This window comes from Molothrus ater, chromosome 3, assembly GCF_012460135.2.
Source record: "Molothrus ater isolate BHLD 08-10-18 breed brown headed cowbird chromosome 3, BPBGC_Mater_1.1, whole genome shotgun sequence".
NCBI lineage: Eukaryota > Metazoa > Chordata > Aves > Passeriformes > Icteridae > Molothrus > Molothrus ater.
The window spans coordinates 70,906,758-71,483,473 of NC_050480.2; the positions used below are offsets into that span (position 1 = coordinate 70,906,758).

Sequence of the window (576,716 nt, forward strand, 5' to 3'; positions counted from 1 at the left end):
GTCTCAAGGTTCAGTGATGGGTGAGTAACAGAAGTAAAATCTGACACTTGACAGCTATAATTTCTTTCTCTTTATAATGCACATCACAATGCACTGATCCTTTTGAAGACAGTTTGGATTAATTGTTAAGTTTTAACTGGATGAGATCTAATTAGAGCTCCTACTTATGAATCTTCAGGGAAGATAGTAAGAAATTTGCCTTTTGTTTCGGTTAAAATACATGGAGTTTTATATTTCAAAACACTGACTGCAGAGATTCTATTCTCCCTGGTTTTGTTTAGTGTTTAAAATACTTTGACATTTTAGAATAGAAGGTACTTCTTTGTTACAAGTGTTACTGATTCTATTAAACAGGTTTTATATATTTAGAACTTAAACCACGGATATCATGACTGTAGAGAAGTCAAGGAATTTACAAAACTCTAAGCTAAAACATCATAAAGTTGTTTTGCAATGCTGAACTGTTTTAAATTTACTTTCAGTATTTTAAGTACACTGTCTCCATTTCATTAAACACACAAGTTCAATAATATGCTTAACCCTTTCCTGGGGGCCCTTTCAGCAACAGTTTGACCGACCCAAAGGTAAGCATAGAAGGAGGTGAGGTTAGACTTACCTGGTGTAATGGTGCAGGTGTCCTGGCTGCAATCACTTATTGCTTTAGAAGATTAGGTCTATTACTGGAAATCAGAGTACAGCTGGAGACATGCTGACCTACTACAATAGGAACCAGTGTCCTAGTGAATTTGGTTTCTTAAAAGCTCTTCTAAGTACTGCTGTCCTCCCTTAGGAGCCAAACTGTTGACAAAGCATAGGAGTAACAAAAATCTTAGGAAAGATCTGCAACTCTTGTATAATGTAAAGTATATTTTCTTTAAAGCTGGAAATTTTCAAGTTAGAGTGTTACAATCAAGACATCACTAAAATCCTTTTAGACTCTGTGCATTTAATACAGCTTATTCTCTGGCAGTACACTAGATGAACAGAAGCAAATGGTCCTTTTCTTACCGTGTGGTGAATAGAAGCAAACAGCCCAGACTGTGTCTGCTGAAAAACCTCTAACAGGGTATTCATGAGATGAATACAACCATCTCATGCCCCTTTGTCAGACGAGATCAAATGCAGTGGCGTGGAAGATAGTGACAACCCCCAGACTTGTTTTATAATGTAGGAGTGAATCTCAGTGTTGACAAAGTAAAGCAGGGTTTTAGCTGTCACTGCCAGACCTGTCAAGGTCACAGAAGAACCAGCACACACAGGGCATCTAAAAACAAGCAGAAAATTAATTTTGAAGGGATATTTTTAAACCTTATATTTAACAACGTTAGCCTATGCCAGAGGACACTGTCAGCTACCTATAATTAAACATCAGCCGTATTGATTGACCTTAACTTGAGAGAGGAGCTGTTGCCTGAAGCCTTTTGTAAGTGTGGGCACACAGAGTAGGAGCACATTGTAAGGGAACTGGGACTGCAAAATAAATAGGAGAACAGGGTCTGGTTATCCTGTAAATGGCAATTCCACTGACTAAAACAGCACATTCCTCTGCATAGGATGAGTGGTCCTTGAAGGAATGTTAAACCTTCTAGGCTGCCACACAGAGGGGAGTAGCTTAAGGAACTGATGTTTCTAGGAAGTCAGCTATGCACTGGAAAAGCAAGTCATTGTTTCATGGGTGAATCAGCTTTCATGCCAAGGGTATTAACCCCATGCATTGAAAGAAGTATCCACACATTGCTGGACTCTTGGACTGTAAATACACAAGAAAATTGAATATAGCTTCAATTTTAAAGTTTGTGTGAATTGCATAAGCCCATGAAAAATTCAAGGCAGCCTGAGCAACTGTTTGTACCAGATAACACACATTTGGAAATAATGTATGGTGAATTCTCAAAGACACTTTTAAGTGAAACTACAATGATGACATGGTGGTGTATTTTATGAGCTTGTTCTTGGACCAGTAACAAAAAACCACACTTCGAAACCTAAGATTGTGTGTGAGGACTAGAGAGATTTATGAACCAATAATGTTTTTGATGGACTTGCCATGTGATCCTAATCAAGCCATTATGCATTTGTATGGTGCTGAAGCTTATCTACACACATGTTTATAAATGCCTATTTTTATTGTGAGCATTTTAGGACAGAGTCTGGTTTTTACTACAAAGCTATACATCACCCAGCATAGTAACAGGCTGGCGGTGCTACTTTCATATGATTAATGATTATAAGCACCAAAGTGAGATGATTTGCCACTTTTGTCCAAGATGGAAGTAATTTACAGCCAGAATGATAGTGAAAAACAGACCTTGCAGATGCCTGGCTGCAATATCATCAGCCTATGAGTTTCACACAATTATTATTATTAGAAAAACTATCTACTGTGACCTTAGCTCAACAGGAAAAATATTATGGAAGCTAATGGCCAGATGTGATGGCAAGATAATTTTGAAATATTAGGAGGGAAGTTTTACCACTCCCTTTTAATGTTATCTAAGAAACCTACTCTCTGATCCCTCTCAAGCTGCACTGATGTTATCTAATGTAGAAAACAATCTTCAGATAGGTGTGCTGATAATGGCACTGGACATTAAGTGTTTAATTTGAAATCATAACTATTACCCATTTTTAAATGACAGTGGTAGTCTTCAAATAATGAGCCTTCTATAATAACATAGCAAAATGCTAGCAATGTGAAGTGATTGTATCATGTTCTCTGTTCCAGGTCAAGGTAGTACCAATCCTGATTCTTGCACACTGCTTGTTTGAAGTTTCCAAACTTATATCCCATGGGCCTTTCTTCATAATGGACAATTCTCAAACGAGTAACCACACAATCTTAATTTCCTAATATGCCCCTCAGGAAAAAACTTAGGGTGCATTTACAAAAGCAAGATCTCTTGTGAATCTTTTTTTATTTCAAGATTCAACTGAAACCAGGGGGAGTTGACAGCATGATTGAGAGGCACACATATGAGCTTATAAATAGAGGCCTGAAAAGATGACTTGATTTCCATTCTTTGGAATGTTACTGCTATTCAGAGATATTGCAAAGTAATCTCTGGTAAATTGCCTATGATTGAAGCAAATGGTAATTCACTGAATAGAGCCCTCTGGTCCTTACTAAAAAGAAACTCTGCAGAAGTTCTGAATAAGGGAGGAAGGACTTTTTCTTTTGTTGTAATTCCTGATTTCCTGGTAAAATAGGGACATGTGACAACAAAATCTTCCATCTCCAAATATTTCTTGTGTCATTAAATATCATTCACATAGCAAACAAGGTTTTCCATCCTGGGTAATTTTTTAATGTCTTTTTACATCATGATGTCCTGATATGACTTCATTCCCCAACTCTTTTTTAATGGAAAGGGACTCTTTTGCTCAAGTCATTTTTCATATTTTTCCAATTTCCCAGTGGTGTACCTGCCTTGGCAGATGGTGTGGCTTCTTCTTAATACATTTTTCAGATCCCTTAATCTCTTTTCTGAACAACTGGAAGTAAAAGGACATTGAATACTGCTGTAAGCTTCAGCATTCATTATAAACTGGTTCCATTTGAAATATGGTCCTTCCCAATGGCATTTATTTGTAGAAGCATTTAGACATCGGTCTGTAAGACCAAACTACAAATCTTGACACTGAATTAACTATACCTTTTTTTTTTTATGTAATACATAGTGGAATGTGGCTTCAGTCCTTCTCCCCCTAATTTTTTCATTGTCTCTCACTACTCAGAGTTCTTACTTTTTTTCCCCCAAGTATTTCCTGCACGTAGAGTGCTGAAGGGAGTCTGAATAGATTTCTAATGCTGTTCTATCTTCATATGACACTTGAACCAACAACAGATAGAAAAAATGGGAACAAGTAAATTATTGGATTAGTGAAATTATTCTAAATCCCTTTCTACAGTAATTCATCTTTCATTGTAAAAACACATTTAAATCTCTAAGTATGTGTGATATAAAATATTAATCCTATGTTAACATGTTCTCAGCATTAAAAAAAAAATCCAATCAAAGCTACCCAAGCAAACCTTGTAACTTATGATTGATTTATTTATATTGTCAGTACTAAAAATGGTGATGAGGCTGACATGGAAGCTATAAAGCCACAAGCTATTTCAGTCAAAATAACCAGCCACACCTTCTAAGAGGAACAAGACAACTAAGAAACCTGTAAATAAAACCATCTGTGAAAAGCAACACAGGGAGTAAACATCCAAAATGAATGCATGTCTTTCCATGTTTCCTACCATGCTAACATAATGAGAATGAAGCACTACAAATGTTCAAAGCACAGATCAGGGATTTTTAACTACATCAATCTCTCCACAGTAGTCCCTTCGGTGTCATAAAGAGTGCTCTCTGGGTATGTCTCACAGGAATGAGATCAGAACACATACACAAAAAAACCCAACAATAACAACAAAAAAAGGACATAACTGTGGTATAAATATCTAGCAAATTTGAATAAATAGCTTTTGAGCTGGGGAATTTCTGTTATTTCAAGCAGATCTGGTCAAGCACCCAGGAAAATCAGTTTGCATGCATATTGACTAAGTTTATTTTACTTCTAACAAGCCTTCACTGTTCATGAGAGGAAGAGTGCTGGTTTGAATCAGGCATGTTGCAAGCAGATGTTATGCAAGCTTCCCCAAACAGTCCTGCCAATGACTGCAATCCTGAGTTATGACATTCACTGTAACTGCTGCAGCCTGGGCCCTTTTTTGGGCCACTCATCTGTTGGTTTTCCCAAAATGGGGATCTTTTTGTGACAAGTACAAAAACTTGAAGATCAACATTTGTTTCTAGACCAACAAGAATTTGAAAACCGTAATTGAGTTTCATGGCCTATCGGTACTACAGGACAGAAATGTTAAAGTTTATCATTTATCATTATATGTATGATGTGATACTGTTACTGAACATATCTTCTGGTGTTTGGTAAGGGGCAGTCTCTTGCAGTTTCCTTCTTTTGAAGGCTAAAAGGATGTGATTTCCAAATACCATTCACAAAACCCCTTGAAGGTTTTTAATTAAAATACTCATTTAGCCTGCAAGTGTATGAAATTACTACATCCCTTCATAGCCTTGAACAAATAAATTTAGAAACAAAGGATATAAAACCTACCAAAACCAATCTCATGGAGCAGAACTACTCTAATTTTGAAAGACACTGGAGATTCTGGGACAGGAGATGAAGCACTGTTGTTAATATAGATTACAAGCTCTAAATAGAGAATGTCAGATGAGACATTACAGTTCCCATCCTGAAACGTCCTGTATTTTGGAGTATCTCATAAAACTAAAAATTTGCTGCTATTCACAGTAATTTTTTTTTATATTTAAAAAGCTGAATTTCTTATTATAAAGCCTGATGTCATTGTTGCATATTTTCTATTTTTAAGCACACATTCTACCATACTTTTACAGACTGTAATCTTGAAGAGAAAGATGTGGGAGTATGCAGGTAAAACAGAATAATAGTTTTTTTAAATTTATTGTTCTTTACTAAAAGATTATCGCACTTTCAATCTTTAAACAGTAAAAATACTTTGAGAAAGCTTGCTTGAGCCTAACAGTCAGAGTCACGTGCTCAGTAATTTCATGATACTATTCTTTTTGGTTAAAGAAGTAAGAAGCACTGAAATGACTTGCCCAGCAGTGCCAAACCAGTCAGTGTGAAAATTAAAAGGTCGAGACTTTGTCACCTACAGCTGTATGCTTGTTTTTCTCAGCTACGTTTCTTTCACAAAGCTTTTGGTTTCGGGGCTTATGTGCAGGTACTGTTATAAGTTCTGTATAGGGCAACAAGTGGTAAGAGAATGATTCTTACATCGGCGAGAAGGGATCGGGTTCGTGAATAGGCTAAGGGTTATAGTTTGTGAGTAATTTGAAAAGCATTTAAGCATCCGGTGTAGAGTAATGCGTTGTATTCTTTGCCCCTCTGACCTGCATCTGCGATAATGGGGAGAAATGAGCTTTCCAAGGACCGAGGAAGGAACATGAAGCGCAGGTTAAGGCAAAACATAGGGGACGCTGCCGGTGGCTGGCGCGATGGGAGAAGCAAGGGCGCACTCCCGATAGCCTGGATAGCAAGGTGAGTTCTTAAAAATGAGGCTCACCAGACTGTGAAAAGACTTTCCACAGGGAATTATGGAGATCTCAGCCTCGGGAGATCTGTTCGCCCAAGCTGTCCGGTCAGCTCCTGGCAAGAGCCTCCCTGGGCGAGCAGAGGCGACGGCTCCAGCCCCTCAGGACGGGCGGCCGAGCCCCTTCCCGGGTGCCAGCGCTGCCCTTCGCGCCCCGCGGCCCCGGGCAGCCGCTCCCCCTGCCCTTGAACTCCCCAGTCCTCGGCTCAACCCTCAGGGGGTGGCGGCGGCGGCGGCTCCCCCGCCCCACGGGGTCACGCCGGGCCAGGCCCGGCCGGCGGCTCTCCAGGCCGCGGCGGGGCCGTGAGGCTGTGTGCGCGCTCGGTGCCCGCCGCGGAGCCGGGGCCGGAGCAGCTCCTCAGAGACCCGCGGCCGCCGCCGCCGCCTCCCCCGGGCCGAGCCGGGCCGGGCCGGGCCCATAGAGCGCGCGGCGCCGGGATAGAACGGCCGCGCCGGGGCCGCAGCGCCCCCCGGCGGCGACTGGCGGGGGCGGCGCGGAGCGAGCAGAGAAAGGGAGCAGGGACAGTAATGGCGGCCAGTTAGAGCCGGGCTGAGCCCGAGAGGCGGCGGCGACAGCGGCGGGAGGAGCCGGCGCGGCTCCGGTTGCGTCTCTGCCCGGCAGAGCGGCTTCCCCGGAGGGCTTTTCTTCCTTCCTCCCTCCTCCCCCCTTTCCCCCTCTCCCTCCCCTTCCCCTCCCTGCCCGAGCCCCCGCCTGTCCGCCCTCCCTCCTCCCTCCGCGCCGGCGGCGGCGGCGGCGGCGGCGGCGCCCCCCGTGTCCCCCCTCGCCGGGGCCATGGTGAACACCAGGAAGAGCTCTCTGCGCCCCCTGGGCAAAGCGGCGGCCGGGGCGGCCGGGGCCGGCAGCCATTTCATCTCGTCCCGCACCCGCTCTTCTAAGAGGGGCACCAAGGCAGATGCGGCCGGGCTGGAGGAGGCGGCGGCAGCGCGGGTGAGGACCGGGGGCTCCACGGGGGACCGGAGGGCGGGAGGCGGCGAGGCCGGGGAATTGCTGGGGACAGCGCCGCTGGTGCCGCGGCGGGGGGGGCTGCGGGCACGGGAGCCGGCGGGGGGCGGGTGCCGAGACGGCTGTCGGCTGTCGGAGGGACGGTGGGGCCGGCGGGCAGTCCGCGGCGAGGAGGCACCGCGGAGCCGGCAGGGACGCGGGGGGCAGCTGCGGAGAGCCGCAGTCCCTGTGGGGCCAGCGCCGGCGCGGCGTGGGCCGCTGACAGGGGGCGGGGGCGGCGGGGACACGGGCGGCGCAGCGGCCGCGGTACCGGTGCCCGGCGGGGCCGGCGGCGGGCGGGGGTCCGGCGGGGTCCGGCGGCGCGGGGCTCCCCCTGCGGCCGCGCCCGGCGCTGCCGCCGCCAGACAAAAGTTGGGAGCTGCGCCCGCAGCAACTTCGCAATAAACCTCGGCCCGGTTTGGTTTGTGTGTGTGTGTGCTTTTTTTTTTTTTTTTCCCCTTTTCCCTAAATGACCTCGATTCGGCTGGCGGCTGCGACGGGAGGAAGCTGGTGTTCGGGAAAGCCCCCCGCCCCGTTTTTTGTGGCACGGAGGGTGTGATTTTTGCCGTCAAGTTTAAGTTGAATGCTTTCCCAGCCGAACTCGCTGTGATTGCTTGGGTTAGACGGGCTAACCGCAAGTTAAATTCTACAGCCCGATTTGGAGAATTAACATTTGGTAAATTGTAATTAGAAGAAAGAATTCGGGAGTCTCCTTTCTTCCTCGTCTCTAAACAGCTCTGTTGACAAAACCTGTAATTTTTGTTTCTAATTATCGAAGAATCACAGAATCAATGAGGTTGCAAAAGACCTCTGAGATCATCGGGTCCGACCTATGGCCGATCACCACTTTGTGAACCGGACCATGGCACCGAGTGCCACATTCAGTCTTTCCTTAAACAGCTCCAGGGCCGGTGCCTCCACCGCCTCCCTGGGCAGCCCGTTCCCAATGTTTAATGATCCTGTCTGTGAAGAAATTCCTCCCACAGGAGGAATTGTAGGCAGGACTTTTTCTTTGGTTGATGAAACTTCACGTATTGCTTTAAAGGGATCTTTCAATAAAAGCAATAAAAATCAATAAAAGCAACGCAAATATGGAAGTGAAATTTGAGGGTCCGAGTGTTTGACAGTCGTGCACCAACTGACCATGTCCCTGCCGTGCAAAGGAGGAAGTCAATCAGCCGAGTAGAAAAACAGCAGCAGCAGCCAGAGGCATGTCAAGGATGTCACCTGTAATTCTCAAAAAACCTTTTTACCCCATCCATTTGGTGTAAAATACTAAAACAAATACAAATCACTGATGAGATATCCTATACCTTCTGTGCTTCTCTTTCAGGTCTTTCATACTTCACAGTTCTTCCCTTCCCCCATCTTACTTTTCCTTGTTCCCTATTTCTTCCTTGTTTAATTTCAGTGGACTCCTGGGGATGCAGCCCCATAGCTGTAAAAAGCTGCTCTGCTTGTTCTAGTTTGCAGTTTCTGTTTATTCATATCGTGGGTCTTGTGGTTTGTGAAGCAAAGTTTGAAGTAACCCTTACTGGCTTACTTCTCAGGGAGTTTACTGCTGCTAAGAAAACTAGCTTGGGCTTCTTTCCAAGTATTTTTAATTCATAACAGTGTTTTTTTACGACAAATCATTAAAATATTGAAATTATGTTAGTGTCATGGTGTAAGGAAAGGAGATTGTGCAAAATAGTGTAAAATATTGTAAATACTTCTCAAGATATTGCCCACACTTCTAAAAGAGCATTTATTCTGAAGTTAAATGTAAATTTTGGTGTATGGGAATGAACTTGTTTCACTTCAAGTACGTCTCATGTGTTTGAGGTGGATTTTTTCTTCCCTTTTAAGATGTAATTGCCAAATATGAGCAGAAGTTATCCAAGAAGGTTTTTTTTTTTCTTATTTCCTCCATCCAGTGTGTTTTATAAAATATGTATATCTCACTGTATTTTAAAGTTGTTTTTGAAAAACTCTTTTTATTCTTCAGATGTAAGTACTGTCAGCAATACAGTGTCTTTCTGAGCTTCTGAATCTTCTTGAAGTAGTGCCAGAGAAGGATCTCAGTGATTAGGAAATGAATAAGTATAGCAGTAGGGAGACAAAGCCTTTGCTTTTGGAAGTGACTGTCAGGAGACAGATAGTGAGGCTGTGTTCAGAAAGCGTGCTGGGATCGTCTTCATGCAGTTGTATTTTTTTTCTTTTTTTTTTTTTTTTTTGTAGTTGACTGGAGCAGTCTGTCCTTTCTAAATCTTTTGGGTGTCACATCAGGAAACTAGCCTTGCTACCAGCAGTTAATCGGGTTAATGGGCAGCTAGAGTTTGGAGCTCTGGCAGAGATGGGACACTTCTTGTTTGCAGTGTGTGACTTAATTTTCTTGCATGGAACTTTTGACTGGGACTCCCTGAGAAATGTTCTTCAGTGGGAATGTTTGCAGCCACCTTTCAGAATGTATTTTAAAAGATCATCTGTCTGTTCCTTATTAGCAACAAAAGCCAAGTTAATGACCTAATGGCATCCTGTAAGATGCTGAGTAGACCAGAAGAGGGGATAGGACTTCCCTTCTACCTCTTTTGTATCTATTTCCTTCTTATTTTTTTCCACTTGGCTTTTTCTGATGTACTTTTTTTGTGTTGTTTTGTTGTTTTTTTTTTTCCATTTGTTTGGGTTTCTTGCTTATATTTATAAGGATAGGCTTGACTCTCTTCTTTCCCAAGAACTTGACTTAAGTTTCTAGTCTTCTGCTTCAATATTCTGCTGAGTTGTATAGTTGAATAGTGTCCTTTTTTGTTTGATCTGAATCTAAAGGCAACATTTGTGGAAATGGACTGTAATAGTCTAAATGCCTTTATCATGTTCAGTGTATTCCCTCAGTAGTACTCACTCAGCTTGGAGAAAGCAATGACGTCAGGCTTTGAAAAGTAAACTGGTTTGAATTATTGATTGGCGACCACGCAGTCAGTGAGGGAGATGAATACGTGTGTGTCTGTCTGCTTACCAGAAGCCAGATTAAAATGAACAAAATCCCTCACTAAATGGATCAAGGAGCCAAGAAGTTTATTGTCTGAGATGATGTCATAGCAGAGTGCATAGGGAGGGTACAGAGGGGAAAAACTGGGCTTTGTTTTCTTCCCGTTTCCAGGACTGATGTTTAGTACTACACTGTTTAGTAGGTTTTGAAGCTATGCTTACATAAATATATATTCTGTTGTTACACAAATTGTACATATGTGTATAAAAACACAGATTTTTTTCTTTTTGGCATTAAAATTTGGGAAGTGTTCTAGCTTTATATTAAAGCATTCTGACAGGAAAAGCTCATCAAAATCTTCTACAGAGACACAGAATTTTAACACAAGGCTTATAGGTTCAGTGGACTTTGTTCACAGTATGAAAAAATGGAGGATCCTGTGACCATAAGTGATTAAATTTGCACTTTGTATCTACTGATGTCTGATGTTTTCAGACACTGAGTTGTGATTGCTGGTAACACTTCTTTGGCAACTGAAATGATTTTTCTTAGTCATCTCAAAGCACAAATCAGAAGTGTTGATCAAGAATTTATTGTGTAATAAACACTTAAATCATGTCAGCGTACTAGTTAGACATTTTAGCAATGTATACAAGGTTAGCTTAATTTAATTAGCCAAGAAAGCATTAGCAGTGCCTTAAGAGCTACTTGAGGGCATGGTGATAATTGTAAGGCATGATCCTCGCTAAAAGTAGTGCTGCCAACATTGTTCAAGTTGTGCCGTGCAACCCAGAGCTCTCCATTGTACTTAATCGCTGATGGGAGCGATCAGGGGCTGCTGCAGTGAGGAAAGGTGGAGAGAAGCAGTGTGCCCTGTGATACAGTGTGTTTCAGAGTCTCTCACTGTAGTTTCTCAGTCTGTAGCAATAGAAGTGTTTTCTGATTTCTGGGTGATCATTTCAGCTTTTGTAGCATAAACTTGTTGCTACATTTTATTCTTCGAAAAGCCTTTAATGGTCAGCTGTTGAAAACATAGAAAATGTAAAACTTACTATGATTTCTCTTAAATTACAAGTTTTACACATAACCAATAGAGCTTTCTAAAAATCAAGTTTTCCCTTATGAAAGACCCTGATTGGCATATTTATTTTCTATGTAGTGTGTCACGGTGTTCTGGATGCTCTGGTGTTTAGAATAACGCTATAGAAAAAAGTTAGATTTTCCTCCTTTTGCTGGATAAATGACACTTGCTGGCCACCTGTGTGTAAAACTCTTCAATAAAAAAGCTCCTGTCCAATATCTATGTTTTAAAGAACTGCATTGCCTTTGTGTTCGAGTTTGCAGTAGCATCAGTAAAGGTGCTGAGGCTAATGCTTTTACAGTTCTTTGAAATACATCCTGAAATATAAAGCCTTGTGAAGTTATTCCAAACAATTTAATTTAAAGGAAGATGCCCAGGAAAGCTCATCTTTTTGGTGAGTAATAAAATCTTGGGTTCTTTCTGTTTTAGTGGTCTGCTGCTCTTTTGGGATTTAGCAGGGAAAAATCAGTGTTCTAAAATGAGTCATGCAGGCCATTCCTTGGCTGTATGGTGTTAATACAGCTGTGAGCAGTGGGAAATGGAGCAATTGTTGGAAGCAGTCTTTGTTCAGGATTCTGTCAAAATACCATACAGCTGGCATTTGTGATCCTTTTGTGGTTCTGAAGGGCTGTCCTGAGTTTGAATTCTTCTTACGTATCATGCCAGATCAGTCTGGGCCCCTCTCAGCAGTCAGGACACGTGAAGTGTCCGTGGTTTGTTTTGGGAGGCAGTGGTGTATCCTGTTCAAGTGCTGTCACACTGTTCCAGGACCTTCAAAGGAAGCAATCCAAGAGCTAATCCAGTGGATGGATAAGACCTCCAAAGAGTACTCAGGAAATGGTGTTGATGTTTTGTGTGCTGCATTGCTTCCTCTGAACATTGGGCTTGTCCCAAAGTATTATTAATAAAAGCTGCTTCTCCAACTACTGTCTCTGTCTGAACTTCAAACAGAAGGTTTGACCCATGGCTGTGAGACAGCCCATGACAATTTTGCAAGAGTTGCATACAGCTTGGGGTTATGCAAGATAATTAGCTCAGGTAATTATATTCTGATCACCTCTATCCCCCTGCAGTTTCAGTTGCATGTAGTATGGTTTTGCACATCCTGCCCTAAATTGTTGAATGTTTGCTATGCTGTGGAAGAGTTTTAATTCCAATCTAATGATGCTTTGAATGATTTTTCTGTAAGACTTATAAAACCCATCTTGAAACAAAGGATGCAGCAAGTAGACATCAGTGCGCTGAAGCTTTCATTGCTGTGAATTTTGTGTGCTGTTTTGTAGCTGTGACCCTTTGAAAGATTGCTGATTGTTTATTAGATGTTTTAGCTCTAATGGATTACTTTTTCTGTGGGTAATATCACTCATGAACCCATTTATTGCAAAGGGAACTGACAATATGTTTTTATCCCTTTTTTGTGTACACTTCATGCTTTGCTGGTTTTTCAAAACAATTTTTCAGTCCAACTTCACTCTTGAAATATTGTCTTCATTACCTTTGATGGGATTTTCATGGTTTATTTTAACCATTAATTCGGGTTTAAATTGTTCAAGTGTTGGTTTGCATTTATACGTGCTTGGATTCTTTTTCTGAATAAATTTAGTTTCTTTTTGCTTGGTACTAAACAGGCAACTTTTTCAACCAGTTGTAAGACTAATGTGTAATCTTCTGTAAGCCTTTTCATTTTGCACTGACTAGGTGTATGCTGTAATAGTTTCAGCTCCAGCTGGGCTAGTTATGAAGGAGACAGCTTTAGTTCCCCTATTAGAAATACAGAACTTAGAAATGTCTCCAGGTTCCATAGTTCTTGTAGCCTGTACTGAGCTTTCTGGTTTTACCTTTGTGCTTCTAGTAGCGTCTGTTGATGGCCTAACTGATGTAAAGCTTTGATAGAAAGTTTGTGTTCAGTTGCACTTGGAACAGATGCTTTGGTTTGGTTGTTTTCATAATGTGGGAAGGGGGCATTTTGCTTTTCTCCAGCCTCCAGTCAGTTCCTTTATTTTAAATGGATAAATGGTTGAGCCAAAGCTATTTAAAAAACCTGAAATGAAGAAGTTGTTCATTCTGTACATGTGGAAGAGATTACTTGCAGTGAAATTTGTTGCTGTGCTTCAGCAATCCCTCATTTCAAATACTTAATAACTATCCTTTATTATTTCTCTAATGTATTGTTCAGGCTTAGAATTTTGATTTTTTTATGATTTAAATTTCAGTACATTAATCTTAAGATTTCTATCACAATTGTGCGCAATTTTAATTTCTTTTTTCTCTTTTAAAAATACTGTCTTCAAGTGCATTGCAGCTAGGGGTGCAGAAGTGTTTTTTAATCCTATGTTTTTACCACACGGAAGGCCACCTTCCTAGTTTCTCTTGCTACAGACACTTCTTTGCTTAGCTTACTGAGTCTATTTCCTGGTCATGTCCAAACCTTGAGGAGCAGTCTGGTTCAGGGCTTCTCGCTCTGTTTTCCTCTTTGCTAGCCTCATTTACATAATTCTGCATCTTTATTTAGGTTTATAGTAGTATTGAAGGAGGCCATATCCTATAAGCTTTGTTTAGGATGTGACTGTTAAGCAGAAACAAGATGGATTTTCGAGGACTGAGGGTAGGAAAAAACATTTGAATGTTTTCATTTTTTCTACATCAGAATTGTAATCATTCTTGATTCTCAATTCATCACATAAATATAATTTCTGCTTTAAAAGTCTTTGTTAACTGAGTCTAGAAACTCACAGAAATGGTTAATGTAGTTCTGACTAAAAACGTGTTCCTTTTATTATTCCTTCAGTGTTGAATAAGGAAGATCAGTGGTTTTAAAAACTTCCCTTAAGTGGATTTACTAGAAATACTTCTAAGTGAGGTGTGGACCCCATACAGCAAGTAGAGAACTCTTCTCAGTGGACTTGCTCTTCTGCAGGTGTGTGATTTCACATGTGCTGTGAGCTCTGGCTGTGAACTCTGCAGTTGTGAAAACAACAGACTCGCCAATATTAATGCTTGCCAGGCCATTTGATCAGCGGGATCGGGATCACGTTACTGGTCCAGCTGAAACTAATCCTCTTCTCCACATCCCCTGGCTTCCCCTTGCTTCCCCTCCATCCTTCTGATTTGATTATCAGCTGAAATTTCACAGTATCATCCTAATTTTGGTGAAGGCACAGAGAGGAGCGCTCGTGGTGAAATGCTTGGAGCGGGCTGCTGTTGATGGGAGGATAAACCTCAGCTCACTATATATGGCCTCTGTCACAGCTTGGCAGAGGCTGCTCTGTAGGTCACTCTCCCTTGCATTCGTGAACCAAGTAACCTCTAGGTTGCAAGAGTTTTTTGTGTGTGTCACACTGAAGCTGTTGACAGGCACTCACTCAGTGTGGATACAAGCAGGTGTCTTTCTTCTGTAACAGACAGAGGGAATGGTTGCAGGTGTGAAAATCCCTAATTAACAGTGCTTATATTTTTAACTTGTAAACTTTTAGCTTTTCTCAAAAGCTTTCACGTTTATTAAATAACCCGAATTCTAGGGTTGAAGAGTTTCAGGAAATAAAATGGAAATCTGTTGAAATAATAAAGCAGATCTTCCTGTGGAAGAAATATGTTTGGGGTTTTCTTAATCTGAACAAATGGTGAAGAATTTATTCTTCTGAAAAGGTCTAGATGATGGTATTCTTTGTGTTCTTTGTGGCTATTATTGACGTGAGCATTGTTCACTAAAAAAAAAACAAACCAAAAACGGAACCTGAACGTTAAAAGGATTCCGATCATTCTGCAATTGAGGCATTCTTTACTATCATTACCACTAATGAAATACATCGTTAATAGTTGTTTATTCCAAGATCATCAAGCACTTAAGCATGAACATTATTTTTCCTTAACACCTGTGGAGAGCCAATGTCTGATAAATGACTGTGTGCAAACAAGTGGAAATTAGAGAACTGCAACCAGGAGATGTGTTCTTTTAAGCTGATGTTGTTTTGTTTCACGCTGTCAGCAAGGTTAACGCATCAGGGCCTTCATGCAACTTGGAGTTCTCACTAAGGTAGTTAATGTGCTCTAATCCCAATACATTTATTTCTCAGCTTCTTGTCATTTGAAGGCTGAGGCAGAATGAATTGGTTTGGAAGGGATGTTGAAGATCATCTCTTCCCAACCCCCTGCCATGGGCAGGGACACCTTCCACTAGACAAGGTTGCTCAGAGCCCCATCCAGTCTAGCCTTGAAGTAAAAGTGCTTTCACACTGGCTTTTTAGGACACAAAGGCAGGTGTTCATCCTGCAGCAGTATGTTGTGTACCATCACAAATACAGGGTGCTGCATTATGCTCGACCTCAAGTTCAGTCATGTTACCTTCTTTCCCCAGACAAGTGTATCAGGTCTTACCTCTTCCCACTAAGCAGTCAGCCAGCTCTTCCCTACATGAGGGGCTGGAGGCATTTGCCAGGAAAATGTGCATTGGGGTGGGGAAGAGAGGAGCTTGTGAGGATGTGTTGGTGCTGGAGAGAGTGGGTAGTGTGGTGTGTCATCCTGAAATTAGGGCATATTGTGGATGTGTAAGGCAAGGTGTGGTACCTGGTTTGAGCATGATCATGAGAAAGTTTCAGCTACTTGAAACGTTAGTACCAGCATAAGGAGAGTTTTACTCCTTCCTACCCTCCTTTTTTTTTTTTTTGGTTAGAAAACTAAAACAAAGTGGTGAACTTAAAAAAAAAAAAGAAATAGGATTTGAAAGGATTTATTAGATTCTGGTCAGATGACATGATCACATCCTAAGAAAATTATTTTGATCTAGTACGTAGAATTTGCAACCAAACAAAACTTAAATCTCAAAGAGATTGTGAAGCCTTCTGATTTTTTAAAACTGCTTAGTATGCCTAGCCTTAAAATGCATTAACTTAATGTTAGCAAAACCTAGCTCTTACCTAACTCTCATCAATAAATCTTAACACAGATCTTTAATGCAATTAAATTTTTAGGATATAATGTTTTAATCCATATTTTTTACCTTTGCAGAAACTGGATACACTAAGGAACAAGCATCTTTTCCAGAATCACTGGACAGACAGCTAGACGATGTTTTTGGTGTATTTTACTGGTGTTTGAAATGCATTATAGTTTCAGTGAAAGCAAGTTATTTGTTAACTGAATAGTTATATGAGGGCAAGGATGAGACATGAGCTTAACTAATTGGGGTGCTGGGGGCACAGTCACATTTTTTTCATGAATAACTGTTTCAGTTTGGAAAGACAATTTTATCGTTTTATACTGTAGGATATAAAAGTTTATTAAATGCAGTAAAGAGCCCTGAGTATTTCAGATCTTTTGATGGACAGCTCATTTCAAGAACTTTGCAGGAACTGGTAGGAGAAGAGGCACACCAGTTTTTTTCACATGCATTTTTAAGATAAGAATCCAGACTAATAATCTGGGACATCCAAGAAGATGTGTTGTTAATCAAAAGTTGTATTTTAAATTAGAAAATAGAAAGTTAGAAATAACCAGGGGACCTGGATTTAGTTTCTCTACTGTCACTAAAAATAAGATTGACACATGTCTGAAATTGTTGTCTTTTCAGAGAAGTGGAAGAAGTTACATTTCAATATCAGAAGCTAGGATTTAACTAAAGTTAGAAGCAGAGGTTTTTGAAAACCTGTGGCTGAAACAGATTTTTTGAAAATGTTTATTTCATTATTATTAAGAGAAATTAACTTTCAGGGTCTTTTGTGCTTATTTAGTGGGTTAAAAAGAAAAGCTATTTATGCATTTAACAGAATGCAGAGAAATAGGATTGGTCAGCTGAACATTGAATGTCAGTGCATTAATTTTGTGTCTTAGACATGGGAAGAGGCCATAGAAAAAACAGTTGCTGCAGTGCTTAAGAGAATAGGTTGAAAAGTTGCCTGAGTGAGGAGCTGTGTGAGCAGTAGTGTGAGTGTTCAGGGCGTGGCAGACACTCAGCAGGGTGTGCCCCACAAACTGTACAGCGGGGACAGCAAGTCTGACCATGGTGAATAACTCAGATATTCATGTCTGCATGCCTGTGTCTGTGTAGAGATGAACCTGTGGCAAACCAGACAGAGTCTTTTTCAGAAATTGCAAGGTGTGGTTGTGGTTTGAATGTTATATCATCTCTTACTTGAGAAGTCTGTGAACTTGTGTTCACATGCTCGGAGATGCCAGTGGTAGAGATGGTTTGTACTCATTCTCTGTGTCCAAGACTACTGGATTAGGATTATTTTGGGGTGTTCAGACCAGCAGTTTAAGAAGACTTCTTTGGTTATTCTCTTAGCCAGGAAATTCAACTTAAACAGAAGAAGCAACCCCCCCCCCCACCCTTTCCCTTCAAAGATGCTATAAGTAATCTTTGTATTTTAACTTGGGAATTAATCAAATGTCATGCTTTAGCCAACTGCTTCCTGTGACATACCTGAAGGCACTGTCAGTGAGTACTGCCCTGCTATGTGTGTTCTTCAGTCTTGCTGAAAGACTGTGCTGGTATAGTTGATGTTCTAAGAGGATAAATTGAGAAGGAAAAGGCCAGTTTTATTAATGGATTTCTAGTTTGTGTTTTCCAAAACTTGAGGACTCTACATGTTTTAAATAAAACTGTTAGTATCAAATTAGTGTTTTGAAATTTAGGGATGGATAGAGAAGAGACTGCAGGTAATAATGTATACCAGTGTATTTGTAGCTTGCTCATAGATAGGTATTAAACAGTGTTTCTGTCTTTCTCCTTTTCATACAAAGCAGAGAAAGCATAGAGATAACATGCGGCTATATATGTTTTCTTGCTTTATTATTTATTTTAACTTTTGTTTCTAGATATATCAGTGCCATCGTTCAAGTGCCTTCAGTGAAGGTGTGTTACCAGTTTGCCCCCACTGCCTCTGCCTAAATTGAATCTTAGCTCAGCAGCTGATTTGTGGTATTCATTCAGCTGTCACATTCCATTTTGCTTTTGAATCCAAAGATAAGACTGTGTTTTGCCAGTCTAGAGCATGGATGGTATCATGTTAATGCCAGTTATTTCCTTACTGTAGCAAGACTGCTTTCTGTAAGAGGTGGTTCTGGTTGTTCTGGATCACAGATGGAGTTTGCTGGGTCTCTCTTTTCTGTTGGATCAATGCAGTTGCACCAAATTTTGTTTCTCTCTTTGTACCTTCTGACACTATGTAAAGTAATTTTTTGATTTTTCTCTGCTTGCTTTTTCTTTGTTGCTTTGGTATGCTTGAAGGCAATTTCTGACATGATTAAGATTTTATTAATTCATATTCTCTGCATTCTCTCAGCATGTGAGTTGCATTTGCTTCAGTGCCAGTGTTTCATTAGGAGCTTTGAGTGCAGTGCCTTGGTTCCTATTTCTGCAATTGCATTATTAATTTCTTAATTTTTAAGTTTGATGCTTATATCATATTTTTCTAGTCGCAGAACATTTTCGTGATATCTAATCTGAAGTAATAAGTTTCTGGGTTGAAACTGAAGTGCTATTTTTAATCATTAAAGGTATAAATGGTTTGAGACCCAGTTCCTTGAGGGAGCAAGCTGACTCCTGTGGAATCGTTAGACCTGTTATGCTATAAATGGGAGGAAGCAGTGGATAGACTGCTCTCTGTAAAGGCTTCCCAAACTGAAATTAATTTTCTTCCTTGTTCTAGTGTATCCCAGTTTGGATAATCTCTTGAGTGTTATGAAAACTATATCTGTATTTTACTGTGGGTAGTGAAGGTTCTGGATAGTAGTCTGATTTCATTCCCCAGAGCTTGAATTTTTAAAATTGTCTGTTAACTGGAAAATGGAGCTTGGATTCTTGGTAATGTATTTAAAATTTCAGTGATTTCAACTTTATAGTAGCTTTGTCACTACTTCATGATAAAACATTTTCTGTGTTAGTGCATCTTGCACAGCATGTACTCCAATATAGGTTAGTATTTGGACTTGAGTATCTTAAGATTTAACTTGGTTTGTACTTGCTGAGTTTGTGCATAGAGTTAATATGCAGGAAAGTGAGGCTCAGCTGAAAATAATAGCCTAAACAAAGAATAACCTAATTAAATAACCCCCTTAATTGCTAGTCTGGTTCCTTAGGCAGCTGCAAGGAACTGATCGCTCACGTGATCACACTGACAGCCTGCTTTTCCAGTTTCTGAAGCTATTTGCCAGCATATGTTCATTTGACAGCATTAGAGTTCTCCAAGATACTCAACTTCTATGAATTTTGTGAATATTTGTAGCAGAGGGAGACCTGAAGTAGCAGAATTTGTCTCCATTGTCAGTATTTTGTTTTAACTGCCAGCTGAGCAAGATCCTAGCTGAACTTGAGACTTGGGACCAGAGGCAAGGCACTGGAGGAAATGCAGAGAAAGGTGATGATAGGGGACTCTGACGAGTTTGGCTTTTTGCATGAAAAGGGGTGGAGATGGAATACAGGAACCTGTGCATTACTAATTTCACTGCTGGCAATTAGTTTTAATGTTACTGCTGTAAAGCTTTGTTACGTGCTGCTTCATCTTTCCTAGTTTCATTTTCTCTGTCTTGTTTAGCCGGTTTTAAGCTGGTTCTGTGGCTTACCTTGAAACTCTGCTTCTATCCTTCACAAGGGAGCTTGTGTAGTTTTGGAAAGTAGTTACTAAAATTGACCTAAGCAGGGTTGTATTTCTCTAAGTTCACAAGTAAACTGATAATAAAGCAGGAAGTATATGCACAAATACTTACAGTGTTCAGAAGTGAATATGAAAGCTACTAAAATTTTGTAAAAAGTTGGTATTTTGTAGTTTCAGAGGGTTATGGAAAACAGCCAGGTGCTGCCCATGTATTTTGTAGGGCTATGCAGGGTGCAGGTGTTTTGCATTTAGGAATGGTGGTAGTTATTATCTTTTGTACTTGTGTGATCCCTCAGTGAAAATGATTAAGATCACCGACAAGGTAGGAATTTCATCTAAAAGAAGGAAAGTGAGCTTTTGAAGCTCAGTGAGCTGGTCTGGTTTATGGATGGATCAGAGAAACATCAGAAGAGGATCCGAGGAGGTTGGAATGGTGCTGTGTAGTCAGGCAAGGGAGTGCATGGGCTCTTCTTGTGTCACAGTGGTGCTGAGCTGTCTTGTCAAACTGCACCCATACATTTGGATTTCCCTTTCTAAATACTGTGCTGTGTTATTCTGTCTTCCTCTCTTAAAAGATAAGCCTTTTTATTAAATTTTCTGAGTATGTGACATGTGATGTTGAAGTATCTGGAGTACAAATCAGATTGTTGTTGTTACTAAGCCCAATGAACAAATGGGACTTCTGTGGTTATCTCCTTGTGTTTAAGTAAAACTATCTCTTTGTCATAGTTCAAGTTCTTACTGACAATTCCTGGACCTTAATATTTGAAAATTGGTTCTCTATTGTTGCAATAAAGGATGTTTAGTTTTCGAATCATAGAATCATAGAATGGTTTGGGTTGGAAGGAACCTTAAAGATCATCTAGTTTGAAAACCTTGCCATGGGCAGGGGCACCTTCCACTATCCCAGGTTGCTCAAAACCCCATCCAACCTGGCCTTGAACACTTCTGGGGATGGGGCAGCCACAGCTTCTTTGGGCACCCTGTGCCAGGGCCTCACCACCCTCATAGGGAAGAATTTCTTCCTCATATCTTACCTAAACTTGTCATCTGTTAGTTTAAAACCATTCCTTGTCCTGTCAATACACGCCCTTGTTAAAAAGTCCCTTTCCAGCTCTCTTAGAGTCCCTTTAGTTACTGGCAGGTTCTATAAGATCCCCCTGGAGCCTTCTCCAAGCTGAACAACCCCAATTCTCTCAGCCTGTCTCCACAGCAGAGCTGCTCCAGTCCTTGGATTATCTTTGTGACTTTCTCTGGACTCGGTCCAACATTCCCATGTCCTTCATATGTTCTGGGCCCCCTGGCTAGACACCGGACTGCAGGTGGGATCTCAGGAGTAGGGGCATAGGTAGGGAGAATCCCCTCCGTTGACCTGCTGCCCATTTTGCTGCTTTTGGCACTTCTGGCTTTCTGGGCTGCAGGAGCACAATGTGGGGACCTTCTTGTCAAGCAACACCCCCAAGTCTTTCTTCCCTGGGCTACTCTCCATCCATTTTCCACCCAACCTGTACTTGTGCTTGGGATGTGCTTGCCGGACCCAGATGCAAGATCTCGCGCTTGGACTTGTTAAACTTCGTGAGGTTTGCCCAGGGTCCCACTGAATGGCATCAAGACTGTTTTGAGCTAAAATTTGTAGTTAATAGAATCCTGGTTTTATGTTTTGTTGTGGTAGTTCACCTAAATAGAAGCAGATCCTCTGAAGTTTAGTGTCTCTCTATTTTTTGTGTACCTTGCTACTGTCTTTGAGTTTCTGTCTCTGTTACCTTTGATAAATGCAATGGAAAAAAGGGCCCTTTTGGTACTGTTTAGGTGCTTTTTAAAAGGTGTTAAGAGTAATGTGGTTAATGTACATAATGCTATTAATGAACATGTTGGACATCTCCTGGCTATGTGCTGGGCAGTTTGATGGGTAGAACAAGGTACTGGAAAACTCTTACAGGAAGGAAGAGTGTTTGTTTAAGCATTTTAAAGACAAAAACAACATCAGCAGAATAAATAATTGCTGTGGTTTTAAGTATCTTAATATTTCACAGTCCTTTTCTCTCTTTATGGCATTTTTAGCTCTTTGGCAAGTAAGGTGAGAATAGCAGTGTCGTGTATGATACATAAAAAACACAATGAGTTATACAAACAATACTTGTTCAGAAATCAGGAAAACTACTATAGAAGTTTAATATTTGAAATGAAATATTTTCATAGTTTCTGGTAATGTTTTCAGAATAAACACTTTTAATATTGCACACAAATTGGTCACTAAGAGTTTGACAGACACTTTCCTTTTACTGAGCTGAAGTTTAACCTTTTTCTGTAAGGATATCTGCAAATGAGCCAAGTAAATATGATCTGATGCTTTTTTTCTTTTCAGAAAGATGAAGGTAGTGATGCTAGTTTGAGTGATAGCCACATATCTCCTCCTGCCAAACGTACCTCAAAACATGCTGATCCTGTGGGCAAAGACAAATCAAAATCACGCGGTACTGGGCAGAGAGAGGAATGGAGCATCTCAACTGGACAGTCCAGGTAATTGGTGCCAAAAGAAGAAAGAACTTAAACCAATTTTTTTCTGTGTTGTTACCCCATTTATGCTAGTTCTGTAGTCAGCTGCAGCTCAGGAGTATACTTTTGAAACATGTTATTTTTACAAAAGTTTCTTCATTTTAAGACTCCAGGAATGTGGATTGCATCAATTGTCTCATCTCTGTTTCCTTTCTATACATATTTGCACAAAAAATATAAAGTAATTTTATTTGAGATGCAGTCTGAATTTTGGATTCTTGATGCATCCAAATTTAGTAATGTAATTGGTATTTTTATGTACTCAAGCTATAAGAAGACATGATATTTTAATTAGGGAATCAGTGTTACCATCTTTAGGGAACGCGTAACAGTCAAGTTTATTGTTCTTCAGCCTCGTAAGTAAATTTTACTGAATATAGCCTCAGCCTTGCCACATTTTTGTAACTTGAAGCAGAAGTAATTAATTTTATTTTAGAAATGATTTAATTGTATTTTACAAAGCATCCTTGTATTCATAAGGTTCCTCACGTGGTTACAGGTAACTGTGAGACAATGTACACAGTATGTTCCTGATCCATGAACTTTCAGTTAATACTGATTGTTTTGTAGATATGTATTTCATATTTATGTACATGTCAAAATCATTCTTGAAATGATTTGTATGTAAGAGTGACTGTAAGTCACTGCTGCACTTTTGACTGCTAGGATGAAGTTTGCTTAAAAGCTTTAGATAGATTTACCTCTTCTTATTTTTATTTTTCTCTTTTAAAACAGAATGAATTAAATCTAGCGTATTAATGTGCCATGGTAATTGGGAATGTATTGAAACTTGTGCACCTTCTGTTTCTTTTGTTTGTAAGAGTAGACTTGTACTGGAGCTCCTAGAAATGTCAATATACAAAAAGAAATATTTAATGCAGCTGGGAGAATTTAGATCATTGTGTCAAATGAAATTTGGCCAGGGTACTGAAAATCATATTGTTGCTCATTTAGAAGCCACTGCGACATTTCTTTGCATCTGAAGTTTTATGTTGGTTCTGCCACAATCCAAAGCACTGTGCTTAACAGTGATCTTCAGTCACTAAGACTTTTCCCAAAAGTTCTGTTACTGCTACTGGTTTATCCAAAGTGTTGGAATGATGGTTGCCTTTGGAGAGCTATACCAAGGTTCAGTTCTGAAATTTAAGGAGAGAGTTAATAGCATAAGGGCATGAAGAAGGATTAAGGAGATTAATCAAAGAGGTGCTTTGACAGTTGGGGGGATTCATACAGTTGGTATTGAGCAGTTTTGTCCTTACTAAGGTGTTGGGCATGAAGTAGACTCTTCCAAGGCTTTGTCTTGGAAAGGTTTTGAAATCAGAGTATCATGGAGCATTTTACAGTCAAAGTTCTGTTTTCACTGTGTGCCTTTTGCTTGGCTAAGGAATGTTAATGTTATTTGTATGTCTGATTGTCTCATAGGCTAACTTCTCAGCCTGGTGCTGCACTACCAAATGGACGTAGCTTATGTAAGTAAATTATAGCAAAGCTTTTTGTATCAGCTTTTGCATTAAACAGTTTTATGTCAATGATATTCAGTGGCATATGTTTTTGATAACTTTACTGATTCCTTTGACCGTTTTGACCAGAAAAGCTGCTCAGTTTTTTCCTGTTGCCATCTTGGATACTCTCTGTGGATATGGGGAACATTTTTAGATGAAAATCCATTTCTCTTCTCAATTCAGACCTCTTGGCCATGATCTTGATGTTTTCCTTAATTCCCAAATTACTGTTATGAGCTAATTTTGGCCTTCCTCTCTCAGTTGGTCTCTTTAATTTAGTCTCTTTGCTCATCTGAAATTTGGCCTTTTGTGGTTCTTAACATTACTTAACTCTATTGCTTTAGAGAGACCTGCCTTGTCTGCAGCTCCTGCTACCTTGAACAGTCTTCTTAAAAGCTTGTACCTTACAAACTTGCCATTTCATTGCTTATCTCAGCTAAAACCACTTTGTCTTTTGTGTCCCTTTTTCATCAGTTCCGTCTTGTTTAATTTTGTGTTGACTCTATGTAAAGTGTTATTTCATTAGGCATATTTGGTATTTTATTATTTATTGTGGTGCCTAAGGAACAATTAGCAGTGGGATCTCTTTGTTTGGCACTGTACAGAGTAGCTGGTATAGATTTGCTTGTGAAGTCAGTATGTTGTATCTGGTCTTTTGATACTATATTTGAAAGACTAAGAATTGAAACTGTGGGCCAAGTGTGCATTTTAGTATTGATGTTAACTTAAAAATATTGAATGCTTAATTGAATGCCAAATTTTCATCATAAAATAAGATTATCATCTAAGGAAACAAGCTTGAATATGCAGAAGTAACTTTTAAAATAACTTTGATAGGAATTAAATACAGTTCTTTAGTTCATACTATGCTTAATAACTTTTGGTTTATTGTCCTTGCTAAGTATTCTCTTATTAATTCTTGTTTGTGAAAATGTTGTTTCCTGCATTTTGAAGTAGTAATACAAATTTCTCTTAGCTCTCAAAAGCCACCCCCTTCGAGGGGAAAAAAAGGGAGATGGGGACCATGCTTGCATAAACGGAGATATAGAAGTCAGAAAAAGTTGTCGGTCCAGGAAAAACAGATTTGAAACTTTGAATCAGAGTTTATTGTTTGATCAGCTAGTAAACAGGTATGTGGGGATACTACAGTTGTATTCACAAAGCACCTTAATGATTTTTTTAAATTAGAAACCCCTGTGTTCCAGTGCCATGTCTGTGTTTTATTGTGGGGATGCACTGAGACAAGCTAGACTGTGGTTTGAGTTACAGCTGGGTCTGTGCTGTGATTGCCATGGTGTCCATGCTCTAAATGCAGAGCAGCTTCCCAGGCTTTCATTGAGGAGTAAGTTACTCTGTCCTTACACCTGGATAAAGCTGTGTGTTGGCAGTTACTGCAGAGTGCCTGATGTGCTGTAAATCCACACCCTAGTTTGTTTCTTGGTAACCTGTTTATGTAGTGATACCTTAAATGTCATGTAAATTGGTGATTAGCAGCAGTGCTTGGAAGCATTCTAGATTTTGCTTGTATGATTTGATCATAAAATATCAAAAGTTTGTAGCTTTCTTTTGTTTTTGTTTTTTACCATTTGTTAATAATTCACATAGGGTGGGTGTCACTTTTTGACATTTACTGTGCAGACAAAGTAGGTCAGGGAGGCACGGTCTGGTCTGAGCATAGGAATGGGAGCCAGAAATGCTTTTTCTGAAATATTATTTCTCTGTAGCCCTGGGCAGGTCATTTAATATGTCCTGATCTTCCCACCTGTAAAGCAGGTTTTAGCAGTCACACCTCTGAGAGACTGCTTTCTCCAGAGCTGGAAAATGATGTAAACATTTAATTGTCAAGTATGATCTTTATTTTTAAATGTATTCTGTTGAATCTTTTATTAATTTAATTTTTTTTTCTACTTACTCAGTAACTACTTGGTATCAGTGTGCAAACTTATATTGAGTTACATATATTTTTCTAGTTGCAATTGAACCTTCCTCTTCTCATCAACAGTCTACCATGAAGGTTGTAATTTGATAAGATCATGGTACTGAAGTCTGTATATGAGCTTTTACTGGTAACAGTGTGTCCCATAATCATTGGAGGTTTTTAAGAACAGGTTTGACAAAAGTCTGTCAGGAGTGATTTAATCATTCTGTAGTGTGCTCTTGCCTGGCAGAGCACGTTGACTTTTCCAGGTCCCTTCCAACCCTATTTTCTTTGGTAGCAAACTGCAGCATGATTTTACTTGAAATGGTTCTGTCACTCATCACAGATATTTTGGAAGAATTATTTAAAATGGAGAGGAGCTCTCATAATGAAAGTGTGGCCTTACTGACTTACATCACCAGAACTTCCACTGTCTTCTTTCTAGGCAGTCTTTGACCCTTTAGATTTACTTTTAACCAGCTTGAAAAAAAGGAAATGAAGGTTTCTGTCTTAGTACAAATATTATCCAAATATAGCAGAATTCCAGTTAAAAGCTACTCTAATCACCATGGAGAGCAGTAACATGGTCTTCAGGACAGGTGGCCAAATAATTGACTTGGCCTGGCTAATACTGTGCTGTTCTCTTCTTTAGCAGTGAAGCATCTTGGCCAGGGTTATCACTTACATACCACTGCTGTTTTGACAGCTGTTTACAAATACTCCAGATAATGAAAATGCTGACTAAATAGTAAATGAGAAATGATCATGAGGTCAAATACTGAATTATGAGATTCTAGATGTTACTGATTTAATAAAAATCCTATATTTTCTAGTGTCTCTTTGAGGCCAGGGTAAGAAACTGTAAAGCTTATGGGGTGGAGGCATTAAATGCATTCCCATTATTATAATTAAATAGGTGAAAAGCTTTACTTTCTTATTTTTCAAATTTAATCTTGCCTGACACCTAATCTAATGTCTCAGCAGTTGCAGATTTATATGCTACAATTTATACTGAGCCAAATTATTTTTAAAAGTTTATTAAAATACTACTCTCTAATTTGAACTCCAAACTTAAATAGCATTAGCATTTCTTCTTTTACATACTTATTAGTTTATATTCTTTCAATTTTATTATGGTTAGGTTTGTAGTTCATTGAGAGACAACTTAAGATGTTGAATGCTATGTCAAAGTTCTGCATGGCGTTGTTTAAAGACTGATTTTTTGTGTGTGTTAACTGTTGCATATATTTTAGTACTGCTGAAGCTGTCCTGCAGGAAATGGATAATATTAACATCAGGAGGAACAGGCGATCTGGGGAGGTAGAACGGCTGCGGATGTGGACAGATACTGAATTTGTAAGTGCAGAGTTTCTGAGATCTTGGATAAAAGTCATATCAAGGCAGAGCATGTTTGTTTTTGCAAACACCAGACATTTATCTATAGCTCTGTCTAAAGGTTTATGATTTTCTTCGGTGGATAACATTAAAAAAACATGATGAACTAAAATTCAGAACTAAATTAGTGGATATACACTACATTGTTTCCTTATTGATAAATTCATTGTCGTGCTCTCCTGATGTGCTGTGGTGTTTCTTTGGTTTGAAGCATACTCTGGTAGCCTGGAAGCAGCAGGACCAGGGACTGTCATCTGCTTTTTTCATGAAAACTTGATACTGATGTTACTTTGTATTAGGTGGACTAGGTACTGTCCGAGAGATTTACTTTAGCATCTATTGTATGAGACTGCTTTTGTAGTCTACCTATGGAGAGCTCTGCTGCAAAAACACTTGAGGACTAGAGATTGTGTGGAGCACTATTTACTGCACTGGGACTAATACTGAGTGACATGGGACACTACTGATAGAAGTGCATGTGAATTTTATTCCAGGAAAACATGGATATGTATTCTCGAGTGAAAAGAAGGAGGAAGTCACTGAGAAGAAATAGCTATGGGATTCAGAACCACCATGAAGTGTCCACAGAAGGGGAAGAAGAAGGTAGGGGTTGTAAAAAATAGTGGGGGCTTGTCCAAAATACTTATATAACAAAGTTATCCTTCTCATAAGATAGTAATATATTGCACTTCAGAAAGCAGAACAAAGCCTGGTTTCAAAATGTTTGTATAGTTAATTTCCTTCCTTCTGTTTTTCTTAATTCTAAGTAATTGGAGCTTTCCTTCCATTCAGTGTAACAATCCTCTGGTGGAAATCAGGGTTTCATGAGTCTAGTCTACAACTGTGTGTGTTCTAACTGACTTGGTGTTTCTCATGTGCTGAGTGGCATTTACCAGAAAGAATTTGTAATAGTTAGGCCTGCATCCTTCCTTTGGGGTAAGGTATTAATTAAAGTCTCCTTTCTGTCCACTGACATTTTAGGAGGCTTGTAGGTGCACAGCTGTATTTGAAATTCTACTTTCCTTTAAAAATTTGAATGAAACTGGTCAATGGGTTCAAAAATTACCAGGAAAGAAGGGATTGTGCCTAACTTTGATTGCCTGATCAGCATCATGCTTGGGCTCCTTAAAAAATCCTACTTAAACTTCAGGCATCCATACAGGTTTCAGCATAGTGCATCTCAATTTTTAATTAAAACTGCTGTGGAAGGTATGGTTTGTCCCAATGACTAAGAATGCAGTCCTGGTTCTGAGATCCATGGATGGAAGTTGTGATCCTGTTAACAGATGTATCTATGTTGTGCCTTTATACACAAAGTATATAAAGTGTATTCTGTGTTCTTTGCTTTGTTTAAAAATGATGCTGTGAATAATAAAGTTGTACTTATTTTCATGCTGTGTCAAATATTTGATTTATTGAGGCTCCTATGGGAAAAGAGACTAAAGGAATAATCCTTAATTTGAAGGCTAGTTATTGAAGGAAAAATACAGTGGATAGAAGTGATATTTGAAGTATTTTAAAACTAAAGCTGTTTTGACTGCATTTATTTTTCTTTCTTTTGCCTTTCCAGAATCTTGTGTAAAAAACTAGAAGGAAGTTTGACAATGTGCTGTAGATTTATCATGACCTTCAAATTTCCACTGATTTGACAATTAGTGTTAATTAATAAACGGGCAGTAATTCTCAGTGACTATTAAAAAGTTAATTTTTTAGGATGAAGGTAGCTCTGACATGAAGTGGAAGTGTTCTGAAAATATTTTTACCCCCCAACAGAGTCTCAGGAAGAAGATGGAGATATAGAAGTAGAAGAAGCTGAGGGGGAAGAAAATGATCGGCCATATAATCTCAGACAGAGAAAAACTGTTGAGAGATACCAGGCCCCTCCAATAGGTGAGGAACCTGACAGTGCTTGACCTGCAGGAGTTCCATGGATGTGGGGAGGGCTGTTGGATGGCTGTGTCTCACCCATGACAGAATAACAGGAATGCGGCACTGTGTGATTTCCACCCTGACCTGTTGTGGTTCACCATGTGGATAGGACTACTGAGACACAGTCTGTCAGTTTGTCAGTGGTGGTGGCATTGCTGCCTCATTGAACTCTGCAAATACCACCCTGTGCTGGCCTCAGGGCTGGGGGTGAATGGGGTTTAGGTCAAGAAATACTTGGCAGAAAGCAATCTAATAAATTAGGTGATTCCATAGGAAAAATAGTTACTGTTATGCCTGCTTCTCTTCTTGAGTGGTAAGCCTAATTCATAACTGTACATAAATGGCATAGCAGCAGTTATCACAAATGAGAAATATCAGGGTATTTCAGTGATCATATAGTCCAGCATCAGGGCTTACAGCCTTATAGCCTGGCAGCTTCAGGGCTTACAAAAAGCATCTTATTTGGTCATTGCCCAAATGCCTCTTATGATGGCTTGGGGCATCAACCACTTCTTTGGAAGCCTTTTACAGTGTTGGACCACCCTCTCAGTAAAGAAATGCTTCTTCCTCTTAAGTTTGTGTTTTCCCTGGTGCAGCTTTGAACCATTTCTGCAAATCAGAGGATCACAGAGTATGATTTCTTTGATAGAGAACTGCTGTGATTTATTTGTTCAGAGAAATTTCAAGACATCCCATATTATCAGCTCTGAAGAGGTTTCTGAATGGACTTCAATGTCCTGCAAATGAACTCAAAATGATAGTGCCCTGGTTGAATTACATTCTGTGCTATCATAGACACTGCTCTAGGAATTTTGGGAGGGTGAGGATGAAATTCCTGTGCCTGCATCAAGCCAAGTACGGTGATTGTGACAAAGGCCCCCTGCCCAATTCTTTCTTTAATTTAAGCTTTTAGAGAAACAATGATAACCTTATTGATGAAAATTGATAATCCAGCACTTCTGTGCTGCATTAAGATTAGTTTGTTATTCTTTTGTAATTGATGTTACAGTGCCAGCTCATCAAAAAAAGAGAGAAAATACGCTGTTCGATATTCACAGATCTCCTGCAAGAAGAAGCCATATCAGGTAAATGTCAGTCTTTTGGTGTGTAATTGTTTGCTTTTCTTTGGTACATTTTGGTAGCTTTTGATTTTCAAACCATTCTTGAGTTAGTTGCACAGTTCATTCACGCATGTGAGTGGCTCTTGAATTGTATCCTGGATTCAGATCCTGATCAGCATCCAGACAGGGGTGTCATGGCACTGTATAAACCTACCAGAAGCTTTGTGCTACACAGAATGGAAACAGGTGTGCTACAAGTACTGGAAAGAATTCTGCATGGCACACTGTAGCTTTCTCTATAAGGCCATATATTGAAAATTTAAATCCAATGCACCAGTTTAACAAAAAGCCCCTTTCTGTTCTATAAAACTGAGCAAAGTAGGTTAATGTTTTTTGTTTTCTTTCTGTTCAAATTTCATGCAAGAATTTTCAACAATTTAATAAAATATTTAGCAAGCATAATTTTTGACTCTTATGTTTTGTGTCAGAGAAGTCTGGAATGTATCAAGTTGTCTTGGAAACTGTCAGTAGGCTTTATGTAACAAAACAGATGAGATTACAGCTTAAAACATTTTTTAAAAAATAAACTTACTCAAAGCTTCAAAAAGACAAATCTGTCCATGAGCAGAATCCAAGTAAATGAATACTAGTCATAGCTGAAACTCTTGTCTTATTGCTCAGTTTAATGGCATATTGAAAATAGATAAAGTAAATAAAGTAATAGCTGAATCTTAGGATTCTAAAGTTTCTTCGTAATACAGATAAGAGTTGGTGGTTTGTTTTTTTTCCTTGAAGAGCATATGACATTTTTTTTGGTAATATCTGGATTTGTACTTGTACTTACTATTCATATGTGAAGAGTGTGAAAGTTATTATCCCTTTGGTTTTAGCCTGCTCATTACTTGGCCCTAATTTTATACCTTCTTGTCATAAGAAATCTTCCCAATTGCTTGATATTCTCTTTGATATATTTTGAAATGTATCTCATTTTTGGTCATTGAACAGTAAAATTGATAGACCATGTTATCCATTGGCAAAAAACAGTTAATTCAGTGCACTATCATGTTCACACAAATAATGCAGCTTACCATATTCACTTAAAATCCAAGAGTTTTTACTAGTAACCAACTTCTTCATGCAAAAGTGCTGAGTATTTCAACCGATATCAAATTCAACACTTTTTTGTACAGAAGATTTAATGTACATTCTCTAATATTTCTGAAATACTCCTTTTTGTGAAATACTGTGATACTAAAATAAGAAATGGTTCATTGAGACTTTGGATAGTAATTTTACTTGGATTCAGATCCGAAGTAAAGGTGTTTTGAGAGCCTGTTCTGCTATTCAGAATTAATAACCTCGTAAAAAGAGATTATATACTTAGTGAAGTATGGATTTTTTTCAAAGAATATGTAAAGGAAGCATCAAACTGAGTAAGGAGACTTCAGTATGTTTGTTATGTTAGAGGTGGCTAAAGTAGTTGGAAATTTTCTTAAGTACAATTGCAATTTATTGACTGATTATTCAAATCACATTGCTGAGGTAGCATGGACTGGACCACACATTTTATAGGGCTCTGCTGTTCTAATAATGTTCATGTTGAATTCAGATAATCACTGTGGCAGTAAGAGCTGTTGTTTCCCTCTCAGATTATTTTGATTTTGATGAAGCTAGAATTTGCATGCATCTCAAACCTGAACAATACTGTACTTAGCATTTCAGTTTCATTTTTATAGGACCAACACATGCCATTCCACTGCAAAAAAGACTGAGTTTTCTGTTTGTTTTGCCACTTCAACAGGAGAAAGAAGCATGCCATTCACAGCAGCGATACAACCTCTTCAGATGAAGAACGTTTTGAAAGAAGAAAATCTAAAAGCATAGCCAGAGCAAGAAATAGGTATCAAAACATCCTTGGTCTTTAGAATGGTTTGATTTTATTATTTATGAGAAAACAAGCAGAACTAGTCTATAGTGTTTTATGAGTTCTGCAGACTTTTGATTCTGCTGGTAATTACCTGCAGATGTGGTTTAGGAGGAGTGATGGTAATATATCAATTCAGGTTTTGGACTCTTATGAGTAGATAATTAATAATAGTGATAAAAAGATGAAATATAAGAGTAGCTGTATGATTCAGTTGGGTTATAAAAATCAACTCCTCTTGGTTAAAATTGGTGTAACTTGGTTCTAATTAATTCAGTTGTACTCTCAGCTCTTCACTCGTCCTGTTGTGTAAGAGTTCATGCATTCTAAACACCTAATGCACAGTTTTTTGACCTTACATGTATTTAGCAGTAATCTAAAAATGGAAGATCTATAAGTAAATTTTTTCACTCATACTAGGTAGGAAAATTCTGCAGGAAAAAAGTTCCCTCATCTTTTTTCCATCTCTTCCTGTCTGCCACGTTGTTCCCTTTCCATTGCAATGAATTCAAGCAATGTACAATGACCAGAAGTGTAGTTCTGAGTGTAACCTGTCTCTTACTAGTACCTTTCTTCCTCCCTTTAACTATGTGTTGGCCTGATGTAGTATCTGTGTAGGGGCTTAAAGGAAGGAAATACTGTTTTTTCTGTGTTCAGTCAAAATAATCTATCCAGCCTAGTTCTTCAGATTAAATTATGTGTATGGATGCATAAATGTTAAGGAACTTCCAGATACATACCATAGTTAACCACAAAAAAAGAAGATTAGTTTTCTTTACCAGTCTGGGAAGGTTATCTCTTTATGTAGTTAAAGGCATTTAATCTCTTGTTTCTTCACCTCCAAGCAATGAAAGCAATATTTATTTGGTGTTTGTTTATTGTTGAACAGGTGCCTGCCTCTAAACTTCAGAGCAGAAGACTTAGCTAGTGGAATCCTTCGGGAACGTGTGAAAGTTGGGGCGAGTTTGGCTGATGTTGACCCAATGATTGTTGATAAATCAGTAGGTTTTGTTAGAGCTTTTTATCTTCCTTCCCTGAATTATGCATAAGCAGAATTCTCCACAGCCTTTTATTGATGTTGAAGTAAATTCATAAAAAAGTTCACTGATTTTTTTAAATTTTTATTGTTACCAAAGCTTTTGTCTCCTTATTCCTTTGGACTACAAAGCATTTGCTCTGGGACTTAGGCTGGATCTCTGTAGATGTCCAGGCAGCCCTGGCACAGTTAACTTGCAAACCAGATAAGCCTCATGTGGGCAGCCAAGACTTGACTTGCTTAGCTGGTTTTTCACACATTCAAAATTCAGGGAAATCCTGTTGATCAATGCAATATTTTTTCTAATTTGTTTTCAAATGTTTTATAAGTAAAGGTGCTTTTGTGGAAAGCTGTTACAATATAAACTTAATATGGTTTTTTTTTTTTTCCCTAAGGTGTGTTTTGATAGTATAGGGGGATTGAGCCATCATATCCTTGCACTTAAGGAAATGGTAGTGTTTCCTCTTCTCTATCCAGAAATATTTGAAAAATTCAAAATTCAGCCACCAAGGTAGGTCTATTTACTCTCACTGTTGTATTTTTTTAATTAAGCTCTGAGGAATTGAAAACACATAGGAGGTTGATTCTTTCCCTGAAGTGTTTTACAGTTTGAATAGATTTACATGTTTGCTACCCAACTTGTCTATCAGAATATGTAATGAGCAGGATGAAGATTTAAAAAAACCTAGTATATTTTTCTTGTGGGAGGAAGGTAAACTTTGTGATTTGGTTAAAGAAAGAATTCTCATTTCTTTTATTTAGTAGTACCTTGCCTTTTTTTCCCATTATGTTATTAAATATTTTACTTAATCAAGCAAAATGCTGATGTTTCTATAATAGTATATTGGGATTATAATATTTAATAATGAGGCATCTTGGTATGTGATTTAAATGGTGTTTAAGTCAATTGAAAAATTGGGGGTATTTTCGTCACTTAATTACTTCATTCCAAAGAAGTAACAAATATTGATTAAGGTATTACTTAAAATCTAATACTTGAAGAGGTGGTATTTAACTAATGTAGAAGAATCCTTTGGAAACTTAATATGCCTTTGATTAATGTTCTTTACAAATCAAAGTTTTACTGATTTGAAAGCATAAAACAAACTTAGATTTTATGGAGTCATGTTAATACTGCAACATTTTAATAATACAATACTACTACAAAATAATAATACAAGATCTTAAGTCATTCTTCTCCAGGCTCCCTGTCTTCATTATAAAATTTGACTTGGAGTTTTTCAGGAGACGTAAAATAAGTTTGTGACTGTGTTGATCCATTTATCTTCAGGGGCTGTTTATTCTATGGTCCTCCTGGAACAGGTAAAACCTTGGTAGCTAGAGCTCTAGCTAATGAATGCAGTCAAGGAGACAAAAAGGTGGCTTTCTTTATGAGGAAAGGAGCAGACTGTCTCAGTAAGTGGGTTGGTGAATCTGAACGTCAGCTTCGACTCCTTTTTGATCAGGTTAGAAGAAAATATATTTTTCTTGATATAATTTCTCTGTATGTTGTGTTTTGTGGTTTAGGTAGCCAAAGGTATTTCCAATTCAAACTAAATAACTACATTTTTGTAAATTAAGTAGGATTTTACCAAATGTCATATTTGGATGAAAAGAGTAGGGGAATGCTGACAGTAGCTTTACTTGCTCTGTAAACTCAGAGGAAGAAGTCTCTTGATTTCTTCATTAATGAAGCAAAGTAGTTTGGGTAAAAATTGGGGGAAAAAAAAACCAGTCAGTTTGAGTTTGACTGACATGTTCAAGATAAATGCTACAGAGGGGAGTGCATGCTTGCCTTGGTTGTGTGTCTATTTTAGTGTTCTTTTTTGGCTTAGAAGAGATTGGACAAACAGAGAGTTACACAAAGCAGTAAAGCAGTAGCTCAAAGAAAAGTAGTTATCAGAGAGAGCTGTCTAAACAAACAGATTATGAGCAGATAAGATCATGTTTTCTGAGTGTCAGGTGTGTGTTTGTCTTTAACCTGTCCAGCACACAGTAAAACTGGTACACTGGTGCCATCTTGCTTACTCAAAGTAGACTGCACTCTGCTTTGCTTTGAAACACTGCTGGAGTTGGAAATTCAGTTTTCATTTCAGACTTTACACTTTCTAACAAAGATGTCTCAATATATGTGTTAGTTTAGCATGTTAATGGTTTCTAGTGAAACCAATGTTCAATTTTGATGGATAAATTAGAAATTAACAGTGAATTCAGTTTTTGGTTTTTTTTTATTGCATACCAGGCATACTTGATGAGACCCTCTATAATCTTTTTTGATGAAATAGATGGTTTGGCTCCAGTTCGTTCTAGCAGACAAGATCAGATTCACAGGTAATATTTCTTCTATGCTGCCATTATCTTGGTATAGGGTACATTATCTTGGTAAACTCTTAAATGTAATTTTTTCTCATTTCACAGGAAAGCTTTTTTCTTTTTCTGAAGCCCACTTATACTAGAAAGGACAGATTGGTTTTTTGGTGTTGAAAGTCATCTTTTCAGTCCTTCAGGCAAACTGTAATTTGCTGGGAATTGAATTGCAGTGACAATTACCCTTCAACCACATTATTAACTACAGTATTTCCACAGCTATTCCTTGATTTTCTGTTTTGTGCTGTAAACAGATTGTCTGTTACCAGCCCAATAGAATAACCAGTTGAAAAAATATTATTCTAGCACGACGAATTGTAATGTTCTATCAATGAACTGAGCTCACCTGTGACTTTTATTCTTAATGGTGTGATGTACAAACATATCTTGTGTTGCTATCTTGTCACTTTTTAGAACATTTCTTACAACAGTTTGCTGTTGGCTGAATTTTTTTGTGGCTGCTGTTGATCTCAGTTTTGCTGTGCTCTGTATGGCAACACACTTGTACTTGTCATTCTATAGGTGGTGGTATTTATGTGTCCATGTCCCTCCACTCTGCTGAGAGAAATTTGGGGCCAGCAGACCAGGAGGCCAGTGGAACTTAGGAGACTTGAAACTGTTATGCACATGTTTGTAGCTTAGCTTTTTTCTTTTGAATATATTAATGTTGCATTTGTAAATGCCGAAGTTCTTGCAGTGTTCCTAAAACTTTCTTATTCTGAAAACTTTCTTGTAGCTCTATAGTGTCTACTCTTCTTGCCCTCATGGATGGACTGGATAATAGAGGTGAAATAGTTGTAATTGGTGCTACAAACAGACTGGATTCTATAGATCCTGCACTCAGGAGACCTGGTCGCTTTGACAGGGAATTTCTTTTCAACTTGCCTGACAAGAAGGTAAAACCTGGAAAGGAGATTTATTAATAAACATCTGTAGTATACTAAACATCTGAATGCCTGACAACCAAGCTTATGAAATAAAAATATTAATTCTTGCTTGTAAGAATGTTTAATTTAGGAAGGCATTTTTAGTACAAACAGATTGTATACATGAAATTGTATTGAGCTTCAGATCTTCAAGATATAGCTAAAACTAAACAGAGGTAAATTATTCACAATAAGCTGTATTGCTTATCTCAAAACTATGGATTTGTATAATGAACCTTAACTATCTGGGGGCTGAAAGCTTATGGTAAGACAAAATAACTTTAAATCTTGTAGACTTCTAAGCATGTAAAAAATGTAGATGCACAGCCAGGCATTACAATGCTGGCAACAGGAACGTTTCAGTTTTTTTTTCTAAATTTACATAAACTCAACCATAATGCTTCATGAATTTATACCTAAAATTAAATGTGCTTTGTATATGGATAGATTTATTTAAATTCTATATAACTTTTAACTGAAATTGTTTTGGGATTCATGTGTATGTGATGTGCTACTCAACCTATTAATTGGTGAGGCCTTTGACAGTAGAACCTGTTACTCATAGGTGCGGTAATTAAAAATGAAATCATAAAACTATGATAATTCCTAATAGAACATGAGTTTTGATCAGTTCATGTATAATAATGTTGATCAAACAGAAATTAAAATGTGTAACTGGTGAAAAAAGTACTGCTTATATATGAAATTAAAAAGAAGGGAAAAGCTTTGTTCTTTGAAGTGCTAAGACTATGGAGTGCTAAGTTCCATTTTATATGTCTCAGTTACATGCAAAAGCAGGTAAAGTAACTATAGATTCACACAAATAAAGAATATTTTTTTCTATGATAGGGATTTGACTTGCTAGTTTTTTAATCTAATTTTTTTTTATTATTATTTTTTAATCAGGCACGAAAGCACATTTTGCAAATTCATACCAGGGATTGGAACCCCAAATTGTCAGATCCTTTCTTAGGAGAACTGGCTGAAAAATGTGTTGGTGAGTGTTATGTTGTTAGTATTTTTACTGTAGAGTCTTTCTCTTCTGTGTAAAACTTGGAAGGTATGTTAAATGTTTGAAGATTTTCTTATCCCTGCCTTTCTAAACTTCTGTACTTTGAACAATACTCTTTTTGTAGTAACAAGTATGTTTCTGTCTTACTAAAGCACAAAATGAGTAGCTAGTAGTCATTTGAAAATACAACCACATTTCCTTTCTGTGATATCACTGTCCTTATATAAGGTGCCTACCCTTAAAGAGAAGCAAAATGAAGTTGGAATTGGAATCTTTAGGTAGACTTCCCATTAAATTGGTAAATTATAAAAGAGACTTAGGCAGACTTAGGTTTTTTTCTGTCTGCTTACTGAGAAAAAAAATAGTACTTGTGTGTGGGGTTTTTGATTTTTGTTTATTTTTCACTGACTGACATGCTCTCCTCTGACATAAATCCAACAAACTAACCAGCCTTTCTAAAGATGAATTTTTTTTTCAGATTGCTAGCACAGAAAAACCTCAAAGTGTAGACATAGGTAGGGGAGAAAAAAAAGCACCGCAACATGAATACATTAAATACACTTTTGGAGCTCACAAAGACCTGCTGTACTGAATGGAGGTTGGTTGTTCAAGATAAGCCTGCTGTTTAAATCTAATCAGAAACAAACCCAAATATTTGTATAGTGAATTTAACAGAGGAAATGACCCTAAAGCACACACTACAATACCTTCTCAACAACTTGCATGCAAAGATACATCCTCTGTAAGTCATCTGCTTGGATGAGCACTGAAGTTCTCAGACAAAGTGCAGATTGAAATATCTTTCAATCCATCATCAGGGAATGTAAGAACTTTAAACTGAACATCAGTCCATTCAGTCAGCTGCAGTACATCCGAATTATCCTCTTCATCCTGCAGGGACACCTCTCATGGAAGCAGCATCCCTCTGCTTTCGATGCACAAAGACCTCAACATCTTCTGGTGAGGAGAGCACATAACTATCCAGGAAACTCCAGTTTTAGCTTTGCCGGGTATAGCAGCACACAACAAACCCCTTTCATGTAAATTCTGCTTGAATTGTGCAAACGTGTGGTGCTGCTTAGTGGGAGAGAGGGGAATAGGTGGGAAAAAGCCCACAGATGTTTCTTTTAAAATTCAACATATTTTTTCATTGAGAACACAGTATTTTAAAATTTCAGACAATAGAGAAAGCCATTTGTACATTTGACTGGAAGACATTCTTTGTGCTCCATAAAGCCTGTCAGTTCTGTGGAAGTCAGCTAACAAAAAGAAACATCCTTTTCTGTTTTCCTTGGCTTTCCTGCTCTCCAGTTACTGTACACTTGACAGTCTCCAGTCTGTATCTTGGAATTTAAGTGTTTCCATACATCCAAGATGAAAATCTTTGAAGTATTACAAAGTCTTTTCAAAACAGCTGAAGTAAGACTGGTGTATCTTCTTCACCTTGAGAGTGCCTCATCATTTCTGTATGTGAAATCTGCGACAAAGATTTAAAGAGACTTTTCCAGATTCTTTGTGGCCATTACCAATGGGACTCATTGGCACACATGTATGTCTGTGATGTAGTTTATACCAGTCTGATATTTCTCTTGTGCACAAGTTTTCTTTAAAAACAAACAAACAACCTTCCTCCCGAAAAAACAGCACCACCTCTTCCCCATGTAAAAGATGCCTAGACTTGGCAAGCTTTTTGGCACAGCATGGTCGATACCTCTCTCCAGTTCATCAGGCTTAGCAACACTTAACTCCAAGCTTCATTTGGATCCTAATGAAGAAAACTGCTGAAATACTCCCAAAGCAAATGCCTTTTGGGAAGCAGGTCTTTGTGCAACTCAGAACTCCTTACAATCCAGGGGTGTAATTAGAAGGAAATTGGAAGGGAAAAGCCCCAGGACTTGCAAAAAATAGGTTATTTCCTGAGGGTTGATTTTTGTCCCAGGTGTTATGGATTACCTTTTAGTGGATTTCTATGTATGTGAGAATTAAAGACTCCACTTCCTTGAATGGCCTCATGACTGCAGTGTGTGTGAGACGAAGCAGCTTGGGGAGAGCACAGCATTGCTCAGAAGACCACACACTTCTGTCCTGTTAGTACTTTCAGTAAATACACATAATTACTATGTTTTTTCTCTTTACTGGAGATGGGTCCCAGATACTCTTAACTTCGTAAATCCCATCTTATCTCTCATGCTTATTCCCTTGTTTGGAATGGTAACTTTCTGTAGCTAGAGAGACTTACCTATAAACTCAGTCTTGCAGGAAACAAAACATACTAGCAACTGAAAAAGTGTGAATTCCTCCATCTGGCATTTTGCAGATGAATCTTTTTACAATGTAGTAAGGGTTATTTAAATAATGTTATTTAATAGAATTTTAAAGAAACAAACTATTCTGCTGAAGATGCTTGTTAAAAATACTCTGTGCTTATTATTGCAGGAGTGTTTTGTGGCAAAATTATGATACCATTTAGATTTTTCATTCCCATCCTCATGTAATAATGGTGGGGGAGATTTTGGCATTAGCATTCCTGTGTTTCACAGGTCTTTAAAATAAACCTTGTAGTTATTTTTCATCTCTGTCATCATGCTGAGTTGTTTGCTAACTCTCTTTCCCTGCAGTCATTTTGAGAGTTTTGTAGGGAGTTGCACAACATAAAGTGGAAGAAGTGGTCAAAATTGTTCACCTAAATGCTTCACCCTGTTCAGTAGCACTTTGTTGTGGGGTTTAGGGTGGGTTTTAGGCAGAAGACATTTTAAAGAGGACACAATTTCTGCACAGTAGAGGTGGCTGGAAAATTTTGGTGATCAAAGTGCATTCTTTGGAAACCTGTGTAGGAATCCACTTATTTGCTGTCCTGCTCTTTGAAAGTTTTACTTCAGAAATGTTCAGCAGAGTTTGATGTTGCTGGGTAGAAGAAAATGGGCTACTTGACAGGAATCCTCATTTTGTTCTAAGTTGAGGTGTGCCAGTACCTTTTACTTGGCAAATTGAACATCTTTCTTGAGATGCTTTAAAAATGGAAGCAAATGCACTGAACCCTGAGTTTATATTACAGTGTCAATTTGGGTAAAATCTGCATCAGGTTATTTACTGTTGGCATGATACATTTTATTTTGTTTTGACAATACTTCACTTATGTTTTTCTTCTGCTTAATCAGTGTGCATTTGCTTCTTAGCAATAAAAAGCTCTTTCATGTTTCTCAAGGTACAGGATTTTTGCAGTTTCCTTGTCACTGAAATGGATGTACAGTATGCACAAGAGAGTCCCTCAAAAAGAGACACCAATTATTAGTCTTAAAATGTAATTGCTCCTGAGAAATGAGAGGTAGAAATGGAGACTAATTGTGCATCTGATCACCTGAGAATTTAATTTTAAAAATAGGCTACAGGCTATTATTTCCTAATTTTGCAATTCTTTGGAGATGTACAAGCGGTGATTAAAATGACTATTAGAAAGTGATGTTACAGCATTTGTTAATAGAAAAGTTGGGAAGGATCTGGCTCCTGAGCTGCTGAATCTTTTCACAAAGATACTAAACTAGCTTCTAAGGTGACAGGCATTCAGGGTGCTGCCTATCTTCAGCACATCTTTGATTTAAGCTTTGGTTTAGTGCTCCCCTCACTCATTTTTTGTTTAATCTAGTGTGGTTTTTGGATGAGAAGTGGACCAATTTAAATGGGAACTTGATACCTGATACCTAAAGAACAATGCAAAATTGAGAACCCTGGTTTGGTTTCTCTGATGCACCAGTAGCTACTGTCTAATAGTTTCATGTGGTTGGGGTGTCCCTGTATAGTTTTGATTCCATGTTAGATGAAAGTTAAAAAACCCTATAAATAACATAACTTCAGTGCTGAAAACAATTATTTGTCTATTAATTCATATAGTGGATATATCTGAACGTATTTCAAATGTATTCTGTATTTATTTCAAGGTAGCTTGGGAATGTGAATTGCTACATATGTTTTAGGTAGCAGTCATGGTGTGGACTCACCAAATTTATACAAGAGTAGCTATTGACCTTTTTATAAAATTGCAAAGCTTGGTTTAAAAATTGCAGGAATTATCCAATATTTATGGTGATTGTCCATCTGGCGTTTTTTTGTTTTTGTTTTTTTAAAATTATTTTCACGTATATATAAGAAAGGTGCAGTTTGAAGTCTCATCCAATTTAAGTCACCTTTATAGCTGAAAAGTGTGTATCTTTTATTATTATCCCCCAAATTAATATATCTGAAAGATGGGGATGGAAAAGTGTCTACAGTCCTCCATATTACTTGCTTCCTTTTTTATTTTTAAACACTGTATATGGAATCACCTTTGTTTCTTATTTCTGTGTGGATCTTGTAAAAATATATGTGCCAGGAGCACTGAAGGAACATCAGAGGCTAAAGAGAGAGAAGCAAGGCAGGCCTCAGTTCTGCAACCTGGTGCTGCCAAAAGATCAATCCTAGAATCACAGAATGTTTTGGGTTGGGAGGGTCCTTAAAGCTCATCTCATTCCAATCCCCTGCCATGGACAGTGACACCTTCCACTATCCCAGGTCACTCAGAGCTGCATCCAGCCTGGCCGTGGACATTTCCAAGGATGGGACACCTGCAGCCTCTTTGGACAGCCAGTTCAAGTGCCTTATAGTAAAGAATTTCTTCCTAATATCCAATCTAAACCTGCCCTCCTTGGTTTTAATACAAAAATAGAGTAGAAAAAATGCAAGTAATGTAAGACACTGTGAGGAGGAGGAAGTCTGGTAAAACAACAGTTGAATGAGAATTAACTAAAGAATTGATTAATTACTTTCTATAAACACTTCATTACAAACCCATGAACTTTTATATGGCGGTACCTCAGTGCAACACATTTTCCTATAGTGACTCTTTATTCTCTAAATGACTTTTCTCACTGGAATACTGTTCTACAGTTTTTGAAAGATGGAGCTATGGTGCCTCAAAATACAGAGGCATATTAATGGGTCTTGCTGGGAGAGATGGAAAAACTTGAAATCTAATTTCTAGCTCTGGGGGAAACCCCCAAACCATTAGTACTGCAGAAGACTCAGAGGTATTAAGTCTCTCTGTATTTCATAATTATCAGATCTATGTTTTTCACTAATGATGATTAAGCAATTATAGGTAGCCACCTGTAGATACTTATGAAGATAGGCTAAATTAAAATTTTAATGCATTTTAATTTCAACCTTTGGTTATATTAGTAAAGTTACGAAACTCTTAAAAGTCTGAAACATTTCTCTTCATAGTAGAAGTTAACATTTTTCCAAGAATTCAGAGTAATGCTTTTTTTAACACGAGATTCTATCTCTTCCCTATTCTACTCATGAAACATTTTTCTTTATACTGCTCATTTTCTCAGACTGTAAAAGTTTAAAGTTGGTGATGTTCAATGTAACAAAATTACTTTGCTATTAAAGATTATATTCATGTGGAGGTATTAAAGGAAAAAAGGAGGAGAGGAACTAGGCTGTTAAAATTGCACACATACGTTAGACAATATTAAGGGAAAAGAAAGAGCAATAACAGACCTATAACCCAGGACTGGAAATACACTATATACCAAATGATATAGTGAAAATGGACATGATTTCAACTTCCATGTGCAATTAGTTTCTTAGTATACCTTATAAACATATCTGATTTCTTGATATACAGCGCTGTCATCAGATTATGACCCGATGCCTTTTGTTAGATGCTTTGTAGTCCTTGACAATTAAGTATTCCTGATTTGTTTGTAGCTGGATGCGTGTTTGCTGCAGGTGTGGCACAGCAGTGCTGTTTCACGGAAGGTGTTTGTGTTTCTGTGTGCACTAGGGTACTGTGGAGCTGACATAAAAGCACTTTGCACTGAGGCTGCCTTGATTGCCCTGAGACGCCGCTACCCCCAGATCTACATGAGCAGCCAGAAGCTGCAGCTGGACGTTTCCTCGGTGGTTCTGAGCGCGCAGGATTTCTACCATGCCATGCAGAACATCGTGCCGGCCTCCCAGCGCGCCGTCACCTCCTCGGGCCATGCGCTGTCCCCCGTCATCCGGCCGCTCCTGGAGCGCACCTTCAGCAAGCTCCTCGAGGTCTTGCACAAAGTGTTCCCCCATGCTGAGTTCAGCCAGGCTGACAAAAGTGAAGGTATGGGGGGTGGGTTTTTTTGCAAATGCTGTTTCAACTTGCAAGGATTTCAGCTTCTCTGCCTAGCCTTAAGTCTGGTGTGTATTTCCTTCGGTGTTGTTAGGGTGTAAGTACTCTTTGCTTGGATGTTGAATAATTATTTTTGCTGATTCCAAGTTGTTGTAGAATCTAATGACCTGACCTATACAGAGCAAGGTCCCATAGGTGTGAGGGCCATCCATAAAAAGAACTCACAAATAATTTGCAATTTAAATACAAGAAATGATGGGCATAATTAAAGGTCAGAACAAAAAAAAAAAAAAAGGTGAGACAATGTTGCTGAGTGTAGCACAACCTGAAATTGGTGCTCCTGTCCTCAACAATGGTTAGCTATCCCAAGTCCTTTGCTTGCTGGTGGTGCAGATGCTTTAGGGGCCTCACAGCTCAGCAGCTTAGTACCTGAGCTTATGTAATGGTCATGTGTCGATTCTAGAAGAAAGTCCTGAGTCTTCCATGTCCTTGAACTGGCCTGATCCGCTCCTGATCCTCCAAGCTGATTCTGTCAGCTTAGCAAGTAGAGAACTATTTGCTGTTTGTCAAGTTGGCTTTTTTTGCTGAATTAGTGAGTAAAATCCACTCACTAAGGGGTCAGTGAATGCCAGAAACCTGCTGCAGTGGGAGCAGTGTTGAGTGCACCAAGGAGGCAGGGAATAAGAAGGACTGTGACCAACTGGCTGGCAATGAGTCAATAGGTTATGGGGTTTTTCTACCCCGCTCTTCTCTGAGACATACTTTAATAGTTACTGTGGTCATTTCTTGGAAGTTAAATGTTGAACAAGATACCTTAGGTTTGAGATCTGTTTATTCTGATATAGTCTACTGTTCTTATCTAGGATCATTCTTACCCCCCAGCTCCTTAAACTGTGCTTGGGGTTGTGTGTGATTAACTTGAAAACAGCCCACTTATGAAGCAAATCTGTGACAGCCGTGACGTTCCTTTCATTCCTGTTCCAGGGCCCGCTTTCAGCCTGCAGCCCAGGCAGCTTAAGCCGATCCTTGTGCTGGCTGCTGCAGTTCTCCAGCCCAGCTGTGCATTTTTACTCTGTCTTTCCACTTTCTTGAGTACCTCAGGTCCTTTGTTAGACCAGATTTTAGCCAGAAAACTCATCCAAAAATGATGTATTTATGTGTTTTCTGCTGACTGCAGGGTATCTGGAGGTTTTAACAAGTGTTGGAGTTGGCCAGAGATGGGTCCTGGGAGCATGTGGTGGTGGGTAGAGGGAAATGAGCTGGCTTGCAGCTGCATTTAGATCCTATTGGGCTTCTTCAGCTGAAAGTTATTTATGATGCTTAAGTCTCTGCCTACTGCTAACCTGTTAGTTGCACCCAATTTAGAGATTGTCATTCTTGTTGAAGAATTGGTTTAAGTTCACAATATTTTCTTTGGTTATATTTTTTGCATTCCTATTTATTATTGCTCATTACTGATAACAAATTGAGTTTGGAAGCTTAAGTTGATTTAAATAGTAGTTTTACTAGATAATTTGCTGCTATGGGTAGTTTTAAGTGTTTGTAGATAATTGATTTTGAAGATGCATGAACTGAGTTTTCTTTTAACATTTAGTTTTTTCTTACCCCCTTAAATCCAAGAAAATATGGAATAACAAGCTTTAAGCTTTGTTAAAACCAGAAAAATCCACTTTCATGTACAATGATTATACATAAATGTAGATTATACAATAGGGCTTCAAATGTTCTTGAATTCAAAGTCAAATATATAGAACATGCTTACAGCTATACTTACAATCTGCACATCAGGTTTTCTACATTTCACTAAAAATTCCTCTTTCTTGTAATTCAGTGAGTCAGATGCTCAAGCAGAGAATGTCACAGAAACTTGATGCTTGGGATTAAAAGATGGGCTACCTTTTAAAATAGTGATGTATTTTAGGGAGAGAAAGCTTTGTCCAGTGCATGAGCACAGGACTTCTCTCTGTCTGCATTTGGTATTCTGGAAATTCTGTCTGTTTTAGGGACTGTCTGTTTTAGTGAGCCCACAGATAGAAGGCATATGTCCAGTTGATTTGGAGGTCTCCATCCTTAGCTTTAGCTAAATATCCAGCAGTTTCTGTGCCATGTTTTCTTACTCTGGATTAGCTTTTGGCCACTGCCTGGGGTCTGCAAGCCTTTTTCATCTTTGCTCCCGAGGAATGATTGTCAGGTGGGTGACTGCATCACATCCTCATCCCATGGCAGCAGAATATCATTCCTGCCCAGCCTACTCTGAATTCGGTTTCTTACACGGAACCTTTGTTGTCTCTTGACAATTTTTCCTGGAATAATGGGACAGTTTTTCCTGTGGCTTAGATGGCATCTCCATCTGACACTTAACACTGCCTTGATTCCTTTGTCCCGTGGTGGTTGTCTGATCATGGTCATGTGGCCAGACCTGTGCCATTGCCTCTTGAAAATCCAACAAGTCATGCAGTGGTTTGGGTATTTGAGAATAACACTTGGATCTCTCTATTTTACACTTTTCATTTCACAGCAATCCCTTTTCTTAAATGGCTGTGGCTAACTTGAGCTGCTGTTGGGATGTCTGATGGTTGTCCTGGGCAGCACTGTGCTACAGTGACTCTGGGCTGGTCTCAGAAATGCTGCCCATCCATTGCAGAGCATTTTCTTGCTCTGCAGTGCTCCTGCTGTACAGCTGAGTGGCTGTGGCCATGTTCATCCCATCACTGCAGACTTCCTTCCCTGTGGAAATGAGAATGAGTGCCATGGCATAGGGCAAAAGCAACTCAGCTCCTTTCCTGGGGCAAATAAGATCTTGCAGCAGTTCTTTCCTATTATCAAATCACACCAGGTAACTTTTAATCCCATTGCATCTCTGGGAGATAATGTACGTGATTTTCAGCTGTTACCTGGTTGTTCTGTTTTAGTGCCATATTAGTATTTTTGCAGTTTTTTGTCTCTGCAGTGTGTCTTGTGAATATGAGTCCTTGAAGTTTTTATTTTTTAAAGTCTGTATAGAAAGCACTTCAGCTGATTGTGCTAATATATTAGCAAGGGAATTAAAATAGGTAAAGGTATAGTAGATGAACATGGAATGCATTGAACTGATTTTGATAAAAAGTAATTTGATACTCTTCAGCAGATTATCAGAAGGTGGAAAGCAATTCTTCATAAACATACATTGTCTAGGTAGTCATGCTGAGAATAATTTTAGAAGACATGTACCTATGAGAATTTGGACACTTGGAATAAGTAAATAATTACAAAATTCTATGTAGTCTGAGGAATTATAAATTTTATAGCTTCATCCTTGAAAAAACCTCTAACTGTGAAATAAACCCAAAGGAAGCATTTTATGACAAGTTAAACTTTTTTGTACTTGAGAAGTTGTTTAGCTTGATTGTTTAAAAATAAAATTGTAATTATGATTAGACTTCTACACTATTTAATTTGTTTTGGTTTTTGAAGTAATAAGTACTTATTATTCTGAAGGCTGATACTTAGACAGTTTTAACTAATTTCTTCTACATTTGAGGATTTATTATAATTGACACAAAGAAAATTGTAATATCTTGTCTTGTTTGTTGTACTTGTACTTAGAAGTGATAAAGTTCTAATTAATACATCTCTTGGAACAGATGTACCAAGTCTAATATTAGATGATAGTGAAGATGAGAATGCTTCATCAATTTTTGAGACGAGCTGTCACTCAGGATCACCAAAGAAACAGTCATCAGCTGCTATACATAAGCCCTACCTTCATTTTACAATGTGAGTGTTTCTCTAAATGAATATAATTAGATAGATAAACCCAAGAGATTCTTACATCAGGAGAGCTAAAAAAATTGTTCTTTTGCTTTGGGGTGGCAGTGGTGTTCTGTAATGGAAACATGTACGTGCACAGACAAGAGTTTTAGATGTGGGAGTGTTCTTGGGAAAGGCCACATCCTACACACTGGAATCAGAAATGTTTTTCAATATGTAGATTAGGAATAAAGATGCTAACAGCAATTTTCAATTTTAACGAACTACTTTGATTTGAAAGATGAAGAACTGAAAAGAGATGTATGTAGAAATATTTTGGAGGGGTTGTGTGCTTTTTCTTGGTTCAAAGTATGGTCGAGCTTCTGTGTATGCAGCTGTTTGGAAGCATCATGTATAATGATTGTATTCAGCATTTCTGATGTGCTTTTTTCATTGTGTTTCATAGAAAGTTTCAGGAAAACAGGAATTTAGAAAACGTGTGAAATTTGGATGAGTATTTCCTGTATAAATTTGACTTACTACAGTAATTAACAATAATTAAAATTTCTTGATTTTGTGTTAAGAATATTTTTAGACTACTTTATGTGGTAGTTTCTGCAGGGAGTTTGCTGAATAAAGAAAATGAAGTTAGAAAAACTGTTCATTAGTGGCACTGTTTAGTAGAGCCATCTTGTGGAAAACTGCTAAATTTTTTGTGCTAAATAATGCCAGAACAGAATTTGTGGATATCTATGCTTAAAAATAAGTTCAAAGAGTTGGAGGGACATAGTTAAGTATTCTAATGCCAAATTTAAGCTTTTGTTGCAAGGTTGGAAAGGGAGAAGCCAAACCCAAAATAACAGTATATATTTGTATGGATGTGTGTCTTTAAATAAAAGAATTTCAAGACTGTGTTTATTTTTGCAACATATGTAAGCTTCTCTCAGTCTGTTTTCTGAGCATTTCTGATTGTTACCTGTGTGTGTAACCACCACCACCAGAACTGAAAGCCAAAGGTCAGCAATGTTCATTACTGTCCCAAAATGTTTAACATGAAGTAATACCAGCAAGTCTTGTTCCACTGCCTGAGTTCACTGATGGGCAGATAGAAATGCCTTAATGAGAGAAAATGCAAATTAATTAAAAACTTTCTGGTTTTATAACCAGTTTTCTATAAATGGAAAAGACTTCTAATGGAAAAACTTCATGCATTTTTCTTCATGTATCATTTGTCCATAAAATTGGGCAAAAATACCCAAGAGAAAGAAACAAACACAAAATCTCAAAACCCCTTCTATGGGCTTAGAGTTTCTTCTCAACAACAAAAAACCAAAAAATAAGTTTACCTTTGCAGTTTTTCTTTGAAGTCTTCCTTCAGTGCAGAAGTCTATTGACTAGAAGTGTACAAATAGGCTAAAATACACAATGCATAGTGATGTTATTCAACCCTACTTCAGGTCCTTTTCCTTAAATAAGGAAACTATTGAAATGTTCATTGGTTCTTGAAAATCTTGGGCAGCACTTAAGGGATAAAAGGATTGACCTGGGATTCCTGAGGCTACTGAAGAGATCTGTAAGTAGTTAGGACTGAACTGGATTGATTAAATTGCTGTCTTTACTGGATGTTCAATAAGTCTTTTTATATGATCAAGGAATTAGTTTTAAATAAACTGGTTATAATGAAAATTGTAATGAATTTAATATATGCATAGCTTCCCACAGATGAGTTTGAATTAAATGGTTGTGAAACCAAAGATAAGAGAAATCTTGAGTTATTGGCACCTGAAGCAGTATTCAGGGGTAGTCATGTTAGTTGATCTTTTAGGCTGTTGTAGGAAGCTATTACCCATTACTGAAAGTCTAATGGATTCTAAATGATCTCCTATATATCCATCTGTTGATAATACTGGTGTGTTAATTGGCTGCTGTTACTGTTCTGTTGCAGGTCAGCTTATCACCAGCCAACCTCTTACAGACCCAGATTACTGCTCTCCGGGGAAAGAGGTTCAGGTCAGACTTCGCACCTTGCTCCAGCACTATTGCACACCCTGGAAAAATTCTCTGTACACAGGCTGGACCTGCCAGCCCTTTATTCAGTCAGTGCCAAAACACCTGAAGAGTCATGTGCACAGGTGAGATTTCAGATTCCCCTGTAATGAGTCAATTATGTAATTCTGGTTGTATCAATATAAAGGCAGCCAGCTGGAGTGTAACTTAAAGTCCAGGTTTTCATAGGCTCCTTCTATTTTCCTGTTTAAAGTAAAGAGGTCTCTAGAGGGTGATGGAAAACTCTCTAGTGACTAGTGAATGTAATTACATTTTTAACCTGCCCCCTCATCACATACCTAGAGCTAAGTAAGTTTAATCTGGGTATTCAGTGCCTGATACTCATTTTATTCACTTTTGTATGGATTGATGTGCTGTGGTTCTAGGTTCGTTTGCTTAGTTTTAAGTGTTTTACATTTCCAACTAGCTTTTGGTAAATATTGCATGAATTGCAAAACAGTTTAATTTTCATCTTGATTGTTCAGTCATAGCAAGTTTTTAAAACATATATATTTTTAAAACAAAGTAGTTGCTTTGTAGTCTCCCTGCACATTGACATAAAATAATTGAATTCTGTAGCTAAGAGTCACAAACACTTGTTTGAAAAGTCTTTAGATAATTCTATTCTGCTGGAACATTTGTCTAGAAAATACCACAAATATGAATCATTCTCTAATGTGCAAGAACTTTGTTACTCACAACTGCTGGTAACAATTAGTTCCTTAGTTGAAATACAACTGTTTTTTTTAATTAGATCTTTCGTGAAGCTCGAAGAACAGTACCAAGTATAGTTTACATGCCTCATATTGGTGATTGGTGGGAAGCTGTCAGTGAAACTGTGAGAGCTACTTTCCTAACTTTGCTGCAAGATATACCATCTTTCTCACCTATATTTCTACTGTCTACCTCTGAGTCCATGTTTAGTGATTTGCCTGAAGAGGTAAGTTTATCATGGAAGGAGACATTGATAGGGGGTTCTGTGCTCTTCTGAATGTTTTAATAATGTAAAATAATTTTGTTCTGTAGTGGCTTTCTAACTTAATTTAAAATGTGTCAGACATAAAATGTAATAATTACTGAATGTTAATAATTTTCCTTATTGAGGGATGTATGTCTGTATTACTGATTTTCATAAGTTCCATGCCACTCTGCTGAGAAGACAAAATTGTTCATTATGCCAGTTGTTCTTTTTGACAAATGACTCCACTGTAATTAAATGCAGATTTAGTTTAAAGGCCTGACCTTGAACTTTACATTTTCTGAGGCTCTGGATAGGGGGAGGATTCCTGGTTTTTCTCCTTAACATTTTCTGTGATTTTTTTTTCTCCCTTTTAACTCTCCTATTACTGCAGTGTTGGCCATTGTTAGGATCATTGGATACTGCAAGTTTCATTACTATAGAAAATTCAGTGAGAATTATAAGTGTTTATTTTCCCTTTGCTGTGAGCACAGCTTTAGGTAGAGTTTAGCATCTCCTGTCCTGTGGCTGATTTGGAAAAGTTGTTACTAGTATTACAATATGGTCATTATTCGCGTATTTTTGAGTGAGGGCTCATTTTTCTTACGGCTTTTTTTTTTTTTTTAGCTGAAATGTATTTTCAGAATCCAGTATGAAGAGGTTTTTTATATTCAAAGACCGAGTGAAGAAGACAGATTGCGATTTTTCAAAGGCTTAATCCTTGATGAGGCAGCAATGCCCCCACCAAGAAGGAAACAGGCTGGTAAACTAAGTTACAGTAAAACCAATAATAATGTGATCCTAATGTTTTATTTTGTGTTACTTTCCTTTTTAAAGAGGTGCGGGTAATTAACAGTTAGTTTAATTACCATGTGACAGCATTAATCAGTACCCAGAATAAATTTCATACTTACAGTTAACAGTTGTTGAAGGTGGAGAGCTGTGGGGTCAAGCATGCAGTGACAGACCCACAATGCCTATTGAATACATATAATGAAATTTGGAATGGCGTCATGCAAAGAGCCACTCTATTGTTGACGTTTCCATTGTCTGATTTCTTGTTCTTTTCCCTAGCTCTTCGTGCCCTGGAAGTTCTTCCTCTTGCCCTGCCGTGTCCTGCCCGGGAGCTGTCGGAGGCGGAGAAGCAGCGGATGGAGGACCAGGAGGAGAACACCCTGCGGGAGCTGCGCCTGTTTCTTAGGGATGTCACCAAGAGGCTGGCCACAGACAAACGCTTTAACATCTTCAGCAAACCGGTGGATATTGAAGAGGTCTTGTTTCAGTAATGTGCAAACAATGAAGTTGAAAATACTAGAAAAAGAATGCAAATTTAAAAAAGGAAATGGTCAAATTAATTAGAAAAATAGATGTTTGATCCATGATCTGTCCAATCTAAGATTTTTAGCTGGTGGTACAGTCACAGCCTCATCATCCATGCTGCAAGAATTTGGAACATGTTCTATTGCCACTGGCCTTTGGAAAAACCTTGTGCATTCCTGTCCATTTTATAAATGAAATGAGCATTTTAAAATGCCAACACTCCTTCCCTTGCCAGTGCTTCTGAAATACTTGAAACCATAAATATAATTCTTTAATGAAAGCTTTTACAGCATTGTAATCATAGACATGATAATATTGGGAAAGTGATCTGTGTTCTGTAATGCATTCAGCATTAATAGTGTTGTTGCATAATTTCAGCAGTAATGCTTGTGGATGCCATTAATCACAGATGGTAGCACATTACAGGGCATTAACTGGTCGATTATGGACTGTACACAACTAACTGATGAGACAGTTCGATCTGCAAATCTGTTTTCAGGGGTTGCTGTATGATTAGGGTTGTGTTTGGTCTGACTTTGAGATCAGATGCTGGCCCCCTGCAAGCTTTGCAGGCTTACTAACTGAAAAGAAATCCCTCATTGCTTCTGAAGAGAGAAGCATCTCTTTTGGAAGACATTAAAAGATGAATATGGGACATCAGAAGACCAGCATTGTAAAAAGCAGATTTGGAATGTAAATTCCTTGCAGGATGGAACACCCATCTTTTATGGGCTGATGCAGTCCTCTCTCAGTTTGAGTTTTCCATAGTGTTCCATAGCTGACTGGTTTTGAAAACCTGGTGAGATGTTTAATGTGGCAACCTACAGTATGAGCATGGTCTCAGCAGTACCTTGGTTTAATTTCTCTTGTGAAACTGGGAGGTCCATTATTGTAGAAACTCTTCATACTTGTAGTGTAGGTACTTCCTTTCTATCAAGAATTTGTGGTCTAAACTTACCTGAATAAGAGCACATAGAGAAAGAATAAGTAACTGTCCATGTTTTGTAGATGAAGAGAATAAAAATGTGAATTTGTTATTTGAAGACTTGCCAGAACCCTGCTAATATATCCCAGCACCAGAAATCAAATGTAATCCTTTTCGTCCCACCTGCTGCATTTAAGCACAGGACTAGCCTTTCTTTTTCTACAACAGCTTGTCTGCTTGACTTCCTTAAAAAATGTGTTAGGTTTATTTCACTCCTATTTGCATTGCAGAGAATGCTGCTGAGTGATAAGTCAAGAATTTCCCTGACTAAAGCAGTAGCAATATTTACAGCTTCCAGTGAAGATTTTCTGATGCTGTGCTAACAAGAAAAGGAAGTCTCTGGCTTAGTTTTCCAATCCCTGAACCAGATACAATCATGTTTCCATAAAGGGAGACAAAAAAGAGAATTTTTGCCATTTTCATTTGTCAATATGAATTTCAATGTCTGTATTTAAGGAATTAGGTGACACATTGCTGTCCACTGAAGTAATGCATTAATCTTATAATATATCTATATATATATATATAGAGAGAGAGAGATGTAATATATAATGTTATAATATATATCTGCAGGCACTATATTAAAAACAAATCTTATAGAGCCATTATGGCTTGACCTGAATCTGTATTTAACTCTTAAGTGCTTTGACAGTGACTGTCATATCTGGAAGATTTCAAAAGAAAAAAATACAGTACTGTTTTAGAGGCTGCCAGTGTGTTTAATTAAATGTAATCTAAATCACACTGAAACATTGATACATTTTTTTTTCTGTGAAGTTAATAAAAAATTTATTGATTTTTTGGGTGAACTTCATTACAGCAGCTGTGCTGATGCATTTGGCTATTTAGGCTGAGACCCTTATGGTATCATGAATTATGTTAAACACTTTTTAGTGTGCTCCACTGGTTGCTGAATCTCCAGTTATGATCTAAGCTCATAGTAAACTGTGACACAAAGCTTTTTCTTTAGATTGTCCTTCTGTACAGCCAATCTAACATCTGAAGTCAATAAAACCTGACTTTTCTTTGTTTAACAAGTGATTGAAGAAACTATTTAATAGACGGTATTTAAAAGCTGATAATTTGGCTGTTAAGTTTAATGAGAACTTCACCTACAAAGTAAAGTTCTCATTAAAAAAAAATAGAAAAAATAGAGCTTCCCTAATATTTCCTAGGGCTTCAAGTTAGACTGATGGGTTTTGCGTTTTTAGTTCCATGACAGTGTTATAGCACCATAAAAATCTATAACTAAATTAGTCTAAAATGAAAAATGCATTTACATTAAGTTGTACTGCTTCAAAAATACTGTTTAATTAATTTTGAAAGATAAATTGGTGAGCTCCTGAAGGAAAAGCAGATTTGGAAGTCTTATGTTTTTAGCCTGATAAAACTTCAATTTTTAACATAAATTTGCTTAGAAATCAAGATGTTTAGTTAATGTCTTAGAGCTAAGCATGTGGAATGAATCCAAGTATAAAGAAGTGATTGTCAGTATTCAATAGATCTGTGTCATTTTTGTGTGCTGTTTGTTTATAGGTTTCAGATTACCTTGAGGTTATCAAAGAGCCAATGGACCTATCAACAGTAATAACCAAAATTGATAAACACAACTACTTAACAGCCAAGGATTTTCTAACAGACATTGACCTGATCTGCAGCAATGCATTGGAGTACAATCCAGACAAAGATCCTGGAGGTAAGAACCTACTTCTTTTTGGTCTACCTAGACCTGAAAGCCTGGTACTTAATTCCATATTCTGTTGCTATTCAGGCATTTAGATAAGCTGCATGCTTTGTGATAATTAGGATAAGCAAGTCCTAAGGATCTGTGCTTTTAGTATTCTAAGGCATGGAGTGCACTGGGGACATGAGAAGAGCAGGAAAACTGCAGCATTCAGAGCTGTGTTCTAATAAATTATGTTTCATAGTTTCCTTTCAAATTTGATAGCTCCTTTTGGGTATCTAGATTTTTATAGGCAACAAAACCCCACCGTAATTTGGACAGCTCTGTAGAGAATCCACACACACAATCTGGCAGTGGTCTGCTGTATTTCCATGTCAGCTTAGAACATGAAATTCATACACAGAAATCAAAATCTACATATTTGGGGATAGAAATAAAACAGGATAAATCACCAGGCAAGGAAGTAAGTTGCAGCTGATTAGGAGAGATTAGACAGTATTGTCTTGAAAAGTGTGATGGGATGCTTTCAATTAAAAAGGAATTTGTAGACTGAAATGCATGTAAAAGCTGTTCACACTGCAAACTAAGGATAGAAGATCTTGTGTGCTCTTTGCTAGGGCTGTCTTACAGTGCACATTGCCAAAAGAAAGCCTTTCAGCTTGCAGCTTCAAGAGTCATCAACACAAAGCACCCTTTTAATGTAGAATTAATATATGTGGTACTTGGATATCGGGGTCCATCTACAAATGTAGTGCAATGTGTTAGAAAGTTTTTCATGACATCTTGTGAAATTGCTTTAGCAGGTTAAAGCCTGATTTTTCTGTATTTTTCTTCTCAAATTTTTGGTTTTGTGAGGCATTTTTCAAGTGTCTCATGTGTGGACCAGATACAGTATAGTCTGCTGTACTGTACAGTCTGCTATACATTGCCTTTTGAACCCAGTTCATATTTGTAGAAGATTAACTTTATTTCTTCAGTTTATGATGCTATTTTCTTTCAACTAGAAAAGTCCATTTATTTTGTGTTCTTGATAACACACTTTTGAGGACTTCTAATGTGCAGTTGATGTGAACTAATTAAAGCCCTTGTTGGGCACTTGGCATTCAGAGTTTATCTGAAGAGCACCTGTTTAGTGATATTTTGATTTTTCCTTGCTGTCAGAACTGAACTGGGAGAAATTGATCTGGCTCTTTCTAGGCTCAGTTCTGGATAGCAGGTAATGAAAAATTGTTCTGTCCTCTGCTGTCAACTGCTCTTCTGGCATGCAGGATTTTTTGGGCTGTTGTGTGAACACACCTAAAGCAGCACATTATGGCTGTTCAGAGGAAGCATTCCATGCATTCAGATGCATTCATTAAATGAATATTAACCTATAAATGTTCACATTCTTTAAAGCTGGACATACCTGCTTGCTTGTGCTTGCAGAAGACTCATACTGTACCTGCTTTTGTCCTGTTGTTAAGTTGGAAAAGCAAAGGGACGACCAGACTGGCTGATTTTATCTGCAGTCTGGATATCAAAAACTGGCTGCTTGGGGATTTTTTTTTCCTGGTACTTCGCTGTAAAATGTCAGACAGGTTCTGTAGTGAGACAGGTTGGGGTTTTCTTGCTCCATTGTTTGACTGGGAAATGTTTTTGAAGGCATGGGAATATAACCCCTGTATGTTGGAGATGAGTGTTTGCCTCACTGAAGCACTGTCTGGGGGAAAGCCTTTCCCAGCACAGGGTTAGAGGAAGGTAGTGGCTCAGTCAAACACCCCAATTTGATTCCTTTTTATTTCTCTTCTCTCCCATCCCTTCCTCCTTTGCAAGGGCTTCTTAAAATTTATTATCTGACCAAAAGTTTGAAGTTTATTATTTCAGAATTACATCTGGTACTAATGCAGTGTGGGGTTTTTTGTGATCATAAAACATAATGCTTCACAAATATGTGGGCAAAACCTTCCAACATTCAGTAGATTTAATGGGCAGTAGTTCTCCCCAGAAAATGTTGGACTCTTTTGAGCTAGATACTGGATAGTCTCTTTCACTCAACAGTTTTTCCAGCTGTAAAACCTGCTGTTTCTAGAATTACAAATATTGTGAAATAAGTATTTAGTGATATTCTTAATTGTTGTCTTTAAAGATTACTAAAACATTAAATCTGCTGGTTGTAGAATATGTTCTAGACATTAATGTTGATGGTTACTGTTAAGTACCTGCAACAGCTGGAAAAAGTAATTCAGTATGGATGGATTGACAAATTAAATATGTTTCTACTGAAGTCAAACAATGACTATTGTAGATTTCATTGAAAAGCTATGTTCTAGATGTCAATTTTCTCTGCATATGGGCTTAGTTATTAAGTTATGATTACTTTTCAAATTTCAGTGGTGGAATCATTTGTTTTGTGTGTTTCAAACGTAGGGGAAGTGGTCTGGTTTTTCCTGAGTTTCATTTAGGCTTCCAGCATGGGCAATTTGTTCTGTTCCCCAAATAGGCCTGAAAATGTAGCACACTTGAGGCTTGTTTCTTGCCCTTTTTTTAAAAAATTAATTTAAATGAGCAACAGCTATTCAATGTAAGGAATAAAATAATGTGTTTTAGCACAATTTTGATCAGTTGTTAAATAATAATTAAGCAATAATTTCAGGTTAAAGAAAAAAACAACAGGGAAGGAATGTAAGTGAGCCAGGTCTACCTTACAGATGCAGATGATGTCCAGTATGATTGTGCAGGCAGTATAACTGTGACTATTCCTAGACCCCAGTGGGTAAATTAATTCCTGGACAAGTCTCCTGTTATTTTGTGACTCTTTGCACTCCACTCCATTATACTGTGTAGATCTGCCTGTGGAAACTGGCTACACCTTATGGCAAGTTGATTTAGGTGTGTTCATCATTCACTGTTTACATTTGTTTATAGTTGCCACCGTGGATTAAAGTACCAATTTATACTTCTATATCTCTTCAGTAGCTGGGTTGTGATTCTTGACTGATATTGATTAATCTGCATTTTCAGACATCTGTAATTTTTCCCACTTACTTCTGTTTGTATCAGTGTTGTAATATGCATTACAAACCAACATAGAAATGCTAAGGAATTTTTGTAATTGTGATAAAAAAATGTGCTGTCCTGTTTTCTAGATAAAATAATTAGACATAGAGCCTGTACTTTGAAGGACACTGCTCATGCTATCATTGCTGCTGAACTGGATCCAGAATTTAATAAGATGTGTGAAGAAATCAAGGAAGCGAGAAGAAAAAGAGGTATGTCTAACTTGAGTTATCATAACACAGCACACATAGAGACCCTCTACAGACAGGTAGGAATGGGCTCATGTTCACAAGCCCTGGACCTTGTGGGGGGCTTCAGCCACCCCAGTATGTGTTGAAGGGACAACACAGAGGGCAAAAGGAATTCGAAGGGTTTCTAGAATGAGTAGAGGACAACTTCCTTCTCCAAGTCATAGAGGAGCCACCAAGAAGAGATGCTGTGCTGGACTTTGTTCTCACCAACAAAGAGGGGAATGTGAACCTCAAGATCAGCTGGGTTGCACTGACCATGGAGTGGAGGGGTTTGAGATCCTAAGGGCAGCAAGAGGCATGCACAGCAAAGTTCAGTACCTTGGACTAAAGGAGAGCAGGCTTCAGGCATCTACTTGGTAGAGTCCCATGGGATAAAGCTCTGGAGGGAAGAGGGGCCCAGGACAGCTGGTTAATACTCAAGGACTGCCTCCTTCAAACTCAGGAGTGATGTTTCCCAAAAAAGAGGAGGTTAGGTGAACACATTAGGAGGCCTGTGTGGATGAACAAGTTGATGGTGGATGAACTTAAACACAAAAGGAAGGCCTGCAGAGAGTGGAAACAGGAAAGGTAGCCTGGGAAGACTACAGAGGAATTGAGCAGCCAGGGATCAAGTTAGGAAAGCTAAAGCCCTGAGAGAATTCAACCTGGCCAGGGACAAGGGCAACAAGAAAAGCTTCTGTACATATACAGGATAGAATTTACAGATCTCCATACAAAAATTTATATTTAATGTGAAATAATGAATGCATGTCAGATTCAGACAGTGCAGGTTAAAGGGTGAGTGACCTTGAAACCTCTCCACATTTTTCCTGTTTTGTGAGCTGATCTGATAGGATATCATCATCCTTTCCAGAAGAAGGATACATTGCCTCCTGTTACAGACAGTACTACAGAACCTGGTGAACAAGTAAATGCTAGGGTTGCTATACTAACTTCTGATGTGGATGTGGTGGAACCAGAGCTGTGTTCTGAAAGTGCCTGTAGTAAAGTATAATAAGAAGTATGGTAAAGGAGAACAGCCTTTAAGCCACAGGACTTTTAGTTCACCTTGGCCTGTGTACAACTGTCATTTTGGAGGTAATGTATTGATTTTTTTGATTAAGAAACAACCCTTGTAAGTCTGTGTACAGCTTCTAAAGTGATCAGGAAAAGTTATCAAAAGTCCAAACATATTCCTGGTGTGGCAGCAGTGATCAGTTTACATAAAAAGAGTATACCTCCGTGGAAAAGTTTTAAACTTTTGAAAGTTGAAAAAGGAAAATCACTGAACTATAACATTAGAACAAAATTTCATGCTGATTTAAGGATCACTGATTTCAATAATTCCAACTTTACCTTGGCAAGTTGTTTCCTGCTTTGGTATAAAGCTCCATTATTTGATTTCTAGGTTGAATTGGCTGGTCTTACCTTTCAGCTGCTGATTCTTGAAATACTTCTGTTGGTAGATTGAAGACCCTTTATTAATAATCTTCTTTGAACTATGCAAGTATCTATAGGCTTTCTCTCCTTCAGATTAAAACAGATAGAATTCTTTGTATTTTCCTATTCAGTCATGCGTGTTTTTGTCTAATTTTGTGCAAGCTTCCAATGTGTGTCTTGAATTGTGGATAAATGAACCAATTGTAATTCACTGTGGCTGTAAAACAGAGCTAATATAATGCCTTCATTTCTCCTCTGTACTTTTCTATTAGAACTACAAGAATATTCACAATTCTGGCCACAGCATCATGCTGTGAGCTGTGCTCAGTTAATTATCCAAGTCCCCATGACTGTTAAAGGTTATTGCTTCCGAGGTTAAAGTAAATGTTTGTAAGAGCTCTTTGTTACAGAGAATGACTCTATGGCTTGTAGTCCTTTCTTGCAAGTTTGCAAGAACTGGAATGCTGCCCTCCTTTTTGTGGCAGTGGCCCAGTAATAGATATTTCTGGAGACAAAGCCTGCAAACTCTGTTGAAAGAAGGGCAGTGTCTTAAGTCATATTTAAGGCTGATGGTATCATGCAGTGAACTTGTTAAATCAGAAAAAGCAGGTACCATTGGTGTGAGAGGGCCTTGAGGTACAGGTACATGATAAGCAGCACCGGTTTGTGGGACAGAACAACTCACAGACAGGAATGGGCAGGATTCAAAGTGTATTCAGTACATTGGCATGGAAACTGTTACAATGTCACAGGTACTTGCAGGTGACACTTAAAGATGCTTGTGCTTCTGGCCCACACATGGTGGTTTCAGTGACAACTGAGCTCTGCAGTCGGTCCAGCTGTACAACGTGCAAGGCTAGGATCACTGACTGGGTTAGCAAGGAGTGCTAACCAAAGCAAGCCCAAAAGACTTGGAATGCATGGAAGAAGCTGTGTTAGATGAACTCTTTATTGACGGAGGAAAATGTATCAAGCTCCTAGAGTCTGAGGAAGCCTCCTGCTGGAAGGCAGTCACAAGGGATCAGGAGTTGTGTGAAAAGATTATGGTGGTGCAGAGCACCTGGATGATGACACTTCAGGAGTATAGTCTTGGCACTGGTCCTTGTAGTGGATGGAAAGGATGTGAATGCTGATCAGTTCTGCCATAATTCTCATTTTGCTGTAAAGAACAGCCTCAGCAAGACAGCAGATCTGGTCAATCCCAGTGCATCTGCTTGTCTAGACTTTGACATGTACCCTGTTTCAGAGAAGTTTGGGCAAGGGATGAAAAAAGCTAAAAAGCTTCATATCCATTTTCTTCACAGTTTTGTCAGCAAGTTACTTAGCAATCTTTTGTAGTTGTAAAATGGAAAATATGTTCTACATGGCTTTTTTGGAGGGTGTGGGGTTGTGGTTGTTTTTGGTTTTGGGTTTTTTTCCTTTTGTTTTTGTTTTTTTGTTTGTTTTGTTTTGTTCTCCACACATCTGCCACTTTTACTTAGTACTCTGGTGACCAGATTCAAAAGCACTGTACAATAAAATCAGTATGTAGAAGTCAAACTAGAATTTCTTGTTCCTCTGTTACTGAAATGAGGTGCTGTTGTTGAAAAATGTTAATCCTAAGGACAGCAAGTTTTAAGTTGGTAAATAAGAACCAACTATCTAGATCTTAGACTATTGAAATTTGCAACTACTTGTGGAAACCAGCTAATAGAAAGGTAGAAGTGATTGTTGTTTTGAGTAATGAAATATGTTTGATATGCAGTTTAAAATTTTTATAACAGTACCTAGAAACCTATGTTGTAATTATTAATTGTGAGATGTGAGATTCTGTGTGAATCTTTTAATTTCTGCATCCATCAGTTTTGGAGCTTATTTTCAGCTTTTGATCACTTGGTTCTGGTTTCTATTAGAGATGTGTTATAACATTTTGAAGACCATTTTAGTGGATGGATAGGAAATTCTAGTTCACAAATACAGAACTTCAGATATTCATTTATGTCTTCAAAATGTGCTTAACCAATATGAAAGTTTGCTTTTTTAGAATTTAATTAAAAAACCTATGAAGTGGTAGAAGCTATGAGATGAAGTTATATTACAGGAAGCAAACCATGCTTTTTGTTAAAAGCAGAATTGCATTTTCTTAATTTAAGAGCTCATATTGACTCTGAAATGGATCCATTTTACATAACACAGATCACAGTGACAATACAAGGTTCTTATTCAGATACTCTTTTTGATATGGCATACAATGCCATTATGAATTGCCACTTATTTTAAAACTGTTTAAAATAAGGAAAAGATTGAAATGGTCAGTAAGAATTTGCTTGTAGAGGAAATATGAATAGAAGGGTCAATCTTTGGGGACCAGTGGCAGTCACATTTTTCTAATCCATCAGAGCTGACAGTTTAAGACCATGCAACCAGTAAGTTGTTTTGTCAGCAGAAACCAAATATTCTTGATGGAAATCTTTATTTTGAATGTCCAGCTAAACATTAATGGATGTATTCCTATTGCAGTATGGTGTTTTGAGTTTCTTCTTTGATTCGGTAGGTTCCTGCAGCTTGGTTTATTTAAATAGGTATGGTTGTCTTTTGCATGCAGGCTTCTCAGTGCCAGCAGAACAGGTAAATCCTCACGGTTCCACTGTACGGAAAACAGAAGCCAGAGTTGAAGAAGCATTTCGGAGCAAGCAAAAACCCACCATGGCTGTGTGGCCCAACTCTGCAAATAAATGTGCTTGTAAGTACCTTGGGTGACAACTGTGCAAAATTAGAGGTCCTTTCAATGCCAGACATTGGAAATGTGTCTCTACTGCTGCTTACTGGTTATTTACAGAAGTAATTTTAGTCATGAAGCACATGGAACTAAGAAATGCTCCTTCTAGGAGTACATAAAATCCCTGCCCAAGAAGTTGTAAAGAAGCAGGATTTCTGGTTTTATGATAAAGAATAATTTTTTTTCTAATGCAGCATAGTATTTTGCATTTTTTGTTGTAAAACGCTGTTTTCAGTATAAGACAACATGGATCCAAGAACACTTTTCAGTGGTTTGATGAGTTTTCAGGTTTGTTTACTCTGTGTATTAGCAGGTAAATACCTCTACACTGCTTAATAGTTTCTCACCTGCACTGCATTGAATTCCTGCCTTCAATACATTCAGCGTCATGCTGAAAGCTAGAGAGGAGATTGCAAATTTAACTGTATTTTCCTTTATGGCAATGGTTTTCAACAGTCAGTAACCATTACTGGAGGATGTTAAGATACACTTCCTGGAGCCTACTGAATTAATCCAGTTAAGTGATCAGAACCTCTAGGATTGTGAGGTGTGTTTGCGTAATCAGAGGCACTGCTAATTATTTTCAAGAGGTAAGTTGATTAGAACAGGGGAATACATAGCAGATATTTTCATTATAAAGCAAATAAAGACTATGAGAGACACTTAGTATGGGGGTATACTAATGGTTGCACCTGGCTTTCCTGCTGAAGATGTGGAGTCCATTATTAATATATTATTAGTAGCGTTATCAATTATTGCTGATTGATGGCAAACGGATGGAAGCGGTCAAATTTTCATTTTGTTCTTCATGTGCTCTCCTTCATGGTGCTTTTCCTTGATGAGAAATCGTTTTCTAGGCATGGTGATAACTGCCCAGAGATGAACATTGTTTATATATGAATGATAGTGTTGATGTCAAATGGTTTAATTAATTAGAGGTGTATGATTTTATTTCCCGAAGCTGTAATTTCTTCCGTTAAAGGAATTAAAGTCAATTGTACAGAATTATGGTTAGAATAAATTGTTATATAATAAATTGATGATGTGGATCCAAGCTGTTCTTTATTCATTTGGCAGCTCGTGCAAAACAGAGAGTGTAGGGAAGGGATTCCCAATTAATTTTTTTTAATTCCTGTGAAGTCCAGGATGGAGCTTTTCCCTCTGGCTGCCCTACAGAGCACTTTGCTGGCTGTGCATGCTGAGCAGCAGACGGTGGGGTTTTTATAGACCTCCAAGCTGGACATCCCTTGGGAATGGGGAGAGCAGCCCTTGCTGGTGACTCGCATCCAAAGCAGCTCCAGTACCTCACTCACTTCCCCTCTGTTGTGCAGGCAGCAGCAGTTGTTTGAAAACTCGAACCATCAGCTGCAGGAAATTGCCAGTGTCTCTGTGCAAACAACAAAGTTACTGTTAAGGCACTGATCCTGTTGGTATTTTCATGATCTAGCTTGGAAAGCAAGAAAAATTGAGGCTTAGTGGTGTTTGGGTCTACGATCAAATGAAAATCTGCCTTTTAAGGCTGAGTCCAGGAAAGGTAACTAGTCCAGGAGGGATGTGATGCATCTAGTAATCAAGAGAGAGAACCAGGAATTGATGAGCAATCAGAAATCTGCAGAAAGGATTCAAGTAGTACATGGGCACTCTTGAAGATTGATGTGGTCAGTTCAGCAGAGACTAAAAATGAGGAAGAGAAACGGTCTTAAAAGGGTATTTGGAGGATAAGCTAGAGAAAGGTGAGAGCAGAACTGAGGAGATTGTGGGGAGCTCAAATAGCAGAAAATGAAACTCCAGATTGTGATTGTTTAAATGGAAGAAGTAAGTTTGGAGAAGGGATTTCTGAAGAGGGATTATTTTAGGGGGCGAGTGGAATATTTTTATGGTCATGAAATAGTATTTTTTTAAAAACTATAATGTATTGCACAATCAGAGTAACAAGAAAAATTATTAAAGTATTTTATTTAAACAGGATAAAACCATACTTTTCGATAATTCTGAAAATAATTGCAGGTTTTCTGCTGTTCGAACTTGAAGTAATGTTTTCCCTTAGAGGAATCTAAAGAAAGAAACACCAATCATAACTTTATTTTCCTGATCAGTTGTTACTATTTTTAACGGCTTTGTTTTACAGTATTTTACAAAAGAGCTGCAAAAAGGTTAATTCAGATGACAAACCTGAGAACTCTAAAAGAAATTATTGTCAAGTGTCTTCTCTAAAAACAGAGAGGACTGCAGACAGTGCAGCAGTCTTGCCAAATTTAGGGTCCTGCTCAGGGCTAGTACAGTAGAGAGTGAGAGTTGGATTAATATTTGTTGGTTTGTTTTCTGAGGTTTTATATTTAGTATAAAAAATTACGTAGTTTTTTTAGTTACCTGTTATTTTGTGATTTATTTAATTTTTCTGATGTATTTTAGATAATTTAGGTATTTTGTTAATTTGATTGGACCAGATGGGCTGTTGGAAATGTGTTGAATAAGTAATTTTTCTGTTAGAAGGCATAGTGATGCACATTCCTGAGTTACATTTCATCTGCAACTCCCATTTCCCTTGTTGAAGGTACAGCTGTGTGGATTGTGTCTGACAGTATAGATGAGTTTTAAAAGTATTGAATTACTAGAAGTTGCTGAAATCTATTTGGGGAAGTTCTGCCACAATTTAAAATATTTCCATTATCGACTGTGTATTTTGAGGAAAGTGCAAGTATTCTGGTGGGAACTTGGAATGGGACAGATGTCAGAAGTCTGATATAAATAGTTTTATGATTATAGAATCACAAAATTACAGTGGTTGGAGGGAACCTCTGGAGATGTTCTAGTCTAGCTCCCCTCAGAACTGGTTGCTCAAGGCTTTGTCCGATTGTGTTTTGAAAATCTCCCAAGAATGAGGGCTCTGTGTCATGCCTGGGGAACCTCTTGTAGTGCTTGGATACAAACAATAAATTCTTTTTCTTAATTTTGAGTGTCTTGTATTTCGGTCTGTGCCCATTGCCTCTTGTCACTGGGCACTGCTGAGAAGAGTCTTATTTTGCCTTTTTATGGAGCTGTGTGGAAAAGGAAACTACCAACAGTGGGCAGTTCAGTGTGTTTGCTAAATTAAGTGCTTTAGATACAGTTAGCTCAGAAAGCATTAGCATCTCTTTAATCATTGGGATCCTGTATAATAAAACTGTATCCAGCTGCTCCATCTTGCCAGTAGATGGGGCATGGTACATACCATTTTACTGTCTTGCACTTGTTTCCCTTAGTGTTACATATAAATAAACTCTGTGGGGAAGATTTGGCTTTGCATTCTTATCTTTTTTTTGCAGCATTTAATGATAATATATTGTAGTGATAGACTGCAGATTTTATGTTTTCTTCATAGAAAAGATATTTTTTATGCCATATGATAAATAGCATAACTGTGAAAATGGCATTTGGAGCGAATAAAGAAAATTTAAATCCTTTGTGCTATGCAAACTATTAAAAATATAAGTTTTATATGAAAGTCATTTTATGAAATATGAAGTGAACACCCTGCTAACTTTCTCAGTAATTTAAGTGATTAGTGGGCTCTCTAGAAATGACTGTAGGGAAATCAAGCAAGGATCTAAAAAACTGTGGCAGAAAACGTTGTTTATAAATAAGTAATATTTTCTTTGCCTTTTTGTGTTGGATTTTTTTGGTTCATTGGTTTTTGGTTTGCTCTTTTTCACCCCCAAATGGGTGATCTTTGCTGTCCTGTGGAACACTTTGTTTCTGCTTTATAATGGAAAGGCTTTTGTCTTGTCTCGAGACTTTTTAAAAAAGATATTTAGAAAGAAAAGGTCTTTCATTTACAGTCTTTCTCAGAAACTGTTTTATTCTCAGTCTTTGTCCGATTTTCATCTGTTTAGTGGCTCTTCTTTGACCTGTGACAGTGGTGTCAGTGGTTGCTGTACTTTAGGCTTCTGGGACTGCAGCAGTGCCTTATCAAAGGACATGGCAGACCAGATGCCATATGGTTTTGATGCTTTGAACTGTTTTCTCCTTTTGATGTGGTTCTGAGTTTGGATTCAAGAATTGGATATTAGCAAATTAACAGCATTCAGATGCTAACATGAAAATCCTAGTAGCTGCTGTTTTGTCACTTACCCTGTATTTGCTACTGTTTAGTTTTCTCCTCCTGCTTTCCAGATTTGACTTGGATTAATTCTCACTTGAGACAGAGGCAAGTACTGTTACTTGATAAGCACCATCCAAAAAGATTTTCTGGAATGTGAGGATATCTTTACTCAGAGCTGGGACAACTGTCTCTTTTTGTCTCTCTGTCATTTTGTTCTGGGTAGCGTAGGAGTTGGCATTCTGGTTGGGAGTGGTTTGATCTCTTGTGCTGCCTTCAACCAGATGCCTTAAAAGAAAGTTTCAAACATTTGAGAAATAATTTTTTTTCATGCCTGATTTTGAAGGAAATATCAATGTAGCTGATGATTCCAGGTTGGTTAACAGTTCTTTAAAACCCCATAGGCTTTTAAATTCTTCTAATTTAAAATGTAATTTAGTGAATTTGTGGGAGTTCTAATAAATCTTGACTGCCTGTTCTTTTTTGGGATCGCATCAAACTTTTGAACTCAGTGATATCTAGTGACAAAGAAATTTTCTTTCATCACTATTAAAAACCTGCCTATTGAATTAATCAAGTGTCTTTTTTCTCTGACAGAGGGCTAAGTGGGTTCTACAATTTACCTGATCAGTGACTTTTTTATATTCTCTTGTTCTCATCTTTATAACTGAGTAATGCAAGATGGCTCAGCCTCTTTTAAGGTTTCCTTGAAAGCATTATCATCACCTTTCTTGTAAACATGGTAAAACCATCTTCTGAAGTAGTTTAAAGTTTTTTTTCCCTCTAAGTGGTATGCACAAGACATGTAATAAAAACAGTTTTCAGACCAGATAGATCCCTTCCTTCCTCCCTTCTGAAAACTGTGACAATGTTTGCTTTAAATTGTTTTAAGACATAGTGTTTCTGTCTGCAGAAGTAGTGGATTTTCTTGGGATTATTATCCATTTATTAACTTCAGATTTTGCCTCTTTGACAGAGAAACCACCCAGTAGCCATGATTCTTTCTTGTGTTTGTTCATGGCTCTCTTGCAAGGAAGTTATCATTCAGTAGTCCTTAAGAGCTAGCTGAAGGTACCAAGGATGTGTATAGCTGCAATAGTTGCTATAGTACAGAGCAGAGGGGAAATAAGCAGATCTACAGAGATGAAAAGTCTAAAAATTATCTCCACAGATGACATATAATCTGATTGTCTTTTGACTTCATTTGCCTCTTTAATTTTCCAGCATGACAGTCTTGCCATGTATTTTACTAATATAATTACTCTGGTTTCATGTAAATTATATTTTTATCTTGGTTTCCCAAGAAAATCATACCTGTGCTCTCTGTCCATCTCTGCTCCCCTAATAACTTCTAAATCATTTAGTGGAGTTCAGACGGATTTGACAAGAGCTGAGAGCTGAAAGATTAGATTCCTGCGGGTTTTGTGAAAATTGGTAGCTGGAAAAATACATGTGTCTACTGCAGGAAAAGGAGCTAGATTGAAAAAGGTATTTGAGCAGGTAAAACCTGGTATTGACCAGGCATGGCATGCACACCTCAGACATGGAGTGTGTCCTGTGTCCTGTTCAGCTGGGGTGGGGAGGAATTGGAGACACTGGGATAGTTCCATGAGAAACCCTGGGAAGAGCTTGGGTGGAGAACATAATTGGGAATGGTAGGGGAAAGCAGTTGACTGGGGAAGAAAATATTGGGAATGCTGCAGTCAAGTTTGGTTTTTACTTATTTCAGCTCCTCCTTATGAAACTTGACTTTCTGTGTTGAGTAGAAATGCCCAGATTCTTCAAGTATTTGCTTACAAAACATAAGCTGTTATATAAGGTGATTAAAATCATAAATATGTGAATTTGTTGCATGGAGTTCTTTTCATGTGTTTGTCAGTTCTGTGCCTTAAGTGCCCTCCATCTAAGTGAAGAAAATGACACCTTTTAGGGGTTGGTTCCACTGTCACTTTAAGGTGGTCAAACTGCAGGTCACTACTAAAGAGCTGTCTTGCCTTGTTGCTGGTGGCATATTCCCACCATGTTCCCTGTGCCAGCATTGTCATTCATGAGTTGGAAAGCTTAACCAAAGATGTTGAAAACTAAGCCAGAAAAAACCCCAACAACCTAATGTTTCAGATGGATTTAGTTCCCTTATCTGTTTTACTGCAGGAACAGTAGTGCCGGCACAAATGAGGCAGTGGAAATGCTATAGCTGGCTTTGGAGGGAGAAATGGCTTTGTTAGTGGAAGCTGGCACCTCACTTTGCTTTTTAAGCCATTGTGGAACTGTGATCTGTTCTTTCTTGCTGCTTATCTCTGACTGCAGTTTGGGACTTTGAGTAGAAACTCCAGAGACTTTCAAGTGGACTATTTAGTGCCTCTTGGTAAGGAATGTGGAGCTACTGGAAGCAGCTAAATGACTCTGTCAGGTACATAGATATCCTGGATGCTGTATAAGAGAGTGTAAGTTGCTGGTTATAAGTGATTTCTCAAGGCTTTGAGTTACTTTACACACAAGACATCAGAAAGGTGTTGAGGGTTTTGATCATGGAAGAAAAACTTAAAACACGTGAATTGCTTTAAGTGGTTCTTGATAGTACAGACTAAAAATCTAGATCCATGGTGATTTCCTTGCCGTGAGAATCTTCTTTGGGTTTTAATCCCCAGGAATTCTTCATGAAATACAGTTACAACAGAGAAATTACTGTTTGATGGATGTCAGTTTTATCATTTACTGACGGAGGATTCACATTCTGTCATGGGTTTTAAGCAGTGTGGAAGCATGGAAGTGTCTTCTCTGCAGCATAAAGTGAACTTGTTAGCCTTGAATACTGTGCTGCACTCATGGTACTGTAGTAGTCAAACTACAGAAATTTCAAGAGAAAGATCTCTGCTGCATCTTATTAGAGTTCTTCCACATTAAGAGATGCAGACTTGCTTGTTAGTAATTGACAGTCTTTGAATAATCTAATTATGCCTGCTTTCTTTTCCACTGTTATTTTTATTTCTCTGTAGTCTACAGTTCTATCACTGTACTGCTGGGTTTGGGGGACAGCAACAGTGCATACCTCAGCTCTGAAACTTCTGTACTATTCACCCATTTTTTTGAGATCTCTTTTCCTGAGACCCTAAACAGAAAGGTCACGGTTACCTCTGGGTCTTGCAGAAATGCTTTGGAAAACTGGGAAGGAATTTAATTTTTTGGTTCATAGTTTTTAGGATGTTTTTAGTTTTGGGGTTTTTTTTCCACTATTTCTGTTCTTTAATAGCCAAGAGCAGTGCTCTGACCTAGACAGGGTTGGTACTTATGTCACCAGATGATGTTGTTATTACTTAGTGTATCTGACTGGAGAATCTCCAAGCAGCACCTGTCAGTGGGCAAGAATTCAGAATTTCTGAAAGTCTGCTACAGGTTTCATTTTACTTAACTTCATCTAGAGGACTAGTCCTTCTGAAGTAAGGACATTGCAGAATTTATTTTTAATCATACCTAGGCGAAATGCTGTCTGCCTTGTTCATGGGTCTTTCAGATGACTCTGAAATTGTCTTAACATAGGAATGGAAGAATTGAGGAACTTCATACTGCTTAACAAAATTACAATAAATCTCTATTCAGCGATTAATTGCATTGTCTTACATAGCACTTAAAAAATGCTGTCTACATAGATTGTGCATGTTAGGAAAAAAAGAGCAGGCAAAATTTAGTTTTGATACCAACTTCATGTGAACCTGAGTGAAATGTTAGGTGTGACTTGTGGTCAGACGGATATTTATTGTTATTAAAAATGCTTAGTAGTGATTTGCGAAAAAGCAAACCAGACAGAAGCTCGAACTAAAATTAAGATCCCTTTGGCAAATCTGTAGAGGTTATGTGAAGATTATAGAGTGAATAGTTGGCCAATTTAGAAGGTAAGTGAATGTATTCATGTGTGAATAATTGCTATTATAATACTTTGAGTTAGAGAAACTCAGTTCTATAAAGCAGGATTCTTCTGACAATAGTATTTCCACTGCCTCTGGCACAAATATTGCCAAAAGACTGGGTATCAATGGGGAGATTTCTGATGAGTAGTTTTAAAAGGAGTAATTGAAAAGGTGTTAAGACAGTAAGTTGCATTTGTATGTACTGTGTTCATTTTTTAAACAAAGTTCACTCTAGGCTTTTCTTCTGTAAATAGGTGTCCCTTTCTGTTACCTGCTGGAAGCTGATAGTCATGAATCATACTGAATAAAAAATAAAAAGTTTGGCATTCTGCTCTTGATAGTTTACAATCTTTTAAAATAGAAACATTAAGATAGTTAAGATGGGATTCCAGGCTTATTTTTTAACAGCAATCTGTTAACCCATTAGTTCCTCCCTAGTGGCCCTTTGCATCAGTTTTGCATCAGTTTTACCTTGTGGTAGCTCCTTCATCCTTTTAAGGTCATGATCAACTGTCCTGTAGGATTCAGTTTCCTGCCTCTTATGGCAGCTTCTCAGATCCATGATACTCTTGTAGTAGTGCCTTTTTTATTTCCAGTAACTGTAAAGGGGACCAATATAGGTGATGAAATCTGGTGTCAGTGTCTGCAATTTGTCACATGGTTCTCTGGTCCATTAAACTCCTCCTTGTACCACTCCCTTAACTTAACTGGGGAATTAAGCAGGACAGAAAGACTGGTGCAAGGTTTTGTTTTCAGATGTTGTATTCCTTGCTCAACTTTTCACTAATATAGAGGCTTGACTCTATGTAAAAGAAAAATCTGTGTAACAATGCTTTGGTTGCTAAGGATCTGGAACCAGAATTTCCTCTGTCATCCCAAACGACATTGCTGTCTCACTTTTTTTTTTTTTTTGTGGTTGCTTTGTCCTAATTAAAAACAGCAGTAAAAAACAACACCCATAATGTTTGTTCAAAAATACTGGATGAGACACTGAGTGAGCTGGACTTGCTGACTCTCAATTTGGAAAGACTTGAAATTTAATGAGATGGCTAATACAAGGATTAATTCCATTTTGCTTTAAAGTGATTTCTCTCACACCTAAGAATTTTAGGAATGTACTTGTGTGTTTGGGGAAATTATGGATTCTCATCCCAGGTGGAACTCACAGTGGGAATGTTAACAGTAAATATTTGAAGTGCAACTCACTGATGTAAAAGATGTCAAATATACTTCACAATATATCTCATATATCTATCTGAATTACAGCAAAGTGTGCCTAAACAGCTGAAAATCAGTGTATCTTTAAAATTTTCAACTTACTTATTTATACATTTAGGATATACCAGATTTCCTTTAAAAGACTTCTGCTCTCCTTCTCTGTTTTATTTACCCATCTTTGGAGTTGTGCTGAGGTTCAATTCATTGGCTAATAGAGTATTATTTTTATTTTTGTCTGTAAGTTTACATTTCCCTGTTTAGTTTCAGATTTGCTGCTTCAGTGATTAATGAAAATCTCTTGCACAATCTAGGGAAAAAATACACGAAATCCTGAAAAGTTATGTGAGTAGGTTGTAGTTTGTCATCAATAAAAGAGTGACATTGACTGTAGAAGTCGCTATCAGATCTTGAATATGGCTGAAGAAAGGGGATTTCCCCCCCTCCCTCAAGTCTTGCAGTTCTCCATAAAGATTATTTGTAACAATAAATACAATTCCAAGTGAGACTATTTTTATTGCAGTGTGATTGTAACTTTAGATATCTTTAAAGCTAAAAGGTGAGGATTTACTCCTAATGTAGTTGTTAAACTACCTGCTTACATACAGCACTCATGGGGAGAAGTTCTGAAGTACAACTGTGCTTCTGAGTGGCTGTGAATTAATTCTCAACACTTGTACCTGCATAGTGCTCGTATCTTCAAAGTGAGATCTTGGTAACTCAGTGTGTGCTTGGCAGGCACAGGTGTAGGACTTAATACCCATAAATCAGAGCAACTTACAAATGTAAAGAACATTATGGGGGTGCTCAGCATAAGAGTTCAGTTTGAAAGGGATGGAAATTTGTCAGTCTCTGGTTACTATTGGCTGCGATTTTCATTTATTGTAGTTGGCCACAACTTAAGCAATTTTGCAAAAATAGAAGTCTTTATCATTGCTTGGATTTTAATGTAGAAGCTTCACTTTGTCTCAGTGTCTTCCTTGGTGTTCTGAGCTGTGTCTAGTTAGTGCTTTTGAAAAGGATATTGACAATAGCATTAGGTTGGAATGGTCTTCCTTCTGCATTTGCTCATCAAATTACAAATGTGCCCCAAAGCCTTCAGATCAGTACCTTAGTTGTATCTCACTGCAGATAGGTTAATAAAATAAAGTGACCTTTCTGAAAAATAGTTTATTATGTAATTTTTCAAAGGCACAGAAAATAAAACTAAGAAATAAGAAAAAGTAAAATTTCATGGTGAAATAATGAAAAAAAGGGAATAGCATGCCTATATTGCGTGAAGTTGAGTAGCACAATATGGCCCTCACAGCTGACTCTGGTTGGAGTAATAGTTTGAATTAGAAGCTTCCTCATGTTCCTTCCAACCTGAATTATTCTATGAATCCATGGATTGCACTTTAATTTGTTTTATTGTATAATCACTTCAAATCACTGAGGAGCTAAAAAGGGAAAATGAGAATAACTGTCTTTGAGTCCTCATTTACCCAAATGAGCTACCCAAATGACTACACCATTGCTTAGCTGTTTTAAGTAGGAATTTCTTGTTTCCATAGTTTAGGAATTGAGTGGATGACTGCGTGTCCACTCCTTATCCTTCTAAAATGCCTTGTTTCCTCTAATTTGCTCACATTCATATCAACAGACACCTTATTTTTCCTTGAAGAGTGACGATACTTGATTGCCTCACACAACACCATATTCTTAAATGCTGGTCTCTGTACTGAGGGCTACCTGTGCATCTTAAAGTGTTTGTTGGTGTTTTTGTTTTCAGTTCGAATAAGGAGAAAATCAAGACGGCGCTCCCAGTGGGGCAAAGGCATTATTAAGAAGAGGAAAGTCAATAATTTAAAGAAAGATGAAGATGATGCAAAATTTGCTGATGATGAAAATCACGGTGAGGACAATAAATTATTGGAAAATGGAGAGCTAGAGATTAGCACTGACTGCATTGAGGAGAATGGAGAGGAAACAGGAGACCTCTCTATGACAAATGACGAATCCTCTTGCGATATTATGGATATAGATGCAGAGCAGAGGCTTAACAATGGGACATCAGGAAAGGAAAACAATTTTGCATCCACAGAAGAGGAGAGCTCAAATGAATCACTGTTAATAACTGACAGTATTACCCTGGGTGCTGAAAAGGAATTGAAGAAGGACTCTACATTGAAAGGGGACTGTGTGAATGGAGAGACATCTGTACACGGCTCTGAAGGTGTACCTGTTCCAGCCTGTCATAATGGTAAAGTAGAATCACTTGATGCTGTTTCACCCTGTGACAACAGTGATTGGTCTAGTAACAAGCAAAAATCTTTATCTGAAGATCAGTCAAAGGAGAAAATGGAAGCTTCCAGTGAAAATCAAGGAACTGATCTGGTGAAAGCTGAGTTACCACATTGCAGCAATAATGAGAAAACACTACAGAGCATAGACATTGAAACTAAAGATGCTGAAGCAGATAAAGAAGGTATAGCTTGTTTTCCATGTTTCTGTCTTTATCTCAGTGTCCAAGTTAATGTGTGTATTTTTCACTCTAATATGTTACAATTATTATATAGTAATATTTTATTAATTGCTGACTATTTATTTGAACTCTTGGTATGCTTATAGCATTTAATTTCACATATAAAAATTAGAAGTGCAATTTTGACTTGCTATATTTTTGTCCTAGGCAAGAAATTGTTTCCCCGCACTAACACTACTCTGTTCATATTTGTCAGCTTTGTAGGAAATACTGAGATAATATTAAAACAATAATTAAGTATTTAAAAATATTATAAATAGCAATAAATACAATACATATTTTGGTCTGTATATTCTGTCTGATTTCTATTTTGATCTACGTGATAGATATTGACTTGTTTTGTTAGAGAATATGATAACAATATCATTTACAGTGGATAAAAAAGCATAGAAATAAAGAATGCATTCTTTTAAAAAACTGCGTAGCAAAAGTTGAAGCAGTTTAACTCATCACAAAAGCCACATTGTTGTTCATCTGTTGGAGAAGGTATCTGGCTTTGGAGTCACAGTGAACACAATAACCGTGCAGGAAAATGATAAGAGAAGGAGAAGAAAAATCCTGGTGGTGTATAAAAGAAGGGGCCATGTCCTTTGAAGACAAGAGAGAGAGTTTCCTCAGGGAACAGAAATAGAAGCCTTGTGCATGATTGCCTTTTTAATGAGCTTTCAGAATTATCTAAAAGAATGGAATCTTTACTTCAAAAGTTAGTGCTGAGATTTACAAAGTAAATGAGCTTTAATGAGAGATCTGAATTATGAGAAGATTACTGTGTACATGTTGGCTGTGTTTGTACATACACATTTTCTCTGAGGGTAAGGAGACTAATACAAGAAAGGTCCTAGGAATATCACAAGAAGAGCATGATGCGTTAAGAGCCTTTACATTTCTGAATTTGGTGGGTGAATTTTGTATGCTTTAGGATGGTTATGATAGCAGGGGTCCTCAGAAGAAAAGGTGTTTTAAATAGTTGAGGAGAAAAATAGTGAATGAATGTAGGGAGAATATAAGGAGATAAGAAAATATTTTGGTCAATAGGTTGAATACAAAGGTGGAAGAAAACAGAAATGTGTAACAAAAGCATGAGTTTTGGAATAGAGCAGATGTTGGAATACTGTGGTGATGAGGACGTGGGATGCTTTAGAGAGAAAAATGAAGATTTGTTTCATTTGAGCAGAAAGAATTTCAGCATTTGCTTAGTGTGTGAACTTGTCTTTGAAGCTGTTTAATTTGTTGTTGTTGAATAGAGGGATACGATGAGAAAACTCGTCGTGGGATTCAGTTTTCCTTCAAAGTTGGCACTTTGGAATTGGGTTTTAAGGATTGCCATTTTGTGTGTGCCTTCTGAACTGTGGGTTTGTGCACCTGTAAGCATTAGAATTGGCAAAGCTGATGAATAATGAGCACTGCTAAAGTCTTGCTTGATTCCAAACAACCCAACAAACTAAACAAGCAAAATCAAACTGAAGTGAAGAAATAGGCTGTATTTTGTGGGAGTGACAGTGCTGATAATTGTTTTTCAAATTACAGGTTTGTTCAAAAGCAAGAAAACACGAAAAGTTGCTGTGGAGCAGTCAAAGCCCACAAGTTTGGAGCAGGTTCCAGAGGAACCTTCAGATCCCGTACCGTCTGTGGTTGTTGACCATGACAGACTAAAGGTAACAGAACTGAAAAAATAAATTGAACTATTAACAGACTCCATTGAAAAAGCTTCCTTTCTGTGTTCTGAAGCACCATTTCCTTTAGTTTTGACTGCAAACAAGTATTATGATCAGAGTGGCTTCTGGAAATGATTTGTCAATCAGTGTTTTTTGGATGAAAGGCTAATAAAACTACTGAATTCTTACTGCCCCATCATTACTACCCTTATAATCCATTAATGACACTGGATTCCTTGCAGTCCACTCTTTTAATTGCCCATTTTTGCAGGTACTCACATGTGTTAATTGGCCGTGCAAAGTACCAAGAAACTGCTGGGTGCCTGGTAATTGGGAGTTAATATCATCTTTTCCTGTGTATACCAAGGTATACTTGGTAGAGAAAATTCAGTGGATTGGAAAGCAAATGGAAATTTGTGTGGATGTTTTGGCATTATAAACTGCTAGTTAATTTTCTTCCAGTTTTCTTTAAGCTTCAAGGCTTTTTTCAGTTAAAGTTACAACAAAATTTGCTGTCTTCTGTTGTAAAAAGTAGCTTCACCTACTGTGACCCATGAAATTTAGATCCCATTTTCTGTGGAATACAGATGATGATCTCTTCAGAAACCACAGAATTGTTATGACAGGAGAAAAAATAATCTTAAATGTCACTCTTTGCTACTATGTAAAATACTTTCACCTTTGTTATGAGAAATTTTGCATATGTTGTGTCCTCCTTCTCTTTATTTTTTTTTGTTCTGTTTAACAACATTTGTGGAAGACCAAATGTTTTCCTGTGGTGGTACTTTTTTTTCCCTGCCAGTATAAGTGCTTGTATAAGTGCTTAAAAATGTCTGCCTTGGCCATCAAAACAGTTTTAGTTTTTGCTTTGTTACGATGACCAACCAAGATGAAATAGGATGCAATAGCATTCCATAAGACCAAACATTGCCCCAGCTATACTGAGTAAAAGAATCTTAAGACAAGAAGAAAAGTGTGGGTATAAGCAGAGAAGTGAAAGGAGACATCAAGTCCTTTTTGTATAAACATTGAAGCAGTGGCCTTGCTGATACCCAGGTGTGGTTCATTTCATTTGTATGTATTCCTTTGAAGGAGGGCTTCAGAAACACATTGTATTTCTTATTTGTCCTTAAAAAAAATAAAGAATTATTTTAGAAACCCTCTTAACTTCACCTTTTGTTGTTCCAACAGAAACTGCTTGATTTGGTGGTTAAGAAAAGTGACAACCTGACTGTTGACCAACTTGAGAGATTGTATTCACTCCTCAGTCAATGCATCTACAGACATCGTAGAGACTATGACAAATCACAACTTATAGAGGTAATGTTGTACAGCTTCTTTTATTCTTTATCTGAATATTGTGAGATAGGCTTTTCAGAAACTGTTAATCTGTCAATTTATTGTTCTACTAGCAGGCAAAAGCCTTTAATAGACTTTGAAGAAGGTATCTATAAAAAGGAAAAAGCTTAGTGTGGTAACTTAGAAACTGGCAGTTGTTTCTAAGAACGCTTTCTGCAGAAGAGGATTAAGAATTTAACCTAGAAGAGGGGAGGAAAAAGAGGAGAGAATACAGCAGTATAAAAAGGACATGATAGCAGAGTAAAATTGAGTGGAAGCAGTTTCCATGTTTGTGGCATGACTAACAATGGATGTAAAGTGGTGATTTCATAGGCACCCTGACCTGGCATTGCTGCTGCTGCCCTTAATTGCGTTGGTGTAACTAGGCCAAAACTAACTTACCCCCCTCTGTTCCATGCAGTTGCAGATTCTGACTTTCATACGAGACCTTAGAAATGTGAACACTCTCTCTTGATCAGTAAGTGCAGCCTTAGGAAGGTCAGTGCAGCATGGTGGAAGCCAGGTGTCTGCCTTGCCATCATCCTTTGTCAGTGAAGTGTTTGCCCTCCAAGGCCTCCTGTACATCAGCAGCAAATTGGTCATTTCACCATTGGCACAGGCTGGTGCCAGCTCTGGGTGTGCATTCTCTCCATCACCACTGCTGTAACTGCAGAGGGTTTGGATTGGCTTGCTGATTCAACTGATAACCAGCCCTGCTGAGAAAAGGACAACAATTGGTACTTTCCAGTTGGATCACTGAGCACTAAGTATTTTTCTCCATTAATAATTTACAACAAAACCTGGAAAAGCCATAGTGGGGGGTTTTGTAGAGTTCCTACAGAATACTTTTCAATCTGTTTTCATGCTATTCCCTGCTGTCTTCACCTAAAAATGTGTTGAAAGTCTGAACAAGATGTTAGGTAGATTAAAAAGGCATTTGTCCAGCAGGAGTGTGTAGAGACCAATCTTTACTTAGATTATCCAAACTGTGCAGACTTGTGGTTACAGCTGGGTCACCAGTTGCAGAAGTGTGCAGTAAGACTTGAACTCATGCAGTGTGCCACTGCAATGCTTTCCTAATATATATTGAGCACATTAATTATATAAGTGACCCTAATAACTCTTGATTTTTCTCATGGACTGTCATTGCAGAGGGCTTTTCTGCATTAATGCTTCTCTAATTAGTTCCCTCTTTTATCGTGTTTTGCTAGCAGATAGCAGCTAATAAACAGAAGTGCCTGTTTTCATATATTTATTTGTTCAGATTAAAAAAAGTATCACAGTAAGTATTATTACATAAAGTAACTCTATTCCTGTCTCTCTATATTTATGAATAGTTAATGGTCTGTGTCTCTTGCAGGAGATGGAAAGAACAGTTCATGTGTTTGAAACATTCCTGTGAACTCCTCAAGATGGGTGGGTTTATCCTCTCAAACTGCTCATGGGAGAGCAGTCCTCTGAGCCATTCAGTTTCCATTTGCACCAAGTATGTGCAGAGCCTTGGTCTTAAGTGCTCTCTCTTTTTGTTTCTGTTGAATTTGGTGCTATTGTCTCAGGTACCTGAAACCAACCAGCCTACAAGAACCAAACGGAACTTCATATAGTTGTATCTGATATAAATAAAGAATACAATGCCACAGCTTGGAGATTTTTGGTGCTACAGAAACTGTTCTCATTCCTGCTCTTGTTCACTCTACATGCATTATCTATGGGGAAACTTCAGGCAAAGTGAAGACCAACACATACAAGAGGACTGGAAAGAGCAGATCTAAGTTGAATATTTTTAAACAGGCAACCTTTTTTTTATTTTTTTTTCCAATTTTTTCTCTTCTCTGGGGTTATGGACAAAAAAAATCTGTCCTAAAGAAGGCAGTGATGCATTGTGGTAGGAATCTTGAGTAACTGGATGTACAGTAATTTGAAGATGAGGCTCTCTAGAACTGCCTTTAATGTGCCTTTTAGTCAATTGAGAAAGATAAGGCTAAGCAATTTGTTTGGATTATAGCAAATGGCAATGTTAGAAAGCTGTCTGCAGAATGAAGATCTCCAAAAGGATGAATTGTATTCTCTTCATTGGATGGCAGCCAGTATTATGGTTCTGTAATGCCTGTCTTACTCTACAGAACTAAACTAAGACACACTGAAAAAGCCACATACTTTACCAAAATGGTGAAATTCCTTTTTCATTGGTATATATTTTGTTTTAGAAACAAGCTACACAGTGAAACTCTTCTGTGTTGCTAAAAATGAAGCATTTTCCCACCGTGTCCTTGTTTTCCAGTGTGAGTTCTCTGAGGAAAGCAAGGTTAATACTGGCAGGTTTTTTTGGGAAGGTCTGTGTTTGTAATATTGCTTGGACTGTGCAATGCAGGCAAGAAGACACTATAGTTGGTCAAAGTCCTGGAGCCCAACTTCAGCTGAAAATAAAAACTTCTCCTAGGTTACACAAGTCGTTCTGTGCAAAGCATTGTTACTGTGGGGAGGATTGGAAGAGAGCCTTTTGAATCCATCTGTGCTAAGAGTTCTCTGGGTCTGAATTGTGTGGTTCAACACCTTTCCTTTCTGGCAGCTGGAGAGAGCAGTCTAGGCAGTTTTTATGTTTTATCACATTTAGAACATTACCTGGGCTGGTTTATTTCACACCCACGTGGGAAGTGTTCTAGAGCAGTTGGCTGGTGGTGTTCCCATCCTGTACCGTTCATCGTGGCTGTCCCTACGTAGCTGCAGAAGTGTCTGTGCAGAAATATGCAACGCAGTGTGGTTAGTTTTTAATAGACAAAACAGACTACTGCAGAGATCCTGAGCTACCTCAGCTTTTTGTATTTTAGTTACCAACAGTGTTTATGGAGGACTGTAATCACGCTGCTGCTCCCTGTACAAACCCAGGCTTAGGGACTCATCTCCACCTCTCCGGCTCATCCCAGGGTAGTGCTGCAGAGAGAGAAAACATGGGCCTTGGGCTACTGCAGTAATCCAAAGTGCTTTGTCCATTGTGGTTAAACATCAGCCTATCTTAGATTTTTTTCACCCCTGAATGCCACTGTTTTTCTTCATAGGTAATAGCAGGAAAAGATTTTAAGCATTCATGTACGTCTAGTTACACCGAAATGCAACCCATGCAGAAACACTGTATTTTTTAGGTGGGAAAGTGCGATTAAAAACAACAAAAACAAGCAGAAAACACATTTTAAATGAGATTCTTTGATCTCAGATTTGATTATGGGATTTTTTTCCATGTTTCATTTAGTATTTATTAGCATCATACCTATTTGAGATATTTATGTGTCTGGTACATTAACAGCATTTTGTATTTTGATGGAAATTGTTACAAACTTTAAGATTTGATTAAATGAAATGTAGCAGATTTTTTGTAGCAAGTTTCTGATAAAAGGGTTTTTTGCAAGTCTCAGGTTCTTGCTGCAGAATTTTTTAAAAATATTTATTCCAGTTTCACTTACTCAAAGAAGTTTTTGTTCAAGTAACAGCAGCACTTGTGGAAGATAAAACTGCATTCATTTTTAAGAAGATAATAAATTTATATAAACTAAAACAGTTGAGAATTTTAGTCACCAGTGAGTGTAAAAAGCAAGTTTAAGCTAATGCCTAGCATTAAAAAAGGTTCTAAAAGGTCAGGTTTCTAAAGGAAAATTTTTACTGTCAGTTGTTGATTGGGAAAAATCATTAAGAGGCAACTTTACTGATTGAGGAGCTGCCATGTTGTTTTAGAGAAACGTAGCTAATATCAGATGTTCTAGTGGACAGCTTACCTAAAATGATATACTCGCCTTCTTAGCCCAAATAACCACACTTCAGTTTTTGTTTTCCTTTACAGATGTCTGGTGGTTATAGAGTTAAAACAGCTGTTAATCTATCCATGTGGTCTAAACTTGTTTACTCTTTGTATGTTTTTAATTTTTTTGCCACATAGCACTGGCAAGAGTTTGTACAAATTGACCTCTCTTCCTTGTTTCTTGTGAAAATTGCAAATAAACTCCTTTGTGAGTCCTTGTCCTGGACTCTATGGAATGTGGCCAGCCACAAGGAGGAGGAGGAGGAGGAGGAGGAGGAGGAGGAGGAGGTTTCCCTGGGGGCTGGGGGGGCTGTTTTGGAGTGATAGAGTTGCTCTTGGGTGATGACTCTGGAGTTAATTGTATTTGCAAGCTTGAATCTCACCTGTGATTGTTTTGTTTTGTTTTGTTTTGTTTTGTGTCCTCTGTATTGTTACTTGATTTCCTCATATGCCAATGTATTTATAGGATTACTGGGTTTTGTAATATCTTTTCCTTTTTTTTTTTTTTTTTTAATTAAGTTGGTGAGTCAGCGCTGGTTTTACCTTCAGTGTCGTGAATGGCAGGTCCTGCAGCTGATAGTCTTTTATTTTGTTTTTGTTTTATTTTGTAATCACACCATAAGCTTGAATTTGGGCTTGTACTTGCATCTTTTGTATCTTGTACATTGGGTTATTTAGACATGAGGATGTCCTGTTTGGTTTCATTAATGTGTGTCTACTTTGTGGATTAAGTAGACTTCCTTCATCAGCTATGGTATATTTTGGATTCTATAGTTTTATTCAGAATTGTGTTTAAATTGATGTTTTGCATTTTGACTTCATTTTACATTAGTTTGAAGTAAGTTATTTAATTTTTTTGAACTTCTGGAAATTTTGAACATTTTACTGTAATTTGTAATATAACTGCTGTGAAATACTTGAATAAAGATGACAAGAAAACACAGCTTTAGCTCCTTCAAAAATGTATTTAAAAGAAATGGCTGGAAACAGTCTTTTCCTTACTAGACCTCCTTGGTTTTGCAGTTTAGATGTGACACTTTGGGATCTTGCTGTTCAATTATTTTGAGCAGTTTGGTCCAACTTCTGCTTTCAGTGTTTGTCCATTAGAGAAATGGCTTCTAATTAGAGGGTTTTTTAAAAGGAAAGACTATTTCCTTTCTATTTATTATAGTTAGCAAAGTTGTTCTTACAGCTTTGGCTTGTTTGGTTTTTGTTTTTTGATAGGTGAACTCTTGAGTTATAGGACACAGAACACCCCTGGACATTTCCCTCTTTTCCTTTCTGTGTACCTTAAACTGTAGAGCTCCTGGGCAAAAGAGTAGGTGAGGAATTGGGTAGTAGTAACTTCATGTCTGACTCCAATTCCACTTTTATATGCAGCTTTGAAAGCACAATTAGATATGAAATACAATACCTGTTGTATAATAATGAAGTTGATTGGTGAGAGCCTGGGCTCAGCATGGGCTGCTGTGTTTTCACCTTGCAGGTTCCAGCACCAGCTTGGGTTTGCAGTGTGAATAAAGGAAGTGGAGTTTGAGGTCTTGTGTGTCTCTTTGTCTTTCAGGGGTGGGGATGGCCATGGTAACAGGGAAGAGATTGAGGTCTCATTTCTGACAGTGGCTGTAAAAATAACCCATTGAAAGAGACAAAATATTTGGGACCTGACAAAAGGATTCTTGTAAAGATACTTAGTGAATTTGGAGTGGTACTTGAAAAGCATGATTTAGTAAGAAATAGTTAGGGTGGGTGTTCCTAAAGCCTTTGTAGATGCTTGTGCAACACTCATATTTGTCAAGTGTTCATGGCTTAATGCTGCTTCCTTCTGCTGTTAGTTTCTGCCTTGAATGTAGTTTTGAAATCCAATTTCCCATATTTCCTTAAATTTGCAGCGCTGCACCTTCTCTGTTTCCTCCTTAAGCTCTTCAGGTAATTTATTTAAATAAATTAAAAATGAGATCCTTTTCTTCTGTATCTTGGGTAGGATTTGGATTTGTAATATATGGGGTTTTAAGCCAGCACTGCATGTGAATAAATTCTGAAAGGTAAATCAGTAAACTTACGAACTGATTAATGAAGCCAAACACTTCATTTTTTTTCCCCCGCCTCCTTTTATGCTTCACTTGTGGTCATGTAACTATTATGTAAAAATGAGGGATTATAAACTTTAACACTAATTAATTCAGCCTCATTCCATTTCTAGGTGAGTTATTTTTTTTCCAGCGTGATCATTTGCATAGGAAGTATATTTTATTTGAACCCACTGCCAGTAGATGGTTCTGACTACTGTGAAATTCCATTTATTTTAGAATTGCATTTGAGTTACGCTATGCTAAGCCTTACTTTTATATCAGGAAAAATCCTTTCCCTTTAAAAGTATGATAAGCAGCTAAGATTTGAAATGGATTCATCACTTCTGGTGGAATGTTAGTGTGAACCTGGCCATTTGCCTTGTGATTGCCTGGACTGGAATGCTGATGTGGAATAATGCTGCCTTCAAGGCTGAGGTGCAAAAGGTGATGTGGAGTTGGGTTCAGAGGCTCCTCACATCCAGTTACAGAGGGGAGGCAGGGGCTGTTCATGCTCCACATTTGGGATGTCAGTGATGCAGCCCCCAGGATGTGTTGGCCAACAGATGAAGTGGGGTTGGTTCTGCTGTGCTGGACTCCTCTGGTTTGCTGGGTTTGCTTCTGTCCTCCAGCAATCTGGATTTTGGCAGAGTATGTGTGAGAAATGTGCAGGTCCCTCGGCCTGGGTGGCTCTGGGAGTGCTCACACCATTTTGTCATCCTGGTTTTGTTGTGGACATGAGAAAACCCTTTTGCATCAGTGTAAAATCTGATTTGTGCCATAATCCAGAGATGCTCAACTGTGTCTACAGGAAAGTAGGAGTTTGTGGGAGATGACCTGTCTACTTTGGGACTCTGCCTTGGGAGGAAGGAAAGACTTTAGGTCAAGTTTCAAGAGGACTCCCTTTGAAGTATTTATTCATCAAAGGGAGTGAAAAAATATAGAGGATTGATTCATCCTAGAAAATACATTAAATTTGGACTCAATTAGTTTTCTAAGAAGGAATCTTTCTGCTGTAGAAGGAAAAGAAAATTATGTTTTAGCTAAGAACCTATTTGTGAAAGCCCCAGCTACAGTTTTGTTGTAAAGATCTGGCATTCTCCTGCTGACTTTGTTACACCTTGTAGAATCCCTTCTGTGTGGAGGCTGCTTGGAAGAACAGTGATACCTGATTTTGGTGATAGGAAAGGAAAATTGCTAGTATGTTTTAGGTTTCTAATGAACATAATTCCAACATAAGTTTTGAAGTGATGCCCACTGTATTCTCTGTGACATTACAAAAGGTTTAGTGTGATAAAGGAAATGTAACATGGAAAGTGGCATGTTGAATGTGGCTAACATCAGTTTAGTGATAAATTACTGTGTCCTGTAGACATTTGAAGTATCGTAAATAAAAGCATGTAAGACTACATTTTCATAAAGCATTGGAGATTTAACTGGTATAAAATTAATGTCTCACCTTTATACTGGGGCTAGGCTGCTTCAGAGTCTTGCTCTAAGATCTAAAGCTTGTCCAGCAGGAAAAAAGCTTTTTTTTTAAAAAGCTTCCTTTTCACAAGATTCAGAGGACAGCCACGAAAGCACAAGCTGAGCATAAATTTTGTACTGTTAATCTTGTCAATGCATGAGAATAAATTGTGGAAATGGAAATGAGCTGACATCTAATGATGATTTAAATGTTCAGGAATGTGTTAACAAAAATTTGGGTTTATTCACAGGGAATAATGCCAGCAGAAAACACTGGTTTGTGGAATTGGATGCTGTGGCACGTATGATTTAATCTCCTGCAAGCCCAGGGCCTGCTGACATCTGAATGGCTTAACAGTGTTGTGGGGAAGGCATTTAGTATGCAGAGTACATTTAGTCTGCTCTCTGAACTTTTCATGGAGTAGTTAAAACTTGTGGGTAGAAACATGTGCCTCATTCCTGGTTTGTTTTGGCCCAGCTTCACCTTCCCAGCTCTGCTTCTTGTCATCTCTTGGTGTTTTAGACTATTCATACCTGTTTCTCCCCCCCATGAAGACACTAATGCACTGTGATCAAGTAGCCTCTCCATCTTCTTTTTGCTGAAGAACAAGGTTTTTATGGCTCTCACTGCATTTTCTCCAGCCTTTAAGTCAATTTTGTGGCTTTATTCTGCAGTAGGTCAATTTTTCAACATCTTCTAAAACATTTGTTCACAGAAGAAATTGATGTGATATTCCAGCATAGGTCCCACCAGTGCCATTTATAGAGGGAAAAATCACTGATTCCTATTCCCTGTCCCCCTTTTTGCACATCTAAAGATCAATTTAGGCCTTTTATACCATGAAATTGCGCTGGGTACACTTGTTGTTTGACTCTTCTCAGACTTGCAGCTTTTCATGATGCAGTTCTCCATCCTGAATGTCACTGTTCCCCATTCCCACCTCTCTGACGTCCTGCTTAGCTTTATGAAAAGAAGTTTTATGGGTCCCAGGCAGCCAGAGGAGCCAGCACCATATGTATGACTTGTTCAGGCCTCATTATCTTTCCCTTGGCTAATCTCCTTTTCCACAGGTCTGTGACTTGTGATTTATGTCAACATTTTCCTTCAAGAACTTTGGGAGAAGAGGATTCCCCCATTAGAAACACTCTGATAGTACCAAATTGAGAATTACTTGAGTAGATTGGATATTCCTCAATTAATCTGCCTTTTCTTAGCCCATTTAATATTTGCTGTCTGCATACTGTACCATGAGGAAGTTGAAGTGTTTTGTCACATGCTGTTGAAAATCTATTACCTTATCAATCAAATGTGTAATCCTGTCAGAGAATGAGATCAGCTTTGTGTGATACAGCCAATTTTCTAGAAAATCATTGTATTTCTTCTTATCCATTTGATTCATGATCACTTTAGTTAGATATCATCTTTCCATTTTTACTTGGGCTTGATGTCAGGTGAATGCCCTGTAATTACCCGGTCATTTCACTTGCCCTTTGATAACTGTCACATTATTGGCACTCTCTGAAACACCCCCATGTTATTAAAAATGAATGTCAGCAGGGCAGAGACTTCTTGGCTTTCTGGAGATGGTTGAGTGTTAGGTTACCTCTGGAATTAAAAACCCCTTATCCAATTGGGAAAGTCTCATATTCTCTCCAGGTAGTGAGCAGTCTGCATGTTGATCTCCCTAGGGGATACCTCTTGCCAAGCAGTAAACAGAAATATGAGCCATTCCCAAGCTGCCACAATTCCACTCTTAATTTCCCCAGAAAGGCTATGTGTGACTTTTTTATTATAGAATCAGGGAATGTTAGGGATTGGAAGGGACCTTAAAGATCATCGGTCCCAGTCCCCTGCCATGGGCAGGGACACCTCCCACTAGACCAGGTTGCTCAAGGCCTTATCAAACCTGTCTTTGAACACTGCAGGAATTGGGACATCCTGTACCAGTGTCTCACCACTCTCACAGGAAAGAATTTCTTCCCAATATCTAATCTAAATCTCCCTTCTTTCAGCAGTTCCTGTCAAAGAGTGCCTCTCTGGATTCCCTCTAGGGAATCCCTTCAGTTACTGGAATGTTGCTGTTTGGTGATCTTGTAGCCTTCTCCAGGCTCAACAGCCTCAGCTTTCTCAGCCTGAAATGTTCCAATACATAAACAGGGAACTTGCAGAAAAGCTGGGCCTAAATTGAAATAGGTAAAATTGAAATTGATGTAACAAGTAATGGAACACTGCATTCACTGGACACAAGAATATGTAACTTACTAAAAGATTATCTCTTTTAATGGAAATAGCTACCAAAATTCCAGTGGGTTTGGCATTGTCGGCTTGCTTTGTGAGAGCTGATTATTGTTTCTGTGGTAGAAGGACAGTGATTCTGGTGGAGCATCAGGCTTAGGATACTTTTAAGAGCATTTGGTTTGTCCCCTTCCCTGTTCCATTCCCTGATCTTTATTTGGATGCCCTTCACCAGCACAGGGACATTGCATCAGAAATTAGAGACTGCTGAAGTTCCCAAGATGTGGAAGAGGGATTGGCTCATTTTTATCTGCAAGACCTACTTTTTATTAACATGTATTGTTTTTAATGAGGTGAGAAGCAGATGCTTCTTTAGGAATGTCACAGGTGACCTTAGGTAGGTGTCTGCTCTTTAGCCACAAAAACATAGGAAAAAGTCACTGATGCTGGACCACAGCAGAGGTTTGATATTGCATTTTGCCAGTATGAATCTTGCTGTGTAAGATCTGGGGTATGTATGACTCCAAAGGAAGAAAGAACACTGCTCAAAACCAGCAGATTATGAAATTAAAAGCAGGAAGCCTTTCAAACCTTCATTGTACAGCCCACCACTAATGAAAAACGCAGAAGCAGATATGGCTTGATGACACCACTATAGCTTCCTTCTCCCAGGTAGTAACTGAGCCAAAACACTTAATTCTGTGTGTAAAGCTGCTGCCGACTGAAGTAGAATTTGTTTAGATAAAGGAAATTGGAATTTATTACTCTGTGAGAAATCTGCTGGCTAAACAGGACTTCCTGAAAGTAGTGTATGTTATCAAAAGAAAAAACACTGGTGACCAGCAAAGGGAGAGTTGTTTTTCACGGTAGTCTGCCACTCTGGTTTTTGTTTTCAGGCTTCCAGAGCTCGGCTGAGGAGCCCACAATGTCAGCACTTGCTATCATGAATCCTAACCTCAGTGAGTGTTTAATCATGCCTCAAACAGCTTTGCTTTTTGGAGGAAAACTGGTGTTTCTGCTCTGGTATTGCTGTCCAGCTCAATGTAATGAGTGATGGAAACACCATGCCTGGGATGTATCCATCTGCTTTCCTCCGGACCATTTTCTTTCTGGCCTTTTCTGCAGTCTAAAGTTATCAACCCAGAGCACTCACTGATGATGGGAACTTAGTGCTGCCTTCTGTACGTGCAGGCATCTCTACCTCAGCTGAATGCACGCTTCAGCTCCTGTTTTTGAGCTGACTTAAAATGGGAAAGAAGGCATTAAGGGGTGAGCTTAAGGGTCTCATCCAATTTAAAAAGCTTGTATTAGCATGACAAGTTAAAAATGTCCAAGTAGATACAGTCAGTGTCTTCTTTCAGACCTGGCACAGGTTGTATCCTGCCAAGTCCTGACTGCATGTGGTGTGTGTAGTTTATTTGATATTACATTACACTAGGTCACCTTTATTCAGTGGGGACAGAGTAGCAGCGTGGTTCTGAGACCATGCCCTTGCATTGGAAACTGCAGAGAAAAGCTTTGGGATCCGTTCCCTTTTTCCCAGACAAATCCTTCATGAGAAGCCGGGAGGGTGGTCGAGTACCTGGAGCCACTTGTGCCAGTTCCATCTCTGCTGATTGAACAGATCTGTGCTGGTGGAGCTGGGTGGGAGCAGCTGCTCTCCTGGCTAATCCCTGCAGCTGCAGAACGTGGGGCTCGGGCTGGCTCGCTTTGTCTGCACCCCTCCAAGGGCAAGCTGGAGTGTACCCAGCGCTCTTAATTAGCTGCTGCACTTACACTGTGCTAAGCTCAGCCTTAACACCTACCTGCACTTAATTAGAAGATGGGGTTGCTGAGGTTTTATTAGTACAGTGTGTTTGCAGCTAGATGAAACAACGGGAGAAGGGGGATGATTTGTGTAAATTGTCAGGGGTGGGTGATTCCCTGAACACAGTGAGCAGCCCCTTTGGAGATCGCTGTCCTTCCCAGGTGGGCCAGGGGAGGGTCACACCAGCGAGCCAAAGAGGCTGTTGGGCCAGCCTGTCCCCCTGAATTTCTTAAAGCTTTTAAGAAGATAAATCTCTGAGCAGATATGTGCATATGATTCATTTGGCATAAGCACTCAGCCAACTTCCCAGAAGGGTACTAAAATAATTTCCACATACGAGTAAAGTAAATAGTCTGTGTCTTGTTCATCCTACCAAGTATTATTGACTAGTGCTGAGTAAGAGATCCGTGCAGAGCCTTGATGAGAGGTTGGCAACTCACCCCACTTGGTCTGGATTATTGCAGCATGGTTTTGTAATATTGAATTGCAAACCTTTTAGTAATCTTCACAGGCTGTTCAACCTCAGCCACTAAGCCTAAACTAAAATGTTTCAAAACTGCAGTTCATGTTCTTAAATACTCTGTAAGAACTGGAGACAATTTCAATAAATGTTAGGCTCTTTCTGTTAATGTGCAGAACAGAAATTACCTACTCAGATCCGGCTGAAATGTTCCACTGTGGTGGTATTTGAGACTAGTTATATTTGGCTCATCTTTGTTCCAGATCCAGTTTTACAACTACCAGATGACACCCTAATGAAACATCAAAGAAGCCATGAACAGTTGCATGGAATTGCTCTCTGAACGATGCATCCAGTGAGGTACAGAGCTCGCACACTGGATATGAAGGAATTTTGACCATAGGGCAAATGCAGCTTTCATCTTTTAGACATTGCAGCAGCAGTGCAGCACAAATTTTTGCTTTCATTTAAAAAAATAAAGAAGCTGTTTATCAGGGGTTTTCTTCAAGATCATTTCCTAAACTATCTTGAGCCCTTCTGTTCTTTACTTAATAGTACATTTGGGAAAATAGATGAACAAAAAATCAGTCCTTCTGAATCAAATCTAAAATTACTTCTAAGAGATTTTTTCTGAAATGAGATTGAAAGCACTTTGGAAGCTTCTGAGTGTTTAAGTATTAACAGCAAAGTTTTGTATTTGCAAGAGAAACTAGATGGAATGAATACATTTTCATCCCTGGCTGGGTTGAAATATGAAGTCCCCATTTGTGCAATGTTTTTCCTTGATCAATCACGACAAAATTAATCCAATCTGGCTGCTGAATCTAGATCTATAAATATATTTATTATAATATAACAAGAACTTAACAGTAAACATAAACTATATACAATACCATTACAGATAACCCTGTTTTTAATATTATTCACAGAAATAGCCAGTTTTGTTCCAGTGTGAGAAATGAAGAAATAAGCTAAATTGAAAATGTCGAATGTGTTTCAGTCTTGTTGACAGGTAGCACCTCCTTTGGAGGTAGACACACACCAACACTAAAATTAGTCCTGCCCCAGGCAGTTAGAAACTTGTGCTCCAATCTTTAGGTTCACACTTGCACCCTGTTTGACATAAATACTTTAAATGACATACTAGTATATAATTTTGTTGTGCTTATTATTTTTCTTTAAAGAATAAATAAAACAACTGCATAACAAAGGCTGGAACCTCACTGTCAAAATGAGAGGCTTGAGTCACCCTATAGCTTGACTCAGCTGACTCGAGCACATTTTCTTTAAATACTGCAAGATACAAATGTCTTTGTTTTTTTTTTAAATTTTATTTTATAAATGGTTATTAATAAAATAAGATGATTAGCTAAACATCTGCATTGAATTCCCCAAAGCTGTAGGCAGACCTCCCTTCATATAAAAAGGCTACTGTATTTGGTATGAAATTCAACTAGATATTGAATGCAAGATCTCACCCACACCCTGTACAGGACTGTCCTTGAATTACTGGTATGGCATTTGGGATTTGAGTCTGCAAAGGCAAGTATGGCAGCTTCTTTCCCTCTCCTTGGAAGGAAACCAGACAATCCTTAGCTTGGGGTTACTTTCTACTGCTGAATTTTAAGATTCTTTCCCCTGTCCCCTCTATGTTACCCAGTCCATCTCCCATTTGTTCCTTTTATGTATAAATTTATAAAGAATTTCCACATCACAATGCTCTCTGGATAGACAATATTTTAATATATATAAAAATATAACCCCTGTGCTGTGCATATAGGTACAACTCTACATAGTAATAATTTGAAGTCTCTTACACTGGGCTTAAGTCTATGCATTTTTCTACCATGGGCTTTAAATTCAAGTGTTTAAAATCTGTAAATAAGAAGTATAAGGCTTCCACACCTAAGGAAGGAACTTGAAAAATAAAGTAAAATAAAAAACTTCTCAGCCTTTACATAAAAGATAGTGGCGTGTATCCCGATGTAAGGAATTTTGGTTGAGAGCCAAAACCGAGTGCGCAGCCACAGGAGGCATCTTCTGTGTTTGAGGAACACGTGGCAAACCCACACTATGCTGTGCATTTTACTGTGATTCCAGCCAGAAGTGAAGAGTGGGTTTATCAGGAGAATGCCTCTGGAATCCAAGCTGTTTCCATTTTGCACTGAGGGAATTCACTGCCAAGTGCATCAGCAGAAACCCAGAGGAAAAGGTTTAGAAGCCTCCCACCCCCCACCGTGGGCACAGCCACATGTGCCCACACGAGAATCACCAGGAGCAGAAACTCATCCAGCCCAACAGACCTTTTGTTTTCATCATTTTACATGGAATTTATTACCAATGGCTATTCTTCTTCTCCCTAGTCCCCACCTCACCCTGCTTTTGGGCTCTTCTCTAGAGAACTGAAATATTTGTTTGATCTGATGGAAGACTGACATCAACATAAGCCATCTGTCACACAAAATTTCTCTCAGTCATTGGTATTGAAAAGCATGTATTAGAAACAAATGTAGGAATCAAAGTGGTAAGGACACTTTGACCTTTCAAATAGACTGATGCCTAAAGTGTAATAGTAAAACTAATCTGCATGGTTATTTCAAGAATCAAGCTTGAGCTCTAAAGTAAAATGCAGATTATTTTTTTCCTCTCTTCCCCAGCTTAAAAAATATGAGAAATTCTATTGCACCTGGGTTGACCAAAAGCCGATGTCCAGAACAAGTGCCACTATAACATCTAGTGACACCCTTGCATTATTAAGTTACAATATCTTACATAGCACGGAGCTCTCTGCTCCTGGTTCACCAAAAGGTGAGGATGATTTTTCTACATTCAATGTAGACACTATTCAAGACTTTAGAGCAATATGTTCACTGGCTGGCTTTGCTGCTTTTGTTCCTTAAGTAACAGTATTCTTCTTGCCTGCTTTCAGCAGGTACAAACAGTTCTCCACCCAACTCCTGGGGAACATCAGCCGCTCTGAATGTACTTCTTGATTGCTACGCAGCCGTGTCGGAAAACAGGGCAGGGCATATTTGGTAGAAGTGTCCATGTGTTTGTTTTAGGGTCATAGGCTTCCATGTTTCCCAGGGCAGGTCCTTCACTGCTGACAATCCCACCAGTAGCATAGATTTTTCCATCCAGAACCACAGCACTGTGTTTTTCAAAAAAAGAAAAAAAGTTAGAGTTAGTTGTCTTAGTGAGCAATTTTCTTTTTAGGCTTAAAACAAACCCAGTCTTTTATAACAATGGGTAAACAATGAATACACCTTTTGTTTTTATCTGTATAAAACTGTGTGGGCACTTCTCTCTCTCCTTTTCTCTCCCCAAAATTAATCCTTTTTGTCTTCCTGCCAGGTAGGTAACTGTTGTCTCTAATGTAAACAACAGATGAGACTCCAAGTAAGATCTTTCTCCAGCCCACACCTGGGATCTGCAGCAAAAGTGGCAGGGTGCTTTGTCCCTGTAATACTTTGCACATGCAAAACCAATCCAAACAATTTGGGGTTCCCACCACCTCAGCTGGAATAAAGTCTTTCTTCAAGTTACTTCTTTAATTGTTAATGAATGCTACAAAATCAGGGGTAAAAATCTTCAAGTGTGTTCTGTTTCTTCAGCCCCTTCCATGATTGTGTCCTGGCATGGGGTCCTGGAGATCCTGCTGACTTTGTCCTTGTGCACCCCAGAGTTGTCCATGGGAAAGCAGATCTGGGGCACACAGATCTGATGGCTGGGGCTGTGTGGCTGAGGGAATGACAGGGCAGCTCTTTGTTGGCATCTAAAGAAGATAAAAGACCTTACTGCTTTCCTAAAGTGAAAGTGTTTGACTTCAGATACCTCATGTAAATCAGGAATAAAGGGGCTGGACTAATCCCATGGTCCATAGGCTCCTGGTAAGAGGGAAGGTGCACAGGTGTGGAAGGTATTTGAAAGAAAAAATGTCCCTTGGTCTCATCTCTTCCTCTTCCTTCCACTTTGTGCCTTGGCCTCTTGAGCACACAGCAGGACACTGCTTTGGGCTGAAGAAGATGGGGCTGGGCTCCCATGTGTGCATTTGGAAATGTCAGAGCATGGCAGAAGCATCTGGGGAGGAAAAGCCAATGCAGGGCCTGCCGTGTGCTCCATGCCGCCTTCGCACTGTGTGGGGGGAACCCAAAACTGAGACTGTCTGCTTTTTATCTGCCAGGAAGCCCAAATTTGCCTTCCAAGTTGATTTAAACATGTTCTAATCTGGATGGGGTTGGCAGTGGTTTTTCTGGTCTGTTTGGAGAGCAGCTGGTGAATGATTGCGTTAGGAAGGAAAAGGGAGACTTGGAGAGTATGAACCTGGCAAGGATAGCAGGGAGAACAAGAGGGAGAGAAGAGAAACTAATTGCAACCAAGACGGTGGCCTAGATCTAACAATGTAGAAAAGTTTAGTGAACTTCTAGTCTTGGTAAAAACAAAGTAATTTTGTCTGGGTAATTTTGAAGTACTGGGGAGAGGAAAGATAAAAAGTGATAAAGGCAAAAGCCAGAGAGTGCTGGAAGACACAGGATGAACTGAGACTAAAATGGCACCGACAATGCCATGTGCTTCTGAAGAACACAAGACTCTGCTGTCCTTGTGGAGAAGCAGAGCCCGAGGTTAAAAATAAACTCACAATGACAACAGTGAGGACTCAAATAAGCCTAGTCCCTGGGTACCGCCAGGAAATAGGAAATAATGAGAATCTTGTCAAAATAACTGTTAATCTGAAAGGAGGAGGAAGGAGAGGGAGACTTGAAACATTTGATTAGAGCCTATCCACAAATCAGCAGGGCTGGATGATGCATAGCCCAGGCTCCTGAGGGAGTTTGCTAATGAACTTACTGAACCACGGGTAATTATTTTTCAAACGTCAGGGAGAAACAGGGAAGAATAAGGACTTGAGTAAAGCAAGTGACATCCTGAAAGATGGCTTTGAAAGAGAAGGAGCTCACCTCCAAAGGAGCCAGAGCTGGTGGCAGAGAGGCACTGCCTGGCAGGAACTCCTGCCAAGGCTCAGTCTCTATGCCCAGGAGGAAGCAGAGGTGGCAAGACCAGCTGACCCAGTAAATCAAAGAAATGTGCCAATTAAACAACAGTTTTGGGCTTAGGATATTTGCTGAGGGATGGAAAGCCCATCTCTGGACAGGAAAAAGTTACCCTTTAGGCAGGCTGGGAATTTCAGATTGCAAAATGTGGCCTGAGGAGGGGGAAGGATTGCTCCACCCCAGGCTCCTAATGTGGTGGAGGGGCTGTTGAAATGAGCAGAATGAGAGTTGAGAGATGAGGCTCTTGGGCAGTGGTTGCTGGTTTTGTTTAACTTTTTTTTTTTTTTTCTGGATTGTGAAGCTGAAGAAGATGGAAGCTTATTTGGTTAGGATATGCTTTTTGGGATGTGGAAGAAGGTCTAATGTCAGAGATGGACTGTGGTACAAAGCACCTCTACTGCCTTGGTTCTCTAATGAAATGCTGACTACTAATTAAAACAGTACTCCTAGGCAATGCTTGATGCAAAAAAAGAAAATAAAAATTAAATGGGTGATCAGTTTTGTTGGGTTAAGTGGGAAAAATGAAAAAACTCCAAAAGAGCCCCCAAAAAGATCTGTCTGAAGAACTATCAATAATAGGCAATTGAAACAAGTATTAGTGTGGAGCACGGGGACTGGGGCTGGTTCCATCAGTGCTGATGATCAAGGTCTGCTGTCCATGAATGTCCTTAGTTTTGATTTCCTGGTGTGGATATGCTGGTGTAGATGGCAGCACCTCACACCAATACAGAGAGGATCTCAGACCTCAGTCACCACTGATGTACAAGGCTGGTTCACCACTCCCTCCTCATTAAGTGATGAAATTCCTCTGCATGGAGTCATTACCAGAGGGAAGACTCTACAGGTGGCCATAGGAGCAGGAGCCAAGCAGGCACCAGCCCTTCCTTGCTGGTTCTGTGCTGCTCAGCTGAAACCTGGCCCTAAGTGCTGGTGTTCCCTCAGGCATCTCACGTTAGGTCTCTAAACAGGAATGTGGGTGCTTTACAAATTCTTGTGTCGCATCTTAGCCACCCACATTCCTTGCAGTGAAATCTTGTTCTGTGGCATGTTTGGTAGGAGCTACTCTGAGACAGAGCTGCTGCCACCATAGAGCAGCTGAGCAGCCAAGGAAACCTTCTCAAAATGATCTGGGTCTGGGCTCCTCCCCAGCCCATGCTCTGGATTTGGGGTTACAGCGAGTGCGCAAGTGCTGCCCTTGTTCTCTGGAACCTGGGCTACAGCCCTGCAAAGAATTCCTGCCCAGCTCAATCCTGTACCTTCCCATCAGTGAGGAAGAAATGGATGCTGAATTCCACCCTCTAGAAGACTGTATGAATTTTAAATGTTGATTAGAACAACTTCTGCTCCCTCTGTATGCGATGCCCATAGATAAGATTGGCATAATGCTTGTGAGTCATGCCTGAGGTTAAGCAAAGCACTGAGCTGCTCCTGCCATGAAGAAATAGTTCTGAGCACACAGTGGGTCCTCCTGAACAGGGAACTTTGGAGATATTCAGCCATCTCTGGGGCTAAAGTGGCAGGTAGATGCTTAAGATAATTAGGAATTTAATCCTAAATTGCTGCTACTTTGTAGCATTAGGACAATCACTGCTAATTTCTGGGACCTGAGAGAACAGAAAACTCAAGTGGGCTCTAAAACCTTAAGAAAAGTGAATGGAAAGGAGTATGCTCATTGCTCTTTCTTCTTTACTGTGACAATATTTCGTTTCTCCCCTCCCCTCCATCCCATCAGCTGTAAAAACATCGTTACCGAGGCTGACAGACAAAGAAAGAAATAATTACAATAATTAGGATGCGAGTTTATTGCTTGGTGCCATTAATCCAGAGAGATAAAATGATTACAGGCTGTCAGAGCCTGGGAAGGAAGGAAGGAAGCTCTGTGCCAGAGAGCCTTGCTGCAGGGACACAAACCCTGATGGCTTTGGGGCAGTGACTTCCCTGGCTGGGGAGCAGCCAGACCTCCACCTCTCCAGCAGAATGCTTGGGGAGAAGGTAATGGGCATCCAAACCCAGATCACTTCAGCCACTCCTTCCAGAAATATGAGTTACAGCAAATTATTACCATGCAGGCTAATGAATGACCCAGCTTTCTACTCTGCAGGTAATTACTGCTGTTCATTAGAGAGGCTTCTCCTGCCCTGTGACTGATTCTCCTGAGGTGCCTGGGCATCCTTCATTTCCCAAGCAATGCTCAGTGTCAGAGGATCATGCTGTGACTGTCCCCTGACACTGCCATGGGTGGTCTGATCCATCTGCTGACCTCCATGAAGCTCTGGATCACACTCCCAGGAAAATCCCAATGAGGCTGAGGTGTGCCAAGGGCTGGTGAGGACCTGACTGGTGTGCTTGGGTAATCGAAACACCCTTTACATCTCTTCCCTGCCTATCCACCTTTCAGTCCTTGCCAAGGCTGATCAAATGGCAGAGAAGGTCCCTCTCTGACACCTCTCTTGATGGACAAACTGAATCACTGAACCAACAAATCCAAGAACAGCCCAGGCAGGAAGGGACCTTGAAAGATGATCTGCTCCAACCTTTGTGGGAAAGGGGCACCAGATGAGATTTTCTTGCATCCTGTCCAATCACATCCTGAAAACCTTTGGTGATGGGGACTCCACCACATCCCTGGGGAGGTTGTTCCAGTGAATGACTGACCTCACTGTAAGGAATTCTTGCATCATGATGAAGCCTCTGTTTGTGCAGCTTTTACCTCTTGCCCCATTGTCTTCTCCCTGTGGCTCCTTGTCAATAGAGAGCTTCCATCCTCCTTGTGGCTGCTCTTTTAGCACTGGAATACTCTGTGAGGGTCCCCTGAGCCATCTCTTTCCAGGGAGAAAATACTTTCAGTCTTCCCTCATCAGGCAGGCTCTCTAATCCTTTGAACATCCTCACAACCCTCCTCTGGACCCTCTCCTTTCTTTCTGTGTCTTTTTTTAATTGTGTGCTGCCTGACAACAGCTGAGTAGAGTGAGAAGATGGAAGTCTCCTGATGGGCAGTGATTTGGAAGCAGAGGATCATTGTCTTTTTTTCTCTCTGTTTGAGAGGTGAATGCCTGGGTGCTCTTGCTCCAGCACTTATCTCTCCCAATGACATACTGGACATATAATCAAGCAGTGGGATTACAAGAAATGGTAATTTTATTACTTTAAAATTTTTCCTGCTCAGTCCTAAATATCACATCAGCCTCATCAGGAAATGTTAACACATAATTGTTAAAAATTCTGTCTTTTAACTCTCAGGATTGCAAAAGATTTGAAATGGCTGAATTAGTGTATTGTTTTGACTGCCTGCAGCTTAGTATCTACTGAGGCCTCAAACAATGTTTTCTCCCTCCTCATTTCTGGCTATGCACGCAGAAGCACACATTTATTTCAAGCAGTTCCATGAACATTATTGAGTATTATCAGTTAGGTCGACACAGGATCTGCTTAAAAGAAGGAGAAAAAAAAAGATCCCTGCATTTATTAGTGGATGAATTTCCTTCCTGACCTCTAAGATTTCAGGAGGGCTTTACTGGAGGTGGAACTGAATGATGCTGATGGGATTTTTGTGCAGGGACAGGAGCTGGATTTGATGATCCTTGTGCATCCCTTCCAACTGAGGATATTCTGTAATTTCAGGATGCTCATCAACTGGATGAAGCTGGTGTTAGGATCAGGGAAGCCTCCAGGGTCCCAGCCCCTGCAGGGTGTGGCTCTGGGCAGTGCCAGGCAGAGCTGCAAGTGCCCCTTAAGTTTTCTGTTAAACCTGGGACCTTTCTGAGACACCTGCACGGTGGTTTGAGGCATTGGAACAAAAGGCGTTGCTGGCCCTGTGTCTGTGGGTGGTGGCGGTCAGGGAGCCAAGGCACTGTCTGCAGCTTGGTGGCTGTCCCTGCTTGGTGGCAGTGCTGACAGCCCCCAGTGGTGGCAGCCAGGGTGTTGTGTAGCACAGGGCTCGAGCTCGGGTGGCCGTGTCACGCTGCCAGAAGTGTCATCTTTACAATGAGATGGATAAATGAGGGTCCAGATTAGTCATGGTCAATTAGGAGGATATCATACCCCTTCCTGGAGCAGGATTATTAGTGTGGGTGTTCTGGCCAAGCTCCAGTTATATTCTCCCCTACTCCACAAGCACTTTCCCTTGCTAATGATCCAAAGCCATCACGTGGCACTGTTACTTGCTGCTGAAATCCAGCAGTGTTTTACTCCACAGTCCACAGCACATCAGTAATGGCCTGAGTGCTCTGTCTGTATCAGTTATGCTTTAATGCCCACCACAATCCTTCATGTCATCAGCTCCTACAGAAATTACTGCCTGGTAAGTTAGTCTGGTGCAGCAGTTCTCACTGCTGTCTGTGGAGCAGAGCCCCAGACCTATGCCTCCTTCCAGATAGGCTGGAAGGTTTTGGTTTTCCCTTCTGGACTACAAACAGCTCCAGCTGCAAATGCTGCTGCTGAACACACCAACCTTCCTGCCTGTAGGTTTGGGAATCCCATGGCCATTGAGGATCCATAATAGTTCCATAATAGTTGCACCTGGGAATATCCATCCAAACGAGCTGTGTTCCAATCCCTTCCACTGCCTGGAGTTACCGTGAGCTTTGCAAGGCAGAAAGGAGCCAGCCTGGGGAGGCTGTAGCTGGTGCTGTAGGTCAGCAATGCCTGGCACGTCATTTCAGGAAGCACCATGCTTTGCTGTTCAAAAACAAGTCCTTACTTGAAAAGAAAAGGTGGTGGTGGGGGGTGTGTGTATGTGTAAAATAATCCCCACACTGACCCTGGTTTTGTGCTGTTCAGCCTGAGTCAAAGTTTTATTAAAGATTTCCATTCAGCAGAACCATCTAATAAATCTTACTGGTTAGCAGTCAGAGGAGGAGGAAGAAAATGCTTTTCTGGTGTCTGTTGGGAATTGCTGGTACTAAATTAGCTTCTCTGGAATTACTGCTGGCACCACCATGCTGCCGCTGTTGCCCCGTGGAGGCTCTCTGTAGCACAAACCTGTTTGCACGCTGCCTGCATTCTAAGCAAGCAGAATATGGAATTTTTAATCATGCACAGGAATGCATTTGGTATTCTTTTCACTTGTGGAAAAATAAACCCTTGAAGGGCACTGCAGGAAGGGAGAACTCCCACCTGCAAAGCCACGCTGAAGGGGAGGGATATCTGCAAGTCTTTTTGGAGGGAGGTGTCTGGCAGAGCGAGGTGTCATCATCTCATCCTGGCTTTTCATTCCTGTTGGCTGCTGTCCACCATCTCAAGATCCTGCAAATAAACAGGGGCTGCCAAACTGAGAAAGGGTGTGTGGCAAAAAGCTCACACTTGCCTGATGTTTGGGAAGTGTGAAGTATTTCCCTCACCTGTTGTGTGGAAGGTGTTCAAGCTCTCAGTGAATTTTAAAATGCTTCAGGCCTGTTACAGCTCCATTTAGCACCATCTTTCAAAGGGTTAATTCTACATCAGCATGAATTTCTTATTGACTTCCATCAGGCTGGGCTTAATCTGAAAATGATCCTCAATTTGCTCTTCTGTTGATTGTGAGCTGGAGACCGAACCATTTATTTTTCATTTTTCATTAAAAGTAATTTAACTTGATATTAAAACCATTTGAATGGACCTTTAATTTTTCACAGGCAGGGAATGTCACACACATTTCTTTTCCCTCTGCTTGAGGCTATCATGCTCCCTCATCACTAACATGTAGAAACAAAGCAGATAAAAATAAAAGTGATGCGGTCAAGATTTTCCCCAGCAAATTCAGTATTGAGTGATTCCTGGTGAGAGGAGATCAATAGCATGCAGTTAATTTTTAAGTTGTTTATGTTGCTGCTTTTAAACCATGCTTTTTGTGATCCATGCTAATGAGTGGAATGAGGAATTTATAGATTCACAGGCTAAGGTCAGAAGGGACCTCTGTGCTTAGTTAATCTGAGCTTGTGTATACGCAGGCCATGGACATTTCCCCAGGCAGCATCTCTCCTGGAAACATACCTAATCTCCTCTTAGAAACAGTGAGTGTAGGTGAGTTCAACCCTTCCCTTGCTGCTTCTCTGTTTAATTATCCTTCCTGTTGGAAAAGTGCTTCACTTACGAGATGTGTAACTTGACTTTCCAGCCCTTGTGACCTGCTACACCTTTGTCTGCGAGACTGAAAGCTTCTCCATTTACTCCCAGTGATCAAATCACCTCTCAGCCTTTCTTTGATAAACTCCTTGAGTTCATGTCAAAGGTCTGATTTGCAATCTGGGGTCATTTTGGCAGCTTCCCTTTGAACTTCTGCTGGTATTTCCACATGTTGATGTGGGACCCAGGACCTGCACTCATCTCTCGGCACTGTATACAGCAGCACTCACTCTACCCAGATTCAGCTTGTTTTCATTTTGGTGCTGGGACATGTTTTATATCCCCAATATTGCACTGACCTTTTATCCAGAGCACTGTGATGTGAGCTCATGTTGTGCTGCTCTGAGTGATCTCGTTTATGTCCTCCTCTGGCTTTCTAAGGCAGCAGGGCTGCTATGAGTGTGCTTGCTCTGTGTCTTACTTTGTATTTAAAATACCACTGCTGGCTTGAGACAGTTCAACAGAGATATTCAGGGAACTGATAAAATAGCTCCTTCTGTAATATTTTGTACCCATTAAGTGTTAAGCCCCCTGCAGCCTTATCAGGAGAGATTTTCTATTACCTGGATTGTTGATAGATGTATTAAATAGCATTGGAGAAGAAGAAATGCTTGCTGCCAGTGGCCTTGCCGAATGATACCTTCTCATTAACAACTACATTTTGAGATCTGTCAGTGAGGCAGATTTAATCTCTCTACCATGTGCCTTGTTAATTCCATCTAATGCCAGCCAAATACCTTGGAGAAATTGCAGTATATTACAGCATCACAGTTGTCTTTAGCAGCCAGGAATGTTGGCTAAGAAAGAACCATGCTTCCCAACACCTCTGGTGGACTTGGCAGTGTCAGGTTCACGGCTGGATTTGAGGACCTTCGAGGTCTTTTCAAATCTAAATGAGTCTGTGATAACAGGGTGGTTTAACAAGCTTCATTTTCCAGAAAAGTGCATTGATTGATCTTCATTATTTTATTAGCATCTAGTTATTTGTTGATGAAATCCCAAATTAACCACTCTGGTATTTTGCAGAGGACCAACATGAGGCTAAGTGAGACCACTTACCTTGATGCTGGCACTTTGCAAAATTAATTGCTGCACTGAAATTCTCCTTTTCACCTTTTCACAGTACAGAAACACTCTGGCAGTGCCCTGATCCATCCTCAACTTGAAAAGTTATTAAAAATCAACATTAGCGGTTCAATCAGCTTCTCAATGAAGTCTCTAAAGACACCTGTGTCTAAGACAGCTGCATTGCTGGATCTGAGAATAAAATTTCAGAGTTCCCATCTTTCCTTGCTGCCAACAGTAACTGCTTTTGGTCCCTTGCAGCAGAACACAGAACCAAACCTCCTTGTATCCTTCCAAATACAGATGAGAAACACCTACCCAATTGGTCTGTATTTTACTTTGCTACCTCATCAGTCTCATCAGCAGTGGTTTTATAACTGATCCAAATGACAAATTTTGTCCCCAAAATTTTTAAGTGCCTTTCTTTTTACCCCCATCAGCCCTCAGCACTGGTTCCCTCAGCCTCTTGTTGCAGCAGGTTTTAAACCTATTTGTTACTGCTGATCACCCATCTTCCCTATTTCCACACACACCGATTTATTTAGGTTTTGTCACAAGCTTTACATGTCTTTAGGCTGAAATATTTTTCCTTGACTGTTTCCCAGTGCATTCAGAATCTTTGAAATGGTGCTTTTTTTGCTTCCAATTGTATGTATTTTTTTTTGGTGACCATTCCACTATAATTGTAGGTTTCCTGACCACCGTTGCTTTAGGCATTAGAAAAAAATGTCATTTAAAAGTTTGAAGTTACTTTTTATGGATGGGTGGCAAATTCTACTTAAACAAAGCCCATTATTATGGAGCCTAAGCACTAGGGAATATTTAGGTCACTGGTTCACTTTCCTTGGTCGTTCTGTACTGTAGGGTGCAGAGCAAAGAATCCCTTCATGTCAGAAACCCTGGCAAGTTTTCAGGTGAGGTGTTCAGCCAACAGTTGAAATGAGCCATGCAATTTCTCTTGTATATTTAACAGATTCTTGTCACTTTTTACAAACCCAAGATGTTCAAAGAGCAGCTCATACCTCTCTATGATGGATGGGAAAATGCAGGAATGTATCAAATGTCCAAATCCCTCATGTTTCATTTTACAGCTTAGGGCTCTAATACTGTATGGTATTGTGCCCGTTATTTCTAGTTTTCAGGAGAAAAATATCATTCTATGCTGCCTGAGCACTGCACTACTCATCTTGCTTTGCCTCCTGCTAGAGTAGAGGGACTGGGAGCATGTTTCCTTTGAGAAGGGGAACAGGGCAGCAGCCACTGGGATGGAGCTGGCTTGGGACAGAGCTGGTGCTCTGACCCCTCTGCTTACAGCAATATCTGCTCCAACAGCCAAGAGAGGGTGCCCCTTACATTAATAAAAGGAAGTAAAAAAGGTGAAAATGAGAAAAAAACCAGCAAAAAGAGAAAAACTGAGCATGATTTCTTAAAACGCATTTTCTCATGGGCATTGAAGTGAAAGGCTAAATCCAAGTTAAAACATGGAGGTGTTTTCCAACAGTAGGATGGGGGCCAGGGACACTCCTGGAGCAAGGTGCAGTTGGCTGAATATCTGGAAGAAGTGGGTCTGCTGTGGGCCCTGCTGCTGCCCATTGCTGCTCTTCCTCCCACCCCAGCCAGTGCTTTGCCAGGACAGTGCCTGGCACAGCCCCTCCATCCTGGCTTGGCTCAGTGCCTCAGGGTGCTTCAGACATGGATGACAAACCGTCACCTGATGCCTGTGGCAGTGTCTAGAGCCCAGCTGTGGCTTTTCCAGAGAAACCAGCAGCTCAGCCCTTCCCCAGCCTGGGAATCTGCTCTGGGAAGGGCTGGCTGTGAACGGTGCAGAACAAGCCCGTCTTTCAGTAGCAGCCATGTAAAACTATTTAAAAGGCCTTTAAGTGCTGCCAGTACCTGCAATGGCTGCCAAGTTTTATTTTTGTCAGGCAATTGGTGAAATTTGTTCAACTTGAGACCACAATCAGGGAAAGGAGCCCGAAAAGCAATCACAGGCACCTAATAAATAATAGTAATTAATACTCGTGTGTAGTGCTTACTCAGGATTCTTTTTCTTTCAAGGATCTTTTAGCTGGTTAGCAAAAACATTCCACGTTATGGTGGTCTCTCCTACAGAGGGTATTAATCATCCTCTAGTTGCACATGGCAAACTGAGAACAGCATTCCTGTAATCACTGGAGGAGCCCAACTCACATCCCACCCCATGATCCATCGTGCCTGAACATGAGGAGACACGTGAACCATAACAGACTGCTGAATGTACACTTTGGGAAATGCTGTGTGCCTGAACACGTACAGAAAAGAGATGAGGAAAAACCCCAAATAGTTCACACCTCCCTTCCCCTCTCCCCTTCACTTGTAGTAGCTTATTTATCAACAGAAAATGTTAAGGCATCGGTAATTCCATTTTAATGTTTTTTCTCACCTGCAGAACTGCCTGGAGTGGTTCATGTTGGGACCTGCTTTAATATTGCCTTTCTCTGGGTCATAGATGGTGGTTGCTCGTGCATAAGCTCCTCCAAGAATAAAGATGAACCCATTGAGAGTGACTGCAGGAGCATATTTGTTATCTGTCAATGGAAAGCAACACTGAGATCAGTTTTAGGCTCAGGTTTGGAGACTGTTTTTTTATTTATACATTCCCCTTATTTATAGATAAGTCACGTTTCTCTAAACCTCCAAGGCTAGGGAAAGAAAAATGAGGAAACCTTTCCTGGTTTTGTTCTCCTCTCTCCAAGTTCTCAAAGGCACTTTTAAAGTTCATCACTTCTTCATCCCCCAGTATGTGCCTCCCTCTAAACTGGTAAAGAACAATTATCTTCTCCTGAAGCCTAATGGAGTCACCAAGAAAGTTCCACAGTTACAAAATTAAGATGTCAGATTTTTTCAGAATTTTGAATTGCTGCAAATTTTAGTTCAGGTGCTTCTCATGCCCGTGCAGCAGCTAGGTATAGCAGAAACCCATAGCACAGAGACCCCCTTAATAATATCCAATAGTTGATACTCTTTTAAAGTAGCTTTTGCTTGTGGGAATGTCACCCATGCATTTCCAGAAGATTTTCTGCAACCTGATTTCTTTTTCACCTTTATCTGTCTCATAAATTCACCTGCATTTTTATTTTCAGATGTGTGTGTATCTCCAAGCAGTCCTGTAATTTAGCAACAAACTGTGTGAGGTTGGAGTTTGAAATTAAGCAAATCTCTCATCCTGTGTCAAGTTCAATCAGATCTTCTGAGGACACTTTAAAATTCTTGTTAGCTGTGGCATTATTAGAAATATTAGTAAAACTAATCATAAATTATTGAATAAAATAATTCTAATCTAATTAGTTGGCTTGTCCCTTATGCTGCTAGCACACCATATGCACATTATTAAATATGAGCCAGTTGGGCTGAAATTTCTCATGATGATGTCTGTCTTGATGAGATACAGTTTTTTTAATCAACATTTCTGTGGAACCAGTCAGTAGTGCCTGGGAACAAAAGATGGGAAAATACATTCTTTGAGTTAAAATAAGCCTCACAACCAGTTCTCTAAGAGGCAGGTGGCTTAGCCCTTTGGGGTGTGAAGGGCATGTTACCTGGGAGGCCATCCTGGGGTTGGGGGACACATAAAAATTCTCCATTTGTAGTTATATATAAATTAAAGCTTTTCCAAAATCTGCATTTTCATGTGCTCAGGGAAGGTTGATCCCCCTGCATCTCCAACAAGGAATCAGACAGGACACAATCCTGCTGGTTTCAGCCCCTGCAGCCTCCTCTCAAGGGGACTTGCAGGCAGAAGCTGGAGAGGAGGTGAGATACCACCTTTACTGTGCTCTTACATCTCTGAAAGCAGCCTCTACATAACACCAAAGGGGTTTATATGTTCCTCCCAAAGCTACAGCATTATGACTGTGTCCTTTTAAGAACACAGAACAGCATGGGCTTAAACCAGATCCAGCAGCTTTATTTTGGGATTTGCTTACCTCTTGCATGGTGTATTGTAACCCTGAGGTTCTTGTAAAACTACCTTATTCCATTAAATATTTAATAGACGTTTAATTTGACAGGAGTTAAGCAAAAGCTGATGAACATCTCCAGAAGAGAGGTATCTCCTTAACTGCAGTTTCAGCTGGTAAAACTAGAATGAAAAGAATGGTTTTGTGCTGTCTGCTTCTGTCCCAGCATGGCCATGGGGTGGTGTGGCTCAGTTCATCCCACCCCACAGTGGCACATGCCCAGGGGGACCTACAGGGGTGAAGCACCCAGCAGGGAAACAGACAGAACCCGTGTGATGGGTTAAAGTTGAGCTCCTACTACGCCGAGTATCTACAGGCATATGTCAAAAAACCATGGCTGTATTAGGAAAATGTCACTGATCCTTGGGAACAGATGGCAAGAAACTAATTCATCCAGAAAATAGAACAAGGAGTATTCAGTTTCTTCACTGTGCCACTAAGCCACTGTAATTCATCAGAAAGGCTTATCTATCCCAACAACCCGGCTCGCATCCCTTTCCAAATCAGACTTGCATATGTGACATTTTTTCCACTTAAGACACTCACCAGAAATTTTCCATATTTAATTATCACATCTTCCTGGGTGGCTTTTTTTTTCCTCTGACTAGCACTGTTTTGAAGGAGAATGAAACTCTTGCACATTAAAAAAATCCCCTCAGCTCCCAAATCTCACAGGGAAATTATTTGGGGCTCCCTCATGGCAGAAACAGTGACTTCTCAGGGGACTGAATCAGTGACTTCACATTTCCTTTTGTTAAAGAATGAGAGGGAAACCCCTTGGGTATTTTTATAGTGGCTTTTTTTTTTCCTTTTTGAATAGGCCGACAGTCTGATAATCTTTTTCTTCCTTTTTTAAGAGGCAATCGTGTTTGATACTCATCAATTTTTCAATACATCTCCTATCTGTTGTCTTTTTACTGCTTTTGTCTTTTGCTCTAATTTCATAAATTGGTTATCAAGTAAGTCTGAGACACAGAAACAGAAAAATCTTTGCTGTTTCTTTCAGGAAGGGAGCTGTTCACAGAAAAGTCTCTAGTTACTGATGAAGATACAGCAAAAAGAGATGAGGGACAACCCCTCAACAAACAGGTAGAGAGGAAGCAGTTTTGGGGTTTTTTTTTTTTTTTGGTTACCCTGGTGACAGAAATTGTTCACGGATACCAGGATCATTCCTGATACTTCGGTGTGAATGACCACCTTCAATCTTTAACCTTACTTCATCCCAGGTGCAACCCACACTCCTCCTGTGGTAGTGTCTTTTTCAGGGCTTGGTATGCTCATGCAAACTCTCAGGAGACTCCAATTTCTGTCACTGTTTGAAGTCCTTAACATGGTCCCAGTGCAAGGTAGCTGCTGGGAAGCCTAGTTTTGCAAAAGCATATTCTGGTTGGGCTTTTTGGCCAACGTGCAGCAAGCTGGAGAGGAGCTTCTATGTGCCAGAGGCTTCTGTGGGATACAGTGGGACCACTGCGTATTTCAAAAGGCTGCTGGAGAAAAGGAGAAGAGGGGAGAGGAAGCATGGAAACAGAGAAGCAGCCTCCTTTCCTCTCCAAAGTATAAGTGTTGAGGCTGTTTGATATAGTAATCCATTTCAGGCTGGAAAATCTTAAATGGGATATGTCCAGGTCAGCAAACACGCTTGAGATTAGAAGGCAGAATAAATGTAAATGAAATAATAGGTAAAAGGTAATCTTCTCTCCAAGTGGATAACATGGTAACATCCTTCTCCTTTTCTGTTGCTACAGGAAGATTAGCCAGTTTTTCTATTCTGTGACAGGCCATTGGAGGAAGGAGTGTGCTCTCCATGACAATCCTTGAGCCAGAGGTGTCCTTCATGTGGGGCTGATGATTTAACCTGCTGCTGCTGGGCTCCTCACTTAGGGAGGACAGGCTGTCCTTGGGATGTGTCTGTGGCTCTCACATCTCTCCCTGCATTACATGTCCAAGCAGCACAGTCCTGTTTTCCCTTCTGTGATTGCTCAAAGATCTTACACAGCCTCCCAGTAATGCACTTGGTCAGAGACTGAAGGGGCACTGCAGTGAATGACAGCAGCACTTCATACAGAAAAAGGTTATTATAACCAAGCTGGTTAAACATTTTTATTGGGAAGAGGAAATGCAGGAGGGCCACCAGTCCAGGCAGAACTCCAACCAAATTGTCTCCTGGCAGCTGTGGGTGCCCAGTGGGGAGGTTGATGCACTTGATGGAGCAGATTAGAGAAAGGAGTTTGGTTAATACAAACTAAGCCTGCTTTTAATAGTAAGAGCCTCTTCTCCTCCTTGAACACCCTGCAGACAAACTCAAGAATGGCACGGCCACAGGATAACCAGGAGACTGTGATCTCATCCTGAACACAGCTCGTGAGGCCCAGGTGAAGCTGCTGCATGATCAGTAAGGGCTTGGATGTCACCCTGCTGGCTCAGAGCTCTCCTGGGAGCTGATCTCTTCCAGATACACAACTGGCTGCCAGCCCTATGGATTCCCCACTGACCCTTGAGCAAACCCTCCTTGGAGACCCCACAGCGGAGTGTCCTCACTTGCAAACACCACATTTTGTGTATGTGTGGTGGGCATGTACCATGCAAAAGCAGGAGGCTCCACCTGCCACCACAGGACAGGCAGCTTTAGCATCAAATTTATGGGCACCATGTTGGTGTCCTTCAGAGTGTTGCAAAAAGAACAGTCATGGAGATGAAGGAGAGGTAGGAGTGAAGAGGACATTGGATAAACAGCAACACAAAAATACTGATTTTTCAGGGCAAAGGGCAGAGAGTAGGTAGAGAAACAGTGAGGAGTGGAAAAGTCATTCTGAAGGGAGCACATGGCATGTACAGAGGAGAAATGGGTGATAAAGAAATTCAAGCTTAGTAGGTTGAAAAACACTAAGAACTGGCCATGGAAAGAAAAACACACTGAAGAATGAGATGAAACACTCATTGCTGTGGGACTTTCAGGTGAAAGCCAGCCATATTCCCCTGCAAAAATACCAAACTATTGGCCTTGGGAGAGTGCCAAGACATATATCTGATTTTTCTTGTAAAGTCAAAAAATTAATTACTATTATTATTATTATTCATTTTAGCCAAAATAAGCCATGGAATGGTGCAGTAAAAATGTGCAGATGCTTCTAGTGCTGTTTTCTAGAGAGGTCTTGCATTCTTGGCCTGTGATTGTCCCACTTTGGTGGGACATCTGACATACTGCAGGAATAAATTGTATGGTGAGGAACTAGATACTGGGATTAGAAACCAGAAATACCCACAGATCTTAGATCTCTGTTCTCTGGTTCTCACCAGATTTAAAAATGTAATAATCATGCTAATTAAATACTGGTTTTCTTACTATCCAAAAACGTTAATAAAAACTTTTGATTCCACACTGACTGTTCAGAGTATCAACAAAAGGTATAATTTAGTGCCCTGTCCTGAAGGCACAATGTGAACTAAAAGGCAGTGACCAAGTAATTAGGCTTACTTAGAATCCCTGACTTCAGCATGTCCATGGCCATCTTGTTAAATAAGACAAAACTCAGGAAGCTGGGCATGGAATATATTTTTAGCACAGCTATATAGGACATCTTGTCCAGAAATGGAAAGGCAGATGCTGCACGTACATAGCCCTGGTTCATTTACTCATGTAGGACTTTTGTTTTCACACCTAAAAACATGAGAAGGGGATGTGCAACGTGGTTTACTACAAACATGCAGTGTGAAAGCCCTGTGAGGCTCCCTGTGACATCCAGCTGTGGGCTGCACTGCTGCAGGAACATATGACCACTCCAAGGTGGGAAGGACTGACACAGGGCAGAGGATGGGCCATTGAGGAAGGCCTTCTCCTCCCCAAATGTGGATGAGTGTGACCAACACTTGCCCAAAGGTTTCCACAGCATCTGCATGCAGTGTGTCAGTGAGCCTGGGTTCATATTCATGCTCACAGGCATCCCCATCCCAACACCTCCTGACAGCTGAAGCATAAAGAATAAATGGGAACTGGGAGTGAATTCACTGCATATTCCTAGAATTCCAGGCAGAAGAGCAAGGGCTGAGCTGCATGGACTTGCTATCAGTCCCCAGTCTGCATCTCTGCACACGCAGGATGTCAGTGTCCAGCCTGCTTCACCTCCACTCAGACTGGACAAAACACGAGCCACGGTTGATACCAGTGCTGTCTTGGGTTAGGCTGGCATGTGATGCTTTGACAAAGATGGACCTTTTGGGTTCAAATGTGTGCCACACCACATTCAACTCACTATCATAAAATACCACAGTGAACTGAGACAGGTGCTACTGGTCTAAAAATCTCCACAGACCTTGGCTGCTTTCAATAGCTGCAGCTACTGTTGCATATCTGAGCATGCTTGAGGCATTTTTAAATAAACTGTTGTCCTATTTGAGGTCAAACAGGTTTCACTGATCTTTGGGGTGACTTTGTAATAACTCACCATCAGACATCTCAGTTGCCTTAGCTCAGAGGTACACCCTAGGAACTCACAAATCAACACAAAAAGGCTCTGATACTGTCAGAGGCACCCTGGCAGTGATCACGTCAGGATTGATCCCAGCTCCATTTTGCAATAGGCTCCTTCTACTTCCTCTTTCCTTTAGTCTGTACTGTACCTGGCACTGCATCTACTTCTTGGGGGGATACTTTAAAAATACTGGTGACACTATAGTTTCTGTAGAGCTGGAGAAATTAAAATATGTTTCCAAAATTCCCGCTGCCTTGTAGGGAAGATCAGGCATTACACCAGTTCACATTCCCAGACATTCACCATGGTGGTGCCATTTTTCAGACTTTGTGTTATTTTAAGTTATTTGCAAGTAAATTGACCTTATACATTACCCAACAAAGAACTCTTTGTTTTATCATTTATTTTATGCCTTCAGCTTAACTAATGAACTTTGCTTACCCCAAGAAAACACAAATACCATCTTTTAACTTCACGAGTATCTTTAATGTATTTTTGTACTATTAAGAAATAATAGTACAACTCAATTAGAACAATGGGTGATGAATCTGGATGGTTAAGATAAATTTTTTTTAAGCACACATGGTGTTGATACTTGCTAGACTCTAACAAGCCCAGGAGATGATTCCTTAGCTCCTGTGGCACTTGTACTATTACAGTAAGGAAGGGGAATATGGCTCTACATAAAGCACTCATTTTTGCAGTTTTTTTTTTTTTCTTAAAGGAGCAGCAATAGCTGTAGCCATGTGATGGAAAAAGCTGGGCAGTAGGGTTGCTTGTGCTGCTGTCTTACACAGATGTGCCTTTGGCTGGCTAACACCCTCCTGTTGGGTGCCTCATGCTGCATCCTGCGCGTGTCACACAGCACGCGGGACCGGCAGCGGCTGTTCTGTCTGGGCAAGGGAGGCTCTGGCCACTGAGTGCCAGCTCCTCCTGTCCTGATCTACCTGGACCCCCAGCAAAAGGGTTGGAATCATTGTAACAAGCTGCAAAGGAAAAAGCAGCTTATTCTAAGTTTCTGATTTTGCTTAGGACTTACCTGAATACCTTACAGCTATCCTTCTATGATTACTTACTTGCTACTCCTATTGCTCTAAGGCTCAGTAATTTTTTTAAAGATGAAGTCACAGTTTCAACGCAAATGGAGAAACACTGAAACAGGTGGCCCAGACAGGTTGCCCATCCCTGGAAACTTCAAGGTCATGTTGGACAGGTCTCTGAGCAAACTGAATTAGTGAAAGATGTCCTTGGTTATTGCTTGGGTTACGTGACCTTTAAAGGTCCCAAACCACTGTATGATTCTCTGAACTAGGAGGTGAAGGCAAACCACTCTGAAAGCAGCTTCTCTGCAATAACTGTGTGTGAGTTGTTTCTTTGGCCACTTGGGTGCAGCCAGACCGAAGGCTGGCAGAGCCCACTGCAGAGCAGATGACCCAGGTCAGCCGTCGCCTGCAGGAGCATCCTTGCCTGGCTGAGTGCTAAACTTCATTGCCAAAAGCAGCCTAAACACTCAGGGTGCAAATTGCCACAGAAAGCAAGTAAGTTGCAAACTTCCGAGTGCTATTCTAATTTTGGAAGGAAGTCACCACCTCTGACATTGGCTGGTACACTGGAAAACCTGGTTTCTCATCTTGCTCTTTATGTTTGGTGAGCTCAAGGGCTTCATAAACTAATAAACACAGTTTTAATAAACTACATCTTGAAGCTGTCAGCCTCTGAAGCACATATGCCTGTGGACACCACTGATAAATCCCAGTTCAGAATGCCTGTCACTTCTCACAGGACAGGCAACATTTTAACAAATCCATGAGTGATAATCCACTACTTAAGCAGTGCTGTGGGCCCACATGGGACAACACAGGATGCCAGCATGAAGTTTCACTGCGCTTGGAGATTTTTTAAATCTAAAATGGCTAATTGTTCATAGCTAGTTAACTGATTTCTTTTCTCCTCTGCTTTGAACTCATCACTGCTGTTTGGTAACTAGTGTGTATTAATGAGTGACAATTGCCTTCAGCGGAAATCCAGGTAATTGCTTCTCTGGTACAGTATCCATGCATTCCTGATAATATGTTACAGGGATGTCCCCTCCCACCCCACAACAAGGCATTCAGACACCTGTAGCACAGAGATCTGCTGCGACAACACACACACTTACCAATCATTGGGGACTCTATGAAGCTCCAGGAGTTGGTCTGAGGGATGTAGGACTGCAGGACCCCCGCGGCTCGGCCGGCCTCGTTGACCCCTCCGAAGACGTAGATCTTGCCCCCGCACACGGTGGCTGCGGCCGAGTGCACGGCCTTGGGCAGGGGGGCGATGGTCTCCCACTGGTTGGTGATGGTGTCGTACCTGGGGATGACAGCAGGAGCAGTGAGCTGAGCTGAGCAGCACTGGGCAGCACAGACAGGCAAAGAAAGGTGGCTTGGCAAGCAGAAGGAAAGCAGAGGTGGAAATGTATTTTTTTTAACATCTTGCAAATTCAGCCACTTGGTAAACGGTGTAATGAATGCTTTTCTCTAAGGTTTTAAAACATGGATAGAAGCCCAGAGAAAGCTGGTTCTTTTTTCTGTATATGCCTCTCAAATCACATTACAGTCCAAGGTGCAGAAACTTGGGACATCTTTGTTGAGATGTCTTCCGCTGATTAATTTCTTTTAATGAGTATACAATGAGATTATTCTTGCTAATCAGTGCGGAGATATCCAGTAGTGACTGTGGGCAGGCCACTGTTAATATACTTCAGTTGTTCAGCTTGTGGAACGCATCTCACCTGCAACATAATGCAACATGATGGCTCCTTTTACTCCAGTTGACTGACCAGTAACTCTCATTTTGTGCCAGAATAAGTTGCTTCCATTTAATTTTCAGTGTGCAAACCAAGCTACTGTGCCTCATTTCAGGATGCTGCAGCTGTTAATGCTGGAGTAAGATTTTAGCATTGCATTTGTATTTGACGTGAATCAAACAGAAAAGAGTATGCATGAAAGTGCTAAATTAGTTTTAAGGTCATCAGTATCTGATTTAATTAAGCCATTGACCATAAGGGATGTACAGTTAACAGTCCATGGATGAAGATTCATTTTAGACAACATCACAAGTACAGGCATCCCTTTTTTTTAAAGATAATGTGGCAGGGATCCAAATAGCTGTGCTGAAATGAGTCTTGGAGACAGTGGAGAATAATGTGATTTTTAGGTTTCTGTATTTCCATGTAATGACAGATGCAGTCAAACAGGAGTTTCCTGCATAGTGATTTTTCAGAATTGTTGACTGCCAGAACAGAAGCCCTCACCACCCATTCAGGGCTTTTGCTCTTAAAGACAGTGATATGCAATATGCAAACATGAAATGAATTGAAGAACATGAACCCATCTGCAAAATATGATTTGGCAACAAGGGAATTCTCCCCATGTAACATGTCCCTCAAATTTTCACTGCTCAAACTTAGGGAAAATAAAAGGGAGGAATGATAAAAATGGCATAAACAGCAAAAAATAATGTGCTTAATAAAAATGCACTAATGAGTTTCCAAGTAATATAACTGAAAGTAATTAACACACTCATAAAACTGAAGCAAAAGCAAGAGGGAGGCAAATTTTAACTAAAAAAAAAAATTAGGAAAGTCCCTTATAATGAGCATGGAGAACTGCCTTGTATGATGCTCTAAATTAGTTACAGAGAAATTAAATTCATCTACAACAAGTGATCAAAGGGAAGAAATGTAACAAGATTAAACAACATGGCGCTGGGAGCATTCACAGTGACACACCTTTGCTGGGCTAATTCTTGTACCAAACCTAAACCTGCAAATGCATTTTGACTGTACAAGCAGCTCCTCCAGGAAAGCACCACATGCTGCATCTCCTGCATTCACTCACAGCACTCAGAGGGAGAAAGACTCACATCCACCCGAGCAGATATGCAAAAGAATCTCACATAATATAAAGTTTCACACATTGCTTTTGGGACATACTTTGCTTACTCAGCTACTGCAGTAATTGGTAATTTAATTCTTGATGTCTCGTTAAAAAAATTGGCTATAATTGGGTATAGAATGGGAAAAACAACAGAGCTGAGAACTGACCTAGTAGTAGTGTTCTTTCTCTTGTTCCTCCTTTAGGACCATTCCACCTGTCAACTGATACATTTTGTCTCACACCATCTACTCTGATTTAGCACCAGGAACATTTGTGGGCAGTCAAAGTGGTCTGAGATGGGGGTGGTGAGCAGCCAAGTCCCTTCCCTGTTGCTGGCACAAGTACCTGGCACATTTCAGCTCCCAAGACAAGGAGATTCTTGGCAACGACTTTCTGGGTGTCCCAATATGTTTTTGGGAAGAAGGGGTTATATCCTTCACATATCCTAGGGGCTGGGTGTGGCTGAGGCCTGCATGCGTAGGAATTCTAGAGAAAGGTTCAAATTACAAAAACAATCATCTTTTTTTCTAGATGAATGTCCTTGCCTCAGGTCCCACAGACCCCATTTTTAACCCACTTCCACTGCTCTCTGTTTATGCTCTGCGATGACAGAGTTGATCTTTCTTTCCCTACTGTCCTTCACCTGCCACTGAAAAACCAAAAATGACGAGTTCCACTTTATCTGCTGAAAGCCAAAGGCTGAAAATCTACTGGATACGGGTGCATGTGGTGAAGCTTAAACCCCCACTCTTTTCTTGAAGGTCATTTGGTCTAAAAAATCAGTGAACCATAAAGCAGGTGGTAGCAAGTCCTTGTTTACCTAACATGGCCAGCTAATGTGGGTTTTACATGGGCTGCTCAGTGAAGCAACTCTCTTGAGTGTCTACCCTAGTCCTGAGGCTGAAGAGGAGAAATTGATGCCTTCAAGGCTTCCTGACAGCTGTTCACCAAGTCCCTTCATCCCCAGGGAATTTATTCCTCCAGTTCACTCCATCCTTGCAAAATGGGTAGACTTGATTTCTAGTCTGTTTTGCTTCAGCTTCCACCCACCAGAAAGTTTGTTTCTTTTTCCCTGTTGGATTATAAAGCTGTCTGCTTATCAAATCTCTCTCTTTCACATATGGACGTGCAGGAAATAATAAAGTCAACTCTTTACCTTCTATGGGATAAACTAAGTAGTCTAAGCTCCTTAAGTCTCTGCAAGGCAGGTTTCCATCATTTTGGTCAATCTCAAGTCAGCTCTTAATGTGTTCACACAGGGATTTGCACCAGATTAACTAAATTGGTTTAAAAATGAATGAAGGTGAACCTTTGTAACCTCCCAGGACAGAAAATACTGACACCTGCTTTACCTCCCTGCCCTAGGGCTTTTCCATCTGTTGTGTCATCCCTGGCACTGTGATCACACCATGGCCACTGGAGCTCGTGGGGCTCCTGGCTGCCTGTCACATCAGCCCTGCTCAAGGGCCAGCAGGGAGGAAACTGATTTAAAGAATAATCACTTTGATCTCTTTCCATTAGTCAAGCTTTGCATTCGAATCCCCTGTTTGAAGCTGTAGATGGAGACATAATGCGAGCTGGCTTCAAGCCAAGCCAAGGTTTTTCTTCCCTCTCCTCCACTGCTCCCTCCTGGTGCGTCCATGCTTGTCCTTGGCCGTGGGCCTACTGAGCCCATCCAATTTGCTGAACTTGAATCTTCAAAGACATCTCCTTTCCCATGGCTGACTCCTAGTCTGCAGTCCTTGCATGCTATGGACTCGTGTGTGGTTTTACACTGTGGAGTGCCCTCACACTCCTTCTCTGCCCCGGCAACCTGATGGTCCCCGGCCCTGCAGGACACGTGTCCCCACATGTCATTCATGTGTCACTTGCACTGGGCACAAGGATCTCATCTGACCCTTGTGCACTCACTACCTGCTGATTTATGTATTATTCACACATACCTTACATATTTTTAGATCTCTTACATATGTGTATATGCACATTATCTGTATATATAATGTATATATGTATGTATATGTATAATTTATATACCCATGATACCACAAATGATCTGAACCCAGCAGAAAATACAGCTCAGGCCTGAAGAGAGCACATGCAGAAATAAAACCTTGCTGGTTTCCACAACTCTTCACTCTTAGGATTTTTTAATCTGTGGGACTGATCTTCCCTGTCCTTCATTCATTTCATTCGCCTCCTCCTTCCTTGCTCTTTCCCTACCACCTCAGTATTACCAGCAGCAAACCTTTCATTTCAAGCTGTGCCACTCGCTTCACTGCCTTCTTGACTTTTGATCTCTTCAGTACCTGAAAACAGTATTTTTTTTCCTCCTCAGTCTCTTAATTTCTCTCCTCCTAGGTTAAACAGCCGTATGCGTATCTTCATTTATTCACATTATAAGATCCTTACATCATGGTCAGCTGCTTACACACTGACCATTTCTGTCAGTCTGCAGGAAATCCTTCAGTTATTTAAGCATTATTTAATTATGTTTGCAAGAAAGCTTCTATTTAAACTAAAGCAGTACAGTGTCTTATTGAAATGCTCTTCAGATAATTCACATCTTGAAAATCACAGTAATGGATTACTATTTTTTGCCTTTTTTCTTTTCTTCTGACAGGCTTAAGTAACTATCCTAAGACAAGGCAATATATTTAATTTTCTTTCATCTACATAAGATCTTTTAAAATCATCGAGTCCAACCACTAACCCAGCACTGCCAAGCCCACCACTAAACCATGTCCATCAGCACCACATCTACATGACTTCTAAATACCTCCAGGGATGGTGACTCCAATGCTCCCTTGTGCAGCCTGTTCCAGTGCATGGCAATCCTGGTGAAAAAATGTCCACCCTCCTTGGGGAGAACACCTAATTCCTACATGATCATATCTCAGTAAAACAAGAAGTTCTGAAGCAGTTTTTAAAATGTATAAAGCTTATTCTTTACATGGATTTTTTTTTTAGGCTGTCTTCAACGTATGCACTGCCAACAAAAGTAATCTCCCAATTTTAGACAACCTTATTGCAAAAGTGCTGTCAGGTCAAGCGGATTCATCTTCTTCTGTCCTTCAAACATATAATAACCACAAAGCACCCACATTTCCACACTTCCAGTCACATTCATTGTCTTGTCAGCATACACAGCCTTCTCGGCTCTCAAATTGCATATATTACAGGGCCCATCCATTATCCAAAGACCTAGTTCGTGGATCCACTTCATTTCACCAGCTCCCAACTCAACTCATATCTCAGAAGAAGACAGAAAGTGTAATACCTTCTCGCCTAACACCTAATGACTTGCTTCCTGTCACACAGAACCTTGCCAGAGGGGCTTGATGGAGAACTGCAGCCACGCTGTTATTTCCCTAAACACTCATTGCAAAAACATAACTTTCCCTGAACATATACCCATGCACAGCCACAAAAATGGACTTATAACTCAGCCCCTCTGGCACATGCATATTATTTTAAGATGAGTAACGAATGACTTCTATTCATCTGTTTGTGATTGATAGTCCCATATTATCCATCGAGATGGAATTTTTGCTGCCTCCTTACAGACAAATGGCAGATAAAGGGTAAAGAATCTCAGCCCTGTTGAATTTGATGGGAAAACACCCACTGTTTGAAGTGGCACCAGAATTTCTGGGGGAAGCTGCACCTTTCAGCATCAATGACACAACTGAAAGCATGGAGAGAGGGACACAGGAGCTGATGCCATTAATCATTATGAGTCCACTGGTCCTTACTTGCTTTAATGCTTTGTAATGGTGCAACAGATGTATCAAGTGCAGGCATGTGGCATCATGTATAGCTAAGGTGGCCTGACATTTGCTTTTAAAAAGTAAGATGCTGTAAAAACCATATCTGTAAGATTTTAACCATTTAGGATCAAATATTACAAGAATTCCATGAAAAACAGGTGGAGAACAAGAAAGAAACTGGGAGGAAACGCTATGTTCTCTGTCTTCAAAGACCCACTGCGGTAAGACACCCTGTAGACATCATCCCCTGGTGAGGTCAAGGTAAGTCACTTTGGACTGGAGACATGCCCTTCACCATGCCAGCAGACACACGTCAGAACCTGGCCAAAGCTGGGCATGGTCACGCTTGGGCTGACTGAGCAAGCAGAAAGCAAAATGTGGTTGGGAAAGATAAGCTGCATGTGCACCAGGGGAGGTGGTAAATGGTCCAGCGAGGGAGGATGTTCAGTGCCTTGCCCTTCACACTGGTGGTACAGCCCAGGACTGCGGGGTCAGGCCTGGATAAGCCCCTGCACCTCCATCTGGGGGCATAACAGGGCTATAATCTCAGAGGCCTCCTAGAAGGTGAAAAACTACCCCAAAACCCAGGAGTGTGTGTCTGCAATTCCACACTGAGGGGAGGAGTCATAGAGGTAAATGTAATTTTTGGCATCACTTGACATGGAGCATATATATGACCATGCCACATTATTTTAATTTAGTGCTTTTATATGACCTGCTGAAATGACAGAGCGGTTTACCCCTTACTGAGAGATTGTATCACACTGTCCCATCCAAACCAACACAGTATTTTAAAGAGGAATGTGCAATCCACACAGAAATATGGTAGAAGAAAGTTGGTTTCTTGTAGTTCTAGAGGAGGAGAGGGAAGAAAAGCAGAAACAAAAAGTGGGCATTCACTGCTCGTAACACAGCAGCCAACTCAGCAATTAAAAGTAATTTTAATTTGTATTTTAGTGGGTTTTTTTTCCTAAAGCTGCAATCCAAATTCAGAAATCCTCACCACTTGCAAAAATAGGTACAGCAATTTAAATTCCTGAACCCTGCCTTGTCCAAATGGGAAGTGCTTTTATGTGAAAAGGCCTGACTTTATTCAGCACTGCTAGGAGAGTCAGCCTTCCCTCACCTTCATTTCTGACAGCAGACCCTGAGACATCCTTTCCAAAACACAGCTTCAGCCATGCTGTGCTTCACTTCTGTCACCCCCTACTGTCATTTTAATATGAAGAATAAAAAAGGAAACATCCCCAAACTTCTCTCATTTCCCAGCACAGCCCAAAGGAGGCCATGTTGCACTTTTTCCATGGCTCTGTCTCACAAGCCACTCTATAGACAACAGCAGATTAATTATAACCACGGGTTTAGCAAATCCCCATGACAAGACATCCTTATTGTGGCTGAGACAGTGTGCACTGAAATGATAGGGAGGAAATCTGCTCCTTTCCCACATCCAGCTCTCCTAGTGGGCTTGCTACAATGGAAAACCAGCACTGTTGCTCTCACTGAGCCAAGCAGGGGCCACCAAGGGCCTGAGTGTGACTTTGCAGGCTGCAATGTCATCTGTGGTGAGGGCTGGGTGACTGACATGAGAGGGGAAGGACTGGGGGACTCTGCTTGATTTAGGGTTCATTCAGCTGACCAACATTTTGGATGCTTTAATAGAGACCATGAGAATCAGAGCAGAGACAGAAATCAGGCCCAAGGAAAACTGAAAAGAGACAATTTAATCAATGACAACTATCAAGACTCTTCAATAGCATGCTTTTGCTGTTCATCTTTATCAAGAGATGGAATGAAACAGCATCTCTTTCCTAGGCCCTCTTTTTCCTGTGTTCACAAAAATAGTTCTGCTAGTTAAAAATTTACTGACTTAAATTATGGGATGAATACCTTCAGATACCAGAAACAAATCTGCTGAAAAGGATGAGATTTGTTTCAAAGCAAGTTCCATAGGCAGTGCCCACCTTAAGTTCTGGGTGAAGGAGGGGAGCGGTGTTCACATGTTGTGTTCACTGTTATGACTTATCGTTCATTGTTTGCTGCCTGCACTTCCCTGATGGCTGAGAGCATCATCACCAACACCAGTTCCCAAACTCTTGAAAAATGTGTTGTTTTTTTCTCCCCCTGAAATCCTTCCTAATGGCCTATCTCTATTTGTCTTGACTGTTAAGGCAACTTTCACTGGAAAATGCCTGCTTCAAAATGTTACTGAAGAAGTATTCAAATTCAGCATTTCAACTGACAAAAATATTTTTTGTTGCCACATTCACTTAGGAAAAACATTTCCCAAATATATTTCCCAATTAAGTGTTTGGGGAAGGCCAAGACTGTATTGATATTTTTGGAATAGAATATTCCAAAATAAACTGCATTTTAAAGTGAATTCTATTTTTTTAATGAAAACATTGATATAGATATAAAATCTATGGCTTTATTGAACGCTATAGGTGACAAGAAATCAGTTGGTTTTGGAATTTTGCTTAGTGAAATATTTTGTTTGCATTTTTGTTCCTTTGTGTTATTTTAAGTTCCACATGAAAAGAATTACATCTGGAGTCTACTTGAAAAGAGAAATTTCCATTCTCTCCCATCTTTGTTCAGCCAGGAATTCAAAACTGTTTCCATTTATTATTGGTTGTTTTACTGTGAACTTGGCAGGTCCCAGCCCCAGGCCAAGACCACCAAAGGGAGGATCTTCCAGCCAGGTCAAGGCTGAGGTGCTACACCAGGAAAACACATACAAGAAACTTGCTTGCTGTGGTGTTTTTTTGGATTTAAAAGGAAAAAAAATACTACTGTGGTCTGTAAAGACTTTCATCAATACTAAATTCAAAAGGAGTTTATTAGTTCATTGTATAACCTGGAAAAATGTCCAAAGAAGCTTAATTCCTCTCTTCCCTCCCCTGAGCAAAGCGAGAAGCTGGCAACTTTCCTCTTTGGTTTTGAAACAATGCTTTCCACTGAAGCTTTTAAATGGAATCTAATCCTGCCACTTTCCTACTTTCTTAGCTTTTATAAAAGCTTATTTTAACACATACAGTCCATTTGATGTCCTTTAAAAGGCAAACGGTCCTTTAGCATAGCATGAAGGAAAAGCTCCATCAAACACCACATGGTTTGGTTTTGTGGGTTTCTTTTTTTCAGGTGTGGGTATTGTTGCTTTTTTACCTTTCCACATGGTCAACGTTGCCTGCCACACCGACCCCTCCAATGGTATAGATTTTCCCATCGTACACCAGGCTGTTGTGTCGACACCTCGGGACGGTCATGCGGGACACGAGGTTCCAGTTGTCCAGCAGGGACATGTAACACCAGACATCGGCCAGCGTGACACCCGCCTCCATCCCGCCTGGCACCCAGAGAAAAGGGAGAGTTACCAGAGATCCTGCCACGGCAGCAGCTCTGCACACAGCAATCAAAGCCAGTCACAAAGTAAAAACTCTTCAAATGACATTTGACTAATTAAAATAAATCACCCTCAATACTGAGCATCTGTTCCGATGATGCATATCTGTGTCATTTATTCATGTGCCCCAAAGGCTGAGGTTTTTTTAATAAGATGACATAAAGAAATCAAGATATCAGACTACGAGGGACACATACATAAGGGGATAGACCCTTCTCAGTGTTCATAAATAACTTCCAGTCTATTAAATTACTGCAACACTTGCAAGAAGGTGTCAGGAGGCTGAGAGTATCTTGGGTTGTGAGACATAGGCCAGCCTGAAACCTAAAATGCTTAATACAGTGATGGATTGAAGCAGCACATATATGGGCACAATAAAGTCAGTGCTTGGACTGTAGGCTTAATTTCTAATTTTCGGGGCAAATTTCTTATTTATTTTCATTTGCAGATAAAAGACAGAACCAGCTGTACCACTCCTGTAAAACAGTTCAAGATGATCTCATGAAACATTTATATTGATCACTTTTTAACTTCTGCTTGAAGCTTCCAAGGTAGCCACTTAGTGGGTGTCTTACTATCCTGTTTTGAAGCAAAAAGAGGTGAAATGATTTGTTTGGGACCACACTCAGAGTCAATGGTCAAGCCAGGAAAATGAACTAGACACAGTTCCATGGTTTAATGAGAAAACCAGACTTCCTCCTTGGTATTTTGCTCTCCAAACCTATGCTATGCAGTGCAAAGTCCAGTTCTTGGAGCTTGCAGCAGGCCATTCTCACTTCTGTTGGCTCCCCTTCACATTTTTCCTCTGTCTTCTACATCTGAGCAAAGCAAAATATCACCTGACTCTTAGCTGCATTTCCAGCTCTCCTGATTGCAGCCACCAAATACCATCCAGTCACTCATCCAGATTCAAGGGAAAGAGCTGAAATGAGCTTTAAAATTAGGATTCTAAGCTTTTGTTACTAGGTATGGCACAGCCTAAAATGGCTGTACATATTGGAAAGCACCTCAGCTAAGAATAACTAAAAGCCAACATCTGACAAAAGCCTCCCCAGAAGACTTTTGCTCTAGCTGTTCTCAAGCATGGGCAAACAAGCATGGGGAAAAAAACATCAAGAAATAATTTCCAATCAATTCTTAGGGTCTCTATGCAGTATTAATGGAATTTAACACCACAGGCAGCAATTTACTGCAGAAAATGTACTGAGAGAGCTCTGCAAGGGAAAGGCAACAGCTGTAACCCCTTACTGGTACAGATGCCAGGTGCATCTGTGCTCCCAACGACATCCTCGGATCACACACATCCGCACCTCCCTGCCCAGCCTCCTCTTCTAATCATGCAGCCCTCACTCAGCTGCCATCAGAGCATTCTTGCATTGTCTGGTGGAATTGCTTTTCCCCCTCTAGCCAAGCAGAGGTACCAACAGACTGCAAAAATCCAGATACTGTGATGCTCAGAGCATGGTGCTGTCAGATACTTTGGGAGTTAAGGCCTTTTAAGGAGCGTGGTCTCAGTTTCACCAAAACTAAGAAGATTATAGGGCTAGTGACTACTGTCAGAAGAGAAGTTTCAACAAGTACAAAACATGAATGCTCCTGTAAGCAAATACTTTAAGTGTAGGTCACATATTCAGCAGTTCAGTCTGTCTGTCTCAAATTCCATAACCTACCATTTAGATTCAACTACAGAGAGTATTTTAAATTGTGTTTCTATGGCAGTGAAACCTCTTTGCATGCTTGATGGTTGTCAGACCTATTTTCTTCACTTTGCAACTGTAAAATATTGTTGTTGACTGCTCTGAGAGTAAGTTAACACTGCAGAGACATGGAGAATGATAAAAGCAGGGAAATCCCTCTCTCCCAGCATTATTCCTACCTTTTTTTTTTTTCCCCTCCCCAGGAGCAGCTGGGTAAAACTCCGTCAGGTCCTGCTTCGTATGGGCTGCCTGTATTGTAACTTTTCTCCCAGCCCAGTAAATCTGGGGGGTGAATGGATTGAGAACAGCCCTCTAGAAGAGGACTGGGGGATACTGGTGGACAAAAAGTAGGAAATGACCCAGCAAAGTGCACTTACAGCCCAGAGAGTCAGCGTATCCTGGGCTGCAGCAAAAGCAGCAGGACCAGCTGGTTGAGGAGGTGGGTTTCCCCGCTCTGCTCTGCTCTTGTGAGACCCCACCTTGAGTACAGTGTTCAGCTCTGGAGTCCCCACACAAGAAGGACATGGACCTGTTAAACTGAGTCCAAGGATGGGGTGTGAAAATAGTCAGAGGGCTGGAGCACCTCTCCTGTGCTGACAGGCTGAGGTTGTTCATCCTGGAGAAAAGAAAGGTCTGGGGAGACCTTATGGTGACCTTTCAATACTTAAAGGGAGCTTATAAGAAAGATTGAAAGAGGCTTTTTATCATGGCCTGTAGTGACAGGATCAGATATAAGAGTTTTAAACTGAAAGAAGGGAGATTTAGATTGGACATATGAAAGAAATTTCTTATATTGAGGGTGGTGAGGCCCTGGCCCAGGTTGCCCAGAGAAGCGGTGGCTGTCCCATCCCTGTTCAAGGCCAAATTGGATGGGGCTTGGAGCAACCTGGGCTAGTGGAAGGTGCCCCTGCCCATGGCATGGAGGGGTTGCATTAGGTGACCGTTTAAAGGTCCTTTTGAATCGAAACCCTTCTGTGGTTCTGTTTCTATGGAATCTGCTGCTTACCTGAGAGATAGATGTTATCTCCAGCGCTGACCACGCTGAAAAACTCTCGGTCATAGAAGGGCAGGCTGGCCAATGGGTACCACTTGTTGTTTTGAGGATTTAAGCAGGTGACTGCTGTTAGAGCACGTTGGTTCATGCCAATCATCTGGCGACCCCCAACTAAGACTATTACCTCAGCTACTCCTAGGATTCAAGGAAGAAAAACAGTATTATAAAAAAGTGGCATCTCTCAACCAGGAACCCATCCAAAAATACTCATCAGTCAGGGAAATTTTAATGTATCGTATATAAATCTGTTTTAGAGTCTGCAATCAAACCACGAAGGGTGAGAAAAAACAGGAATGTGTGTGTAGGGGGAGCAGTGGGTGAGGAATGACACTATGAACACTCTTGGGAGAACTAGGGAGGGAGAATGCCATCTGGGCAAAACTTGTGGGGGGGAAAGAAATAAAAAGGCAGTTCCATGTAAAGATGTCCATTCATTTCAACAGTCTGTGAGTGAGACTTGCAGGTAGCAAATTTCTCTTCCATTGAAGAAAATGGGCATTTTGTCAAGGATTGTGATAGCTTTGGAGCTTGGTCATTATCCAGCAAAAGCATGTTTGTACTTTAACTTAAATAAAGTCTTCTCACATTAAAAGCTAATGTCTGGAGAAAGTGAAGCAATGGTTTTGGATCTTCATCCTGATATTCTTTCTGCATGCAGTTTATTAATATATAATTTTCTGGTGGGTTATTTTTTATTTGTTGGGGGCTTTCTTTGGCTGGTTGGTTGGTTGTTTTTTTTTTTTTTTTTTTTGCTTTTCCCCACGGAAAGCACATTTTCCAGACCCAGAAAACAGTGCTCAAGTCACAGATCATGGTCCTGGTCTACCAGGTGCTAGGAAACATGACAAAGATGGCCCCTGCCTTAATATAGTTATTTACTGAGCTTTCTGTGCTGGAAGAGCTCCCCCAAGCCCATTACATGCAAGGTGTCCAGCAAGCCAAACTGCCTGTTCATGCAAAACTTTCAAGTCCACATCTCTGAGGTTTTATTCCCACTTCACAGCCAGAGCTGAGTCATATCTGATCTCTGTGTTACTCCAAACTCCTCTCCAGACTCATTCCCACAGAGATGGGTCACAGTATAACCCTGGGATGTTTTCTGACTCCATCCAAGAGTCAGGTGTGGGGGATGGTTTGCACTTGGCATTTAGCTGAAGTGCTAAAAACCCTTTTGCAGCAATTGGAAGCCCCTGTGCAATGTGCTGCCAGGAGAGGTAGGCTCTGAAGAAGGACCAGGAGGCCACAAGCTGGAAGGCATCACCATTTCAGGAGCTGTCTCCTGCCTGGAGCCATTGCTGAGATGTGTTACAGTTCCCAGGCCACAGACAAGTGTGCACAGGTGAGGGGCAGGAGTGAAACTGCCAGCGAGAGGGATTAGGAGCAGCAGTGGAGAGAAATGCATCTGCAGAGTAATGCATTATCGTCACTCTTCATTAGCATTTTCAAAAAATATATTTGTGTCATTCAAGCAAGGTTACTCTCTTAAAAGTTATTGAGATAAAGTGCTGTACAGTTTAAAATAAATATTTCTCAGTAACAAGAGATCATTATTTTTGCGCCGTACCAGAAAATCTAATCACCTGTGCAAGACATAACTTGATTATAATCAATGACCTCGAGAGGGCATGTGACATGCAGCAGCGAGTCCACAAAGGGTGTTTAGAGATCCTTTGTGCCTCCATGAATGCTGTTGATATGCAAAATAACATGATTCTATATAATTAGACTCTGACCTAAAAAACTATAATCACCCTCCTTTACCCTGAGAGAATCACTTTTCCCTCATCAACAAGCTTCTGGAAATGGATCACATTACACCTACAATTTTATATACATAAAATAAGCACTTTTCAAAAATCCCTTCAAACATCACACCATTAGTCGTTCTCAATGAAAGACTTTTTAGGGTAGATTGTTATTGAAAGTCCTCTACACTTCGTCCTACTGAAAGGTGCCTTGATGAGGCAGCCTCCTGAAGCTGCAAATGCCGTGGTTTGATATGCCATCTCCGTGCCACATTAGCATCAGTGGCAGTGACAGAAAGTTTTGTCTGGCTTTCTGTTGTACTTATGGGAGGCAGAAGTACAGGCAGCATGTTAAAACAATTCACCTGCTTCATCAGACTCCTTCTTGGATGCAGTTTTCCTATGTGGCATCTGCATTCTCTGTTCAGCGAATATTTAGGACATTTCTCACTTCACCATGATTTGGGCTCAGCTGGCAAGGTGGGCACTTAGGGTTTTTCCATAAAGGAAAAATGGGTGTGAAACTTTTTAAGAAGAGTCAGTTTTTCACAGCTGCTGTGTTTTTAAAAGGGAGTATGTTATGTGTGATCCATTTGTTCTGGAGGCATTAAACAGTCTGATCTAGTACTCATCAGTATAAAATTAACATATTTACACCAGCCTCACCATATAAAATATTATACTTACAAAGGGCTGTGAAAATGAAGGTGTTTGATGAAGATCAGAGAGATGCTCCCCACAAGAGGCTCCATGGCAAAATATCAAAATTTTCACCTATTTCTACAACTAGAGAAACTGAGGCAAAAGGGAAAAGGGCGTATTTTCAGGATAACAGAGGAACGTTACAGTCTCTGTCAAAGACAATAATTCCTCAAATTTAGGCTCCTTTTAAATCCCAGTTCAGAACCATATATCTGAACACCCATGTCCACCTATTAGGAGAGGCTCCTAAATTCTGAAGGAAAGTAACAATGGAAAATTGAGATAGAAATATCAGCAGATTCTGGGAAGGAGCCAAGGTACGTGCCCTGTCCCAGGGCATGTCCAGGAAATGTGGAACCAGTGGGTTGCTGTGGTTGAAGGAAGTTTTCCTTTACCTGCAGAGAGCCTGGGCCGGGTCCTCGGTGTCTGCATCTCCTGGCGGGCGTGTGGCAGCATGTGATAGCGCTTGGCTTCGTTCACCAGGTCCCGGCAAGCCTCCGAGGACTTTATCAACTCCTCATTGTCAACAACATTCAGCAGATAGCTGGGATGGATGAAGGGGAGCCTCACCACTGCCAGCAGCTCCGCAGCATACTGTGAGGGGGGCAAATAATAACACATGCAGCCTTCAGGTCAGAGTTCAGCCACTTGGCATCTCCACTTCCTTGCCTGTAAACCAGCCGCTGTCATCCAGCATGGAAACACACTTGTCATGGATGCTGCATACAAGCCCTGCCTAGTGAATGAGTGGGACAGAGACAATGCAGCCCTCAGAGCTCCCTGGCCCAGGCTGGGTTTGGTCCCAGAAACTAAAAATAATCTTCAAAAAGTGGCAACTCCTTTTATACAGCACTGCGTGGAGGAATTTTTGGAAATAAAAACTCATTCTGAACTCAGGCTGAATGGAACAACTTATGAACTGGAAACAATGGAGACAAGGAGTGAGCATTTGAGTTATCTGAATTAACCTTGAAATGTGAGTGTGGTTGTTGCACTGTAATAAAACCCCCAAACAGGTCTTTTCTGGCACTATAAATGTGAAACAGAAATCAGTTAATAGGGTAGATTTCAACAACTATGGTAGAGCCTGAATGATGTCAACCAATTGCTAAAAATCTTTCAATTAGTAGAGTTTATTTGTTGGTGAAACAAATTATGTAGCTCTAGCTTTTAGGGAAGTCTGACTCCAGAGGGTGCTATAGAAATACTGACAGTAAGTTTTATCTCCTAAACAAATACATTAAACCTCAGAGGGTAAAGTACATCTGAGCAAATGAAGCTGTCTGTCACCAAACACGGCTTAAAGGACAACAAAACCCCAAGAGAGAAAACTGCAATCGAAAAAGCAGGAGTCCATCTCCAGATTATTCTTTTTATATATAGTTGGGTATGTCACAACACTGCATGAGAATATAGTGAAAAGCAGAGGAATGGGGAAACATACAACTCCAGAAACAAGGCAGACAAACAGGATGCAAACTAAGGGTGAGCAGCAAGAAAAGATAATAATCTGTTGCAATAAATATTCATACAGCAGCAGCATCCAAAGATCCCAACTGGGATTGAGGCCAGGATGCAAATAAATATTCCTGAGGTCCGTGCTGGTCCCAAGAAACTCTGGGCGCCAGCAGCATCTGCTGGCCTGCAGATGCCTCTGGTCTTCCAGAAGCCACTTGGCTCTTACTTTCTTTTTCAGCAGCATGCCTGTCCCTGCAGTGTGTGAGAGCCAAGTCACAGCAGGAACAGGAGCAGGAGCAGGGATGGGAATGGAGCAGGGGCATAGTGAGAAGGGAGGGTAGGGATATGGCCTGAACTGGGTGATGGGCTGGCCAAGCAGGTGGAGGATGCAGTGACACCTGTGAGGGCTTCCAGGGCCTTCCCTTTCCCCATCCAAACTGAAGAAGCAGGCTTAAATTTAGAAGAAAAACAGAGGATGTCTCCTCCAAATTCACACTGCTCTCCTACTGGAGAGCTACATCACCATGGTACAAGTTCTGCCAAAGCAAAAATGCAACAACCTATGGGGTTGCAACAGCTGAGCTCCAAATGTGCCTGCAGATCTGTGGCCCAGAGGAGATGAAGGGTGTCAGGCTGACTCCCAGTCCCCAGCTTATCAGCTCTCCTCAACACTAGAGCTGACAATTTTAGGTACAGCTTAAAGACTTGAAGCCTGGCCACTCCGCAATTGTTTGGGGATAAAAAAGTTGTTTGGTGATATAAAATGGATGGAAAAGTGACAGTGCTTCTCTTCAGGGGAAAAAAAACCCCTGTGAGCAGTTCATTCCTGACTACTTGCTACTACCTGTAGTGTGGCACAGAGCCAAGTAGGGCTTGAGATCACTTCATCAACCTCAAAACATAAAAGAATACACTCCTCCCTTGGTGAAATCCATTTCTGAGGTGCTTTCTAGGAGGTACAATGGTTGCTCCTTCCCCAGAGCCACAAATGTCAGGCACTTGGCTGCAGATATCTTAATGTCATTACCTAAGAGAGGAAGCAGTGGACATATGGCAGTGGGTGGCAAATCTCTGACTTCAGGAAGCGCTTCTTTTAAGAAGGTTGGAGGCGTTTAACCTTACATGGGAGCCAAAACGAAACGTGGCATCGGGACAGGGGAATAATGCGGAGAGAGGGTACGCTGCCAGTGGGCGAGACAATCCCACGGGGGAGGCTAATTCCCACTACAGGCTGCTCAGGAAGCAGTACAAGCTGCTAAAGGCAGTTTAAATAAAGTTGTAAAATGTATGGAGTGTACACAGGAGCCAGCACCTTCCCTTGGTGCAGTGGGACATGCCAGAGCCACCCCTGACAGTCCCAAGGCTGGTTTGCACTGGAAGCAGCCACAACATAAAGCGATGCCAAACACCAGCACAGACGGGTGTGCCACTACACGGGGACATGGTGTTCCACTCACCACCGGGTCCAAAAGCTGACTGCCAATTTGCATGGGGAGAACAGCTCCTTTCTGTCAGGGATGGGATGATTCCCATGGGCCCAGTGGAGTTACTGCCTCCATTTCCCACCTTTCCCTGAATAAATGGGGCAGCGCTGCTCCCTGAGCACAGCGAGCTCTCCCTCTCGCTCGCCCACCTTGCTTTAATTAGATAAGTGAGAAAATGTGATTCTGTTTCTCTCCTGGATTCCCCCCCCGCTCCTTTCTCTCCTCTTTTGTCTGAGCTCGTGGCTTATTTTGAAGGGGAATAATAATTAGAACATGCTGCTCCCTTTCATCAGCTAGAAAGCTGATGTCACATATCAAAACCAATGTCACTTTTCTCTCTTATTCTTCCCTTTGCTCAAACAGCTACAGAAAGCTGGCTCTGTGTGTGTGTCTGTGTGTACAGGACCACACACAGCCACGACTCAGGCTTGGTGCTGAGAGCATTAAGGGTACATAGAATTGCAGTGTTTTTCACCAAGAGATTTAAGGAGTATGAACCATGGCAGCATCTTCACAAGACAGGAGAAGCTTTTATAAAGCAACCTCTTTTCGCACCAGTTTTTTTAAGCACTATAGACAAGGGTGAATTTCATTTAGCCTCACTGATTTAAGAATATTCAAGTGATTTAGGCAATCAGCAGCCTTTTTCTTTAGGATTCTCCCTTGTGAAGACTTCCCAGCTCTGTTAGCTATGATTGTACTAAATATCCTGTTACTATTATCCTTTTCATTTAAGACTGGAATAAGCACCATAAAGCATTTCAACCTCCTTACCATCTGTTATTTGCTCTCCATTCTCTCTTGTCTTTCCGTTGTGCCTTATACAGCTATGAAATATCTACTGCACCTACTGATGTTACCAGTTATGACTAAAGCAGCAGAATACATGCACAGGGCACAAAGCCAAATTCATCCACCTCGGGTTGCTGGAGTCATGGTTTGTGCCTGTAACCCTGGGAATGTTTGCTTCTCCCTGCTTGGCTGCAGGTGCTGACTAGACAAGTAGAAATATTTCTCAGGTCTTTGTTGGGAATCAATACTACTCTATAGCCTGCATTACATGTCAGGGTGAAGGAGACAATATTAATACCCGTTATGGGCGTAAAATTAGGAGTTACTAACTCATAAACATGTAGGACCATGCATCAGGCTCTTTGAGAATGGACACCATTATGCAAAAAATTAAATATTTATTGTTTAAAATGCTAGGGAAGTTTTTGAACACCATCAGGACTGTTTTTTAGGTGATCTGAGTGAACCTCACTGTAGCTCCTGTTGGGCAAAGGGAACTGCTCAGGTTTTGCCCCAGCAGAGGATCTCATCCATAAAGTCCTTGCTGAGTGATGCTGCCAGATACCCTGTGCATGGCCAGGGTCATTCTGCAGGAGCCAGAGCCCTGCTGCCACATGAGCAAAGTCTTTGTGGACAGTCACTGGGGACACAGGTGAGCAGAGGCTTCTAAGAGATGCTATCTGTCCTGCTTCAAGGTACATATTTCAGTGATCCTGAACAGAAAGCAGGATCTTCAACCAATCTGTAATCACAAGTGTATTTCATATGAAACAGGGAGGGAAAAATCTTAAGAGATCTTATCTTTCCCTAATTAACTAAACATTTCCAGGGAGAGATTCAGCTCTAGATTCAGACACCTAAATGGGTTCATACAAGCCAAGTATTTACCTGTCAGCCAGACACGTGTAAACTCATGTTATAATTAAGAGAGATTTAGTCAACACACTTAACAGTCCCCAGGGCAACGTAAGCTGAGAGGATGCACTGAGCACCAGGGGAAGCAGAGATTATCAATGTCCCCTTCTAGGCCAGAACTGTGAGCCATCGGCTCCTGGGAAATGGATTGTGTTCCTCAGACCATGCCTCACACCACAACACACTAAGATGTCTACAACCATATGTCAATCCAAATTGGAGGGCATTAATTCTACCCTCTGGGGGGAATTTTTGTGTCCATTTGTCCTGGGTGTGTTTAGAAGGTTGTGATCAGGCTATGAGGAAGCCTAAGTGCTACCACTGGGTCAGTGTTGACTCTGAGGAATATGTGATCAACATGACCAGCTATACCTTGAGGCTGACCCTTTCAAGCCTTTCCCTAATAATCTGTTCACATACTAGTTACTCCCATCTCATCAGGCAGGCCAGTGCTTCAGCAAATGAGACAACAAAAGCCTCTAATGCTTTTTTAAATTCCTGACTAGTAGTTTGAGTGAGAATATTTACTTTGTTAAACTTTTTATGACATTTCTTCCCTACTGATTACATCAGTATTATGAATGCTTGCTTGCAAGTGGGCTTTGTTCTGGCATCTTCAGTTTCAGTTACAAAACCCACTTCACTATCACATTAAAAATAATCTTTTTATTCTCAAATCTCTAATCCAGTAAAATCCTCAAAAGTATTTCCTAAAAGGACTCTCATTTACTGCACAGACTTGTGCCACAACAGTACACAGTTAGATTTTAAAGGAAGTATGTCTACGGCTACAGAGTCATATTTCCTGCTCCTTAAATGCTCCACTGGAAAGCTCTCAAGATTTTTAACATTATTGAAATAATGCCTAAAGACGTCAAAATAATGTTTCCCTTATGCCCTATATTTCATCTGTCTCTCCAGTTTACTGTTCTCCCTACAAAGGTCCCTTTGTACTTTCTGCCTAGAGAAACAGGCTTCAGCTAGAAATACAAATACACAAGGTAGATTACCCACATTACTATAGGGTTTTGCTCCAAGAAAAGGGCTGCTGTTTCAGCCCTTTATGCATAATTGAAATAGTTTTCAAAACATTATGAAACAGGAATAGATATGATTCTCATTGAAGGAGACTTGTGTTGTCTCATAGGAATCCTCTGTCCAGACTCCCTTATGCTGTGCAATGTCCCAGTGTGAGAGCAAGAACATCCCTGGATGGAGGAAGCCATCAGAGGCAGATCTGAAGCAGAACCAAGTCCCCAGTGCATTAGATTCCTTCAAATGAGGACTGCACATGGTAATTAAAAAACACCTGGTTGTGGTCAGGTAACAAACTGCCCAGTAGGCCTTGCCAATGGTGACAGCTGGGGATATGGCATAGTGACCTTTCAAGCTGGCATGCTGGAAAGGCAACATGAGTGGTCCCTCCCTATCACCATCTCCAGCCCAAACCAGGCTTACCCCACAGCTCACCCCACCTGATATTCAAAATACTGCCATCTCTGAGTTGCCAAATGCAAGCCCAACAGGGAACTGGCTGATTTGTGGAAGCCAAAGCTGTTGGTACACTGCTTTGCCATTCTCAGAAATAAGTATTTTTTTTGCTAGATTTTCCCAGTGCTGCCCTGCTACTTGCTAATGAAGGGACTTGCTTCGATATATTTAACCTGTGGGTATTACAAAGACACACTGTTTTTCAGCAAACTCCTGCACATTCCTACACCCAAGGTCATATCCAAGCTCAACTAAGCTTTCTGCTGCGCTTGGAGTACTTACTAATCACCCACATTGACTTCTTGGAATTGCAATGCTGCCTTCAGATTAAACCCAAAGGCTTGGTAGCACGTCAGCCAACAGCCTCCTAATATCATGAGATAAACATGCAGCAGAAAATCTGGTTTGCAGGCATTGGGTTCAGCTGGTGGCTCGGTGGCAGGGTGCCATGTGCATAAATCTCATGCCCAGCAAGAAGGAAAGAGCAGCCCCTCTGTCTTCCTGCAATCAGGTTTCAACATGACATCTTTATGGCAGCACAGCTGACTAAACACTGTAATGTCACCAGCGAGCGGCTGTCCTGTTCTCCTGTTTGCAAAGCAGCTCTCAGGTTGGTATTTCCAGAAGTAATATGATGAGAGGCTTTTAAATGCACAGGAAGATAAATCACTGATCCATCATATTTGGAATGTGCCTGATAAGGATTAAAAAAAGCCTCACTCTTACCATGCATTCTCTAGCTTGCTGACTAAACTCTATGAAATAACCCCTTGAAGTTCCCCCAGATGATACCAAGGGTAAGTGGTGTTTATTTTGCTTATGGGCAGTCACCTATTCAAACACAGCAAACAATGCCCCTCAAATGCACATTGCCAAAAACAAACCAGCTGCAGCTTCTCAGGAGCTTCATAGAACCAAGTAAACTTCTCTGTCCCTACAATACACTGGCATGTGAATCCATGTGCCATAACTCTCTAAAATGCTTTTTGACTAGAATATAAAATGATTTTGTTTCTGGAGGTTGGTCCTGAATGCTGGGGCCACATGCAGCACAAGGCAAGGGAGCACTTGTGAGGAGCTGCTTGAGGATGTGGGTCTTTGTGAGGCCGTTGCTTCAGCAACAGCAAAGAAAGATTTGTAAAAAACAGAAAAATGTGTTGGAAAAGCCACAAATGAAGAGACTGATCAGACTGAGAGACAAGGGAGCTCCTCAAACCAATTAACTTCAGAGAAATAATTCTGCAGATTTTCTGTCAAGGGTATCCCTTTAAAAAAAACTTAGAAGTTCAGTAGAGAGGGAATTTCGGGAGCTGCTTATGTCACCTGCATTCTCTTTGTTATTTAATGCAGTTTCTTCCTCCAATATATAGCTAAGGGCATGTTCCTGGACTGATTCCATTCTGCTGCTGCCTTTTCTTCTCCCTCTGTAAGCTCGTATGGGAGCTGAGTGTCTGCAAAAGCTTCATTCAAATTGGAGCTCTTTGAGCAGCCCATCCCCAGGAAATCACAGGGGTTACTGCTCAACCTTGCATTTTTCACTTTCAGAGAAATTGAAGCTTCTTGTACTTTCATTATGGCATCTTTCTGTATTTGTCTGCTCTTCCCACAAATGGATTTCAAAGCACCAGGATAGTGTGGGCTTTTCAAAGAAGCCTAATTGAAGTGTTACAGAGCATTAGTGCCTAATTCACTTAGGCTCCCTCGGAAGCATCCTTTTTCATATTTATTCCAACATTCTTTCCTGAAACTTTATGCCCTTGAGTACATTGATTGATTAATTAATTTCTTATGATGAACTAAGTAATTTGTACATGCTGGTATTGGCCATCAGCTTCTATCATTACCTCCTTGTCATCACAGAGCAGAGTTGGAATTGCCATTGTTACCTGTCAGATTCTCCATTTTCCTGAAGCAAACTGCTCTTCTGCATGGAGGCTCTTTAAAATGTGCCTGAGAAATAAGGCATCTTCCATGTGCTCTCTCACAGTCACCAACCCTTTCTCCTCTGTAGCATCTTGCCTTCAAACTGCCACTCTCCATCACTGCCAAAATATAGCTCATGGGCATTTGTAGCTTTTTTGACATAAATCCTCTTCTCCTTCTCTCCATCACTTTTCCTTACCCTCACTGACAGATACAGAGCCTACAGGTGGGCTTTGTGTTAGACTAATTTGCCAAGTCTCAAATTCAACCCAGTGGTCCTTACTGTTGTTATTCCCATGCATCCTTCCAGGCAAACCCCCTCCCTGGGGCTTCAAACACTTGTAGACATTTATCCCTCTTTAGCTGTCATTAGGCCAAGTCATGCATATTCACATCTTTTAATCTTTTTTTTTCTCACATCAGTTCCTTCAGTCTTTTAATCATTTGTGTTGCTCTTCTCTAAATTACCTCAAATTTGTCTACGCATCTCTGGTTCTCAGACACCATGAAGATGCTGTTTAGATAAATCTGCCTCTGAGGACTCAAGTTCATAAAAAGCTCGTTAATGCCTTTATGGAGGAGACATTTTGCATTGCTGCTGGTCACCAATATTTTAAAGGTTTGGGAAAAGGGCACATGATGGTATTGTAGTATATGGTAGCGATAATTCATGATATTTATGTATAAAATATTGTAAAATCCAAGCTATGTCTCTGACCACCCCGTCCAGGAGCAGAGCCTTATTTTTATTCAATTAGTTCCTGGACAACGTTAAAATAATATCAAGCCGGTTAATGTATGAATGGAACCTTCCTGGGCCACTATCACTGACTTCCCTGGAATGTCCGGGCCACTCAAGAGTGATCTGCTCATTGGAGATTGCATCTACTACTGGTGCCACCCTTTACATGTGAATACTGACTTCTCCTGAGTGCTCTGACATCATCTGGACACCTGGAACCGGACTTTTGTCTACCCCTGCACGTGTATGGCCCCGGTTCTGCATGTGAAGGGACACAAAGGAACATTCGGTCAGCTCTGCCGCAGGCAGAATAAACTGTATATAAAAGCTCGCTGCGAGAAGCAGTCAGGGTGAACCACAGGGGAGGCTCTGACACTGTTGGTCTGATCCAGGTTCACCCAGCGCCGATCCCGGGGTTGACGCTGCCTTGGCTGTGGTGGTTGGTTTTTTTTCGAAATTCTGTTTTGCTGACGATCTAATAAATCTTTGCTAAATTTTCTTATAAATTTGGCTTCCGATTTGATCATTTTTAACAGTATCCTTGCAGAGTGCTACGAAAGGTGGCTGTCATTCAGCTGAGCCTCTTGTCCTTCATTCATCACTGCAGTATCTGCCTCTCTTCTAGCATTTCTCTGGGCAACTTGTTGGAATATTTGCCCTCTCCTCATGTCTTGTCCCTCCTCACGGTGAGAGGGAAGCTTCATGCAATGGGGACTCTGCCAGTCTTTCTGTCATTAATAAACATGGTAGTGTGTTTTTTTTATCTCAGAGTAAACATACAAATTTGGACTTGGAAGAGAAAGTGGGAATGTTTGCAGTGAGCTTTGGGATGTCTATGGTTTGGACAGGCAGCAAATTACTATGCATCCAGCAACTTCCCATCCTTCCCATCCCATGTGGACGCTGGGCATGACTCTGAGCAGCTTTGGCAGTCGTCAGTACCTGTGGACAGTGTGGCTCATTATCCACTGAATCCTCCCAACAGCCCTCGTGGGAGACATCACTTCCCTCCAGCTTACAGGGTAAGAAATGGGAGCAGAAAGGTGAAACAACCTGCCCAAGGCCATGCAGAGAGCTGGGGGATATGCCCAGGTCAAGACTGTGTGGGGCCTGGCAGAAATCTTTCCTTGTTTGGGCAGCTCAGACTGTGCTGGCTTCAGACAGCAAAGCCTCCATTATGCAATCTATTTTTTTGCATGAGTTTGCTGGAGTTGTAATAAGCTTATCAAGGGGATAACTGTTAGGATAAACCCTACAATCTCATCCATCAGTCAAGAAGAGAAATAAATAGGAAAAAAAGAGTAGATTCAGCTTTCCCAGATGTGTCAGTCAATGCAGGCTCTGCACTCAGTGCCAGCAATCAGAAGGACTCCTGCAACCAATGCTCTGTGTCCACTAGAAATTACCTACTAGTCCTGACCTCACCTCACAGGCTGCTTTTTCTGGCCAGACCAATTTTAAAATGCACTACCATCAGCAATAAGCCAGCTTCATAAATGTTACCATGTGAGCTGGGGCACTGCTCCAACATGCTAGGGGGATACAATTATTTACCAAATCCTGGTATAACACGTCACTCTCTGAACTGCCTCTTTGTCTTATGCAGATGATCAGCAACCCTTAAAGCACTGCTGTTCTCTCTTTGTAACAAGGCTCAGGTGCTGTCTTTTGTAATGCCACAGAGCACTTTTATGAGCACTGTTCATATGAGCACAATGTGCACCATTAAACATCAGCCAGAGCACAGCTTTTCAACTTGCCTTCCAAGAAAATCCTGCTGCCTTCCCTGTCACTGCCCTCCAGCCTGGTGGGAAAGAATTAACAAAAGCAGAAACAGTCAGACATCTGAAGAAAAGCTTTTAGAATGGCAGAGGAGAGCAGGTAGACAGCAAACAACGCCTTTCCAGGAGAACGGGAGGCTCTGTTGAAAATCTCCTTCCCAGAGGCTTTCAGCAGGGGATCGGGCAGGAGGGAAGGCAGTGATGGATAAGTTGTTGTAAGAGCACGGCATGAGGCTGCAGTGGGGGAGCACAAGTGGTGAGATTTACTGTCCCTAGGCACTGCAGAGTGACACAAAGCCATTGCAGCACCAGGACTTCTGGAGAGCTGCAGCTGCCCTGGGGGCAGAGGGTGCTGATTCAGAGAGAAGCTCCTCTGTGGGGATGTCTCTGCTGAGAGAGCCCCTGCCAGGCTTGCCAGGGAAGATGGACATGCAGGTGAGATGAAGAGCACAGCCCTTTCCCATTTGTGCCAGACCTCCACCTTTGGGAGAATCACCAACACAGGACTTGGAAGAAGCTGCCAAAGAGGCATTTTAGTTACCTGCCATTGGAGCTATTGAGAATAAAAATGTGACAATAGAGCCTGAACTGTCAAGGTAAAGGGAGATGGGGAGACAATGGAGCAAAGGGCTCTGGAAATCCATGCCTGGAAGGATTTAACTTCTGGGAGTGAGAAATAAAACCAGACTGGGTCACCTGAGGAGTGCAGTAGAGCTGGAGTGATGTCTTAGGACTGCTGCAATTCATGGCATCCATCAACCCTCCCAGGACACCCCAACAGTCCTGGTGTCCTCTACCCCAAAGAGTCTAAAGGCAGCTCATAGAATCTATCTCCAAAATGTGAATAAAATAAAAATATCCATGCACAGCTCCTGCAGGAAGGTTCATCCTGTGTTCAATATTGCCACAGCTGCCCAGTTCTGCAAAGCTCTGAGTAGCCTGTGCATCTCACAGGAGCTTGGGCAGTTCTTGGCATGGTGGGCCATGCTGCATATCATGCACAAATTTTTATTCATCATCGTCTTCATTAGAAATAAGATCTTTTCGGACTATCTTCCCTCCTATGCACCATGGAAGATATTTGTTCCCAGGCTCTGAAAATGCAGAAGTCATTACTGTAAAGATGGTACTTTTCATGGTAAATGTGAACTCCTACTTTAAAAAATAAGTACCTATTTAACTAAGAGCTTTATAATAGATCAAGCAGTGCACAGAGTACTAAGAAAAGTGAGAGCTACTATTTAAATAAACTAGCTTAGTGGTAGGATTGGGCAGGAAAATAGTTTCTTCTTGGAATCTTTAAGAGTAATTTATTCAAACCCCTTATCTCTGGATAAATACAAATTAAAAATTAAAAGCTCCTGTAAACTAATGCATGAAACTAAAGCACCACAGAGAAATTTGGAGAAGCAAATAGAACTGCCATCATAAACTACAAAAAGCACTTCAGAACCAGGGTATAGGGCAAGGAAACTTGGGAATAGAAAAACCCCAGAAAAGCAACTCACTGCAACACGAAAGGAAGAGAGGAGAGGATGGCAGTGGTGGCAGCAAGAAAAACCACCACTTAAAAAAACAAATTCCCAACATTGCCTCAGCAGGATGCAGAAGGAAATATTTAAAACCACAATTTTGAGAACACAACCTAGACTGTCTGGTGAGTGACACCTTCTGTTGGCACCAGGCAAACAGGCTCCTGCCTGCAGGGCTCCTGAACTCCCTGGGAACAGTCCCTGAGGTTGTGTTAAGTTCAGAGTGGCACAGAGCCATCCAACTTCAAGCACTCAGGGAAACACTCTAAAACAGTGTGTTTTTCAAGGCCAGCAAGTGCCAAAAAGGCATGCATTTCAGTGAATCCATGGTACTGTGTGAATGTTTTAGGCAATAATAACGTTGGGCAATGCTAAATGGCACTGCTGACACATGGAGGAGGTGGTCAGAGCTGGGGTGGAACCCCAGCACAGGACTGTCCTGCTGAGCCACAGCTCCTGGGCACACAGGGCAGCAGTGAGGCTCCAGGGGCTGCAGGCTCTGGCAGGACCAGGAGCTCAGCTGGTGAAACAGCACAGGCAGCAAGGCTTGGCCTGGCATGCAGAACCCCACTGTCCTTAATGCCCTTATCCAGCAGCCTGGGGAGAGCAGGAATTACTATTTCTCTCACTTCAGAGGTGAGGTGAGGATGTGCAGCTGCTCTGGACCACATCCAATGACACATTTAACATCCAACTGCATGTTCAGGTGCTTGAATTCACATTTCAGTCAAGAAGGTACAGATTGTCACAATGTGGGATGGCATCAGCAACACGGCCAAGTGCCTCCCTGAGATACAGTGGGGTCCATGAGCAACTGTCCACCTTAAGACAGCCAAAACTGTGACTGGGTGTCAACAGAAACAACTCTGGCCTCCAAAGAAGGGGAAAACAATCTTCCCCTTATGGGGTCTGTGCAGAGAACTGGCCTCCAAATGGAGAGGTTTGGGGTTCAGACCACAGAGTTGACTCAAGGCAAGCAGCAGGTATTTAGATATCACCAGGGATGACTTCTGTTCCCAAGGACACTCACCAGCCTCCAGTCACTGTATCTAGCATTATATCGAGACAGCGGCAGGAAAGTTACAGACTCAGTTTCTTTACACAAGAGCAGACTGCATAACTCATATAGCAGAGGAAAGGCTAACTCTAATAAATACATAAAACTCAAGCAGCCAATAAACATACAGAATCTGTATCTTATGAACTGGAGTTATACTCATTTAGTATGTGGCATCAAAAGAAATACAGATTTTCTGACAGATTTTTTATTTCCTGCTGTTACTAAAATGCATCCCCTTAAAGCAGCATCTCACAAAACTGTAATTCTTCTCAATTTATCTCTGACTGAGCCTACAGTCAACAACTTTGTACCACGCATGTCACAAATGAGATTTTCATTCTAAATGATCAGATGTAGGGATCAGATTTTGAAATTACATACATTTTGTGCATAGCCTGCATTCCCTTTGTCTTTTTTTATCTGAACTGCCCATCCCATCTCCCACACACTTGTGTGGTTAAAATTGCATGAAGATGGTTTCTATTCTAAAAGACATATTAATGGAAATGGAGCAAAGTGAGGCTGCTGAGATTATTTTTACCTGAGCTCTGATGGCGGCATCCTTCTTAATCCACTTTATCACTGTTTCATACACCAGCTCCTCTGCTTTGGTGTTTAGGCTGTCATTGGACATGTAGGAAATGAAGTCATCTTTGGAGATATTAAGGATCTCTTCTTGGTTTGCCACCTCTGGGAAAATTTGCAGGGCATAAGCTTTGGCCATGTTGTATAGTTCAGTACACTGCATGGCTTCAGCCATGGCTAATATTCCTAAGCAGTTGCTAGCAGTCAGTTGTTTTTCTAAAAAGGGCAAAAAACAAACAAAAAAGGCAATTGAGAATTATTAAAAGCAAGATTCACTTTTGTTCCAAGATCATGAGAAAAATCAGTGTCATGGACAAACCTCCAACCCTAATTAATTTCAGGGAGTTAACTAGAAGCAGCACCCTGGGTTAATTTGGAATTGGGGATTAAAGTACAAAAGGTGAGTTGGAGATGGAGAGACAAATGCACTTTCTGAGTTTGCTTTTTTGTGTAAGCCTCCACAAAGCACTGGGGAAACCTACTGACATAACAGTATCTGGGGCTTCCCAAGGGATGGGAACCCAGCCAAGAGACTGCTGCTGTTCCCACCGCCTACAATGTTGCTTTAAGGAGCAGCAAAGATGTAAACGCCAGTGCAGACACTTAAGAATATATGCAAACAGCACTAAGGACATTTCTGAGAATGCTGCAGTCACTTTATGATAATTTTTGCCCTGTTCAGCTACTAAGCTACTTCAAATAAAAAAAAAATTCCTCCCCCCTCTTTTTTTTTTTTTCAAAGGAACTTTGTTGCTGCTGAATGTGATGACATCCCTTATGCAAAACACAGATTATACTAACGCCTTCTGTTAAACGTTGTGTAGTGGGTTTCAAAGAAAATCATGCACAGTGGAGACAGCATTATCTCCTTCCCAGCAAACAGAAGCAGCAGCACAGTGTGTAGCTTTGCCTTAGAAGTGTGCTACACCATACATTTGACTGTATTTTTTTTTTCTTTCCAGCTATTTTGAAGAAAAAACCCACGAATTTTAGACATTTATAAGAGGAACTCTCAGATTCTTTGCAGCTTTTGTTAACCAAGCCACTACTAATAAGAAGAATATATTATTTTAAGATTTAGAACTGCAAAAGAAAAAAGTAGTAAGAGTGAGACTGCAATAGGTCACAAAGGCATGGGTACCAGTGGCAGGCTCTGGTGCTGTCAGAGAAGTCAATCCCATTTGGCAGTGTCATATCCTAGTGCACTGTGACAGAGCATTGGACAGGAATGTGCAATAGCCCCATATCTCTTCAAACAAAACTCTCATCAGATTGCTTCTGCTGGAAATGCTCAGGGATTCTTCCCTACACCCAGTGTCTGCCTTCATCAGATTGAAAACCTGCACACTATCTATATTTGGCTTTTAATAAAATGGGATTATGAACCACCTTTTCCTATTTTTTTTTAAACCTGACATGAGAAAAGGAGTTTTGTGGGTTTGTTTTGCTTTCTTCCCCTCCCAACTCTTCTTATTTTCTTTTACAGATCCAGCAGTCTCAAAACTGGGTTATCTCATTTTGCATCAGTTGATTGTATTGACTCCAAGGAGCCCATTTCCTCAAGCTGACTGCAGTAGCAACACTGTTTGCTGTCAGTAGATTTTGTCACTCAAAGACTGCCCAGAGATGGGGTGTAAACTGATAGCTATGAAGCCCAAAGGTACCAATTTTTTCTTGAAAAAAGGAAAGGAAAGGAGAGGAGAGGAGAGAAAAAGAAAAGAAAAGAAAAAAGAAAAGAAAAGAAAAGAAAAGAAAAGAAAAGAAAAGAAAAGAAAAGAAAAGAAAAGAAAAGAAAAGAAAAGAAAAGAAAAGAAAAGAAAAGAAAAGAAAAGAAAAGAAAAGAAAAGAAAAGAGAAAAGAAAAGCCCACAAAAAACCAAAAACCACAAAACCCCCCAAAAGACCAAAAACATCTTCCAGATTCCTTGCTTCTGTCTGCTGGCACAGTTTCATGGTGTACATACGGCTTGGGGAAAAGTAATCATCTAACAGAGCCCAAAACTCTTATAATTTCTTGGCAAACTCTCAAGTCAAAGGCTAATCTGCCACTGTTCCACCTTATCCTCAGGGGTTAATAATGAAGGGAATAATCAATTTGGACTCATTAAGCAGCACATCATGGTAAAGACTTTCAAGTCTTTCTCTTCAGAGGACTGGTTTTGCCTCTATCTGGAGAGATCCCCACAACATTTCCAGCTGAGCCTGTGGTGTGCAGCAGAAAAAACTGCTCACAACTGATTTCTTGTGATCTGGACAAGCTTCCCTAGCTCTAAGAACACTGGGTGCCTGATGCAGCCTGGTACACTGGTCCAAGCAGCTCCATCTTGGCCCCGGGAGCTTTACTCCCTCCTCTTCCCTGAGAAACCCCTCGGTGGCAGATTCCAGTGATGTCCTTATCTGGTTCAGGAATTGTTGTGAGGCCCTGTGGAGAGGGGTCCCAGGGAGATGTGGGATGTGGGATTAGGGGATGTGCAGGAGGCTGGTGTGCAGGACACACTTCTCTGCACTTCCCTTCTGTGTGATGAGAACCACAGCAAGGTGGGCACAGCAACATCTGTTTAAGATGAGGACTGGCATGTGAACTAGAGAGATTCACTGCTGGTGAGGAAGACAGACCTTAGGACAACAGCTGTAGGTGATATGGAAAATCTCTGTCCTATGAACATAAAGACACCACCTCATCCCCCCATTTTTCAGTTCTGACTAAAAATTTGGCAGCAAGATTCGTTGTCAACTTCAGTTGTCGTGCAACTCTGCATTCACAATTTGTCCTGGTTTGAAATGTCAAACCATGACACAATTATATCCCTGCACACCCATAAACAAGCAATTCCAAGTAACAATTTGGTAATATTCTGGATGAATCTGGTAATATTTTGGATGATGACTCCAGAATGAGCAGAACCCTGCCCTACCAATGTCTGTTATTCTTCACTGCCTATAAAGGGACCCTGCATGACTACTCAGATATAGACTTCTGCTATATAATACAGCTCATCCCAAATGACTGCAGTCCAGGGGTACTTGTCAATGCTGGCATGACAAAGACAGCTAAGGACCAGTTCTGCTCTGTCTGCTCCTGAGCCGAGTTCCTTTGGACACTGGCATGTTTATAATAATTGTTGTTTTGCCACAGTGACACTGGGCTTGTAGCAACACTTTTTTTTGAAGTTTCTCCTTGTCTCTGTTCAGAACACAAATGCTGACTATTAAGCTATTCCCAATGCTCAAGGACAGTTTATAACAAAGTCATGAGTGGACTTTAGGGATATCAGATGCAATCTAGTAGGTTCTCTCTGGTTTGAGACAGTGCTGGATAGCGTATTTGTTGCTACGTGTGCCACAATAATGCAGATCAGCAGCTGGTATTTTCCACTGTGTTAGATGTGACTTTGGAGCAGGATCCTGTGCAGCATCATCAGGAGACAATCAGCCAAGCAGACTGCTCCAACTGCACTTCTGGGAGTGGGGAGACTTGAGATAACACCAGAGATAAACAGTATGCAAGAAGGGTTACTCAGTGAGATTGTGGTAACAGTTTGATGGAAGCTCAGTGGTGGTTGTAAACCCCCTCTTGTGTGCATTAAGCACTGTATTTTCACTCAGAGAAGCTTTCTAGATGATGATTTGGATATTACTAAAATCAGCACAAAATGTGCACTTCCTGGTGATCCTCTGTGTACATTCTGAGGGAAACTTACTCCTCAGGTATTCCTACTAATGTCAAAAAGCATGTGAAGATGGGGGATAGGTGGAAGACTATCAGATGCATTCATTGTCTAATGAATTGTCCAAAATATTTCCCTTCCCTGTGAGAGTCTTCTTCCTTCTTCCCATCTCCAGATATAGTTGAAGTTGATATATGGTTTATATGAAGTGCATATATTAGGGTTCCTCCACGGCTGGGCAGTGCAGGTCTCCAGCTGGATCAAAATTCTCCACCTTGGATGAATAAAAAAAATTGCCCATAATACTTTCTCTTGAATTCCTAAAGCCCATAAAGGCCTCTTTTTTCCTCAGGTGCCTGAGGAATACAGGTCCCATCACTGGTCCATTGTTCAGTTTTTTTCTCATTGCTTCCTCTAATAATCTTTCCAAACATTGATTCTGTGCTCTTTGCTCAGGAGACTAAGAAAATTCAGAGCTTCTGCTCTTTCCTAATCTGGCCCATGAAACTACCAGGTTCCACCAGTTTCTTTAGGCTTAAGGATGAATACTTTTACTTTATCAGCAGCAGGCTGAAGTAAAGCTCAGAATGTGTTTCCTCCTGTGATGGGTGTCCATGCACCATGGACTGAAACCATGATACTGATGAATCACCTGAAACCCAAATCTAGCCATGACTGTGATGATAGCAAAAAAAAAAAAAAATCAAAAATAAAAAAAGGCTTTAAGTCTTCAGCCATGTGGGTGGAGGAAATACCTATGATATCCTGACCAGTTTGCAAACATTTGCCCAGTTATCATATGATGCCTGCATCAACCTGTCACCATCACTGCATCAGTAAGCACAAAACTGTTCTCATTTCTCATGGTCTAGACAAAAGCTGAGGAGACAGCATGTGAGGAAGAAAGAGAACATGGCTATAATTATCCCAGGGAAGCCAGTTAAGAAATCTCCCATTGAAAGAAACTACGTCCCTGACATATTCTGCCACATCTTTTCACCAAAAAGTGCAAGAAAAGTTGGGATACCTCTGCCCTATGCTGCTGAGAGGCCCAGGATAGAGACACAAAAGCTGTTTGGACATCACCATGACAGGATCCTCCTGAATCTTCATGGCTGAAAAAGGATGACCCGAATTTCCTCAGAGATTGTGCTGTGCTACGCTGAACAGACTTAATAATTTGGGGCTTTTACTTTGAACTTCCCTTCTCTTCCTATTTAGACATGGACTGATGGGAAAAATTCACTGTTTATACTGGTCACCCCTCCAGAAGCCCTGCAGGAAAAAAGCCCTGATTTTTACCATATTTTTGCTTTGTATAGCACAGAGGTGGCTGAGGTGAAAAATAAAAACACAGCCACAGAGAAGACAAAATGCTTTTCCCTAAACTTTTCAGATGGCAAATGCTCTGCTGTCTCTGTAGTGCAATCAAGTCACAGCTATAAATAAAAATAAGCAATTACACTCCGTGAATTCTCCAAATGAGAATACAAAGTTCCAGTGACTCTCCATATATCACTGAACTTATAACCAACTCTACTATTTCACACCATAACATGGTTCACTGAATTAAAATATTAACTATCAGAAAAGAGAACTCTCACAGTGATTCAGGGAAATGAATGTATTTTGGTTTTGTGGCTGAATCTTCAGTGATATCAAAACTTAAACACATGCTGCATTTCTGGAAAGGCTGTAAGATCTAATCACTGTAAAAAGCTGGTGAAGGGAAGCTGGGAGCAAGCAATGCCAGAGCCAGAGCCTCATTCAAATTGCACAGTCTACATGGTGGGATTGCAAAGCATAAATTTCACATCACCAGTACGCTCCCCATTTTGGAACAGACTTTGAAATAAGGGGCATATAAAAAGTTGGAAAGAAGTCTACAATGCCAGGAATTCTTTACTGATGCCTGCATTGTACCAGCCTAGTCACACCACTCATCTTGCCAGTAGGCTGGCTTAGCAGTGAAAATTAACACAACAGTAAACTGGACTCATTTGAGGGTTTTTTGTTGTTGTTTTTTGAGCATAAAATTTTCTAAAGTCTCATTTTCCACATTCTGCAATAGTAGATGTGAATTTCAAATGAGAACTGCCCCGGGAAAACCTACAATTTATTTGGGCTTCAGAGAGAACAATGCCTCCCACACCAAGATGGAAGTTGAGGAAGCCCAAGCAGAAATCAGATGTCAAAAAAGGTTATCTGGTACTTATACCTGGGAAGTACATCATATAACATCAAGATCAATTTTTGGTATTAATAAATTTATGTTAATTTTAAAATTATTACTGTCTTATTAACTGATATTACAGCTATGACAGTGAAGGAGTGGCTTGTGGTACAGGCAGGAATTTGAACGATCGTGTTTCAGTTGAGCTCCAGTTGTGTCTCCTCTTCTGCCATGCCAGGTCTGCCTGGTTCCTGTTCTGGCCAGTAAAGCTTAGCTGAGCTGGAAATCTTGGACTGTTTTGAAATACCCTCTGCTGGAAAGCAGAGGGAAAGTGGAAGGAGCAGGATGACATGGTAAGTCTGGCAAGAAGAATGGATTTCTTGTGGCCATGAGAGGATGGACTGAGGCACTGGCAAAGATGTTGCTCTGTAGACCCTCACTGAGACAAATGCTCCCTGTGCACACAGGGCACACCAGTTACCAGGAGTGGGCACAGCAACCTTTCCTTCTACCCATCTTTGTGATGACATTAGGCCATAACTCTGTATGCAGCAACAAACCCCAGGAACACTCAATCTGGAACACTGGACATATAAAGAAGGACTTTCTCACAAATGCAAGAAAATTGCAGCTATTTCAATGCAGTCCTTAATTTTTTGGCAGATTTGCAGGAGTTCTTCCTCCATTGGAGCCCATGTCCAAACTCTTCTGGTGTTTGACCAAGCTGGCCTAGTGTAGAACCCAAAATATGCTGTCACAGTTATAAGTAACCTGTGTGTTACAGCCTGGTATCTATGCACGGATCATCCTCTGGGAAACAAAATGTCACCGAGATTTCAAGAGTGGAACAAGATTCAACAAAACAGGTTATAGAAGATGTGAAAGCTGTTGCCACTCACGCAACAAACTATACTTCTCTAGACCATTTTCCATTGGCCATCATGTCAGCATTGGAAATTCAAATCACAAACCAAATTAATGTTGTTTTACTTTATTTTACTCTATTTCATCTTGGGTTTCTTCATTATCTTTCAAGAGTTGTTCAAAAACAGGTTTATAAACCTTAACACAAGATTTTAAAAGCTCACTAGATGCAATGATTCTTACCTAGAAATGAAACGCAGACTTTACAGAAAGTATGAAACTGGAACTTGCTGGCAGCTTCCAGTAGTGTTTTTGCATTGGCTGAATCTATGATCAAAGAACCTGTATAAACAAACTCCAGGAGTAACTCCAGGACATCCGCAGTGAGGTTGGACATGGCCAGTTCCAGCTTCTCCCCGCTTCTGCTGCTGTCTCGTGGTGACCTGGTAACAGCAGACAATTAAATTATGGACATTACACCATCCCCATTTTATTGGCATTTATTGATTAGTGAGGGCTAGAAAATCGCTTTGCACCTCATTATATTTCTCCATTATTTTTGTTTACGGAACTGAAGAATATGAATTTTAAAATAACTGAACTTAAAAACTTTAACTGGATCTGAAAGAGAAGAGTCTTAAAGCAAGTCTTACGAAAAATCTTTATTGCTACTTTGCATTTTCATGCAAAAACAGTTGCAAAAGAAAAGGAAAGGAAAAGAAAGAAAAAAAAAAGAAAAAGGAAAATGAATGATTCAACATTAATGAAAATGAGGAACAGGATTAGCCTTCAAAGGGAAACAATACATTTTAACATCTTGGTTAACATCTCATCTTCTGTGCATAATATAACTGTTAAGGAAAAACCACTCGCCAATTTCAAGAGAAAAGGTCATCTACTTTTTCAAGAATCCAGCACTAGAATAATTTTAGATGTCATGTACACTTAAGCATACATTTAAAGACCTTTTCATAAAAAATAGTAATAAAAATTGCTAATTTCTATTTAGCTTGAACTTCTCAGTATGTTATATTAAATTACAGATATGATCAATATGATATCTGTGGTACACAGACGGCTGTATCAAATATAATATATGCTTATTCTAAAAAATCTATTGTTCCCTTTTAGGCACGAAAAAAAGGAAGCCCTTCATGGCAATTGCTTTGAAAACTGAATACAAGACAAGCTAGACAGACAAAATGGTTAGAGCAAAGAAGGGAGAGGGGGGAAAACAACAACCAGCTCTGCCACAGGAAGCCAGCAGCCATCCTCTAGGAGTTTCATGACTGTGGCCTATGGTTTTTCCTGCATGAAGTGCTGAACAATTTGGGGATCAAAGTATCTCCTGCATTTGAAGTGTGCATTAGTGCTTGTGAAATTATTGGACAAAAAGAAAGTCATACTGAATTATAAAGTAAGGGCCCAGTTCTTAATGCATGGCTGATGTGTCTGCAACACTAAAGACAGGTTACACCTGAAAGACAAAAGTGATGATAAATTTGGTAACATCAAGGAGGGGAGGGGAAATCTGTTGGAGTAAGAAAATAAACTCTTTTAATGGTTAGGACCATCCAGCACCTTCTCAAAGAAACATGAGCTTTCTGTCACTGGACAGTCAACGTCTGCTCGCTCCAGTTCTGCTCGAGTACTTGCAAAAGCCATGGCACGAGTGACACAAAACCGGCACATGATGCAGCGCGACAGATACGGACTGGCCACAGCATCACTACTCACAGGCAACGCCAGCTTGAAGCGTGAGCAGAGACTACCACGAGCACTACCAACCTCCTGGGTTCACACAGATGCCTAGAAAGGTGATGGTCAGACCTCTACTGCCATCACAGAGGAAAAATAAACAACACACGAGGTTCACGTTTTTTCCCGCATGACACCCCAACCACCTGTCCCAACAACACCTAAATCATTTGGGGAAATGCTTAAAATTTGCAGTGGATGCTTTGTCACTGGTCCTTCATTGACCAGCCCTGGTCAAGTCAAGGGCACAGCTTTAATTCATGTGAATCTCTGACGGATCAAAACTTTAAAGAGGTTTCATTTTCAATGGAGGAGCAGCTAGCAGTGCCTAATTTCTTACTCTTCTCTAAGGCAGTGAACAATGGTTACTTCCATTCACAGGAGGAAAACTGAGGTACAGGAGATAAAATCACTTGGCTATGATCACAGAGCCAGGAGAAAACCAAGGAATTAAAACCCATTTTTAAAATTCTAAATACTGAACTGTCCCTTTTCGTGGCAACATAGATGGGTTAGACCCTATTCTTCAAGTAGATGTTTAGAACACATACTGATCGTGACACCTGTTGTACCCCTATAAGCACAGAGGTCTATGCTACCCTAAATCCTTATGCATTATCACACCACAGTATTCTTTCTGAACTCTTGCATATGAATTCAATTCTGCATCTGAGGCAGAAATCCTCTGGTGGCAAAGAGAAGACTTGCCATTTCCTAGATCCTCAAGAGGATGTTGGGTTTTTTCCTTTCTCACACTCCCAATGATATGCCCCATATCTGATTTATCTCCAGTTTACATGCATCTGGTGCTGCACTCTGGGCTGTCAAATACCTCTTGGTACCAATGTAATTCTTGCTGAACTGCTCCCAGAAGGGGTTTGTACCTGACAGTGAGCTCGTTTTCATGTGGGCTGGTTAATAAACACACCACCTAAAATTTCAGGGAGGTTTGGAGGTACCCAGCAAGCAAGAGTCGGGCTCTTCGCACTGTGGGACTACCATAAGCAATTCTTTATTTAACGCCACTACTTGCACTGTGCTGGTGCCAGCCTCAGGAAGGACCACACGTGATCCGCTGGGAATCGCACAATCGCACCATCGCACCCAGTGCGGGGACCAGGAGCACCAAGGAAAGGATGATGTGACACCAATGTCAGCACAGACACATACCCATGCTAGCAACAACTGCAAGCTGCTATTTTTCACAATAATTAAGTAATAATCTCTTTTACTTTGTAATACACCGAGCAATAAACTGCTGTTGCAATTGATTAAATGCCAAAGAAAAGCTAAGGTGTTTAATCAATCACTAGAGCCACTTACGGCAAGTATAATACAAAGCTACAGAGATTATTGATATTACACAATGAGCCAGAAATGGGAAAGAAAATTATCCCTATTCCTGCCTCTGCAATGTCTTGAATGTGTTGTGCTGTTTTCCTTGTGCTTTCTAAGCATGCAGCCCTTTGGCTCCATGTTTGGCTGGATCAAACACTGAGTAAAGGCTGGATTCAGCCTGCACAGGGAAATCACAGCTACCCTGGCTTCCATGCCAGGGATGTGGTTGGTAGAGGCTGGAGATTGGGCAGGGAATTGGCTGAAGCAGGCCCTAATGGATCAAACATTAAATGTCTGAAGGATAAGAAGAACATAACGTCAGGAAACAGACTGATGTCACTGAAAAGAGAAATTCCATAGACTTTGTTATGAAATGATTTCAGTGAATCAGGTTGTAGCATCCCCCTCAAAGCCTGAATAAAGGTTTCTGTGTTCCTTGTTTTCACAAATATTAGAATGTATATGCCCTGTGCAGTTAGAATTCATTTGTTTGGGACAGAGTCTTCTCTTAGCTCCTCTAGAGGAAATGCAATGAAGTGGCTAAAGCCATATTACAAGAATAGAATTTAGTCCTGTAACTGCAAATGCAGTGGATTTGGGAAAATCTGTAACAATATATAGAGCTGTTCCCCAAATAGCTCATCCTGTGTCACAACAGGAGGAGTTTTGTTGGTGACATCAGTAAATGCAAACATTTAGAGAAGTCTGTTACCAGAAAAGCCCTGACTTCCTGCCTTTAGAGCTGGGAAAAGTCACAGTTCTACCTGGTACATACACTCCTGTTCCCCAGCTCCTGGAACAAACAAACATGAGGTGTTTTGGGGATTGAGAGCCTGCCTCCTTCATGTTTCAGTCTCACCTGAAGCCAGTCAACGCACCCTTATCGTCCATGGACATCATTAAATGTGGCACATTCTGCTATTTGCCCGGTGAACTCTAAAGTTTAAACAGAATGATGTCATTTTATTGGCCCTGTAATCATTGCTCATATTATAAAGGTCACACATTTCACATTGTGGCAGAAAATCAATAGCTCTCCCAACAGCCTCTGGGGGAAAAAGTTTTGCTTCTGAAGAATAATATATAATAAACAATTTTAGTCCTTACTTTATCATGGCTATAATCTTGGAGAAAAGCTACAGTAAAAATCTGGCAAAGGCTGATATATAAACTCATTAAAATTGGGAAGTGATTTAGAACAGGACTTTTAAAAAGATTTATCTTGAGCTAAACAGCAAAGAGATTTGTTTAGGTCTACATTTAAACAAGCTCCAAGAGCTCTTTAACAGCTTAATTTTATGGTAGCTGTTGGGGAATTCTTTCAGATTTACAAATCATGTATTTCTCCAGCAAGGTGATAGACCTGAGCAATGTGCAAGCAGAACTGAACCTGCAGATAAGCAGGAAGCACAGATATGCTCTGAATGGTAAGGGGGGAGTTACTGAAAAATATTCTGCATTGTCTGGAATAATTAAATCCAACAAAATCAAGTGAATACCTTTGAACATAGTTTGGCTGCTTATCCTTCAACTAAATTGCTTCAACTAGAGAAGACAAAGGCACAGGGAACCCTTAAAAAGCAAAAGATGGTTTGATTACACTCAAATAACAAATCAGAATCAGTGTCCCTTTCTGTTAACTAATATATAGGAAAGAGAAAAAATGTTTAAATACCTGATAGCAAGAAAAATAACCCTAATACTTCATCTGCAAGATCTAGTAGTGAAACTGACAAAAGAAAAATTAGAGAAATCTACATTTTTTTGCTATTTATTTTTCCTTGAAAATAATTTCCAAACATGTAATACACACATACAAGAATCAGTCATACTGCTTTCATGTTTAATAGTGATGCAACTGAAGTTTTCTGCATCTTGAGTTATAAATAGATGTGTATCTATGCATTTTTCGTGCATTATTTGTATCAACACGTTCCCATAACTGAACGTCTGTGTGACTCTGTTCAAAACATTTAATAGTGAGATGCCTTGAATTGCAAAGCCACATTGAGAGGCTGGATAAAGTAGCTGTGTAAGTGAAACATCGCGAGCGCATCAATTTGTCAATTTATGGACAGCGCTACCGCCTCTCATTCAGCCTTCCCTCATGGTTTGGATATGCTGCCTTTAACTGGCTTGCAACATTATTTTGACTGACTAATGGTTTGGCTACAGCTTCACTCAATTTTAGATCAAATACGAAAAGCTACCTATACCCAGTGCAGATGCCAGCCAACGCTCTGTTTACAAGCTACAGTCACAAAGTCAAAACAAATTCTGGATGTTCAAAATGGAGCCATCTGCACAGAATAAACATGAAAAATGTGAAACATTTTATGTAAATGTACATTACTGCCTAGGAACAGTTGGTTCAGCTTCCACCCAGGCTGCCTGGTTGAGAACAGGAGGACTGACAGAGTTTGTGACACCTATTTACATTCGATGCCATATGACTCACCATGCCGTAGACTCAGAGGTATGACGTATATTTAAGCTTTGTGCTCCAAAAGGGCACTGAAATAAATGATTAACATTTAAAATAAAGACGCATTTAGAACTGTTATTTCCCTGGACAAGTGGGACTTGGTGTGTAATTGTTTCCTTTTTCCTCTCCAAGGTCCACCTGTGAGCCTACTGCCACTACCTGCTTCTCCCAGCAGGAGACAGCAGGAAGGAGCTGGCTCCATAATATAAGCTCAATTTTGTTCATATTTCACTCAGAATCTATCTTTAAGAAATAGGAGAACACACTCGTTCTGGCAGTGTAAGAAAAAAAAATTGTTGTCTTTGACTATCTATGGCTCAGGGTTTTATACAACTCAGGGATCTAAATCTCATGCACTAAAAGCAAGTGTTTGAGCTGACAGGAGGCTGCAGGATTGCTGGCAGCAGGGAGGAGCTCCCTGCCTGCATGGACCAAAGCAACGGCCTGTCCCATCACGCAGCTGCCTTTTGGCCTCTCCACCCCAGCGTATTTCCAGGATTTGCCCTATCAGCTCAACACACTGATCTTGCTGGCTTGTTTTCATAATCAGGAATATAAATGCTTACCCTAAAGTAATTGTCTTCCCATTATAAGACAGCTACATATTTTCTACCAAGATAGATAGGACAATAAAATAATCAAATTAAATTGCTTTGTTCCCTGGACAGTATTTAGGACTCCAGAAAACAGGAAATCCAAGATTTCCATGTAAGATGAAGCACTTAACCAAAGAAAAGCTACTTCTTTTTATCTCTGTCAAATTATTTTGATTACCAAAGAAAGGACTGCAGACTGGGGTAGATAGCTTCTCATGAGGCTTAAGAGTCCGTTAGCTGTGTGCTCATTAGAAACTGCTGCTCATGTTGACACAACTTAGACTGAACATCTTGTTTATTGTGGAACTTTAACTTTTTACTTTAATCCTTAAAGCACTGAAACTTCAGGCAAAGAAGAGACTGCAATGATGCTGCATTTTAACTGTCCACTATTTGATTCTTTTATCGTCTTCAGAGTGATTAATAGTTCAAAACCAGTATGTTTACGTATTTTGGAAGAAGCAGAAAAGAAACGTTGTTAAATCATAGCCAGCCTTCAGCTATGTACAAACCAGACTCAGTACTCTACATGGAAAGTTGTATTTTGTACTGAATATCTGGATTTATCGTAATTATGGGTTCATGAGATATAAAAGCTTAGATGCCCAAACATACAACATATATTTCCCCAACATGCAGCAAAAAACATGTGCATACTGAGGTAATAGGTTATTTACTGAGATATACAAGTTTATGCAGCTGCAAGGTAATCAGTCATGTAAATGATGACAGGAAGGGACATTTATAGAGCAACATCATTGCAATACGTATGTCATAAGTCACTGAATGTTTTATTAAACAGGATTAAAAAAAACCCCAAAACTACACCCCAGCATTGCTTCTCTTTTGGAATTTTTTTATCAGCTCAAAATGTATTAACTTGCAAATCTCTGCCTTCGTTATTCTATCTTGTAGATAAACATTATCTTTGAGCCTCAGTCACTATCCATCTGTCTCATGAGAGAAGAAAACATGTACTGTAATGGTTCTATTGTATGATTACAATAAAGAACTCGTAAAATCACAAGATTAAATAAATTACATTGTTTAAACACAGGCTTGCAAATTCGTCAGGAAAATTTACCTGCCCAACAAATCCATTTGCTCACTTTTTATCAGGATGTTGATACAAATAATGTTCCTTGTTCCAGGCAAACAAAATCTGGAAAGACTAGTGTAACTTATTAGGGTCAAATGCTGCCAGTTTGCACCTGCTTTATCAGAAGAAAATCAGGAAAATTAATGGCTGTGAGCTCGGGCACGCACCAGCAGCTCCTGCTAATTCACCATCACAGAAATGATCATTACAAACCAAGACGAGCAATGGGATTAAGAGCAAACGCTTTTGTTCACGGACAACATGGCCAGAATAAAATAAAGCAAACAAAGGAGCCACGTTTCCTATACACCCTTAATGCCATTCACTGATGGAACACAATCTAAATCCTTGGCCAGGACCATTTCTAAAGGCAGGATCAGCGGCAGTCTGTAATGCTACGGTGTCGGGGATCACAGTCAGAGGCACAAATCTGGCTCCCTGCTGAGATTTAAGAAAGAAGATGACGAGTTTGAAGATGCTGGCTTAAACGACTGGCAAGTGAATGAAGAAGTGAATAGCAAGTGCCCTTGGAAGAACAGTGTTTCATGACCTAGACTCTTCCTAGGGACTGAGAATAGACTGCGTCTCACAAAGTAGTAGTGGAGAAACAAAAAAACTGGGACAACTTATTAACAGTGTGGGATCTACCTTGTTTGCAACTATCTCTGACAGCCTAATTCAGTGGCAAAACAACCTGGGTGAGAGCTACTATTTGTTAAAGGTAAATGAAAGATGCAAGCAGGTTCTGGGGGATTATATAGGAAGGAAGATTAAAAGTAAGTTGACAGAATAAAAAAATATATTCTCATCAACCTCAAAGCTCAAACCCTTACTCAACTCCTATCTGATTTCTTTTAATGATATTTATTACACCATCAAAAACTAGCTTAGCACAAAGCTGGCATGCAGCTAATAAATCTATTTCTTAGAAATGTAGTGAAATTTATACAAGTAATTATCTAGGTAGTCTATCCAAGACTCTTTCTCATCATTGCAATGTCTAGAGGGAAAACAATAATAAAATAATGATAACCACCATTATTATTTATTACTATTACTATGATTATGGCAGTGCCCAAGGATCCCAATCAGTATTACAGTAATTAGAATTAATTCTGTCAGGCACTGGTTCTTTCTCCTTCAGCTACAGAGTGTTGCTAGTGCTTTTCTACAGTATTTATAGATCCAGAGACATCAGTGAATGAAAGGCATGAAGCACCTCACCTATGGCCACAGCATAGGCAGGAAAGGGCACGTGGCTCTTCTCACCCCATCAGTCCCCGCCCATCCACCCTGCAGAACTGCTCTGAGTATTTCAGACACTGAAGCTCAGCACTGTGCAAGCAAAAAGAGGGCACCACAATCAGATATGATCATAGCCTGGTCATATTAATTGAAATTCATTATCCCAATCCAGCAGTGGCTCATCCTTGATGATATAATAGAAAGGAGTGAACTACTGAGCCCAGGAGCTACCTACAAGCAAGTTGGAGTTGGAGATTTGGTTACCCTCATTTTAGGGCAAGACTGGCTTTTGGAATTGCCCCCAAAATGACAGTTTTCAAGAATATTGCTCCTGTTTCTATGCTGTGGAAGATTTTTTTTTTGTTTTCTTTGATTAATTTATCTTGAACTGCACATTTTTAGATAACTGTTCTCTTTCAGCCCTGAATTTTAACAAGAGTTGAGCCTAGGCAGGGTTGTGAGATGTAAGCAAACAGAGGTAGGTCACTTGCACTGGCATCTTGAGAGATGTTGCATGACAGCTGGGTGGCTCATGGATGGGTAGAGCTGGAGCAGGAGAGGTGATTAGTCTGTCATTCCTTGGGTAAGATTTGCAGAATTTGTGCTTGAGTCTAGAAATTATGGGAGCAAGAAGCCCCAGCTACAGTAAACAGAGATGCTGTCAGCGAGGAAGAGGAGTGAGAGCTTCAGGGATCTGCTCGGTGCCTCAACAGCTGCCATCACAGGGCAGAATTTTACAAGCAGAAGATTAAGTTCTGTGCGGCGTCTCAAGGCTTGAAAAGGAGCCCTTCTGACCTCCTTGCCAGGGCTTCTCTTCAGAGCAGGGCACATTGCTCTGCCCCTCCTTGCAGAGTGGCATCCAGCCCAAGCCACTCACCCTCCGAATCCACAGCCATGCATGCGGGGCTGGAAACAGCCAGGCTGTGACACCTGCGATGGGTTGTGTGGCAGTGCAGAACACCACTGAATATTTGTAAAGTGCCATTCATTTATGTAGAACACCATACACTTTTGCCTGATGAAAACACATTTCCCAAGGTCTGGCAGCTGAGGAATTTGAAGCCCAGCTGGGAGCTCTGAGGGGCAGGCAGGCGGCTGCCTGGGCAGGCAGAGCGCGTGCAGCGCTCATGGAAATAGGCCACTGAGAGCAGGGAGCTTGCTCCATGCCAAGATCTCGTGCCCAACACACAGCAATTATCACCGCCTCGTTTTAGAGAAAATCCTTGTCCACAGCACAATTTACACCTGTCCCCTTTCAGTAAAGGGTGAAGGATATTTTACACTCCCATGAGACCTCCCATTCTCCTGGTCTAAAAGGTTTAACACAAACCCCTGGAGCTCTTTCTGTAGGCACAAGGTACCTCTCCTGGCTTCAGAAACGAACATTGTATCTTTAACTCCCAATTTCTCTGTTTTCAACTACATGCTATAGTTTGTTTCCACATTCATTCTGTTCTACAATGGAGCTGAAGTATGCAGATGTGGAAAGCTGCTTGCTTCTCTCCCAGAGTTAAAAGCAAGACTCTTAATAAGCAGGAAAACATGAAGGGGTCACTAAGAGTAGATTTTTCTTTCATCCTGCTGTTTCTCATTTTGGGCTTTTTAGAATGTAAACACAAACCAGACAGTCTGTTTTCCAGACACCTAAACGCTTTTGCAGTTTTGTCAGGCTGTTTCAGATGGATAGTGGCAGGTTTCTCTGTTGTGCATCCAAATGCTTCCTTTCCACGCAATGGTGTAAAATGCAGAATGACATCTTCGTCTTCTGTGTAGGTTTAAAGCAAGAGGAATTTGGTCTTCTCACCCTAAATGCTTTACTTCTCCTGCCCTGCCTTCAAGCCCTCAGAGAGTACTTTAGGAAAAAAAAAAAATCAAAAACCTGAAGACTTGAGAAAAAGGCAGAGTATTGTGGAAAAGCAATTTGGCCATGAAGTCACTGGGTCTGCTTTGTAGGAAAAGAAGGATGAACATAGCTGGGCCAGATTACAATGCATCCAAAATACTGCTTCTTGTGACAGAATCTCTTTGTACATAAGACTTAAGACTTCCACTCTAAGCCAGTGGAATCAGACACTCAAGATGACTTAAAGATTAGAATGCATCATTAAAATCTAATCTTGAAAAGATAAAGCTTGTAGGACAAGATCTGTGTATCTTTAGCAACTGACCAGAGAGAAATCTACTTGTAAAAGCTTGCTTATAAAAGCAAGCATTTTGGCCAAGAAGAGACTTTTATGTCAAGTGCTTCCTTTTAATAATGTCATATTTGGTAGAGATTCCAGTACTCTGGGTTAGGAAGAAGAAAGTAGCAAATTAAAATGTTCTGGTGAAACACTTTTTTGTTACGGAAATCAGAAATTCCATTTATTCAGCAGCTGCATTTGTCTATCCCAAATACAGCTGGAAACAAAAAAGATGGCTCTTTGTGGGATTTTCCATTCGTTCCTTCGTCCTGCTACACACACCCACACCCACCTTCCACCATTTCTTCTAGGGCAGATACAAAAACAGAGCTCATTTCTTTCCTCCTCCAAACCAAGAATGCTTTAAATAAGAAAATCTGTGCTCTGCAAGAGGCACATTTTTGGAGATACGTTTTTTGATGGATCTGGATCTGTTTCTTTTTTTTTTTTTCTGTGTACAGATATAAGCATAAATATGTGCCATTAAGAAAACCACTAGTTGCCATAAGAAATCATTCACGTCCTTTTAGTCAACTATGATTCAGGCTGGGTGACTGGTCTTTCTCTCTGGGTCATGAAAAATAAGCACTTCAGAAGGCAAATCGTGCTATTTATCATGAAATGGGATGTATCATCCTACAGACATTCCCATCTTTCCTCCCAGCTGCAGAGAAGCCCAGACAGCCAGCTTAGGCTGGACCCCTGAGGGAATCAATGGTATGCCCATCATAAGTTCACTGTCTATGCAAATCACCCTCTCTTTTATAGGAAAGGGGGATGGCCTCCTCCTTCATCTCATCTCTTAGACACCTATTTTGTGGGGAGAGGTCCTGCCTCTTGGATAGGTCTGTGTCCCTCTCTGCAGACTGCAGTAACAGTCAAGTAGGTGAGATTAGACTCAACCTGCCTTAGACACCAGCCTTGGACCTAAATGTTGGTTAGTTAAAACAAGACATTAACACCTTTCATTGATCCACGGGCCCTATCTGCACACAGGAATCAAAATTAGGAGAAAAAGATCCTACAGGAAGCCTTCAAGGTTCTCCTTTTCATTGTCTGCATCATAAATTAAGCCCTTGTTTTGAGATGGCTGATTCCACAAGTAGCAAAGTCAAACAGGCTGGAGTCAATGTGGTTGGCAGTGCACTCAAAATATGTAAGATGGCCTTTAGGGGACAGTGGCCCAGTCCAGCTGCTGTTTATCATCCATGTTCTCCTGAAGCTCTATACTGCAGTAGTCCTGTATGGATCCTCACCCTTCCCCTGAATCTCACCTTTTGCCCTTCGTGGGCACAGTGATGTGGAGCAGGTATCAGGAATATTTCACACCTGCCGTTCCTAATACGCATGATCCTTTTCAGATGATTCTGCACTAAAAAGGGCTGAGATTGTTTTCCATGGTCAGTTGCTGTTGGGAGGGAGATGAACACCAAGTTCTGGCTTAGGCTTGAGTGCTGTGCAGCTACTGACAGGGATGACCTGTTTCCAAAACAGGTGCCTGGTATGGTGCTGAGCTCAGGCTCAGGACTGGACTAAACCAAGCTCAAAAAGGCTCATATATTTGAAAGATAAATCACATACAATGGAGAATTTTCTGGATGAGGAGCAGAATGCTCAGCACAGGATTAGCCATTTTCTGAGAAACTAAAGGGGTTTCAAAATGCACTCTCGTTACCAATTTTGTTTAGTAAATAACTTTACAATTGTTTTGGACAATCAAACCTGGCTATCATCTTTTCATCAGTGCAATAAGAACAACATATTTTCTTCCCTGCTATGACTAATTCTCATCAAATAGCCTTGCTCAAGATGAGCAATAACTCTAGTTCTATTATGTTTTTTATCTGTATTTTGGTTTTATTTTGAGAAGGAAATAATTGATCTTATTTGATTTTGAACATTTCTCTTTTATTCTTTTGAGACACTACTTGCTATTCTACCATCAGATACCAACTTGAACACACAGTGGAATCAATGGCAGAATATGAGGTTAATAATAACCAGCCTGTGGCAAATAATAAGCCGAGGTAAATACCCTGAAAGATTCTATTTCTGCATGTTTCTATAGAGGTACATAGTACCTTCATGAATAGATCATATTCTCATTGATGTTTCTGGTGACACATCGGTGCCTGTGGATGGAATGACACTAGGGTTTAACCCTGGCTTGCACTGATTGAAATGGCCTTTCTATTATATTTAATATAAAGAGATCTCTTTTATTCTTTAAGAAAAACTGCCATTTCTTGTTTTGATTTCTACAATAACACAAGGAGTGCAATATAAATCACATAAAGCTTTAAGTGCTGCCTCAAAGGAGCTGCTAACAAATATCATAGAGGATTCTAGATGTATTGTATCTGTAAACATTCTAACTCTATGAACTATAATGATTGTGTATTATTAAGGGCATGATCCCACAAAAAATTGAGTGCCTCTTGCAATCTGAGCCCTTGACTTCCATGGGGTTTCATAAAAGACAAGGCTTTACACTGCAAATATCCTACAAAAAGCAAGTCTTTAGAAATTCCACCCCATAGCCCTGAGTTTATTGTCTCGCAAAGACAAATTTGCTCAGTTTACAGGTGAATATTTAGTTTTCTCACCTGACAGTTTTGCAAACTCAACTTGACATCAAGCTGAATTTTTTCTTATTCAAGCATCATCATCAGTAATAAAGGCATTTTTGCCTTGGATACACCTGTGCAACTCCATTAGCCTCCATCAAGGTTACATGTGTGCAGCTGAGGTTATATATGGAAAGCAACTGGGATGGAGAGACCTGATGGTGGACACAAATTGACCTCTGGAATATTTATTGCTGCTGATGATGTGAAAGAAGGCAAAAAGTGGTGAGTTTAGCAAACAGTCTAAACCTTCAACTGTTTTTTTCTTGTACTGCATGCAAGCCTTATGTGGGCAGCTAAAAGACAATACGTGCTGAAAACCAGGCTTTTGCTTTCACAAAATCTAGGAATTTAATTTTTTATATTGTTTTCACTAAATTCATAACAGAGCAGTGCTCAATCTAACGTATACCTCCATTTAATAACTAAATAATAAAGCAGAAAGATTCGTCAGTGTGCTTCTAGAAATAGATGCTGCCTGGTGACTTCTGCACACAAGCAGATGTCTTCACAACAAAATCCAAATGACAGTCTTTGGACAGTCAGTGATTTTGTTTCTGTAAGTTGGTTCTATAATTTTTCTTTTCCTGTAGACTCTACTCCTTATTACCCTGAAAAGCATATACTGTAGCCTTAACGATTAAATAATAATGAGCAGACAGAAGAGAAAGGACAGGAGAGATCTGGCATAGCTACTGCTAGCAATCATTAGATTTACAGAGGGGAAAAGACATGCTTCCTAGGCCAACATATTTTTTATGAATAATTGATAAGGCAGTCAGTACAGTTATATCATAGAAATGTAATATATATCCATAATTATAGAACCAGCTTTGTGCAAAAGGACACAATACACTGAAAGGAGATACCAGCCAATATGCCATCCTGAAATAAAATACAGTCACTATTGTGTTAGTTGGCAAAATTTAAATACAGGATTTGAAGCAAGCAAAATGTTTTTTAATCCCATTTTTTAGCACAGTCCAGGCTCAGTCTGCTCAGGAAAATACTGCAAGGCAAAATCAGCAGCTGCATTAATTTGCTGATGATTGAGAGAAAAATGAAAGTTATCCTCGTGTTTTTTTTCTCCCTACTTGCTACTCTAACTTACTAATAATACGAGAGTACCAAATTATTCCTATGCAAGTATATGAAGCATACAAATTGAAAAATCAATGTAATGGAAAAAAAAGATTATCATGCACTGTTTAGAATAAATCAGCTAGAAACAGAAGGGGGAAAATGCGAAGGTGGAGACATGATGTTTAGAAAATGTACATACTGTACCTACCCTAAGCTGAAGTGTTTGTGTGAAAAGGCTACTGTTAGTCCAATAAGCAGACCGAGCTACATTTTGACCACAAAATCATCTTATTTCCGATTTTTTTCTAGAGAAATTAATCAGTTGTCTTTTCTTCTTTTAGAAGTCCCCAAATAATAAAAATATCAATCCCTTTGCCCATAAAAGCCACACAAAAGCATGTAACAAAGATTTCAGGGTGAAGGGATTACAGTACTCCAAATGCTTTATTTGCACGATGTCTCAGCACCGTTCACCTGAATGCTGATGGCTTTCTGCAGCCTGAAGCACAGACTTTAGTCGTGTGTGACAGAGTCCCTTGCAAACATTGACAGCAGTAGTTTTTAGTTGTGGACTGAATCACCATTAGCAGAGGAGTTTAAATCTTAGATCTCTCAGTGGTGGAACACTGTCTTCGGCCAAAACCAGCCTCTACTCATCAGAAATAATTACACTGTACGAGTCAGATGTGTAACAAATGGATCTGAGCCTCAGTTTGGAAATACATTCAGAGGAGGTGGAAAGAATGGCTACTGGCTCTGTGACAGGAGATTCAATCTTCATAAACCTGCAAGAGAGGGGAGGAAAAAAAAGCGACACAAATGCGCCCTACAAAAGAACAGAGCAGATCACAGCTGGAAGGAAGGCAAACCTTTTAATCAGGTCCTTGAAATACAAGCTGCAGGAAGCTAGAACATTTTGGTGGACTTCAAACTCTTTGCCTTCAACAATAATTTTCAGGTCTGTAAACTCTTTCGCTCTGCGTTGCTGGTTCAACTCCTTCAACATTTCTGCAGAACAGAGAAGACAGACAGTGCCAGGGTTCCCATTAAGAGTTTTTTATTTTTACTTTTTACTTTTAATTTTTTTTTGTAAAGAAGTAGAGAAACAGGAAACAATTGATATTTTTGTTGGTAAGATTGGCTCAACACAGACAGTCAGAAGTTACGAACATAACATATTAAAAAAAAAGAAAAAGAAAAAAGCAGGAACCAGTAGGTCTAAACAACTGAAATATATATACACAGAAAAAAAAAGCGAAAACAATTCCTAAATTTTGAAGGGTTAAAAATGAAAATAAAATATTTCAGCATTAGCAAATCAGAAACACAGAGAATGTATTATCACAGAAAAGTTAAAATAATTTGTTATAATCAAAACCAAGAGCTAATGAATTTCTATCCAAATGGAAATAAGTTTTGAACATACTAGAATAATATTAGTAAAAATGGTATTATGATGCAATATGAACTGGATATGGGTCAAAATAATAAAACCACAAGACCTGCAAAAATAACTTATCTTTAACATCGTAAAAATGTGTTAAGCCTCTCAGTTAACATAAAAAATAGCACTTCTAAATAATATATAAATTACAGTGCATATAAAATTAGCTAAATTATCAATGCACCTTGCAATATACCTCAGCTATATAGACTACAATTGTATAGGTTTCAGAATTAGCTTTAAAGCATCCTTATGATAAAAAGAAATCTCATGCAGAGAATAAATTACTCCCTTTTATAGCAATTCCTATTTTTTGCACTCCAAGGATTTTTACCATCACAGCATTTTTATTTTTTAGCCTTCAATGGCTTCATTTACAGCAACAATCAACTTTCACACATCATGAAAGAATCATAATGATTAAAATAACCTATGAAATTGTTTCCATCCTGCAATAAAGCACCTACCTTGTGTGATGTCTCCTTTTACAGAGCCTATTGGTGCTAATGGAATGAAAAGATAGCATGCCACGTCTCCATGTGGGGATGTGAACTACTAGGCAACCTACATGTTTTATATGCTGCCTGGACTTTTAAGGCTAAGACTTCCCTCCAACTTTGCAGACTAAAGTGGCTATCAAGATGAATAATATACTTTTCACCTGGGCAATAGCCTGGTGGTTCAGAAGCCAGTGATCAAGATGACAGAAGAGCTGATTTTAAATACTAAAGGACTTTGGGTTTATTTTATGTTTGCAATAGGTCAAGGTTCTCATTTCCTCAGTGTAACACCCTGAACACATTCCTCTTCAGACAGATCTGTAAATCAACAACAGTTCCTTACATGGAGTCCTTACATGAAGTAAAAGGGACCTCAAGGGTCTGTAACTCTAACTGTGCTCAAAGCCACTGACAGGCTTGAGCAAGAGCTGCCAAAGCATTGCCAAAGGGTCTCATGGTGAAACCCAGACCCAAATAATCCCTGTGCTCCCCTGCTTCATCAAGGAAACTCAACAGGAATCATTTCAGTCAAGCACTACTGTTTAACGACACAAAAGCATGCAAATATACAACTGTTTCATGAAAAGAAATTGAAGCTCTCCCAAGCCCCAACATCTGTGGTGCATATTTTTCAGGCCTAAGTAAATAAATGTCACCTTGCACATTTATGTCTATTTAATGGAAACACAGTAGTGTCTGAAAGGCTAATTATTCTATGCTGAAATGGGTCAGTGCTCTCCAGAGAGCAAGCAGATCATTAGAGAGGGCACAGAAATAACAGCAGGCTTTTGTCAGATCTATAATAGGGGAAAATAAACCACTTTGTCCTGTGGGTGCTGTAGCAGGGACTATTTTTAACAAATTCACCTGAGGTAAAGCACAATGATACATTTTGAGCAAAACCTAAGATGGGATCTGAGTGTTCACTCTGGTGCAGGGGAGTCTCAGGGTTTTGCTGCAGGTGTGATGCCTGAAGTCTCACTGCACAAGGAACGCTTTGGGCCTCAGCTAAAGATCAAGCATGGGTGTTGTACTTGACTGAGGGCCAAAGTGACTGAGGTCTCTGGTTTCACAGGACCAGCAGCAGGTGCTTTATCAGTTGCATATATTTATGGAGGAAGCATTTTTCTGTCCCTTTTCACATATGAACAATTTTCCCCCCCATTCTCTGTCGTGGTCCATTTTCCCACTTTCATTTACAGCAATGACATTTTCCTCACATCAATTTTCTATCATTTCGTGTCTTAAAGACTGTTACTTTTCCCTCTAAACTTTCTGATACTCTCTCCCCTTTTTCAAATTTACCCAACCACTGTCCTTGACCCCCATTTGCACTTTCCCTAAGCTCCTATTCAAGTCCCATTTCTCTTGTATCTGTGACTTTAGAACCTTCCTTGTAGAGGCCTTTCAGGACAAGGGCTCCATCCATGACTAAATCGTACAGGTCTAAGATTACCCTTACAAAGGGTCAATCTCCACCTCACCTCATTCCATCTCCCTCTTTTAAAGCTCATGATCAATTATTACAGTGTTCAAAGGGCACAGCTGTATGAATAGCAACTGCACAGATGGATCCTGTGTGGGAGAGGAGAGGAGAGGAGAGGAGAGGAGAGGAGAGGAGAGGAGAGGAGAGGAGAGGAGAGGAGAGGAGAGGAGAGGAGAGGAGAGGAGATGTACTCTTGAATGGGCTGGGGGTTTTAGGAAGTGAGCTCAGGGTAAGCAGATCAGTACAGACCATCCTTGAACTCCTGACTGTGGCCAAGATTACTGAAACACAAGACACAAAGCTCAGCCACAATACCTATTGATGATGTGTTCTCTGCGCTGCTTCCAGTATTGTGAGAGCTGGTTTGAGCATCTAATTCCCCAAGCAGCTCCCACAGGTAATGGGCTCATTATTTGGACTTGCTGAGCACCCTTTAATTACACTCAGTCCTGGGCACAGCTTCTATCTATGCTCTTTCACACTTGAATGTGCTTTATGCTGCATGGAATCATTAAGGGATGCAAACCAGAAAACAGGTCTGGAGCAGTGATGCAATTTGGCTCACAAGAACCCAGAAATCAGAATAAGTTCTAATCAGAAACCAAAGCTCCTCTTTTTCCTACAGATATTTGCAGGCTGTGATTTCCTCCTTGTTCCCCTAAATTGCTATAGTTCTGCCCACAGAGAGACGACTATGAACTGTCCTGAATTTTTGCAGCTTAGTATCTGAACTAGAAAGAGGAGAGGCAGGGGGAGAGCAGAAGGAAGTCAGGAGACCGCATTGATTCATCGATCTTCCTCGCTCAGGCTCCTTTGTATTACTAAATAACTAGCAGGCATTAGTATTGGACACAAGGTTGTATCAGAATGGGCCCTCATTCTCAGAGAATTTGTAATGCTCACACTGTGCTTAGCCAGGCATTAATGATTTATGAGGACTCAGGATGAGTTGCAAAACAAATTTTTTCACCAGGTAATAATGCTTGCCGATGACTTGTAAAAGAAGAGACAACACAGTGCAGTCCTGGCAGTGAAAAATGACCTCAGCTGTCTCCTGCCAGGCCCTCTTCAGGGCTCCTCCTAATTTTCAGCATTTCCTCAAACAAATGGAATTTCCTGAAACTTTCAAAAAGGGATGTGCTGGGAATTTCCTACTGGATTATTTATTCCTCTCATTTCTTTGTTCTAATGGACTTTATTTTCTTTGTTTGGGTTTTTTCCCCCTCATTTGACTATTTGTTTTATTAAGAGATCTAGGCAAAAAAGGAAGTGCAAGGACAGTTAAGGTTCAGAGTTTCAGCAGGATGAGCACTCATGTTTCTTCTCCTCAGGGAATCACAGCCACTGCTCTACCCTAGTGCAAGGGATTTTTCCTTCCTGACAGGTGCACACACACACACACACACACACACACACACACTGGAATGAGATTTCAAAACCAAGCCAGTCCTTTCTGTCCCCTCCTTCACTAGTGATGCTAAATCATTCTCAGTGAAAGACTGGTTGAATACTTTCTTCATAAAGAGCTGCAGAAGAGACCCCCCAAAATTACATGAGTGGCTGAACCTGAAGGGGACTTGACCTGAAACCTGCAACTGAACATCTCTGTGGAGCAATTTCTGTCTTGCCATTATCATTGCTTGGGGGCATTTAATATAATTATATTCAGAGTCCCAGAGACATTATAGGTCAGAAGGTGTAAGTGACTTTCCTCAGGTCAGAAACAGAGTGAGGAAAAGCTCAGAAGTTTTGATTCTTGGTCCCTAGCTTCAGCCATCATACCACATCTTACCCTCTTAATTAATGGACAAATTACAAATTAAACTAAAGAGCCCACAAGCTTTGGATCAAATACAGGACCAAGCACAACTGTGTAATAGTGTAGATCAAGTAAAGGGAAAAGAAATTATATAGTGAGTATTTTTTTTTAATTATCTATAATCAGAAATAAAAAATGAACAAGGAACTTATTCCCAAAGTTTATTTATTCGGTATTTTAAGCACAGTGAAGACTGGATACTTAAAGACCCTCTCTAATGCAGATTCCCATGGTACAATGGAAGCTCTCAGGTTTCTTTCCATTTTTAATAAAGTACTCTTTACTTAAATTCTAGTAGATAAAGCTTTAAAAGAGTGCAGCAAGAACTAAAATATAATGAGCTACAAAATATGGAAGAACAATTTTTTTACAAATAGCTTTTAAAACAATTTACTTGGGAAAACTAACCTTCTATAAAACTGCAAAGGGTAATTGATGAAACATCACTAATTATTCTAGTGAGGAACGTGCAAGAGACCAGTGCTTGCACACACAGCCTCATGCTTTCATGATTGGGACAGAAAACGTGGGAAAGCCAAGAAAAGTTACCAGGAGGAAAATCCAATTACCTTCTTCTCTTAATAAGTATGGAGATTAATTCCCAAGGTTCTGCTCTAGTTATGCAATACAAAAATTTTAACCATTAAGTGCCAGCACTTAATTACGCTTGCTTATTTTTATAGTGGTGGAGTAGGGGTAGATACAAGAAACTAAATCATGAAGCAGAAGATCTAGAAGCCAAACAGGGGCTGTGAGTGACAGGAAGGAATTAACCATGGTGAACTCTTCTCACGTGAACCACACAAGAACTCAAGATTTTTTGCCACTTTGACAAGTCCTTCTCCTCATCACAACATCCACAGACACACAGAGGACCCCAAAGCCTGCAGAGGACCCCCAAAAGCTGCCGAATACATCCCCATGCTGTTGATACATGGCTTGGAGCAGCTGCAGAGAGGTAACAGCTCCATGTCCAGCAGCCTCATTAGGCCAGGCTGATGAAGTTAAGCAGACAGATTTGGCACTGCCGTGGCTGATGTTGCTCTCCACTCCTCCAGACACCCTGGCCTGGCAGACCAGGATGAAGATCATCCACCCCTCAAGGTCTCCCATGATGTTCAGGATGAGGGTTAGTTATTTCCCAGTAGACAAATACAAAAATCAGCTACATCATATTCCTTGTGATGTGAAGACAAGGACACACCTCTGGAGAACAGCTTTTTACTTGGGACTGAGGGTAAGAAATAGGTCCTTTAATGTCTTTTGGTCTGAAGGGAAAAGTGAAAGGGAAATGAGTGCAGCTTGGTGAGATTCACTATCAGATGAGGATGTTTCAGGTCATAGAATAGCATGAGATGGAAGGGACCCACAAAGACCATTGAGTCTAACTCCTGGCCCTGCACAGGACAGCCCCAAGAATCACACCATGTGCCTGAGAGCATTGTCTGAACATTTCCTGAGCTCTGTCAGGCTTGTGCTGTGACCACTGCCCTGGAAAACCTGTTCCAGTGCCCAACCACCCTTTCCAGTGCCCAACCACCCTCTGGAGAAGAAGCACTGTTATCTTCAGTTTCCTTCTTGGACCCTGAAGATTATACATCCAGTTACGTGGACTGTCTCTGCAGTTGAACAGAGACAGAGCCTGTCTCAGGCACAACCCAACCAATTCTGTGTGCTTGGACATGTAGGATGTACTGTCTCTCCCCATGGATTACCAAAGCAGATTAAATAATTAGTTGGGACCAGACAGTCATTTCTTTTTTTTTTTTTTTTTTTTTTTCAGAAGGTAAGAACTAATCTGTTGCAGATAAATACTTCCACCTTTTTTTTTCTTATTGGATCTAAATTTCAGCTGAACTTCTTTTCCAAGAGCAGAAGGAGAAGGGGGCGTAAGAAAGCTGGGACTGCCTGTGCAAGCATCCTTTATCAGAGAGATGGGGGAGGCAGACAAACAGTGAAGCACTCTCACTCTGTACTGCACTGCAAACAGCCAGGGCTGCTAAAGGCTTGGGATGGAGGTGCAAAATACTGTCTGCATGATACTGGTGTGCCCAGTCCTCCTCTCCCAGTCTCTATCCATTATGGAGTTTCCACAGGACACCATCCTGCACCCAAGGCACGTGAAAATGCTCGACTGGTTCTGGATATCTCCTGCACATTTTGCTTTCCTAAGCCCTTAAGCCAGATAAAAAGAACTGAGAAAAGCTCAATACTAAACATGAGCATGGCAAGGCCATGCCCTGACGAGCCTGTGCTAGCCAGCTACACACTCTGGTGAAGATGGAGCATATGCTGATGGAGAGGTATCACTGCTGGCACAGCTACACCAGCCCCTGAACAAAGGCAAGTAGAGTCATCTTCTGCTGGGTTTTGTCAGCACAGCAATGTGAAATGCAAGGTGTGAAGCTGTCATACTCCAAGCTGGTACAGCCACGGCAGTAGGACTTTGTAGTGCAGACCAACCTGTCTAGATCTTGGCTGTGTTGACACTGTTAGACACCTGTGCTGCTAAAGAAAACAGTAACAGATGCTGGAGAGTTGGAAAATATTTTTAAATCCTGCTGAACAACACGTATGTGGTTGCATATGCTAATTCTACTCAAAGGATTGTTGGCAATGAGATGCCCTGTTGTGCTAAATAATTTTTTTTGTTCACATAGGCAAATTCTTCTCACCTTATGATGAGAAAGGGTCAGCAAAGTGAGCTGTGGTGATTATTCACTTGAGAAAGACAACTGCAGCCCTATGTGTAAATGGAACCTTTCTAAACATACTAAAAATTCAGGGAAGTCACCGTATCATGTTTTGAAACTAATTTTCAGGCTATTATCATCACTGGAACTGACATTAGGAGGTACTTCAAGGCTGCCTTCACATATTACACAGTTGATATTTCCCTCTATTAGGCCATAGAACTATTTCAACATACTTTCTGATTATATTCAGAGACAAACTACACCCTTAATCTCTAGGGGAAAAAAAAGTGCTTTAGATGCAACTTTAGAGAGATTTTGGTACCACAGTTATGCATTAAAATAATAAAAAAAGGAGTTCTAGGGGCTAGAATACCTTTGCTGCTTTGATTTATGAGGTAAAGTCTTCTACAGTATCCATGCCTGCTAATTTATAATCAAACAGGGTTACAAATGCACAGTGAGCATATGTGAGCGGGTTTGAAAATGAACTGCATTTGTATTACATATATGAATGCAAAGAATGAGAAAAGAATATGTTGACAATTTGATCTCTCTCATTTTCCAACACACACTGTGATCCATGTAAGGAAAGGCAGCAAGACCAAAGCATAAAAATACACACTGAGATGTTGAGATAAAGATGTAGCTTCCTATATCAGGATCTGCTGGGTTTTTTTTTCAGGATTCACCCCTGAATAAATACAAAGTTGGCTGCAGCGTGTTCTATATTGACCAAGGCAAACAAAGCCCAGGAGATCCCAGCAAACTGCCAGTCTGGTCCCTCTCCACATACAACACGCCACTATGTCAGTTAGCACTGTAACTTGATTTCCAGGCAGACAGTAATTTTCTCTGGAGACAAAATGAGAGAGACAGGCAGAAAGAGAAGGAAAAAAAACCAAACCTGTGAGCACTGGAAATGCAGAATAGCCCAGATTCAAAGGGAAATTTAGTTCTGCTTGTTTTATTTACCAGGAGGCAGACCTGAATATCAATCCACACTTAAGGGAAGGCTAAAATATTTATTACTATGTGGTCTGGGATGGATTCAGTATTATCCTAATTGCTTGTAGCAGAAGACAAAGGGATAGCTTTTGGACCTTTTTGATGTCTGTATGTAGTGCAAGGCATTAGCTAAACGTTTCCCAGTTTTGAAGGCTTTGAACAAGCAACACCCATCTGTGAAACTGATGGTGTGATCACCAACAGTCTCCTGACAGAGCAGCACCAGTGAAACACTGACCAATTTTGGTGCCAGTTGTGTGTTAACAACAGCCACAGGCACATCTGCACCACCAGCCAGCAAAAAAACCATGCGTGTTCCAAAAGAAAAAAAAGAAGAAAAAAAGGACAGGCTTCTGAAAACAAATCAGTGATGTATCCAGAGCAAATCCCATCTATTAGAGCAAAAAACCCCAACCCCCAAGATGCCACAGCTCTAAGGTATAACACCTGACAATCAAATACTTCAAAGCACTTAGCATACATTAATTAGCAAGGACCAGGCTGCTCCTCTTCCCATTTAAACAAAGCAGAGCTGCCCAGCTTCAACAGGGGTACAGCTTAGGCTTTTCATGGAATGTAAGTGTAATCAACATAAATATTTGAAATACATTTTTACTAGACAGTGGTAATGCACATATTTTCTAACATTCGCATACTGCTGTACAGGATGCCTCATGAAAGCAAATAAAAGCATTCAAATCTTGGGCACTAAAATTTCACCCTTTCAGAAGATATTATACATCACCTATAAATAACAAAGCATTAAAATATATCTCAGTATTTAGGCCTATATACTCTGTGGATGGTTTACTAGCAGGCACGTGCTATGCACTGGGTTAAATGCATGTGACGGTATTTCTTGATCCAGTGGACATCTCATATCATAGAGAACTGGTTTTTTGGTGTGTCCCTACAAATAAGTCTTAGTGATTCATTACACTATCAGAATAGATAAGTGTAATCAAATATTGCAAAATAATTTTTAAAAAATTAAAAAAAAAGAGATAAAATGCTCTCTGTCAAATCTAGGCCCTCCCTGGGGTATTCTACAATCCAACAACTCCACTTCAGCAACTGGCTCCCTGCTGTGTAGCTTCAGCAGATGTGGGGGGCTGCAATCATGACTACAGAAGTTGTTGTAGTAGTTAAATACAGGGCTGTTAACTTACCTAAGAATCATAAATGACTACAGGTTTGGAAAAAAATTATAAATAAGCTAGTTTTTGGACCCCCTTGAGCTTTAAGAACATGGTATTTTATGTTTAAAAAGCCATAATTTGTGTCAAGATTTTGTCTGAACATCATCCTACTTACAATAATTTCAAATCTCTACATCCTATCTGTCCTGAAGATGTGAAAAACTTTATAATTGTTTTTTCTCGCCTACATTTTAAAGCACTGTAAAGTTTTCAAAGTCTAACAGTATTGTAGCTGTTTATGAAACATTTTGCAAAATGTCCTTCTCACTTCTGCCTAACTATCGATTTCCTGTAATAGGGTAAAATCTTGATTTTTTAAGCCTTTATTTTAAGCAAACTTGTTGAAATGTATTTCTGTTATTATTAAATATTTTTGTATAAATCCTACTAAAGTCACTTCCTAGTATCCATGCCTGAGCAGGGGGTTTGTACAGTATGGCAAGAGAATATGAGCCATAACTAGCTGATAATGTAAGAAACCATTTAACTGCAAATGTTGTTTCTATTCATAGAGAATTAAATTATCAGGATGTGCTTAAGTAGCTGCCTTACCAAACTCAGAATTAAAAAAAAAAAGAAACACTTTTAAGAAGTCGGTTGAGATTAAAGGACACAGATTTATTTAATGAGTATTAAAATTTATGGGCTCTCTAAGAATTAAGCAAGCTTATAAAGACTATTTTGAGAGAGCTGAATGGCTTTCACATAATGAAGATGGTTGATAAGACTCGGCTAAAACATTTCAGAAACAAACGAAAACAAAGGAACACCTCAGAAAACATGGTGATTAAGTCAAAATTTCAACTGCGAAGGCAATGTACAAATTTCACAATCATTTCATAATCCGAAAATGCTACTCAAACCAACCCACAAAGGTGCTGAACCTATGAAAGGATGACAACAGGCAATTTTGAATCTAGACAAGCATGAAAGAAGCATGTTTTTCTCCTTCTGTGTAGTTATGGCAACAGAGAGATATAAAACCCCTCCTAACTGAACAAGGGCTTTTTTCCTCTCTCTGCTCCCATCCGCAACTTTACAGCTGTCACCACAAGTCATCCCGCTCGCTCCGGCACGCCAGCAGGCAGCGAGCCGGCATCTGAGGCGAGCAGAGAACAAAAGAGGCTGCAACACAGCCCCAGTTCAAATGACAGCCTCACCAGGGCTCCAGCCCGCACTGGGAAGACAAAGTTATAAAGTTTCACAAAAGAATTGAAGTGAATTTCTTCTCTGGATGTCCTAGTGGGAAATCAAAGATCTATTTTAATTTAAGGTACTTGCAGCTTTTCTCGCTAATGACCGAAATATCTAGAACAAGAGCTGCCCAACAGTAGTTTGCAGGTTTACAGGGGTCCATAAAGCCACTTGCACTGATCTGAAAAGCCACCTACACAGGAAAGCATTTACTGTTTCCACTTTTGAATGTGGGCATTAAAAATGTGGAGGGCAGGGAGGTATCTTTGAAAACTATTGTTGAAACCATGAGGATTCTGGATAGAGGATATGTTACAGCTTTAGGCAAACAGAAAATAACAGGATTTAATTTAGATAGAAGGTTCTTGATGGGGATTTATAGATGTTCATCCATGAGCTACTTCACTGATCTGTGACACACAAAACCAGGACCTACAACCAAGTTAGAGGAGGGCTTCCTCTCAGGTCCTCACAAAGGGCAGCCTTAAACTCAGTGATAAAAGCTCCAAAAAGGAACATACAGGATTGGAAATGAAATAACAACCACTTATTGTCTGTGGCCTTTTGAATTTTTATTTTGCATTCCTCAGGAACAGAACAGTTAGTGATCATTTACTTTGTCTTCAATGATATGTTGCCCTATGACACAGTAGAACCTGGTGTCTCTAATCAGTGTGTGCTGTGTGTCTGAACCAGTTTCAGGGGAGGTAATTATAGATTCATTCCTTTTTTCTCATGTCTCCAAACCACACACACACACACACACACACACACACACAATGAAAATGGTGGTACTTTTACTCAAGTATGTGGCAATAGCAGTTTATATGTACAAATTAACAACCCTGGGAACAACCTCATTAAAAATCTACGGCTAAACTTCAAGGGCTTTGTGAATCCACCTCTCGTGTACTTGCCCTCCCCGCTCTGACAGCAGAAGGCCAACATGTATTGAAGAAGAACAAACATCTATCTGTGCAAAAGCTGCCCTTTGTGTTTCACATGAAATGTCAATATTTCAAAAGCTGGTTTTGTCTTTCCAAGTACCTGTGACCCTTTCAGTGGACTGAAGATTTCACGGACAGAGTTTTAAAAATGAAAAATGAAAAAGTTCTTCATTTATTTTTTCCCTTCATATGTACATTTTTACTTTGCTGTAGAAAATGTCATTAATAGTGACAATATGGCACAACTGTCAAGTCTCACAGCACTGACGTCTTTAGGTTAGTTTGGAAATGGTTTTCCTAGGTCATTATTTTTAATTAATACAATGAATTAGTATATTTTTATTCAAAATGTCAAACTGTTTTAATCATAACACAAATATGAAACATTGACCTAGAAAACAGGACATTTTTATAGTACTAAATAGCAACAACATAATTGAAAGCATGACATTCTAAAATGAAAATAGTGTATTTGACCATTTTACATCTTAATGAACTATCATATCAACTTGCTATTTAAATTTCATTAAACTGGATAACAAATATAAAATACATTTTGAAACAACATCATTTCTCATAACAAATTCTGGAAATATGTACCTTGTTAATGATGGTTAAATGACTTTTCTAATTAGTGTGGTTTGGGAAAAACTGATTAAAATGGCATTTTACAGGAAAAAATAGTTTCAAGGACAATTTATTTCACTGAAGACACTGTCGATCCTCCATCAAGCAGTACCTACTTTGCCATAATCAGAGCTTGCTTCAGCTGTGTGGCTGTGCAGTGTCTTGTGGAGTTAAACTGACACAAAGCCTTTTAAAGTGACACTGAGTATTTCCCAGTTCTAAACCAACACACCTCTTCAACCCAGAGCAGATTTTGGTCCCCATGGCTGTACTGTATAATAATTACAGTTATAGAGACATACACTTGCAATACCACCAAAGAAACACTGTTTCTTGATTTCCTGATTTTTAATGTTAATTTTCTAGTCAACTTAACTTCTGTCTTGGCTTTTGTTTAGTCTTTCTTTTTTTCTTTAACTGTTACACTTTTATTCTGCAGCTCCTTTGTATACACTTGTGATTTTCTCCTAGCAATAATTTTATAGGTAGTAATAGATCATTGAGAATGTGATTAAGATAATTCAGTGCATTCCTAAGGACACCAAATTGCTCAGCTGAAGTGTAATTTGGGTAGGCTGCAACTTATTTTTAAAGATTCATAATGCTGTAAATGTAAAATAAAACTGAAGGTGAAGCAGCACATCTGGGGTCCTTGTCTGCAAGAACTCTGAGAAATGAAAAAAACCCAACAAAACCACAGAAAATGTAGATTAAAATTTTCAAAATGCCTAAATAACATCTGAGTCTGGGATTTAACAGCTCTTGAAAATTTAACGTATCTGTAATTTGTCATAGAGACAAATAATGATTTCTCTTGAAATAATAGGATCAAACTGCTTTTGACTAACCAAAGTAATGTCAGAGGTTAAAAAGATAGAGCAGGAAGGCAAGAACCTACTCTGCAAAACAGCCATTCATCAGAGCTTCAAATCTCTGCTTGCTCTCCAGGGAACAGAAATGTCAACTTCACATAAAAGCAAGACCCAAGTCCCCCTTTGTAGGGGACTATATAGTTCTTGTCTTAATCACACAAATTTTACATCATTTTCACAACAATCTTTAATACTGATTCAAGTAAAAGAAGTCAAAGTTCAGAACTCTGGAAGTTTGGAAGTGCAAACTCTAGCTATTCTTATGCTTTTGTTCCTCTTTAGTTGATGGATGCAAGAAATAGTTCAAACCATTATTTTGTGGTCCTTAGTATTCATTGTATAAATGAGAAAAATTAATGTAACTCCTTAAAAACAACTGTATAGTACTGAATAGAGCTTCAGGAAGGAAAAAAAAAGACATTCAATGAAGGACTCAATTTGAATCTACTTGAGGAGCAATCTTTTCAAGTTCTTTTTAAAAGCAAAAAGATAATATGGTTGCTGTGCACCCACTTATTTGGTGGTGCACTGAAACAATGCCTTCCTTATGCCCAAGTTAGGAAGCAACAAAGATTTCCAGTATGATGAACTTTTTTAAAAGTTGGTTTTTTTTTTAATAACTAGCAAGCTAGCTGCTGTAGATTTGTTTGGAATGTACTGACAAACAAGGCTGCTGACTATATTTTTGGATTCAGATGTACAAAGCTAGGAGTAAACCTAGTGAAAAGACATCTTGGAGCAGAATAACCATAAATAAAGTAAAACTGTAAAGCAAGGAAAAAAAATATAAGAAAAAGAGAGGACATGGAGTTTTGAAGGCTTGTGCCAAGCCATAGAAAAGGGAAGGCATGCTTTTAAACACCAAAGGTAGAGGTCAACACTATGAGGAAAACCTGACTCTATTAGCTCTGCAAAGCATACCTGTTTCAGGACTGTGCCAGTGGCAGAAATCAGACTGCAAATGATCAAAGACGCTGTTATATGTTGTAAAAAAAATATACTACCTCACATACACATAGTAAAAATGATCCAGGAACATTAACAGCAGTTATTCTGGAGTTAAATCCTAGTGGACCAGGCTAACTCTAAAATAATGCAACTGTAAGAGATGTTCAAAAGTTACAGAACTTGCTAAGTGACAGATATGACGAGAGAAACCCTCTGCTACTTTGGACCTTCCTCAAAGAGATGCTTTTCCTCCCATGAAAACAGAGTTATAACTATGCAGATGTGGCAGATGTTAGTATATGAATATTTATAAATCCAGAGGATATTTTGTTCTACCTCACCAAGCATGTTAATATTTGAATAGATTAATCAAAGCACTGAGTTCACAAAACAAACTGCCCCCTCACCTCCTCCGAGATGGAAGTGGTTTGTACTCTGGATGTGATGCTCGAGGTACTCAGCCCCAGAGCTGTGCCTGTATCACCTCACAGGGCACTTGCAGACCTTGGAAGGGAGTGTGGGGCAGCAACACTGGATTTCCAAAGGAGCCAGGGCATGACAGAACCACAGCCCAACACAGAGTGGTGGTGTGTGGGCTGAACTCAGGCTGGTCTGGTGGGGCTGTGCCTGAGCTTACAGCTCATCCCTCTGGGAATGACTTCCAGCATCCCCAACAGATCACAGGGTACCTAGCCTGCTCTAGGACCTGTAACAACAGAGGCCTCATGGCACAGTACAGCACAGTTTGACCCAATATCCTCAGTCTCCTTGAACTCAATCGCAGCAAGTCACCCCCTTGGCACCTAAAGCCAAGCACTACACATGGCCCCATGCATTGGACATGATGAGTTGGGTGGAAACTTCACCATTAAACCTGAAATGCATTTTTTTCATGGAACTATAAAAAAATTAGGGTTTGCATGAATAGTAGCAACACAACAAAGCATTTTTATCCAGAACTGAACTAAGTTTCTTTTATAGAACCGTTATGTATGTGGCCACACACACATGGAAGGCACTGACATTACTGTGGGAGGAATCAAAACAGCATTAAAGCAAGACTACATCTCAAATTGCTTTTTGTGCCTTAAAAGCCAGCAGAGGAGAACAATGTTCTGTACCTGCCTATTCATTTCTACTTGACTGGAAAGTAACACACCTTTTGCCCTTTTATCAATTTCATGTGTATTTTGTACACCCATTTTCGAGTTTATAATTTCACATATACACTATACAAGCACTGGCAATATATAGTGTTAACTCTGTCTTATTTTCCAGTATTAATGGTTTCCTATGTGGATCAATGTTTTTAGTAAGAAGAATCACAGTGGTCCTCAAATGATGGAAAAATAATGGCATTATCTATATTAAAATATTTTTTCTTTTTTTTAAATGAGAAGGGGGCTATTCATGGAAAATCTGGAAAAAAATAAGAAAAGCATCTGAGTAGGTTGTCTTTTCTCAAGGCTGTGAAAAGCTAAAAAGATCTTTGATGTGTCAGCTTTGACAGTTGTTTCAATCCACCTCTGTTGGCACTGCAGCAGACGGCTGAGGATGTGCTTGCTCTCCTCACCAGTCCCTCAGGCAGAGGACAGGAGAGCACTCCTCAAAATACTGCTTATTAAAATTAAATTAAGATAAACACACTTGCATATTTTTACAGAGGCTACATCTTTTGGGCTGAAATTTATCAAATACACATTTAGATGTGTAAAAGGCATTTGGCCTTAATTTTGCTCTCCAGGCTCTTTCTGCAGACAGAAACAGGCTGCTCCAGTGGGGGAGTCTTCTTTCTTCCTTGGACATCTGCTTCAGCACATCTGGGTTTCCCTCAGGACTGTCCATCTATCCCTACTAAGTACAAAGGAGGGAGAGCTGATGAGATTTGACTACCTGTCCACATTTTAAAATTCCTTTGATCCCTCTGGGTTGATGCTCATCTACCAAAAGGCAGAGATAGCTGAGGGCTGCCTCCATTGCTCGCAGTGGCCAGGGAGCACCCAGGACAGGAGCTACTGGCATGAAAGACACCATGCACATGCTGGCAGCTGATTAGGACAAAAAAGAGGTCTCCTGGTCTTGGGAGAATCAGCAGGTGACTTTTCACTATTTGGGAAGTCACTGTGAGAAATTGAAGAGGCTTCTGAAGCCATAAATGCTCTAAAAGCTCTGAAAGAAAAAGAATGTGAACTGAATGCAAAGAAAGAAATGGCAATCAAATTGAAAGAGAAAGAAATTTAGGGTTTATTTTAGACAACCAAGCTGTTGAACTGGGCATAACTGATGTGGAAAACTGTTATCACCCAAAGGCTGGACGACTGCTTTTGAATGGTGGTTACATAAAAGCAAACCTTAATGGGTACTGTTTGGTTCCTGGCCTATTCTACTGTAACTTTCACTACAAAATTGCCATTCAAGGCCTAGAAATATTTCTCATCCAAGATCACATTGGAGAAATAGACTAGTAATTCATATATCCATAGAGACTGAAGAACTGCAGTAGCATTTCGAGGAGAGGTGAGAGCTAGGTATGGATAGAAAGCCATATATTTTTTTGAAAGTATTTAGGAATGGTTCTCTTTAATCTGAGCTACTTCTGCCAAAAAATAGTAATCTGAATGACCAGCAAAGGAAAGGCAACTTAAGGCTTTGATCTCCTTACATGTTTGTGCCACCCCATTGCTTGGTGGCTTTTCCATCCCCTCACACATGCTACTGGCTGATTTTCTTAGGAGCTGTTGCTCATCCCTGTCACAGCTGGGCTGTGATCCTCAGTGTGCTGCTATCCCACAGCTGCAGACTGTGCTGGCACCACAGCCCTTCTGAGACATTTAGGACAAGTAGAATTACTTTAAGATGAAAGAAGATAGATTTAGATTGGCTATCAGGAGGAAATTATTTGCTGTGAAGGTTGGTGAGATTGGTAAAATTATTTACTGGCACAGGTTGCCCAGGGAGGTCGTTGACACCCCATCTGTGGAAGTGTTCAAGGCCAGGTTGGATGGGGCTTTGAGCAACCTGGTCTGTGGAAGGTTCTCTGCCCATGGCAGGGGGTTGGAAGGAGACAATTTTTAACGTCCTTTCCAACCCAAAGCATTCTATGATTCTGTGATTTCCAGGACAGGCACAGGGCAACTTCTGCCACCTCATTTGATGGTGAAGTTTACAAATGACCTGTTCACTCTGGCTCTAAAAGTCCAAATGCGTCCTACACGTTTCTGATCAGCAAAGCAAGGTGTCTCTGTGCCTCAGAGACCACCATACATCATTTGGAACACTAAGAACTCCACCCAGTCTGGGACTTAGCACTCCAGCTTTACCCTGCAACCTGAATCTCCCAGCTGACAATGAAATGCTTTGCTGCTGCTCTGCCAGGACGTAATTTTCCCTTCCACTCAGCAAGCGGCATGAAGGCATTTGAAATCCCACTGTAACCCTGACAGGTGCCCAAAGCCTTTCAGGGCCAGCAGAAAGAAAATACAGAGAGGGACTGAAAGAAAGACAGAAAGAGTATGCAAGGATGTGGAAACTACACTGAATTAGAGTTAATTAAACCCAAGCTTTGACAATGTTTAAATAACAGGATTCTACACCTAGCCCTGGAATGCCTCTATGAGCTGTCATTTAATTTAAAAGAGCACAATAGCTAAATGTCAGTCTCTAGGCAGATCTTTTGCATCTTTCTGATACTGTATTAAAAAGTTATTATAAAGCAGAAGGTTCAGGATTTTTTTTTCAGAGTTTGATAATAGCCTTCTCAAACTTCCCATCGCAAACACTCAATATAGCATTTGTTCCTGTGAACCAGAAGGAGAGTTATCCTGGATAGCTCTAGGAAACCAAAAACCAAAATCTCAAAATCTCCTCAGCTAAGTCTCAGTCTAATCTGAATGTAATAAGAGGAGAGTATTTTCCTAGCAAGACAAATCATCTAATAGTAAAATGCTCCTACCATAAAATCAGTTTATAAAAAGATCTGAATCATCCTCCATTTGTAAAACATTTGATCAAAACTTAATGAATATTGTATTGCATGTTTTTAAAGAATAGTGCTAATATTCATTCAGGCTTTCATTTTCGACCTGCTTTAAGAAGGATGGCATTAATTTTCCCATATCCTATTCAGTGATGGTTCCGGATCTCTTTTTAACTGCTAGTTTTCAAAACTGTTTTCTCAGCTTGAATTTATTTGAATTAGCATTTCTAATAGAAATTGAAACAAACAGAAATTATGTACCATATTTTAATATAAATGTCAATAAAGAAATATTTCATATTTTCAGCTACTTTCTTGAAAATTGTGTATCTTCAATGATATTGGGCTATTATTTCTTCAGTTATTAAACATCTGAAAATACTCTGTATTCATAATTTTTTAAAAATAATTAATCTCATATAACTCACAAGAACTCAAAAGCAGAAACATGCAAAGTTATAAAAATTCTCAATTCGGTGCACAGGAGCTATATGAAAGAAAAATGTTTAGTCTCTCAATAATGATCTTAGTATATTAAGAACAGCCCTATGTGGTCCTGATGACAAACTTGACACAGCTATTTGAATATGTTTTTGATGCAATAATTAAAATAAAGTCACAGAGGTAATCCTTGGTAAAGGCAGCAGTTTAGAAGAGATGGTACTTTAGAAGCTTCTGACTCTCGAAAAACAGAAAAGAACCTTATTTTGCACTAGTCAGCTAGAAATATCACATTGGCGGGTGCCCTCCAGATATGAAACGGAGAATGGCAGCTGAGCTTCAAGTATAGATAAAAGAAACAGGATACCTGAGTTCAGTCAGGACAAGCAGAAATGTCATTGCCAAGGAGAAGATTCAAGTTGCCTGAGGACTCAGGTGGACACAAGCTCTAGTGTAACACAGAAAGTGTGTGCATCAGCACTACCTGAGAATGGAGCACCCAAAAACTCACTGGGGATTTTGCTTTTGAGGCTGCAGCTCCCTGACACCAACCCTTCTGCTCTCCTTCCCAAGTCCCTGCCCAAACCAAAACAATATGGTGGGGCCCTGTCCCAGGGCCAGAGGAGCAAAGTCAGGGGGAAACTTCTCTAAACACAATGAATGATCAATTTCTGGTTGAATAGTGGAGACTGCATCCAAAGACAGGACAGGCTGAAAAAGCAAGACTTCTGCAATGGTTGTTTTTGATATTATTAAAATACTAGCAGAAATTAGTCAAATTAAGTGAATATGCAGATTGTCTGATAGTAATACAGGCTGAATTTCACCCTTCCAGAATCCATTTAAGTGCATGGATAAGACTCCCTTCCTTTTGGAGGCTGTCAAATGTTAAATAAATGATGGCTTGAAATAGAGAGTGCTCTTTGTGGGAGAGTGCAGCAGTGAACACTTAGCAGTTCTCCCTCTCCTGCATACCTGAAAGAATTTCAGTGTTGTACTATAATATGATGGGGTCACTGACACACAACATTATTCCCACTGCGAACCACAGAGCTGAGCAAAAGGTGCCAGGAAATCAAATACTGCGATACAGGACAAATGACATTTCTAAAGACAACAAATAACTCTTTCTTTCAATCTGGTGGGAGCAGAAGCAGAAAGGGACAACACACTGGAAAAAATACAGGAAATGAGAAAAGCCTGGGCTATTAACAGTTTCAGTACAAATTAAAACAGCACAGAGAGAAATATTTTTTCCCCCTCTGTAGGGCTCTACTGCCCTACTAAAAATCTTATCCCTTTAAGCAGTAACCTTTGTGGATCCTAACACGGCTCTAGATTTGCTTGTGTGCCTCTCTCTTGCTGAGAAATCTGTCCTTCCTAATTACTTCTAGAGCAGTGACAAAAACCTTGTTGATCCGACCAGACAAATTCTGGCAAGTAAAACATTCAGAAGTGTAACTATGAACATGCCGACTGCTGAGAGACGGAGATGATAATAGCACTGTTGATAACAATAAAAGGGACATAGGGAAGGGATGAGAACTTAATTTTTGGCCATGTTCCATTTAAAGCAACTACAAAAGACATCGAAAAGAGATGTCAGAGGCAGACACTCTGACAAGACATCTAAGAGGAGATGTCAAAGAGGTAAGGGGCTGCTTACAGAGATTTCAGTACCCAGCTGAAGCAATACAATCTTCCTTCTGGACTGTCTCCCCAGAGACTGAATATAGGTATAATGATAAGGAAATTTTCTTTATATTAATTGAGGAGGCATGACAGCTCAAAAGTATCTTGACATTATGTATTTTTCTTGCAAAACGTCATGTTAGGAAGTGTGTTGCCATCAGAAGCAAGTATTCTTTCCCTTTTCTTGAGTGAAATATGCAGTGGTTCTATGGTTTATTTTGGGCAGACACACAACTGAAAATGCTTCAGTGATTTACTATTTACGCTTTAAATAAAAAAGAAAAATTTCCATCTCTTTACATCTTTGAACATTGGATCTGTTGTGCTTGGTCTGTTCTCTGCAGTCTGTTACAACATTGTAAGATTTATGCTCAAATACAGTCCTTAGGAACATAGCCTAGATCTCCTTCCTCCCTGCTTCTTCCCCATCCAGAGGCATTGTGGCTGTGGCAACTTGAATATTGTCCACATTTCAGATGACTCAGATGACTCTTCATTTTAATTTATTGACATGATGTCTCTTTTGTTTAAAAACAAATGCATGAATACCACCACCCTCTTTGAAGGGACCTGCTGCTCTTCCAGGTCACCAAATGGCTATCAATTTTTAAATTTCTCTCCTGCTCTCTATCAGTCTTTACCCATCTGAGATGATTTTAATATTGATTGATGAGGAGAGTGAGACTAGGGCATGGATATGAGGGAAGAGCATTGAAGAGGCTGTTTGTGAATCTCACAGTACTGCAAGAAGCCTTCATCTGCAAGAGACTCAGGAAGGGCTTGACTGTAACAGAGACTGAGTCCCAGGACTATCAGTGGTTTTGGGGTTTGCTTCTCAGAGTTAGATAATTTGTAGTGACTGGGGCCTTTCCGCATATTTGACTAATACCTTTTGGGATGATTTAGAATATTTCTTGCCTCTATTTGCTCTGTAATGAAGATTAGTCTGTTCCCAGGATGAAGCCAATGCCTTCAAAAAGTGCAGGTTAAGCTCTTCCTGCACAGGAGGCGCTGATACAACCTCATGCCAGTGCCTGGGTGCAGACCAAACTGATAAGCAACAGTATCAGGAACAGTGCCAGTGACAAGAAAAGCAAATATATGTCCCAGAAGATGAGCAGTCAGTGATACAGAGCTACCTCTCACACGTGGCTACATTCTGGGGAATCCCCCTTGCATTACAGAGACTTTGTGTGTCCTTCATACACCTCAGGAAAGAACAACTTATTTTCCTATCTCTAGAAGAGGTTTTATGTATACTTTCAGTTTGTCCTATCATTCTTCTACTGTCTTGGTCCTTCCATGCAAAATGTTGATGCCTTCTGGACTGTTCTACAATGACAGCGTAAACAGGAAGAACAAGTTTCTTAGAAAATCCAAGGAAGGTACTGCTACTCTCTGTTCTTCACTTGGTACAGTGAGAAAACCCTGTGATGCCCACTCAGCTGCTCTAACAGAGTTTCCCATATATATAAATGTACAATGTACAGCACATAATTTTTACTATAAAATGGTCTTTATTTTCAAATACCATTTAAAAATTAAAAATATGCACCCATTCAGCACAGATTCTGTTACTAACCATAGGAATATGCAGCACATTGGGGAGCACCACACCACAAAGAACCCTTTTTGTGTTTTTTCTTTTCAGTAATTCTCCTGTTGCAACACAGAATTCAGTATTTCAGAAAATGCAAATGCTGCTGAATTAGCGGTTCTGTGGCACTGAAACACCCCCTGAGCAGTATAACAGAGACAGCCCCCCACAAAGACATTTTCAGTAACTATGTTTTACTGTAAAGGAGTTATAAAAGATGCACTGCTTGGATTCTAGTCTTTGCTAATAATATCCAATATATATGAAGAGAATGAAACGTTTAAACTCAGGGATGGGGGATTAAAGGATATCCATGATGAATGAGCTGTAGAGCTGAAGAGAATTTGTTGTACATCCTGACCAATATAGCAGTGAAAGTAATCAATCCATTACCTCTCTAGTGAGAGAAATGGAGGAGAGATAAGAGGATAATGAATGCCAGGCACAATACTGATAAGAAAGACACTTAAAATGACCAGCGAGAATATATTCCATAGTTAATAGTGCTGACAAAAACAGTGACAAAGTAATAATTTATTCATGGAATAAGAGCCATTCCTGTGAAAATCAAGGTAGCATTTTAAATTAAGGCAACTATTGAAATCAGACCAGCCTTATTAACCAGTAGCCATAAATGAAGTATTGTAGGAAAGAATACTTTTAAGGGCTTATTTTGCCATTAACACATGGGCTAAATTGCAAAATCCTGTTACTTACAAATGCAGATTTTTTTTTTCTCCACCAAACCCTTCTGGCTTTTTCCTTAACCCTTTTCTTTAATGTAATAAAAATTCCTATGAAGCTCTGCATATTCACATGCAGCTTGAATGGCTAATGCTTTTGCCCATGCTGACATGCCCTCATCTCAGAATCTTCTGAGAGGCTGACCTAGATTTTGAGTCCTAATAATAACACTGAGTATTTCCAGGACTAAATTTAAATATATTTGATGATTTAAAATGCAATGCTTAATTAAGAAACCACACCTATCCAGAAACTATTAGTTTTTCTCTCTCTGTGCCTGAAGATTGTGCAGTAGGAACATACTGTGCAACATGAAGTGTGGGAGATATATAAGGAACAGCAGTGACTGTGTTGAATGACATAAAATCTGCGTCTGCTTCAAATGGCTGAGGTTATGACTAAGAACCAGGCTGTTCCATCCTGATTTTCTTTTCAGATTTCATTTTACCATTTCCTAAATGGCTATACTATTCCTAAGAATACTTGTGGTAATTTTCTACTTGGAAACTGAACCTGTGGCCAAGTATCTTGGTTTTCTCGGTACACAAACCAGGTTTGTGTGTTGTACACAAATCACATAACCTTCTGAGCTAAAGGCTGTTATTAAAACTTGAAAATTTGATTTTCATCAAAATATCTTCAAATTATTTCAAGAACGTCTTTCTCGTAATTCAGTTGTGGTGCCAGACAGAGTTGGGTTTAGAGGGTTTATCACTTCCCACAGACAGTAATTTTCTCCCTCTATGTCCATAATAGATACACAGCTGTACTGTCAGATTTTTTTGTCTCATCTTAGATAAAACTAAAACATAACTTAAAGGGATTTAACAACACTTTTAGAATTCTATTTTTATATAAAAGCAATTTTATGTATCCATTATAGATATGAAATAATCTATGCTAATAAATGTGCCCATCACAAATCCTGTCCAGGCAATTACATTTTCCTACTTCTTTCTAATAACGGTGGTGGAAAGATACTGTAAGCCTGAAGTATTACTTAATCAGGTCCTTGACTGGGAAGTGTTTCAGGGAGAAAACAGTCACTAAATTAGGTAAAGGCTTCTTTGGTGGGCAGCACTGAAATGTTTAGAGGACAGGGAAAATAGTCTTTAATGTACATACACACAGTATCTCCTGTTGCAGTAGAGCTCACAGAGCAGGCGGCTGCAGGACAGAGCAAACAGGCTTTAGATCCCCCAGCTGACTGTATTAACCCCCAGCCACTGAAAGCAAAAAGAGGGCTCACTGGCTACTCTGAGCACAAAACAGACTTTTATTCAATTCCATCTGAGCTCACGCAGAGATAGTGACAGCTTTCTCAAAAGGGAACACAACTCGCCTCCTCAGCTCCTCGGTGTCAGTAACGAGCCGCTCTAATCGCCTTAGAGTGGCTCAAAATAACTGGGCAAAGGAAGTGCTGCTAAAAACCTGCTGAAGTAACCCCTGCTTCATGCTGAAACTGTGCTACTTTGTCGTGCTCTGTTCAGGGTTTTCCACACAGAATTCTGCCATGTTCCCATGGGTAGATGGAGAATTTTGAGAGACCTGGTAATTCTCTTAGGCTTCCAATACCTTGCCTGATCACTGGCCCATGTGGCTTCAAAAACCTGAATATTTCATCCATTTGTACCCTCAACTGGGGGTTCAGAAAGCAACTGACAGACCCTTCCCACATTCCTTCCCACACCCCTCTTCTCTCCCTCCTACACACCTTGTTTCCTGCCTTTCCCTATTTTTTTTAGAAGAATCTTGTATAACTTTTGCAGCTCTCTTGTAGTGGCAGAAGTTGGAAATAGGGGATTTTGTGGATTCCATCAGTTTTCCTTGCATTGTGGGAATACTCCCCACAGTTTCTAAAGAAGATGCAACCCTTCACCACAATGATTGCTGTAAGGAAATTCTGTCAGGAGCACATGGCAACCATCCTCCCAATAAAAGACTTGGAGTAAATCATCTCTATGAGGATTATTTCAATTTATGAGGAATGAAATCAGGTCTCAAAATGAATGTGGCCTATTCTGGTTTACTTTGAATGTAAGTTTTGATTGATTGGGAAGAATGTTTAAAACACTCAGTGCTCATCAACACCAATTCACTGACAATGGTTTCCAGCTTACAAAGCAAGACACGGAATATGAGGAAGAAATTAAATGAATAAAATTAAAATGTCAGCAGAGAAAGTAACTAATCTCCATCAAGACTCTTATGTAATCCAGACCATTTTGCTGCTGTTATTATTCAAAACCCTTAGGGAACCAAGGATCTAGGTCATCTACAGGATAAAGAATGTACTATCCAGGAATCAATATTCACAGTAGTAAATTAAATTATAGTCCTCTCCATGCAAAGAGTTTTATTATTACAAGGAGTGTTGACAATTTAAAATCGACAGGAAAAAAAACCAATCTAAGCCATCAGACAACTTTTTCACTATGGCTTCTCCCTATATACCATGCTGTCATTTAACTGTCAATAATTCTTTAGCTTTCTGTGAAATAAGATACTGCACTTTCCCAGTGAGCATATGGCTACTATAAAGATAGGCTTAGATAAGCCACTGCATCTGTTAATACTGACAAAGTTATATTGCCATTAGCACTAAAGCAACATCAGCACCATGGATGGGGCATCTGAGACATCCTACAACATGCAATTGCCATTTGCAATGGGAAATTTAACCATAGCAGTATGATTACAGAATTTCCAGTGCCTGAAATCCGATAGAGAAGCTGATTTACAGGAACGCTGGTAAACCAGGCCTGACAGGTTTAGGAGCTGACATTAGCTACAATGTTTCAGTGTAGTCTCCTACTGCTTCTTCCACGTTTCGGTGGTCAGATTGTATTTACCTATGCCCAACACACCAATTTTAGACCCTGCCCAGATGCAAAAGTTAAATCTTATAATAGTTTTCAACCTAATTGAAGTTGATAGCATATGATTTGGAACTGAAGGCAATTGTACAATGCGTATCTAAGCAGTCACATTTCTGTTTTTAAACCTCCATAGAAAAGCTTCTCATTTCATGGTACATTATGGATCTCATTCATTGCATTAACTGATGAGGAAGGCAGACTGGTTTGATTGATTGCTTAAACTGGCAGAGCTCAACTCATCTTAACTACACACTCCAGGGCACTCACTCATTTGCTGCTCTGCACTGCACCCGGGGCTGGCACAAGCCCTGCAGCCTCCTTTGGGCCAAACCAAAACACAAGATACAGAGCTTCCACCTTCCCTCCCTAACAACATGCTGCTTCCTTGTCTAGAAATGGCCACAACTTTTTTTTTTACTCAAGTTCTCTTTGTAATTTGGTGAGAAAAAACGAAACGTAGATAAAGGAGAAATATTGCTAAAGAAATGCACCACTATTCATTTATAAGAATCTGCTGATTCCCTTTCTCAGATGTATATAATCCCACACAAAAGTCTCTATTAAGCCACATAACAATGCCACCTTGGGGAAACTTAAGAAACCTGAAATTCAGAAAACTGCAAATACAGTGTTAAGATCAGACTTAAGGAAGGAGAGAAAGAATCGTTTCATTTTTAGCTCAGCAGTCATGCAAGGTTCCAACACATCCAAGCGCCAAAGTCACAGTTTGCTGGTTTATTACTGAGCACCCAAGGTTCAGCTTGCACTGAAAATTAGGAAGGTTTTCCTTAATTGTTTCCCGAGTGTACAGATGACAACACATAACTACAATTAATATATTCTGCTTAACTTGGGAGGTGAAAGACATTACTATGAACCACTGCTTCTCCTGCCAAATGAACCAGCAGATGCAGCAGGCCCAAGAGATGCTGAACCTTCTGATCCCACAGACAGCCAAGTTGTCATGATGCTTCAGCAACATCAGATGCCTTTGAGGAACACAAGAGCACCAGGCACTGCATATCAACACGTGAAATGGGCTTTCACATGCCACTCCAGCCAAAACCGTTTGGGAAATAAACACATGCCTGTCCTTCCAAGTGTGTGTTATCATCTCGCTCTTGTTTCTGTAGTGCTCCTCCACCATTCCCTGAAACTGCAGGACCCACCACACCTGTCAGAACAAAGAGCTTCTATCAAGTGCCTCTGCTGATCATAATTAAAGTGGCACAAAAGAAATATTTAGAAAAATGAAGAAAGGACGGAGCAGATGGATGGAAGTAGGAGCGGGCGGCTCACTTCTGGCTGCTTCTCCTCAGCAGTCAGATTGCAGCCGTAACGATGGCCTTTCCTTCCAGATCTGATCCTAGCCAGATGATTAAATACCCCTTTTGGCCACTGCCATCTCCTAGTGACTGAGATCTCCTCTGGTTATAGATGAACTATTCTTTAATCATAGTGAAAAAAAATCCCCAAAGCTGCTGCATTCTGCAGTACTCTGCATTCACCTATTTGCTGAGAGCAATGCAAAAAACAAAAAAGTAGAAAAAAAAAACAAAAACAAAAACAAAAGCTCTTGCACATTAACCTACCTGGCCCATGAAACACGTGTTTAAAAGACCATTATAAAGGACCATTATTGTGTTTGAGCAAGCAGCACAATATATTGCCAGAAGACAACTGATGGAAAAAGCTGAAGAGCAGCCAGAGCTGTCCAGAATCCAAATCCTACTCCTGTTTTATCCTCTCTTTATCAAACTCAAATCACACTCCCTCCAGCTCTCTCCCTCCTTGTCTCTACACACATTGAGTTAACAAAAAACTTCTTGTAGCTGTTAATGAAAGCTTATAGCCTGCAATATACTGTTGAGCTGCCCTGATTCTATCTAATACACATTTTATTATTTCAGGATTAATAACACGAACAACCGACAACACTACAATATACTTACATGGAACCTTAATTTGAAGATTGCAAAGGATATTACAGAAGACTGAATAAGTATTAATATGTCTTTGTCCCTGGCCAGCAGAGAACACTGATACACACACAAACAAAATTCATTTGGGATCTGAACAAAGAATCCTCAGCTCTGAGTGAGCAGGGTGTCCATAAGCCTACCTGCATGCATAACTTTAATTATGTATTAAATACGCCTCTGCCCCATGGCTGAGGTCCAGGCAGGAGCTAAGCAGCCCTAAAGTCAGTCTGAGGTGGCTGCAGTGGGTCATGCCCCACAGCAGCAATCCTGTGCTCTACAGCAGTGCCAGCTCCTGCCAGGCTCACCTTTCCTGCAGTAACCCTGGTTTGCATGTTTCCTGTACTTTTTATGGATTTATACAGTTGAAACCAAGGTTAGACTATGGCTTTACAGTCAGGAGTTAAATGTATGGGATTCATTTACTCTTCTGTGCTTTACGTTTTATCAGAAAGGTCTGATTACTTATCAGTGCTGATGCCATGTGAATTCCACCAAGATGAAGAATTCACATGAAAATAAGTCATCAGCACTTTGTGCTGAGTTCCATATGACTTCACAGAAAATTATAACCTTTTTTTATAATTTAAAATTTCTTCTTTAAAATTTCTTTACAGTATTCTATAGGATGGATGAAAAGGTTTCCCTTTCTTCTTCTCACTCTCCACCACCAGCACACAGAAAAGGATGTTATTCTCTGTTAAACTAGGTAACTGGGTAAGTTTACAGAAGCACATACACATTTAAAAGAAAATCGTAATTATTATAATCCAATTGGACTGCAACAATGTACAATTTTATAGACCTTATCTATATGATTTTATACATTAGCTTAAATGTGAAAATACTTGCAAGCTAAAATGACCATTTTGAGCACACAAATTGCAATATATTAGTATAAACTTAGATCATTATATGACTGAATTGCAGTTTCCTTTTTTATGTGTAAAAGAGAAATGTAACTTACGTTCAGAATTTGAGTGAAATTATCCAACACTGAATTGTGCATACAAATATATAGTTTCATTATTTTTACATTGAATTTCTTCATCTTTAACAGCATTTATATGAGAATTAAACCCAGGTAATTTCTGAGTATTTGGAAACAGTCTCCCAGGATGATGAGACTCAAATGTGTTTAATTGTGCACTGTGCAGCCCACTTTAAGTGAGCATTTGAAGTTATTGTCATCAGCAGATCTCCCATTTCCAAAGGAAGGCAGCCCCATAAAGCACAGACTCCATGCTCACTGGCTGCTCTATGGACACATTAAATATCTGCATAAATCATTGCAGGATTAAGTTCCAAGTCAGTTTGGAGTTCAATTACTGACTGAAAGCTTTCCTTTCTGCAATAAACTAATGCTCAGCTCACTGAAAATGGACCCCAAACCTGACAAACAACATTTGGAAAAAAATTCAGCTGGTATAAACCTGTTGTACCACAGGTTTAATGGCCATAGGGAACATGGAGCATTTGAAAATGCATCACCATAAAGCAAACAAGCACCCACTCTACAGGCCAAAGCCCTGAAGGGAGGTAATTTTTTGCTGAAACAATTATAAATAACTTAAGAAAAAAACAGGTTTTGTATGAAAATGCCTCCTACACAGCCATCCCCACAGCACTAATGTGCTGCTGTAATGCTTTCTGTGACTGGTTATAATTTCATCTCGGCATACCCGCCGAGTTCAGCCATTTACTTCAATTAATTGAAATGTTGTTACAAGTAAACATTTGAAAAATATACGTAAAATGCTGCTTTATTTTATTTTTCAGTTTTATACTTTAATTTTGCCTTTATGCACGTCTTCCTGTGCTTCCCCCAGAGAGACACATCTTCCTCTCCTCAATTTTCTATGAGACTTGTCACTCTATTGCTCTTAGTCTGGACTTGGGAGATAGATAATAGGGCAAATTTGACAAAAACCTGCACAGGAAATGAACACTCATTCATTTATTAGTGAGTCTCACTGGGCACTATTAAGCTTGTAATAAAAAAGTTATCGAAAGAAGAGAACAAACCTACTGAATTAGAAACAGATGCTGGTGATGTCTTCAGCTTTTTCATTAATTCCCCACAGGTTGTTAATGGACAGCATTGCTCTGAGCCACAGGGAATCAAGGAGTTAACACTTAAGGCTGACAGGGAGAAATTATGATCCCACTGTACAACATTACTTGCTCAGTATTGCTGCTAAGGGGCAGCAAAGGTTGGGGACCAGTGCACTAGTCTTACTGCATAATTATAATATTACTTTTCAACCTATTTCTGGGAAATCCTGAGGCTCCACACAAGGTGTAGGTGACTGTACCAATCCGGAGATAAGCACCCCTGACTTTGGGAGTCTCATTTCCCTAGCCTAGGAGTGATTACACAGTGTAATTGGAGATGGTTAGTGGAGGTGTGTGAATCTCTGGTAAATTCCTGGTGTAGTACTGCATTTTCAATTTACAGGATGAGTACGTGAAATACTGAGACTGGGTATCTTGGGAGATTTTATCAATATAAATAAACAAAATATAGTTTGGAAAGCAAGTTTGAAAATAGTTTTCATATTCAATAATAAATTACTTTTTAAATATTCATGCATTTTATGATTAATGCTATTAGCTGTTAATTAGCTAAATAAATATGATTAACTGTGTGAATTTCTCAACCTTCCTATCGGTTGCTTAGATAAACAGTTACATAGTGAGTGCTTTATTACGCACATAAAAACAGTCTCATAATGCGTAAGTACATATTGATGTTACATTTCTTTGCTGTGATATATGCATTAAGTCCCAGGCCACTTTGAAAAGAAACTACAGATCTTAATAATTTATGTTCCAAGTTTTAGCCAGGATTATCAATGGTAGATTTTGAGCTTTTTCTTTTAGTAACATAATATATCATACTAAAAATGCACAGACAAGCGATGTGTCAGTTTGATTTTTTCCACCTGATTCAGCAACCCAAAATTCAGACACAGCAGTTTAAGCGGAGTTGCACACTGAAGAATTTAAGTCTAAGCATTTAATCTGTTCTTTCCATAAATTTCTGCTGCTTGTGCTATTATAATGATGTTACCAGAGGAAGTTTATTTATATCACAGATTTTCAGCATCAGCACATTCAGAATACAACAGCAATCATTCATTCAATAGCTAACAGCAATGTAATAATATCATCACTAACACTCTAAATATCAAAAGAACATTTAGAGAAAATACAACAAAAAATAAAGTCACTTTGAACAATCAGTAATACAGGATTCACTAAACCCAAAATGTATGTTTTAAATACATGTACAGAGAAGCCAGCCCAGAAATAAATAGCAATTATGTGCAGCTATTTTGGAGCAACAGGTTGCATATAATTAAAACAATAATAAATAAGGAGATCTTTATGGGCCCATTAATAGGAACACACACTCCAGAAAGCAGCATATAAAGATCTTAAGCCTTGTGCATCCCAACACACCTGAAGAGATTTTGTTCATGAGTAAACTATAGCCAGCATGACTGTAAAGCAGCAGGGGCAAACCTGACACCGATCTGTCTAGACTGTGCACAACAGGATCACCCTATGCAAACATGAAATGCCGAGCCCAATGGTGACAGATATGAGCCAACCCCTCCTTTCTTTTTGAGACTATGCACCATAGCTTCTTTTTTTAACAGCCTCAGATCTATCATGAAAGCTCTTCTCCCCGCTGTTCGTAATGTATATTGTAAAGAGCTACCAAGAACAGCACTTTAAGAAGTCACTTGTCATTCTCTCTTCCCTCCCCTGCCTGCTTCCCCAAGTATTTAGATAATAATGGACCTGGTTAAAACCATAAAGTCCACAAGCATACTGCTGAGGGTTCAAAAGGCTAGACCTGTAAAAGCACAGAAAAAGACTTCTATTGAAAATGATGTTAACAAAGCGATACTCTGAAGAGGTGAAGAAGTGGTCAATCCTGCATGTTGCCGTATTTTAAAGAAAAAGTAAATTATTTCTCCTTATATTTTGCAGCGTGTGTGGGTGCAGAGTGTGTGGTGGAGGGAAATACTGCTTTAGAAAATGAATGGGTGAGCACTGAGAAGGGCAATGCAAGTCACAATAAACTTTGTTCAAACAATGGGAAACATGAACACCAACCTTGTAATGGAGTCCTACAGAGCTTCAGTTAAAATTGAAGCATAGATAAGGACCCCTGCATGGCTGAAAGGCTGCCTGGCTCAAGGGGAGAAATGCCTATGATGGGACTTTTCCAGGGGAACAGGCAGCTCAAAGGATATGTGCATTAGACCTGGGCAGGGACGTGTCCCTATGGGAATGCAGCTTGTGCCTAAGTACCAACCTAGAGCTGCCTGTGAGCCTCTGCTAAACATGAAGGAGGAGAGTTTTCCAGATGAACTGGCAGGACAACTATGTGGTACTCTTAGGGGTGTTTAGTTTCCTGGTGCAAGAAGCAGCATGGGAAAAGAGAGTGCTGGGTTGAAAGCAAACGAGATGGTGTCTCATGTATGTCTGAGCAAAGTAGCTTCTTCATTGACCAAAAATGGTAGACAGGAAAGACAGAGACTTCTAAGGACCTTTATTGTGAATGCAGGTGACATATTTGATAGGGCAGAATAAAGCGAGGGCAATAAAAGATTCATCAAGTTGGGCAACCTGATGGCAAGTCCAGTCTTTCCAGTCAGCTTTGTGAAAGCTCTAAAAGGAACAAGGCTGGCAATGTCCAAGTCAAGGAATATGAAAATTTGGTGGCTGAGATACGAGATGAAGAGAGACAGGAGAAGAGCTCAGGCTGTGAGAATGACCTGGAAAGCCTGTATCATAGAAGGGCAGAAAAAGCACCAAGACTGTGATTCAACCAGACTGAAAAGAAGAAGGCACACATGTTGAACATGGTACCTGGAAAGGGGCAGGTGAGATGATGTTGCTCATAGCAATAACTGATGGTTAGACATCTGTAGAGTTGAAGGCCAAGATTTAAGTAGGACAGACAGACTGTGACGCATCCAACTTGGTGTAGATATCTCAAGCTGGGCTCTCAACAGAGAAGACATAGTCAACAGAGCCAAAGGAGCCATGAACAGTTCACATTTAGCAGATCAGATGAATTGCCACAAACTCCCTTGATGCTTTTGTCTAGATCTACAGTGATGGAAAAAAAAGCCCTGATAAAATACCTTGAATATTAACATCCACCTGAAGCGAGGTGTGATGAATCTTACCCCAGGAAAAATGCCTGGAGCCAGGGGAGATCCAAAAATTATTAGACTAGATACACCTCTCAAAAGTTTTTCAATCTTACTGCAATGTCTTCTTGGGAATCTGGAAATCAGGTGGATAGCTACGTGTGGATCCATTATTGTAGATGGCAAGGATGATAATATATCATGACAGAACACGAGATTCAATATATTTTGTGTTATGTCTACTTAAATGATATGAATAAATCAGCCTGGCCTAGCCTAGGTACTTAAAACTATAGAACAAAATAAATATAATTGTGTCCAGAGAAAGCAAACTGCCTGGAAGGTGCAGGCACAGTCACATTGAAAAATGCCACCTCATAAAGGCCGTAATCTCTCTCAGACAGATCTTCATTATAGCTAATCACTATTTTGCCAAAGGCACTCATGGCAACATATTTCTAGGGTAAGGAACAGGAAGGCAGCAGGGAAAAGGAAAAAAATTCTCAAGCCCCTGCCCTCTCACCTCAAAATTGAAGCCCAATGAGAAAGTCAAATATTTCACTTCAGCTGGAAAATTTTAAGAAAGAGTTCAAATGGAATATTGTAGCAGGTGAAATTGAAAACGGGGCAGATAAGTGGTTGCAAGGCATATACTCCCCTCTGGCAATTTTTAATCAGGAATACAGGACTCTTAGGTGGAGGCAATATCATATACTTACACAGGGTTATATGGTCCAAGTAATAACCTTGCATTGGTAATAAATTAATTTTTTTCCTATAAAAGTTGGTTTCACTTTAACACAGATATCTCCACTGAGGGGTATGGGTGGATGTTTCCACATCAGCACACATGCTCAATGTAAAATGAACAACTGTGCTCTCCCACTCCCTCCTGATGAAGCACAGATAGTCCAAGACAAAGCCGGGTTAATAAACCAGTTGTAAACAATCAGGGGAGACAGGCAGTGCACTGAGCTGTGAATTGCCTTCATACAAACTAGGGGATTGCAAGGTAGATACGGTGTGAGGGCCATCTTAGAACCAAGATAAAAGAGACAATAAAAGAGAAAAAGATAGAAGAGAGCAGACAGACAGAAAGCAGCAGGGATATAATTTCCTTTAAAAATAATTGCATTCAATTTATTCTCTTACCTTGCACTCCCAGTACTAAGTAATCTAATCAGATGCATATGGTTTTATTCTACAAGGTACACATGAAGCATGCAATAAAATCCCCATAAAACATGACCTGTGGTGACTCACTGCAGCTTTCAGAGGATATATCTAATTTTTTCTTCTCTTAACAAAGATCTTTTGCAGCCTTGTTTTCTCCTTCCACACCCCATCTTCCATGTAAATCTCTTCCCTTGGTTTTAAATGTAGTTTTGCTTGTTTGCTCTTTTAGGGTTTTTTGTTGTTGTTGTTGTTGTTGTTGTTGTTGTTGTTGTTTAGAGTTGAATATATTTTCTTTAGGCTAGAAGGTCTCGCTGAAGGACCTTTGCTCATGGCTGTGAAGTAGCCATCCTTTCTGAATCTTAATTTTGCACAGCTTCCTAAGACTGGCTTTTTACAACACTAAAAATTCCATTTGATTCTCCCCTAATTCAGTCTTAATATGGGAGAATACACTAGCTTTCATAGGGGTCTAGCAGCACCTGTAAAACCTTTTTTCCCTTTGCTTTGCCAGGATGAACAGGACAGTTTCTTCAGTAGCAACAGTAAAATCTGAAGTGAACGTTTTCCTGTAGGAAAGCTGGACAGGTATTTCATGCATTTGTGATTTAGAAAGAGAACTTAGGAGCAGCCAAGGTAAGATTGACACTCTGTGAAATAAAGGCAACAATATTGTGTATTCACTTATTTATTTATCTCACTTGTGTATCATATATTAACAGATTCTAAACCTTAATAAGTTTAAATTATAAAAAGTCTTTAGCAGAAAACATGCAGGTCAGGCTGTATTTCCCAAGTTAATTTATAGCTGTTCTCAGATTGCCTGCAGTTGTTCAACAAGCTTTGTATCAGACCCATATTAGGAGGCAGGACCTGAAAGCAGCCCAAGTACAACCCCATCACACAGAGATGTGACATTTTGATCTCATTTCCAGCCAATATGTTCCAGAAGGCAACGCTTGAGGCAACCTCCAGAGTGCCAGTTTTCTGCCTCTGAAATCCTCACCAGAGGTGCTTCCCCTAATTTCAGCTGTGATGACCACACATAAAAGAAGGGTCTCCTTTAGACCTGTAGACCACAAATCAGGTAGGGCATCACAGATCACTATGAATGCTTTAACTCACTCCTACCACCAAACATTTTTCAGGAAACTCACAAAATCTGATTCTTCCAACTGTGCTTGCTGAAAGCTGCAGCCCTCTCCTTGTGCTGCCTAGCAGTTCTCTTTACGAGTAGCCCCATGTGTTTGTTTTATTTACTGCTTTGGGTTATCTCTTAACTTATACAAGACCCCAGACACCCTAATACTATTAAATGTATACATGTATCTCATGTTACATTAATTATACAATATATGTAATTAAAGTAAATCTTGGCAGCCTTAAAATTGCCAGTCTGACAGGATCTCAGACAGTCACCTAGGAGCCTTTTTCATCTTCAAGGAATGATAGCCTCAGCCTTTCCATCAAATCTTTCTTGCACAGAGAACATCACCAAGAAGTTCAGATAAAAGAGCAGGAGAGTTATACCCAGACTCCTCACAGACCATCCTGCCAGCCTGATTTATGACAGGGGGACTAAACTGGGCACACATCCAGCACAGAGCACAGCACAGATATCCCGAGGGGTCGGAGCTTTAGCCAGGGTGGAAAAGGGAAATGGCACCACAGTCACAACCATTAATGGGAACCAGCAGGATGAGGATGCCTAGATCTACCTTAAAGCATGGCTCCTGGATGGCCAGTGGGAAGGGCCCCTGGCTGAAGGGCTTGCTGCTTCCCCATAACAGTACACTGTCCCACATCCCCGTATTTCCTGCTTTCCTGTCCCACTGCTCCAGGACACTCCTTGTGATCTGCACTTGAACTCAGGCCTGAGCTTTTCTCCTCTGCTGTCAGCCTTGCACCTTTCCTGTTTGCTTCTGCCACGAGGGAGGTCCTAAGGGTGCAGCTTCCTTGTAACATCTGTTTTCTACAAACCAAGTCCAACAGCTCCAAAAAGGCTCTCTCCTACCCTCACAGATGGTTTAGTGGGCCACAATGGATTTCTCTACTTGATCTTCTAGCTCTGTGACTGCCACACAACAATCTAACATCCACAGCGTGTCCACCGTGAGACTAGGCTGGCTGCTCCCCCGAGAGATGGGAGACATGAGTGTCTAACACAGACGAGGGGACTGTGTCTGGGTTTCCTATTTTTCAGGCAGTGTCTACCCAATAACTGTTCTTCCTGGCCACCTCCCCTCTTGGTCATTCATGAATTAAAGGTCCAAATGTGGAGCTTGAGGGTTTGAATCCAAGTTTCTGAAAAGACTCCATGTCTTCAAAAGCGGTGAGATTTTAGATGTACCAATTCTTTTGTTCTTCCCTGTTACCTGTCCTACGTGTGACACCCTGCTGTGCCAGCTGCCCCCTGTGATCTCTGTCCTTTAAGCCCAGCTCAGAACTGCTTGGTGCAGCCCAGAGCCTGACTCCTGTGCATTGGTGTGCTAATGCCTAAGCCTCTCTGGGGACAGGGGGACAGAGAATGGTCAGGGTAAAAGAAAATGAACACAAGCACAGAGAATTGCTGTGCCAGGGCTGGAGGGCAGCAAAGAGACACACTGAGGCTGGGAGGAAGCCACAGCAGCTCAAAGGGATTGCAGAAGTGTGACAGTGTGTGCAGAAGTGTGAAAAGAGGAGGCGAGGCTCTATAGGGACTCGGGGAACAAAGGAATGCTCTGTAGGGATTCAGGGAACAAAGGAATGGGCAGAAGGGTCTGCTTCAATATCTAGACCATGCAGAAGTACTATAATCTCTTTTTCTTTGCTGCTACATACTCAGTGGCTCTCTCAAGTCGTGCGTTTTCCTTCTAGGCTGCCTAATACAGCCCATTTCAGAGGTAAACATTTTTATCTCTTTAAGTAAAAATTCCTTTTATAGAAAACAACCCCATTCACATACCCTTGAAAGGATTTTGATCCCTTTTTGGCATCCCCTTGTAACAATTTTGACCCCTCTTTGAAATGTGATGGGAAATGTAGTGCAATATCATTCTTATTTTGAATTTAATAAACAATTTTTTTTAATGAACAATTTTTTTAAAATATGCAGAATTTCCAAGTTTTTTCTTCTATGCTGTTTTACCCACACACATGATTAAATCCCCTGCACTCTTGGTAACAGCAAAAGTTAGAGGAACCAGAGGGAAGGAAGTGTTTGTATAATGAAAGCATGGACACAACTCCACAGATTTGTGAGTGTGGCTATTACAATACCCAACTGCTGGAAACTACAGAATGGCACATGTTTCATTTCAAGCTCCATTCTGGGACATAAGGGAAAGCAATCACTGAACACCTTAAAGAGAGCTCTCTGCAAAGCAGACTGTGGTAATGGGTCTGGAATTCCTGAGCAGTTCATAATTCAGTTCTTACGTTAAACAAAAGGAGACAGCAAGACGTAATGAAAGGGAAAGCCCATGGGGAGAGCTGACATGCCATGGACATGATTGGCCGCTTTTAACTCCTGCTGCCCTCCGCTAAGAGAAGGCTGAATGCACTGTTTTAAATTTATGAGTAAATATTGGTATTTGTAGAGGTGAAACAAGATGCTGTACTAGAACCTGCCAAGCCTTTATTTATACCTAGCCAGGGGACAGGATGAGCATACACTGACAACCTCTTTTAATCCAATCACAGAGAAACCAGCACAGGAATGGAAAGTAATTTAGCAGGCAGGCTTGTCTGACTTGTCCTCATTCTCTACACTGAAGATTTTTTATTTGTTGTCATTTTAGAATAAGTATATAAGCCCATGGTAACAACAGAATACACTAGCATCACAGAACAGCAGAAACTGTGGTATCAAACCTCAGAGAAAACATTTTCAGAGACAGAATAATGAGCACTCATTCCACATTCAGGATTACTCAAACTAATGCAGCCTCCAGAAAAATTCAGCAGGATCCTGATGGGTAGTTTGCAAAGGCAGCTGGAATCATTTGGTCAATAAAATCATGAAGTGTCACCACTTCAAGTCCCTAATCCTCCACAAATATCCATTCCCTGCAGAACTCCCAGGTGCCAAGCTGAATGCCTGCAGAGCTATTAGGGGGGTGATGCAGGACTGTGATGGTACTTACTGTGTCCTAACTGGGGGAAAAATGGAGCATGTGTGGCAATAATGTGAGGAGAAGCTAAAACCCTGCAGGGTAAATCAGCATTAGGGACTGTGATCTAAATGAGTGTGTGTGAGCATGGGCTACTCTCATTTCAGAGAAGAGGAGCAGATTGCTGAGACCGAGGGCTGTGATTCAAAGCTGTGTGATAGATCTACTTTGTGAACCTTAGCAAACCACCACAACTTTGGGCCTTGGCCGCCCTGTCTAAGGAGTGGTGGACTGAGTGGGAAGGGACATGTTCCAGCCAGCAAAAGTGCTGGGGCCATGCCCAGTGTCAGCCCTCTCAAACTGTTTGCCAACTAAAAAAATGATGGCCCATACAATGGTAAAATATTTCCTCTGCAGATACTTAGCTTTAAGAAGCTGCAGTGCTCTTCCTTAAGTAAGATTTCTTGGAACCTTTGCAATTAATTTCATTTTATACTTATTAGTCAACAAGCCAAATGCTTCACTCAGTGTATCAGTGTAATGAAGTGGGAAGCAACATTTGACCACTAGACATTGAGCCAAGAAAAGCATGTTGGTCTGGGAGCATGCAAGGATGACTTTCTAGGGGCAGAGGCTTGTGGTTGCAGTTTCCAGTTTTCAAGAAGACTCTGCTAGAAGTGAGGCTTTGCTAATGCTACTGAGATCTTCCATATTTCCAGTGGAACATACGAAGCAGTATAGAATCCTCTCTTCGCTATTCACCAGGTATTTAATAATATTGGGAGAAAAATTACAGTCTCTGAGAACAGGAGCTCTTTGCAAACTCTGGCTTATTAGGGCTAATCAAATTAAAAACAGTGGAACAGTAGTGAAACACACTGACGGTGTAAGTTTCAGACCTTACAGAAGTCTTAGAAATCTCATTCAGTTGTCAGTACAAAATTAACTGATTTTGGATGAAAGTGAACATGATGAAATGACAATAACAAAGAAAACCTTTATAAAAAAATCAGTTAAATCCTCCCTACTCCCAGAGAAACCTTACTTACTTTTCCAGCTACCTTGCATAAAAAGTAAACAAAGAGAAAATCCTGCTATTCTCATCCTTCTGCCATAAGGATTTCTTTCTACTCTGAAATTATGAAATATTAATAGAAGGAGATTTCAAATGAAAGCAATAAGCTATATAAGCCTAGGAAAGGGCCTACAAGTCTCCTGCAGATTTTCTTCTACTTTTTTTTCTAAAAATCAGATCTAACTACTGTACAAAACATGATGCCAAGGCAGACAGATCAGAGCACTGTTTCAATTTAGCTCTTTTTACTCTCCTTTAACTTTTTATGTGTAACACAGGTTGATAAAATACAATGTTTGTTTAAAGAGATGAGAGAATCACAGAATCACAGCAGAGTAAAACCCTACAGCTGCCTCAAAGGATATCAGTTCCACAGGGCTGGTAGTTAATCTGGTCACATCATAGTGTGAAAAGTGGGTCTAAAGAATCAGTAAGTAATCTTGCATAAGCAAGCTACCCCTTAGGTCTTTAGTCTTCTGCCACATGCATTACTATCAAGTTTACAGACACAATTCCTGTAAATCATGCATACAGTTTGTGCACATCTACTTCTGAGACTTACACCCATATATGTCTTGCTTCCTTCAGCTAAACAAAAATAAAATATTTGTGTCTGTAGTAGTATTTCTCTCCACCTTTCATAATTGTAAGTGAGATCACCTGCACAATTAGGTAGGACTATAATAGCTCTATGCCTTATAACATAATTTTTGCAGTAAAATGCTCCCTTAGTTTCAATAACCCTAAAAAATGTGGCAGAAAGACAGTATAATTATTCACTCAGCTGAATTTCCAGTGCTATATGCTGAATTCCTATCACTTCTTTGTGATCTGCTTATATCCCACTGGCATTCCTGAGCCTCTGGTATCCCGACAGACTGGGGCCTTCCAGAATTCTGCCCCCATTAGTCTATTTCTGGAGACTTTTATTGCAACCTTTGATGACCAAGGACATGCAAACTGTAATCTGAGAGCTATCCAAATCTTTTTGTAGCTGGTGGCATGATGGGTTCTAACAAAGTAAAAATGATGGTAGGGAAAAAGGAGGAGGAGGAGGAGGACAAGGACAAGGACAAGGAGGATGAGGAATCCACAGTCAAAACTCTCCAAATTAAGTCAGGAAATAGTCTAGCACCCCTCTGCTTCTTCAGGAACGTTTGTCAGGTTGGGGGAATATTATTATCCCAGGCCCTACAACAGGCATTCAGGGCTGGTAACATCAGTCAGATCTGCCTGTAGAGCTTTTCATCCTAAGTAATGGCAAACTAAAGCAGCAGCAGCAGCAATGTCTCTCCATGACAGTATACTGGGATTTCTAGGAAGTGGATGGGCTAAACCAGATGGCAGATGTACCACATTCCACATTTACCTGCACTTTTCCTGTCACTGCATTCCAACAATAAAATCTCATACTGGTGCTGATGGACACACATTCATTTCTCTCCAGTCCTTGCATGGTGGCCCTCAAGAGAAAAGCTCTTTGCTTTTTAAATGCTTTCACGTTTGCCTTCTCATACTGGGGGATCCTCAGATAGCTCAGCCTTCTCTGAAGTTCTTTGTAATTTTCCCAGTTGGAAATGGCTGTTTATTTTAGACTAATGGCAGTCTTGAAAGCTTAGTGGATGGGGAGAGAAAGCTATCTGGGCACAAACACAGGTTACAATTAGTTTTTCACAGAGTATATTTTAATTGCAAACCATTTTATATTTATCTTCATTAAAAAAGAAGCTTTGTTTATGTTTTTCCCATGTACCCATAGACCAATCTGTGAAAAACTGAGTGATTTTTCTAATAACAGCTAATTGCTACAGAAGTACCAATGGATTTACTTCTAAAACCATCATCTTAATTCACAGACATAGAATGTTCTTAATTTTAACAAGGAAAATTGTTCTTATTAAACCTTTCATTTGTCTGATATGAGGTGGAAGACTGTCACACTGACACTAAAGAAAACTCAAGATGTTCTTCAGGGAAATTTTTAGAATCAAGATAAAGCAATGATAAGAATTATTTTTTTGGTTCAAGTGAAAAGTCAAGTTAACCATGGGAAGGGAAACAGCAGAAGCTGTCAGAAATTGCTCACATTCTGAAGTTTAGGGATAATCCTCTAATGACCTTTGTAAGTACAAAGGTAATAAAAGGAGAAACTTTAATAGAAAACAAAAATGAGAGTTAACCCAGAGATTCAAAGGAATAGTCACTAAAGGGGTTCTGAATCTATACTGAGAAATTCCAAGATATGTTGGCTCTTCCTTTCAGATGTAGAAAGATCTAAAGGTCTTTAAGGCTGTATGATAAAACCTCTTTGTGAAGATGAAAGACGTGTACTTTATATTACATTTTGGTTTGCACATGCATCATCATGGGCCATGCTGTGAAGCTGAGAGCCCTCAGAAACCCCACCACACTTTCAAATGCCTGCTTCAAGTTTTAATGAACTGGGTGGACTTTAAAATTTGTTTATTATCCATTTGCCTCAAATAACTTGGGACTAACAAATCACAACCCAAGCTTGCAGACTTTTTATCTATCACTAGCACTAGCCCAGGGGAAGCAAGAGAATGTCTTTGAACAAGGATTGATAAGATGTCTATTGACTGAGGATAAAGCTGAGCCACGCTGAGAAAGCAAAGTAGTTCATGGTGATTTCGTACAGCTAATGCCTGATTGGTGAAAAGGCACTTCTGAAACATTCTAAAATTAAATCTGTCTCAGTGGCATAGATGGATGCAAAGTACCATTAAACACAAGATCCAGGCAAAGCAACGTACCCCCACAATGGCTTCTATAGAAAAAATCACTGAGTAAATACACAAATGCTTTGTCTTAGGTCAAAATTATTTTGCCTCCAAGACCTGGATTTTGATGATAAGTAATGTAATGAGATTGGACTGGGACCACCAAATTGTTTTCATTCAACATTTTTTGCTCTTGAGTACTCATGTACTCAACTGCTAAAAAGCTCTGGCAACTTGAGTATTTGCTTTATTGAATAAACAAATTTCCAAACTCATAGTGTTGCCATCTACATATTTAAATTTTATTTTCACTGGTGATAGCAAACAGAAAGAGGCCAAGTGTTATTTTTGCTTTTAGTATATGACAGGCAGTAGGAGACAAAAGATAAATTGAAGAAATGAGGCATTCAGGACATGCTCTGCAGCTAGAATGCATGTAACTTCCTGACTTCAGGCTGTCAGTAACCTATTAACTAAGAGAAAACTGAGTTTGACACAGATGTGAGACAGACTTAACTTGAGGGACTTTTACATTTAAAACTGTAACTTATTTAATTTCTGGGAACAAAAGAGCCCAAAGGAACAAAGCCCTGAGAATGGTCACCAGTGTTCTCATGCTGAAAACAGGTGTTGAGGACTAAAAGAGGCATTTTAACATCTTTTCAAAGATATAATAATGCATTAAAGACTTTTTAAGATGTCTAATAACATATTCTGGAAAAATCAAATGAGATATTAAGACACGTATGTATTTTCTTGGGGAAAATCCCCTCAATCTATTTTCTCTAATGACTTTGTCCCACATCCTCAGGGTTGGTGCTACAGTACTGTCAGCAACTCCAGAGCTGGGAAAGGAGGGGAGGACTAAGACCAGACTGTGCCTGTTGTTTCCCCTGAGGTAGGCACTGAAGAACATGCTGCACCAGACAAAGCTACCTGGAACTCCGGGTCCCTCAGCCCCTGAGGCAAATCTGGCTGTGCACTTGATACCAACTCCCATGTCCAGCTTGGGTTTCACTCAAGGAGTGGTGAGAAGGCTGATGGAACACAGCTTCAGCCATTTGTCAGTTTTAAAAACAAAACAACAACCCCAACGAGACCAGCAGGAGTAAGTGAGCCAAGTCAGTCCTCATTCTGGCCTTTTATTGTGAAGTTTATTGCCCTGGTAGCTCAGGACACGCTTTTGAAAGTGGTGTACTTTAACATACAGCAAAATAAAAATGCTAATCGATAGCCTCTCTATAGGAGCAACTACCTTATGCCAATTAAAGTGCCTTAGAGAAAAAGAGACTTCTAAAAACCAATTTTATATCTTACAGTGGGGTTTGAGGTTGGGAGAGGGGCTGAAATCCAATTTCCCCTAAGGCAAGATTAGCTAAACACGATTTAACAGCAAGGTCTGCATGTAAAAGGATGCAGCTAATATGCCTGTCTAGCTGCCATGTTGTAAGCCAGGCTAACAGCATTATAGCATCTATTAGGGTGTTGCACACAAATGTTACAGTTTGATCAATTCCCACTGCTGGCAGTGGTTTTATAGTTTTGAAAGCAGGAAAAAAAAGCCCTTACATGAAATAACATGCCATTGCAATGTTTGACTGCCTGTTTCTGCTGTGCTTAAAGCTATGGAGAAGAAATGGTTGGAGAATTCTGGCTGAAATGAACCCCAAAATCCACTATTTCATACCACTCTCAGATGCAATATATTCTGCAAACACAGTGACAGTTTATTATATGCCCCATAAAAACAAAGCCATGAGACAGTGTCTGTGATGAACAGCCCATAACCAATGCCCCAGTAAGGATGCAACAAGTGAGGGTTGTATAAAACTGGCTTTATTTTATGGAAAAGGACTACAAAAACTGGATGTTAAAGTAAATAAAATTTTGTACAGTACAAAATCTGTAAAAATAAAATAAGCTAAGTCTCTCCTGCCTCCCTCTAGCGGTTGATTCACAGAAACCGTGGTGGTCAGTCTACACTTGATTATTTCATTTGGGCAAAGAGCCAGGATTGGAAGTTAAAGGTTCAGCTTCTCTACTGGCAGATGGTACTACAGAGGATGCTGTCCATCTGATGCTGTCCGTATGTGGGCTGAGGGAACAGCATGCTGTCACTCCTAGTCCTAATGAATTAGGAAGATTTGATGGAAAGCATCATAGAGACCTTATGAAATAAGGGGCCAGAATTTGCAACAGAACAAAAACCAAACCATTTTAGGAGTGAATATGGGAGAAAAACAAAACCAAAAAAAAACCACAAATGGAGGAAAAAACCCACAAAAGCATTCACAGAGAAGAGGGGAGGACTGTGCCATTACTTGGAACTCATGAAAAGGTGTTTTTAAGCTTGGGCTCCCTGAAGATACATCTGTATTAGTAATTTCACCTTTGCCAGGGAACACTCTTCTGCACTAGAACTCAGTTGTCTCTGCCACTCATGTGGTTTTGGTCTGGGCCAAATAACATTCTCCTAACAGGACAGGGATCATTCCCAAGAGACCATTTACACTCAAGCACCCTCTCTCGATGAGTGCATGATTTTAGAGAAGAAGGATGAAACCTGTTCAGTGCCAGCTGGATGTCTGTACCAGGGACCTATCACATACATCCTTAATGTATTAGTGTAGGTGTGGTCTGAGGGGCTAATTAACCCAAAAGATCCAGGAAGTACTGACTTCAGCATCAAACCAGCTCACTACAGGAACATATAGGAAGTCTAGTGGGCTTTCACACAGGAAAGCAGTGTCTATTACATTCTAGGTGTCTATTAGATTCTGGGCAGCAGGCTCCCCCCTTCCCCCCCAAATATTCCCATCAGTTTTTCATCTCTAAGAACCTGATTTGCCAAGACAGAGCAAATGGGTCCTGGAGGGCAAACTGCGCAATTCAGAGAGCAGGTGGGGAAACTTTTAAAGAAGAGATTTAAACTAGCTCTGTGACTAGTTGAAAGCTATGCTTTTCCCCACCTAATTTTATTTTTAAGGAACTCTTCAAAAATTTAGACTCATAGAACTGCAGAATAATTTAGCTTTGAAGGGACCTCTGAACTGTTGAAATAACTTCTAATAGAAATATGGAAGTCCTTGCATTTCGAAAGAAGAACTTGAAATCTAAAACAACCATAAAGCACCTCTTCCCCTTAACTATGGATAAGGTGAGGAAACTGAGATCTGCAGGACAGTCTGCAAGAAGTACCAAGCTTGTAGCTCAGCATCCCAAATGACACACCTCTATCCCAGGCCAGGTGCTAAAATTTGCTGTCAAATCAACAGAGAAGATGGCCAGTCCTGTAGCAATGCTTTTGTCCACTGATGATAGATGGAGACCAGTCGTTGAGGCATTCAGGAGCTAACACTGTATCTGGAAAAGCTAAGGCCAGCACTTAGAAACAGATTCAAGGACCTAATCATAATTTTCCTTGCTGTATTTGAAGTAGTTGAAGTCTTGTGCAACACTGTGGGTCCTGGCTCTGAAAATGCTTTTGATCAGGTACAGCAATTTAGGAAGGATATAGTCCACCAACTTTAGTGAAAAGCACTATTTTTGGCTGCAGAACCAGAGAGGCACTCATAATCCACAGAGTGTTTGGTGCAGCCACCTTTTATTTTCTCTTTTTGTGTTATAAATACTATCTGTAAATTATTTGTATGTAAGCAAAAATAATGCAGCAATAGTATAAAAGAGCAGCTGTACAAAATAAACAAGGTAACTTGCAGGAAAGGTGCAAAAGTAGGTAGAAGCTGCAATTCTGATGTCCCTGCTAGGGATTATTATATAAAAGTTTGTCTGAGTGGCTTTATATAAAAGCTGCTAAAACACCATTTTACTGAAGTTCTTCTTCCTTTCCCTATACCTGGCTCAACATATAAAGTTCATAGAATCACAGAATATGCTGCGCTGGAAGGGACCCAGAAGGACTGTCAAGCCTAACTCCCTGTTTTGCACAGGACCATCCCTAAGAGTTACACCATGTGCCATAAAATTGTAATATAACTCTTTTTTCCATTGTTGATGGGGTCTCTGAGATTGTTATGTTGGAAACAATGAAAAACCCCCTCTAATAACAGAGTTAGAAGCCAACTCTTTCACCATTTTGCAGCCAGCATCCAAGGTATCAGAAGACTAAAAACTATGTATTTATAAAAAGTCTTCTCTAAGGCAAATTTAGGAGAAAGATAGCAAAAAGCCATTCTAAGGAAGTATTTTTTACACATTCTGAAAATCAAACTCATGAATCAAGCTTGCAAAAGCAAACAAACCTCAACTGAGTTTATTTAAGCTTCCAAGCAGACAGACACATGCAGGTGCATCCGCCTTTGGAGGAAGAACAAACCAGAGATTACTACTATTTGCATATGGCAGTGCCTTGAGGTTCAGTCAAGGATCAGATGCCCACTGTGGGAACTGCTGTCTGGACATGCAGCAGGAGGTGGCCCATTCCTCCCAACATTTGTGATTTATTGGCCCAAACTTGCAGCAGATGCTGAGGCAGTGAATGGTGAACATGATGTTTGCTCAACACCGCTTATTCCTGGGCCTGGGTTATGCTCCACAGCAAGGTCAAGTCAGGGAATGAGGTAAAGTGAGATAGTTGTATATAAGACAGAGATGGAGTATATTAAGATGAGGAATTTTTATGCCCATCTAAGTGTTGCCCTTGAAATGGAAAGGAACACTTATTTTGAGCTCTGGAGGGCTGAATGGCCAAGAGGCACTTAGTGAAATTCTGTATGGGAATTAGGGATCTGTGCAGGCTTTTTGAGCTCCTGTCAGCTCAGCCCTCTGTGTTAAAGTGAACCCTAAGGCACCTTTCGGACCACACCCACTACTCCCTCTCCTTGCATGGCGCTTCACACCTCGTCCATTTTTCCCTCTTTCTCAGCTTCCTTTTTTTGTCTCCTCTCTAACTAATTCCAAGCATGACCAGCTTTGGAATTAATTTAGCTGCATGATATCATCACCACAACAGGCTCAGCCAGCTTGAGCTGCTGCAGCCCAGTGTGAAGGAGAAGGGGTGGGAGGAGAGGAGTGTGTGCTGGCCAGATGTCCTCCTGGAATGGAGAGGGACACCAGGGCCAGGGGCTTTGGATACTCATGTGTCCTGAGCCTCTCTCTTGTATACATGTACAGCAGGTGAATAAAGCAAACCAGGAGTGTTTCTCCCTGTTCTTCTTACCTTCTTTTGCTTTGTTCATCCAAAGAACAGGGATAATCTTCCAATCTGCAGCTAAGCCTCCTTGACTTCACACTGTTGTCTTTCTCTGCGAGGATATCTGGCACCACCTTGAAGTTTGGCTAAGAAAAGAGGTTTGCTTTTCTGCTTCTTTTTAACAGTCCTTCAGCTAAAGCAAAGGAGCACTCAGACTCTTCAATAAGGGGCCATGTAAATGCCTCAGTGAAATTAAAGTACTCCAGATTATCACAATGAAAAATATTATCTTTCAGGTTGTCCTTCCTTATGCTTTACTTGCTGATATCAGTTGAAGATTAGAGAAGGTTGAATGTCCTTTTCAAACTCCATCTGTGCTAAATCTGTATAGCTTCATATTCAAGCTCTTCACAGCATTTTTGCTATTAAAAGTGCTACAAAGAATCAAGTCAAATTAAGGACAACATATCTCAACAACTCTATGTGACTTGCAGCAAGAGACAGGGCTCTCACATGCTCCTCCAAAACATTTCAGAAATGACACTCATTAGTACAGTCAGCACTAAACTATGTTGGGCATTATCTGAGGCTGATATAGTGTATGAGTGTAGGTGCAGACACAGACAAGACAGAAAATAGAGGGTGTAAATGCCTCAAATTCCTGATCACTGCAGGGGCCTCCTCACCAATAAGAATTTTCAGCGCTGCTAGATTCCTGTCTCCCTCTTTTCCTTTCCAGTTGGGTGTGGCATTCCTAATTTCCTATATTTAACCACTTCTGCCCAGCAGCTGCTGCCTTTTCCCCAGGAGCTGGTCAGCTGCATGGATTCTAAGAAAAGTGTTTAGTGTCCAACAGGTGCTGGATCTGGACTTGCATCATTCAGTGCCAAATGGCTGCGGGCTGCTACTCAGTTCTCTAGGACAGGCACTTGCAGAGCCACTTTGATTTACAACTTGCTGGTTTGGGTGGGCAACTCAGCAAAACTGAACAAGGTCCCAAACAGAAAACGCTTAAGGATCTAAGCTGCTGGTGATGATCTGGAGTTTTCTCCCTGTCTTTTTGGCACAGTACAGCTGTGCACTTCCATCTTTCACTACAGGTGAGAGATTTCAGAGAGGAAGGATACTGTGGCCCCTGGTATGCACTGGAACGTAAGGCAAGTGATCCTTGGACTCTCCTAAGAGATGTTTCGCACAAGGTTACCCATGACTGCAGAAGATGGGACACAAAACCCCAGGAGGTCCCTTCTAGCCTTGCATTTCTAAAACCCACTGCCATCCAAACAAACAAATAAGAATAGTAACTCAGCAGCTTTGCAGCTTTCTCCAAAAGAAAACAATACCTGGGTTTGTATCCTTCTCTCCTATTCTTCCTGGTTTGACTGGATCCATATTTATATAGTCATATATTTTAACATATATACAGTCTTTTAGTGAAGACTCTGTCCTTCAGCCTATTTCTGGCATCTGCATGATGCTTCCCACAGAGCCACCAGCTGCTTCCCCAGCTGCTTTAAACCATACATACTTGGGGCCACTAGAGCTATGGTCCTCCCAGCCATTCCCAGGATCCACTACAGGAAGGCAGTTGCTTTGAGTGCCTGCTGGTTTCTGAGATGCTACCTAAAGATGAAAAGAAACCGTGTTTGTATATAAGGGTCATTTTTATTGAGGTAAGTGAATGAGCACATGTGGCTCAGAAGAAACTGAGGCCAGATAGTGGCAGTTCCACCAGGGATTCCTGGAAGGCAAATTAGGGAAAAGGAATACCAAGTAAGATGAACTATTTTTTCATTATAAAGGAAGTTAAGCACAGCCATTGGAAGGCATATGTTTGAACAATTTGGAGCAGGCAAGATTCTCGACACAAATCAGTGAAAGTTCATTGCTTTCATTACATCACTGATGGTTTACACCAACTGAAGAGCTGCCCACTGTGCATAATTTCTCAGGACTGGGGTAGAAAAACCATTAGGTTACATGCTCTTTTAATTGCTAATGAAACTGCAATCAAGACTACTTCCAAAGGGATTTCAAAATTATCTGGTTCCCTTTTCAACACAGAAAAGGAGAAAGAGCTGGACTCTTCTACCACCACCAAGAAAAGTTTTAATAGCACTAGGAGGTAGACTGCAACAGATATTACACTGCCAAACACAGCAATGATTTAACATAGGAGAAATGTTAATAATTCTATAATTCTTTGACGTAGAAGTCTACCATCATTTAATAAGGAGGTTATATTATTGTACATACTGACTGCAGCTCCTTCTGCATTGCTATAGATAGCTACTGTACTTAAAGTGGACATTAATGCAAATTTACAGTGAAACGCTGGCTGAATTGCATATCACATCCCCATGAGACTATAATGAACTCCCCATAATTAATATTATTAATCATGGGCCTAGCATAGAGGGCACATATCATGCATTTCATGTCAAAGGTTCTTATTAATAAACATTCCCATTTTCCCAGATGGTGAGAGCTAGTAGCCTGCCAGAACTCCTTCCATCATTCAAACCTCTCCCAGCTTTATAACCCATAATAGAGCTCAGCTCTGTGCAGGTATCTCTTCCCTCAGACTTGGGGTGGTCAGCACTTTGTGGGAGTCACCAGGCAACCTGCATGATGCTTCAAAGCTGTTTTCACTGAAACAATTCCACAATAAATCTGCATGGGGTCAATGGGGCTCGAGAAGTGACCTCTACAACCCCACGCAGCAAGACATGAAATGCTGGGGATCTGCTCAAATGCTGCAGAAAAAGGAAGTTCAAAACAGAGGTTTCACTTTGATTTTAACTCTGGCTGATATGCAGGGGTCTGTGCAGTAAGTCAGCAGCCCAAAGCTATCATGTCATCACAGCTATACTCATTTCTGAGATGCAGTTTTGCTGCAACAGATAAGTTTTAAACTGCTCCTATCAAAATCTTTCAATGCCAAGAACTGAAAAAACTCTAGATTCTTTTCTCCTAGCTGCCTGTAGTTTCCATCAGAGGTGAACAATATTTTTCATGTAAAGCTTTTTGTACTTTATCTTTCTTCTGACTTCCTCTTTACTTTTCAACGGTGATGTGATGTCAAATAATAAAAATGTCACTAAATTCCATGTTCTCTTATGAAAAATCATAGTAACTTCTGCTAAAGATAGCTCTGCACTCTGAATCATTGACAAGATAATAGTTTCATTAATGGGTACTTTGGGACCCTATAGTTATGTATCTATCTGCATGCATTCCTGAAGTTACTATGGCCTATGTCAATGCCTCCTTGAGGAGCTTGGCATCTATGGAATCCAGAACAGCTCTGTGCATCAACTTATACAAATTCTATATCACAATTCTATTTCTTTTACTAGATTTTTTTTTTTACCATGAAGTTATTATTCCAGTGTGCTCATACTATAATTCTCAATTCTTCTTCCTTTTCCTAAGACAGTGTGCTTTCCCCCCTTCCCCCAACCTGATCTTTATTTCCTGTAATTCTCTCTGAGTGAAAACCACCAGTGGGGTCATCATGGATGTGTCTGGTCATGGGGGCTGTATCCAGCTCAAACTGGACACAGATAACAACACAACAGCAAAGCGCTCATCGGAGTAGTGCACCCACCTAACCACAGCGTTGAACAACGTCTGACTCAAGGAAAATTTGGGAGAAGTTAACATGTGTGGTTGGTATGCAAATATGACCATGAGTCAATTATCATGCTCCATAAATAGTGGAAAGCCCAGGGCCTGCTGAGCTCCCCTGCTCAGCAGCAGGCTGCACACCAGGATCTCCCCTTGGGTAGGGACACCTCTCAAGGTTACTCTTCAAAATGGAAAGATTTTTTCCACAAGAGGTTCTTGGTAAGTGATTAATAGCATGCTAAACTTCAAAATCTTAGCTACATGATGCTATGTATCATGTAGCTAAGCTACAAGAATTGGTTGCACACAGATAATTCTTTAAGACATAAAACGCTAAGGCTGGATCCAACAGCACTTTAACTCCTCTCTGAAAAGGAGTTTAGTATGCAAGCGAGTCCTTTCTGATTGTCATGACTGAAGGACAGGGTCTCCCTGACAATTTTGTCTGACCCTGTCCTCTCTACAGTAAATAATCAAGTGTATCTTGTCACCAGATTTTGTTTAACCACTGCTGTGTCTACTGTCAAACTTTCTAAAATCACTGTTTTATATCAACAAACATATTGGTGCTCAATCTTATGAGTGAAGCTTGTCACTCTTCTACAAGAAGTCACTCTAAGTATCTTTGTAGCAGTACAACTGCATCAATGCTGAGGAGCTGTGCTCTTCTCACTACACAAATGCAATTAATTTAAAACTTCTAGAAGACAGATCCCAACAGCCCTTCTCAGTACTTGAATACCAGAGATGGAAGAAGTATCTTTTTTTCAGTGCAGTCAAGGAAAGATCAGCCTGGCTCTTAACTAAGCTGCAATAAACAAACCAACAGTTTCACTTCTGAGCCTGTTTTGTGTCGGCTATCCATATTTAAGATGCTATTTTTTCACAAGCTGAGAAAGGAAGGCTGGCCTTGCTTCCCAATCCGAGTTTTAAATGAAGAGGAGTCCGCTGCTGAGAAACAAGAGAGCTCTGATCTCACACCAGCTCTATCTGAGGAATCTGTGACGGTTGTTAACTGCTGGGACTCCTGCATCGGTGCTGAAAATGATCTGGCAGGATAAAAAAGCAGCCAGGACTAAGGAAGTACAGCCAGCCAGGCTCAGACTTCATCTCAGGCATGCATTTGTTCACGGTGTTAAAAATGGCAGCAACCCAAGACGTGGCGAGCTGAACTGCCTCCATAAGGGCCACTGCTGACAGCTGCTGTCACCCTCCTCAAGCACAAACCTTCTGGCCAGCACCTGCCTGCCTCTTCCTGCTGACCAATGCAGTTTGCTTGAGAGTTTTTGGGGCTATTTGCAGAGTTTCAAGAGTTCAAACTGACCATTTGCCCTACTCTCTGAAATCCTTCCAAGAAGCCAACTGGGAGAACAACCTAAAATCTGCCAGAATATACTGAGAGTTTTCTAATTTGTCCTGCATCTCCCAAAATGCCTCTCTGAAATAAAAACCTGTTTATAGGGAGAAAAAAAAAAAAAAAAAGAAATCCAATGTTGGCAAAGGGAAGTGTGAGAAAAGGGAGGGAGAGAGGGAAGTGGATGAAGACAAGCTGTCTTTTAGAAAGTACAACTGTTATTCCCTTTTTCTGTCTTCCTTTATCCTGTCCTGTGGGCATGTGGGCTAATTACCATGACTTGTTCATGCCTGCTGCTGTATTACATTCGATTTATTACACAGAAGTCTTTGTTGGGAATTCTGCCTGTGTGGGAAGTAGTTGGATAAAAAAAAAAGCAAACAAAAGTCAGAACTTTCAAAATCTAACTTTTCTTACTTTACTAGCATCTAGTGCCAGCTGCACAAGTCAATGAAAATTAACCTTCCCCCCTACCCCTTGGATATCCAGTAAACTCAGATTTGATCCGGATGTTCTGATTTCCACGCAGCTAAAATGCAATCAAATGCTTGATTTTGGGGGATAGATTTGCTTAAATTGTATTAATTCACAAGGATAAACACAATTAGTAGAGCTCATTAGCTTGCAAAATGTAATTTATTTTCTTGAATATACCCATTTCCTTGGATGAAGAGCTCCATTAGGTTTATTATATTTGCAAAGCTTATATAAAAATCCAAACCATGGCAACAAAGAGAAAATTGTTACTACACAGTCACAGCAGTCACTTTTCCATGTTAAATAAGTTTGGCATTTATTTATATTTAAATGAGAATATCTACCACTATCAAGACCAGATATGGGGCAAGTTCTTATACAGAATATAATTAAAACTAATTCAAGCAACAAATGTGGCCTGAAATTAAAATAGCCCCCAACTTCTTTAACTGAAAAATGATTCAGTGTTCTCCATCAAAACCCCTGTTTGCAATTGCTTAATTATCATAAGCAGCAATAGTAAAGGGACGCTGGCCGTTTACAGGCTCATCAGATGGGTCTGCATTAGGCATGTCTGCTCTGCTTAGTGCTGTGCTTTAATTTTGCTGTGATATAAAGGCTAGAGAGTGGAGAAAATGAATACATGGCAAAGTACCTGTCATTACTTGTATCATATTACTGAGGTATTCTACGTGCACAATACGAAGGCGGCTGGTCCAATTTTCACACTGTTATCATTTTTGATATTATACTGTCTAAAAGCAGTGACACACAAAAGAAATGCTTTTATCATTCTCAGTGCAAGGATGATACTAATTACATCATCTGTCATCATTATACAGCTAAACAAAACTTTTCTTTCATAGGAAACTGCCATTTAGCAAATTAACGGGTAATGACCCATAATATACAGAAGATTGAAATTTGGGAATTACACTCACATTAGTTTGTTTTCTGCTTTCCCCTCAATTTTAGTCCCTGATACATCATGAAAAGGAAGAGAGATGGAGAATTTCTTCAACTATTTAATTTGCCAATAGCCCTATCGTCCTTTTGGAAACTGATGCAGGATCATCTCTGTCCATATCAGTGAATAGTTTCATTCTACTTAATGATACAGACAGCCTGCCAAGCCAGTAAAAGCCAGATGTTAGTACAGTGATGCACAGAAACCTGCTGCTGGGGCCAGATTTTCAAAATCAGACATGAAACAATGAGCCTACATTTGCTGCCAGATAATGGATGGATGCTTGGAAATCAGGTACTGGGATGTGAGTTGCCTCCTGAAGCCTGACCAGGTCATGTAAGATGATGGCATGGAGGAGGTACCTGAGGTGTCCCAGCAAGGAGCCCCACAGTAAGGCCAGGTAGGGTGAACATCCCTCCAAGAGCCCTCCTGCTGCCTGGACTCTGCTTTGAGCCTCGTGTAACACTGCAGTGAGTTGTGTTTGGGGAATGTTCAAGTGCCACTACTGAAACAGAGATCTGTAGGGATTACAAGAGGCACAAACCATTGTGGACGAGTCCTTAGTGCAAACTCCCATGCTTCTGGGAAAGAAGAATAATAAAGAGACTTTATTTTTGATTGTGTCTGATCATGTTATGTTCTTTAACATAGAAGCGAACATAGGGTAGCAGGTGGATAACAATACAGATTTTAGGTGTCAGGTACTTACTACTAAGACAATGTAGCAAATGCATCTAAATCCAGGGAAGTACATTTTCGACAGATCTTTGCTCAATCTGAACTTCTGTGGCCCAGATCAGTTATTTTCTTTCATCGTGTACCAGCTACAATGTGGGGAAAATAAAAAGGCAAATTCCACAGTGAATTAAGAATAAAAATAATGGCAAAGACTCGTGAATTTTATATGAACCAGCCATGTCAGTGGAAGATTCAGTCATCAGTAGGTGCTTTAGATACAGTAAGAGCAATTAAGCACTTGGCCTTCCATTCCCTTTGTCCACATCAGGGTGTTTAGGACTTTTCTCTTGCCCATAAAATGATTTTCTGACTTAAGTGAAATTCTGAACTGAATGTATCTGTAAAGTAAGAGGAGTTCTCAGTTCCAATCTATCATTGTTAAAGTGGATTAAAGGATTTTTTATTAGTAACACTTAGAGCTCACTTGTTCATGCACTTGGAGACTTCTACCAGAGGAAACCTTCCCCAGCAGACAGCCAGGCCAAATCAAAAGCTGAAAATGAGCGTGTGATGAGCACATTACACAGGCTGATGAGGACTGTGATGAGCTGGGAATTAGTGAGGAAGCCTTTGAGGAAAGACTGAGGGCTGGTGGAAACCCGAACACGGCTCTTGTCCTTTTCTGAGTCACTGCTGAACGAAAAGCTTAAGCCCCCTGCGGGACACTGCACTACTGCAACGAGGGCTCCTCAATGAGGTATGTAAGCCTCTCCCTCAGCATTAACCCTCTTAGCAGGCCTCAGTATTTTAAACAGTATAAGACAGCACTGGAAATTGTGTGAGATAACAGTGTAAGTAGAAGTTCAACAAATCCTGAATCAGAACTGTTGACCATATGTGCCCAAATTGGCTTTAGTGGTGCTAATGAAATGATGCTTGGTAAATGACTGGATGTATCACATCCAGAAGGAGCTCTCCACAGGCAGAAGAGGAAAGCCATACTGATCACAAAAAAGGGCTTGATGTGTTTGTTTACTCCACCCAATAGGCAAATACTGTATTAATTTTAGGTAAGTTGAACCAACATTATCAAAATGCTCTCGTAATACAAAGACAGTAAAATAATTTAATAAAAATTGTACTTTGTTATAATGCCAGCTCCTCTGACAGAGGAGCTATGTTCATGCTGAGCTGTCCATCTGCTGAGACTCTTGACCCTATCCATGAAATTTAAAAGAGGATTGATGAATTCAAGTTGTTAAAGTGTATAAGTACCTACATCACATTTATGGGAACCTAGTTAGTGCAGTAAAGAACCAAGAGTGATTCAACTGGGCAACCAGAGAAGCCCAGTGCAGCTGTTACCACACCGGGCCCTGGTGACCTCCAATATGTTCTGGGATAGCCAAGTCCCCCCAGACAGCCAGAACCTGTGGGAGAGCTCTGTTCTCCCAGTACTCAGCAACCACATCAGATGTGGTAACACATCTAGGATCTACATGGCCCTAGCTGCCTGTCCTTTAATGACTTGAGTGATATTCTCACTTTCTAAATTTAGGCAAGGGAAGGAATCTTAACAGACCTGATTGCCGGTTAGGGCTTTTATAATCAAGACTTCAGTTTGAATAGAAATTATTTATCATTCTCATTTATTCACCACATAATAACAATCCAAGATGCTATCACTGCCTCTTCTTTATTACAACGTCTTTTTTAACATATTCTGTTTTCCATTTAAGGTTTTAAGTAAATCTCTCATCATCTGTTTTTGGGACATCAATACAAGATTTAAGGGAGCTTCCTTGAACTCTCCTGGTCCTCAGTTCATGGCTGACAAACAACTACCAACCCAGCCAAACACTTTCCTCCCTCCAAACCTGAAATAATAATTTCAGTGTCTTTGCACAGGTCCAGACTATGTAATTGTAAGCTAGATCCAGTCTGGATAATTATAAATTATATCTTTTAAACCACTTATTTCACTTGGAGGAAATATAAGTACTCCTTTTTTTGGGGTACCTAGGTTGTCCCACTCCACTCCTGGGCTGGCTACCTCCTAAGCCAGTGAGAAATTATATTAAACCCCCAACATTCTCAGGGCATTTGAATGGGTAGAAATGAGACAATGTTACCAACCCAATACATGTAAAAGGACTTAATATTTTTAAAATAGGTCCCTTCTCTCATTAAAACATATTTTGATATTTAGAATTTGTCTTCTAAATATGTTAACACATTATTTCTTGATAGCTATATAGATCAACAGCCCTCTCTACTTTCTTTACAACACAAAAAGAAGACTCCAGCCTCAGGAAATACCAAAACTTACTGAAATACTGAATCTACCACCTCAACATCCACAAATTTGGACAAAAATGCATGATAAAATAATTTCCTGGTTTTAGTAAAATTCTTGCTTGAGTTTACCCTTAAAGCCAAGAGGCATTCTCAGCACCACTTTATTTCCCCAAAAGTGAGTGAATTAAGGCAGCCCTGACTGATAACATTGAGACTCACTGCACAGGGTTCACCCATATGGCAGTTTTGAGAGAAAGAAAAAAAAATAAAATAAAGTAATGATGGCTTATCCAAAGACATGAGGGCAATTCCAGCAAAGGGTTGCTGAATTCATTAAATTTCTCAAGGAAGAAATTCTTATTGGTGTGGGCTTTTCACAGATAGGCTCTTCTTGAAATGTAGTGAATTTCTGCTTGTGAGCAGATTTGACTGTCCTTGAAGAGCTGATCCTTGGACAAGATGTCAGATTTGCTTTTACTGTTCCAGCAAGTAACAAACAGTGAAGAGTTTATTATTCTGGAGCTGAAGGAATATGAGCCAATGGTCTTGATACATTTCTACAAATGAAAGAGAGACTCATGTATTTCTTTGGAGTGTGATGGTTCTTTACATATGGATGATTAAATATCTGCATCTGTCTAAACCTGAAATCACTTGAGTGATTCCTGCTGGAGGTACCTGCTATCCATCTAGAATAAATTCTCTAAAATGCTCCTAAAAAGCACTTCTCTATTTGGATGTTCAACAGATCAGAGCTCCAAATCAGAGCTCTAACCATCCTACAGAAGAACGAACAAAACCCTCAAAGAAAAGGGTTGTTCTTAAAATGGCACAGTATGGCTATGATAAGAGAATATCTAGAAGAAAAACATCTTAACACAGCAAATTCAGCCATCTAGAGAATCCACATCTGTAACAAACTTCACACAGCAGGCTGGAAAAGGCAAAGAGCAGAATCTTGTATTTCCTAGGTTACAGGCAATGGAAATCTACTATCATGCTCCTCCTTCTGTTTTCCACAGGATGGTAGTGTTTTGTGCAAAATGATCCTTAGTCTAAAGGAACCACAGCTTAGGGATGCAAGGAATATTTCCCTTTTCCTTCACAAGGAAAAGCTCATACAGAAGAGCTGGGTTTTATATTGGATTTGGATACTCTATAAATCAGTCAGACTGAAAGGACTGTCAGCCCACATTTGCTCTTAAGATTTCTTTTATTTTATCTGAACTTGTCTTTTTTTGTACCATCTTCCTCACCCTCACCCAAATACTTCCATGCGCAGGTTGATGAGCAAAACACATTTTGTCTCCCATTGAAACCTCAGAGGAATCATGAATAAAAACCATAATGTTCTCTTTATTCCCACATTCTTTTTATTTATTTTGAGTAATGCCAATGAGCAAAACTGTGCAAAATATAATGCACAAAGTCTTGAGGTAAACCCTCCATTCTGTTCTAAGTATTGCATAGTCATATGGTGCAAACTTGACTAAGCATCTTGGTACCTTCTCTAGGCAAATGCTTCTGACTTAAACAGGCCTGGTCAAGTTTCTCTTGAACTTATAGATACTTTTTTGCAGCCCAGAGATTCTCCAGTACAGCAGTATGTACATAAAACACTTAATGCTGTAATTTTCTGAATTTAATAGGACAAAACTTCAGGCTACTTTTATTTGCACATCTAGATGGTGGAAGTTTTGTCTATGAGTAATCATCTCTGCAAGCTTATCTACCCTCTTCCTCCTGATGATTTCATCCCCAATGATATTTTTCAGAAGATTCGAGGTGTTAGGTAATCCTATATTATTATTATTACTGTTGTTATTATTGACCATGACTCAAAGCCCACCTCGCTGTGGGACAGTGGAGCTTATCATTAGCAATCTCAAGGCACAGTAAAGTAAGGAAAGTCGCTATTTGGAAATGTTTGCATTTCACAAATTTGTTCAGATTTTTTTAATTTAACAAGGGACAGAATAATTCTCATTCTGAATGCAGTGAGACAGAAATTATTCCTTTTCATTCAGAATTTAGACACTGCTCCATGGAGGACTGCTGATTTGAAAAAAAAGCATTTCCACTTTCTTGTAAGGAAACCAAAACTCATTTGCAATTTAATAAATCTGCTTCTCTGGAGATCTCCAGAGGTCACAGAATAGCCCATTTTGGGAACATTTATGTACATACATAAATGCACAGTCTGGTGCTGGACGGACCTAGCTTTTTGAGTTTGGACTGAATGTGAAGTCCCCATTCTCTGCTGACACTGTAGCACCTATAACTTGACTGTCCATGTTTTAAGTCATGATATCAAAAAAAGTGGAATTATGCTGCTGTGAAGAAGAGGAAATCTTAGTGGGACATTTTGGGAAAAGCCAAACTTATGGAGCAAACTAAATGCTCAGGAAAGGTAGCTTTAAAGTGCCTCCAGGCACAGGAGGACGGAGTGAAAGGGAACTGGTATGTTTCCTGTTGCACCCAAAGGGATGGATGCAGACAAGGCTGCACCTCAATATGCGTCAAGAGTTGAATGAGACAGATGACCAAGTGAAGACAAGGTCAGAGAAATCGGATATGAAACATGAGTTCTGAAAGGAGAATGGCAACTCTGCAAGTATTTTGACAATTAATCACTTTTAGAATATCCAAATGCAGTTCCAGCTAACTGCAATGGATTGCTGGACAGTATTTGGAAGGATAGATACATGGATGGATACATGGATGGATGGATATATGGATGGATAGGCAGCCTGCCTGAAAATTTGGTCTGTATTTATAAAAAGTTGCCACTTATGTATTCTGTGCCAAAAGAGATCCTAGATTTTGGTTATCATCCAGCCCCTGAGAAATTTTGCACCTTGTGAATACAGTGTTGTGTGGACGGGAGAGAAAATAGTAATTCAACAGAACTCAGCCGCCTCTCAGACTTATGTTGAATGCATTTGATGGCCACTGTCATGGACAAAACTATATTTGGTACAAAATCACATTCTAAGCAAACTTAAAACTAGAGAGTGGGAAGGAATTCAAGATAACTTCAAATGTATCAATGTCTAATTAATTAGGTGGATCTGCAAATGATGACATAATATTGTGCAACAGTAAAATGAAACTTCTTCAGCTCTGTATTTGCAACACATAAACTACAATTGCAAATCTGACATTTATTTAAAAATCAGACGTACAAAAAATAGCAGCAGGGACCAGATGACTTTTAAAAGCAGGTTCAGGGAGTTTTGACTCACTTTATCAACGCCCCAATTTTTATTTTTATTTTTTATGATAACCCACATAAAATAGAAGATGGTGCTGAGAAGATCCTCCTCCAGTTGAAATGCAAAATCTCAAGTCACTGATATACTGAGATCTGTCAATCAAAAGATAATTCAATCACCTTTTTTATGCTGTATGTTTAGCAAGGCAATGTTCTAGGACGATTACAAGTCCTCTTTGACTCTCAGTGCAGTTAATCTCTGTCTGTCATGACCTGACTGACAGTGACATTAAAAGGACAGGAATTACAAAAAATACCCTGCTTGGACCATAGAAAGGGGAAATGTATTTCATTTTCACTCAAGTGATGGCTTAGATACTCTCATCAACTTCTCAGTCCTGTTAAGACTATTTTAATCAAAGAAGATGGTAACTAATATTGATAAAAATTTGATTTTAGAGGACCTGTTTGCTTTAAGTTTATTACTGTGCATGAACAAGCTAAAACATGAGCCAGCAGCGTGCTCTTGCAGCTAAGAAAGCCAGTGGTATTCTGGGCTGGCTGAATTAGGCCAAATATTGCTATGAGATCGTAGGAGGTGGCCCTGCTCCTCTACTCAGCACTGGTGAGTCCTCACTTCAAGTGGCATGTCTAGTTCTGGGCTCCTCAATACAAGAGAGACATACTTGGAGACTCCAGCAAAGGACCATGAAGATGATGAAGGGACTGGAGAACCTCTCCTAGGAGTAGAGGTTGAGTCAGCTGGGGCTGTTCAGTCTGGAAAAGAGAAGGGGGCTCAGCAGGATCTCATCAATGTATATAAATTGAAATTACATAAATGTATATAAATTGCATCTGAAGGGAGGGTGCAAAAAGGCTGGAGCCAGGTTTCTTTCATGATCCTCACTTGTCAGAACCAGAGGCACTGGGCACAAACTGAAAAACAGAAAGCTCCCTCTGAACATGAGGAAAGATGTTTCTCAGTGGCGGTCACTGACACTTGCTCAGGGGCTTTGTGCAGTCTCCATCCTTGCAGATATTTGGAAGTCATATGGATGTGGTCCAGGGCAAACAGCTCTAAATGGCTGTGCTTGGCAAGGGGGCTGGACCAAGCAACCTCCAGAGGCCCCTTCCAGCCTCAACCATTCTGTGATTCTGTGAACTCTTATGCATCATTACCAAGTTGAGCTTACAAATGACCACTACTCATCAGTGCCTTGGTACCATTTTAGGCCATCTCAGGAAATCACCACTGTTCTAAGGAAAACACAGTGAGAGACATGCACAATGCTAACACTTCCATGCTAACCTAACTCTGCTACAAACAATTGGAGAGAATGCAGTAGATTGTAGATTTCCTTCCCTACAACTATGTGGATACATATCCATATATATACATATATATGTATATACACATACACACACCCCCCATACAATTTTACATATAATTTTATACCTATAATTTTAACAATCTATCTCTCCACCTTTCTAGACAAAATTGAGGTTTTCCTAAGGTTACACAGGCCATGTATTCTGGTGCAAGGCAGAGAATGGAAAAGAATCTTTCTAGAATCTTCATCCCAAAATATCCTTTAACTACTGTTACTAGAATAACAAATGCATTACATGAAGATTTACATTTACAAGAATTACATGAAGAATTTAAACACTCTCCACCCCCCAGCATTCATGTCTGGAAGTAGGTGCACTCACAGAAATGCAGGTCAAGCTGAAATCCCATTGAAAATTCAGCCTTTTCTGAAGAAAAAGTTGATAGTTATTGACAAAATGTTGTACTCTGCCTTGTTACTATTCATGATTAAGGAAAGTAAATATTGTCTGAGGCCTAATGAGAATTCCAATGCAATAAAGTCAAGTGTGAAAGGTGCAATCAATAAGTGATGATGCAACAGTATTCCTTTGTAGTTTTGTTATTGTTTAGTTCATGCTATTTGCTGATGCTTGAAAATGAAGTTTAAGAAATTAGTGTTACAAGGATTAACATTCAGATTTTATTTCTGATATTGTTATGTTTCTACAGTCATTACACTCTGAACACTAATTAGCATCTGCTTTCTTTTCCCCTAGTTAAGGACTGCAGACCATAGAATTACAGAACACAAATACTATGGAAATGAACATCAGTATTTTCCATTAGCATCCACAAATTAAACCCCATGATGTCCATGGTTTATTTTACATGGCAGGAGTAAGTACTGCAATAAAGTACTGTATTTTCCTCATTTTTTGTGTTAGAAACTATGCTTCAAAGTATATCAAATTTATGAAGGTAGTGTATTTCCAAATGTGTAATAGAGTCCAAGCTGGAATGTTTATGTTCTACATGATATCATAGGTATCCACCAAGGGCTCAGTTTTGGACTTGCAAGTCTTGAATATCAGGAAGCATATTGCTCCAGGAGACAGACAAGGACTACATCTCAGTTACTCAGTTTCTGCAAGGAAACCAATCTCTTCCAGTCCTTCATCAGACTGATTAATTCCTCTCTGTTTGGCTCAGCTGGATTGGCAGACACATTGACACTGGTCTCTGCCACTGTGCCATAGCACAGGACACTGGTACCTTGTGTCAGAAATTGAAGGGGTGATTTTCTCTCTTCCCTGCAGGCATATTGTGCAAGTGACAATTTGTGCTGGCCACATCATGTAGCCTGAAGATCCTGAAAATCCGTTTGACTATTCTCTGCAACTCTGTATTTTCTGAAGAAGCCACGTAAAAATTTGGCTATGAGAACTTCAGCGGATTTTCACTGAATACAATTAACATCCTGAATATTCTGCTGTATCAATTGCTCTGGCAATTTAGCTTATAGAGAAAGATTTGGGACACAGATGGAAAACAAGGGCTGGTTCTGCCCTAAAATAGTTGGTTACATGTCTGTGTTAAGGTGTCATGGCTTTTGAAGTCAGCTACAAGTATTTGGCATTAATCCTATCCAAAGGGAAACTACAGGTCAAAGCAGATGCCTCCCAAAACTCCTGTTCATTGTGTATGGTAAAAGACCCCATGCATTTCACAAGGCAGCTCTACAGTTCTTCATACATTGCTAAAAGCAATAATTCCTTTGAAATTTTATTTCTCTTGTAATGTAACAACTTTACAAATTCACTAAGTAAATAGATCATGTACTTAACTTTAACTTCTGTTTAAAGAACATAACCTATTCTGACCAAGAAGATTCTCTAATCCATGCACAATTTCTCTTACAATTAGTTTCAATGGAATTAGGTAAAAATTAGCTGTAACACTGGAGAATGACATATCTGTTTTATATCATGGTTCTTGTTATCAAAATGCATTTTTTGCAAAGCCATGGAAATTACTCTTTCAGTCATGTGAGATCTCTTGACCTATTGCAAATAAGACAGCAGTGCCTTTAACTTTTGGCAACTTATTTGTTTATGTGTATTTAGAAACAGCTGAGGAAGAAACCTAGTTCTGCATGAACACAATATAAAATGGCCCATACATGTACACAGCCAAAGGAAAGATAATTATGGGAAATAAAACATGATGTTTCAAATCAGCTCCCTAAGAAAATCTAAAAATATAAGAAACCCTATCATATTAACCAGAAAGAACTGTTCTTTCACTTAAGGGATAGCTGGGCAATTATTCAAACCTGGACAAGACTGGATTGTCAAGTGAAATAATAATTCAGAGTTCCACAGGATAATGAGATAGATCTCAAGGCCATTAGCAGTGGCCCTTATTATAATACTGGCCAAGGTTCCCCCAGAAAGAGAGAGAATATTTAAATGAAACTTGTAGGGAACTAGTTTGAACTTGTATATTTGAACAGCTTAATACTGTCTCCTAGTTTCAATTCATTATTGGAGAGAAAGGTATCTACCATGTAAGACTGTGAAATCAGTCAGTCTTTCGAGACTGAAATCCCTGAGGGCAGAAACTAAAACATAAAATAATTGGATAATCAAGTCACATTGAAACTCCTGGAGCTTATATTAAGAATCTTATTCTAGTGAGATTTTAAGGTCTGGTTCAGCACTCAGTTGTCTCCTCTTTCCTGATTGTTTCTCTCTCATTCAACACAAACAAATCCAAGATATATCTTCTCTGACTTCAGGTGTGTCATGAAGAATTACAGCTTTAGATGTAAGGGCTTTTTAGGTTGGAAACAGAGGAAGGGATTACTTTATCTCTATAAAATAGGTCCTGCTTATGAGACATTTGTATATGCATGCTTCATTCTGTTCTGCTTGTTTGCTTTTAACTACTATGGGAATAACTCAATAGCTGGTGGTCACAGAGAAGCTCCCTAATCCCTGGAAAAAACAGTTGTCTAGCCTGCAGTTTGTGAGGTACAGTATGGTTAATGTGTCAGCAATTGCCATGGATTAGAAATACTGCTTGTTTTAGTATTCTCCTTATGATCCTTCTCCTAGGTACAGGAATTTCCAAATACAGGAGCAGATCTAGGTCTGGCATGCCTGGTATCCTCCAGTGAGGAATTCTGCTCTGCACCTCAATGAACATCTCCTAGGCTGACTGGTCTCTGGGGTGCTTGGACTATTAGGCCAGACCGGGGTTTACAGCAGGTTAAGCAAAAAGGCTGACTAAGAATTTTTGTAAATCAAATATTAAAGACTGATTAAATATTTTACGATCTTTTTACTTAGGCTTTGATTTGAAGTTTACTTCATCTGCTAGCCAGAGATCTGGTGAAGGTTAATTGATGGAGGAAGAGTAAATAACAGCTCATGCTGCTGGCCCTAAGTATGCGAGGCATTTAGGAGTATTCCTAACCTCTAGTGTGCAGTCACTGACATGCTCATTTGTCTCACTAGGTTAGTGTCACTAGGGCTCAGATATGTGATCAAATTACTGCCCTGAAAGTGGTTTAAGCTTATGTGTTTTCCCTTGTATTGTATATTTGCACATGTCTCCAGTGACACCAAGTAATCCCTTAAATTGCGTTAATTTGATCATGCATCTGAGTACCCAGTGCAGAAAATTGGGATAGCTGGCTATGGAAAGTGGAGCTGATGTCTCTTAGAAGACAAATAGTTCCTATGGAGGAGAGAGACATCCAGCAGAACTCAGTCTACCAGGATAGAGTATAAATCTCTCCCCTTTCTTTCTCCTTCTACAAAATTAATGGTTTGTAACTTATAAACATGACTTGACAAATTGCTTTTGTGGACTTTGGGCTTTTTTCTTCTTTTCTAAAGGGAAAGAATTAACAATGCTCTTATAATTGTTGGTTAATTTTTGGCTATCCAACTGGGCCAGTGTCATTTAAGGCCCATCTAGAGAGAGCTCAAAGAAAAATTCAGAGGCTCATTATCCAGCAAGAGCCCTCACCATAGAGCTTTAGAGTTGGAAACTTAAAACCAATCCCAATATCTGGTTTTACAAAACTGCTGCTGAGATTGTATCTGAGCTCCTTTTCAAGGGAACTTTGGTAAGGGTTTACACATACCAAAGTAAAATTTATGTGAAGAGCAGGAACAGTTATTGGACTAATCATTTTTAATAGAGATTCCTTGTCTTTAATTCAGAGCTACACAACAGAACTTAATAGCTTGTGGCAAATAAATAATTTACACATGGATTATGTCTGAATAGAAATGCATACATAAAATATCACAGACTTAATGAAGGTGCTGTTTTTTTACAAAATCAATTTAATTGATTTTGCTGATAGGTCTGCATTAATATTTTTGGAAGCTCCACTTTGCTTTACCTGTACACGTGGCCCAGTCGTGATTCGTAAGGGAGGAAGGGAAAACTCTCCAAATGCAATTAGAATCTTGGAACACAGAGCGTTGGTAGTTTTGAAGTGTCTGGGGTAAGACACTCGGAACTAACACTCCACTGTGACCTGGTAGAGGGGCTCATTTACAAAGTACTCCTCAGAAAAGGTCAGCCTCTCAGAACGCTCATGACTATTCAGTCATGTGTTTTGCAGCATTTGAGCCCAGTGAAGATGGTAATGAAGAGTTTTCCCCTTAACACTGAACATGTTGGGCTGTTCAGCTGCAGTCAGCTTTGACTTATGTTTGGCCTGAGCTCCTACCAGAGCGGGGAAAAGACAAGGGCTGGAGAAGGAGGTCATTGTTGTGGCAGATGCACAACTGCAGCCAGGAGAACAGTGGCTGGATGGAAACAAGGGGTGTATTTCACAGGGAGAGGCATGGGATGATGGCTGCTTTACCCTTGGGAACACCAGCTTATCTGATGGGCCTGAAAGCTGTTTTTCACTACTTTTCGCCCACAGCCTGTCACACCTCCTGCTAACACGTTGCTTTTTGTCGTCAGTAACTCACAAAAGCTTTGCATTTTAGAAAAGCGCGTAGGGAGCCGCCGTAGCCGGCGGGCCCACGGAGAGCAGCAGGGACGTCGAGGGTCAGCCGCCACCCGTCCCCGCTGCGCGCCTGAGGGGGCCGAGCTGGCCCACCTTACCTTTGGGGTGCCAGGGGTCCGTGAACTCGTACTTCCCCACGCCGATCGTCCGCAGCATCTGCACCCCGTTGGTGTTGTCCGGGCCGCCCGCCGCGGCCGCGTTGGGAGGCAGTGGGGCGGCCGCCTGCCCATTGGTGGTGGGTGCGCTGCTGGGCAGGGCGGCCGAGGGCAGGGCCGGTGGCGGCGGCGGCAGCATGGGGCAGGCCAGGTGGCCATTGCCCACCGCCCCGGGGCCTGGGTGGGCCACTGGGCCCACGCCACTCATGGAGGACATGCTGAGGGGCTGGCTGTTGGTGTACAAGGGCTGGCTCTGGAGGTTGACCACCATGTTGCTGAGGGGCTGGGAGGGCTGCGGCTGGAGCTGGTAGTGGCCCGGCATCAGTGGGAGCTGGGGGGTGACGTGCGGCGGGAGGGAGGGTGTGACGCCGATGATGGGGGCCTGGACATTGGCGGCTGGGCTGAAGGTGGGCGGCTGTGTCATCCCGTAGGAGTGCGTGATGAGGGCGGGCTGGCTGCCCGCTGCCACTGTGGTGACCCAGGGTGCTGCACCTGCGGCACGAAGGAAGGCCATCATTGGCGGTGGGCTCGGCATGGGGGAGAACAGACAGCAACACCCTCATCCTTCCCCTCCCGCAGCCATGGACGGCACCGACACGCCCCGCTGCACTACACCTAATGCAGTTTGGGATCTGGAGCCCTTCCCAAGCAGTAAGTGCATAAAATTGCTGCAGCCATGTGAGCACAATTGTTAAAATACTCATCAGGTGACATGCGGCATGTTTGCCGTTTTATGTATTTTGCACTTTATGCAGCTTAAGCACACACTTCCAAGAAAATGAACCTCTTTCCCTGCTGTGCTTTCACGGCTCCCTGACAAACACTCTGTGTGTATAATAATGGTGCTCCAGCCACTACAAAGACATTGTAATTAGGCGTCTGGCATAGTAGCACAATGTATGATATGTGTCTGGAAGCTGGAAATCATTTCAGGTAGTTCTGGACATAAAAGAAGTCTTAAAGTATTACAGAGTGCCTTTCCCTCCAGTGAAGGCAGAGAAGGATAAAAAAACCCCCACTCTAATGAACTTGCAGCATCTTAATACATTTGTATCAGCCCTGGCATAGAAGAAACTTGAGGGGTCTTTACAATGAGGGAAAACCCCTGCTAAAGAATAAAGAAAGGGCTCACAACGAAGTCTAATTTACAGAGGAGATAGTGCATTGAATTTGCTTTGAACGATTTTCCCTGGTAGAATTACAAATAAGATTAGAGACATACCTGGGTTTTCATTCTCCCTCATCTGTTTAGATGGAGGCTCATCAGTGTCCCAGGGCGTGGACTGATTGATGGGTGTCTGTCCCCACCTGACGCTTGTTGCAAGTCCTTGAGGCTGATTTTCAGTCTTGGAAATGCAAGGTGTCTACCAGAGAGAAAGAAAAATACAGAATAAAAATGTTTTGACTATTGGGATTAATTATGGTTCCTCATAACTAGTAGCTTGCTTGTTTGTTACAGTCCAAGAGGATATCCTAAGATCTTTAAATATCATTCATTTGGGGGTTGGACTACATGATCTCCAGAGGTCCCTTCTAACTCTAACAGTTCTGTGATTTTGTGATTCTGTGATTGTCCTCCTGGCTTGCATGAGATATCTGTATGGAAATACAATATATTTGAAAAAAAATGCATCTGGAAATTTAATAGATCTACCTTAAAAAATCCACAACAAACTAGTATTTTCAGAAATAAGTCACTTCATTTGCCATAAAAATGAAAAAAAAACCCAACAAACAACAACCCAGATATGGTAATATCTACTCAGTGGCAGCTACATAAAATGGAACAATCTTCTGTTTGCTCAATTTCTTCCAAAAATAGCGAGTTTTGTTTAGCAGGAGGTAGAACAAGAGAGACTTATTTACAACTGTAGGACAAATTACTGTAGAACAGTAAAGAGAAGTCTTCGCATTTACTGTCTGTCAAGCCTTGAAATTGAATGCCAATAAAAAAAAGCATAACATCACTGGCTGCTAAAGTGGGTATGTTGGCAGGTCTTCAGAGAGGTTAAAATAACTGTAAAGGAGGGGAAGGATTTGGGCTGAATAATCATCAAAGCGGACATGATCTGAAAGAGATCTCTTGATGAAGAAACTATCACACGGATTTAAATGCTACACCAGACCCCTGCTGCAATTTTAGGGGGCCTTCCCAAACAATCACGCCTTTGCTGAAGAAAAGGCTTGTAGAAAACAAGGGTGCTCCAACAGGTCTCATTTATTTAAGTCTGCTGTGTATTTCATTGCTGGAAGATTAAAAGTTTTTTGTTTTGTTTTTACTGGTGTCAGAACCTCTAAACCAAACGGAACCAGCTGCCTATTGCTGAATGAGTATTGAAGAGTGAAGCCATAAAGAACAGGAGACCAGTCTGAGTGATTGCTTGTTTGCCTCGCATCTGGGAAGTAATTTAGCTCAGAGATGGGGGTACAGCAGCTCCATAAATGCCCTGGGTCACACTGTACCAATGAAATCTCTGTCAACACCAGCAGCCTGTTCACCCATCACCAGTACCTCAATCAACCCATGAAAGAAAGTTATTAGCAAACCCATTTATGCCCTCTGCAAATACATGCACACCTTCCCCAAGCCAATCTGTCATTCCTCCTGTCTGCAAATCCACCAGAGGCACCTGCTTCCTCCTGCCCACCCTTCTTCCCCACCAGCACCCCCACAAGCACCTGCCCTGCTCCAGTGTTCCCCCCTTCACCCAAGAGCCCCTGATCTCTCCTGACACCCACTCCCTTTTCTACCTGAGCTTTACCCTTGGTGGGGTCCTGGAGTCAGGAGTTCTCCTGGAGTGTGCAAACCTCAACAGAGGACCCAGGTTTTGCTGTGCTGCCCTCTTTGCTCCCAGAAGCCACAATGGGAATATTTCCCCCACCAGACATGCTATACTTTGTTAAATGCAGAGATTCACAAGGAAATGTGATTTTAATATATATTTTCCTGAAATTGTTTTTTTTTTTCCAAAACTCATCAATTTATTATTTTCCATAGTTTAGGGGTTATGTTTTTTGGTTTTTTAATGTAATTTCTCTAGATTTTTTTTTCTATTTTATTTGCACCAAGGACAATGATATTCTGGTTTTAGATTCACATTTACTTCTGTCCCCACCATTTTGACTACCTCTATAATTTTTGCAATTGAAATAAAAATGAGTCAGAAAAGACATAAAGAGAGGACATGCAGACAGTCAAGAGCTTTAAGAGCTCTGGTCTATTCATGGTGAAGAAATGGCAGGAGGGGAAGAAATAAGTCTTGGTTTTGAAATGCTTTCTATTTATAAATTGTCCTGAGAAAATGATTAATATGAATACCTTTAGCTTTTACATTGTACAAGGTCTTTGACACAAGAGGATATAACACTGCTGGTGGTTTACCAGTTCATGTTAGCAGTATCCCTTTGGGTCTAGCTAAACTGTTTAACAGCAGCCAAAGCACTCTGCAGTAGAAAAATAAATAAATAAATGAATATATACATAAATAAATAAAAGACCCACCACCATTCTCTGCCTATATATCAGCTAAAATACGCCCCCCAGAAATATCAATATTTATTCCAAAGAAAAGCTTTAAAAAAATGTAAATGCACTATAGAGAAATGGGCATTTTTAAGAACCAAAAGGAGGATTCATGACTCAAATCACGCCCTGTGTGTTCCACATGTGGCTTCTGTGTGTTGCATTTCTTTGTTGTATGAACTGGGTCTTACCAGTGGGTTTGAAATATACAATCATTATTGTGAGGCATTGTCAAGACAGGCAGCATCTTGTTTAACATTGTTACATTCCCAAGCTGCTTTAAAACAGTGTTGATGTAAAATAAGAAAAAAAAAATCCTCTACCTTAAGTAATACAGAATGACACACATGCTACAATTTTAAAAGAACCTGTATGTTTTGTCCAGAATGGGTAAAGAAGGAAGTACAGCTCTGCTAAATTCTACAAAGATCCAGTTGCTTATTTTGGAACTTGTTTTCCAAAAACCCTAGTGCACCACACCAGACACATGTGAAAGTGGTAGAATCTGCAGCCAAATCTAGATCTAAATCCATACTTCGAGCATTAAAAAAGAAGAAGGAGGTTATCAGCTTTGCTATCAATAAATGCTTCTCCTTCACTTTCACTAAATGCCCGATTTTATTTCATTAAACATGCTCACAAACCCTGCTTCTTAGAGGCTCAGTGGATTTAAACACACAGATCCAGTAGATTGCTTTCAAACTGTACTCCTGAACTTGTGTTCATTTGATCAGAAAGTGCCAGAGATGAGCTGGTATGAAATCACAACACACATCCATGAAACACAGACAGTAATGGTGGTGGAAAGAGAGAAACAGCTCACTGAACTTCCTTTTAAAATGTATACATACTTCTGGTCTCTGATCTAATTTCTGCTTTATTTTTCTTAATACATGAATGGTTACATTACAAGTGCTGTATGTCTCTGATCTGATTGCAGCAATTACCCATTTGCGTCTCTGGAAAGTGAAATTATTTCCAGCGTTATCAAACAAAGGAACTTTCTGTCCATTCGCTCAGGCCCACGACAGTGCTCTATTTGATGCTTTTAATGTACAACACAAATGACCAAAAAATGGCCTGTATTATGCTAGTTGTGCAGGGGGAAGAGCTGTGTTCCATTAGTGATCCACAGACTTCACAGAAACTAATTGTACTATGTTACACTTTTATCTTTAGCTTTCATGTCAGATGCTTGTTTGAATTAAACATGGAACACATGAAAAAAGGAAATGCATTACAAAATCTACTGGGTATACATCTCTGCCAAAAGTCTATTTACATGAAAAGACCAAAAGGTTTCTAAAAGGTCTGTTAAAACTTGGCTAGTCAACAGCAGCAGTGGCTAGTTAATTGCCTGAAATTCCTGGCAGACTACAAAGACTACTTAAGGAATCATCAGCATCTTTCTAGCACCTGTAAAATGTTCAATTTGTGCTCTTTGGCACGGATAGAGTACCCCAAAATAAAATCTCAGGATTTTTTCCCCTCTTTAGTTTGAAGCCACCATTAAGAACCAATAAAAATGTTCAGCTGAAGTCTGCATTTCACCACCTGCCACTTTGAACTCCAGAAGGGAGCAGTCTCCCAGTTTTAAGGAAATTAACTGCAATACAGATGTACAGGCAGAAGAGAGCAAGACAGAACAATTCTGGAATTACATGAAACTAACACAGACAAGTTGCCAGACTGTCAATTTTTTGCAGCTCAAGCAGTCATAAACCATGGCCCATAGGCAACAGTAATTGTTGTACAGCTGGTCGACTGAACCTTATTATATTAAAACATTAAAACCTTCAGATTCATGAGGCTTTTCAGAATATCCACAAGAAAGTTCATGAGTTCACAGCCATCAGATGATGTTAAAGATTGGGAATTAGTGATTTGGTCTACACAGCATCATGACTGTATACAGCTACTCTTAGGTGTTGAGGAGGCAGAGCTACAACTAAGTCTGACTTTAAGCCCTAAGCTTTACAAATCTGTAATGAAGTAAAATCTTAATGTCTAGTAAGACCTTTTTTACATCAATAGAAACATAAAATCTATTGTACTACTAAGAGCATCAAAGAGTATGCTAGTGGATTTAAAGAACTCAACATAATAAACACAAAAATCCAACAACAAAAATTCCAATAGAATCTTCCCCAGGTTCAACACCACCAAGCACCTCCTGGAAAGGACTTACAAACACATTTCAGCAAATTCCCCAGAGCTTGTGGAACCACTGACATACATCCTGCTATGGCTTAGAATGTTAAGTCCTATTCTAATAGTTTCGTGAGCAAAAACAAAGTAATCTGGAAAGAGAGATACTATTTGTGATTCCCAGCAATCAAAACTGTTTTAATAAGGCCTTGATTTAAAGTGATGGATGAGAAGTAATGAATCTCTGTTCCAATTTTCCAAAAGAGATTGGGAATGGCAGCTTAATACCAAGGTAATGGTATCCAATATGCAACCCAGTCTATTTTTCGTCCCATTGAAAATAAAAAGGTTGAGGAGCATGCATGCACAGAGGCAAACATTCCCTCCCACAAATTCAGGTTTTATGGCCTGTCATGGGTAAAAGCAACTTCAGTTTAATGAGGGAACTCCTTTTAAAGCTGTTCTCTATGCCTCTAACTGGTAATGACTGGTGGCCCTGGTTGGGTTTGAAGTCTGAATGTGTCTGATGCTCTAAAAAGTTTAGTGGTCTCTGCACCGAGGAGTTTATGGTCTAATTTGTAGTTCACACTGTTAAATATTGCATTAAACAGGTATTATTTGTAGGTGTGCATGTAAAATCTGACCATACAGGGATAAATCTTTATATGGAGCAAATTCCTACATGGCGCTGGACAGGACCCAAGTGTATTTCTGAGTTTAGTCCATGGCCAAAGTAGCTCTTAAGGATGGAAGCAGAGCTTTTAAAGATGCACTGATGACAGCAATATCTCCCTAGCACTGGCTGTGTGGCTGGGCTACAGAAATTAAACTGTTGTTTTAAGAGATGAATGTACTGTAACATATTAAAAACCTAAGAGATAATGACAGGCCAGCATATAAGAGGAACAGAAAGAACAGTCCTGCAGTAAAACCTCATTCAAGGACTTGCTCATGGGTGGAGAGAAGAACTCATCTACCTTACAGTTCCCATCACCAGGCAATTCTGTGATGACACAGTGTTGTTTTTCTCTTCCCAAAACTAATGTGGGAGCCACAAGAAAGAGAGTAATACAGTTAACTCAGGAAAAATGTTACTACCCTGCATAAAAGACAAAAGAAGTCTAAGTTCACTCTTGAGCAGACAGAATAATTCAATACTTAGACTCCTTAAGCACCATCCAGCGAGGAGCCACCAGTCAGGGCGAGCTCCAGAGCACCATAGCACAGACCAGAGACACATGGCTCAGCAGTCGGGTAAAGTCCTCGCTTTGCAGCAGATTTAAAAACACTCCCCACCTCGAGGTTAATGACACAGGCTTGGAGAAACCCATGAGCACAGCAGGCCCACAACCCTGTGATGGGTGCATTCCACCCCTTGACCAAACTGGGGTAGTTTGGTAGAGGCTGCAAAGGAAGTAAAGGTTTGATCTGTGTCCAGGCCAAGAACTTCTCTAGTGTCAACTTGTTCTCTGAAAAACCATGAAGGAAACAGTGACACTGTGACCGTGTTCACAGGGGTTCTCGGATGAGGGAAGAGATGAGAATGTTGATTCCATGTTCAGAAGGTTTGATTTATTATTTTATGATATATATAGATATATATTACATTATAACTATACTAAAAAGAAATGGAAGGACAGGTGTTCTCAGAAGCTAGCTAAGCTAAGAATAGAAAAGCAAAGAATGATAACAAAGGCAGCTCTCTCGGACTCTGTCTGAGGTAGCTCGGTCCTTGATTGGCCATTAATTATAAACATCCAGGATGGGCCAATCACAGGTGGACCTGCTGCATTCCACAGCAGCAGATAACCATTGTTTACATTCTGTCTCTGAGGCCTCTTAGCTTCTCAGAAGGAAAAATCCTAAAGAAAGGATTTTTAGTGAAAGGATGTCTGCGACATGACACAGTGAGCATCAATGCACATGAGCTTGGAACACTGATCATGAGATTAACACATGAATAGCTGGTGGCTTTTCCAAGAGTCATTAATCAAGGAGCAAAGAAATTTGTTGATACAAGAAGAGTCATGCATACCTTTTCCATCACATGCAACTGGACTATAACCCAACCACTTGATTCCAGAAATTTGACAGCCTAAGTGAGCCTTCTTGAGCTCTTCTGGCCAGATAGCCTGGCTGCATGGCGGTGATCCTTCCTTAACCTGGGACAACTCTCAAGAAGGCTCCTTGAGACAGCGAGACCTTTAACCAATGGCTGATCTGTCAGGAACCTAAATTAATACTAATGTAACATTACTAATTCATGTAGCTACTCAATATTAATTATTATCAACTTATTATAGATCATTGCATTAGATATAATCCATTGTCCAAGTCTGAAACCTTGATTGGACCTAACTGTACCAAGGGTCTATAATGAGTTTAGAATGCAAGCAGGCCCACTCTGAATCTTGTGACTCAACAGAAGACTCTTCCTCACTCTTTGTATTTTTTTCATTAGATATAGGCCTTTGTCTGAGACTCAGACTGGACCTGGCTGCACCTGAGTTCCACCACTCTATACCTCGTGACTCATCGGGAGAGTCTTCCTTACCATTTTCAATCTCCAGTCCCTGTGCAAAACATTCTACCTTGATTATAACTCAGTTTGCATTTGTGCCCTTTTTCCATGCAGTAATTAATAAGGTGAACCTCACCATCCAACTTACTTAACCTTTGTAACCCACTGTTAAACTTTGTTAAATTCCACTGAACTTATTGAACTAATGAAACGTATTGCGGCTTCTCTCTTGAGTGAGGTGCATTCCACATATTCACAGGAGTTCCAGACCAGCACAGCATCAGTACCTTACCCAGCCCTGATCCTGGCTCCATGCAGAGCACAGCTTCTGACCACTCAGTTTGTGAGCTGATAAGAAGACACATGTATGAGCATGTCCAGCTTCTTCCCAACACCAAAATCAACCCCAACTTTCCTGGACTGAGTCTTGGCTACTCTGATAAGTAAGAAAGCCCAAATTCCCTCTCTTTGACAATGCAATGGAAGATAACTCCATACTGGGAAAGGGTCAGCTGCTTCTGTCTCATCAACCTTTTCTAAGGCTCACATCCACATTACCTGCAGGTTTGGGAAGGAAAGAGAAGGAATGAGATTATGGAAAAGAACAGAGAAAGATGGGATAGAAAAGGGTTGTGAATTGACCACAGGTGGTGTCTATTTCTTTCTCATGGCTGACTGCCCAGTACAACCACCACTCTCACACCAGTGCTCCAGTCATTAGCTAGTAATGAATGCAGGACCATGAAATGACAAGAAGTGCTTCATAAATGCTACTTTGTATTCTGTCTTGGCAAATTGCACCAGCAGAGGCTCAGGTACTCACCCAGCTGCCTTCATTTCTCAGCGAGAACATCAGGGAACGGAGCTGAGGTATCGAACCAAGGTCCCGGCTGCGACACTTGCTGCTCCAGGACACCAGGGACATCAGCGCACGACACTGGGTTCGAGCACAGAAGCCCCACTTTAGCCTGAGCAGAACCTCCTCTACTAACACGGTCTGCATGCAGATCAACCCCAAATCAGAGCAAAGCTACGAATGCAAAATCATCTCACGACGGAGGAGAAAACGCGCGGCACCGGGAACAACGCGGCAGCTACAGAGAACATGCACTGCGCAACGCGAGAGGGCTCTCAGAGATCCTGCAGGCATCCCATGGCACGGGCACATAAATCCACTTCATCATAAGTGCTTTTTGTCAGAGGGCTTAAGGAAATATGGGCAGTAATGGAGTAAGTGCTTGTCAGACCAGAATCCCAAGGGTGCACAAAGGATGTTGCCCTTATGTACTGGCAAAGCTACTGAAGAAGAACCTAAAGGCTGACTTCTTGAAAACTAAACATTTATCTTGAATGCAAATGCTGGCCATTGCTAGGCTCAGAAGTCACTCCATATGGCATTTTCATGCCAAATTTCCCATGGAATTCTTTTAATTATCCAAACAGGACCCCAGATTTCATTCTGGATGAGGGCCTGAAGCATTAGAAAGAAAGAGAGGAATACTTAAGAAGCAAAATGCCCCAATCCCAGCAGTAAGTTACTGCTATAAAAGTTCCTTTTTCTTGTATTGGATGCCGACATTCTACATTCAAGCCCTCTGAACTCAGTATTTCAATTGTAGTACACAGTCCGTGGCAGGAAAGTGCATGTTCTCTGCCTACACAGCAGGCACATAAAAAGAAAGGGAAAAAAAAAAAAAAGAAAACCAATATAAGCCTGTGAGTGTTGAACAGTGCTGCGTGATATTAGTGATTTATTAACTTGGCTTGATCAATAAGGCTATCATCAAGGGCACATTTAGTTTGCACATATATTTCACTTTCTAACAAGCACTTTTGTGTGCTCACTTTAGTTTCCATAATCTGATCCAGGTCTCAGGAAGCTTTCTTTAAGGGAGAACAGAGAATTCTTTTTCTAAAAAAAGGATCAAAGTATACTCAGTCAACTCTCAAACAAAAGGACAGACAGTACTGTAGAAACAGCGTGCTTACCTTTCACAGCAAAAAGAAAAATAAGCCTATAGGTTGGGGTTTATCACTGCCTTAAGTTCATCAACACCAATTAAGCTATTAAATTGTGGCTGAATTTGGATCACAGCAATTAAAAATTTCAACTTTCTTTGAGTGTCTTCCATCAGTACCATGCTAATTTAATGCATAATTTAAACTCTGCTGTCCTTTAATTCAGCATTTGTAAATAATTAAAAAAAGAACTAAAAATCCTTTTGCACTTACAAAGCTGACCCCCTCCTCCTTTTGCTACTGCAAAACAAAAAAGACTTTTCAATCAAGAATTTATTTAATTTTTTATATCTAAGAATAAAAGCCATAAAAAAGATGAGAAACTGATTTACAAGATAAAACAATTAGCTCTGGGATATGTACATTAAGACTAATAAATTTCACATCATATTTTAAGAAGTGGAGGAGGAATCCCAGATATATTAGACTTTATTCAAATTCTATTGAAATGTTCAATTAAGAGCATCTTAGGAAGGTAGGTTATGCAGGCACTAAAATTAAGATGTGAAAAACAGCATTAGAGTGCTATTTCTCTCAGACACTATACACTTTAATAATCCATCCCTTTTTCTACATCCAAGATAACATCTAAAATCTGGGTATTCTTGTAATTGCTCTGGTCTTGTTAATATTTTTTTGTGTAGTGGAAATACAAATGTATTTCACAGTGAAAAACACTACAATAATATACTGCATTCCCTTTTAACCCAACATCACAGATCTCAAGGATTCTTATTAAAACCTTTTTTCCTCTTCTATAAAGACATTTTCCTCTGTGCAGACAGATGAAAATGCCCTTTAAGATTCAAACAAGTTTGTGGAAAACCAGCTCGAACCCATCAATATCCCATTGGTTCCTAAAAGAAGGTAAACATTCCCCAAGCTGTTCTGACCAGACATGACTGGCAGATGCTTTTTGGGAATGAGGTCTCAAGACACAACCCTATTTCCATTCAGACTCAGAGCTTTAATAACACAAGAACTTCAGTGCAGAATCAGGCAGTGAGGTAGACATTTAATTTGATTTACAACAGACTGCTAATATATGGTTTTTCTGGAAACACAGTCACTGTTTTCTTCAATTCTTCTGCTCTGTAGGTTTTACATCAAAGCGTTCCTGCTTGTTTTGTTTCTGTATCTCTGTGCTACCAATAGGAAGCTGCCCAGTTCTCCTATTTTCTTTCAGCAGAACAGATTCGTGGACTAGCATGACTGCCTCAGGTGCCTCAACCACCATCCTTCTAAAAGATTTATGGCAAACACATTGCATCCCAAGATATAAATCTACCAAATGTCTATTAGACATACTTTGCTGTCCACAGCCACATGATTTAAAGCAAAACTGATAATGGTATAGCTTGATCTAGCATTACTGGTACACCTATCAGAATTGTGCTACATTGCTGCACATTTTTTCCAGATACCTCATTCTCATTTTGGGTGTGAATCAGATGATCCTTTAGTATTACTCTGTTCACAACAACTTGTGATGCTAAACACTCCTTTGTCACCCAAGGATAAATGGGTACTATCAAGATTAACCTCTACTTACATTTCCTTCATTGATTTACATTCCTTTATTCTTTTATGATTAAATTATTCTAAGCATCCAGTTTAAGCCATTGGACTAATAAAGAAGAGGAAATCCAGCAAGGATGCGAGTTTGGCCAGACTTTTCTGTTTTTGAAAGTCCCGTTATGTATCTTTAAAAAGAAAATTCAGGTTACAAAAAGCATAAAACCTCACACTCTCTTCGCTCCCAGGAAGTTAACACAAAGTAAACCACCTCTAAAAATAATCTCCCACTCAAGAAATGTCAAGGTGACAGGGAGAGGGAGAGAAGGCTTATTGTGAGCACTTAATAACACAGGTTAGTTCTGTAAGCCATGAAGGGAAGGACAAACTAAAATTAAATGACCTTTGGTAGGGATACCTCACCTACAACAGCAAGTTGTTATCTGATCTTCCTAATTCTCCTCCTCCGCTGTTGCAGGTCATGGTCCATCAGAAGCTGCTATTCCTGCTAGGATGGGTGCAGGCCAGACACTGCCCTTGTATTCCCCCTGGATGGACTGCCAGGGAGGCCAGCCTGGGGTCATTGCAGGTAATACCCCTGAAGAGGCAGCCTGTCCCCTGCTGAACTTGCTGTGGCCTTCAGAAGAGCCAGGGGAGTTCTAGCTGTTCTTGTACAACCTTTGCCTCCAGAATACAAATTAAGCCTTGGTTTGTTGTAACAAAGGTTCAGTTAGAACACAAATCTATAAATATCTAACAGTGCAGATCAAAATGGCCAACTTTGGTCACAGCTATTGATCAGAGTGAGAGAAGAAGCAAAATGGGACCACACACCTACTCTGAAAAAAACCCCAATAGGTATGCTTTCCACACAGCAGGTGGAAATCAAAATTATCTTTGTTGAGAATCCAAAATCTCCTTTCTGCTCATACCACAGTTTTTGGAGTGACTGTCAGCTTCAGACAAGCACTGGCTGTACCAGATTTTCCAGATGTTACTAGAATAAAGCACAGAGCCATATCTTGTTTATTAGTGACGATTCTGTGCCAAATTCAAACATAGATCACATGTTGAGTTTCTTAAAAACACTGAATTAACAAGAAAGTTGAGCCATTAAGCAAGATCTTCCACCAAACATGCCTGTCTCAGAAAGGGTCACAGAATTTGTGACTTTTAGATGCTTTGAGAGGAGATAAGAAGTTGGACTGAATGATAACTGTAGGTCCCTTCCGACTTAACTAATTCTATTCTATTCTATTCTATTCTATTCTATTCTATTCACAATTAAATAAGCATATGTACATAGATATATCTGTATCTCTTTCCCTTTCTACTACTGAGCTGTGGATGCTATAAAAAAGTTCATCATCTTTTTCTAAAAGTAGTCCAAGCTTCATATACTGGGGAAGAAAAACAAGAGGTAAAAGCTAACAGACTCACTGAGGGCCTGCTTTTCTAATGCTGCATTTGATTAATTATATGATTTACTTTCAATGACTGCTTCAATCAATCCTGATCAAATTAACAAAGACAATGATCAGAAATACCAGACTAAAACACAATACAAATTATTTGGTTCCAGGGGATCCAATCAAAGGAAACCGGATTAAATTAACCAGTGATCGGATTAAGGAAAAGTTGCTGTATAAAGTCAGAAATGTATTAGTACTTCGGGCCATTTGCTGTGTCTGTAGGCTGCCATTTCCAGCTCTTTACCTAGAGTTCTCAATACACTTTAAACAAAATTGAGTTTTCTAGGTATTACAAAGGCAATGTGGAAGAAATAAAATAAAATGAATTATTATTATTATTATTATTATTATTATTATTATTATTATTATTATTATTATTATTATTATTATTATTATTATTTTACTATTATTTCACAGTACCATAGTATATGGGGGTCTGCCACAGTAGGCACCCTCTAAAGAAAATATACACCCTCATACCCCCTCCTTCCCCAGGAGTTTGTACCTCAAGGAGTTTCCAGTCTATGTGCACTACACAGAGATCAAAACATGACAGAGTATCAGGATACAATCAAAAAGACAGAAAAACCCATTTAATTCTACAACGTTAGTAAAGTCAAAGATGAAAAAGCTACTGTTCAACAAGGAGCATTAATGAAAGTTGCCAGTGATACAGCTGAAAATGTAGTTCTTACCTAAAAATGAAAGTAAATACAAGTATCACAGGAGAAACACTTCTATTTGCTGTGTACTAAGCTGAACCTTGAGCAGCTGACAAGGTCCTACAGCACTGAACAGAGATTTACTTTCAAATGCCTTGGGCTCAGGCTGGTTCAACTGGACTAGTCAGTGCCGAGCTGCAAAGGGACTTTGTGTCCAATGTGAGGCAAAAGAAAGGCTGGGGACATCAGGAGCCAGCTCACTTGGAAGTAATTCAGAAAATATAAATGCTGAGTTAGACTGAAACCAGACTCAATTCCTGCCCTCTTTTTCTGCTAAAAGATTCACTTAATAGATAAATGAGGGATGTAGAGAGGTATTCCCTAAGGACTGTTAATAAAGCTACTTTAGAATGCTGGCATGCTGTGCTGCTTGTGAATCCTGGCCCCACATGCTGCACGGGATGAGGAAGGACACTGGACTGGATGTGCTGCTCACATGGCAGCAGTCCTCAGCAGCACAGAGACAGAGGAAACCTACATTGCCACTGATCCCACTGTGCACGTTAGGGGCCAAAGAAGAGGGTTCACCCATCTTTCAAAAATGGTAAGAAAAGGAGCTGCTGTAGTCTGAACAAAAACAAAAGGCAAAGCAGGTGTAAGCAGGTCAGATCCTAACCAACAAATCCAAATATTTGTCTCTTATGAAAGAATTCAGGAACTGTACGGAAAGACTCCTTCACTATCACCTGGTACAGTGCCACTTCCATCTCTAAGTATGTTCTGTTGGTAACTGCCAGCAGACATCATGCCCATCCAGTCACCTGAAAGGACTTTGGCACTTGTGATGGCCCCAGGACTTTCCTTGCTTGCAGGGAACAGACCAAGCTGAGTGTTGTGGTAGCTGACCTGAGTGTGAGATGGTCTTTGTCCAAAATGAAACCACAGGAGACATGAGACAACAACTGCTGGTCAGCAAGGCAGATATTCACCCATGGGATCTGGTTTGTATGGCCATGGCCATGTGTCCTTTCCTTGCAGCTCACTATTTACACCAGGTATTTGTGCTGAAGGACTCTCCTTGCAAGACTGAACATTGGATGAGCTGCTTTACTTCCTGAGCTCGAGAAAGTATTTAGGGAAACATCCATCTCTCCTTTCCCACAACTTAAGGGGCTTAATATTTTGTCTTTGTTTTCAGCTATGACAGTGAGTAAATTTTAAAGCATCAGCTCTTCTCAGCCAAAAGACATTTGCCACTATGATTAAGAATGTATTATCTTGTCTCTTCTGTCCCCTTAAAGAGTAACTTATTTTTATGTACGGGCTTTTTCTCACGCTGTGAATTGCTACACTCTTTTTTCAATCTCATCGCAATTTTTTTCAAGAGTATTCTCAGTTTCATTTTCTTACTTTACTTTCCTCGTGTCTCTGTCTCTCTCTTCACCCTTTCTATCATGCTCTCTTCTAAGTGAAATCAGAACCCAATTATACTCCTGTTAAAACTGAACTTTCAAATCCATCATGTGCTAGTGGGCTCAAAATTAGGCAAATAAATTCCCTCAACCCTACAAATTAAATTGAATCTTTGCATATGTTCTTTTAAGAGCACAAAGATGTCAAGTATTCACCCAGCTGTCACAAAATATGATAAGCAGGCTCTTTGAATTCATATAGATTTTCTAAATCGTTTGTCAGATTTAACCCAAATGCTAATGGATCCAAAAGTATATTCTAATCTATCCTAAATATCTGGTTATTATTTGTATTACAGTAGGACTTGGAATTATCAGTTGAGGATCAGGGCACAATCTCTATGCATTTCATACACAAAGACAAACATCATCATAAAACTTTCTCAAGTTTTATCTCATTATTTCACAACAGCCTCCTCATAGCTATACTCAATTTCATTTAAGAACAAAAGTACCAGCAGCTTGTAAGTATCACTACCTAATGTGTTGGCTGTTGAAACCCGGATCTTACATTTGGTAAAGCCAGCAACTGTCTCCCAAATGCAGAGTCTGAAGGAAAAAAGCTGTCATGCAGGTGAGGCTTTGCTCAGGCTTCATTCTGGTCAAAGCTCATGATGGAAAGGGAGCAGAGCCAGATCAGCCTCAGCGAAAGGATGGGCACCTGCACAGAGCTGCTGATGCCAGTGGGCTGGACATTCCACAGTGCACCTGCACCTGCTCTGTGTGGAGCCAGCACTTCCCAAATGTGTAGGACTTGCTGTCCTGGCACCAAACACCTGTACAGGACTTCTCTCGGGGCCAACCCAACACACTCAGGGAACCTGTGATGGGGTGAATGTATCCTGGGAGTTGTTCTCTCCATATATCCTGTCTGCTTGTCCAAAAACCTATTAGGGCACTGCTTTAAGCGGGAGGGCAGCAGATCCTGGCTGTCAGTGATAATCCACTGCCAAAATCAATATGGTTGGCAAGCTTGCTTCACAGATATTTACGATCAAAGAGCACATTTCCCAGGAATGTGTTGTCAGTCCCATTGTCTTGGCCCAGATTCAACTCCAGTAATTACATACCAGCCCACCTAATATTCCCCTCTTGCTTTGAGGACTCTCTCATCCAGTCCCACACTGTTTCACTGCATCATGGCCACATTCAGCACCAAGCTGGACACATGGAAACAGCTTTCCCTGTTCACATTTTATACAGCAGTTGCTCCTTAAAAAAGCTTTGTGATTCTTAAAGAGCTGAAAAGTGTAAGATACTCTTGTGGCTGTTATTTAAATTTTTTTTTTTGCCTCTGGAACTGGTTGTCTAGAGATGTATTTTAATTTCCTTCTCTTTCATGAGTAAATTTTTACATTGAAATTATTTACCAAAGGTTGAACTAGGTAGGTCTCAAATTTCCTTTCTTTTTTTTTTTTATTTCACTAATAAAAGTAAAATAGCTATAAAATGTGATAGTCTAAAGCTTTTTAATACCAAGCTTGAGGGAGTTCAAGCCCTTTCAGAACTAGCCAGGAGAGCTAACTCCACTGGCAAACTAAAAACCTGCCTTTCTCAGAGGAATAAAATTCCTGTTTACACCTGTATAGGGCATAAAATGGGAGGCTTTAAACTTGTGACATTTCCATGTCTGGAAAAGGTGTCACACACCCAGCACAGCATCTTACCTTGAGCTGTAGGCCCAGGGACATCAGTAGCATTATCTGAACTGGAAGAGTACCAGAGGGAAAGAATGGTGTATCTAAAAACCTCCCCAAATCTTTTCTATATTCAGAAAACAGGTGTTTCCCCTATGGGAAGAGAGCTCTATTTCCAGCTGTATGTGCTTCCAATCTTGCTTCTCAAAAACATCTTGGTAGTGCTCAACTGACCAACTCTTTCCCATTAGAAGTTTTCTTGAGGAAGATCTCTGAATGGACAAAGTGAGAGAAAGCACTGGGGTTAAATGTTTTAAAAAAATATTTTCAAGACTAAACAACTGTTGGAAGCTGCTCTGAGCCAGAAACTGGTCAGATCAATGCTGTAAACACAGTTTTGTGGACAAAGGAAGGTGTGCTACATACAAGTCATCATCAGTCGCCTTTGTCTGCATTCCCTGCACTCCTCTGCCTTCCCAAAGGGACCATTTGGAGTGTTTAAACAACTGCAGTTTTAAATAGACACCCTTAAGCATATTTTGCATTAAAATGTATAAAGAGTGCCAAACAAAACAAGCCCAGTAGAAAATAAAAACCAGAAAAGTATGCATCTGAGAAAGACTAATAAAGTCTGAGTGCATGAATGTATTCTGGAACATTTGCATGTGTCAGAGGGAGTGGAAAGAAGGTGAGCATGATGAGAAAACAAGAGATGAAACACAAAGTGACAGGAAAAAAAGCACTGGTTTGGGAAAAAAAGAAGCAGGGAGGGAAAAGATTTTCTTGCAGATAGGCAAAACCTCTGTGTACAACACGGGGGGAATTTTTTAAGACTGAGCTTTCATCCACTAACATCAACAGGGTTATTATAACTAACTTGGTAAGATCTAGGGGCAGCAGCTAAACAGTGTAATACAGGTACCTAATTTTGGTGTCATGTCTACTTTTCTCTGTCAGCTCTGTTAGAAGTGGTAGTCTGGCAGCCCTGGATAACAAGTGGTCTAAATTACTCATCACTCTCCGGATGGTAGGAGCCATTGTAAACTCTCTGACTGTGCCCCTGTGTGCACTGCAGCAGAACCAGAGGGAAAAAGGGAAAAAAATGACAAAGAACATCACCCAGCTATATTACAAGGAGAAGAAAGAAATTCAGGAACTCTGTGAAGAGAATGATGACCTAAACCAAAGAAGATGGGATATTGGAAGTTAAATTATCTGTGCAGAGAAGCTGAATGTAAAAAGATTCAAAGGAAAATACAGTCTATGTAGCTGCAGCCTAGTGCATCTACAGGGAAAAATGCCAACTTTGTCCCCCTGCAAAAAACCCTAGAATAAACTAAAGGGAGTACATAGGAAGGAGGGACATTTTTTGGTTTGAAGTATCTAGTTCCTAATTTAATCTTAATCCACTCTGACATTTATCCTCATGGATAATTCAGTATACAAATTTAAGGCAGAAAAAGAATCTATAAAAATAATAAAATAAGAGCTGCTTGCAAGGGCAGTATCAGCAAAAATTGCCCTTGGGTAAAAATAGTTCCTACTGCTTTGTGTCCCTTTCAGCTTCAGGCAATATCCCAAGATCCCAGGAACTACTTCTTTTCCCCTTGTGCAATCATTTGTGGCTCTCATCCAGCCTCTGATTATGCTAATTGTATTTGATGGAATTTGTATGTACTCTCCTTCGCTCTCGTCTCAGCTGAACATACACAAGATGCATTTTTAATTTTTAACTCTTCAAAAATAAATATATAACACAACTTTCTCCCCAAGGTTGTGTAAAAGTCAACGTTATTACTACTTCTAAACAGCAAATATACAGCCTTTATTACTAGCAAAACAAATAACCCTTTCTATATTAATATGTTGCAACAAAGCTTTTAGTTAGTGTGAGAGGAATGTCATAATGTTAGAGTTTGCATAACACAGTCTGATCATGTCACCTAGACACAATTCTGTTTGCATTAAATTAAATCCACAATCATAAGAAGTGCAACTTTAATATAAAGATACAGGCAAGTTGGCTAGATCAAGAGCCTACATCATTCTGAGAGACACTCAAAACCAGAGAGACGGTGAGGTGTTGTAAAACCATTCCCAAGGGTTAGCGATAAAGCCCAGGACTTAAATTCCTGAATAAATTACTTCTTTTTTTCCCTTTTACCAAGTTGCTAAACATCAAAACCCACTGGATTTTGCTGAGAGAAAACCAGATGACCTTAACGGCCTCAATCATAGTTCCTTGACTGTCTTCAAGACCCCAAATGCAGCAGTGGCTGGGTTATTTCATACTTCATGGAGATCCTCTGAACCTCTAAATTATTCTTTCATTTTACAAACTGGAAGCTAAAGAAAAATGTAAATGCAAGAGTAAAGGACTTCCTTCCTCTCCTAAATCAAAACAGGACTGGGTTTCCGGTCTTTATTTAAGTGAATTTTAGTGTAAAATGCCCAGTGGGCCACGCTGTGCACCACAGCTCCACTTTTCCACAGCTAAAGCCTCCCCATACCCGAGTTCCTCCTCAGGGACAGGACACTGACCTCCCAGAGCACCTCAGTGTGGGACCATCCAGGCTGACCAACACAGCTGGCCCTGCCTCCTGGGGCCACATTTCTGGGGTAGGCAGGTGTCTTCAATAACACAGGGAAGCACTGCAGGGATTTCGGTAATTGCCAAGGCAGAGAGGGCTCTTGATTTCTGCCCAAGTCCAGAGAGATGGAGTTAGGGTGGCCAAACCTGAAGCCTGACAATCCAGAGGTACCTAAAAGGCCCTTGAAAGCCAGACTTAGAGAGCTTGTCACCTCCAAAAATGGGACATGGGGGCATTGAAATGTCAGCAGAAATGAGGCAGGAGATGCAAGTTGTTCAGGGGGTTTGGGCTCATTCCCTTCTGCCTCCCTGCCCCAATATCTGTACATGCCCACAAGATTTGGTGTTGAACTCTGAAGGAAGCAGTAGTCAGCCATCACCCTGCTCATAACTCATAATAGAGCTTTGACCAAATGTTTTTGTTATTGTCCAGGCATCTGATGTGCCTGCGCACATTACTGGTATAAATATTAGTTCTGGAGGCTGGGTCCCCAGCCACTCACAGTTATGGACTCTCATAGGAGTAGTCAGCCCTCCTGAGATGGGCTCCTTGAGCTGTTTGATAGGAGTGAGAGGTCTCTGCATGTCAGAATCTGCCATGTGAATCTGTCCGTGGTGGAATTGGCTCTTTTCCTCAGTCTCTGTTTCTTCATTCTCCACCCTTGTACAATGAACTGACTGCCAACCACTTCTCTTGCAAGGGTGGCTGCACTTCACTGGTAAAATGTATATAATTTATTTGGTGTTCAGAAAAAAAGTAACTCTATTAAACAAACAAACAAACAAACAAAAACAAAAAACCCCCAAAAAAACCAAACAAAAAGAGAATCTTCAGAACTCTTGCCATCCCTGACATACTCTTAGAACACAATACCACAGCAGCTAAATCATCCAAAATAACAGAAACACTTCTCTCCACCTCATGTCTGCTGTTACCTAAAGTCTTTGTGATTCTTTAGGCACAGTTGTTATATATATGCAAATTTTAATTAAGGGAAAACTTGGCTGAATACTAGATAAAATTATTTGTTGCATCATATATTTGAAAAGCAATGCATCATTCTAATAGATTATTCAACGGATATTTCCGAACTTCTACAGAAGTGTTTAGCTAATGCAAAAAAGAAAGATTAATTGAATAATTTATTTGATGGACAACAGCATTATTCATTAAATACATTATTCAACCAGTAGTATTCAAGCAGTACTGATTAATTAACATGAGAGAGACAATTGCTTTTAAGTACAACTCATTCAGATCCCAGTTTTGGCTCCATTAAAAAAGGGCTTTGCAGAGCAATGTCTCAGTGAGAGTGTAAATGGTGCAGATATTCTTTGCGCTGAAGAGCCATGTCCTGAATCACAGTGTCCTTGACCAAATTTATCTGCATGACTGTGGTAGGATTTGCACCTCTTAATGAACTGCCTGCCTATACTGGGGTTGGATTTGACCATCCTCAGCTGTGGAGGTATTTTAGCACATGGAATAGATTAAATGAGATTATTTAATTTGCAACCTGCAGAGAAGGTCCAGCTTGCTAACTGCTCCTGCTATGCTCTTCTTGGGAGCTTTCAGATATGAGAAAGAAGTAACCTGGCAGCCCCTTTGCTACTTGGTTTCCCAAGTGTTTTGCAAACACTCTTCCATCCCAGGACTAAGACCTCCAATTACCTGATAAAGGCCCAGCAGTGTCCTTACCCAGCCTGGTGACATGCCATGCCTATGTCCCATGGTGCTGCAGGACCTCAGAGCATTCCAAGCATCACCTTCCCAAGCTGCTGTGTCACCAGCCATGTCCCCAGCACAGCCCATGCTGCTCTGCCCTGCCAATGGGCCCCATTGGGACAAGTCAGTGAAACCACCTGTGCTTCAGACACATCAGCTGCTTCTGCTACATCAGCACAAGCAATTTAGCAAGTTCCATTCAGCAAGGAACAATGAAGAACATCAGGCCTTAAGAGCAAAAGGCTGACAACAGACGAGTCCACCAGATCGTGGGAAAAGGCAAACACCCTATCTTTAGTCCCAAGTAGTTACCTCCTAGCAGCACACAAAAATGGAGAAATTCTCATTCCCCACAGATGGGAAAACCACCATCTGAATAAAACCAGCCTCATGATAGTGACAGAAGGCACATTTAACATAGCCTGCACATGACAAGGAATATATATCGTGCTAGGACTTTATAGACATAATAAACCCTTGTTAAGTGCCCACCAAATGCACCGTGGAGAAGGCAGCCATAAAAATTGGCAAATAAAGACCATCTTAAAGTTTAGCAAGCTTCTAAAAATATTTTACTATTTAACCAAGTATCTCCCCTACTACAAGGGGGTTCTAGGACAATTTTCAGGGAACAAGGCTCAAAACAGTACAAGAAGAGTTAGGATCACACTAAGTATTAACTGAAACAAGTTTGCTAGCTTAATTAACCCTACTATTTTAAGTAGTTTCTTTTAATGATTCAAGACACATTTCCACTCTAATCCTCTGCTCCCGTTTGGAAGGAAACAGATGAATGCGATGAAATGCAATGAAGATGATAAATTCATGCCACTCGAAAAGTGGCAAATGACATTTACGGGTCTCTCAGTTCCCATTTCATGATTGATATGGAACTATAAACAAGAAAATAAGTACTGTTAAAAATCTTTCTATACAGTGGCAAGTAGGGTTTTAATGGTGGCTTGCCTGTGCTTATTAACAAGCCATGGCAGTTGCTGCACACTGATCAGTAACTGCGTGAGAGCTCAGCTACTGTGGAAGTCCTGAGTCTATGTACTTTCAATTTTAGTGCATAACCATCATACGCTCCACAAACCAATGAAATTTCTAATAATACAAACCAATGATGTGTTAAATTGAGACACTTCTAGCTTGAATGCCAAAAACTTCACTATGATTTAAAGGATCTGCGCTTACCTTTCTCTATCAATTTACTGTTAATTTGCTACCACTGGAGCAATTTACAAAAAGGAAAAAAAAAAAAAGGTAATATTTTATTTAATTTCTAATACCAATCCTGGTCATTTCCAATATACACTCAAATGCCATTTATTGTACAAAATGCAATATAGTCATTCAAGAGGAATAAGAGATGCAATGAGAAGTGCTGGGGCGGGGGAGGAGCAGTCAAAAAGAAATCACTCTGCAAAATATCTGCATTTAGAAATAGGTGGCAATCCTCACTGCTCCCCTTAGAAGAGGCTAAGGCATTAACAAAAGTTTAGGTCATAAATGTTTGTCTGTTTCAATTATACCAGGCATTCTGTGTTTTGTTTATTATTTATTACACACTTTTACTGCTGTGCTGGTTATCATCAAATTGTAGCTTCACAGATAATCTGTATCAAACATTATGGCAATGGCCTATGAAAATGTGGGGTTTTCTAAAGGTGCCTGCCACCTTATTTCACCCCAGCTTCTCAAGACAGAACCTAACCATTTATTTATGATTCTGTTTGTACTTAATACCAAAATCAGACATACAACAGGTTTTTCCTCCCCCAAGGATCTTGTTCCCACTTCCTACTCAGATACTAAGATATATTGTAATGACCTTGCATGAATCACATTGACGTCATGCAGACTAGTCCGTGGAATAATTATGAAAATACTGTTCAATTTCTGTCTCCAGGGGCTCTCTGAAAGTCCCTTAAAATCTTTGCCACATCTTTACACAGGCAGATAGTGGTAGGACAAGGGGGAATGGCTTTAAAATAAAAGTAGAGAGATTTAGATTAGATGTTAGGAAGAAATTCTTCCCTGTGAGGACGGTGAGACATTGGAGCAGGCTGACCAAAGAAGCTGTGGCTGCCCCATCCCTGGAAATGTTCAAGGCCAGGTTGGATGGGGCTTTGAGCAACCTGATCTAGTAGAAGGTGCCCCTGCCCACAGCTGAGGGCTTGGAACTTGATGTTCTTTAAGGTCCCTTCCACTCCAGCCCATTCTATGATTCTAAGATCTTTCCCCTCTCCAACTGGCTTCTGGAGTAAGTAAAAGGTGACAGCTTCAAAAAGAATGGAAACTGCTTAGGGTGAATTCGGACACCTTTAATACAGAACATTTAAAATTGGCTTTGCCATTAAACTACTGTTTGGCCAGGCAAGATGTGGCCTTCAGCAAAGCAGGATACACTGAAACCACTGTAATCCTCTGTGCAGCAGTTGCACTGCAGAGCAATTTCAGAAACTCCAAACTTTGCTGCTAGACAACAGCAGAGCATAGCCCAAGTCAAACCAATCCCTAGCAGAAACCTGGGGAACGCAGCAGCTCTACCAAGTACAGATCTGACCCTCAGGGTTCAGGTACAAGGTTAGAAATTGATAAGGTAATTGTCCAACATCAGAGCCTGCAGTAAAAGCAGTTGCAACAATTAAACGTTAACTTTTTATATTGAAGGACAGCAGGAAAAATACCTCACCCATCATCATCTCCTCCTGCCCTCCAGCTGGCTCGGTATCATCACGCCCAGACTACCTTGTTATGTGCCAAATTCAGTGCACAGTGGAGAGAAAGGGCAACCAAAGATCTCAGACCTCATTTGTGAGTAGAAGGCTCTAAGCACTCAGGTTGCCTTATGGACATGGTACTTAATAAGCTACCCTGGAATGCTGCTCCATGTGTCCTTGGTTCAACACCCACTCCCTGCACTGCTGGGAAGTCCATTAGAGCAGCACAATTTACTGCAAGAAGAAATCTGCAGGAACTGTGGCTCTGGACACAAAAGAGGAGAAGAGACTTTAAAATAGATCCTGCTCTGCCCCAAAGTCAGTGTTAAGCATTTTACATGGCAGCTGGAGGTGTTCTTAAATATAATTTTTGTCCTGTGGTTTACAAAATCATAGCACAACTTAAGATGAAAGGGTCACTTTAAGGCTGTTTGGTCCAGCCTCCTGCATAAAGCAGGGCCAATCTCCAAGACAGATCAGGTTGCTCAGGGCTTTGCCCAGTGGAGTCTGGAATATCTCCAAGGATGGAGATGCTACACCTTCTTTAGCCAGCCTGCTCCAGGTATTAGACCACCTAATTTTGTTTTAAGAAACTGATTGAAATTTCCCTTGCTGCAGCTTGTGACTGTTGCCTCTTCTCCTCCTGCTGTGCTCCTCTGAGAAGAGTCTGCCCCTGCCAGACCCCTAAAAAACTCCCAGGAGCCAGTCACCAACTTCATGCCATGATCACCACCATTCAAGACTTGTGCTCCAGTTAATTTTTCACCCACCTTACAATATACCACCTACCCAAAATCTAGAAATAACAGCCCCAGTTTGCATACAAGGGTACTATGGGAAACCTGTCAAAAGCCTTGCTTAGGTCACAGTGACTGTCACTGCTCTCTCCTTGTCTGGCCTAGTGTTCTTCTACCATGGATACTAATTTAATTCTCCAAACTCTGGCATTAGGAATGGAGCCAGGGAGATCTGAGAGGAGAGCTTTCTCAGATGTAGTGCCAGATACTCATGCACTGAGAGTATGTCCTTGTGTGAGAGTTTCTTGGGCAAAATCTGAGATTAGTTTGGGCTTGCTGAGCTCCTTGATTTCCAAGAACACAAGACATCTACAGAGATAAAACTACTGGTGTTTATATCTAAGGAATGGCACTATTTACCTGCTACCTGCTGAACAGAAATAAGCACTAAGGGACACAAATCTTTCAGCAAATCACTTGAGTATGAGGTAATTTGGTGAAAGCCCTGTATCACTTGGTCACATCTATGCCATAGGAAATGTGGGCACTAAGGCATAAATATCCTTTATGTCTTTTATCCCTAGTGTGCCATTTCATTGGCACTGCTAAGGTGCAACCCCTGTGGGACTCTAGGGGAAAGCAGGGCTAGGACAGAGTTGGAGAAATCAAAACAGGAAAAAAAAAGCGCAACAGGCTCTTTAAACAAGGTAATTTATGGCTGTGAATGACAGGGATGATTTTAGGTGACATTACCTGATCTTTCATGAGTTTTGGATGCTCCACAGTTTAACTGAAGGCTTCCCTACTCCTTTTGGTTTCCAATGCTGTTTGCCACCGTGCTTCTGCACACACTTCTGTATTTATGCATGCAAATGTACCCTAATAAGCCACCCTTTTCTACAGCAGATATTCCTTCTTTGTCACTTATAAACTTGCAACTACCTAAGTATTGATTCCTGACCAATTTCTCACTATTATACACAACAGTTGTGCTGCCTGTATTGCTTTTATCAACTGCCAAACTTTTCTCTAGAAACAAAAGGATTTAGAGACACAAATAACAATCACTGGCTGCAAAGTCTTAACTGTACCTAATATTTTCTTACTTGTCTTTTTTTTATTTTTATTGAACATGAACAAATTAGTTCTTACAGGCACGGAGGTGATGCTGACTGCCTACTGTAAACTTTGATTCAACAAGTTTAACTGCATGCTCTGCCTCCAGCTAAATGGTGAGATTTTTTTCACCAGCTTCAGCATTCCAGATGTCAATGTTTGTGTTTCAACACACATTCTGACAGATGAAAGTTTAGTCACAGAAGAATAAACTTCTTAAATGGCTTTAGTTGTGTCATAAGCCACAAGATTTGCCACTAAAAAAGTTTCTCTTCTATAAAAATAATACCAATAAAAATGCTGAGAAACAAACTGTTGGTTGCAATACAGTTCAACATTTCTTTCATGTTTTTTTAAAACCTAAAAGGGCTTTTCATTTGCAATAAAATTTTCATCCATCATACATCCCTCTGAAGTCATACAATCATTAAGGTTGGAAAAGACCTGCAAGATGGAGTCCAGCAGTTAACCCAGCTGTGTTTACCACTAAACCACATCCCCAAGTGCCACATCCAAGCACTTTTTGAACATTCCCAGGGATGGTGATTTCACCACTTCCATGGGCAGCCTATCCCAATCCCTGACCATGCTTTAAGTGAAGAAATTTTTTCCTAATACCCAATCTTAACCTTCTCTGGTGCAACCTGAGGCCATTTCCTCTCATCCTGTCACTTACTGGGGAGAAGATACTGACACACACCTGGCTACGACCTCCTTCTAGGGAGCTGTAGATAAAGTCCCCCTGAGCCTCCTTTTCTCCAAAATTTCAGAGTGACTTTGAAATAAGATCAGTCACACATATCACTGGAAAAAAAAAAACTTAACATTTTTTAAAAGAGGAAAGAAAAGTCCTTATTTCCAATGTCTTTTTGTGTTAACTTTTTTTGTTACCCCCTCTGAAGAAAGTTATGGAGGAACATGGGTGTCTTGCTCAGCAGTGATAACTGATGCAGAAACAGAAAATATCCAGCACTTCAGCAGAAATACCCTGGGATGTTTCTTTGAATGCCTTTCACACCTCTTCCATCAAATACTTTTCATCCCATTTAAAACAGTAAGCTTCCTTATAGCAGGTCCTGCTCCCTGCAGACAACCAACCAGTTGCTCTGCCATCCCTCCACTCTTCTACAAAATGACCTGGAGCTAAAAATTCTCTTGCTTTCTCATGGAGGTGAGAAAACTTCAGAACATAACAAGTTCCTAAATACCTTTAAGCTAGCTTTGAAGTAACCAGTCCTTACTAAAATTGTCTGTTCTAAAAGGTAAAAGCGAAAGCTAACACCAGCTCTGCACCTATTGAACTACATAAATTCTTTTAATCTTAATGACTGTAAATACAAACTATACACTGCCATCCCATCCTCTCTCCATCATTACTTACACCTCTCTAGATGCTCTTCTTACCTTGATACACGTCTCTTGAGCTCCTTTCTCCCTCCCTGTCTTTAATAGCAGTGTCCATTGACCACCCCATCATGCCAATATATCCATAGAAAATTTCAGAATATTAGACACAATGCTATTGCTTGGAAACTTTTCTTGAGTACTTTCTTGCCACTTACCATCTCTTGGTTTTTTTTGTGCATAAATCACATTTTCAGTTGGATCAAGGCAAAACTGCACCAAGAACCACTGAGACAACTGAGCATTCATGCCACAGACCAGGTTGTGTCTGTTCACTGGCACTGCTTAATGGCAAACATGCCACTTGCTCTCACTAAAGAAATACATTTACAAGTAGTCTCTACCCCCAGTTTTTTGCCATGAAATTGTTTTTTTCTACCACAGATACTCAATTGCAGCATCACTGTGATTTTCCAAAATGTAAGCTCTCAAAATGTTAGCTGCTGTTAAATTCTAAAAACGGCCTAAGTAATAGCTGTGTTTGTAGAAGTTCATCTTCATTTATGGTTTCTGAAAAAGGATGTGTAGGCTTACAGCTGTCTGAAGTGACAAAAAACAAATCCCTGAAACAAACAGATCTGTGAATTCTTATTAGAGCCCTAAGAAGTGAAAGGACTGAGGTGTTGGCATATTTGAGGTCAGGGAAGGCACAAAGGGAACACCCCAGGAGCACAAGGACTGTTCAGACTCTGCAGAAGAACCCCAGGGCTGAAGAAGCTGAAAGAGTTTTAATATGAGCAGCTAAAGACTTCCTGCACTGAGCCTGGCTATGTCTTCCTAAGCTGGAAAGACAGAAGGGCAGGCAGTTTATGCACTGTGCACCCAAAGACTAATTCAATGTCCCACATGCTTCCCCACAGCCATTTCAATGACTCCAAGGGAGCTATTTTGCCAAAAGTATTATGAGAATATTTTTATTTCAATAAAATGGCTACCTTGCCAGAATTAATTCCAGCAGATGTTTCAGCAATTATAAAATCACTTAAGTAATTATCTCAAATACCTTTTTGGCTATCTCTACTATGATAAACACCTCAAACTAAATTATGCTGAATAAACTGCAGTGGGATTGTACAAAACCTTGGCTTTGGGAGAAACAGGATGGAAGTTAGTGCTTGGCACTTAATGTCATCAGCATTATAACAATTCAGCTAAAGTATATATAATTTTGTTGCTGACCTTACATTATTATATAATTTAGGTAATTTAAGTAATTACTTGCTAAAAAGACTAATTTTGTTCATCAACGTAAAGACTCTCAAAGCACAGCAATATGAGGGAATTAGATTCCAATACAGCAATTTGGGAAGAATTAGAACCTCCAGTGAATAAAGTGAAATGGGAGTAAGCAGTAAAAGGGAAGAAAGGACAGTAAAAGTTCAGGAAACTTGGCTACTACTCTGTATTTTGACACAGACATCCCCTGAAACTCCCAAGTACTCTAAACATAGTAAAAATTTTCTTGTCACATATAAAATATCCACTGTGAGACTTGAAACTGTAAACTTAAATTTAATAAGGTGCTAAAACTCTCCCAAGCCAGACAAGCAAAAATATTTCCTTAGGGATGTCTATAATCAGAGTGATTCTGTGACTCTACTGAAGACAATTTTGTCTCTCCCCTTCAAAATATGATTATCCTAGAAGATGCAAACAAATTAACCCTTTAATTGAGTACACTGAGAATGCAGCAAGCTCAGTTATTTCAAGCCATAAGCTCATCCATAAAAATATCCCACCTAATTCCTGCACAACAATGTAATTTTAAACCATAGAGTTTTTCCTCTGAAGAGATGTCTTATTATAAATGATGATATAAATGACACACTGGTGTCTTTTGCAGACTTAACAAGAATTAAGAGAATGTCAAAAGAATGCTACATTTGAGAAATTTCAAGTGAAGTTTTTTGGATTACTATCAATTCATTACCTCTTTTAGAGGTGACAACCTCCTTGTTTACCTGCGTTCTGACTCTTTTCAAACCTTTTTCTATCTCTCAACTTTGTAAAAAATAAATCCTGCAACAGAAAATAATATATCCAGCTTTAAACTTTGCTTGTGGTTTTAACCTTGATGCTATTTTGAACTGGATGATGGCAGGTACCTGCCTTTATGACAGGAGGAAGATTCTGTTACAAGTAATCAATATTTTGTTTGTTTAATAACTAAGGGATTGCATACGTACATAACCTAGAAGTTAAATATTTGGCAGGTCTATGAAACATGTTAATTAAAATTTTAAGTTACATGAGTCCTACAGAAGGATTTAATAGAAGAAGCTACACTTGAAGAGACTATTTTAGTACTTCAAGCAAGTGTGCCATGCTAATAATATAACGTTTCAAAGTACTTTATCTATAAAGCCAGGAGACTTTGATATACACAATCTATATTTTTTAATGCAAATGAGAGAACTTTCAAACACTCTTAAGAACGTCAAGCTTAAGAATGTATGGGACTGCAATGATATTGCAAAGGATACAGTTTTTCAAAACAAAATTTCAAAGGCATTACAGAACCTGGTGAATTAGGAATGGCAACTACTGCCCAGTTCAAATACATCACTGCAAACAGAGAAACTCACCACTGATCATATATTTAAGATAGAAGACGAGAAAGGAGGATCCCAAACAGCCCCCAAAGTATCCAACTGCATTTTTGAAAACAAGCTGCCACCTGGACTTAGACCTGAAGAAATGACAGCACTTGTAGAGTTTTACCTGTAATTGATACTGGTATTAGTTGAGCATTAAAATGTTGTTGCAACTTGAGTTTTTTTAAAGGCTTCTTGCATTAACCCCCAAACAGCCAGACAATGTGAGCCAACAAGGGTAAGACAGAGTCCATGTGGGATTTAACTTGAATTCAAGATGCTTAATTTTCATTAAACCTTCTGTCTCAAGTAATTACTTAAACAAACTGGAAGTTAAATGATATTGAGATTTTAAGTGAAAACTTTCAGAGTTGCTTCATCAAGCCACAGAATTAAAGCTTTCCTTTCATTACAAAGCTTCCTGTTTCTCACAAACATTTTCAGTTTTGCTAGGTCAGAAAAAAGACCTTTTTAAATAGACTTGTCATTAGAACTAGCTGGGTTAGTTATGATAATTATCTGTGCTCCATTTTAGGATTTAATACCACTTTCCTCCACAATAAACACAGGTATGATTTGCGTGGGTGATACAGTTTGCATCTTTCTGGGGGAATAACGGAACAAATGACAAGTTTTATTGCTTTTTTTTTTGACACCTTTTTTATATGAAGAAAGAAAAAAACCCATAGATTTGTGATTAATAGCTTTGTTTGCTTACTTCTGTCAGGTTTTCCTCCAGGGCATAATAAGAATCTTTACAGTATGACACTAAAAGGACTGTCATGTCCCCAAAATTGCATTGCATAAACAATCACATGTAATTCAGCTCATGGCTTCCTCAGAGGCTTCCTCAAAGGCTACATTATTTGGTTTCTGACTCTAAAATATCTTCTCTGTCATGTCTTCCAACACTAAAAATGATAAGAGGAGACTTTATCAAAGCATAGTGCCACCTTAAAATGGGAAAAGCCTTTTAATTCTTTAACATAGGGGACAAAGACTGAAGGGATCCATTTGTTGGGAGCTGCAGAATGGTACATTCAGAGAGGAAATAAGATGAAGGTTTTGCAATTAGCCAACCCCTGGAACATACTGTCAAGGAACAAAGAGAACTGTTCATCATGAATTAGACTAAGAATGAAGGATATTTTCAGGCCATGATCTTTGTCCATCATTAAGTATGGGATCTGTTCCAGGACCACTGGATCAAACTATTGCCATTCAGAAGGTAATCACAGGCATCACCTGTGGCCCCAAACTCTACAAATATATGGAGGAACTAAATCTCTTATATTTTGGCTGAATTGGTTACGAGGAAACAAAATGTGTCAAAGACTGCAGAAACAGTCAATGGTAAAAGGGAAACAGCAGACTACTAACAAACACCATTGCCTGGCATGGAAAGAGATCATCTCCAAGTGCTTTTTATTGGAAAAATGGTGGATAAGTTTGGCTTTGGGCTAATAAAATACAGTGGAAAGTGACAGGCGTGAGGAGTAAAAAGTCTGGAGAGCTGTCTTAAAACAAAGGAATACTGAGGAATTAACTTCTGATGTGGAAATAGTACCTTTTCCTTTGACCTCAAAAGATTTTTTAACAGTTTTAACATTTATGTGAAACAGAACTTTGGTTATTTGTCTTTACTGTCTTCTTGTGAAGCAGTGTTGCTCAAATATTTCCTTGTGTATCAGTGTCATCACCCAAAGAACATGCGAAGATCCGTCTGAAAGATTCAGTCCTTTCATGCACAACTGAAGAATTGAAATGGTTTGAGAAGTACAACCAGGTCTTATGGCTCTGAGTTCTGTGTCAGCCATCTACAAACACTTGTGTCCCGGTAAATGATAGGCAGCATTAAAGAGAAAACGAGAAAAATTGTGTAAAACTCATGCAGTCCAGGTTTTCAATGTGAGCATTAATGTGCTCATCATTCTTCAGAATTGAGCCACTTCTCAAGGAAGTTCAAAAATAAAATATAGTAAGCAGGATGAAATATTTTCAGTCATGAAATATTTCCACTGCATCTTACAACCAGAGAATCCACTGGTTGAAAAATGTATTTCGAGGAGTAAAATAAAATAATATGACAATGTGAGAAAATGATTGTTGTAAAGTGTTTACTCCCATCCCTGAGCATGCAGGCTCGTGCTGTCCTTGGTGGGGATAAATTTGACAACCACTATAACAAGTAATGTGAACAAAAGGTGTAAAGTTGTATCATATCCACCAGTGTGAAGAAACTGTCTTCACGACCCACAGCCACAATGTCTGCTGATGCTGATTTTTTCAGCTAATTCTGTGTTCTACAATTGACGCTCAACTTGTTTTTTTCTGGAACTATTAGCATCCTCTCTACAGCTTCAAGGCTATTTCCTGAAACTGTCCTTTTTATAATATTAGTCTAGGAAGACTGGCATGAAATAAAACCCTGACAAGAAATCAAAGAGTAAGTTATTTCTAAAGGAATTTCCCTGGAGAATCAGGTCAAAAGCCTACTTCCAGCCTTGAACACTTGGAAGACATGAAAGCAAGCTTTGTTTTAGAAGCTCAGATGTCTACACACAAAGATGATAATTGTTTTCTCTTTTTTTCTGTTTATTGCTTTTGAAGAAATTCAGTTCGAGACCTGGGATGCATCAAAGGAAAATGTGTATTTGGATGAGCTTTGTTTGATGGCAGGAGCTTTCCTTGTTAAGTCATCAAAACAGCCTGGAGTGAGAAGGTAGCAGAAGCTCTTCTGGAAAAAGAGTACCAAGCATCACTGAGGACAATCACGGGCACAGAAACTCGACTGCTTTTATGTTCTCTCCTTTTATGTGCACACAATTAGGGAGCTGGATGTCACATGTGTGAGGAGCCAAGGCATCTGGTCCAAAACTCATCAAGTCAATATAAACAAGCCCTTTGACTTCAGATGATCTTGGGATGAGCCCTCAAGGATTTTACGAGTCAGAGCTTTTCCGACATCATTTGGATAACCTTCCAGGTGGGGGTGGTGGAGGGTGGTTTCAAATGCAGACCTGAGCTCTGTGTATTGGTTGTGACTCGATCAGTCAGGGATGGCTTTTCTCACATTCTTTATTGCAGTCTTTTATCCCAGTCTTTTATGGGAATACCAGCAAGTACTCACCTAACGAAATTCTTATTGCAACCGTCTAGAACACTGATAATGTGTTTCTATGTTACAACAGACTCTTACGGCTTTTGTTCCATTACAGCCTATGGATATTGCCCATGGAGTGAATAGGGACATGCTGCCTATGACCTCACTGCCAATATTCAGAAGGATTGGGTTATTTCCTGATCCTCTTTAGTCTTATGTGCCTTGTGCATTAGAACAAACAAAAACCAAACCAAACAAACAAACAACCCCCCCCCCCCCACCTGAATAATCCAAACCACTAACTCACAGTTGCACAGAACACTTCTCTCTGTTGCAATCAAACATAAGCCAGTTCAGCTTGCACCAGTCCATTTCAGGGACATGTAATGAAAATTGCAAAGGTGTCCTTGAGATTGTGCAGGCAGAAGGCCCAGGCTGGAGGGGCCTTTCCCATGAAGGCATGGTGTCACAGAGCTCTGCGTTTCATCGAACATTCTTATTTTTATTATTTTGTTTTTGCTTTTGAGAGATAATCTCCATTATCACATTAATTCCTGTTCAACACTTTTTAATGCATGTATTATTTATCTTCAGAAGATCCTTTATGCTCTTGTGTGAATTCCAATTGTTATGGCTGGCTTTAATTTCCTTTAAGGCCCTTGGCCACTTTTTCTGTTGCAGTATGGCTGGTTCCACTTAACAGAAGCTTTGTTATGCAGATACATGAAGCTTCTGTGCCCCACCTTTGAACTTTTGAATAAACTGCATCACTCCATCTGAATATATTTTATACAGTCAAATACAAAGGAGATGACAGAGCCTAAAACATGAGCAAAGCCATGCTTAACTCTAGCATGTAAAAAAAAAAGAATTTAATTTGGGACAGGTGTCAAGCAATTTAATTTTCAATTTATTTTTCTTTTTGTCTGATTTGGATGCTGATCTGTATTGGTGGTGATGTATATACATCTATCATGTGGCCGTATATTTGGCCCAGATAAATTTTGTTATATCCAAAAACCTTCATCAGAGGCACACTGTAAATAACAAAATTCTATAGCAAAGGAAGATGCTTCTCAAACTCAAGTCAGTCTCAGAGGATTTGATCTCAAGACTGCTTCTGATGAATACTGATGTCTGAACATTAGATATTCAAGCAAATGGTACTGTTTGACAATACTAGTAGTAATTTCAAGTGTTTTCTCCTGTGTAATTTCTTTTTCAACAGTTTATCGTATCAAAACAGTTTGAAGAGAGAAAATAGCCATGTCTTTTCCATTTAACCAAACCCTTGTTTTCTCTCATTTATTTGTTGCCTCTAATCATGACACAATAAAGTCAAGTATTTGGGTAAAGGCCCTTCCTTTCATTGTGTGTAACACCATTAGGGACTGTGTGATTTGGATTTCCATGTCTGAATAGAAATAATTAGAAAATATGATTTACACTTTTTATTTTGTCTGGGAAAGCTGTTGGGATAAATTCTCTCTTGCTCTGTGTGTGGTGAGAAAAATTAAATTGGGTAAAGCGCTCAAAGGCAGTCTAGAAAGCTGTATCTAAACTTCCATTTAGCTCCAATCCCTCTGCTGTGAGCAGACACATTTTCAACTAGACCAGGTTGCCTGAAGTTCCATCCAACCTGACCCCAAATGCTCCCAGGGATGGGGCAGCCACAGCCTCTCTGGACACTAAGGACAGGGGTGAACCAGAATAAAGAGGGTTGCATTTGCTCAGGTTTTAAAAGTTACAGGATTTGAAACAAGGAGCTTTTACAGCCACATGCCTGCCAATGCATGAGGAACCAGTCAGAAGGCAGATGTAATGCTGTGAAGCAACTACTCCTTATCTAAACATGTGCAAGTTTGGAGCCTAAATTAACATTCTCCAAATTGACATCTAAAATATTTTCATAGGTGCCCCAAACCAGACAACTGAACATACACACTTTGTTCCTCAGCAGAGGCCAAATTTAGTTCAGTGTATTCTTTGTGATCTTTGACCACCACAGTCACCTTGCACCAGAGCAGAACAAGAAAAAAAAATCATGCCTCAAATCCATGAGATTTCATCAGAAGGAAAAAGATCACAGCACTACTGAGAGCAACTTAAGTGTCGAAGTCAGGTAGAAAAGATCACTCTTTCGGAGCCTTCAAAGCAACTGTTTCTCCCCAGTGGCTTTATAAGGAATTTATGCGCTTACTTTACAGGGACATCTTCACCAGAACATAAAATTTAGGTGCAAATTAGGCATCTACATTCCTTCGTATGATGTGTCGTTACTGGCTCGGCATAGAGATTTGAAAGAGATTGAATAAAAGAGCCTGAAGGATGTACAAAATACATGCATATAAAAATACACAGATAATGAATGTTACATCTATAAGCACAGATTCCTAAGACAAACCTGAGTGCAGCACAAATGCTCACAGCAGCCAGAAATAGGAACACTCAGATTTGGGAGTCAGGCTGGACATATCTCTCTGCATGCTGCACATGGGGGTGGGGGGACATCAAAACCCTTCACAATACTATCTGATATTGTTTAAGTCCAGATAAAATAAAGGGTTTGAAGTTTGGAATTCTGCCCTTCTCTCTCACGCTCAACCCCAATGCTGCTGATTTTATAAGATATCCAAAGACAGATACTGGAGAATGGAGGGAGGAACTTGCCTCAAGGCTACTGAAATGTTCTTGGTAATAGGTTAAAAATGTGAAGCATTTAAAGTGTCTGATGTTCCTTTTGATATTCTCCAGGCAATTTCCTAAATCAGCTTCAAATTTTAGTCATTTTCGGCTTTAGAACAAGCAGCAACACAAATGATTAAAAGAAACAACAACAAAAAATTAACACACACCCAGCTGGTAACTATTATCTGAGCCAGAAAATAGAGACAAATACATCCACTTAGGGCAAACTAACATATTGTATTATATCACTATGATGTACTGTAATGGGATATGATTTACATTAAAACTTGTGAATTAGAGATTTAACTTATGGCCTTTCTCCACAAATTACAACAACAAACAAGAGCAGGAAAATCAGCTCTAATAACAGTATGCATCCCATCACAATTTGATGGATTATTTCTAGACCAAAGCCATAGATAAAATATTCAAAAGTGCAATTTTGTAACAGTATTCCAGAAATATGATTTTAGTGAAAATCCTGATTCCATGCAGTCAGTAAAGGTTTTATGGCAATCTTCCCAAGAATTGGGGTGTTTTACGTGAGAATTTGACAACAAAACACTCCAGAAGAGTTAGGCAGATGGTGTGACCATGGCTTATTATGTTAAATGTAAAGGTCTCAGTTGTGCTCCCTCCATCTGTTTGCTCATCCACCTATTGTGTGGTATCATAACATCCTAAGATACTGATTTCAGGGACTATCTTCTAGCTCAGCGTGCTGAAACCCCCAGCACAAAAGGAGACAGTGCTTTGGGCTTCTCTTTGTTAATGCAACTGAGCTAAACAGATAAACAACTTGACAGGGATGAGTTTGCCAGATTTATTCTCTGTAGCAAATTGTAGTTCTAATTGCATAAGGTTCTCTTCCCTGCGTGCTGTCATCTGGTTTGTGATGTGGTGCACCTCTTAAGCACTGCAAAATCCCCCTCTGAGACAGCTGCATTTTGTGATGGATACTACACAAACATACACATAAACACAACATGTTTCAGTTCCCTAATTTATATAACTGCTTCTTACAAAGAACCTAGGACTGAAAGTTACTCTGAGAGGGAGAATGACATGGTAAGTGGATTCCAATGATTTGAAGTTTTTTTTTCTCCCTAAATGACTTGCCAGAGCCAAGCTCATCTGTATGCACCAATATTCTCTAAATAATAAAAAAAGGGGATAATGTTTCCTCTTCTGACGGATGTGCACTCAACTTTATCCACACTGTGCTTTAGCAGCTCTGAGAGAATGTAAAATAGCAATCTAATATCCTGCTTAAATTTGCTAGAAACAGTCACCAAGATCACGGAAGGCAACTTCTCCCTGCTGAATGTGTGCCTGCCTGAAAGCTTGAGACTGGGAGGGGAATGATGAGTACCCACCTCAGTTAAAACAGCTCTTTTCCTTCCTGATCTGTTGCAAAGAGGGGGGAAAAAAACAAAGAAGATATTTGGGTGATAATTGGGAAGCAATTACAACTGCAGCACCTCCAGCAGTACTTGAACCAATGTTACTCCAGCTCCTTGGGTACCAGGGTGATGCTGGATCCTCAGCTACACAGTGAGCCACAAATGGCATCTATCCATCTGCACCTCCCCTATTTTTGTTACAAGCTGCTGTGATTAAGGCTTAGATGGTGTCCTGACTTGTACCACAATCACAGCTCTGTTTACAGCATGGACTGACCTTTGCTTACTGACTGTAGAAACATGAATGATGTATCTCTAAATGTTAGGCCTTCAAAACAAGAAAAGAATAAAAAAGAAAAAAAGGAAAAAGGAAAAAAGGAATTATATAGCTGCTTGTGTCTCCTTGGCTTTTGGAGAGATTCTTCCATCAGTTAGTCATTCCTGAAATGATGATGGTAAAGAAAAAGAGATGTGCAGAGAAGGGTGAACAAAATCCCATTTGGGATGGGTGTATCAGATAGCCAGGCTGGTGAGACTGCTCTGCTTGGGAAAACAGCTGAGATAGCTTTCATTTCTTTGAAATTCGTGCTCACTGCCAAAGGAAAATAAGGGCAACAACAATGAAACAGAGATAACAGTATTATGAGAACTATGCCAGCAATGAAATGACAGAGGAAAGAGTAACTGGAAGCAGAATATGTCAAGGAGAGGTGGCAGATCATGTCACTGTGGTTTATTCTGTGGCAAAAGAGAGATCAAGTTTTGCAATGCTCAGGGTCAGGCAGTAATGAGGTAGGAAGCAAAGCCACAGAAGTGACTCACAAGCAGGAGGTTACACTCTCCTGTGAAAACTGGAACTTCTCACAAATTTCATAGTGCCAAATCCATTTTTAGCAATTACCCTGCAGACTACTTTCTCCCTCATTTGCAACTGCCTAATATGCTTTTAGTAACTGCAGCTATCCACAAGTTAAAATAGAGAAGGCAGAGATTGTTCTTGCTACCATTTTTAGAGTTCTGTCCTTTTTGGATGAGATGAATCATAATGTTTACTATGGTCTTTCATTTTAGTCCCCTGACTTATACTCCAGCTGGAAGTGGGTAGGATAACCAGCACTCTGGCCCAGTTAACTCACAGTTGGTGTTAAGAGAGGACATAACACCTGAAACAGGATGTAAAACACACGTAGGAAGGCAGAGAGACATGCCATGGGGATTGCTCCTTTGCTGTTATGCTCAGAGGGACAAACTCCTGTTCAGCAGGGTGATGGAGACCCACCAGCTCTGCTGCTGTGGCTCCTGCCAACCCCAGTCCGAGTGTGGACACTGCCAACCTCCCCACGGCACCAACCTCACCCCTGCTACAAGAAATTAAAAGGAAAAAACTCATGAAACATTTGGCTCTCACCCAGTCTCAATGGCAAGCTTGTGCCTTCCCCCCACAAACTGAGCAAGATCTGTCAGGAGAGCAAGGAGTAGAGTGTCATGACAAAGCTTTGTCACAGAGCTGAACTGCCAGCTACACATGTGGAGGAAGCATGAGTGCCAAAGTGCTAAAGAAAAGCAAACAGAAAGCAAAAAGATATGAAAAAGAAAGAGTAATGGTAACAAGAATTAAAAGTATCTCATGTAACTGAGAATAGCAAGCAGGATTTAATGCAAGCTACCCTTGTTGGTGCTGTATAAATGTCTTGTTCTGTTCCATTCTGGTGCTATTCCAGGGTCAAGTATATTCAGTGTCCTTTATAATCAAGCTGTCAATATACAGTCTTGACGCTATACATTGATTTTGTGCCACAAGAAAGAGGAAGTTATCCCTTTGTGTTCAGCACTGTCACAGTGACTTAATATTTCTTAGCCCACAGTACTCAGTATCACCAACAAGACCAGGGTATCTGCCTGGCCCCACACATTTTACCTGCAGTTTATGCACAGGTATGTTCTTCACAAACATGTTGACCATGTAATGTAGCAATTTATTTAAAAGCAATGGGAAATCTGTGAGGTTCCAATTTGTACCAATAAACTAGTTATACAAACTTCTGTGAACTATAGGGAAAGGGGAAAGAAAATGCTCCTGTAATCCTCTTAAGGAAGATACAAAAATGTAGCACTTAAATAAAAAACTGTGCACAGAATAAATGAGAATAACAATAATATTTAGCACTTACATGGTTCTGTCTCTCTTCATTACTCCAAAACTTCCCAAGAGAGATCAGACTGAGCCTCAGAGAGGCTACATAAAGTGAAGAGTTGTATGACTTGCCAAACCCAGCTTATAACAGAGCCAAGAAAATTTGCACTTTCAGTCCCATTTCTTAATATTAAGCAGGTTGTTTTCTTGCCAATTTCCCCACGTCTTTTTAACAATGAGCAGGGATGATGCAAACGCTCTTCCACCTGAACTCCCAGCTACCTAAACAGCAAATGAAAGCTTGTAATGCTTTTTCTATTTAAATGTTAGAAAAAACAAATGTTGCCAAAGCAATTCTAAAAGCACAAAAATTCCATCATAATTGTCAGGTATATTTCTTTACTTTATATCCAGACAGTATTTGCCAAGAAATACGTTACAATTTAAGGAAGATGAATTCAGCAGGAATGGAGGGGCAGGGCTGAGCTTGCACAGTGCCAACACTCTCCCATTACAGACTGATATTGATATGAGCCCAGCCTGCAAGGTGTTACCTGAAAATGGAACAAGTAGAAAGCCAGAAGCAGCTCAACTGGACACCTCAAAGGTGCTACACACAAACACAGCCTGACCCTGGTGTACACATCTCATTATCACTAATCATACAATGGTTTGGGTTGGAAGGAACCCTACAGATCATCTAGTCCAACACTCCTGCCATGGGCAGGGACACCTTCCTAGACCAGGTTGCTCAAAGCCTCATCCATCCTAGCCTTAAACAACTGCAGGGAGGAGAAATCCACAACCTCCCTGGGAAGCCTGTGCCATTCCCTCACCACCCTTAAAGTGTTTCTTCCTTCATCTAATCTAAACCTGCCTTCCTATAGTTGAAAGCTGTGTGCCAGTGTCATATCACCGTAAGTTTTTAAAGATCTTCTGAGAAGACAATTCAAAACCTTGCCAAGGAGCCCAATCCAGTGCTTAGCTTTTTTTTGTCACCAGACTTTCCTACTAGCTGACTTAAAGCTCCTATTTCAGGTATTGTTTCCCAGCTCATGAATTCCCCTTTTATGTTTGTGCATCTTGGTTTTTTTTTTCCCTCCTACTTCCACATCTGTGTACAGAATTGCCTTGCACTGATAAACCAGTCAACAGAAAGTCACCTCTGTACTCTCCAAGCCTTCCTCTCCTCGCCCTGAGGTGATCATCCATCCACATGTGAACGCCCCTGAGACAAGCAAGGGACAGGCTTGGCACGGGCCAGCCCAAGCCTTGGGGTTGTCTTGGGCTGCCCTCTCAGCTCGACCACTCCTCCTTGTTTTACCTGAGAGGATGCTACATGTGTCCACATCACCGACCTTATTCCAACTATTCCTGTTATATCACAGACCTTATTCCCAACAAACCACCTTCACCCTTTCCTTCTCACCTGTCAGAGGGTGCCCAACATCCTCCTACATGCAAGCAGAATTAGTTGGTCTTTTACTTTGTCAATAAACCCTAATGAATAATGTTTAAGTTACTCTCAGTGACACATATTTGCTTCTCTTTTTTTTTTTCTTTTTTTTTTTTCTTTTTTTTTGTGTGATAACCTGAAAGGTTTTAAGTTCCCAGCCCCAAATCCTTAGGGAGCTGGCTGACTCACAGTCTTCTTCCAACAGGATCCTGTAGGTCTCTGGATATTTGTCACAGGTGGTTCCCATTCCCAAAATAGACAGGGAAACTCTCTGAACAAGATCCACAGAAGAGTAAGATCCATCTGCCTGAATAAGGTCCAGCTGAACTGTTTCCAGTGATTACAAGATATATCAGAGACATTTAGTGGCCAGTGTCACTTGGCTTGCAGATAAATTTTGAGGCCTACTTTTGAAACAGGAATAGTTCAGATGATTGATTTTTAGCAGTTTCATGAATTTTGAGAACTACCATAAAAAAGAAAAGTTGGGAATATATATGTATATATTTCATAAAACAGGACCACACACTGGTAGCGTGGGATATGTGACTTCTTGAACTACCAACTATTGACATGCATGATGAGCTGCTTTTCACTGGGGCTGCTCTATTCAGAGCAGGAAGATGTTGGTCCCCAGGTGCCAAGTTACCTATTCCACCCTCCCTGAGCACAATTCTCCCAAGATGTGACCCAAGATGAAGTTTTCATCACCTTTAGATTAGGCATCATGGATCGCAAGTGATCACCATGCATGCTGAGTGGCACATTAAAACTACTTTTTAATGTCTCACTATTAAACTTGCTTTCAATATCAAACAAAACATTAAAGATCCATTATTTCTCCATACCAGCTAAAGACTTTTTAATGAGATTAATTACAAGAGAAGAGAACGTATTTTTCAGATCAGTTTAATAACACATCTAACGTTTAGTAACCTTAAATATAATCTATTAGATCTGATGTTATTTGAAAAATGCCTGCGAATATTTATAGTATTTCAAGGGTGTGAGACTAAACACACCCTAAACCTGCCCAAAATAAACCTTCTGATTTTTTTTTATGAGCCTAATAGAGCTGTACAGCTGGGAAATTGTTTAATTTTCCAGAAACACATAAATAAAATGTCCACCACGATCTGTACATAAAATCTGAGATAAAGGAGAAGTCATCAGCATTAATCCCTTTTGTTCTGCTCACAGAAAAAGACAATTTTAAAATGGCTTTGTAGGATGATGGCTCTACCACAATGGTGACAGGCTTCCTGCATAAATGACCAAATAGCAGTTGAGGGGTTGTGAAGAAAGAAATATATGTGAAGAGTGAAATTTAGAAACACTATATGCAGGCAGCAAAGAAAGAGTATTTATGACTTTATTTCTTAATCTCATTTAAGGCAGGGAGAAAAGAGATGAAGGAGAGGAAATGATGCTTCACTTGCTCACTGGATCTCCTTGAGGATACCACAGACTTGTCTAAAAAAGATCAGCAGAGATCACCTATTTGGATTTCTAACCTCCCCTCATCTTTCTTTCTTGCTAAAGGTTAATGACTAAGTGAAAAGGCAAATTGACATATTTCTATAAAAACTCAAGGTCAAACGTGAAGGGCAGTCTCAAGTGAACCACAGAATCACAGAATGGTTTGGCCTGGATGGAAGAAACCTTCAAGATCATCTTGTTCCAATCTCTCTGCCATGAGCTGGGGCACCTTCCACTATCCCAGGTTGCTCAAAGCCCCATCCAACCTGGCCTTGGACACTTCCAGGGATGGGGCAGCCACAGCTTCTCTGGGCAACCTGTTCAGGTCTAATCACCCTCATAGTGAAGAATTTCTTCCCAGTATCCAACCTAAACCTACACTCATTTAGCTTAAGGCCATTCCCCTTGTCCTATCACTACATCCCTGTAAATGTCCCTCTCCAGCTTTCCTTTAGGTACCTTCAGGTACTGGAAGAGGCTCTAAGGCTCCCTTGAGCCTTTTCCTCTCCAGGCTGAACAAACCTAGCTCTCTCAGCCTGTCTCCACAGCAGAGGTACTCCAGCCCTTGGACCATCTTTGTGACCTCCTTTGGACTCACTCCAACATGTTTCACATCCATTCTTCATTCAGCCTAAATGTGTGCTTAGGACTTCCCTGATGTATGTGAAAGATAATTCTGCAGCCAGAAAAAACTGTTGCAGAACAAGCAGAAGCACCAAGACTTATTTTTACTGCTATTTTTATTATTAGAACAATCTGTATCTGCATGAAGAGTTCTAACTTCGCCAGAGATGATAAATGAGAGAAAAGGAAATTATTAATGCATAAGGACTAGGATAAATCAAACATCTGAGCACAGGGAACTTTATGCAAAGTAGCAGAGGACTCTGCTACAGTTCCTGGGAAAAAAGGAAAGTAGCCTACTTCCTACCTGCCCAACTAACAGAAAATGTGGCAAATCTTGTTCTCATCAAGATTCAGAGCTGAAATGCAAGTTGGAGATGGATGGCAATAGTTAAATGCAGTAAGAACATGGAAACTCCCAGTTTGGATTCATATATACAATCAATTGGGCACCCATCCTTGAACATGAAAGAACAGCAGAGCTCTTTGTGGGGGGCTTGGCTTCAGACCTTGTGACACAGTCAGATGTGATGGGTCCACTGGGCTACCTGGTACCAAACCTGAGGCATGGAAATGTATTTCTTTGCACATGCAACTGCCTTTCCTACTTATTTCAGAAAAAAAACATATTCAGAACACTTCTAAGAGATCTTTGGTATTAGCCAGCAGGGAAAAAAAAAAAAAAAGCAGCAACCAAATATGTCTCCTCACAGCTTCACAGTTTCACAGCTAGAGGTTTTCCCCTTTCCAAATCACACAGTACTGCAGAACTTGCAATCAAATCACAAGAATTGGCAAACTGGAAAATATTTACAACATTACAAATTAAACTGTGTCTCAGAGACTTGAATATCTAGGAGAGACATGTATTCTACAGCCTAAGGATATGGAGGTGACTTTACTTTTAAGAGAAAGGACAATGCCACAGTTGATCGATCCCTAAATTAAAATCTAGTCCAGAAAATATATTTTTCTAATGTCCATCTGATTCTGATAAAATCTATCAGTCTGCCAAAGCAAGGACTTCAAGATTATTGAAGTGCCAACTACAATTCATGCCCAAGATACTTTGCTGGCCTTTTCTTATGTCACACACTGCCAAGACTCTTTGTCACCCATCCTTTGGGGTCTCCCAGTTTATTCTGATTGAAGTCAGGTCTTCTCACTCAAAGGACTCTGATGGCAGGGCTCCATTCCTGACCATGCTTCCCAGCTTCTTGCTACTTTCTTCTCCAAAAATTCAGCATAACATCAAGCCAGGTGGGCTATTCCTGCCTATTTTAATTTTCTTTCTTCCTTAATGCCCCACTGCTCTGTTCTGGGGAGTTGCAAGAACATCTGCTACAAGAGCAGACTTGTATTAATTTCTACTTACTGCTGTATGATGCCACGTATATGTACAGCATGTTTTATGTGTTTGCTGCACAGCAGAGCTGATGTGAAACGGGAGAGATTAAAGGAAAACAACTTCAATATAGTCCTCTTGAGAGGAGGGAAACAGTGGGAGCCTTGCTGTAGCACAGCTCTGATGCAGATGCAAATCAAGACCTCCATGTTCCAGGAAGAAGTCCAAACTCCGATGTGGCTGCAATTCACTTTGTGGAGTCTGTTGGATGGAAATACCTGCACTATTCATCAGGAGGGAGAATATGAAGGTGTGAGTAATGTCATGCTGGGGATGTCCCCCTTGCTGTCTGAGCACCCAGACCCGTGGCAGGGGCAGGAGGAGGTGCAGAGTGGGTGCGCAAGGCTGGCTGCTCACAGGGGGATGGATCCAGGCTCTACCAGGCAGGAAAGGCGTGGCAACCCTGGTCAGTGCCACCCTGGGTGCAGAATTGAGTTACCAGGTGAAAGGGCAGCCATGCACTTCTCCCTCTCTGTGAAGTCTGCCTTTCTCTCCCAAAACTTCTTCAAAGGACTAAGCCTTTTCTTGAGTGCATTGGATTCCTTTGTTTGACAGTAAAACCTCATTCTCTCTGTACTTTCTTTTTCCTCTTCATTTTGCAGCCCTTGTGCTGATCAGAAGAAATAGGCCCAGTGCTGTTTAGTCATCTAGGAGCATTTAACTGGTGTTGGTGATGATATTTTTCAATTTGGCAGTCTACCAGATGGATCAGTTATTTGCCAAGCCCTAATTTTAAAGCCATCCACTGTACAAATTGCAGGTCAGGACAGTAAGGGTTTGTTTTGCAATCAGCTTCTGGGCAAGAGCAGAATTCCTCAATATTACAATACTCTAGTGGCTCTTGAGCAGAGGAGCAGCTGTGATGTGCAGACACACTCATGAGCACAAACAACCCAAAACTCTCAGGTGGTGCTGTTGGTTGGTCACCTCACAGATTAGTTGCTGTTATAAGTAGGCAATGTCCCTTGGAGACAGCAATTTTTCATGTATTTAAATATCCTCCTTGTTCAAGAACAGCAGGGACAACAGGCAGAAAAGCAGGATGGTGAAATAGGCCTGTGGGCACCTCTAGCAACACAGTGCTGCTACTGTAAATTTACAACATCCCTTCTTTCAAGCCCCCTCAGAGCCCTGTTTGCTTCCACACACACCTGCCCTGAAAGTGCCAACAGCGCTGTATCAAAAGCAGCAGACTCATGGACAGAGCAGGGCTGTCTGGTTCCACTTCAGCTCACACTCTTCTGGTACTGCCTGGATGATTTCCACAATACCACTCACTTAATTGCAACAGCTACCTAAAGTACCCCATTTTGCTTCATTTTACTCCCAATGGGCAAAAAACCTCAGGATGCTTCATGCAACTCAGTGGAAAAGAAACAGCAGGGATCCAGATGGGAGGGGAGGAAGAGGCAAACAGCACCTGACCAAAGTTCCACCTCACTGCTCAGTGCCCTGCTACTGCCAGGGGTTTGCAAATGTCAGAGTTGAGCACGGCAAGAAAGCTGGGGGGAAACAGCCACATGGAGCTTTCTCAGTTTAGCCCTGCTTGGCCCAGAAGGAAGGACTACAAGTCCTTTCCTTCCTTTTGGGGATGGTGTAAGATCCCCCACACCCATGCTGGGTTCAGCTCACATGAAATGCATCAGCTTTCAGCTCCTCACTTCACCCTCCATCTCACCCAGTCTCCAGGCTTAGAAAAAGGAAGTGGTATTAGAGACCATGGTGTCTTATTCATCAAAAGAAATTCCAGCCTTTCCAGGAAGATTCTCCACAGAAAATCTGTGGTTGATTTTTAGCCTGATTTTGTGCAAGGTGAGCTCTCACACACTGAAGAATGCAACTGCAAAAGCTTAATGGAAGCACAGCAAAACCATAATTTAAAATGCAGAGAAGAAAGCAAGGAGAGACAGTCTTCAACTGTGAAAAGTTTGGGGTTATTTTGAAATTTTACTATAGGATGCAGCAGACAAATCTGGTGCTATTATTTATTGAGAAGTGTCCCATGTGCACAGTAGGGCTTTGCAAACAAATGAGACAGTGTCTGCTCCAAGCCGAGACGCAAACAGTTTGACATCTGAATACACCAGAGACAAGCTCTCTGTGAAGTGGTGTGGATATTTTCAGAGATCATTGCTGGAAGTCTTAAGGGAAATGGGGTGTTTGCAGGCAGAAGGCATTTCGTAGAGCAAGGCATTTCTTACTGAATACATAATGCAAAGGAGTTTCAACTGTAAACAGGACACAAAATGGGCAAGGAGCAGACATCTGGGGGAAAATGAAACATATTAGCACAAAATTGTTAACAGAGGGAAGTTAGGAAAGAAACTACTTAAAGGACACATGAACAGAGGGCCTAATTTAAAGAGACATTGGACAAGTCAGTGTGACATGACAGAAGTGGTGCCCAACAGTGACCATGGAGTTCAATTCAGGTCTGATGTAACCCAAGAGCCAAGTGTGCCATGGGTGACACCACCCCAAGACCTTCATGGAGATAGGCTAGCAGGCTTTCCTATTTGTGAAGCTGTGAGTGCTATGGACAGGGTACCACACAGGAACACGGGGCCCTGTCCAATTTAGAAACCCTCTGGAGAGCAGGATTTCATCAACATCATCTATATATAGAAAAGGCACATGTAGAGGATCACTTGTGAGCCCTCCATCACCCCTTGGCCCATAGTGGATATGCCCAATCATGAAGCAATTTGATCATTTAGGGGTTAAAAACTCTACTCTTGAGAGTCTGAGTTTGGCTTTTTCAAATTCCAACTGAGGAAGGTGAGAGCAAAGGCATCACATGGCAATGCTACAGGGAGATTGAGACACGAGTCCTGACCCATGCAAGGATCTGTTTGTTTACTGGAAGCTCTTTGCATTTTGGAGCTGCCAGGTACTCGCAGTGGAAGGAAATGCCATGTGAAGTCAGGCTGTTGCTTAAGGATGCAGAGGCCAGCAGTGTGATGAGCTGACAACTGCCAGAAATTGCTTATCAACTGCTTGGTGCCCAAGTCAGACCACCCACTTTGTTCTGAAAGAAGCTATTTGAACAATTATTTCTTTCCAGCAAAGTCTTTGCCAACCCACTGAAAAGTAACTCCCAGAGCTAGCTGGGTTTTCCAGGCCCTGATGTGTGGGGAAGTGGGGACAGCCCCCTGCCATCTACCACCACCTGCAGAGGACCCACAATTCACAAGATGCACTATCTACAACCCAACTTCTTCAACCCCGTAAAAATGAAAACCAAAGAACAGGAAAAGAGCACGGGAAATTTTTCTCTCCACAATGAACTCCCTTGGAACTGCACATTTTAGCTCCCATTTCAATCTGTCCAGTGTATTTATTAGTCATAAAGCATACATATTCCTTTTGCTGGAGCAATGCAGCACAATTGGCTCATCAGGTTTTAGTGGAAAGGCTGATGCTATTGAGTTGTCTCAATCTGCTCTGCCTGCAAGGTGTGCTCGTGCTCTCCCAGCTTGCCTCATCATCTCCAGGGCTCTGAAGGTTGCAGCCATGGGTATGGAGCCTCAGCTTGAAGAGCGTTGCTATTAAGCAATCCATGAAACTAAGGGTGGAAACACACAAAAAGACACACCTGCAGCCATCAACCCAGCTCAGTGAGTTGTCTACTACAGGCTTGGTCTACTACAGGCTTTGCAAAAAACTGTTCTTTAGGTTAAAAAAATCCCTTTCAATATTTCAGCAGCAAAGACTGCACATCTCAGAAGGACTTTTTGTTTATTTGGCTAGGCTCTTCCTTTCTTTGGGAGAAAAATCTTTGACTGATACAGGCAATTCTTAAATGCCAATATACGGTTTCAAATGCATGGTCCATTTCTGTGTCACTTCAGAGAACTGACAGGACATCGAGGATTAATGAGTATTGATGTGTGGACATGTGCACACACACAGAGTGATGGTGCAAACCTGATGGCATGAAGCTTTGAATAAATGTGCCATGAAAAATAATAAATCAATATTTAAGGTGGCAATAAATTATTACATGTCTTCTATCTTGCTATATCAGGAAGACCTAAATGCCAGCACAAGAGTGACTTTTCTCCTCCACTCCTAAATAAACCTCAGGGGCTAAGCCCCGCAATCCTAGAGTTAGAACACAGCTTCAATAAACAATGAAATGCAAAGCAGAATAGTTATGTACAAAACTGCTGAAGCTGCCCATAGGAATCATGAACCAAAAGTCATGTGGGTGCTCAGCTCCAACCATCCTGATTGAAGTCAATGCCAAAGCTTCCTCATTTCAGCTGGGCAAATCTTGTCCTTAGTTTTTATTGAAGCAGCAAGATTTCTGTACTTGCTGGGGTCAGAAAGAAATAAAACAGAGAAGAGGAGCTCTCCTGATATCTGCACAGCATGCTTGTCCCTCTTTTAATGGCTGCACAACTGGAAGTGGAGAAACTTCTTCTGAGACCAAGCAGAAGTCTTTCATTCCCTCTCATTTTGGAGCTTTTTTTGGGCTGTGGAAAACATGGCCAGCGATCTTGGCTGAACTAAAACCTTCAAGTATTTTTTGACGCTGCCCTGGCGCTGCCTTTGCAGACCTCAGAATCCCTCTGTGTATCATTTATAAATAACCCTGTCCATTACAAAAGGCGGGCACATCACCCTGGCTGCACTGGGAGCACGCTGACCAGCTCCTGGCCTTCCCTGTTGACCTGACAGTTAACTTGGAGCTGCTGCCTGCCTGGAGCATCCCCTCCATGCTCTGTTTCATGCTGAGAGCAGAGAAAACTGAGAGCTTTCAGCCTTCCATTTCAGCATGGGTGGGAAAAAGGATGATTTGGAAAGGCATTCATAAGCCAGGCTGTAAGCAAGGTATTCCCACAACGCTGCAGGAGCATATGCAAGTTAAAAAGAGATGATGAGGGATGTGACAAGGCATTTTTACCCAGAGCAGCTCCTTCTGAGTGCACAGAAATCATCATATAAAGGCATGGTTTTAAGGCACCTTCAAAATCACCTCATTCCAATCCCCCTGCTGTAGGCAGGGACACCTTACACTAGGCCAAGTTGCTCCACGCCCCATCCAACCTGGCCTTGAAAACTTCCCGGGATGAGGCATCCACAACTTCCTCCATGTGCCTGCTGCATGGTTTTGCTTCTGCTTCTTTGAGTGAGCCACCCCACAGCTGTGCTTACTGGCATGCCCCTGTATTTACAGGGCAAACTCAGCAGTATGTTAAAAGCCAGGGCTGGAATAGACAAAGGAGAGGACATGCTGCCTGCTTCTCAGCCTGCTCTAGGGTAATTTTAGTCCTTTCCTTGAGCACCTAGGTGTCATGACAAACTCAGACTGTGGCCACCACTGTTAGCACAAAGAATTAAGTACATAAGCTACATTAGCTATAATAGTGTTATAATGTACGTAACCTCTTACTAGGGAATTGGAAATTTAAGCCGATGTTTTCTTTTGCAGTAGAGGTAGGAAGCCAAGACAGCACGTTAGGTGGTGAAAGTTAGAAGGGAAAAAGAACAGGTTTTTTCTGACGCTTACTGCAGAGTGCCTACAATATTGTACAATAATAAGCTGAAAATACAGACTTTATTTCCCTTTGGAATTCAAACGCTTGTACATCAACAGGGCATCTCTAATATCTAAGTAATAAGCATAGCTGCTCCATAAGGACACTATTGAAACCCAAATTCCCTCAATACAATTTCAGATTGAGAGTGTGAGCTCAGGGAAAGAGAACTTTATTACATTTCATAAGGTTGTCTTAAGCATTTTCTGAATTTAAAGCTAAAACCACAACCTCCAGTGGGAGAAAGCACTGCATTCTCTCAATCTGCATTCCTTTATCTGATATGCTGGACAAAGTAAAAATGCTTTTATTGTATCTGCAGACCTTGAACATTACATTGAAGAGTTCTGAGGACAATGACTGAGCAATACATGTGTGTAATGTTACTATTAAGTTGTTCAGATTTGTTTGCTTTGCTTTGGTACATATAATGCACCAGCAAAGCTGATGAAAATGTGTATATTTTTCCTTTCTTCCTGATAGCTGATTACACCAGGCATGTCTGGCAGAAAGTATTTGCTGCAGTGCTTGAAAAACCCAGGTACAAACAATTTGTGGGCCATTAGGTGATGAGATTTGTTAGTGAGTGGCACCGGTGAAATCAATGTCCACACAACAGTAACTGAGGAATTAATGTTTTTCAATTGTCACCAGATGAGTGCAATATTTCTGTATCTTCTCAAAATTTAACATTAAACAAGTTCAAAATAAACAAACTGCCTAACCAAATAGCAGATGCCACTTATTCTCCAAATAAATACTATAGCATTTCATACCACTACCTCCAATAGCACAAAACTCTTTTATTTGTTTATGGTATCCCGGGTTCAAATGGCAGAACCTCCAGATCCCATTTAAAATGCTGAAGAGGTCACTTAGAATTGTTGACTGCACACGGATCAAACCATAAAAGGGACTTTGTAATGAAATAAATATTTACTAATCAGATTATCTACCCAGAGCAACAATCTTTGTTGGTAGGCTGCCATTTATTACGCTTTCAATCAACCCTGTGGCTTCGAATAAGCTGTGTTTTCATGTTTCCCTTAATATAGAATGCTTGTCATTCAGGGCTGGACAAGGCTCTGTTGTGTTCTGGGAGAGCTGCAGTGCCTGGGGCCAGGCTAAGGCCGACGGAGCCACTCAGCTCCTTCTTCTCCCAGACTCTCTCTTCCAGCAGCTCCACAACAAGCTTTGGCAGGACCTCCAGCGTGCCTTGGCAGAGCTCAGGGTTGGTACAAAAACCCATCCCCAAAATAATGTTAGGCCATTATAGAGACGGAAAGGGGGAAAAAAAAATGGCTGCTGTGGAAAGCATCCTTTCACCTGTGCAAGGATGAAAGTGTTATTATCCACACGAGGCAGGGATGGGCTGCTAATTAGGAAAATGAGTTAGAAAAAGGTTTCATGAGGTGCATGGGTAATGATCCAGGTGCTCCTAAGTATAAAATATGCTGAGAAAAATGAGTCCTCACAGAGTTTGAGGAGATGGCGTATCAAAAACACACAGTTGCACTGACAAAACATACACATTTGCCTTGCCAGTACAATCAAGATTTCTGCACTCAAGAAACAGGGAGCGGGATAAATAATTACACATCCTTATGATTATTGCTGTAAGAAAATACCTAATACTTTGTATTGGTTCCACTTCCACAGTAAATGCATCCATCCATTACATGGCTGCTGGCTGGAGCTGGAAGATGCAAATCAGGCCACCTGAAAATTTCTGAAGTCACAGACCTGCTAGAAAATTACTCCCTATCAAAATAAAGTGCTCCCTACCCAGAGAACTTAGCAATTTTATACATCCATGATTAGTAGCTTCACAGAAATTTCCTGCATTTCTAAATCCTCAGTCTGTGTATTTGAATCCTGCCTCGTAAGCCAGGCACAGACAGATCCAGCAAGGCAGGCAGAAGGCTACAGCCATGTCCTTAACTCACCGCCACGTGTAACAAAAATCCTGCAAAGCTCATCAGCGGTTAATCCGTCCTATCGAAAGTGACACGGTATGCTGACAAAATTAGAAATACAAGTTTGTTATTTTAATGAGTCACTGACATCTGCTGCTTATTCTTAGTTTTCAGTCGCACTCCCCTGCTCTGACATCATGGCACATGTGATTTTATTCAGATACTGCTCTCAGACTGGCTCAGTCCTTTGGATTACTTTGACAGCATTTCTCCTCATTCATTATTTAACAATAACTTTTGCTTACTGAGCACATTTCAACACAACTAACTAAACTAATAGCGTGTCCTAATCCTTAATGAAGCCCAAATGCTTCTCCTGGGTGCAGGTAAGTATCATCATCATTTTCTGGATGGGAAAGCAGATATTAAGTAATTTGCCAAGGTCATGCAGCCTGTCTGTGCCACAGGTTGGGAATTAAGTGCTCTCAGGAGCTCTGACTGTCTGTCCTCAGGTGTAAGTAACAACCTTAACCAGCTCAGGCTACTCCAGACCCAGAGCAAATGCACAAAAGAAGAGGTTCTGCAGTAGGGTCACCTCATCACCAGAAGGCTGTGAGCCTCCACAGTCGGCCAGTGACAACTTTCATTATCGAATCATTCTCAAACAAAGAAGTCAGTGCCCTACTCAGGAGCCCTAAGGTTGAGATATTAACAGTTTTGTTTTGTTTTTTTTTTTTTTAATTCCTTCATTTATCAGTCTCTTTTCAACCCCATGTTTTTAACAATGATATTATTTAACACATGCCAGTATGAATAAGTTTATTCTTTATTCTAAGCTGCTCCTATAAAAGGAGCTTGTGTTACACAGACTGCCTATAATTCATTAAGCCAAATTCCCTTCCATCTGGAGGCTTATACAGTTGTTGAAAAGCTGTCAGTATAACCTATTGTCACTGCAACTTTTTATGAACCAACCTACATTTTTATGTCAAAATTTATCTCAACAAATTTGCTGTACTTACTTTCAATTATTTCTATATCATCAGCCTTTAGGTAATGCTGCACTCAAGATGCTGGGATTAACTTCTCTGGCTCTGTTCACACTGAGAATAAATATAGTTTTGGATTTCAACAAGAGCTACACAGAAGCAGACAGAGCTTCATGTGAATATCCCAATGTACAAACCAATGGCACATAGTGATTTCACCCAGTCTCAAATGAAACAATCACAAATAAATGCAAGCATCTATGTCAGAAAGAAAGAATTTCTATAAAAATGGATTTTTTTCTAAATGAGAAGAAAATGAAATTAGGATGTCCTCATTTCATTTTACAAGAAAAAAATCACATGAGCATGAAAATTACACATGTTGATTTCTTGAAGAGCTGTCTCTGTATGTTTGTTCTTTAGCAACAAACATAAGTTCTTCTTAAGATGACTGGTGAAGATACATCCAGACAGATGAGGGGTTACAGTAAATCCTACGTGATGGACAACTCTAGGCTGTGGCTGCCCCATCCCTGGAAGTGTTCATGGCCAGGCTGGATGGGGCTTGGAGCATCCTGGTCCAGTGGAAGCTGTCCCTGCCCATGGCAGGGGAATCAGAACTGTGGGATTCCTTAATGACCCTTCCAACCCAAACCATTCCATAGTTCTACAGTTATGCGATATTCCAGAGGGCAGATACACAGAACAATGCACAGAAGTAACAAGGCCAAAGACCAACAGCAGCTGCTTCATTTATCTCAAGCTACAATTTATAGAAAGACCTATTTTCCTCCTGTCATCACACGCTCTGCCAGACCCACCTGAGACTTAAGAGGAGATAAATAATTCAGCATGCAAGGAACCAAAACATCCTCAAGTTCTGGCCAACTTGGGAAAGACTACTGACTGAAATTCCAGCAGCTAGGTCATGGCCCTAATCCTAGCACTCTGTAATAAAGTCCTTCACACCACTTTTTCTGACCTTTCATAATGGCTTTAAAACAGACTATGGCACTGCCTATACTAGAGGCTTGTACTGGCATAAGCTGTACTGATATGACCAGGACTAATTTTGAAGCAAAGAGAAAGCCAGAATGTTCACATAAAAATTAGAAACAACACAGAAACAAGAGCTGATGGGTAGCAAAACAGGTTTTGGCACGCCTCTCCATCACTGGATCAGCCAAGGGTGTATCTGTGTTTGTAATATGGCTTCATCCCAATATCACTATGTTTACTAATAAAATAGGAATCACAACCTGAACTGGCATGTAAGTCTTGACTAAACCCTTGAATTAAAATACAGTATCAAAATGGGGTGAAGCATCAGCCTTTTTCAAAAGCTCAGTGCTGTCCAACTGAAATAGTTTAACAGGCAGGACTGGAAAAGGAAGTGTCAGTTTTGGAAACGACAAAGATCAACACGTCTCCAATATGGTATATCTGGCAAACTGCTGTGCAGTAAAATTAAGCATGACACATAACTGCTGAAGCAGTCTCGGGCCAAAACTCACGATTCTTACTCATCTCGCAGTAAAACAAAACTCTGTAATTGAAATGACGGCGAGAAGCTGAGCTGCCTGGGAACAGTAGGGCTTGGCTCATGCAATATATATATATGTATGTTCTGTTGGTAGCTCAGCTGCAGACCACACAAGTAATTTGAGGTTTTATTTCTTTGGTAGAAGTATGCATGTTTGGGTGGAGAACAGAAGCAGATGGAGCCAACGCGATCGCTGTCAGGTCGTATGTTCCTAAGAGTATCTGTCTGCATATAGACACAGACACCCTCCCCACACACTGCACTTTCTTCTGGTAGCACCTACTACCCTATGAGCTCAAGAGCAAGGCAGTATTACATGAAATCCTACACCAGCCAACAGCAGCAGGATGGACTTGTGTCCCTGTATCTATAAAGGAAGAACAGGACACTCAAATTCTCATGGCCAGCCTTGGAACAGTCTACAAGGAACAAGCAAAAACCCAGTAGCTCAAATCCTGTTCAGCTAGGCTACACTAAAACTGCAGGGACTCATTTTATCAGAAATGGAAACAGAAATTCCTTAAATCTATGGATCAGGGATATCAGCCCCATATGCTTGCCATGGTACTGGTTATGTGCTCAAAGGCCTTTCACCTTGTGCTGGCTTGGGCTTAATTGCTGTGGTTTTAGAACCACTTTAAATGCTGAACCTACAGTGATCATTTTAAGGACTGATTGAGCTACAGAATAAACAAGTGGGACTGTAATCGTACCCATGGGGGTACCAGGAGTGTGCACACACACCTGCCTTGACCTCACAATACCTTCCCCCACTGGACAAGGTCTCCTGGCTGTATTCTGGATCTTGGCAGCAGACATGCCATGAGTCTGCTTGGTTGCTGCACTGAAATGAGTACAAATAGGGAAGAGAAAAATACCTCAATGATCTCAGAAGTGCTTCTTCTTGTTTCTGTTTTTGGGACAGTGCTGCTCTCAGTTACAGTTCTAAAGGAGTTACACTTCACCTTTTGGCTGTGTAGTAATCTAAAAGAGAGCACGTTCAAAGTGGTACAAGTGGATTTTTTTCCTTCTGTCTTCAACCAGAGAAATCTCTATGCAGGACACTCTGGGCAATTTTCTTACCTTCTTAACATGCTGTAGCTCTCATGCTGTGGGTTCCTTTCAGGTCCATTTTTCATAACTCTGACTAACAACAAAACTGACAGGATGTCAACAGGAGGAAGAGAAACAAACAGATTAGATAATCTATTTAATATCCTCCTGGTGAGCTCACCAGGTCTAAATAGCAGTGTTTTTTAGCAGGTATAACCTCAATCTAAAAGCTGCAAACTGTTTTCCATTGGAAATAAGTTCATGGTCCAGTCTGTCACCATGGAAGTTGGATCTTGCAGGGAGCACATGGCAAGGAAGCTGACAGGAGAGTGATAACAACGTGAGGTTGTATAATTGCTCCCTGCTACTAGGGGGGTAAACAAAAAATGAGGTTTTTCTTCATAGGGAAAGGTCATGACACATCATTGAACACACCAGCAGAAAAGTGGAATTTTGAAAGGGCTTCCTTAGACAGTGGTGGAGACTGAAATTCCTGGTCACAGTGCTTCCAGTAACATGATTCCATGCAATGCCAAGGGTTTAGATTCAAGGAACAAAGATCCTTTTCAGGTCATCTTATTGGGGGGGGGGGGGGAAATCCTGTCTTTCAGAACACTTTAGACCAGTTTCCACATAAATAAATGGAGGTCCATGACCACAGGAGCAACTCCCTTTAGATGGTTTAATACTCTTAAATGCTAGAGGAAACCCAGCTTGGATGTAATGTGGCTGCAGGCTGGCACAATAAGCATATTTAGCTTTTTCCAGCTAGCTCATCTCACCACAGAATTTTTGCATAGTTTACAATAAAAAGACATTACAAAAATCTTCTTTTAATTAGGGTAACTGATGTTCTGTGACCACAAAACCCACAGGTTTCAAAAGAACATGCAGACCTCTTTGGACGTATAAGGGAAAAAAAAATCCAGCATGTGCTCTCCAGGGAAGGTCCTTTCTGGCAATTTAACTTCAAAAAACCAAGATCAAGACCTTAAAGGAGCACAGGGAAGCCATCACCCACAGCCTTCTCAATGGAACAGCCTTATCTACAAAAAGATAAGATTATTCTGCAATATCTGAAGGGGATATTCAAAGGAAATAGGACAGAAATATTTTAAAAAATATTTTCTTTTGCTTTAATAATGAAAAGATCAGAAACAATGAGGATCTCTGAGGTGACCCTTAGAGGCCAGGAGCTCTAGTGGGAGCTTCTGCTGCTAGCACAAGAGAATCCTGCTCATCTGACAGTTCAGACAATCTGCAGGAAATGGAAGGTCCATTATGAAATTGATGTCTGCCTTTGGCACCCTCTATGTGTTCTCTACAACTGCCAAACAGAGCTGCACTCCTTGCAGGGACACTGGATCTTGGGAGGAGAAACAACTGGTGGAACAAAGGAGATGATTTAAAGTTACACTGGATTTTGTAGTATGTGATGGCAACACATCAGCTTCTGGATGTTCTAAGGAAATGACAATCAGAGATATCTTTATCCCTTGTAGCCTGCCCTCAGTGTCTGCTGAAGAGTGAAGAAACTCAGGGTCCTCTGGGGGTCTCTTAACATCTTTGACCTTTGGTGAGACCAAGATCTCTTGGAAGGTGCAGTTCAGCCTCTGCCCCAACAACCCAAATCTAATCTTGGCTTTTGGCTAAGACTGTGGGATGAAACTCTTTTGCCTACACCAGCATCCCCTGTCCTTTTCTGCCCTGAGTTTATACTTCTATTCCTGTGATTAGGCAGCTGCCATCAACCAAAGAGATCAAGAGGTACTGACTGTAGAAGAGCCTAAAAGGCAAAACCATTCGCTTAAACTCTCTCATAATGAGGCATGACCCCACTTCTTTCCCATGCAAGGGAAAATGCTATGAGATTGAATCAGGAGACAAGATGAAGTGAATTCAGGAGGCTGGCAACAGCCAGCTTTGTGTTCCCTACAGCTCAGAGATGGTTCCCTGTGATGTGCCTCCATTGACAGCCTGCTGCAGGAAGGCAGAGCACGGGGAACTCGTATTTTCCTATAAATACCCAAAGAGCCCAGAATGAATGAACTTGAACAATGGAACAGTATTTCTCCAACTGGTTTCAAGAGGAGAAGCTGCCTAGCAGAAACCTGCCTGAAATGGAAGCATATCCAGCATTTTCAGAGGACAGTGTTTGATAAACGTTAATGGTTAACATTAATTTTTATTGCTAATAAGGAGTTTATAAAAATTAATGCCTTTCACGTAGGCTTAGGAGCTAACCGCTCTCCTTCTCAGCCACAACGGAAACAGCTCACACCTTTCCATCTTCAGAGCAGACCCCAAACCCCATCAATTTGTCAGGTGGTTTCTAGAGGCATCTGAAGCAGGGAGAAACTTGGTTAATTATTGTTGCTTAACAGCTCTCCTCCCTTCTCCTCTTTGGATAGAATTTGTCTTTATTTTTCCTATATTGTTGTTTTCTTTGCACAGATTTTGCTTGTGATGCCTGCTGGCATGATTCAAACATTGAAGACATTTTTTAAAATGCTGAAAGGAAACTAATAATCATAAATAAATAATTCTTTAATTTCTCTGAGGAGTTGTCCAGCAAAAGGAGAGAAATTGCTGAAGTAGTTCAAATGTACCAAATAAGACAGGAGGAAGAAAAATGCTTTCCAGAATGTCCCTCCAGGCTTTCTTTCAATGACCCATTGCAATAAAACCAGAGAAAATAAAAGAGGAAAAAATCTGATTTCTCATTTATACTGTGAAGGTGATCTACCCAAGTCCAAATTTAGGCTTGTTGTGTGTGATAGAAAGCAAACAGAACCCCAAGATCCCTTTTGGCTTATTCCTTTACAGACCGTGTTGGCAGCCAAGGCACCAAGAGGACAAAGCCACTGTGGATTTGAGGGGAAAATGAAGGAACTCAAATACAGAGATGCTGCTCTGAAAGCCCTTTGATGTAAAGGTGATAATGAACATGTATTACTTTTACTTCACTTGATATAATTAGTCAATACATGTTTCTTGTTTCCTACAGTCTGTAACTATCACTTTAAACTTAGCAAAAAAAAAAAAAAAGAAAAAAAATTAGGCAGAAGTCAGAAGTAAAAATAGCCTTTTGCTAGAAGACTTCTACTATTACCCATCATTCAGAGGGACATCTGTTTACCTCCCTGCTTCAGGACAAGCAGGGATGGGACATGGGTTAAGCTGAAAAGACATAAAGGAGTCAGCGACATGAAATGAAAACATGCTTGTCTGACAGCTGGAAGTTATTATATATTTTTTTTAATTGTGCATTAAGATTTTGGTTATCAGATCTTAAATTCTATGTAATGTAGATTTTATGGCACTCAACATTCAGTAATAAGGATTTTTTTTAGCTGTAAAACAATTTGTGTTATCCTTACTTTACACTAACCAATATGTCTCATTCCAGTTTAATTCCTCCATGTCAATCCCCCGGTTTTTTACCCAACTGACAGCACAGACAAACACATGAAGTTGAAAGGCTAAGGCCTCAGGACTGACACGCAATACAAGCAAAACAGCACTATAACAAATGTAAAAAGGCTGAATAAAATGAGAATTTAATGGAATTCTTTTGAATTACAACAAATTCTTCTACACAGAACTAAGGTTATACACAGATGACCACAAGAGATCAAGTTACTGTAAAACAACAAGTAACAACCAAGCTGCAGTAACATATCATTGTTTTCTCTTAGTGTGCCCCTCTGGAGAAGCAAAAGGAGCTTGAGCCACATGTGTACATTTGAAATTTAAGCTAACTTGTTTGCCTTTAGAAGAGAGGCAGGTTAAAATGTGGCTTTAAATTCCCAAGGGAGCTGAACCAGCCTCAACAGAAAGCCAGTGAAGCACTGAATTAGGAGGCTCTGCTATTGCCTCATTATTTAAAAAACCCTTTATTTAAAAAGGTTTGCTTATCTGCAGTCTTTATATGTGTGAGCTGTTAGAGAGCTCTTCATTTTTTATTTATACATGTGCCCATGGCTTCAAAGACTGTGAAGAATTACTGCAGTAACAAAGGATCTTCTTCACCTGAAGGGAATGGACTATTGTCTTTCCCTTTGGAGAACGATGGCTTACAAAAATCAGCCCAAAGTGAACAAAGCAAATAAGCCAAAATAATTAATATGTGCCTTCCCTCATTCAGGAGCTGCTTTCTCATTTAGTTCAAGTTCTCCCAGGCCCACGTTGTTCTGATGACTTTTTCCATCTACTCAGGGCTCAGATCTCACTACTGAATTTCAAAAAAGGATAGCAAAGACACTTTGGAGAGCACAATTAATTTTGCATGTCTCTCACTGAGATGGCTGTTATGGTTTGTGTTGAACAATTTTTCATTCCTTTACTGGACAACATAGACTAAAGAAATTCCAAACTGGTAAGAAGACCAAGGCCATCCCAAAACAAATTTTACACCCTGCTTAAGAAACCTGAAGTAGTTTCTCAAAAAAATTCATGAAGACACTCAATCTCTTGTCCTAAACATGCACTCTTTAAAATACATACAGCACTCTCTCTTCTTACTCGCATGAACAACTTCTATAAAAATGTAAATTAATATTTCAAGCTTCCAGACGCTTTGTCAAAATAAACAATGAAGTTGTTTACTATAAATTTGCAGGAGTTATCTGCAGCTTACATTATGTTCATTCAATGTTTATAAAATCATACTATTTAAAAATTATTGCACTTAATTGCTACATCTTATAACCACTGTAATCAAATTAACTCCAGATTTATTCTTCAAGTGCCACTGAGCTATTTTAAGTATTCTAAGTAGGTGTAATAAAAAAACCCCATGTACGAGGACACTGATCAAGCAGTAGGATATTGCAGGTAAGAACAATAACAATCAAGAAAGAAAATAAGACAGGTGAAGCAGACAATAGCAGCCAGCTTATTTTTTGCATTGCCTGAAAAGGGAATCCTCCAAATCTGATAGTATAAAAAAAAGAACATTTCTGCCACTGTTGAATTCTGAAGCTTACAGAATTCATGTAAAAGAATTCTTTGTACCCTGAAGTTGGAAGGAAAACGTTCCCATTCACAGAATTAAGTGATTTGCTGAATTACAGAGTTTTGCCCAGCATAATCTCAGTTTTCATTCACTACAGTGCATGATAGTGTTTCTACTGTGAAAATTATTCTTCGGGAACCCTTCTAAAGATCATGCAAACTTTCCATAAATGCACCTCTATTAAGGCTATGAACAGGTGTAGTCAAGGTAGAGACACATTCTTCCTACCCTGCCACAGCAACTCAGATTTTGAGGGGTCTCTCTGTGCTTACCCAAACATATGGGATGAAATTCTGACTCCTACCAAGTCACTGATTCCAGCTGGGTTGGGACTGCACTTCTGCAGGTAAGGGCAGGGTTTTGTCTTAGCCTGAACAAACTGCATGAAAACAACAATGTATATATAAATCCTTAAAGAGTCTCCAACCCATCCTAACCCATCCCAAAAGTTCACCAGTCTTACACACTGCACCTCTCTGCACAGCTCCCAGCAGAGCATTCAGCAGTGCCTCATATTTGGTACAGGCAGGTGGCACAGCTCAAGTAAAAGATGTGTGTGCACTGGTACATCTTTGTTTACTCTGAGTGTGGGGGCTGGTTTGGGGAGTTTATTTGGTTTGCTACATTTTTTTCCCTTGCTCTTGGATTTCTTGTGATTATATTTGTTGCTATGTCTGTTTACACTAGAAAATGCAAGCAGAAGAAATGTACCTTGCACTGCAGGCAGGATACAAATGACCTGATGTGTATTGCTAAGGGGGTATCACCTCCCAGCTCTGCCAGCAAATCCAGCCTTACTGATGAAATAGAAGTAATATCCTTCAGAGCTACCTCCAGCTTTTAACTCTACCCACAGAGAGGTCTGAATCCACTCATGATGACCTTTAACTTTTTGGGTAGTGCTGAAGTGAAGGTGTATTATCATTAAATAAATATGCAAGGCAAAAGTTCTCTGTGCATTTGCAGTAAACACCCTCTGCCCAATGCTGCTCCTGCAAACACAGGATATCTTCTCCATCTCCTTGTTTGCTTTGCATTATACAAACAAGCATATACCCTTCCCAGAGGTTCACTAGATGCTATCTTACCTATGCAAGTGATTTTGCAAAAAGGACAGGCAAATTCTAGCAGAGCCATGCTTATCAGTGGGAGTCTGGCAGAATCCTAAAGCTTGAGGGGCATTTTTTTTCTAACATTTATGCGTACACTGCATTTTTCCAAAACAAAACACGTTAGCGGGTGTAAGGACAGAAGAGTGTTTGTTTAAGTGCTGCTCCTTCTGCAAGCAAAACCATAAATATTCACAGAAAAAGGAAAACACCTGAAGTGAACTTGTATCAGACTTCTCCATCCTGCAGCTGATGGAAATGTGCGAGCAAATGTATTTTTAAATACAACTATTCTGAATTATTCTGATTTGCTAGGGAATTAGCACTGTATCAGCACCCCCTCATGCAGTACTGGGGTCACCCACTTTGGGTCTGTGGAGTCATATAAAACCTTTAAGCTTTAAGGGGGGATCTCTTGCCACCAACCTAAGACAGATCACAAGCACCAATACTCCTTAGCCTTAATGCCAGGTTTCTTGCTACAGCATGAGATTACAGAGGATCCCAAATGCAAATTTGGGATGAACAGTTTGTAGTATGTATTTTTTTACACCTGACCTTAAAATACTTGTTTGTCTCTTGGTTACCATGGTGCTTTCTGTAGATTACTTCATATGAGGCATCCTTAATTACAAATCACACTCTGCAGCAGGCAGGGACTCCAGAAACCATCTTGACAATAAGAAAATAAATCAACAAGGGCATCTTATCAGAAAAGAATCACAGAACCCTCATGTATAACACAGTGGTTTTGTATAGATTATCATAAGAAATTTTTTAAAGATGGGTGTACCTTTGGAAAGTACCTGGTGATGAGAAAGAACTTTAGGATCCTGGTAACACTGAATTATTGAGAAGGAGGTGATGCACCAGATATACTATTAGAATTATAAGCTGTCTTTTCTTTCAGCAAGGAAAAATAAGCCTCCAATTTAAACCTCAAAAAACCTAACCCGAAATCCAAGAAAAAAAGCCTAAGAAACAAAGACCAAACCTCCCCTAAATTATCCATGTATAAGCACTTTGTGTTTCTACAACAATTAGAAAAACATTAATAGGTGTAAAATTGTACTTAGGGGTATCAACCACCAGTGTTTGCAGTGCTAAGGATTATGCAAGTTTTTCCTCAGATGCATATTTGCAAACACTTTTATTTGGATACACACTTTCCGTATTATAACTGCTTGATTACATTTACACAAATGCTAAGATGTTTTATGCATGTTTTTATTTGATGCTATAAACAATTTTTAATATGAGGCATCTGAGCATAAAACATTGTGTTAACTGGGAAACTAAGACAAGAGACTAAGAAGACAAGGAACTAAGACTGCAAGGAGCCGTAAGGAAAAAGGGTATTAAAATACTGAGTAATTAGATGAGTTGAAATTTGGAGAATTTAGACATCTTACTTTCAGAGATGCATGCTTAACTCTTGGGAACAGGAGTGGAGTTTGACAGAACAACAAGGATAACTCTGAAAATGTCCTGATTAAACAAAAGGTGGAAAGTTTTCCACTGAAGGAACCAAAGCAATCCCAACCCTGCTGATGTCTCACCCTCCCAAACCATATCCAGGAGTGGAAGAAGCTTGTGAACCAAACCTAAGAAAGAGGAAGGGCATGGCTAGGTTTGAATTCAACCAGCACCTTGACAAGTGACTCTGCAGCAGAAGTTCTCTGAGCTGGGGCAGGGAACAGCAGCTGTCTCATCAAAATTTCCCTTGCTTGGCTCCTTCCAAGTAAATCTTCTGCAGCAAGAAACTCTCAGAACAGAAGACCCAGTGGAGCTACCAGGAATCTGCAAGTCCAGCACTTCTGCACCTCCTTAGGAACATTTAGGCTTCAGCATCACTGGTGAGAGGCACTTACCAAAGTACTTCTGCTTAGTTTAGGTTTTCTTTGCTTCCTCTTCCCCCCCCACCCCCCTTTTTAACAGCTTTGTAAGCTCCAATAAACCATCTACTTTTAATTTCTTTTTCACTGCTTTTATAATGGCATACTGAAATATCTTTGCAATTTAACAGAGTAGTAGCTTTTGTTATTCTCTGTCAAATCCCAGGTTGCACAGACTATTACTTCTCAGAGAGGGAGGAAGAGCAGGACCTATTGAAAAATAAGATTATTACTATTAGCACATTTACTATCTCAAAGGCTTCTTTTGGTGCTTCCCTTGAAATAGTTCCTTCAGTCTCTGTAAGTTAGCTTACCTCTACATGTTTATAAACTGATTAAAAAAAAGAGAAGTTCTGCAATGAAATTTAATCTGGGCTAAACTAAAGTTGATTAAGAAAATATTGACCCAAAGGAAAAAACAAAGTGAAATTCCATTGTCATTCTTAACTAAATTAATAACTGTGAGTTATTCTGAGTGGCATTAACTGCTGATTTTGGAAATAAGATACTTCGATCTAATAAAAGTTAATTTGGACGCTGCTTAAGGAATAATCTCTACTGGAGAATTTTTAATAAAGAGATGTGAAGTGTCTCCAATGAAGAAATGGGAATGCAACAAACTTCTCATCTTCCAACTGAAAATCCTTTTCCTTCCTTTTTTAATAATAAAAAGCCATGCTCCAACCTGTGATGAATCTACTATGCTTCAGCCAGTGAGTCACCAGAAGGAAAAACAGAAATGTGAGTGATAAATAGTATGAATTGCATATTTTAATTATAACCAGTAGGGATAATTATTGACATTTAGTCAACAACATCTCCTACCTCTGGACCATGAATATCCAGAGCAGTGTTCTAAGCTGCTTAATCATGGGGAGCTCAGCAGCAGAGAAACTCCTGCTGTCTCACACCACCTTCACTGCAGAGGGGACGTTAACTGGAACCTCAGATCAACAGTGAAAACACAGTTTCCCAGAGAAAATTCAGTTTAGACATTGACTCTTCCACTCTTACTCAGGATGAGGAGTAACTCACTCCCTTGAGCGCTCTGGATATTCAGAGTGATAAATTCCACTGATTCAAGATGCAAGGTAGATGTGAGGGCCACCCCTTGGTGCAAGCAGTGGAGTTGATACGTCCTGCTAAAATGCATATTTTTAGAGATGTGGGGCCCTGTGTTTTCTCCTGGGGCGGTGGAGACATGGAAGGACTGAATATTAAATCAAAAGTCAGCAATGTTTATGTTAAGGGATGTAGAATCTGCTGGCAAGCTGAATTAAAAGAAAAGTGGAGGCTATCAAGATTATTAATATTCAGGCTATGGAAATGTTTTTGTAATCCAACCTCCTGACACACCTGCAAGGGTAGCTTTGATCTGATAGAAGTGGGTGGTTAAAGTGGAGAACAAGCACATGACCTGGAATAAATGTGAAATGGACTCTCCTGGAGTATGACCAAAGCTGTAAATTATTGTTTTCATTTACATGGATGAGTAAACCTTCACAAATTTAAAAACAATACTTTATTAACAACATGAACAAAAATGTAAAAGTTCAGTTGCTAGCAGCTATCCAGAATTACATGAGTAGCAGCAAAATAATTAAAACTACTTGTGTTTCAAAAATAATAAATATATGTCGTGACCCTAAGCAGCAAAACAACATGAAAATCCATTTGGTATATAATTTCACTCAAATGATAACAAGTCACATGCCTCAAAAAAAGAAAAGGAAAGAAAAAAAGAAAAAGAAGAAATTATTTACTACATAAATTACAAAAAGAAAATCAAAGAATGTAAAAAACTCAGTTGTGTCTCTACTCATTATTTTGCTTTAATTTCATCTAACTTTGTGAAAAGCCCCATGGGCTAGGGACATTAATTTCTTGCTTTTGCTGTTTTACTAATTCCTAATGGAGAATTACAAAAGTATTTCAATCATGGGAAGAATTGGAATTATGGGAGGGAATGGGAGAGAAAATTGAAGGAAACTGCAGGATATCCAGAAAGCTAAAAATAAATTAGTTTATTCTAAATGCCTTTCAAAAAAAAAGAGGAAAAATGCCCATGTCACATACACAATCTGAGCTGATTTCAGCACCAGTGAGACAGAAAGAAAATAATCTAGAGGAATTTAAAAGCAACAAATCTCTAGGACCAGATGGAAGTTATCCCTGGGTATTAGAGAAGATCAAGGAAGGAACTTTTGGGCTAGTGGCAGACATCATGGAAAGGCTGATAAGTTCCAGATGGAATACAAAAATCAGTAAATATGGCACCAGATTACAAAGTGATATGGAATAACATTTTAGTGTGAAATTAGCAATAAATACAGTTTGTAACACGGCAGCATATCACAATTTTGACATAATTTGACAAGTCGCAATATAAGACACAGTGTCAGAAGCTATCAAAGCAAAACAAAACACATCTCCCAGGTGGTTTGCTGGGAGAAAAGCAGTTATTTCACTCCAAGTTTCCACACAGCACTTCCCAATTTCCTCCTGCCTAGGCTGGCAGTGTATTAAAGTATTACTGCTTTCAACATGGCTTGGGGTCCAAATGTGATCCCAGCTGTGCTGGGCACTGGCACAGCACTGCAGGAGGCCACCCAAATCCAGTGACCTTCTGTCCTAAATGGGTGAGATGGACAACTCCCAGGAGGAGGTGGCAATGCCAGAAGTCCAGCAAATTTTTCAATGTTACAGAGCTGGTGTGAGGAAAAGAACTCTTATTTTCTCAGTCTGGACAACTGTACCCAAGTGTCACTGCCTATGTGAGCATTCAATGACAGCCCTTCACTTCCTCCTTTTGCAGAACTATAATCCTATCTCACTCCTGGCACTCTTTTCAACTAAGCAACTTCTACTTCTGAATCAGAACACTCAGAAGAAAGATGGTATATGGAATAATATTCTCATCTTTTTAGTTTTTCCCTTGAAAAATCACTCCCAGAAATCTGCCTTCTTTTTCTCCTGCTGACTTCTCCATCTCTCTCTCTGCTCATCACCTGCCATGGTCCCTGGTAGCATGACAATATCACTGCTTCCATTCTTCCTCCCATCAAGGACAAACTCTCAAACAACAGAGTGTCCACCATTCTCAAGGGCACATTTGATTAATTCACTGAAGTCTGTAACAGAATTTATGTGATGTTCAGCTGAGGGACATATATGTAAAAGGACTGCAAGCACATGGGTAAATAAATGACCAAGAAACGCAGCAATTGCATCTACTCCAGTATTTGAAAGTGGGAAATTTTGACTTGGATTTCATTCCCTAGCATGTGAATGAAGTGTCCCAGGCATGTTGTTCCCAAAGCTCCCTCTCTGGTCAGTGATGAGATGTGTCAGACCTTTACTGGGCACCCTCCTCTGATTATATGGGGATCATCCTAACTTTGGCACCTTAAGTGTCTAATTAAATATAGGATGCACCCAAGTCTCTAAAAGCATACTGTGAAATTCACACCAGAGTATGATAGGAATCATAGAGAAAAGCATAAAAAACAGACTTCAAGCAATTATTTACTGCCATGATAACCACGGGGTGTAGATTTTTCATCCTTACCCTCTACCCTAGAGGTTGTGATCAATGCCATGTCTATTAAAAAAAAAAGTAAAAAATTAAGGACTTCAGTGCTTGGCAGCAGAAAGAGGGACAATGAAGAAGAATCATAAAGTTTTTATGAAACAAAGTTTGACAGAAATATAAAGGAATGCACTGCGGTCTCTGAAGTAGGAAACACGTCAAAAATAAATGGAATTGAACTTGACCACAAGAAGGACTTTGAAAGCACCCTGGAGTAATAGCAGAATTCACTCTTGCAAACAGCATGGCAGTGTTAGGAAGAGTCAAACAGCAGAGCAACCGGGAGGCAGAGGGCTGAGGCACCAATGTCGGACTCAAAAGCCAAAAAAAGCAGTCCATCACAAAAAAGCACACTCAGAATAATATTATGGACAGCATTTAATATGCAAGAAGGAATCCAGAGGTAAGGCTTATAGTCCTGCTCTCAAATCAGCTGGAAGTCACATTTTTCAAGTTACTAATTTTGGGACAGAAGAAGGTAAGACATGAACCCTAATGAAGTAACACTGATGGACACCTCAGCAGATTCCCTCTATCTCTTCTAATGGAAGAAGCCATATCATAAAACTCCACACTATCAAGGCAAGACCTTTTGATCAATCATCATCCTCTCCTGGATCTGCCAAGTCCTAGCCTTGTTTTCAGTCTGAAACCTTTCTCTTTCCCCTCCCAAAAATGGTTTAACTGATGTTAAGGTACAAGAGAGAACAAAGCTGCTTTCAGGATTAAAGAACAGAATCTATGAAAATCACTCCAAGAAGCTTAATTCACGTAGCTGAGGAAATAAATGGAAGATATAATAAATCTACTTAATTAAAACAGTCTTAAGACCCAATCCTGAACCATTTGAAGACACTAGAAAACATATAATGAATATATAGGGATCAATCAACCTGATAATAAACAGAACTGTGATCTGCATAAAAATGTCTTTTTCAGTGATTACCAAGTAAAGAAATTGTGACTGACTGAAAGAAAAATGCAGAGGTTAGGTTGTACCAACCCCCTCTTCCCTTTTTCCACAAGAAAGGTAGGGAACTTGCTCTTGTTCTACTGCAATGAGAAATGTTTGATGAAAAGAAAAAAAATAAAAAAACAAAAACCCAAAAACAAACCCTCCACAGTTATCAGGGGGCTCTGAAAAAGTGAAATGTCCATGTGGAAAGAACAGTTACAGCTTCAAGATCTACCACAGCTACTTTCAAGGCTTTTTATCTGCATTGGTAAAAATAAGCAGCCATCCCTAAAATGTTTTAAGTTTGTGACTCCATTAGAAACACTGAAGTACTGCATCAGGACTAATGTATTACATACTGGTAAAGTGTTCTGTGTCTCATGTCAGTACATCATAAATTTTACTTAGTTACAGGAGTCATTCTGAGCTTGGTTATGCTATGCAATATAAACTTTGCCTTTTCACAATGTGATACTTATTTTCTGGGTATACAGACATATTTTCTATGCATTAAGCTTTAAGATATTCTTCACACTTCTCAATTAATGTATTTTATTAATTGCAGCTTTCTTGGGAGCCTGTAAATCTGGCAGCTGAGCACGCTTATTTATTTTCCTTCAATGACCTCTGTGTAAGATTTGCTTAGTTTTCTCTCTGTCAAGCACCTTGGGATCCATATTTCAAGCTGGATACTTTTTCTTCTTATCTCTGGTTATTATTATTTGTTTGTTTGTATTACAGCAGCCTCTTACAATCCCAGCTGGGGCTAGACACACTAGGAATACATAAGAAAGAGTACCTGCCTCAGGAGGGAGTCTCTAGCTCAAAAAAATTACAGAAAAATTAAGAGACGGAGACGATGGCACAAAAGGAGATGCACAGAGGTGCAGTGACTTGCCTCATGTGATACAAACATAAGAGCTGCATGGGCCCCATCCTATCCCATACCCACTGTATGATGAACCTTCAACAGCATTAATAAAAGTAATTAATTTTAGACTTTTTCTGAAGTACATGTGAGGATGAAACTCAGCTTGGCTGTTCTATAGCAGTGTGTCCTGCAAATCAACAGAAAAGGTGCTATTAACCTGTACTCATGCATGAGAGAAATAATCACAGTGTCTTCACTTAACTGGTGATAAAAGTCCTGAATATTACCTATCCCAGTTACTATGGTTTTTGTCTCTAAGAAAAATGTCTCAAACATGAGCCTTAGCCCACATTTCTCTCAGATCTGAGATGGGGTTTCTGAACTGTCTTCTTCAGCCTCCACAAAACTGTCTCTAGAAAGTATGTTTTAAGTGAGCAGAAGAACACGAGGACTGAAGTGAAAACAAAGAATAAAATAAATAAAAAACAAAACCAGTGTTGCATTGCCTAACCTTTTAGGTGACTACAGGCACTAAAGGCAATAATTAGAGATGCTAGGGCTGCACCATATATCCTGCTCTGTTCCATGCAGTACATTTCTGGAGGTGCCACAGCTTTCCAATGTAGAGTGACAGTAAAACCACAGGGAATTCTCCTGTTCTCCATCCTCCACTCACCTTCAGGCCATAGAGCAGCAAGGACCAAGCCAGAGCACACACTTTGAGTGGCCTGCAGCAACACAAACTGCTCCCTGCTGGGGAGCAGCTGGCTCCGAGCCCTGGGGACGCTGCACAGCAGCGGGGGCTGCAGCTCAGGTGGTTGTGCACACCACCAGCAACACCAACCAGGCATCACAGGGATGGTCCAACACATCCTCTCTGTGGCTCCTGCTTCTCCTTCCCAGCAAACTGGACTTTTAATATGAGGTCTTGGCCTCTGCCTGAGCTGCTCCAGAGCCTTGCTCCTGAAAACTTGAAAGACTGAGCCAAGTTGTTGAATGAGGATGGCAGTCAACCACTCAGCTCATCAGGTGAAGGCAGTGGCCAGGCAGAGGCAAAAGGGAATCCTGCCCCTCTCCAGGGCAGTAAAAAGCATCACTACTCACTCCACAGCTCCTGGTGGAGGCTAAATTTCTTTGACCTTGTCATCACCAACAGAGATGACAGCAAGGTAAACCAAACAAAGTAACTAAACAAACCCCACAGCGCTGCAGAGTACATGCTCCCCACCACTACAGTGTCAGCTGTACAGGAGATAGATAAAAGAGCAATTCACAGGTGAACTAAGTGACATAGGACTTTGGATCTAACTATTTTAAAACTATGTCCTCAAAGACATCAACAGTGAGATAAATTGCAACCATGTGGGTTATGAATACATATTTAGCCTACCAGAAACAAATTTTATTTGCTTAACCTTACAAAATACAGTGTGTCTCAGTCTCCAGCACAGCTGCAGTTTCTTAATAGTGCTTTGAACAATCTGTTAGATTCCTTCAAACATGCTTTTTCAATTCATTTAGCATCAGGCAAGAGGAGAATTGTATTTTATATAAACTGTGATTTTTTTAATGGTATTTTTTTTTCATAGAGAAGGCCAGAAGGGACCTTTTGAAATTACGCAACATGACCTCTTGCATAATAGAAACCACAGAACTTCCCTGAATTGATTGTTGTTTGATCTATAGTGTATCCTGTAAAGAAGCATCTAATCTTCATATAAAAATCAACACTTATGGAGATTCAGTGCAAAAAACTCTTCATATGTTGACCTCTTGGTCAGTTTTCCTCACTGCTGAAAATTGAGACTTAATTTCTGAATTTATCTGCATTTGTCGAGGTTCAGTCTCTCAACACTTTGTTTGGCAGACATATTACTTTTGTTTCACAAGGATAACACGTGCATTGTTTATAACAAACAAGGCAGGCAGAAAAATGCATCCAACAGCTATGACTAAATATGAATAAATTCCCATGAGCTGACTCATTCCCACACTTCAGTCAGGGCTAGTGCTAACAACTGCCTCCCTGGAATTTCATGCCAAATGATCTGCTGTATCAAACTGAAGACGTGGTTCCACTGTGGTTATAGTGCCTCTGAATCTGCTAACTTGGTTCTGGCTGCAGCCTGGCCCTTACACATCAGGCTGGTGGAGAAAGGAGGGAGGGATCTGCTGTCTCAGACCAAATGTGGACTCTGTGCCTGTGTGGTTGCAGAGCACAGCACACAGGAATAACCCAGGATGCTTTCTACAACTCAGCTCAAGGACCCTGACAGCAGCTACAATTCAGCCATACCCACAGACAGAGAGGAAACCTCTCTCCCTGCTCTTGGAACCCTCTGACCTCCCAGTCCAGCTGCAGAAGCCCAGGGTCCTGCAGTCATGGGATGCAAGACCTGATTCTCCTGCCCATGGAGATTTCTGTAGGCATGAATATGTCAATACTGAGCGGAACTGGTCTGGCAAAGCTTCTTGGGAACACTTCCATCATCTTTGGAAAAATTCTTAATAGTCACCAAATTGGTACCTAAATAGCCATATCCAGTACAACAATTAACAAGCTACAGTTAAGAACAGGCCTTTGATCTTGGCCAAGTAATTCTTTTGTTCACTGTTTTAAAAAGGTTCAAATTAAGCCTGCCTTTACCCACTGCTTATCTTCAAGTGATAACTGCTCTCCTCTGCTGAGTTCAGAGTAATCTTCCCTCTACTGCTTTTATGCAATACTTTTCTGCTGTTTCCTTTTTTTTTTTTTCATTGGAAATCTATTTTATTTTCCGGGATTAAAAGATGAACAGAAGGCTCTTATGCCTGACCTGACCAGAGTTCCACTTTATTTCCCCAGAACCTACTGATGAATCACTAACACCTAAAACAAAGCCCAGCCTGGATCCTGTGTGCAGCCTTGGGCATCGGTGATTCATCAAGCCCTGCACAAGATGCAGCATCACTTTCAAGTCAGGACTTTACAAACGCAGAAAATGCTGTCTAAATAGTTTGCTTTAAAACACACTTGAGAAGTTCAAGGCTACACAAATATGCTACTAACAATCTGAAGCATTAAAGTATTATTTTAAAAAATAAGTTATTTATTGAAGTGATTTCACTACACTGCTAAGGCACTGGCTGGCTAGTTTCAGCGAGGCTATTTCTCTTTCTGGATGTGCTGGTTTATAAATCACTCACTCATTGTGAATGCTGCTGGATACCAGAGGAATCCTATTTAAGCTTCTGGTAAGCAATTTGCTTGGTTTACTAAATTTTCCAGTCAGGTGTCTATGCAAAAGCCGCTTTTGCTTCCCACCCGAATCCTCCTCTCTGCCCGCTATTTGTCTTTGCCACATCTGTGCTTATTGTGTGGCACAGGTGATGCCATGCCCAGGATCTGCCTGACAACCACTACACATCCTGGCTGCCTCTCAAGGCTGACCTGCCAATCAAGTTGCCAAATTTTTTCATTCATTTCAGGCCACGTGAGCCAAAGCCCAGCAGAAAAGCAGGCGGGAGGGAGGCAGTGCCTTGCTGCAGCTTCTCCTCTGCGTGGGTGGCAGCTTCACCCAGCCATGGCTGGCTGGCCCCGTGTCCCAGAGCGTCCCAGGTGAAGCCTTGGAAGTGCACTGCAGCCAAACTTTCAGTTTCCTGCTTTAGTTTTCTCCTCATGCCGTGTGCTTCAATGTTGACAGTTAACTCGCATCTAAAACAACCCTGTGCAACAGAGCTGTCAGCTGGAAATGTATCTGAGCCACACAGATCCTTTAAAATTCTTCCCTGGCTGAAGGGACATCAGTCAGCCAGGAGAGACCCTTACCTCTGGGTTAGGAGTCTGAGGGAGATACACAGCATAACCTTTTTTTTTTTTTGAGTGGGTTTTTTATTCCACTGTGGCTATGTAGAAAAGCTTGAAAGAAAAGAAAATCAGGCAAATGGAAAGGAGAACACAGACTGTGTTCCTGGGAGAAGGCTCTGCCCTCAGCCCACCACCATCACCCAAATGCTGGTGACCAGCTCCAAGCCTGCTGATGGGGTTTGAGGCAGCTGGGCCATCTTCAAGAGTCATTATTTTACTGGGGACATTTTCAACCCACTTAACATAGTCTATCCCTGCAGTCAGCCTTCAGCCAGGGTTCACACACATAAGCCCAAAGTAAGAAACTCACAAAAGGCATCTTTTGTGAGAAAAGAGGCCAGAAACTGAGAAAAAACTGTTCAAGCAAGCTTTTGTCCGTGTACTAGAAGACACATGGACAACAACTGCTACAAACCACACCGGCCATATCAATAATTAAATGTAGGTTTTTTCCTCCCCCAATTTTACCCAGCTGAAAACAGTTTGATAAAGCTCTTTATGAATAATCAACAGCAACAACATTAACCCAGCAAGCTATAAATAATATAGGTGAAATAGAGATTCCTCTGACACACATGCACACAAGCCACTTGGGAATGACAAACTAAGACAAAATCAGAATGTAGGTATTTCTCTGTGAGAACATAACTACATTAAAAAAAGAAAAAAAAAAAGAGAGAGAATGTAATACAGGGAAACAACAGGAACACCTCCAGCTATCTTTCACGTCAGATCTTGTCTTGTCCAGATACAACAGGTGGCCTCACACTTATCATGGAGCGTCCTGTAACCTTCCCTGACGTCCCATCCCAGCCCCGTCAGGCAGCTCTTGAACACAAACCAGCACTGACAGACACTGTGGGCATTTGCTGAGCGCAACGGGAGCCTCTCTGGAGCGTCTGATCTACTTAGATCAGGGTTCTGTGCTCTGATTACTGCTTCTTGTTGCCTCATCTACACTTTCTGAAGATTAAGGAATAGAACCAAACACCCCTGAACCCTCAGGAAAACAAACTCTTGTTAAGCTAAAAAAAGAGAAAACTCCCACAGCAAATTGTTGATGGTGCTTTTTGCCTGTTTGCTTTTGAACATTCTTTTCTTCATCAAAACACAGGGTGAGATAATAACTGGGTCTGGTTTCTAATATTTCCAACTATTTGGTTTATTTTAGATGTGTATTTGATAGGTCAATGTAGAGTTGACCTATTCCCATATCAAACCCCACTTGATGTCCTATGAATCTGACCTGACGGAAATCAATCCCCCATGGTTTTCCTGTCAACATTATGTTAATTTACCAAGCTTATCTCTAAGAATCACTGAAAATTTCCAAATGTGAAACACTCTTTTATTCCCTGTTCACCAATTATATTCCAGACCACTGCAGCTCCACACAGCATGGACTATGCAGCACAACAGGAGCTCTGCCAGTAAACTAAAATATTCATGAGACGTAGGGTTGTGCAGGACTATTAACATGACTTGCCTCTCATTTAGCACACCACTGGGCTGTACTGATGGCAATGTCACCACTTCCAGATGACTCTTCCAGGAGCCAGAAAACAAGGCAAGGAGGGAAGAAATCCTCCATGTGCAAGCACAGGGCTCAGGGAGAAGAGTGAATAGAGACAGGTGTGTGGGAATATTTAATGGATGCCTCCTTCTCTCGGTACTTGCAGACCTGCAGACATGGATCACCTTAAACCCAGAAGAAAAATCAATTCCCTACCTAAAACCCAACACAGACGATTAGAGGTGGTGAACACACAGCAGTGAGATGGTATCAGCATTTTGAAGACTGCAGTGGCACAAAGAAAAGCATCAGCAGGAAACATTGGGGGAAAAGCAAATGTCTATAAAAGTCACATTCTGCTGCAGATGTAATGGAGGAAAAATAAAACAACTGAACTGCTGGTTTCCCAGTTGGCAGGTATTTTAGAATCTAAATGGCCCTGAAAACTTACTAGAGTATAAAATTGCTGTAATTTAAAAGACTTCTAATTAAAAAGCTATAACATTAACTTTTGGTCCTCTCCCAACCCCCTACTTCTTTTCTTTAAATATTTGCCTCACCAGTACAATAAAAATGAAATAAAAAAATGTATGTAAGGAGCTACATCTGGCTGAAGACTTAGAGCAAAGTAAAACATGCCAGAAAATACACAGAGGTTTACATTTACTCAAGACTGCTAAAATGTACAGCAACCCAAAGCCTTAATTTTCCATGAAATCCACTATGTAATTTCTTCTTCACTCATTCCAGCTAGAACATCATTAGCTTACCCAGTTCCTACTGACAGTGTAGGATTGTCTCCTAATATGGGTTCTTCAGCAATAACCCACCCAATTCTGCAGTCGTGAGTAATAGGGCTCCCTCCACATTGCAGTAAAGCTCACTATTAGCAGCTTTCCCCTTAGCTTGGACTGAAGTTGCTCCCCCCTTTCCAATTTTTCTGCCAGTCCTCAAAATCCCACCCCTCCCTGGGGGAATCTCTGCTGCCCCTCGGTGAAGGACAGCGATGGTCACGGCTGATGGCTGGTGCAGGGGACACATGGGCGCCTCAGTGCCCTGAGACTCACTCATCCCCACAACTGCTGACTGGCTGCATTTCTGCTGCCTTTGCAAAAGCCTTCACAATTTACTACTAAATAAATTACCAGTGGTGGAGGCTCAGCTGCCTATACTTTAGTGTCTAATGCTGATTTAAGTGCCTGAGGTAACTCGCACATCTGCAGCAGTCTGGATGACACAGCACAGGTCCTACAGGAGATCTATACCCTTGTGAAGCTGAAGACTTGGTGGGTTTGCCTGCTGCATATCTCTAATATCTATAGAAACTTGTTTTTAAGGAAACTGAGTCTCATCCTTTCTTCTGAGGCAAAAGAAAAGTTTATTTCCTGTGAAAACCTCAACAGATTATCTGTTGAGTACATGCTACACTAACCCAGAGCTCCTCGGAGTTACATGATGATACAGCCCACAACTGAGATCAGCTACATTTACAGGCTGGAGAGTCATCACAGCTGTACACTGCATCCCTTCTGGTGATTTGTGGGGTTATTCTTCTGTTCACACTTATCCAACTCATGTTGCATTGCCCTTTCTGACCTGTCCAGGCACACTGCCATTTATTAACACAACTGCATTACCAGCTCTTCAGTCTCACCTTCTAATGTCGGTCCTGCTGCTTGGGAAAATATGGGACTGGTGGCTGTAAAAACAGTGCAGCAAGATGTCAATTTACTGTCTTTACTGCTCTGTCCACCTCAGTCCTGCACCAAACTTCTTAATAGTCCCCTGTCTTTTCTGTATGAAAAACCATTGGATTTACCAGTGTTACCAGGATTATGTACAAACTGCTTAATATTTTCATTTAGTGTTGCATTTTGATGGAAAGCTCTGAAGATTAGATAATAAAGTCTGGATCCAGAATAACCAAATGCCATATTTAGGTACCTAAATAAATAGTATTCTCACCATCTCAACCTCATAACATCAAAGGCTTCTAGAGTGGGATGCAACAAATAGTGTGTTTCTACAAAGCATAGATTTCTCTGCACCTCAGCAGATGGGCTTTCTCTGAGCTTCCTCCAACCCCTGTCGATTACTTCAGCTATAATAAAATCTTTTGGTGAACCCCAGAATGTAGGACTTGCTTGAATAATTTTGCATTTAAGAAATATTGACCATGTCCCTCAACCAGTTCAGCTGCCATATGTAACCTGGACAGGTACACTGAGATATTTGTATTAAGTGATTCTCCTAAAAGTTTGGGTTTTTCCCTATTGCACCAGAATTTTATCACCTGTCAGTGTGCTGCACATGGACCCTTGCCATCATAGAATGATAGAATAGTTTTGGTTGGAAGGGACCTTAAAGATAATTTAGTTTCAATCCCTGTCATGGACAGGGACACCTTCCACTAGACAAGGTTGCTCTGCCAGTTGCCTCCATTAATAGAGATGGAATTACTAAGAATTGTAAAGACAGTAAAAAAACCCAACAGTCAGGACTTTTACACTGTTCTTTAAAACACAGACAGAAAGTGAATGAGAAATTACAGCTCAGGTAATTTCCTACAATCAAAAAGTAAAAAACTGACACTGATTAATCTGTTTACATTGTGGAAGTGGTGACAGCAGTAGGATAGAGGGTTAAATAATTCAGCTTAACTTGCAAGGTAACTTCCAAAACACCATATTGTAGAGTTTTTAATAAGACTCAAAGACTTAGATCCCATGGCCAGAAATATGGACCAAAAAACAGATCTTCTTAAAATCCAATTAAAAATATTCTCAAAAATCCCTCTTCATAAATCCAAGAGAGATCTGAATGGAAACAATGCAAAAAAATGAGGCAAAAAGTCAAGCTCACAGATCTTCATCTTCATCCGAAACAACAGATATTCAGAAGCAAAAGTATTCTTAACCTTTACCTTCACAGTAACACCATTAATCCTTATCCATTCTCCCCTCCTGCATCCAATGCCCAGTGTCATGTCCCAGCATCATGTCCTGCATCTGTCAGCAGGGTTGAACTGGGAGCCACAGACCACCCTACAAATATTCTGATGCTTGTTTCCAGTCCCTTCTAGGCACTATTGATACTGCTGCAGATTTTAACCAGAAATGCTCTGAAACCAGAGCTTTAGAATTTCACTGCTGAAGATGTGCAGGACTGAGAATTGGAGATTATTTCTGTGGCTTCATCTTATATGGAAGGACACAGGATTTTTAGACCATGTTTGCTTTATCCATGTTTTCCTTATCCAAGAAGAGCCCAAAACTCCATGTCAGGCATTTGGACTTCATGTACCATCTGTATGTATATTTATATGTGCATATAGATGTATGTCTCACAAAACCCAGCAAACTGAGATGAAAATTCCCAAAAGGCAAGAACCTCATTAAGTATCTGTAGCACAGCAGGAAAGCTGGGGGAAGGAGTGAGTCTCAAATCCTCCTGCACTTCATTTAGGGTTGTGTGGCCCTGCAACCCCACTGTGGGATGGGAGCTCAGAGGCCCAGGTTTGTATCCTTGCTCTAGGAATACTGAATGTTGTTCAGAAACACTGCTGTGTTATAAAACAGCCCTGGAGAATTAGAAGTTTAAGTCTGAATCTCCTCAAACTGAGAAGGCAACTGAAGTAGGTCTTCTATTTCATAAGCTAGTGGTCTGATACTCTGGTTATTTTATAAAATTAAAGGATTTTTTTTCGTACTGCTTCAGTACTTGTAACAATCTGGGGCTTGACTGCTGCACTGAGAACTTCTCTGCCTCTAACAAGAGCAGCCTGGCTGCTATCTACAGGGAAATGCTTCTCTCCAGGGCCCAACAACTTGCGCTGCCAGCTCTCTTACAAACCCTCGTTATTCAGATCGAGATAAACCCACCTCCCAGGCTTGCAGGTTCCCCGACGCATGCTGCTGTAATTGGATTTTTCACCTCCAAAGGACACATGCATCCTGGATTTGCAAGCTTCAGTCTGACTTTTAATAACTGAGACTGACTCTCACTGACTTGAGAGTGAAAACATCACAAGGATATTCTCGAAAGACCAGAAGGGTTATTCCATTCTTTGCCAAGTCAAAACTGTATCTATAAAAAAATCAATATAACCCCATAAATTAAATGTATAATTAAAGCAAAATACTTTCTTAATGTTGTATTACAAAGTTACGTGCTATAACAGTTTGATTGACTAAGGAACTTTTACCTTTATTTTATTGTCCATATGATCTGAACCCCAAAACTGCCCTGCAGGTCTGAAGCCTTACTCCCAGACTGTGTGTTTTGGCAGACTACCTTTTTCCTTCTCTTGGTTTAATAAAAGATAATTTGCTGTTGTTTTTGTTGTTGCTTGGTTGTTTTTTTGTTTGGTTTGGTTTTGTTTTGTTTTGTTTTGCTTGTAGCTGGGCCTGCCTTCCTTTTATCAATGCAGGACATATCCCCTCATTCTTCTTCAGACCTTGGCTTTTTCCTTTCCCTTTTACAAATAGGCAAAGCATCCACTGCCAGGTCTTGAGGGAAAAAGCTTCTCCAGAGAGCACACACCTGACTGCAGAGGAGAGATGATGAACCTGCCACTTGGAATCTCTATCCAAAATTCTCCTTCCCCACCATTTTTGACAGTTTTAAGATCTCCTGGAACTACAATGTTTCCAAAAAAAGACAGCTGCTGCTGACCTGAAGTCTTGTATTCAGATTTCCTTAAATCCCTTTTTTTTTTTGAAAGGCATACTCTGAGAAATGGCCACTTTGATTTTGGTAAAGGTTTACTTGGCTTCCACATCCCAGACAACTCTAAGGAAGGGACAGGTCTTGCACATACAGATTTCTAACTGAAGATGTCAGGAGTATTCCAGATTTTCAAAAAGTAAGGCATCTGCAGAGCTTCCAGTTATCCCTTGGGTTAGGCAGCAGGAAGATTTAGGGTTAAAACTTTGGCTTTTGTTCTTTGAACTTTACTTCCCTCCCCCCATCCCCTTGGGAGCACCTTCTTTTATGGCTGAGTAGAAGTGACATGGCTACAAATGATTCCCAAAAGCCACCTCTGTTTTCATTCAAAAAAAGACAAATGTTTTCCAGCCTTGATTGTTACAAGGAATAACATGAAATGCAACCTGACCGTATTCCAAAGTCTCAGAAGCCATAAAGGAAACAAAAGCAACTCTAAATTTATTATGTTGTAAAAAGCTTAAGACTTTGAGGACTTTGTCACAACATTGGAACATCTGGAGCTGGCAACACTAGAAATCACAAATGCTAACAGGATGAAAAATGTTATAAAATAGATAAGCAAGATATACCTCAACAGGGCAGATGCTTGAGTGTTTTATAACTATGTAAACATTTCACTGTTATGAGACTAGATGAGATTTGTCATGACTCAAAAGTCCATTTTTTTAGTGCTGTCATAATACACCTACCGATAAGGCTCTCAGAAGTTTGAATCTGAGAAATGCCAAATACTGAGTAAAAACAAGGCAAAATCCAAAAGCTGAATGAAGCATTTTGAGCCCCAAACTATACTACTGTGTATGGACCTTACAGCCCATTCACCATCAGCTCAGCAATGTCACCAAATGCCTTCACTGCCACCTTCAGTGATGTGACAGTGCCTAACATGTGTCATGTAGTGTGTTTTCACATCCCTCTCCTTTTGTAGCCAGGTCTTACAGAAATATCTACATGGGTTAACGTATTGTCAGACACAAGGAATGGTCTCCCTGGTGCCCCACTGTGGAATGATCCTCAAACACTCAGCACAATCTGAGTAATTGTGCATTATATTAACAGATTATTGAGTATAGTCTTAGTTATGTTACTGACAGATAAAATGAGTGCTATGATTAAAAGAAATATTTACGAGCCATGGAGGCAGGGAAAAAAAACCTGGGAAGAAAATAGTATAATACAAATAAAAATGGTGGAACAAAAGGAAGAAATCAAATGTGGATATTTAGCAACTTGACATTTGCAGTAGGTCTTGTAAAAAATTGTGGTAAAGTGCTAAGTAGGATTAACACAGCAGTAAGATTAACACATCTTTTTCTAAGCATAATTTTAGATTCCCAAACAGTGCTGCAGCTGCAGGAGTTTAATTTTCAGCCATTTTCCCTGCAAAGACTTTCACCCACTGATGTTGGCTCATCTGGTCGGAGCATGGTGCTAACAATCCCAAGGCCACAGGAGTGATGTCTGTATGAGCCATTCACTTAAGAGTTGGACTTCATGATCCTTGTGGGTTCCTTCCAACTCAGAATATTCTGTGATTCTGTGAGGTCACATCATCCAATAATCTAGCATTACAAGAACATAGCACTAATGCATGCACTGAAATATCCAGAAGGAACAGCAAGAGGTTTAAAATCAAGAGTTTTCATGTTTTTCATGGCAAAAAGTTTAAAATTAAAAAAAAGGAGAAATATATATATATATATATATATATATATATATATAACTTGCTTCCCCCTCATTTCTGCAACTGACTGTATTCCAAATGTATCAGCTAAATATTTATCACTACTGCAAAAGACATCTTCCAAGTGAAGATCCACTCAACTGAAAACCTTTCAAGAGGACATCAGAAGACACCACAGTACCTAGGGGGAAGACTGTGGTCCTTTAGCCATTTAAAAGTGAAGTTTTGATCAAGTGTTCTAGTTCTTCTAGATTCACGACCTAAGGCTGGAAGCAGGGATCATTTGGAGCTACTTGATTTCCCAATATCATCTCACTGCTCCTTAGAGTCACTCAGTATTGTTTGCAAGGTTTACATGTTCTCCACTTCAGCTGTTTTTCCATTTGTCAGCTCCTAAATAATCATCTTCCAACCTCCCTTAAGAAACTGAATAGACTGAAACACATTTTATGGCTTGTTCTCCACGCCTGGATAGTTTCTATGGTCCTCCTTAAGAACTGCTTTAGTATTTTTCCATCTTCTTCAGTCAGGAATGTCAGAATTGGGCAGAGTATTCAAGCATCAGCCTTACTAATAGAATAGACTTTAATTAGAGAACTTTCACTACTTTTACTTGATATTTCTCCTTTTATGAGACCAAGGTCTTTGCTGGCTCTCGTTAATTATGCTATTACACTGACAGATAATTTGGAGGTGATTATCTAGCAAGTTCTAGTGCCCTTTCCCGAGGGCTTTAAGAAGAAAGCCCTGGTGGTTTGAGCCATGAGATCCTAGGCACTGCTAGCTCCAAAGTGTATCCCGTGGGTTAGCAAACAGAAGGTGCACCCAAGCTTCAACTGCAGCAGCTGAGCAGACTGGCTCTATGCAGAAAGATGGGTTTCTACTCATAAATCAAATGCCAGCATGGGCAACCAAGCTGGACTTACACATCCTCACCCTGCAGTCCTTGCTCAAAGGGAATCCATGGCAAATGGGCAGAGAGCTGACGTAGTTCAGTTTTTAAATGCTCCCACTGTGCCTCCCAGAGTTTAGAAACTCTTCCCAAAGTCTCCAAAGCCTAGAACCATGTTCTTGCAAACAGAATCATCCTAAAGACATCATAGTGTCTTGGTTTCTTGCTGTCTTATTTTGTGTTCTCCTGGACCATTTGGTATTCCAGATTTCATCCCTTTATTTTGCCAACTCCCTTCAGTGGGCTATAATTTTTTTCTAGCAATGGTGATATATTACCAATCTGTAACATCTGGTAGAATTTAAATCAATTTGCCTTCACGCTGCTTAGCACAATTTGTTTTTGCACTGTTCAAAAATTTAAAAACATTGGGCCCATGTCCTGCCTGACTGTTCAGGGTACAAGTATGGATGAAGCCTTGGAGTCCCTTGTCACCTCTAATCGGTATATCCCCACAAGCCTTGATATGGCTGCATTCCCCTCTCTTACAGGCACCAAAACAAAACACTGAAGTCCAGCTCCACAGCTGTCCACACCTATATTTTAGGGAAATCAGGAAGGAATGGTTTCCACACATTGTGGATGATTTACCCAAGACTGAGACCTCTGTGAAGGACATATTCAAGAGGTAAACACAAACACCTCAGATCTCCCACTGGTTCTCTCACCACTCCACGACTGCAGCGGTCACAATCCTTCACTACCAGGTAGCAGAGATGGAAAATGTTTACCTGCCTTTATAGTGGTGAAGGTTAGACATTTAAAACAAACAACTGCACCTCCTGCATTATTCAGCACGGTGTCCTGTCAGGTAACAACACACTGGAAAGAAGTACAAGCTGTGATTGTTGCAGCCGAGTTCCCTCCTTAGTGTTTCAAAGTCAACCCAATGGTCTGGCTTATTTTTTGTCCCTTCTCAGTTTGAAATCAGTGTCCCATCCCCTCAATAGCCTCAAAACACCATTGTTCTTTTTCATTCATTTTCTAGCTCCCCATGGCATCTACAGATTCTCCTATTCCTTTAATATATTCCTTTATAGTCTTTCCACAAAACTGAAAATGAGCAATTTGATCAGAAATGGTGGAATGCTTTATTTGTGTGGTTTTACCTCAAAATCTTGAGGTTGAGTGCTGTATCTACAGAGAAAATAGTTTTCTAACAACAAACTCCAATGTGATAATGTCAGCAACAACCCAGAATGAAATTTCCTGACACTGTTCTGTTCCTAAGAAAGAGCAAATACCTTGTTTATAACCAAGCCATGTGTAATGGGCCAAGCGCTTCCTACTAGCATCACAAATGAGAAAAATTTGCATTAATGAAGAACAGCAAAAGGAAAAGCATAACAAACAGGGGAAATAAATGTATGCAGTGAAACACTAGGCAAAGTTTCTGGCACTCAAATGATTCAGTATAGGCAAGATGTTATTTTGTTTCCCTCAGCAGGTGGATAACAATATTAATACTGATATTAATACTTACAGTATCAATAACCATTTACAGAACGTGCATTCATTTCACATTTAGATCTTTAAGTACTTCTATAGCTTTTGCTGCCACAGATGGATAAAATGATGAAGAATGTGAAGATGGGTTTCATTTCAATATCCGATTTCCAAAAGTGATCTACAGGGTCCCTCTGTATCCAATGGGAACAGAAAAGGATACCAAAGTAGACCTCCAAACCACCTACTGCAAGGTGAGAAAAATCATCTTTTGTAGAGTGCTAATCCTCTCTGCTGAATAAAGAGAGGGGCTACAAGCCAACTGCAAACAGATGCCTAACATTTGGATGGATAATGATATATGAGGTGAATCAAAGCTTCAAAGATTCAACAGAAGCTGTCAAGTGAAACAGAATCAGCTCTGTGTTTTCCTAAACTTCTTCTTATGCCTCATCTGCTTAGCCTGTTCCCAGGAATGCAACAGAGAGCTTTCAGGTACCCCACACTGTTGGAGGTAAAAATAAATGAAAATGGATGGAGAAATAAATGGAAAAGCATGGAAATAGATGAGAAGCAAAAAAAAGTGCATTACATATGACAAATCTGTATAGTAGGCACAAAAAATAAAGCCTTCCAAGAGCAGGGAAGAAACAACAGATGAGCCAGTTCATTTATGTCTTATCTATTTCATTTTTAGTGCTTAAGTAATAAAACAAAACAAAAAAGATCAATGAAACAATTTGAGATTTTCTGATCTCATACAAGAAATTTCATTAAAAAGAAACAGCTTTTTCCATTTTCTTTTTTTTTTTTTCATTATGAAGAGCGCAAATACAGCTCAAAGACTTGCTGAGTCAGGAGAAAACTGAGCAGAGAGAAGGGAGGTTTGTCAGGATCAGGAGAGAGGATGCCGACGTGCCGATGGCCCAGTGAGCAGCAGAGGGATTGCTGTCTGCGGGAACGGCGCTTTTCCAGGGAAACACTGCCAATTCCTGCCACGAGACACAGCCCACGAGCTCAGCCTTTCAGCTGACAGACACAGCCTCTTGGCCAGGCCTTCAGGACTTGGTCTTGATGACACTGTCAACTTCTCAGCTGGCTTCTCAACTTCCCAAGGACTGACAAGCTCGACTTGGGCAGCGGAGCACGGCACGGAGCGCTGCTGCTCTGCCGCTGACCTGACATTGTTATATTTCCACATCTGAAGACAAATGGACTTGCTGCAAACTTGTACTTTCACAGACACTTCTCTCAAGTATCTCCATTTAGTTTTAGAAAAGCCTTTTCCAAAGCAACGCTGCAAAGTCCATACCAGTACCCAAATGTAGAGAGATCAGCATCCAAAGTTACGTGACCGTGGCCCTGCCCTATGTCAAGAAGTTTGCTTCGTCATGTAAATTTTTCAAAATGCTCATGCTTGTGCCAACTCACTTTTCAGGCTCTTCAAATGACCTTCCAGGATGGAAACACCCTGAAATGGTCTGAATGTCAGCAAGAAATGGCTCTCTGGCTCTGCATGAATTTCAAAGGTGTCCCTATTCAAATAGCTCATAAGAGCTGCTCAAGCAATCCAACAGAGCCAGAATAAAGAAAAGTAAATAATATTAGTCCTGTATCTGCAGGAGGTGGAAGCTAAAAAACATAATTAGTGGGAGTCCTCAAGGACAGTCACTAGCTACTTTCCCTGAATCCTGCTGCTCCAATATTGTGTTGTGTTGCAAATGTCATTGATTTTCATTTTCTCCCTCTGAAACCCCAAACCTGTAATATTAAATAAGACTGAGGGAATTTCATTTTGTATCCAGAATACACTAAGCAGACAGCAACCCACTACTGTCTGTCCTAGCCCATTAACTTTATTAAAAAATTCAACAGAGCCGATTTCTGAAAAAGCAATTTATCAGTCTGCAGTACAAATACAGTACCAGTTCAAAGTTATTTTATTTGGATTTAGGTGTTCCTTGCCCAGCATGTACCATCAGACTTTCTAAGCTTGTCAAGATTGATAAAAAAACAGGTCACAAGTGTATGATCGGTATAATTGCCTTACTCTTCCTTAAGCCCCCTTTAAACAAAATGCATAAGCTTGTATTGCATTTCTTTACAGAAGAAGATAATTATTGCTGTCACTGTCACATTCACTTCTCAGTCTTGATAACAAATGAATTAAACCTGGCACATGACCAAAGGTCCTTCAGTTACCCTGTCAATGCTAATTCAGGATACCATACATTTTGCATAGACTGAAGAAGGAAAGGAAGGATGGATCCAGACATTATAAAGTTCAGAATTTGTTTAAAAAGGAAGACTTTGGTCTCCAGTTACACTCTGTGCTCCAACACAGTAGGTGAGTCTCCAGATGGAGGGAGAAAGACTTCAGATGACAAGATCCCCTGGACATTAATGGGTATCCCATCACCAAATCCTGAAACTCAGTTGATGTACACTGCCATCACACTGCTTGACCTCTTTACACCTGAAAGTCCAACAGGTAGGTTTTAGATTCACAAAATGAGCCAGATTGCCAGAGCAGCTTGAACTGATTTATGACTTACTGTGGTTACAACAGCTAAAATAGACTAGAGACAAAAATAATCACAGCTCATGCTTGAGAGTACTCATTAAACTGACAAGGAAATCTCCCTTTACTCAGTTTGCTGCAAATTTATTGAAAACACTGCAAGTTTTTTCCCAAAAACTTGCAGCTTTACATACAAACTACTTAGACGAGATATCTCATACAGTCTATCAATATTCTGTCCAATACACAGCAAGTTCTAGTTTTCTGAACACATATTTATCTAAGCTTCTGGCAGTGGCAAACTTTTTAAGCAGCTGCAAGCTTTACTGACAATGTAGAACCAAATAAAGGTTTGCCTAAGAACTCCAATTCATAACTTGATGCCAAATTAGCATAAGTGAAATATGAGTATTTAATGTAATAAAACATGAGCCGCAAGCACTGAGCCTATCCCAGGAAAAATGTGAAACCAGAAGGTATTTTAATGAAAATCTGGAAGCAAATATCACAGTCTAATATTTAAAAGCCATAAGAGTTAATTTTAGTTTGAAAGGAAATCATTTTTCAAAATTCTGTATTCTGTTTAAAAACAGATTGAGCACGTTTATTAAATTAGCAGACCACTGCACTTATGAAATCCATAAGTCAGATCAATGGTGCACAGTCAGCTCTACAAAGTAATTGCTGGCTTCTCTCAAAATGGACAATCCAAAAACTTCCAAGGACTAGTTTTTCCCTTCATTATTTATAATGAGCAAAACATGGTGCAATAGATCGTAATTCATAATGCTTTTTTAATGTTTTTATAGCACAACACTTGGACTCATTGCTGATCTTTTTGAATGACAGGTTGCCATTATTGAATTTCCATTAATATGAATTATGAGCACAATATATTTTACCTAATATTTTCTATCCCAAGACTAACGCGATTCTACAATAAAAAAAATCCCATAGTCAGCAATTTCTTTCAGAAACAGAAATCACAGCCATCAGAGATTAGTCTTCCAGCATCACCATGTATGTGACTTCAATCTTGCATCCATTTAACTCCACAGACATAATTTACATGCACATTTATGGTCACAGAATCATAGAATACCTGGAGTTGGAAGGGACCCACAAGGATGATCGAGTCCAACTCCTGACCCTGCACAGGACACCTCAAGAATCCCACCCTGTGCCTGAGAGCTTTGTCCAACCACTTCCTGAGCTCTGTCAGGCTGGTGCTGAGACCACTGCCCTGGGGAGCTGCTCCAGTGCCCAACCACCCTCTGGCCAAAGAAAGCTTTCTTAATATCTAACCTCCTCCTCCCTGACACACCTGGTTGTTAAAATACCAGCACTTAGGAAAGTGTCCAGCTATGGTTGCCAAGCAGCAAGTCAAGGCTCGCTCAGCAGGCTCAGGAAATTAGTTGGTAATTTGGCCCAGGGAGTACAAGATGGACAGACACGACCAAGTCCTGTCCCTGTGCATGCCTCCAGGCACTGATGTCAGCCTGAGGAACTCCTTCTCCCTTATGGAAGCAGATTTTAAGGATCAGGCAAATTCAAGCACACTTCAGATCTTTTTGTTTTGCTCACAGCAGCCACCTGCCATGGATATCTCTCCCTAAGAAACAACAATTCATCTAAATAACGAAACCCACACTAAACAGTAGGGATGAGGACAGCCATCCTGAGCTCAAAAGGGCTACTTGCCTGCTTGCAGGCAAGCCAATGCTTCATGTTTTATCACGTGGCAGAAAGACAAAGATACACGTGGTAAATGAAATCCCCAGGGTGCAGCTGTGGGCAGTACATTCTGGGGAAGGATGCATCCAGTGTACCTGCAATATCAATCCTACCGGAGGCAGAGTACTGAGCTGTATGAATGCACAGTCTCACCTACCATGACTGGTCTTACCTTTTATGAACTGATTTAGCATTAGCACCATAAAACATGCTTTAACATTATCACAGTACCAGTGAAATATGGCAGCTGCTTTGGACAAAAAATTTTTTTTAATGGTCACCAATGAACTTTGCACAGACTTTGCAGTACCAGGGCAGAAAGCCAACACAGCATTTTTCTTTGATTTTCAAAAGACATGTAGCAATAAAAATCTATTAAATGAAACAAAGAACTTCTCAAATGCCAGGAATGGTCTAGTCCCTGCCCTGCAGAGCTCACATCCAAAAATGACAAGAGAACGACATGTGATGAAAATAACACAAGAAGCAAGCAAGTAGATGACAGGTAACAATGTCGAGTAGTACCATATGTATTTCTGCACACATACTCCCAAATAAGTATTTGGCAAAGTCTGCTCCTAAATACAGATGCATTCAGAAATACTCACAATCCAGCCACAATCAGAGGATTAGTCTTTGCCAGCATCATGGTGGTAAATAGTTCTTTAGGAGAAATCCTTGTACAAAGAGGGTGAGGGGCTTGCAAACAATCTCTGGAAGCACATGCCAGGCATAGAGGATAAACACAGCATTTATCAGAAAAACAAACAAAAAGGTAATCAAAACCAGAGTCCTTGGAAAACAGATGGCAGGACTGGGGACACAAAAAGATACATGGGTGGAAGCTGAATAGGGGGTTGCTTGAATGCTTCTGACATTTCTTTAAATGCCAGCTCATAATTACGACATCTTCACTACTACCTTGTAGGTAATACAGCCCCTCCTAGCAGAGGCCTCACATTTTGTGGAGAGCTGCACTTTAGCATTTTGAGCTTCCGTCATGTTCCCATCTTTTATTCTGGTGAGAATGAATAAGCAAACGGCAAACTCCCACTGAACACCTACTACTTCTGCTTCCATTCCTAGGTTTCCTCGTTGTTCAGTTCAATCTCTGGGTTCATTATACAGATTCAGATGAAGAGTTACAAACTGAGAAGCACTGGTAGATAAGTGAGAGAAAGGGCAATATTTAAAGAAGTTTGAAGCACACAGCATAATCTATAAACAGTCCACCGGAGAAGGGGAAATGAGTGGGGTGTAATCTTTTGCATAAGTTAACATGTGTAAAACCTATGCTAATAAAAATCAATCCTCATTCACTATTTGAACACAAATCCCATTAATAATTCCATTAAGCTATCACTTCAGCTCATTATTTTACCCGTTTGCAGCTCACTATGTTCACTGCCAGCATCTGCTGCCTTCCCTGAGAAAGAGGGGGGACGAGGCCACGCAATTGCAGTCCTGTTCAACGCTCTCCCTCTGGCTGGCTGCTGAGAAGCACTCAGAGAAAGGGCATTTCCACTCTGTCCTACCCAGAAACAGAGTACATGGCCTTCCAACACACCCAGCATCTATCCCACCACTCACCATCCAACATCCATGCCCGAATTCAGATTGTCCAATTATCAAAGCTACTCAGCATGCTTAGTCTATCCTTTACTAAGCAGATACCTTAAAAAGGAGAAGGGAGAGAGGGAGGGTAGAAAATCAGGACTGACATACAGACAGTAATACATAACAAGCAACATAACCTTATATTTTGCAAGTAAAAGCTTGGAGGGTACAGCGGACACAGGACAGACCTAGACAAAAAGAAAAACTTCCCCCAAAACCAAGTCCCACAACACAACACTTAAAATACGCTAAACATTCAGGGAGGCAACAGATAACATAATCACAATGCACAGCAGGGTCCTCAGTGAAAAATGCGTACACGACTCTTGAAAGGTTATTACAGCAAATTTAAGCAAACCAATTGCACAAAGACCAGAGAGCAGCCAAACAGAGGTTTTCAGGTCTTGTGTTCTGATCACCGAAGCGCCTTCCACACGGCTCAATTTGATCTAACAATCAAAAAGTCAAATGATATGAAGAAAGATATTTCCTCCAGTAAATTGAAAATGGTGGAGTGGGAGCTTATTTAGATTTGCTTCTTGCAACAGCATTTCTTCCTTTCTGTCTCCCTCCAAGCAGAGCAGCTCTCGTAAAAAGATTTCAGCAGTGGAATGCACATTTGCACATCGGGCATCTCTGTACTTTCATTCTGTCCAGCAACACACACCTCCAAAGGAAAAGCAAACAGCCAGGGCACTGAACACAATGAAGCAGAAACACAAAGGGAAAAGAGCTGAGAAAAAGAAGCTCATTTCCAACAGTACTGAATAACTACCCCAGGCTAATATTGTTACATTTGACTGAACCTGACTGGCAAAACACTCCACTATTAACCCCTAAGCTCTTTATCAAATAGACTCATGAACTGCTCTTCTACAAAGGTGTGATAGATTCAGCAGATTTTACGGCTGATTGGATGAAGAAAGTGAGTCTCCCAGAGGTCTTCAAAATCTAACACCAAAGGAGGTGTTCCAAGCTTTGTTTCTATAGCCTCTTCTGAGGGGAACTATCTCAAATATAACATACGGTCATGGATTTCTATCCAGATGCCATCATAAATGGACCAGTAGACATTTCCTATGAGAAATGCTTCAGATAAAATATCTGGCACTGAGAAGTCTCCAAATTTGTTAGCACTGGTAGAAAATCAAGGCCAAATCCATCCCACAAGAAGACGCACTTACTAACAGTGCTGCTCTAATTTTGTTTGCCCACGCTGTGGCTGTGCTAGAAGGAGTGTGTGGTCTGAAAAAGCCACATGTGGGAACACTAATTTTGGTTCATATGATGACAAAAATGCTGAAGCTGAACCAAAACCTCAGGTCTCTCTTGTTGCAGCACTAGTAAGATGTGCCAGGAAAGCGGTCTGGAGCTCTCTGCTCATGGAATCAGGCGACTTCCATTAATAAAAGGCATTCATAATTCATCTTGAAAAAAATCAAGATGCATACATAACTGTACCTCAGGCAGCTGGAAATGAATGCACGCGGATGAAAACAGGGCAGGACAAAAGGATACAACCACACTTCTGGAATTTCCCCAGTCCTGGCAGCTAGCATAGATTTATTGGGCTTTCATTGCTAGAAAGCAGTATTATTTTCTATTCATTGCTGTGGTGAGAAAAGAAAAGAGACAGGCTACTAAACAAAAAAAAAACTTCGCAGGTAGTGAGAGGTGTTTCTACTTCAACGCTTAATGGCTGTCATGATCTTTCATACCAGATGTATTAACATCTGTCCAATATCTAACACAATCTCTTATTTCCAGATACAACTGAAAATACAAAAATAATTTCCTGGCACAAGGCACATCTACAGAACGTATTCATTTTGATACAGAAACTCAATTTGCCAAAAATTGGTGGCCCGTGTGCAAAACCTTGACAAAAATTTCTGAAAACCAGCTGACACAACTCCATAGAAGATACATTTCTAGACTCCCTTGGATTATGCATTTCCATTTTTTAATTGAAAAGTGAGTTCACAAACTATTCAAGTTGCTGTGACAATTTTCAGTAGGGTCAGACTACACCATTTTAGTGCACAGGTACACTGTCCTAAAGCAAAGACAAAGTGGAGATGCGCTTGTGCTCCTTATTGTTCAGATACAACTCAGTCAAGTACGAAACTGTGGAGTCAAGTAAAACCAATTACACTTGCCTCAAACATAAAATTGTCCCAATAACTAGAAAACAAAACAGAGCCAGGACCTGTTATACGGCTCTAAGGCCAAATTATACGGCCTGGCCACGTTCACAGGATTATACACTTTTACCCTCCAAAACAAGGTGGCTATATCCAAACTGCCAGTTGGGAATGGCTGCTGGCTCTTGCTAATCCCTAGGCCATGCCTGGGAATTGTTTATGACAGCACTAGCTGGTCCAGGCTGAGCACAAGGCAGAGCCTGTGCTAACAATTTAATGGTATAGATGGTCAAATTCCAGCTCTTGGGCTTGTGCCCTGGCACTGCTTGATCTGCTCGGGAAGACCTCGCCAAACACAGTTGTACTGTGAGCAGAGCTGGCTGGAACACAGACAAAAAAAGAGCATCCAACCAAATTTAAATCTTGAAGTGTTGTCATGATTCCCTTCGTTATTCTTTGGGTTTTGTTTTGTTTTTGCCTTTTTTCCTTTGTTTTCCAGATAGCCTTATTTCCACTGAGGTGTTCCATTTGCCAAAACAACAGAAGGTCAAAAGAGTTGTGATAGGTGCCCAGCGTGTTTCATTTCTTACCATGATTCAGTGGCAGTAGCCAACAAGTGATGGTGCTTCCAGTACAGTCAGGAATGCTGTGGGAAGTGTCAGAAGAGTTTAAATCAAGTGTCTGATGGAAAATGGGACAGGACGAGAAAGATGTTGAGACTGAAGTAGAAAGGTGAAAAGATAAATGAATTAAATTAATTGGTCCACAAACTTTGCAGCATTGCCTAAGCTTTGCTTTGCGTCCCAGTTCAAAGAGTTGGATGCAAAAAGTACAGTGCTCAACAACTGCTGTGACTGCCTTATCTCTCTGGTTTTGAACCACTTTCTTTCATCCAAACCAAAAGGTCTTTGCTGCAGAGCAAATTCACTCCCTTACCAACAGCTCAGAAGGTGAGGTGAGCAAGACTGCCTTTGCAGACTTATAGCCAAGGTCAAAGTGACTTCCATAACTACCTTTGTATGGCAGTGCCACCTCTCTCTTCTCTGAAGGAAACCTTTTAGGAGAGTCTAGACTGACTCCTCCAAGACTTTTCCACAGCTCTTTGCCAGCTTTCACCACCAAAAAATAACCAACCTGGTTTCATGGGAAGGGGCTCTGGAAAGTGACCATGTACAATTCCTCTTCAGAGCCTGCAAAGACAACACTGGATTGCACAGGGCTTTGACCACTTGAATTTTGGGTAGCTCCAGGGTATGCAGCAACAACTCAGTGCATCTGTGCCAGTATCTGGCTACCCTCGGTGTGAGCCATTTTTTCTTTCTTTCTAACCAGAAATTCCTTTGCTGACTTTGGTGTGCATTGTCTTTTCTATTTCCACTTCCACTCCTGAGAAGACTCCACTGCACTATTCTACAGGACAGCCACCTAGCACAACCTGAGGAATAACATAGTCCACAGGGAACTGAAGGGGAACACAAAGTAAAGCTGGGATCTGTCTGGGTGAATTTAGAGTTGTCATGCTCTACTATTTGACTTCTGGTTATTTTAGAAGGGTCCTCTGTCACCCCACTTGGTGCACTGCATCCAAGAGCACCCCCCAGTCTCTAAAGAGCACTGACACCAGACTTGGACTGCCCTGTCCCTTTGCAAAGCAACCACTGGCAACTTATAGGAAAACTCGGGAATGATCCACCTAACACAGAAATGGTGATGAGCACTAAGAGAATTGGGATTGTTCAGCCTGGGGAAGAAAAGGCTTTGGCGTTACTTAATTGTAGCCTTCTGGTACCTGAAGAGAGCTGACAAGAAAGCTGGAGGAAGACTATTTTACAAGAGCATGGAGTGACAGGACAAGGGGGAAGGGCTTCAAATGTAAAGAAAGTAGGTTTAGATTAGGGATTAGGAAGAATTTCTTTACTACAGGGGTGGTGAGGCACTGGGTGGTGAGTTGTGGCTGTCCCATCCCTGGAAATGTTCAAGATCAGGTTGGACGGAGCTCAGAGCAACCTCTTCTCTTGGAAGGTATTCCTGCCCATGGCAGGGGGTTGGAAGTAAAAGTCCCTTCCCACCCAAACCATTCTATGATTCTATGAAATGAATTTATTGTAAAATTTGTAACAGCTGTACAAATCATAGCTGAGATGACAATTTGAAATATCGTTATCCTGCAGCGCTCCTGAGCTAAACTTTATTGCACAGCAGTACAATATTTCTAAGCAGACTGAGCAAACAAGGTGAATGGCAGCTTTGTAGGCTGCAAACAATGCATGTGCAATCCATATCTTCAAAGCCTCTACACATCTGTGTCTTAATCAAAGCAGTGCATCTGAGATAATTATTCATATGTATGATGACCCTAAAAGTCATCAATTCTACACATCAGACACTTTGGTCACAGGAAAACTATCAGTAGGAATATTGTGAGCAGTAGAAAAAATGTTTATGAAATGGAGTTTAAAACTTCATAAGCAAGAATGGAATTAATACACTCAAATTTTCCTCTATAATCCAGCTTGAAGAACATTGCAAAGATAAATGCTAGACCTTTAAAAGCAGGGATGATAAAGATAATTAATGGAAGCTTAGAAAGATAATAATGTCTCAAATCCATGTGGGGTATAACTATTGCTCAGCTTTTGAGGAAAAGGAAGATAAATTATTCAGTCTTACTCCATCCCAGCATGAAGCAAAAATTCTAAAGGAAACAAGCTGTTCAAAAGCAAAACTGTGATGACTATGCCAAGATAGGAGTTAGGCTCAGAAGACATAAAATAAATCCAAAGTTCTGGTATTTATTGGCCAATGAGAATTCTGGGTATTGTTTTAAAGCAAATCAACAAAACCTCTGCCTTAGGAAATATACTGAAGAGTTGATTCAATTCTAGGATTTTGTCAGGATATTATAGAATGCTTTTGTTTGGAGGGGAGCTCTGCAGATCATTTGGCTGTCTCCTGCTCAAAACAAAGCACATTTTGATGTTAGGTCAGAGCATTTCTTGTCATGTGCAGCTGAGTTTACAGTGCTTCCAACGGAGATTCTGCAGCGGTATTGGGACTTTCCTCAGTTCTGGACCCTGCACCTACACTAAAGTGTAACAAACAGGAGGAGCTTGTAGCAAGGTAATAAGTCTCTTCTCCCAGCTGACAAGCAACAGGACAAGAGGAAAGTTGCACCACGGGAGTTTTAGACTGGATATTGGGAAACATTTCTTTGCTGGAAAGATTTATCAAGCATTGAGAACAGGCTGCCCAGGGAAGTGGTTGAGTCATCATCCCCAAAGGTATTAAAAGATGTGCACATGTGGCACCTGGGGACATGGCTGAGTGGTGGCTGAGCAGTGCTGGGCTAATGGTTGGATTCAGTGATCTTAAAAGATCTTTCCCAACCTAAATATTCCTGTGATTTTATAAACAGCAAGAAGCACTGTTTTACTGAGAGGATGACACAGCACTGGCACAGGTGGCTCACAGAGGATTGGAGTTTCCTTCCTTGGAGATACTCAAGGTCTCTGAACATAGTCCTGGGCAGCTGGGTCAAGGTGAACCTGCTTGAGCAAGGGGGCTGGACCAGACAATCTGCAGAGACTCCTTCCAACCTCAATGATTGTTGTGTTTCACTTGCCAGCTGAAAAATGTTTCACTTGATGTATTAATTCAGTGGTTTTGAAAGCAGGGGCTTTGTATAACCCTTTAGAATTAAAGGATAACATTAATTATATACAATATTATAATGTAAGCAGTATATAATCTTAAACATTCAAATGATATAGCCAAGAAAGCTGCTTCTTCTGGGTGTGTTTGTGCCAAAACTTAGTCATAGTAAATATTATTCACATACTTTCTGGTGCTTTGTTTCAGGATTACCACAAAAGACCTGGGATCAAAAACAGTAAGAAATAATGCTATGATATGAAGAATTTATTACTCGGTATTATTCATTATTTATATGGTGGGTGCACATTGTTTTACACACAAACACCAGTTCACAGACAGCATTTATTTCTCTGCAGAACTTCTACAAGCTTTGTTTTCAAGTGAAAACAACTATTTACAAGTGAAATAGTTTGGTCATGCTAAATTGTAGTGGGTAACAACCACATATGTTTCATCTTGACAGGAGCAGAGAACAACCAAAACCAGAAGAGGCAGACCAACCTTCGGGAGAATTTGGAATAGTCGGTTCCTCCAAACCAAAGCAAACGTGCATTTTGGTTCCTGAAAAGTGCCCACTTCATCCAAGAACAGCGTGTTACAGTAGCTAACCATCACTTGAACGTTCAGTAATGCCTCAAATTCCAAGAGAAACCCCAACAAAATAACTTGGTTATCCTTTTACACACGCTCCTTTTAAAAGAAATGTGAGATTATAAATCTTCATCAGAGCTGCTTCTACAGAGTGAAACCAGAGTCAGGAAAAAGTGTGAGGAATTCCTTCCATGGTCTCCCTTACAGTGCTCTCACAGGCGTTGACAACTGTGGAAACCCAGGGCACCAGGAATATTTCTCTGTCTGCTCTGGGGTGCCCTGACCCCCAGGGGAGCACTGACTGTGACCCTCATTCATTAAGAAAGTTTCCTAGACTTCAAGATAGACTGGAATCCATGAAAGTGTGAAATAGATTATAGAGAGTAGTGTCAGTGTATTACTTAGTAAGAAATTTAAGTTTTAAGATTTTTACTATGTCGTAGATAGAAGCAAAATAGAGAGCACAGAGTGTCATCCTAGGTTTCTTCTTCATGCTTCTTCCTTCTTCTTCATGGGTTTGGGTGGCATTTTGCAATTAAGCAGAAAAGTCTGCATTGTGGGCTCTTTGAAATCAGTTATTGAGTTAAAAAAAAATCATCTGTCAATTTTTAATGAAATAGTTTAATCTTAAAAGACCTTGTAACCAAAGATTGTTAACCATTTTGTACCTTCTAATAAAAAGCTGCCAAACTCACAGTAATGAAACTGTTTTGCTAATAAAAAATAATAAACACTTAAGTCCAAACACAAATTACTATCTCAAGTGCCTTCAATCCAAACCCAGAAAAACTGACTAATACCCCCAAAGACAAAGAACCTGTTTTGCCCACTCCTAAGGAAGTGAGCCCGTGTATTTCCATTTCTGCAGGAGATGTCTGCACCTTGTGGCACTGTGGGGACAGAGGGACATCGCAGCTGTAACAGGACTCCTGGCACTGCCACCCTCCCTTGCAGCAGCCAGCCTGCCCAACCTCATGCCACAGAGTCACAAGATCCCCATGCTCTCTTCAAGGTCTGGGCATTTTTTCAAGAGGATTTTCAGGATTGTAGACAGGGCAGTGGTGATGTTTTAACGTCAGTCTGGAGTGTCAGCCCTGGCTGATCAGAGCTTCCCGGTATGCCGGGGGCACTCCAGCCTGTGTCCAGGGTTGGAAGGTGCAGCATCCCCCGTTAAAAGAGCCAGAGTGCAGAGTTTAATGTCCTGTTTATCACTCCCAGGGACAAATTTATTTTTGTGTCTGTCAGCTTCACAGACAACTGCTGCATCAAGGAGGAACTCAAGGCCCAGGGAAATCATAGGGAGAAGCGAAGCTTTTCTCCCTTTTTATTTCTCTTTTTTTTTTTAATTCATTTGGTTCATTTGTTTTGCAAGCTGAGGAAACCGATGTCATCAAGAAAATATTACATTTGTCATACATATAATGCATTTTCCTTCTGCTGTACCTTAAAACTGCATTTTATAAAAATTACCATTGTTTTCCTGTTATAATAAAAATTATGTTATGCAGACATCCCACCCAAACAGTAGAACAGCCCTCAAACTGTTTACATCAGGCTCCTTTATACCTCAATCAAGCCATCCCTTCCCTCAATGATTTCTCTGACATTACCCTCTTCATGCAACGCCAAAATCAGAAATTACCTTGCTGAGAAAGTATCAGCTTTCTTGAAAATAATTTCCAGGCCCTACCTATTAAGCATTGACAGCAAAATAATAGGAAACCACCAAGTGATTCCCTGCAAAATTCTTTTTGTGGCCATGTTTGATGCTGACAATAGCATTACATTCCTAAATTACACTAACCAACCTCAGGATTATATGCACCTATGACTCAGAGAACCTGCCCTCCTTTAGAAGTGCTGCTCCTTGGAAATAAACCCTCTAGTAACCCACATCAAATCACAGGCAAAGCAGTTCCCAGGCCTTTTTATCTTGACAGGAGGCTGGGACAAATTTTATAATGAAACACCCATGACTCCTGAATGACAGAAGTATATATTTTGCTTTATTTTAAATGGATAATCTGCAACTAATACATGTGAAAATGATGCAATGCTGAGAAAGAAATAAAAAAAATAAAAATAACTCTCAATAATTTCAAAAGAATCAGGCACTTAAATCCTGGCCAACACAAATTTTATTTAGGTTTTATGAATGATATTTATTCCTTTTGGAAGTCAAGAGATTTTTTTCTTTTAAGTGCCAAAGCCCAGAAATACTCCTTTTTCTTTATCCAAAGCTGGCATGTTTATGACCTTGTAAGTATTTGGCGATGTCAATTAGTGCTTCAAAAATGCTGCCTTTCATCTTCAAATGGAACTGGGCCTAGAAACTGGCCAGACCTCTTAGCTCTTTCAACAGATGATAAACACACTGCAAGTAAAAAAATCCCAGCAGCTTTTTATGACTTTAGAGATTAATGAGCATGCCAGGGCTTTCCAACCTTTTTTGGTCCAATAACATATCTGCACAAGTTGACAAATTAAACCCACATTTTGTATGTTCCAATTTCTACACTACTAAAAAATATGTACAGATGTATCTGAGAAAAAATCCTGAAATGAGATGGTAGGAGGAAGTGGCAGATCATCAGCACAGTCTAAGCCCTAGGGCCACAGATCATTAGGAACAGCCTTTTAGACAGGAGACTGGAAAACACCTAAGACATCTCCACTTCCTTCAAAGGGAAGAATCTGTTCCTCTGCTTCAATACCTTCATCACATCAGTTCTGGAACCCATCACCAATCTCCCTTTGCTCTCTTCTGCCCTGGTGGTATGAATACAGCCCAGGAGTTGTAACTTTTTTGTAGTGGCGTAATGCGATTACTTCAGCAGAAGTCATTACTCAGATCAATTCGCAGACATTTTTTGTCAATTTGCATTTAGAGGAAAGAAGAATGTGTCCTGAGACTCAATGACCAAATCTATCTGTTTGCTGCTCTCATTCCTTGTTCAAGCTGTTGATTCCTCCAATGCAACTCTGAAAGTAACTCTCTAGTTTGAGGATACAAATACGATACCATTATAGTTTTTTTTTTTTTGGTGCACCCTGCTGGTTTCAGCCTAGCTGGGCTGGTGTGATGGCACATCATGGCCAACATAATTCACTGTCTCTCTCTCCTTGCTTGCAGACTACTCACAAAAGCCACAAAAGATGGCAGCTGCAATCCAGTTAAATTGTGTGTCAGCCCAAAATGTAAATTTTACAAGCTTAGTGAATTTTCAAGCCTAAAATCCAGGAGAATGTGATTTGGGTGCCAGGGAAAACCTGGCCTTTTGTTACAAACCATCAATGTTATATACTCTGGGCATTGCTCTGATTTCCTAAGCATTCATGTCATAGTCTGCCATAATCAGAGCTTCATGTGCATCAGAAGTCTCTGCTTAGGTGGGAACGGACTTGCATCTCATTTATCAATGAAACATGACTCTATTTTAGAAATATGTCCAGAGGTAAAAATGTGTTTCTGGAAAACAAAAAAATCACTGTTACAATTCGATATCCAGCAACTGAAGCCTTCTGTACCATCACAGTAATTTGCCAAAAGAATCTGAGGATCTTTAAAACAGCTTTTGCCACTGGACTGAGCTTGGGCTGGGACTGCTATGTCATGTCCACATCAAAGAATCAACAGGCTGCTATCAGAAATGGTGACAAAAATATGCCAGCTCTCACTACAAACCCTAGGGGAGGGGAAGAACAGCTTTCACAGAGAAGCTGGAAGAGCAAATCCCATATATTTCATCACTGCATATTTTGACTGTTTTCTAGCAACTCTTGTATTCCAATATTTATAATCTCTCTCTTTATGCAAGCATCTTATGTTTTATAATAAAAAGAGTACATAAATTTCAGTTACCGTAGCAGAGCAAATTGTTGTATGTAATTAGTCATGTACAACATAAGGCGTAACTTGAAAAACAATTCGTGTTTATTCTTCCTCTGCTTAATCAATATTTTAAATATTTGTGGAAGCTGTACACCAACTTTGCAAATCACCACCTCCTAAGTGAGAGAAACAGAACAGACAACACAAATCCTGCAACCTACTGCAAATCATCAGCATCTGACAGGCTGCTGTTCAGGGAGCTACATTTTCTTGGCCCGTGAAAGAAAGAAGAATATAACATTTTACTTCTGTGCTGTTCCCCTTAATTCCTTCTTACCATGCATTCCTCAGCCACACTGACTTGTTTTTCCTTTACTGTAAGAATTTTCTTCCCTCTCCACTTGTTTTTAATGCTATTTAGTTAGCACTGATGCACAAAGTCAGCGGTGGCTACTTCTTCGCCTGCAATCCTTGCCTGACTTTCCAGAGAGGTTAACAAATGTTTGATCATCACTGTCTTCCCTCCCACAGCATAACCCGTGGCTAACCACAGTGGGATAAACTCTGGTAGCAAAAACACACAAGTCTTAAATGCTAAAGGAGTACTGTGAGAACAGGAGGCCACAATCACGCCTCAGTTACACTATTTAAAGACTTAAAAACTGCACAGTTATCCCTGAGCTCAGCTAGAGAAAATTTTATCAAAACTTAAGACTGGTGTTTTTGTAAAATTTGTCATAGGTTTAACCTTGAGAATAACAAATCATTAAGTGTTGGGGGGCTGAAGAATCAATTTATGTTCCAAGCAAAGGGTTTTTAAAATTAAGGTTGAAAAAAAAATTAGATCTCGCCTGGTGGTGCACAGATTCTGTTGATGTATCAATCTTTTCAGGCATTTAAAAATAATATAGAGATGATAAAAGTAAATGTTCTATAACCAAAAAATCTCTTGGTAATAAAATTTCAAATTACAGCCCATGACAACACTTCTAAATTGAAGCTGTGATACAGGAGCTTTGATGGAGAAAATTGTACAAGTAACTCGCAAAGTAATTCGGAAAAGCAACAAAGAATGAAGGTGCTGCTGAGATGAACAGAAAACATAGCTGGAATGGTGTGCAGCATCCTTAAATGAATTTCAGACTGTTTTGTTGCCAATATCTTAAGCAGTGCTGTAATCTTATAAGGATTTCTTGGATAGTTTCCATCGACCAATAAATAACCTCACTACAGAAAAAAACCCCAAACTCCACCGAGTATAGAACCAGCCCTGAACTCAATCATCATACATGGCTGAGCTCAGAGTCTGACAGATTGATCCAAACACAGAGTTTATTGGCAAGATTTCCACCTTCCTATGGACTACTGGTAGAGGAGTTGAGGAAATATCTCTGACTCATCCCTCCAAACTCTGCTGCCTCTGGGTGCCAGTCTGTGGCCCAACCCTTTGGGTACAGAATCAGGGTAGAAAAACCAAATTGTGTAAAAGAGTTGAAACTTTGCTCATAGTGGCACAGAATGAGCAGAAAACCAAAAATCACTACCTCTAGGTGGTGCCTCACTTTTGCTGTCAATATACTGGGTGTGCAGCATCAAACTATTTCTTAGAGGCTGATGAGGTTTAAATAGTCTTTCTGATATTTTCTGGCAGCCTCCAATGAAATGGGTTATAGCAGTGCAAAGTCTCATTCTGTTCATCAAAAAAGCTTGGGAAAAGACAGCTTTTCTGTTTAAATAACTCAGACCAAACATCCATAACCACTTAAAGGTGGCAGATGCACTAAGTGTGATTTGTACCAAAGCATCTGTGGTAAGAAGGTTACAGGTACGCTTTGAGAATAAATTTCAAAGGTCTGCAAAGTATAATTAGTTCTAAAGTTCTCCTACACATTAATAATTAGTATTAAAAACCTTAAGTCCTCCACAGAAAGTAAAAAGCTCTTCCAGAAGCATGAAAACATATACCAAACCCAACCCCCTCACAGCTAGTCTTACATATCCAAAGCTTCCCCTGATGATGATTTCATTTCTCTCCTTTCCAATGCTTTTTCTATTCATATCACATAAGTCTGGCAAAGTCTTTAATCTTACATACATTTACATAATTTTAAAGACCATGGTTCAGCCAGATTAGGTAGACTAGTGGTCCTTAAAACAATTTATCTATAAATTCCCTGAACAATTCCATCACACAGCAAGTCATACAGTCCAGTTACATGTCAGAGAGAAAAGAAGTTTTTTTCCCCCATTTTGAATTTGTCACTTTAGTATTCAGTTAACCTTGAGCTGAAGGATGAGAATATGACCAATATCTGCCAATACAGGTACCCAGAGACAAATCCTGTCAAACAGACTTCACTTTGTTTTTGACAATACTATGATTGTTTGATAATTCGTAACTGAGGATGATGCCACGTATATGTTTTTTTTAATAACTACTGATTTAGCACTTTGGCAAAAAAAAGTCCGAAGCAATTATTGGCTATAAAGACATGGAAACAGAGGAAGGGAGCAGTTTTATCCCCATGCAAAGGAATGGCGAGTCTGATGCTGAAAGGATGCATATGCTTTGGATATCTAACTTTTAGCACCCATATTTTCAAAGGCAAATGAAGAACGGAGGGGATGCAAAAGATGCAGAGTTATTTGGAGGCTACCAAAACTGGTCAATAGCAGGAAACAAGAGGAACCAATGACAAAAGGACTGAGAACAGACTAGTTGATTTCCAAAAAAAATCCAAAAACAAAGCAAACTTTTAACTGGGAGGATAACAAGCAAGAAGGAACCCAATCTGAAGGGCTATAGATGGTAGCTCTCTGTGGTTCGAGACTGTCAAACCAGCTCTGGAGGATATACTGAAGTCAAAACTGGTACCTGCATGGGAGAAAGAGTCCCTTCTGACCCCAGCTTGGGGCAGCACTGGTGGCTGTCCTTATCTCCTTGGACAAAAAGACAAGGAGATAAAGGTTATCAATCTTCTGGCTTCATGACACTTTATCCAGTGTTCACCTCCTGTGTGGGGCACACCCTTGCCACTGAGTTTAATGACCTGCCATAGTGCTGGGGGAGGTTCAGCCTGCAGAAGGGCAGCTCAGCAACCGAGTATCTCACTCCCAAAACAGAACTAACAAATCCAGCTGTTAGATGCCACCTATCCCCCATGACCTGGTACCCAATAAACATGTTGACACAAATTGTTGCAAAAGGTAGGCAGGCTGTGATCTCTCCATAGCTCAAGGCAGCTTAGCACATGCTTGGTTTATTGTTAAAGTATTGTTGTATTTTTAATTCTTATGTTTTTATTTTTAAAAGAAAGCAAGTAACCACATTGTTTTTCTAACTTGTGATCTCTTCAATATATAGATGCAATTTTTTGTGCCTAGCCATTAGCTGGATTCTACCAGGGAAAAGCCTTGGCTGGTTACACTGTTGGCCACAAGTGTAAGTCTGTTGTGTGTGAGGGAGAGACACAGGCAGGCAGGATGAACAGAAGTGTGCATGAGCACCTGGTGTTTTTTGTGACACCATTTCACATTATTAGTTAGAAGCTTGCTAGGCACCATACCCTTACATCTCTGTTTACCCTACCTACCTACCTACCTACCTACCTACCTACCTACCTACCTACCTACCTACCTACCTACCTCTCTTACTTCTTCACATTTTTTTCCTACTCAATACATGCAAGTTTGAATTTTTAGTTAGAGCTCCTTAGTTGATTCACAGCAGAAGAAGCTGGGGCAAAAACTCTATGCATTTTTACACACTTATTTTATGGGAGATTACACAGCTGATTAACAGTTCTCAGAATAAAAAGTGTCTCCTGTTACCTCCATTCTTGTCTATTTACTGCTTTTGATCTATTCATGCCAAAACATTCTTACTAATGAAAGTCATCAGAAAATTGTCTAATAAGGTAATTTAGAAGACAGTTCACATCTAGTATATGATCAAAAGGCACTTAACTTGCAGTTCCTGCCTCCTCTCCCCCAATAAACACATGGTTTACTAGCACTGATAAGCTTCAAAATGGTTTTGAACATCTGGGAAAAGGGCTGATCAGCTCCAGACAATTGTTGGACTCTAAGCAGACCCAGGAACAAAGGTCATGATAAATGAAACCACTGCTCTAGCTCCAAAATTGCTTCAATCATCTCCAGACAAAGCATGATTGAAATGCATCTATCACTGGATAGCATCTGGAGAACACTAAAAATGTTTTGATCAGAATCTGAGTAGCTTCTTCCAAATGATAATAATTTTAAGATGCCATGGCAAATTTTTACAACTACACTTTAGGCTAATGTTTCCTTCTGTAGCATTGGCCTTGTTTTTCTACAGTGTGAAAAAAAATCAATATAATAATGGTACTGCAGCAAAATTTCAGCTTGCTCTTGGCTTACTTTAAATACCTTCATTGTCTCCTTTTCCTCTGTCTACATCTGCTGCATTTGGCACTTTCAGTTATTAAAATGAAACCAAGTTGAAAGAAAATGTTACATATCACAAAAAGAAACCCAGCAGCGCTTCTGTCTCACTTTGCCAGCACTGTGGTCACCTTTACCATTTGCCAGGTTGTTCTGTTTCCAGCTGTTCTACTTGAATCTGCATGCAAAAAGAAACCCCAACTTTCTCCAAAAATACCAAATGTACTTTGCAGTTCTACAATGAGTTTGTTGTTTATTTTTTTAAAGGAAAACTCACCCTCTTCCCTCCAATAATATATTGGAACAAAAAAGCCCAATAGTTTACTAGTGACTTCTATTCTTTGGTGCTTAACAATTTCTCACTCCTTGGTGTGCATTTTTGCACAAATGAGCGAGCCTGGTTATAGCAGTTCCACAGATTCACTCCAACCTGCATTAAGAACGAGGCTTTGAGAACCTTACAGAAATTATCAGCTAAAGGGAAAACACCATTCAGCCAAAATTATGACCTTTAGTCACTTTCCACTCCCTCTGGATGAGAACCACACCCAGTTGCTGTCAACCACAGCTATGCCTTGGTCAACAGACAAGAAAAGCATTCCCAAAAGAAAAAAGGGAGCATTAAGTTCCAGGGAAAGCCAAAGAAAGCCCAAATGTAGGCAGTGGTGAAAGGAAGGAAACATTTGCTCCGCCTGGGCCTCTCAGAAGCATGGAGACACTCGGTCTTGGAACAAGAAAGACCTACTCTGGTGTATGTACAACACAGAAAAGTATGAGAAAGACACAGACTGCCCATATAAATTCATTTTCCTACTCTTGGCTATCCCATGAACGCAAGCCTTACAAAGGGACAGATGACGCTCCATCTCTAACATCCTTTCAAGTTATCAACCCCGTTTAAAAAAAAAAAAGAAAAAAAGTCAAAAATAAAAAATCTAGATCCTTACTTTGGTACTGGAAGCTGGGGAGGAGTTGGCCACCAGGCTGGTGATGACCTCGCTGTTGCCGGTGGTGCAGGCGGCGGTGGCCGGCGTGGGGAGGCGCGCGGGGACGATGGGCAGGGGCAGCAGCCCGGGCCGGGAGCTGCTGGTGGTGCTGGCGGCGCTGCTGCAGCTGGTGCTGCCCACATGGTTCCCGTTGGAGCTCCAGTCCCGGCGCTCCCAGCCCGCACGGTAATCTCGCTCAAAGCGGCTGTGGTGCCGTGACATGGCGCTGGAGGGCAGCTGCGTCTCAGGGGGAACTCGAGAGCCTGCCTGGAAGGTTAAGGACACAGAGGAGTTAGGGATGAGGGCCCAGCACAGGGACTGTGCTCTGCAACCACCAGGCAAGACCCTGTCGTGCCTTCTCTGCCTTAGGAGAGCACTGTTTCTCCTCTTTTCCCAGCTGAACGTCTAGACAAGTACAAGGACACAGTGGAGAGAGAGCTCAGTCCCATAGACCTGAAGAAACACCGTCTGCCCAAACTCTTCATCAAAATAACAAGCAAAAGCACACAAATTGTGAAAAGCCAAGTTAGAAGAAAGTTATAATTCAATGTTCTGACAACAGGAAAACATTCCCAACAGCTCCATCTTTCCATTTTCTCAGTAGCCTTCAGCTCTTTTCTGTAGCCACTTTTCTGTATCTGACACATGACCAAATATAGATACTAAAGATCAAAGAGAAAAAAAATCTACCTGCTAAATCTACCCATTACTTTTCTATTTTCAAAGCCAAATACTGCTTCACATAGCCCCTTGTTTGCTAGACTCCTCACTGGAAGCTCCTGCAGGAATATTTCACTCTGTGACACCTCCCCACAGCGAGGATGCTCTACAGGAGGCAGGCCAAGATGTTCTGTCTCCTCCTGTGCTTCTGGCTAGACTTTAAACTCTAATACACATAGGTGATCTATGACCAAGTTGTTCTATGATCACTCTGTCCTTATCACCCCTCAGTCTTTGTTATCTACAGATTGTATCTGCCAGGTGAAGGATGTCTAAACACAATGTTGTGGGTCAAGACTCCCAACATCTAATCTTAGTTCTGATAATTAAATGTTACATAGCCTAGAGCCGTTACTGAAGTCTTCCTGGCAAGGTCTTCTAATGTGCAGAATGGTGGCAATAATGCTATTTTCCCAGCAGACCTCTGAGTAAGCGAAAGTTTACAGCATTTGCAATAGAAGAAACAGTATGAATAAATTCTAAATGTATTTATTTCCATAAATAAATAATGAGTATCTAGGTCACTGCAGCACCTGATTTATTTTATTTGCATCGCACGATCCACTAAGTTATTTGTAATAATGACATCAGGTCAGTGGAAGCAATGTTGCTTCACAAATTCTTAGATACAAAAATGGATGGTAAGAATATCTGTTTATAAGGATTGTGGAGGGAGCCAGAACTGAACTCACCCAGAAACATGAAGGTAAGAAGCTTCTTAAGAAAGATAAAAAACTTAGAAGTGTTATAAAACAGTGTGCCTGTTGCCAATATTAGTTATTCACCTGGTAGAAATTAAAAAGGCAAACAAAACCAATCATTATGCCTAAAGGATGAAAGATTCGCCTGGTTCACTAGAGAGCTGAGAGTAGCTGAGAGCTGGTTCACTAGTTGAGACAAAGAATACTTTTCCTCAGTTAAAAATTCAATAATATAAAGGTATATTACCTAACCAAATCTCCCAATAAGCTGCATATCTGATGTCCCTCTCCAAGAATGAGCACCTCCACAAGAACCCACACTGGAGACCACACCATAGTGTAGTTGGTATTGACCACAAAATTAACATTCCTCTTAACCCAACTATTTTCTTCTCTAATAGAATGTGATGCAATGTTTGTCTTGATGATTTGAGGGCTGATGGTCCGGTTATTTACTTAGATTCCTCTGTCTTTCATTCTTGTGGCCATCTGATACTTTCATTCAGAAGCTAATTCTGTATTTTCCAGAGGACCATGTGAGCTCAGCTGTACAATGATCACAGGAAAACCCAGAGAAACCAGCGCTGTGAAAGCTGCTGTAGTGAAAAAGAACCTTTTCTTTTAGTAGAGGTGAAGAAAGCAAACTTTTTCTCTAGTGAATACTATCTCAGAATAAATTCAGTACCTAAACACAGTGTCTTTAAAGGTTAGAAATTCCACAGGTATATAACCACTCTTTCATTTGTTTTATAACCATTTTGCTAAGTCAGGCAAAAAGGAGCCTGCAAACTGCAAGCTGCAATTTCAAAATATCCTTTATTATTCCTTGCCTTCAAAAGAGTTTCTTTTTAATCCCAACAGCCCCCACTGCTGTATGAAGCTATCTTTTGTGACTGTTTGGATGGTGGCTGTCAACTGAATGCCCTTCTCCTCTCGAGCCTGAGGATCTCCATTAGCTGTATTAGTGTACTCCTTGACAAGGCAACCAGGGAGAACCAAATCACATCTCCCCCACCCACACTCCTGAGCACATCTGACATTTCATTCAGCAGAGAGCAGCAGCACACATGCACACAAGTCAATAGCAAGCAGTTTTTGCCACACGATCCCAGGCACCCTGCCCCCAGCAATTCTTCTATCAGATGAGACTGACAGGCAAGCACGTCAATAACGAGCAGGAAAAAAGCCTGTGACTAAGCCATGCATTAAGAAGTTTACTTAAAACCCAACACCCTCTTCATGAGCACATTCACTTCTCAGTCCAGCTACTGTACTTCATATATCCAACGAAAAAATAAAAGCTGGGGCTAAACATCAGAACATCAGTCTTCTTTTTTTTTTCTTCTTTTTTATTTCTTCTTCTTTTTTTTTCCCCCAATACATTGCATTAAATATACACTACTTGTTTCAAGATGTCATTTTTGTCTGGGTACAAAGTTACTTGACAGTGACAAGATGTGCAGAAAAACCGGAGGGGATAACTATCTAATAAATGGGTATTCAACTGCTAGTGCTTGCTATTTAAAATTAGAAAGAATAGAAAATGTTTTCATAAATAGCTGCTGGGTGAGGTAAGAAATGGGTTGTGAACAGACTAGCTAATTTTTAAGTGTATTTTTAGATCCAGAGTTTATGCTTTGTCTAGACTATTGATGTTGAGGATCACAATCATAATAATAATGCTTTAAACATATTCTGTATTCATAAGAAAAACTTCTCCAGCAGTGTGTCCCGAGTCAAGTGTAATCATCACATTCCTCTGCACAGAACTTGACGCAGGGCAGCATAAACCATCTTGAGAAACAGCAGAGATGGAGGCCAGTGGAAACCTCACTCAAACAGCAGGGAGGGCAGCAGTCGCTGCAGTCAGAGATCACAGAATCCTTAAGGTTGAGAAAGATCTCTAAGATCATCAAGTCCAGCCACAACCCTAACCCTGTCACTACCAGTTCCACAATATCTGATTTTAGGCTACAATTTTCCAGGCATGTTCTTTGAGATTTTTTCCCCTAAAAATAAACAAAACAAAATAAAACAAAAAGAACCCTTTCTGAGGGTTCTTTCTGTTTCTCCTTCTCTCTGTCCCTTTGCAGAGACAGAGAGGAGAAACATCAATGCCTAATACTTATGAACATCAACACCAATAGTTACAATTAATTCATGTGGTTTTACCTTTTTAAGGGAAGTTTCCCTCAACATTCATGTGTAGACATTTTCTCTTACCTAGTTTTAGACCCCTCTAAACAGCACAGAGGAAGAGAAAGAAGATTTTTACCTTGTTTTTTAGACACTGGGCCAGCTAAGCCCTGGCTAATTACAGATCTATCAACCTCAGTTGTGGAGTTGATTTTTCAGCTAGCATGATGCTCCACACTGTCACATGCAGGAGCCAGTACTAGAGCAGATAAGCTTTGAGCTATCTCAGATATGTCTACCCTACATCAGAGCCATAAACCCAGGATGTAGACACAGTCAGCAGGAGAGAGAATGTATGATTTGTGCATCTCAGACTCGTAGTCCATGAGGAGGCACACTGCACCCTGTTATTGCTGAAAATCCCTCTGTACACCCAATTCAGCTGACACACTGTCTGGAGAAGGTGGTGAAGTCAGTGAGACAGGCTTTCCCTCACCCTCTACTCAAGATGTAATCACTGGAGTAGCTGAGTGTCTTTAATCTCTACTAGAAAGGAAACGCGTTCCCGTTTGTCACACAGAATCAAAGGATTGTATTGTGCAGCCAAAAGGAACAAAAACTCTCTTAAAGGGGAAAAAAATCCCCCACCCTACTAAAGAGAGAGGAAAAAAGAGAAAGAAGCCCATAGCAGTTACTGGATAAACTGATAAATTCAAAGCAAAAAAAGGAGATCAAATTGGTATGAAGGGAGGGCTGTGGAAAGGGCTATAAGCTAAAGAAGAGAGATTGAGCAACCAGAGGTAAATACAAATCCCATGACAAATGTAAAATGAGATTTAGTGATATGGCAAGGCAAGAAGTCCCCCAGACTGCATCACTGTGCATGTGCTGCAAAAAGATTGCCAGAACACAGCCCACTTTGTTTCAGACAGGGGTTATGCAGGAGCCAGGCATGAGGATTATACATGCACCTGACCTCTTCCCCCATCATTTACTTTCAGAGAAAGATGGGTGTGGGAGGGTAGACCAGGACAAGGTAACAGACTGATGAAACAATACCAAACACCTTTTGAGGGATGGGACAAGGCCAAAACATGCAAAGCAACAGGTGAGAGAGACCATTAAAAGAAGTTACTTTAAACCTATGGCTCTCAAGGCAAAGTAGAATCTGAGTGTAACCCTGCTAGAGAACGTAACTTTTTCTACAACCAGGAATTTTAGACATATCTCATACTAACAACTTTCTCAAAAACAATATTTGAGAAAGTTTTTTGGCAAAATGTGGGTGTCTTCGGGACTCAAATGTAGGGCACTTATACAGATGACAACATCCAGCCTTCAAATTTACCCTGAACACTTTGGCCATTTGGAAATCCTCCGACCTCCTTAGCACAAAACCACCCTCCTCCTGGTACTCATTTTTCACCACATCTCTTATGCAAGCTCATTTGTTCCTTGTTTCCACGGCTTACACACACACACACAGAGGAAAGGAAAAGGCCAGTGGCGTGTGAGATAGCAGCGTGCTGTCCTCAGGGCTCTTACCAGGTTCAAACAGATCATTGCTGCAGATTTATTAAACTCAAGTGGTTAACATTTCATTTTATGCTCGATACATTTAAACACAGCCCTTCTTCCCCCAAGCCCAGAACACTCACTGTTCTGCAGAAAAAATGCTTCCTATTCATGTTCCTCTAAATGACAGTCCGGGCTCGAGCCTTGGAGCAGCTCTTTCCCTGCTTTCCACGCTTATCTAGTCAAGGTCTCCTTAAAGTGCCTGTCCCCACAGATATAAATATAAGGAAAAACAGGCTTTCAGCCAGTCTGAAGCTGGAGAATCAGATTTCTTAGACTATTAGTCAACTTCATTAAGTGACTTCAAAAATAAAGGTCAAGCTTTTAATTTAAATTTTTCCTGGGTAAGCATTTGTTTCTAAATTTACCTTTTAAATAATAACATTACAGAAACATGATAGGCGAGAGATGTTGGGAGACAGTGACGGAAGTGGAGACATGGTCATTAGGGAAATGGCAGAAAAGGAGAGAGAAAGAACCTGAAGCTTTAAAATACGCAGCTAAATAATCTTCCATGTTTTCAGACAGGATAAATGGAAGTACAGGTAAAATAGCCCATCAGAGAGCTTTAAAAGCCGTTAAGTGCACCTAATGCCTTTTTTTTTTTTTATACCACACATTAAAAAAATATAAAAAAAAAAAAGAGGAAGAGAGATTTGCTGGAATCAGATCTAGCATGGAGCACTGTAACTGATAAAAAGGAAGATGTCTAAGTACCTAAGCTTGAATGATTTCACATATATGCTGCAGGGGAAATGTTACGACATGCAGTTTTATCAGAGCCTACCGACACAACAACCTCTCCCCAGGCACAGGTCTGCAGATGTAATTTATGCACATGGCACCAAAATCACATTGAAATATATCAGCCTTTCCATAAATTCTGGATATAACTCAATCGTCAGGTCATATTTGTACACATCTTCAAGAAAATCAAAATAAAACAAAGTACTAGCAGTCCTAGCAGCTTCAGGAGCAACTCTTCAGCAATGTGCCAAGCAAAAGGTTTTATTCGAGCTCAACATTTTTTATAACCTACAAAGACTTTCTTAGACACATATAGAATCATTGTTAAAAGCCTACATGGATCTGACTAATCCATTTTCACAATTTTTACTCAACTACTTTTTTTTTTTCTGTTTGGGTGACTTCAGTGAAAGAACTCTCTGTTAGACAAGTGCAGAAAGAATGCAATCAAGAGATTCTGTAAAGCTGAACTACAAGCAGCTGTGTAGAAAGATAAGATCCAGAAATATTTGAGAGGCAAGGAAACAACTTTATTATCAAGCAAGGTCTACTTCTGTAAACCCCTGATTTAGTCTTGTAAACAGTTGTAAAGCTCTTGTAAAATCCAAGACAAGGCAGAGAGACTTGAGCTGCTTTGCTACAATCAGATCTTAAAGAAAAAAAAAAAAAGAAGAAAAAAAAAAGCCCAAATCCTAACCCTGTAAGTGAAAAAGGAGCAGTAGATTAAAGAGATTATATAGGATTTAATTTTCCAAATATATGCTGGAGGTGGTGATGCTTTGGGACATATTACAAAAAAAATCTGAGCATGAACACAACGGTGTCTTCTCAGCAGAAAGATCACTATGAAAGAAAAAAAAAAGAGATTTTTGCTTTGCTATCTCAAAATATTGTAAGTACAAAGATAAACTAGACTATTCAAGTAAAAAAGAAAAACCCAGCCATGATGCAAATGAAACCATACCTTGGAGTTTCTTTCCTTCACAGGTGACAGAATATAACCTTCCTAAATCCGGGGTTACTAAAAAATCTCTAAGTGTATGGTTTATTACTAAGCTTCTAGGAAATTTATCTTCACTGTGATCATTTCCTATCTATAGTAATTTGCTTTTCAGATACTAATTTTTTTACAGTCTGAGCAGATTGGGTAACACATCCTTCAATTCATAGATCATGAGCACTGGCAGGGTGAGAAAAGCTCCCAAAGGTTCGGGGTGGTCCTGATGCTCACGCTGCTGGAACAGAAGGTGAAGACGAGGCCTGTCTTGAGTCCTGTTGCTTGCCAAACCTGGACAGACACAAACTCATGAAGTTTACACCAGGTGCAGGGGTCTCCTTCTGCAGATGCTCCTGACCAAACAAGTTTCTTGGACTATTCTAAAAGGCTTCCATCTTCAGATGTACTTATCATCAATTATAAATTGATAGAAAATATGTCAAAATATACTGGTTTGGGATATGTATTTGAATAAAATTCCTAACTCCAGGAGAAAACAAGTAAATCTACTTCTCTCTCTTCAAGCCTCTGCTGGAAAGATCTCATAGTTGATATGGTTCTTCTCCATGGCTTTGTTGCAAACCATCCCCGCAATCTTACAAAAAAACTCAGCACAAAATTCAACCCCCAACACCCTCCAGCCCCCAAAATAAATTCTAGAAGCCACTTGCTGCAGATTCTTGGTCGATCCAAGGACCTTCTACAGCAACAAGACTGGAATTTTATGCAGAATTTTCATAAATTAAAATCCAACAGAACTTTACACAAAAGCAAAATAACTTCCTCAGATGTCTCTGCAGGGTCCAGGGTAGCTGGCAGTGTCTGGAACCCAGCCTTGTTAAAAACGGAGAGAGAGAAAAACGATGTCCCTCTGTAACACTCCTGCTTGCAAAACACTGCCCAAAACATTGTCTTCCCTAATTAAATTATCTCATTAGCATGAAAAGCAAACGAAAGGAAACCAAATGCCAAGAGCTGCCGTGTTAAAGGCCAGTTCGTGCAGGTTTTGTGCAGCAAGACTTGTACGGCAGAGCCGGTGGCCAGCACCTTGGCACGGGGGCTGGCAGGATGACAACTGGTGGCCGGGGTCCAGAGGTGCCTGCTGGGGACAGGTGGGGAGGGGAGACAGGGACACGACTGGATTTCTTCTGGGGAAATGGGCCATCTTCTCAAAATGTGTGAAGTGGCTGCCAGGACCTGACATACCTAATCTTGCCTAAGACTTCATAGTTAATAAAGCAGAAATGTAGAATAAGCTACTGTCAGTGTTGCCAAATGTCACAAAATAAATCTCACAAAATTTAATTAGCAGGATTTTGGGTTTTTTGGGAATGGTTTCTGAGGTGGGTGAGGGGGGGTGGGAGGAGAAAGGGACTAGGTCTTCAAATTACATTTTGGACAAGGCAGAAGAAATTTCCTTTTGTTTACTGCTGTTCTCAATCTTCCAGACCCTAAAGGAAGCCTGATCAATCAGTCAAAACTATTACAGGAGAAAGCTCTCTGCCAAGGTAAGGGTTAAATGCAGTGTATTTTACAGCATAAGATATCTGGATCACTTGCAGTGCTGCAGAGTGCTGTAATAAAGAAAATGTACTTCAAATTTCCCTCTTAGATGATATTTTTGGGTCATTCCCACCCCATCACTGTTCACATTTAAAAAGCTTCAGCCAGCACCAGGTGAAGTAATAAATTTTCTCTTTCAGGACTGATGTCCTCTGACCACACAGAATCTTCTGACATACATTTTGTTAAAAGGAGACATGTATCACTCCTCCAAATCAAGAGCACATGTACACTTACAACACAAAATAGTCCCTAACCATCTGGTATATAAAAAGAGGTTATTCCATGAAAATTGCCTCAGGAAAAAAAGTAAAATAAACATTAAATCATAGAATCAGAGTCATTTAGGTTGCAAAAGATCTTTACGATCACCAAGTCCAACCATTAAACAGTGCCAAGTCCACCACTAAGCCCTAAGTGTCACATCTACATGTTGTAAATGTAAAATGTTATTTACATTTACTGAACATGAGACTAGCACAGTCCATAGTGACAGGCATCCAAAGACCTTCAAGGCTTTAACATGATTTGTGGCATCTGAGCTATGAAGGTGCAGTTATCACAATCCTCCAGTAAATAAGTGAATTCCCAGAGAAAACACAGCATCTCTGACCCACAGAGAATAACTAATTCTTCCAATTTCTGGTGCCCTAAATGTGTGACTGCCACTAGCCTCCATTCAGAAAGTTTGCTCTTCACTTAAAGAGACACCTGTATTCTTGCTCTTCTTTCAGAGATAATGGAGAGTCTGGAGAGGAGTTTCTCTGCATATTTCTGTACTTCCATCTTTTTGCTTAATGGCACTGGTACCATTAGTACCAGTCCATCAGCACTCAGCATCACCCCTTTATCTGGCTGGAAATACTGGGCAGACACCTGGGGCTTTTGGATCAAAACATTCCCTTCACAGCGCATGGCACTGGAGTTGGCCAGAGCCCACGTTATCTGTCCATCTGCAGTCACAGCTCATCACCTCTCGTGGCCTAACCAATTTCATAAAATGGACTGACTTTATTTTCCACTGGTTCAATAGAGTAAGTATCACTTACATCCACTTGCTATTTATGTTTTGTTTTGAAAGGCGATGCGTCAAGAGCCAGAGGGACAGTGCCACCATGCTAATGAATTAATACCACAGCAGTATCAAAGTTAACTGCCTCTCTGCTTGCTCCTCTGCCTCTTAAAAGCTATTCCTGTTACCATTTCTTCCACCACCCTTTCTTGCATCTCATTTAAATTTGGCCCAAGTGACTCATGTTTTATCTTTTCAGCTGCTGGATGAAGGCTGTTTGCTGAATGCAGGAAATCAGCAGCCCACCTTTTCTAGGCCAGAGGTCTGCAGCTTTTAATTAGCTGCTTTAGAAGTAACAGGATCAAATAATAAACAGATCATGAACCACTCACCATATCCCTCTCAAGATATGTTAGGTGATGTAGAACCTTTCAATACTACAGAGAAATCAAATCATGTTTGCCAAGCACCTACTTAAATATGCATTTAAAAATACCAAGAATCTAGTAAAATATATAAGTTGAAAACTGCTAGATTTGCAAGCACTGGCCAAAATGTTTTGCATTTTATTCTGAATAGCAATAATTCATTTTCATTCCACCAAAGCTGTCAAAAACTCTATATGCAGTCTTGTACTGAGGCTGTTATATACATGCCAAATGCCTGTATAGCAAACATCTGGACTTGCTTCTGTTCCAGGATTTGCCAAACATAAGTCTATCTATTGTTTTTTCTTGAGACTTTTATTTTTTTTCTCTCACTGCTGTGCCTCAGGTCGTTTTTCTTAAAATGAAATCATTAAAACAGGCAGAAAGAGCGGAGGAAGGAAGAGTAAGAAGAGCTCTAGCATCTGAGTAATCTTCCAGTGGGACTAATTTTACTAAGTATTTGTGCTACTGCTACCAGTCAATCACTACAAGTATTATTGAGAAGCTAACAAAAATAAAAATTAAACCACATTTAGGAAAGTATATTGGCAGAGAGAAAAGGAAAAACACATATGCTGTTCTATAAACTAGAAGCTCCGTTTACTGAAATGTCCTCAATATCAATATAAAATGTATTAACATAAAAACCCAACTTGCTCTTCCCTGATTTTGCATTCATTTTACATCCGTACTTCTCCGAGGCAACAGATCAGAATGGTGCATTGCCTTCCCCTCAGGCCAAGTGTAATAAACAGGCAGGTGTAATATAAGGCTGCAGTGTCTCAGCTCTCCTCCCCAACAATTGATCTTCCAGCCCAACGGTGTAATTCCGTCTTGGTAGCTCCCTTCACATGCCTCACTCCTGATCGGTCAATTATTTCAAATCAAGCAGAATTAAAGTGTTATTTTTGTGAGGGAGGATGATGTATTCACCAGTGACCAACGTGAAACTAATAAACTAATTTCCCTTTACTGCCTCGGGCAAAACAGAAAAATCCAGGTCTATGGGAGAAAGACAGCAGCTGTTTCATCAGTCTGTTGCCCAAATGTGTTTGCCATTTACTATCTTTAAACTGAATTTTTGCTCACAGGACCATTTTGGGAACAGAAGACAACAAAAAAAAAAAACAACAAAAAAGGCAGTGGTGAGGATGTATGACTGTTCAAGACAGAGCTGAGAGGAGGGGACAGCACTCTCCTGTTCTCTGAAACAGAGCATATTCCTCCTGTCAGTAGCAAATTTATCCAGTAGATGTCAACACCAGCAAAAAATATGTGTAAAGCCAACCTTAACAGCAACAGTACTCACTTCAATTTACAGTAGCACATTGGGGGACAGTTTAATATTTGGAAGCACTGCATATTTATTTGCTACCATCCCATCCCTGCATCTTCTTGAACGGATCTGGCCTGGCTCATCTGTCCATAAACACATGTAGAGCAAAATAATTTGTTTTTTGCTTTTAGAATAATTTTGTCTGGTCTGCTGAAAAATTGCTGATGAGTACGTGATTACCTTCGGATTGGATCAGATGAAATTTTTCTGAGGAGGCACAGGGAGTAAGGGGGGAAAAATACTGGGCAGTGCAAAGCGACTACTAGAAGCAAAATCTTCATAGTTACTAAATATAATTTGAAGAGGTCTGTTCCCTTCTGACCTTCCACTTGCGTGGTTAAGCAATGCAGTGATTTCATGGATTTTGCTCTTTCCTCAAGAAGCTTCTCAGCCTACAAGAGTGACCTGCGATTCCCATGCTGACCCCAGGTCAACAGATACTTGTTGTTCCTGTGAGGTTTTTTTGTTTTGCAGTACACCAAGGACAGTCTGTTGTAAGCCTTTTAGTGTTATTATCACTCAAAAGACTGCATTTGCTGACAAGTTTTAACCATGCAAAAACACAAGGCCATTGCTGTTGACACTTTTAAATCTACTATTAAGATCTTACTGTTTGAACAGCTTGTGTGTAGAATCTGAAGTACAGATTTCTGTTTCCTTTTTGTTTATTTTTAGATAAACCTTGTGTTTCTACTCTGCAATGTTTGCATTTGGCTGCTGAGCATGCAGTAACGGCATACATTATATGCATTGCTTAGAGACACTGCCTCAAAGCCCATCAGGTTTTTGGAACAGATGAAAAGAGAAGGGAAATAACAGATCATTTTCCTGATTGATTAATCTTTCTTCACGTTGCCATTTCCCCATACACATAAGAAGGATAACCAAAAGTATGTTGTGACATCTAATAGTGAGCTGTTGAAACAAATTATTTTACTACTGCTACAAAACTTATTATGGAGTTTGTTTTCAGAGATCCAAAACAAAACAAGGATACATAAATGAAAATATTACAGAGACATCACTATGAGAATTTATTCCTCACATGCAAAACCTTACAGCTTTTACGAGAAGCATCCATCCAATGATGCTGTTGCAGCTTAACTAATCAGTCTGGCTTAAAATTCAGGCTCTCTGTGAAGACACAAACAGTGGTCAAAGGCTGACACTGAGAATTACCATCATCTAAGCAATTCTTAGGCATCAACAGAAGCAGGCAAGGGAAGATCAGGCACAGGTACTGCACTCCCAGTAAATAATCCCAACAGATGATGGCATTTGAGAGAACCAAGTCAGAGCTCTGGACACCAGGGGAAACATCATATGTCAAATCCAGCCCCATGAGGCATGAGGTGCCAGCAGCACACCCCGCTTTGGGAAGCCACGTCCTGCTCCACAGCTCTGGGTGCCAGCATGCACTACCCAAGACAGGGCCATAAATAGTTTGGAGATAAGATGCATATCTTATGAGGCACACCGCAGCTTCACAGCCAGGGATGAGCAATTCTTTTAATTACCGTCAGCATTTTCTCCGAATCCCCGTCTCAAAGAAGAGATGGAAACTTTTGATTTGCTGTGACACCTTGATTGCTGCATGGATGAGTCACCACACCACTCCTGTAAGTCTTATAAATTTATAGATTTTTAGGCCAAAAAGCGCAGGAGGCTGTTACAATTGCTCTGGTCTCTTGGCTCCTCCAGCAGCCTGCCTGCCGGGCACAAACAGGGACCAGCAATGTCGTACATAAAGTTATAACACACGCCTAAGCTTGCCTGCGAGCACCACAACAGTTCCCTCTCAAAAAAAAGGGAAAAAATGTAAAATTATTGATCACTGAATGTACACTCATGTATCTCTTAACACCTTTCTTCCTTGCAGTTTCTCTGACCGGGAGAAGCTGCAGGGATTCTATAAGGGGGAGGCAGGGGTGGCCCTGTGCTGCCCACATCCAGTTCCCTGTCCCCACTGCAGGGAACCACAGAGCCCTGCAGCCAAACTGGTGGGGCCTCTGTGAAACATTCCTAAGAAAAGGGCAAGAACACTGCACAGGCAATGAGGATTAAGGAAAACAAAAGTATAAGAAACAGTCCTGCTGATAGCAAGATCAAAGAGGGAGGAGGAGGAGAAGGTGCTCTCAGTACTGGAGCAGGGGTGACCCTGCTGCCCATGGAGAGGACCATAATGGAAGCTGACCATAGGATCATCACAGAATTGTTTAGGTTGGAATTGACCTCAAAGATCCTCTATTTCCAACACCTCTTGCCACGGACAGGGACACCTTCCACTAGACCAGGTTGCTCCAATCCCCATCCAACCTTGAACCCTTGTAGGATGGAGCAGCCACAGCTTCTCTGGGCAAACTGTGCCAGTGTCTCTCCATCTTCACAATAAAGAATCTCTTCCTAATATCCAATCTAAACCTCTTTTATTTTAAAGTCATTCCTCCCTGTCCTATTACTATGCCCCTGCAAGAAGTCCATGTCCAGCACTGGTTTTTCCCCCCATGTACCCACACTACAGCCCATGGAAGACCTCTCCTTATGGAGAGGCATCCACTGTGAAGCAGGATTCAGGCAGGAGCTGCAGCCTGTGGAGGAGGATCCATCCTGGAAGAGGTTTATCTGGAGGAACTGCAGCCCTGCCGATACTGAAGTTTTTCCCAGAATCTCCCAGGAAGTTCACGCATTCATCCTCTGTAGAGGTAGAGAGGAGGGACAGAAAGGACTGAGTATTTCTGTATCTGCAATATATTAGTGTATTTATGAAAGACACCATCTTCTTATGGGGAAGACCTTCTACATAATTTCAAATGCTGGGGTTTGCTTAATTTAATGCTTTGAAGACATGTGCATTCCCAGTTTCTTTCACTTTTTTTCCAATGCATTCTATTATTATCTTTTTGCCTATCCACTTGCAAACAATTTGTAAGCTGATGTAAGTGAACAAGCTGCTTGGAATGATCTTCACAGATGGAGCGCTCTACCAGTTGCTTTCCTGAATAAAGTACATATCCATACCATTTCCTTGATCATCTAGGTAAGTAATCACATCCACTGAGGTTGGATTAGACATACACTTTGAAATAATGCCTGTCTATAACTAGATGTCTTATTTCCCAGCATTCCCATAATGGCCCCATTACATGCTTGATTACTGTGACCAGGCTAAACAGAGCCATTTGTTGAGAACTTTCCCTTCTTTTCTTCTTTATTAGCAGGAAAGTCCAACTTGCTGAATCCTATGATGTTCTGAAAGTATTTTCAATGTTCTTGAAGACTTCCTCTGCTAATTCTTTAGAGACAGACTCTCCAGTGCATTTTGTAAAAAATTCTTAATACTCAATTTTGCAAGATGTCCTTTCTTCTCCTGCTTTGGTCTTCATTTGTAAAGTTACAGTATCTAGCAAATTTTTCCCACACAAGGTTACCCAGTTCATTGTATTTTAAGACAATGATAAGCATTTTTGTGGCACTCTTTGTCTTCAAAGCACTTTACAAACATTAAATATTTAATGCTTATGGTATCCCTCTTATCTTAACCCCATTTTACAGGTAGGGAAAGACTCACAGGTTAAGTGATTTTGTTTCAAGTCACATCACAAGTTACTGACAGATGTGAGACCAGAATATATGAGCTCAGATTTCCAGTTCCGTACTCAATACTAGACCAGCCTTGTTCTTTCACTTAAAATAATATAAATAATAATGAGAATCCTTGCTCTTGTTCGGAGAGAACTTAGCTCTTTGGAGGTTCTAAATACAACAACAACAAAAACACAGGAAAAGCACCCCAAAATTACCCAGGAGGGCAGCTACCAGCTTCACAACCCTACCCAGAAGCTTTGTCTTCCTTTTCCAGTGTTTTAGAGGGAAACCCACAACTGAACATTATCAGGAAAGGAGTCAGCATGTTTCAGGCATTTATATATAGCCAAATGCACGCGCGCACACACACACACACACACACACACACATACATACACACACACGCTCTCTCTCAACCCCTGCCTAAACCAAGAACAGAGACCTTCCAGCCAGAGAAGAATCTGCAATTTAAAAACTGAAGTACATTTCAAAATGGCATCACTAAAGAGCTTCGGTATTTGATAAGAAGATTACAGTACATTCAATTGCATACAGCAAAAGCCTTTTAAAATAAAGTACAGGAATAGTGAAGCCAGGCATTTGCAACTAGATAACACGGAGCTAATCGGGCAGTGCGAAAGGTGTGCCCTGCTGCAGGGAGCATGCAGGAGCCGGCAGCTTTTGGAACTCAAATAATGAGGGTTTTTTTTTTTTTAGCTTTAACATTTTTCATAATCTAAGCAGGAGGTCTAAACACAGGCTGTATGCAACACTAACTGTATTTCCCTTTAACAGGCTCCTATGGGAACAAATGTTCAGTGTCAGGCTGGTACTATACGTCCATTTAATTGAGCTGAGAGAACTCTACTGCCCTCGAAGAAAGCTCATCTCTTCTCTCCGTGGATGTGACTATAGAGCTAGCAGATAATATCTTACTCATTATTTATACAACGACGTAATTATCTCCCAGAGACTCCCCATTTTGTAGAAGTTTCTTTTTTGGAAACATCATCTGTTGGCTGAATGGAAAGCCAAATCCAGCCTCAGATACTGTGACAGTGAGTGCGAGAGCATCCTTTGCTAACACACATGGGAAACAGCACAGGGAGTCTGCAGTCCCCCACCACTCACATGGGGGATGTGCTCCTGGCATTACACTGGATCTCTTTAATTCCTTTGCAAAATGCAGGCACATGTGCAAGATCAACAGTACACAAAATGCACTCAGAATTTTAGAGAAACATGGTAATGGTAGGAGCCAAACATAAACAAAAAATAAATCTGCATATTGCACAATTGCCTTCTCTGTGTCATTGGGTTCTGTCTCACTGTTTACACTGCTCCGGTGCTACCACAACCAAACACCCTTGATACTTGTTTAAAACTGACAAAATCTTCTGAGGTCAAGAAAGTTATTATCCCTCCTCTTCAGCTGGTGAGATGAGGATGGAAAAAATATGGACCAAAACTAGAAGATGCCCTCAGGTAGAGAGAGCAGAGGTCAGACATTGTATCCAATTTAAACATGTGCAAAACCCCTCTAGGCTTATGTACCTGAGAATCTGCAGGAAGCCACATTATTGCTAACAAAGCTATTTAGGTACCCAATGTCCTGCTGTTGCATAAACCAAAGGGAACATCATTTGCCCATTTATCGCTGCAGGATTGCTGGAAACTCCCAAACGAGGTACCACTGCCCAAATCCTCTGGTGTCATGTCACTCCAAAACACAGGGATGCTTTGAGTTGAGCATCAAGGGGAGGTAATACATTGTGACTCATCCTGCTGAGGGGTCTGGCTTCCAGCTTTGGCTCCCTATATAACTGAAGCACAAGGCATTACAGAAATCTGCTGAGCTCAGTTTCCATGCCAGAAACTGGATGCCGATGAGCCCACCATGCTCAGCACTGGAGCTAAAGCTCTCTTTTAGGTGGTGCTGTGGGCTCCAGCTTTAGACCCAAGACAAGGAGTGGGTATAATCCTCTGCTCTTTCAGATGTCCAATGTCACTCCAGGTTCAGCTCAACAGAGCACTGGAGTTCGCTGGAGAGACATGAGAAAAACAACCAAGGACATGGAAAATGAACACCACGTTCCCATCATGTTCTAACAGAGCTTTTGGGCAGGCTTAGCCAACACCCACATCTCAGCCAAAGACCATGAGAGAGGGCGCTGGTGTTTTTGCAATTCAGCAAGCCTGCCACTACCTTCCTCAGGCAACGCCATGCTCAGCTGCTACATGAGGTACAGACTTCTGCCTTCCTGCTTCGATGGAGGCTGGTTTGTTTTTTTCTTTTTTCCCCATTTAATTTTGAAGATTATAGGATTTACACTTATTCTGGTAAAATATTTTGTAGCACTGCCATGAAAGAGCAGAGTGGAGGCAACACACACATATTATGAAAGCTCTGGCACTATATAATATGTAGCTTTTCTGTTATAAATTACATTGACCAGCTAAAGTACAGGTTACAGTAAAGTCTGCACAAAGTCATATTGTGGCAGTAATGCACATATGGAAGAAAAAAGAATCAACAATTTTCTTGTGCATTTTAATACACCTAGCAAAATGGCCAAGATTGAATTCCTCGTGGAGGGAAAGCCAAACCTTACTCATGAAGTCACTGTGGTTTTGGTTTTTTCTAATGAGAAAAACAACCACGCAGTCGTCACAACTAGGGAAATACCACACACCACTGGATTAAAGTCCTTTTCAGGAATGTACTAAACACAGTTTGCTGTTACTGCTGTTACTACTGTTGAACCACTTGTCTTTCTGAGGCAGCCAAGAAAACAGCGATCATACTTGCTGGCCCTACAAGCCCTCTAAAAGGTACTGTGCCCATCCTTTCACCCCTCCAATGCCATGACTTGGGGGTAGCTCAGGGCTCTCTACGCTGGCAGCACTGGGCCCCCAGAATGAAAGGGAAGGCTTGAGGAAAGCTCAGAAAAGGAGAGCCCAAGTTAGATTGGAGGAAGCTGGGGAGGGTGAAGGAGCAACAACAACCCACCTTCAGATGCAGCTTAAACCCAGGACTCTGCAGCCCCGATGCTTTTCCCACTTTTCTCCCCCAGTGTTAATTAATCTTTCAATCAATTTTTCCCCTTTATTCTCACCACATTTCCCATTTCTACTCACCACCTTCTACCACATCCAGGTTCCTTTCTCTCTTTGCTTCATGTCCAAGGAAGAGTTCCTCCAAGACCTTCCCCAGTCCTCAAACAAGACTGACTCAAATAGGTGATTTGCAAAACTTCCTTTACTTATGTACTTAGACCTTTTTGACCTTGTTTTATCCAACTTAAAATCCGTAAGTGAAATCATTAGGTGAGCAAGAATGACCTGATGTACCAAGAATTTGGCAAGCTCACAACATTAAAAAGAAACAAAGGACTCGTATCCTATTCTCAGATGTAGAGAGGAGGAAACTGAGGTGAAGAAGCAGGTGGGAATGTAGCAGTGATGAAATGGAAGTGACAAGTTTATAATTTATTAAATTTCTAAGCATAGTTTCATCCAAAAACCAGGGGCAAAAGAAGTTCCTTCCTAAATTAGGTATTGAGCAGAAACCTTTAAGAGAACCAGCAACCCCATTCTGTTCCAATTCAGCTGTCTACAGCTAACCCCTCATAGGGGACTTTAGTTTTGGACAATTAATTTTATCAGCTTAGAAGGGAAAATGTAAGCAACCAGCAGGAAAACCTGCCAATCGACCAACCACTTCTATTTGTGATGGAATTCATGGAGTTAATCCCACAGTGCAGTTTGTTCCAGGAGCATCCCTGCCACATCTCAGTGCTTGGGTGCAAAAGAAGGGCCAAAACAGGGGATTATGAATTTGTAAGTAAAAACAAAGCACTGGCTCTCAATAGAATTGTTTTAAGGATGGCATACATTAATTTATTCTCTTCTGCACTGCCTCTGCATACCCGCTGCTGGCAATGTGACAACATATAAGCACTGAATGTTGTGCTTAGTAGCTTAAGAGTTCCAAGACAGATTGTCATTTTGCTCATTCTTCCTGGGCCAAAATGTGTTTTCCCAGAAAAAAAATAAATAAATCCCCTCTTCCCAAAACAAATACACCCCCCTTCCTCCCCCGCGGTCATCTTCAAATTTCGAGAAGAATTGGAGTGGCACCACCCTTGGAGGAGGCAAAGTAGGGAACGCATCCTCAGGAGGTTTTTGTTCTAGACAGAGAGCCTCTCCCCAAGACAGCGTTTTGCCAACACATGGAGAGTTTTGAAAATGAAGGCAAAAGCCTTCCATTTGAGTGAATTCAATGGGAAGGCAGCACGGCGCACAGAGCACCGGGGCAATTTGCTCTTGGCAGCCTCTCTCGCTAAGTAGGTGGGCTGCGCTCAGCGCCAATTAGGGCTGACGCTTTTCCTCAGGTACAATGCGCTGCCACACGGCTCGGACTGTTCCTCCCTCCCTGCATCTGTGTTTACTGTGGCTGCTCATTTTCCCCCTTGGCAAGGGGGATGTTTAATAAAGCAGGCCATTCCCCGGCTACAAAGGCGCTATATCATCCTAGGGTATATGTACACATATAGTATGAAATTGAATGCAGCTAAAAGTCAAAGCAACTCCTGCCAGAAATTTCTGATGGCAGCGCTGTAAAAGCGGCGTTGGGGAACGATGCAGTTCTCTGTTTTCTGATACTGGGTGAAAAGAGGAGAGACAGCACAGTGGGTTTAGCTCCAAAGTTAAAAGGGAATCATATGAGTCAAGAAAAAGAAGCAATATTCAGATTTCTAAATCCCCTGTTCCCAGTTCAAGGTCTAAGTTTTCTTTTGGCTTGTGCTGCTCTGCAAATGGAGCCAAAGAGGTTCTCGATCCAGCTTTTGATTTCCTGCTGTGCTAAGCTACAGGAATGTTCACATCTAGGCTCTGCTTTGGTCCTGTCTCTAATTAAGGCAGCTTATTTTTTCAAACATGCTACCTGAGACCTCCTGATGTTGCTCCAGGTCATGCAGCCATGCTTCAAACTGCTTTCTAATATACCTAATAGTGCCACAGTGATATGTTCAGCTTATTACTGTTACAGAAGCAGTTGGGTCATGGTATTCTCTGCAAAATACTTCTGTAATGGAGTGGATTAATTTAATGAATGCCATTTACTGCAGCAGAAGTGACAATGATTTGATGTTTTGTTACAATTAAGACTCATTAGCCAGTGACTTTTTTCTTAGTTGTCTGACAACCATATTAGATGTAGCACATCTCAGATACAAAAGTTCTGAACTTCCCTCTAGTCATTTTTAATAAATATGAAGGAAGTGAGAATGAAAGGCTTGGCACTGGGTAGATTGAAGTGACCTGTTTGAGCAACACCACGTACACCTCCCTGCCCAAACTACCGAGAGGAAACTGCACCAGCTTCCAAGAAATCACTGGATCATACCTGGCACTGAAACTTTCAACCAAACAGATCCAAAACATTTCACCACCTGGCTAAGACACAAAAAGGCTTTTGAGAAAGCAGACAGAGCCAGGTCTTGATGCTTTTAACAAGATCCCAGAGCTCTGCCAAGACAGGAATCCCTGCATTGGAGAACCTGCTTGTGGAGGGCCCAGTGTGCTGTGCCACGGGACTGATGGTAAACTCAAAATCAATTTTGGTAACAATCTCTCCTTTCTCAGTCAGCATCTGAATGCTGAGGAATGATCCCCATGCTCTTCCACCAATGCAAAATCTTTTGTTCCTTGGGAGCACAACTCCTTTGCTTTTGCAAATCCTCAACAGCAGTATGCAGAACATGAAGAAACAGAAACAAAATCCTCTGAAAAAGAAAAAATTGCATTGCCAAGCAAAATCAATATTGGTCAAACCAATGTCACTAGACTCCAGGTTAAGTTTTCAGGCTACAAGAAGCCAAAAGCCAAAATAATATTTTTGCAGATGCAGCATTCCCTAGCATTGTTGTGGACAGAAGATCATGCTCAGCTGTACAACCTGCAAATATATCTTACTCAGCACAGAAGAGAAGGAAACTACAAAACTAATTTAATTAGTTTTTTAAGTCAACAGCATTTAAAATCTGGACAGCACAAATAGTATATATATTTTTTTAAAACCCTCAGCACTTTACAAATATCCCCCAAATCCTCAGAAAGGCCCATAAATGCAAAAGGTTTAAATTAAAAAAATAAATTAAGTATTATTTGAAGAAAAAAAATTCCTAAAATGACAAATTATATATTATTCCTTTAATATTCAGCAACAATATTTTCTGAATGTTTTCTGAGTCACTCACACTGATACTTTTTCTTTAATCAAAAAAAGGAAACCTAAAAATTTTAGCTTTTAGTTAAATCAAAGTAATAATTTGGTTTCCCTAGATGCTGTACAGGAGATCACTTCAGAATACAAGGCTGTGAGTGAGCAATCCAGCAACAGCAAAATGCACACACCCCAAAAAGAGGTGCAAAAGAATGAAAAGTGGCTTATTTGCTTTAAAACCTAGAATAGAATAAGAAGCATGAAAAAAATATAAAAGCTGGGAAGTCAAGGAAAGAATCAATAGCATGTCTTATTGTTCTTGTGCAAATTCAGTATCATTCCCTCCCATTCTACCTGGGACGGACACCTGCAGAGATATAAAAACACACAGTGTGGCCAAAATCCCCAGCTGATGCTGCTGACGACTCCTCAGGACTGACAGATCAAGCCCTGGCAGTGTTTAGATGTAAGAGGATAGCAACAAGTAGGAGAGAGGGATGAGGTGACTCAGCAGGCAGGACTGGAAGCCTGAAACCCAGATGTTTGACAGCAAAAAGCATCATGTGGGGTATGTTTTAAAGCTTCTCCCACCCATAGCTTCTCCAGCTCTTCTGAGCACGACCTTGGCAGGAAAGATTCTCCCTAAAAGTACTTACAGAACCTGACATTTAGACACTGCTGACTGCAGCCTGAAAACGAGCCATTCATGCAAATTCCCAACTCTCCCACCTACCTGCAATCTCTGTTAACTCTCCCTTGCAGAAGCAAACCTGAGCAGTAATGAGCAGTAATGTGCTAATGAAAGGAATACAAAATCTGGTTTTCCCTCCTATTGTAGAGAGAGGATAAAAATCACACTCCTGCTCCTTCATCCCATGCCAGAAGAGTTATAACCCCATGAAAATCACTTGAGTTAAAGATAAGCTGGGAGCATCAACTTTATATTCATTTTTATCAAATCCTTGAAACTGCTTCATGGGGTTTATTTTAATAGGTATTTCTACTAACAATAATAACCCCCCTTATCTGTACTAAGGAAGAGAAAAAAGCAGATTGCATCATAAATCTTAGTCATGCCAGCTAATAATCTTAAAAATCATCCTTTTAACACGGATGGCACCTATTAAGTCAAAGTACTTTTATCCTGCCGGTTTAGGAATAGAGTCTCATCCCAGCTCCCGTTATGAAAATGAAAGATTTTCAACAAACTGCACTGGCAGCTGCAGAATCATAAAATCCTTCAAGGGCCTGTGAAGCTGAGCTGTAAGCATGGCACCCCTTATCTGTAATTAGGGAAAGGAGAATAAAATCTCTAGAATGCTCTCTATAACCCCCCAGCCCCTCACTGCAGGGCTTTTTACCTGTTTTTTCTAATAAAACAGTTTTAAGTATCAGCTGCAATGTAATCTTGTTTATTAAAAGCAAAAGACTTATGGCAATGACTGTGTCAAACCTGAACTACAAAAAGGAACATGTATTTGCAGTCTTTTTACATAAGGCACACTGATAAACATAATTTATTTCACAACTGCCTATGATATGCCCTACAATGTACATTTATATATGTTTAAAGCAATTTTATTCCAAGAGATGTATATCTGATTTCAGTGGAGGGTATGTTTTCGAAGATGCATTAAGGTTTAACTGAATTTATTTTTTAAAAGAAGAAGTGGAACTTATTACAACAGTGCAAACTATTATTGTCATAACAATGTAAAGTACCCATAGATTTAATACTACAAGGCTCCATTCATCACAATCTCATTTGGCAATAGTGTCATTTCACAGTATTTTATTATCCATACATTTCTCCAAGAGTGATGCCATCTCATAGCAGAGGTGCAAAAACCAGGGCACGTTCACTCCAAAGTATCTGAATTGTAGTTCTTAATCAAATTCTTTGAAAATAAATACAATCACTACACTAGCATTTCCATTCTTCTTCCAAATATAGCAAGGGTGCAAAGTTTTCAGCTCTAGAGCATGGAATGTTTCATAAAAGCAGGGTAGATTATGACCTTGGCAAGATGGAGAAATTGAGGCAGGGAGTGAGTGACCTACTCAAGTCCCAAACTATGTCATGAATGGATTGCCACAAGAGGTTTGAGATCCAAGTCCAGCCACTGGGCCATGCTGCTTCTTCAGACGCTATCAGTTGTATTTCCATTAACTATTTCTAATTAATGCATTGGCACAACGGACTAACATCAAAATCTTTGCTGTAACGGGGTGATTTGTTAGGCCATAATAGCATGTAATAGGGTGATTTATGAAGGTTAACAGGTGGTATGTGGCACTACTATCAAAACTTTCATCGTTTCCCTGGCTCTCTGTGAGCTTTCTCCCATGCCACAGCATGAGATACTCAGTATCCCTATGAGGAGCACAGGGTAGGGACTGCATTCACAGCCTGGCATAACCTTGGGAATTACCACTGAGGCTCAATGCCTGCTACACCCCAAACTACAAGTCCCCCCAGCCAATAAAGGACCCTAAAACAAGGGAGCAGTCTGGGAGCCACTCTTCAGAATAATCAGGTGAGCAGTATCTTTCAATCACTCATGTAACTGCCCAAGGTAACCCAGATGTCCAGGTCCAAACAGGATCTTATGTCAAAAGACTTGGATAATTCAAAAGAATTTCCACCATGTGGGAGAAAAATTGCATCAAGACATACTAATAGAAATGTGAATGCCAATATCTGAGTGTGAAAGGATGAATTCCGAGATATCCTTTAAATGTCCCTTTTTAAAATCCTGGGGGTGTTCATAGTTCAGGCACTAAAATAGTTAATTTATACTGCTTAAATTATTAAACTGGATGTTCTCACCACCTTTCTTCCAGCCTTAAGCCCCCCTGACATATATGCCAGGTGTCTCAGACCATGTCACCCTCTCCTGCTAAACCCTCCACAAGGGTGCAGCTCCCCAGCCTCACCTTTGGGGACCTGCACTCTTCACCCCCACCCAAGTCTCCCCCTCTTTCCCTGCTCCCTGGCTGCTGTCAGATTTGCAGCTCTCCTGCAGCGCCCTTCCTACGTCTCCCTCTCTCAGATCTCGCTACGATCATGGAGCCTAGCAACGTTAATCTGCCACTCATTTATCATATTTCAAGCTCAGATATACAAATCCGCTTTCCTTTGTCCGTTCGGATCATTGTGATTCCGCTTTATGGTCTCGATTCCTCTTTTCTAGTCCTTTGCTTATGGGCTGTTGTTTATTATTATTTTCCTATCTGGAAGTTAATCTCTCTGAAGCCAGAGTCCTTGCCGCTGCCTTGCTCCGTTCAGCATGAAGCGGGTGCTCTGTCAGGGCTTGATAAACCATTTGTCATTCAGGCGGCGGATAATGCGGCTGCACACATGCCCATTTTAAGCAGCATATACTAAAAGCACTGAGAATAAAAGTGTTAAAATACCACTGAAAGCTTTATAAATATATGCGGATTTTTTTTTCTCCAAGAGAAAGACTGAAGGCAGGAGATGCTTTGCTAGGCCAAGCTTGAAGACGTATTTAAAACTTGCAGCTCCTTGTTCCGACAAGGGCTTCAGTGACCCTGGACTTCTGTAGAAACCTCCCTTTTGACTCCTTCAGCTGGACAACAATAATTAGTAAGACAAAATGAAAGCCAGGAACTTAAATTCTTTCTCAGCTTCTTTCTCCATACTGTAGAGTTAATAGTTCTCTTTGTTGTCCACCCATGACTGGAGGTCAAGTTAGTGAATTGGTTGGGAGGAGACAAGCATTAAGGACCAACCTTAACTACAACCATTTCTCCCTCTACGTCCTGGCAGCAGCAAGGATGGCACTGGCAGCTCCCCACAGTGTAAACAGAAACTTCCCTTTGACACAAATAATTTGGTTGTTCTCTGTATTTTTTGGACATCACACTGTGTGTCATGTCACTGTCTGCGGAATTATTTTTACTTACACACCATCATATCTGCTATCTGATGTGGTCAGTACTTAGATGTTAAATATCTCACAACCCAAGGGAGATTTAAGAGAAAGGAGGAGCTAATTGCTTTAACTCCTGCTGTGCAGGAGAATTACAGTTCCATTCTGAGATTTTTGAGGTGCCAAAAGAGGGAACTTTCTAAAACATTTGTTGAATACTTTCCTAGCAGCTTGGCCCAGGAGGAGCTGGAGAGGAACCATCCTCCCTTTCCACCTCGGTTGTCTGCCGCTCAGTGGGGAAACTAATGGGCTTTTAAGATCATTTTAAGAAAATAAAAACCAAACAAAAACACCTAACCCAAAGTAGGAACAGTGTTTTAAACCAGTTTTGATGTGTTTTAAACCAGAGTTTTAACTTGAGTTCCCTCATCACTTTGTCACAGGCATGTTGGGATGGCTATGGGCAAACACAGCTAGAAACTAGGATACAGAAGTACAAAACTTCATTTTCAGATTTCAGGAGATTTGTGGTAAGCAGAGGCTGCTCAAGACCCTCAGGGAGGAAAAAAAAATTAAAAAATCAAAACAACTGTGTTCAGGTGTTATGAAGTTCTCCTTGATATTATCACCAACAGACAGAAAGAAACCTTCCAAAAGCAGAAGCTGTGAGGAAAGTGCCTGTGGGGTCTGGAAAACACAGAGAGACCAGGGCAAGCACAGAGTTACCAGGCATTTTATAACATCCACTTTAATTTCACCAGGAAAGAGTCTGGGACTTCATCAAAGCAAGATATGCAATATATTAGAGTCTTTTTTGTTTCTTTTTTTTTTTTTTTTAATTTTTAATAAAGCCTAGCCTTTGCTTTTCCCATTTTTACTTGTGACAATTTGTGAAAAAAATGACAAGGAGGTCCAAGAGTTTTTCTCTGTGCTTCGAACATTTTACCTGAGGGAGTAAAACTGCAAATGCCTGAAATGGGTTTTTAAGTTAATATATTAGAACCAGTATTAAAAAAAAAAAAAAATTGAAAATAAACAACCTCCCACCCATATTACTGCCATACAAATGTATGTGAACATTCAGATTCCAAAACCAAACTTGCTGCATTTTTTTTTTCTTTAGAAAGTGGATTTTTACTATCTCAATACAGGCTATATTTATTCTGAAATTAGGGCCATCCGTATAGAAACTTGCACAACTATAATTAAACTAATTTTTCTGAAGTCCAGTTTAATTACTTTGGTGACAATACTAGCATATCAGCTTTTAGTTTTATAACTAATTAAAAATGAAAAATTTACCTTTTAAAAAGTTCTTTCCTTGAAGTAATTTCCATTTACAGCAGACATCCATTTAGAGTTTCTAGTATGGGCTAGCTATCTCCTTCTGGCATGGAGAGAGACTAAAAATATCTGCTTTAAATGAAAACTAAACCATCCCTCAAACTATTCTTACATGCCTTTTCATAGGCATTTTACTTTGTATCTGGAACATTCCCATATATTACAACATACATCGGGGCAACCAGAGGTTTGGATGGCCACCCTGGTTGACATTTATATGAGACTGAAAGCTAAACAATAAAGCAAATGAAGAAGTAAATTCAATGTATACTCCACTTTACGCTCCTTGCAGGTTTTACCAAACAACTGGACTATAAAACTCAATTTGTTTAATTTTCTTTGAAATCTGAAGACAAATTCTAGTAATTTTTGACAGTGTTTAAAGTACTATTTTTTTTTTCCTAGTAAAAGCTGTGTGACATTGTGGAAGAATAGGGTCAGATTTGGTCTGTGAAATCTGGATGCAGCTTTGGCTTTAACAAGTCTACTCTCTCTGTATCACACCAGTGTATCTCAAGGTTCCCTCTCCAAGTGCATTAAAAATGAGGCTCATGCTACCATTACGCTGTGTCAATTATGTGTATTTTGTCCGAATGCTGTGAAAGTGATACTGCTATTTCTGATCTACTGAAGTGGTTTTTAGTTCCTTCTTTTCAATGTAATCCTATGCTGATTTCTCAGTAGTTGTGAAACCCAAGGTAGGGGAGAAAGGCTGGGGAACAGGTCTAATGTATGCACATCAATTTTTAAATAGTTTTTTTTATGTTCTCTGGGATAAAAGTGCATGTGGCTTGGCTCATTTACGAAAGTCACAACATCCCCCAAAGCCTCCTTCCCCCAGCTGTGTTACTGGGGCGCTCTCACTGGAAATCTCAAGCCTTATCAAGGTCAAGGGCTGCAAGGCAGCAGCCTGGTGATCTCTTCAAACGGCTGCCACAGGGATTATGTTCCCAGACTGCTTGCCCTCCCCATTCCCCACTGTATCAGCACGTGCATCTCGGTCTTCATGCCCTTTTGGGCTGTTACCCCCTCTAGGCCCCTGGTGTGCTGACTCCCACCTTTGATCAGCCATACCAGCCCTCATCACCCCACCACAGCGCTCCAATGCCACTCATCTGTCCCATACTCCTGCAACATTCACAGAACAGCTTGTGCCAGGGCACAACAAACCAAAACATCCCCCTTCTTTCAAAATGCTTGGTGCCATGCTCAGAAGATGTGACCATTTGACACAGGGTGTGCTCTAGCTCCTGTTTATCCCTCGGAATAATTGCTTTGCTGTGTTCTAGCTCACATGCCACCCTTGGCCATGGCCAGCCCATCTTTCCTGCATTACACTTTGCACACAGGATACTTGGAGGGAGCTTGAATGCTTGTTTTACTCCACATGTACACACCATCTCATATAACAAACCCATGACCCTGGCTTGGGGGATTTTCTGTGGGATTATCAATTATATTTACTACCAATAAAAACAATGTTAAACAAGAGCAGGTAACACCTTCCTCTGAGCCTTTTGCACAACGTTGTAAGCTTCTTCTCTGGATACAGCATCCAGTCTGGCAGTTGAGAGTTTCAGCTGCTTCAATTCCATCAGCAGCTGACTGACTACAGTGATCTCTGCGGCTCAGCTAAATGTTACTTTGTGCTGCTGCCCAGCATTAAACACCTTTTATCATAGAATCATAGAATATGCTGCATTGGAAGGGACCCACAAGGACCAGAGAGCTCAACTCCTGGCCCTGCACAGGACACCCTGAGTCACACCATGTGCCTGAGAGCATTGTCCAAATGCTTCTGGAGCTCTCTCAGGCTTGGTGCTGTGAGCACTGCCCTGGGGAGCTGTTCCAGTGCCCAGCCACCCTCTGGGTGAAATGCTTTTTCCTGATATCCAACCTAAACCTCCCCTGACTCCGTGTCATGGCATTTCCTTGAGTCCTGTCTTATCCTACCTCAGAAGTCACTGTCTGTCTTTTGTGAGATTCATCTACGAAGTTTCCAGACTGTGCTGGGATCTCCTGCCAAAGAAAGGAAACCAAGAGGAGCCAGAGAGCTTGGGGACCACAGTGGCTCCCCAGTATCTAACTGTTGCATGCCACTCATCTAATAAGTAGACTGTTCCTGTCTTCAAAATAAAGTCAAAAATGAAAGAAAAAAAAAAGTGGGGCAGAAATTCATGAGTGAATGGAAGCTTGTCTGTCTCAGTACTACACTGTGGCAATCAAAACAAACTCAGATTTACTAAATAAATATAATATTGAGTTCTTATCTTTAAAATACTCTGGGGTGTGTACACACATTAAAAGTAAGTATGATTTTAGGGTAAGTACTGATTAGATGTTTCATTTCTGCATTTCACTCTGCTTGGAGAGTACACTGCTCTGCTCCAATTCTATTCATAAGTGGTTTCAGTTTCTGTCTTTCATCCAATGGCACAGCTCTACAGTCATTATTTTTTTAAATATTTAATGTAGCTGAAGTGTTATAATATGGAAGCGGTTTCCAAACTGAAACAACAATTGTAAATATTTTCCTAAAGGAAACTGGAGAAGAGCTCTCACTTGATCAGAGAAGGCATTTCTTTAGTATGTGGAAAAACTGCTAAGTCCAAACAAAATATCTTCCATTGGTTCAATTTTTCCATTTTGCTAAAAAATTTGTTTTTAAACGGTGAGTTGGAAAAGGGACTTTCAGTGATTAAAACCAAACTTGCAGGCCAAAATACTGAACATGGCTGTTTCAACACTCCAGCATAGACATTTATTTGTTTGCCTCCCCTGCTAAAGGAAGGAAGGCTCTGCTGGATTACCACAGAAGCATTGCTATGGACTGAGAAAGGGGAAGTTTCTCTATTCACAGCTTAAAACTATTTGTGAAAAAGAGGTGGATCAGTGTAATTCCTGATGCATTCAGCAGATGCTGTGAGAGAATTATGCCAAAGATCACAGCATCTTTTGCAGGAACTGAACTTCCTAAGTCTGGACACAGAAAAGCTTGAAATGCTGCCACATCACTGGAACGACCTTTGACACACGGCAATAGCTGTTAAATTCCAAATTCTTTATTTGACTAAGCCTTAAGGGTCACAGAGTCACATAGAACACAGAACTGCAGAGGCTGGGAAGCACCTCTGGAGGGAGTTCAACCCTCCTGTGCCACACAAGCCAGGTTGTGTACAGCAGGTGTCCAAGGGCCATGTCCAGTCAGGCTCTGACCATCTCCAAGGACAGAGACTCAAGAATCACTCTGGGTAACCTCTTCCAGCATTTGACTCTCCTCATATAGTAAAAGGCTTCTTCTAGGTTCAAATGGGATTTCTCAGATTTGCCAGTAATCTGGACCTGGAATTAGAAGATTTCCTTTATGTTGAGAATGTAAGAACAACTCAGATTGGCTGCACAGCTCTCCAACAGGAAGGACTGATTCCATTGCCTAAACACAGACATTTAGCACCACCTGTGACCTCCAGGGTATATGACACATCTTCACAGAGCCAGCAAGGCAAACATGACAACAGACCTACAGGAAACCCATACCCATATGGCATGGCAAGCTGGAGGTACCACAGGAGACCCTGAGGCATCTTAAATGGCACTGGATGCCTATGTTGGGCCAACTGAATTGGGACACAAGCATTCCAACTCAGAAACTACTCATTTATTTATTTCAAATGCTCTTATGATTATACTATTTACAGGGTGACATTTTCAAGTTCCACTCCATGACCACATGGCTACAAACCAAAATTCCCAGCTTTCACCAATGCATTTTTAGCAGGAAGTCACAGGAATCTGGAAGAGTGAACAACAGCAACAAATACACAAAATATTGAGACTCAGTTTAGGCATCCTGAGCTGGGTCCTGCAACACATTCTGCCTGAACACGGTTATCACTACTATACTTGGCTTTAATCAGCTTTCTGCAGATTGCCTTTTGAGCAAGCACCATGGGCTACCAGCAGGCCCTGCAGCCCACACTGCCAGAATCGGTGCCTTGTGACTTTTTCATTCATTCCCTTCAGGACCAAACATCATGGAAACCTGTAACACGATTAGAGAGCTACACACTGGGGAGTATTAGTTATAAGATTCACAACCTTACCTTCAAGTTTGTACATATCTGCACATTTAGATACCACGGGTCCACATTTCTTTTTTTTTTTTCCTGCATTCTACATCAAATGAATCTCTGTGATGGAGTAGATAATAAGGCTGTGTAAAAAAGCAGAGGTTGCACAGGAGGGGTGAGAGGGCAGAAGAGGAAGGTGGACAGGCTGCAAACTGCAACACAGGAGCTGCAGGAACCTCTGAACCTGCCCTTGTGGAAATGCAATGCAGAATTACACGTTAAATAACACTGCAGAGCTTTGAGACATTTGAGTTTGATTCATGATGCTGGCTTCTTATGGAAAGGCTATGCCTTCCTCTGTAAAACACACACTCAATGTATTGCTCCCAAATTATAGTATTTACTTCTCAGTTGGATGAAGAAGCTTTTTTTTACTATGTTCCTGCCTGGAGATATTTTTCCCTACTCCACCCTCTGCTTTCTTTTTAATGTAAATATTACTTGAAATTATTGCAGTACAGATGAACAACTATTAATTAAAAGTGAGGAAGATTTATTGCATTAGGCAGTGCTGCTGTAACAGATCAGACAGCAGAAGGATATGAGGCACAATGTGCTGCAATTGAAAGCTTAATGCCTTTTAGATCACAGCCCTGTGTGTTTCAGGGGTGTCAGGGTGGGCTTGCACCCCACCATGCCTGGGTTCCTTGCCTGCTTGCAGATAAACCTATAACATAAAACCACAGCTTGTGAAGAAGGGTCAGATAAAAACACAATCTTACAAGACAGCTGCAAGAAAAAAATATCCAAGCTGATTCTGGAGCAATTTCCTGGCCTTGTGCTCACTCTTACACTCGGTGTTAGGAGGCTTTAGCAGACGATGGTTTCATTACCAGGGGTTTCTCAGCACTGTGATCCACCCTGTGCTGTGGAGAGCTAAGGAAGATTTGTTTTGAGCTCAAGTGACAGATGCTCCAAGACCAAAAGCACAGGGCTTCAGAGCTGTAGCCCCCGTGCTGCTGCTGTGCATTTGCAAATAGCTCTGGGTGCATGTAATGAGAACCTGGTTGGCACTCCTTAGTGAGGCTTTTTACTATGCTGTTGCTGCAAAACTGCTGCAAGACCTATCAAGAGGTTTTAAGCAGCCCTGATGCCTGCAAACACAGAGTGCTGGCACTTAAGAACAGTCATCTCTTTGCAAAATGCAGAGGGTACCTCACTGTGAGGAGTACTGTATCACCCCAGTGAGATCTGGGCATGAAACCTCAGGAACAATCATCAACCTCCACCTACAGCTACATCACAGAGGAGAAAACAAAAATCCCCAGATTAAGCATTTATTAATCAAACAGAAATTCAGATGATACAAGATTCCTGATTACATATCATGTACAGAAGCAGTAAGCCACATGGAAAAATCAATTTCTGAGATTAATAAAATGATCAATCCTGGTCATTAGCAGCTGTTAGGTCTCTAAGACAGATACTGAACTGAGACCAAACACATTACACAAATGTTACATATCAACCATAAAATGGAACAACCTATTGTTGATTCAGCTCAGATCTGGAGTTAATGATTTGGGGGTTAAAGAGCCATCAGTCTCACAATGAGTTCATTGAGCCAGCCTCTGACAGTTATGTGTGTGGGGGGAAAAACCACTACTCCTGTTCCTAACAAAAAGAAGTGGAAGATCTTTTCTACAGCTGATTTGTTATCTGCCCTTTTTTCCCTGACTAACACCAAGTGCTGAGAAGCCAAGACCTGTTCCCAACTTGTGTGCTCACATACTTACTGCGGTGACAACTCTGAGCCTCCTCTTCTGAGTGTAAGAAAATGTCTGCACATATGTGAGGCAAAGAGTTATTAATTCTTCACAGCTTCAGCTTCGCTATTTTAAAGCTCACACCAGCTTCAAGCTTGGGCATGCTGATGGCAAATGAGAGTTACATTTCTAATTATCTGCTTCCTTACCAAAATAAATAAAATTTACAGATTCAGGGCTATGTATGCACAAAAAAGATACTGCTATTAGAGACAGGAAGGCTGTGCTAGAACACCCCTAGGCAATCAAAACAATTCCTTCCTCAACCCTCTCTCCTCCTTCCAAAGACCTTCCCATTTATAGCCTGTCACTTATGGACACACTTCCAGCATTTAAAAATACTCCCGGTGTTTGTGGAGCCATTTTCCAGAACAAAACGTTATCATTCATCAGGAGCAGAGCTGTTTGCAGTGTGAACAATTCGCTTTCGTTAAGTGCCATATGGCTGCCCGTAGGAAAATGCCAACATGTTTCAACTCTACAGCTGGGCCACGGTTCCTTTATTCATCGTGCAGATGGTTGTAATTGACACCGCTACTAAAACAGGTCTCGAGCACTTCTGTAGGATCATTAGAGTAATTAGTTATTAAATACAGTTACCATTTTTAGAAGGAAGGTTTTAAGACTTGGCATGTAAAATGCAATATTTTGTTATAATGAAAGAGACAGGCTAAACGTTACAGGGAGGGGTAAAGCTTATGTGATCCTTTTTAGTATTTTATCCAAGAGGCTGTAGAAATTGCTAGAGCAAAGTGAAGCACACAAAATTATTTGCTAAGGAAATCAGCTGAAACTAGGAGTATTCTTAAATAACCTCCTTGTACCACTGCATACTAAACTTCTGCAGAAAACAAACCCAAAATTCCAGGGGGGTGAAGTGAAACATAAAATTTCACCACTGAACCCAACCTTTAATGACGCATGTAAAGTACAGAAAAGATGACTATTGATTCTGTATTCTTGATATTTTGATGCACATATTTTCAGGATTAAAATGCATTTTTTAATGGAGTTGCAGGGTCAAATGAATACATATTATTAAATAATAGGTCTGCAGAGTAGCAAGATGAGATTGGCTAAAGCTCCTTTCACTTGTAGACCACCAAAATTCCTTGTAATAGAAAACTAGGTTTGTTTTTGAATAAGATGTTTGGGTAAAGCCTCACAATAAATCTCAGTGGGAAATGCTATCATTGGAGTCACAAAGTCACATCTCAAAACTCAAAACTTGAGCCAGGAAACATGCAGCCTTAAAGAGTAGAATTATACATGGCTTTTGAGTGCTGCTGGTTTTCAGAGACAAGAGGAGTCAGAACAAGCAGGCTAGGATAGCAAAACTGTTACTGGTAATTGCAGTAGCTTCTACTCCAACAAAAACTCAAGTTTTTCATTACAAACTGAGTACTGGCTGTTCCACACTCTATTTTAAACATTCATTGAAAGCATAAATCTGGTAAGGGCTCTCAGACATAACCCAGTATTTTCTTTCATGGCTGATGAAAATAATCTAGAATTGAGGGCCCCGACTGTACACTACAAAAGATACTGAAAAAATAACATTGAGAGATCATGTTATAAACCTCCTCTAAATAGAATTAGGTTAGAAACCAGAAAACTTCTAACCACAAGACAGGAGAAGAGGAAAATAGCTTCCAAAAGCAGTTTTAAGCTGAAGAGTTTCACAAGGGAGCACAGTAAATTCATGACATGGATCTTTCTCTTAGCCAGGACTTGGAGGCTCAGGAGCTCTTCTTGGGCTGCCTGTTGCCATGCATTCCACTTTTCAAATTAGACTGAGTTAAAGCACATTACATACAACTTTCATAATGAATATCAGAAAACCTTTATATAGCACAGCAGAGAGTAAAGCCATTTGCTAAGGAAAAATAAATGCTGTTAAAAAGTGAGGTTATTTATCTGAGGTGGCTTCTCTTGAGTGCTTGCTGCTGGATGGGGTTTTGCAGCTCTTCTTCAGACGAGCTGTTCAGCAGAGATTGTGAGCCCCACAGTGAGACTGATGGTAATTATCCTGGGAGCAGAAGCACTCACCCCAGCTATCCTGGTCAAATTTGTCTTCTGATCATAACCTTCTGCCCATCTGCATTCCTCACAGAGGTTCAACTAAAGGTGGGGTTCCTGCAGTGCCCACTCTGCACAGTCCCACAGGGTGGCTGGGTGCTGCTGCAGGGAATGTTGTGCTGCTCCTCTGTGGGAGCTCAGTGTCTGCCATGCCATGCTCCTGAGCCAAATGACTGCCACCTATACAATTCATACTGTTGGTGCACATTTTTCTTTAAGTTATACATTTGCTTATTAAAAATTGCTAATTTTTTGTGTCTTTGCATAAAAAGGACTTTAAAATGTAGATTTTCAGCTTTGCATATTAAACTTTTTTAGCAAGTCTCAATTCCCCAAGCAGAAAATTATGGCAGGATTTTTAGCATAAACACATACTTCTCGCACGTAGGAGCTGAATTGCCTGATGTCAGAAATAGCAGTTCTGGGTATTCTACTATTTACTTGGAAGCTATTATGTGTTTTTCAAAGTTTCTAGCAACTTTCCATCAACTAGATCTCAAGAGTTTATATGGTTATGATAATCAATATTAAACAGAGCTATCATGGTAGGAGAATTCTAATATTCAAGCCACCCCTTCTTCCTTTAGAAGAGGCTGGGGAAATCAATACTCCATTGCTAAGAAGGGGTTATCATAAATTACCAACTGAGCATTAGATTTCTATGCAATGTCGCAGTTATGCAGTTGAATAAATCCTTCAGTATATAAGAAAAATATAAAGGATAAGTAAAGCCAGTACTGCTGTCTCTACTATAAAACACAGAAATTAAATCAAAAAGTATTCAGTAAATAAGATCTGAAAATGCACAGAAAACTTGGCTTATAAAGAACAGGCTCAAGAAGCACGATGTTATCAAGGAGGTTAACAAGGTTTTTGATCAACATCTCTAAACACAGGTCTTTAATCCATTGGAAGATTCAGTGGGAAGACAAAATCAAAATTAAAAACAAGACAGAAATAGTTAATACATATTAAATACCAGTTGGTTTCATGTAGTAATTAATCACTGGGAAAAAAAACATAAGGATGGTGTGGACTTTTAATCGCTCAGAATTTGTAAACCAGACAAGTTAATGTCCTAAAAGATCTGCTATAGCTCAGACAGAAATTAAGGGTTTGAGGCAGAGATTACCAGGAAAGTACATTAGACTTTCTAATCATTAGGATGTTGATTAGGTTTGTGCTTTGGGATTTGGATCAGGCCCTCAAAAATAGATTGAGAGGCATTTTGTTGTTATTGGGGTTTTGGGGTTGTTTTTTCCTTTTAGTCTTTATTATTCCTATTGGGAAGTTAATGTAGAAACTTAGTAAAATGGTGCTTTCAAATCTGATTTCCCATTTCCTGTTTGAACTTTATTCAGGATACATTTATACACATTTGTGCGCTGATAACATTCACAAGGTGCAAAAATAGCTGAGATAAAGACATCAAACATGCCAGAGTGTAAGCTGAAATTTCAATGATTTATTCCAGGATGGAGAACCACCAGCAGTGACTGGACATAGTGAGCTGAGAGCCCTTCCAAGCCTGGCATTCCCAAGCCTTACAGCCTGAAGACTTCATGGAGAACTTCCAACATCTCTCTGCTTTCTCAAAATTATGTTTAATCTGAGACACAAAGCAGTGAAGTATATTCACCTCTGCATCTTCAGGTTGCTGAGGTATAACTGACAATTTGACTACCTGCAAAATGTTTCTTAGGCCATGGAGAGGAAATTAGAAGGGGAAGGAAAAAGATCATGTCTCATCTGAGCAAATTAGTACAGGAAATAACAGGGAAAGAGCCCAGATTTAGACCCTTGTTACCTGAACATTCAAGGCTTACTATTCTGACATTAATTCCAAATTTGAGGTCTAACTGACCCCAAATCAATGTAACTTTTAAACTGATTATAGTGCGAACACAGCTTGAAATCAGCATGGAACTTGAAGTGTTAACACAAAAGAAAGCCAACTTAAAAAAAAATAAATAGTACCATTATGGCCCCTTTATAATGTCAGAAGGAAGTTGTTAAGCTGTCATTCCACAGATGTTCATCCACACATATACAAGAACACAAACAATTCTCATGGGATCCCTAACTTCATGTGTGGCATACATAAACGTTAAAACTCTTCCATCATCACACATTTCCCCGTCCTCCTGCTGCGATAACAACATGGGGAATAAAAGCACACCACTTCCAAAAAAAGGATTAATCGAGCTCAGAATACATGGACCAGCCCCAGAAGGAGCTAATGAAAAAGCACAGCCAACCTGGAAATGCACACGAAAAACTACACTGAAATTACAGAGGGAAAAAAAATACTGGCTTATATATGGGTACAGCAATTATTCTAAACTACTACAGGTCTGCATATTCACATCTGTTCTGATGGATGTTTCTTTGTCTTTAAAAAAGAGAATAGCAAGAATTTTACTATATAATTATCTTTTTTCCCTTCAATAAAAGTTTTGTTTTTTTTTTAATTGCAGGTAAAATGACAAAACTCTGCCACTTAGGCAAAACAGCTTAGAATTAATTTCCTGGTTTAAAACACTAGCAAACAGTAATAGGCTTCTCTACAAAACCTTCTGAACATCAACAACTTTTTGTCCTTGCTGGCGTTACCACAAAGATCATGACAGAAACAGAATGCTTCTCATTTTGGTCAGGACACAAGCAGTAAAATTTGTGAGAATTTCTCATCAGGAGAGTTTGGAAGCAGTTTGTTGGTTTGTTTTGTTTTGTTTTTTTATTTTTAATGTAGGAAATTAATGAGGAAAGTTGGCAATTGTATCTTCAAATTCGACTATTTCATCAAGTTGTGTGGCTGCTCAATGAGAGCAGACTGCAAGGCTAAGTCCTCAAATGACTTCAGCTACCCTGTCATAAAAATTATTATTTCTAGATAACAAAAGATGCTCTCATCAGTGAAAGAGAAAAGCTGTAGCTGGAAAAATATCCCCGTAGGAAGATTTCAGTTGACCAGAAAACAAGACGTGCATTTTGCTGAAGAAAAATCCCTACTGCCTATGATCAAAAAGCAGCTGAACCCCAAACCCAATGGCTTCTTTCATTTACATATTCCCAGTATTCTGCTGCCTGTCATTTTGAGCCAATACAAATTTTGCCTCTCCTTAGGTGTTTATTAACTTCATATCCTGTAGCAGTTGGGACTGTATGAATAACAGGGTTTAGACACAAAATGGTGGCTAACCAAAATAAAATATAAAGCACAAAGCAAAAGAATGCTTTTTTTATTAATAAGAAAATGTTTGGTTTGGCTCAGTTTTAGTAAAAATGGAGATGCTCCTGTAAAACTCCCCCCTTTCTTGGGTGGGTCCTTCCCAGATTTCTGCTTTGGAAGCATCTCTGCTGTGTGCAGAGGTGGGGGGACAGCCAGCAGCAGCACCAGTGGCCCTAATCCTGAGGCTGAGAAGTCTCTCATTCGCTCTAACTCTATAAATGCAGAAACACTGTATGGAAACCAGAACAGCTTTACTGGCAGAGACTGACAGAGGCTGTCTGGAGCTCTGTGAGAGGTGTGAGATCTCCCTTCACATCCCGTCACGGACCCACAGAGAGCAACCACCACCGTCTGGCTCTTTGGGGTTTTTTATGAATGGCACTAAACTGTCCTTTTATCAGAGATTTTAGTCAGCCCAGTGCTGTCAGCAGTATCAACACTGCCTGCCAGAGGTGTGAGGGCAGCAGCCTGGTTAACCCCAGCAGACAGCTCAGCCATATGCAGCCACTGCCCCACGTGGGGTAGGGGAGAGGTCAGAAGGGTAAAACTGAGAAAACTCAGGGGTTGAGATAAAGACAGGAAAAGCAAAGCAAAACAAGGAATTAATTCACCCCTTCCCATGGGCAGGCAGGTGTTCAGCCATCCCCAGGAGATCAGGGCCCTTTCACGTGTAACAGTGACTTGGCAAGACAAATCCCATCACTCAGAACATCCCCTCTTCCTCCTTCTCCCCCTTGGAATGCTGAGCATGACACTACATGGTCTGAGATACCCCTGGGGTCAGTTGGGGTCAGCTGTCCCAGCTGTGTCCTGTCCCAGCTCCTTGTCCACCCCCAGCCTCCTCGCTGTGGGGTGAGGCACAGGAATGGCTCTGACTCTGTGGAAGCCCTGCCCAGCAATAATGAAAACATCCCTGTGTTATTGGCACTGTTTTCAGCACAAACATAACACAGCCGCATACCAGCTATTTTGAAGAATATTAACTCTATCCCAGCCCAAACAAGCACAGCCAGCTAAGGAGTATTGCTCTGCTCTGCAGCATCAAAGTCAAATTTATAGCCTCCCTCCTCTCAGCCAGAGCATAGAGCTGTGAGCTCAGCATACCCTCACAGCAGGTGGGAAGCTGAACATCCAACCAGCCCAAAATCTCTAACAGCAGCTAATAAGGCCTTGAGAAACTCTGATGTGAGGATGGTGATGTTGTCCAAGCTTTTATCAAAGGGCAAGTAATAGTCTTGTTGACTGAGATGCTCACGACACAGAGGGAGCAGGTGAATTTTACTTGGTGAGACTACAGAGGAGAAAAATCTTTCCTACTGGCTCATAAGGCTGAACAAGGCTTCAGCAAAAACAATGGGTTTTTTAATGTCTCGTGATAAAATAAAAAACCTGTTGTTCCATGTCAAACTTGCAAAAGTAGGGGAAAAAAATGCTGAAAAAGGAGATTAGAAACTGCAGTCCTAATGTAATATTGCCTAAAGCTATTTGGAAGTTACAATTGTAACTAATCAATGAATGCAAACAACTTTCTCCTTAATAAGAATTACGAGCTCAGGAGAGCCAAAAATAATGTTCAGATATTTTATATCTGAGTTTTCACTTTAAAATGCCATTACCAAAAGTCAGCACCATACAGACCAGAGAAAAATCTTCACACAGTCTAACAACTTGATGAGCCTTTTAACAAATGACCAAGTCTACTGCTCACTAGAAATTAAATCTTCCTTTTAATGTTTGCCTTTTCTTGAAGCGGTAGAGATGAGACTGAAAATAACACTGGGGGGGAGGGGGAAGCAAAGCAACATGGTATCAGGGAAAGATGAGGAAGAGAAAAACTACTGGATAGTCCCCTGCTTTTAATTCACATTAAAGTATTTATAGACAGCAAGGGCCACTGGTAGTCTCACCAGTAAACAACAGCAGGTGGTTGAAACTGTACATCTACAATTTCATTCATTTTATTGACGATGAATAAATTCAGTGAATCAATGCCAATGTAATATAGTGTCTGCACAGAAATATGAAAAAAAGTTTACAAAAAACAACTCTCAGGAATTACAAAGGGAAAATGCCATTATGACCATATCTGAGTCCATCTATACCACCTGGATTTAACTCCCTCTATATTTAAAGCCTTTCTGGTGGAGTTTTCTGCCTTGCAGCTGGTTTGGTTTTTTGGGTTTTGTTGTTTTGGTTTGGTTGTTTTTAAGCAATCACAACAATATATGTATTTCTGCCTGTATTTTTTGGTACAAGGATTAAACCCCCAGTGTTGCTGACTGTTCCCTCCCTGCTTACTCACTGGTATGTCCTCATGACCTCCCCATCTCCCTCACACCCGAATTAGCAGCACCACGTTATCTGATAGGGAATCTCATGTTTCACTATTTAATGGGTTTGTGCTCATTATCCACTACAGCCACTTGCAGCCACAGTGCAAGTCCCTTCTGGAAGCACTCAGCCTCTCAACACTGAATAAAAACCCTGCACATCTGAAGCACCAATATGTGAGTAAGCAAGTAGTGCAAGTGGTGGCTGCCATCACAGCCATCATAGCTAAAGCATGTGAAGATGGTGGTTTAACAAATATAGGATGCCTTACTCTGCAAATATAGGATGACGATGCTCTGGAGGTTTCTAAAAATGATCTGAAGCTTAAAGCACTTGTTCTGAGCTGCAGGAGAAAAATAACCACTGAAAAGCCCCACTCCAGTGTAATTTTCTTGGTAGAGTTGGGGTTTTTTAATATGTATGTCTGTGTGTATGACACAAGTAAAACTAGAAGTAAATAGAAGTAGCTATTTACAGAGCCTAAAGTGGCTATTAAAAAGCAAGGCTCCTTTGTGTGGCTGTATCACTATGTCTGTGAGAAGGAGACTCTGGAGTGGGTCTGACCACCATTCAGATCCCTCCTCAGCTCAGGGAAATCTGATTCAGAAGCTCAGGCAAGATTATGGATCTCGTCTGTCCATAACAGAAGATGTTGCTCTGGAAGCAGCAAAATCCTTCATGGCAGGACACCATCTATCTGGAAGATGTTGAGCAAATGGATACTTCTCTTCCACATGAAAGAAAAAGGTGCTTCAGTGTATGTGAATAAACAGTATGAAAGTAAAGGTCAGGTTTGGAGTTTTAAGCTGTGAAGTCTTCCAGAGCACTGAAAAGGTTTCCTGGGACACCCAGAACAAACCATCTCATGCCCATCCCATCCCACTGGCTGCCAGCTGGGGTTAACCATGTGTGGTTTGGCAGAAGGCAGAGCACAAACAGAAAGCCTGGCACCAGGAGAACCTCACAAGGAACTGGCAGAGCAGCACAGCTGCATATCCCCAGAGCTCTCACCTCTCTGCACTGCTGCCCACCAGGGAGAGACCAACCATGCCCTATCTTACTTCTGTACACACCAGCTTCTAGAAGAGTTTGGCATCATCCTCTCGTGAAAGTCACCACTGGAATGTGGCTTTTTTTTGTTTGTTTGTTTGTTTTTATCCTGCCCTTCCCAGAGCTAATACCTAGAGACAGAAAATCAAAGTTTGCCTGCTCACAAACCTGACACTGCTCTACCCAGCAAGTGGGCACAGATATACTGGCTTTACACAGCTGGGCCAGAGCAGGTGCTACATCTGTTGGCTCTGCACAGTTCAAGCCATGCCTTTAACTTCTCTCTTGTGTAAATCTGGCAGTGAGAGCAGGTAGGGAAAAGCAGCAGCTCTGCTGAGCTCCCTGTGGCTGCAGCCCAGCAATCCTGCCTTGCACCACAAGGCGCAGTGACAGTGGGAACACTTCAACAAGGATGGAAACTAGTCTGGCTTGCACCAAGCAAACACTGGGCTTTCCCCACATTCCTGTGCAGCAAGAGCCCTGTAAAAGCAGGCTCTGGGCACAGGCAAGCAAGCAGCAGGGAGCTTCAGGGCTGCACAGCTGTGCTGCAGCCATATGGCCACAGATCCCCAGCACAGAGCAGGCAGCAGGACCTGGGGGCACAGGGAGAATCAGCGTCTCACTGCAATTAGTCCCCAGCTCTCAGGATTTCAGGCCACTGGAACTCTCTGTGTCTGGTATTTCTGAGCTGCTCCTGAGCTGGCCCGAGGTCAGAAAGCACACAAGCTTCTTGGCTTGCAGCAACCAGCACAGACCAAGCACCAGCTCTGCACCATACCCCTAGCAGTGACTTCCCAAAACATCACTCAAATTGAGAGACCAAGGGGAAAAAAAAAAACAAAAACAAAAACCCAAACAAACAAACAAAACCAACAAACAAACAAACAAAAAACAAAAAAAAACAAACACCAAAAAAACTCACTCTTGGGTAGCCAGGTATGAATACTGAAACACAGCCAGTACTGAGAAATCATTACGTGGCCCAAATATTGCAGCAGCTACTTTTTGAAAGCATAAATTAAAGAAATGAATAGGATTCTCAGTCCTTTCTTTCTCCCTTTTCCCTGTTCAAAAAGAAGCCCTGGGTCAGTGACCAGCACTGGCCACACAGAAACTCTAAATGCAGGGCATTAGGCTGCTCACAGAAAATGAACAGACACATTTTTAAGAGAACAGTACCATTTTTCCATCAAACAGACCTGCTGAAGACCCAGATTTGCTGCACACTTTCCACTAGATCAGGATGCTCAAAGCTCCATCCAGCCTGTTCATGCACACTTTCCTCATAGCAATGGTACTGCCCTGGATCTGACACAGCCTCATGGGTCAGACATGCACAATGATGGGACTGCAAATATGATCAACACAATCTCTGATAAGGGTTAATCAAATGTAAAAAGGTGTCAATTGCAAGACTTTTCCTATCTTTTACTCAAAGAAGCAAAATTCCAATGCAAATCCCCATTTTTGTGCTTTTCACACACATCATTGGTTGCACCCATGAGCTACAGCTTCCTCTGGACAATGGGAAAATAGCTGGTGTCACCATGTGTCCCCCAGTGGACACCCACTATCAGGGTCCTTGTTCTTGTGCATGGAAAACGTGGCACATGATGGTGAACACAGTGTCAAGCCACTTCCACAACAGGCACTGTATGCAAGAGCTAGGAAATGCTACTAAATCCAACAAAATAGTGCCCAGGACAGCTTACTGTCCATTTCAGTCATGTGTGTGTTGGCAGCAGACTGGGGACTGTCAGTCAGACCAACCCTGACAGTGGAACTGTTTGCCTAGAATCCACAGCTTCTGGTGAAAAGCAATGTCCTGTAACTTGAACAACAACCCTTCCACTTGGAAAAAAAAATTCAGGCATTTTCTATTTTATTCAAAATTCTGCCATATGTACATTACTTATTTATTGGTTTATTTATTTAGAAGGTATAGTATGTAGCTGGAAATTCTGTGACCTGTGTTCCCCTGCTAGAGAAACACCTATAACAGTCTCCCTTGTGCTGTTCCTGGCTAAGCTGAAAGGCTGTAATTCATCCCTACTTTTGTTGACCTTTCTGCCACTTTCCTGGCTCTGATATTTTCCTCTCCCTTGTCTCGCTTCCCTTTCCAGGGCTGCTTTTTCAGCATCTTCTCAAAGAGAGAAGATAAACAGGGGAGGCTCTTCAGAGCCAGAATCCAGGGTGACTAGAGGGGACCAAGAGCAGATCACAGGCAGCCAGCACAGCTCATGCATGGGCTCACAGGCTCAGTGTTTCCAAATGATTAGAGAGGGGATGTTTGTAGCCACAGCAATGGGGTATGGGATGGCTCATGCATATGCAGCTCCCAGTCTGTGTGCACAGGAGCCAGGTGTGTGCTTCAAATCACACTAAGAAGGACTTCATCTCAAGGACTCTCATTTTTTATTTCCCACTGTGCCTAACCCCAGCAGGGTGAGTGCTGACTTCTCATGTTTACAAGGAAAAAGAGACAACAGAAATACAAATGGCCACTTGTGGGATGCTTCAAAGCTACCAGACTCTGCTTTTATATGGAAAACACAAAAAAAGGATGACAGGTTGTAAGAGGACAGTAAGTGGAAGGTAGCAAAATCAGGAAAATGGAAAGAAAAGGTAAAAAACCAAAGTCGGGAAAATGTGGTAGAGAGCAAAACATGAACTGCAGCTGGGGAGAATACCCCATGAATCTGTCAGACCAAGAATTTGAGAGAAGTTACTGGAAATCACTGAAAGTGCAGGGCTGCATGTGATGAAAAAGTAAAATTGTTGTTAAAAGTAGCTACTAAGAACATGAAAAGCAGGAAATCAGTGGGAGATCTGTGGTTTGTGCCTCATGGCTTCACAGCAACAGGGTAGCAGGGGAGGAAAAACAGGAAAATCCCACTTAGGAATGACTGTGAAGGGAAGTTATAATAAGCAAAAAGGAGAAAAAGAGCCTTGGATGGTTAAAGTCACAGAATATGCAGGAAGGAAACCTACATCATGGATCAGAGAAGGACATCAGAAAAGAAAGTGTGCTAAAGCACCAAGGTGCAAGAAAATGCCACTTTCAGAAAAGAGAAAATTCATTACAGTTTGAAGGTCAGGTCAAGGTCAAAGCACAAAACCAGAAAAAAAAAAAACAGGAAAGAAATGGCATACAAAAATCAACAGAAGCCATGAGGGTAAGTGGACACCCACTGCTGCCAATGGACAAAGAAAATAAGAAGAAAGAGGAACCAAGGACAGTGCTGAGGAGAAGGAGAAATGGGATGCTGAAGCAAGCAGCAGCAGGAGCTGCTGAACAGAGCAAGAGCAGAGAGACAGATTCTCACCAGCATCTGCAGGCAGCACAAACCTCAGCTTATGATGGAGAAACATTTCACTGTTCCAGAAGAGAGAATTTCTTCTGGTACCTGATATCATTTCTTCCTTTTCTGAATACAGAATAGATGCACTTTTAAATAGGATTTAAACCTAGCAGCAGCAAGTGTTAATATTTATATAACTAAGTGGCCTTAAGCCAATGGAAAAACTATACACTGAAAAGTGTGTGATTATCTGATATTTGATAAAGGTATTAGAGGTTACCAAGTTTTTAAAATTACTTTATGTCATTAAGTAATGATTCTTTCAGAAGCAATCAGGAGCAGGCACTAGCTGAGGGCAGCAATTAGAAAGGCCTTCTTTAAAGGTGTGAAAAAAATCCCAAGGTCCACCTTGCAGGACTGGCCGTGGTACTCACAGACCAACCAGCTCCAGGGGCAGCTGGCAAGTGCCCAGCAAAACCCAGCCACGCTCCTTGGAAGCTGGACAAGCAGCAAGCCTGCTGTTAGTCCTCCTACAACACTGCATTGCCCCAATGCCTGCTGTACTGTCCAACCTTGGCGATCTGGATCTACAGCAAATTGCTACTGCAAGCAATATGAGCTTGCACGTCTGTGAGAACAAGAGGAAAATATCAGTCTTCCCTAGCTTCTAGGAAAACAAAAAAGCTAAATCCAGCAAAGGAAAAGGAAGAATGAGGATGTAGATAGAACAATGAGAAAAATCTTGCCATAAAAGCTTTTCTGTTTCACTTTAAGATTATTTTTTAAAAATTTCTTAATAATAGATACGATGTAGATGAAAAAGCTCTCAACTTGCCTTTGGATATCCCTCTTCATCTTCTGCATAAACTCAAGCCCATCCATGCATACGCTCACCAAGATGTTTTGCAGGAGGAGATGTGTGAAGAGCTTTGCCTGGAGGGACCAGGTCTTCAGCTCCAAGCCAGATCCCCTGGCTCTGGTGTTGTGTTTCCCTGTCACAGCGCTCTGCTCTGCTAGCAGCTGAGTATAATGCACTAAAATCCTAATCTCTAAAGCACTGTGTGCCAGGGCTTCAGAGATCAGCATTTCAGTCAGTTTTACTTTGCTGCTGCCATTGCACACAAGAGAGTGACACAGCGGGGGAAAAGCAACACAATGTGCAGTGATGGAGAGGCACGCTCGGCTGGGAGGGGCGGGGGCAAGAGCATGGTAATGCTCAATATAAAGGCATAGGGAAAATAAAAGAAAGAAATGGGGAGGAATAGGACTATTGTGCATGAACAGGAACCTTAGGCCCTCTTTTTCCCAGCAGCCCTAACAGTAGGATGTCTCCAGCCTCAATAAATCCAGCGTTTTCTGAGCAAAGCCTTGAATGACCTGAAGGGTTTTTTCCTATCTCTTTCCTTGAAAATGGAAAGATTAGGAAATCTCTGCTACAACCCGTCTGTGTATGTGAGTATCTGTGAATATTTTAAGATTACTCCCTCCTGCCTCTACCATGTGCTTTTAAAATTAAAAACAAAGTGATACTGCAGAAGCTGGAAGAGCTGAAATCTGACCCAGGTACTATCAGGGTGCAGGCTATTCTGTCACCCAGACCTGGTCTGGCACAGTGCACACAGGGACACAAATAATCGACTGACCAAGAAGAACACTTCCAACTTCAAGGCACAATGGCCACAGCTAAGGGAAGCTTACCTCAAAGTAATAAATTCTATAACCAAACACTAAAATAGTCAGGAGAATCAAAAATAACTGGGCAATAATTTTAATATCACAGAGTTCATGGCATGTTAACTATTGAAACCTGCTTGGGGCAAAGCCTCATTTCCATCAATCAGAAGAGCAGTGTAATTTAAGAAAGTCTTTCATGCTATCAACTTTGACAGCATCTTAATGTCTTTGCTAAACCAGCATGGCCAATCCATGCCACCAAAATCTACTTCACGGTACCTATGTCAGGCTGGAGTACCGTTACATGGGATTAGTGCAACACACTGATAATGCTCTTTGGAATAAAAGCTGATTGAACTTTGTCCCTTAAGAGTGTTTAGACAGTCTAGTGGTCTGCTAACCCACATGGGCTTGTCCATGGTTCCTCCACTACAAACAGGCAGAGAGCATCTCTGAGACTCTTCTGCAAACCCCTCCTCATCCTTACTTATCTGTCACGCATGTAAGAAAATGCTCATCATCCTCACCCCAGAAGCTGTTTTAGTCACTGATTTGGAAGTTGCTGTGTTAATTCTGTATCAGTTGATGTCCCTTTTGTAATCTTGCAGAAGGATATTACCTTTTATATCAGAGTGTTCTGACAGATATGCTCTTGCAGATTTAGTGTCTGTGGTTTAAAACATTATTGCTCTGGCCTTCTGCAAAGGTTACTGTTCTCAGATCAACAGTAGCCACACGGGATGCACGTCTCTCCCCCAGCACACACAGCAACTGCTGGTAAAGGTGGATTTGAAATAACCGATCAAGTACAGAACAACAGCACTGAGATACCAGAAAGCAGCTGCTGCAAGCGCGGGAATTGTCATAGAGAGGCATGGTGAGAACATCTGAAAACTTCTACAGCAAGGTGCATCAAAAAACAGCTGCCAAGTGGGAAGTCAAAATTCCTAGGGGAAAGATATTTTATGGAGTTCCTACATCTCCCCAACTCTCTACTGTCTTGTTCCTATCCTTGTATACCATTGTATCATCCCTTGGTTTGAGCTGCAGCAACCACCTGTGGGTCATCCTGCAAAGTGGTGAACTAAAGCAAGTAGGAAAACAACCCCAGCACCCCTCCCGTCCTCCCTATGCTGAAGGATTATTTTTAGCCCAGACCAGTTGATAATCTGTTTCACGGCATGTCTCAAACTCCAGCATCAGAACCACTGAACAGGCAGCCTGAAAAGGCTGCAGGGAAGAAAATACACAGAAAAAGGGTGAAGTCTTTAAACCACTGCTGCTCCTGGGGCTTTCAGACTGCAAAGTCAGGGTACTTGACTGCTACCTCTAAACTGCCAAATAATCCATAATTCAATAATAATCTAAGCAATCCAATCCAATCCAGAACTCCCAAATTTCCTCAGGCCCTGGTGCTTTTCCTTCCATGTAAATGTTTTTGAGATCAAGACTACAAGACTACTCCAGTGGTGGAGACAGTAAGCCCAGACTGGGATGACTTTATAGGGAAAGAATTAGCCAGCAGTCTAACGCTGCTGGAGATGGATTTACATCTGAAAGCGTCTCACACATGGTATAAATGTCACTCCTTCCTTGCTGCCCCCATTTCTCCCAAAGTCACTGGAAAACAAAAAACCCACAAAAAATTTTTGGAGAGAGAAAGCTAAAAGTGGAATCAAACCAAACTCAAAGTAAATAAAAATGTTTTACCTGGCTCCCCTGGGCACGCAACAGCAGGCCTGGCAATAATGAGAGTGAGGAATGAAATTTTAAAATGAATGCAAGAGAGAGAAACTGCAGAGAAAATTGAGACAGAGTTTCAGTGTTATTTATCCCAGACAAAGCATACATGCTCAGCTCTGAGCAATCCATGGCACAGGAACAGCTCCAGGATGGAACTCCAACACAACTAATCTTCCTATTCTATTCCCTTCTGTGCTTTTGAGAAGGAAAGAGGAGAGAAAGCAATTTAGTGTAGTGATGCAACTTGTTTACTTCTCTGTACCTGCTCAGCTGTATTGCCTGAAATATACTCTGGGAGGTGCAAAGGGAAGAAAAGAGAAAGGGAAGGAAGGAGAGAGGCAATTACAGGGATAGAAAGAAGAGCAAACTGTAAGACAGGCCTCCAATTTTGCCACTGCCCAGCAGTCCATGCAAGTAGCATCCATATGGCCACCAGCATGCCAGCAGAACTACATGGGTTAGTTATCCAAGTCTTGCTGTGCTTGAACCATTTAAGCTCTGGCTCATTTGGGCGTGATGGAAATGCCCAGGCGAGCAGCTCAGAGGGCAGCTCCCATGGGACTGGCCTGATCTGCCACCCCTCCACCCCGCGGCTCCTCCGGCTGGGACACGCTCAGGCCTTGGGAATTCAGCTCAGGGAGCACAGGGGCATCCTCAGCCTTTGCCATGGGGAACACAGAGGGGGCTGTAGGTCACTTCTGCTCCCTGTTCAGGTCCCAGTGACTGCAGAGGCAAAAAGGATATGCAGAATATGGATACGGGGGACGTTTATTAGCAAATGCTCTGTCATTTCTCCCATCATTCTCAGCTTGTCCCTAATAAAAACTAAATGTTATTAGAAAGGCAGAGGTGGTCTCTTAGGTGAAGAAAACAATAAAACCTACCAAATCACCAACTTCTGATCACTTTGGAAGCCCCTCATTAGACCTGATATACCAACATTTACATGACAGAACCCTTTTTATTAGAGGCAAACCATTCTTAAAATGTATTAACAACCTACCTACCCAATGGGTCTTTGTAGTTTGCCTAACACTTCAGAATGTGTTAAAATCACACATAAAAGTTAAAGTAGCCTAACATTCAGGAAATAAGAGTCCTTTAAAGGTTTAATTCAACCACTAATAGATTTTTTCCCAAGTTAGAAAACATTTATATATTGCTGATTTACTGCAGGTGTGGTAACTGAATTTGGCTTTACACATACCAGCTGCAAGCAAATCAAGGAAAAGGCTTCATAAATCAGTTTAAGGCACTGTAGGCTTCACGGTGCTTGGACTGGGACAGAATTTCCCCACACAAGCACACAAAACAAATGGGAGTTTATAATTTTCTCTGTCATAGCTCATAACTTCTAAAGGTTAGAAATCAAAGCACCACACAGTGTAATTTTATACAACTGAATGGGATGGACATAAGGCATCCCAGAAGATGATTTATATCATCCCTTCTTCACACAACAAAAGAATGAAAAATGCAATGGTGACAAAGGCATTGCCTAATCATGTTACTTGGTAAATACCTTCTCTTGAAATTTCTCTGGACACATCAAGATTTTTAACTTTCTCTTTGTTTTAGAGACTGTTCTCCAGCAACTACTCCACCTTTTTAATTGCATCTTCCAATGCACACTATATTTTGCAGGGTTTTTTTTTCAACAAGTTACACTAGCTCAGAGTCAGATATTGTAAGACAAAAAGCCACAGTGACTTTATCCAAGAAATATGAGGTGGCAGAGATCCAGTACGCCCAGCACTCAAGGTGAAAGAACAGCATGGAAAAAGATTCACAAATTAATTGTCAATTACAGAAGACTGCCGGAGTGAACACTAGATACATGCATGGGATAATTTAGTCAGGCACCTGCACAACTGAGCTGTGGATAGTGCTGAAGCAATTACTCAATTTTTTAAAAGAATGAGATATCATAATCAGAAAATGACATAAAGGAAAAGGAGCAAGTTTAATTTTTTTCCAAACACATAAAATCAGTGCAGTTAAGCATCAAGGACGCAAGTGGATGATGGTCCTCTGGAAGAAGGGGAGGTCAGAGTACCTGACTGAAGGAAGCTGCCTGTAAGGAAATGAAATTAATTGCTCATACAGTTTTTCCACAGCATGCAGGCAAGCCAGAAGATGTTGTTGTACCCACAGCTCCAATATGGGCATCCTGTGGCAGCAGGTGGAAGGCACTAAAGTCTCATTTCCCATACTGCGTCACAGGGAAGTCACCAAGTGGTAAGGGCTGCCACCTCCTCTGCCCCACGTGTGGCTCTGACAAGGAGCCTGGGTATGTTCCACAGCCAGCCAGCTCCACAGCCGTGTCATTCCTGGACATGCTGCACAAACTTCAGATCCTTCATGAACATACATAAGTGAACCATTTCTTGGCCTCAGGGATGACACAGATTCAGATTCACTTCTGGATCTGTGTTCTTCACATGGCTCCTTGGTCCTGGCTCCCACTGGCATCGCACAGGGGTGGAGGAAGAACTAGAGAGATTAGAGGCAGGAGAGCAGCTGCTCCTCCTGGCTCTTTGAATACAGGGAAAATAGCTTTTGCCCAATGCATGGGGAGTGGTATCAAGTTAGCAAGCCAAGAACAGAAGGGCTACATCAAAAAGGAAACAGGAACAAGAACTTCCTCTTTCAAAGTAAAACAGTCTTGCTTTTTTAGAGCAAAATCTTTGCCTAAAAAGCTCTCACAAACACCTCATGGGAGGTTTAGACGATTTTCAAGGGCTGAAAGTAAAACAGTCCTGGAGTTAGAGCGGTAACCTGGATCCGAGGAGACCCACTTCAGTTCTTTGCTCTGCCAAGCGTTCTTGCATGACCTTAGGCGAAAACACTGAAGCAGTAGTTAGCGGATACCTTGGCTTCAAAGGCAAAGTCAGCCTAAGAAGTTCTTGCCTGCCCCCGCCTGTCATTTGCTGCCTCCACACTTGTGCTGCCCCAAGAGCCCACAGACACTATCCTGTAAACCAAATTACTGAATGGGATGATGTTAAAAGCAAGTTTTGGTTGTCATTTACAGGCAGAAGGGTAATTTTGCATTGGACTGATTAAAGGATCCACAATTAATAAGCTACAGCAGCTGAAGAGGTGAAACTGGGGAAGCCCATCCATGATGGCACAAGGGCTGGAATAAGCAGAAGAAAGGCTGCAAAGACAAGGTGCTGTTCAAGACTGGTGAAAGAACCTTCTTAGCACTGTCAGATGCATTTGGACAGCGTCAGCCACTGGTGTTTGTGATGAATGTGGCTCCCTCTCTCCAGCTGCCTCTCCAGCCCTCTTGGCAGGGATGGCTGCCCTCCTAGCAAGGGCAGCAAAAGGAAAGATACATCAACACTTCACCTGCTGCTGTCTGGAGGAAGAAACAGCCAGGAATTTGCTGAAACCAGCGCCAGCACTGGATGCAATGCACTGTTTAACCTCCTCCCTAAGCCCTGGATTCCCAGGCATCACCTAGCTGGGGATGGAAACACCCTTCACGTGCCCAGTCTGTTAGAGGGGATAAATAGAGTCAAGGTGCTGAGACACCCCAGGTAAATGGGGGTCATGGGGATACCAACAACAGAAAGCAGCAGCCAGGCTCATTTTGATAAGCTCCCATTTTAGAAGCTGACATGCAAATCTCTACTTACCCTACATAATATGAACATTCTCTTACAAACCCAGCTCCTGATTAACTCAGTACATCACTTGCCAGCGCTCTCTGAATGAGCCTGTGAGCCCAATTAGCAGCAGATGCAGCACTAACACTCCTCACCTGCTGTGCTTACCAGTCTTCAGATCAGGAAGGGAAGGGAATATATCAAAGACTTGCGAAGGGAAGGAAGCTTAGAAAAGGCTCAGAAAGGATGAGGGAAATAGATGTCTGCAACAGTTCCTCAGGCAAGGAAGCAGAGCCCTATACAAAAGGGAAAACATATGGGCCAAGGGAAAACAGTGCTGCAGATCATGAAAAATATCCAAAGGGCTGCTGGAGCATCCCAGGGGCGTGGTGCAGAGTGTAGCCAGGAGTGCTGCTGGGGCTCGGAGGACCTTTGCCTTGCCTGAACCCCGGGGAGCTCTGCCACATGCAGAGCTTCTCTCCACAGGCTCTGGTACATCAGCACTGGAACCTAAGTCATCCTACATTTTCCATGAGTTTTCCTTCACCTGTCAGTTTTTTTAGTGCCCCAAAAAATAAGGAAGGAGCCTCTCATGCCTACAGCTGCAATATTATTACAACCCAGACAGGAGCCACTTAACTGAAGTTTTGTGAACTCCCAAACTCCACAGCTGCATCTGAGTTTCATTTCTGAGCATCTCTACCAGTGAACTGACTGCTCTTACCCACCAAAGCATCTGTCAGCTTTTGTACCTCAACTGCTGGCACTGGTTTTGTAACAATAGGAAAAAAGAACATCACATGCCAGTTTGGATTTTTGGTCAGAGGAGTAGAGAGGCTGCCTTTGGGAAAGGTCCAAAAAATAAGGTTCGAGTAGATGGATGTGAATGCCTGAAGCTTTGACATGTTGGGGGAAATGGATTTAGTACTATATTTAATGCTAAGGTTTTCTAGCAACCAGCAGAAGGCAGCCACATACTCAAGGCAAGAAGCCTAAATCTCTCCAATGTGTTGGGTAAGAAGAGCCCGGGCATGACACGTAAACCATCTGCCCCAATTTATCAGCAACTTCTACATGTCCATCTTTTCTAAACCTCAGCTGTTCCAGCAGTAAAAGGAAAATGGATTTCCTTTTTTTTTTTTATAGTAAACATTTCTTTTACATATATAGCCCATATTTGGTGAACCTTTCTTGTTGTTATCCTCAAGACAGCTGTGGCTGTAGGACATAGATATAACAGAAATACTTTGAAAGAACAGTCCTATTCAGTTTTAGTCAAACAGCCCATCTAAGGATCCTACACTTGTACAATTTTACTGATCTCTAGATATTAAACTAGTGGCCTCCAGTGACTGCTGACCAGCTCCTAAGGGCTGCCCACATGTCACCCACTGGTTTGACAGCAGTCTCAGTGGAGAGGCATCACCCAGTCCGAGCAAACTGGACTGTGCAACACAGAAAAACTTCCTGCAGGTACTGACAGCAATTTCCACAGAAAGTTTTCTGGTTTCCAAAATATACCACAAACGGGCAATGTTTCCAAGGAATGCTCCCAACAGAAACACAGTGAAGGAGATGGTTTTGTTTTCTATGGATGCATACCATTTCTATCTTTGAAATGGGAATGATGGTGCATTTTCAGAGAGAGAAAATAATGTCTCTGTCACTGGGCTTTACAACTGTATTTGCTTTTAGACATTTATTACCCATCTTCAGCATGTGAAACTCCTGCTACAGGTTGGCAAAGAAAGCTGTCAGAGATGACCATGCCACCACGGTGAGACACTCTAAACCACATCTGAATTTCACCCTGGCAGGTCTGGTACACAGATCAGAGGTAGGAACACAGATGTAAAAGAGCTTAAGCAAACAAACAGTGAAAGAGATTTTTTTGGCCAATACAAAGACATTTTAAAATTACTTTTTTTAATCTAGCCTTTCAAAGCAGAAAGAAGAATGAAATTCATGCAAGAATTCTAATTTAAATTGAAAGGTGAAAAGAAAAACCTGTCCTTAATACTGAAAATAAAGGAGAAGAGCTGATGCAGCATCCTGCTCTTTACTCTAGTTTTTCTAGAGTACAAGTAACAATGCACAGCAGCTCCAGCTCAAGGTCTACCATGGGATCTCCCAGCTGTTCCAGGAGCCTCAAGAATTGGCATGCCCATGAGGGCTCCTCCTCTTGGCAGAGGGCAATGGTGTACTTTGGTTTTAAGTCTTTATGTTCTTCTAAATTATTGGGATAAATTTAGCAGCTAGTAGCATGGAAGAAGGGACAGAGAGTGGACACCTGCGGGCATGTCTGAACTGCATGTGTAAGACAGCTGCTGCCTGCTCTTTTACAGAACTCATGTGATCTTACATTTCTTGGCATACCTGTCATGACCTGAAGAGTCTGACATTTTTAAAATCCCCTTGACCAACTACCATTTCATTTTTATGGCGCCAGAACATGCACAAGCATCTGTGAAATGAATTCCACCCAGCTGAGCAGATAATATCATTGTTCCATGTCTCCAACCTAGACCATTAGCTTTAGCTGCAATTTTGAAAGACTTAAGTAGGCTAGCTTGATGAAGCTTGATGAGAGCCCAAACCAACCTGCTCCTCTTGCTCTTGGACATGCTGGTACATTTTTCTTGACCCAGCATCATGATCACATGATTCAATATAATGTGTGTTACTACCAGGCATGTGTAAGTCTAAGGGACAAATACTGGAAGAATGGATTTCAAAGATCTGATATTCAGATTGTGCCTTTCCTACAGGCACATTCTGTAAAACAGTGAGAATTTAGATTAAGGTCCAGACTTAAGACTAATTTAGATTAGTCTCCTCATTTTAAGACAAGCTGTCACAACAGTCCAGACTCGTAATATACAAACTATTCTGAGTTCAAAGGAATTTGGGTCATGAAATTCTGAGGAGCAATATTTTCTTTCAAAGGGCCTACCCTCCATTGCTTTTGATTTAAAAGCAGAGAAATGCTTTCAGTGTGTTCCTAAAATGGTCCTTTCAGACGTGATCTTCCCCTTCCCTGCTTTTGTGGAGGGTAAAGGTGTAGCCCTTGTGGCTATCCAGCACTCACCACCACCAAGGTTAGATCCTACCTAGTCAAATGCCTGCATCCTGACCTTCCCAGTACAGATGGAGCCTTAACAGACAAAAACTACAGAACAACTCCCTCTTTTGGTGAGTAACCTCATTCCTCATCTCACAGGGATTGCAACATGCAGTTTTACCCCTACCTAAAACCATCTCTCCTGGACAACAGTGGGCAGTTCTCACTGAGCCAACATCTCAAATTCTTAAGGATTCACTTCATTGTGTCTGGATGAACATGGATGGGTTCCAGTGGAACATGTCCCTGGCATGGCATGAGGGGGCTGGAACTAGAGGATCTTTAAGGCTCCTTTCAATCCAAACCATTCAATGACTTTATGACTGAGGCAGCTGGCAGAAATGTCACAACCATGAGCCTTGGCCGGCACCACCAGTACAAAAACAGGGCAGCAGTAAGGCTCATCTAATATCAAATTAAACTCTGGTCATGGTGGATCACACTTCTCTGTTCTTGACTGTTGTGACTGCCAGGAGGACTGGGTTGTTGACTGCTCTGTTAGCATGAAATGTGACACTATTGGAGAAAATCAAAATATGAAAATATTATATTCATATTTTTCTATCCCCACAAAAAAGTTAATATATTATAAACTGTAAATAAAAAATAAAGACACAAAGCCAAGCACACCCAAAAATATACAGCTAAATATATCTGAGCTGAGACTTTATAGCTGCAACTTGGGATTTTATACATAATTTGGGCTTTTCTGTTCTTCATTCCTCATGTCGGAAAAAAAAAAAAAAAGAATGAGTTCTAGAGTGGACTGCTAGAACATGGAAAAAAATGAACGGTATGATCCATTTGCACTTGGCTTGTTGATTGTTGTTTTTTTTAATCACAGAGGGAAAAGGACCCAATTACTGTTCTGAAATGAAAGATTCACTCTGGATAGTCAATGACACTTGTCAGACTGCACTTTATAGCTTTTCTTCATGACCACCAGCACAATAAGCACCCACTGTTTGACTTTCAGTGAAAACATTTTGAAACATTAAGTACATGGAAACATTCTACACAGAGTATGTTCCTGATAGTTACTAAATGTCCTCCAATGTTATTCAAAGCAAAATATTTGTTCCAAGAGATGTAAAAAAGGGGAAAATTTGATGTGATGCTACTTCAGATTAAAACCAAGCAATTTCATTTTATGTTTTATATGCTCTCCAGTCCCACTAAGTATAATTATAGACTTCTGTCTACTTACAAATCTCTCTGTACAATGGAAAAAGCAATAAACACAGGTTCTGCCAGCAATCAGATAACACTTATCGTAAACAATAGCTTTTACGATCTATTTGAAAAAATGGGTTCAGCTGCTACAACTTAAGATTTGGTTATTTTTGTTTTCTTGTTGGATTTGCAGCAGGTGGTAAGGACATGATAGAAGTGTTTAGTCACAAGAGATTTCAAAAAGGGAATAGTATTGCATTGCATATGAAATATGACAGAGATTTATTTTACAAAATCAGTTTTTCATCTCCCAGGGGCCTCTAACTAGTTTGTAGAGGCTACTTCTGAAACTTTGTTCTTCTTGGCTCTCAGCTCTGCCAGCACCACATACAGCCTGATGCCACACAAAGGGTGACCCACATTCAGAAGTGACTCCTTATCAGTTCTGTGTGCCAGTTTCCCAGGCAAGTAGGAAATTGTACAATGCCCTGAAGTAAACATTTGCTGATAGAGGCCCAGCAAAGATGGATCAAATTTCCTGTAATTTGGAGAAGTGTGATTTATTGTAGCTCTGGAAAGCTGGGGAAGAGCCCTCAGAAGTCTGCATGTCCTGCTCTGAGTGGATACTGCCCCATGAAAATGCTACACGTCACGACCGTGTGAGGGTAATATCACAACAGTGATCCCAGCAGGAGATCAATCAACAAGACAGGGACATATCTGCAAAGAGCACACAGAACCTCAAAGGCTGGGTAGGACAGGGTAGTCCCCTACGTGGATCTTACCTCTTCAGAGATGCAATGGTTCCACCTTGCACCCTACAGATGTGTTCTCCTACTCATCTCCCCATTTCCAGCAGCCCCAAAAATGTCCCACATGGGACACAAAAATGCTTTACACACTCTCCAAAAGAAAAACAGCTTTCTATCCCATTTTCTCAATCTCAGGGAGAGCAGATCCAATAGGTCCATTGACAACTTCCATGAAGAGAAGGGATGTTAGCACCAATATCAGTGGTCAAGGATTCAACACTGATGGAGCCACAAAAAATTACTGCAATCTCTCTCTCCCTCCAAATACTTTGAGTTGCAAGATACTTACGGTTTGTACTTTGTTTATTTTGCTAAAGCAGATTAGCAAGAAAATGGAAGGCTAACAGAACATTAAGGTCAAGAATTTAAATAAAGTAGTTAGGAAAAACAAGGCTGTAATTCTCTTAACCACTCTACGTCAACCATCTTGCACATATTCAGAAATTAGTGCTGTTGTAGAGGCTGGGGAATTTATGCTGCAGTATACTTGTAACAGGAGAGTCACATTTATTGCAGGAACTTTTAATTTCCTAACTTGTACATTAAATTCCCAATAAAGCTTCATACTGTCTTTTGGTTGTGGTGTCTTGGTTTTTTTTTTATTTTAAACAAACTGTTATTTCCCATGCTTTTAAAATAAATGAATGAAACAGTATTTGAATACTGAAATAAATGCAGATAACTTTTGCCAATTTTTATGTACAATTTACAGACTAAATGTATCAATCCACCTCACATCTATACCTTTCAAATCAATTACTGAAATAACCAGAGTTAGCGTGCAGAATCCAACAGCACATGTAATTGGAGCCTTGCATATTAACACTTAGAGAAGCCTTATGGATGTGTGACTAGAACCTCAACAACTTCCAGAATTACTTCAGGCAGCTCAAAAAGACACAACACATTTAAGGTTCAGGGTGGGAGAAGGGGACTTGGAAATCCAAAAAGCCCCACCCAGAGAGAACTGGTTCATGTTGTGTTAGCCTTCCTCCCCACCCTTCTCAAAACCCCTCCTCAGAATCATGACTAATACAGTTTCATTTGACAATTTTTTTCTGTAACTGAGTTAATAAAATCTGTGGGCCAAGAACACAGCAGCAGCTGCCCCAGCCAAGATGCCACCTACGCCTGCCTGAGAAGCACGTGGTGCCTTTAGTGACCACAGCTTTGACTTGAGTTTTTCCCACCCAATTTGAACATTTATGCTTTTTTCATTATATACTTAGCAAGGCATTTCTATCCTGATTAGAAGTTTTTGAGCCTCCTACAAAGGGCCAGCAAAATTTAGTTTAAAATGCTCTTTTTCTAACAACTCAGTGAGCAGGCTTTCTTCAGTAAGACATCAAATGCAAATATCTAGCACAAACTGTTTCACCCTAATTCATATGGGTAAAGGGAAAGAAAGCCCTACAGTTCCCCCCATCCATGTCTGCCTTCAGGTCAGCATCTCTGCCAGTACAGAATCCTCACTCCCACACACTCCTTTCTTAAGTTCACATTTGCTTCAGGGAGGAAAAGATGCATTAAAAGAGGGATCCAGGACAAACAAAAGACCTCAGAGCTGACATAACCCAGCAAGTATCTCCAAAGCGTTGTCCTTCCAAAACTAGGACTAAGGTACAAAACTATTTAAAAGCTATTTTTCTTCAGCCCAAATTTGCAAGCTAGTCCAAAGAGCAAGAGAACAATGACACTCTCATCTCCTGCAAGAACTTATTTCAGAAATGGAGGTTAGCAAGTGACAAACATTTCTATTTTGCAGCCTCGAGGTGCAGAGCAGATCCCAAATACCATTTAACATTGTTCATAGTTCAGCCCAGTTTCAAGAGAGGCTCTACCTTTGAAATGACTGCTACGACTCATCCTACTTTCCCAGACCGAGGTTTAAAAATCCCAAAATAGCTGTAGCGAATGTGCTTGGTACAGACATGGGGAAGGGCAATCTGGGTCGTCTTCTCCTCCCAGAACAATGCTGAAGTCTGGCCAGACTCCAGGAATGCACATTTCCCTGCAGATGGCTACAGCAACATTTAACAGTAGGAACCATAAAAGACTTCCACTTCTAATTATGTATATTATGATTTTATTTTTTTTAAGAGGGTGGGCTTCTCCCCTCTACCCTTTTTTTTTTTTAATCCTATTTAATGGTAGTCACCACATGCTCAGATTTCCCCTTTTAGAATTTATTTAGCTTTAAGATACCTCAGGCCAAACAAACTTTATCTGTTCACTATATTAAAGTCCGGTACACTTCAGGGCAGACAGAACACTGCCACAGTACTATGTAAATCAAACCCTCATGCTAAGGAAAACAGCAATGCAATGCAATGCAATGAGTGCCAGTCCACAGTCATTCAGCTTCAAGTGTCACTCCCACGTTTATCATATGAATAGATGAAGATTCCCTCAAAGCAACAGAATCTTAATTCTCTCCCCAGATTCAAATGTATGCATTCAGGAAACACTTCAAACATCAATATCTTTTCCTCCTAAGGCACACTTCTTGTCTGTAATTAGTTTCCATTGGTCAAGTGGGTTTGCTTCTATATACTGGGCTATAGGAATGTTTTAAGTGATGCTTTATGATTCATTCTACACTAATACGATTTTTTTTCCCCTGCTAACCCAGAGTAAGAAGAAATGGAGAGAAAAAGGAGAGAAGTGAAAAAAAAAGATCGCCTGCAATCATATTGTTACACTGTGTGCAGTTTATGGCTGGCTCACATCCAGTTTGTGGTTGTGATAAGAAATGTGTAATCCTATTATACGGAGTGGAGTCAGAATGTACAAATAGGTCCTGGAAATAGGAACTTCTCCTGTAAGATTATTCTTCTCCATAATAGTTCTGCAAGTAGGTCTAGACGGGAGCTCTTCGCTCTTCTCCCCACTGCTTAATGGAAAGCTAACTGTCAAAACAATTCTCAGCACAGGAGCTTAGATCTTTGCAGAAGACAAAAAGAAGTGGTTCTGGTCATTTGTGTCCAACATCAGCGTTAATTAGAGCAAGGGCTCTGAGCCCTCACAGGCTGGCACGTCAGGAGTGGATCCCATCAGATCAAGGGAGCCCAGCTTGCTCAAACACTGCCACATTCTCTGAAGTTGCCAAATCCTGCACATTCTGCAGTTTTGAAGAAACATTAACTGCTTATCAGTGACAAAAGCTGGCTCTCATGGCATTTTGCATTGCAGCACCCTTAAAAAGACACACAGAAACCATTCCCCAGGCAGAGGGCTATTGGGCTGCTAGAAATATGCTCTTGCACTGAAGTAGGAAACCAAGTACCACCTGTGCAAGTCAGGATCCCCCTGGAGTTAAATTCCTGAATAATTCCAGCCCGATTATCTATTTTTCTAATTTCCTTTGTATGACAATATTGCATTACTGTGGTTATGATTCAAAAAGGGGGTTATGCATTCCCAGGGTGACCCACAGGCGTAAGTGCTTTTGACGTAGGTCAGATAAATTAAAATACAGGACAGTGCTCTCCTCAAAGACTCTCTTCACAAGGACCCTTGCAGCAGGGAGGTGATGATATCCATGCCAGAAACAGCTGTGACCCCTAGAGCACCAGGTCAGTGATTAACCTTACTCCTGTCTGACCAAAAAATACATTCACAGAAATAAGGGCTTTTGAAGTGCAAAACATTAAGAAAGAAGGGTTTTTCCTAGAAAAATGAATAAATACAACAACCCCCCTCCAAGTATGTCATGAAGGAGTAAAGGACAAGTGATAGAACAAAAGGTCTCAAGCTGCATTAGGAGAGGTTTGGATTGGATATTAAGAGAAAACTCTTCACTGAAAGGGTGTCAAGCATTGGAACAGGCTGTCCAGGGAAGTGATAGAACCACAATCCCTGGAAGCATTCAATAAACATCTAGATGTGGCATTTAGGGACACAGGTCAGTGATGAACATGGCTGTGCTGGATTAATGGTTTGGACTCAGTGATCTCAGAGATCTTTTCCAACCTCAGCAATTTTATGACATGGTCATAGGGTTGCAAGGTAAATACAAGCACCATAAATCAGCTGAAGCAGCAGCAGGGTACATCAGCTTATTATGAACCCCATCAGACTGTGGGTAGAATAGTACAAGCTTCTAAACAAGCTGGTTTGGAGCATTTGAAGATACCAAGCTAGACTGGGTGTATTTGCATGACACTGCAATTCCCTCTGTGACTGCAACATCAACCTACTCAGTAAGTACCAACAAAATGCCTTTAGCATCCTGTTTTCCAACTTGCTGCAGCAGCAGTGCTCACAGGTAGAAAATATAATTCTCTTCTGGGAAAAAAGGAATCTGAGATGAGAAAGAAAATACATAGTAGTATGAAAATCAAGATAATACTCTACAGTTACAGGCATAAAGGACAGTACCTAAATGGTGTCCTAGGTCAGGGGAGCACACATCCATTTCCCTGAAGGATGCAGGAGGATAGAATTTAGGCATTTTAAATAAGCATGGTATATTTATTTTTTAACCTTAAATAGTACTCTCCCAATAAGATCACTAATTCTGGATTTTCTCAGCCACTCCATGAACAAAGCATTAGGCCATGCAGACACAGGGCAGCCTCAGGTTGGACTGGATATCAGGGGCCTGCCAACCTCAGTGGTTCTGTCAATCTCTGATAACTAAATAATATTTATTCCTTGGAAAATAAAGGTTGAATGTCACAAATTCTAAGTGTAAAATAACAGTGAAGGAGTCAGATTTAAACTGTTGAGTTAAAGGGAACAATAATGCTATGTTGAAACCCAATTAGCAAGGAAGCTCACCCAGATGTCATTAAAGTGCCTTTTGCACCAAACTACCTTCACCTGATCTGACAAATGGCAAATTACCTGATGTAGCTGGACTCTGTTGCACATTAATTAGAAGAAAACAGCAGAAGAAAGAGATGGAAGGTAACTGTACAAAAGCTGCATAATTTTCCTATTAATATGAAGCTAGTGTATTAATATGAACCTAGCAGTCTGCAAAATCCTTCAGTAAAAGGAAAGTGATGAGTAGTTCAAAGTAGTGAAAGACAACAAAAAAAAATAGAAATCAGCCTGTTAAAAAAGATCGCGAGACTTATTAAAAGTGAAATATGGATTCTTTATTTCTTCTGTGATTTTTAGGGTGTTGTTGTTTCATTTCTTCTAGCTTCTCCTCACCACCCTTAGAGCTGGCACTGCAGAAAGCAGCAGCAGACACTGATGCATGCTCACAAAGACACAAATCCTCAGCCATTATTCAGCAAACAAAAGCAATGTCTTAGCTGCCCTGTGTGGTAGGGCAGGGCACCTAATCAAAACAGCCTTTAAGAAAAAAAGAGGAAATCATAATCATCTCCTGAGGGTCACTCAGGGTTTCCTGAAGGCACACATGGCTATTTGTTAATCCATGTGCCACTGTGGGGACAGCTGAGGAAGCCCAGGAGGGTGACTGGCAGGTCTGGAGGCAGGGACCAGCTGACTCAAGTGGTCAAGGTCCAGTGTGAGGGCAGGGCAGCAGGGTGGCACTGCCCTTCTTGACACTCAGCACTGGGCACCTGCTGTGGGAGTCACACACAGCCCAAGGTGTGGGGGAAAACAATGGCACTGCAGCTCAAAATGTCGTGACCACCACCCCCACGTGTTTCAGACTCAAGCTGTCCTCTCTATATCCATGCAACACCATCTCCAGTGCACATCCCTGGTACTGCCATGCACGTGGCATTTAATAAAGGTGTGCTGTTTGCAGCTAAGGCAGGTCCCCTAGCTCCCTTGTACATTCTCCTTTCAATAATGACCTCCTGGAGACCATCATGTAGCATCAAGAGGCACTGTCATGATGACAGAGAACAAGCTGTCACCTGGGAGGTAAATACAGTCGTATTTTTGGATGGAAACCACTGTACTTTGCAGATGTGCTTTCTCTGAAACACTTCTATCCTTGCTTTGGATGTGTAAGGATGATTAAGAGTCATCCTCTGACTTCTGTTTTCTGTGCTGAAATTACATTGCTGTTTTTTAATATCTGGCTGAAGTGTAACTGACATCGTTATCAAAACAGAGCTATAGAGAAAATGGAATCCACCCTTTTGCAAAATCCTTCAGTAAGGATAAATCACATTGCCTCCATGGTTTTTACACATCAAAATGTACACAGTCAGAAATAAACCAGCAGCTGGGGCTCCAGCATAATGCACTCAACAAAGAAAGATCCTTCCACATCTTCTCCACCATTTCCTGACAAACAGGCAGGCAGGTAACTGGGAAATTTTGTCTGAAAATTTCTTGATGATTTGGAAGGTGTTCTGACACCTTAAAGGCTGCTTAGGCTGTGCAAGAACAAACACTCTCCTTGTACAAGCAAACAACATCACAATACCCCTTTTCCATGTATGTTGGAATGGAAAAGACCATTTACTTAATTCTTAGTCCATATAGAAGACTAGAAAAAATAAAGATGTTTGCATAATTACAGGTCATTCAACAAGCCATGTTACATCAGGAATGCCTAAGGAAAGGCAAAAAGGAATTGCATGCTTTAAAGACAATATACATGATTTTTCCCTCTTCTTCCATTTGGTCCCTATTTCACTGTATATTCTATAAGCATGTATTTTGATATCTGTTTCAACTGCACACAAAGGAAAAACGAAGGGAGGACAAAAATGTACGAAATAAGTAAAGGGTGGCATAAGAAGTGTGAGGTTAGAAGTTAGTAGTGGAGGGAAAAGGAAAAGATTGTACACTGAGCTACCAAAAAAAAGCAAAACATACACGAACTAGGAAAAATTAGAGATTAATAAGAAGGAGTCAGTAATTGACAGCAGGTTTCCCACTGACCAGTTATGATCTGGACAATTACGGTAGAAACAAACTTCATTTCTTCATTTATTCGTTTAACAACTCGAAATACAGGAAAAATCTTCAGATGGAAGCAGTTTTTTACAAGATGTCTTTCCTCTGAGAAACAGTAAAAGCAGAGGTCGCCTATTAAAAAGTCTACTCCTGTTCGAATTGCCAATTTGAAGACTTCAGCCCAAGAAAATTCAAGTATGAAGAAATGCCTCCCCACCTCTGCAAGCCCAGCCAAGTCCCCTCATCAGTCTCCAAACCAAACAATGCCGTGCAAGTCTACCCAGAAGAACGCAGCTGAAGTCCCAGCACAGTTTTCATACGGCTCATTGTTTGAGCTAATTTAATTAAAAGAGGGTCCAGATGATGATTATCCTGGCAAAAGGAAACTGCACAGACAATACAATGGCAGACTGCCATGATCACTGTATCTTAGCTCTGAACAGAAAGCAGAACTAAAGGAAGAGGATAAAACTAGCCCACCTTGCTAACCTTTAAAGCTGACATATTCCTACCAACCCCACAGGCTGGAACAAGACTCAGCTGTTGCCCAGGGTGCTAATTTTTGGCACTCCATTAAGTGCTGTGAACATGACCATGATTAGTTTAAGCAGGAAAATCTACCATCACAGTGTGCTGCAATGACAGCTTAGTCACACACACCGTCCATGCCAGGCACTGAAGGTGGCATTATTTATGGTCCAAGCCCTGGTGGGAGGTTCGGATGGTTTGGGCTCCACTCCCAACACCACTATGCAATTTCCTAGGGAACTGCAGTGCTTGCCTCCACCTACAAGAGCAAGGTCGTGTCAAGCTTATATGGTCTATATAAATATTTAAATATAATAAAATTATAAAATTTTAAGGAATATATAAAGAGCTCAGGGACTGAACTTCAGCTGTCTACAGAGCTCCACTCAAATCAGAAGCAGTAAGCCTTCTATGGAAACCTTTCCAAAAACCATTCTTAGATTAGGAATATTTCTTAAAACTCTGTAGGGACATAAATCATTGCTGCTGATCTGCACACTCTCATAGTTCAAAGTCTAGGAGTACCAAACTGAATTTCACTGGCTGAGAATAACTATTTCCATGAGCAGACATTTCTAAATTAGGGACGCTTTTAGGTTTTTTATAATGACTGGAAGATATTTTTGCATGCAATTTCAATTCTCATCTACACACTCCAAACCAAATTTTTTTCCTGTTAATGTTGTACAAGTATATAAAAAGAAAAGGATTAAACAAATAAATTCAGCCTCTGCCCAGCAGATGTATGGTTTTTAATAGAAAAGCAAAAATGTAAGGAAAAAAGGTCAAATTATTTGATCAATGCCAAAAAGCAAGCTAGTGGAGAACTGTGAGTGAAGCTGAGCACATGATTTCAGCTGTAGATTTCAGAGTTTGATGCCAGCAGCTTACCTGATAGACCTTCTCTTGGCTCTTGGGTGTCTAAATGCATACTCCAACCTCAAAAATAAATAAACATACCTAAACCAGAATGAAGACACTTTGGTTTAATGCCTGAGAGGAAGCTAGCTGCTATATTGAGAAGAGGTTCAAACCTATTCTTCTCCAACAGCCTTTGGGATACCACACAAACGATGAGAAAGCCAGAGATTTCACTAAAGCAGCAGCTGATCACTCTGTCTCAGGTACATCTCTGAAACAGAGAAAACAGATCACTGCTCCCAGATTAGGCTTTACAGGAGGTACACTGAGCACCTCCAACATGATTGTTTTGGAGGAGAGCTACTCTAACCACTGACAGAGCCTAAAAGACACTGCATGATGAGGCAGAAAGAATGTTCTTTAAAGCTGTAACAGAAATACAGTCCTTTCAGATTGGCATAGCCATCCTGTCTGCTTATCTCAATTTAGAGGAACACAACATGCAGAAGAGAGACCATAAGGCAACAGGAGCAGCCATCAGTCATCTTCACCTCCAGCCATTCCCCACCCCCAGTTTCAAGTGCTTTCTGCACTAACTCAGATACCATGGGCAGCTGCTGAAGCTGCTACACCATCAAGCAATTGTGAGTGCTGGGAAGAGAGCCTCCTGCAGATACATCCTTTCCCCAACACACCTTTCAAACAGCAAGAAGTTTGAGACTTTTTTAGCTCAGAAAATTATTTGACACAGAGTGATAAAACCCATCCACAGAGCCACGGATCTGCCCTCAGCCAGCTGTAATTAAAATTAATCATTCACAATTATTTTCATGGGTATGTTCAGAAAGAGACACCACACGGCCAGCTCGCTGACTCCTCAAAGCTGACAGACCTTGAAATAGGCTGTGGTCAGGTACAGCATGTCCCTGGGTTTCAAGCAGTTAAAAACATGCTTTGCATATTGATTCACCCTTCCATCCTCAGTGCTGACAGCCAGAGCCACCCCTGTCCTCCAACCCAACACCTGAGCTGGCATCAGGGAGAGAGATTGGTAAGGAAAGTGATTTTTCAAGTAAGTACTGCTATGCCTATCATTATTGCTGCCCTGCTGGAACTCAGGGCCCTGTGAGTGCTAAAATTTCTTAATCTTGAATCGCAGTATCTTCTGAACTCAAGATTCTTCCCATTTTCCACACATTTGTATTATGTTTTTAATCACTATCTTCTTTCCTTTCAGCTTCACTGGTCACTGCCTATGCTATTCTAAGGTAGAGAGGTTTTGAAGGAACAGAGTAGCCTGAAGGTTATCAGTTTCCATGCCTCAGAAGCTACTGAAGAAATTAAAGAGGTAAAAGACTTAATGAAATTCAACATAAGGCATTAGGACTGTCACTTTCTGGAACACTGTTTACTTACACAAGCAATTTTTATGGGACTGAACATTTACTATTCATGATAGCAGCCTTGATCAAATCTGTTCCTTTGAAACTTACCGCAGAAACATAAAAGCATCTGTCTTACGTATATAAACCCAAAATGTGTAAGCAGCAAGACCAGGATTGTAACCAGTGCAAGGGGGAAGCAATCTCACACTTAACAGACTGCAGATCCCTCAGTACCAACCTGCATACCGCTCCTTCCTTCCCAGCAACTGGAATATTGATTTTTACAATATCTACCAGAAAAAAAAAGGTTTTTGGCAGATATAGAGAAGGAGGAGCAGGGTAATGGGATTGTCTGCTTCCCACCACATGTGTTCTGTAGCTGGAGCTCAAAGCTGAATTAAAAAAAGAGATGGTGGAAGATCCAACTTCTTACATAAATCAGCTCGGCATGGCTTTCAGTCAGAAGACTTGAAAGGAACAGATATTCTGCCTTTGCTAAAATAGAAAATTGTCAGATAAATATGCTTGCCTTTTTAACTAGAGTGGTCTTTGTAAGTAGGTATAACATTGTGCAGGAAACAGGAGCACTGACTGGAGAGTGGAGAGTTATGCAGGCAGGGCTCAGGAAATGTCTCTCTTTGGGAAATTATAAAAGGACGTAAACAGTAGAACAACAGCAGCACTCAAGCTCTCTGGCCATCAGCAACACTACAGCAAGTCTGCAAACATCACCCCTGACTTTATGTTTTATGCAGGGTACCAATTTTTTTTAATTGGTACCCTGCATTTTTCCTATATTGTTTATTTACCCCATGCTTCTCTTGTATTGCTCACCCCAATCTTTAATCATCACAGTTTCCAAATTCACACTAGACCCTCCTTAAGCCACTTTCTCACTGAAGGTGGCATTCAAGGTGTAAGGACCCTAAAATTTGGGGCTACCCCTTCAATCTCTCCTTTCTGCACCAAAAGCCCTGCACTTGCACTTGTAACTTAAGACATAATATTGTGCCAACTCACAGATTGGCTCTCACTTCATCCACTCCTTCCACAGCCATGAGTATTCTCAGCTCACAAGAGCAGTAGGGATCAGTGTCTCCTGCCAGGCTGCCAGGGAAAGCCCCACCAGCGTCCCAGCTTCTCCCCTGTCAGGGCATTTGACTAAAAAGCCTAATTTTGATTTGTGCAGAGTTTATATATGTTTATATATTTTTGCCCCACCTCACAAAATTTTGAAACTATCTGGGAAAAGGAACTCAAAGGTGTGAATCAGAAAAATAATTAAAAGGGCAGGAGCCTGATTTCATCATATATTACAAGCACTTATCCCTTTGGAAAGTCAAAACTAAATTAATCACAGCTAAAATATTTTACAAGCTTGTACAAACTCAACAGGGACCTTGACTGAATTCTAGAATATGGGGAAAAAGAAAAACAGAGAAAGTGGAGAGGGAACTGATAGAAGCAGCATGAAGAGCTCCAAAACAGCCTTGGGAAACCAGAAATGGCACCACAGAATGGTTTGGGTTGGAAGGGACCTTAAAAGACCATCTAGCTCCAGCCCCTCTCCCTTGGGGGACACCTTCCACTAGACCAGGTTGCTCAAAGCCCCATCCAGCCTGCCCTTGAACACTTCCAGGGAAGGAGCAGCCAGAACCTCTCTTCAGGAAACAACCAGAGCAAGGAGAGCAGTTGGGTAGGCACACATGCACATGGGAAAGATGCAGCTCCTTGAAATTTCCTGGCTGCTCAAAGGAAAAAGAAGACATCCCAGATGAGCAGGCATGGATTCACTCTCCCCCACAGAGATGTGGAGCAGCTCTGTCTGAGCAGAGATGAAAGAAAGCCCTGTATCCTCTTCCAGCAGACAGACAATCCTGCTAGTAATGGATTAAAGTGATTTAAGTAACTATACATTTAATAAGGTGAAAAGGGCAACGACACAGTTACATTTTGATTGTTTTAAACTACATATTGCTTTGCAATTCTGCTCCTGTTTTAAATAAAAAAGTAACACTTTTTGCCAGAGCTGACATGGTATGAGTATATAAGCAAGGAAAAGAACACAAGAGAGAAGTACTGTACCATCTTCTATTAGTCAATTGACAGAGAATACAGATGAGCTTTCAGACACCAGGATGAGCAGACAGGAGACCTTCACAGAACAAGGACCACTGCTCTTTAAATACATAAACACAAATGGACATGTTTATATATACACATATATAAAAACTTCCTACCTTGCTTTAAAATCCAAAATGCTTTCTCAGTGCTGCCAATAACAAATAAAGCTCAATTTTCCTTTGGTTGGAGAAAGAAAATCACAACTAAGAAAAACAGACCATGGAAGACCCCAGCAGCAGCAGAAGATGCCATTAGGTATTACTTACTGTGATTATGGAAAAATGTTTTTTATTTTTTATTCTGCAGCCTCTCTTTGCCATTCTTTTCATCCACCTTGAAAATGATTCCAGGATTTACGTAAATAGGGTCATCTGGGGGTTGCATGCTCCTGGCTAAACCTCCCTGGCCCCTCCCATGGGGAAAAAATAAAAAATTCAAGCAGCAACAAAGAAAAGTTTTCAATTTTCTGACATTCTCTTCCCCATTTCCTAATGTAAACTCCGAGCAGCTCCTGTAGAGACTGTAAACACCCACACAACTTTGCAGGTGGGGAAAAGGTAAAAAACTTCACACCAGTAAATCTACATCAGCAATTTCTTTGAGAAGTCACTCGATATAAGATCTGTTGCTGCCTCATGGACAAACACACACACAGCCTTTGGCACAAGGGAGAGATGTTTCATGGCACTGTGAGGATTTGATGGCTGTCTTAGCTTTCCTTGCACCCTGAGCAGTCTGCATAGCCTAACAGCATTAGCTTACTAACAGATATATTAATAGGTGTGGGGGGAGGGAAAGCAAGAGGGGAAAAAAGCCACTAAAACACATTCCACCTACACATCTCACTACTAATCATAAACTCAGGTAGAAAGCAAATTGCTTCTTCCAGGACCAGGAGAAGAAGAAAAAAAACAATAAGACTGAAGGGGGGAAAAGCAACTATTTTCATCTTTTTCTGGAAATATACCAATTGCTGTATTTATCAATTCATGATAAGGAATGAGAAAGTAAAAAGAAGAAAAAAAAAAAAAAAAACAACCACCACACCAAAATACCAAAAAAAAAAACACCCCACAAAAAACAAAACCCAAAGAACAACAGAAGAACTGCCACAACATCTTGCAGTTAGTAATTTCAGAGTGATAAATATAATGTTGGCCTCAGACTGCTAGAAGGATTAGATTTAGCTGTAAAACAAGTAGTGCAGTTAACAGTTGCTGTTGGGTCTGGTGTTAGGATTAGAAAGCACTGCTAATCACAAGAAATGTAAAAAGATTAAGAGGTGATGGTTGCCAGTAAGGTTTTAAAAGCATGTAAGTGCTGGAATTCATTTTGGGATTAAAATTCCCCAAGTGAAAAAAAAGTAAAGGATAGATCATAAATGGCAGCCAGTCCACCTGCACTGCCCACAACCCTTTTCCCAAGCATTAGGAGAATTAATTGTGGAAAAGTGAAATGCATGCCATGGCTTATACTGAATGATCCTAGGGCAGCTTTAGTGAGGAGAAGCAAGTATTTATATTCTTGTATCTATGAATGAACTATGGCAATCTAAAACCTGTTTGAGTTAAGAGATTTTGCTTACCAAAATCTTGCCTGGACAGTGAGTTGCAATTTTTAAAGGCATGGTAAAAGGAATGATGATGGCATTTTGTATCTGCATCCTTTCAGTAGGAAGGATAAGACAACATGTTGATCTCCTAGTTTGCTTCCAGCTTGTGTAGATTCACCTCTAAGATCAGTTTATGTTCTTAGAGAACTCCCAGAAAAAACAAACAAACAAACAAACAAAAAACAGAAAGAAGAAAAAAATTATCTTGCAAAGACCTCTAAGTAAACACAAACTTTTAATAAACAAATTTGAATTCTGGATGAAAAGTTTTACTAAAAAAGCCTTTTAAACAGTGCAGACCACAGCATCTTGGTCAGATTCCCTTATGAGAGAGTGGTCTCCATCAGCATCAAGTGCAAAGTTCATTGCTGGCACCCTTGGCCACCACCACCCCAAACTGCACAGTCAGAGTACAACACCTCGAGGAGAACACAGACTTCTGCCAAGCCCACCAGGTTCCCAACAGGCCTGATAGACAGAAAAAAGCTTCTTGGTGGTGAGGCCACCTAAAACTTGCCTCTCTCCCAGAGTGTCCCACATTTATCCAATGATTCAGAGTAAAATTCAAGTTCTACCAGGACATTCTGTGAGCACTGCCTCTGCACAGCCCTCCAACGGGCTCAGACGCTGATTCAGACCAGCCTCTCTCCAGTCATTACTTTACCCTCTGTAAATCTCAACCTTGCAATTCCAGGGACTGGGGAGCAGTATGAAGTAAGATCACTTCATCATTTTCTACACACCTTTCAGTTAAGTGTTCCTGGTACATCTTCCTGGATTTTCAGATTCTCTAAGTCTGCTTTTCCCTTCTGTTGCCCGATAATGAACATTTTTTCCAGATGCCTGTAGCAGCAGCAGAAATAACCATCTTCCAAGAGTTATAAAACAGTTGTATTTAATAATAGAGGTGAAAGCATTGTGCATGATTTCTGCAGAAGTCTTTTCAGTAGAACAGATAAATTTATTCACTGCATTATGGAACAGTTTGAGAAAACAAGATCATACAATGTACACTGCCTCTATTTAAATTGTTTCATTTCTATTCATGAGTGCTCTGATTAGATACACTGAAAATATCATCAGTAAGAAATAAATAATTCTGCCAAATTAATAGTTGTTGATTTCTTTTACCTGAAAATGTAAGTAGCATCTCATTCACACTAGACAAAGCTACTATAATTTGGATATATGGATCTTGTTGGTTCAAGTCCACACAGCACATAGAGACAGGTGTGCATCTACATTTTCTTAGTATCAAGCAACTTCTATAAAATTGTGAGTTCTTTCATGAGTGGAGAAAGGTTAATATGCACTTTGCATGGAGAGGCTTAGTAGACAACTAGGGTTTTTTTTTCCTCTAGCTGTTTTCCCCAAATAGAGGGTTGAGAGAAATAAATTGCTTTAAATGCAGAAAATTGTTTAGAAATGGTATTTCAGGGAATACAGGTGAATTTTCTGTATCACACAAAATTAATCCAAGCTCAGCAAATGCTCTTTAATTAGAAACACCCTTAGAAAGGAAGCAGCCAGAAGTAACCCTCACAAACATCTTTATATAAAGGGAGCTACTAACCAACCCCAAAACAGTTTCTCCAGGACCTTCCTCCCCATGAAGAATTTTCCTGGAGAAGCATAGAAAGGGGGTGAATTTGTGCAAATGGAACAGAATGTATTATTTAGCAGAAAGATCTGACTAATACTTTCTTTAGGAAAAAAACAGACTAAAAACATAGAGTTAATATTTTGTTTTAGGCATCTCAGAATGATGAATGCCAAATGTCCGCTCAGCTTATGAACATCTGAGAAAAAACCCTCCACATTTTGAAAAATTTATCCAGTTTGAGCCAACAATGAATTCTTCTTCTAAGAATCAAATATAATTGCTGTAACATTTCAAAAAAATTTAAATGCACAGCTCAGTACCTTAAGAACAGCCTGTTTGCACAGCAGCCAAGTGATACACCTCAGAGAGCTACTGTTAGCTACTGCAGGGAAGATAAATCAAGAAAATGCTGAGTTGAGGTGCAATTTGACAGTTATTAGCAGAACAGGAGTAATTTGATGAAGGAAAAAAATCTGACAAAATCTCAGTTCACAGCAACAGATTTTGGAAGCCTATTTGCACATAAATTGGAAAAAATAATTCTTGCATTAGAAACTGATGAAAATGAAACAATATACCCTAAATCCTAACATATTTGAAATTATTTTCTTTGATTCAAAGCTGATAATCCTGTAACAGGCAGTTACTAAACAGGGGCTTTAACAGACTTGCTCTGCATGTTGAAGAGACTGCACAGCCTGATCTTGATCTGGGGCCATTCAACTATCAGAATAACTGGATTTACTGCCATTCGCACCTTTGTTTTTGCCATTTGAAAGCATCTCCAGCACGCAAAACACTGGGCTGTGTTTTAAGCATTAGCAGCATAAATATCCCCTGGTGTACCGTATGCTTCACCACTGCTGCCTTCCCGTAAATCAAGCACACAGCCAATCATCTTTTTTATGTTGGACTCTAATGGCAACTCTATTATTCAAAGTCAGGCTGTACAGAGCCATGTCTCATGGGGACATGAAGCAGCTCAGGAGCAGGTTTATGACTGAGCAAAGGAAGATTCAAATCTGGCCATGATTTTCCCACTACAACCCCATCACCTCTTCCAATTTATCCGCGTCTTTCAATTTATCTCTTCTGTGTAAAAGACTTTTTAAAAAAACCAAAACTCCCGTAAGCAGGAAAAACAAATTAGAAAGCCTTTTCTGCTCTTCAGGAAACACCTCTTTGTGTCCCCATAAATGCTCAGCGTAAATGTTTTTGCTCACACACTTGTAAGCAGATAAGCTGTTCTTTACTGCATTACAATTAGATGCACAGATTAAGAGATACCTTTCATGTCATTATATCAAACTCTTCTACAAACATACAAAAGGATTTTATAGACTGTTGTCTTTTCTGCTTACAACTGAATTCTCACACTCAGCACAAGATGCAGTAAAAGTGAACTATACCTTCCCTGTGTTTACTGTGCCCACCAAGAACCATTAAAGAAACCAAATAAAACAACTTAATTATGATTTCAACAGCACGAACTGTTCTCCCATGAGGTTCTTCTTTTTCCTCTCTCCCTCCACTTGTCTTTCAGTTCGTGAAGATAGGGAACATGAAAACTAAATGGATTTATGTGTAAATAATTCATCTTTTCAGGCACTTCAAACTAATACCTGAGTTCATCCAAGGGGTTCGCCAGATGTAGCTGATTCTAGTAGTATTTTAAACAGCATTCTGGAGAGCTGGTCACAAAAGGCTGCAAGGAAATGCTGAACAGCTGTGTTGATAGAGTTGTTTTTAAACAACACGTGTTGAAACTCTACCTATCCTTACTGAACACAGCTGACAGGAACACATTCCCAGCCGTCCTGAACTGCCACTGCCTTTTGGAGACTCGTGTCTGCACAAGACAGGCTTTGTGAGTGGGGTGAGCTCTGGCACATCTTGGGAAGACGAAGAGAATTACAAAGGCTGAGCATCGTTTTCCTGCCAAGTAGCAGGAAAACATGCGGCAATATAAAGCATCTTTAGGAGCACGAGTCCCACAGGGCAGGCATCCACACAAGCTGAGCTGATCCTGTGAGCCAAGTTGCCTTAAACCAAGGTCCCATGAGGACTGGGAAGTGAAGTGATGGTAGTAACTCTGCTTCTCTTTAAGCCATGAAGGAAAGTAGAAAGTATTTTGTGCATTTTTAAACATCCTAAGTACAAACAATGGATTCATTCTTGCAGGAAGTCCAACAATTAACCTTTACTATACTTGCATGTCAAGTCATGTTTCTTGTGCTGAATAATCCATAGCGAACTCCTGCAGCTAAAACAGGCAAAAAGAAAATCTAGGGACTTGTGGTTTTGTTTTTAACTCTTTTAAAAGCCAAAATCTAAACCGTTCCATTCTGCTTGCTTTAATAACACAACTGATCTCTCTCCTGCACATGTTAGAAGAGGAGTCTGCAAAAGAGGAGCAGGGAAATGGGTCTTGCACACAACTAAGGTCTGTTCCTCTCATTTACAACAACTTCTCATTGTACAAACTGAATTAGAAAAACCTGCAAAGAAATACAATTAAATTTCAGAATATAACAACCATTTTAGTAACAGTGCTTTGCCTGTGCAGGAAATGGTTCCTTAAAGTGAAGAAATCATTTTGCCATGTGGAAACCTTGAGCAGGTTAGCAACCCACTACTGTACCAGAGATTAATTTCTGCAGACAGCTTTGTATCTTCAAATTCACTGAAGTGGAGATTTATTGCAACAAAAACAGAGAAAACCACTGGAGGGATATGTTGCAAGTGGAGCAGGGCAAAAGGAAAACTAACACAGAAAAGACAATATTCTTGGATTTGCAGTACAACCATCCCTGATTTATTCCAAGATTGTTTGTGTTTCCAGTCTAAATTAACATGGCTACTACTATAACTTATATCACACAGATATAAGATTTAGTGAAGAGTAAAGTTTTGCAGAATGTTCTTTACATAAGTTTCCTTAGAAATAGCTCAAAATAACTTTAAGAATTATCATCTTAATGACATGCTTACCCTTGAGGGGAAATTTTGAGCCCTTCAGCAGAAAGCAACCTCACTGCAAGAAGGATTTTAATGGCTCTGAGTTCCTGTTTATGCAGTGGAAGCCCTCTTTAAATCAAGCATGTTTAAAAGTGTCCTTGTTCTGAAGTTGCCTGTACTGGGCACCCCATCACAAATTTATGCCTTCATGCTTGGCAGGGCAATTATGTCCATGGACCCACATAAGATGTCTGTGAGCAACATGGACTCTTCCACCCAGTTAATCTTCCCACATCACATAGAAAAATTAAGTGTTTCGTAGTCCTTGTGTATGGAAGCCACTCTAAACCCAAATGTGCAACATTTTCTGTCTGTAAGGTATGTATAAAACACATGTGTGATGAGGACACATACATTAATTGATTATGACAAAGAACCACCACAAAGCAGTCCATCATCATAATGAAATGCTTACAGTAATCCCTATCGAATTATAGTCCTGACCGTTGGAAAACAGTATTTATTCCCTACTTCAAAAACTAAGAACACTTGCTGCAGTCTCTTGCTTGGAAGTTCAAATCTGAAATTCTTCTTACTCTAGCACAGCTGACAGCATTAGCTATGGAGAAGCTTGCTTCCAGTAGAAGTGGAATGTAAAAACAAAGTTGCTGTGACCTTAACAATAATCCTGTTTGCATATTACAATACATTTTCCTACTATAACAAGGCAAAGTCCCTGGTGTTCCAGTCAGAAAAAGTCATCTTCCAGTAAAAGCATACTGTGATCAATAACATTTTCTTAATATATTATATTATCTCCCACTGAAACACTTTTTCACTTGGCATTTCAGGCTGCCGAGTCGGGGAAATTCATGACAAAACTAAGATAGTAAATGCGATACTGCAAATTAATTCCATCCAAGAGCAATCTTTTCGTTCGTGAGCAATTTGACAAGCCAGTGTTGTCTGACTTCAGCAGAAGCTTTCTCAGCTTTCAAATACACATGAAACAGAAGAATCTGCTGCACTACCATACCCAACTTCACTTCAGCCTGCATAATTTTGTGTTAAAATACATTAGACTTTCAACAGCCAACTCTGAGACCAGAATTAGTGGGGCATACTTTAAATATTAGTTTAGAAAATACACTGAGAAGTCTGCCACATCAATCCTGTGAATTTCTGTTTTCAAGTTACAGCCCAAAGCATGGCAGGGCACAGGAATTCTGCACTTCCTTAGAGGATTTGCCACAAACTCTCCTGCAACTCAGTCCTGAAAAGGCCCAAGTGATCACAATGCCAGGTGAAGGATCTCAATACAGCAAAGTTCAAAGACAGCTTTGTCACATGGGCATTATAGTAAAGTACTTCTCCATCTGCACATCTGAAGTCTCTTTTGCTGTGATGAGTAGCTGCTTTATTGCCCCCTTGGAGTTATTGTCCTCCCTCAGGCTGAAAGGATGACCTGGTGGCACACAGCCAGGAGCAGAGCCCATCACGATTTTAGCAATAGCAGTTGTGGATTTACTGACAGCAACTTCAGTGTGGTCCAGGAAGGTGTGATCCCTCAAGAAGGCTGGGCTGTGTGTAGGATACTGGGATATTGTCAGTAGGATTACTTACAGGCACCTGATCTCAGCATGATTAGGTGAAGAATCACTGCTCTATTAATATTTCAGCATAAGGAATAAGGGGGCAGGCAGCTGTTGAATATTCATGCCATAGCAATGCTCTCTGTATGAATTCTCTAGCAGGCACATGTAAAGGCTACACCATTACCCCAAAGACTTTACCATCCAAAACCCCAATTAAAGAGATACTTTAGCATGTACCCTGTTTTAAGCTCATAGGGCAGGCTCACTGACTAATTGTATTCTTACAGTGAAGGATGTGCTCCATTTTTTTTATTAACTCAAGACTCATGTTGAAAACAACATAAAAGGAGTGGGAGAAAACAGATGAAAATTTAATTTACATCTGCAAATCCCAACACATCATGAGATCAGAAACATGTAAAGGGCCAAACAACTCATCTACCCAAGAAGTCATTCATAAAAGATAAACATCCTTTTTAAAAGTGGAGGAAACTCATGCAGGGAAGATGCACAGTACTCAACTACAAAATAATTCCAAGAAGCTTCACGTACATTTCTGAGGAAGAGGAGGCAAAATTAAGATTGGTGCCACTGATAAGAAGGAGCACAGATGACATTTTAAGCAAACTAGATAGGAAGGACAAAATAATCAGGGTTTTGAAGGACAGGACTACATTTATGCAGGTTCCTGGTTGTGGAGTTTCATGGGATTTTTTAATTTTTTTTTAAAACAAAATAAATTAGGCAGAAAATCTTCATATAAATGAGTACTTATAAAAGAGCCTTTCTAGGTGAATCATTTCTTTTACGATTAATAAAATCTGCAATCAGAGCAACAACATTCTGATGACTTTTTGCCATTTGCAATTATCGCTCATCCCAGCACCAAAAAGCTCATTATTATTAAAGCTGACAGAAAGAATACTTAACTGCTTTTATAGAAGAACTTACTTTTTTAAAAGAATTAAGTTTCTAAGCTTTCTTTTTACTTCCAAACCTTCTGTGTGAAAAAAGGCTATCCTAACAACCCCTGTGTGTGTCACCTTTGATTTCCAACACATAATTTGGATAAAAGCATCCAATTTGTACAGTAACACAATGCATTACAGAATAACACTTCTTAGGTTTAAAAACAGCCTACAAAGAGTATAGAGTTAACATAAATCTGTACAAGTACAAACATATAGTTTATACCATAAAAATACATATTTTAACCTTTTTTATAGCAGTCTTCTCCTAAGTAACTAAAACCATTAAAGATACTGTAGGACTTGTAGCATTCCTACAATTCCTGTGAATAAGAGTGCATAATCTCTATTTTAAAGGCATTGAAGTTGAGGCACAGCTATTACTAAGACAGCTCTGGAAGAGACAGGAATGGGAACCATATCCAGCTCTGTGACTAAATCCATGTCTATTTGACATGTATTATCCATAGGCAGAAATGAACACAGGTATTTTTGTTTTGGCATGTAAGGAAGTGTTAAGAGTGAGTCTTGTCTGTGCCTCACTCCATCCTTGCTCCCTGACATAACAGCACAGTAAAATCAGAGTCCTCTTAAAAAAAAAAAAAACCAAAAGACCAAAAAAACCCACAAAACCACAAAAAAACCCTCCAAAAAAAACCCCATCAAAATACCCACCAACCCCTCCCCCACAAAAACCCACAAGCCAACCCCCTCCAAAAAACAACCAACCAAAACCAACAACAAAACAACCAAACAACAACCAAAAAAAAAACCCCAAGAAATGGGTGCAAAGTCAGAAAATACTGCCTGACTCATAGGTGCTTGGGAAGCACTGATTTGAGCTTTTTATTATCATACATCTCCAGTCTGTCATGATTTAGTGTATGGTTAAAGGTGTGGAGCATGTGGTGAGCCAGAACCTCCCTGGGGTGTGCAGTAAGAGAGGCAACAGGTGCAAGCTGCATCAAGGGAAAATCTGGGAAGGGATAAGGAAGAAGAACTGAGAGCAGATGCTTAAGCAGCAGAATGGCTGTGTGGGGAGGCTGCAGAGCCCTCATCCTCAGGGGTATTAAAGGACTTGCTTGGACATGGACACAGCCCTGAACAACCTGCCCTGCCTCTGCAGTTTGCCTGATTTGAGCAGGAGCTTGGGCAAGATAATCCCCCCAAGGTCATTCCCAAACTGAACTGTTCTTTGAACACCATCCCAAAGACAAGTGAGGTTGCTGTTTGGTTTCTCTGCTGCAAACTAGTGTTTGGTTTCTCTGCTGCATCCCAAAGCTTATCAAATTCACCCAAGAAGTGTGACCCTGGATTTCTGTGATTAACTTTTTTTTTTACTTTATTTGGCTTGCTCCTTCTTCTGAAAGGGATAAAATGGAACAAATCCAAATCTTTGCTTTCACCCACTTGAAAACTGTGAAAAATGAAAAGCAAAACACAATCACTGTGCTCAAGCTCCTAAACACACGTGGTCATTTGAGGTCTCGCTTAGAGTTTACACACCTTCCTGACCTCTCCTCCTAAGAAATACTCCAAAAACAATCAGTCTGCTGTGTAGGGAGACCCACAGTTATTAAAATAACTTCATCACCAAAACAGCTCTTAACATCATTTCAAATTCCTCCCCACCACCCTCACTATTGTAAGAGATGCTGCATAGGGTGAAAATTAATTCAGTTTGAACCAGAAAACACTGGGGTTAAGTACTTCTTCAACTGGAATACAAAAACTGCAACCACACGTGACTGTCAGGATATAGAGGGCTACAGTCAACATGCAGAAATACTATTTATATCCTTCAGAAAAATTGAGTTAAAAGGCTTTTTAAGGGGAACAGCTGAGCTAGGAATACCCAAAAACGGGTGAGACAGACAAGTGTGCAACTCCTACGTGCAGCTCCCTACCAGAAGGAGACAGTGGGAGTCCATCCTGAAACTCACAGCCTTTTCTAACCATTTCTCTCATGCAACAGAAGCCTCCAAGAGGAAGCCTGGACACAGCTGGCTTCTCATTTCCAAATTACTAGTTTTAATTCTTTTGTTACACATATGTTATATAACCAGATCACAGCCACCATGGCAGAAACACCCATGGGCATCCTACAGCCCAACAAAATCACTTTGCAGTAACTGGATATTCAGCCTAAGATTATCCCAGACACTTCATACTGATGTGACTAGGCAATGTGGCAACTTATCACAAGCCAGATTTACTAGACATTCCCCACCACAGAAAGTGAATTAAACTGTCACTCATCACCGTATGAGCTGCACTAGTGTAACTACTTCATGAGTTGAACACTCCTCTGAATTAAAACCAACACACTTTCTTGCAAGTCTTTATCCTCCTTTCTGCACATTTTCTTTTCCTTTCCGCTTCTCTTATTTTCTGCTCAATTTTTTTCTCCCCCGACTTAGTATGTTTAACCCTCTTTGCTCCACTTGCACTCCAGTGCATTCTTTTGTTACCCTTGGCAGATATAAACAGAGGGATTTGCACAGGAGCTCCAGCCACCCTGGCCAAACTAGTAATGATGAACTCAGCACTGGACTACTGCTGTCCTCTTGGTGCTTCCCCTATGGAATCAGACAGCAAAGCTTCCAGGAACACAGGACTACATCTCCTTTCCCCAAGAACCATCTGATCATGTCAAGCTAAGGCTGAGACTGTATTCCTGAGTGCGTCTTCTCTGGAATATCTCCCAACATACAGGCTCTACTAAAATACAGAAAAAGCAGATGCATTACTCATCATGAGGGCCACCAAAAAAAGAAAAAGAGCAGAACATTTGATTTAACTACCACTACAATTACAGTTGTTGGCATCTGCAATTTGTAGCATCACACACACGCATGCAGGGACAAACATAAAGAAGGAATATAAAGTAAGTCTTGTTCATAACTCAGACTTGATTTCCAGCAAGTTTCATATACATATTATTATTATATACACTATTTATGGTTGTGTACTGGCAGTACAGAAAAAAGGATTAAATACACTGTCTCATGCACACTTGTACACACCAAAGCATACACAAAATTTCCTGATCTATTGTGAATATACTAATGAGAGGAATTGAAAAAGAATTTTAAATTATCAAAGTTACATGGAAATCTTTAAGCTTGCTAGCTTTCTTTAAGCTAGCTAAGGTTAAAGAAATAAACTAATTTCCAAGAGAGTTTCACTATTTCCAAAGTGTAGCTCATGCACATTTCTGGGAAGAGGTTGCCAGAAACATTGTGATGAAGGTGCACTGGGGATACTGAGGTGTTCAATAAGGAATCTTGTGAAGAAAGAGCAAATGCTGGAAGTAAGGAATGCATGACAGTGTATAAGAAAGATCAAACAAACTGAAAATATGAAAAATAATATGGGACTTAGTAGTCTTGACAGACAGTGGGTACGATTTGAGCCAGCAACATGCCCTTGGAACAAACCCAAGTGTGTCCATTCTGAGCTGCGCTGGTGAGAGCACAGCCAGCAGGCCCAGGGAAGCAATCTTCCCCTTTCCTGAAGGATTTGTGAGCCCTCCAGAACACAAAGGCTTTGATATACTGGAGAAAGTCCAGTGGAGGATAGTGGTGTCTAGAACAGAGGTCTCCCCCAGATCTCACTGTGTTTTCTAATTCCCCAAAGGGAAGGTACAAAGAGAACAGAGTGAGCCTATTCTTGAAAGGGCAGCGATATGACAAGTACAAAGAAGCTACAACAAAAGTTCAGGTTATAAATGAAGAAAATGTCCTTCATGAGGTGGTGAAATATGGTAACAGAGGTCTAACAAGGTTTTGGAGTCTGCATCCTTGGAGATATTCAAAACCAAACTGTATTTGGTCCCCAGCAATCTGCTTTAAAAGTGACGTTGCTCTGAGCAGGAGGCTGCCCTAGACAACTGCACAGGTGTTTTCCAGCCTGAATTATCCCAAGAAAATGACATTTCTGGATGGAAGAAGCCAGAAAGCTGGTTGAAGGAGGCCAAGAGGACAAGAAACAGCATAAAGGCACAGGATTAGCTCCATAATGAAAAAACAGAGAAGTGCAAAAAGAAGCTAGAAAAGGGAATAAGCAAGAAAAATAGCAGGCGGGATCAAGATCAAGACTGAGGAAGAAGAAAAAAAATAATCAAATCTCTGTTCACAAAATTGAACTTTCCTCCCATAGGCAGGAGGTGAAAAATTCCACAAGAGTCATTCAACAATGAAGTCAAGTATTTAAGTTTCTACTGTAATGTGCATAGTAGATTTGGATAAGAGAGGGAATCAGTTCTTTCTTTTCCCTTCCCATGCCCCTAAGAAACCAACTAACCTTTAATCTCCCTTTTCCAAATATTTGAACTCAATCTTGCAAACTTCACAGATATTTTAACTATGTACATTATGAAGAATGTTTCATTTGGAATATAAAAATACATGCACTTTTATCAGCTTAAAACTTAAAGTTCACTATACCCAAATAAGCCTCTTACAACTTTTTACAGTTTTATAAGATATGGCCCCATGAGTCTAGGCCTATACACACAGAAAACTTTGCTCTCTCTTGGAGCTACACCACCAAATTAAAATACTCCTGATCAGGTTTCCAGCATTAGCATTTATCATATTACAATATTTTTCTGTTATAACACAGATGCTCAGTTGCATGTGCTGCAATAGAGACTTGCTGCAGCCACTGAAAGGGAGAGCAATGTCCAAATTGTGTTTGTGTAAGCAAGGAAGAGACCATGAAAGAAAAGCCACAAAAAAAGAGACATCTGCACACTTACCCTGTGATATCCACAATTTGTATCAAAATCAGCCTCAGGAGTAACAGTCAGTAAACAGGACAGCAAACCCTTGCATTTAGCAGAAGACTTCTGGGAAGCCAGATTACCTAGAAAGAGTTGAAAAAAGTTACTTTAACACACAAAGATGAAATCACTGATGTGTAATGAAAATAGGCTTCAAATGAATCACAGCACCAGAATAAAAAAAAAGAAAAAAGGTGCTCAATGGGAGACCACCATGATCAGAACAGAGAACTTAAACCCCAGAAGGCGACAGAAATTTGTTCCAAAGCACAGACAGTTAGATGCTGGTAGGCACTCAAGGTTTAGCAAAGAACATCTAATACCCAAGATAACATGGTGTTAACCCTCTAATCAAGGATGTGGAGGAGACCAGAAAGAGCACGATATTTTGCTTAATTAGTTGCTATCAAAGAGAGGATGAGTTCAAGCACTTGCAAAAACAAGGCAACCTAAGACTATTTAAAAGTTTAATAGTGTTCCAGAGTCTTTGGTAACACAGAGTTTGCCCATGAAATCAAAATAATCCCTGGAGATAAATTTAAAGGAATATATCTCATTTTAATGCACAGAGTAAAATGACTATTCATTAAAGCAAAGCAGTTTTATCCCTACAGTCTCCATCTCAGATGCAATACATATTGAAGTAATCTTTATGACAGGAAGTGGCATGTAATCCTGCAAGAATGAACTGCTGTTGTTATCTGCAAATCAATACAATTTTTTTTTAAGTGGATATAACTGTGCCTATTGATTTCATGTTTTTAGCCCTAGAGTTTCAGTTTCTACCAAGAAGATTCTTACAATGACAAGATTGCTGCATACATGTAATTGAGTTGATACAATCTGAATGTGAAGTTTACAGTGCACTTCCCTCTGCAATGCAACTGGGGCTTCCGTCCCATTGCCTCAGCTTAAGCCTTTTTTCCTTTTGTATAAACTTTATATATTTTTAATAATTTTGAAGTGGTAGAGTAACACTTCACTAATCCAACCTGCTAGCTCTGGAAACTTTAGCACACAAAACATACCCTTGGAAGTTATGTCCCTAGCCTGCTAGGATATTATTTCAGAATATATGCATGACTTTTGCTATGTTTAAATAGCCCGACCAAATAATTTCCCTTGTGAAAGCCTAAAACTGGTTCAGTGCTGAATATTTACAGCCCAAAGAGGTGGGGTGAAGGTGAGGATGGTAAGGGTACAAGCACATAGAAAAACTAAATGACTTATTCAAGGTCACTTTGTAGATCAGTCAGGCAATGAGCTCCATAAAGAGTTTAATAAAACTGCTAAATTCCTACTATATTTCTGCAAATGAAGCATATAGCAACTTTGGCTTGACTAGCTGACCAAATGGCTCATGCTGCAATGAATGATCTGTAATGAGAGCTGGCTGAGAGGCACAACACACCATCAGCCTGAGAAATGGGGGAAAAAAGATCGAACCACTAAAAAAAAGTTTAAAAGCATAGACCAGATGAATGACATCCCAAATCAGGTTAGGAAAGCTGAAGTGCTGATAGAACTAAATCTGGCCAAGGACATCAAGGGCAACACCAAAGGCCTCTATAGGTACTTTTGTGACAACAGGGAAGACTTGTGAAATTGTTGGCCCTCTCCAGAAGGAAATGGGAAACCCAGTTACTTGGGATATGGATAACATTAAGATACTCGATGACTTTTTTGCCCCAGTCTTCAGTCACAGGTGCTCCACCCACACTGCCTGAGGTGCAGGCAGGGACTGGGGAAATGAAGAACCACCCACTATGAGAGAAGATCAGAGCCAAGACCATCTATGGACCTGAAGGTGTTCAAGGCCACCTTTGGGTTGGAAGGAACTTTAAAGGTCAAATAGTTCCAAGCAGAAAAAACTCTGTGCTAAGCACTAGCCAGCTGCAAATTAGTTTCTTGAAAACATAAGATGATGGAAGAGGAAACACATGAAAGGCTGGGGAAAATGTGGAAATGTAAACAACATTATCCCTCATCATTACTGTTGAGTCCATCAAACAGAGCTCCATGCTCTTCCTGAGCCTGTCTTCTTTACAGGTCCAGACTCATTTTGGAGCTAACGCTTTTCTAATAGCTGATCTACTTATTTATTTATTTATTTAACACTACTTGAATAAATTGTTGTGACTTTTTAATTTAGTATTTCTGACTTTCACAAGATAACGAAGGAATATACCATGGACTACCTAGAAATACTGAAACAAAAAGGGAATATTTTCTTTGTTTAGCTTTTAGTTTGCTGAAAAACAGCACTGTTTTCATGAGGCAGTTTATGGAAAGAAGAAAAGGGAAATTACTCAAGGGAGTAATTTCTGTTTTGCATAGTGACTCATCATATCATAGTTACCCCATCATCTCCAAGGGCAACACTAGGCCAGAGCAACTCTGAAAGATCTCCTTAGGGAACCACACGCTTCTCAAAGCCATCTCAGGACTCTTTTTCCAGAACTTCACAGAATGGGAAAAAACATTTGAGACTAATAAAACTAAAATGGGTTTCAGATAGGGAAGAAGCCTGAGTAGCCAATGACAGTTTTACATGAAGGAAAGTTTTTTCTCTCTCACCTCAATAATGAAAGACATGAAGAATATTGACAAAGCACATGGCAGGCTCTAGACAGCAGTGTGATATAGAAAGGCAAAACAACTCACAGCTGGATATGGGACACCTTAAGAAAGAAGAATCAGAAGGAAATGAAGGAACAAGAAAAGCAATTACTTGTCACCATGAAAATGGTACACAAAGATGGGCCTAAGTTCAAAATCTGTTTGCTTACTCTTGGACATACAATCCCAGAGAAGTGTAAAAAACCACTTGGGAAAATAGAAAGACATACTTAATGGTCTTTAACATACTGCAGCTTACATGATTTACTAGTATTTGGGTGAGTTTTCTTTCCCCTGCTTTAGAAAATCTTGGCTCCTTATAGGAAAGGATTTTAAGCTTACCAGAACTTTACTGCAGTTACCATTGTGGGGGAGCAACACCTGCCAGGCAGTTCTGAAGCACTAAGATAAAATATTGAAACGGGAAAAGGCAGAAACACAGCAAGGAGCCTTAACAGCAAACCCAGGTTGTCTCATCATAGTGTACTACCCTGCACAGAGGTAAAACCTGCATTCCCTGTATTAATTCTCATGAAGCTGAAGGTGCCTTACAGGCAGCCTTATCTCTCCTTTGGGAGCCTAACTACTGCAAAATAGACAGGTTAAGGATTCTGTCCTGTGCCTATGCTTCTAAATTAAGTGACTTGAAGCAACTGGATCTAAAGCTATCTACTTTAGATACTGCATCTCTTTCCTGAAGGAGAGAGCTCTTTCTTCAGGTTAAATCAGCTGCAGGCCATGGTATGAAAAGTTGGTGTCAGTTCACCTCCCATCAACACAAGTATCTTCACAAAGAGATGGAATAATCAGAAGTGCCTTTGGCATGAAAGACCTGGTCAGTGAGAAGCAGGTCTGGATCTTTTAGAGAGAGGAGCTGCATCAGTTGGACTCCCCTCTACACTTCTGGGTTGGCCAAAGAACAGTTCAGCTGCACCAGCAAACAATGAGATATAGTACCAAGACAAGGAGCAAGCAGAAAGCTCAGCTTTAAATAGTAAATTAGTAAAGAAGCATCCAAAAGGCAAGAGAGGATGAGGGAGACAATGATTTCATACAATGTCAAGCCAAACCCACAATTTTCTTACGCAGCAATGCACTGCTTCAGAGCTTCTCTGTCACAAAGTATCCAAAAGCCATACAGCAGATCTGAAGAAAGGCAAGGAGCAGGCAGCAGCATTTGGCAACTCAGTACTGCAGGGAGGGACTCATTGTTCCAGAGCCTCCCTGACTAAGAGATCACTATCCCTGAATAAGAGATCACTTAACAGCAGAGCTGCACAACATCAGCCTCAGTAAGGACGCAATGCTCCATGCAGTGCCTTCCCATGTCTCACCTGTGGCTGAAAAACGTATTCGGACAAGAAGAAGGATGAAGCCAAGGATGTGGACATAGTTATTGTAGGTTAATTACCCAGAAAAAGTTTAAGACAAAAATATTCTATGAAAGCCTGCCTGTGCAGACAAGCTATAAATCAACTCTGAAGCATATAGTGCTTTTAAAATGCCCTTTACAAGATGCTCTGCCCTGCAAAGAACCTCTCCTAAGTCAGGTACCACAGCCTGGGGCAGGGGCTGAAGAACAGGAATGAAATACCAGACACAGAACACCCTCTCTGCAAATAAACGAGGCAAAGGAAAGCAGATCAGAGGGAGGGGGAAAAACCAACTCCAACACAAAGTATGAGCACTTGCTAGGCAGGCTAAGTGGAAGCTTTACAGGCAGCAGAAGGGTGCTATAGGCTTTGTATCTGCCAAATCACATCAGTCACTGCAAAGAGCTGAGCTCAGCATGGCTGGGAAGTTGTATGGACACGGGAGGTAAGGACAGACTGACACACTCAAAGGTGTCAGTGCTGCCAGGCTGGGGACAACTGTGTGCTGCTATCTTTATCTGTTATCTTGAGCATGTTTACCATTAAAAGCTCTATAATGCCTGTAACCTGTTGTCCTACTGCTGCCAGAAGCTAAGCAAGTGGTCTGAGAAGGGAGTAATTACAGATCCCACAAGAAGCTACACAGGCTCTGAAGTTCAGCAGAGCTGCAGTCAAGAGTTGCAGGCTGGGATAAAAAAATAAAACACAGGGCTGGAAATGAAGGATGCATCCATTTTCACAGTCCCACCTGACTTTATGGAAAGGAGTGACTGCTCTGCACCACGATGTCTGCAGAATACTATTGTTATATTTACCCTAATATATTATTTATTACAGAATTTACAGCTCTCTCTTTTCCCCAACTGACAACCAGCCAACTACTAATTTGCAAGCTAAAATGCTGTGAGGTCTGCAGATCCCAGGACATTTGCAAGCCATAAGGATTCTGAAATGCTTAGGAAAAGCCTGGCAATGCTGCCAGTCCTCGCTAAGGTCCAAAGAATTTAAGCCATATCCACCTAAGCTAAGGAACTACATGAGAAAAAATGACTTGAGAAGGATGTCTGCACACGCATAATGTTGAAATATTTATAGAAAACTTTTTAGCAGCAACAAATGAGAGCATCACTGTACCATCAGCTCTAGGTTTGAAATTATAATTACTAGACAACCTAAGGCTACTTGGTATGTTTTACTGAGTTTCTCGCAATCGCACTGATCGCTCTGAAAACAGGCTGGGAACTATGAACATCTCTTCATCAAAGATTTAGACACCCAATAACTCCTAAGGTCACTCTGTGCAATAGTTGGAGTCCCCCAAACTCAAATGCTGGCCTGTGTTTCCAAGGGTTAATAAGTGGAAAGGGAAGGGGAGAATAATATTCACTCAGTATTCCCCCTGTTCCATAACATCAACAATAGCTGGAGTCCCCCAAACTCAAATGCTGGTCTGTGTTTCCAAGGGCTAATAAGTGGAAAGGGAAGGGGAGAATAATATTCACTCAGTATTCCCCCTGTTCCATAACATCAACAAATTAACTCCTCCTGTGACATCACATAAATTTTGAGAAAACATTTGTGGTTTAGAACTGGCTGTTGAGTTTGTATTCCTGCCTGGATAATCACTTCTTTAAAAGGAAGTATACATCAATAATATTCATGGGGAGCTTCATAAGAGCTTGGCAAACAGTTCTGACAAAACAAAAACCTCAAACATAAGGATTACTCATAAAATGCTACATCAACAACTCTTTTGACAGACATCTGGATTATGCTCCTTTTTAAAGGGGAAAAACAAAGATGTCACTTCGAAATTTAAATGGAAACAGTGAAATATGCCATTAAAAATACCACATCATAAACAAAGCTATTTTTGCAAACTCAAACGCAATGAGCAATTATGACAAAGTTTGCCACGATGATTTACAGACACATTTTCATTTAAAAAATGCTTTCAAAACACTAAAAGATGTACAGATATTACAGGTTAGTAATGAGTTTAGAGACCTAGAAGATCAGCTAGTCAGCATTAATAATCTGTCAAGTCCCATCTTTTTTTTTTTAAATGGCCTTTAGTTGATGCTGCAAATGAAGTTAAAGCATACACACCAAACCAACAAAATTCCAGAAAGAGATGCAGACAGACAGTTTTGGAGCCCATCCTTAGAGGATGTAATTCACTATTCCTCCCCCAAACCATGTTAAACATAGAATTGCTTTATCCAGATGACATTAAGTTCTGTGGTATGCTGTAGTTAAGACTCAAAATGAGATCACTCCTAGGATGCAAGGAAAAACTTCTAACTCATTCCCAGTTTATTTACTTTTTAACTCCCATTAAAAGCTCAAAAAGAGCTGCTGATATGTCCAGGCTTCAAAAAGGGATATGTAAAATTTTCCCATGCAAAAATAAAGTACTAAAAAGATTGTTTATTCAAAAATTACGGAGTTTTAATTGATTATAAATGTTCAGTTAAAAATTCTTAACCCTAATAGTTCGGTTAATAACGGTTCTTGAACAACAAAAACATACAATCTAGTGAAAAAGTAGATTGCCCTGAAGTAGAGTCAACTTCACAATTCATTGAAGTCCACTGGATTTGCTGGAGATTGGAAGAAGGTCACAGAATCACAGAACTGTTTGGGTAGAAGGAACCCGAGAAATCACCTTGCCACACCCCCTGGCATGGACAGGGACACCTTCCAGTAGACCAGATTGCTCAGAGCACCATCCAGCCCAGCCTTGAACATTCCCCCCAGGGATCCAGGGGCAGCCACAGCTTCTCTGGGCAGCCTCTGCCAGTGTCTCACCATCCTCACAGCAAAAAATTTCTAACACTTTAAGCCAAATCTGCTCTTGCAGTTTAAAGCCGTTCCCCCTTGTCCTATCACTGCATGTCCTTGTAGGAAGTCTCTCCCCAGCTTTTTTACTGCTGCCTTCCAGTACCTAAAGGTACAACCTCAATTCTCTCAGTCTTTCTTCACAGGGGAGATGTTCTAGCCGTCTGATCATCTTCATGGCCCTAAGAAGATCCTTGGTGACTTTGCAAGTGCACATTTTTGGGTCCTGTCCAGCCTCTCATCCACAAGCACTCCCAACTCCTTCTCCACAAGGCTGCTCTCAATCCATTCAATGCCCTTTTTGTGCTTGGGATTACCCTGATCCAGGTGCAGGATGTTGCACTTGGCCTTGTTGAACTTCATGAGGTTCCCACAGTCCCACCTCTCAAGCCAATCCAGGCCTCTCAGGATGGCACCCCTTCCCTCCAGCGTGGCACCTGCACCACACAGCTCAGCGTCACCAGCAAACCTGCTGAGGGTGCCTCAGTCCCAGTGTCCATGTTGCCAACAAAGATGGCAAACAGAGCCAGTCCCAAAACTGACCCCCAAGGAATGCAGCTCATCACCGCTCTCCATTTGGACACTGACACATTGACCCCAACTCTGAGTGCAACCAACCAGCCAACTTTTTATCCATCAGCCATCAAATTCATGTCTCCACAGTTTGGAGGCAAAAATTTCACACGGAACCTGCATCAAATGCTTTGCACAAGTCCAGGTAGGTTACATCAGTTGTGCTTCTCTTATCCAACAATGCTCTTAACCCCCATCACAGAAGGTCACCAGATTTGTCAGGCATGACTTGCCCTCAGTGAAGTCATGCTGGCTGTCACCAGTCATCGCGTGATTTTCCACATGCCTTAGCATAGTTTCCAGGAGAATCTGCTCCATGACCTTGCCAGGCACTGAGATAAGACTGACTGGTTTTATAGTTCCTCATGTCCTCCTTTTTCAATGGGAGGTATGTTTCCTCTTTTCCAGTCAGTGGGAGCTTCATGATACTGACACAACTTATCAAACACGATGGATAATGGTTTAGTGATGTCATCCACCAGTTCCCTAAGACCCATAGACACATTTCATCAGGTCCTATGGACTTGTGCCCCTACAGCTTCCTTAGATGTTCTCAAAGTCATAATCTCCTACAGAAGGTGGTTCTTAATTTTCCCAATCACTGCCTTTTCCTTCTGCAACTCAGGCAATGGGGTTGGAACACCTGTCAATGAAGACCAAGGCAGAAAAATTACCTGTCCCTGTCCTATAAGCTCTCAGTCAGCTTCTCATCAATCCCCAGACAGAACTCCATGTCCGCCCCCTGGCCACTAACATTTCACTTGCACCTCCAGCACTTCATGAAGAGCCTCCATCCTTCCATTCCAACATTTCAGTCACAGGAACCATTCTGGCATGTCTCCACCAGGCCAGTAAGACCACAGCCCTGCAGGCACGCATGTCTCTGACTCCTGTTGTTTATTCCCCACTTCTGCACAGTGGCATTAAGCTGGGCCTCTGAAGAAGCTGGCTTGGATGCAGGTACTCTCCAGCAGACCAGCAATTCCCTCTCCTGGCTCCGGGCATCTCCTGCTGGCATTGCCATCACACTGATAGGAGTGGGGTAGATTGAGGTTCCCCTCCACTGGCAACTTTAGTTTAAAACCCTCTAAACTTTTAGTTTAAAGGTAGCAGGCAAGGAAGTACATTTGTTGAAGTATCTTTTATTTCTTTGTTGAAGCAAAGACCAGCAAAGATATCTTCTTCTGAAATAGCTTGAAGGCATTGAGATTAAAAGACTGAAAGTTTTAGGACAGCTTGACTAACATATTTTCTCAATGTCAATGCTTCACTGAAGCAGCTGGAGACACATTAAAAGCACTGAAACATTTGAGACTGAGAAGACCTCAACTTATTTGACACCATGAACTGACTTTCTGCAGTTCAATGCCTTTTCCAGATATTTGTCAAAATCCAACAGAAGCAGAACAAAACCTGTTGGTTTGCTGTTTCCTGATGGTTTTTAATACAAAGCCTTACTCTTCTAGTAAGACTCTCAGAGACTGCTGGGGAGTCAGGTAACATAACCAACTGCAGGTGATGTTAAGAGCAGCCAGATCCTGCCTTTTGTAGTGTGGGAGAAATGCTATGAGGCAGCTGGAGAGCAGCAGGATAGGATCAGGCTGCTGCAAAGAAAAAATCAGGATGGTGGTAAAGTAAGTACTTGGCTCTTCAGAGTCTTTGTGTCCCTCCTTGTCTTATCTGAAGCCTTGCACAATGCCAAGACACCAAGCAGGAACTGCACTTGTTTCATGATGTACCAGAGACATGAGGGATGATGACAGCTCATTCTGTTGGGTCTGATGCTACAAAAAAGGGAAGGGAGAGCACAGTACCATAGCTTGGAAACAACAGCCTGTGCTCAAAAGGGCAAAAGCAACCATTTCTCCTACGATGTGAACTAACACTGCCATATGCCAGGAGAATGCAGCATCCCTATGCAAATAAGGCTCTGAGAACCTGACCAGAACAGGGAAAACCATATCTTCTTCACAGGGACCAACATACTTTTAACAGACTGCATACTCACAGCAGTCCTTTTTTGACCTCAGTCCGATTCTCTTGCGCATTATAAGGCACATGACTTAATTTGTTGCTTTTTTCAGGAAGAAAAAACCCTCAGACTGGAATAGTTACCAAAGTTCTAGTGAGGCCTTCTGGTGCTGGCAAAAGATTTTAGTGATTAATTATTCTGGCTGTCAAAACCTATTTGGGTTTTTTTTTCTCATTATTTATTTTGAATTTTCTTGGCTTTCATTTCTAGACAAGGAATCTTGCTATATTTTTTTAAAGAGACTGAAGACTCTTCCTTTCTAGAAAAGCTAATAAATTTGTTCTTTCTCTTGGATTAGGGTAATGAATATCTGCAAGAAATCCCAGTGGCTGTGTGTTTTTCCACCCTTAGCCACCATCATCACTCTTCTGCTCTACATCTAATCTGCTCACTCTCTCATCCACCTCCTAGAGGTGCAGACAGATCTGAACACAACATTCTGGGAGTGTCTGCAGTACGGACAGACCCAGATTTAGCACAGCCTCCCTGAAGTTCTCCTATGGACCTACAGAGAGATTGTTGACACAGGCAACAAAAGCTCTTTCTATAAGCTCATGTTCCCCTACTGTCAACTCGGGGTAGAGCAATGGCACTCTCTCCTCTTCAGTGACTTCAGAAGGAGTCCAGGACAACTGACTTAGGAGAGGGTGCAAAACTGAAAAGTGAAGTTGGGCAATCTCAGTTCCGATTCCTCATACCTGCAAAATCAAATTATATCTATGTTTCTATACCGTTCTTGTTTCTCAAGTCAAGTTTCACCAAGTATTTATGGCTTCACCTTGCAGAAGCCATAAATCTCAAACTTACAATCACATTAAAAACACTTAATAAGTACCAGCTTATCTTGACAAGATCTGTTTTCCAGAGGCTCTTATTAACTGGCATTAATTATAATTCTCTTACTCAACCCTTTACAAACTGTCCCATTTATTACATCCTAATTCACTATTAAAATGACAAGAGTCAAACCCTCACACCATTAAGGCACAGATCTTAGCCACTCTTCCAAAGGAATGAACCAAACTTCCAAAGCTGACTGCCAGCAGCACACCAGAGTAGTGGAGCCCTAAATCCCCTCTCTCCACCTCCCAATGGCAACGCTATAAAAAGACCTGTGGCTTAATTTGTCATCCCCAAAGAAACAGCAGAACAAGCAGATCAGTTACAAAAGATCCCCTTTAGAGAAAACAAAAGAAAGCAAGCAAAGACAGAAAGGAAGTGTGGGAGGTGAGCAGGTTACAGTCAATCAAACTTTGGATTCCATGAGAATAATTTGAAAAAGAAGCAATTCCTTCACAGTGAGAACTTGTTCTCCAGATGTAAATTGTTGAATTTAGCACATATGACCATCACAGAAATTCATTCAATTGTGTGAGGAGATCATGCTGTTAAAATTGAGCTGCTAGATTTAATTTAAGAATTAGGTTATATAAAAACATAGGGTTTAGGTTTTTTACATATGGTGCCAAGAAACTTACAGCAGTGGGTAGCCTGAGCACTAACCTTCCCTAAGGAGAGTCAGCACTGCTCGCAGTCATCCAGATGCCTACATATAAGATAAGAGGAGAAAAAGAATTTTCCTAGAGGATTTATATTATCCTGGCTATCACGTATTTTCAGTGGCACACTAGGTGGGTGACACATTACTGCTACCTCCAGCACCTCCCAGCTAGCAAGCTTCCTCAGTAAGCCTGGACGACACACAACTACTTTGAATTGAGGCATTACAAGAAGTAATTTTCCATCATTAAATTACTGCCACCTTCCTCATGCTTTGCCATATCTGTGGAGGCAAAGTGTAGTGCTTCCCCTGTAAACTCCTGTTTACAGCTCTGACTAAAACTCATGCAAGTTCAGCAGCTGCACAGAGAGCAGAGAGCTTGCCTGTGTCTAACAAACCAGCACTGGCACAGGCAGGAAGGTACTGATTTTTACAAGTCAGATAGCACCCATGGAGAAGAGCACTGTTATTTGTCTTACAGCCTCAGGCAGTGTCCTGCAGCCTGTCATCAAAGGCTTTGAATAAGACTACCACACTCCCATTTATTGACATAGAGAATATGCTGATGACAGAGAGAATGTACGATGATCATGCTCCAGCACCAGGGATGCTGCTGTTTACATCCTCATTTTTTAACTCACGGCCCAACAGCAATGTCAGGATTAGTAAAAAGGCCTTCTTTCCCCAGCTCCAGCTCTCTGGTGATGTACTTTTCAGGTGCAAGCTCTCCATCTCATCTGTTACCTTCATCCAAATGCTCCTCACTCAGATTCCTCTCTTACAACCCACATTTGTCATATGTGTAATTCAGAGACTCACAAAACACTCCCTGCCTTCACATGACTAATCTAGACAATTCTCTAGTCCAAGACCACTTCCACAAATGCCATGCTAGAGATAAACATCATTGAGAAGAAAGTCTATCAAAATTGCTTTGCTGAGCTGCAGGGCTTCTGCAATAACTAGGATTCAGAGATGTGCAAAATAATGAATTTCCTAACAGTCCATGGATATTGTCTGTTCTCCAGAGAACTTCAAATATGCTGGTCTCTCATGACCCATCAAACAGGAAAATCCAGTTACCAGTATAAGAGAAAATGCTTCTTGTCTCACTTTTTAACCAATTCCTCTCTCTTTCACATCAAATCCCACTTTGTGTGTCAATCCATCAGTTACTAACTCCTGAACAACATTACAGCATTTTTTATGAAAACATGAACATGACCTCAAGCCTCATGGAAAGAAGTCAATTTATCTCTGGTATCTCAAGCACAGAAGTTACAGTTTGACACCAGGCCCTCAACTAAGATGCAGCATGAGCAAGCACCCATCACCTTCAGAGAAAAAACACTATTGTTCCAAATTCCAGACGCGTGACTAAAAAAATGGTCATTTTAATCAAAATATCAAGGACAGTGCACGCTCTTAATCTATAGCTCAGTTTACACAGATGTCTATATGATTCACCCATTTCTTTGGAGTCATTCTCCCAAAGTGCAGTAGACAGCCCCAGAATTAATCTTTGTGATTGCATTACCAGAAGAACAGCGTGACCATGGGTTATTAATGAGTCCTGATCAAGTACATATTCAGTTCAAATCACTTGCTAAAAAGTTATCCTCCTATAGGCTATATAAATACGTAATATATCTACATTAACCTGGGTGACACTGGAGCAGCCTTTCCAGCAATCTGGACTACTTTATCTCCAAAGTAGACTCTTATACCTCATTTGAGTGAGTGAGCACACATTTTAAATAATGACAAGAGACTCCAATTTTCACATTTTCATGGATGCAGTGTCAAATCTATTTGTAATAGGATCATCTATTATCTGTCAGTACTGAGCAAACTAGGTGAGAAAATAATGGTTAGTACTATATTGTCTGGAATCTTGATGAAAATTAGCAGGAGGTAAGTGAAGTTGTTGAAAAACAAAAGTGTTACTTGTTGATTGCTTAATGCAGCCTGACTTGACTTCAGCTATTTTTAACAGAAGATCAGAAGTCATTGTTTTGGGTTTTTTTTGTTCAGCAGAAGTTAATTTTCTCCACCCATTTAATTTTAAACATGGAATATTTCATCCACTGAAGCACTCTTGTTCTTCACACAGTAGATCTGTCTCAAGCAAAACTTAGACCACTGACAGAGAGGAAGAAATGTTGCTACCAACTCATCAGAGAAGTACTGAAGTTGTGGGTTTCACCCATTTCATCCCCCTTTTGTGGCCTCCATGTGGACAAACACACTACTCTTTATCGAGACTCCCATAGGTTAACAGAAGGAGCTGGAAGGCTGGAGTATCTATCTCCTTGTTCATTTTCTCATCTCCAGCCTACAAAACCAAGGTGAACACAACCCAGCTAGACTTACTGCCCCAAGATTTTCCTTCTTGGAGGGAAAAAAAAAAATTAAAAAAAAAAAAAAATCAGCACATATTTGTGTGTCTACATGGGGATTAGCAATACAGCAGATTACAGACCACTGTAGTCCCCAATACAGCATCAACCTCTCTGAAACCAGGTGTAAGAAATACTTGGTGGTAAGGACACCCATAGCTCACTTGGTCTGTTATCCCTTCTTCACTTCCATAAACTGTGTTGAGGTGTGAACTTCAAATTAGTTCTGTGGCAAGAGGAACCAACAATAACCTCTGTCACCTCCTACCACAGCTCAAGTCTTCAGTTGCTTTCAGGGCTGCTGCTAAAAGCAGCACTGGAAAAGCTGCTGGGAGCCAACACAGACTGAGGAATTGGGATTTGCTTCCCTCAATCCACTCACAGCTTGTGCTGGCCAATGGGAAGAGGCTGAGAAATCCACACTGAGGGAGAGGACTGGTCTCCTGCTGAAGTTACACACTGGAACAGTGGAAACAGGACCTGAATACACTCACATGGTCTTTTCTTTGGTTTGCTCACAATACAGTCAAGGGTTGGGGGCAAAAAAAAAAGTTACCAAAACAACAACTGTACAGTAAATGGAAACATCCTGCTTTGGAGCTGATATGAAATTTTAATGGATTTTTTTTGTCAGGGCCATTAAAGCAATCCTTTGAGTTACACAAAAAATACTTTTATTTTTAGTGGCAATAAATATGACAGTCCACTCAATGGAAATACTGTTACGAGACAGTGAAATGATCTTTTTTCCCTTAAGAAAGCGTAATGAAATTCATACTATGTTGTATTAAAACAAATATTTCTCAGTTACATGAGATTAAAATGCAATAATTTCAGATTTAATTTAAAAAATAAAGTATTGAAACTTTGGTTTAATATAAGGGTTTAAACAGATTAAGGTTTCAAGAAAATTTTATTGGATGTGTTATATGATCTTTAAAGTCCCTACCAACCAAAACCATTCTGTTATTCTATATCAGTGAATTCTCTTCAGAATATGACCAAAAAGATCACAACTTGAAATTATACATCTAAAGTCAACTCAAGCATGTTTGTGTATTAAAAAGCAAAGCAAGTTACTTTCGTAACTGCTAATATATTTGTCTTTCTCTTTGGTAATCTTTCTCAGGAAGTCTGCTTTTTTCAGCCTCGGCCGTCCAGAAGTACATTTTTATTTTGCTTGTTTCAACACAACCAGCTGTTACACAGAAAGTGTTTTCTTTACTGGGACCAATCCACTGAACATAAGACCAAGGCAAGTTAATTTCTCAGTCACGGGCTGAGAAAGGGAACCAACTGGGAAAGATAATATAGCCTAATATCAAAGCCTTACAGGCATGAATCCCCATAATAACCTATTTAGGTCCCTAGAACTATCTACATGAAGCATTTTTTAAAAATCTGACTACAGCATCTCAGTGCACAGACACTGGAAGTTTTCATAAACGTAATTCTCTGAAATAAATCAAACTTAACTCTAAAGCCTAGAAACACATACACTATGGGGTAGGTTTTGACCTATGGAGGACACTGGTATCCAACACACAATTTTGGCAAGTTTTACAAGTTTCTATCCATGGTGATTACAGTTCTCATCCCTCTGGAGTATTCCAGAAGCTGGGATGAGATCCTGGCCTGTGGTCTGGTGCCATAACCATCCAGTCCTGTGAGTCATAACCACCAGTTCTACTTTATTCTGCATCTCTCCCATCTCTACTCAAAACAGAGTTTCACTGATTGTACCTGCATAAAAAAAAAAAAAAGACTTGCCATAGATTAATCTGTTAAAATTAATAAGGTACATTGTTTGCTACTTTGAGAATATAAAGCTTTAAAACCTAATAGTGTGCAGAGATAAAAGCATATTACTACAATTAGCAAAGAGCGGTGTAAATTTAAGATATTTAGTTGCAATTCATAACATTTCATTATTACTAACTGGAGTATATTATGAAAATAAGTGACATGCAATACAGAACAAAAAGAAATCAATTACTTCTATGACTATTTCTTTGTTTTAACCCTAAATAATTTAAATCCTAAAGACTGCAGTAATTTTGATTTAGAGCATTTCACCCGGACATACACTTGGCGTAAAAAACAGAGGTGTAGTAAATCATCTCTGAAGTAACTGGGTATATCAGGACAGAGAGAGAAAGGAACTATGCTAGAGATCAAATACACTTCAAGAAACTATCAAGACAAAGAGGAAAAAGCTGGACAGGATTTCAATAAGAAGCAGCTTCATGCCAAAAAGTACAGGAGCACCTTAATCAGTGAAGCAAGAGCAGGAAGGCAAGATGATTCTGGGTGAGCTGCACTGGAGCACCTGTGGCCTGTGTCAAATTCCTGGGGTCCATCACCCTCTTAATGACCCACCAGAGAGGAACAAAATGTGCTTTTGCTGAGTGCATACCACAACTGACAGGTGAATGGAGGTCTGCAGCTTTATTCTGAATGTTCACCTGAATGGTTAATGGGTCGGAAAAAAAAGCCATTTGCGGAGTTCTGCATTATTCAGTCATTTCTCTAATTATAAAGTGATTTCAAGCACTGCTATTGTTGCAACCAGTCTTTTCCTATTAGGGCCCATTGTTTAAGAAGCTGCGTGTGAGCACTGAGAACCCCCGCACAGTGGAGTGAGCATCTCCTACATGTCACTTCCACCCAGCCATCACTCCTCCAGCAGGTAACGCACGCATTATCTACGCTGACCTCTGCTTAATTTATAGCACCTCTGTGTCATAAAACAATTATCCGCATTTGACACGAGCAGCACTCGGTAGCTTGAAAAGCAATTAAAATTTAGGAGCTGTCTCTTGCAACAAAAAGGCACTCAGAGAAGCAGCGCTCCGGAGAAGTTGCGGCACGCCAGCCATCAGTCTGATTCTGCCTCTATCAATCACGCGAGGCCCCGCTAAACAGCGAAGCGCCGGCAAGCAAACAGCAAATGTTTACGAGGTGCAGCTGGTGGTACTTACGTTAACAGCAAAAGCAGCATCGGTTAAATTAACATTCTTCATTCCTTCATTGCTCATTATGGTTTGACAGACATACCCGCAGTCCACATAAATGACTTAGAACAAGAGAGCTGTCGAGCATCCTGCCATGAAACAAGACCACCTAATGGGAGCAGCCACTGTAATTAAAACTCTAAAAACCAAGATTTATACCAGTTTAAGGATGCAGTGGTGGGTATTATGACCTACTTTAAATTTATTAAAGGAATTGTGAAAGCCTGAGCCGTTACTCAAGTGAAAAGTTAAGAGCCTACCATTTATGATATTTGTCCGATAAAAGGGACTCAAGCGGTCTTTTGATCTAGGAATCGTTTCTGTTGTTTCAGGTCTGGAGATGCAGGAGGAGAGGAAAAAAAAATGTATTACTCAAGTATTAACTAATCAGCTTCCCCAGGAGAATGCTCTCTGTAAGTCTTACTCGTTCAAGTCCACAAGATTTTCTTTGATGGAGAATTGCAGCAACTGGTTCTGCTTAAAAATTTACAGCCACATTTAATCTCTTGGATCAAGAAAAGTTAAATTTCATTAACTTAAGGCTGCATTTCATGGAACTCTGTCATAAATTAACACCACACTAGAAAAAGGGGGTGAAAACCCACCAGTATTTTTACAAGTATCTCCAAAGCACCAGAATGGGATTTGACTGAGTTACAGAATCAGCTCAGAGTACTGTAATTCAAGACCATTAAGGAAGAACTAATATAGACATCAGGTAAAGCACGTTTTTAAAAAATAAAAACCACATTGATCTGTAGTTATACGCCACCTTTAAAACAGTATGAGAATGAAACTTAATACTCCTATCTCTTAAAACAGATCACAAAAGATGATTCAGTGTTTGCAGAAAGCAAGCAACAGGGTGGCAGGGCAGTGCTCCACTCCCTGCCAGGCACCATGTGAGGCACACCAGGGCAGGGCTTGCACATCATGGGATACTGGGTCGCCAGGAGACTAGCATAAGCCCAGGAAAATACTACGGAGAGGAATAAATAATGAAATCTGACCTTTTGCAGGTAGGTAAAACCCTCACTTCTGTTTTTTAGGAATGATCTCCCTACTGGAATTTGCTCCATTCCCTTCCCCTCTGCCAAGAGCAATAAAAAGTGGAGCTTTTTTGCCTTAAGCAGTTAGAAAGCATTGTTCCCTTTCCCTTCAATGCCTCAGTGGCTAAAGCATTTGCCTTAAATGCAGAGATCTGTGCTTCAAACCTCTCCACTGCCTGAGACCTTAAATCCCACCTGAAATCAGCCCCAGGAGTCAGGCTATCAAAGCATGGTATGGGATGTGAGTATGCATGTAGAACTCTTCCCACTTCTCCCAGCAGGGAGGAAAGCAAACCTGCTCCCTACCACAGCACTCCCACATGGGGCAGAAACAGCTTCGCCTCTCCTGTCACACACCTGTTTGTACATACACAGGCTTGTGAGCTCCAGGCATCAAAAAAAAAACCCAAAATAGAACATCAGAAAAGCTCTTGACTTTAATAAATATGTGACACCAGTAAGATGCATTTAACAGGTCAGTGCCAATTCTCTGGTACACTGCAGCTGCCACTCCAGTTGCCCCAACTCCCCTCCAGGATGCATTTCTGTCCAACCTGTTTCCACAGATGTGGCCACACCTGGGCATGATTTAGGGAAAGCCCTCACCCAAAACCCAGCCCAAGAGCATGTGGAAATCACCCAAATGCACAAGTACACTTGAGCCTGTGCCTTGGCCCTCTTTAGTCTACTAATATAGAGACAGCTATACAGAATCAAACAAAAATAAAATTACAGCATTTAAAGCACCCTCAGGAATTCAGAGCCTAAAAAGGACTGTAACAGCAAACATCTGGATGACCTAAGTCACAAGTGAGGGCTTCAGCCCATGCTGCTTTAATTGCAGCTCACAATCATTAAGGCTGGAAAAGACCTCAGATTGTGGAGTCCAATCATTAACCCACCACTGCCAGGACCACCACTAAACCTAAGCACATCTACACTTTTTTTAAAACACTTCCAGGGATGGTGATTCCACCACTTCCCTGGGCAGCCTGCTCTAATGCCTGCCCACCCTGATAGTGAAGACATTTTCCTAGTTATAAATCTAAACATCCCCTGGCACAGTTTGAGGCCAATTCCTCTTGCCCAACTGCTTGTTAACCAGGAGAAGACAACACCTCACCTGGCTCCAGCCTCCTTTCAGGATCTTGTAGAGAACAATAAGATCGCTCCTGAGCCTCCTCTTCTCCAGGCTAGATACCCCCAGCTCCTCCTCAAAAAACTTGTGCTCCAATTTAATGAGGCCAGTACTGGGTGAGGAACAAAACCCCTCAAATCCCATATTTGTTGTGATAGCTGCTCTATTTCCTGTGAAACACTCCCACTTCTTGCAAGACACACTAGGCAGGGAAGGGAGTTAATTACAAAAGGGCATATCTGTGTTTAAGAGATCTTCTGCAAGGACCCCATTGCTTTCTCCTCTGGCTCAGCTGTTTCTCACCCAGAAGACTGGTTTACAACAATGCAAGAGGGCTGAGCAAAAGCCCCCTCGGGAACTTGTTAGCACCAATCTTGTTTTCTTCCTTGGTATCTCCAAACTGCTGGGCAAAGGCTCTGGCTGCCCCAAGGGAGAACACACAGCATCTCCCGAGCAGCTAGGGTGACAGTCTCTCATGCCTAGATGGAATTCCCAGCTAACCTTCACATAAAATATATGCAACTTAATTCACCAAGAAAAGCTTTCTTTTTTTTCATTTCCCCTGGGAATTTCAGCAAGTTCCAGGAAGTATCTTGCAATATTTGCCTGAGGGCTGCAGAGAATGGATCTAGAGTGACTTGCTCCCACTCATTTCACTGAGATCCCTTCATCAGGGACTTTGCTGCATGGGAGTATAGTTTTACTTTACCACAATGAAATGACATGAATATCTGTAGATGAATGCCATTTGGGACAAACACGGGGAGAATGGCTGGAAAATACAGAAGTTTGTGTTAGTTTTGCAATATAGCTCATCCATAATTTAATATAGGTAATTCTGTTAGAAGAATGTTGCCTGTCACAGAAAGATATGAAGAAACAGTGCTCTCCATCTGTTTTATTACATTGTTGTGGTTTGCTTTCTTTCCCCAAGAGATGGTAAAGAAGAACTTAACCTGAACAACTGACATAGTACAACTCCTCTTGTATATTCCTTAGCCAGAACAGATATACTCTGCTTCCTAAAAACATGTTTACTCCATGCTGGAACATGGAAATGCTACTTATTGTCAATCAGAAGACTAAGCACAGACTCAGATATGTAAACTGTGGAGAGTTATGTTTTTCTCCAGATGACACATTCAAATTTCAGAGGTCATGTGCTAGAATGCCATTCAATTTTTTTTCTCCTCTCTCCACATCAGTTTGTAATATTAGAGTTTCCCCAAATTCTGCTTTGCTGGCATCTTAGAAGCTCATGGAGATACTACCAAGAATCCTATATAAACTCAATATACTTTCTATTAGTAAAATTAATAACCCAAACTAAGTGGTGGGATGGATGGTGGGGAACAAGAAGAACACAGGCCAAGTTCTTAAATCACTTCATTGTTTCTAGCATCATAGGACCAAGTCCAAATTCCCCAAACATAAAACATCCTTCTCACTGATTTTAAGGAATGTTTGATTCAGCTTTATCAGTCCTTTTCTGTCTGCAGAAGAGCTGCTATGAAGGACCTCAGTAACTGCTTCATGGATATTCAAAGTTGAGGTAATAACCCAACTTCTAATCAAACAATTAAATGATCACAGCTACAATGATCCTCCAGCCTGCAAGCTTTATCTTTTACCAAAAATCCTCACACCTACAGTGGCACCTCATCTTCTGCCTTCCATTTGTGACAACTGTCCACCATTACTGTTTAAAAGACAGAAGATACCTGCATTTTAAACTCCTCCAGATTACTTAATTTGGTAACCAACAAGCACAACAATACACTTTTCAACTTCTTTCAGAAGCAAAGTACTGAGTACCTCAGCACAGAGCAAGAATCAGCTATTCAAACTGAACCTCATAACCCAAGAAACAAAGCAGCACACGCTGTTTTTTTGGTTTTTTAACCAGGTGCAAGCTTCTGGAAATGTGTTAATGTGTTGCTAATAGCAATCACCAACTGGGATTTCATAAAAGGAGAACTAGGCTTTGTCTACCCCAGAAAGGGACTCATGAAAAAGCTGGCTAAGGAAAGAAAAAGCACTCAATATAACAAACAATAAGAGAATTATCCCCTGCAGCAGAATCTCAACCTGTGATTACATGTGTTATCACTAATCTGTAACTCTGTCCAACATCCCAAGGAAAGCTGAAGATGCATGCCTGCACATTTTTTTCCACTGCAATTCCCTGTCACATAAATGAAAAAGACATTCAAATAATACTCCTGCTACATTCAGGAGACACTCCCTGTTTTTTAAATATATGATATACATATAGCTTTATATTTACAGATTTAAAATGACCGCTGAGAAACCTACATGTGGTACTGGACTGAAGATCAGCATCCTATACTACATGACAGCAAGTAAAGTATCATTTTTGACCTTCTTAATAGACAAACTTCACAACTGCAAAATGAACAGGTACTTTCCTGCCACACACACAAAGCTGGATCTAAAAAAAAAAAAAAAAACAAAAAACACAAGTATAAAAATTGTATAAAAATTATGCAATCATGGCCACTCCTCAAAAGTGTCTAGTTTTTGTATGAAAGGACTGAGCACAATCAGGAATGGGAAAGCATCCATCTCTAAGTAGAGAAAGATATAATTTAGAATTTAAAATCACCTGGGCCAGTGGTATCTTCCTGAGGATCTACATGTGGACATGCCAGAAGAGACCACAGAACATCTTGGGAATCTCCCAAGCTACACCAAGAGCTGCAACTTTCTCCACTACAGGCTAAGCCAAGCCAGGCAGGTCAAGAAGAGCAAAGATCACACAAAAAAGCAAGTAATTTTCTGTGTTTCAGACCCACCAGCTTCCAATCACCCTCAGGAATGAGCTGACCTGATAAGCCAACAGAGGTACCCGAGTAGGGCAGGTTAACTCAGTAAGCCAAACAAGGCTGGCTCTGCAAGAAACCATGCTACAGGAATATCTCAAGGATTGAGCCTTTAGAGAAATTATCTGGATAAGGAGGCTCTGACAAGTCAGTTGTGCCTCTGGACATTCACAAGCAGCTGAAGACAGCTACTGTGCTCTGCCACTCATAATAGTTACCTGTCAAGTAATGTTTTCATCTCTACTGCACTTTGCAAGCCTCTCCTTGCCTGGCTTAGTAAAATCCCTTTCAATGACTTCTCAGGCAAGGCTGGCTGACAAAACTGGATGCTGGAGTGCTCCCATCTCCCCTTTTACTTGCAGCAGAGCACCACACAGCTGGGGAAGGCACAGAGGAGAGGCCGTTACATATTCCAAATGCAACAGCAATTTCCAAAATGAATGGTTCTCTACCAGCTACAATTATAGTTCTCTGGGATACTAGAAATCAGCAAGGTCAAAAGCTATACAAGTAACAGAAAACAGAGGAGTGTGTTCTCAAAATCCACAGCTTATGTTGATGTTGAGGAGTAGGTTAAAAGATATAGCTAAATATTAGAATTCATTATAGACATGATGAAACAAAATGGGAAAATGGTTCTCCCTCACTGCAGAAAGAACATTTAACTAGGACTTCTAATGCTGAAATGCTGCTGGTGGACTGGGAGCCAATTAGCAGCCAACTTCTGCATTTCACATGTTTTCACAGGAAAACAACAATTACAGGATTCCGCACACTGAAAAATGACTGCGCTGCTGAATCTTACAGCAAACTGTGATGGGTCCTCAGCCATGACACCTGCTTACACTGGAGAGGCCAGACAACAACCAGCGTGGAATTCATAAGCACACTTGTAAATAAATAAGTAAATAAATAAATAAAAATAATATTTAAAAGTCATGATGGCAAAAGACTGACAGAATCGCTCTGGGGTTTCTTGCTGGTGGAATATTCATTCCTCTAGTAAGATATCTACCCATAGATCAGATTAAAAACCCGTCTACTGGAATGAAAACGTAGCTCAACTTATCCAGGATATTAAAGTGTGTAGTGCAGCTGACATCTGATCTGATTACTTTTCATGCAAAGCAAGAACAAAACCCAAACTTTAAAAAGGCAAAATAAAAAGTACTGAGAGAAATGCACGTTGGAGGACTAAATACGATTACAGCAGCAATTTCAGATCAATATCAATAAAAGATTTTATGGACTGCAAGATGCATATCCAACACAATTCAGAATTGACATGTTTTAGGCTGTACACCAATCACTTCCTACAATGGAAATGAATTTTGGAGATGCAGAAATCAGAGGCAAGAGATATCTCTGTAGGAAAGATGATACAACATATTCAAATTCTCATGCTCAGGTTCAGAGAAATCTGCAGCTGACATGAGGAATAAATTGAAAAGAAGAAAATACAGCCTGAAAATAAGAATTAACTACACTAAACTGGTAGTTTTTGAAAGAAGCTAAAAGAAAATGCCTTCTAAATTCAGGGGCTTGACCCAGACATCTGCTGTCACCTAGAAAGTGAAAGCCTGCATCAAAAGAGTAAAGGGAGGATGTCCACCAACTTCGGAGAGGTGCTAAGCAAGCCAAGTCTATTCAAAAACATCAGCTTTAACAGAGAAATTAAACAGTCGTGGCTAAGCTGCTTAACATTTCATAACACAGACAATGGCACAAAAGATACAATAACAACAGCTTAAGGGAAAGCTGCCAGTGGAAACCAACTGGAGAAAATGTTGAAACTCTGGGATAAAGAGATGACTGATAAAAAAAAAAATCCCCAAATTCTTCCAGATCTGGAAAAGCACACAGAGAAAAAAACAGGAAAATTAAATTATACTCAAAATATCAAACCAAGATGACTTAAAGAGATATTAGGCTCCTTCCATCAGTAAACAAGATGTTTTCTCCAGCATCATCTTAACCACTGAAAAAGGAAGCAGAAACCCAGAGTTAACCTACAGTCTTCCAGCTCAAAATCTAACAAGTGCATACCAAATGGAAAACACTCTCTCTTTTCTGCAACTACAGAGGCAGGATAACACCCCATGATGCCCTCAAGTTGTAACATGGAACAAAAGTAGAAGATCACAGTCTGCATTTACCCTGTATGGTTAATCTAAAAGAAATGGTGTTAAAACAGGTACTAGTACCAAATCCCAACATCCAATCAGTCCCAACATGCCCTTCTCACACCAGAAAGGCACTATTATCCCAGACCTCACTCCAAAATGTATGAAAAATTACCCACTACTGCACCTCAATAACATCTTGAGTGAAGCCCTGGCACAGATTGCCCAGCAAAGGTGTGGCTACTCCATCCCTGGAATTGTCCAAGGCCAGGCTGGATGGAGCTCTGAGCTATCTGGGATAGTGGGAGGTGCTCAAGGCAGAAGGGTTGGAGTAGATGATCTTTAAAGGTCCCACCAAACCAAACCAATCTGTGATTCTGATTAGAAGAATGCAATTTACTCATAAACATATCTTCTCTGAGTAATGACTCAGCAAGTGCAGAGTAAAGACTGAAGTATACAGGGAAAGGGAACCCATCCAGCATTAAGTATTAACTGAATTTATTTTTGCATTTGAATTTTTAATATTTTTTAACATTAATTAGCTGCAAAACGCAATGATCAGTCTCAAGTCAAACATTTTGAAAGAAGGGAGAAGAATAGAAATGCACAAACAGCTCATCACCAAGAAGAAACAAACCCTTGCAGCACAGACAGGACACATGCTGGCATGATCTGATCACTGGAGGAGGGGTAAGGGTGATGACTTTAAAGTTATTTCCAGCTTACTGCCTGGCAATGAAAGGAAAATCTGAAACTACAGCTGGACATTTGAATATCTTCAAAACAAATCCCCTGGAAAGGATCAAGTATTAAAATAAGTGAAGTCAATGAATAAACAAGAGTCACCATAACTGGTATTTCCCAGGCAAAGATGAAAATATTTCAAATCTGTCATATTGATAAGGCCACAACATCTGCCAATATCTAGATGGGTGGCTAAGCCAGTGTGGAAAAATGCAGAAATGGCTGGTAAAAATTCTGTTGTACCTGAAAAGTAATTGTTATTTGGCAAATTGAGACCAGATCACATCAAAGACTGCTGGCCTTGGTGGCATAAGAAAGAAGCAAGCTTAGATATCCCAGAATCTAAGGCAATAAAAAGATTCACATCAGAAATATGTACAGGGGAGCTGAGCTTTAGGTATGTGGCATTTTCTGGCTCCCCGCTCCATGCTTTTGATTTGCCCACGTGGGGAAGGATGGCTTTCAGGAACTTGAGCTGGAGATGGAATGGACAGCTGGACTCAGTGCTGACTGTGGTTCCTCACTGCTTTTCTGATACACACCAAAAGTCTTTGAAGAAAAAGCAGTAGACTCCAGTATCTACAGCTCACGTTCACACCAAAAAAGAAACTAAGAACACATCTCTTTTAGCGTAACTTATTTTTAGCTGTCAACAACAGGGAAAATAAAAAGGGCATTCCCTGGCTTCCAGGAATTTCAGTTTATAATTAGTGAGCAGATACCAGATCAAATTTAATAACTTTCTATTAAGATTGATGCAACCCTCAGCATTTCCACGGGTTTCTATTCCTATCAGGATATCTTTGTCAAAACATATTTTGTTTTCATGTTAACGTAGGACTGTTTCTTTTGAAAAACATCCTGGGCTGTTTCCTAACTAAATGGAAGACAATGAGGCCAGATATCATCTCTCATCACTGAGCTATACCAAGTAGTAAATGAGAATGGCAGATTGTTCAGTGAAATCTGTTGCATCAGAAGAAAGTCAGTTGTGAGGAAGTGTGAGCTCTGCAACCTCTCAGATATAGAGTATACATTTTTTTTTAGGATAAGAAACCAACAGAAAAGTACTTTATTTTCTGCTTTAACCCACACCCTTCCCCTTTCTCCCCTCCATTCTTCCTGCACCACAGTTAATAAAGTTGAAGACTGGGGCTGAGGTGCAGGCAGGTGCATCCTGCACCATGCAGAGCCCAGCAGCTCACGCTCCACATTCGCCGATTGTTATTTGGTGGCATCAGTGACAGGACTCCATTTCCAGCCTGTGATTATTTGTTACTGTTGAAAATTATTTTCAAAAAAGGACAGCTAAAGCACAGACCCAAGTGTTGTCTGATAAAATGATTGCTTATAAAAATGGATCAAAAGTTGAAAAAAAGTAGTTATCTGTGACAACATAGTGGCCCATTTCTACAATTTATATAAGCCCTTCCAAAGATTTTCCTCTGAGCATCTCATTAAATCTAGGTTCCAAAGCTAGAATTGAGTGCATTTATATATTTCAGCTGTTGAATGCTGTCAGGATTCAAAGATAAACTACTTTTTCCAGACAATTTAGATTTTATAATATTTGTTGTCTTCACCAAAGATGAAAGACAGTTGTTGTTTTAAATCATTGCTTTGTACAATCTGGTTTGCATACATTTAACAGAGAGCCATTTACAGTCCCATCAATGTCTGGAGTGTAGCAAGAGAAAGGTAAACTGCAACTGGGTACTTTATGATAGAAGAGCTTGATTTTCAGATAATCTTGGGTTTTCCTGGCTTTTTTCCCCAGTTTGATTATTTGGAAGAAGGGAGGATTTTGCTTTAGAGTTCCTCACACATCTACTTTACTGAGGGTATGCTTCAACCATTTTTTCAGTGCCATAAACTTTTACTTTAGAGCAGTCTTAGCAGGTACCAAAAAAAAACTCCACCATATAAAACCAGAACTCTCCATCCTCCTCTACAAAACAGCATTTCAGGCTAAAACCAATCCATCAACATACCACTTACACTCATTTAAAGAGCAAGTGACAGGCAAATTTAACTGTTTTTCAAAGAACAAGTCGATATAGTCTGCTATATCTACTCCATTCACCCAATCCACTTCCCAGCTGTGGATGTTTTTGAGGCAACTCCATGCTGAACCACTCACACCTCAAGTCAGGCAAGCCACAGGCTACCAAACGTTTTCCTTCTGCCCTTCCAAAGGAAAAAGCAGTGAGAGTGCAGACTTGATACTGTCTCAACACTCCCTCTTAATGACATTAATGTGAAATGATGATTATATGAAAACAAAGGTGAGTGAGGAAAACCCCTCTGCTTCCCACCTCTCACATTACATTTTTCCAAACAGCAACTTCCCAAGCACTCTGCCCTTGCTTGTATCTGTTCCCTACAGCCAGAGACAAACCACAGTGCCCAACTGCAGGACAGAGAAGAACTCTTCCCTCTCTGTATGACAGGCCTGAAAGCTGGGCTGGTGGCCAAATTCCAACCTTCTGCTTTTCCTCAGCAGCACACCTAGGGCTGGGCTGAGGCAGAACTCAAGGAAAGCCTCCTGTGTGCCCATCCTTGCAGGACAGCTGCCCCGCACTCCCTGCACAGCCGGTCCAAGGCTGCAGCATGCCACCTGGGCACCTCCACACCAGCAGCCTCAGAGATGTTCAGCAGCTCAAGCAACCCCCCTGTTTGGGAAAGATGAGGAAACACAGCCATGCCAGTGCCTCTTCTGGCCTGACTGAGGATTCCCTGAGCTGACAGAGCCACAAAACCCCAGAGAATGTCTCCCCAGGCCCCTGAAAACCAACACCAGCAGCTCCCAGTCACTAACGAGCACTCACCCACGAGCCAAAGTGTAATGTTTGATAGCCTGCGAGAGCAGGGAGATTAACTTCTTCATTTGACCAGCTGCCACTGAGGGACTTTCTGTACTCAGCTGAATGCTTATCTAGGCCAGTTTCTAACATTCCTTTTTGATACTGCACAACTTTGGTATAAACAATTACAAAAACCCCAAACTTTTTAACTTTTAACAATTTCTGTTAAGCCATTCCCAGGCTTAAAAAAAACCTCTTTTCAGCTACAGGAAAAAAAATTATGTTCATTTTTACATCCACAAGTCTTCAATTTTTATTTATCCTTGCAAATCTGTCAGCATTGTGATATGGGTATGCCTGGATGGCATCTGCAGCTTTTCAGTCCCAAAGATTTGGCTGAAAAGCTACAGGGCCTTTTCTGTTGGACAACAGAACTATTATTTTTAATTTCTAGTTTATTCTACTTAAATTAAAAAATACTCCAGCCTTAGTCTTCCCACTTTTACTTTTCTTGGATGGTTACTTCTCCTCTTTTCTATAAAATCTTATTGGTTCATTCACAGAGTCTAATATGGCACTACACTGCATTTCATAGTTTTAATTAATAGCTTAACGGAGCTACTTGATTTTTTATACTGTGAAAAGCTACAATTTTCCTTCTTTCTTAACTGTTGCTGTGATATTTACAGTATATTTGAAGGCAACTTCCAACAGCATTCTTCCTATGACCTAAATATTATCCTTTCTCTATAAAATTCTAGGAACTGGCTCACTGAAAATAGCTGGAGGAAAGAACAATTTTCACATTTCAAAAAGGAAGAAAAGTCCAGACATTAAATTACAAAGAGCCTGTCTTTGAAAGAATTATGTCAAAGTCTCTTAAAAAAACCCAAAAACTAAACAAATTAAACACATAATTCTCTTCAGTGCAATGCATTTATTTCAGCCTGCACTTCTGGTGAGAAGTTGCTCTCTCTCCACTACATATATCAATAGAAATATATATTACATTAGCATTATCTGAATCAGAAAGATCAGTAAAAGGTTACCACTCTTAAAACAATGCTCATCTAAAACTATTAAGTCAAACACCAGTAGCCCTTAAGAACTCCAGTGATTTTGCTGCAATATCCTTATGCATAAAACCCAATCCTAGAGAAACAGCCCAGGCTTACTGTACATTTACTACCTACATTTCCACTCAGACTTCATGTCAGACAGATGGGGTGTTCAAAGACCCAGCAGGATCACTCTCAACAGCCTCAGCAACAAGAAACTTAAACAACAAGCATCTGGACAAAGTTAAATTATCAAATTAAACACAGGATTTGCAGGACCTCCCCAGTGACCTTGCAGATGAGTAGGAGAAGTTGAACTGAGAAGAGGCAAACATCACCTGAGAGGAACTGCCTCTTGTTCTTTTATAGGTATTTAGATTTTAGTTAGCACGCTGCACTTACTATTTTCATGTTAAAATCATTTGGGACAAACCAGTGTCATAGCTTTATCTGCAATGCACAACTGGCACTGCCTGCTCTGTCAAGCCCATCAAAATAGCAGAGATGGCAGCAGGTGCAGAAAAGAGGCAGACCCTACAAAAAAAAAAAGTCAACAAGGTTTATGTGAGTGATGTCATTTTTCAAATCCCGTTTAATTTTGTCTTGATGTTTCTAAGGCAAAGAAAAAAAAAAAGGAGAGGAAAAACTGACATAGCAGTAAGGATGAGGGAAGGTCTAAAATCCATGTTAATAAAAGAGCAAGCAAAGGACACTGTGTGGAAAGACTGGAGAAAAGGGCTCCAGAGAAACCCACAGCTTCCCTTTAGCCCTTGCTAGGAAAGGCCACCCCCAGGATATTTCTCTATCCACAACCTCCACACTTTTCTGTGGGACAGTGAACATCCTGTAGATCTTGGTCCTTTTCTCTCTTTTTCCAAGGACCTTGCTGCAGCATCCTTGGAACAAGTGCTTCCCCTGGGTTGCTCTGCCATGGAACCCTTCCCAGAGTTTCCTCTGGAAGGGATTATGAACTTAGCCATTTCACAGCTTCAAAGGCAGACAGACAGAAAAGTTAATGAATTATCATAGGCAGTGGTGGATTAAGAGACTCATGACCTAATGTCTCAGCTCTATGCTCATCCCATTAAAATGCAGAGTCCTGTTTAATACTCGAACCAGCCACATCCAGAGATTTATGGTCACCACCACATCTGGAGGTAGGTCATGGAGAAAGACCATGCACTCACTCTCGTTTAACACCATTATTCCCTCCCATAGGCAGTATGCTTAGGGCTTCCATGTGTTGAAATAACATCACACAACTGTAGGAAGAGCAGTATATGTTACTTTAATTCTGTAAGAAGAGTTCAGTATCACTTATCTCATTACTCTGGCCCCATGTTCCACCTCAACTCCCAAAAACATGGTCTGGTTGCTTACCAAACCACAGCCTAAGGTAGAAATACAAGCAGGTGACACCGCACAGAGCAAGTCCTGAGGAATCCTGCCCTACCACTCATTTTGAATAGAGGTAGCACAGAGTTCATAAGCTTTACCACACCTCCCATAACGTACTACACAGAATGAAGAAAGAGATCACTTCTCACACTCCTGAAAATTATTATGAGTCCCAGATGGTGGAATCATCAATAATTTTTTTTAAAAACCTTTAACAGAAGAGGAAGACTGTTAAAAATCCCATGTTCACAAAAACACTGTTCAGACTTATGTCTTTGGGTGCTCTTCTGCAACCTGTAGGATACCACTATTGTAGGTTAAAATTAAAAAACAAACCTACTTATAATTGCTACAATGAATATTGGTAATTTAAGGAAACAATTAAGTGAGATGATGGAATTTAGCAAAAGTGTCTTTAAAAATACTAGTTATTAAAAAACTCCAATGTTTTCCTTTGTTTTTTAATATAGTTTAGGCATTTATTGTCAAAACACTGCAAACATCTATCAACCATCACAGCTTGAGAGCATGCTCTTTGTTCCATTTGAAATGTGGGCTTTCAATGTCTCTGTTTATGCTTCCATTTTGGCAGGTTCTGCAGGATTATTTTATTTCCCCAGTTACCACAGCAGTAAAATTATTCCAACTTAAGAAAAAATTCCTATGCTTTGGCTGAAGAGAAAGTCCTTCAACCTTCCAGCGACATTTTAAATGAAAAACCACAAAATTTCCAAGTAATGACTTTAAAATAGGATGCTACAAACTAAACTTCACGTATCAAGGGGGAGATGGGACACAAAAGGGCATTGGAGACAGAGGTAAATGCAACAATAAATACATATTTAAGGCTGTGGTCCCTCTGCCAGCTGTCTGCAGATCCTTAAAATTACAACCTAAGGGCTCAACTTCTTTGTTACCTTGAGAATCTCAGCTTGGCTTGATGACATTCTTTTCTTGTCCTAAAGTTGCGTCCTACTTAAAAACTACTTGGTTTTGCCCCAGAGACATCTGTATTTCAGTTTTCTGGCTAATGACCACAGGGACTAAGTTGTTGTATGACCTCCATTTGTAGCTTGCAAAGTGCTTTGGGCTTGTTTAGAATAGGTGGAAAAAATAAAAGGAGGAAGGGGCCTGTGTTTAATTGCTATGTCTAGGTTTTCAAAATTCCAATATTTAATTGGATGGGTGGATTTCTTTTTATTCCTTTTTTTTTTTTCTGCTTCTTGAGGGAGAAGCCTTTAAGGCACAAAATGGCCTGAATTCACAGAAAACTGGTTCCACAGCCTTATCAGTTGGAGGCAATTTTCACAAAATGGAACATTCCACATAGAAGAAACTAGTTTCAGCTTTTTGTCTTGTGCTCTTCCCATACTCCAAGCAACCAGCTCTCTTCCAAGTGGACTGAAAACTGTACTTCATTTGAGTGTACATAGAAAAGAAGAGGAGGTAAAAAAAGACTTTAAGAGGCTATGTGATATTCCAGATTGACTGTGCTTCCAGGTTTCTATCTCAAGTCTCAGTTTACAAGAAAAAGATGCTCTCTTAACACTCCCACAGCACGCTCCTGAGTCATGCTGGACTCTTTTCTCATTGCCCATCGCTCCCAGCAGTGCTGGGAGCACTGGCCAAGGCCTGGGGACACCCCTGCACACCCTCTGTCCCCATGGGGTCACGCAGCGGCCGCCAGGCACAGCTTGGCAAAGCCGTCAGTAATTCCAATTCCTGCACCTGCCATTCCCCCTTGATCAGCGCTCCGCTAGCTCTGTGAAACCAAAGGGAGCACAGCATGCATCAGGAGGAAGGGGGAGAAGGAAGCAAGAAAAATAAACTCTGAAATACAGACTAGAAATTTAGCAGGTCTGCTAAGACCTGCTGAGCAAGACTTCCCCTTTTTACAGTCCCTTTCCTGACAGCAGTTATGGTAACACTTATTTTCCACTTTCTAGAAACTAAAGTTACTTTTTTTTTGGTTTTTTGTTTCTGAACCACTTAAGCCTCTGGATTCTAAGTTATCAGCTAAGCAATTTTACCAAGGGCTTTTATTTTTTTATTTTGCAACTTTAAAATATACTTATGCTACATTTTCTGCACATTACTGGGACTTCACAACATACATATTCACTCTGCTTAGATTTATCAAAGTTGAATAGCATTTCATGTATAGCAAAGCTAACTTTAAGATAGGTCACAGGTAAAATCCTGCTTTGATGGAAGTAAACAACAGTACACCTAAAGCTATTTCTGCCTTTAAGGCAGTAACTGAATTATGTATCAGGAAAGAGATAGATCAAAATTACAGAACAGGAATATATTTTGGTATCAACTAAATAAATATAATTTGTTTTGCACAACTGCTCAAACTGAAATACCCATAAAGGAATAAAACTCCACAACTACCTCCAGTTTCACAACACTTACAAAAACATTATTAGCATTGCAGTATTAATTTCTCCAATCACAGAGATTCTTGATCAAGTCATTGCAAGTCACCACATGGTAGCAATACAGGCTCTCAGCTGTACCTCTTAGCTTGCAGGAATAAGGTAAGTCTTTAACTGCTGTCTTCTGAGTTTAATTCCCTTGACTGTGTGGCAAATTGCACATGGAACTGTCACAGGCAAGATGTTACTGCTGCCAGGCCTGGGTAACAGCCAGGATCACCTGAACCGTGTCAGGACCAAAGGATACCCATGGTGTCTCAAAGCCATGCTCCTCTACACACTGGAGATGTTGTACATCCTGTTTCCAACCAGCCTGAGAGGAAACAGAACTCACAGGACTGGGTTCTCACTGCCTCTTTTACCAGGGTCTCTGGGATTTCGGGCCAGGCCACCATCTCCCTGCTGGCCACAAATTCAACTAGTAACAGAAATACCTCCTTGACATCTCAAAGGATGAGCTGATGTGCTCCTACACTTAGCAATGCCAACCTATAAATAAAAGCACTCTAAAAGTTCCTGTCATCCAAACATCTCCTAGTATTTCCTTCCCCACAAATACACATTTTTAAGGCAAATCAGATCAAGTACTTCTCCAGACATTATGTTCTGTGTTGCATTTAAAGAGACGCTGCTCTTTAGACTCTGTGGTAAGGACAGGAAATGGAAATAACTCGTGTATCATCTTCTGATACCAAAGGACTAGGAGAGACAGGCCCATATACTGCAGAGACACCAGCCTGCCAAAATACAAATATTTGCAAGTTGCTGTATTTGGGTTCCTCATTAGTGAAATTGATATCATTTCCTGCAATAAGGAGAGGGGAAAGTTGGAAGCAGTGATCCTATTAGGTTGTCATATTGGCACATAACAACATAGTGTGGTAACATTTTTGTGAAGACAAAACACTGATGTTAATTCACACTGCAGACAGAGGCATGAGCCAGAGGAAGTATTTATATACACACTCTCTCATATTGCATTCAAAACAGAAGCTCTGGAAACTGATATTTTTGTTTAAAATGAAGTGTCAAGCTTTTACCCTGCCGAGAACACCAAGAAGGCTCACTGGAAGCAAGCAGCACCACAGAGGCAGCCAGAGAAAGTTTCATGCTGAATTTGTACCAAATGCAGCAGCATCCCTACATCCAGTGCAACCACAGACTGACCCAAGAGTGGTTTTCTCTAAACCACCATTTTTTCTCCCCCTGTCGGAATGTTTTTTTTTTCCCTTACATACAATCTAAATCTGCTGTCCTTCAGTTTGAAGTTGTTATGCCTTGTCCTGCCACTACAGACCTTGGTAAAAAAGCCTCACTCCAGCTTTCTTGTACATCCTTTAAACACTGAAACACCACAATAAGGTCTCCTCAGAACAACCCCAAGTGTCTCAGCCTGCCCTCACAGGAAAACCCTTCCAGCCCTCTGACCACTTTCATGGCCCTCCTCTGGAGCTACTCCAAGAGGTCCATGACTGTTTTGTACCCAGGATCCCAGAGCTGGACACAGACCTCCAGAGAGAGCAGAAGGGCAAAATCCCCTCCCTGGACCTGCTGTCCCTGCTGCTTTTGATGCATCCCAGAGGGGTTTCTGGGCTGCAAGCCCATGTTGCTGGGTCACGTCCAGTTTTTCACTGACAAACACCCCCAGGTGGCACCACCCAGTCTGCACTAACACTGGCGATGGCCCTGACCCATGTGCTGGACCTCACACTTGGCCTGGATGAATTTCATGAGGTGAACAATAGGAAACAGTTACATCAGCACAAACCAGCCACAAGAGAGAGACACTGAGCCCATCTTAAGCTCAGCACCAACAATTTCACAACAGGCACATGGTCAGGGCAATCTATTTCTTTCTCCTGTCCATGCAGGCACCCTGGGGCAAGGAGCTTAAACTTAGATGTCTGAGGTAAGGGGAGACAAATCCCACCCTCACTGACTCAAATGCAAACAGCTTTTATTTTAAGAAAGGTGATCAGTGCTAGAATGTGCTTGAGTCATTCTCACAATCCAAGGCCACCTCTCAAATTCTCCTCCGGACCTCGAGCATTAGGGCAGACTCCCCCAGCCTGTCTGTGCTTCCTACCACGAGACATTATCACTGCCCTGTGCATCCCTGTGACCACCACCTGCTTTACCAGGACAAACCTTCTGCAGCTGGTGCAGAATGCCAGAAAAACTTTTTTTTTTATTTTTTTTTTTTTTTCTGATCTGTCAGCTACAAACCTGTAAGCATCATTTATGTGGAGTGTTTACCAGAGGCAGCAGAACAAAGGAGCAGGCCCTCACTGATACACAATTTTGAAGCACATTATTTTGAAGCACATTATTTACTACTAATGATAGCTTTGTTTCTTGCAGAAGTTTAATTTCTTTTCCCATTACAGAGAAATACACACTTTCCCCAGGCATGTCCCTATAATCTGTGCTTGTGGTGCAAACCATGGCCACGTGAAAGACTCTGCTCCATAATAACATTAGTGAGATCAGTCAGGAGGACTAGATGCATCTGCAAGACTTCATTCATGCAGAAATCATTCACTACTGAGGAATGTACTTCAGGTACCTTCATTTCTCCAGGTATAGTACCAAACTGAGTTGCCCTCAAAAGCCAACTAGGGCATATACAGGTTTGCTGCTTCTGCTATGAAGGTTTTGGTCAGCAGAAGCTGAATAGGACCTTAACTGGGAGAGGTGCTGTGTTGCTGTGTAGCAGATGTTCTAAAAATAAAATAAATTAAAAAAAAAATTCTTATTGAGACTTAGTATAGAACTAGCCTGAAAAATTACTAAAATCAGTCAGTGCAGGTTGGATAGCCAGTGGTCCACCCTGCCTGGGCAAGGTGAGTGCACCTGAACTCACTCTGTGCAGCCTCTTGCATCAGCTGTACCTCCCCATCAGGAGCAGCACAGCACACCCATTTTTATACATTCCACTGACCCTCAACCAAAAGCACCACCACACCTACTCTGCTTTCTGTGCCACTATTTCCCCTCAACAACCAGCAGTTTCCTGTTGTAATCCTGAATCTTTGCAGGTATTTCTGATCATTTCTTTCAGCTTCACACTCTTCGGGGGGGCCCAGGGGGGAGGAGATGAGAGAATAAATCTGCAACCTAAATTGCTACAGAGTGAAGAGGACACTCCAGTTTGGATTGCTTTTACCACTTAGGAAGCTCCATGGCAGGTGGAGCTGTCATTAATCACACACAATGACAAGCTGCTGCTCTCAATCATGCTTTGTGATCAAATTCTGCACTAATCAGGAGCTTCAGAGCAGGCTGGCTGTTCAGCAAGGTTAAAAATTCAGATGATATTTTCCTTAAGATTCCTCTAACATTTAGTAACAGAATCAGAGAGACAAGAAAAAAAAACCACCCAAACAATCCCCCACTGGCAAGCATCCTACATGTGAAAAGGAGCAGCTACACCACATGCTTTCAGCTGGACTGTTTTCTATCATGCACACAAAGTTCTTAAATGGACCAAAATTTGTCTTGTAGTTTTAAGGGTAACCAACAATCCTCTGTCAAAGCAGTTTTAGAGCTGCACTTAGAGAATAAACAGGTTTACTTAAAAAAATCTTTGAAAAAATGCCATGTTCTTATAAATAAAAATTACAACCAAAACATTTTTTGTCAAGTCAGTATGAAGGGACCTTTATCTGTAATTTCAAGGTAATTAGGTATGTCAGGAATCATGTGTAACACAATGCACAAATACACAGTTAGCAAGTTACCTGTCAAAAGTATTTATTTGTCTCGAGAGGGAGAACATGCTGTTCTCAATGTAGGGCCCCATTTTAGTGGATGAGCTGCCGGCAGGAGCAGCCCTGTTCAGATTTCCCATCATAGGCAGTTTACAAAAACTTAGACTACACAGGCTTTTGAAAGATCAATAGCTAAGTTTCAGAAATAGTTAAAGTAAAAAGCAAAGCAATTATCTAGATATCTTCACCTGGGGGAAGCATTCTCTGACAAAGCCCCTCTGAAGGCACTGCTTTGTTGGCTGTGCCAACCAAGAGCCTCCCCGTGCCAAAAAACCATTTTCAGCTGAGCCTTCAGAGAAAACAAAATTTTACTAAATAAATACAAAGAACAAGGACTCAGAATGGCAACATGGACACGCATGCCATGACACCACTGCTGCCAAAGTCATCTTGCAGGTAGGGAGGTCACTTCACTCTTCCTTTTTCAATTCTTCTCTCTGCTACTGAATTTGGGTCCATTACTGACGCAAAACAGGAAGAGGCTAATGTCTCATAAATGCTATTTTCTCTACCCATCCACATAAAGGGCATCCTCCCACTGCTGAGCCTCTGTTACCCACAAAACTCAAACACAAAAGACAGAAAATGTGTAGCTTAAAGATTTTTTTTTCTAATTTTCTGAGAAAGCACAGCTGAGTCAGAACAAGTTATAGAACAAACACTACCAAGGTTACAATTATTTATTATCTCTAATTTAACTGAAAACTCAGAAATTAAGGGACTAACTATTCATTAACAGTTGAGAAATATAATTTAAATTGGCTACTTACTTCAATATAGGGAACATAGTAGCATAATTAAAGAAGATGACCACAGTGATTGCAAAAAGCTGCCTGCCCACTTGGGGTTTTTACTAAGTCCCACTAACGAGTTGTAGGTTAAAACCCTCTGCAAGATCTCGAGCGACCACTCACCCACTCTTCTTACCAAGCAATTAAATTAAAGCTCTCTCCCACAGAGGGGAGAAAAGCAAAACAAAAACATCACAGACAGTAATGTCATGAGATCATTCACCTCGCCAGCCAGTTACTGTCAGCTAAGACAGCATACAAAGGACTAAAGGGGAAATAAAACCCTCCAGCAATGAAACTGCCAGCATTTCAAAATAAAAAATAATAGAGAAAGGACTGTGACTTCATTTAACTCAACACTCAGCCCTTTGGTTTGCAAAGCCATTGCTGGTCACATCCTGCTGGTTTTGCTCTTTATTTCCAGCTACCAAATTGCATTTAGAGACTTACTTAGCATGCTTTCTGTTTGTGCATCCTCAGGAATTACTGACACACATTCAGAGATGGAAGGGGAACAGAACAGGACTTCAAACATAAAGACCTTATACTACAAGCATGGAGATAAAAAAAAATCACCGAAACACAGGGTAGGGAGGAAGACACCAAAGACAAGGCCAGGCTGGATGAAGCTCTGATTTTGAAGTGTCTCTTCCAAGCTAAACCATTCTATGACTCTGTGAAAGGAGCAAGCACACAGCAACACAGAGAAATAAGACATAAATGTGAGGATATAAACACCTTCAGAAATTTGATTCCACTAAAATGAGTTGATTTTATTTAATTATATTCTTTTTGCCCCAGGAACATTCGGTGATGACTGAATTCCTAAGATCCAGACAGCTTTTCATTCATGCAGGTCTTACTGCAGTAATGAATAAGCTTGAGTTTTCCAAACTGCAATAGCTTGAAAGTCCTGCTGGGGGAGAGAATTCCAGGAAAACAGGGCAGAAGGCAGGAGCCAGCATGGATGCGTCCTCTTGGAGAAATAAACTGACTAATTTGCACATGCTGCATACACAGCTCTTCCACAAGGGATTTACATCTTATGAGTAGGTACTGCTAACTTGCATTTTAAAAAACCCTAATTCTACTTCAGGCATTTAGGCTTTCCTTCTATTTCAGGGGAGTTTTGCTACAAATTGTTTTTTTAAGACATGGAAAAGGGATGAAAAACAAAAAAAATATATGGTACTACACACAATAACAATGACATTGCTGAAATGCCCAAGGGAGTTCTAAGCCAACGAGATACCAAGAGATGCCATAAAAGATAGAGGAGTAAAATGTCTTAAAACTCATCCTTATGACAAAGTTTCCTTAGGCCTCCTGCAAATTGTTCTTGGGATCATCAACAATGCAACACCAATGCAAAGTTCTACATGAAGTCTCTGAAATACATGCAGGCTCCCTTCTGCTCTGCAGAGCTCCAATTAGTGTCTAATCAATAAGTTTATTTGCCTGCCTAAAAGTAAGATCCAACTTCTGGTTTACACGGGAAGCATTTTTAATGAGGCTGATGCAGGTACTCTTTCTGGAAGGTAAATGGTTCTTGGAAGCTTTCCATTAAGAGACAGCAGAAACTCCACCACTAACTCTTAATTAAGTGCTCTATTGCTTTGGGTTTGTTTTTAATTATTTTTCTTTGTAGATAAGTCATTAATAATTGAGTATCTGTTTGCCTGAGTCATGACACTGTGAATGTAGTAAGAAGAAAACCAGTGGCAGTTGTCCATCCGAGCAGCAGTCAGTAGAGCTTTAAAGTGGTCTAGAAGCCTTCTGCTCCTCCAAACTAACTTTAATCAGTTTTCCCCCACCCTCTAAAAATAAGCAGAATGGAGAGGTTTCTGCTTTGGAAACAAACTCACCTTGTCAAGCAATGCACACTGCCACAAATGTGTACTTATTTTTGCCTCTATACAACAACAGGCATCCACAAACTGCCAAGATGCTTTGAAGATAGATGTGCACACAGTGAGATCCTCACATCAGCCACCCCAGAGAGTTGTACCCACAGGATGTAGCATGTGCTGCTGCTGCATGAACTAAAGTGCAGCTTGTTCATAATGGTACCACTTCCCTTGCTATCCAGATTTTTAAAAAATAAAAATATCTAATTAGGACCTATGCAACTAGGCAAGAGAAACATTTCTTCTCTTTAATAACCTACTTCCAGATATTAGTCTATGCAGGATTGTACATCCATGATTTGATCATAAAATTGCTGTGCAGGAGAAATGGTGGAGCTCTCCCTTTGTAAGGGACAAAGTAGATTTTGGGAACCAATGCTTTTCAAAATGAATATTCTCCTACAAGTAAAACAGTCTCAATCTCCAACAGACAGAAAAAAAAAATCTTTTCAGATCTCCTCTTCTGGTCAGCCCTACTAAGCTGTTGATGCTAATGATTTTAAATGGCCTCATGGAGACAAACCTGCAGGTTTGGGTAGGGCAGGGGGAAGATGCTGCTTCAGTCACTTCATAGTGGCTGTATCATTTGACACACAGTTAGTCAAAATGCTATCTATTCAACACAGTGTGCAGCTAATCTAATCTAAAGCAGCACGCAGGCACTGCTGTGCTATGGAAACATTCAAGAATGTAAACATGATTAGCCACATAGGTGGAGCTTTACATGCAATTGTTTTGGGAGGGAGATTTAACACTGCCACAGTGACAACATGGCCTCCCTCTTCACATCTGTCTTATCAACACTCACTTCAGACTAGACTTTAACCTTGCCAGTGGCAATTTTCCTCTACTTCTTCATAAGGTGCTCATCTTGCATCAATTATGGCAATTTAATAAAGAAGAAAAAATATTAATAAAAGCATTTACTGCTTGTTATGTTTTTGGCCAGTCAAGTTGCACTAAAGAGTGCTTAGATTGTATTAGGAAGCTATAAAGTACACATACTAACAAAAATTCTTTTGTCCTGTAACAGCAAACATGAATCAAAAAAACAAACAGTAACCCACAACTCACAAACCTCAATCAGACCTGTAAGTTAAACAAGTATATTAAATAAAACACTCAAAGCTCTGAGTCAGGAATGCCCCAGAGGTATGGGAGAATTGAAAAATTTCCTTCTGAAAAGTCTGATTGTGGTCAAGCATTTCCAAACTCAGAATTTCTAAGAACTAGTATTCCTTTTGCAAGTGTTTACCTGCCACCATTCTGAGATGTGCCCATCTCTGTCCGCTCTCAGGTTTTCTCAAATTACTTTTGTAAATAGCATCCAAAGGGTAGGGTGGCCATAAGCTCAGGCCACTTCAGCCCAGCTAAGGCAATGACATTAGTCAACCCCTAAGTGCCTGCAATAAGCCTTTTGGCACACCCACTGGGTATTTCCAGAAGTATGAGCAGCTTTATACGAGGTGAATGTGTGTGCGCGTACAGGCTGCGCCTAAGGGCCAGCCAACCTCTACCCCAAGGGCTGGCTAACCATGCCACAGTCCAGATCTCAATCGTCACAGAGCAGGTTGTGCTCGCCTGCCCAAAATGCAAGTCTCCCTGCAGTTGTGAGCAGTCTTGTGCTGCAAACTGACTTGAAAATATTAAATAAAAAAGATTAAAAGTTCTCAAAGAGGATTTAAATACAGGCAGCAAGTCAGCACTTCACTTCCTACAATCCCTTCTGAGAGAGATTAGGGCACAAGGCTCAATACCTTGAAAGTAAAAAAAACTACAAAGAATGTTGATTTTCTTTCCTAGAACAGTGGCCATAGAAGATAAGAGACACAAGTACTTATGTTTTAAAACTGAATATGGAAGCATTTAAGAGATACTGCCAGCGAAAGCATTAAAGTGACACCAACTTCATACCTAGATTCTTAAAAAAATATTAAAACATCCAACTAGAATTTGGGCCTTTTAAAATTTATTATTAATTTTGTGTTCCTTCAGTGTATATATTTACACACCCATAAATATATGTAAGTGTATACATAAGCAAGCAAATATATGCACACACACAAATTGGTATCAATGATGTCTCTGGAATGTAAAATAATGTCTCTGAATTTTCACAGAAACAAATTTCAAAGATATCAATATCTACTACTGTATCATTGTTGCTTATTTTAAGAAAGGGCAGAAATAAAAGGCAGCCTATCATCTTACAAATTAAATGGGACATTTGTCTTATATAGGAGACTACTGTAGTCACTGAAAGTCCAATGAAAATAATTGAAAATATTTGCAGAGTTCTACCAACCCAGCATTAATACTGAAGCACAGCACTCTTTTCTTACTCCCAATCCTCCCTTGCTTGAAATCTCTGCCATTTGGACAGTGCCATTCACTATTCTTTTATGTCAACAGACCCACACGAAGGCAGCTTTAGAAAAAAGGTGACCTAAAACACCTTTCCCATTTTATCCCTCTGCACTTGCATGACTCCCCAGCAGCAGCTCCACTGGCCCCATCCCTCAAAATGTGTCATCAGAACTCCAACCCCCTTCCTCACTTGTGCCACAAATAAAATAAAGCAGGAATTACACGTTCCCTCTGCCATCAGACTAAGCCTGCGGCAAAGAAGTTCTAAGATACCTTAATCCTTTTGGCTGCCTTCCGTCACGCTGTGCCTCCTCCATGCTCACAGCTCTCCCCTATCACTCTGTAATAGTGCCAGCTGGCCTCTCTTAGTCAGCCTTTTTTTTTTTAATAAAAAAACCCTCACAAATTTAAAAAAAAAGTGCAGAAAAACAAACCCTTGAATATAGTATTTCATTCATGGGTTGGTTTTTACCAAGTTGTGACTTGTACAATTAATCATAATTCACCGCAGCATAGCATAGGAACAATTATTTAAACATTTAAAAACAAAGTGGGTTGCTGGCTCTTTACAATGCTGACATATTTAACACCTAAAACAAATCCTTTTACTGCTGTCTTTAAAACAAAGGGACACATTTTTCTGCGAGGAAGATCTCGTTTTGCAGCACTTTCTACCCTCCTACAGGAAGGCAGCTATTTTCAGTATTTCCCAATTATAAAAGTGGTTTTACTGGGTGAAAAAAAAATACAGTTGTGCACCCAGTTGTTGACAATCCCTGTAGGCTTTTGAACAAGAATTTTCAAATAAAGGATGGGGGGAGGATGGGGAGGTACAGAAAATTGATAAATATTTCCCTTTTACCCACCATGCAACATTAGGAAGGGGCATACTTATTTTTAGCTTATTTTCTTCTACTACCTATTGTTCTTTGAATACATTTCCTAGTGGTTAAACTCCCATTACTCCAGCTTCTATGCTCATACTGGCAACTATTTATTTAGGCATTCTGTCACCATGGGAAGAGCAGATCTCTATTCTTCCTTGCATTACAGAGCCTTCTGGAGCAAGCATGTTTATTTTATATCCCATAGGGCCAATCATGTAGAAATAAAAAGTTGTGGGAGGGGGTAGAGGGTAGGAAGGGAAGAACACATCATGTACTCCTGCTGATAAACTCAAAGCACTCAGCAAGATTTAAATGACTGCGAAAAAGTCTCAACTTGATATTCCTGGAGCAGAAGTCGAAAGCATGATTTTAGAAGACCAGAAGCACTATGCTTAATTCCATAGAGTCTAGTAATTTCCTCAGAATGAGTTTGGTCTGAGTTTTGGTTTTAATTTACACAGAATAAAGTCAGCTTAAAAAAATCCAGAGACTAGATCAATACAGGAACTGATGTGCCCCTAGTGAATGGGTTTTAAGAATCCCAACTCCAGTGGCTTTTATTAGAATAATCCTAATATTCTTTCAATTATGCCCTTTTTCAGTGTTTAAGTTTTTAATGACAGGTACAAAAATCAAAGCCCAGCTGAGTCCAAGTGGTGCCAAAAGGCTGATGCTACCCTAGTGCACACCCTGGGAGAGCCTCACTTCTACTTCTTCACTTATCGACTGGACCAAGACAGGCACTTACAGTGTTTTCACAGCACAACAAGAGAACTTATTTAAATGTTCCTACATCCACTTTATCTCAAGGACATGAGCTCAGGAATCCTTATGAACTGAGAGGGAGGTGATTCTGCCCCTCTACTTCACCTTCTTGAGGCCACATCTGCAATGCTGCATCCAGCTCTGGAGCTCTCAGCACAGAAAGTACATTGATTGACCTGCGAGAGCAGCGGGTCCCGAGAAGGCCAAAAAAATGACTGGAGGGATGGAACACCTCTTCTGTTAGGAAAAGCCAAGTTGGGTTGCTCAGCCTGAAGAAGATAAGGCCTCAGGGAGAACTTATCCTGGCCATTCAGTACTTGAAGGGGGCCTATAAGAAAGATGGGTACAAACTTTATATCAGGGCCTGTTGCAATAGGACAAGAAGCAATACTTTTTGAAAGAGTTTCTTTAGATTCAATATAAACAAGTTTTTTATAATGAGGGTGATGAAACACTGGCACATCTTTCTCTGTGGGGAGATGGCAGGTGCCCCATCCTTGGAAATGCTCCATGTCAGATTGCATGGGGCTCCAAGCAATCTAATGCAGTTGTAGACATCCTTGACTGTGGCAGGTGGATTGAACTGGACTTTAAAGATCCCTTCCAACCCAAACTGTTCTGTGATTCCTTGAACTGCATTCAGTATGAAGGTATCTAATTTGAAACTTTGTATTTCAACCATTGGCCATACACAGCTCAGCCTTCAAACATTCAGCTCTGCACAACCCAAGATGCTCTGGTTAACCACTGGCCATCAATCACAGCAAAATAAAAATACTCATATGAAAATAACGCAAGAAACCTTCTCTAAGGCAGGAATATTAACCTTAACACAGCTCTTGGCTTTGCTGATAAGCCTTGCTAAATGAACCGTGTTTCCAGCATGCCTGAAAAAATTCTCAGCCAGAGACCAGAAGGTCCAAGCAAGTTGCAGCGTGGAGTTGATCCAGATGATTCCCCATGACAACAAAGGGGAAAATCTTTCTCTGCAGACTTCAGTGATCACAGAATGGCTTGGGATATGACATCATTCCAAGTTCAGACACAGACACTCTCTCTTCCAGAGTTATGACATCCCATTGCTCTTCATGCTCTAACTACCCCAAGTTACTAATCAATCTGCTTTACCACAGGCTCTAAAATTAACTTGCACCTTTTAAAAGCCATTGGAAGTACTTCAGCATTTTAGAGTGAGGTTGCAATACCCTGAAAATAAGGGGTTTAGCATCTGAGATAGCTATTTGTATCTTCAAAACTTGTTAGCAGTATGCAGCTAATGCAGCACTGGAGACCAAGTATAACCAACTCCTTCAACCTGGTTTTGCTCATCATATTTCTCTAGATAAAGAAACTCCTTCAATAAACATCACTAAATGTATATGCCAATCATATTTCTAATAGAAGTAAGAGTTTGGTGACAAAACTTAGAATATTAGAAGCACACTTCAGGTGAGATTTAATTAAGAGTTATACGAGAAAGCACCAATACTATGCCAAGTTCACCAGGACAATATAAGGGAATACATCCCTGGCCACAGATGGTACAGACAGTTATACCAGGCAGGAGACACTGATCAGTAAGTGCTTCAAAGAGAGCAGCAAGCTTCTTTACCTGCTACCTAGGACAAAGAAACAACATTCAGGTATGAGTAAAAATGGCTTCTTCCTTGTCATTCTGAATGTTAAAAACATTAAGAAGTTTCTGCTACGTCGCCTCATCAGTATCTTTGCCACTGCAAAGTCTTTGCTAAAAATCTCTGAGGATCTTGGCTCGGGACCACTGTACTGATCTCCTCATTTGAATCCTGCTTGGTGAAGCAAGAAGAGATAAGAGTGGCTTGATTCGTGTTTTACTTTTTACTGTTACCCAAAAAAACTGCTGAGATACCTAGTAAGACATATGGAACAGCAAAGTGCTAACATCTGATTAAAACACGGTTCATGAATTACGCAGTTTCGTTCCTGTACCTTACTCATAAAAAATTAAACAATCGGGAGAGAAACCTCCTTGATACAGAGGGGGAAGAGCTCCATCCCACCTAATCATTCTCCAAGAATTAATGCACTTGCCAAAACAGCTCCTCTGCCACCTTCAAACACATGTAGAAGCCTGCTCTGTTGTAGGGATTTGGCTTGTGACTGTGACACAAACCAGTGCCTCGTTCCTCACGTCAGTAGCATGCAAATCCTTCAGACACAGCCATTACCTCTCCCAACAGCAACATGAGAATTTCTTCTACAGTCAGCTTTCACTAATGGTATTCACAGCCTCAGAGTCAGCAAAGGATTTGGCAAGACTTGCCCCAATTTCGCTCTGTACCTTCTGGAAAAGCTGTGCTTAACAGGAGAAGCAGCTGCAGCTCCAAAGGGTGGAACACAAGAGCAGCTGAGCCCCCAGCACGACAGGGAGAGGCGAAGGCCACACCCTGGCCCAGGCCTGCCAGCACAGGAGGGTCAGCAACACCTCTGACATCTTCCAAAAAATCAAATCTGAATCACAGAGCAGCTGGGCTATGACAGACGACGCAAGTTTGCTGCCATCCTGGTGGGCTGCAGGTAGCTGCTTCTCCCATTTTGAAGGAAAGTTTAAATAATGCCTTTAAATTCAGATCAAACCAGAGTACTTAGCAGTTTACTGGGCCTGGTCCCAATAACTTGTTTCCTTCTTTTTCTCTGTTCTCAAACTTGCCAATAAGTATCACAATAGAACCTAATTAACATTCACTAATGAATGGGACACCAATTGCTAATCCAAAAAAATTTGGTTACGTGCAAGTAAGCAAACAAGTTAATGTACCATAAACTTTGTTTTGTTCATTTATTTTGACAAATGTAGCTTGCTGTTAATTATGACACTTCCTAGCAGACTACTTTGCCTATTTTGCTGAACTCCCATTGCTATTACGCTTCTCTTCAGAGCTACTATTAAAAAAAAAAACAGAACCAAAAAACCCAAACACAATAACAACAACAAAAAAACTATCCCAAAACAAACTGATACAGCAAACATTGGCTGCCCCCTCTCATAAGTAATGAAGTAGCAAAGGACTTCAAAAAAACAGCTTGACTGATGCTCCACATTTTGTGTTTCTGAACTTCCACTGTGGGGAAGGAAGCACTACTGATATTTCATTGTGCTGGAGAAGTTTTCATTTCAGGAATCTTTCCAGTGGGACTAACAGCTCTTTGCAGAATAGATTTGGTATCTACCTATGCTGCTGATTTTCTTTTCAGGCTAAAAATGTCCAGCTGGGTTCAAAAGGAAAACCCATTCTGTAAAAGAACATATTTCAATATTTTCCTCTGACTTAAGTAAAGATTTGACAATTTTAAGTTTTTAAATAGTTTAAGCAAGCTCTCCATCAGTGGGAATTTCCCTACTGCTGCCCTGCTTAGACTATTGCTTACCTACTGAACTACAGAAGTGCCCTAAGCCAGTAACACACAGCATTTCTGGAAACATTCAGCATTTCTTTCCTAAGTGTGCAAGAGGCTTTTCTGAACTGCCCAATATGCTCTAAGAGATACCTGCTTAAGAGTGTTGAACTACTGATTTTAGTTTGTTGATTTTTTTGGGGTTTTTCTTACATCAAAAGCTAGGAGTTCAGTCCATAACAACAAACTTTTATAGGACAGTGTAAACCCCGACCTTTCTCATGTTGAAAGCACAAACCTTTGCCTCTTAGTTAAGATATAGGTGAAAGCTTGTAAAGACAAATACATTAGATGTAGGGTGCACTACCTCAAGATTACCAGCCAGGCAGCTGGTAACTATAGACGACCAGCCCAACTTGAGGGTTTGGCTTCTATTCTACAAAAAGATTGTGGTCTGGACTCTGGAGCTACCAAGTATGTGCATAGTTTGGCACATACAGCCTTGCTGGTTGGGTGAGGTGTGGCCAGATGAAAGAAGCAGGTCACTTCAAGAAATGCTGCCCTATGACAGCCTCTCAGTCTAGTTCTCAAGTGGCAGTCAAACACCAAGAGCCAAAGAGGTAAATGGGACCTCATGACCCCTCCATCCTCAGGTGAGAGCAAGCCCTGCCAGATCACAGCAGCATTGGCTTGGTTACATTGACTAAAAGAACATGGCCCATCCAGACTTTTAGAAAGAGCATGCTCCCCCCAAAAGGGTGAAAGAAATTAAAATGTTTTCTCCCAAAACCACCATTCAAAGCTTGAAGACTTGTCCTAACACTCATATAATTATGTTCATGACTGATAGGGAGAAACCTCATCAAGTCAAGAACTAGGAGATAAGGCATTTAAATAAAGTAACTAAAGAATGGGAGGTACTTGGCAACATATTGTCAAGCTAGAAGCAGGGTCAACTTTATGAAAAAACAGCTGGAAGACAGCTGGACAGTAATTTCCTTCTCAGATGGTTTTAAAATATGGAAATAATTCAAGTATCACAAAGACTTGACAGGTCTCAGCACAAGATTAGTTATGAACAATGTCTTCAGTTGCTACTTCTTCCTTTCTTGAAAGTTCTCAGGATTGCATAAGCAATACTACAACCTGTCTTTAGGTGGAACTCCCAATTCCATGCAGAAAGGAAGCATTTTGCTATCTGTAATTGTTCTCCTATTCTCCACAAGCCAAGTTCTTCCTTCTTCCAAAAGGAGTGGTGCTTCCACTTGGGCCATCCATGGCTGCATCCCTCTATCGGCAGCTGGCAGCCACAGGAGCTGGGCAAGGACTGGGGCATCGCTAAGGCAGCACTGCAGCAGGTACCTGGCAGCTGTCACAGCAGATTATCCTCTTAATTCTCCTTTAAGTGCAAACAGGAAGAGCTCTATCATCCCCTTCCTGCACAGCCGACTTTCCTTTAGAGGACGTTTCTGTTCTGGACAGTGCTTCACATTTCCAACACTCCATTTGCTCAGATATTCCCCTTACAGCCCTTGTCTCTGCTGCTGCTCTGAGGTCTGAGCCCCAGCTCAGTGCTCTAAGGATACCCCCATGCTGAAGCTTCAGTGCTGCCCCACAGCCCCAGCTTTTCTGTGCTACTGAGAAAGCTACTGTGCTTGCCTGACAGCTGCTGCTACTGTCTGGGCATCAGACACCCAGAATGGTGAAAAGGGCTTTTCTGACCTCATGACTCAGTTTTTACAAGCAAAAACCCCACCTCTGGGAAATACAGAATAATCCCCAGAGCCATCCAGCAGCTATAGGATGAGGACTACTCATCAAGACAGCTTCTGACAGACCATAGCCCTGCACACAGTTCCATCAGCTCCATTCACTGCTGTGCCAATGCACAGGTTCCTGCACAGCACTGGTGCCAGAAGTGTGACTTTGCACTGTACTGCAGATTAGTCACCCATGTTCTTCCAGGTTACCAGAACACTGCTGACTCCTTGCAAGAGGCACCTCATTTAAGGAACTGAGCAGTCTGGAGTAGCTGCCTCAATTCAACTACTCACACTAGCAAAAATTATCTAAGACAGCCAAACCCTTTAGGACCCTATGGCTCTAATCCATGCTAACATCCAAGCCAAAGACCATGAGCTCCCTTTCAGCATGACGACAGTTCCAAGGCAACCTTTATCATGGCCTCCTTTGCCAAGCTCAGAAAAACTTGCCTCAGTCACAGCTTTGGAATATTTTTTTTTGCTTGCTAGGGCTCAATTCCATAAGTTTTTTGCCACTTCTTTGCATACTGTGTTCAGCAGCTCCCTGGCAAGGTCTCTGGGACTGTCAGCCATCACAGCAGCACACTGGGGCAGACTGAGGGCATTGCTACAGGAGCCTACCACATTCTACAGCCCAGTGTACAACTGAAATAAAAACAAGTATTCCACAAAATAAAGTGGCAAAATTCAAGTGCTGAAAGCCACAGGAATTATTGTGGCAGTACATGACAAAGAAGATTTCTTGATCTTTTTGAAGTGAAGGACCATTTTACTTTTGGAGAATTAAAAAAAAATTATAAAAAAGCATTGGCCAAGTCCTTGGCAGTGGGGCAGATGTGGTTTTATTATCACCACTACAGCCTGCTCAAATCACAGGCAAAACTTCACCTCCCCACTACAGCCAAGAGCCACCAACCCAGCCCTGAGGGCAGGTCACCTTCGAGACTGCCCAGGCACAAACAAACAGTGCTGCCCTCCAGGACAACAGATTACTGGAGCCTAGAGAGAAATGTGCAATTTCTGCCACCAGAACTGGGAGTACATTTGATCTGAGCGCCTCAGGCAAATCCCTTCTCTTCTCTGCATCTCAGCTCCCCGGTTCCTGGAGCTTTGCAAAGCCTGACATGAGACACTGCAGAAATGCAGAAACGCAGAAAGTCATGAAGCAGAAATGCAGAAAGTCACAGAGCAGAAACGGCACGACAATGGCCAAACAGATGCAATCACCTCAGATTTTTTGAAGATGGTTATTTATTTATTCTCACAGTGTTTCAGGAGTGCTGAAAGTCTGATGCTGAGAAGCCTTAACTGTGATAAAGGTCCAATGGTTGCCAACTGAGTATTTGCTTTAATCACATTTGATGTTGTTCTTAAAGCTGCCTGCCAGCTCCTGGAGTCATTTGATTATATACAAGTATTACTTCAAAGCAAACAAGTAATGGATACATTTTTATTTGTTTGTTTCACTGTTTATAAGTGATATTTTCTTAGAATTTGCAGCGTGAAGGAAATGCACAGTACTTACGTTTGGATCTAATTTTCATGAAAATTGAATAAAAACAGAAAAATACCAGCCACCAAAATCATTTCTACCCCACAGTAATTAAGTTCCCATGAAGGGAGGGGAAAAAACAGAAAAAGAGAGAAAAAAACCCCTTGCTATTCAGCCAACTTTGTTTAAGATATATTTCATAAATCAGCCGTGTTCAGCTTAAATCAGCACAAATGAACAGAGAAGAAGAAGCCTTGAGGCAACTGTTCAGACACCTGAGAAATGACAGCCAGAAGTCAAAGCTAGGGAGGGAAGTTGGGTATCAAGTTTTTTTAAAGAAATTCAACTTGACTCATTATAAAGGCAACAGAGGAAAATAGGTGGGATGGGGATGAGACATACAAGCAGACACGAGTATTGCTCAGCTAGGGAAATCCATCACACATGGATGTGAAGACCTGGAGGACTCAAACACAAGCCTGGCTGCACTAAAGATACCACTGCTCTGGCCTGAGCTGACAGGAACCTCAGGGACTGCACAGCTTGTCAGACAGAGAGGGCATGCTGTACACTGAGTCATACTGCTCATCCTTCCCATCCTCTCCACGATCTGCTCCTGAGAGTAAAACCAGAAAGAGACAAAACTTACTGTCTAATCCTGAGCACAGTAAGGGAACAGCCAGACTTCAGCAAATCACCATCTCCAACTAATGCAAAGCCTGGTAAAGAAAGGAAACCTATGGAATTGCAGGACCCTTGATATACACATGAAAAATGAGAATTTCATTATGTTAGCCTAGTTCCAAAGACACAATAAGATCCAATTCAGATTCCGCAAAATCTGTAAAACCCTTCAGAAGAGCCACTGATCTCAGTGAAAGGGAAACACCTAACATTAAAAACATCAATGATAACCTGTACTAAAATAAACAGAGTATATCAACTAATTTCATCTCAGGGAAAGCAATCCAGACTTTCAGTCCTTCAGCTAAATTCCTATGGGCAGCAGTCTGGAGAGGTCACAGAAAACTCTGCAACAACTGCTCAGTGAGGCAGGGAAAACGATACCAAGAAACCTTCAGTGTGTTAGCTTGAGGAATAATGCAGTTTTGAAGTGCCACTATCAAATCATCAGTATTGCTTCCTTACTCTGTGCTAGGCACCCAAATCCATGGGAAATACTGGAGACTCAGAGAATGCTCAGAGGACCATAACAACAGTATTATGGATGTGGAGAAGCTTATTTGAAGGCAGACTGAAGACTGGATAGCAGACTTCAGGGATGAAATAAAAATGTAAAATCATCACGAGCAGAGAGAGATCATAACTTCAGTTTCTCTCTTCTTGGTTACATAATAAAGGGAAATTCAATAAAAGCTACAAGTTACAGAAGAGATAAAAATAAGATCATCGCAAAAATGTCTAACCAGACTGCAGAGCTTGAAGCCAGAAGTTGTCAAGGCCAAAAAAAGCAAGAATTGCCCCAAAGCAGACACATATGACTAAGAACATCAATAGATTAAAGAGTATAGGATAAAACAAATCTTGGTACAAGGTATTAAACTTCTGGGATAACCCCTGAAAGGTATTGTGAGACAAAGATAATTACAACAGCCCAAATCAAAATATCATTTCTCCTTTTATAAATGGTTCCCCTTGGGAACTTCTGGAAGTAGGTATTTCATTAAATGGACCTAAAGTCTGGCAGCTCCATGGTCAGTCTGTTTTTAGGCTTCATCGGGACACAACAAATTAAGACCTTTAAAAGCACTGAATATTTTTTTCCAAAAAAACACTAAGTTAAAAATTTTTTTAAAATAAGGAGTATCACAAACTTAAATTCAGACATAAAAATATCATATTTCCTATCTTTCTGAGGTCACAACTGGACCAATAAGATCCATGTGATAAACAAGTTCATTCCTAGTGTATATCAATTAACCGCCTTAGCTGCTCAAGAAAATATAAAAACTGTAATATTAAAAATTATGTACTCAAAACATATCTATTTCTCCAGAAGCAGAACTTACTTGCTGTTTCCTAAAATAACAGTTTATTTTAGCAGTCTTAAACCCTGCCAAATTCCTATAATACTTATAATAACAAACAATACATGCAATCACCACCATATAAAGTTAGTTACTTTCAGTGCAGAAGTTACAAATCAACCCATGTAAAAAATTCTTGGGTTGAGTTTTTTTGGTTGGGTTTGTTGTTTCTTTTTTTTTTCCTTTTTGTGAATTTATTGGTTCTTACATTATTTTGAGGGTTTTCTGATTAGCTACACTAAATATCCATCTACACAACTAGTTTTCCATTTGCAAAAGAAGATCAAAAAAAGTTCAGATTAGACACTAGGAAGAGGTTCTTCACTGAGAGAGTGGCTGAGCACTAGAACAGGCTTTCGCAGGGAAGCTGTCACAGCACCCAGCCTGACTAGAGTCCAAGCAGCTCACCTTCTGCACCATCAGCAGCCTCTCCTGCTCCCTAAAGAGAGCGCTGGTCAGACAAAACGTTGGAAACAGCTAGTTTGGTAATTAAAAACACATGGATTTTCTACCATCCTGTTCAAAGCTGAATGTCCTGAAAGCATTCAAGTTTTATGCCCTCACAATGCTGCCAACTCCTTAGTTTATTTGCCGCCTCAAAGCCTAAGTACAATAACAAAAACAGTGAACTTGGTTTTTTGCTTGCCTTATTTTGGAGTTCACAAAATGCAAAGACAGTCTTTTGCTGCTCAGAAACAGATTTCAAGCAAGGCAGTCACCTGGCTCCAAGGCAAGCATCTCCTCCCCCTCCTCTTCCAGAAGTGCCTTAAATCAGTGTTTGACATCAGACTGGGAAAAGCAGCAAAGTAAGCAAAAGGTGACAAGTCGTTCTTTTTAATATAAAAGGCTTCTGCTGAGGCACATTAAAATACTAATTCAAATGCAGAATAATCAGCATCTTTATAAGATTTCAGTCTGGTATTGGCTAAATCCGTCAGAAAAACACTATTGGCTATGTAGTCCTACTAACAGAACAAATAACTCAAGAACTTTGCCACAGACCTACATGCCTCAATGAAAATATGTTGAGGTTACATATGCCTTTGAACATACCTTGGAAGCAAAGGAATCGTTTCTGATACAATAACAATAGTGCTAACAAGTCAGCACCAAGATACAAACAGCAGTCAGGTCAAATCCTTAAGTCACTCTGTAGGAAACCTAGATATGAGCTTGTTTTAGCTCAGAGTTACACTGAGACCTCACATGGTCCTTCCTAATGAAATGAGAAGAAACAGTAGCATCTACTCCCAACACAACAGCAGGGAAACCAGATTGCAAGGTTCTTTTGCTAATGTGAGTTGCTATCATGTTGTGGGAGCTCTGCACTGTTGCAATAATTGCAGATTTAACAGGCTTTTCCATCTTTCCTACCTTCAGATTCTCTCTCCTTCAGAACAGCTTAGTGCTGCCATCTACTTTTTTTTTTACCTGAACAGATTTGGATTTTTTTTATGATAGCAAAGTTCTTAGCAGACTAACTCACCCAGTACAACAACACTCCCTCCCTTAAGTCTTTACAGTTGGGTCCCCACATTTATATGTGGTCCAGCTCATCACCACAGGCAAAATTAAAACCCAAGGAAACAAAATACAGATTCACATCCAAAGTCCTTTTAACACTAATTTACACTCGAGCCCTCAAATAGTAATAAAACCCCACAACTCTCTCAAGTCTTAACCACAAGATATCTTTTACAACCCTTGGAGATATTAAGCTACTAAATTCAGTGATGACAAGGTGGCAAAGACATAGGTCTTTATCAAATCATCTGGACAGTTCTAGAAAGCAAATTTATCTTGCTAAAAATGTTATTCAAAGTTTTAGTCCTAGAGAATTAATAAAATTCTTTTATAGGTCATTTATTTGCACAGACACTAACTGCTGGAAAAAAAAATATTTCCTGGCTGAAGGATATATCATCTGAAAAAAGAGGATGAAAAACATTGAGGTAGTTTAGTAGGAGACTGCCTGCTGCTGATGAAGCACAGTTAGTCTTGATTAATCCTTCACCTCACTTTTTCATTGCAGTCATTTTAAGGTCTGAGCAATTGTTTCCACACAGCCCCGCAGACACCACTTGGTTGAGGGTCTTCACCTCATTTTGCATAGAAGAGTGTTCACACCAGAGCACCATGAAACCCTTGGGATCAGGGGAAACCAGAGCACCTTGTGCCTCCCCACTAGCAGCACATGAAACAGACGGTGCATCCATCCCTACTGCAGGCACCTGCCCAGAGGTTGTGCTCCAAAGAACTACACTCTTGCCTTGAATCTTGGCCTCCTTCATCCCAAACAAGATCACTGTCCTCTGTGGATAAGGGCCACATTCTCAAAGATCACAGAGTCTCCAAATCTCCAATCAAATCATTCAGAGCACATCCCACACAGACACAGAGAATGTCCTGCACAGAGAAAGGCTTTTACCACTGCTCTGCCTGCTTGTCCCAGCACAGGCTATTCAGAGCCCTGCCTGGGTTTGCAGCTTGGTCTCAGATGACCCCAGGCCTCTGCTGAGACTGCAAACAAGTCACAGGGGCTCTGCTGGAGAGAATCTATTTATCCATAGGGAATCGAAGGGAATTAATCACATTTTATGTGCTGTATCAGGCCCACGAAGGTCACACATCTGAACTAGGGCAGCCCAACCTTCAGCACAGATGTCAGCTTCATGAGGAAACACCCTGAAAACTGGCCAGAAAAGGTATTTTCAGGAGCAGATTTCTTTTTTCCCTTCCTGCAGAGCTTTATTTCATAATGGAAAACAGATGAGTAAAAAAGCAAAAACCAAAATCAAAACACAGTTTTTAGAATAAAAATTCATTTCCTAGCTGTCATCCTTGTATTTTGCATATCATGCCTTAGCATTAACTGCTGCCAAACACAAGATGTCAGGTCCATCTGGCAGATGTACACTTCCCCAGCTGCCAAGTGCTTCCTTTAGATCCAGGGGCTTCGCTATGAACTATATTCACAAATTCCAGCCTCCTAAATGAGTAGGGCTCCTGAACAGCAGCCTCTGCTTCCGAGTGCCCTGGAGAGGGAGAGCAAGGCTACACTGCAATCATCCAGAGCATCTGCTGCACTTGTGTGGAAGGTAGGGCAGAGTCCTGGTAACCAATGGCTACACCAGCTGTGGGAGAGCTTTAAGGAATTCCTTTCTCCCCCAGATTATCCCTAAGTAAAATTAGAAAGTATTTAGAAAGCAGAGGGGAAACCCAACCATTCAAGCCTACATCATTACTTATTTACATATAAATACAGCCAGGAAATAAGCATATGTATTTATATATAAACAAAAAAGCTATCTGTACAATGTTTCATACATTGCTTTCCCGTCCAATATTTACTACTTTATTCATGACTTAAGGAAAAAAAACTTTTTCCCCAAGAAACTGGTGATAAAATGCCCTCTGGTGGGCGTGACTGTGGACCTCTACATCAACAACCACCTCCGAAATAGTTAGGAGCCTTCAATATATTCCTGGGATTACTATTTTTAATGGAGTGAGACAAAGCACATACTTGCCTTCCAGAAGAAACAGATACAGCCCTGACTAACAAGCCTGTTTTACTGCTCACTATCCCTGGATTAGAATAATCTCAAATTTTTTTTTAAATCCTGTTAAAATAGAAATCAGAACATTATGTAACATTCATTTTACCTCTCTAGGATATATTTTCATCTTAAAAAATAAATAATTAAGAGAAACTGAAAAGTTCTCCTTTGCCTCAGCATAACAGAATCTTTGTCGACTGAACAGGAGAAAGGAGGGGTGGAAAAGAACAGCATTTACAGAGCTTATGAATCATTTTTGTGCTGTTAAAGTACCAGGCACAACTAGGGAGGCAGCTCTAACTGTACAGGCAAAAAAATAACAGCCCTTGTTCCAGAAGAGTTTATTGCCTCAACAGAAAAATCAAAGACCGAAAAAAAAAACCCCTCAAATATAAACTGAAGTTAACATGATGTGCTTGATCCTTCAGATGCTCAATAATTGTGGGTGGTGCTTTATTAATCTGAAACAAGATATATCTAAAAAAAGAGAGCTGAAGGTTTAAGATGCAGTGACAGAAGAGATAATGCAGCAACTTGGGAGCAGAGTGCATGTACAGCTACTCTGAGAATATTTATATAGATATATGTAAAGCAGACTGCTTTGGTAAACCAGCCACACTGGAAGAGGAGAGAGCTACCAAGCAGATGGGACTGCACAGGCCTGACCCTAAAGCAGCCAAAAAAAGCTGCAGTTATACACAGAACTCAAGATGACCCCACATAGTTTCTAGGGATACTTTTTCTCTGTGTGTGTGCGCGGCAGCAAAGCTTCAGAGTGGCAGCTAAATAAAAAGCCACACAAGAACACTGAGGTCACCTTCATGAGGTCACATGAAGGAAAATGGAACAACTCCACAGCTTTCCAGCTTTCCCTGGAAGGTCTTAGTGCTTCTATTTCATAGAGAATATGGCACTTTCTTGGTTCCTCAGGATGGTTAGGTATTTGTTTCCAGATTCCACAGTACAATTTGCAGTTAACTGTTGCTTTATGGCAAAAATATTTGCAACTTTCCTCCATACACAGAATGTAGAGCATTTCTGTCTTTTTATAGATGTTTCTGGGCAACAAAACTTCACTCACAAAGTTGGTGGGTTTAAAGAAATTATATGATTTAACATTCATGCCCTCAGAAAAAAAAGAACCCAAAAAACTATCAAAACCCACTCATTTATTTGACACGTGCCTTTATCCAAGTCCTGCATCCCTGCTCTGTACAGAGCTCCTTCCCTCTCTAGTGGCAGTCAGGTCAGATACCAATGCTTAGAACCTGCTCCGGGCCTGGCGAAGGTCAGAAACTTTTTGTGCAAAATTCTTTTTGGCCAACAGCCCACACAGAGATTCAGAGTTACATTCACCATTTTTTCTGAAGACAGAGGCCATGAGTTTCACAGAGCAATGCTGTCACTTGGTGTTCTCCTGTATGAGCTGTCTGATAATCATTCTTGTAAGCATCTCTAAACATTATGTTGACTGCAGTTACAGTGAAACATATTTGTTTCATTAGATAGAGCAAGCCAAGATTAAATGGTCTATTTGTGCATGTAATAGTTATACACACGATGCCCAGACATTAATCCTAAATTTTTGCCTAAAATTAAAAGTAATATTATCTAGGTAAAATGAGCACTGACATTTCTTGGATCTTATCCTGGTGGTTAATCTTGAGGTTTTATAATCTTTCAATTTTCTAATCAAGATGGCTCAAGGCTGAACAGTTCTGACTGTTGTTAAATTTGCAATCTCTTTTACATAAAAATAAGGGTTTCATGCTTTGTTTCTAGAGTAAAACTATCCACTTAAGCCAACCCTGAAGTGGCTATAGTCAAATTCAAGAGATGACTGGTCTACTGAAAGCCATGAACTGATAGATTCTAATTTCACAAGATAATATTTAGACAGGAAAAGACTTCTTCTAACTCATGTGTGATGCCATTTTAGTAAATATCTTGAGGAAATCTGAGCCTGTTCATGTTTTTGCAAAGTTGAATAACTGCCTGATAAACAGTGCAGCCTAAAAATGGGAAGGCAATGGTTAACAAGGACTTCCAGCAGGAGTCTAATCAGACCCCTGGCCTCCCCAGATGAGTGCCTGATGATGCCCTGGTTAACCATCACCTCCAGCAGGAGATGCCTGGGCTCAAGCTGCACCTGCACTTCCATCATGAATTAGTGTTTAAACCTCTCAACCTGATCCAACAGGGTGCCATTCTTGATCCCCAGCCCACGCTCCCTCAACTCTGCCATCAGAGCGCTGCAGCTGTATGCAGTTCTTTGAATAAAGATGCCAGCATGGCACAAAGGTTGGGGTTTTTGTTTTACTTGTATTATTCTTGAAATACAATACTTCAGTAACTTAGCTGCTGCAACAACAATATTTGTCTAAGAATAGTTTTTAGAAGGCTTGAAGGATGCTGCTGTGAACTGTTCAAGTGTGATATTGAAACAGTGAATTTAAGGAAAACTTGCTTCAATTTCTTTTTTAGCAAGAACATACCCTATACACACACAAATGGGCTTTCAAAAATTTTCTCTGAGACAGAGGAAAAGCAAACCAAAATAAAGAGTATTAGGGCAATCATAATTCTCCCTTCATCTCTGGCTGCAGCTCTGTATCCAAGTATCACTTCAAAAGTCAATCTCACATGTTAGAGACCTCAGGCAAGCCTTATTATTTCCTTAATTCCTACACCGTTTCTGGGCTCTTTTTTTACCTTCTCCAAGTAACTCAAATATTGGCCACAACTTCTCATTACCTTTTAGTTCTCAGAGAGATGAGGCTGTAATGTTGCAAAACTCAAACTGTCCAGAAGTTTAATCATAAAACTATGCACTTTTCTTTCAAAAAGGAAAAAACATACTAGGAAGGAGGCTTTATTTCAAAGATTCAATAAACTTTGAAAGAATGGGTAGAACATTTATCTAATGTTTTCACTATACCAAATGTAACGTTGTTTGACTGCACGGATCTAGGCCAAGGACAAATTTGGCCCATTTTATAAACTACAGAACTGAGGGGAAAGAAGAAAGAGTACTGAAGCAGCTGGACCATACACATCAGAAACTAGCAAATATTTCCTTCCCCCTCTCTTGCATTTGCTGTCATCTACTGAGATTTGCAGACTTTTTCTTCGACCTCAAGACCTTCACAGTTGAATTTCACAAGTGATTTGTTCCTCAGGGTAGAGAAGCACGGTGCAACATCAGATACATATTGGAATATGTCAGCTCCACAGGTGTTAACTAGATCGGGATTTGGTCCACAGTTCAGCAGCTCCTGTGACAATTCACACATCAAGATCAACTGAGAGGTTCCCCAGGAGGTCCCACGCAGCCACAACCCACACTCTTATGTGCTACAGGCAGCTTTTAATCACATCTCATTACATTTGTTTGCAGTCTTAAGGCTCAGACCTCAGAAAGCAAGCGGGAGGTTTTTACTTTCAGTCTCATACAAAGACCATAAGGAATTAAAGGTTGGCACAGACAGCCAAAACCTCACAAATTCTGAATTTGAGAATGGGCATTCAATCCAGCCTGCAGAAAATCTAGACTAGCATCAATGTAGACGAGATAAGAGTTAACTCACCAAAGATCAAACCCAACTTTCATTTACGCCTATGCAACATTGATTTCTGTTAACTACATGTGTGTAACCGGGGGCAACATTTGATCTGAAGCCTAGTACCTTGATGCCCAGCTATTGTAAAACAGAAGCAAAAAGGTAACTACAAACATTTGACTGATGTTGCCTGCAAGCAGGGCATTGCAGACAGCTCTACCAGCAATTCATATTGACAAAATTAAGATGGGGCATGGCAAACCTCACTACTAGAAGTAATTGCACAAATATTTGGAGTGTTCTTAAAAAAAAAGAATGACACTGGGGAAAGGCAACACAAAGCCACAGACCAAGAAATAAGCTACTACATGCAAATACATGCAAGCTTCTCCCAAGTTAATTCTCCTCTTAATGGAATATTGATTGGTATGCTCAATGTTTAGAAATGTGAAACAGTGTGGGGGTGAGAAAGAAGGGAAGACAGAGCAGTGACTTTTGTTTAAATGATACATACTTTCCTCATATGATCAGCCAAAAATAGCATAATAAAGAGGGCAGTGCAGTACATTTAACAGTTTGCCTTGCATTTTATTAGCAAGTCTGTCAGAGATGACCTGGGTGTGTTAGTCACACACTTTTAGTGCCCTTCTACAGGAAGAAGGCACAGCATTTTTCATAACCTCTCATCACACAATATCCTCAGTGTTTCTGGTATTTCTCTACTCTGAGTAGGATGGATTGCAAAGTGTCTGTGGTAGTAGAGAGGCTTTTCAGATGTAATCTATTGAGCTGTTTGCACAACTGGGGAGAAACCCACTGTCTGGGGTTTCGGGAAAGCAGGGCAGACCACTGTCATGAGGAACATCTGGCTAGGCTTTGCTGCATCTACTCCTATCCACAATTGAGAAGAGAGGATGAGAAAGAAACAAGATGCATCTTTGAAGTAGTTATTTATATGATCCAGTTTTTAAATAAAACCCTTAAAATATAACCAGTATCTCATAATCAAGCAGTCACTTACTCCAACCTTCCAGAAATTTCTCCCTACTCCAGTAAATTTTACTGCCAGTAGGAAAAGCGTTTCTTCTATTATTTTCCTTCTTTCATTCACAGAGTCTTCAGAGATATCCCTTATAATGTCCAACTAGTCTTTTTAAAAAGCCACTCAAGAGGGCAAAAGTAAAAAAGCCTCAACCAGAAGAACCAACTTCCAGTGCCATCACAGTTCCCGGCCCTCATAATCAAGCAAAAACTTCATGCCAAAGAGCTCTACTGAGCCACCCCATATTAAGGATACACTTAATATTATAGGCACTGCCAAGGAGCCATTTCATTGTGTATAGGTCAATACAGCTGAATTAGTTTATACATTTCACATACACGTATATTTTTGTGCTCTACTGCTTGTATTAGAACATAAACTTCATACAGAATTAGCATCTTTTCTGCTACTGCTCTTCCAAACTTTAACAAGAGTTAATGAATAAGGTTTAAAAGATACTGCTTAACTTCATTCTGCAGCATTTCATATAGTTTCAAAAGTATTTTCCAGACATTTATATACCCAACAACATTTTGTAATATGAAGTGTTCCAATTTGGCATTGTTCCACCCTTGGCAGGCGAGAGACAATAAAAAAATCAAGAGAAAGTGAAAAATGAAGTTTCTGAAGTATACAATATGTTAAGAATCATTTAATGAATTCAGGTGCTCAACAAGCTACAAATCAACCAAACTCTGCAATACATATAGATTTCAAAGCACAGGTAAACACAGCTGCATCCACTTTAAAGTTATTCCATGTCATGTGACTATTGCAATGAACTTCCTGAACTCTTTTACCTCTCCTTTTGATCTGGGGTTTACCTGTGGCTGGAAAAACTAACTGCATTTCAATTCTTCTCCCTCTAATTAAGGGAGAAAGCATGTTTAAGCCCCAGACTGAGAAAATAAACCTTCCTCTGAGTGGCTGTAGCATGCTGCGATCTGCAAATCCGCCAGCATTGCTTTTGCAGACCAAAAACAAAATCCTACAACAAGGTCTGACAAAGCAGATCTTAGAGCAGAATTATCCGATTTAAATATTAATTACTCATCAGCATGGACTTTAAGAAGTGTCTGAAGCAAAAGGCCTTAAATCACACTTTAAACCCAAGATTTCTAAGTCTGCTCTGTCATGCAGATCTTGGTTTTGGGGTGAAGGTTTTTGGGTTTGTCTAGGGGGCTTTCAAATAAACAACAGGAGTGGAGATTGATAATGAATCCCTCTCCAAGATCCAAAAATATGAAGAGACATATGAATAGAGTCCAGCTCAACAAATTAGCCTCTTCTGAATTTGAGTCCTACTACCAAACATGGTTATTCTCTCAGATACCTCTCAGGATTCTTCACAGTATCTCTCAACTACTCTGACAGTCCAAGAAACATTCCTGCCACGGCATACCTAACAGCTTTTAGTTAACAGCAATGTTGCAGAGGAATTTTATCAGTGGCAGATTTTCTTGCAAACTGCTGCACTGAACGAGTTCCATTGCACACCTTGAGATATAATCTGCTTCCCAATCAAACTGGGTACTACCTGTACTTACAGAGAGGTCTAAAATTGGAGACCAACCCAGGAAAAACCAAACCTGAACAGAAATCCCAGCACTTAACATTACACATCACATAGCATATTGTAATGGATGGCAGGGAATTAAAAACACAAATGACAGAGTGCTGCAAAAGGAACACTGAGTTCCTTTTAAACTAGGTCTTTGTCTATATTTCAGCAGACTGTTTCACAGAATCAGTATTATTATTGTAAGCTAGTACTATAGTCTAACTGAAATTTAAGACCACCAAAAAAACCTGTGTTTTTCTGATGTTAATATCAATTATGGCCAAAATCCAAGTTGTGCATATCTGAAAACCCAAACCTAAGCATCACAGATTAAAAAAAAAGCAAGCAGCACATAAAAATTAGACAAAACGGTCCCATGTTCCACATATCCTAATCCACAATATAAAATTATTTATGGAAGAGTGTGACTAGGAATTCAGTTACTGTCATTTATCAGATGGTCAAGACAGCACAGAGGTAACTGGCTGCATAACAACAGCACTGGGAAGGTTTCTGGGCACCGCTGGCACCAGCTCTGGTTTCACTGTAGCAGGTACACGATGCATATTCACACCCTGGGACACACCGGTGATTTGCAAAAACCTGACAAAGGCGTTCCCATAAGAGATTTCTAATCTATTTCCTTTTAATGTCTTTATAGCTGAGGAGGAGTTCTTTGTACTTCTGGTAACAAAGGAAACACAGAATTGACAGAAGCATGTCAAAGCTGTTTATGTTTCATACAGCCTCACACTTGGATTTGCTGTTCACAGTTTACTTCTTGGGAAGAGCATCTTAAGCCTCCATGTAGGAGCTCCACCTTCCTACAAGTAACTTTATGGAAGAGTTAACTGCACAGAAGGATGTTGAAATCATTCTCCACACTGGGTAAGCCAACATAAAACAAGAGAAATTATTTTAAAAATATGACAAAGGGTTAATGCAGCAATTCAGTTACCTGCAGGTATATTCAACATTATCTAATTTGTATGTTTATGGGCTTTAGGATATAGGTTTCACACTGTCTTTCTTCTGCCGAGAGGTGAGTACATTAAGAAAGTGATTAGATACACAAATCACAGAATCTAATGATACTATGCCATATTTAAGATTACTGAATCAGCAAACTGTGCAAAATGGAAGATCTGGAAGGAAAAACAAAAAAGCAGGACCAAGTAAGTCACTAACCCATGCTGAGATTTTTAGCTAGCTGGAAGTCTCAACTGCAGCACAAAGAATTAGTGATCTGAAGATGATGCAGACTTCAGTGCTGCACTATAACGTTGAGGCTCTGCAAACAGAGCAGCTTTGGGATCAGGCCCTCCCCTGTGTGGGTTCCCAGCAGCAAATCCAAGTGATCGATGGAGTTTAGTGGACAAGTCATTACAAGAACTCAAGTAAGACCATGCTCAACCTAAAGAAGGGATGATAGAAAACCTCAACAAAAATATTAAAGAGAGACCAAAACTTCAAAGTGCAGCAGAAAACTCCAAATGAGTTCTAAGATAAAAAAAATATTGCACAATAGGGGTATGATGCAAGTTACAAGGTGCGAGAGCCCGGAATTTCTCTCTCCATTTACAGATCGTGGGGGACTTTTCCCACACCAATGCTGTAACGCGAGTTTTCACCACAGCACACAAAGGCAAGAAGGGAAAGAAAAAATTAATTCTTTTGGCCCTTTATTTATTTAAATTTTTTTTTCCGTGCTTCAGAAGAACTGGGTCCATCAGGTATCAGAACTAAATTAAAAGTTCAGGAAAACAAGTAGGCATTGACAAGACTGAGTTGCAGATGAGCACCGAGAAGGAGAGACACAGCACAGGGATAGGCGCCAACAACTGCAAACACTCACGATCCCGATCCTGGTGGCTGCCAGCGCAGCCCCAAAGCTGAGTGGCTCCCAGGGACACCACGGATCGCTACCTGGCACAGGAGGACCGTGGGAGCAGAGCAGCATCTCTGGAGAGACTATCACAGCAAACCTGGGCATAATGAATTCTGCTCCCAAATAGGCACTGAAAGTGATAGCACCAGACACAGCACTCAGTAAACCCAAAAATCACATCTAATTCCTAGATCCGTGCCTCCCTCTCCTTTCATTGAGAAGATTTCCAGTCAACATACACACTATATACTTTTTATTATTGTTTGAAGAAGAGCAGCAATGCCGGCAGCATGCTAATCTAGAAACCAAGACAAAACAGAGCTGGTTACTTTCTTCCCTCAAGATTTCTGCTTCAAAAAAAACAAATGAACAAGGGTTTGCTCCTGCACACCACCACTTTTTGTTTCGTTTCAGCACGACTTTGACAAAATCTAATTCACTGTGCCATGTATTTAATATATTGGGTATCTGAAGTATGACCATCACTCAATAGAAACGTAATTAAAAAGTGACAAAACTAGATCCCCCCCCTCCCCAGCATGCAGATGAAAACCAGTAACCCTGCCTCTATTTGTAACCATGACAACTATAGAATATTTTATTTCCGTAATATAATTCACACTGAACATTTGCTCATAGGTTTTGTTGTTAAGGGAAAGGTTGACACACTGTGCACACATTTCATAAGCTACTGGAGACAACAAATGCAGGAAAGTCAGGCAGTTTGAGACCAAGAGCCCAGCTTGTATTTCAGAGTTCATTTAACACCCTTCATTGTATGCAAAATGAACATGAACAGAATTTCATCCAAATTAAGTGTTACAGGTCATTATTTGCAAGACAAGTACTTGGTATGACAGGATGTTTTCCCACTTTTAAATAAATCACAGTGATACCCTCATTTTTTCAGAGTTAGTTATTCAAACACCAAATATTAATTTTCAATTAAAATACATTAGGCATTATTAGGAAATAGCAACATGGATGTTATGGGAAAATAAACAGCTATGCAAAACAAGGAAATGAAAAGCACAGTTTACATATGCAGGCTAAGTCTCATTCTGGTAGGGTCACTAAATTATTTGCATAGCTCCAATATTTCATCCTAAACTGAAGACAACTTCTAGAAATACACACAATAAGAACAGGTTATAAGAATAAACAAACAAAAAACCACAATCCTGAACATTACTCAGAGAAGATTAAACAACCTCCCGAGCATAACTAAAGTTTGACGCAGATAAATGTCAGAGTAAAATATTGCTGTACTTGATTTTTCTCCACATGAGAAAAAAAATAAAGCTATTAGCAGTTTAAGGTAGAATACAACAATAATAGACACTCTGTTGCTTTGGTTTGGAGGCAAACAATAATAAAAAAAGAATAAAGCTTTTGGAACACTACCCTTTTTCTCACACAGATCCTATCTTTCAAGGAGGATTTAAAGTTTCAGCAGATTGCTAATTATAAGAAACAATAATACTGTTATCTGCAGTCACCTTAAAGCTACCGTAGTTTGGGTTTTTGGAAGTACCTCAAAAGAAGAACCTGATAAACGTGTTTAAATCGGTGCAAGAGATTGACACGTGCCTACACACACACTGCTCAGTTGTTTTCAAGACTACCAGGAAAAAGAAAGTTTCTTCATTTATCAGAAATATGTTCTATATAATCTTCCATTTAAACAAGTAATAAGCCTGCAGCAAACATGCATGGCTTTTTCCTTCATTGATGAAAAAGTGATTAAATCCCCCTTAATCTAGTTACCAGAATGCTGTATTTTTTAAATGCAGTTTTCATATACAGTAACAAAAGACAAGCAGCCAACTACATGACCAGGGCTCCATCATTTTTGGTTGTGGTGGGGAGATAAATCTGTCTCCAGCGTTCAAGGGATATTTTCAGTTTAATAAATGAAACCAGGGAGGAAAAATAAAATAATCTTGGAGACGATGAGCACACACTGTTTATGAAGTGTACGACAAACACCACCATCCATCTCCAGAAGTCCCTTCCTCCAGACCTTCCTCCACCCTCCGGGGAGGCAAAGAGACATGAACTCAAAATCCCGGGGATCACAGACCTGCATCCTCACACGACAAGGACAGCTCGCCACGTCCACTCAATGTCAAAACAGAAAGTAGCTTTTCCCTCTCAGCCTAAGCCAGACCTTCCGAAAACCGGCACCCAAGGGATGCACCTCTGTGCTCCGAACGGCACCAGGCAGCACTCGGGTTCGGAGATAAGTTACAGCAAAACAACCCTCAGGGGAAAAAAAAAAAAAAAAAAGAAAAAGAAAAGAGAAGGAAAAAAAAAAAATAAAGAAAGCATGAAAGCATCAATGGAAAAGCACAGCAGCAGCCAAACAAACCTTACACCGGCGAGGACATGTCATCGGCATGAGAATCGTACGAAATGTTTTAATATGTATATACACACAAATATATATATATATACATTTAAGCAATATCGTGCTGAAAAGTTCCTCGTATGCATCACGCGTGGGGATGTGGAGAAGCAGGAAGGGGGAACGGGAATGCATGCCAGGCGCAAGGAGAGGACGGGGCTGGCCGAGGCGTTTGGGAAGCAGGCAGGGAGGGAAGCAGGCTGCCTGCGGGGTGCGCGCCGATCCGTGCCAGGCAGTTCCGCGGCGGCTCCGGGAGCGGGCCCGGTGATGGGATGGAGGATCCACCGGGACAGCCGCCCGCGGAGGGACGGGGGTCTGCGGGGACACCGCCGCCCCCGGGACTGGGGAGGGTGGGGGGGTGGAGGAATTGCGCGGCCGCCGCCGCTCCCCGAGCGAGCGCCTGAAGTTGTGGGTGCGCGGCGGGGGCGAAGACCCCCACGCCAAGATGAAAAAACCCCGGAAAAAAACCCAAACCACCACAGCAACATTCTGAGGGCCCGCTGGCCCCTGCACGGCACCCCCCAGGCAGCGGGAGGCACGCAGGAAGTTTTTAATGCGGGCAGCGAGCGCAGGCGCAGGGCAGCCCCAGCCCCGCGATGCCCGGCGCGGCGGGCGGGCGGCGGCGGGGGCTCGGCGGGCGCAGGGCACCGCCGCGCCGCTTACCTCCCTCCGCGGGGGCGCAGGCGGCCGCGTCCTCAGGCGGCGGGAGGATGCGCGGCGGCGGGAGGCGGCAGCGGCGGTTTGTGCATCGCAGCCTCCGCCGCTAACGCAGAGCCCCGCGCGGCTGCGGGCGCCGGGAGCCGCGCTGGAGGCCGGGCAGGGAGGCGCGGCGCGGCGGCGGAGGCTGCTGCGGAGCCGCGACCATGCTCCCGTCTGGCCGCCTTCCCCTCACCTACTGCCCGCTTTAGCCAGGGAGGGAGGTGGCCTGGGCGCCGGGGCGAGGGGCGGGCCGGGCCAATCACCGCGGCGGCGGGAGGCGGTGGAGCCCGGCCCGGCCCGCCCCGTCCGCCGCGCCGCCCCCGCGGGAGGGAGGGAGGCCGGGAGGGAGGACAGAGCGAGCCCCGGCCCCGCCGCCGCCCCGTGGGGCCGCCCCGCCGCGCTCTCGCCGCGTTCTCTGGCCCGGGCGCAGGTGCGGGCGGCGCCGGGGCCCCGAGCGCTGCCCTCGGCCCGCGGCGGGTACGTGTGAGGGGACAGCGCGATCCAAAGGTCACCGCGCTCCCGCTGCCTGCGGGAAAGTAGCGGTACTTGGAAAGAAATATTGCCCCGCTTTATGAAATCACCGCTCCCCGAGGTCCTGGTCCCGGGCCTCTTCAAGTCCACAGGAGTGTTGGAATACGTTGATAGCATTCTTACCCAACAACGCGATTTTTTTTTTTTTTAATATCCATCGCGTTCGGAGTCACTAGAGATTTTCCTCGTGGAAATCTGCATCTGTCTCTCCTGTATAATCTTGTATCTGCGTGTGCTGCTTTGTAGGGATCTCTCTGATGTGCACACAAGCTGCATATGCTGTAGTTTTAAACATAGAACACTTTGTCTTTTATATTTCCTGTAAGCATAAAAATAAGCCTAATCAAATTCTTTTCTCCTTACTTTGCTGGTTAAAAAAAATGCATTTATGCACTATCGTGTTAGAAGTAAGGCAGTTGTGCCAAATGCCAGCAAAGAAAGGGAGAGAAGCACACAACCCAGAGAAATGGGCAAATCTATGTTTTTATTGGAAAAGGGACACATGCTGCCCAATGCCTGGAGGAAGCAAGGTGCAGCACTAACAGAGCAATTTCATTTTCTCTCTTCTCAACCTTGTAAACAAATGAAAATTATTGCAGTGGACTAAAACAGTTCTAAACCCAGCCATCATCATTAATATTAGAATGCTTTCAGCTGAATATGGCCTCACGTTGGAACAGGCAGGCTTCATACGTTTTTGTCTTTCACATATCATGGACTAACACTGAAACCTCCAGTCCTGTTCATCACAGTGGAGTGTGAGGGTCAGAAGTTCAGAACAGTTTAAAGCTGAATTATTTAGCACGTGCACACACAACACACTCTTCTGATTTCCACACTGTTTTTTCCCCCTCTCGCTTTTCTCCCTTTCGAACAGGAGAGCCCTGCCCAGTGCTATTTGCCCTGGTGGAGCATTATTTGCCCAGCATATATGGTTGGCCCAGAATCTGACGAAGCCGATGAGAAGAAGTCTCAATGGGACTGTTGACCTAACAAGTAGCATGTCAGTCTCCTGGTGGCATTTGAATGTTCTCGCAGCGAATGCTTCGAGACAGGAGAGAGCATAAAGCAGAGATTCTTTGGAATCCTTAATTAGACTCAGTGATTTTGGAGTACTGGCTTCTGCTGCTATCCTCCAGTGCCTAGTACTTTGTTTTGTGACCTTGAGGTTAAGGATACCAACCAGCCCTGTTTATTTTTAATAAAATCTTACAGTTATATGAGACAGTTCTAGGTTTTATTTATTTTTAGCATAAGTGTTCCCATCTTATCTGCCTCACAGGTTTATAGTAAGGATTTAGTTAATATTTAGACAGCACTTTTAAGCTATGAAGCTCTATATGTCTATTATACTGACCATTTTCTGCATTTTCATTTTAGGAAGGTACTTCTGTACTCTCACTTCTGGAAGATAGAGTTCAAATCTTGACTTTAGTTTTCCCATCAAATTTTGTCAAATACCTGATTTACAAATGCCGACATAGGGTCAGATTCTGCATTCAGTTACAGGTAATGAATTTCAGAGAATTTCTTGATCCTCAGTGACTTTGCTCTAAATCTAAACCAGTTCGACTCAGAATTAGCATCACAATTTCATATTCATGAAGAATAAGCATTTGATTACATTGAATATACCATTATACTTTAATTTTCTTGCTTCAATTTTATTTTAGTAACTTCAGTAATTTAAGAAGAAAGTGCTTCATTTTTTTTAATTCCTTTTTTTCTCTGCTCTGATTCTGAGACAAAAGCTGGCAGGTTTTGTAGAGAAGGTCGAGGGGCTGAAAAGTTGTTTGGGGACACCCTGCTCCTGATGAAGTGAAGAAACAGCCTGCAAGTTTTTTTAAAAATTAAGATGAATACCTGATCTGGAGAAATTCCCCATGCTTGGCACACTATTCCTGGCACTGGAAAAGACCCCCTGCTGCTCCCATCCTTTCTCAGCACTCGGGAAATCCTGTCCCTATTCTTACGTAGTTTGAGTTTTAAGGGAAGCAAACCTCTGTCTACATAATAACATTGAAAATAAGGATCCTTCCAATGCTGATGAAACAAAATACCTTTTTCCAGAAACACAGATATTCAGGGGTGAGGGGTTTATTTGGATGGGGTTGTGTTTTTTTTTTCAAATAAAATCTGTTACAGGGTTGTGCTTGACAGGTTGAGGATTATTTGAAAGAATCCCAGTTTTGGATTAGGCAGCTGATAGCCTGCAAGACTTTGGTGGCTGGTAAAGCTTGCTCCTCTGAAAGAAGAGATTTCCTCTTTTAGCAATAGATCATTATGTTACAAGGCGTGTATTAGAATGAGAATAATGCAACTTCCCCTGTCTTTGCTGATCATATCAAAACTAATGGCATCTTGAATTGTCAGAGCATCAAGTCCATCTTCTGATAAAATATTGGAAGACACACAGATCTATTCATCTTATTGGAGATTTCATTTTAGTCTGAAAAATATTTGATGGCAATGCTATTGGATTAGCTGTAGGCATGTATCACAGGGACCAGCATAGTAGTTGAGTACTAGGATTTTGCAAAGTGGTTCCTATAAATATTTCCTACTTTGTGGTAAAACTTATCCCCTAGGTTTGTACATGCTTAAGGGAGTGAAATTATTATTTATTTTAAGGGACTCAAAATATAATTCTTTAGAGTGCTACTAATTTATTTTTTTTATGCAGGTTAAGCCATTTCGAAGGTAATGAAATTTCATCTGTGAAAGCATTGCCTGAGATTTTTTTTAAGGCATAGCCAAAGAGGAATATCTGCTACCCAGACCTTAACTGGAAAGTTTCACTTCTGCTTTCAGCTAATGAAGATCTCCTTAATTACAGGTTTACAACATAGATTCTAATGTCAATGCATCAATTTTCTGCTGTCTGAAAATGCTAATAGATCTGGTAGAATATCTAGAAAATAAGGTAGTAGATATTTTGTATATTCACAGGGTTTAGGGGTTCTGAAAAAGTCAGTGGAAATTTGAAAGATATCTTAGGAGTTTTTTCAATCATCTATTTTTATTTATTTGAAGTATAAAGACTGTTTGCTTCTGCTTTAGCATTCATATATGCATATCTGTTACAATTATCCTTAGCATTTAACAGAAAGATAATGCCCAAAGGAAGCAGGAAATGACATTTAAAGTAATTTTTATCTGTGCAGCTTAATTGCCAAAATATGAATTTAAGATGGATTAAAACTACTAACCTGTGGAATTTATTGAAAAACAGAGTTGGCTTCAATGGGCACACCATGTTAAATGAAATACCTCCTTCTCTGAGCAAATCTTTTATCTTTGGCTGAGCAACCAAAGCTGCTCTCAGAGGTGGGAAGGCAGAGGTGGCAAGTACAATGTCCTGTCACCACGAGCTGCTTAGAAAAGAATTCTGTCCTTCATACATCCCAAACCATACCCACCTCCATGTCATTTACAGGGTAGTCATCAAGGCAGGCAACTATTGTGAAAAGAATCAACCTTCAGACAGGAAGAGAAGTGTCAGATCATCACTGTTTGGTTGATGACCTACTGAGGGAAATTATTGTACCAAGAGATGAGGAAGATATGTGATCATCCCCCTAAGAGCTGACCATATTCCTGCATTTTTTTTCACAAGGGGATTATATTCTAACTCTTCAACTTTACATATCCCTGATTTCTTCAGGCATTTAGCTCTTTAACCTGACCACAAACTGTTTGCAGACACACTCTGCCTGTCTCTGCAGGCAGAGGTTATGAAGTTATTTGCTTGGAATTGGTGAAATAAAGATTTGTGTGATTTTAGGTGTATGAGCCAAAACGTCCTTGTCCCTGACTTGTCAAGGGAATGAGAAGAGTCTGATCCTCTAAGAGCAAGCAGTATATTGAGTTGATTTCTCTTAGCCATGACAGAACCATTTGCTAAAACTTCACCCAGAAGACAGAAGTGGGTTCTGCTGGAGTTGTGATTGTGATTTCTGATGGGCAGTAATAAAAAAGTAAGATCTATTTCACTATACTGGCAGAGTCTAGAGCACTGTCTTGAATTATTTGAAAATCTCGAATCGTTAGGGATAGCAGAGAAGTCAGGTTTTTGTTGGACTTCTTGAAAGTTTATGAAGGTTCTGTTTAAAAACTTTATTTCCAGTCACCTCTAGTCCCACTCAGTCACATGGAAAGGCATTTTCATTGCCACTGAAGTCACTGCATCAGCTGCTTGAGTATTATCAGAGTAACTCCACTACACTGGTTTATGAGGGAGGATGTAGGAGGAATTGGACTTTCAAGGTGATTTTAGAGGGAGTTGTGTTGTTTGACTTGTTTGTCTAAAACAGTAACAATATGTTTCCACCTATTCCTCATAATTATACAGGGAGAACTAAAATATGTGCCATTTTGAACTGAATGTCTGTATTAAATTGGTTTGACTTCTATTTTTCTACCATCTGTGGCATAACTAGAACAGAGAGTGAGAACAAAAAAATATAAATGACTCAGTCACATTTCCTTTAGGAGAGGCATCATGCCCCCCATTCTTGTCAATTCCAACTCAGAATATTCTGTGATTCTGGTAATTTTAATTGTAAATAATTCATTGCAGCTTTGAATGAAGCAGTGGTATGACACCCTGGGCACAGAGATGTTGCTGTTCTATCATATAATAGAAGCTATAATATTTTGGTTCAGCATATACACATAATTTTTCTGTATATTTAGATGGCCTACCAAACAATCTCACCAAAATGCTGAGATGTAATTCAGCTTAATTAAATACTGAATTTTCCCTGTAAATGTTAAGTACCTCATAAACCTGACTTTGGAAAGAACCAGAAGCAGGTTCACAGAGAGGAAAATGAGACAAGCAGGTTCTGCTGAAGCCTCTCAGAAGACTTAGTGGCCATCTGCATTAGTTGCCACTGATAATATAGGGAATCATATCCAGGCTCTGGAGTGAGATGGAGACAGTGCTACTCTACATAGCCTTTGTTTTCCTTCTATGCAGAATCACCAGAAAAGGTCTGTCCTAGGGTGACCTTATGATGCTTGTATCCCCATTCATATGTTCTGTTTATGCTGGATATTATGTTCTGTGCCTTTAAGACTGGCTCTGAAGAGTGAAAGTTTTGTTTGAGTTTTTCTTATCAGCCTGGCGGGACATGGAGACGGGCAGTACTTAGTGCTGCTTTTGCTTTTTTGCTTTTGCTTTTCGCTTTGCTCTCTCTCTCGCTCTTGCTTCTGCTTTGCTTCTGCTTGCTTTTGCTTCTGCTCATTAGCTAGTTTAGCTAAACAGTCCACATTTCTTCCTGGACTGTTTCTCCTTTCCTTTTTTTCGACCATCTCGAACCTGCTCCGGACTGGGACCTAGGAACACCAAGAGTCTGCACCTTGTGGCCTGCAGCAGCTGCCCCAGCGCCGGAGGGACTGAGAACAGAGCGACCACCCCCAAGAAAGACTTCCTGAATTTGTCATCTTTTTCAGAGTGGTGTCATCCGGTATTGTTCATTCTGTGTGCTGGGGGGTGCTGTCCTATTAAATAAACAGGTTCTTTCCACTTCTCTCCGAGGAATCCTTCCCGAACCAGTTGGGGGGAGGGGCCGTATGGGTTTGCTTTCTGGAGGGGCCCTCCTTTGGAAATTCTCCTCCAAGTTTGCCCTAAACTAGGACAAGGTCCCTTCAGACCCATAGAAAACTTAATAGGGGAAGGTTGAGGATATGTTGGGCTTTCCTGGGGATAGAGCTGAGGTACAGGCAGGCATGCCAGCATACCTTGGAGCCTGGAGGCACTCAAAGGTCTCACATACCCATAGACAACTATTTTAGAAGGCCTGATTTACCCCAAAGCTTACATATGAGTTAGGTGTTTGAGGCAAACAGATTGTCCCTTCAGTACCTTACAGACATTAGGTGAGTTCATCCCCACCCTGGAAGGTGGCATCATTGCTCTGACTATAAAAAGAAATTTTCCTTCTGTAATGTCTTGTAAAGGTCAGTTTAAAATGACAGTGATGTTTCTGGTTTTTATTTGGTTAATTCTTTTCACAGATTCTGAAAATTATATAAAACTCTTTTTTAATGGATTCCTTTAGGAATCAAGTTTTGAGCAAAGGCCAAGTGTTTCTATCACTTATCAAAGAAATTATACAGAATCACGTTTACACATAGCACAGGTTAATGGTGAACAAATGGAAGAATAAGTAATAAAGGGGCAAATTATTATTGCTGAGTGACCTGAAGTGCTTAATCATAGAATCATAAAATGGTTTGTATTGGAAGAGGCCTTAAAGATGATCTAGTTCCAGTTCCCCTGCCATGGGGCTGGGAACCTTCCATTAGATCAGGCTGTGCAAAGTCCCATCCCTGGCCTTGAATAGTTTCAGAGATGGGGCAGCCACAGCTTCTTTGGGCAGCCTGTTCCCATGCATCACCACCCTCACAGTAAAGAATACCTTTCTAATATCTAATTTAAACTTACCCTGTTTCAGTTTATGAAGAGGTCAAAATAAAATGAAAAAATTCTGAACATTAGGTTAGTGCAAGGCAGTATAGTAAAGCATGAAGACAAGAGGCTGTGCAGGGTAGGAGCTCTTTTTGGAAAACAAGGACTATGAACAAGATTTTGGATTCTTTTTGAATAAGCACCTCAAAATGAAATCTCACTGTAATTTTGTTGCTAAAAGAGCAATGCAATCCTGAGATGTAAAAAAGAGTAATATCAAGCAGATAAGAGGATTTGATGTTGCTCACATGCACAACATGGTAAGGCTACTGTTAGGAACCGTGTCCAGTTTTGGTATTTGCAGTTCAAAAGCAATGTGGAAGTAGTAAGAGAAGTTCAAAGGAAAGGTATGAAAAAGGATTCAGAAAAGAAGCATGACAACACGAGGCATAAGCAGCTCAACTTATTTAGCTCATCAGGGAAGCAGCAGAGAAGTGACTTGGTCACTGCAGGTAGGTACTGACCCATGGAAAAGATACCTAAGAGTGAGGAGCCGCTTTATCTACCTGACAAAGGCATTACAGGACCCAGTGTTTGCCAACTTAAGTCAGACAAATCCACTCTTAAAAGAAGAAATGTTTTCCTAGCCTGCAGAGCCCTAAATAATAACACTGTTTGCCCTGTAAAAGCTGTCACAGGTAGTGATGTTTAAGAGGATGTTAAATAAGTATATTTAAATACTTCCTTTCATATGCCTTGTGGAAAAATCTGTACATCTTTCTGTGCATGTGTGAGTGGGAGCCCTGTCAGGATGTTGGTGGCAGTTCCTTGTCTCTCACTCTGAGAACCTGTTATTCCTCCTATTCCTCAGTCCCTTGTGAGGCTCCGGGCACCAGCACTGCCAGGGTTGCTCTCACCATCCTTGTAACACCTACAGTTTCAAAATAGAATAATTATTGGCAAATAATCACTGTCTCATTTTTTTGCTTTAGTGAGGTCTTGCAGACTGTCAGGAAGGATTTCTTTTTTCTCTTGGATGAAACTGGCCACATATTATCTCAGTTATTTGGGAATTGTTTCATTTTTCTGCATATATCTGGAGCATCAGAGATGCCTTGGATGGCTTTTTACCACTGTTCTGCACTGGTGCAGACCCACCCTACTCTCATCATAGGTGCCTCAGTGCTTTATTTTCCTTTCATATTTATGGTAATATTAATTCCAGTAGTTAAACTGATTAGGTCTTTTGCCTCATGTCAGATTGGCAGGGGTCCTGAAGGTTGCATGGTGTCTCCAGCATGTAGGGCACACTGTTCATACTGGGATCACCTAGATGTTTCTCATTTTGTCCATTTGTACTTTTGCAGAGGTCTTGAGATTGTTGACAGGTTCTTTTTGTTTCATACATAGATGTACTCTCCCAAGGACTAAACTGCTGTGTTTTAATTTAGGGGTTTAAAATAGGGAAAAACATTTTGCTTGGAGATATATAGAAAATCAGGCTCTCAGCTCTGTTTTTAAATGCTGGGAAACTTTCTATAAATGGTTTGTATAGTCAATAAGGATATGATTAACAATGTTGTGATGAACATTCTGCACAAAATTTTTGCATTCAGAGGCTTTTGTATCCAAAAAGAGTGATGTGATCATCTTTCTGCTTTCTTTCTTTGAACAGTCTATAGAATTTCCCCTGGTAATTCTTGCATGGAGCATAAATCTTACAGATGAGCTAATGAGAACATTTACAAACAAACAAATGCAAACACTCAAATCTTTCTTCTCTTATAGTATTTCCTGGAGACTCTATTGCATTCCTGTCTCAGTTATTTGGAGTAATAATTAGCCAGGTTGATTTTCATAATGTTCTCTAGGACTAATCACAGCCTCGTGAGCATAGACTAAAATCCTGGCACTGACTGAGCTGTATGAGGGTTTGGTTATGAATAACCCTATTCAGTTATATCCCTTGTGCAGAGCATGGGTTAGCAAGCTGGGGTATGTACACAGCTACACGCATGTAAATAGTGAGAACCGTGCCAGGGAAGTAGAATTCCTCAGTATTTAGGAGAGAAAAACATTAGCAAGAGGAATTTTTTTTTCCTGCCTACCCCTTTTGAAGCTTTGTTTCACGGTAGCCAGAGGGAGAAAAAAACACATTATATGAGTAAATTGTCTGGAGAATGTAACCAGAGCCCCAGTAAACACTGAGAATGAAAACCCATGTGAGTGAGTATTCAAGCAAGTATGTGCAAAGATAGTGTTTTCCGTGAGTGAACTCTTGGACAAAAATTCTGTTTTGTAACTAAATAACTGGGGAGAAGCCGGGCTTTGGCTGAACTGCCTTGTGTTGGGATTTTCATCAAGATCCCCTGACTCGTCCCTTTCATTTCTCTTCCCCTCTGCCCCAGCATAATGTGTGTGATTGTGCCCAATACCCTGAAAAAAATCAGTTGAAATCTGAGATCCCTGATGACCAACACTGATTTTCAAAGGATCAGACTCAGGCTGTGTGATTTTGGAATAGTAGAGTTGGGATATTTTAAATTCTATTCTGTCAAAGGATGATTAGTACATTAATTTGGGCCATATTAGTACATCTCCCCTGTGTTGATGGGAGGATAGACCCCCTTTCATGTTTAATCTAAAGAGGGATTGATGACTAGCAAGGTTGTCTCACATAGGGACATCTGCCACTGAAATAAATTATGAGCTCAGAGAGTGAAAATGTTTAGGCTGCACTCTCTAAATGTGGATTCCTTCTGTGCCGAAGGCAATGAAAGCCCTTAGGTAGCAGCTCTGTAGATTTTTCTCATTGTGGGCAAAAATAAGGGTTTTTTTATTATTTGTTAGCCCAGGGCTTCTTTCTTGAAGTTGCTACAGGTTGTTGATGCTGATTTCACGTTTCATAAACAGCCAAGTCATGTTCAAGAAGCAGAAAACTGACCTCAGAGATGACATAACCACTGGAGGCAGAGGAAAACGGCAGCATTGCTGCTGAATGACGGTGAAAGAAAAGGGCACCTTTCCTGAGAGTTTGCCAGCAACTTTTACTTGATGTGTGAGTTTAGTACTTCTGTGTTAGAAGAACAGTAAAGTACCTTTGAATTAGAACAGACTAGAAAAGTTGCTTAATGTGCTTTTTTCACTCTCTTACTTTTAACCCACCACTGCAAAATTCCTTCTACCTGTAACGAATAATTTAATTTGGAAAGGCAAATAAGAGCTCATTAGCTGATGCACTGCTACAAAGTAAGTGAGCAGGTTTTATGCCTAGGGACAAACTTTTACAACCATTTTGAAATGGCACAATACAGTGCAATAAATCCCATAGCCTGTTCAGTGAAGAAGAGGGGAACACCCTCCTTCCTGTTTTACTTGGATGCAAGTTTTCTGCATCTTGAAACCCTTGAATATTAGGGAAAGGGATACATTCCAGGGGCACATACAGATAAATTAAGCATGAATGCTGCCAACAAGTAGTCATGCCTGTTGTGTTTTCCATTAAATTCTTTGTGCATTGTGGCTGGACAGACTCACCCTATCTGAGTATTCTCCATCATACTCATCAAAAAAGAGGCAGTAGTATTCCTGAAAAGTATTTTTCTTTACACCTCATTCTATGTCTGGATATTTTGGGAGATGTTTCCTTCTGTCTCAAGAAGATGATTTGTTACTAGTCCCACTGTTATAGAGGAAGTCTTTAATATAAATCTGTCTTTTTACTTCTATAATAGACATTAGAAGAAGCAGACAATAATAACACATCTAATAGGCATTAGAAAGAAAGAACTTCTTTACTGTGAGGGTGGTGAGGCCCTGTTACAGATTGCTCAGAGAAACTATGGGTGCCCCATCCCTGGAAGTGTTAAGGCCAGGTAGAATGGGAATTTGAACAACCTAGTCTAGTGCAGAGTGTCCCTACCCATGGCACAGGGAGGTTGGAATGAGATGATTTTAAGGTCCCTTCCAACCCAAACTATTTTATGATTGTATGGTTATTTTCCACAAGGAATCTGTCTTTTATCCCAAATATCTTAGTGATTTTCAGAAGTAATCTAAATTATATTTTTTTTTGTGAACACCCACCTTAGTTTCTGGCAATGATTGTATGTAGATGTAAAGCCCAGGCAGAAAACTCTCAATAGTGACTGGAAATCACAGGTCAGGACTCTCAGTATTTTCCAGCATCAGGTCTGTACATGTTATAGCTAAAAATTTCAGTGCTCAAAGAATAGATCTAGAAGGTATCCAGAGGCTCAGAAGTCATATTAGTATCTTCTAAAACTTGCCTTTAATTTAAGTTTAGATTCAATAATGCATAAAGTATTCAAAATACAGTAACTTACCACTCATTGGCAGTGTCTGAAATTGTGCCAGTTTCCACCTTCAGTGGTTGTTTTACTGTTACCCCAGATCCCCATGAGCAATGCAGATTTTTGACTTGTGAATCAAATATTAACATGGAGCTCATCAGGCACTTGGTGCAGCTTGGAGCAGGTTTTCTTCCACTTGGGAAGCCAAAGAGGTATCATGGCAGGCATGACTATGCTGACAGGTGTCGTCCCTTTGGCTTGAATGGAGAGTTTTGTGTGTGAGCAGGTGTTTGCTGGCTGGAGCCTAAGGAAGAACCTCTGGGAAACCCTTATTTCACATAGTCCTGGGGCTGTAGGCTTGCAGACCCTCACTCAGCATTAAGAAATAACAGCAATAGCCTCTCATATTCCTGAAAATGGAGCATGTTCGGCTGCTCTGGCAGGCATCATGATTGGCAGCATTTCCAGGCAGGTGACAGCATCACCTCTGCACTTGGGGCCAGCACAGGCAAATCACAGGCACTGGCTTCAAAACAGCCCGAGGGAGCTCAGCTCATGATTTGTACTGGGCAGCCTCTCAATGCAGGACATGCACAGCACCGAGCGCACTGAATGCCAGGAGTTTCTGTGGTTCAGAAAGGGCTGGGAAGAATTCCCAAAGGCAAAACGTTGGTGGAGAGATGCTGAACACAGAGCCACTGTTGCTGGCCCAAGAAATCCAACTGTTGCAGTTATCTGGAGTGAGGGAAGGCATGCCAGTGAGCTATTTCTGCATAAGCTCCCTGTCTTACCTTCTTCTCAAGGCATCTTCCCTTGGTCCCTGCCATGCCAGGTACAGACAGACTTCTGATTTTAGATGGTAACCTAAACCTTAGGAAAGCTTTTGGTGCTTGGACTCTTCTGGGGAAAATGTAACTTTTCAACCCAGTTGTGGATGCCCCGTCCTTAAAAATGTTCAAGAACAGATTGGATGGAGCAACTTGGTCTAGTGGAAGGTGCTCCTTTCCCATGATAAGGGATTGGAACTAGATGACCTTTAAGATCCCTTCCAACCCAAACCATTCTGTGATTTTATGAGTCTCTAGTCTTTCGACCAGCTTTCCTCAAGGACAGTACAGGCTGTCTGGAGGTGCAGGTGAGACAGTAGGTCTGCACTGCAGGGACATGGGATGCAGACATTTCATCAAGAGACATCAGGGAGCGAGGGTTTTTCCTAGCTGAGATGCTTGGCAGCTCTAGAAAAATGCTAATTCATGGAGCCAACTTGTACTTCTGGGAAAGGACAATCACCACCTCTAAAGACATCTCATTAATTCTTAGTGGCAGAGATGGCCCCTTCAGAGACACTGACATTTTCTTGCAGACCCCTCTAGCACATATTGTGACTTTTCTAGAGATAGTGAAGCATAAGAAACTGAGGCTTAATTCCACCTATATTAGGCTATCAAAATTTATTCCAGAAAAAAAAACAATGAGGAATATCTTGAGGTTTATCCTTACTTTAAGGTCATACCTTCAATACTTTTAACTGTGGGAAAAAAAACCACCTTCAGTTTATTTCCCTTTCTCTGAGAAACTCAGCATATGAATAACGTACTTAAATTACTGCGGAAATGCAGCTAGGGACATACTGGAATAACTGCTTTGAATGTGATTTGATTGGAGTTACACAGTGATTCTAGTTTAAAAAGACAACTTTAGCACAGTTGGTGAAGGAAAAAAGATCACCTACTTTGATATTTGTCCTATGTCAAAATCTTATTTCCTTTCTCTTCTGCTCCTTTGTGACTTCTTCCCTTGCACCTTGGCATCACACGATTTCTAAGTAATCCCCACCATTTTCAAAAACTGTTTTAAAATGGGAGTGCTCAACTCACTATTGAATTGTGAACTCACAATTTGAGGCTGAATCTGCAGGCCTTAACAGAGATAAAATCCATATTGACTCCGGGTCCTTTGATGGCATATGGCAAATGTCACTTGAGATATTAACAGCCAAACAATAATGGGCTCTGTTCTGTATTTGAGGAAGCCTTTACCAATGAATTGGAGGAGATTTCTTCCTAATCCCAGATGCCAATTAGTTTATATTCTGATCCACACAGTTTGCTAACCTTTATGATTTTTATACTTGCTAAAATGAGTGCAGAAGGTGTTATTCAGCCTATAAATGGCTAATAATTTTTGAAATTTAAGATTAAAAATGTACATTAATATGTTGAATTTAAATCTAATCCTCTGTTCACTCATCAGCACAGACTATTTCAAGGTATTTGTTACTACACAGAAAAAAATCTTTGTCTCTCTCAGAATTGGCATTTATATTTCCTATTCCTGTGCACCAATGACTGCTTTAAAGAGCAATATCTTGTTAGGCACTAGGGAGGAAACCTAATCCTTTTGTCCTGTGAAGCTGGGATTCCTTCGTGTCAGAAACCCTCAGCCAGAAAAGCACATGTTTGTCACTTGAGTTTCAGGAGTAATCCTTTGGTCTTTGGCTACTCATGTGGAGTTAGGCACATGGGTTAGCCTGTCCAGGGCTGGAGTTCCAAAATTAATTGCTTCCAGCTTCTCCTTTTCACAGGACAGTGGTGTTGGTAAAAGTGAGGTGCTAACGCCATACTTTCTCCAACATGAAGCAAAGGGAAAAGGAAACATTTTGACATTAGGGTCAGTGAAAAATACTGTATTATATCTTCCTTGTGACATTAATTATTTACCAAGACTCCAAATCAGGCTCACCAGGCATTTTACCTTTAACACAGCTATTCCCTTTCTGCCTGGTATGAGGGCTGCTGTCCTGGGAACTGCATTAGCTGTATCCCTGAGCTATTCAGTCATTCACCCAAACCTTTGGATTTTCTGCCAGCTCCCAGTAGAATTTTGGTAGTCACTAATAAAAATGTTTTACAAACCAGTGTGTTTCAGTGCAATGTGTTCCAATGGTGTCCATGTGAGGAGGACAGGGTGCCCCATGCTCAACTGTGAAATGAGAGACTGATTTGAGCACAGACAGTGGATCATGTAGGCATATATCAGGCCCCTGAGCTCTAAGTGGTCTTCTGAGCAGAGATGGGGGACAGTGGTTGCAGGGGAGGAGCTTCACGTGTTGCCCTCCCAGCAGCATCCCACGCTCCAGCAGGTCAGATTTTTAGCAGGAATTCTCAGCACCTCTGTGTTGGGGTACCTTGGAAGGATGCTGTGTTTGCGGGGGTGTGCAAGGGGTTAACCCCAGAGGAAAGGGTGTTTATCTGCAGAACCCTTTGGTGGATGGGAATCCCTGAGGTGAAGCCATTCTGCAAGAGAGTCAGCAGGAATCCCTTAGGTAAGTTACGCTTGTGCAGTCGATTATAAGTCTCTTATAATTGTATCTGATACACAGAGTATTTTTCCATCATTCTTCTTTGAACCCACCATGTGCACGACCCTGCCATGTGAGGTAGAAATAGACTTGTTCTTTCTCTGAACAGCAGGATGTGAAATGCTTTTGTGATCTCCCTTCCATAATGGACAAATGCCCTGCGTAGAGTTTCAGCAGCTTGTCATTCCTTCAAAGTAGTCTACTGGGGGTGGGAAAAAAGAAAATCCTACTGGAGATACTGAGTTATAAAATATTTTAAAACCAGAGAATTAATTGAATGTTTTTTAAAAAAAACTAGAAACATATGTGCGCTTTCAAGATGCTTTCTGTCAGATTCCAGTGAATCCAGAGGGAATAATTTGGTAGTAAATCATATTCACAAAGCAATAACCAAATGTTGGGTCGTTACATTCAAGGAAAGCCAGATGTGATCTGAACCAAAGTGTGGCCTGATCCAAATCCCTGAATAATCTAGCCTACCACAGTTGTACTACTGCTTCCATAGGAGTTTTGACTGCTGAGAAATTCTCTTAGGTGCATATATATATTTTTTTTCTTTTTTGGGGAAAGAATAATAGTGGAAGGGTTTCATAGTTATGCAGGTATTGAAGTTTCTAATTAAATAATTCATATCTAAGTCAAAGATGAAAAATCCAATAACTGTAATGGTATAAGAAGCTGCTGAAAGGTGTTTTAAATATATGCATCTATAAAGCTTCATAGGTGGATGTCTGGCCCAGCTTTCTGTATTCAAATAAATCCCTCTCTTTCCTCTATGTGTTATCCCATCTTATGTCTGTCACAGAGCGCTGGGCTGACTCAGGCACTGGGATCCTCCCTATAGACACAAGCAATAAAAGCACTAATATTCGACCTTTTTTCTTTTTATTAAGCCTTCAAAGTCACAGAAATTCTAGTGACTGATGAGTAAGTGCATGGTTCCAAAGATGGTCTGTTTTAAAATACTTCCCCGCCTTTATTGTCAGTTTAGAATTTAATCATGTTTGCTAATGAAAACAATTTTTGACAGAAAAATGCAGTTTGAAGTGAATGGGGAAGTATCTTCTTTTGTCAAAACTCTCCTCCTCCCCTCTCCCCCCCCCACCAGCTTTCAGCATTGACAGACATGGAAAATTTTCAAGTCCCTTTCTTCAGAACATTGTTATGGTGAAGACTATATAAAAATCGAAAGTATATACTAAAAGACAGGTTTCCTTTTCCTTTGGTATTTTTCATCTGCTGCAATATACTGTATATCTCAACTCCTTTGAAGTCAATGGGAGCCTTTTCATTGATTTTAATGGCAGCTGGATCAGACCTTTAGTGAAAAGCAATGTACAAAGGCGCTGTGCTAACATCAGACTAGAGACAAATCCTTTCAGGTGAGTAGCACCTAATGGCAGCCTGGGCTTTGCCAGGGGAGTATGATGCCTGCTGGGGCATGATTTGTTTCCACTTTCAGTGCTGGGCTATATGCCACCAACCTTTTGCTGCCCAGACCCTGCTTATTTAGGATGGCAGGTAGAAAAGACTATTTTTTTACAGCAAGTTGAGAGTGAATCTTGAAATAAAATAGATGCAGGAGACTAGTAAGGTTATGGTAAGGCCGGCTGTATGGGGAGAGGCTGTCTATAATTGAGAAAGCTTTGCCACGTTTGATTCTGGGAAGGGTGTTCTTTCAATGTGGTGTGTTTTGATAAGCGGTATGAGAATTTTTAAAGTCAATAACTTGGTTTATAAACTTCAGCTCTGCTGGACTTAATCCTGCAGCTAGCAAATCCACAGACCAAGTAGCCCAGCTGTGTCCTCATTTGTTAAGATCTTAAACCCAAGAAGATGTCTGGGATGGTGAATTATTTTTTTTCTTACACATTTATAAAAAGCTTAATAAAGGCAGATAGGAATAAGATGTGCGGCAAACCCAGCTCTTTCAGCAAAAAGAGGGAGAGGAAAGAGGAAATATTATTTAAATAATATTTAGGTTGGCCCAAATTTGGGACCTGTGTCTGTAAACCTTATCTCTGCCTCAGGAAAAATACAGCAATCAGGCTGATTCGTGGAAGCACATAAGCACATGCCTAGGGCTTCTTGTCTTAGGTGTATTTTCCTAAACAGGGATACTTTACTGATTTAAAGCCTGTACCACATCATCGTACTTTACAGAATGAGACTCTCACCCTGTCACTCCTGAGCAAAATCTTTGGGGATAAATCCCAGGGCTTGTGTGGTTCTCTGCTAAATGAAACTGTGCAAATTTGAGCATACACACAGCCCATGACCAAGCTGGGGCTGTAATGAAGTCTTTCTCCTTGCAAGGCTGAAAAATTGTCAATAATTTTAATTATTTTATACTGCTGTCTATATTGTTAATATTACATATTGTTTGCTGCAATATATTAATAAAGGCGATAATCATTAAAAAAAGGTCTCATCATGGACTGTTTAAGAAAGTCACATATAGTACAGCTGTAACTCCTTTTTTTAAAGCCATCCATTATTTGTAGCACCTTTTAAAACTATTTATCGCTTTATATTTAGCGAATGCTGGTATATTCTTCTCTCCTTCTGTTTCCAGCTATGTTAAGATGGCATTTTTTGTTTACTTTGCTGCAGATGGTAAGATTTAGAAGGACAGCTTATACACAGACCTTATTCTGGTTCCCTGTGAGATCCATATGAATTTTGACCACTGACTACAATGACAGCAGAAGTGGGCCTGGCATGAGAGATTGCAGTATTGCTTTGCATGTAAAAGAGAGACTGAATGCAGATATTTATGACTACAGAGAACATAAATAAAATTGGAGCAGCTATTTTATTTTTTACCCCCACTCTTTTTCTAAGGGGAAGAGAAAAATAAGTGCATTCCATTGAAGTATGCAACATATAAATTTTAAGTCAATGGAAGGAAATATTTCCTCGTGCTGTATTGTAGACAGGCTGTTAAGATAATGGCTGCTGTGGGTCAGAGACCCAAAGTAATTTTCAAAAGCATTCAGTAATTTTGGGGCTCATGGTCCCAAAACAGTCAGGTCTCAGACTGAAGAGCCCTGAAAAATTCCTCTGGCAATAGTACAGTCTTTCTTTACTTTCAGAAGGGACATCACACACTTCTTCAGGAACCTAGGATGAAACCTGGCTCCCATACAGGTGAAAAATTCCCTTATTCTCCATGGGATAACACTTTCATGCCCAGAAGTTGCCGTTGCAGGTTAGAGTGATATCAGTATAATTTGTTGGAAACAAGCAGCAAACCATGAACTAGGCAGTTATGGATGATTTAGGATTTCTGTCTGAAGCTGTAGGGATGACCCCATGAACTTATTGAGTAGATAGGCAACTAGCTCTCTGCTGACTGAATGTGCTTCCATCAGACTAGGGGCTATAATTCAGCATTAATGATTGATAGCCAGGTGCAGGCACCTGTTTGGTGAGCTGAGACTCTCCCAAGGTAGGATGAAAAGTACAATTCTGGCTGAGCTCTTGGAGTATGCTGCTGGAATGAGTAAACAAAACTGTGCAGAGCCTTGATTGAAATGTGTTTAGTCAACTTGTCTGATAATCTTATCTGGCCAGCTTGGTCGGTAATCTCTTTTGGCCAACTTGACCAAAGCTTGAATAAGTGGTTGTTGCTCATCTCCTCCAGCTCATAGAAGTGCTGTGGTCTAGGGTGTATTATATGATGAATGAGGCAGGCAGAGTTGTCCAGACAAGGCCAGTGGAAAATGATAGAGCAATGTGGCCTTCAGCAAGGACCAGTGGGTTGAAAAAGAATGTTTGGGTTTAGCTGGAGAATCCTGTACTCATTATGTGATGCCCCACTGCCTTCAAACACCAGGCTTTGAACCCTGAGAGCATTAACATCACTGGCATTTGTTAGAAATTGTACTCTTCATTGCCTACATCTGGAAAATTATTTGCGTCAAAATAATTTGGGGTAAAGGTTGGGATCAACATTTTTGCTAACTTCTGACACAGGGAGAAAGGGAGTGAGCAAAGGTGGAGGTGAGTGCACTTCATCCATGTGTTGTCTGTGCATTTGGTCATTTTAGATTGTCAGCAAAAAAAGCCAGTGGGTTTATAAAGAAGGGAGAAGGAAATTGCAGCATACTGTTTGTCAGATTATAGATATTTATTCAAGTAGGTCAAATTTTGCGACTTATCTGCTTATCAGTGCCTCTGAAAAATTAAGCATAGCTTTAAAAGTTACAGTATTTATGCAAATGTAAAAGTGACTGGAAGATCACTGGCTTTATTTCATCACCTCATAGAAATGATAATTGCCACAAGACCCTGCTGTCTCAACAAGTCCTTCCAGTATCTTGTTACCCTGTTCTCAGTACGGCCACAAGTGATGCTCAGACAGCTCTCCTGGGAGCCTTGCTGAAATCCATGTTTGTGCAGGAGTCCACACACAGGGAGCTCATTGTAGGTCTGGGGTCTGAAGACTCATTATGTTTTAAAAAAGCCGAGGTGTTAGGCTATTAAATATCAACAGAATGAGACTCAGCTGTATTTCCCAGGATAAATGAGCACATTTGCTTTAATATTGCCATGTTCACATTTAGATTTTCTTTCTGCAGTTTTATTCACTTATTTTCTAATTCAGAAAATGCACTAATTTGCAGGTTTGCCAATTCCTGGTATGAATTAGTGTGCTTTTACTGTGTAGTAAAATTAAAAACCACAGACTACCAATAATATCTGTCCTGCAAAACACCCTCCTTAATTAAGCAATAGGACATGAAAGGCTGTATATTTCTGAGTCATTATGGCACACCTCATGTTGTTTTATAAGGCATGAAATCTAATGCAGAGTGACCACCCAAGAATTGTAGTAATTGCCCTAAAAACACTGCCTGGAGTGCCTGGTTGCTATTGTGAAATGCAATCAAGATGTAAAAATAAGGATTAAAGAGAGACCTGTGCACGAAAAGAACCCTCTCCACTATGGCTGTTGCCCTCCACAACAGCCTCTGACTCTGTCTTGTGGAAAGTTTTAAAGAATGTAACCGAATGAGGAAAGTGCAATTAAAGATTTGTAAATTCCTTGTAAACAGCAAGGTGTTCTTAACATCAAATTGTTTAAGGGAATTAAACCCCCTTATAGACAGGATCTCACATGCTCACCTGAATTCTTTAGGTTTTTGTTTAGCTTTTTACAGACCCTCCTTGTTTTCAAGTTTTAGCTAGGAATTTTTTTTTTGGCATTTAGTTAATCACTTCTACATAAACAATAATTAAATGGCCATCACCTTAGAAACTGGTTGCAATGTTAATCTTGAACTCAAATATAGAGTCTGGTACAGCCAATAAAACAATTAACCCAATTTGTTCAGACCATAAATACAAAAGATAAAACATTAAAAATATCAAACCTTAGTAGAAGCAAACTTAAGCCATATTTTTCAAGCAGTTATGTTCTCTGTCAGCCTAGGGAGTGCTCTGGTTTTGTATGTTGATGTGTATAAAGTAATCAGTAAACACCTGTTCTTCTGGGCTGTTCAGTTTTAAAAAGGATATATGGAGACCTGTGTAGTTGTGGTGGGTACCACAGGGTGTTTGAACCAGACTAGGAGTTAGGAAAAATAGTGATTACAGCCTGTTATGGATGGAATAACTACTTTTGATATGTCCTAGTAGCATCCTGCAGTGATGCAGCCAAGGGGGAATACAGGTAAATGTAGTTTACCCCCTTCTAACTCAGGCAGTGCTGAGTTTATACCAAATGGATAAGGATATCTATTTTTATTTATTACTACACCACTGGAATGATGCATTAGGGTTCCTCCCAAAAATTCTGCAAAACACATCGGTTTAAATGGATGCTTTAGACCTCCCTTCAGGAGCTAGGAAGAAAAAAGAAAAGGTGACAGACAGCCATAAATACCTTTGCTGGAAACTTTCAACCCAGCCTTTTTTCTTCTTTTTTCCTTCTCCATTTTCGTTTTGAATTTTCTTTAATTGAAACCTCTGTGGCAATTCTAACCTTCATTGAGCATTGAAATGCCAATAGAGCTGCTCTATAATGGAGGGCTCTGTAGCAAGACTGTACAATAATATCCTGGTGCAATATAACAGTAGGTAGCTGGGGAATGTAATCGATTTCCAAAAGAACTGGAATGACCCTCCTCACAGACAGGCAGTTCTCCCAAACTCCACTGACTCCAGCTCCGATCAGTTCTGGTTCACTTCCCTCCTTAAGAGAAGGATGTTTAATCTTACCGAGGGCCAGCATGCAGCATTTTTTCCTCTCTTTTTGCTTTAAATAGTGCATGCACCATTATGTCATCATCTTTATTTACCTGCCACACTGCATCCAATGCCTTTATTGGGTATATTTATATAGAGTTGTAAATGTCAATACTGGAATTATTTTTTCGGGGGACAGTGATTGTGGTCTGACACCAGATGCCTTCCATTGAAAGAAGGGGGAATGAAGCAGGTACTGAAAAGGGAAATAACTGAATTTAAGAGAATGAAGGATTTCTGCCACACACATCCTACATTTCTGTATGAAGGAGTTCCAATCAGGAGAGCTGTGCTTGCACCATGAAAGGCCCTTGGTTGTGCATTAACTTTTAACCTCACTATGTATAAGCAACAGCTACAAAATGGTTCTGCTTGGGTTTTAAATGTGTCTTTCAGTTTTTAAGAACTTTCCTTCTGAGGTACACTTGCTGTTGGAGACACACTCACATGAATACTTGCCGTTCTGGAATGAAATTTTTCATCCCTGTATGTATCCATATATAGAGTCAGGATCTAAGTAAACTTAAGGGACTATACTTTTGTTGTCTTTTGATTTCTGGATCTCTATACAACCTATAAAGGTCTTTGAATGGGCAGCACAAAGCAGGGCTTGATGTTCAGAAAAACCTGACAGAACATAAGATGTATTTTAAAATATTTCTTATTTGAATTATAGATAGCAATGCAAAGGGTCAGAGTGGTCAACATTCTCACCTCGTAAGTACCTCTTGTTTCATAGCAATATACCAGTGTCTTTCTTTGAATTAGAGACTTAATGGAACAGGGCTCCTGATTTAGCAAAGATTTCACCTCACTTTCTGTTTCATAAACATGTTCTTTAGGTTTCTGAAATCTCCCCTTGCAGGCAGAAGCTCGCTAAGTTCCTTTATATAAACAATTAAATATATTTTAATTTCAGATAAAACTGTGAGACAAACTGAACTCTTCTCTTTAGAACCCTCTTATGCTCCTGCCTGTGATAAATACAGGGTTTATTATTTCCTCTTTATTTTGTTTTCTCATTTCATGCCACACTCACCACTGCCTGTGTCTGCACTCTGTTTGCCAAGCCTCTGCTACATTCAGTGACATTTAAATGACATCATAAGGATCCACTTTTTATAAAGCCCATTTCAGTCACAGACTTGGAATTCAAAAGCACAAACTTAAGTGATCAAGAGGAGCACTGTTCGCCTTAATTTGGCTTCCTCGATATCTCTTACAGTCCTACTGAAGTATGAAAATGAAAGGCTACGTGTTTTTTACAATTTGGAGCCATTTCAGAGTCATTTCAGAGTGTGTTAAAAGCTCGAGTTCTAACGAAAAAAAGGGTGAAATAGGAAGGAAGGGAAGGGCAGAGCAGCCCTTAGTGCGGCCGTTCGGCTCCGCTCTCCCCTGCCCGCGCCGCGCTGCCCGTGCGCACTGCGGGCTGCGGCCGCCAGAGGGCGCGCGCCGCGCTGCTGCTGCTGCTGCTGCTGCCGGCCCGCCGCGGGGCCGCCGTCCGCTGTCTGTCCCTGTCTGCTGTCTGTCCGTCCCTGCCCGCTGTCCGTCCCTGCCCGCTGTCTGTCCCTGTCTGCTGTCTGTCCGTCCCTGCCCGCTGTCCGTCCCTGTCCGCTGTCTGTCCCTGTCTGCTGTCTGTCCGTCCCTGTCCGCTGTCCGTCCCTGGCCGCTGTCTGTCCGTCCCTGTCCGCTGTCCGTCCCGGTCCGCTGTCCGTCCCTGCCCGCTGTCCGTCCCTGTCTGCTGCCTGTCCGTCCCTGTCCGCTGTCCGTCCCTGCCCGCTGTCTGTCCGTCCCTGCCCGCTGTCCGTCCCTGTCCGCTGTCTGTCCCTGTCTGCTGTCTGTCCGTCCCTGCCCGCTGTCCGTCCCTGCCCGCTGTCCGTCCCTGTCTGCTGTCTGTCCGTCCCTGCCCGCTGTCTGTCCCTGTCTGCTGTCTGTCCGTCCCTGTCTGCTGTCCGTCCCTGTCCCTGCCCGCTGTCCGTCCCTGCCCGCTGTCTGTCCCTGCCCACTGGCTGTCCGTCCCTGTCCACTGTCAGTCTGTCTCTGCCCGCTGTCTGTCCGTCCCTGTCCGCTGTCCATCCGTCCCTGTCTGCTGCCTGTCCCTGTCTGCTTCTGTCCCTGTTTGCTGTCCGTCCATCCCTGTCCACTGTCCATCCCTGCCTGTCCACTGTCAGTCCCTGTCCACTGTCTGTCCCTGTCTGCCGTCCGTCCCTGCCTGTCCACCATCCGTCCCTACCTGCTGTCCATCCCTGCCCTCTCTCCATCCTTGTCTACTGCTTTGCTGCCATCCACTATCTGTCCATCCCTGCCTGCCTGCTGTCTATCCTGCCTGCTGTCTATCCAGCCTGCTGTCCATCCCTGCCTGCTGTCCATCCCTGCCTGCTGTCCATCCCTGCCTGCCTGCTGTCTATCCATCCTGCTGTCCATCCCTGCCTGCTGTCCATCCCTGCCTGCCCTCTGCCTGCTGCTCACTCCCATCACCCACAGGTGCTGATCTCATTGTGTCCCTTGCCAGGTTCAGCCTCAGGGACATGAACCCACCCCTCAGATCATCCTGGTGGCACCCTGAGCCTCCCTCCCCCCTGCCCTGCTGTCCATCAGGCACTGATGGGTTCATGGTGTGTTTTTTCCATACTAAATAAAGCGTTCAGGGACTGGAGATCTTTGCAAACCTCATCACCTCCCATTTTCCTGGGTACCTGCTTCTTTCACCTGCCTTCTCCAAAATAAGAATGGACAATTGTATCAATCTTCTCCTTTCTCCTGTGAAAATCCCAAGTCCTTTTAAAACAAAATGTTATGCTGCACACACAGTTCACCTTAATAACAAGAAGGAGAAGATGAATGATTCCTGAGAAGTATTTATCATGTCACTGGTAGTGCTATTGGTGAGCAAGGGGCACTACAAAACTACCTTGACTAGAACAGAATTAAAATGTGCCAATTTCCCTTTGTTTAGGGAGATGGGGGAGCATGAGGGAGCTTCTGGACAGTGTTTTAAGAATCTGTTTGCAAACAACTGTTAGAATTGCAGGTACATATTTACTAGCTTTAATTCAGTCTTTGAATCTCCCAGGATTCATGGGTCAGTCAATAAGGTATTCTGTGTTTATCTTCAGAATTAAATCTGAATACTGAGGTTTGGGCACTTCTGTGTGGAATGGTCCCAGTCTGGCACCCAGCTCATTGGAAATGGAAGTTCAGAGTTACACAGAGCTTGATGAATGTTGCTCTGTAGGTCTTTACTGATTATCTTTGTGCTACAAACCCAGGGTTTCAGTCCCAAATGTCAGTGTTGTCCAAATCTTCCTTACTTTCTTCAGGTGGCCAACACTCTGTTTTCTGTTTTTCTGTCTTCTCCATCCAGAGATGGCCTTGTGGGTATAAAGCCTGTAAAGCTTTTTTTGGAAATGAACACCATTATGCAAATTGTTGCTTGAAAGAGAGCACAGACCTGCACAGTGCAGGTTCAGACTGAGCTCTCACTGAGATCAGCTGTAATGCTTTTCTAAATACCAGGAGGGTTTGCAGAACTGGACAGGTATGCTGCATTTATTGATATAAGCTTTTGGAGACCAAAAGATAAATTTTGGCATGTCAGATGGCAGTGGAACCATTTCTGTCTGTCACAAATCCTTGTTTGGATTTAAATTATTTCTGTTCAGCTTGCCCAAGTCCCTTCTCAACCTGCTGGAGCCCCCAGGTTAGCTGACCACTAGGATGTGGTCATTATGATGTGACCACTAGAAAGGACAGCTTGTGGGAGCTGTGAGGAGGAGGAGGAGCCATGAAAATAAGAGGGCTGGAGCACCTCCTCTATCAGGGAAGGCTGAGAGAGTTGGGATTGTTCAGCCTGGAGAAGAGAGGCTCCAGGGAGACTTTATAGAACCTTCCAGTACCTAAAAGGAGCTGACAAGAAATCTGCAGATGGACTTTTTACAAGGGCATGGAGTGATAGGACCAGAGGGGGTGTCTTGAAACTGGCAGAGGGAAGGTTTAGATTAGGTGTTAGGAAGAAATTCCTTACTGTGAGGATGTGAGGCACTGGAACAGGTTGCTGCCAGAAGCTGTGGTTGCCTCATGCCTGGAAGTGTTCAAGTCCAGGTTTGATGGGGCTTTTGGCAACCTGGTCTAGTGGAGGTGTCCCTGCCCATGGCAGGGGGTTAGAATGAGATGATCTTTAAGATTCCTTACAACCCAAACTATTCTATGATTCTATGTGAAGAATTACATCTCTAGGTAAGAGGAATTTTAGCCTCATGGGACAAAAAGGACATAAAAAGTTTTTGATGTTATTAAACTAAGCAGCCTTAGTCATCATGTGGCCAGAAAGCACCTGCAGGAATTGAGTTTTGAAAGAAAACAAGGTTAATAAAAAACATTTAAGGTAGGACATACAAAAGGGTAGAGGTTATACGAATTAGAGGTGCCTGTAATCTTGTATCAGTGCACTCAGAGGAAAGGACTGGCTTTCATATTTCTTCAGCTGAAGTAATCAAAAATAGAGCATCAGTCAGTGGGTATAGCTGCAGCAGGCTGAAAATCATGTTTATATCCTAAAGGTGCTGCCAGTGACTTCTTGTGAAATCACGTCTGCTTAAAATGATGAAGAAAACAATGTTATCTGGGGAAATGTAAAAGTTTGGTGACACAAAACCTTAAAATATTGTGCTTCTGGCCTCATTAATTTACATAGTATCTCTTCTCTGAGTCATAATCCTTATTAACAGTCCAGGTGCTAATTTTATCTGGATAGAAAGAGTTGGCATGGAGCAGCCTTTCCTATTTAGGGTACAGGGTCTGATGTAGTAAAGGCCAGGACTATGTTGGCCAGAGAATGTCTAAAGCATGGATAGGCACTGGAACTGGCTTTGCCTTAGCAGTCTGACTAAAATGATTAGTTACTCACCTCTAAAACAAGCTTACAAAGGGCAGTTCCTGAATATTGCAACAGGTTGCTCATCAAAAATAGTAAAGTAGATTTTAAGTCATTGGGTGGCTGCACGTAGGAAACCTTCTGTGAGGGTGGAGTAGGTCTGCTTTTTGTGGACTTGCTGGATATATTGCCATTTACAGTAGTTGATATAGCTGATTTCCATGGTTACCTCACACAAGGATTATTCACCTTGTTTATAATTTTGGTTGCATGTTTAGAGAAAGAGAAAGGGAGGAATAAAATGCATATTTGAGATGTGTAGCCTGTACTTAACTCATAGGGGTCTTGTAAGGTTGAATTAGCTAATATTTTCTGCTTTGCTTTGGAGATGTAAAAACTACTTATGCTTTATTACTGTTATTTTATATTTTTTTATGTGGACAAATCTTGCCAGGTTTAAGAAATCACATTTCTTAAATAACTTAACCTTTCAGACCTGCAGGAAGAATTTGTATAATGGAAAAACCTTTGCTTCTAAGGAGAATACAAGACAGATGATTCAGTAATTAAGGTGCTGAGCTGCACCTTAAAAGATCTCATTTAAGTTTCTGGCTGTGATGAATCCTTCTTCACAGTAAGCCACTTTATGCTGGACTCAGTTTACCCTCAGTGGAGGGCAGCATTTTCTTTTCTCACCTGGTCTACTTAGATTGTAAACTCAGAGCCCAGAGACCACCCTTGACTACCTGTTCACATCTAGTGTGGCTATACTAAGAACCTGGTCTTGCCTGTGAAGAATGATGAATTTAAGGATGAGATAAATATTTTGCTTGAGGTATTTAGCTTCCTTTACTGGACAGTGAATAAGGCAAAGGAGATGTCATTGTAAATTAGCTACTTTTTCTGACTTAAGCTGTAAACAAACATTCATAGTCAATGGACTGCAGTTTTATTATAGAGCCATGGGAGCTATTTTGCTCTGGAATCATTAAATTAACCAAGGTGTTAACTAGGGTAGTACAGATAATGACTCTTTTAGGTTTACTGGAGCTCCATGGCCAGTAAGCCAGACCCTCTGCTTGCAAATGCTTGTGAAGCAACAGTGTCATCACTTTCCACCACTTTAAAACCTTAAGCAAAGTGGAGAAGGGATGTCTCAAATACTCTGATTCATCTTGAAGTTGAGAATCAGAAGATCAATGAAAGCTTTCTTAGATGCGAATGGGAAGGTGTGTAGAGAAGTAAGTTTCTTCCAATCCATTTTGTGATAGAGTTATGTTAGAGGGCCACAAACCATTATCCTATCTTGGAGATGCTGGGCAGGATTGATATGAAACACCAGGAATACAGTGTGTCCCAATTCCACAGGGCTTGCTTATGATGAGCTCTAAAAGATAAAATACAGCCAGAATACAAGCCAGCAGCAGCTCAGGGTATAAATTTTAGGCACATGGGATAAACTGGAAAGTATGTGAACTCCTCTGCCATGCAGAAGGGTTAAAAGTATCACACAAATTCAAGATGAATGCTGGAGGCCTTTTCTTCCTTTTTCTCCTAAGCAGATCTCTGGTAAAAATAATTTCTGTGCCACCAGAGATCTCCAGCAAAAAAGTACTCTAAAGGTTGGTCTGGTTGAATATATTATTTCTTGGAAATATTTTAAAAATATGTTTTTACTGGGTGTTACTAAAGTAATGTGAAAGTATTAAAGTGTTTTTTGTCTCTGGTATCTAGCCTTGCCTCTAGACTATGCCGACCAGGTCTACAAAACAAAGAGGAATACACCCATGTGATCCCTCTAAAAAGCATGAATGTATTATCCCTGATGCAAGGTATTCCAAAAACTAAAATATTTTTTTTTCTCATGTTGGTAGGTATAACATTATGTATGGCACTCCTAGTAAGAGTTTCTGAAATAGCTGTGAAAGTTGCGTAAAAAGGTGAGAAGGACGAATAATGAAGCAAAGAAGAAATCTTTAAAAACATTAATCTTAGAGCTGCTTCACAAAAGAAATGACATCCCAGTGTTAATTTGTCAGCAAACTGGACAACTGGACAACTGGATGCCAAGGGATCACTCTCACAGAATATGGGTAGTCCAGCTGCCTTTCCCTGCACACAATGCAGTGAAATTTACTTTTTTCTCCCTGCTAAAGATGAATTAGAGTCTTTGTTTCAATTACATTTTTTTAAATTAATCATGCTTTTGAAGTTCTGAAGACAAGAAACAGAAGATAGTCTGCAAGCCCTATGGATAAGATATTAATATTCTGCATAAATATTCTCAGCCTTGTGCTGAGGAGAAGGTACCTGATCAGAGTGTTTCCTTGGACTGGAAAAAGAATTCCAGGCCCTTGTCAGTGGAGTGGTGGCTGATCACTTGGCTTTGATGTCTTTAGTTGTATCTCAGGAAAGAGGTGCCAGAAGGTGAGGTAGGGTTGAGAGCAGAGAGAGGCTGTTTGGGGTCCTCTTGTTCTGACTGGAGACTGATCCTTTCCATTTGCCATACAAAGCCATGGTTTTATGGTAAGTTCCAGGAGCTTTGGGGCAGCAGAGCAGTGGGAAGCATGACTGTCCTTGTTGTTATGGCTGCAGTGATGTCACTGGTGCTCCCCCTCTGCAGCCCAGCTCCCCTTGTCCATCAGCTCAGCCAGCTGTGCCACCTTGGGCACAGAGGTGTAGAGGCAATTCCAGCTTGTGCTGGATGCCTGTGGTGTGTTACCTGTGTTTTAGTCCAATCTATTTCACACTAAGGGTCGCCTTCTAAACACTGAATTAGGTGGACTCTTTCAGAACTTCATGGGTGATAGCTCTGGAAGTAGAAAGTCTTCATGACTCACTGAGTATTGTCTGTGAGGAATGATTGAAGCCATCTTATTGCAATCCCACTAATCCCTGCCATGTCCCTGAGACAGGACATCAGAATTCCTCTGATGACTGTATCAAATGCCATGCTCAAGTCCTGCATGAGGAGTTATTTTTCAGAGTTCTGATAAAGGAAAATGTAAGTTATTATGAGAAATGGATATAAATTTAATAACAAGGTCTGATATAAGCAGGAAGGGTTTTTTTACATTGTCTGTTCTCCTAAGATTACGGGCAGCCTCTATAATGTGATGTGCCAGCAAAGCAGGAAAATGCTCTTTGCTATTACAGCCTGGTGTTAGGAGTGTGGATCTTCCCTTTTCAGGCATTCAAATGTAGTGGAGAGATATTTGTGTGCAAATAGCAGAAACAACCAAACAAACACAAATTCAATAGCTGGGAAAACCTTTGGATACTGTAACTGTTTTCCCAGAGAAGCTGGCAAAGTGTGTCAAAGAAAATGCTCCAAAAATCCTGTCCTTTTTGAGTTAATTCAGGAATTTCACTGATTTAAATAGAAAGCTCTATAGGTAGGACACGGCCTCTTAATGTAGGGCTTGAGAATTTTGCTATCTGTGAATGTTTGCAGCAGTGATGAAGTTATTGACAGCAAGAGAAACAGATCCTGTTAGAATGTTTGTACAATTGGCTGTTTTTGAGGAAGAAATACTGTTGAAGTAAGAGGGAATAGCACTCCTTTTGTGAAAAGGGTGATTTACATTTAAATCAGTAGCCTTTGCGCTGATGATTGCTACAGAACATAAATGTAGCGGTTCTGCTGAGTGTAGAATTATTTAGCAAAATCTTTCAAGGTTTTGTGGTACCAGACCAGTGTTTCTGATTTGAATTCAATGGATTCTGCAACAGAACACAGCTGGGTTCAATACAGGAATGAATCAACCTCAAGAATTCCAAAATAAATGATGACCAGACTTCAAGCAAAGCGATTAGGTGAGAGACCTTTTATAAATATGTGGAGAGACTTTGCTGTTGTACAGTGAGTTGGGTTTTGTGATCACCTGAAAGAGACAATAACAGAACATTATGCAATTTCATACCAGAGGAACATCCCAGGGTATCTCAAAAGGATTTGAAGAGAGCAAGGTGAAGTACCCACCATTTAGAGCTGGCAGAACTGTTCCTTCAGCTCCTTGTTTTTATTATGTCATGCTCTCTTCCAGCAGGACCCATTTTTCACAGTGTATGAAGAAGTGCACAAGTCACTAAATTGAGGAGTCTGGTCCATAAGCATATCCTCAGTGTGCAGGCTAAGGTCCCCATCTCATGTACTGAACACCAGTCAAATATTGTTTCAGAGTGTTTTCCCTGCCTTATAGAGGGATGTTTGTCACCATCGTGTCTGCGTGGCTGATGTATGTTGACAATTTTACCCTTTCCACATCCCAGCGAGCACAGGATGTGGTATTAAGAGCATTTTGTATATGAAGGACACAAACAGTGAGAAGGGAAGTGATTTATGTGAGTTCATCCAGGAAGTCTTCAGCAAAGTTGGAGAGAAAATACCACTGTGGCTGTGTTTACATTAGCAAGTAGTGGGGCACTGCGGGAATGGGCTGCAACACTGACAGCAGCAGTGCTCAGGACCTGTCATCCACACTAAAATGGGTTTGGAGGATTTACTTTGGACTGGATCTACTCTCACCCAGGGAAATGAACTCTTGTTGGCAGCTGGAATGCACCTAGTGCACATCCTTTGGTTTAATCCAACCATCCAGGAGTCCAGTTTGCCTCCTCTGAGACTACTCATGATATGAGCCTACAGGTTTACTTCTTTACTAATCAGATTTACCCGTAGCACACAGTCCTGAATGGAGCTAAAGTAGTTCTGTAGAAACACCCTCTGTCCCTCTGTCTCTGTCCATGCTCAGTTCCTCCACAGTATTTAAGGTGAATCCCAGGAGGCACCTCCCACAGTGTCTCTGACATGACATGCAAAACCAGGCAATTACTTACAGATTATTGGTACTGTCCTTGGCTCATTTTCTCATTTAAAGCCCTTCTCTCAGTGAGTTCGCTGCCTCACATAGCTTCAGCTATCTGCTTTGCATCAATGACTTACAAATCTACCTGTTCTCTCCTGACCTCCCTGCCTCCATCAAGCCCAGCACCTTGTCGCGTTTCTCTCTGAAATTTCCCTCTGAATGTCTCGCCCTCCATTTAAACTTCATGTGGCAAAAACATCATAGCTCAGTGAGCTGCTTGAAATCATTACAGCAGGAGCCCAGACAGCCATTAAACATAATAAAATTTTACATATGTCTTAGGCTAGTGGTAGAAAGAATAATGTTTCAGCTAATTGAGCTAATTTTTTATTAGGTATTTTATTACAGTATTGTATTATATAAGTGTACTTCAGTAACTATTCTTTCTTTAAGTGTTTCATAAATGACAGAACCAAGCTTATCTGATATAATGTTTCCGTTTTTGAAATAGATTTCTCGGGCATCACAAAAGGCAAACATCCATTCTCATACTTGTGGATCCCTCTGTCATGTTTGACATTGTTGGCCACAAGCTCCATTTTCTTGTCTCAGGGAGGCTGTGAGCCCCAGGGTAATGAGCTTAAATGGTGTGAGACCTACTGCAAGGCTCAGTTACAGCAGGCACTGACAGGAAACAGCACTGCTGTCAGGAGACCTCTGATATGATCCCACACAGACTCCTCTCTCTCAGTAGTATTATTAGTGATTTAGGTAGCTCTGAATCTGGGATCTGGGGTGACTAAATCCTCATTCCTGCAATGCTGACCAAGGTCATGTTGCCATAAAAAGTCTGTGGGCAGCTTTTCACCAGAGAGCAGGGCCATTAAATGACTAAAATGAAGTTATGTATCTTGATGCTGTCAGTGGTAAAAGGCATGTCTGGGGCAATGGCAGCAGTTCTGTGACTCAGTATGAGCGTGGAATGGAGATCAGGAGGGAGGATACAATGCAGAAGAGGTAGTGCCATGTCCAGGGGCAGTAACTATACCCAGCCACCCAACTCACCTGCCTCCACGGGGAGCCCTGCCACAACCTCCCAAACCCACCTCCCTTACTGCCAGTACTGGAGGCTGTGCAGAAGGTGTATTTCAAGAATTAATGATCTTGCACAGGCCCTGTCTGCTCCACTGGCCATTGTATTTAGGGCCTGAGAAACCCATATGTTACTGATCTACTCTGTATGTTATATTTCGGACAGGAATTTCTCTATGGATCAAGGGGTGGATGGAATATATGGATCTTGACCGGGAAAATGTTGCATGTTGTGATTGTTGGTGACCCGCACAGCAATTGCCTGAGCAGCCTGTGCCATGCTGCCTGTGCTGCGCATCCAGGGTGGCCTCCAGGCTGTTTTGTGCTGCACAAACCCCCAGGTCACAGGACAACCTCGGCCAGATCACTGTGAGTGATGCCACAGGCAGCTCCCTCAGGTACCAGCAATTATACTGCCTGCTCATCTTTGCCTTTAGTGAAAAGTACAGTGAGAAGCTGTCATGCAAAAGTTCTTTGTGAATAGTGTGGTTTTCTATTAAGAAAATTACATATTAGCTGAAATGACCAAAATGGTGATATTTATTTCCCTGGATGGAATCCACTCCAGGGTATGTGAGATGCTGCGCAAACACAGAGTGCTGGGACAAAAGAGATGTAAGATTTATTGTTATCTGTATTCCTCTTCTTCTTCTGTCTTATTAAAGCAGTTATTGATCTGCCTTACCCAGCAGCCTGCTGATCACTGAAGAGCTGGCCACGGGAACGTGAGCTGTCACCCACATTGTGAAGTGTCAGGATTGTCAGTTTTGGACAACTTCTGTAATGAAAGATTTCAGGCAATTTTTTCCTCTTCCTGAATAAAATGTGCCCAGTTAAAGCAGTTTCACTTCACCACAGGATACTGTTCCCCACCAGTCCCCAGGAGACATAACTTGTCCAAGTATCCCAGGCAAGGCATGTCTCTGGGTACTTCTGTTTTTCAGTCCTTAACTTGCTGGTCTTTGCCTTAGTAAGAGAATGTCTGCTGTGATTAGTACAGAGAAGAGTGTAAAAATCTCTGATTTGGCAGAAGTCCTCCTTGATTGATTTCCAGATCACAAAAGACAACCAGCTGCCAAGCCTCTGGAGCACTCCAAGTAAGTATTCACACAAGCAGACACCAAACGTTTGACAGATGTTAGTCACATTGCTTAATGCTCCACTAGATGCTACAGATGTGAGCGTGGTATAAGAACCTACAGATGAAAAAAAGAGGATAGAAAAAAACACCAAGTGACAATTTCCCTGAAGAGATCGTTTCCACACTTCCTCGTCTAGATTCTCAATGCAGGTTCTGTTCTATAATTAATAGCATATCACCTTTATTCCCATACTAGTCTTACACCTTACAGGCTGTCATCTGAAAACATAGGCAGAGATTTTGTGCTGTGCTAGGTTTTAGCTAGGAAAAGATTATGGGAGAATGTTAGAGTTAGGTAGAGAATTTCAATTCCAAATTACTTAAGCTTATATTCATTTATTTATATATATATATATATATATATGCATGCATAAGGCTCAGCTGACCCATGGTCCTCTCTAAACCTTTGCCTGCTGGAGGCACCTATAATAATTTCCCTTAGTTACAGGCAGGGAGGTGAAGGAAGGCAGGAGTAGATTGTGTCTACTTTGGTTAGCAGAGTTATATGGCAAGAAGGCTCAGCCACAGGAAATGGGTCTTTGCCTGTGTGGTGGGCTGGCCCTGGATGGACACTGGGTGCCCACCAAACTCCATCACTGCTCTCCTCAGCTGGGCAGAGCAGAGAAAAATATAACAAAAGGCTTATGAATTAATGGGCAGGGAGTGTTGTGGGCAAAACAGACTTGACTTGGGGAAATTGCTTTAATTTATTGCCAATCAAACCAGAGTAGGATAATGAGAAATGAACCCAAATCTTAAAGAACTTTCCCACTCCTCCCCTTCTTTTGAAGTTTCACTCCTGATTTTCTCTACCTCCTTCCCTCCAGCAGCTCAAGGGGATGGAGAATGGGGACTATGGTCAGTTCATCACACGTCGTCTCTGTGGCTCATTCTCTTCAGGGGAGAACTCCTCACACTCTTTCCCTGCTCCAGTGTGGGGTCCCTGCCACAGGAAAAGACCTCTACAAACCCCTTGAGTCCTTTCCAAAGGCTGCAGTTCTTGATGTGCTGCTCCATGGGGTGCAATTTTTCAGGAATAGGCTCCAGCATTTGTCCCCCACGGGGTCACAGGTCCTGTCAGAAGCCTGTTCCAGCATGGACTTCCTATGGGGTCACAGCCTCCTTTGGGCATCCTCCTGCTCTTTTGTGGTGTTTCCCAGGGGCTGCAGGTGGATCTCTGCTCCCCCATGGGCCTCCATGGGCTGCAGGGGCACAGCTGCCTCACCATGGATGGCACCAGGGACTGCAGGGGAATCTCTGCTCTGGCACCTGGAGCATCTCCTGCCCTTCCATCTGCACTAATATGGGGGGTCTGCAGGGCTGTTGCTCACAATTCTCACTTCCCTCTCTGGCTGTAACTGAAAAGATGTTTTTGTCCCCTTTCTTGGCTCTGTTATCCCAGAGGTGCTTCCATCATCTCGGATGGGCCCAGCCTTGGCCAGCAGTGGGTCCATCCTGGAGCTGATCTGCACTGGCTCTGTTGAACAAGGAGGAATCCTCCACAGCTTCCCATAGAGACAACTCCTGTAAAACTCCCACTAGCAAAAGCTTTGTCATGTAAACCCAATACAACTGGTATCCTCTCCTGGGATTTCTTTCAAGGTCCACACCACAATTTATACTCCTAAGATCATGGGAAAATGCTGTGTTTCCTGAAGACAGCTCTTGGCATTCTCCAGTTGCACTTGCCATACCTCTAGACAAGCACAAGCTGTGAACCATATCATGCAGGACAGACATTTCAGGTGTTGGTATCCAGCTGTCAACTGCATCCTTTTGTTTATGAGCTCGGAACAAGGGCTCTAACAACATAGCCCTGGATGTCTGGAAGGAAGGATGACTGATATCGCATGTTCAAAAGATTAACAGGTTTGGGAACATAAGTTCTGTTTTACAAGTATTCCTGGAGGCTGAACACATCCCTAAATTTTTTACCTCGTACCACCATTACAAAACACAGTGAAATCTCAGTGTTAAATATTTTGCTCTGTTATCAGAATTACATAAGGCTCTGGAATAAAGTCTCAAACAATTTCACTCACTTGTGTGTACAGAGCAGTAAATGCATACAAATTCAAAAGGAAAAGGAGAAAAAATGCCCTCAAGAAAAGTATGAATGAGCTTGAAAAGGGCAAATAAATAGCAGAGACATTTATATTGGTCTCTCCTACTGCTCTGAACAAAACAATTATGAGATAAGAGAGGCAAGAATGGGAGGAAATTCTTTCATTTTTCACGTTGGAAGTCCGAAGGATCCAATAGCCTGTTTATGAAGAGCAATAAAGAAGATACATGAACTCGGTAAAGATGTTGTTACAAATATATTGGCCTGTTTGGAAAGGCCAGGAGTTTGGGTTTTTGGGGACTTTTTTGTTGTTTTTTTTTTTTTTGGTAGTGTTGCTGCTTTTTATAAAGAGCTATCAGCTAAGGTTTTAAGGGTGGAGTTTTTTTGTTGATAGAGAATAACTGACAAGAACTGTTTGTTGTAAGTAGCAGAGAGGACTAATACTTTTATTTAGGACTTAGAAATAGTGTGAAAAAAAGAAGAATGGAATCTGGAATTTAATGAAGCTTACATAAGCAAATATAACCTTGGCCAGCTTTTAAACAAAGTTTAAACCAGCTATTCCTTGTTTCTAATGTGAAGGTTTAAAAACCAGAATGCATTTGCCTGGTACAAAAAAAAATGATGAGTGGTACTCAGAAGGGAGATTTATCACTCTCCCTGCTTTCTAGTCTGAAATGTGTGTTCTTTTGTAATGGTGTGGGGAAGCCCATCTTTCCACCAGTTAAGAGATCATGTTCATTATGGCACTTTAAAAGCAATAAAATTAATGTGTATATTTTTTTTCCTGATTTTTCCCTCTCTTGTTTAAAAATAATGAAATAATGTATTCCAGTGCAGAAACGTGAATTTGTTACCAGCCTACTAGTGACTGCATTATCCTCTGGAAGAAAATCCAGGCTTAGGAACAATAGTAAGGTTTCTGCTACTCAGCCACTGTTCCCTCTACCAAGAAGCTTTTTTACTTAGCAAAATCTCGCAGTCTAAATAATGTGAGTGCTGCTATAAGTTTTACTAGTGATGTATTTCACCATCATAATTAGACATAAAAATGTTTATACCAGAAATCTCTCCAAGTCAAGAAATAAAAAATTAAATAATTCCATAATCTTTAAAAATTTTTATTGGTGTAATAACCTCCTCTGGGGATTAAACCACCATTGCAAAGCCTGTGATTAAAGTTTCTCAGTCCTTATCATTTTTGAGTTCTGTTTTCAGTGATTTATAAGTTTGCCAGACTATAATAACTTGGATTAAAACTTTCCAAAAATATGAAAAGCGCCTGTGTTTAGCTGAATATTTTAGGAAGCTTTAAAAAAGTGAATCAGCACTTTTTAAAACTGGGTCAGGGAAAATATGTTTTTCTGCCAATATTAAAACAAAAATCTCACAGTTGTTTTATTAACAAGTTTTTCCCAGTTCCACTTTTAGTTGTTAATTCAGGCAAGGACTTGAAGTCTGGCAGATAGATTGCCTGTGTGTCAGGGAAGTGCTGTCCTTGCATACAGCAACCTTCTAAAGTAGGGTCCTAAGGATTTCAATCCCAGTGAGCCAGCTGGGTGAGTATAGGGGGCAGGCTGGGATCTGCTGCAGCATGAATGGCTGGGACATGAAGAGCAGCAGGAGGAGGAGAACAGACATAGCCATAGGGGTTAGGATTGGGAGCTCAGAGGTAGGTCTGTGCTTTGGAAGTGGAGAAAAGTAGAAAATCCTGTTTAAAAAAAGGGAAAGCTATGTGAACAATACCTGGAATCAGCAGAGAAGCATTGGGGGAGGTATTTCATAGAATCGTGGAATCATAGAAACACAGAATGGTTTGGGATGGAAGGGAGCTTAAAAATCATTTTATTCCAACCCCCCCAGCCACAGGCAAGGACACTTTCCAGGGGGCCAGGTTGCTCCAAACCCCTTTGTACAAGGACAGCCTGTTATGCCTGCAGGTCAGTGCCAGGGCACATGGAGTACTGCAGTTTATTTTGTTCTATTTTTTTATCATAGGCCCTGGTACAGTTTTGGCCTGCATAAATCTTCACAGTCCCAAATACTGCTCAGGTCCACTGTTAGCCTGTGTCAGGGATTGTTTGCAAGACATATTTTTGTGTAGGTCCCCTGGTTTGGGGTGGTGGGGAAGGTGTGCTGTGTTGAAATGAACCATCCCATTCCACCTGTCTTTAGTTGTAAACCATACTGGAAAACAAACAAGCAAACAAACTTCATTTATTGCCCTTCATCTGCACCTAGAGGATGAAAAACAGGGACTACTGTCAGCTGGTCTCTTGCCTCTGCTGGCAGGCTCTGTAGAGCAGATCTCAAGGTTTTTGCCAGGCTGGAGCAGAGTACAGGAGGCAATGTGCTGCTGTGCTGTTTTACAGTTCTTTTAAAGACTCAAGTTCACAAATGCTTCAGAAGTTACATACAAAAAGAGCAACCCACAGGAAAAGAATATTTGGCTGCAAAAGGGAGATGATGTGGCAGGAGAGAGTGATGGAGGCCGTGCCAAGCCAAGGATGGCTCTGACTCTCTCCTCTCTGCCATTTAGTCAGAGTTGCCTCAGGACAGCAGAAGTAGGCAAATGCTTGTGCTTTTGTGAGCTGCAGCCCTCAGAAGACACCCTGAGGAGTCTGATGGGCGTGTTGGCCACAAGCTCTGTACTCCTGGAGCAGAGCTGGGCCCAGGGAGCTCCCTGGGCTCTATGCTTTTTGTTGGGATTGCTGCCATGGGCTCACAACCTCCTGGCAGGGCTTACTTCAGGCACTGAGGGAATGGACCACAAAATGAGTGGCCAATAAATAAGAGAGTGGGTTGGTTCTTGGTTACTTGGGCTTGGCATCTTCTGCAAAACCCTTCCCTAGGCTGCACAGAGATCAACAATTGACTGTGAATGCACATGTAAATAATATAGTAGGGAACTGACCCAAAGAGGTGCTGCCCTAGGAGTCTTTTGGCTCATTATATTCGTGAAATACCCCAGAGGAGAGATGTTATATTTCAAAATTTCTGAGCAGTCTAAATGGGTGTTTATCTAATTTAAGGAGAACTAGCTTTAAGTGCTAAAGCAGTGGTGGCCCAGGAGAGATTGCATGGTGTGAATCAGTATTTTGTAAACTTGATTAACTGTAAGGTGTTTCCACATAAAAGTTTGTGAATCCAGAGATGGATTTCAGCTTTGCTTAAGGATAAGTTGGGTTTTTTTGTTTGTTTGTTTGTTTGTGGGGTTTTTTGTTTGTTTTTTGTTTTTTTTTTCTTTTCCTTTATAAAAACCAGATATTCCAATCAAGCTCTAGTTAATCTATTTCATGTATGCCCAAAACCAGAACCTTTTCCACTTTGGTACATGTTTTTGTTTTGTGGATAGTTTGTGACAAAATTTGCTGAAGTCTCCAAGAGCAGTAGAATTGAATAAAAGATGACAGAGGAGGTGAAGCAAGGAGGCAGGAAGAGAGACCCTATTGCTTGCAGTGATGGGTGGAAATGAAAGGGTTTGGACAGCAGGTCTGTGCTTCAAGAGGAAAGATCTTACCTTTCCTTCACTTTCCTTAGATATTTGTGAGCAAGATAACATTGTGGATGAGGCTGGAGTATAAGCAAAGCAAATGAAATACTTTTGTTTCTGATGATGATTGAATAGGTCTTCTTATTTCCAGCAAAGTGGGAGGACATCAGCACAGATACAGAATGGTTTTGGATATTGATAACACATGTGTGCTATTAGTGCCAGTATTGCTTTGGGTTAATTTTACCTGTTGGTGGGGTTTATGTCTCCTCTGACAAAATGGGGACAGCAGTGTCATTCCCATCTATTTGGATTTCTAATTATAAATTATTAACTCAGATCTTGAGTGCCTGTTGTGTGTGTGCATGTGCATGCCTGTGCAAACACATCTGACCGTCTTTCGCATCAAATCCGAAATCAGAACACTTCTGAATTATTTAAGATTAAAGTACAGTAGCAATATTTTTTGAAATGTAGTTGTGCATAGAAAGGACTATAGTGCCAGAAGTGACAGCAGAAGAATTAATGCTTTCTCCAGGCCCTTTTTATCTTAAAAATGATTGACAAAGTAATTTTCTTCTTGTACTTTAATAGAAGTGTATACATTATACACACCAACAAATCCTCACTGGGCCAATTACACATCATATGACTTATCTTGTCACGGCACCTAATATCCAAACAATAAATTAAAAGGTATGCTTTATATGCAAATTTGCATATGAGGATGTTTTCCAGTCCCCAGACTCAATTGTCTTATGAACACTACAACATACAAGAAAAAGAAACAAGCTGGCTAGGATTTGTGACTAATAAAACCTGCCTGGTGGAACGAACTGCATCTGTATGACTTACAAGGGTGTGCTGTATAAGTAACATTTGTTTTACATATTGAAATTATATTGGGAGATGAAATACTGAGCAAATATTGAGGCGCTTCCTTTCACACAAGGTATTCTGCACACATGCAAAGCTATATATCTATGCAACGCAATATTTTTGATACCTATTCATACCACTGTGCAATGTAAAGGGACCTTTCCATAAAGGAGAATCTCACTTGTTTTTCATTTTCAAGTGAGGATTTAACAGAAGGTGGAAATGCCAAAATTTGCTTGCATCCTGATGGTACCTGCTGGACTTTTAGAAACCTTTGATTAGATCTGAATGTATGGTTTCTTAGAATTATTCTGGTCTAAAGGCACAGGCACAGTTCTAGGTTTTCCTCAATGAGGGATATCAGCCTGATTTGTCCTAAACTAAACAGTTTAATAACGTGGAGGCAAAATGGAGAAATTCATCTTTGTTTCCACTGCCTAAACACATTTGTTCACAGCATCTAATGCAACAGGTGTAGCATTCCTCCCATCTTCTGTTGTGGAATGACCCATACATTGCAGAGAGCAACTTCATTGAAGGAATGACCTCCCTGTGGACACAGGGAGGTGATGGATTATTGTCATGGTTCTGCACTTCTGCAGGCTTGGGTATTGCAAGAGCCCGAGGGGAAAAAAGCTGTTCAAAATAATGGAGCCGAGATGGTTGTGCTGGAGGGAAATGGGGAAAAGATTGTGGCCTCTGAAAAACAGTCCATTTCCCTTTCCCCTCTTTGGCAGTGAATTATCCCACTGATCCTCCCCTGAGTTGCTGGTGAATTGCAGTTTAGTCCTTTGTGAGTCTGTGAGTAGAATGAACCACTTAGGTGCAGTCCTGGTGGTCAGATAGATTGCCTAAAAGTCAATAACTTGTTGACCAAGTTTTTGAGGTATGCATGAGAGAAAAAGTATGCAGCCATTTGGTACTGAAGTTTGGACTTTGCTGAGGAAACCTAGAAGCCCAGCTACCATATCCCCCTTATCAATAAGCACTCTAGAGGGCCAGCCACAACAGATTAATCTTCTTATTCTTGCCCCTTTAGTTGATCCAGTCTGCTAGCTCAGACTCAAAATGGGTTTTGAGCCTTGCAGTTGTTTTAGACTGGTCAGATGAATTCTTCTGGGTCTAAATGTTTTATTTAAACTACTGCTTTCACAGCTTCAGGCCTAATCATTTCAGTGCAGAAGGATCTAGAAATAATTAGTTGAAATTAGTTGGCCTGGCCACTTAGTTCCCAACATTTTGTTGTTTCCTCAAAACTGCAACAAATACAGGCTGAGCCTGAGTGATGCATATGAGACCTCACTTTTCATAAATCATAGATCAGCATAACTTGAGCTCCATTTTAACAGAGCCAGAAAAGGAAAATGTGGCCAACTGATAGATCTCCTTCAAGGTGCAAAGGAATATGTGATGCTGGTATTAAAGAAGAAATAAATGAAGAGGTTTTGCTTTATGTGCCATCAGAGAGAAGAAAAAATGGAAAGGAAAAATGTCAATAAACTCCTGTCTTTTGGCAAGCATTTTAAAGGTTGATGGTGTTGCTATCTAGCTTTAGACACCAACGTTTGGATCTTGAGTTATGAGATGAATAACAAGCCTCTTCTGCTGATCAGTAGAGAGTTAAACATTCTTGCAAAGGATGAATCTACATGGCAGCTGATTTGAGGTGCTCTTCAGAAAAACCACACTTTCTCCAGCATCAGTAGTGAGAGGCTTGGATGACAAGCCTTGTACAAGCTTGGGCTCCTCCAGCAAGATGTCTGACTTCATAACAGGTGAATATCACCAAAGACTTCAAGTATTTAAGGCCAGACTTAAAGAGGAGCTCTGGACCTTCCTATTTGTAATGTGAACCACTGGATCAGAACAAGAATCCATGTCAGGTCCTACAGACACTAATTTATGATGTTAGCTTCCAACACTTAATTGATGGCAGTAAATAGAGTTATGTTGCTAACTCTGCAGTGTGTCACTTTCTTATTGCACCATTGACTTTGACCATCAGTCAGTTATGAGATTGTGAAATCTCATTCCATTGTGCTTGGCAAGGATAACGTATTTTTGTTTCTTGTGAGAGCATTGTAGAGTTTATGATGTCTTTTGCACTTAATTTTCTTGCTTTTAAGGTTTGGTATTTTTAGCCAAATTTCCTAAGGAAATGAAATTGATGCCACGATGGTGTCTGTCAGCTCCCTCGTAACTTCTGAACCTGGGGGCCAGTACCAGCTCTATTTGACAGAGGAGTAAAGGTTTCAAAGATACTACATTCCTACAAATTTTGTGAAAAGCAACAGCTTTGTAGATGTTTATATATCTTTGCTCCAGCTGAAGTCATGTCAAGGGGCATTCAACCCATGGTTTATTTGTTCCATCTGGCAATGGCCAATTGGACATTCCCTGTGCAGAAATGCTGAACTAATCACAGCCCAAGTTAAATTTCACCTCCCTATTAGGCAAACAAAGTTAAGAAGAGGGTCTGAAGGTGGCTCTGGGAAATTGAGAGGCATATTTTGCTATAAGAAATGGTGGGAATTGTAGCAGTGGTGTGTTTCAGGAGATAAGGAGGAGAAGCAAATAATCTGATGGGAGGGGTTTTGGAACCATGTCACTGTGAAATTCATTATTCAACAAACTTCTCATTCTCCTGTGTTTTATATTGTGTAATAAACTGAAGTTATATATACTGATGGCTTAAAAATGGGGTAGGAAGGACAATCACTGGAATAGAATGAGATGCAAAATTCTAACAGTTGCATGTTTGAAATAAAAAAACCAAAACTTCAGGAATACGCTGCAAGCAAATTTTTACAATGATCCAATGATCTACTGGTCTATCATCTTTTCATTAGCCATAGATGAAATTAATTAGCAAATGATCCATATGGAAAATAATTCCTATTAGGTTTTGCTTATTCTTTTGCCTCCAGTAATGATCTCCCATAAGTTTTCTAACAGTGGCATGTTAGGATCAGAGGAACAGCAGCACAGAACCTGATAAATTATTAGTCTGTTCCAGTATCCACACTCCAAAAGCCATCATAATGAGATACGTCTAGGGAGGATGCAGCTAATCTCCTAATGAATAACTGTAACAAGCAGACCTTTGGGGAGATTTCTGCTTAACCCCAAACAGTCAGTGGTGTGCTTGTGCCCTGCAGCAGGAGGGCTTATGTCCATAATGAATCTATATTTCATTTATTTGGCTGTGGACAGTCTCATTAATAATATAATTGCAATAACTCAATGTTGGGGTTAAAAAAAAATGAGAAGAAAATGTAGGAAAGAAATTTTTAGTGCTCATTGAGCACAAGGGTAGAAAAATTAGAGTTTGCAGATGTGACAAAAACACCAGCATCTAATAAAATTGCTTTTATTAGCTTAATTTGCCACATATAGCGCAAATATTTAACTTGAATGAGGCATGAATTAGTAGAAAAATATGTGCAGTGCCATTTGAAGTGCTATACTTGAATAAAATAATGTATATCTTTTCATATGCAGTCCTTGAAGTCACACTACATACATCTTTAATTTCTTCAATTAAGAAAAAAATGAACAAATGGAGTTAGATTTTAATTATTCATAGTTCATTTGAGAAAAATCTTTCTAAATGAGAGGAAGGAGAGTTGTGCTATCTATCACGTTGAGAAGAAGAGAGAAAATTCACTTTATGAACTATTTGACAATACAAAAGCTTCTGCCTTCACTAGGTGCTGCACTCTGACCTGTAAAGGGAGAAGCATCTCAGGAAGGACTGTTTAGGAGCCATATCATGGAAATTGCACCCAAAAATTCAAACTGCTCCTTGGCAAGTAACCACACCACACATCTGCTAGAATCCTACTGAGAGGATTACTGCAGGCATGTCCTTTAATCCTATTTTTGAGAAGAAGGGAATATATGGAGCTGCCCTATTAGATCAGACTTAGGATCCATTCAGACCATCTTTGGCAAATGGCCAAAGCCAGCTGGATCAATGTTCCCCCATGTGGGAATGCTGCAGGAGAGGTTCAAGGATGTCTATAATCACCAGAGTTTGATTTAAACCTTGGAATATTCAATCCTTCTAGCATACTTTGCCAAGCTCTTGAAAGAAGGGACATTTTTGTTGTCAGTAAGAAAGCTGGTTTGTCTTTGGGTTTTACGGGGCTATTGATCTCATGACTGCTTTGCTGCAGGGAGTAGCACAGTCTTATCATGTACTGGATGAAAAATTATTACTTTCTATCAGCTTTGAATTGATTATCTTTCATTTTCATTGAATGTCTCCTTGGCTAAGGAGAACAGAGCCAGGAATCTGCCTTTTTGAGCAAGTCATTATTTTATATGCTTTTGTGTAGGTTTTCTTGGTTTTCTAATTTGCAGAGTCAACAATCCCAGTCTTTTCAATCTGATTTTATGTAAGTGACCTCTGTGCTCTTAATGATTTTCAACCTGTCTCTGAACATGTAATTTTTAATAACTTTTTTTGAGATAACAGGGTCTGTTTGGATACAAGATTATAATGGCACATCATTATTTCATATACTGGTATAAGGAATTTTCTTGTTATTAAATTGCATTTGCTTGTTTAATTGCAAGTGCAGTCTTTGTTACATGATCACAATTTCAACTCTTTCCTAACATAGTTTAAAGCAGTGTATGCTGTATAACTCAATTTCTTTCAGTTTGATATGTATCACTTTCCATTTTTTAGTGGTGAACTTTTTGGTGTTCATTAAGCTAAAACCTGTATATGTTAAATTTCTTTGAGAATCCCGAAAATGGTAGCCAGATCTCAGTTATGTAAATAATATATTGTCATTTGCAAATTGATATACTTCATTGTTCATCTCCTGTTCCAGGTACTAACAGGTATGTTAAATAATGCCAGAGCAAATGTAAAATCTAAAGGCATCTGCTCTTAAATTTTTAACTTGGCCATTCATTCTAACTTTGTCTTCTGTCTCTTAGCCATTTTTTAATTCACAGTAGTACTTTGCCTCTGTATGACTTTCTAAGTTCAGGAGTACCATGTTGCTGGCAACCCTGTAAAAAACTTGGTGTAATCAAAGGAATATTTTCTCCTTTACTGCTAATTTATCAACACATTCAAAGAATACCAATAGAGTAGTGAGGCATAGTTTCTCTCTGCAAAACTTGTGCTAATTAGATTTTTTTTTCTTGATTTATAAAGAAACATGTTATTCTACATGGAATGATTATTTAAAAAATTATCAAGTTATACCAGTGTATAAGTCCAGCCTTTTCTAAAGTATAGGTGCATTGTGTGCAATTCCACAAAAATGTAATAGAGTAGCTATCTTGAAAGAGAGGTTGTGTATTTTGCTATCAGCTCAGTGACTTTATTCCTAAAATCCTTGGAAGATTTGGACTATAACCTCCTTTGCCCAGAAAACCAATCAGTACAAAGAGAGAATCAGTATGAAAAGGGGTTTCCAACAATGCTTCCCAAAAAGCAAAATGCACATAAAATACAGCTGAGGCCTTGAGTAAAGCCCAAGACCACAAAACTATTTCCCATGATGAGTGTGATCATTTCTCTGACACATCCAGCCACCTTCAGGAAAGGTGATTGTGGCATCTCCTGTGGGAGCAGCTGGGAACAAGAGCTGGTGAAAAATGCACAAGCCCATGTAGGAGCCAGCACAGCTGGAGCAGGTGCTCTGCTGCCCTGCAGGCTGCCAGGCTTCTACCCTCTGCCAAGGAGAATTTGGAAACTGGTGCCAGCAGCGCAGCACTAACCTGTTTCCTTGGGAGAATGTTTCCTCCTCACCTTCCCTGGACCAGGCAACTGGGGTTAGCAATGAAGTTCTATCTGGATGGACCACCCTGTTTGCTGTTTTTTACTCTGATCTCTCTTCAGCTCAGATTTTCTAATCTGCTTGACCTCCTGTGCTGGTGTTTGTCCTGGAGAGGCCCAAGAGCAAAAGCTGTAGTTACTGTGAATGGTATTTTTGAGAAATGTTTTAAGATGACCTACTGGACCCCGATATTTGGTCTAATCAAAAGAATTTTTGTTGAATTACTTCTTAATCTTTCTTTTTAAATTTTAATTAAGGTATGTGGTGCCTAGAGCAAAGGAGGCCAGGCCCTTCCAATTAAATTAAAATTAATAGTAATAAACGATACAGAAGAAGACCGGAATTAAATCAGAAGCATAAGGATTGAAATATATCACATCCTTCTTGTCTTTTTCTTACCATATGTAGGAGTGCAAAATCCATGTCCAACTTAAAATATATTCTGGAACTCTGTCAATTTTCTACTAATGGAAATTGCGGGACTCCCAAACTCTGTGCTGGTCCCATAGCCACATCAAACTAGATAATGATGGCTTTCTCCAGCTGAGCTAGCCACTAGAAGGAAGGTACATCTGTGTCCCTGATGACTTCATTTTTGAAAGAAATTATGTTGTTTTCAATCCAAAGGCCATCCTCATGTGCCTCAGATGAGCCTCTCTGCCATGAGTGGATTGTCTTGTATGAATAAGAACATCTATTACAAACATTTATTTGTCATATTGCATCTTAAATGTATTGAAGCAGCAATTGTTCCTATTTTGAAAAGACTTGAAGTAAAGTAGTGGGACAAAAGAGTATATAAAAATAGAAAACCTTCTGTGTGAAGTGTGCGTGCCAGGGGATTATTGCTCCCTTTTACACAGGCCTTGACTTGCACAGACATGCAAGCACACAAATGATCACTCACATTGTCATGAACCAGTGGCAATGGGATACTGAAAAAGACATAAAGAAAAATTAGCAACAGCACCAAAAAAGAAACAACATAAGGTTTTCAGAACAACATACTGTGAATATTGTTTCTCAATAATGTAAATTATGAGTCTTCATGCCCCAAAGTAAAAGGAAATGTTAATTTTGAAGTCAGTGCAATAGAAGTTTTGCACATCTTAAGTAAAAGACGGCGGTGACAGGCATTACAAAACAAAGCCATCCTTAGTAACCTATTTTAAAAATGTTAAGATCTTACTGCCTGAAATGATAATATGCATCTGGTTTTAGTAATATGGATGTAACTGTTTTTTTTAAAATTTGCTGAATGTATCACACAAAGTGAATTGTGTCTGTATGTGTGTGCAAGTGTTTTCCAGAAAAAAGCACAGCAGCTCTATGTCCTGAAAGACCATATTCCTTCATAAGGAACATAAATCTCAAATCACTGCATCTCAAAGCAATGTCCCTCCATAGTACGACACTGAGCCCTGCACATACTGAAGCCTGAAAAGCTGAAGTTGAGGAATGCCTGGAGCAGAGGCAGATGCTGTAGGAGGGGTTTGTAGGTTCTCCATACTCTAACTGATATTGCAGCTATTGGTTTTAGATATATGTAACTCCGTCACAGACTGAGAAAGCAAAAAACAAAAATAATATACTTTTGGTCTCCTTTATATATTTTCTATGTGGATACCGCTGAATTTTTTCTGCCTTACTTACATCCTCTTTCTTTCTTCAAAGCCTTCTTAAAGTCCTTTCATGCTGTTTTAGCAACATAAACATGGGATTTTCTGTCTCTGTAGCTCTTGTCATTTAAAACATCCTTCCTTATATCTTTTGTCTTTTTGTTGCTTCACCTAATTGTAAAGATATGTATTTTCTCCAAGCTCAGAAAAGCCCATTGTTCAGCCACCCAGGACAACTTAACAACCAGCCTGGACAAATGTAATTTAATTACTTCTTGCTCACTGGCTAAGGTGCTGAACTGCATTTAAAGATCTTGTGTGTTCTCCAACCTCATGCTGAAAAGAAAACTAGCTTCCACCTCAGTTTCTTTAAAGTGTTGCCTAACAGCAGGAAAAGAAAGGATGGCTTTGTTCAACCAACCATCTTCTCAGCTTCTACCTCTGCCTTGTTCACTCAGTGTGTCTGCTTAGCGAAATAATGACAGTGCTGATATATGTCACAGAAGAACCAGGAAAGCTACAGTTCTTTGCTAGAAAGCAAATTTACAGATATTTTCTTTGGGAAAATCACCTGAAAAGAAGACACCTGGCTTTTAACTGTTCTTTCATTCTCTTTCAAAATGCAGATTACTTTCACAGTTTCATTTAACTCTACAACAGGTTTAAAATCTTCAGCTCCTTCTGGCCCTCTCTATCTCTTGTGATGGGTCAGGGACCTTGCCTAGGGTTTTAAGGTCTAGTGGGAAGAAATTGGTGATCACATCTCCTTTCTCTGTCAAATCCACTAAGGACCCCAAGTTTTCTGCTTCCCGTTCCTGGTCTCTCTGAAATGAGGGCAGCAGTTCCAGGGTACTTATTCCTAAAATTTGTACTCAAGGTTGTTTGACAATCAGTTTGACAGTCTCTTGAATAAAACATATTCCTGAAATGAAACTTAATTGTGGTAAACACTTTATTTCCAGAAGCTGCAAGACAACTTTGGTCAATTATCATCAAGATGGGAAAAGGGTATTTACAAAATTCTGATTCTCTGATTCTGCTACCCAGGAGGGAAATTATGTCTAGAAGGAAAAAACAACTTAGAGGTTGCAAGGTCTGCCTTGGAGTTTCTGGAGGAAAAATGGCTTTCCTGGTCAGTAATGTCCTGTGTAGCCTTGGTCAGCCCCTTGGGCTTTGTCAGTCCCAGAGCTCACACAGACAATTGCACTCAATCTGGCACAATTTGCAGCTACAGTGGGTAAGCTATCTCATGTTGTGATCAGATCCAGCTGTAATTTAAAAACACAGATCTAGATCTGTCCCTCAGCCTGGGTTTGTAGGTGTGTTTAAAATCAGCCTTTCTGAAAGCAGTGGCATTTAGTTTTCCCAATCACTTGGGCTTGCTGGCTAGCTCCAGGCAGATGGATAAATGTGCTCTGCAGTGATCCTGGTCCCTCACCCCCCAGATCTGGGATCTGGATAGGAAATGCCATAGCCCCTTCCAGCCTGCAGGCTGGGATTTAGTTTACAGTGAGGATACAGGGGGCAAGGGGCAATGGGACCATGAAGGGCTCTTCCCAAGCTGTCAGGCTCCCCTGCTCAGACACAGGTCTCAGTGACTGCTGTAAAAGGGTGATGCTAACACTGCCTTCTCAGCCTCACAGCTGGATGGGGAGGAAAACTCCATTAACGTTTGTGATATACTGGCATACTATGGTTCTGGGAGACACAGAAGTACCTAAGATAGACAGTTAATTGTTACAATTTTGGCAGTACATCCCATGATGGGGCACACTGCGAGCTCTGCAAAACCTCTTTTTTTAACAGATTGTTTACTAAAGCTATTCAAAATATACAACTTTATTGTTTGGTGCATTCCAGAAGCCTAGAGGCCCAAATTGAGAGCGAGAGCCCATTGAGCTTCATGCTGTCCAAAATGATATTAGAGATGTTCACACACTGCCCTGATGAGTGAGCATAATAGCTGAGAACTGAGGGTGGTTTGTCATTGCAGTTTTATTGATGAGCTGAGATGCAGGAATATGAAGTTCAAGACCCAAGGTCACAGAGCAGGACTCAGCACAGGTAAGACCTGTATCCACTGCTGTGCCAGATCTGTGATCAGATCTTTCCAGTACTCTTTTATTGTTTGGTTGTTTTGATTTTGCTTTTTTTTTTTTTAATGCAAATAAATAAGTTCTGAATTGCAGTGCTCCCAACTGTTGCCAAAAGTATACACAATTAATCACTGTTTTTCACTGCATTTTACTGGTTCTTTTGCCTGGAGCATAGTGTGTGATGTGTCAAAAAGCATTAGAGGGGCCTGTGGTCATGCCATGATGACTTCATGGTGTGGCTCCATCTATTTGGCAGTGGATAGGACATGATAGTGCTGGTCCTTTAACACGGGGAGCTGCATCTGATGTGCCTGCTGGGAATGGGCCACAGCCAATGCTAAGTCCTAAACTATGTCTGCAAGATTTTTTTTGTAAAAAGCGTGCCATGTACTGTTCAAACCATTTAACAGGACAGCCAGTTGGGCTCCCTGGACTGTTTAATTTAGAAGTACAGATGGAGGCAGTAGACCGAGTTTGGGTCTTGTTAATACAAATTCTTTTTGTCCTACGCATATGCCATCCTCAGACAGCTCCTGTTGTGTTTGTGTACTTTACATCAAGATAATGGCTGATGGGGTGAATACTGAGATTCATCCATATTCTCCAGGTAGCTTTGAAAATCCAACCCCATTCTTGGGACAGAAAAAACAATCTAAAGAGAAAGAATATGAGATAATTTTAGACCTTCAGCACTGTGATTGCTTCAAGCAGTGCAAAGCTGTAATGAAAACCTACATTTTCTTGTGCTCACACACAGGCATAGGAACATGCAGAGAAAGTATGTAACAGATATATCAAGAAGCCTAGTACTAGTTGGTAAAAAATGTCACATTTCATAGCTTTCACATAATAGCCATCTTTTTTGAAACTGAAATACAACATCTGAATGTCAGCCTATTCTGAGTGTCTTCGAATCCCCTTCTGATATTTTTTATGTGCTATTGTTCACTATATTGCATTTTTTAGTTTCCACTTGCTGTGATACCATGGCATTTGATTTTGTTCTGGTCAAGAGGCCAAAAACTCAATTCAGTGTCAGATGTCTCATTGGTTCATGGATTTGCCACTGAGACACCATGGATGATTGATACAGCCACTGTCCCACCTTGAATGCAACAGGAACCTGTAACCCCCACTAGGAACTCATTCTCCACCTGGTTTGGGGCCAGAAGTACAAATCTGTTGTCATGATCATGTCTTCTGACTCTTTGACCGAATGTCAAAGTAAATCTTTGTATATCTTTCTTTGGCTTTTTGGAGGGTTAGTTTGAGGGGGTTTTCCCCCTTAAAATTTTAAAGAATGGGGCCTTCTTTAGTATATTTCCTTTATAGGTGAAAGACATGAGGTTCTTATTTATTTTTATGAGGTTTTTTAATTTTCAGTTTTTAAGCACTGTCTAGTACCTTTATATAGAAAGCAGTACATCACTCCCCTTCTTCTACCATTCTTAATGGAAAAGTAAATGGTTATTCTTTCCTTCTAGCTGATGTATGCCTTCAAAATACTATAAAGATATGAAACTGATGGAGTTTCTAAATTATAAAGCAGGAGTTCTTTTATATTACTGTGAATAACAACTGGAAATCCAGTTCTTTATAATAAGTTATTTATTCTCCATTTTGAGGTTTTATCCACACCCCAGGAGGTGGCCATGTATTTTTCAACAGGTGCTGCATCAAGATTGCTATGATACTCTCAAACCATATTAGATTGTATCCAGTGGAAAGAAATGAATTTGAAAGCAAGACATACAGGATGATGAAAACCGAAAATCTTTTCTCTTGTTGAATGCAAAATCTTCTATTAGGTTCATAGCTGTTATCAGCATCACCCTCATGTAAATACATATTTATGATCTAATACAGAGCACTGACAGTGTGTCTGGGAGAACAAGAATCTATGTAGTGTACTCTGGCCAGAAAACTTACAGAAGCTTCCCAAATCTTCTGAAAACTGTAACAATGAAATTCTAAAGGGACAAAGGTGGTGGGCAGGAGGAGACATTGCAATAGGATCACAACATGCCATGGTTATTTACTTGCTTTTAAGGAAAAGTGAGCACATCTGTTTCTGATTCCTGACAAGAAGTCAGGTAGGAAAAAAGCATAAAAAGAAATGATGATTCTTAGAGGAAAGATGGATGTCACACCAGATGAAACTTTTTTCTAGACTGACTGGTTTCCAATTTCCTGCAAATGCAATGCCCTGAAACCATGACATTGTAAAAAGAAAGAGGATGTATGTGATTTTCAAACAGTTTCTAATGAGATGTGTGTTAAAGTTTCTGTCTTTGGCTCATGCAACCCAACTTACCAAAGTATAGAAACACTTCATAATCTTCAATGCTCTTTCCCTTTCAAACCTAGGAAAAGCTTTTATCCTCATCCCTGCAGATGAAGCACACAGACAGAAGGGGCTATTTCCATGCAGTGACTTCAGGAGGGGTATTTGATGCCTCTCACCCTGTCTCCGTCATCCATGAGCTCCCTTGGGGTCCCAGACATCTTCTTGTGAAGTATCTCTTTCTCATGTAGTCAGAACATGATCTGCAGAAGACAATAACCTCTTAAAAGATCTTTTTTTTCATATAAATTTTTAGCCCATAACATTTATATTTCTATCCAGAAAAGACAAAGCAATGTCTGCTTCTGAGCCTGCTAGGGCAGAACGTATCCACAAAGAAATTTGTTGCAGCAGACACATGGAAAAGAATCTTGCAAAATGAAATACCTGGGACATTTAAGTCCTTCACCCAATACAGTAAGAGTTCCTTCTCTTTGTCCTTTTATAATTCACTACATTTTTATATAAACATATATCCATGCATATATAAAATATTAAATATATCGTCTAGTTTTGATTTTATTTTTGTAAGTGCAGATGGCTCTGTTTCACAACAGCTAGGATCACAAGAATGGTAATAGTAAAAGCCTTATGTGTCTCTCTGTTTGACAGTGAACAGGAACCAGTGTTCCTATAGACCATTTTTTCCAACTCGTTCCCAACAAACTGTATTAAACAGCTGGGGCAGATTTGGAGATTAGAAATCTGAATTTATTCACCTGTGGGCAGACCCCTATAGCTACTAGGACATCTATAGATACTTGCTACCTATAGATACAGACTTGATATTCAGAAAACAAGTTACAATGGGGTCAGTGCAGCCCACAGAGACATTGAGATGGCCACTGGAAGTGTGACACTGTTGTCCGTGGAGTCACCCAGTGACATCTGAAATGCTTGCAGTATTCTATCTGCCTGGGAAGGCTGTGAGGCTGCTTTGGGTCTTGTGCCACCCAGTGAGGCTCTCTTACATGGCTTTAGATGCCCCTATGTGCCTGTTCAGCTACCTAGGTGTCAGTGTCTGGTGTCATCCCAGGCGTCATGGGCTACCCTAAACTCCTCTTCCTGTCATCCATCTTATGGTGTGAGGGTCCTGACCAGCTTAGATGGTTGCAAGGTATTGTCTGAGAAATAGGGAACGCAGCAGCTCCCACCCTTCTCCTAGGAGCTGCATTCTAGTAGTCTCCTCTTGACCTTTGCTGACTTGTGTGATGGTGAGCAGCCATGCCTGTGACAGCCATGCCTGTGACTGGCAAGTTGCCCTTCTTGCCCTCCTGTCATCCCTGCTCCCAGCTCCCTTTCCTTGCAGGAACAGCCTCAGCCCTTGCTGTTCTCAGGTGCTTGTGCTATACTGAGTCCCTGTATGTTTTAGTTGATGTTTAGTTGACACCTTGTTTAGTCAACTGAGTTGAACCCCTCTGCATGCTTTGGGGTCTGCTAAAGCAGTCTCTAGGTGCCATTTTCTGTACTAGCTAAGGGAAATTTCTGGGCCCTTCTGAAGCTGCAAGGAGATTTAAGTCTTCAGGCATTTTAAATGAGAGGGGAGATTTGTCATGGGCTACTGAAAAAGCCTACAGTGCTGGCTGACCAGGAAGTTATTCCAGGTCGTCCATAAAAGTGAGCAGGCAAGATCAAATGTAGGAAATGACTGAAAGGTGACGAACAGCAGAAGCTTAGAAGTGACTCCTTAGAGTAAACTGGACATTTTTGAGATGCCTTTAAAATGAATTGCAATGTGTTGTTCTCTTGCAACACATCTAGAAGATATGATGTAACTTTACATAAATGGTATGCAGAATAAACTTCTTCTTGGGTCAAGGAATCTTTTTCCCTCCTTATCTGAAATGTGCACAGTAATAAAATATGGGATTAATGTGTGTTAATGAAACTTCAGGCATACATATTTATGCATAGATTTTAGCATAATGATATACAAAAGAAAATTTTCAGTGAAATGATAATAATAATTAAAAGATCAGCTAATCTTTGCATTGTTTTTCTTTCCTTTTTGCTTCTCTTTTTTCTTACTTTATTTTCTGTAACTTGGGGCACTTATCCAGCTATTATTTAAGCCCCATGCCTATTAATGTCATTGAGGCTACTCATAGGAATAAAATGAAGTGAATACCTAAGTGCTTTTCAAGACTGAGTTTTCAGTAGTCAGAGCCCAAGATACATGCATATTTTTCTGATTCTGAGCATCTACTCTGCTTGGCCACCCAAAACATTTATAGGAAAGGTTTTTCCTTTGCTAGAACACTTGAGAAGAGGTAATACTTTTTGAAAGGCTGAGAATCTGTTTTGGTTTTGACAGCTGAACAGGTATCCAAATATCTCTTGAATGGCCATACATGTGGAGCTGGTCTGGTTAGGAGCAGTGGGCTTAGTTAAGCTCAAAACATGGGGCAGGCATGATTGAGGCAGTAAAGCCTCTCCAAGCATCCAAGAGATTGAAATTATGGGACAAAAATACCTGGGGCTTCCTGAATACTAACCTTATAGGAAAGTGGCAGGGTGATAATGTCCCACCATCCTGTTTATGGTCTGAAACCAAACACTACCTTCTTCTCTTTCCATACTGGAAATTGTGTGTACTTCCAAAATGCTTTTCTGTCACAGGTCCTAAATATTCTGTTCTGCTTTGTACTTCTTTACATACCCCATATCCTGTGGGTCATATTTTGAATGCTCTTGTGCCTTTTTGGATACTAGAAAGGTGTGAAAAAGAAGCCTAGAAGGAATGTGCAATGTGAAAAAATATTGTGCAATGTTGAAAAACCCAATAAAATCAAATAGAACCACCAAATAGCAGATTTCTAGATAGGTCTGCCCTGTAAAGCAGAAAAGGGAGGTGGAAGAAAGCTGAGGATGTGAACTGGAGATGGGCAGTTGTGAATGGGGCAATGGTCAGGTCAAAATAAAAGTAAAATTTGATTAGGGCCTGGCAATTCCTTTTTTATGTAAATACCCAGATCTACATGCAAAGAAGTATAAAGACAGTTGTTTTTCACCAGTGAGTATTTTTTTTGGCCTAATTAAATTTTTTTTAAAGTTAAAGCCATCCACTCATGAAACAGTGTTAAGTGATGTAAGTGTTCTTCAAATTCTGTGAGAAAAGAGATGCAAGTAATGAAGAAGCTACATCAGCTTTCGTAAACTTGGGCATCTTTTTTTCACTGAGGTGACTTAGAGAATATTTGCCAATAATGGATATGTATTCAGGAATCAGGAGTCCTTTGCCTACTGTTAGGAATGATGCTCACAAGGGTGACTGAATCACAAGGATCCTGTTTTCAGTTTGTGGTTTGTCTCCCATGAGCTCTGCAAGTGAAGATGATTTACCAGATGAGTCCAAAAAGTAATTCTGAAAACCACTGGAAGGTTTTTTAAGAGTGTTACTTTGCATTTTATCCAAAGCTCTTTTCAGAAGGCAGGAAAGACTGTGATAGACTTAGCTGTGCTGTTACACTGGGGCTGTCAGGGTTTAAGCATTGCTGTAATGTATCATGAGGAACACTGTACCACTTGCATTGGATATGTGTCAAAGCTCTTTCTTTCTCTCTCTCTCTCCTTTTTTTTTCCTTCAGCTGCAGAAGACAGGAGCATTTGTAAGCCATGAAGCACAAAAGACAAAACAAAAGCATTTTTATTACTATAATTGAGAATTTGGAAGAGGGGAGTTAAGTGCTTGTACCTAATTGTACTGCAATTACCCTGTTTAATCCAGCAACAGGCTTCTTTCAAGCCTCATCACTATACCTGTGTAGAAGAATCTAATTTCACCACTTACAAAGGCTTGTCACTTTGGATATTAAGCACAATGAAGCTTCTCATTTTCTCTGCCTCAATTTTCCATAGGGATCATTAGAAAGATAAAGACAGACAATGCAGAATGTGACCTCATTAATGACATTGTACCAGGAATGAATGGGATTCAATGTCTGTAATATTTACAAACTAGTAAGACACAAGTTATTAGTGTCTGATTGTTTACCTCACCTTCATTGCTCATATGTTCATTGCTCCTGATGTAAGCAAACACTTCATGGGTTTCTCTACTTAAATTCCCAGCAGAGGGCTGCTATCCCTGATTTTTAGATGGAGACATGACATTGAGAAAGATTATTTATGTCTGGTCTTTTGAAGATATTGCCTTCTTTTTAAGTCAACAGAAACAAGGTGCCCATGTTGTCCTGTGGATCTGAGCCCAAAGTCATGTACAAACTGAGTTCCAAGGAAGTCCTTTAATGATGTGTTTGACTCTCTTAGGTATTATTATTTATACAAGATCATGTTTTGTTTTCACTCTCTGCCTGAACAACACAGTCCTCCTACTCTCCCTTGTCTTACATCTGTTTAGGAGTACCTGATATGATCTGTGCTTTTATCCCTCCCTTCTACATGTGAAGAATCTAACCATTCATGGTTCCATTGACGTTGTGTGCTATCACCCTCCTCCCCTGGCCTGTGCAATGTCCTCACTCACTCTCCAGAGGATGCTCCAAGGGACTCTGAAATACTCTGCTCTCTGTATCACAACAAAGGCCACTGTCTGTTTCCTCTTTCTAACAGTTCAAATTATTGTGGCCTCTCAAGATCACAGTGAAACTTGAGGTAAAAACAGGGTTTTCTGCTACTCAAGTTGAATGCTTTAAACCCTTTCTCTTTGTGCTTGGTCTTGTTAGATAGTGCTCTGTTACAGCCTGATGGGATAAACTGTGATGTTCCTCAGCACTCTACTCTGGCTCCTCAGCTATTTAGCATTCATGTACTGGGATCCTGCTTCCCTGTCTTATAAAAGTTTGATATCACCTAAGTGCTGCTCACAGCTCAGAAGGCAGTTGGTCCTTTGTGGTTTTGCTGTGCTGGTATAGTCAGGCAGTGTCATCTTTAGAGCTCATTGATGAATTCTGTACATTTGAGGCTGCACATTTGAAAACTGGCTCAAGATCAACTTCCATAAAATGTGGATTTTGCTAATAGAAAAAAACTCTGGTTGTCCATTCGCAATTTCTACATTTTAATGATAATTTGGTTCATCACTTTAATGATAATACAAACCCCTGCCTTTTTATAATGTTTTGTTTCCCAAAGGATAAAAAAGCAGTTAATAAACCCAGTCTAATCTAATCCATCTCTTCCTGCAAGAATGGAGTGCAGACTCCTTTGTAGTGGAAAGAAGTGAATATATAAGAATGTGGAACAGTGCTACTGAGGAATTTGAGATGGGAAGTCTTTCTAGGCATATCAAGAATTACCCTATGCTCAGTGCTGTCTTTTGATGGGAAGTGGGAGACAAATCACTAGGAGAAGCAGCTGAGGTTTGGTCGCTGTTGGTGATGGCAACACAGGTACTGCAGGAGCAGGGAGAGGACAGTGTAATCTGAGAGGAGGAGAGCGGACTGGGGGTGAAGCTGATTCCTGAAGTAGGGGCTAATCATGTGAAATGCCAAATATTGCCAGTTTCTGAAGTGAATCTTGGATATGGAAAAATATGCTGGACTAGAGTAATTTGGAATAATTAACTGGAACATCCATTCTCTGTTTTGAAAATAAAGTCCCTTTTTGTTCAAATTAACTCCAATCCAGTAATTTTCCTCTTACTTCTTTCCTAGGGGAAAGGTAAACTTCTGTCATTTTATTTTCTTTTCTCTGATCCTTCGCACTGCCAGATACTAACCATACTCAGCCTGTGTCTAACTCACTTCTATCAATATGCTGTATTTTACAAAGAAGACCCATAGTTCAGAATTTGGGTAAATAGTGATCTTACACTTTATCAGAGTGATAAAGAACATGATTGGACTGATTTTCACTCTGTAGTTTGCAGACAGTTTACTTCCCATCACTGTTCCTTGAAGCTCAAATTTAATATTGCACATTAGAACTTAATATGTGTGGCTTTTTCTTGCCATATAAAAGAGGTTAATGTATCAGTGAATGATGCTCCAAACATATGTTTAGAATGTCATTTAGTGTAGCTATAGTTATCTGCCCAAGAAAATATCAACAAGCAAGACAGGTAATCACTATTCACCTTAATTACTGTAATAACACATCCAATATTCCGGAAGAGTCAGGCTGTACTGTCCATATTTATTTTATTACTGACACAGATTTTGAAGTTGTGTGATTAATTAATGCTTTCAACAATAACTTCAATATGTCTATTGGAGGTTATGACACTGAGTTTTTGATAACTTTTAGCTTCTGTGATATTTTTCTTTTCTTTTTTTTCCCTCTTTTTTCCTTTCCTTTTAGCCACAGAAAAGCTTTCTAACTTTTCTAAAAATTTACTTCTCCATTTTGGCATTAGGCAAAAGTCTGTGGTCTGAGCCCCAGGAAGCACTTGGCATCTTTTACACAAAATGGGCAATGAGGAATTCTGGTGTAGAACAGGAGGTGCTGATGCTTCTGTCTGTCCAAAGGTTGGCTCTCAGGGACAGAGTCCATTAAGGTATGGGGCTTCTGACCAGCTTACAAGGAGCCCTGGCTAGTCCAGGCAGTCCTAAGTCTATTTTAGATTGCACTTGAGATAGCTCATATCCCCATCCATCTCCTAGGTGATATAAAATAATTTTTACTCTATCACCAGCTAACAGAGCATATAGTCTGCAGGTCTGTAGCCCATCCACAGTGTGTTTTAGAGCCAATTAGATAATTTTGCCTTTTCAGACACACTCTCAGCTCCTCCCTTGATGCTTTCAGGTGGTTACGTATGCTGCTAAATGCACCCAGCACTGTTCTGTGACTTGGCAGTCAAGCAGAAGAGAACAGACCATGGTTGCACTATCAGACTTGTAACCACCCAAAATAAGATCACCCTGTCCAAACAGCTTTCCAGGAGTGGCTCCTGATTACTGTTAATGCCTTCACTATGCTCATGAGTTAATGAGTTGTGAGTTCAAGTCAAAACCATGCAAGCAACTAGTGTAACAATTTAAAAGTATAGATTTAATATCACAGGTAATCATTGTAGACAGTCATTAAGTGCATAGAGATAATGGTCAAGATTTATTGGTATAAATCACTCCATTGCCTCAAACATAATTTATAACAAAGAAATTGGAGCAAAATAATCTTCTCTGTACGGCCAAGGAGGCAAAATATGCAGGAAACCAGACTTACTTAAGGATAGTTTGGGTGAAAAGATGATATTATCACGTCAGGAAAATGTACAGGGGGCTGTGATAAATGTCACAGGGCATGTGGTCATCCTTATCACCATCTAAGTAAGAGTATGGGTAAAATTAATTTCTAGTACAGACTGCACCTAACTGAAGGGATTATCAGTGAAATTGGTTTTTGGAAAGAGGGGTTATTTTGTAATAAAGTCTTGTTTTATCTGAAAAGCTGAGCTTTGTGAGATGGCATAGATAAATGCTGTCAGTCTGCACACGTCCTTCAGTGCTGGTTGATGGCCCCACAGGAGGAGAAAGTAAAGTATCAATGCGAACAGAAAATGGCATTCATTAGTTTGTAATTAATGACAAGTGAGATAGGATAGCAAATGGAAGTGTGGGAGTGCTCAAGGGAATTCTTCTACAGCTCTTCCAAAAATATAATTTAGGTATTTATGTTTCTGTATTATAGTGGAGCTATTGCATTGGTTAAATCACCAAATTTACCACAGTGTTGATAATTCATGATAGGCTGTATTGAAAGAATGATTAGGAGCCTTGACTAAAATTTGTTCCCATTGTGGTTGGTCTTTTATGTAGGAAAAGGCAAGGTCAGCAGAAGGGGAAGAAAAAGCATTTATTTCCTTATTTTATAGATCCATGAGGAGAGTAATGTAGTTTTCCCAAGGTCAGACTGGAAGTCTATGGAAGTGTTTGAGAGAGTTTTTCTCTTTGGGGACTCATTCAGTCCCTTTCCTGTAAGAACATTCTTCTCTCCTACACTAAGGGTTGAACACCACAGCCTGTATTTTCAGTGTCACACCAAGAAACACTGACCCAGAAAAGTGAAAAAAACCCAGAAAGGTGCCTTAGAATGATTGAAGCTGAACATTATCTTTGTCTTGATCAAGGACGAAATGTAAATCTTCAGTGAAGGTGTGAATTCTTAGCAATAAACACAGTGAGAAAAGCATTCAGGAGATAAATAGAATTTATCTGACAGTGTAAGTTCAAACTAAAATCTAAAGTAATGCAGTGAACAATGTTTAACAAGATTTCAGTGACTCCTGGTGCCTTTATAATCTGCCTAGCCTTTTGAAAATGTTTCCTTTATAAATGTTTATCCCAGCTGTCTAGTGAGATTAAGAGCTTTTCTCCTTGAGTTCCATGTTCTCCAACAATTCAGGATTTATTTGCATTGGCAGTTCCTCTGGCATCAAAGGTGTGGTCACTGCCCCAGGCTGTCATCTTCAGGGGTCATACAGTTAATTCCCACAGGATCTGCTGAGCCTTATCTCTTCATTTTGGGAGAGCTAGATCTCAGTGCTGAAGAAAGCGCGTTTGGTCAGTGGTGGGTCAGGTCTGCTGCCCTTTACGGTTTGTTCACACATAGTGTTTGAATCCTGACCTACAGAGCTGGTGGCCTTGCATGAGGTGCTTTCTGAGACCTCTCACAGCATCCACAGCTCCTGCCACAGGCTGGCAGATGTGCTGCAATCCACAGGGAGCCAGCGTCTTCTGGGCTGGCAGAAACGCCTGTAGTAGCACAAGATGTTTTAAATATGTGTGTCCCAGGGGCTGGGCATTCCAAGGTCTGCTTGGACTTCCCTGATTGCAGTAAATAGCATCATGATTCAGTTATGTAACCAGGACACATAGTGACATACTGAGAGACCATAGCATGTCCTGACTGTTTTCCAGCTGCTTCTCCTGACAAAGGGGACTCTTGTAGATCATGTGCAGAAAAAAAATCACGATTTTATCCCAACACTGGATACTTCAGGATTTGGTTGGATGTGGTGCTGGGCCATCTTGTCTAGACCATGATTTTCCCAAGAAATGTTGAACCAGATGTTTGTTGAGGTGCCTTTCAATCTGACATTCTGTGATTCAGAATCAATTCAGAAATGTCCTTTTTACAAAGTACTGTGGAGAGACTTCAAAGTTGGACTTAAGCATAGAATTTCATCACTTACACAGGACACCAATTGAGTAAGAAAATTTAGGCTCATCTTATGCCAGTTGTCCTCCCCTACTCTGGCTGGACAGCTAGTATTCAAGAATAAAATACTGTACACCAGAGTTTCACATAATGAATGGAATATTGAATAATAATCAGAAATATAAGAATAAAATTCTTTGTGTTGAAAGCAATCTTTTTCAAAAAATGTAGTTAAACCCTCCTGCTATGGACAGGGACCTGTTCTACTAGACCAGGTTGCTCAGAGCCCCATCCAACCTGGCTTTAAACACTTCCAGGGAAGTGTTTCAGTTTCTCTGAGCAGCCTGTGCCAGTGTCTCACCAACCTCAGCACAGAAGATTTCTTCCTTGTGTCCAGTCTAAACCTACTGGCTTTTTAATGTTGGGGATAAGAAGCTTTTATGTCCATGACTGGATGGAAGCAAATCCTTGGCTCAGGTATTAGATATTGGATCAGATGCTCAGCTGGTGAGTTAAACCGATACACAGTGTCTTAAGTGGGATGTTGAACTAGATTATTGCAATCATTGCTCTGCTCCAGCTTGGATAGAGGGTAAAATCAATGCCAATGTAGATACTTTTAGCATTGCAGGTGGAAATTTGCCATGCAAATGCAAAATGAAATCAGTTTTAATAATGTGCTTACATGAAGGCAGACACTTAAATGTCAAGGTTTGATGTTAGCAAGGTGGACAGGAAGACTACCCATGAGTATCATAGCAAAAATTGAATTTTAGCTCCCAACCACAACATAAAAAAACGACTTTGACAATGCCAACAGCTTGGTAACTTAGGGCATAAATTGATTTATTACCTATATAAGGAGGGGATTCACTGGGGCAAGTTATAACAGCAAAACTATTAAAAGATTTATTTTTCTTCTTCCAAAATTGGTGATGCTGTTTACTGCTACTGGGGAGCCAGGATTAGATGGACTTGTGACTAGATCAGGACAATAATTCTTCTATCAGATATTCAAGATAGAGAAATTTTCCTAAGGCTTTGGACAGAACTTAACTCCTTAAGTTGAAAATGTACTTTTTCTGTGTTATGAGTTAGAAATTGACTGTTGCCTTCAGAAATAAGACATTGGTGCATTAATCAACTCTGCTTTGCCAATGGCATTTACAGGGTTAATGTTTTCTGACTACTCCACCTGGTAAATTACTGCTCCTACACTCAGCTCAAACTCAATTTCCTTCCTTCAAGGTTTCAGTAATCGTATCACCAAGCAATAGCTGAGTTGAAGTTTCCTTTGAATCTGAAATTGTATAATTGAACTTTTGAACTGAAGTCCACCCATCACTTTGTAGCCAGACTCCTTGGTGAGAGAGATATTTTTCTTTAGTATGATGATATCTGATTACTAAATCCTTGGCTTTTTCTTTACTTTTAATGCACCACACATTATATTTGTTCGTGATTTTACCTCAATCACAGTAATCTATTATCCGTGGTACCACTTCTTGCATTTACAACCCACCTTTCACTGCAGGCTTTCTAAGCACTTGAGAAACATTAGGCTCAATGAGTGGTCTATAATGAAGATAAACAATTACATTGTTATATGTCTGGTGCAGAGACTGTAATTTTCCATATCTTACCAAGGCACCATGGAATGCTGAGCTGGTTGGCCTCTAGGCACTGTTTCTCTAGACACTATTGCTGTATAAGAAACAATAATGTGCTAACAGAAAATGGATGAGGAAACTGAGGCACTAAGAGACACTACAGAAATTTTCAGAATCTGGACCTTCACAGATTTCTGAGGATTAAAATAAGGAGACAGAGCAGCGTTTGACATCCTGTATAGATACACCTTCTCTACTCCCAGAGTAGTGTCAAATAAGAAGGACCTGTCTTAGCCTAGGACAACTTTTAAGCTAAGTCTGCAACAGTTTTGTATCTATTATCCCACATTTATTTTAGTTCATCAGTTTCCCTTGCCTGTCATTGGGAAGATAAGACTCCCCTGGAAACTGAATAAACTATTTGTCACAGGTACATTTTATTAAACCCTGTTTTTGGTTTCCAGTTCTGTTAGACATTGTGCTTAAGAAGAGGTGTTTTTCTTTCTAGATAGACCATAAAGATGACAAGATGACCAAGTAGGGAGCAGGGGGAAGGTTGCCTGACTCACACCCTAGAGCTCAGCCTGGTCCATGTACAGACCGACATCAGAAAAGCTTCCTCATGCTGCTTTGCAAATGCATTTCATTCTCAAGGAAGAATAAACACAGAGATCATAGGGGATTGGGGGCTAGGATCCAGGTGTAATCTCTGGCTGAGGGAATCAGTGCTAATAAATAATGCACTTTCTGTGGGTTTTAAAATATTCTGGGTTTATTTGTTTCAAATCATTTGCAAAAGGCATCTTCAGCTATCATGTGGTTTGCTTGGTTTTTCTCCTGGGTTATATCTGGTATAGCACACTGAGCACAGGTGAGAGCTGAAAAATGCTGATGATGTCAGCTGCTGCTTGGGACGTTTTTTAACCCTGCATGAGTACCATTTATCTAAAAATGGTTCTTTACAACACAGTAATTATTGCAAAGGTTCATCCACAAAGGTTTTGCATATACATAAGGGAGCATGATCAGTGACCAGGTCACCTGTGAAGAAAGCTATTGATTACAGGACAGAGAGATGATTGTGGAAGAAGTGCCCTTGTATGTGCAGTTGTAGTCACAGAGCCCAGCTACAAATAGGCAGTAATGGAATGCCAGGGAAAAGGCAGCTACAGGACTCTTTAGAGGGAAAAACTGAGCAGCAAAAAGTGTTGGCTTATCAACATGATGCTGCAAATTAAGTTATGCTTAATGCTTGTCCTACTTTCTTATTTGCATCTACAGCTGTCTTTTGTCACCATATTTAAGAAAATACATTCATTTTATGGGACTCAATGGGATTGGTGAGCTCCAACCAGCCTCCCTTGACTTAGTTACTGGTTTGGTGATGATGGTGGCTAATAGATGAACATTTTCTTTTGCTTCTTTAAACTTACTTGAGTCAGGTGGACACCATGAAATCATCTAAATGAAGAGGAACTCTGCTGATTTCCCAGTGATGATTGCTTTGAATTTATACAGGTGCACTTAAATCTGTTACCTGGCTTTGTGCTGACTTTGGGGACAGCAGGTGATAAGAAACAAAAAAACAAGTAAATCAACCAAATCCAATACAAAACCCCCCACCACTAGCTAAGGAATGCAGCAGGTCATATTTTACTAGCCTTTTTAGGCCTCTAATATTTTTTGAGTTGTATATGCAAACATAATCTCTTAAGAAGGGACCTAATTTGGCTACTCAAGTCTTTCAACAAACCCCTCAGTACTTTTCTTAGGGTCAGTGGGGAGAATGAGACTGCAGAGCACAAATGAACACATTCTTAGTCTCTCTTGGGAAAAGCACATTCTAAGCTTTTGGTCTGTGTGCCATTTGTTTGTGTGTAGCACACCATAAAAAATGCCTTGTTCCGCTTGTTGTCCTTACATCTGTAGGAGTAGCTAATCCCAATGATTCACTGCAAACCATGTGTGCACCCATTTAAATATTTGGGTGTGCAAATGAACCGTGGTGCCCCACGAAGATGTCAGAAGCGGACTTGATCGTCCTTAAAGAATGCAGCCTTTTAGAAATATTGCTCTATTGGACTCAACAGCTTTAAAAAATCTTCTTCCCTTTCTCATTATTATTAAACAGCACACTTTCCTCCCTTGATTGGGGAATAGCCCTCTACATTTGACTCCCTCACCTTTCCGACTTCTGCACTACTGAAGGGCAGAACGGTGAGTTAACCATCTGTATTGGGAATTTTTCTTGCAATTCATGGTGTCCATATTCTGTTCTTTTATGAATATAAATGCCATAGAATATCTGGGTCAATGATGTCTAAAGTTCTTTTGCTCGCATCTTTAATTGACTAAACTTAAAACAGGCCCTTTTATGAACTTCTTTGGGCTGTATCGACAGCACTTTCTTTTAAGGAAAATGTCGGGGAATCTTGCTTTCAGGATTGAAAACAGTTTATGTGTTATATGTGTCTTAAACCTTTTTAATGGGATGGGGCTTGAAATGCACACACTGTTCAAAATTTGAATGTTTGGATCTGTTCTCTACTTTGTTCCTCCTTGTCTGTGTTTTTAAACTTTTGAAAGAAGAAAAATTTTATGCTCTCTCTTTGGTACCATTTGAATTCATTTATAGACTGCTAGGATCTCACAGAGATTTACAATACTAATTAATTAACTTTCACATTTCCCTTGGGTTGTTGCTAAAGATTATTATCCCCATCTTACAGGGGTCACCAGTGCTCTCCTCTTATTCAACCTTGTGTAAATCAGCAATACCACCACTAAAATCAATAGCCTTATACTGCAGCAGAATTGATATGAGTCGGGGAGGAATCTGGTCCAGAAAATGTCTGGAGCTTAAATGTGCTTAGTTATGTGTTTCCTTCATGGGACTTCAGTACTTGATGGGACTCTACAAGAAGAATGGAGAGAAACAATTTGCAAGAGTATGAGAGGACAAGGGGAATGGAAAGAGGGTAGGTTTAGATTGTATTTAGAAAGAAACTTTTTACTGTGAGAGTGATGGCACACAGGTTTCCCAGAGAAGTCGTGGATGCCCCATCACTGGAAATATTCAAGGCCAGGTTGGGTGGAGCTTTGAGCAACCTGGTCTAGTGGAAGGTGTCCTTGCACATGGCAGGGAGATTGGAAATAGATGAGCTTTAAGGTGTCTTCCACCCAGACTGTTCTATGATTCTTTGATTCTATGAATCTATGATTCTATGACCTTGAGAGATGAATAGGAGGGAGGTCTTTGTGGGGGCTATGATGGATGTGGTCTGTCAAAGTGTGGAAGAACCCTGAGGGACACCCAGGTCTTGCAATATTCCTTGGGAACAGAGGCACACTTAGCCAAGGTGCTCCAGCCAGCTGTCTGCACACAGCCTGGGTACCTGCAAGCTCTCTAAAGGGTCCGTGAGCTGGGATACAAGATCCACAAGCTGAGTGCAGAGAGACAGCAGTGAAGCTTGGCAGAGGGATTTTGTAGAAGCCTGGTCCCTTTCCAGAATTTCAGTGCTGTTCCTGCAGATGAGATCTGAGTGTGATCAGCCAGTGCCTTCCCATAGTGATGGTGTGATTCACAAGCAGTGCAAACACAGCTTTGGGAACAGATGCCACCCTTTCCATTCATAACAGAGTACTTTGGCAGGGTCTGCCCTGGGATGAGAAGCACCTTCTCTGTGCATGCAAGAAACAACAGTGTTGGCAAGGCACGTTTCTAATGGCTTTGTTAGTTTGGGAACAGACTGGTCATTACTTTTCAGATCTAAGTCCAGAATAACTTGTCCAAGGTCAGATAGCAGAACAAGAAATAAATATCAGCTCCCATATGTTGGCTCTTGCTTTTGGATTCTTTCCCTAAGTCTTTCATTTAATGTGCTTGGTCTTGAACTGTGCCTGGTGGTGGTTTGTTTCTGGACTCTCCCATAGCAGCTGTATTTATGGTGGCTCCACAGGCACCTCTTGATCTGTCTCTCCCAGTGGAATTGTCTATTTTTATGTTCATCTTGATTTAGAATATGTATTACGAACTTTGTGAGCACTCTCTGGACAAAGACTTGTTTATGGTGCTCACGTCATTCTCAGTTCAGAGAGTTTATGAGCCCAAGTCTCCCCATCACTATATTACTTTGGAATAATATCAATCTTTTCCTCCTGTATTCTAGCATTTTCTTAGCCATGCAGGAAGACTATCCAAGTCTTAACAATTTTCTCACTGAGATATTTTGCACCTTTCTTCACTAAATCTGGCCAGTACAATAAGGCAATTCCTTCGATTTACATGCTGGACATGCATCTGGACATTTTATCTAGTCTTTCCATTAAATTACTATTACTTTTGCCAGATTATATTGGTGCTATCTCTGACTGCTTGAAAGATAAGGCTGGCAAATAAGATTAAAAATAAACACAATTATTTTTAAAAGCCCTTTGTGCATACATAGTTTTTGAAATCTTGGCACAATTAAGCCCTCTTTTTTCTTCAAAGAATTCCATCTAAGGCACATTATCATTATTACTTGAACTTTACTGAGGGCCATTCTTTCAGCTGGCAGTCCCATGATGTCAGGTGCTGTATGAAGAAAGGAGAAGAGATATCTTGAATAGACAGAGGATATTTTGATCCTTGTTTTACTGGTGGGGATGTTCCCCAGATTGCCAGGAGACCAGAAGCAAGATAGTGAGAGTCTTCTCGAGTCCCAGTCTAATACCTTAACCATTTGGCCAGGCTCCCAGTTAGGAATGGGAGATAATGGCTTTGGTGGGCCTTGTGCAGGCTACATCCTTGCAGTTGGTATAGCAGATGCTGCCACTTGTTTTCTTGATGTACACGACTTGAAGGAATGGGGTGTAGTAATATTTTCTACTCCCTTCTCTCCACAGCTGCAGTTTCTCCACTGTCTTGCCTTTGGCTTTGTCAGCTGCCCTGCCTTTTTTATTGCTTGTCCACACAGTACATGGCTCTCCTTGTAATCTTTCCTTCTTGCATCCTTGTGGAAGAATACATCTTGGAGTCCTTACTCCACTGTTGCTTTGTGACCCTTTACTTCTGTACTGCAATAAATATCTAAAAAAAAAAAAAAAAGACTTCTCTCTGATTATTTCATAATTAATATTGTTACTCTCTTTGCTCATCACTGACATTTTGATCCCTTTTCAGACAGCTCCTCTCTCTGTTGCCTTCATCTCTTGTTGCTTGTTCCTTCTACTTTCTTCTGCTCTTAATATTTCTACTCACAGTTCACTCTGTCTGAGGGGAAACTGAGTTCAGGAGACATCAGTCACTGTTGCAAAGCCTGAAGGAGGAACAGCAGCAGGAGAGATTGTACTGATATGCACCATTTCAATGGGAAAAGGCAGTTCCCAATGTAGCAGGAGCAATACAAGCACCAATACAACAGCTTTTAAGGGCTGTGGCTCTAGGATACAGTGAGTATCCCACAGTTTTTGAAGTTGCTTAAAATTTGGTTTCCTATTGTATTTTACCCACTGAAAATCTCTTAATTAATTTCCCAATTTTCCAGCTTCCTGTACTGTTGCCACTTAAGCATGCCAATGAAGCTACTTTCCTGCACAAAAAAACACAAAAACCACAAAAACCTTAGGCAAACAAATTCTCTGAAGTTCAGAGGATAAAATGATGACTCTTCTGGGCTAGCCAAAATAATTTTGGACAGAACCCAGCACCATGGTGTCATAATCTGTAATTCTGGCTCCTGTGCAGTAGGTCTATGGCTCTTTTCATGTAACTTTTAAGTATCTAAAAACTAGCCAGTGAATTATGACCTAGTCATCCTAGGCTTCCTTTGAAAGACAAGGCAAGTCCTCTTATCTGCTTTTGAAACCTGTCTGCTCTTGGGATAAATCATTATCTAGGACCTCTCCATATGTTTTGTTTTGTTTTTTTTTTATATTGATGGATATAGGTTTTAGGACTTCTTGGGTGATTATGCTAGACATTGACTTTCTGAAGTCTGTGATGTGCAAGGTATCAAGATAGAGCAGGATCTAGGCCAGTAACAATTACAACAACAATGGTGATACTGTGTTAGGGATTGGAACAGCTTGAAATTAGAAAGACCTGAAATTTTGAGAAATACCTCAGTAAAAATAATAGAAAAAAAAAAAAAAAGAAAGGAAAACAAAACAAAGGAAAACAAATGCAAAGTGTTGCTCAGAGCCTGGGTGGGGAGGGGGGACACTAACGAGGTTTCACTGCACAGTGAAATCATTTATTGCAAATGGTCAGGGTTTGATAGTGCTCTGCTCACCAAGTCCCCTCTAAGTGTTAAAAGGTGCTGTTTTGGGTAAATATTCAGCTGATGAGCCTTCTGGGTGCATCATTAATGCTGTGTCCTGTGTGGTTCATGAAAAGCTAAGCCCATACTGAGGCCTGGGAGAGAACTGAACTGTTCTGTGATTGAGAATTTTTATGGTGTTTACAAAATATGGCAAAATCAAGAGAAGGTTTTACAGTGCATATTAAGCTGTCTGGTGAAAAGAATGGCACTGCTAAAGCTGTAGTTAAAATGGCTGCTACTCTGGAAAAAACAAGGAAGAATGAGAAGGCTGGAGCAAGTCAGGGTTCTAATGGGGTAACAGAGCACACTCTGTAAGATGTGGAAGCTCTATTGCTGCTAGAGACCAACCAAGGACCCTGTCTGGAAATAAGAGAAGGAAGAGAGTGCAGCCACAAATCTTGCAGCAAGATGAAAATTTGAGGGGAGATGTGAGCAGAGACATTGGGACAGCCTAGAAAGGACCTTCATTCATTGCATTACCTTGCTTCCAGCTCCAGATCCTCAAGGCTAACTTTCCTTCGGACCTAATATTGGTTGAGACACATCCGTACCATTCCTGGGCTCTGGAATTTCTCTCTTTCCCAGAATAGGAAGGCTGCACAGAGCCTGAGCTTCTTAGGGAGCAGTAGCTGAGCATGCCAGGGATCTTACAAATGATTTAATGACACAGAAAGCCTGTCTCGGTCTCCCATGCACAGCTGAGTTGCAAGGTGTAGCAAAAGTGATCCCACTGGACTTAATGCAAAAGCAAATCCAAGTGGACAAGCAGCATCTTCTTTGAAGTATTAAATTGAAATATATTGTGGAGTTTGAGCAACTGTTGGGACATCTGAAGGCCACAATGACTTTAAGAGATGCAAGAATAGCTCCTATAAAGCAGAAGGATCAGTGAGACCAATGCTGCCCAGTACTCCCTGGAATGGATTTCTCACTGCCAAAATGGGGACCACCTTGGAGGAAACAGGCTGAGGTTTCAGATAACTACAAACAATCATCTGGTTCTAGGCAAATCCCAGATTTGTTTGTGTAAAGGAGCAAAGAGGAACACAGAAAGGACAATAGGGAAGATGCAAAGCCACCCTGGAAAATATTAACACCAAGGACCTGGAAAAACCAGAAGGAAACAGAAAAGGAAAACGTAGTATAGTGGGCAGAAAAATGTTTAGAACTGTGAGCACCAGAGCTATTCAGGGAAATGGTATGTTGTGTGCTAGCTTTGGGTAAAAACCCAGGCCAAAATATGAGTGCATAAATGGTATGTGATTCACCTTCATTTTTGCTCTTAAGGGTTCAGCCCATGTGCCCTGAAATGTGAACTGCTTGAATACAAAATAATCTTCTCCATTCTCTTGATGCAAGGCCTTGACAGAATGCAGTTCCTTCTGTTCCTGGCATGATCAAAAGGAGAATTGAATGAAATGATGTGGCAGCTGATAATTATAATTAATGATATATCAGGTCTTGGCAATATATATATATATATTTTTTTTTTGTCAGGCTTAGGGACCGTATTTCCTAAAATTCATGTCTTCACAGAAATTATGCACTCCCTAAACACTCCCCAAAATTTTATGTGATGTGATAACATCTTGTTCTCAGCAAAAACATCTGAGCTTTACCAAGTAGTGGATGCTGGATATGCAAGCAGAAGCAAAAATTCCTGTCTTTACAGCAAATATCCCCACTGGTCACAGAGCTGAGTGTTTTGCAGGCTTCATCAGTGGTGAGGTGGACCAGAGGAGAAGAGAGGAGCTGACACATGGCATAGGAGCACATGCATGGCAAGTCAGGGCTGTTCAAAGTTAAATCCATGTCTTTTTAATTTTGTATGATGCAATAAATCTGCACCTTTTGGCAAATGGAAGGTGGGAATTGAGCCTCAGTGCTGCATGTTGTAAAGCAGATTTAGTAATAGTAGTGAAAGAAAAATTGATCCACTTGTATTGCAAGATTTGGTGGTTTGTGTAGGTGCAGAGATTTAAGGATATAAATGTTGAACATTGTTATTTAACAAGGAATTCCAACAGGTTTAATAAAACATTTGCTTGTCAGTTTATGACAAAATTTCTTATAGTAATGTATGGTGAAAAGCCTTGCATTTCAGGGATATATAATATTTTACTGTTGTTACAATTGAAAAACTCAGCATAAACTTGTCTTTAAAATAACTGCATTTCTAGTCTGGCCTCAGTTCTCAGTGAGGACAAATGTCTCTGTCAATTTTGAGGAAATTATGAGAGAAGAAATTATGAGAAATTGAGGAAGCTCCTAACAAGCTGCGTAAGATTAACTGGCTGGATCCATTACTTAGCCTTTGCTTTTCTCTGAGCACAGGTGTATAAGGAAATATGTTCACTTTCAGCTACATTCAATATGTAACAAAAAAGACTTTGTTTTTTTGAGTTGCCTGAATGAAAAATGCATCTTTCACTGTTAAAGGACAAACATATTTTCCTAGTGTAGTCTAACTTAAATACAATTCATCTACCTGCCTACCCTGCAGTGGTTCACCCTTGTGCTCAGTCAAAGCAGTGAGAAAATGAAGCCTGATAGGAATGGGATTTTTTAAAAGTTATGAAGGATAAAATAGAGATCAGCAGAGCATTAACTTTGAGGTTAAGACATTGGTGCGAGAGTTGGGAAATTTCTGTTCAGTTCTAAGCCTGGTTACCTCAGGCAAGTGAATTAGTCTTTCTTTATCTCAGTTTCCCATCCCCAGCATCCCCCTTTTCTCGCTCCTTGGATATTTTCTATATTTAGGCTGAGGTCAGGTTACTTCTTTTTGTTAAACATTTGTAGACTGAGGAGGTATGTCTGTCTTCTCAGTGTTATTTTAACATACCTGAAATAATTGTGGTAAGTGTAAGTGTAAGAAAAGTATAATTTTACTGCAAACATTCAGGGCTGCCATTTGTCCTGATGTTTCCTTGGGAGAGGAACCCCCTCCTGAAGGTACCTGGGATTTCAGTTTTGTTGGCTTGTCAGGGAAGTTTATTGCAATCTTCTGAAAAACAGGGCTTAAAACTTTTCAAACCAGGTGCTTTCCATTTCTGCAGACTGGCACTTTTGCAGGTGTCACAAGCCTTGCAGCTCTTTTCAGACTGCAGTGGGATTGGATGTGCTCTGCATTATTGGATGCGCTCTCTGCACTGAGCTCCACACCTGCTTAAACGCACTGAGAAACAGCAAGATCCTTCTGACAGTTTTATTCTGGGAAGAACTCCAAGAATGGATAGCATGACTTTTGGGATGTATTTTTCCTCTGCCTCCCCAAGTGTTTTAAGGAACAAAGATGACCAAGGAGAAGAGTTACATTCTATGTGCAGTATCTTCAAGAAGTGCCACAGGTTTTACCTCCCTAGTTCAATGCTACAAAATGATTTGACATTTCAATGAAAAAAAGCACTTTTGGGAAAAAAATCACCAAATTCTGTTTTGATCCTATGGTAAACCCCAGAGGTTTGGGGGAAAAACCTCCAACTTCTTAATATTTCCATGGCTCATTATCCTTTGTAAAATTAAATCAATAAAAGTCTGACTAATTTATTGAATAAAAAGAAATGCAGGTGTTCTTTTATAAAGCATAAGTCTAGTTCTGAAATGAATGAAGATGATTCTCTTGACTTCAGTGATATTAAACTTAATTATAAGAGAATTTTTCATGTGTCTAAAAGGCATATTAATTTCATTGTTAAAAATGTAGTTATAAGAAGAGATTGTAACTTTATTTACTGTAAAAGCTGCATGTTCACTTCTGAATTAACATATAAAAGGTGTGCTGTATTTTAAAGTCTCTCCACTAGAACCCCTTTGTCAAAGCTGGTAGAAACTAGCTGCCTGTGTTGCTCACTTTCATGTTTATCTTACCTCTGGTCTTTTTACTACCACTGGTGTTTCTGAAATAATTTTGTATTGGACCTTCATATCATTCCTCATCCTCCAAATGGTAAATTCTGAAGTATACTTAAGCTTTTTCCAATTCATGGTAACATAACAGATATATAGCCAAAATTATCACATCACCTGCTTTAAAATGCTCTTTAAAAAAAGTGTTTTCTGTGGTGCCATCAAAAAGGGATGAAGGTTTGACTTTATTTTCACTAACTCCATCTTCATTTATAATTAACAACTTCTGCCTTATCATTTCCCTGTGTCCTTCCATCAGAGAACACCCATCTGCTGTCTCCTCTTTTATATTCTGATAATAACCTCTTTAACATGGAACTACTCCTTTTTCACTTCTTTTAAATTATCTGGTACAATTTTCTTCTTGTCTGCAAATAAGACTCAAGTGTTATGGAACGAAAATATAGTTATTAAGATGGTTTAAACTTAAAAATAAAATCATAGTTAGGTAGGTGTATATTTTGAGCGTATTTCAAATTTGACTTTGGATCAAACAGGTTATTATTATGTCTGGGCTTACTGAGAGGATATTGAAAAAAGTCTCTAAACCCCTTTTATTTAGGAGACATGCAGTCTGATAGAAATTTCCAGGTAATTAAGGTGGCTTTGCAAGTACTGGGCTGAGTCATCAACATTCCTAAAATAGTTGACATTACTTCTGTCATTTCTCTTCAGGATTTCTTTAATTCCACTCTTTGAGTGGCTATTCGGAGAGCTTTGATTATAGCTTTTTTTTCCTCGCCCAAGGGTGTTTTGTTCACAAGGAAGAAATTGCATCAATAGGAGTACCTAGTGCCGTATGAGGTGCCCAGGATATCAGTGTTCATCTCCAGCTGATGGTCTGGAAGGGGGTAGGTCTCACACAGGTGGTTGTCTTACCTGAAGTGCCTCACCCAGCTCTGGGTGTCTCAGCAGGTGAGCCTTACTTTCAGTGCCCAGTGCCTCTGTTCATGACCTCTGGTTACATTTGTGTTCATGATCTGTGGTTGCATTCATGTAGGCTTACAAAACATCAACTTTTGTGTATTTCTGACAGTCTGCACTTCATGCTACAAAGTGAAACCATGGAAATCTCTCTTTCATAACTCATAGAATCACAGAATCGTTAGGGCTGGAAAAGATCTCTAGATCACCAAGACCAATTGTCAACCACCTTGAATGGTGGTTCACCACTAAATGTTCACCACTAAACCACGTCCTCAAGTGCTATAGCCACACATTTTCGAACACTTCCATGGATGGTGACATCACTACTCCCATTGGCAGCCTGTTCCAGAGCCTGACAACCCTTTCCATGAAGAAATTTTCGGTGTTCAAGAAGTGTGTCAACAACACCTCCTGGCTTTTGGATACATGGTTTGACTTTTAGCCTGCCCTCAAGGAGCCAGGAATTGGACTCAATGATCCATGTGGGTCCCTTCCAACTCAGAATGTTCCACGACTCTGTTTTTTGTTTACTAGCTGAGATATATGTTCCCACCATTTCCGTTCTGCCAGGACAAGCCTACTGGCCAGACAGGTCCCACCTGGTTACACCTGTCTTTGTGTGCTCTTGTTACTAGAAACACACATCTATCCACTGGTGATGCACATTGAAGTTTCTGCAAATGCTTTCTATCTCCTGTACTCCTCTATGATTTCAATTTTCAAAAAATTGTATCCTCCTAGCCAAGCTCTGAGAGAAGTTTCATTCTGAGCAGCTGTGATGGGGCTCTCAGCTGGCTATCCCAAGCCAGTTGTTTCTTGCCACTTGGGGGAAATGCCATCAGACTTCTAAGGAAATTTTGCTCATTTTCCATGTAAGAATTCTGCCTCTCATCTTGAAAATGTGTATGTGTTTTTGCCTCGTATCTTCAAAAACAGGTGGTTTATTTCCTTTGAAATGTTTAGTCAGCTGGTTTATTTACTTTGAAATGTTTAGTCAGGGGACGTTGTTTCCTAAACATAAGACCTTCAGTGCTTTTCTACTCCCCTCTTTTCTGTGTCAGCCTGGCAGCATCTGCTCCTTCAAGCAGACCTCAGGGTACAGTGAGCTGCTTCCTCACCAGCCTTTCTCATTTCTTACAGAGCATAAGAAGTGTCCTTGGCATCAGAAATGGAAACCAGGATGAGGGTAGTATTTTTATTAACTCATCTGGAGGGGTTATTTACATAACATTGGAATTTAGCAAATAGAGAAGGCAAAATAAACCCCAAACTTCTTGAAAAGTTGATTTCCTGCTCATTTTTCATGTTACTCTTAATAATGTCTGGTATTCCTGTAACATCAGTGATTGATTGAGCTACTATTTTATGAGCACTAAATGTCTCAGAAACCAGATGGGATTATGTTTTGGTTTATTTATTGGAAATTTGTGGTAAAAATACAGGCAATAAACCAAGACCACATGGGAAATAAGTGGCAGAACAAAACCATTTTTTGAAGTTCCCTGTTATCTTTTCTGATTTAAGGTGTTTTTTCCCCCTTTCCTGTCTTAATAGATATTTCTTGCTCTGCAGCACTTCAGGATGTGGCTCTGATAGGTGGAATTTGAGATAGTATTTGAAATTTAACCTTCAGTGAAATTTGTTCATTTTCAATTTCAAATATATTTGATTCATGATTCTTATTGGATAAACATGCAGTCAGACACACTATATTTAGAAAAAGAAGAGGAGTACATGGTCTGCACGTAGCCTGAGTACCCAATACCTTTAAAAGAAAAAAAAAGAAAGTTTTTTTATCTGGAGGGCTTGGGATTTTATGCTCCTTAACATCGAGTGTGTGATCTAAGCAACTGTCTCATGGTGTCCCTCTGAGAGAACTAGCAAAGTTCAGCTATTTATAGTCTGAAATAAAACACACCTTTACTAACTGTCCTTTACAGTAAATGGACTTTTGTAAGCACAGGGATATGAAAGAACCATTTTGAAACTTTTACTTATTATTTTCAACACAATAAATATCCTTTTAGAAATCTATGTGAATTTCATTTGCATACTTAACAGGAATAAACCTCAGGGCTAAACTCTGTTCTTTTCTTTGCTTGCTTTTAATGTAATTTTTAAAATAATGGCCATGAGCTACTAAAGCAACATAAAACATCCCATGAATAACCCTCAAAACACTTCTGTGTTTAGTGAATTTCTCTAATTTTCCTTTGCCAAGTCAAGATTTGATAAAACACCTGAGAAACTTGAATGGTAAATCTTTATTTGTCCAGACTCCTGTCTTCCCTGTGGAGTCCTCTGATAATTTACTGCCTTTTGAAGAGATGTCAAGGTGGGTGTGAAACAGTGACATTTGGTTTAATCATCTTTTTGATCCAATTTGATTTCCTTTTATCTGGCTGCAGATGCACAGGCAGGGTGCCTAACAAAAGAGAATGATTATCACATTGGGGAGAAAAAAAAAGAGATTTGCATACTCCAGATTTGGCAACACCAGGGTGGAAAAAAAATGGTGAGTGACTGACCTGAGCATTATCTTGGAAGAAGACCTGGGAATCAGGCTGCATTAGAGCAATATAATTGAGAACTTTCCAGAGGATCTATGGCTGGGAGCTGCTCAGGTCCAGCTTGGTCCAGACGGCAAACACTCGACAGTGTGACCTTTTGTTACTGGTCTACCTGACAATTTACAGCACTGAAATCAAAATGAGGAGCAGAAAGATACAGTGGACCAGCTTTTAAAATGACTAGGCTAAAAAAGATGCTTGGAGTGCAGAAAGAATAGTACATTGGCACAAAATTCTCTGGTTTTGAACAGGAGGAGGTGACAGGTACAGGAGTCTGTGCAGTGTGTGTGTGTGCGTGCTCAGGTTTGAGGTATTATCATTTTGAAGAAAGGTACAATATTTTTGTAGACTTTAGTCCTTCTGGCATTTAGATCAATCTGAAATTGCCTCTTAGACACTTTTTGCCTGAGAGCTGAAATTTCCAATTTACCTTATTTAGTTTATGTAAATTACAAACATTACTTTTAAGACACATACATGGATGTTTATGAGAATGCCAAGATTTTTCTCTCATAAACCAGCCAAAAATGTCTTATATAAATTCTGTGCTGTAGATTGGCTATTACCATTGCAAGATCAAAATTATTCTTGGAGGTGATAGCTAACACGGCATCCAAAGACCTTTTGTTCTGTTCTGTTTCATTTTCTTACCAATTATAATACTTAATAGAGGAAGTCAACATGTTCCTACCACTGCAGAAAATGGATTACTGAAAATATTCACAGCTTTGGTGTATTTAGGGACTTAAGCTTAAAAGCACGAGTTCTTATAGTTTTTCTTTGATTTCTTTTCTTCTTTTTTTTTTTTTTTTAATTTAGATAAAACACTTCAAACTCCTACAATACCATGTAATTGTAAAATAGAGTCTGATCCTGCAGAACATTTCAGATGGAATTCATTTCAGCTGAGTTTAGCTGTCCAGTGAGTCATCTACAGTCTACTGAAATATAGGTGGGTGGTTCAGTTTGTAAGATAGGTGTCTAGGATAAACAAGATGGATTAGATTCTGAAGGTGGTCTGGAGTGTGTCAAAACTACAGATATTTCTCTCCAGGGGAGTCAGAGGATGGAGGGAAATTCCCAAGTTTTAGGGAGGATATGACTGTGTCCGGTGTCAGCCCTGAGACTGTGCAGAACCTGCTGGATTTAAGTACAGATGCTGTCTCTTCGTTAACCACAGACAGAGCACCAATATAGTCCACCAAGAGACTGAACGCTGAACTTGGCTGCGATGGCCACATTTTGCTACTGAACAAAGTGATGATTCATTCCAATCACTTCCCCACTCCTGTGGTTCTTTTCTTGTAGCCCATCCATGTCCTAGTGCAATGCAGAGAAGCTCCACATGAAAGTGGTCCGGGGTCTTCTCACTGAATGGCCATGCTTGCTTGTCCTCATCATAGATGGGATAAGAAGCATTCTCCCTCATGTGGGAGCAAGTTTACATTTTTGTCTGCACATTCTATATGCTTATGTGCTGTATTTATGTGTGTGTGTGGGGAGGAAGGTAGATGTACCCTTGGCAGAGGACAGATGTATTGGGCAATGACTTGACTGATTCCAAACATACCTTTAGGGAAAGAGTAACACAAAGGCTTTATAAGTCTGCATATGGATCTGAGTAATTTTTAGTTTTCAGCATGGGAAAGGCAAAAAATATCCACTTGGAGGGGCTCAAATATTTACAGCTTTGACAGCATTGCTCAGAAATCTCTAAATAGTGTAAGTTGAATGGCCAAGAGCTTTGGGTATTTCTGTAAGGAAGTAGAAGTTCTGTGGCAGGAATCTAGACTTCTTTTTATTATTTCCCCTTCCATGAAAAGGATTTTCCTTATAGGTGCTTTCCAGTACCTGAAGGAAACCGACAAGAAAGATGGAGAGAGACTATTTACAAGGACCTTCAGTGATAGTGGTATAAAATGGCTCGAGTCCCTTAAGATATAAATAAAAATTTGCAATTGTTTTCAGGTGTTAATCAGTAGCTATAGCTGGGCAGTTATGATTAAGCAATTGCACTGTGAATGTTGTTTTAAGGAATAAAAAGGCAATCCCAGGATAAATGGGCTGTCTGGACAGCAGCCACCAAGAATGAAGGCAGAGAACTGAACCATAACTGAGGGAAAGTAATTCTGGCTGTGGGAGATTGCAACCACCAACTCATTGACCACTTACTCAGAATGGCCTCCCAACTCAAGTGAAGAGAAGAACTGGACCTGTTGGCTAATTAACATGAGAAACAAGAGACAGAACCAGAAAATCGGGGTTTGGGGTACTAATTAATAGAAAAGTTATATAATTTGTAACCAATGAATGATTATGCCATCATTAAAATGTATAAATAGTGTAAACTTTTGATAATCAGGGAGCCAGCTGGGTTACCACCAAGCTCCCTACTCTGCACAAACTGGAACAAAAATAGAAATACCTTGCCTTGGTGTATGAACTGGTGCTTCACAGCAGGTAGCTGGTTTAAACTGAAAGAGAGTATGTTTAGATTGGACATTAGGACCAAATTATGCACTCTGAGGGTGGTGATGTGCTGGAACAGATTGCCCAGAGAAGTTTTGCCTGCCCCATACCTGGAAGTGTTCAAGACCAGGTTGGATGGGGCTTGGCATAACATGGTCTAGTGGAAGGTGTCCTTGCCCATGGCAGGGGTCCTTTCCAACACAAATAATTCAGTTATTCTATGACGAGTTTGACAGCCACAGAGCAGATGGAAATTGGACTGGACGTTGGAGAGAGGTGTAGGTGCCAGAGCTCTGGTAATAAAACTGTATTAACCTCCTACATGTGTGTTGTGCCTGGATTTACCACTACAAGAAAATGCACCTATTATACTACTAAAGTCTTCCTTGGGTCTACCTTCATGGTAGCCCATACAAGAAAAGTTTTACCTGTACTTCAGCCTGCTCCATGCTCATTGTTTCTCCTGATGAAAGCAAAAAGGCTTCAGCTTTTTCTTTGCAGAAGAGAAGGTCTCAGCATGACTCTACCTGTAGCTCTGAGAGTTTGTTCAAACTGCTGTGAGGCCTTTCACAACATATGTTTGGAAAAAATTAAATAACCCCAGGAGTTGTTTTTTCTTTCTCCTTCAAATAGGAAGAGGGCTAAGCTTGCTTTGTGTCAATGACATTGTGAAGCAGTTAGTACTTCATAAAACTGATAGTTAATGCAGATGCTGGTGGTTGGAGGCTGCTTTTACAAACACAGCTTTCAAACAAAGCATCCTGCCAAACAGTCTTTAATAATGAAGTGCTTGGATGGCCAGCTGTCTGTCAGACCCCTCTCCCTCTGCCTGCTGTAATAAACTCATTCTCTTTTGGTGGCAGGCCAGGGAAGTTAGGCTGTGCTCTACCCCTGTATCTGGCCTGAGTTCCAGTGGGACAGTTTCTTAAAAGCAATACTTTTCTTGAGTCTCAAGCTATGTTGGAAGGAGAGAAGGGTTCTTAAAATTCTTCTGAAATTGAAAAACATGCCCTACCTTTTTCTGTCGGGATTAGTTCTGTAGCTTTACACAGTCTTCTTGCAATTTTATTTTTAGCTTTGGTCATGGCCCACTGGTCTAATTTCACTTGAATGTCCCAGTCTGTAAACAGGATGATTGCAAAATTATGGCATCAGAGTGCAAGCTGGAAATTTTTTTCCAGGAGTTCTTACTTTTAACAGCTTGCTTGGACTAGTCATTTGAACTCTCTCTGGTTTTCAGCTCTGGGGGGAAAAAACCCCAAACCCTAGAAATATCTGCTTTTATTTGAGAATGAAGGATTGTATAATATGAAATTAACAGTAGTCCTAAGAAGCAGCTTTACATAGTACATAAATAAAACCTAGATGCCTTTTCTTTCCAGCTTTGTTACAGGCCACTTTAGAAAAAACATTGAAGGGATATTTAAATTCACATTTATAATTATCAAAATGCACGTGTAATTGTTAACCAAAATCACTTGTGAGTATGGAGAGATAGTAGAGGACTAAGGAAACCCAGAATGAACCCATGGGAAACAGAAATGTTTTCAGACTCCCAGTCGTTCTCTCTTCCTACAGGGGCAAAAGGGGAGCAGAAGCAAATAGTAGCCCTGATCTGGCACCTCTCAAACAGATGCTTTGCCCCTGTGCTAATACAAAAGGTGCGGTGATTTCCCCCTGGGATATGGCCACATCAGTGGGCTTGCCAATAAGCTGACATTAAATCTGTTTTGCTCTGCTGGAGTTGCACAATGCAGGTTTAAGAGACTGAGCACTCAAAACCTTCCACCTATAATACTGTGGGCTGGCACTTGGTGACAGGCATGGGCAGGATGCTGCTCTAATAACCTCTGCTCAGGGGAGGTACAGCAGAAGAGGCTGCAGCACATCCACTGCCTGATCAGGAGCCCCAGCCCTGTCTGGGAAAGGCTCATGCATCTGTCAAGGTGCCCTGTTGGTGTATTGTATGTTCAGCACTGTAATGATACACAGTCATTGCATCAGTCATATATTTTATACCAATGACCTTAATAAACAACTGCTGTACATATTGAGTCTCCCATAAATACATTTCTATAATTTTAGTGGAGACCTTCACACTTAAATGGTATAACATTTTTTACAGTTAATCAGAGAGCATAAACAAGCAATGCAGTGGTGTGTACGTGTGGTGAATACACAGCTCAGTCTCACTTGTGGAAAGAAAAATCCTTCCCCCCCAAATCTAGTAATTCAAAACTCTCCAGATATAATAATCAAAATGCCAGTTCTGTTCCTACCTGCCACATCCTCAAGTGCTTCCCTTGCTACATTTCCTCAGTATGTTGCATAGACATGACAGAAAATTGATCTAGGCAACCATTTATCGATTTAGCTTCTGGTATGAAAAATTGTATATTAACCTGAACTGAACTGCTTCATCGTTCCTTTCCTTCTCTTGCTGACATTCCAGAAAGCGGAAAGACCTTCCCTGGGAAAAGAAATCCCGAAATTTCCATGATACATCATCTATTTGTCATTCTTTTTCCTGATTTTCTATTGTTTGCATGAAAATGCTGACCAGTGTCGAGCCTGGTTACAGACTGGTGGGAATTTCAAAACAGGTAAGACTCAGTTGCAGTCTGAATTAGGGAAAGGCTCTGGAGTGGCTACAGTCCAGACACATGGAAGCCAGATTGCCTTCTATGCTCCAAAACAGAACCAAGATCTTAGTGGGAACCTGCAATTTGTTACACATCAGGAGGTACAACCACAAGACATGATTCCTTAAGGAATAAGGCTTTATTAGTTTTAGTGTTCATAATATTAATAACTAGCATTATTAATAACTAACATTAAAAACAATTGTTTATAAAATTAGATTATTAAATAATAAATAATATCATTGAATGGTGCTTTTTGGAAGATGTAGATATTGTAGCCTGAGGGAGTTATTTGTCACAGTGACACGAGGATAAAAAAGGGGAAAAGTGGAATTAAATTGGGTTTTCACCATTTTTTCAGATGACCCTTTAATTGAAAGTAACATATGAGCAATTAACCTTAGGAGCATGGGAGATTTAATTGATGTGGAACTCACATAATATCAAAAATTTTTGATACATTTTTGGCTGCTCTTTATGTTCTGACTACAATCAACCTATATTAAAGATGTCCATGACAGATTTTAAAAGTTCTGAGAATAGCTCAGACCTTGGCCATTTTAAGGAGACTCAAAGCAGCCAGAGAGATTATAGGAAGGTTCTCCTTGATCCAGGGTACTCCTTGGGTGATGCAGATGGAATCACTTACCCTAGGCCACCCTCCAATCTCAATGGAGAGATGTGTTTCAAGACAAGGTGAGCACATAACTTTGCTGCTTTGAGAGCTTTCAGGTTGTTTTAATTATAAATCTGATGCCCTTTCAGTAGAATTGGGCTTGGGAGAGGAAGAAAATACATGAGTTGCTGCTCATACTCCTCCTTAGCTGTGTGGAGTGTAGACAACAGCATCATGATCAAACCCACCACCTCACTCTTCATTACTGTGTTGGTGGGAGTCCAGAACAGAACTTGCCCTCTGTAGTTCTCCCTGAAGAATAATGATTTTCACAGATATGAAACCACAGTGGATGAGTCTTTCTGTTTTATCCCCATGGGTGCTTAAAATAAATCAGTATCTAAAAGTTAGAGGAAAACAAAAGCTTGATTCTTATCTGATGTAAATTGACTCAACCCCATGGAAATAAGTGGAGCTCTGCCAAGCTGCACAAAAGGACAGAATTGTCTAAGCCCTGTGCATATTCCAATCTCTTGTGAATGTACAAGGGAAAAGAACACTTACGTGTCCTTTAAAAGAAAACACTATTTAAAATTAGTAAAGGAACCTCATGAAACCTGGGGAATTGTAAATCTAGGTTAGTTTATAACCACAAAATGTTAATTTCCTCCAAGTATTGAGGTTTTCTTACTATAACTACTATTCTCTACATGGCACATAATATAATTATGTATATTACAGTAATTATTATTAGCTATTATGCTGTACATAGTATTATAATAACTTCCAAATTGAAAAGACTTGCAAGCAATGGATCTGGAAACAGAGGCACTGAGCTGGCACAACCAGCCCAAGAACACAGAGCAGATCGTTGACAGAGGTGGGACTAGAAAAATGTCCCCTGGCTGCTGGGCTAGTGATGCTTCATACAGAAGTGTTTCTGTAATAATAATAAATAGGGGTGGGATATATGCCTCTGGCTCTGGGAGATGATTATTTTCCTTGGAAAGGTGAACATCACTTTTAGTACAGCAACTTTTCAGGAGGCAAATATATCTAATTAAGTAAAGTGATTGTCAAGTGTATTTTAAGTTTAACAAAGCTCACATCATACTTTATTTCCCTTTTACATTTTGTACAGTAATTGTGTAAAGTGCATGATTTACTGTGGCAACATTATTCAAACTTAATTACAGTGTTAAGAAGCAACCATATCTTGAAAGAAAATAGCTCCACTGCTGTGGGGATCCACATGGCAGCTTGATTTTTGAAGAAATTTTTTATTTTGTAAAGAAAATAAATCGCTGACAAAAATTTTTGGCTCCCAAAATCACATTTAAGATCAACTTTCAATAGCCTTCTTAAAGTACTGAAGCAGCTACTTTGTCAAGAGATTTCAGATCTTTCTTTCTTTATATCCACCTCGTGATTGATCCCTATATATACACCAGATGTTGTCCAGTCCTTAGGGGTATATTCTCTTATATGTGGGGCTGAATCCTAAGAAGGAAATAAAAGGATTTAAAATATTATTATATAGCAATAGCAAGGTGTCTCTGGTGGATCAATATGTCTGCTCCCTAGAATACATAGCAGACACCATTCATTCAAAGTACCACTTTTATACTAACTAGGAAGAAAACTAAAGAGTTTTTACCTACATTTTTCCCCTTTTAACAAATGAAATTTAATGCCTCCTTTCCCTTAGCCTTCTAAGGTCTGCACTCTGCAGTAAATGACAGATCCTAGGCTCTTATTTGTACTTTGCAGGGTAGATGTTAAAAGGGAGACCAAGACATCATCCTTGCCCCAGCCCCAGAACTGAATTTTCATTATTTAAAATTTTTGCTGTTTGGAATAAATTGATTTTTTTTTATGAAATTGATACTTTTCTTGTCATTTCAAAAGACCATTTGCTCTCCAAATATCTGGAGTAGTGCAATGAGGTGCTTACGGCTGAGGTGAAGTGTAGGCTGCAGAGCCATCTGCAGTTTGCAGGCACTGTCCTGAAATTCAGGAGTTTTGTTGCATCTTTCAGATTGCCATCTTCAGGTGTCATATTTATTAAATCTTTAATGACACAGAGGTGTATATGACTTAATGAGGCTTGTGTTGATAATTAGTGACAATGAGATCTTGATAGTAGTATACACTTACTAATGCTTTCTCCATTTGATTTTTGTTGTGATTGTGCTGGAAAACTGTTCTGGGGTGAATATCCTTTTTGTCCCTTATGATGTCATATGAAGGGAGGGGATGAGTTCAGCAAAACTGAAACTCAAAAAAGTGTGCTTTAATTTGGGTTGTTGCATTTAAGAAAATGTGAAGTGCTACATCTTAAATAAATATATCTAATATTAAGGCTTAGGGCATCCATATGATGTCTCCTTCTGTGATCAGGTTTCACTTTTGAGCTGTCCCTGTTCCATCTGATAAGGGATCATTTTCTGCTTTGGGTTCTCCTTATAAGTTATAGCTACTCTCATCTTCTTTGGAGAATGATGACAATGTGGAAATTGATCAAACCCCAGTTTAGGTCAAAGTCATATATCTGCAAAAGGCCATAAAATTTGCTTTTTGAGTTGGGCTGTGCTCATCTCCCATAGTTTTCTACCTGCATGTTTCTGTGAACAGACAAAAAAATCCATACTAGTGCATATACAGTGCATTACGTGCACTTTCTTGATATAATTAGTTGAATCATTTTTGGCTTGAGAGAATTTTTTCCCTTGAAGAAAATTGATTTTTTAAGTTATCTGATTTGTATTTAATAGTGTATTCAAATCTCTTCCTCTAGAATCTATAGACCATCTTGCCTAACCTACATCAACAATGAACTTCTCAGAATACATTAATCAAATACAGTTTCCTTGAATTAAGTGCATTTTTCCTATTTCTTTCTAAAATGAGTGACATTTGGTCTGTTTTTCCATTCAGCTGAAAGTCAAGTTCTCAATTTCTCTGTTAGTTAAGAAGCTGAAAATGCATCATAATAACATTATATAGGGAGCAGTTCAATATTTATATACTGATATATATCTTTTATGTGCATGTTATCCCTCCTGTTGTCTAAGTTGTCTAAGCCAGGCAAACATTCAAGTGAAATGCACAGGTTTTTTCTTGCAGAACTAAAGGTCATTTGTACACTTGGCAAAGGCACTTATATTCCTAAATTCACAAGGGAATTTCCACTGCCAGGATTCAGGAACCATAGGCTCCTGCTGCCACTTAAAAATATTTCATTTAAAATAAATATCGGTACTTTTTTTATCCTCCAAGTAATACCTTTTCCCCCCATCAGTGCTCATGTGACATGCATAGGATACTGATCCTGGAAAAGGATGCTGCTGCCTGGAAAAGTGGCAGAGGGACATGTCTGCACCATGTGGAAATCAGTTTTCACAGTGGAGACAGTGGTGTCTCAGTGCCACGTGCAACTGCCACACAAACATCACAGAGAGGCTTCTGTTCCAGACCATTCCAAACCTCTGTTTTTAATGACTCTTTCCCATGGTGTTCCTTAGGTGTGGCTGGCATTTCAGTTACTTATGTTCAGCTGTCTAAAGCCTTGGAATTAAGCCCAAGTTGATTTTCTAGCTTACTCTTGCAGTCACTAAGGAGAAGCAGGGACATTCAGAGAGTGGAGTCTCTTTTGACAAAGGTGAAGTGAACTGACTTCTGGCACTGTCAGTCCCTCTCCTTTGACTATTAAGGAATGAGATAGGTAGTCTGAACAGGATTTCCAAATCTTTAGGTAACATATATAAATTCCATTATTTGTTTCCCCATAATTTATGTCCTAGCATTTACAGATAAAATATTGCATGTAAAAAGCATTTTCATATAAAGAAGAGTCAATTTGAATTATAATCCATTTGTTCTCACAGAATTAAGCTCTTTACCCTCCTAGTTTTTCCCTATATGCTTAAGTTCCTGTTCCTCTGGTCCCTGCAGAATATTTGATCCAGCAATGAACTGGTTTTAGCTGGGATATAGTTGAAGTTCTTTACTGTAGCTTTTAAGGTGCTTTGCTTTGGATTTGTGATAAAGACAGCATTGACAAAGAGGAAATGTTTTTGTTACAAGGAGTTAGGAAGGGACATAGGCAGGACTGCTGACCCTAACTGACCCAAGCAACATTCCTAACCATGTAATGATGTGGTCAGCAATAAAACTGTGGGGGGGGGGGAGGAGTTTGAAGGTTGGTTGGGGCTGACATTTTTCGGGGACTGGATGGGCCTTAGTTGGTTGCTGGTAAGCAGTTTGGAGTTTTTTGCATCACTTGGTTTTGTTCTTTTCTTCTCTATTTGTTATTTTGTTTTTATTTATTAATTGATTTTATCTCAAATTGTGACGTTTCTCACTTTTACCCTTCTGATTCTCTCCCCCATTCCACTGTGGGGGTACTGAGTCCACTAAGGTTGAACCATGACAAGCAACAAACTCATCTCCTTTTTCCTTGTATTTCTTCAATGGAACAAAAGATTCCCTGATGTCCCTGCCCATGGCAGGGAGATTGGAACTAGATGATCTTTAAGGTCACTTCCAACCCAAACATTCTTTGATTCTAAGATTCTGTGATTCGAGAGCTAGAGTCACTATAGCATTTTGAAAATTAGCCTCTGAAAGTATGAGAAACCACTAGACGCTGTACATATATAAGCCTTCACACAAGTATTCTGAATTTCAGGAGCACTGAAATTGGTACTGCCATGTTGTGTGGTTAACCAAGCTGTATTGGCTGCACTGGCTCCTTGGAGGATACGTGGACCTCTGTGGAAGAAACAGAGGAGAGGCAAGCCCAAAAAGCTGAAGATTGCTTTCCATTAACTACTGATATGTTCTTTGGAGTGGCTTAGAGAAAAGTAACTGTCAGAGCTGCAGAGAGGGAACATTGTTTAACCCTCTTAGAGCATAGAGATTGCAGTGCCTCCTCTATTCATCCTTGAAGTCAGGAGAAGGCACCAAACCCCCTGTATCCACATTGTGCTCCTGTAAAAGAGGACAAAGAAAATGCCCTAGATCATCTGCAGGGGAAAGCTAAAGGCAAATGAAAATGACAACCTTGTTCACTTAATATGCAAAGTAATTCAGTGGGTGTTGAATTCATTTGAATAGATATGATGCAGTGTAGACACCTGCTGCAACTGCACCTTGCATCCTTGTTACATGAGTGATTTCTCCTAGTGAGAGCCAAGAATATGCTTCAAAACTCTCTGCTTTGAAGTAGTGGTGATATGAGGCTCCAATACTCTAGAGGTGCTTGTTGAGGAAATATCTTTACGTATTTAAAATGCTTTCATGAGGAAAAGAGAAGCTTAGAGTGTTGTCACTGTCATCTGCAGGGCTGACATTAACATCCCAGGTAATGGGTTTCCATTCCTTGTCATGAGGTGCATGTGCAGGATCTATGATTAAACTGGTTTATGCTTGACTTTCTTTATGCCAGACCAGGTTATCAAGCTGGCTTCTCTTCCTTTTTGATTGTCTCTGTTCATTATCAGATGGCACTGGAGAGAGCAGATAACTTTTAGGTGCCATTTGTGTCACTTCTTTGTCGTTCATTCTTTTTGAGGGGGAGTTATGGTGCTGCTGTTTTGCAGTGGTTCAGAGGAATCAATCTGACCACCTGAGAACATCCATCACCTGTTCGATTAGACAATGCACTCAGTGAGCAGGGAAGAGCATTATGTGGCACACATCTCCTTTTCATGAATCTCCAAGAAAAGAAGAGCAAGCTGGAAAGCAGAATGTGTCAAATATAATTGGTTCACTTTTCTTGGAAATGATACAGCATGAAACACTTCCATTTTTAGAGCAGAAGTCAGAGAATCTGAAAAATTTGGTTATCAGTGTAGCCCTTCTCTCAAGAAGGAAAATTTCACCTGCATTGTAGCATCTATCAAGTTTTGCTGCCAGAATGAAGTCTATTTTTATTTAGATTCATGAAGAAATCTTTTTCAAAAGGATTTGGATGAATGTTTTCAAGAACTCAGAACTTGCTGTGTTTAGAACTCTGATATTTAAATCAATTAAAAAATAATTTTGACATAGTTGTCTGAGAAGGTGACACTGAAGACACCTGTCTCATTAACTATATAGAAAGCATGGAAAATTAGCTATTCAGCTATTTAAATGGTGATTCTGACATTTGAGTTCAGAAATTTTAATTCCATTGAAAGCCAAATTCAAATGTGCACACAGTAAACCATAGAAGTCTCTTTTGTGTGTATATGAATTTTTTCAGCAATATGAGATTGAAAGGGTGGTGCAGATATATTTTATTGCTGGTTGTTGCTGGTAATTTCACTTAGCATTAGATAAAATACTTTTCTTGCTAGTGTTTATGGAAGAGACTGTGGCTTTATATCTATTTCAGACATACAGTGCATGGAAGTATTCCACAATTATCAAAGATTTACTGGCTATTGTTTCTCCTACAGTTCACATGGAGCATATTTCAAGATGCCGTGGAGGAGGCAAGGAACACTTATCCACACAGTTCATGGCTGTCAGGTTTATGTTTTTGTAGTCCCTGTTACAAATAGGTAATAACAGGGAAATTTAGGGAGAGATTCAGTTTTGATTCTTTATCCTTACACAGGCAACTTTTCTGCCAAAACAGGAGTGTCAGCTGGCAGAGGACTGGGAGGATGAGAAACAAAATAATAAAGGGCAGCTGAGAATAATGAGGAGAACGCATCTCTCCAGCTGACTTTTGCTTTATGTTCCTCTCTTTCTCAGGCTGGGATAAGATAATGAGAATCCCTTCCTTTGAAATCTGGACCCTTCACTGAATTAAAAAAGGTGCAATGGGAGGAAATATGACTAATGAAACCACTGAAAGATGTGCTTTTCTTTGAGTCACTTGGTTCATTGCACTTTGAAATACTTCAGGATTTTTCCTTAGTGGATGGTGGCTTGTGGGATTTACTGTGTTCAGCAAAGTATGGCTGAGCCAGCCAATGGAGCTGCAGAAAGATGAAATGGTTTTGTATATTCATCCAACTTTTCATACACAGCCTTGTAATTGAAGTGAGAGGAAGTGCAGTCTGACAGACGCGGCGTGCCCTGGGGTCTGATTAGAGCTTTGGGCATTCAGCATCTGGAAAACTATTGTCCCCTGGGTTTTTTTCCTGTCCTTCGATTTTCCATTATTTTTGTTTTTCATAATTTATAATATGGGTGAATCAAAGGTCTTGGTGAGAATTGGAATCCCACTGTGCCTAGCAGTAATTAGATGTGCCTGCTTGTGTGTTTGTGTTTGTGTGTGTGGGCACCTGCACATATGGAAGCACCCCTGAGTGGAGGAGTCTGGGTCTAAAAGACACAGGAATAACTGAACAGTAGGGAAGCAGGGAAATGATGTGGGAATTAATCATCTGGCACTGATTAATACACTTACTTAGTTGCATCATGTTTGGTTGTTTGTATTGATATATCTACAACAAGATGGTGATGTTTAAACATTTGTTTGGTATTTAAAAATGTACCACAATGTTTTGCACAGACAAATGTTGATACCACTCATTCAGGGCACATTCAGTAAATAGGAAGACTATTGTGAATGACTGAGACATAAAAGACAATTTTTCAGTACCTAATTCCAGTGAAATGGATTTGACCTGAACATAAAGCTCTGCTAGTCGTGACTGAGATAGAGCTAATTTTGTTCACAGTAGCTGGTATGGGGCTGTGTTTTGGAATTTTGCTGAAAACAGGGATGTTTTCATTACTGCTGATCAGTGCTTATGCAGCATCGAGGCCTTTTCTGCTCCTCATCCCACCAGTGAGGAGATTGGGGGTGCACAAGGAGTTGGGAGGGGACAGAGAGGTGGCAGCTGGCCCCAAGTGACTCAAGGGTTATCTCCTACCATGTGGCATCATGCTCAGCAGATAAAGCTGAAGGGAAGATATTCAGAGTGTTGGCATTTGTCTTGCCAAGTCACTGTTACACGTGAGGGGCCCTGCTCCCCTGAAGGTGGCTGAACACCCGCTGGTCCATGGGAAGTGGTGAATGAGTTCCTTGTTTTGCTTGCTTATGTGTGTGGCTTTTGCTTACCTGTTAATCTGTCTTTATCTCAACCCGTGAGTTTTCTCACTTTTCACCCTTCCTGTTCTTTCCCCCCATGTCACTGGTAAGGAGTGAGCAGCTGGGAGGGCTGAGTTACCAGCTGGGGTTGAACTGTGACAAGAACTCTATTCCAGTTCCTGGGTTGCCTAGAATTTGCTCTGCTGGGGTCACACTCCCACTTCAACCCCTTTTGCTGCTGCCAACAGCTGATGTTTTGAAGAGCTGCATTAGAGTAGATGCCTGATCTAGGCTGGAGCTTATCCTTAGAGACTTACCAAGGTTTCCACAGCAATTTTATGGAATATCAAGGATTTAAGTACAATCAATTCAAAAGCATTTAAGTCCCTTACTAGTGCTCTAAGAACTAGAACTGGCTCCTTTGTGTATTCAGTAGATATGGTCCTGTTACACAGACTAAATCACACTTCTTTCCTGCACTGAATGGCGTCATCCTGGCACCATCTATACTTTGAAGGGCATTGCTAACTCCTGCTTGCCTCAGGGAAGAAGCAGTTGAGAAATGGAAAAGGGTTTTTTTTCTTAGTCTGCCTTTGGATATTGCACTGAGCAAGTTAAAGGTTGATACAGGTTGTTCTTACAGCTCTAGAAAGGATATAATCTGCTGAGACATGTCTTTAGTACAAATGTGCACTGTCCCTTGTACGAACAAAAAAGCAAGATAAGTCACAGGGGATGGGCCTAGACTGTCCTAAAGGATTGAAGTGCCAGCAAGAGTGTCTGAAGACTTGAAACTGGGGACTAAAAATAGAATTAATATGCTAAATGCTTTATTGAAATATACAGTGCAAAAAAAGCACAAAAAATTGCATCAGAAACACATGGAGAGCATCATATATGTGCACAGAAGTACTCCAGAAAGGCTAACGTTATTGAGACATTACTGGTGGAATAACAACATCCTTCCCCCCTCTTTGGAGTATCAAAACCAATTTCTGTTTCCCTGGGCAGAAGACCACTGGGTCAGCCTGGGATGCCCCAGGGAAATGTTTTGCACCATCACATTAAATCATGTCTCATTGTCATTCGTCTATGAATTGTCACATGGAGAGTTGAATCTGAGTTCATTTGTCTTAGGTTAAGGACAGTTCCAACTTTGGAGATTTATAGGGCTTTCTCCAAATTTATTGCTACTTTTTTTTCTGCAATGCTACTGCACTGAGATTGAATAACATGGACACAGTAATCTTTCATAGACCCAAACAGTTTCAAAGCTGAATATTCAGGTTTGATTACTATGCTTGGATAACACAGGCTCTCCACAGAAAATACGTCAAGTCATTTCAAATACTACTCACAGAAAATACGTCAAGTCATTTTCAAATACTGCTGTGCTCCTCACTGACTGCAGTGTGGTATTATGACATAAATCCTCATCCCTTTGTGATATTTAGATCATGCTCAAACTGTGTGCAAAAATCAGGCTACTTAAAACAGTACTTGTACAGTAAACCTTTTCTGTGGATGCCCACTGATGTTGTAGTACTGAGAGTTTTTTAATGCACAATGGCTATGTAAGCCTCTGGTGGCACTATGTCTCTACAGAAGGTGAAAACTTGGGGATTGTAATCATGACAATGCAGAGGAACCACCATGTGGGGCAGTGCCACGTCAAATGCTGTGCACATGGAATAAACCTGTGGTTGCTACTGTGAAACAGAGCTAAAAAAAGCTGGATAAAATAATCGTGTCTTAAATGGGTTGGAAACATGTTAGGAACAAATGCCAGGAAATGGATCTGGGTTAACATTTGGAAACTGCATACATGTCTGGAGGGTGGTTTAAGCAGTTCTATTTTTGCTTTGAAGGGGAACAGAAGCACTTTCTCTGTCCATTCTCAGCTGACAGGATCACAACTCTTGGAGGGGAGGGGGACAGGAAATGAATGGTAAGGCTTATTAAATTGTTCCAGTTATGTCACCGTTTGGATATGGCAGAAAGCTGAATTGAAGTAATTAAAATGACTTTGAAAACTTTTTTTTTTTCCTCCTGGTGTCAAGTTTTAGGGCAGATTTCTGGGCTGATTTACCTTTCAAAGGGGACAGATACTTCAGATAGAACCTGATATACAGTTTCCCATGACACCTTTCCTAATGGCAGTGTTTGGTACAAATTGGGACGGTTGCTGGCAGTCACCTCCCAGCTGTAGATCACAGCAGGATTAGATCCCAGCTAACAATTTTGCACCTAAATTCTGCAGAATTTACAAAGATGGTGCTGTTAGATGAGGACCTAGGCAGGTCTGTGCCTTATATTTGTGCATGTTGTGTTCTACTTTGCTCTCTTTGAAAAAAATTCAGGCATGAAAAGTGTGTTGAGATTACAGAGAAAACTGGGTGTTTCACGTGGGCAGAAAACAGACCTGCTCTACTCCATTTGGGTAAATGTCAAAGCTCATGGGTCAGCAGTGGGTGTGAGCAGGGATGAGCAAATGCAACATCTCACTAAGTCAGAGACATCCATTCCTTGCTTAACTGAACAAAGCGATTTTTCTACCTACAAGCTGATGACTTTGAAATCACATACTTTTCTTTGAAAACAGTAATTGTGGTGCAAATACAGCTGGTGGACTTTTATCATAGCTATATCATAGGTGTATCACTTGTCTCATCTTAGAACATGGGCAATATCTTTCATGTGGCTGGACTTCACAATATGATAAACTCTGTCTCTAACTCGGCTTGTCTCACTGTCTCATTTGTAGCTCCTTACAAAGCAAGGAGTTGTCAAACTTTTTTGGTGAGCAGTGATCTAACATGGGGTGAAGAGTGTCCCTCCAATTAATTCTCTTGCATTCCTATTAGGCACAAGCTGTTGACTTTACTCTTTGTCAGCTGTAAAGGTAACTTGAATGGGTCTGTGAAATCTATTTTTAATCATATGAGCACAAAGCACCTGATTTAGCTCTTGCTGACATTGGTTTAAATTGGAAGGATATCTGGTAAAGTCATTAAAACCTATGACAATTTGGGTTAAAACCTAAAATATAATGAAACTAGGCTAAAGTCAAAATAGCACGGACTTATGTAATTGCAGACATAATTGTTCCACTGAATTCCTAAGTCATGAAATGTGCTACCATCTGAAGTTTTTCTACAGAAAGGTATCAACACCATGTATTATCTGCAATGTATTTATTTTTAGAAGGTCATAGCCTTTTTCATTTCTTGGATACACTGAAAATCTGGAAGTCTGGGTCAATTTGTCTTAAAATCAGGGCACTGAGCCCAGTCCTAAATTCTGTCTCTCTTTTATTAGGCTAAATAATCCTCCTTCTGCTAGAAGTACAAATTTACTTACCTGATTTTCATCCATGCATCCATCCATATGCTAATAAACCTCTCATCAGTGCAGGATTTCAGGGCTCCACTGAGTATTTCTACTAGTCTTAAAAACAAAGGAGCTTTAGTAACCCCATGTACTGTAATTTCAGTGCTTAACTGAACTAGATTCAGCTCTGTGTTTTCCAAAGAAATTTGATCACATCTGGATAAGGGTAATTTAAAAGGTACTTTTCCTCCCCTTGCTTCTCCTACTTATCTGATGTTGTTTAACACTCAGATTTGTTCTCTCTTACTACTCTGTGACTTTGTGGCTATAGTGACAAATCACATTATATTTCACCTTCTCCTTTGGTGTGGCTTTCTGAAGGTTTGCATTCTTCAGAGCTCCTTGTTTTGATCTTTCATTATGCCATGTGACTGAAGGGGAAAATGATAAGCAAGAGATTCTCTTTAAATTGTCCCACTGGTGAATTTTTGCCCATCTGTTTTGAAATATATGATAGTGATCAATGTCCCTTTGCCTAGAACTTCTGTACCTGGGCATTTTGTACTACTTTATGTTTATCTATAGCAAGATAACATTGGATAACATAAAGTAAGACAGTAAGATAACATTAAGATGGAACAATAGATGTAGAGATAATACTAATTATTATTTATTTTACATGTTATATAAAACCACAAAAAGGAAATGTAGGGCTTTCTCACCATAAAAAATGTTACTTTACTTGGTTACTTACTTTGTAAGAAGTTTCAGACTCTGACCAATATTTTTGGAGCTGTATGGACATCTAATGGTGCAACAAAGGATTGGTGAGTGTGTTTTTCAGCAATATTCCCTTGTCTTTTAGAAAACATCCATAGGTTCTTAAATCTATTTTTAGACTACCTCCCACTCCAAATAAAACCACGGGCACCTAATCCAGTGAAGAAGTCAGTGCAAAGATTTACCACCCTAGATGGGATTCAGGTGTGTTTTTACATGAAAGCATATCTGACCTATATTCCAGCTGTTTCTCCACTGGGTTGTCCTGTTGGTCATAGAAGTCTTTTGTCTAAAAGCCTCTGGTCCTGTGTCATTTCTGTCACACTGCCAGAGTCCCCCAGACTCCCTGGGGCACCTGTGATTAGGCAACTGAATTGCTTACAGAATTTTCTCTGAACTGCCCTGTGGCAATTTCTCAAAGCCAGGAGCACATTTGAGGGAGCTTGGGGAATACTTAAGACCAGCTTTCATGGAGGCAGACATCCACAGTCAGGATGAAAAGCACAGTTCCTGAGCTTTCAGTGACATTGGAGGTGGAGTGGATATGGGTGCCTTTGTGGTCAGAGTGACTATACCTTGGGTGCAAATCCCATGCAAAGAGTTGCTGACATATTAATTGTAAATATTAGGTGATATAAAGGAGAACTAAATTCTGCCCTTTGGACTGAAGAAAATACTGGTCTGTATGTACATAGACTTGAGGAGAGAAATTTGCTCTGATGTGCCATCCAGCCTGGCTGAGTAGAAAGAGAAAGCAGCCATATGACTCATAATTTCACTCATCTGCTACTAACCAGATCTCCCTCTAACATCATAGTGTAGAACAGCCTCTTAAACGGAAGGGAAATCCCTTCTCTGGCATGAATGGCCTCTGCCATTTAGGTCCTTTATTTCAATATTTTTCTCTGTAGGTTACTCTTAATATAGGGCACAAAGGAATGTTTTAAAGCTATCTATAGTCTGAGGAGCCATATAGGGTTTGGTTCCAGGTGCCAGGAGACTTTTCCAGCCTCAAATCTCTCACGACACTGCAGCCTGCTCTATGAGAGCAGGTAAAGCAGCACTAACTCACTGCCATGGTGGGACACAGCAAATGTCAGCAGTAGGCATCCGCCCCCTCCCTTAGACAACCCAGCTTTGGATTGCCTGAAATGCTTACTTGCGAGGGTGAAGCATGTCCTGCTATCCCATGCTGTGGGGCTGTTTATTTCACATGCACAGTGACACCATTCTTAGGTTCTTATGATGCTCAAGAAATGTAATTAAGTCCTTCAAAAGCAACTCTTCCAGGAAAACAACTCTTTGGATATATCACAGAGCTCAGAGTTTATCTTGCTTCCCTTGTTTCTGCTAAGCACAAGCATTCTGCTTGAGTTTTCAGAGCAAAGCTGATTTCTTTGTTTCTTGAGCATCATCAAAAGCAGTAACAGCTCTGGTGGACACATTATATAATAGCAACACAATGTGCTCAGCACAGCCTTAATGCTATGTAGTCATCTATACCCGTGTGAAAAGTGGCTGCAAACTGACTGTAAAATTCTCCTCTGACCTTAAGCATACCTGTGGGGAATTCCGTTTTGGGAGCTTTTTATATAGTTTTCATGGAGTGAAGGAAAAGTTCAAGGCAGTTGTGTGTCTGACTTCTCTTCCTCCAGAGCGTTATTTTGCATTTAATCATGCAACTCTGTTGTCTTGAAAGCACAAGGGACTCTGTAAACAAATGTATTTATGATGCACAAGTACTAATAGATTCATTCCCATTCTTCTTACTGTGCTGCCTGTGCAAAGCTGAAGGGAGTAAAAAGCAGCAACTGATTCTTGCCGACAAGTAGATGCATAATCCCTGAACGCACTAGGAAAGCTATCCATTGAGGAAGAAAGCAACATGTTTGCAGACTCCACACCCCATTATCGGGTGATTTGTTAAAGCTGTCATTGCATACAAATCTGTTGCCATCCTCCTCGACTAAGGGGAGTTTTCCAAATAGCTGGCTGTAGACTCTATTCTGTCTGAATGGAGAATTTTTTCCCCTTAAAATATGCTGAAAGCCAAAATACAGGAAAGTTAAATTGTGGTAGCAAAGAGCCCTAAGACTCCATTTATTTGCTTCCCTAAATAATTACCTAACTCATTTTTAGTAGCATGACTCTATTATTGATTGGACTGTAATATACAACCCTTACCTTAATGAAGAAAATGAAGATCATTTGTCATTACTTCTGTTAATGCTTGCAGCTGCTGGAATTTGGATTTTGTAATGCTATACACAGAAAAATATCTATAGTCATCTGTCTATGCTGCATTCTGTTTTTTAGCAGCAGTAGCCTAAACAAGATTGGAAATAATTTACATATACATTCCTTTTCAGCTAATCACCTTAAAACAACTCCCTAATCATAAATTAATCTTCACAAGTTTCTGGTCGGTGGGGAAAGACTTATCCTGACTTCACCCGAGGTATAACTGAGGAATATAGAAGATGTGATGCTTGCTAAGTCCAAAAAGAAAGTCTTGTGGAAATGGGTATGGAATGCAAATATTTGGGCTTTCTGTCACTTTGTTGAAAATAAAACATTGCTTCTTCCTAGAGGCATGACTATTAATACTCTGAGGTTAATGGCCAAGTGAGTCTGAAGCATAATTATGTTGTGAAAAAGATGGATATCACTAAAATATTTGTCAACAGTTGTTTCATTTCTCTAAAGTAATAAAATAAAATCCACCAAAAACCTCAGCAATTCATCAAGGACTTGTGGCTTCTCTTAGTAGTTATGTGACATTAATTTTGTTGTTATTGTCTTTAGGGTGTTTCTAAATGCTTCCGACAGCACAGGTTGTGCTCCCTTCTGATCTCTGTTGACATGACAAATCTGGGGAGGATTTCCTGTTAGTGTAAGTCAGAATAGCTCCAGTTGGAATAGCTTGAATACACAGATGTCAATGTGCATGATATTTGGATATTTTCAACATATTTTCTCATCCCACATTTTGTTTCCAGATGCCAACAAATAATGTTAGATTTCTAAATAATCTTTTAGAAAGCAGTTTCATTGCTGTATTTTCCTTGAGACTATTTTAAAAGAAGGTTGGCAGTCTGAAATTTCATTAAAATAGGAGAAAAGAAAAGGGAATGTGTTCTTCTAACAAGTTGGAGAGCAAAGAATCTCCAGATTGATACAGAACTTATTGGTTTCTCTGATATAATTGATTGGACCACCTGGTGCCCAAGGGCATCTGCTAAGCTACAGAGTTGAACTAACTTTGATCATGCAAAAGCAAGATTGGACTGTGCACTTTCCTCCAGTGACTGGAAAATGGTTAACAAGAAGGGAGGAATTGGCATATGTGATCTGTTTCTACTGTGCTGCTTGACTAGTTACTGATAATTCAGCAATCTGACAGGCTATGGCTTGGGAGAATCTAAGTCATGTTAGATTACCTCTTTTAGCCTAAAAAGTAACAAGATGAAATGTAAGAAGTTGTGACTGAAGTGAAAATAAAATAAAATGATAAATAAAAGCATAAATGATATCACCCTCCTGAAATGAAAAGCTCTTCTCTTCTCATTGTATTTAATTTGTGAAGCATGAGATAAGAAACCTGGGACTGCCAAGTTAGTTCAGGAAAGAAGTGGGAAAATGGATTGAAAATTTCAGAAACTTTTTTCCATGCTGTAGAAAATGACATTTTAAAGAATGACAACAACAACAACAACCAAAAAGTCATTTTATGTGATGTGCAGCCATGGCAGTGACTGGAACTGGGACCTGAATGATTTTGATTCATTGCTCCCCAGATGCTGGGGAGCCCTATAGGAACATTTTGGAGGACAGTGCAAAAGCTAAGGTGGTATTATCCTCGCTGACAAATCAAACTTCAAAAAGACAAACTGTTCTCTAGAGCACAAGGGTCACTGGTTTGTACTGAGTCATCATTGCAGAGGCAGGAGACAGCTGGTGGCACTGGGAAATAACCAATTCCTTTAACAACTGGCTGCTGTGTGCTTAGTTTGGCGTGCATATATGTACACATAAGTATACATTACATTATTTTAAAGTCTGTGTATGTCTCTGTTGTCTGTGCTTATTACTGTCATCTTGTGAAATCAGTCCTTTCATGAAATAATTAAAGGTTTCAGGCATTTTTTCCAACTGACTGGCATTACAGGTGTTCTGGATCATATGCCTGTTTCACTTGGTTTCATAAACTGACAGAAGGTGAATCCTGGCATTATCCATGTGCTTTCACACTGTGGTTATGTGGGAAATAACGTCTCCAGCCACTTCTTACTACTCAGGGAATTAATAAACAACAGCAGTGATACAGAGCAAAAGAGCAGTCATGCATTTTTCAGTCCTTTGGAAATTCCCTAGCCATGGGACCACGTGCCCTTTTGCTGACTCTCCTTCTGGGAACTTTTTTACACACTGAAAATATCTCCAAGTAGGTTGTCTCCTTTTAATATCTGTATTCCTCATAGGCTATTTTTTTCAATTTGTTCACTGGAGTGTGAAGGAGAGACTGTTCTTCAGGTGGATGTCTCTTCTATTTGACTCCCACACAGCACCAAAATCCTGCTTATATCCCAGAGTGCTTCAGGGCAGTAGTGGGTTCCTTTTTTAGTTTCAGATCAGGACATACTAGGGTTCAAAAATTCTAGGAAAGGCTGGAACACAAGCCTAACTCTGAGCTACTGAGGTACTGGAGAGAAGGGCAGGGAAGCTGATGGTCTGGATCACAAATCTGATAAGGAACAGCTGAGGGATCTGGTGGGGCTCAGCATGGAGAAATCAGGATTAGGGGGAATCTTCTTGCTCTCTACAACTCCCTGAAATGAGGTTGTAGCCAGGCTCAAACAATCTCTTTTCCCAGGGAACAAGGGACAACATGAGAAGAGATGGCCTCAAAGAGCACCAGAGGAGGTTAAATTGAATATTAAGGAAAAGTTCTTAGCTGAATG

The 576,716-nt window shown here is 40.5% G+C and overlaps 2 protein-coding genes across 3 annotated transcripts; one reads left to right on the forward strand and one right to left on the reverse strand.

The window, feature by feature from the left end:
* Positions 1-6,749: 6,749 nt before the first annotated feature.
* On the forward strand, positions 6,750-80,474 carry ATAD2B (ATPase family AAA domain containing 2B). The gene is made up of 28 exons (XM_036381042.2): positions 6,750-7,100; positions 22,160-22,314; positions 23,773-23,819; positions 24,829-24,982; positions 27,024-27,126; positions 27,660-27,768; positions 28,939-29,055; positions 30,104-30,179; positions 31,957-32,055; positions 32,969-33,080; positions 33,511-33,626; positions 34,407-34,581; positions 35,358-35,446; positions 36,219-36,378; positions 37,315-37,405; positions 43,245-43,556; positions 47,189-47,321; positions 49,240-49,426; positions 50,095-50,280; positions 50,926-51,061; positions 51,373-51,569; positions 54,140-54,299; positions 57,413-57,535; positions 61,578-61,715; positions 72,721-73,416; positions 75,001-75,128; positions 76,320-76,448; positions 77,827-80,474. Exons 1-28 carry the CDS (start codon positions 6,945-6,947, stop codon positions 77,866-77,868), a joined length of 4,326 nt encoding a protein of 1,441 aa, XP_036236935.1. The 5' UTR covers positions 6,750-6,944; the 3' UTR covers positions 77,869-80,474.
* An 8,641-nt stretch (positions 80,475-89,115) lies between these two features.
* Positions 89,116-478,589, reverse strand: KLHL29 (kelch like family member 29). Of its 2 annotated transcripts, XM_036380168.2 has the most exons (15): positions 478,384-478,589; positions 412,561-412,667; positions 330,996-331,301; positions 235,739-235,852; positions 227,946-228,087; positions 226,667-227,215; positions 161,019-161,157; positions 145,979-146,178; positions 138,988-139,247; positions 125,664-125,862; positions 122,774-122,956; positions 119,833-120,013; positions 111,136-111,329; positions 102,933-103,077; positions 89,116-91,443 (listed from the first exon to the last, which is right to left on the reverse strand). In XM_036380168.2, exons 3-15 carry the CDS (start codon positions 331,254-331,256, stop codon positions 91,260-91,262), a joined length of 2,751 nt encoding a protein of 916 aa, XP_036236061.1. In that variant the 5' UTR covers positions 331,257-331,301; positions 412,561-412,667; positions 478,384-478,589; the 3' UTR covers positions 89,116-91,259. The 2 variants fall into 2 exon arrangements, with proteins under 2 accessions (XP_036236061.1, XP_036236062.1); XM_036380169.2 differs by lacking the exon at positions 235,739-235,852 and having other exon boundaries at positions 478,384-478,587.
* Between the last annotated feature and the right edge of the window lie 98,127 nt (positions 478,590-576,716).

Coding starts and splice junctions, on each gene's coding strand:
- ATAD2B (XM_036381042.2), top strand. CDS start 6,945: ATGGTGAACACCAGGAAGAGCTCTCTGCGCCCCCTGGGCAAAGCGGCG. Junction 35,447..36,218: donor AGACAAGATCAGATTCACAG/GTAATATTTCTT, acceptor ACTTTCTTGTAG/CTCTATAGTGTCTACTCTTC. Junction 61,716..72,720: donor CTCTGCAAATAAATGTGCTT/GTAAGTACCTTG, acceptor TTTTGTTTTCAG/TTCGAATAAGGAGAAAATCA.
- KLHL29 (XM_036380168.2), bottom strand. CDS start 331,256: ATGTCACGGCACCACAGCCGCTTTGAGCGAGATTACCGTGCGGGCTGG. Junction 228,088..235,738: donor TGAGAAATGAAGGCAGCTGG/GTGAGTACCTGA, acceptor TCTCTCTGGTAG/ACACCTTGCATTTCCAAGAC. Junction 161,158..226,666: donor GGACCCCTGGCACCCCAAAG/GTAAGGTGGGCC, acceptor TCTGTTCTGCAG/AAATGTTGAAGGAGTTGAAC.